At 52.6% G+C, this 457,171-nt stretch overlaps 90 protein-coding genes and 1 non-coding gene across 91 annotated transcripts; 47 read left to right on the forward strand and 44 right to left on the reverse strand.

The window, feature by feature from the left end:
- Positions 1–6,541: 6,541 nt before the first annotated feature.
- Positions 6,542–10,044, reverse strand: COCSUDRAFT_83603 (hypothetical protein; the record flags this gene model as incomplete). Its single annotated transcript, XM_005643101.1, has 9 exons — positions 6,542–6,751; positions 7,247–7,352; positions 7,763–7,882; positions 8,230–8,305; positions 8,455–8,481; positions 8,664–8,820; positions 9,157–9,244; positions 9,393–9,525; positions 9,852–10,044. 9 exons carry the CDS (start codon positions 10,042–10,044, stop codon positions 6,542–6,544), a joined length of 1,110 nt encoding a protein of 369 aa, XP_005643158.1.
- Positions 10,045–10,605: 561 nt separating this feature from the next.
- COCSUDRAFT_60166 (hypothetical protein) lies at positions 10,606–11,993 on the forward strand (the record flags this gene model as incomplete). Its single annotated transcript, XM_005642986.1, has 3 exons — positions 10,606–10,646; positions 11,078–11,361; positions 11,788–11,993. 3 exons carry the CDS (start codon positions 10,606–10,608, stop codon positions 11,991–11,993), a joined length of 531 nt encoding a protein of 176 aa, XP_005643043.1.
- Positions 11,994–13,464: 1,471 nt separating this feature from the next.
- On the reverse strand, positions 13,465–14,019 carry COCSUDRAFT_34503 (hypothetical protein). The gene has a single exon (XM_005642987.1). The coding sequence runs from the start codon at positions 13,962–13,964 to the stop codon at positions 13,641–13,643; it is 324 nt and encodes a 107-aa protein (XP_005643044.1). The 5' UTR covers positions 13,965–14,019; the 3' UTR covers positions 13,465–13,640.
- Positions 14,020–15,339: 1,320 nt separating this feature from the next.
- Positions 15,340–20,868, reverse strand: COCSUDRAFT_45296 (hypothetical protein; the record flags this gene model as incomplete). The annotated part of the gene is made up of 14 exons (XM_005642988.1): positions 15,340–15,538; positions 15,802–16,034; positions 16,127–16,131; positions 16,338–16,456; positions 16,758–16,943; positions 17,182–17,419; positions 17,581–17,849; positions 18,116–18,216; positions 18,650–19,123; positions 19,367–19,522; positions 19,750–19,994; positions 20,262–20,371; positions 20,488–20,671; positions 20,799–20,868. 14 exons carry the CDS (start codon positions 20,866–20,868, stop codon positions 15,340–15,342), a joined length of 2,589 nt encoding a protein of 862 aa, XP_005643045.1.
- A 445-nt stretch (positions 20,869–21,313) lies between these two features.
- COCSUDRAFT_49231 (hypothetical protein) lies at positions 21,314–28,371 on the forward strand (the record flags this gene model as incomplete). The annotated part of the gene is made up of 15 exons (XM_005642989.1): positions 21,314–21,540; positions 21,631–21,715; positions 21,798–21,891; positions 21,977–22,047; positions 22,165–22,238; positions 22,753–22,906; positions 23,348–23,422; positions 23,802–23,996; positions 24,442–24,579; positions 25,313–25,453; positions 25,914–26,098; positions 26,446–26,646; positions 26,914–27,037; positions 27,421–27,595; positions 28,145–28,371. Exons 1-15 carry the CDS (start codon positions 21,347–21,349, stop codon positions 28,369–28,371), a joined length of 2,133 nt encoding a protein of 710 aa, XP_005643046.1. The 5' UTR covers positions 21,314–21,346.
- Positions 28,372–28,472: 101 nt separating this feature from the next.
- On the reverse strand, positions 28,473–32,435 carry COCSUDRAFT_68234 (MFS general substrate transporter). Its single transcript, XM_005642990.1, has 4 exons — positions 31,361–32,435; positions 30,801–30,912; positions 30,404–30,529; positions 28,473–30,032 (listed from the first exon to the last, which is right to left on the reverse strand). Exons 1-4 carry the CDS (start codon positions 32,115–32,117, stop codon positions 29,657–29,659), a joined length of 1,371 nt encoding a protein of 456 aa, XP_005643047.1. The 5' UTR covers positions 32,118–32,435; the 3' UTR covers positions 28,473–29,656.
- Positions 32,436–33,411: 976 nt separating this feature from the next.
- Positions 33,412–37,696, forward strand: COCSUDRAFT_20497 (patatin-domain-containing protein; the record flags this gene model as incomplete). Its single annotated transcript, XM_005642991.1, has 8 exons — positions 33,412–33,464; positions 33,866–34,073; positions 34,384–34,456; positions 34,803–35,018; positions 35,497–35,674; positions 36,179–36,397; positions 36,739–36,901; positions 37,355–37,696. 8 exons carry the CDS (start codon positions 33,412–33,414, stop codon positions 37,694–37,696), a joined length of 1,452 nt encoding a protein of 483 aa, XP_005643048.1.
- Positions 37,697–40,372: 2,676 nt separating this feature from the next.
- COCSUDRAFT_68235 (T-complex protein 1 beta subunit) lies at positions 40,373–47,911 on the reverse strand. Its single transcript, XM_005642992.1, has 14 exons — positions 47,801–47,911; positions 47,451–47,510; positions 47,187–47,252; positions 46,890–47,001; positions 46,463–46,591; positions 46,168–46,253; positions 45,606–45,764; positions 45,069–45,227; positions 44,302–44,494; positions 43,289–43,441; positions 42,544–42,626; positions 42,058–42,172; positions 41,349–41,482; positions 40,373–40,920 (listed from the first exon to the last, which is right to left on the reverse strand). Exons 1-14 carry the CDS (start codon positions 47,804–47,806, stop codon positions 40,819–40,821), a joined length of 1,557 nt encoding a protein of 518 aa, XP_005643049.1. The 5' UTR covers positions 47,807–47,911; the 3' UTR covers positions 40,373–40,818.
- Positions 47,912–59,232: 11,321 nt separating this feature from the next.
- COCSUDRAFT_60173 (hypothetical protein) lies at positions 59,233–60,506 on the reverse strand (the record flags this gene model as incomplete). The annotated part of the gene is made up of 4 exons (XM_005642993.1): positions 59,233–59,325; positions 59,647–59,762; positions 59,922–60,183; positions 60,429–60,506. The coding sequence occupies 4 exons, from the start codon at positions 60,504–60,506 to the stop codon at positions 59,233–59,235; spliced, it is 549 nt and encodes a 182-aa protein (XP_005643050.1).
- Positions 60,507–63,411: 2,905 nt separating this feature from the next.
- COCSUDRAFT_45302 (hypothetical protein) lies at positions 63,412–66,440 on the reverse strand (the record flags this gene model as incomplete). Its single annotated transcript, XM_005642994.1, has 6 exons — positions 63,412–63,564; positions 63,882–64,631; positions 64,912–65,102; positions 65,566–65,724; positions 65,926–66,007; positions 66,354–66,440. 6 exons carry the CDS (start codon positions 66,438–66,440, stop codon positions 63,412–63,414), a joined length of 1,422 nt encoding a protein of 473 aa, XP_005643051.1.
- Positions 66,441–69,611: 3,171 nt separating this feature from the next.
- COCSUDRAFT_60175 (hypothetical protein) lies at positions 69,612–70,838 on the forward strand (the record flags this gene model as incomplete). Its single annotated transcript, XM_005642995.1, has 3 exons — positions 69,612–69,803; positions 70,158–70,427; positions 70,665–70,838. 3 exons carry the CDS (start codon positions 69,612–69,614, stop codon positions 70,836–70,838), a joined length of 636 nt encoding a protein of 211 aa, XP_005643052.1.
- A 3,962-nt stretch (positions 70,839–74,800) lies between these two features.
- On the forward strand, positions 74,801–74,872 carry COCSUDRAFT_t75. The gene has a single exon. It is a non-coding gene; the product is annotated as a tRNA-OTHER (tRNA).
- Positions 74,873–76,198: 1,326 nt separating this feature from the next.
- On the forward strand, positions 76,199–77,642 carry COCSUDRAFT_26289 (hypothetical protein). Its single transcript, XM_005642996.1, has 3 exons — positions 76,199–76,228; positions 76,450–77,041; positions 77,302–77,642. The coding sequence occupies exons 2-3, from the start codon at positions 76,561–76,563 to the stop codon at positions 77,505–77,507; spliced, it is 687 nt and encodes a 228-aa protein (XP_005643053.1). The 5' UTR covers positions 76,199–76,228; positions 76,450–76,560; the 3' UTR covers positions 77,508–77,642.
- A 587-nt stretch (positions 77,643–78,229) lies between these two features.
- On the reverse strand, positions 78,230–80,788 carry COCSUDRAFT_60177 (hypothetical protein; the record flags this gene model as incomplete). The annotated part of the gene is made up of 7 exons (XM_005642997.1): positions 78,230–78,414; positions 78,574–78,690; positions 78,831–78,944; positions 79,076–79,408; positions 79,807–80,016; positions 80,150–80,546; positions 80,657–80,788. The coding sequence occupies 7 exons, from the start codon at positions 80,786–80,788 to the stop codon at positions 78,230–78,232; spliced, it is 1,488 nt and encodes a 495-aa protein (XP_005643054.1).
- Positions 80,789–83,949: 3,161 nt separating this feature from the next.
- Positions 83,950–87,216, reverse strand: COCSUDRAFT_31668 (DNA-directed RNA polymerase II, 36 kDa polypeptide; the record flags this gene model as incomplete). Its single annotated transcript, XM_005642998.1, has 8 exons — positions 87,035–87,216; positions 86,739–86,874; positions 86,476–86,598; positions 86,093–86,234; positions 85,597–85,706; positions 84,984–85,145; positions 84,472–84,573; positions 83,950–84,087 (listed from the first exon to the last, which is right to left on the reverse strand). Exons 2-8 carry the CDS (start codon positions 86,871–86,873, stop codon positions 83,950–83,952), a joined length of 912 nt encoding a protein of 303 aa, XP_005643055.1. The 5' UTR covers position 86,874; positions 87,035–87,216.
- A 656-nt stretch (positions 87,217–87,872) lies between these two features.
- COCSUDRAFT_49236 (Zn-dependent exopeptidase) lies at positions 87,873–91,974 on the forward strand (the record flags this gene model as incomplete). Its single annotated transcript, XM_005642999.1, has 12 exons — positions 87,873–87,929; positions 88,057–88,114; positions 88,210–88,269; positions 88,395–88,457; positions 88,689–88,847; positions 89,134–89,303; positions 89,589–89,739; positions 89,926–89,995; positions 90,319–90,470; positions 90,899–91,003; positions 91,252–91,380; positions 91,819–91,974. The coding sequence occupies exons 1-12, from the start codon at positions 87,901–87,903 to the stop codon at positions 91,972–91,974; spliced, it is 1,302 nt and encodes a 433-aa protein (XP_005643056.1). The 5' UTR covers positions 87,873–87,900.
- Positions 91,975–93,076: 1,102 nt separating this feature from the next.
- On the reverse strand, positions 93,077–94,112 carry COCSUDRAFT_9312 (hypothetical protein; the record flags this gene model as incomplete). The annotated part of the gene is made up of 4 exons (XM_005643000.1): positions 93,077–93,211; positions 93,661–93,706; positions 93,904–93,947; positions 94,032–94,112. Coding segments are annotated over 4 exons (306 nt in total), but the record flags the coding sequence as incomplete, so codon positions are not given.
- A 483-nt stretch (positions 94,113–94,595) lies between these two features.
- On the forward strand, positions 94,596–96,786 carry COCSUDRAFT_20529 (chromatin associated protein KTI12; the record flags this gene model as incomplete). Its single annotated transcript, XM_005643001.1, has 6 exons — positions 94,596–94,743; positions 94,840–94,951; positions 95,064–95,139; positions 95,341–95,511; positions 95,957–96,127; positions 96,577–96,786. The coding sequence occupies 6 exons, from the start codon at positions 94,596–94,598 to the stop codon at positions 96,784–96,786; spliced, it is 888 nt and encodes a 295-aa protein (XP_005643058.1).
- Positions 96,787–97,879: 1,093 nt separating this feature from the next.
- Positions 97,880–112,608, forward strand: COCSUDRAFT_49237 (hypothetical protein; the record flags this gene model as incomplete). Its single annotated transcript, XM_005643002.1, has 27 exons — positions 97,880–98,071; positions 98,193–98,315; positions 98,477–98,606; positions 98,822–99,036; positions 99,406–99,540; positions 100,174–100,323; positions 100,698–100,829; positions 101,169–101,411; positions 101,740–101,840; positions 102,126–102,351; positions 102,618–102,818; positions 102,921–103,076; positions 103,551–103,781; positions 104,463–104,630; positions 104,938–105,054; positions 105,350–105,457; positions 105,867–106,095; positions 106,276–106,279; positions 106,342–106,506; positions 106,895–107,042; positions 107,393–107,504; positions 107,766–107,887; positions 108,237–108,468; positions 108,807–108,896; positions 110,719–110,875; positions 111,108–111,246; positions 111,556–112,608. 27 exons carry the CDS (start codon positions 97,880–97,882, stop codon positions 111,802–111,804), a joined length of 4,275 nt encoding a protein of 1,424 aa, XP_005643059.1. The 3' UTR covers positions 111,805–112,608.
- Positions 112,609–115,762: 3,154 nt separating this feature from the next.
- On the reverse strand, positions 115,763–118,706 carry COCSUDRAFT_20585 (hypothetical protein; the record flags this gene model as incomplete). Its single annotated transcript, XM_005643003.1, has 7 exons — positions 115,763–116,006; positions 116,375–116,598; positions 117,212–117,400; positions 117,587–117,682; positions 117,905–118,162; positions 118,283–118,388; positions 118,627–118,706. 7 exons carry the CDS (start codon positions 118,704–118,706, stop codon positions 115,763–115,765), a joined length of 1,197 nt encoding a protein of 398 aa, XP_005643060.1.
- A 737-nt stretch (positions 118,707–119,443) lies between these two features.
- On the forward strand, positions 119,444–124,175 carry COCSUDRAFT_26298 (signal recognition particle protein). Its single transcript, XM_005643004.1, has 10 exons — positions 119,444–119,584; positions 119,838–120,014; positions 120,239–120,400; positions 120,796–120,915; positions 121,223–121,364; positions 121,695–121,850; positions 122,276–122,452; positions 122,711–122,829; positions 123,153–123,285; positions 123,767–124,175. The coding sequence occupies exons 1-10, from the start codon at positions 119,459–119,461 to the stop codon at positions 123,922–123,924; spliced, it is 1,470 nt and encodes a 489-aa protein (XP_005643061.1). The 5' UTR covers positions 119,444–119,458; the 3' UTR covers positions 123,925–124,175.
- A 24-nt stretch (positions 124,176–124,199) lies between these two features.
- On the reverse strand, positions 124,200–127,103 carry COCSUDRAFT_68243 (hypothetical protein). Its single transcript, XM_005643005.1, has 5 exons — positions 127,012–127,103; positions 126,186–126,489; positions 125,494–125,705; positions 124,918–125,166; positions 124,200–124,470 (listed from the first exon to the last, which is right to left on the reverse strand). The coding sequence occupies exons 2-5, from the start codon at positions 126,319–126,321 to the stop codon at positions 124,459–124,461; spliced, it is 609 nt and encodes a 202-aa protein (XP_005643062.1). The 5' UTR covers positions 126,322–126,489; positions 127,012–127,103; the 3' UTR covers positions 124,200–124,458.
- Positions 127,104–127,606: 503 nt separating this feature from the next.
- Positions 127,607–130,414, reverse strand: COCSUDRAFT_20623 (SOUL-domain-containing protein; the record flags this gene model as incomplete). Its single annotated transcript, XM_005643006.1, has 7 exons — positions 127,607–127,876; positions 128,389–128,572; positions 128,793–128,846; positions 129,128–129,302; positions 129,655–129,864; positions 130,130–130,172; positions 130,304–130,414. The coding sequence occupies 7 exons, from the start codon at positions 130,412–130,414 to the stop codon at positions 127,607–127,609; spliced, it is 1,047 nt and encodes a 348-aa protein (XP_005643063.1).
- Positions 130,415–131,210: 796 nt separating this feature from the next.
- COCSUDRAFT_60188 (hypothetical protein) lies at positions 131,211–133,218 on the forward strand (the record flags this gene model as incomplete). Its single annotated transcript, XM_005643007.1, has 5 exons — positions 131,211–131,251; positions 131,531–131,585; positions 132,026–132,205; positions 132,461–132,657; positions 133,143–133,218. The coding sequence occupies 5 exons, from the start codon at positions 131,211–131,213 to the stop codon at positions 133,216–133,218; spliced, it is 549 nt and encodes a 182-aa protein (XP_005643064.1).
- A 1,232-nt stretch (positions 133,219–134,450) lies between these two features.
- On the forward strand, positions 134,451–137,188 carry COCSUDRAFT_68245 (hypothetical protein). The gene is made up of 8 exons (XM_005643008.1): positions 134,451–134,564; positions 134,719–134,798; positions 134,879–134,929; positions 135,096–135,265; positions 135,389–135,434; positions 135,562–135,633; positions 135,972–136,001; positions 136,239–137,188. The coding sequence occupies exons 1-8, from the start codon at positions 134,551–134,553 to the stop codon at positions 136,748–136,750; spliced, it is 975 nt and encodes a 324-aa protein (XP_005643065.1). The 5' UTR covers positions 134,451–134,550; the 3' UTR covers positions 136,751–137,188.
- A 2,313-nt stretch (positions 137,189–139,501) lies between these two features.
- COCSUDRAFT_54913 (hypothetical protein) lies at positions 139,502–141,010 on the forward strand. The gene is made up of 3 exons (XM_005643009.1): positions 139,502–139,683; positions 139,940–140,136; positions 140,618–141,010. The coding sequence occupies exons 1-3, from the start codon at positions 139,558–139,560 to the stop codon at positions 140,691–140,693; spliced, it is 399 nt and encodes a 132-aa protein (XP_005643066.1). The 5' UTR covers positions 139,502–139,557; the 3' UTR covers positions 140,694–141,010.
- Positions 141,011–141,348: 338 nt separating this feature from the next.
- On the forward strand, positions 141,349–143,362 carry COCSUDRAFT_34508 (LSU ribosomal protein L11P). Its single transcript, XM_005643010.1, has 5 exons — positions 141,349–141,612; positions 141,781–141,860; positions 141,962–142,054; positions 142,281–142,412; positions 143,029–143,362. The coding sequence occupies exons 1-5, from the start codon at positions 141,600–141,602 to the stop codon at positions 143,134–143,136; spliced, it is 426 nt and encodes a 141-aa protein (XP_005643067.1). The 5' UTR covers positions 141,349–141,599; the 3' UTR covers positions 143,137–143,362.
- A 6,787-nt stretch (positions 143,363–150,149) lies between these two features.
- Positions 150,150–160,165, forward strand: COCSUDRAFT_20637 (RdRP-domain-containing protein; the record flags this gene model as incomplete). The annotated part of the gene is made up of 14 exons (XM_005643011.1): positions 150,150–150,289; positions 150,657–150,732; positions 151,246–151,410; positions 152,339–152,553; positions 153,495–153,727; positions 154,793–154,908; positions 155,237–155,326; positions 155,647–155,785; positions 156,637–156,839; positions 157,156–157,254; positions 157,675–157,908; positions 158,929–158,985; positions 159,262–159,432; positions 159,932–160,165. Coding segments are annotated over 14 exons (2,172 nt in total), but the record flags the coding sequence as incomplete, so codon positions are not given.
- Positions 160,166–160,512: 347 nt separating this feature from the next.
- On the reverse strand, positions 160,513–170,810 carry COCSUDRAFT_49242 (hypothetical protein; the record flags this gene model as incomplete). Its single annotated transcript, XM_005643012.1, has 18 exons — positions 160,513–161,513; positions 161,866–162,087; positions 162,507–162,629; positions 163,068–163,282; positions 163,801–164,012; positions 164,213–164,393; positions 164,674–164,872; positions 165,222–165,406; positions 165,795–165,900; positions 166,307–166,507; positions 166,787–166,876; positions 167,218–167,399; positions 167,786–167,954; positions 168,468–168,638; positions 168,838–168,894; positions 169,115–169,302; positions 169,674–170,031; positions 170,727–170,810. The coding sequence occupies 18 exons, from the start codon at positions 170,808–170,810 to the stop codon at positions 161,253–161,255; spliced, it is 3,204 nt and encodes a 1,067-aa protein (XP_005643069.1). The 3' UTR covers positions 160,513–161,252.
- Positions 170,811–171,199: 389 nt separating this feature from the next.
- On the forward strand, positions 171,200–173,102 carry COCSUDRAFT_6434 (hypothetical protein; the record flags this gene model as incomplete). The annotated part of the gene is made up of 6 exons (XM_005643013.1): positions 171,200–171,280; positions 171,400–171,471; positions 171,590–171,805; positions 171,974–172,044; positions 172,482–172,626; positions 172,884–173,102. Coding segments are annotated over 6 exons (804 nt in total), but the record flags the coding sequence as incomplete, so codon positions are not given.
- A 3,470-nt stretch (positions 173,103–176,572) lies between these two features.
- COCSUDRAFT_60196 (hypothetical protein) lies at positions 176,573–177,383 on the forward strand (the record flags this gene model as incomplete). Its single annotated transcript, XM_005643014.1, has 3 exons — positions 176,573–176,606; positions 176,780–176,961; positions 177,207–177,383. The coding sequence occupies 3 exons, from the start codon at positions 176,573–176,575 to the stop codon at positions 177,381–177,383; spliced, it is 393 nt and encodes a 130-aa protein (XP_005643071.1).
- Positions 177,384–179,606: 2,223 nt separating this feature from the next.
- On the reverse strand, positions 179,607–182,567 carry COCSUDRAFT_60197 (hypothetical protein; the record flags this gene model as incomplete). The annotated part of the gene is made up of 6 exons (XM_005643015.1): positions 179,607–179,817; positions 180,545–180,663; positions 181,263–181,470; positions 181,753–181,927; positions 182,274–182,396; positions 182,543–182,567. 6 exons carry the CDS (start codon positions 182,565–182,567, stop codon positions 179,607–179,609), a joined length of 861 nt encoding a protein of 286 aa, XP_005643072.1.
- A 1,038-nt stretch (positions 182,568–183,605) lies between these two features.
- Positions 183,606–188,606, reverse strand: COCSUDRAFT_31682 (tubulin alpha chain; the record flags this gene model as incomplete). Its single annotated transcript, XM_005643016.1, has 10 exons — positions 183,606–184,168; positions 184,500–184,643; positions 185,193–185,417; positions 185,760–186,006; positions 186,518–186,675; positions 186,997–187,133; positions 187,437–187,614; positions 187,967–188,094; positions 188,353–188,392; positions 188,562–188,606. The coding sequence occupies 10 exons, from the start codon at positions 188,604–188,606 to the stop codon at positions 184,115–184,117; spliced, it is 1,356 nt and encodes a 451-aa protein (XP_005643073.1). The 3' UTR covers positions 183,606–184,114.
- Positions 188,607–189,901: 1,295 nt separating this feature from the next.
- On the forward strand, positions 189,902–190,913 carry COCSUDRAFT_45318 (hypothetical protein; the record flags this gene model as incomplete). The annotated part of the gene is made up of 3 exons (XM_005643017.1): positions 189,902–189,938; positions 190,252–190,418; positions 190,683–190,913. The coding sequence occupies 3 exons, from the start codon at positions 189,902–189,904 to the stop codon at positions 190,911–190,913; spliced, it is 435 nt and encodes a 144-aa protein (XP_005643074.1).
- A 1,094-nt stretch (positions 190,914–192,007) lies between these two features.
- COCSUDRAFT_68250 (hypothetical protein) lies at positions 192,008–193,316 on the reverse strand. Its single transcript, XM_005643018.1, has 4 exons — positions 193,124–193,316; positions 192,898–193,024; positions 192,506–192,726; positions 192,008–192,175 (listed from the first exon to the last, which is right to left on the reverse strand). The coding sequence occupies exons 2-4, from the start codon at positions 192,953–192,955 to the stop codon at positions 192,077–192,079; spliced, it is 378 nt and encodes a 125-aa protein (XP_005643075.1). The 5' UTR covers positions 192,956–193,024; positions 193,124–193,316; the 3' UTR covers positions 192,008–192,076.
- A 1,069-nt stretch (positions 193,317–194,385) lies between these two features.
- On the reverse strand, positions 194,386–196,067 carry COCSUDRAFT_60201 (hypothetical protein; the record flags this gene model as incomplete). The annotated part of the gene is made up of 4 exons (XM_005643019.1): positions 194,386–194,672; positions 194,871–195,060; positions 195,463–195,674; positions 196,061–196,067. The coding sequence occupies 4 exons, from the start codon at positions 196,065–196,067 to the stop codon at positions 194,386–194,388; spliced, it is 696 nt and encodes a 231-aa protein (XP_005643076.1).
- Positions 196,068–197,288: 1,221 nt separating this feature from the next.
- COCSUDRAFT_68251 (hypothetical protein) lies at positions 197,289–201,265 on the reverse strand (the record flags this gene model as incomplete). The annotated part of the gene is made up of 7 exons (XM_005643020.1): positions 200,928–201,265; positions 200,717–200,811; positions 200,435–200,527; positions 199,887–200,078; positions 198,996–199,210; positions 198,278–198,482; positions 197,289–197,486 (listed from the first exon to the last, which is right to left on the reverse strand). Exons 1-7 carry the CDS (start codon positions 201,010–201,012, stop codon positions 197,289–197,291), a joined length of 1,083 nt encoding a protein of 360 aa, XP_005643077.1. The 5' UTR covers positions 201,013–201,265.
- Positions 201,266–201,681: 416 nt separating this feature from the next.
- COCSUDRAFT_20671 (hypothetical protein) lies at positions 201,682–204,125 on the forward strand (the record flags this gene model as incomplete). Its single annotated transcript, XM_005643021.1, has 6 exons — positions 201,682–201,858; positions 202,273–202,309; positions 202,599–202,743; positions 203,132–203,270; positions 203,543–203,659; positions 204,045–204,125. Coding segments are annotated over 6 exons (696 nt in total), but the record flags the coding sequence as incomplete, so codon positions are not given.
- Positions 204,126–205,592: 1,467 nt separating this feature from the next.
- COCSUDRAFT_60204 (hypothetical protein) lies at positions 205,593–208,291 on the reverse strand (the record flags this gene model as incomplete). The annotated part of the gene is made up of 8 exons (XM_005643022.1): positions 205,593–205,681; positions 205,850–206,011; positions 206,274–206,469; positions 206,659–206,750; positions 206,937–207,056; positions 207,442–207,628; positions 207,844–207,947; positions 208,192–208,291. 8 exons carry the CDS (start codon positions 208,289–208,291, stop codon positions 205,593–205,595), a joined length of 1,050 nt encoding a protein of 349 aa, XP_005643079.1.
- Positions 208,292–209,108: 817 nt separating this feature from the next.
- Positions 209,109–209,922, forward strand: COCSUDRAFT_20542 (zf-U1-domain-containing protein; the record flags this gene model as incomplete). Its single annotated transcript, XM_005643023.1, has 4 exons — positions 209,109–209,159; positions 209,294–209,335; positions 209,451–209,561; positions 209,743–209,922. 4 exons carry the CDS (start codon positions 209,109–209,111, stop codon positions 209,920–209,922), a joined length of 384 nt encoding a protein of 127 aa, XP_005643080.1.
- Positions 209,923–210,833: 911 nt separating this feature from the next.
- COCSUDRAFT_49246 (hypothetical protein) lies at positions 210,834–214,299 on the reverse strand (the record flags this gene model as incomplete). Its single annotated transcript, XM_005643024.1, has 8 exons — positions 210,834–211,749; positions 212,184–212,274; positions 212,686–212,809; positions 213,136–213,207; positions 213,323–213,379; positions 213,510–213,577; positions 213,751–213,916; positions 214,253–214,299. The coding sequence occupies 8 exons, from the start codon at positions 214,297–214,299 to the stop codon at positions 211,529–211,531; spliced, it is 846 nt and encodes a 281-aa protein (XP_005643081.1). The 3' UTR covers positions 210,834–211,528.
- A 591-nt stretch (positions 214,300–214,890) lies between these two features.
- COCSUDRAFT_38602 (aldo/keto reductase) lies at positions 214,891–218,119 on the forward strand (the record flags this gene model as incomplete). The annotated part of the gene is made up of 8 exons (XM_005643025.1): positions 214,891–214,941; positions 215,060–215,097; positions 215,196–215,290; positions 215,393–215,514; positions 215,928–216,143; positions 216,629–216,768; positions 217,282–217,447; positions 217,946–218,119. The coding sequence occupies 8 exons, from the start codon at positions 214,891–214,893 to the stop codon at positions 218,117–218,119; spliced, it is 1,002 nt and encodes a 333-aa protein (XP_005643082.1).
- Positions 218,120–218,984: 865 nt separating this feature from the next.
- COCSUDRAFT_68254 (hypothetical protein) lies at positions 218,985–222,297 on the forward strand (the record flags this gene model as incomplete). Its single annotated transcript, XM_005643026.1, has 7 exons — positions 218,985–219,083; positions 219,260–219,340; positions 219,831–220,058; positions 220,546–220,626; positions 220,909–221,010; positions 221,381–221,531; positions 221,763–222,297. 7 exons carry the CDS (start codon positions 218,985–218,987, stop codon positions 221,810–221,812), a joined length of 792 nt encoding a protein of 263 aa, XP_005643083.1. The 3' UTR covers positions 221,813–222,297.
- A 272-nt stretch (positions 222,298–222,569) lies between these two features.
- On the reverse strand, positions 222,570–224,292 carry COCSUDRAFT_60209 (hypothetical protein; the record flags this gene model as incomplete). Its single annotated transcript, XM_005643027.1, has 5 exons — positions 222,570–222,739; positions 223,071–223,215; positions 223,577–223,704; positions 223,985–224,079; positions 224,204–224,292. The coding sequence occupies 5 exons, from the start codon at positions 224,290–224,292 to the stop codon at positions 222,570–222,572; spliced, it is 627 nt and encodes a 208-aa protein (XP_005643084.1).
- Positions 224,293–225,881: 1,589 nt separating this feature from the next.
- COCSUDRAFT_45326 (hypothetical protein) lies at positions 225,882–227,178 on the forward strand (the record flags this gene model as incomplete). Its single annotated transcript, XM_005643028.1, has 4 exons — positions 225,882–225,917; positions 226,012–226,112; positions 226,432–226,893; positions 227,025–227,178. 4 exons carry the CDS (start codon positions 225,882–225,884, stop codon positions 227,176–227,178), a joined length of 753 nt encoding a protein of 250 aa, XP_005643085.1.
- A 1,235-nt stretch (positions 227,179–228,413) lies between these two features.
- COCSUDRAFT_60211 (hypothetical protein) lies at positions 228,414–236,746 on the reverse strand (the record flags this gene model as incomplete). The annotated part of the gene is made up of 18 exons (XM_005643029.1): positions 228,414–228,605; positions 228,827–229,017; positions 229,307–229,507; positions 229,816–229,942; positions 230,176–230,332; positions 230,604–230,701; positions 231,033–231,182; positions 231,438–231,607; positions 231,962–232,109; positions 232,490–232,641; positions 233,078–233,218; positions 233,501–233,628; positions 233,961–234,085; positions 234,620–234,737; positions 235,009–235,190; positions 235,549–235,742; positions 235,971–236,219; positions 236,701–236,746. The coding sequence occupies 18 exons, from the start codon at positions 236,744–236,746 to the stop codon at positions 228,414–228,416; spliced, it is 2,769 nt and encodes a 922-aa protein (XP_005643086.1).
- Positions 236,747–237,311: 565 nt separating this feature from the next.
- COCSUDRAFT_31686 (ras-domain-containing protein) lies at positions 237,312–239,775 on the forward strand. The gene is made up of 6 exons (XM_005643030.1): positions 237,312–237,528; positions 237,796–237,914; positions 238,166–238,255; positions 238,444–238,512; positions 238,860–239,091; positions 239,377–239,775. Exons 1-6 carry the CDS (start codon positions 237,462–237,464, stop codon positions 239,445–239,447), a joined length of 648 nt encoding a protein of 215 aa, XP_005643087.1. The 5' UTR covers positions 237,312–237,461; the 3' UTR covers positions 239,448–239,775.
- Positions 239,776–240,416: 641 nt separating this feature from the next.
- Positions 240,417–242,443, reverse strand: COCSUDRAFT_20570 (peroxisomal biogenesis factor 11; the record flags this gene model as incomplete). The annotated part of the gene is made up of 6 exons (XM_005643031.1): positions 240,417–240,511; positions 240,865–240,991; positions 241,380–241,551; positions 241,834–241,971; positions 242,060–242,175; positions 242,270–242,443. The coding sequence occupies 6 exons, from the start codon at positions 242,441–242,443 to the stop codon at positions 240,417–240,419; spliced, it is 822 nt and encodes a 273-aa protein (XP_005643088.1).
- Positions 242,444–243,517: 1,074 nt separating this feature from the next.
- Positions 243,518–245,690, forward strand: COCSUDRAFT_38605 (ABC family transporter (Fe-S assembly/SufBCD system); the record flags this gene model as incomplete). The annotated part of the gene is made up of 6 exons (XM_005643032.1): positions 243,518–243,599; positions 243,817–243,886; positions 244,227–244,359; positions 244,542–244,649; positions 244,929–245,054; positions 245,520–245,690. The coding sequence occupies 6 exons, from the start codon at positions 243,518–243,520 to the stop codon at positions 245,688–245,690; spliced, it is 690 nt and encodes a 229-aa protein (XP_005643089.1).
- A 121-nt stretch (positions 245,691–245,811) lies between these two features.
- On the reverse strand, positions 245,812–247,174 carry COCSUDRAFT_54918 (hypothetical protein). Its single transcript, XM_005643033.1, has 4 exons — positions 246,824–247,174; positions 246,627–246,707; positions 246,361–246,423; positions 245,812–246,147 (listed from the first exon to the last, which is right to left on the reverse strand). Exons 1-4 carry the CDS (start codon positions 247,010–247,012, stop codon positions 246,103–246,105), a joined length of 378 nt encoding a protein of 125 aa, XP_005643090.1. The 5' UTR covers positions 247,013–247,174; the 3' UTR covers positions 245,812–246,102.
- Positions 247,175–247,370: 196 nt separating this feature from the next.
- COCSUDRAFT_49250 (hypothetical protein) lies at positions 247,371–251,270 on the forward strand (the record flags this gene model as incomplete). The annotated part of the gene is made up of 8 exons (XM_005643034.1): positions 247,371–247,740; positions 247,962–248,111; positions 248,373–248,549; positions 248,998–249,087; positions 249,443–249,559; positions 249,978–250,124; positions 250,609–250,770; positions 251,157–251,270. The coding sequence occupies exons 1-8, from the start codon at positions 247,576–247,578 to the stop codon at positions 251,268–251,270; spliced, it is 1,122 nt and encodes a 373-aa protein (XP_005643091.1). The 5' UTR covers positions 247,371–247,575.
- Positions 251,271–253,274: 2,004 nt separating this feature from the next.
- On the reverse strand, positions 253,275–261,132 carry COCSUDRAFT_60216 (hypothetical protein; the record flags this gene model as incomplete). Its single annotated transcript, XM_005643035.1, has 11 exons — positions 253,275–253,418; positions 253,958–254,112; positions 254,365–255,550; positions 255,909–257,283; positions 257,470–257,598; positions 257,796–258,973; positions 259,160–259,408; positions 259,715–259,939; positions 260,199–260,456; positions 260,817–260,909; positions 261,115–261,132. 11 exons carry the CDS (start codon positions 261,130–261,132, stop codon positions 253,275–253,277), a joined length of 5,010 nt encoding a protein of 1,669 aa, XP_005643092.1.
- Positions 261,133–262,027: 895 nt separating this feature from the next.
- On the reverse strand, positions 262,028–265,199 carry COCSUDRAFT_68258 (hypothetical protein; the record flags this gene model as incomplete). The annotated part of the gene is made up of 5 exons (XM_005643036.1): positions 262,028–263,011; positions 263,434–263,641; positions 264,333–264,496; positions 264,838–264,983; positions 265,143–265,199. 5 exons carry the CDS (start codon positions 265,197–265,199, stop codon positions 262,831–262,833), a joined length of 756 nt encoding a protein of 251 aa, XP_005643093.1. The 3' UTR covers positions 262,028–262,830.
- Positions 265,200–266,830: 1,631 nt separating this feature from the next.
- On the forward strand, positions 266,831–273,693 carry COCSUDRAFT_68259 (MFS general substrate transporter; the record flags this gene model as incomplete). Its single annotated transcript, XM_005643037.1, has 13 exons — positions 266,831–266,918; positions 267,019–267,105; positions 267,278–267,430; positions 267,763–268,012; positions 268,435–268,474; positions 268,818–269,025; positions 269,340–269,509; positions 269,885–270,058; positions 270,877–271,023; positions 271,473–271,691; positions 272,471–272,602; positions 273,159–273,230; positions 273,565–273,693. The coding sequence occupies 13 exons, from the start codon at positions 266,831–266,833 to the stop codon at positions 273,691–273,693; spliced, it is 1,869 nt and encodes a 622-aa protein (XP_005643094.1).
- A 717-nt stretch (positions 273,694–274,410) lies between these two features.
- COCSUDRAFT_34514 (hypothetical protein) lies at positions 274,411–275,194 on the forward strand. Its single transcript, XM_005643038.1, has one exon. It carries the CDS (start codon positions 274,733–274,735, stop codon positions 274,922–274,924), a length of 192 nt encoding a protein of 63 aa, XP_005643095.1. The 5' UTR covers positions 274,411–274,732; the 3' UTR covers positions 274,925–275,194.
- Positions 275,195–276,111: 917 nt separating this feature from the next.
- COCSUDRAFT_26312 (MFS general substrate transporter) lies at positions 276,112–281,100 on the reverse strand (the record flags this gene model as incomplete). The annotated part of the gene is made up of 9 exons (XM_005643039.1): positions 280,550–281,100; positions 280,054–280,282; positions 279,381–279,577; positions 278,942–279,061; positions 278,452–278,576; positions 277,782–277,860; positions 277,228–277,414; positions 276,583–276,756; positions 276,112–276,209 (listed from the first exon to the last, which is right to left on the reverse strand). Coding segments are annotated over exons 1-9 (1,620 nt in total), but the record flags the coding sequence as incomplete, so codon positions are not given.
- A 5,838-nt stretch (positions 281,101–286,938) lies between these two features.
- COCSUDRAFT_5329 (Clavaminate synthase-like protein) lies at positions 286,939–290,304 on the forward strand (the record flags this gene model as incomplete). Its single annotated transcript, XM_005643040.1, has 8 exons — positions 286,939–286,987; positions 287,073–287,134; positions 287,342–287,488; positions 287,876–287,990; positions 288,398–288,516; positions 289,062–289,172; positions 289,569–289,760; positions 290,206–290,304. Coding segments are annotated over 8 exons (894 nt in total), but the record flags the coding sequence as incomplete, so codon positions are not given.
- A 1,605-nt stretch (positions 290,305–291,909) lies between these two features.
- On the forward strand, positions 291,910–300,559 carry COCSUDRAFT_45337 (L domain-like protein; the record flags this gene model as incomplete). Its single annotated transcript, XM_005643041.1, has 13 exons — positions 291,910–292,184; positions 292,509–292,601; positions 293,036–293,135; positions 293,537–293,786; positions 294,597–294,815; positions 295,227–295,400; positions 296,334–296,535; positions 297,115–297,300; positions 297,662–297,758; positions 298,066–298,159; positions 299,291–299,496; positions 299,834–299,995; positions 300,422–300,559. The coding sequence occupies 13 exons, from the start codon at positions 291,910–291,912 to the stop codon at positions 300,557–300,559; spliced, it is 2,196 nt and encodes a 731-aa protein (XP_005643098.1).
- Positions 300,560–301,303: 744 nt separating this feature from the next.
- On the reverse strand, positions 301,304–307,290 carry COCSUDRAFT_31694 (glutathione reductase). The gene is made up of 11 exons (XM_005643042.1): positions 307,218–307,290; positions 306,824–306,963; positions 306,573–306,699; positions 305,933–306,092; positions 305,139–305,319; positions 304,672–304,875; positions 303,939–304,178; positions 303,413–303,544; positions 302,900–303,069; positions 302,414–302,537; positions 301,304–301,998 (listed from the first exon to the last, which is right to left on the reverse strand). The coding sequence occupies exons 1-11, from the start codon at positions 307,276–307,278 to the stop codon at positions 301,855–301,857; spliced, it is 1,683 nt and encodes a 560-aa protein (XP_005643099.1). The 5' UTR covers positions 307,279–307,290; the 3' UTR covers positions 301,304–301,854.
- Positions 307,291–309,605: 2,315 nt separating this feature from the next.
- On the reverse strand, positions 309,606–309,938 carry COCSUDRAFT_9438 (hypothetical protein; the record flags this gene model as incomplete). Its single annotated transcript, XM_005643043.1, has 1 exon — positions 309,606–309,938. A coding segment is annotated over one exon (333 nt), but the record flags the coding sequence as incomplete, so codon positions are not given.
- Positions 309,939–310,217: 279 nt separating this feature from the next.
- Positions 310,218–310,391, reverse strand: COCSUDRAFT_9918 (hypothetical protein; the record flags this gene model as incomplete). Its single annotated transcript, XM_005643044.1, has 1 exon — positions 310,218–310,391. A coding segment is annotated over one exon (174 nt), but the record flags the coding sequence as incomplete, so codon positions are not given.
- A 2,055-nt stretch (positions 310,392–312,446) lies between these two features.
- COCSUDRAFT_49255 (transcription factor NF-E2) lies at positions 312,447–314,085 on the reverse strand. The gene is made up of 5 exons (XM_005643045.1): positions 313,903–314,085; positions 313,697–313,782; positions 313,541–313,595; positions 313,030–313,151; positions 312,447–312,732 (listed from the first exon to the last, which is right to left on the reverse strand). Exons 1-5 carry the CDS (start codon positions 313,963–313,965, stop codon positions 312,459–312,461), a joined length of 600 nt encoding a protein of 199 aa, XP_005643102.1. The 5' UTR covers positions 313,966–314,085; the 3' UTR covers positions 312,447–312,458.
- A 256-nt stretch (positions 314,086–314,341) lies between these two features.
- On the forward strand, positions 314,342–322,012 carry COCSUDRAFT_54922 (HSP90-domain-containing protein; the record flags this gene model as incomplete). Its single annotated transcript, XM_005643046.1, has 16 exons — positions 314,342–314,410; positions 314,514–314,694; positions 314,780–314,838; positions 315,247–315,513; positions 315,922–316,056; positions 316,480–316,754; positions 317,038–317,290; positions 317,543–317,636; positions 317,950–318,089; positions 318,386–318,589; positions 318,971–319,147; positions 319,466–319,648; positions 319,911–319,973; positions 320,228–321,295; positions 321,381–321,497; positions 321,749–322,012. The coding sequence occupies 14 exons, from the start codon at positions 314,342–314,344 to the stop codon at positions 320,237–320,239; spliced, it is 2,112 nt and encodes a 703-aa protein (XP_005643103.1). The 3' UTR covers positions 320,240–321,295; positions 321,381–321,497; positions 321,749–322,012.
- Positions 322,013–322,281: 269 nt separating this feature from the next.
- COCSUDRAFT_83604 (hypothetical protein) lies at positions 322,282–331,523 on the forward strand (the record flags this gene model as incomplete). The annotated part of the gene is made up of 16 exons (XM_005643102.1): positions 322,282–322,287; positions 322,418–322,563; positions 322,975–323,119; positions 323,539–323,628; positions 324,040–324,272; positions 324,649–324,796; positions 325,663–325,805; positions 326,374–326,468; positions 326,787–326,968; positions 327,376–327,660; positions 328,074–328,130; positions 328,828–328,873; positions 329,155–329,336; positions 329,779–330,010; positions 330,446–330,603; positions 331,419–331,523. 16 exons carry the CDS (start codon positions 322,282–322,284, stop codon positions 331,521–331,523), a joined length of 2,253 nt encoding a protein of 750 aa, XP_005643159.1.
- Positions 331,524–332,618: 1,095 nt separating this feature from the next.
- Positions 332,619–333,313, reverse strand: COCSUDRAFT_60226 (hypothetical protein; the record flags this gene model as incomplete). The annotated part of the gene is made up of 3 exons (XM_005643047.1): positions 332,619–332,759; positions 332,988–333,072; positions 333,189–333,313. 3 exons carry the CDS (start codon positions 333,311–333,313, stop codon positions 332,619–332,621), a joined length of 351 nt encoding a protein of 116 aa, XP_005643104.1.
- An 841-nt stretch (positions 333,314–334,154) lies between these two features.
- Positions 334,155–341,391, forward strand: COCSUDRAFT_49257 (RNI-like protein; the record flags this gene model as incomplete). Its single annotated transcript, XM_005643048.1, has 15 exons — positions 334,155–334,384; positions 334,550–334,727; positions 335,001–335,182; positions 335,477–335,645; positions 335,888–336,040; positions 336,338–336,434; positions 336,666–336,820; positions 337,115–337,219; positions 337,513–337,572; positions 337,976–338,092; positions 338,427–338,520; positions 339,409–339,539; positions 340,111–340,185; positions 340,289–340,381; positions 340,725–341,391. 15 exons carry the CDS (start codon positions 334,155–334,157, stop codon positions 340,893–340,895), a joined length of 2,010 nt encoding a protein of 669 aa, XP_005643105.1. The 3' UTR covers positions 340,896–341,391.
- A 6,574-nt stretch (positions 341,392–347,965) lies between these two features.
- Positions 347,966–351,191, reverse strand: COCSUDRAFT_20645 (kinesin-domain-containing protein; the record flags this gene model as incomplete). Its single annotated transcript, XM_005643049.1, has 8 exons — positions 347,966–348,128; positions 348,514–348,645; positions 348,959–349,053; positions 349,313–349,447; positions 349,906–350,142; positions 350,526–350,663; positions 350,883–351,012; positions 351,139–351,191. The coding sequence occupies 8 exons, from the start codon at positions 351,189–351,191 to the stop codon at positions 347,966–347,968; spliced, it is 1,083 nt and encodes a 360-aa protein (XP_005643106.1).
- Positions 351,192–351,672: 481 nt separating this feature from the next.
- COCSUDRAFT_31701 (Lem3/Cdc50) lies at positions 351,673–354,832 on the forward strand (the record flags this gene model as incomplete). Its single annotated transcript, XM_005643050.1, has 6 exons — positions 351,673–352,050; positions 352,433–352,511; positions 352,827–353,041; positions 353,421–353,628; positions 354,081–354,142; positions 354,491–354,832. 6 exons carry the CDS (start codon positions 351,673–351,675, stop codon positions 354,683–354,685), a joined length of 1,137 nt encoding a protein of 378 aa, XP_005643107.1. The 3' UTR covers positions 354,686–354,832.
- Positions 354,833–355,122: 290 nt separating this feature from the next.
- COCSUDRAFT_60231 (hypothetical protein) lies at positions 355,123–357,985 on the reverse strand (the record flags this gene model as incomplete). The annotated part of the gene is made up of 8 exons (XM_005643051.1): positions 355,123–355,299; positions 355,568–355,805; positions 356,077–356,300; positions 356,581–356,685; positions 357,017–357,205; positions 357,417–357,516; positions 357,641–357,755; positions 357,934–357,985. 8 exons carry the CDS (start codon positions 357,983–357,985, stop codon positions 355,123–355,125), a joined length of 1,200 nt encoding a protein of 399 aa, XP_005643108.1.
- A 1,133-nt stretch (positions 357,986–359,118) lies between these two features.
- COCSUDRAFT_60232 (hypothetical protein) lies at positions 359,119–362,002 on the forward strand (the record flags this gene model as incomplete). Its single annotated transcript, XM_005643052.1, has 5 exons — positions 359,119–359,199; positions 359,359–359,921; positions 360,272–360,458; positions 361,125–361,331; positions 361,694–362,002. The coding sequence occupies 5 exons, from the start codon at positions 359,119–359,121 to the stop codon at positions 362,000–362,002; spliced, it is 1,347 nt and encodes a 448-aa protein (XP_005643109.1).
- A 665-nt stretch (positions 362,003–362,667) lies between these two features.
- On the reverse strand, positions 362,668–368,852 carry COCSUDRAFT_68267 (hypothetical protein; the record flags this gene model as incomplete). The annotated part of the gene is made up of 13 exons (XM_005643053.1): positions 368,238–368,852; positions 367,880–368,011; positions 367,497–367,643; positions 367,022–367,195; positions 366,730–366,820; positions 366,448–366,595; positions 365,966–366,172; positions 365,579–365,679; positions 365,278–365,336; positions 364,390–364,492; positions 363,914–364,052; positions 363,255–363,449; positions 362,668–362,948 (listed from the first exon to the last, which is right to left on the reverse strand). Exons 1-13 carry the CDS (start codon positions 368,438–368,440, stop codon positions 362,668–362,670), a joined length of 1,980 nt encoding a protein of 659 aa, XP_005643110.1. The 5' UTR covers positions 368,441–368,852.
- Positions 368,853–370,611: 1,759 nt separating this feature from the next.
- Positions 370,612–371,189, forward strand: COCSUDRAFT_34518 (hypothetical protein). Its single transcript, XM_005643054.1, has one exon. It carries the CDS (start codon positions 370,875–370,877, stop codon positions 371,076–371,078), a length of 204 nt encoding a protein of 67 aa, XP_005643111.1. The 5' UTR covers positions 370,612–370,874; the 3' UTR covers positions 371,079–371,189.
- Positions 371,190–371,757: 568 nt separating this feature from the next.
- On the reverse strand, positions 371,758–372,411 carry COCSUDRAFT_9085 (hypothetical protein; the record flags this gene model as incomplete). Its single annotated transcript, XM_005643055.1, has 2 exons — positions 371,758–371,916; positions 372,223–372,411. Coding segments are annotated over 2 exons (348 nt in total), but the record flags the coding sequence as incomplete, so codon positions are not given.
- A 666-nt stretch (positions 372,412–373,077) lies between these two features.
- Positions 373,078–374,920, forward strand: COCSUDRAFT_60234 (DUF689-domain-containing protein; the record flags this gene model as incomplete). Its single annotated transcript, XM_005643056.1, has 5 exons — positions 373,078–373,248; positions 373,482–373,577; positions 373,800–374,016; positions 374,339–374,478; positions 374,807–374,920. The coding sequence occupies 5 exons, from the start codon at positions 373,078–373,080 to the stop codon at positions 374,918–374,920; spliced, it is 738 nt and encodes a 245-aa protein (XP_005643113.1).
- A 233-nt stretch (positions 374,921–375,153) lies between these two features.
- Positions 375,154–378,182, reverse strand: COCSUDRAFT_68268 (DNase I-like protein; the record flags this gene model as incomplete). Its single annotated transcript, XM_005643057.1, has 8 exons — positions 375,154–375,657; positions 375,771–375,853; positions 376,252–376,417; positions 376,776–376,929; positions 377,111–377,202; positions 377,377–377,549; positions 377,736–377,893; positions 378,171–378,182. 8 exons carry the CDS (start codon positions 378,180–378,182, stop codon positions 375,368–375,370), a joined length of 1,128 nt encoding a protein of 375 aa, XP_005643114.1. The 3' UTR covers positions 375,154–375,367.
- A 1,391-nt stretch (positions 378,183–379,573) lies between these two features.
- On the forward strand, positions 379,574–381,761 carry COCSUDRAFT_68269 (alpha/beta-hydrolase; the record flags this gene model as incomplete). Its single annotated transcript, XM_005643058.1, has 6 exons — positions 379,574–379,708; positions 379,891–379,997; positions 380,355–380,487; positions 380,713–380,823; positions 381,103–381,276; positions 381,560–381,761. 6 exons carry the CDS (start codon positions 379,574–379,576, stop codon positions 381,749–381,751), a joined length of 852 nt encoding a protein of 283 aa, XP_005643115.1. The 3' UTR covers positions 381,752–381,761.
- A 53-nt stretch (positions 381,762–381,814) lies between these two features.
- On the reverse strand, positions 381,815–383,673 carry COCSUDRAFT_54927 (VAMP-associated protein). The gene is made up of 3 exons (XM_005643059.1): positions 382,873–383,673; positions 382,449–382,570; positions 381,815–382,258 (listed from the first exon to the last, which is right to left on the reverse strand). The coding sequence occupies exons 1-2, from the start codon at positions 383,521–383,523 to the stop codon at positions 382,454–382,456; spliced, it is 768 nt and encodes a 255-aa protein (XP_005643116.1). The 5' UTR covers positions 383,524–383,673; the 3' UTR covers positions 381,815–382,258; positions 382,449–382,453.
- Positions 383,674–384,714: 1,041 nt separating this feature from the next.
- On the forward strand, positions 384,715–399,126 carry COCSUDRAFT_68271 (hypothetical protein; the record flags this gene model as incomplete). Its single annotated transcript, XM_005643060.1, has 31 exons — positions 384,715–384,826; positions 384,974–385,833; positions 386,104–386,225; positions 386,599–386,767; positions 386,957–387,109; positions 387,272–387,370; positions 387,643–387,828; positions 388,172–388,297; positions 388,813–388,929; positions 389,266–389,358; positions 389,667–389,761; positions 390,065–390,185; positions 390,510–390,653; positions 390,935–391,168; positions 391,504–391,680; positions 392,070–392,200; positions 392,543–392,710; positions 392,999–393,233; positions 393,521–393,730; positions 393,920–394,075; positions 394,350–394,538; positions 394,698–394,913; positions 395,149–395,337; positions 395,509–395,616; positions 395,879–396,067; positions 396,383–396,523; positions 396,838–396,963; positions 397,313–397,432; positions 397,780–397,995; positions 398,458–398,595; positions 398,962–399,126. The coding sequence occupies 31 exons, from the start codon at positions 384,715–384,717 to the stop codon at positions 399,124–399,126; spliced, it is 5,505 nt and encodes a 1,834-aa protein (XP_005643117.1).
- Positions 399,127–399,841: 715 nt separating this feature from the next.
- On the reverse strand, positions 399,842–401,356 carry COCSUDRAFT_49265 (SFT2-domain-containing protein; the record flags this gene model as incomplete). Its single annotated transcript, XM_005643061.1, has 6 exons — positions 401,007–401,356; positions 400,724–400,777; positions 400,554–400,627; positions 400,293–400,410; positions 400,080–400,138; positions 399,842–399,911 (listed from the first exon to the last, which is right to left on the reverse strand). The coding sequence occupies exons 1-6, from the start codon at positions 401,193–401,195 to the stop codon at positions 399,842–399,844; spliced, it is 564 nt and encodes a 187-aa protein (XP_005643118.1). The 5' UTR covers positions 401,196–401,356.
- Positions 401,357–401,650: 294 nt separating this feature from the next.
- COCSUDRAFT_60239 (hypothetical protein) lies at positions 401,651–403,512 on the forward strand (the record flags this gene model as incomplete). Its single annotated transcript, XM_005643062.1, has 2 exons — positions 401,651–401,834; positions 403,379–403,512. The coding sequence occupies 2 exons, from the start codon at positions 401,651–401,653 to the stop codon at positions 403,510–403,512; spliced, it is 318 nt and encodes a 105-aa protein (XP_005643119.1).
- Positions 403,513–404,474: 962 nt separating this feature from the next.
- COCSUDRAFT_45353 (kinase-like protein) lies at positions 404,475–408,796 on the forward strand (the record flags this gene model as incomplete). The annotated part of the gene is made up of 12 exons (XM_005643063.1): positions 404,475–404,522; positions 404,807–404,893; positions 405,024–405,083; positions 405,192–405,266; positions 405,442–405,609; positions 406,007–406,336; positions 406,526–406,615; positions 406,860–407,113; positions 407,372–407,584; positions 407,736–407,997; positions 408,200–408,310; positions 408,620–408,796. The coding sequence occupies 12 exons, from the start codon at positions 404,475–404,477 to the stop codon at positions 408,794–408,796; spliced, it is 1,875 nt and encodes a 624-aa protein (XP_005643120.1).
- Positions 408,797–410,079: 1,283 nt separating this feature from the next.
- COCSUDRAFT_31705 (5-Formyltetrahydrofolate cycloligase) lies at positions 410,080–412,162 on the reverse strand (the record flags this gene model as incomplete). Its single annotated transcript, XM_005643064.1, has 6 exons — positions 410,080–410,647; positions 410,992–411,150; positions 411,450–411,536; positions 411,639–411,701; positions 411,808–411,939; positions 412,057–412,162. The coding sequence occupies 6 exons, from the start codon at positions 412,160–412,162 to the stop codon at positions 410,514–410,516; spliced, it is 681 nt and encodes a 226-aa protein (XP_005643121.1). The 3' UTR covers positions 410,080–410,513.
- Positions 412,163–414,036: 1,874 nt separating this feature from the next.
- On the forward strand, positions 414,037–416,558 carry COCSUDRAFT_20594 (hypothetical protein; the record flags this gene model as incomplete). The annotated part of the gene is made up of 6 exons (XM_005643065.1): positions 414,037–414,221; positions 414,674–414,776; positions 415,064–415,195; positions 415,796–415,949; positions 416,168–416,263; positions 416,416–416,558. 6 exons carry the CDS (start codon positions 414,037–414,039, stop codon positions 416,556–416,558), a joined length of 813 nt encoding a protein of 270 aa, XP_005643122.1.
- Positions 416,559–417,760: 1,202 nt separating this feature from the next.
- COCSUDRAFT_7490 (snare associated Golgi protein) lies at positions 417,761–418,788 on the forward strand (the record flags this gene model as incomplete). Its single annotated transcript, XM_005643066.1, has 3 exons — positions 417,761–417,904; positions 418,310–418,462; positions 418,678–418,788. Coding segments are annotated over 3 exons (408 nt in total), but the record flags the coding sequence as incomplete, so codon positions are not given.
- Positions 418,789–421,520: 2,732 nt separating this feature from the next.
- Positions 421,521–426,662, reverse strand: COCSUDRAFT_45356 (hypothetical protein; the record flags this gene model as incomplete). Its single annotated transcript, XM_005643067.1, has 6 exons — positions 421,521–421,950; positions 422,133–422,347; positions 422,655–422,765; positions 423,099–423,230; positions 423,627–423,810; positions 425,221–426,662. 6 exons carry the CDS (start codon positions 426,660–426,662, stop codon positions 421,521–421,523), a joined length of 2,514 nt encoding a protein of 837 aa, XP_005643124.1.
- Positions 426,663–427,593: 931 nt separating this feature from the next.
- On the forward strand, positions 427,594–428,834 carry COCSUDRAFT_45357 (hypothetical protein; the record flags this gene model as incomplete). Its single annotated transcript, XM_005643068.1, has 2 exons — positions 427,594–428,349; positions 428,634–428,834. 2 exons carry the CDS (start codon positions 427,594–427,596, stop codon positions 428,832–428,834), a joined length of 957 nt encoding a protein of 318 aa, XP_005643125.1.
- A 771-nt stretch (positions 428,835–429,605) lies between these two features.
- COCSUDRAFT_60246 (hypothetical protein) lies at positions 429,606–437,029 on the reverse strand (the record flags this gene model as incomplete). Its single annotated transcript, XM_005643069.1, has 15 exons — positions 429,606–429,725; positions 429,995–430,154; positions 430,511–430,712; positions 431,051–431,282; positions 431,558–431,801; positions 432,052–432,155; positions 432,430–432,697; positions 432,957–433,084; positions 433,229–433,318; positions 433,500–435,089; positions 435,233–435,406; positions 435,614–435,759; positions 436,023–436,185; positions 436,493–436,776; positions 436,879–437,029. The coding sequence occupies 15 exons, from the start codon at positions 437,027–437,029 to the stop codon at positions 429,606–429,608; spliced, it is 4,056 nt and encodes a 1,351-aa protein (XP_005643126.1).
- Positions 437,030–437,764: 735 nt separating this feature from the next.
- On the forward strand, positions 437,765–448,122 carry COCSUDRAFT_49267 (DUF221-domain-containing protein; the record flags this gene model as incomplete). The annotated part of the gene is made up of 23 exons (XM_005643070.1): positions 437,765–437,892; positions 438,032–438,177; positions 438,264–438,328; positions 438,514–438,645; positions 438,817–438,987; positions 439,205–439,291; positions 439,560–439,652; positions 439,901–440,076; positions 440,687–440,885; positions 441,194–441,346; positions 441,625–441,834; positions 442,082–442,162; positions 442,473–442,603; positions 442,892–443,002; positions 443,428–443,693; positions 444,137–444,261; positions 444,512–444,568; positions 444,628–444,726; positions 445,235–445,369; positions 445,659–445,817; positions 446,269–446,487; positions 446,899–447,042; positions 447,491–448,122. 23 exons carry the CDS (start codon positions 437,765–437,767, stop codon positions 447,617–447,619), a joined length of 3,216 nt encoding a protein of 1,071 aa, XP_005643127.1. The 3' UTR covers positions 447,620–448,122.
- A 2,518-nt stretch (positions 448,123–450,640) lies between these two features.
- Positions 450,641–450,874, forward strand: COCSUDRAFT_9732 (hypothetical protein; the record flags this gene model as incomplete). Its single annotated transcript, XM_005643071.1, has 1 exon — positions 450,641–450,874. A coding segment is annotated over one exon (234 nt), but the record flags the coding sequence as incomplete, so codon positions are not given.
- Positions 450,875–451,595: 721 nt separating this feature from the next.
- On the reverse strand, positions 451,596–452,663 carry COCSUDRAFT_20517 (hypothetical protein; the record flags this gene model as incomplete). The annotated part of the gene is made up of 4 exons (XM_005643072.1): positions 451,596–451,826; positions 452,012–452,110; positions 452,274–452,441; positions 452,553–452,663. 4 exons carry the CDS (start codon positions 452,661–452,663, stop codon positions 451,596–451,598), a joined length of 609 nt encoding a protein of 202 aa, XP_005643129.1.
- Positions 452,664–455,299: 2,636 nt separating this feature from the next.
- COCSUDRAFT_34522 (hypothetical protein) lies at positions 455,300–455,987 on the forward strand. Its single transcript, XM_005643073.1, has one exon. The coding sequence runs from the start codon at positions 455,533–455,535 to the stop codon at positions 455,725–455,727; it is 195 nt and encodes a 64-aa protein (XP_005643130.1). The 5' UTR covers positions 455,300–455,532; the 3' UTR covers positions 455,728–455,987.
- Positions 455,988–457,171: the final 1,184 nt, after the last annotated feature.

A 457,171-nucleotide genomic window follows, 5' to 3' on the forward strand; every position in this document is an offset into this window, starting at 1 on the left:
AAATGGAGCTTTTGTGATTGTCTTTTTGACTGCAGCACCCATCAAACGTATTCTGTATTCTGGTGAGCGGCTCACCGCGACAGGGCGGCAGTCGAAGCCTTTGTTGTAGGTGTCCTTCAAGCGCAGGCCCAAGCTGAGAGCGGCCTCCAGGTTGTGCATGCACTGCTGCTCATTTGGCGGCTGCCTCACAAGACTGCCCGCCCGGCTGCCCAGGCTCTCTGCCCGCTCCGTCAGCTACAATGCAAAAAACGCATCGTTTGAATTCGGATCCTAAGCTTTTTTCTGCATGTATTCCACTTTACATGAGCCTTAGGGGTCATATATGTCTAGCAACACGTGTGACACAGTTCTCAGTCTTGGCAGAGTTTGGCGCTTTGTCAATCGATGCAATGACATTCCAGGTTTTTAGCAGTCAGAGGATGTTAGAACCACGGGCTCACATGCTTTCTGCCAAGAGAGGAAATGCCTGTCTGTGCAAACACGGGGCAGGTAAAGACTCCCACAAACGCTACCCACTTGCAAAAAATGATCCGATCAACGAAACAACTAAGCATGGGCAAAAATGTCTGTAATAAAAAATCTGCTGGCCACTGGGTGTGCACATGAGAACAATGTACCCATGCTGATCTCCCCAATCATTTACTTTTGATCGAGGCGTTTCCATGAGAATGCGGGTGCCAGGCAAGATGCTCGGGTGAGAAAGGGCTCACGTTGCTGGCAAGGCTGGAGCTGCGGCTGAAGAACTCCTCCGTGCTGCTAGAATTCCGACGCCTGTCATCCTGACCTGCACAGATTTATTCCCCCACTTCACCAAACCCTATATATACTCTAATCGGCCAAATTCGGGCGCCAAGCCAAATTAATTCATCATGACCTTGGCGCCATATTTCCATCTCCATATGTTTTTATTACTACTTCAGTGCCTGCCAACTTTTAAAACCTTCTTAGGCCCTGGAGTTCTCTGGGACCACTGCTGAGTAGCTACCAGCAAGGGTGTGCTGCAATGTCAAAGTGATTCTGCCGGAACCTAAAGCAGGCTTTCTGAGACTTTCAATGATAGATGTACTGCAGCTGTGCACACCTGCAGCAGGCATGGAGTCTTCCTCTTCTTCTAGAAGGTTGCCGAGAGGCATGGGCGCGCCAGCAGCTGCCCGGGCGGGCTGCCCAGAGCTGCCCGCAGAGCTGCCCGGCTGGGCAGCGGCAGTTGCCCAGTCCGCCCGCTGCGGGCTTGTGCAGGAGCCTGCCCCGGAATCTCCCGATCGCCGGGTGGCAAACAGCGACACACCTGTGACAGTCATAAGAAGCTCCTGTGAATGCCTCTTTATATGAATAAAATACCCAGCACCACTTTATGTTTTGGTCTTGTTGCCGAATCAGATAATTCTTTGTTCGCTCCCTCCCGCAGCCATAATTCCAAGCCATGCAGCAAGCCATCTGCAATGATCCTTCAAGACCAAAAATGGGACCCGCCTTCTTTGGAGCCCAGTGTGCATCCAGCAGGCGTCAAATTGACACTTTTTCACTCTGTCTAATAGTGTCACCCAAGCAGCAGACGCTTGTTGGCAGCTTGGGCAGTGGAAGATTTCAAATGGATAGAGCAATCACCATGGTTGTTAGTCGGGGATATGAGCGGGCTCGAGCCCCGCGAGCTGCCGGCGCGCGACAGCATCGTGGCCGCAGGCGCGCTCGCCGCCGATTGGCCGCTGTCCCACCTGCGGCCAGCTGCCGCCGTCTCGCCGCGCTGCCGATCTGTGTACGGCCGATCCAGCTCCCCGGCGGCGGCCGCTGCCGCCGCCGTTGGATGCACGGCCAGCCCCGGTTCAGCTGTGGCGGGGGAGAAGAGCTGCCCGAGGGCAGGCAGCTCGCCGGGTGCGCTGCCCGCCTGGCGCAGTCCGGCTGCCCGGTGCAGCGCGGCATGCGCCGGGTGCATCCGCATGTATGGCGCCTCCCCATGGAACGCCTCCTGCAAAGAATGGCGCTTCTCACCATGAGGTACTTCCAAGCACTGGGTCATGTTCACAAGTGGGCTGTAGAGTTCTGTCAGATCGTGTGAATGGGGTTACTACCAGCGCTGCCCTATCGCAGGGTCAGAGGGCAGGCTAAGAAGAGTATGATGTGGTCACGCACCTGCGCCGTGCCGGAGGCATATATCGCTGCGGCGGCGGCCGACTGGAAGTACGCGTCAACGTCCGAGTGCGCGACAGAGAGCGTCGTGCGCGTCCGGAATGGCGTGTCCATCCCCGGCATCCGTCCCCGCATCGTTCCCTCCGGCGACGCCAGCGAGGCGCCGCTGCCGGAGCCGTCCCCGGAATTAGTATTTGTATTTGATTGAGTCAACGCCACCCGGCCAACAGCCGAAAACAGCGGCGGCGGCCGGAAGCCGGCCGGCAGCTGCGGCGCAGCTTCCATCCCCCGGTGCACCGTCCGGTCCATCGGCTCATGCATGCTGTTGTAGCCATGCACCTCCCACTGCACGTCATGCTGCGGCAGCTGCCGGTCATAGCCACCCTGCTGGTAGTGATGGTGGCGTGGCGGTCTGGGAAGATCCGGTGCCCATTCCGGGACCAGGCCACTCTGCCCAATGGGCCGGTGCGCGAGTGCCTGGAAGGGTGAGTAACCGCCGGAGGGGGACGGCCCCCCGCAGAAGCCGCCCTGCTGCGCCGTTTGGGTGTAGTAACCCGGCGAGCTGACGTCTGATGTCAGCATGGACTGCGCTGGAGGGAACGTTGCTCCCCAGGCGCCGGCATGGCTCGGCAGCGGCCACAGCCGCTCCGCGCCCTCCGAGGCCTGCCGCGCTATCGCAGCCGAGTGCCTGTTCACACAAGGGAGCGGTTTTTAACTTCCTTCACAAAAAACACTAGAACCATGCATGCTCGGGGACAGATAGACTTTTGGAGAAAGAGGCTGCACATTCAGGCAGCGCCAGCATCTGATGACAAACAGGTCTCTCGGGAGGCGTACCCTCATCCATGCATATTTTGCAGTAACATAAGAAGGGTTGACAAGCACAAGAGTTGAGCATCGGATCAGCCCTGAAGTGGCTGGAAGCAATGCAATATAAGTGTGACATGTAGGCACTGCCAGGGCCTCAGCACAAGATCACCCAAAGAAAAATGCTTGCCTGAGGAGGGCAGCTTTTCGAGGGGAGGCTCCGAGCTCCAGGGTGGGCACATCAGGGGGCCGGCCGCGGTGCATGTTAATGTCCAGCGAGCGCCTGCCGGCATGTGCCGGGTGGCCGCCGGCATGTGCCGCGTGCGCGCCGCTGTCGTAGGGCGTTGCCTGCAGCCCCGGCAGGCTTGGCGCCGGCCTCGGGGGGCCACCATCGTGACTCAGCTTTGAGGGGGACGCCGTCAAAATGTCCAGCTGCCTGTCATAAAAAGAAGAACGACCGCCAAATCAGAAGACAGTGGAAAGCACTTGGCTTGGCAGCCTGGTCCCCCACGTTTGCTCCACTCCTGGAGCTCAAAAAGATGTAGATGGTTATATATGGCATCTACAAGATGAAGGCTGAGAGCCCAGCACGGCACGGTGAAGGTGACTCGTGTGGCCTTAATTCTTAGGCTGCTGGCCTTGATCAGCTAGAGAAGCGCCTCTGCACTTGCTTGGCTGTCAAGGCAAAGGCTCACATGTGGACTTGACACTGTTGCCGCTACACTGATATTGAAGCAATAGTGCCTCACCTGGGGCTGTGGTAAGTGCTTCCCATGTCCATGCTGAGCCGGTGCAGCGTACTCTGCCCGCCGGACGAATCCAAATTTGAGTTCGAATGCATCTCGCTGCTGACCCTCTGTGGGTCATACCTTCTTTGCTGCTGCTGTTGGTGCTGTTGTGGAAAGTCTCTGAAAGCTGTGGGTAGAGGTACGGTCTCTGAGGCCTCTGAGCTGTGCGGCTGCCTTGTTCGCCCCTGGACTGGCAGCACATAGAGCCAGATGTCCTGCTTTGTTCCTGGCGAGGGAGGGGCCTGCTCCTGAAGGTGCTCATAAGATGCCTGCATGCCCAAGCCAGCAGTCTCTGCCAGAGATTATTTAAGGCACTGATGCAAGGCACAAGGCCAGCAACTTGGCACAGGATACTCGGCAAGAAGCATCAAGTGGGAAGGCAAGAGGCGTGTGCAGCTCAGAGCAGAGGTCAATGATCGTTGTGCATCTCAGGCTTTGGTGTCTGGTTTACCTTTAGATCCTGGAAGTGGGCGTCGCAGGAAATTGGGAATAGTCTGCCGCTGCCGTATGGTAAGGCGTAATCCAGCTCGAAGGCTGGACGCCACTCCTCATCATCGAGCCTGTGGCATCGACCGGGAGTTACAGCCGGGGCTGGCCTGTGCCGACCGTGTCAGACTATGCCAACGGTATGAATTGTCCTATTTAAAGCTGATACATCTTTATGGATGCTGATTGCAAGGCAGTACGAAGATGAAACGGTGCTCACCCTACCAAAGCCGCTATCGCCAACCGTAGATTAGCGTAAGAAAGTAGAGGCGAGAAATTGCAGCGCTCGGCGTCCCCACCAACGCATACTATCCTTTCATTCTGTAAGACCACCCTGCCTCCCCAACAGCATATAAGCTCCAGTCTTTGCTGGGTCGCCATCTGGCGCACCCGATGAGACACCCTGAGAAGGTCTTCTTACATCCCTCCTTTTTTACGTCCTGCGCAGTATGGAAACCATGATAGTAGAAGCTTCATCAGATTCCATGTATTGTAGCGTGATGGTTTGATGGCATACTGCTGCCCATCACTTGTTCAATGGCCACGTTACATCTACTTCGGACGCGGTCACTCTCTGGTGACAAGAGGTAACATTTCTGAACATTATACCTTGGTTGTAATCCTCTCTACAGGTCATCCTCTGAATCTCCCGTCGTCTGAGGACCTTCACGCTCTCGGTCACACTCCCGATCCAGGCAGCGTGATCGGCCTGCAGCTGCAAGCTTTGCCTCTAGCCCAGATGATAAAAATGATGAATAGGAGACTGTTGGTACATGAGCACTGAATTAGACAAGTTTGCACCCACGTGGGTGGATGCTCTGAATTCTAACCAGGAAACGCCTGCCACAGCACCTGTTGAAAGGTCTTTGCAGCTTTTAGCCCTGTGCCCTGTTGCGTGTCTCTGACATCTGGGCGACACGTGAGACAGAATTACTTCGCTGCAAATGCCAAACAAACTTCGGCACACTTCAGGACCTTAGGTGCATCTTTACTAGGCGCGCCAAGACGTGCCGATATCAGGCGACCAATCGACACATTTTTGTTCGGATCGCTCACACTTCTGTGATGCGTCTCGTCTTGCCTTAAAGCAGCGCAAATACCGTCTCATTTTTTGGCCGGAAATCAGCGGATCACAGTGATGATTACACAGGGCTCGAGCCCTCACGTCAGCAGAGACCGCTGGAAGACCGCTGTACCGGCCTTCAACCCTGGGGATAAACTCAGGATCTTGTGATTTCAGACTTGCACTTGACCCTTCCTCTTTTTGGGCTTTCAGAGTTGCAGATTGATGTTGAAGGAATGCTCGGGTGGCAAGGCTCTTCAGATCTTACATGAGCCCAGATATCCACCACACACTTCTGCATGTAGGCATGCACATTGATTAATACTTATTGCACCGGTACCATGCAGGTCCTGGTCACCGGGTGACCTAGCTGTGATGTACCTATCACGGATGTATGCATTAGACCCATGGCCTCTGAAACGACACTTCCCCAGAGAAAAGTGAGAAATGTATGAACCAATCTCACATGGGACTATCATGCCATGTCTCCCGGTGTGTACTTCCTAATCTTGAAGTGGACCTAGGTACCTGTTACAGCACCAAGTTGCATGCAGTTGCAGAAGGCCTTATCATCTCGCAGCAGATCCTGCTTTGGCTACCACTGGTAGCCTACCAGATTGAAGCCGGGACGTTCTACAGTACATGTTTAGAAATGACACGCCTAAACTTTTCCGTGTCATAATGACAGGGACTCATCTGTTTTTCTCTCTCTCCATGTTGACCAATGGTCAATGATGATCTGCCTGACAGGGGACACACTAGCAGCCGCACATGGCAAAACTGGAAGGTACTGCTTGCTCCTTACTCAGTCTCAACGCCAACATGCACCCTGCACTCAGCTCTCCTTCCCTCCAGAATCCCAAGGCTGCCCTCAACGCACCCCAACCTTTGTTACTTCAGAGTCCCTCCTGCAACAGACCGTCGGCTCGAGACTCGCCTGCGCCTATCTGATCTGCTCGGCATAATCCCAGAATTTAAGAGCTACAGGGTCCCCCTGTCAGGTTTCCCCTCCCCTAATACTGCTAGGAGAGAGTACTCATCCTATGGACTCCTTGGACCCTAAGGTGCCACCTTGCCCTGCTATATACTGTATGAAGGCAACCTCCTAGTTGCTTTGCGCATGCTGCAGGTCTCCCTGGCAGTCTGTCACTCGTTCATTTTCCTTTGCCTTGGGGTCTCCGCGATTCTAACAACAGGCTGGCTCTGGGACGAGCCATAGAAATTCCTGACAGTTCCCCCCTGTATCCCTTGCACATAAAGAAAGAGAGGGTCTTCATTCCAGGGTGTGCGTGGTGCTATAGAGCGGGGAGGCATCGCCGCTGTACAGGTGCTGGAAATTGGAGATTAAGTAATCCAGGGCCCCCACGATCGCCCCGTTCTCATCGGGCGACAGATCGGTCCGCACGCCTCCGCCCGTGGGTGACTCACCCGCGAAGCCGTCCCCATAATCGCTGCCCGCCTCGCCTGCTCGCGCCGTGCCCACCTGCCCGTATCGATGCACGAGTCATGAAGCCATGTCACAAACTAACACCGCTCCATGCCATACATGCGTTGCTTATTTGAATGCAGCAGCTCAACGACTAGTGTTTCTGTTTTTCCCCGACGTTCAGCACATGTTCAAGAAGCGGAAGAGAGGACCCTCCAAGGGGTAATGTCTGTAAAAGACTGACAAGCTTGACCACACCCAGCAGCAGGCCGAGTTTCACAGATGAGACATTCTTTCTTTGTAATATTCTTGTTCACATGGCAGTATGACACTGGCAGCGCAGATAGACTGGGCCTCAGCTAAGAGCCCTCAGCACGTGTCACAAAGCATCCAGGACACCAGTCTGCCCCAGCAGTTTCTGAACCACTTGGAGTGCAATTTCAAGACCAGTTCTACCGATTGCTGTCCTGGAGCTCCGCGTCGCATCGCTGAGGGCGGTTCCCATTCTGTGGGACTACAATAACTTATACCCACTTGTTTTTTGGGGCTCACCCTTCTGCGCTCGTGGTGCGGCGGTGGGTGCCAGGCGATGCAGTGCGCGAGAGACAGCGCCAGCGCATGCGCATCCATCTCGTTCTCCGCAGCGTTCCCTGCCACCCTGTACACCGCAACAATCCCCCTGCTTTCAAAACCACATAACCCAGAGATACGTCGACCCCTCCTGTGTGCTTTGCTCCGATTGAGCTTTTCCCAGTGCAAAGAACCTTCGTTGGGGGTCAGAGTCATTTCCCATGCAGATGCCATGCGCTGTGCTGTGCCTGCATAGTGGGTGTCTTCCAATTGGAAAGGAAATTTACTAGGATTGTAGAGAAGGCTCAGCCATGACGATCATTGGCGGTTGCTTAAGACACTTCAGGAATGACTATCATTCTAAGTGACACGGGATGCGTGACTTCCAAAATTTCAAGCGCTGCGAAGCTTGGTGTCTGGCTTGTGAAAGTCCTGCTGCTGCCTAGCTAGGCGCACAGGGGCACACATATCTAGATTGAGAGCCTGGCATGCGCGCACCGGTAGAGGGTCTCGAGCAGGATTTGGAGGCTGGTCTGGTTGGGCACGGGCAGCTCGCTGATGATGATGGCGCAGCGCGATGGGCTCTCCAGCCCCGCCTGGATGAAGTGCGGCAGCAGCCTGCGCATATGTGACATAATTACTAAATCAAAATTGGGCAGGGTTCCTGTTATACACAGCCGGGTGCAGGGGCGGCACATCCAATGCCACTCCTCCTAAACCCAATGAGGTTGAATGATGCAATAAGCAACAGACGATACACAAAACATGCTGGGCAGAGGTTGCAACTTCTTTCCCCTTGGAACCAAAGGACTAAAACCACCCTTAGCCCCAGGCAGGATTACACGGGACAGAATTTCGCTACTGCCACTATGACAGAATCCTGAGCGGCTTTTCTTGAATTGCGCAGCTTTTTATGGAGACTAAAAAAGGCCCATTTCAGGACATTTTGCAAGGGAGGCACGCACTTGTATGTGAGGAGGGGCTCTGGCAGGGTGAGCAGGAAGCGCTTCAGGGTGTTTGCCACCACATGCGGCGATGTGCCTGTGATCCAGAGGCAACATATATCAACCATGCAGCTGCAATAAACATGACAAGTGGGCTGTGATGCCTGATGGCCATGAATAGAGGTCATCAGAAGATCATCACAGAGTTTTTGAGTGCAAATAAGTAATCCAAGGAGCTTTGCATACCTGGTGGAGGCATCACAACACCAGCACCTGCACACCAGCACCAAGTGATCAGATGGTTATCTCAGCAAAGAGAGCGCAAAATTTCTGACATGTCCCCTTTTAGTTGCCAATTGCCAAAATGACGTAAATAATAAACTAGGAAAGCTCTATCAAGTGGTCTGTCAGCTGCAAGATCACCACCCTCGTGCGAGATGTGATGAAGGTCTCACCTTCCTCGAAGGCACCCAGCAGGAAGTGCACGAGGTCCTCTGGGGCATCCTTCTGGAAGAGGCCCTCTGCTGAGAGGCCCCCTGTGACGAGGTGCGTGCAGCAGACCAGGATTATCCGCGGACAGGGCCGATTCGCCGCCTCCTGCTTGCAGATGCTCTGCGGAGGCATGCAACACTCACATCGGGTCCGATTCTCTAAGTGCCTGCACCCCCTCGCAGCATGCATGGCTGCACAATTGCAGCCATCTTGGCACCTTCTTGGAGTTTTAGAGAACTTGCACACGACATGCCACGGTCCAACAGAACAGATGGTACCTTTTCTGTTGATCCTGTTCCCTTCGTGTGTTCTTGGCAGGCTATCACTCGCTTGCGCAACATGAAGCAGGCCCTTGGAATGCCTGGCCCCACATGCATTGTGCATGCTCCAGTGCGTCCGTTACGAGCTGTCAGTCACTTTCACAGACTTGAATTGGTGAGTGCTAGGGAGGCTCACCGAGAGCGGGCCGCCTGCGAAGGACCTGATGCCGTCCTTGGCCTGCTTGATGCCCAGTGCTGTGGCTATCTGCACCCGCTCTGCTGCCCTGCACACACGCCAAAAACGTTAGCCAGATTTTGGAAGAGAGCACTGCTACAGTACTCTGTGCTACATCTACGTCGTTGGTCCTTGACCATGTAAAAAGTGAGGAAGAAGAGCAGTCTGGGGTGGAGGAAAGCAAGCAATGGACCCACCCTGTGCTCCAGGTCTTGAGCGAGGAGATTGCAAGCTGCTCCCTGGTCCAGTCGCGCTGCTTGAGGCTTTCGCTGGCTGCTGCAGTTTTGTCCCGCAGGAAGTTTGCAAGCCCCATTCCCCTCGACTTCAAAGCTGCAGAGCCAATTCCCACACACAAGCTTCAGGCAACCGGCCATGAACACCAAAGAAGGATGAAAAGAACAAAAGTATATCCTGCTGACGTTCAGTATATGCTAACAGAAAGATAGGCATGCGATTGCACGTCTTATGTCTTGGAGTTCAGAAGATGAAGTGACGAAGCAACACGACCTGCAAACCCTGGAAATTTTGATCGATCCGGAGCAGGAATGCGAAATGAAGATTATTATAGCGCATTCAAGGCGTTTCTGAAGTAATCTACATGGTCACAAGCAAACGTTTCGTTGCAGTCTGCAGCACATGTCACCATCGCAAAGTACCTTCAACGGTGTTTTCGGTACCGAACCCCAGCACAGAGTGCGTCCGTTGGTCCGTGTTGTTCCTCTCTGGGCGTGTTTGCGCTCCTAGACCTTGTGTAGACTGTGCTCCTGAGATGAAGTGCCCATCACTGCTTTCCTTGTCTGTGTGTTCCCCATCATCGGTCGCAACACCAGAGTACGATTGCCACTTCATGTTAATTGCATGGGATTGTGGTGTCTCTTGGGTTGCATGACGGGTGACTCAGACAAAATTTCCGTCCCAAAAGCTTTCTTGGAGCTGAGCGGTCCCCCCCGTAGTGAGCGGCGGTGGTCTTGGCCTCCCCGCTTTTTGAGGTTCTTCTGAAGAGCTCGCCTCAGATATATCATCAATTGAGGCTTGCTAAGTAATGCCCGTTTGGGAGGCAGAACTAGCAGATTGTTGCTTTTGCGTGCCAGAGACCTGTAAACGACCACCGCAGGCCACTCCAAGCTGCCATGACGACAGTCTTGACAGCAAACAGTAGGTAAGGGCACATGTTCTGTTGCCAAGTGTGGAATTGAACCGGTGTACGGAGGCTTCGTATCTAGAGTCATATTTAGTTTATTAAAGGGCAAGACTGCAGTTTTGAGCTGTTTCTTGGTTGAGGGAATATTTGTTTGGGAACAGTCAGAGACACCTGTATACGGGTTTTGGACCACATGCACAAGAGTCTGTCTCATATTAGCTTCCGTGTCATGCAGAATGAATCCAGGGGTGCATCAAAGATCCGAGCCCATGGAGGACCGCTTGAGGGAGATCCTCGAGGAGACAAAACCGTGCGTCAGTCTCAAGTGAGTTTTCCTGCTGGGCTGTGTTAAATATCATACCTGCTTCTCCGATCCCTTGTGCGAAAGAGAGAGGCATGGCTCCGTTCAGTCATTGTATCCTACCAATTTTGTTGTAAACTCACTAGCAGGTGTGCTTCCCTAGCAGAAAGCCAGCTGAACAGAAAGGAAAGAGACCCAGCAGACAAGAAGACGGTCCAAACGCCGAAGCGCTGCCGCTTCCTAAGGCTGCAAACAAGAAGACACAAAAAGAGCAGGACAAGTACGCTCCCTAGCCATTCAGAGTAAACCCCATCCTTGTACTCACTGCGAAAGGCCCTGTCGTCAGAGCACCTTAAGACCCAATTGCTGTCCTGGCATCCATCTTGGAGCTTCACTGTCAAAGGTGTGTCCTGGCATTTACTTTAATTGTATGCAACCAGGATCACTCGCCCAAAGAAGGCAGCAGCACCTCAGCAGATGCCAGCAACACCGAAGCAGCTGCCAACACCAAAGCGGACAGCGCAGCCGTCCTCCAATGCAACACCGAAGCAGACCGATGCGGCGTCTCCTGCTGTAAGGCAGACGGCTCTTGCACACCGCAACAAGGATGGATCACTGTACAAGCACGCCTCTGCGCCGGGCGCCCTGCCAGCGCGTCAGCAGCCCTCAGAGGCCCAACAGCTCAGGGGCCTTCCCACACGAGCAGCAGCCTTCGCCATTCCAGGTGAGCAAGGCTTCATCGTCCATATGGGGAGTGGGGCACTTGCTTATGACGAGTGTGGTGGGCACATCAGGTCACTGGGGTCCTGCATGCTAGGGTGTGCAGGAGATAGTGCTGTGATGGTATAAGAGAGCCTTATACCTGACCGCACTGGTTCTGGTACTCTCAGTCATGCAGGGATGCAGGGATCTGACGCGAACTGATACTGATCCTGCCACCAGCCTCGGAGGCATAATGGTGACCGGTCGCATCTGTGTCAGATTCTCTCTTCTCAGGTAGCTGAATTGTAGATCCAAAAGTGCAAGCGCAAGCGAGTCTCATTTTATCTTCACGTGGCTGTTGAACCGGCGCCTGATCCCTATATCTGACTCGTTGACTTGGCTGGAACGGAGTAGTGTGACTGACTGATTGAGTGAGTGGTGCCCGCAGCTGCCCAGAGAGTGCCCAGCGGGCAGCCCAAGCAGGGCAGCGCACCCTTCAGCTTCCTGGCGCCGCCGTCGCAGCAGGAACAGGAGCTGCGCAGCGTTCTGCTGTCAAAATGGGCTGGGCCGGGGTTTTCTCTGCCCCCCACACCTGAAGCCCTGCCCATGCCCAGCGCTAGCCTGCTGGCGTCCAAGAAAAAGAAAGGCTCCTAACCGCGCAGCAAGAATGCCCAAGGTCACCCAGCCGATTTTAAAGGCAGAAGGGGCCTTTTGTTGGGCATGCTCCTGGAAATGGGTTGTGAATTTGAGCTAATTACTGGGCGCAAGACACGATGAGCAGTATGCTCAAGGCTGCAGCACTCCTGCAGCACAGCTGGACGAGGCAGAAACTCGGGAGGGGAGAGGCAATTCAAGGGCAGAGCGCATTTGATAGATGACATCAGCCACCAGCTACAGATTACATAAGCGCTTGAAGGACCTTGCGAACCAGTCGATGGAAGCAAAGTATTCGACCATCATCTGTGGGCAGGGGCATTCATTTTGGCAGGGCTCCTGGCCTGTCTTGGCTGCCAAGCCTGCCACCTGAAGACAGCCTTTGTACACCATCCATCTCTGATTCATGGGGGCTCCGATCATGTCTGGGGAGCGTCTGCCAGAGTCAGTCATGCTCCTCGCTTATTATTCTCGCACTGTGCACTGACCTGTGGGGGGTGGCTCCTGTGTTCTTATTGCGAACTTGATGGGAAAACAAGAGAGATGATGAGGACTTGATGTGTTGAGCAGGGGAGTCTGCCTCATGTATTGTGGCAACGCCCCTGCAGTCTCTATGCTGCTATGTATGGGCAAAACCTGCCAGCTGCATTTGTGGCCACGCATCGTTTTTTGCGAGGCCCAGTGCTGCTCGGCAGTGGCCCCCAAGTTTTCAGGCTTTAGCTGCCAGCCTTGGCGATTTTTATCTGATTCAAGCGCCTATGTTTGTGGTTCTTTAGACCATAGGTGACAGATAGGGACAGCTTTTGGTCTGTAGGCCAAATAAGACCTGTCATAGGCATTTCATTTATGGAACTGGGTTGCACTTACTCCCCGGCACCTTTCTTGTGGGTGCTGTGTACATTGAGTGTCTTTTCCGGAAGTCCAAGGATCCCTGATTTATTGGGAGTTTGTTGGAGCTGCAGGCCCTTTTTTGAAGCAGCTCTAAAGGGGTTGCTATCCTATAAGAAGGGAGTAAGATTCTCTGCTTGTCGTCTGCATTCTGCACATATTTCTTGGCTAGCAGTTGACCATCATTGAATTGCGGGACCGCCTCCTCAGTTGAGCGTGCTTCTCTTTACGGTTCCTCGGTTATCTGAAGTTTGATGATCTTGTGTGACCCCATTGCTTTGCCGAAACAGCAGATGTGCGGCTGTGAGGAATCTGCAAGACGTCCTTTAGCCAATAAAAAAGTCAGCATTGCTGGGCTTGTATGTATGATATGTCATGTCTGCTTCGGTTGAGAAAAGTGAAACTTGAGACGTGCATCTTGCGATGCACAAGTTTGTTTGGTGCTGTTTGCTGAGATGCACACACATTGAGCTGCAAAGGCATCATGTTGCAATTGGTGATAGTTGCCAAATGAGAATGAGAGCACAGGGGGTTCTACATCTAAGATATAGAACCCCCTGGAGAGCAGGCCCTAGGGGTGTATGAATTATGGAGTTTGCTTAGTATTCCGCAAGGGAGTGCTGGAAGTGACATTGTGGTTATCACATGAGCAACATGGTGGTGGCAGGTTGAATATACTCGTGCGAGACATTGGCTAATATATCATGACGTTTATCTTTGATAGTGTGCCCCATCAAGGCCCTGGAGGTCACCTGGATACTATAATAATAATAATAATAATAATAATATTCTGTACGAGTGGCGAACCCAGAGCCCAGAGGGCCATAGGGCATACACAGGTCCGTCTGCAGCCGGAACCCGGGGCCGATATGCACAGGCTTGCAGCCTTGTCAACTCGCAAATGCACCCTTGCAGCCTACTATGTCCAGATAAATACATTGCTATGTTACTACGGCGGCAATTGCTATGTAATTGCAGCATGTGTGTTAGGATATTGTTGGTGTGGATGCAAGGCTTTGAGTGCGTGAAGAGCTGGCATGCAGTGCACTTTCGCTGTTTGACTATGCCTGAGGCATTATGCATTGTGCCTCGCGTTAAAAACTAGCGTCTGTGTACAGCTGTAAGTATTGCGTTATTGAAAGCTTGATAAATGTGCTGATGCCTCAATTGACCTCAGTTGCAACAGCACTACGCAAATTTCTGAATGCCCAGTTGATCTCAACAAGACTTGGCATTTAGAAGACTTGGCCAATGGAGAGACTTATATGCCAGACATACAAGGTTGTGCGAGCGCCAGAATTCGCGGTTGGCTGTTCATGTTACATATGCCAGTGTGAGCATATGCAAGTTTGAGCATATATTAATAGTGCATCAGATATTGATTCCATTCCCTCACTTGAAAGGTGAAAGGTCATGATCACAGAGCCAAGGTCATCCCACAAGCGTCTCTATTACAGCGCTGCATCATTCACTTCTTGGCCAGCATGGCTTTGATGCGGGCACGCAGATCGTCAGGCACTTCAGCAATGGACACACTCGGCGCCTTTCTCTCTTCTGCAGGCACCTGCTGCACTGCCGGGGCGGCACTCGCAATGCCCCAATCATGCTTTTGCTTCCTTGCCTTCTTTGGTTTGCTAGATTCTTCATGCGCGCCTGCCCTCTTCCCCTTGCTGCTCTTTGACCCGCTGCCTTCCCTTCTGCTGCTGTGCTTCTTCCTCCTCATGTCGTCCTCTCGTTCTCTTTTTCCTGAATCTCTCTCCCGGACACGGTCGCTGCTGTGGCTTCTATGTCTGCTTCTCCTGCGCTCTCTGCCTCGGCTGCCGTCACTCCTGAACAGCGTTGATCCAAAACTTTTAAAGAAGGCCAGCCAGCGTGAAAAGGACAGCATGTGTCCGGGGGTGCAAATGTACTTCGCTCATGCACATGTGAGACATGAAGCAGCACTCGAAGGCGAAGATTTTGATTGCCACATCTGACATGTCAGCGAAACCACAGCCTGACAAACTCCAGAGACTCAGATGCAGAAATGCGAGGTGCATACAGGCGTTCACAGTGTGTGCCTTGACACTGAATCCGATGCGCCCTGCATCCACTGTCGAGGTGATTACAGAGGGAGAGGAATGCAGACATCAAAGCAGAGTGCGCGCCAAAAGGGATGAGAAAGGAGCGCCTTGCGATGTAGATGCAATGAGTGCAACATGCACGTTACCTCCTGCCCAGGAGCACCATCGATCATGATTGTAGTAGTCAAACCAAAACCCCTAAAACAAGTTCTGCAAATCTTGACCTAGAACCCTCCAAGGCAGAACATATCAAAAAGGGTCTCCTCCGTTTGCATTGTCAGCTGCATTTAAAGGGCTTACCCGCACGTTAAAAAGCTATTATCTTGTATTCCCGCAACCCCAAGATCCCGTACCTCGAACACCTGTTATTAAAACGTTTGCATGCTCAAAGTTATTTAGTGGGGGTTAGTAAGACTGCTACAGTAGTGGGCAGGGCACCTGTCACGGTCGCAGTCGCGGCTGCGAGTGTGCCGGTGGCGGCTGCTGCGCTCGGCCTGTCTGCTGCTGTGTTCCCTCTCGTGCGCGTGCCGCCGCCGGTCCGAGCTGCTGTCCCTGTCAGGCCTGGGTCGCTCCTCTGTCCTGTGCCTGTTGCTCCTGCAGCACAACTGTGATACTTAATCACTAATCCTGCATTTTCTCAGACAAGGCCATATGGTCAGATATAATACTTTTTATCGAAGTTTGCAAATGCTTTGAGTGGCAGTGGGCAGTCCCGATGCCATGCAACGCGCTTGGCACACATATACAAACCGGAGATTTGCCTTCTCTTCTCTGTCAGGTTCTGTTCTGGGCATCGCACAAGAGATCTCATCATCAAAGGTGGCGAGGATGTGTTGTCCCATGGCAAGAACAAGCACCTGTGCCTGTCAGAGATGCCGGCGCTGTCATTGGATGACTCATCGGGTGAGTCATTGCCGGACGCGCTGGGCGACCGGATGACTCGCGGCCGAAGGATGTCCTCCAATTTAGGCAACGTCTGCTGCGGCTCTGGCGCCTGATTGGGCGAAGCGATCTTTGGCGCCGCAGACCTTTCTACCTTTTTTATCTCCCCGGCCTCCTTTTCTTCCTCTGGTGCTATGGAGTCTGGGTCCTGCACCGTCACCACATACGGGTCAAGAAACAATTTTGATGGCCTTTGTTGTATTAAGCTCACCTTATCACTGGCACACACAGAATGCAGACCTTGACTGGCCAACCAAACCCATCAAAACTATGGCTCAGATTTGCATTGCTCAGAGGAACGTTCGATCATTAGGAAATAGTCCTGCCTCAGGCTGTCTTTGTTTGCGTGGCTGCAGTAGCAAGAGACCTGGTTGCCAGACTTTCACATCAGAACCTTAATGTGATAGCAAGTCGACGATGTTTCTTGACAGATGAAGCATCAGAATGTGACTTGCCTCAGCGAGCAGGGCCAGACGGTGGTTTGCAATTGCAGTTGAGCTTCTGGGAGCTTCCGGCGCGAGCAGCTGCGCGGCAGCCGCCCTGCGCGACGCCAGAAGCTGCGCCGCCAGCCTGCGCGCCAGAACACGCAGTTGCTTTGAATCAGTTACCAGACACTGCACTTCCCAGTAGACACTGCCAAGCTTGTGTTTTTCCAATTGTCTTCACACTGCCTCAGCAATCTGGGCATGACCCCCTCGCTGTGTTGTCCAAAGAGGGTCATCCGACGGCCAAGCTTTGATGAAAAGTCTACATAAGGCAAGCAGCAGCATGGATATATGCATGATACCTAACATGAGCTTTTCTCGCTGTCTGAAAGCAGTAAATAAAGCATCAAAGCAGCACAGTGATCGGCCCATCAGGGAGCACGCACCGTCGGCGTTCTGCTTTCTGATCGTCGGTGGCTTTGGCGGCGTCGGCAGCGGCAGCAGCCGCGAGCGCCGACTCGACGCCGCGGCCGCTGCTCCACGCGCGCGCCAGCCTGGCACTGGCCGCTCGCGCGGTCTCCTCCGCCGTTCCCTCCGACAGTGGTAAGCCGTCATCCTGGGGCGTGCCCTCCCTGCACAAGCATCCGAAGCCTGTTGTAGCAGGTCAAGATGGCGCCTGAAAATCCTGATGGTTTCCAGATACTGCCAAGGTGTATGCATATTTTCAATGTAATGTTTTGCAGGTTGTCACATTAAAAGAAAGACAGATAGGCACATACAGAGCACAGGCGAAATGTGCATTGGCGCAGGAAGGCACGACTGGGCAACACAGAAACTTGTGACTCTTTGGATTGTGGCGGAAAGACACACCTGTCAGGATCGCTGTCAGAGCTTTCACTCCCGCTGTCGCTGCCATTGCTGTTAGCAGCAGCTGCTGCCGAATCATTGGGCGCTGCTTCTGGCGGCACCCCAGTGTTCCCATTGGGAGAGTTGCCCCCTTCAACGTGTAGGACAGCAGGCTCCGCCGACTCAACGTAGTCTTTTGGTCGGCGCACCGTGGCAATCCCTGCCACGCTGGGATTGGCTTTAATTGTGAACACCGCCCCTCCTGTATGAAGCATCGCAAGCATTTACCACACCCAAACATGACTTCTGATTTCTAAAATCCAGGAACAACCAGAAGGGATGCCATGACTGAAGTCAAAGGCTAACATGCAGTTCCTTGTTACCCTCCCTTGGAGACTTCCCATCTCAAGAGTGCAGCCGCACCTGCAGGCTTTTTTGCAAGCTTCTGCCCGGCTTGGGCAGCGGTAGGGACACTTGCGTCTGCAGTCTCATCTCTCCCAACAGCTGGCCCTTCCATCGGTCCCTCCAGAGTAGCCGCTCCAGTCTCCTCAGAGCGTGCAGGCGCCTCCTGTTCATGTCCAATCCTGTCTGCGCTGACAGCTGCTGTGGTCGCTGGGGTGGATGGCTCCTTGGGGATGGCAGCAAACACCTGCTGTGCTGCCTCGGCGCCGAGCGCTTCTGCCAAAAGCTGCCTGCAAGGTGGCACACTAATATCTTTGCATGTGGTCCCTGTGAAGATAACCCCTTGAGTACTGTCACAAAACTATGAGACAGCTGTCCTCTGTCTTCTCCACAGAATGCCAAGCAGGGCATCCAATTTTCTAGATGTCCATGACCTTGATCTAGAACTTGATGTAAAACTTGATCTAGAAATGATCACACAGGGAAGCTTGCAGGTAAGTTTCAGGTGTGTGTCCGTTGGATATGACAGGGGAATGTGGGAGTAAGTTCTGGTCACCTGTAGTACCAGTGGTGCTCGTTGCTAGGATGCAGAAAGGCGAACCGGGGGTTGGCTCTCTCGCGTTTGCGCACGCTTGCCTCAAACTTCACACCATTCTTCTGCAGTGTGCACATCATTGACCTCAACACCAGCCCTCTTATCCATGCGACAAATGGTTTTAATCGGCCTAGACACTTTCCTCATTGGACGGTCTGAAATGGCGTTCCAAATTCTTCTGAGAGCATTCTTAGTGTCAAACGCTGTAAATCCATTCCCAAATTGCCAGCTGAAAAGTACATCAATGTTCTTTTCAGTGATAACTGAGCCCAAATCACGCCCAAAATGATGAGCATGTTTGTTGTGTACTGAGGGTTCTCAAGCGAGAGAAATGAGCACCCAATAAGAAACAGATGAACAGATGCACGTTTCATTTGCCCGGTCACCTGTGGGCGTTTGTGCAGTCCGTTCAGCATCCAGTCAGCCGCAGCTCCGCAGTTCCACCAGGTTGGTCCAGTTTTGGCGCATCGCAGGATACACTCGGCCGGGGCGCACCTTCACAAAGGCGACCAGCTTCGCCATGATTGCCTGCACGTCCTCCGGCGGCATTCCCTCCTGCTGTGCTGTCTCCGCCGCTGTTCTCTCTCCCCCATGCTGTGATTTCTGACTGGCCCCGGTTACACTCGCCGCAGCAGTGGCACTGTCCGCAGCCGTCACAGCAGCACAGACCATATCTGTGATAGCCAGGTCAGCCGCCAGGCTGGCGGCAGCGGGGGCGCCGTCAAACGGATGCAGCCGAGGGGAACCCGGGGGAGGAGCCTGATTTGGAGCATTGCCGTCGGTGGCCACGGGGGGTTCCCCCGCAGCAGAGCGGGGAGACCCGATGTGCTGGCTGCCGTACGCGCTCAGCATGCTCAGCGCGTTCTCGCTGCCCGCCAGCTCAGTGCCGTCTGCTGCTGACTCAGGCGCGGTGCTGTCAGGAACTGCAGCTTCGTCTGACTCTCCTTCTTTGCTTCCCTCCACTGTCACCTGCAGGAAGCAATTCATCTCGGCAAACTTTTATAATTTTCATGGCGTCAAGCAGAGATGGCTGGCAATGCTTGGCTGTGCCAATCCAAGGGGAAAGCGCGGATGTTATGCAACACGGTCAAAAACTGTTCTAGACTGGTCTTTGCCTCACATCTCTCAAAGCCCCCCGTGCCTTTCCTCTGACTCTGTTGAACAGGGGACACTACAAATTTTCGGTTTTGCAGGAAGCTAGGGGGATGTGACCTGGGGGTCAGCAGAGACGAGCCACTGGAAGTAGGGGTGGCGGGGATTGTCAGGCCGAAGGAAGGTAAAGTTGGGGTTGCTGGCCTGGCGAACGCGCAACACCAGCTCCGAGTGTCCGCCTGACTCGCGCACAAAGCGCGCTGTCTGCATCATGATCTGCAGCACACACTGCTTATCAAGAGTGTGCATCCTCTTGCATGAATGCAAGGCACGCAGGTGGCACTTCGTTTTCAGCATACGATTCTGCTGCCCATGCCAGGCGTGCAAACCAGTCTTCCTGAGCAGATGACAGCATTGTCATGCAAGCCTTGGTCAGTCAAGGCCGCTCCCTAAGCCACAAAATGTTCTGAACCTCAAGTTCAGGACAGAGGCATAACCTGCACCTTGTGAGAGCGGTCTGTGACGCCGCGGAGCAGAGGAGACAGGTGCGAGGGCATCGGAAAGCCGGGGTCATATCCCTCTCCATCGGCTTCGCTCCCCGGCTCTATCGCATCCGCCACCCCCTCACCGCCGCCGTAAGAAAAGCCCACGGCCGCAAAATTCCCATCGCCTGTTGCTGCATCTCCCTCTGGCGATGCATCCTCGCCGCTAGGCTGATCTTCTAGCGTTGCTGGTACTGGAGGTACGCCTGATAATGCAACATACTTGCATGGTCAAGGCTTCTGTAGCAATGGACTCGATGACCATGTGTATAGATGAGTCTCAGCCTGCCTAATACACGCAGCAAGGGTGGATCAGCAGTAAATGTACCGTCATTAGCACTGAGATTTGTCAAGCAGACATGCAAGCAACAAGGCAGGTGTGTTCGCTGCATGTTCTGGTGTGGAACAGATGCAATGAGTAGTAGGCCAAGCACGAGACTGCATGGATGAAAAATGGAGTTTTGCATGAGCACCTGCGGCCCAAGGGTGCTGCAGTGCTGCCTCCCGGCTGTAGTCCAGGTCTGCATAGCGTTCCTCGTCTAGCTCTTCTTCCTCGGCTTCCTCGTCAGCGCCTGACACTTGCCTGCACAGCACAGTCCTTCCTGATTGCCATGACAACAGTAAAGTTCAGCTATACTGACAATGTCAGATCCTCGAACGTCAAGCATCCATCAGAGCAGGTGGCGCAAGGGTGCAGACCTGGAAGTTGAGGCGGCCGGAATGCTGTCCAAGAGGAGTCTGGCATCGAATCTGTCTACCAAAGCATGCTCATCTGGGCCCCAGCGCAGCAGGTTGTGCTCGAGTGCTTCAGCAATCCTGCCATCTGCGTCCTGAAAGAGAGTACACTGCACACCGACGACTGACAAACCGATATTTGTGCCACCTGCATCATAATTGTAAAACATTAGCTTTCGCCTTTCCTATTTTCTGGCAAAGAAGGACTAGCTAGTGGATGTCAAAGCCGTTGTACGTCGCATGGAACACCTCTTAGCCATACAAAAGCATCTGACCTAGAGTGGACAGTCTGTCGACGCCAGCAAAGGGTCCTAGATGCTCCTTCCTTTGTTTTACGTGAGACATGGGATCCCAGTGATCAGATGAAGGCGTGTTTTATAAAATGTTCAGTCGACCTCCAGGACAAAAGAAATCTGCATTTCGTATCTCATTGGATAATCAAACTCCACGATTCAAAAACACAGGTGCTTTGAAGTCTCGCAGAATTTGAGAGAATAGAGGAGTTTGCACAGGTTCAGTAAAGCCAGCTGGAATTGCTGCAGCTGGCACTTCCGCCCAAAACCTGGCGAAATCTGGAACGTGGTCTCTCACACAAACTAGTAACTAGTAACGTCAGTGCGTTCTCCTGTCCCTCAAGGTCAGGATTTGTCAAGGATCTGCCCGATGTCTGCTTAGAGCTGCTATATTGAAGCTGCGTGCGGGCATCGTCGAAGGGAAAGTCTTACCAGGCTGCGATGCGGTTTTTTAGTATGAGATCGTGAATTGTGCTGAGGGACTCACCAAGCAGAACGTGAATTGCATTCCGGGACAGAGAGACAGAGGGATGGTGTCCAGTACGAGGTTAGCGGTGGTCCTTGGCCTCGCCGTGCTCTCTGGCAGCCTCGTGCAGGCCCGATTCGTGATTGAGCAGGGCGGTCTGAAGATTTCGTTCCCGAAGGCAGCTGCGAAGGCGCACCCAAAGGGCTTTGACATGAGTCTAGCAAATTTTGGAGCTCCAAAGTATGGAGGATCGCTGATGTGAGTGCTCCCGGGCCCGACGGAACCTGCTAGTTCCCTGCACGCTAGGCTTTGCCAGATCTAGTGACGCGACCCGGGTGCTGCGCGCAGGGGCAAGCTGGTGTATGTGGACGCGGATCACGGTCATCCGAACACCTGCATTCCTAGCTGCAACTATGCATGCCAACCATTCTCGGTGCGTCTTGGACCTAGCTCGATTCTCTATTGTCTTGGTACTTTTGTACAGATGGCTGAGTAGTTGTGATTTCTGTGTGCAGCAAGCGAGCCCTCCCTTCAAATTAAATCCATCAACGAATCCGGACAGACCGGGGCAGCGAACCAACTACATCATGCTTGTAGACCGAGGCCCACGTAAGTCCCCGATTTCTCGATTCCTGTGGATGTGCTTGGGAGTTTGTCTGCCCTGTACTTTGCTGATGCGAGATCGCTGCTGCAGTCGAGGACGACATGGCTCCCTGCAAATTCGCGGAGAAGGTTTGGAATGCCCAGGAGGCAGGAGCCCAGGGGGTGAGTCCTCTCTTCAAGCTGGCTTGGACTTATCCAGCCTGTTCACGCTGTGTCAAGTGCGCAGTGTCCATTGCCAGCTTTACAATAGTTGAACAATAGTCTTGAACTCAAATGCAGGTTGTTGTGGTGAACTATGAGGACAAGCACACAACCATGGAGGCCCCAGATGACCAGGATGAGATTTCATACAGGTGATTGTCCTGCTCTTCTCACTCCAAAGTTATTTGCCAGACCAATGTGTTCTTGCGTCTTTCTTGTGTCCAGCACGCGTGCCAGTATATTAAGAGTTGCACAGTACTGGATTTGCATCATCAGGCATGTTGGCGCAAATGTGCATGCTATGATCATGAGAGCAAGCAAGTTTTTTGGGGAGCCACGCACCAAGTCAGTTGTGAGGATGCAGCAGAGAGCAGCAGACTTGGAAGACAAAATGCAACAATGAATATGTGCTGCTGCATCCAAATGACTGGCTGAGCGTGTGGCCCCTCAAGTCCTTGACACTCGTGGCACTGAGAATCAGCTTGGACAGAGTTTTCTCCTGCTCTGGACTAGCTCGTGACAGCATCTGCTCACCTCCGCTTCATGATGTCTGACGACAACTATCTAGAACTGGCGTCTCTGACGGTGAATATGTATCTAATCCGCAGCGCAAGGGACCACAATTGTCAAATTGCCGTTCTGATTGGCCAATTCATGTCTGTGCAGGTATCTGCGCAACATCACCATTCCAGCGGCGTTCATCACCAAGTCGGACGGCCAGGTGCTGAAGGACCTGTTCAAGAAGACCCCCGGCAATGCTCAGCCGGACGATGTGTACGTGGTCCTCGACTGGAATGATGTTCTGCCACGTGCCCGCAAGGTGAATTTCATTTTTGTTGCTTGCAAAAATAGAAGGAGCTAGTTTACGAGCATGCTGGTTAGGCTTGTAACTCTTACAGGGTAGTCCATTCGAACTTCCAAAGAGAGAATCGAGGCCACATCATCCGACTGATGCTAATGCGCCGTCCTGTTCCTTTGTGGCTGGCTTGTTCCCGGCCTTGTCATATGCATGTGCATGTTGGCTTACTGCATCTAATGTGGTCCCAGCACCACCTGTGTTCTTTACAGCACAGTGTGCTCACATTCTTGGGTTCTCCTTCTGAGGACCCTGAGAGCAGTCGAAAGATCCTAGTAAGGTAGACGCAAAGGAGAGAGCTCTTTGCGCTGCAATCTTGAGGTGCAGAGCGGCGCCGCTTTAGGAACTCTTTGCGAGTAATGCATTGTGCAATTTCGTGATGTGTATTTGTGCGTGATGGATCAGGTGGAGTGGGAGTTCTGGACCAACAGCAATGACATGTGCGGCGCCGTCTGCGACGTCCAGAAGGAGTTCATCAAGGTGCGCCCGCCCTGCCGTGCACTTGCTGCTGCTTCCCCGCCGTGCACTTGCTGGTTCTTGCTAAATTCTAAAGCTCAGGAGCGCTTCTTGAAGCAAACCTCACTCATGGTGCATGGTAATATGTTGCACTGCTGCCAAGACATGATTTTGGGGCAGCACAGAGATACGGATTCCAGAAGGATGTTTGCATGGGCCACGTCATCTTTACGTGGCCGCCATATGTGCATACTTGCTGCCTCAGTATAGACTGTGTGTGGGAGGATCCCCACCAGCCACTTAGAAACTCTGCAGCCCTTCAGAGCTGCCGATGAGCTCTGAAACTTGTGATTACATAATTGTGGTGTTGCATGCACGTAATGGTACTGATGCATGCGCGCAGGAATTTGTGCCAGTAGCGCGGGAGCTGGAGGGGAACTGGACGCGCTTCACGCCGCACTACATCGTGTGGGTGTGCCCCGAGTCCTACCGCTCCTCCGACGAGTGCCAGTCCCAGTGCATCCACAACGGCCGCTACTGCACCCCCGACCCCGATGGCGACCTCCTCGCCGGCTACTCCGGCAAGGACATCGTCCAGGTTCGAACCCTGCTCGCGCCGCACCTTTTTGGAAATTTTTATGCTGGAACTGCGGCTGCTGCATTTCCAGCAAGGAAACCGTGCAGGCTCACCTCCCATCTGTGTGAACCCCATTTCTGTGCGACTCTCCTTCGATTGTGTGAGAAAGGTGGCAAAGGCCCTTTGCAGATTCATCCTTGACTAGTCTGAACGTCCATCTTGTTCAACCTGCCATGTGCTTTATATTGTGCGCCAAGAGTCCTGGTGGAATGAGCTGCATGCACCTCGCAATCAAGCTCATACACAAGCTACTCCTGGCGGAATTCAAGGCGCACGAAGGGCCAGAGAGGATGTTTGCCTTATTATGAGCCACGGAGCGTGAGTAGTTCCGATCTGGCGCTAAGACCCTCAACACACTTACAATTTGGTCTGATTTTGAAGTGGTATATGGTGGTCTGTGCTGCAGGAGAACCTACGACAGCTGTGCGTGTTCAAGCTGGCGAATGAGAGCGGCGTGCCGTGGAAGTGGTGGGAGTACAGCACCAAGTTTGGCGAGCAGTGCAAGATGGTTGACAACCAATACAACGAGGAGTGCGCCGAGCGGGTGCGTCACCCCTGCAGACTGTGCGGATAACAAACTAAGCCTCCAGTGCATGCAACCAGTGTTACTTTTAGTGGCTTTTGAAAGCCAATGTGCTGCGCAAAAGCCACATCTACGATCTCGGTCATGTTTAGTAGATCTAGAATTTGGATGTAAACGGACATGGCCCTGTCAATCATCAGATCGTCAGGAGAGACATCATAAAAATGCAGAGAATGGACGCATATCCCGGATGCTCCAGACGTAACGGGGGCACTTTTGGTTGTTGTGCAACATTTTTAGTCCTATCATTGCGGTGGTTTCCCTCTTTTGCGGGTGGCTCGGGACTCCTATACAGAGCAGTGGTGTTAAGGGAAATTGGCAGACCTGCCATGTGTTCTCCAAATGGGCACAAGGTACCCAGGTGCCCTGTGGCCGTTGCTGTCCTTTGAAGGATTGTGGTGGACCCACCTGTCTCCCCGTGATTTACCATGCTCTGCACACAGTCCCTATCCTGCTGCACCATACGCACAGTACCGAATGCAGCTAGGCTGCCTTGTGATGGTGTAGCAAGACACAAGTCGCTAATGCCGTCTGCCGCACCCACCCAGCCACAGAAGCGTTGCGCGGTGCCAAAGCACATTGCTGCCAGCGTGTCAATGCTACGCCCGCGGCCGCATCCCTGCAGGAGGTGAATGTGTGATCGCGTAAGTAGTCATACTAGCAATGCTAACGTGGGGCGCACGTGGCATGCCAGGTGTTCAACGAGCTGGAGGGCAACACATGGAGCAGCCTGGCCAAGCTGCGCGCATGCATCGGTGACGTGGCCGCCGACGCCGACAACGCACTGCTCGAGTCTGAGATGAAGCGCCAGCGCGGCAACAGCGACACCGGCGAGGTGCAGCGCTGCCTCCTTTCTCCTGGATGCAATCTCTTTGAATTGTTATTACACTGGTCTACTCATGACGGCGGTCTTTGGAGCAGCTACTGTGAAGCCTGTCATTGCAAGTGGCGCCCAAAGCTTCTGCTTTCAGCTTTCTCGCCATTCCTTACTGGCTACAACTGAATGGGTTGGGTCGGCAAGCAGTAGCCAGGCTGCGTGCTTGCATGGCGCTCCAAATGCAGCAGGCTGCTGCAGTGTTGGGTATGCTATCATGGCTCTTCTACCCTCTGCTGCAGTTGCGCCAATGACTTCATTCATGTACAGGCAGTTGGGCTCTGATGTGCGTCGCCAGATATCCATGCAGGACCATGCAGGAATTTAGGCAATGTTTTCCGCCCGTAGCTGATGCGATCTACACTTCTTTGTCATTGCAAAAGATAAGTTCCTGATCAGGCTCTTCTGCGCACTGCGCCAGGTGTACATCCTGCCGACAATCCGCATCAACGACGGGCAGTACCGCGGCAAGCTGAGCTACACGGAGGTCCTGCGCGCAATTTGCGCCGGCTTCACCAGGAACGCAGAGCCCAAGGCGTGCATGCGCGTGGCGGTTGACGACTCATGCCGTGACGGATCCCTCGGGCACTCCACCTGCGCCGCCCGGTGCGCGCCTGCCTTTTCGAACTTGAATATCAATTTCAGGGATGTGGATGTGAGGCAAGAGATTCAGGGCCGGGCTGTAATGGACGCATGCCAAGATGGCTAGGGTCATCTGGCTTGACAATGTCAGCCCTCCTGAGCCACCTGGGTGTCAAACTGTAATCTGATTTCAAATCCGGGGTGTACCTTCTTGCCTGCATGTTGCTGCACTGTTCGGTGACGGTCTGCATGGGGTGAATTGCATTCCCCATAGTCAGCACATGCACAGTGTGTGTGTAAATGGCAAATTTCTTGCCTGTTTGAGGATCACAGTGGGACTGAACGCGCATTGCTTTGCCTGCCTGTTGCAGGAAGGACGGCAAGACGAAGTGCCAGAACACGTTCAGCGGGTACGAGTGCGTGTGCGGGCCCGGCTTCATCCTGCATGTGGGCGAGGGCGGCAAGGAGAAGTGCCTCAACATCAACGAGTGCGTCTCCACTGAGGCCGCCGACCTGGACCCCAAGTGCACCTGCGAACGCTGCGCCTGCAAGGACACCTACGGCGGATACGAGTGAGCTTTCAAACTCGAATGACAAATCTGAAAATTCCAATAGAACACTAGTGTCTATCACGAATCCCATTGCTTCACCTGCTTGCAAGCATGATCTTTTTGTACACTATTCCTATTATCCCTGTACTCATCTGTACGGTACCCTTTAAAGAACATTGCAGCTGTGACAGTGGTCTGCGAGGTGCCAGACTGTGTATGCTTTCCCAAATGCACTGCCAGATCTAGAAATTGCGGTGATGCTGATGCGTGGCTGTTGTGTGCGCGCAGGTGCATTGCCAACATACGCGATGACTGCGCGCATGACTACGCCGGGTGCTGGCGCGGGGACTTCAAGGTCAACGGCAAGAGCCAGACCTTCCACGCCTGCAAGGACAACATTGCCCTCTACAAGGTGTGAAACCTTTTTTTTATTTTTGTTTCGATTTGTTCAAGTATATCAGCAGATCTGAGGCCTCTTAGCGCTGACGACCCATCTGAGCCGCGACAGACTTTGACCACGAAAAAAAGTTGTCCTGGCAGAATTGACAACTCATTACATTTCAAGCTTCAAGCCGATCTGCTTCCGTGGATCTTTAATGAATTGCCAAAGCCTTCTCTGCATCTCTGCTTCTCCATCTGGCAGTCTGGGGGACAACCGAACCTTCACAGCTGATTTCATGGACGGCAGATCTGGTGGGTGTTCTCGGCGACAAGCATGGGGAATCGCAAGTGAAGAACTGCGCACACATCCTGATGTTTTGCGCCACTAACACTCGATTACAATTGCGTTCGCAGGACGCGGCGGCGCGCGGCAAGCCGCTGGAGGACATTCCGCTGCACTCGTGCACGTGCCCGCCCTGCTTCACAGAGTACATGAACAACGGCAAGATGGAGTGCGTGCCCAAGTGCGATCTCGCCACCTGCGACGCAGCCACCGGCATCTGCTCTGGCGGCTTCGGCGGCTCCGGCGGTGAGCTATCTCCTCCCAAACCTTTACTGTCTGCCGGATGTCTTATCGGCCTGCCAGCGTGTTCTTGTGACATTCTCTGTGGCTGCTTGTTTGTCCTGTGGCTTTCCGGTGCAGCAGATGTTGGAGGAACAGAGGCATTGTCGGCTCTGTGGTATGCTGTCTTTGTCTTTGGCATGTCATCTTCTCGGGTGCTTGTGCGCATCCCTGAGCGGTGGCCTGTGTGGCCCAAGCCCACCCCCGTCAAGAACAGTAGCTTCTGTCAAGTCAAGGGGCCATGCAGTTGGAATGCCGAGACTTGCTTTGATTTGTCATGTATGCAAATTTGGCACTTTTGTCAGCCTGCCAAAAGCTGTCCAAGATGGCTGCAGACGATGAATTTACACATTTAGGCTGCACTACTTTGCAGCCGCCACACAAACACGCTGGTGCATCACTTCGCACTCTTCCTAATCGCACTTGACATGTTCTCATGTCTCAAGATGAGAAGGGCTGTGGAATCGCCTGCGCCCTTGGAGAAATCCTGATTCCTCTGCATGCATGCGCGCGCAGGGCTGCACTCATGGGCGGTGGTGCTGATAGTATTCGCGTGCCTGGGGGTCGTCGGGGGTGCTGGCTTCGTGGCGTACCGGCTGCGCCTGCGCAGTGCGATGCACCAGGAGATTCGGGCCATCATGGCGCAGTACATGCCGCTGGAGAGCCAGGAGGGCGTCAACGGAGAGCTCGCCATGCCCCGATCCCCTGCAACCAACGGCGCCGTGCCGCACACAGACGTCTGATTAATGAGACAGTCAGTGTGTCTGTGTCAGTGCTGGAGTTTTCGGCACTCGGCAGCGCCAAATCTGGCTGTACCGCCAAATTTGGCAACGTTCTGAAAAGTGCCAAATTTGGCGACGGCGATGGCTCGGCCAAATGTGGCGATGGTGCCAGACTGGCAGAAGCGCCACTTCTGGCAGCTTACCGGACTGGCGAAGAAATTTGTGGGGATTGGAGTTTCCTGACTGCTGCATCAAGACTGGCGCGAATCTGGGCAGCCTTGGCGCTGATTGGAAGTTGCCTGCACGCAGAATGCAGGCTGCTGGATGGCTTGGTGGGTTTGTGTGTGGGCGGATGGGGTTGGGGTTGGACTGAGGTTGGTCGGGGGATAGCAGCATGGGCGGGAAATGAAGTATGGTGGTTGGCAGGATTGGATATCCTGCAGGAACAAAGAGATTGGCTGCCATGTCTTGTGCGATTGTCTGCTGTGCATTGGGGAGAGATTGCACATGCAGCAGCCTTGCAGGAGCTCTCAAGACTGGACTGGTCAAGACTCATGTACTGGCTATTGGGCCATTATTTTGGGAGGTGTTTTGCACCAAGTGGAATTTTACTGCATGACCAAGCTGCTACCAGGCTCTGGCGGCAGCCAAAGAGTGTGGCCGCCGCTTTGGTGCACTCGTCAGTGCAAGCTGTGAGGAGATGTGCCCACTGATCTGACATTGACACTGACAGAACACATCCACGGAAGGGACCTGAAACGATCAGCATGCGGTGCAGAGTTGTGCAAGGACAGAGATTTTATTATTGTGCTGCGCGCTTTCATGATCACCGTCTGGCAAGCATCTTGTATGAAGCGGTTTCAAAGGCACAGACTCCATATGCATGCAGCCTCATTGAGCCGGGTGTGCCTACGTGAATGTGCCGTATTTAGCATGTGTTGCCGAGTGACAGATTTGTATAGTAGCTTCTCAAACCATCTGTCTGTCTGACTGACAATTCACGAGGAAGAGTTGTAGCATTTTAAGCATGTAATTGACTCAAATCAACGAATACTGAGGTCATCTGCACTGGCAGTCTACATGATTTTTGGACACCACTGCATGAGCAATTCACTAAACAATGTAGATGTCTTGCCAAAGGTGTCTGTATGTCTCGACACTGCATAAACACCGCGGGGCAGCCCTCTCTCCAAGTTCGCACTGCCATGTGTGTCTTGCATCTCTGTTCTATCAATTTTTCTAGTGTACACAAAAGGTAACCTTGAGTAAAATTATAGCAGGTCTAGGAGCAATCACTCCCCCGCACTCACTTCACCAGAAGATCAGCAATCTGACCATGCTCTGTCTCCCCTAGCAAAGGCGCCTCCAATTCTCCCCGATGCAAGGCTCCATCCCTGTGTGCAGCCACAGCCGCCGCCCCCGCCATTTCCACATCAGCCTTCACATGCCCAAAGGAGTACAGCAGCGCCAAGTCATACACAATCTTCAGCCCGCCACACAGCGCGAAAATGGCCGTCCAACTGCCGCTGCCCGCCGCGAAACCGGTGACTAAGGGGCCCAGAGATGCGCTCAGGCTCTTCACCACGTTGACAATTCCCATGGTGGCTGTCCGCTCTGCTGCAGGCACGATCCCCGCCACAAAGCTCTGCCGCGGCGCCACGTCCATTTGGGAGATGCTGTACCTGCGCACGACAGGACTGCAATTCATGAAGTCTTGATGTAATTTAAGTATGATTATGACCAAGATATCCCTGAGAAAATCCTCAATCGACTACTCACTATAAAGGCACTGCAATTCCCAAGAGTGCAGTCATTATGCCCAAGAGATCTGCAGAGTAATGCCTTGCATGCGGCTGCAGGCATGCAGGTCAAAAGCGCAATGTGCTTGCTTCACTTGTCCTGAACACCCCCTGACTTCTGCTCAGAAAGGATTGCATGGAAGCCTGGGTGCAGGACTGCCCTGCAGGTGCCAGCCTAAGCGCTGCAGTGCGTTTCTCATGCAGCATGGGATAATACATTTTGGGCATTGTCACGGGTGAACCAGAGGGTGCACCTGAGGAAGACAATTGCTGACGCCAGCTCTACGGTGGGCATGAACGGGATGAGGATGGTGAGCACATTGGAGGGCAAATGCGTGAACACCATTGTATTCACCAGCCCAAACCTATTGGCAATCCACCTGCAAGCATGTGTTATCTGAATTATCGGACCACCTTGTTGCAGCACTGTTCCTACTGCTGCTGCTCACCATTCTCACAGAGAGGCAGCTATCATTCTACTGCAGCACTTTCAACTCAGCCTCAGCCAAAGTGCACCTCTGAAAAGAAGGCTGCAATTGTGTTCGCAGGTCTGCACAAGTGAAGTGCAGCTCAAGAAGAAATGTCGATAATGGATAATATGACAAGTACATGGTGCATTCCTATGACAGACCGAGGGGTGGATGTGCAAACCCTGATGACAGGGAGGAGGCTCCAGCGATCATGTTGGAGGCAAAAAGCAGTCCTCCCAGAAATGAAGCGCTCGCACCGAACCGCTGCCGAAAGTAGTACGCCAGCAGGCTGCCTGGACAGCAGTGCAGTCACCATGAAGCTTTTATGCTCTGCTGCTCTTGACTTACACATGCGGCGAGCTGCTCACAGAGAGTAGAGCCCAAAAGGCAAACCTGGGCCAGCAACAGAGCGCCATGACTGACTGTTGCATGCCAGAAGTTTGCTGACAGGTCTGACACTTTTTACTTGCTATTTCTCACAACCTTATATCCTTCCATACTCGCATGCTTGTGCAAAAAGAAAGCCAATGCTGATTGCACGCATGACTGCATCCCTGTTCCTTTCCTTTTTGATTCACAGAATCAAGCTGTCCCCGATCGCATCCACCTGTTTAGCTGGTGCAAAGTTTAAGGGAAAGGGCGGTGTGCAATGACAGCGCCTGTCATCTGAGCCCCAACTGCATGTACCTAACCAGTTGCTGCAAATCACGGAAAGGTGGGTGTAACTGTTGGTAACACTACCTGTGATCAGCGAGCCCGCGAAGGAGTCCAGTGCAAAGAGCGCTGACAGCGGCGCCAGGATATTCATAGATTCATTCGACAAGCCGAGCGCGTGTCTCTGTACCCCCGGCCCCTGCTCTTGTTCTTGATCTCTGGTATTGCCTGCATGCGGCGGGGCCTCTACCCTGCCAGACAGGCACGTGAAGCACAGGGCTGCCAGCGTGGCAAGCGCGCCGTACTGCCAGAAGACCGTCTTGTAGCTGTCGAGTGCGCTGAGGCCAAACTGCTGCTGCAGTGCGTCAACCAGCAGGCCGGCCTCGGCAGCGCCGGCGGCAGAGGACGCATATCCAACCACGTTGTACCAGGCAAAGGCCGTCGTGCGAGCGCTCGGGGGGAGCATCTGGGACAGGATGCTCTGCTCCAGGGCCATGAACGGGCCCACCTCGTTGCCGGAGGGCGACACCACGCCCACACAGGCTGCTAAGGATAGAAGCCAGAACGACAGGGTGCCTGGCAGCGCGAAGATCGCTGCAGCAAGGATCTTCAAGGCGCATCCCATCAAAAGCATCGCTTTTCTGCCGACGCGATCCGCGAGCAGCGTGACCGCCAGGCTGATGCCCGCGTCTCCCAGGAGTGCCAGGGTCATCACTGCGCCCAGCTGGCGGTCTGGCAAGCCCGACTCGTGCAGGAACAGGGCCAGGATCAGCCCCACCGATCCGAACGCAAACATGCGCAGGGACCTGGTGGTGAGCAGGATTGAGATATCCTTCGGTGGCATCGGTGAATGGGTCGATGTTTTACCGATTCAATACCCGTATCATGAGCATCTTGACACCAGTCCAAGGATGTTCAATACTGGGTCGACCCTGATCTGCCCTGACAGAGCTAGTCGATGCATGGCTATCTAAGAAGATTACTTTCGAACTATCCCTGGACTGCCTGCATGCCACGCATGTCCTCTGCCTTGTTCCCATCTCAGGTGATCTGATCACGGGCAAGATACAGATGAGTGATAGTCGGTCTTCAGCACATGCAGCAGGGGTGCGTCGGCAGTAAAGCTACCATCCATGACACTGAAACACATTGCAAACAAAGCAGGTGGCAAACAAATGACCTGATGTCAACGAAGTTCTTGGAGCCAGGGCTTCGAAGCATTTCCTATCAGAACCCTATTCAGGGGTCGCGGAAAGATTCCACCGTCCTCCGTGTCCTCGTTACGGCCTGCCCGCGCTGAGGTGGACGACCCACATCACCAAAAGTGCAAGTTTCAGCCAGGGAAGGAGTCACGCGCCAAGCTGTTTGCACACCTCAGCTCGTCCCAACCGAAGTCTAGATGGGCCCGGTGTGCGTCTGAGACAGGCTGCTGCAGCGGATGCCAGCCATGAAGGCGCTCGCCTTGGGCTTCACACCTCATCGTGCCAACAGAGTGGCGCCTTGTAAGCAGGCCAACCTCGCACAGCTCCTACTAGACCTCACTCTCGTCCGTTTGCTGGGCGCCCTCGGCCAGCCCCTGCGCCGGGCCATCGCCTGGCAGCTGATCCTGGGCAAGTCGCTGTGGACGCTGCTCGCGGACATAGTTTACAGGTTCTCTGACGGGATAGGATGGCTGTCAGCACCGCCCAGGGACCCGCTCCTGCGCAGCGTGGGCCGCGGGATCATCAGCGTGCGGCGCTGGCACTACACTCTGGGTGAGGCTCCCTTGCTGCTTCCCAGAATTTCGGTGCGTTTCACGTCTTGGTCCTCGTGGTCTGGGGATTTGAAGAGCTTGCTTTTGGGCATGCGCAGCGGGCGTCGTGGTGTTCACGGCGATCCGCCAGCTCATCCAGCGGGCTCGGGACGCCAATGACCCGGGCGTGCAGCAGCGGAAGCGGCTCTCGCGGGCAATGGAGCAGGCCAGCTCTTACGTGGAGTGGTCCATGGCGGCCACCAAGCTGGACCAGGTGGAGGGCATCAGCCCGGAGGAGAAGAAGGCCCGCTGGAAACGGGACACCAAGCTCTACGACCGGCGGCTGCTGGAGGAGCGGCTCAGGCATCTGCGGGCAGTGCGCAAGGGAGGCAGGGTGTCAGAGATGATGTTTGCAGTGAGGGCGGACCTGCTCAGGAACCTGGGCAATATGGCCAACAGGTGAGGGGTTTCTCTGGGAGACTTTCTCTTTATGGATGGCAGCCTTGCTCACTGCTCGATCATTTTTGGTCCGTAAGCAAAAGTTTATTTTTGACACCATTTGCGATCAAGGACATGCCTCTATCTTGCAAGCCATGCACGCCTTGGTTCCGCGTGCAGTGTAGTAAGGCCAGTAAATATCGTGTCCGGATCCAGACAATGTGCCGTGAGAAGCTTCATGGTCCTTTTCCACCCAAGATACCTTGCCAGGCACTTGTTTAGTTGTCTCGCAGATCAGAGCAGTGCCAAGGTCTGGAGACAGGTCAAGTGCGTTCGCAATATTGTTCCCAACAGCTGCATTCTTGACTGCTGCATGCACAAGTTGCAGTTCTGAACTCTATGCTATTGTGATGCCTCTGCAGCGAGCTGCATGAGCACTACCCGGTAGTCCCAGAGCCGATCCGGGAGTACATCGAGGAGGTACAGATGCACCTGGAGGCCCTGACCAACTACGAGGGCCCTGACCTGTTGCTGGAGGAGAAGCTGAGCTTCCTGCGCGAGACCCGCCACGCCTTCGGGCGCACTGCACTGGTGCTCAGCGGCGGCGGCGCCCTCGGGGCCTTCCACATTGTGAGTCTTGCTCTTTTCTCCTTCTGCAGCACTGCATGAATGCTGGAGTCCTGGCATCCCCATGCAGGCCTGTCGGCGCATAGCATGAGAGAGGATGTACCATTCTTGCTTTGCAAGGTGGCATTGATGATTGAGGGTTCCCCTTCTCCTTCCCGGCAGCGCCTGCACACTTGCCATTGGCATCGACAGATTGCCTGGACATTCTAGGATGTACCGTTCTTGCTGTGCATGGTGATGATTGCAGGATTGTGGTGGAGGTGGATTTGCTGACTTGGGCACCACTAGCTGACAGCATGAGTCTGGCTTGCAGGGTGTGGTGAAGGCGCTGCGTGAGCAGAAGCTGCTGCCGCGCATCGTGGCAGGGAGCAGCGTGGGATCCATAGGTAAGCTCCAGCCTCCATCAACCAGCAGCGCTTAACGCCTCATATTGTCATCAGGACCTTCGCTGCCGGCAAGACTCATTCATTCCTTTCATAAAGGAGATTCGTTTCCCACGGAATGCCATGCATATCGTGTGGATCAAGTGCTTGACATGTGAGAGCGTGGTTAGGCCTGCTTACATTACTTTTTGCTTCATTAGGCTGTTTACACATGAGTGCATGATGCACGATGTGTCTTTGCAAATATCACACCAAAGCATTGGAGCCGTGGGCTGTGCAACAGCTCGGTAAACGGCGCAGAAACGGCAGAAACGGTGGTGCTAATTCTGGTGATGTTTGTCACGTGCAGTGGCGGCATGCGTGGGAACGCGCAACGATGCGGAGCTGGAGGAGCTGTTTGACAACGCGGAGAAGTTCGACCTGTCCTTCTTCAGCAACAACACCGCGGCCGAGTTTGTCAAGCACTTTGTGCGCCACGGCACGCTGCAGGACGCCACCGTTCTCTCCCGCCGCCTCAATCGTTTGCTGGGCAACGCCACCTTCCTGGAGGCCTTCCAGCACTCTGGTGAGGCCGCCCCTGCCATGCTCCTTCTGTCTGAGTCGATATTCCCAAAATTGCTGTTCTCCTCGCCTTCAAAGGTCAAGATTGAGAGACCGAGAGGCAATATCCTACATGTTGTATTGGAGCGTGCAAGTAGTTGAGATTACCTGACATCCTCTCACCTAACCTGCAGAGGGGCCTCCGTGTCCAGAAAGGGGGGCGTACTGTCTATCTCACTGGGTTTGGATTCTTGAGAAACGCCGCTCTGGATGTCTCAGTGGATCTGCATTCGTGAGAAAGACAGTGTGCTTCCTCCTGTCCATGGGGACCTTATATAGCCCTGAAGTGGTTCTGAAGCCACCTGCAATTTCGTAACTAGTCAGAGAGCCTTGTGGAGTCAAGTGTACCCTCTGTTTCCAGGGACTGGTCACAGTGCGGTCGTGTTATGAGTAGCTGCAACTTTAGGTTCATCGAAGTGACCTTTGCATGTGCTGCGCCCCAGGCCGCATCCTGAACGTGGCGGTGTGCCCGGCGGACACCAACGAGCCGCCGCGCGTGCTCAACTACCTCACAGCGCCCCACGTGTACGTCTGGAGCGCAGTCTCCTGCTCCTCAGCGTTCCCTCTCCTCTTTGCGCCCCAAAACCTCTTTGGGCGCAACCAGCAGGGCGCCGAAGTCACGTGCGCGCCCACCCGCCAACTTATATCTTTTCGTGTTGCTGTGCAGCTTGATATTGTTGTGTGCAGCAGCTTGCCAGTAATCTGGCGTTATTGGGACTAATTCTATCCTCTCCTGCCACCCGGTTGCGTCTTCGTTTTCCGGCATGTTGCAGAGGAACGTTCCGGAGCAAGACGGTGCTATCTGGTGGCAGGCGGTGTACTAACTCTGCTGTGTTTGCCAGCGTGCATTCCGATATCAATCGTGCTGCTGATGGGATTTAGTGACTGGGTCTTGTTGACAATGTGTGACCGGCACCTGATGAAGTTGGCCTTAGGGATGGCATGTCCCTCTCATACATACAGTCTTGTGAGGGTGACTTGTCATCCATCCAACGCTCTCTTCATTGGGTGCAGGCACCACCTATGTACAGCCTGCATTTTTGAACTGCCTACTTGCCGGCACCTAGCTTGGACCGTGACTAAACGGTAACAATGTATGACTCAGCGGTCACTCATGTGCTGCAGGTTCAGCGCGGAGTCGATGCAGGAGAGCCAGCGGCGGTGGAGGGACGGGTCTCTGGAGGAGGACCTGCCCATGCGCAGCTTGAGCGAGATGTTCAACGTCAACTACTTCCTGGTCAGCCAGACCAACCCCCACATCGTGCCCGCCCTCAATCTCAAGAAGCGCGTCAACCGCAAGCTCGGCAACATCCTTGAAGCCGAGTGGAAGCACAGGTGCCGTGCGTCTGCGCTTGCCAGTTGCCATTCAAATTTTTTGCAATATCTTCAGCGTATGGAGGTTGCCGTCTATTTGAAAGTGCACAAGTGTCTATTATCATGAGGTAAAGAACTGTGAGCTTGACAGTACTACTCTTGACAGATGTATCATGTGCTCACATGCCGTGCAGATTGCTCGTGCACCAAGTCATGCGTGCTTGGAAATTGTTAGCTGAATGCACAGGTAATCTGCACAGCACAGGTTGAGGAAGCACAGGTTGCACCTGTAGAAGAGGTCTCCTCAGCATGCCTCCAGCTGTGCAGTTAGCTCAGCATGGAATGGACTGATTCGGCTCATGTGCGTGCAGGTGCCAGCAGCTGATGTATGTGTTCCCGGTGCTGCGCTGGCTCAAGGTGTTCAGCCAGACCTGGGAGGGGGACGTGACCATGGTGCTGCCCTCCTCCTACATGCAGCTCAAGAAGTCCATCACCAACCCCACCAACAAGGACCTCCTTGACGCCTGCAAGCAGGTGCCGTGCCCCATACCTCTGAAGTACTGTCGCTTTGAAAGGCTAGTCCCGGTATCATGTGGTTGTGACATCCACTTGTCTTGATGGGGTACCCACGCCTGTCTTTGCCACCCAGGATAATCTTGAGATTCACAGAGGGTGCGTTGTGAGTGGCGTTGGCAAGGACATGTGTGGCTGCGGCACCTCTGGTGCTGCCAGAGTTGTTTATGTAGCCACTGTCTTTATCAATATAGGAGCAGATTACATGTCCTTTTCTACCAGCCATGTCCATTTGTTTCCCCATAAGATGCAGCGGGATCAATAGCATTGCCCCCTCCATATCGTATGTAAGAGTCTCACATGCTTTGATGAATGTCCAGATCCAGAGGCCGGGCACAATGCAATGCGTTGGGCCGCCCGCTATTTTCTGAATCGTGTGAAACTGAGTCGACCTTGTTGTGTGCGCGGCTGCAGGGCGAGCAGGTGACGTGGGCGAAGCTGAGCGCGATCCAGGCCAACTGCGGGATCGAGGCGACGCTGGATGCGTGCATGCTACGCCTGAGCGAGATGGTGGCCGCCCAGAAGCAGGTGCAGGGGCTCTACCGCGTCGCCAAGAATGGGCGCAATGGATCCAGCGTCATGCACCAACGCATCCCCTCCTGGATCAACCTCGCCTCCATGGGCGGTGCGCGGCCTTCGTCAATTTGTTGCTTTCTTCTACTGATATGTGCAAGCTATGCTGCAGTGATTCCCACCTGCAGTTCTGCGCAAGCTGCTGGGTCTCCTAGCCTTGCTGTCACTTCTGCGGTTGCTTAAGATGTGATCGGACTGATGTTGTTGATTATAGTTGGGCTATCTCGCGTATTGGGTGTCCATGCGACACACCAGTATCGGGATTGTCCTACTAACGCAGTCGACAGCGTCAAGTGGAGAGGGTGATCATGTTTGTGCCTGCACCAGCTGCTGTTAGCTGTGTCAGCATCTGTGCTGATTGGGCGCTCTCGTTTTTGCAGGCATGCCCCGGCCGTCCTCGCAGGAGTCCCTGGACGGGCGCCCCATCGGCCCCAGGGTGACGTCCGAGGCCGTGCTCCAGTCCTCCCACTCCCGCAACGGTGCGCTGCCCAGACTCCCTTCTAGTTTCACAGGGCTCTACTTGACGGCGTGCTGCCTCGCATTACCACGAGAGGCACAGTGGCATTAGTGTCCATGTGCTGTGCATGTATGTTGTGTGCGGGGTCTGTGTTCACAACTGTGCACTATTGAAGGTTGTGCTCCTACCTGTTCAGTGGCAGAAACATCGCCATCGGTAGTGCGTATCATTGGAGCACAACAGGCAGCCTCTGCCATGTTTCGGGGTGGAGGCGCCTCAATCATCACTGTGGATGCACCCAACATGTAGATGCACCCAAGTCTTGGCAGGTCTGCCGTAGGGACCTTAAACTAAGAGTTCCATTCCAACATGCTGGTGACTTGTCAATTGCAGGTCTGCAGCGCATGCCCTCGCACTCGCTAGACGCGGTGGACGAGGGCTCCGTCGTGGCCGGCTCGCCGGTGCCGCCTTTCTCGGCGGCCGCCTTCGCGAATTACACCGCCAACCACACCTACCCGGTGCTGCCCAGCGAGCTGCTCATCCGCAACGCCAACTTCAGCAACGCAGCGCCCGATGACTGCACCGACCGCTCTGTTAATATCGGCGAGTGCCTGCGGCCCCTGGCCAGCATTGGCGGCCGGCAGAACCGCCCGCTCTCCTTCAATCGCTCCCCCAGCAACCAGGGCCTCGACTGCGTAGAGTGCTGAGAAGTCCAATGGCTTGCTCAGTAATTAAATCCTCGCCTGAGTCAAGTGCTGAGGAGATCGCTACCTGCGCCCGGCACTTGCCCTTCAAAAAGAGCAGTGCTGCTGCCGCCAGGTTGGCTTTAGAAGGCTTCCTGCCGCTCTAAAAGACGCAGGGCGTCGTGGCTTGGAGGATGCAACAAGGAGGCTCAAAGTGGAGTGTCAATGATGGGATCGGTGGGGCTTTATAGGGAAGTTTACAGCCGAGAGCGGAAAGGTCGTGTGGTGTGTTGGGTAGAGGAGGATCAAGAATTGTGTATCAATAGCACCAGCAGTGCCGAGCAGGGAAGAGGGTGTCAGAGCCTGGTGGCTGCTTCCCACTCTGCTCCCACAAGGGAGCGAGCAGGTGCAGTTCAATCAGGTGAAACCCACTGCCGAGGCAACGCTATTCTTTGAAAAAGGGGGAACAGTACCAAAAAAAGAGATCCCTGCGTGTGAACGCGCGCCCCTCGCACCCGCTGTGCGCAGCTCTGCAGGGGGCAAGAATCACAGCGGGGCGGGGGGGCCCTTTTCCTGTATTGATTGCACCTTGCGTCGTCGGGCTGTCAGTCAGACATTGTACAGACACCTTGGCACTTAGTATCGCCATTCATTAGGGCCCTCAGGGCGGCAGCAGGCGCAACTGGGGCTAGCACTCCCCAGCTGTGCCATGGGTGCTGTGCTGAGAGCGACCCTCTCCACCTTCTGTGGTCAGGGCTTGAGAGTTTTTGAGGCGTTTAGAGTTTCCTGCAGTGTTAGGTATTTGTCAGCACTGTTGCGCCCTTGGCGCGCAGCAGCAAAGGGAAATTTTGACCATGTGTTGAGTCACGTGGCTTCCTGCTCTAGTAGTCTGAAAACACTGACGGCCCAGCCAGCTTGCTGGAAGTTGTTAGTGTCTTTGGAGCCTAGCGGTGCACTTTTACGCACGCGGGCGCTTCAATTTTGTGTAATGGTTTAGGAATTTGGTGCAAATTGCTGCGTTTTTGGTTGTTTTGCTCACTAGGAAATATTGCTCGCAGGGTTGCAGGACGCCTCTAGCGGCGCTTTGCACATAAAGCTGCTCTAAGGACACTACTAGGCGCCTACCCTGTCAGCCTCGCTTTTCAGATCCGAGTTTGAAGCTTGAGGTTGTTCCCGGTGTGGCTCAATGTTTGCACAGTCCTGTCATTTGTACGCATTAGGCTGTATCGGCGGAGGCTAGGAGCCCGCCAGACAATTTTGAGAGTATCAGGAGATGAGCGGGTGCGGCCAGCAGAGCCCGCCCTGCGCAAATTTTTGCTGTAGTGTATCGCTAGGAATTTTTGGTCAATTCTCGCCGCCGCCCCACCCCCCAATATTTACTTCAGCGGCTTTTTGGAAGCACCAAATAAGTTTGTCAAATGATTGTCAGGACGGTGGATTGCGAATTAAGGCTGCCTCTGCAGATTCAATCTCATCGATCCTTGCGGGTAGCAGCCACGGACATGCTGGGAGGATTGTATATTTGGGTCGGGCTGTAACTGGCTTGCATTCATTGTTAGCACCCAATTGAAGCGCGCAAACTAAGTGTGAGGGTATCCTTAGGAGATGTGAGGTTGTAGGCTGACCCATGTGAGGGGTCAAGATATTTTGAGAGCTGGATGCAGCGAATGCAAGCGTATTGCGTGTAAGCTGAGGACAGAACAATAGCTTGATCAATAGTTTCCAGCATCTTTGACCATTCTTTACCTCTCCGCAGAATAAACATCTGGTTCTTCTGGATTCCTTGGACGTTTTGCATCAAAGAAAACTATAGCGATCGCATGCACGATTCTTTGTTCACTTGCCACGCCCGGATTATCTACGAAGGCTCAAAAGGCCTCGTCCTCACAAGCAAGAGCACAAGGACTTGTTGATGGTCAACGTCAGCTAGGGTCACAAAAACATTGGGCATGCAATGCCAAAAGTGTTGCTGGTCCTTTGTAGAAAATGAAATACAACAAAGCATCTGTTTCATTCCGCTTATGGCGGCCACGACACCCTCTTGACATCCTCTTTAACAGTCCAGATGTCAAGGCCCAAGGAGGACACTGGGTGATTAATCGAGGATGATATTACCCCGCGTGTCTCACACACCATGATCTCAAAGCACGTTCTGCACAGCTGCATCACTGCTCGCTCCTTTGCCTGGGCGCGCACTTGATGATGTCATCCACTCTCAGGATCATTTCCGCTGCCTCCGTCGCTGACAGCAGCACTTGGGCCTTCACCTGCACAACATCACAGGAGCATCAGTGAAAGCCGATTGAAGAGAAAGCTATGTGATGCTGCAAGTAGAAGTAGATCCCCAAGAATTGCGCAGACTTTGGAGAGACTCAAAACATGCCCAGCTTGTGAACCGTGGACCAGCTGATTCACCAGATCTCATGCGACAGAAAGGAGGAAAAAGTGCAAATCCCTGCACCTTGAATCACCCAGAAAATGCCCTTATTTGTGCACTGTGAACAGACTTAGCATTCCCAGCAAATTCACCTGTCTTGCTGGTGCGACACCAGGAAAAGATAGAGGAAATGAAGGCGCTGCACCTTGAAGGACTCAAAGATGCCCACCATGTGCATTGTAAACCTACTTTATGCCCCAAAAAATCACAATTTTGGTGGTGCGGCACCAGAAAAGAAAAAGAAGAAAAGGGGGGCACCTTGAAGGACTCGAAGATGCCCAGCTTGGACATGTCGCCCATGCCGCCCGTGAGGACGTCCACGCCTTGGCGGCTGGCCGCGTCGTGCGCATGCGACGCCCGCAGCTGGGATATCAGATCCGCGCTGTCCAGCCCTGCAGCAGACGGCGTTCCATGTCACGCAGAGTCTCCCAATTCTTTTTGTGCGCAATTTCCAGTGGCGCTGCTGAGCTGCGGATCGCCTGAATGGACCCCTTCTGGCCCTCATGAATCATTCTCAGCAGCCGCCCATTCAAATGAACCCCAATCTCGACAATTTCTAGAAAAGATTTAAGAAGAGCTCTGAGAGAGCACCCCACGAGCCAAGCAGCGCGTGCAGTGGAGGTACAGGCCTTTGAAATCACGCAGCTGACTTCTGCCGCCAAAATGGGCATGCAGCAACCTCCCACTCAGATCCCCCATGTCTGCCACAGAGATCTCGAATTGGACAACGGCTGCTTGGCATGACTACTCAATGCTGAAGCTGTGTATCTTAGGCTTCTATCTCTTGAATTATGAACAGGCGTCATCGACTCTCCAAACATGTGAGGGCTGACTTGTGGGGTAATGTTTGTCTGCATTTTGCGCCTTCATGTGGGTCCTGAGTCAGCTGCAGCACCCTAGAGGTAGCTAGCAGGGAGGTGAGAAGGGAGGTTGACCGGAAGGCGTGCGAAATGCAATCTGCGCGCACCTGCGTTGTCGCAGATGGTGGTTGGGATGGCGCGCAGTGCGGTGCAGAATGCCTCCATCGCGAGGCTGCGCTTGCCTGGCGTCCGCGCAGCGCCCTCTCCCACCGCCCGCGCCATCTGCGCGCATGCAGACATGACCCGTCAAAACACCTCCAGCAGCCATCAGCTGTTTAAACATCAGGGTGCGCTGCCAAATGCACAGGCCTCTGTGATGGACAGCCATCCGCACAGAAGTCCAGATGCAGCAACATATAAGTAGGGAGACAGCGTCTGGCATGCCCTACTCCCCACACTGCATCTCCTCACCGACCTGACATTTGACTGCATGACGCACTGCTCCTTGTGAGCAGCCCATCGGCGTCATGGACTGCGCCTGCAAACAGCTGACAGACAACACGACACAGCGAAGCACAGGAGCGGCTGCAAGGGAGCGGCTGAGCACAGGGATGTAGGCGCGCCTGCATTTCTGGGAAACCACCACCATAGACGACGCGCGAGTCCTGCACAGTCTGGCTCAGCACGCAGAGCGCGTCGTGAAGGGAACGCTCCGCCTCGTCCAACACATGCGTGCCTGATCAGGCACACACAGCCACCTCATCACCATGAATCCCTCTTTGAACTTTGGCAGAAAATAGCAAGATATGGCAGTTTGCACAGGACAAGTTCCTGGCATCAGATATGCATATCAGTCTGCAATACAACAGTATTGGTGCCAAAAGCCTGATGTACAGAGTGGGTGACCCTATGACTTCCCCGAGGACTCCTGGACTCCCCTTCACTGTCCTGGGCTGTCCAAAATTCTCGTTGCTGACCCAGCAAAAGAAGTTGAAAAGTGCCAGTACAAAACAAGGCACAAGACAACAATACATCATTGGACAAAAGATGAAGACGTGGCAGGGGGGCCTCACTGGTGCCGCGCATGTGCATGCATACGAACTTCTGACTTGATGACACTTTATGATTTAAACTTCTGACTTCATGAGACTTGATGACGAAGGCAATGCTTTGGGTGGCAGGGCCTCATCGGATGAATTTGACACCTTTCACATGTCACAAGGACTCGCATGGACCCCAAACGTGGTTAAGCTACAACACTCAGGTGAAAAAAGCGCTCAATGCGCCGCGCAGAACGATGGTGCATGCATACAAACTTCTGACTCGATGACACTTGATGATTTCTAATTCTGACTAAACGTGGTTGAGCTACAAGACTAAGGTGTAAAAAGCGCTCACTGGCGCCGCGGAGGACGATGGTGCAGGCTTCGCCCATGGCGGTGCCGGAGAAGTGGATGAGTCGGTCCTCCCCGATCATGATCTCCTCGATCAGCTTGCACCGCCCCAGCTTCACCGCGCCCGGGTTCTCAAAAGTGCTCGCGATCTCCCCGCCTGCACGCGTCAAAAATATGACTAAGTGCTGTGTGATCTGTTGCATGAGCAAGGCATCATCTTAGATTGAGCGCTGTGCGATCCATAGGACTCAAAATTCACCGGGTGAAGGGCTACAGGTGCTCGCAATCTCGCCGACTGCCGGCATCAGACATAGCATGGCTCAGCACTGTACGATAGGTGAGATTCATGCAATCTCTACATTTCAGGGCCTATGTGACCCGCAATATTGTCCGGCGAGCGGGCCAAAAAACAACTGTGTTGTACATGTTTTCTTGGAAGCAAGGATGCTGAGGAAAAGGTTCGCAAAGAGCTGCCACCCCAAGGATGAATACAACAGGAATCCTTGTCGGATTTGGTGATCTACAAGAGGCGGCAGTGATTCAGGGATGGAAACAGCTTTGGCCCGGTGGGACCGGTGGGACACAGAAGTGTACACTGTGAAGAAAGAGCGGGGTGACTAAGTGCCATAACGACTGGCATATGGGCAAGCATGTCATCTCCATGCCATTCGGGTCAAGGTCACGACTCTTGTGCGAAGAGTGAAATACGGCCATTTAGCGTGCCTGGCTCTTCATCATGGTAGCTGTTATCTTTGACCGAACAAAATGAAGAATGACACGCATGCACACAGTGGATCTGGCAATTTGCAAACCAGGAACACTCCCTTGCGACCCTTGCCCCATAACTGACCCTTCGAGACCCCTCGCTAAGCGAGTCTCAAGAAGACACCTGTCCAAAAGCCCTGGTGCTCGTCTACACAGAGTATCACACAGCAAACAATCTTGAAACTATTACTTGAAGGCCTGTATGCCCAGCTAACAACACATTGAGTGCCAAAATGAAGCAGGGAACGCCACCTGTGACGAGGGCGAGGCGTTCGATGCCGTCAAAGTCGGCGTGCTCAATAGCCATGATGCCCGCGTCGGCAAAGATCTCCTCGGGGAAGTTGTAGATGAGCTGGCGGTTGACAAAGCAGTTGATGCCGTGGTCTATGATGGCGTTCACCTTGCCCCGCATCTTGTCCCGCTCAGCCTTCTCTATGTCCGCCACCTGGCACCGTCACATAACCGCTCAGCAGAGCTCTCTAAGGCTCCCCAAAGTCTCCAGCACGCTCTTTCATTGCTTTATGGCATGACCCACATTTCCCAGTCAGCATGTCCTGAGCACTTTGCTGGCTCGCAGAATATTGCTGACTTGCTACATGTACACCTTCTTCACTCTGCCCAGCCGGTGGCGTACTGGCGTTATAGGTCAGGTCAGAGAGTCACTTTGGATTCACGCTTTCATCTCACAGTGCGAACTTACGTGCAACATCTCCACCTGAAAATCTCCGACAGCAGTAGAACTGAGAGTCTGCAGTAGCCACGACATGGAGCTGAGGTCACCTGACAAATACTAGACTAGGTTATGCAGAAGTATCCGCTCTCCTGAGAGCATGAGGCTTGTCACATCCACAATATCCTCATGAACAATGTCTGCTCCTCATTTCAAAATTCAGAAGGCATGTGCGCAGTCACTGAGCAACAACTCCCTTCCCCCCAGCATGCTTGGGTGCCTGCATGCACATCTTGGGATACTTCCATGATGAAAAGATTAAGATTGTGTGCTAGTTGCATGGAAGCACCTTCTGCATGGAGTCGACACGGACGCGAGCGCCGTAGATCTTGACCTTGTCGGTGTCCATGGCCGTGTTGGCGACCAGGATGGATGCGTTCTCCAGCCGCTTGGGCTGCCCCACGCCGATGCGCTTGTCCAGGATGAAACCCTCGTCCAGGAAAGACTCCTGCGCGTCCGGGTGAATGTATACTAGGATTCAGGGTCCTCAAGGGGGTGCTGTGAAACAAGCGCCTGAGGAACGCGGACCCAAATTGGTCTTGGGTGATCTGACTCTGCCATGGTCCGATACTGATGGTCCCTTTGCACCGCATGTCAGGATTTGTGATGGCGCCTAACATTCGATGAGAAGAGCCTGTAATTCTGGTCCACAGTCAGTATTATGGTGGTCATGACACCAAACACAATGCCACTGTCTACTCAGATGCCTTGAGGCACCTTTCCATATAGCATCCTGAGGAGTCCTGCACTCCCAGCTGGTGGAAGAGTTGGTGACTACACTGTTCTAAACATTAGTAACCCCTGAGCGAGAAAAGCTGAGACAAACCTTGAGGGTGCCGCCGGGCTTCTTGATGATCTGGATGGCCTCCAGATTTGTGGAGCCTTTCAGGCGCAGCACTGCGTCCACGGCCAGCTCGGCAAAGTGGTCCTTGTCGTGCGTCAGGATCTTGCTGCTCAGCGTCGTGCGAGCTATGTTCAGCAGGTCCTGTGCAGACCACATAATTATTTCATGCTCCAAACATTGCTCTGCAAAAATATGTGGCTGGTTCTGCGTGCTCGCATCTATCCTTGATGCTACGAAACCATTATGCGCAACATCGTGTATCATGCCATCCTGCTCCTGCAGTCAATCTTTTCGTGTTCCTTCTGGTTGTTCATTTTTGCACAACGTTGTCTAAAAGAGTAACTCTGTCCAACGTGTCTTGTTTGGTACAGCCGCACAGCCATGCAAAACCCGCAGCTCTTTTCAGCGGCAGCAGAAGGACATTACTTGTGCAAAGATGCATGCACGCAGATTTCCCACGGGACAGGAGGCCCAGCGCTAGATGGAAGAGATAAAATATGCACAAAGTTGAACAGCACAGGGGCAACTCTGTAGAAGAATGCACCTGTCTAAAGCGCTCCTTGTCGGCAGAGTTGTTGACAGACACCTTCTCCAGCTGCGCGTACGCCAGCTCACAGGCCTCCCTGTAACCTGCACGCCAGCATCAGAGATTTTAAGATCACTCCACAAGTTGTCATACCAGATTGTGGGGAATGTTTGCAAATGCACACTGCGCCAGTTGTTCGGCACTGCCTCCAGCCAGGGGTATCGAAGATCAACACGGTGTCATGCATGTTGGCGATTCAGGATGCTTGTCCCTGTACGCGGGTGGTGTGCAGCACGGGCAGAGGATTGCTCACCTGAGATGATGGTCATGGGGTGGATGTTTTGGCTGACCAGCTTCTCAGCCTCCCGCAGCAGCTCCCCGGCCAGCACCACCACTGAGGTGGTCCCATCCCCCACCTCCGCATCCTGTGTCTTCGAGATATCTGCGTCCCCATGTACACATCAAATTCATTCTGCAGAGATACAGAGAAGCAGCCTGCCACCCCCAAAGACAGCGAAGGCTATTTGGAGAGCACCCCTGACCCAAACAGCCTTGAAGCGTGAAAGAGTTCCATGTTGCATGAAAACAGGAGGGACTGCATTGCTCCATGCCCAACTAGAACACGCCGTGTCAAGCTGGCATAGCTTGCAAAACTCCGGAAGCAAGTGCATGTGCGCTTGATATATCTTCCTGACATGTGAGGCTGAATGGTCGGCAGAAAGAGCAGCGGGTGCACGCACCCACTAGCACCTTAGCTGCAGGGTTGTCCACATAGAGGGACTTGAGAATGGTGGCGCCATCATTTGTGACAACCACTTCTTGCCCTCGCCCCATGCTCTGCAAGATCTTGTCCTGCAGCGCAGCAATACATCCTGGTCAAGCTGTGCTCTTTGAAAACACCCTCTGATATTCAGATCCCAGTGTCTCGCAGCATCTCTGGAAAACATGTGATATGTTTTGTGTCATGACAGAGCTATGCGATCCCTCAAGGTTGAAAGCCCTGCGAATAGACAGGTGGCAACATGTTGAGATCGCACCATGCCCTTCGGGCCTAACGTGGTCTTCACCAGGTCTGCAATGGCCATCGCTCCCACAAAGGCTGCCTGCAGAGGCATCGACAGGCACACTTCACTAATGATAAACAACAACAAATTATGCTTTGATCAAGAAAAGAGCACCAATGGGACACCTTGAAAGCTCAAAAGATACATAGATTAGCCACTTTCCAGTTGATCAGATCAAGTGACCATCGTCAACTCGGTTCACTAAACATACTCGGCATGGGATACTTTTATTCGTACCATCCTGGCAGTCTCTCCCTTCTCTTCCGTTGCGCCAGCTTGTAACACATTCGTGTGAGTCTGGTGCACCCCATCAGCAAAGTTTCAGCATCGTGCAGCACAAAGCCTTCGCGGTGTATTGCAAAAGCATACTTTGAAATAAAAGATCAAAGAGTAACATAAGTTTCACATGTATAAGGGACTGCATGCATTGATGTAATACTTGCATACTCGTTGATGAGACCGTTTCAGCCGGCAGGCATAGATCGCAGATGCATCATACCCCCCGTTCAAGGAAGGACAGAATCATCCTATTAGCACAGTTGGTTTCAAAAAATCACGTCCGAGCAAGCCACTAAGAGAAAACTTACCGTCATTTTGGCTCTGCGCTTCCTAGATCCTAAGGATGTCCCTTATCTTTAAGATGATCTCACGATGTATGTGGTTGCCGGTAACGCTGCATCAATGAAAGCACTTATAACAACCTGGACACTGCAGAACGTTGTATAAATGGATCACAAGAAGCGTTTCTAGAGTTGCCTTGCAGGGGGGAGCCAAATTTGGACGTCTCTTATTCATGCAGAAGCTTTCATTGGACTTGAATCGTTGACATCCCCAACAAGCCTTTCGGGCACCATCATTGGATTATAAAAGCACACATGTCGAACTACAGCATGTGTAGGAACGCATTAGCCATGGTGGCCTCGTGAAAGAGTCCAACACCCGGCCTTCACATGGGCGATCAGAAAGTGATGATGTGCATGATCATGAGATGACTGGAGTGGAGTCAACAGCTTGCTCTTTACATCACAATAGATTAACGTCCTGGCAAAATCCATGCCACAGGTTGGCAGTCAGCCTTACGTGGACTTCCTGCATCTACTAGTTCCAATGGGAACTACCTGGAACTTTAAAACATTAAAGCATGCTGAATGTGCAAGACAATCCGTTAAGTTGCAACACATCAATTTTCCTTTTGCTTCCTAATGCAACAAGCCCGCAAGTAAAACCCACACAAACACTGGTCTGAAGCGTTCTCCGATCAAATCACTGGTTGACTTTCTCACAGAATCAGCAGAACCGAAAGGGACACCCTGAATCATCATTGTCGTTTTTGTTCCCTTGCCACCCAAGGGATTGCTTGTGGGACAGGATAGCGACTCTGCTAGGCTAGTGAAGATGCCAACAAACCAATTGGAGGCCTCCAGTCAGTGGTGAGGTAGGGGTGCACTCATCAATCCAGGTAGACCTTTGGGGCAGGAGCCATGGCGAATCCTGCAGGCATAAGAGCTGCATCAGCTCCATCGCAGCGGCTTCCATTTGTCTGCGCAAATCAATGGACACTGCAAGGCAGGGGAATCTGATGTTGCCAAGCCCAGGCATTGGTGCTCATTCAAAGAGCCATCCTTCAGGCACAGAGACTTTGCAGATACCCACGCTGTGCACCTGAGAGTTGTACCCTGCAGCCTCCTGGGCACATACTAAATGGAATGACATAGAACTTCTCTTTAATCATCCTGCTGGGTAAAGGATGGCAGAGGGAAGTAATTCACCTGGTGACCCCTTGGTGATGCCGGGGAAAGGGGCGGCGGGGTTTTCGACATCGGAGCCAGGGGCCATTGCCGGGGCAACAATCGGCGCCGAGAAGACGGCGGCAGGATTTCCGCGCTGTCCGATGGCCGCTGGGGGCCCCGGCAGGGGGGCGGTGGGGAGGACAGTGCCGGGGAATTTCACCGATGGGTCCCCCCGGGCAGGGGGTACAACCTGCTCGGACCTGCCCGGGGAGCTGCCCGCTGCCCCCTGCTGCTGCAGTTGCTTCGCCTCGAACTTCTCAAAGTCCGACCTCACTGCTGCGGCCTGTGCGCGCAATGCAGCACGGATTTCTCAGCACTCATCAGATCACATTGGGGATGCCTGAAAGCAGCATGCTGCTTTTATTCTGCACCAAGGTATTGAACATCCCTGCCGTTGTACTGAGTGTCTCTATCGCATTTGGGTGATGCTACATGCACACAATAAAAAGTCTCGATTGTCTGATGAGATGCAACGGTGACTCTGGACTCGGATGGGGTGCCCATTCTCAAGAAGACAGTGGGTCGCAGGAGCGCTGTAAATGGGATCAGGTGCATGTGATTAGATACCTGCTGGGCTAGATCAAAGGGGTTGGAGGAGTCAGAGCCCTCGAGCAGCCTGCGCTGCAGAGAGGCAGCGGGTGCGGGTGCGAGGCCCAACGACTCGGGGAATTTTGCCGGCAGGGGCTCGGCAGCCGCGGACGCCTCTGCACATCCGCATAAAGAATCCCTTCAGCCCCTTGATCCAGTCAGTCAGATAGGGCGGTCAGACAGATATTATTGCTTCCAGCCAAACTACAGCTGATCAGATGCCTGCGTCTAACGGCCAGAGTCAGTGCTGAGCATGACATCACACAACACTCCAGTGCATCTATGCAACCCTCAAGCACTTTGCCTGCTTGCACTCTGCGAGTTGAAGCAGCACCGCAGCTGCAGTGCTATGGACCTAGCCCAGTCCTGTTGGGAGCTCTAAGAACAAATTGCACAGCATCTAGATAATTTTTTATGTGGGTCGCAGGCAAAACGGTAGTATCTTGTCAGAGAGATGAGTGTGGGACATACCTGGGGCCAGGGCGAACATGGCTTTGACATTTGCAGCCTTGAACACGCTCTTCCTGGGTAGCGCTGTCTGCCGGAATGCCTGCAGAAACACCACAACAACTTTGTCTAATGCCACTGCTTGACAATTGCCATTGTGCCACACCATGCTTTGACCTTTACTGCGATAAAGAACAGTTGCCTCTCTTGACAGAACCAGCACTGCTGCATTTGGGACATGATGCACATTGCAGAGTGCAATCTTGAGTGGGCAAGCCATGAAAAATATCTTGCCTTCTGGCAGGATTAGATGGCAAAAACAACAGGCGGTTTGCAAAGACACTAGTTGGGATCTGGCAAGTCCAACAAGGGCTAGGATTTTGGCAGCCTTTACACGCAGCTTGCTCGCAAAGGCACCTTGCCTGTGGCAAAAAAAAGGCGTGAAAAAGTGTTAAGAAATAGAAATGGTACTTGGGAATTCAGACGGTAACACACCTGGGTCTTGGCAGTGGCGTTGGGGGTATGATGGGGGGCCGTTGGGGGGCGGGCGACCTTGAGGGGGTGTGTCTGAGGGCGGGTGTGGTTGAGGCGCCGCAGGATCTCATCAACACTCGGCACGTTGATGGAAATGTCGATGGACGGCCCCGGCGCAGGCGCGTGTAGGTACGGCCCGTGTGTACCTGCATGCACAGCAAGAGATGTCATTGTTGCTGTATGCGAATGCATGCAAAGGGCAAATGTTACCAGTAGAACCTCCTCTCTGCGAGTCGTTTGGTATTCCCGGGTCATCCCCGGGTCGCCTAATTTTAGGCGATAGGGGTGACTCTCCAGAATCCTAACATCGTCGGCATGAACTTTGGGGGCTATGCCCTTTTTGACCTGGCCTCAGGGCAGATGTGGGATTTTGCCCATCCCCTGTCAAACCCTGAATCTTGATCCTATGAACACTGCAAAAGCACCTCCCTCTCTTTGCCAGACAGCACATTGAAAGAACCTAAACGCTCACCTTCGACATGAACAGTACTGCAAGCATTTCCAAATCAAGTACACTGAAGAACATCACGAAGAAACTATGCGAGCAGAGGCCTGGCAGGCGCTCTGCATCTCTGCTCTGTGGCCTCTCACTCGGGGTTTGCCGACCTTGTAATGGCAGTATTAGCCATCTTTGGAGTACGTCAGCGGTGTCAAGAGAAGGAAAGAGAGTTCGCACCGATCACAATGATTCCCTCAGAGGCGGCCGGGGCGTGTGCTGCGTGGTGGGTGTTTTTGATGGGTGCAGCCACTGGAGCTCCCTTCAGCAGAGCGCCCACTACTGCAGGTGCCTCGGCTGGCCGCGGTGCCTGCGCAGAATCCTCTATATATAGGTGTTGGCTTCTGCGTAAGATTACAAACACAGGGCACTCGCTGAAAAGGAGGTGACTCAGTGCTGCAGCTAGCCCTGCTACCTGCGCAGGACCCCATGAAATGGGTTTTGTCTTTGAGTGATGTTACATCCACAGGTCACAAGGCACAGCCGAAAAGGAGGTGGCTGAGTGCTGACATCATGCTGCCAGCCAGCCTCGGTGCCTGAGGAGAATCTCATTAAATGTTGCTGGCTTTGGGGAATGTTTCAATGACAGAGCACTGGTGCAGCCGAAAGGAGGTGGCTGAGAGCTGACAAAGATGCTGCAGCCAGCCTCTGACCGTGCACATAAGAAACCCAGGCTATCTTGAAGGTATGAACGTGGCAAAGAAGGATCTGGCAGCAAGGCAAGTGGAGAACGTGCAGTGTGGTACCTGAGCAGGTGGGTACGCTGTGGTCTTGTTGGGAGCGCCTGGTCTGTACAGGCGGCTCAGGAATGTGGAACGATCTGCACGGCAACGTCAATATCGTGGAGATGACGTTGTGCTCGTCCGACATCGAAGGAATGGTGAGCGTGTAGTACAGGCGGCCGCAGGTGCGTAAAAGACGAATCGCAGGTTCGTCACAACGCCAACTTCCCTCCACAATATCGAGCTCGTCAATCCAAGGGGTTTCCGGAGATGTCTGAGTCTTAACACAGCATACCTGAGGTAGGCGTTGTCGCTGATGTAGCGTCCGTCGTCTGGACCTGTGCCTGCTGGTTGCCACTGAAGAAAGTCTTCAGGTTGTCGGCCATGTCTATCAGACCCTTGCCGAGGATCCCCTGAAAGTTCACCGGTGAGGGGAGACCAGCATCGTTCTGCTGCAGTAGTCTGCGGTGGCTGACCTGTAGTGCAAATCAGGGGCCTGCATTGAGTAGACCCGCTTCAAGAAATTTCAGGAAGGTGGCGCATTGTGTCATACAGCGATAAGAGACGGCGCCACTCGCCTGTAGCTTTGTGCCTATGATGTCGATTACAAACACTCAACGATTTTAGTAGTGTGGAGGGTTGGCAATAGGAAAGTAGCTTGCCTTGCCCTCATCTGCGGCCAATGTGAGCGCCATGCAAGACACGCAGACGAGCACCGTGACGGCCGCAGCCGCATGCCATTCATTTGATATTGGTCGCCTCATTTAGAATTTCTTAAGTGCGAAGTGCGAAAGCTGCTTCAATCAAATTGACAAATCCAGCTGCCTCAGGGCCGTTTTGTGCTTCGGTGCAAACCCCAAAGGGTTTTACCCCTCTAGACATCAAATCCCCTCAAACCCCCCCATAGGCGAAGGCCATTACTCATCAAACTGGCATGGGCCTATCAAGTTTTTGACATGGTCATAACACAACATCTACATGATCTCAACATCTACATGATCTCAACATCCAGCAGCTCAGCATGGAGGCTTTCTCAGACGGCAATGTGTGTGGCGCTCCGATAGGGGCGACCCTCGACGGTACTTCCAGAAGAGCCACGAAAGTTGGGCTTTGAAGCATGTATCTCGATACAGCGCAACACGAATAAGTCACGGATACAGAAAATACTCCATTATTCTCTTGGCCCTACGTCGAGGCACGATAAAAAGGAAGAGCGCGGCACGCACCATCATCGGCTGAACTCATACCGTATAATCGTGAATTCCAGGGAGTGAAGCATGTGAGCCAGCAATTATCGTCGGGAAAATGCCCAGGCTGGTAGCGTGTGAAGCATCTTGGACAGTACTGGGGCCCTCAAAGAGCCAGTTGTGTTTACACTAGATGTTTCTAGAACACCTGCGGCTTTTTGAACACCTGCCAGCAGAGGTGAGCCCTTTTGCGAACCTGACGGTGTCTGATGGTTTTGTTGGCGGCCAAAGCCTTCAGGTCTTGTCTCAGTAGCTTAGCAGTACTTGGTGGACGCTGATCTCTTGTGGGACTGGGCACCCTACTTGTGATTGGCCCTTTCCTGTCTTGTGGGGGCACTTCTGATCTAATGTAGGATTTGGCGGCGTCCTGCGTGATGGTTAGGTTGTTCTCATGAGCTGGAACATCGCTGCTTTGTGTGGCTTTGCTGGACCCATCCATGTCTGCGTGTGTTGATGATTGCTCGGTGATTGGGAGTGCTGTGCTGACCATGTCCGTGCTACCTTTGCTCTGTTGGAAATAGTAGATCGAATATTGGAACTAGTAGATCGAAAGTTGTTGTTGACCACACCATTAGGATGTGACCATGTCTTGTCCGGTCTGTGCTCAGGCACACCAGTGTGTAGACACAGCACATCTAATCAGCCTGTATTGGCTGGCACGATGTAATGTTTCTCTCTCTCTCTCTCATAGAGGCATATTCAGACCCGTAGAAAAGTGGTTTTTCCTGGTTGTCCGCATCCTCAGAGATGTGCAAAGCTAATATATGATGCAGGCAGTGACAAAATTTTCATTGTTTTTTAGGCCAGTGAATTGGGATACAAAGAGTGTATCTTATGGAGGGAAGCCTGCTGGGCGCTATTACAGGTTAGGACCTCATGCTGCACTTTGGTATCTGCTGCACCATTTGCAACCCCGTGGCAATGCATATCGCAGTATGACCAGCACAAGCTAATATCAACAAGCAGAACACGTTCCAAGCACAAATGCAGAGAACACCAATGGCCCCAAGGCTTCAGCACACCATACAATAGCTGGCATATCTTCATTCAAGCAGCATCGATGTTTGATCTTGATGTGAATCCTGAGCTGCTTGAGAGCTACTTCCTCCCCTACCTGCAACACTTGGTCCTCTTGCAACGGGCGGCGTATGATGCACATGGCCTAATCTACGTAGACCAATAACTGCTGCAGTCAGAGCAGATTCTATGGTCTTGCATGTGCCGTGCGAGCCATTACTTTCTACTGCACGCTGGGAGCGGGCTGACTTGTGAGTGTTTCACCGGCCGGCTGTGGCGCGGGCGCGGGTGCAGCAGCTTCAGGCCTCTTCACCTGCATCACACGTTGAAAGTATTATTACTAGTAATATTACTATCATTTCACGCTATTCCTGCCAAGTGGCAAGGTGCGCCTGCAGACCAGCTGCAGGTAAATGCGGCCATGAGCCTACCCCTTGTTGGACTCTCCAGATCCAAATAAGACCAATCATACGTGGGCACGGTGCTCAATTTATACCACCCCCCGCCAGCCGGGGCATTGAAAGTTTAAGACCAGCAAAAGGTCCCCCAGCTAAGGCAAGCAAATTTCAGTGAGCTGTGCTCAGCAAACCATCAGCGATAGAAATGAACCCACAGAACACGTTTGCACAGTTTATGAGTCCTGCAGCACACAGCACACAGCACTTCATGACACCAGCAAAAGGTCCGCCCAGCGTTTGGCACCCCTTTGCAAACCATGTTCAGCAAGCTCTCAGGAAACTCATATCAAACCAGAGCTGACGGTCCTCATTGAAAGCCTGTCACTGCGCTGCATGGAACTGTGAGGATTTTTAGGTGTCACGAATGTAAGAAATATACCTTCACATCGACAGGCAGGACAACGTCTGGCAGGCTGACGAGGTCTTCCATGTCAGCGTAGCCAGACGATGAGTCATCCTGCAGCAGGCCGCGCGTGGGGATGGCCATCGGCACCAGTGCGCGCTCTGGCGCACCTGCACACGCAACCATTGCCAGGCTGAAGTTATAATTATAAATATTATTACTACTCTTATTACACGCATCTCCTGCCAAAAGGCAAGATACGTCCTGCAGACAAGCTGCGGTTAAAGGCTGCCAAAAATCCTACCCCTTGTTGGACTCGCCAGATACAAGCAAGACCCAATCAATCGTGGGCACGGTGCTCAGTGTTTATATCGCCCGCCGCCAGCCGGGGCTGAGATTGCAGACCTTTTAACCTTTCTTGCTCACAAGAGTCACCCGGAAAATTGACATTTGCATTATTGTAAGGCTGCTGTAACAAGCCAGACCTAATTTCCCCGTCACACAAAGGCAAGTACAACCTTGACTGGCCACCCGAAGCAGCACTCAAAAGACTCAAGCAGTCACTTGTCAGGAACAGTACGGGCACGCGCCTAATGTTTAACGACATGCAAAACTGACACGTTTTCTTACAAAAGGAAGTTAACAGGCAAGAGAATAAAGATAGCACCTGCAGCATCCGGCTGCACAGGGCCGCCGCTGGGCGCGAGCTGGAAGGCCATGTCAAAGAGCTTGTTGGGGAAGTCCGGGGAGTTGGGATCCTGCTGCAGCCGGCGGCGGCTCTGTGAAGAGTCATCGTATGAGTAATCGGATGAGTCATCCGCGGCCGGCCCCGGGGCAACTGCCATCTCCTCAATCACGCGCTCAAAGTCCGCCTGGTGAAATATCCCATGACTAAGTATTACAGTCGTCTCATAGTTGGCGATCCAAAGAGCTAGGTGTTATGAGGGATACATGTGATCAGGATTGATTGCAATGCTGGCTCTACACTGGTGCAGACACCACACTCTCATGTTGCAGCATCTGAGATACTGACAGATGATTGGTGTACAGAGAAGACAGATCAATTTCAAAAAACAGTGCAAAGGACCATGCTAGTCAAATCGCGTGCATGGCTCCATTCAATCTGTCCTTTAACAGGAATCGAGCAATCTTTCTGAGCAAACACTCTCAAATGCAAAGACGTTTCACACCTGAGCTTGCTCGGCTTCGGTGTCGACGACAGCCTTCTTCAATGCGCGCCAAACGAGCTGTTCCTCCAGGCTCATCGGCTGCAGCAGCTGCCGGCCGCGGATATTCCGCGCGGCCGGGGCCGGCTCGGCCGTCGCGGCGGCGGCTGCTGGCGCATGCGCGCGTGCCACCGGGCCCTCCTCGGCCTCGGGAGGACCGAACATTGCTTGCAGCTCGGCGGGCGTGAAGACATCTGCAAAGCCTTGCAGCAGTTTCCTGCCCGTGCCGGCTCCTGCACCGGCCTTGCTCGCTCTGCTGCCGTCTCGGTAGCCAGCGAACAGGCTCATCAGATCGGAAGGCAGCTCAGTGTCGACCGGCGGCAGAATTCCCTGCGGCTGGGCCGGTGCCGGGGCGGGAGCCAACTTTGGCGCAGCTGCCGATGCCCGTTTTGGTGCAGCTGCTGATGCCGGTATAGGCGCAGCTGTCGGTGCCGTTTTTGGAGCGACGGCCGGCGCGGAAACTGGCACGGCGGCCGGATCCGGGGCCGGGGCGGCAGCAAAGATTGATGCTTCCGATTCTGGCGCAATCAGGTCGTCGGGGAGCAGCGCAGGGGGAGCGTTGTCCAGAGAGCCATAGATGGCCTGGAGGTTCTCACGAGAGAAGACGTCCCGCCAGCCCTGCAGCTGGCGCGCGGTGGCTGGTGATGGCTTGGAACCCAGCGATACAACGGCGGCTGCGGCAGCTGCTGGTGCTGAGGCTCTTGGAGCCTCAGCGAATCCTGCAGCAAGCACCCGCAATCTTAATATCTGTATCTCATGTCACCGACAGCAATATGTGCCCTTCTATTCAGGTATGTGCTGCAACAAGGTGACCAGCAGAATATGAAACAATTGCACTGTCTGGCATGTGACCCTGACTTATGATTGCAACAAGGCCCTGGTGAAGGCTAAGAGATTCCGTTGGAAAGAGTCCTGGTACCAATCCATTGTATCGAGGCAAGAGCGCTGTTGAAGATTCTAGAGGGATCTTTTCACTTCTCAACAGCTTCAAAGCAGCAGCTCACCTGGGATGTAGGCGTGTTCTGCGTAATAGGCTGGTCCTTCAGTCGACTCGACATTCTGTGGTGCCTGCATAAACATTAGGTGATCAATCAATAAGCTGTGCCTTGTAGATGTGTGCGCTCGTTCGTGACGCACGCCCTGGCCCTGGGGCGCTCACAGCAAGATTTGTCCTTGCCAAGGATTCCTTGTCGCTACTGTGAAAAGGTGCCTCGAGAAGGTGTATGTTGCAGTTGATATGACACAGATCGGCCGAAAAGCTTGATGCCGCCTTTCTCTCTGGGGACCGGAAAAGATCTTCCCCACTGCCGCTCAAAGAGGACAGAAGGCTGCAGTCAATCCGCAGCACACAAGAGCGAGACGTGATGTATCGACCGGATTGATACAAACCCCGAGCAAGACGTTGTCGGTGCAGGTCTGAGAGGGACTCACGGACTCTGGAACGACGAGAAGGCGCCCGGCGAGAAGAGGTGCTGGCCCGCAGAGAAGGCAGAGGAGTGTAGCTGCCTTGAAGAGATCCATCGTTGCGTCCCGATCACTTCCAACCCCAGGTTCCTTCAAAACTATGAGGAATTCTCTTTTTCTGTCAGCTTCCCACTTTGCATCCTGTTGATGCCCATTTATGCAAACCCCTTCATTCACCTGGTGACTAAATTTTAATGAGTCAAGACTTTGCTGCGTTCAGGAGTTGCGAACTGTTATACCTGTATTTCAATCAGCTCTGGGGACAGAGTTCCATCGTTCTGACAGCAGCAATCCTGTACTTGCATCAGCTTGCCGAAAAGAAGCAGGCAAGCATAAATTACTTCTGTCGCTGATCATTGACAGTGGCAATCTTAATGTTGTTTTACCGAAAACTCTAAATATTTTGGAGAAGCTAAGGTTCCAGAGCTTGTGGGCAGCGACCTGCAGTCTATCTGAAAAAATTTCGTTCGTCCTTATCTGGAGCTTCTGCTGGCAGACTCTGCTTGCGTCATGTCTTTCAGAAAGTGCGCTTTGCATCCATCTGTGAACACACAGAACCCCTGGCACTGGACCCAAAGACCGCTGTTCACGCTCGTTTAGTACCCACCGGTGACGTATGATACAGTGACCATAGACACACCAACAAACGTCTGAATGAAGACTCTTTCCTCTTTGCCGCAGAATATGTAACTGTCTAGGCGTGGGCACACAGCACCTGCTGGACGGTAGTGTCCACAAATATTTCCTCATCTGACCTCCGATATGCTGTGCCGGCTTTGACCCGAAGGCTCACCCAAGTAGCACCAGTCTTACAGACCCCTTTCAAGGTGATCATCTTACACTGGCAAGCTGTGCTTTTTTCATTGCACAATTTGTTAGCCAAGAGGCCAGGCGTGGTCATGCAGACAAGCTGCAGTCAAAGGTTGTCACAGTCCTACCCGTTGTTAGACTCGCATGCGCAAGATTCAAGCAAGGCCCAATTATCCGTGGGCACCATGCTCAGTAATTTCACCGCCCCCCGCCAGCCGGGGCCAGCTGTGCGTTAAGCTGCAGTAAGCCGGGTGCTTTATTGCCAATCTTACTCTACTGTAACACTCAGGCGTCTCAGGTGCTGGAACATTCTGCTGAGAGGCCTTCCGATGTTTGCACAGGGCTTGGTTCAATTACACATGGCCTTGCAGCCACATCTCAGCTGCAATTTGGCAGCCACAAAATTAAAAGGGCCCCAAACACTTGGAGCCTGCTTGGATTGCCGCGCGCATTTCAGCACCAGTAGAATTGCAACGCACCATTCAGATCTGCCCCTGCCCAAGCCTGGCGCCAAGCGGGTCGTGCAGGAGAGCTCGCCCGGCCTAAATACTCTTTCGTACTATCCTAGTTGCCTAAGCTAAACTCGTGAAGGGATCCCAAGTGTTGTTGGCAAAAATTTCTGCCGACTTACTAGCACGGGTATCTCCCCTTCCACACTGTGGCACCACAACAGCACCCACACCTTCCGCAAACGTTTTCTTGTGCTGCAGCTGACCGGAAAATATTCACACTTTCAATTATTCTTCTTGAACAGCATCCAGCACACAGACTGCCAGGTAGTGCACTAGTGCAAATACAAGGGCATGATGTCAGTGCGTGCGCGCATGCTGCGTACAGGCAGCTTCCATTCCTTCTGGGATCGGCCTGCTTATAGTGATTACTGCTGCCAGCTCAGCAGACGGCGGTGCTCCCGACAGTTTGTGCCGATCGACCTCCTCCGGGCGCCCTTCTCAAAAGGGTTTAGCAACACCTGAAAAAGCAACAAAATTGCTTCATCCCAATGAGTCATGTGTTTTAAGAAAGTCTTCTGCGCCTTGCATGAGTCCCTAGTGAAACCCACCAGCAAGGAGGAGTGTCAGCTGAAGTGCCTTTTGGCCAGACATTTTGAGATTTGGCAGGCTGTACACACTCCCCTGCCCTCTCTTGCAATGCAGACACATCAAAGCTGTCCCAAGGGCAGTCTGAGCAGTGATGTCTCTACACCAGGGCAGCAGCAGAACAAGCTTCTGGAAAAGTGTTTCAGGCAAGAGGGTGACCCACCGTCTGCAGTGGAGGAAGGCTGGTGGTGCACTTTCTCCCCAGCATCTTCAGACTTAATTGATGGCGGGCCGATCAGCGCCCACTGGAAGTAGCTCCTTTTGGGGCCATCCGCCTCTTCGCTGGAAGGCCGGTCCTCCTGGTCTGGCTCTGTGTGAACCAGGAATTCCCTTAGTGCTGTCTGCAAATTTGGCAGTGATCCAGCTTTGAAAGGGCATTAAAGTAGAACCCTGAGCAGTTGCTATTCCCAGCGGAAGGCAAGAGCAGAAGAGTAGAGTATAGATGTAGTTCAGGCAACGGGATACCCACCTTTTGCAGCGGATGAAGCTTGGCGGTGCACTCTCTCCCCGGCCTCTGCCTTTGCATACACCGGCAGGTCTGTCAGCGCCCACTGGAAGTAGCTCTTTCTGGGGCCGTCCACATTGAAAGCTTCTGCGCTGGAAGGCTGTTCCTTCTGGTCTGAGGGAGACAGTTGTTCCAGTTCTGGATGATCCGGCACTTCCTCAGGTCGCTCGGCGAATGTTTCACGGATCCAGTTGGGACCGCCCGACACAGCCGCCCTCTCTTCGCCCTGCAGCATGGACAATAGGGGTTTTATGCAAGCATTTGAAGCGGTCAATGCTAGCAGTTGCCACGCAAATAAGGAAGTAACCCAGGCTTATCTGCCACAACAGGATGGCGAAGAGCCGCAATGTACTGAAGAGAATGTAACACGATGTGCAGTGCAGCTGTCCTCGGAAAATATATTATATTGCATCAATGAACATCTGAGAGGCATAAAAGATCGAAGCGATCAACAAGAAAGAGTGTACTTACGATGGCTGCAGCAGAGATCGCAGTCGACAGAAGACCGGCGATGAGCAGGATGCGGCGGACGTCGGTGAAAGCTTCCATGATTGATTCAGCTACTTGATACTCGCCAGGTACCTGGTGATGTGATTCTGCCACTTGTTCTGTTGCTCGCCGGGTTTGGCGAAAATGTTTCCTCATCACCCCCCTGGAGTTGGAACCTGCCCGACAGCTGCGGCCGCCACCTTTCCACGTGTCTCGTTGTTTTTATCGGAAAAGCAAAATTTCAGCCCTATTGCGAGCATCCCAAGGATCCTCTACGATAAGGCCTCCAGGAGGATGTCTATCCCGACAAGGTGCGCTCGTCCTCAGGAAGGCTGTTGTCGACTAGAAGTACTTCTATTCTATGATACAAGCTGTGGAGTCCACCAGGATGCAGTGAAAGAACCCCTGTTCCAACTTTGCGTGTTCTCATCCTTTGTTTTCGTCGATGCAAGCAGCAGGTCCATCCCAGACTGGACAGCAACATGTGCTGTATTGCGCATATCCCAGTGGGAAAGGGAGGATATGCATGCGAGCCACCAGCTACCAGAGGAAGTTTGGCCGGAACATAGTTGCTGACCACATGTCTCTGCGCCACTGGGCAATGGCTTCAGGCACCTGCCGCACAACGGTATCAGTCCGTGTGAGGGCGGTGAATATGCTTGATGACGTTCTTGAAGAAGGTCCGCCTCCTAAACTGCCAGTACGGAGCACGCAGCTATTTCCAGTCTGAGTTTATGTGCTCTGCCGCCGTGAAACATTTCATGCTTGCCGGTGTTCGGTGTGCAGCCATTCCCAATAGTATCTCACACTTGCCAGCACGCAGTCCGCAGCTAGTTGCATTTTGAGTATATATACATGTGCTTTGCCGCCGTGAAAAGCTCATGCTTGCCAGTGCGCAGTGCGCAGCTAGTTCCATTTGATGTGATGTGCTTCTCCGCTGTGAATATCTCAGACCTGAGACACTGCGCGGACGTTGCAGGCTTGAAATGGGTTTGCAAGAAGCTGACTGGGGCACTTGTGCTGCTGGCCTTTCCAACAGACCTGATGGACAACCTGGCCGATGCTATTGTCCATCAGTCGTGCAACTTGGGTGCTTTGCTACAATGCACATCAGGGCCCCAAGCAACCGGTACGGCGAGTATGCCTCGCGATCTTGCTTGTCATGGCTGCTACTGTCTGCCGCTCAGCTGAGGCTGTCCCGAAGGCATTTGTGGACAAGAGAATTGGCTGCCGCCGATGGCCAATTTGAGGCATGTCACTCTGGATGGATACCACGCCAGTGGAGACATCCTCAGAGTCCTGCCCAAAGCCACAGTCTTGTACATTTGTGTTCAAGGGGACCTATCAGCAGGTCTCTGTTGAGCGGCCATCTCTGGAGGTGGAGGCCGGGGTCCTGCGCAAATGCTACGCTCCAGTCAGGTGAACCTTTGAAGTTCTTGGGCCGCTCGATCTCAGTAAGCTTCGGGAATTACGTGATGGTTGTTTTGAAGTTAGTGAAGCCAGAGAGGATCACTTTGCCTTCAGCATGCTCGCTGCATGTACACCACGATTCTAATTATTTGAGGAGCAACCCTTGGCAGAGCATGTACTCCACATAGTTGCACGACACGGCTGGTCAAAATTTGGACACGCGTTTGCGAACGTTCGCGACACCGCGACACCGCGACACGCGTGTCCAGACCTGAGGACGTTAGTAACCATGCAACCGGGTGATGACTAATGGTTACTAAGGCTGACGGAACCTCAAAAAGCTGTTTCCGGACCCGACAACGCATCAAAACACATCGGAGTTGTCTCTAAACACCTTTACAAGCATGTTATATGTGTTTGGGGTGTTGTTGGGTCATTTCCCGGCGTCCAAGCGGCCAAAAACGGTCAGAAACGGTCAAACGTAACCCTTACGTAACCCGGTGTCGGAGCGGTGTCGGAAATGGCCAAAATTTGGACACGCGTTTGCGAACGTCCGCGACACTCCGACACCTGACACGCGTGTCAAGTGTCGTGCAACTATGGTACTCCAAGATTTGCAGTCTGGGAGTGAGTTTCTATGAACGCCATGGCACTGGCCTGCATATCAAAATTCTTAGGGCCACTGTTGTCAACGCGTGCAATGATGATGTTGACTCTGTATGTGAATACGGATGCTGAGGTTCATTAATAAGGGTTCAACCGGTGCAAGAGAATGTCTTCCATTGGGGACAAGACTCGCTTTACCATATCTGGTGATGCCTTGTGAAAATTACTGATGTTTGATGCCTCAGGAACCTTGGATCTAGAGTTTGAAACTGTGGAGCAACTCCAAGTATCTGCACTTTGCTTTCCTGCAACTTATGGCTGTGCAAAAGGTTCGTGGCTGCCAGACTTCAGTGCAAAAGGACATGCATTGGCTCTTTCAACGTCCATAGTAGTGTAAGTCACTTGCTCAGGAAGGTGCAACCAGATTGCATCCTGCCATCTCATTCCACTGCAACAGACCTGATGAGGTGTTTGTGCACTGCATTATCAGTGTATGCCGCAAAGTCACCCTGTACAGGTGTTTTGGTGCACATGTGTTTTGACACGTGAGCCTCAGTAGTCTTACAGGCGTTTTTTCACACTGCGGCATGCGAATTATGATTGCAGAACAGCTGTCTTTTGAGAAAACATTCTCAACCCGTTACTGCAGAGTTCCAATGAAATATACTTATGCTTGACCCTCTCAGAACCGGCACAGCTCTGTCTTCTGATGCCACTCAAACCCAACACCTCGACCAAGTACTTTCAGAAACGGAACCCTTCTACAACGGGACTTGATTTTATTTCTTTCAGTTCACCAACTTTTATTCATTTAGTTGAGTATTAGGGTTCACCCTTCCCAACCATAAACATAATATTATACCCTCAAACTGTGCCAACTCCAGCTTCAACGTTCCAGCTACCTGTTTCATTGCCTTCAACTGGGCAGCATATTATAATGTACAGGTGTTCAGGCTGTGCGCGCAGGCTTCGGCCCGGGAGCCTCCTTTCCTTCTGCGATGGGCCTGGTGGCTGCTGTCAGCTCAGCAGACAATGGTACTCCCAGCATGTTCAGCAAATTAATGACGTCCGGGTCGCCATTCTCAACTGGATCCAGGACCACCTACAAAATAAGAAGCAGATGCCTGTGTCAGTTGAGTTGAGCTACAAAGAGTCTCTTAAAGGCTTGGTTGCAGAGCTAGCTGCTAGGAAGGCTGACCACCGACGTATAAAGAAGGGTGTCTGATCATAGGCCGCGCATATCAATCTTGAAGAACAACACACTGTGCTTGCCACACCTGTAATGCAGGCCCAACAACTATGCCTTTTGGGGAAGGTCTGTTGCAACAACATAGGGGATGCAGGACAATGGACTGCAAAAGCATCAAAAGCAAGCAAGCAAGTGTCTGAGCTGGTCACGCTTGCAGATGAAGATCGCACCATCTGCAGTGGCCGGCGCCTGAGGGCATCCACAGAGACACCCATAGTCTTGCTGGCATGTGCAGCCTCCGCCTTGTCTGCAGTGGAGTGGAACAGTGGCTCCGGCAAGTACCCCTGCTCCAGAGGGGACGCATGCTCCTGCATGCGGCGCATGGACGCTGCATCTGGCTTGGAGGGCTCCAGAGGCTGTTGTGGGGTGGGCAGCAGTGGGGAGGGCGGCGCGGGCAATGGGCCGGCAGGAGAGTTATCACTGGCTGGGGCGTCTGCACTAGTAGGCCAGGACGGCTGCTGCAGTGCGCGGTAAGCTGGGCTTGCCCAGAGTCTCTGGGCAGCCACTTCGCGAGCCTCCGTGTCTGCGCCATCGAGCCAGTACACCTGGTCCAGCTGGGGGATTGCACCATTGCTCAGCAGGCGGCGCCTATTATCGGCGCCCTCACGAGGCTCCTCCAACGGCAGCCGCTGCGCAGGCGCGGCCGGTGCGGCCCGGCCGGAGACGGCGGTCTTTGACGGCTGAACGGCGCGCGCGGCCGCCGCGGCAGCGCGCTTTACAGCCGGGGCGACGGCCGGTGAGGGCGCAGCCGCATGACGGGCGGCCGTCAGCTTTGGAGGGTTGGAGACAGTGCGGAGTGCCGGAGCATGCGCACGCTTGGGCGCGGCCGGCTTGACGGCCGGGGCCGGGGCCGGGACGGCAAGGCGCGCGGCCGGCGCGGCAGCACGCGCGTATGGCTTGGCGTAGATGATGGGGATCATCTGCAATAATGTGACATTACACTCAGAAGCGCTTTACTTTTGCACTTGATGGCTTTGAATCATCATGTCTTCACTTGATATCGCTCCTTAGCGTTTGTGACTGACCATTCATAGAAAGAGAGTCACAACCATTCAGACAGGAGCAGGTAAATGCCAGCACAAAGGAGTCATTTAGGCAATTGCCCATAGTGTGTAGTCTCCTGCATGCCTCGAAGTGAGACTATCATATTACATCCGTTTGCCAGCTCAGCAATGAGTCCTGGGAGGCGACAGAAACTACCTTGAGGCTGCGCAGCGAGTGGCCTGCAAGCTTGGCAGCAGGGGTGGGGGCTGACTCAGCGGGCGCTGACTCGGCAGGTGCCAGCATCTGCTCGAAGGACGGCCACACCAACTTTGATGATGCAATGATGGGTGCCTCTTTGGCTATTCCTGCCTCGGCTGGCGCTACTGCTGCCAAACTGGGTGCAGGAGCTGCACAGCAACACCACACATTCAGCACAGCGACTGGCTCCATATCTTTCAGGACTTACATTGAGTGCACTCCGGCAGCTTGTCTACAGACCCACCTTTGCCTCTGGTAAGAAAGGCAGGTAGTATCCCTGCTGAGTCCTTACTGATTATCCCTCATGAATAGCACCACAGTGCACAGGAGCTTGGGTAATAGCTCTGGCACCCTGGATAGAGCAGATGGGAAGCGAAGGAGCTCCAGGCAAACATTTGCAAAGAATGTCACAACAGTGAAAGCATCCAATCGGCAATCCAAGGAGCAACACACTCTTCCCGGCAGTCTGAACAGCTGCCCTCAGGGCAGACACAGGCAGTGCCCTGCGTGTGACTTAATGTTTCCTTGTGGAGTAGAGCAAAAATAGCAGCGCACATCTGCAATTTTTGCCGTGAAAACTGCCTAAAGCAAGAGCTCAAGAAAGAAGCACACCTGCGCCGCGCGGCCCTTGCAGCAGGCGCCTGTTGCCGCCGTTGTCAGCAAGGACAGGGTCTGTGGCAGGCAGCCTGATGACATCAGCATCTCCTGGGACCGCCTGAAGAGGGGCAAGCGCTGGTGCCCCGGTGGGAGAAGCAGGTGGGATCTCCTCAACTGCAGGGCACACGGAAGCTGCCTCCTTCAACGCCAAATCACTCGCTTACAAGACGTCCTGGCACTGTTCACTTCAAGCGGTTTCCCTATTACGGAGGTCATGCGAATCGAATCCGAATATTGCTGCACTTCGCAGAGACACGGCATCAGGGACAAGCGACTCCAACAGGGAAGCCGTATGCAGGAGGGGATGCGCCGCACCTGCAAAGGGGCCTCCTGAAAGCAAGGCGGCACTGTAAGAGTTCTCTGCTGCTCCTTTAGGAGCGGCCGCAGCGTCTTTGCCCTGCAACATCGAAGACAGTCACTTAGACCTGCTGTTGATCCGCCCAGCAGTCATCCCTGTGCATCTATTCATGAAGATTATTAGTAGAAAAGCAGACAGTATGATAAACCCAAGCCGTTTTTATTGTAAGTCAAGCGTCGTTGTGTCAATACGTGGCCGCGCTCAGCATATACAGAAACCCACAAGTTGATTGCTTGCCATGAGTGATCTGGCGCCAAGTGGCGCCGGCGAAAGTTCCAATGCCAGATTGGTGTCATGTCCTATATAACTTTGGAGCAATCTACGATAACATTGAGCTGCTTGCGTTGCAAAGACCTCCTGGCACGTCAGGGTCAGGTGTACTTACGATGTCTGCACCAGAGATGGGCGTAGGTAGAAGAGCGACGATGAGCAAGATAGCAAAGCCTTGGCGGACTCCGATACAAGGCTCCATCTGGACGAGGTTCCTGGTGGCCTTCTTATTCTGCTGCTGATCTGAATTAAAATGTGGAGAGACTGGCTCTGTTGGCAACCTATTTGGAGAAGATGTTCCCTCATTATCCCCCTGGACATGGAATCTTCCGTGACATCTGCGGGCCGCCAGAGGAAAGTTCTCAAGGGAAATCCTTTGTTGACTTCCAAAGCTTCTTAATACCGTGGTATAGCAAGCTGGAGCGGCTTAACTGCTATGGGGTCGAGAAAGAAGAAGCAACCTAAAACGTACGATCATCTCCATGATGGAGCTGAAGCTTGTTCGCAGAGACGTCATATCAGGGGGATTAGAGTGCAAGTTCCCTGTGAAGAAATTTAATAGAATGCAATGTATCGTTTGGGAAACTTCCCTTTTAAAAGCCGAATTTGAAGCCAAATAGAACACAATAGAGTGCGACCGACCAGGAATAACAAGTGACCTTCTTGGCTGTTAATGGGAGGTTTTGTGAATATTTAGGTCGACGGCCGAGATGGTCGAGGGCCAGCACCTGTATCCACAACTTCCAGAAGAAGTCTGGACGAAGATTGCCAGCTTCATGTCTATGGAGCACTGGGCAATGGCGTCAGGTACCTGCCGAACGACAGACGCCGTCAGATTGACAGCCGCAAACCTGCCTAATAGCCTCACAGCAGATGGTGATCCTCTTATGCTTCCTTGTTTTCAGTGGCACTTGCTGCATACTCACAATTATTATCAAATTTCGGCCAAAGTGATTTTCACATCAAGCCTCGGGCAGCCATATTAAGCTGATGCCAGCAGTGGCAGCAGTGCTCCTTTGCTTTGGTATGCTGATCTCTGCATTCAGGGACCACTAAGTATGAGGACTATACTGAATGTACAGTAAGTGGGAATTAGAGTCCGAACAATAGGCAGTTGCTGGAAAATCATAGTCCCTACTCTTTATCCGACTGAGAATTTGCTGTTAACGGCGTTCTTTCGAGATCCCCAGTCCCTCTTTCTGCAGCTCAATTTGGAATTAGGCAGGCCATAAGGCTGGCTCCAGATTGTCAAGTTCTCCTCTAGTTTGGGCGGGCTACTCAGTCAGACCACCTGCTGAGATCAGACTTGATTCCATGCGGTTCTGCACATGGGGGTACTAAAGACAACTCCCTGGCACAGGCGCCGGCATCAAGAGGGTCTTCAAGATGATAGACGGGGCGGAAACACTGGCGTTGCCTGCAGAACTGGCCGATGATCTTGCAGATGCAGTTGCACAAAAGTCTTGCAGCCTTGCTGGGTTGAGGCAGTTTCATATGCGCGCTGCGTCCGCCAACGCTCATGGCTGGTCTAAGGCTGATTGCCTGCCCTGGCTATTAACCCAAGCAACACAATTAAGTCTCTTGAGCATGTATTTGGGTGGGAGGTGTTTTCTGTGGTTTCCACCCATGTGCAATCTCAAATACATCATTTTAGTCCTGCCAAAAGAGGGAAGTAATAATCTACACAATGCTTTGTTGAGCGCTACAGCTCTGGAGACTCTTTCTTTGAGCGTAAATTTAAAGTTGGGTTCGATACCATGTGGAAACGATTGCCGTATCAAAGCTTTGGAGCTGGACAGGCTTCGGAGCCTGTCTCAGGTAGTCTTGAGAGGCGTCAGACCAGATCGGATGAAAATTCCAGCCAGCTGTTGCCTCCATGTTTATAATATATATCTGCATAACTTTTGTGATCAGCAAGCTACCCGGGAAAACCATGCACGTATCCGCAATATCGGCGTGATTGTTAGCAATTATTATACTGATAATCCCCTTAGGGAGGCTGGATTGACTGTAGCAAATTTCCTTGCTCTTCATTGTCCTTCTCTGATGTTGAATATGTTGACATTGCATATATCGGAGGCCATCAGTGGCGAACGCATAAATCTTGGCAGTTTTCAGCATTTCAGGAAACTCTGTTTTGAAGGGACCTCACTGAAGTTTGACGTGCCTGCTGGCTCTTCTTGGGATGTCCTTAGGATTGAGGCCTCAACACTTGACTTTCAAATTGAAGATGCCTATGAGTTTCCCATTTCTTGTCCTAGCTTTTCTGCAGCCATGGATGATGAGTGTAGCATTGGTGGGTGGATGGTAGATTTGTGTGAGACATTAGTTAAGCGTGGCATTCCATGGACCAAGGAAAAGGTAGGTCCGAAGAGGTTCAGATTCAGGTACTCACGAGTTCCAGGCAATGTGTGGTGTTCCTGTGGAGCATGCATGGATTGTTTATTGGCGGCGGGACATGCCAAAAGGCTAGATGGAGCCGCAAGTGCGCTCTATGAGCCTTATTGATGTAAAGTTCCCAGCTGCAGGCAGCCTCCGTTACTTCCTCTATTCCTCACTTTGCTGATGCTCCGGCAAGGGCCCTGAGGGTAGCATGTGAGATCACTGCTCGGGATATTGGCAAGCATGCTGCTTGCCGCCGGTGGCCACTTATTCTCTGCAGCTTTATTCGTGTAGAACCATGTAAATTGTTGAGCCATAGCAGCCTGAGATCATGATGATATTGCGCTTCTCATCGCTCATAGCCATTTGAGGTTTAAATGCTTGAGCTGCCCACTGCCTGGCAGGGCAGTGGGCAGCCCTGCCCAAGATCGGGCTGCCCACTGCCCATTCCATGAAATTGGCGGTCAACAGAGTGACCGTCAGAGCGTCAGAGAATGCCCAGAAGTGCTACACACATCGCAGAAAGGTCCTGACTGGAGAGCTGAAAGCACGCAAGGTGCCCGAATTGTACTGTACTCTCATGACATCAGCTCTCAGATGCTGATCAGATCAATTGAGTGCATCATTCTTTCTCCGTTCTTTCAACGACAATTACCATATGCACGCAGGATGACATCTCGTGAGCCAAAAATTAATGGAACTCTCAAGAGTGGGGATCTGCCTGTGGAAGTCTGGGCCAACATTGCAAGCTATCTGTCCCTGAAACAATGGGCTAAAGCGTCAGGAATCTGCCGCTCCACAAGACGTGTTCGTTTGCGAAACCTCGATTTTTCAAGAGGTCTCCCTGAAAAAGGTGCAAGCTGTGCTGTACCGCAGCTCACTCTTGCAAAGACTCTTCTATTTGCTTGATCCTTGCTCGAATCGATCCCTGCAGCGAATGTCTTTCTCAATGGGATGCTGCTGCTCTGCAGGTATTTTTTGGGCCATCAAGATGCTCGACACAGCAGAGGTCCTTTCGCTGACTGCATCCAGCTCTGACAAGGTTGCAGGTGCTGTCGCCCAGGGCACGCACAGCATCGAGCAGTTGCAGCAGCTCTGCACAGAAGTCACATGCTCTGCTGACACATGCTGCCTGCTGTGGCTGCTCAATCGAGCCACCAAGCTCACCATCCTGGTGGCCTCTGTGAGTGTCAAACTGTGGTTCCCACCAATGTTGAAATCCCTGAAGCATATTGTCCTAGACTTTTCCACGGCGGATGCTGGCAACGTGTGCAGCGCGCTGACCAGCGCCGCAGCACTGCAAACTCTTTGCTTGAGTGGCAGGAAGCTAAGCTCGCTTACAAAGTCCCATATAATTTTGGATAAGCTCGTGCATCTGGAAGCGTTTGCTCTGAAGGGGATCGAGCCTGAAGTGCTGCGCATTCCAAAAGAATGCCGCATGCATCTCAGTGACATAGGAAATTTTGACATAACCAAGGATGTGTGGAAGGGGTCACTCCCAAACATGCGCGGTGTCCGTGGGTACTTGATATGGCAGTACGGCCGCAGTTCCATGGATAACTTACTCAACAGGCAGCTACGCCCGGCAAAAAATGTCAGTGCTATGAAGATAATGCTGTACTCAGAGTGTCGGTACGAGGACATGCGGAAGGACATGCTGCAAGGCATAGAACACCTGGGAAGAGTCTTGTTTGATGGAGGGGATGTTGTTCTCTATCTGCCCGCCAACATTAAGTGGGAGGTTGCTATTTTCGAGGGCGGCAAGATCGCCCTGGAGTTTGAGGACGTGACCAAGTTTGTCAGGACAGTCCGAAAGTTCGGAGCAACCTTCAAATCCATGCGCAGCACTTGGCTGGCAGACTTGCGCGCAACTCTGACTGCACAGGGCATCTCCTGGGCTTCCACAGAACGAGATGCAAAGGGCAATTACAAGTTATGGTTTCCTGCGGGGGAATACCCGGCAAAGTGCTGGTGTGGTGCTTGCCTGGACTGTCTTGTGGCGGCAGGACAGGCTGTTGCTCCATGTGTCAATTCTGTGTTAGAGGGCGACATTCAATACAACACCGGTCCCAGTGTGTATGAAGATGAGTCTGCGGAAGGAGAGGATGAAGGAGAGGACTATGACTATGACGAAGATGAAGAAGACGGAATGTGGGGCCATGGCAATCACTATGCATATGGCGTCCGTGACAGTGACGATGAGTATTACTACAATTAGAGTGATTCGTGGTGGTGGGCCTGACACTGTGAGGTCTTGGCTGGCCTGAGTTTAGTGGCCTCTCCTGATCATGTACCATTTCCCAGTATGGGTGCATATGCATGCCAGGCTGCAGACAGGGCAGGTACTTTTAAGAGATTGCACTTGCGCCACGGCTGCTGGCAGGTGCCTGGCAGGCGCCAATGGCTGCCACATGCATGCGGGCAAACACCCTCTGACCTGTACGCACCACATGCATCATTAGAATTTTGTTTGCGATAATGTGATGTGGGGTCTATATTGAGGCTGACACTCAGCAATGGGCCAGCCACAGGATCCAGTTGGGAAGCCCTGTCCTGCCCAACGCTGCCCGATGGGCAAAGTCATGGATTCCCGCGCGGTGTTCTGAGTTGTTCTCAATGACACTCTCACTGATTTCCAAATCATTGTTGATTTAGAATTGGAGTTGATCGCTGAGATACAGAAGTATAAGCGATCAGAAATTGAAGCGAAGTCCCCGTTCTTCACACCAGGTTCGACTTCCATTGCTCTGTAAATCCAATTACTGAGCAGTGATCACCTTCCTCTCTCAACGTCAAATCTGTTTGATCCTCGTAAAATCTAAAGCATGTGGACGCAGGATGAGCGCACGAGGGCCAAGATATATGAATGGAGACTTACCAGTGGAAGTATGAGCCAAGATCGCGACCTATCTTTCAATGCGAGATTGGGCGAAGGCATCAGGAGCATGTCGCTCCACGATGGCTGTGCGCTTGCGAATTGTCAACATTCCCATAGGCCTTCCCAGAGCAGGTGAGTTGGTCTGTGCTCCGATCAGAAGACTGTGTTTTCTAAATTGCTGATGGTAGTAAGCAGAAGGTGCTTGACTTTGGCGGTGGTGATGTGCAGGAATAGAATGGGCCTGCAAGAGGCTGGATATGCTAGAGGCCCTGACTGTCCCAGCAGATGGCCTCGACATGGTTGCAGATGCTGTTGCTCACTCTGGCCGGGACATTAGTCACATGCAGCAGCTCCACGTAATTTCGCGCAGCAGTTCAGCGTCCTGCTTACCGTGGCTGCTAACGCACTGCGCTGGGCTCAAACTCTTAGGCGCTTCCTTCGGCAGAATCCCATGGTTCCCTCGGCTGGCAAATTTGAAGCACCTGGTCCTCGAGTTTGTTAGGGGAAATACAGGGAATATTTGCACTGCTCTACAGAGCGCCAGTGCTTTGCAGACTCTTCACTTGAGCAAGTCGCGCAAGCATGCAGTGGATCTGGGCGCTCTGATCCTGAATGAGCTACCCAAGCTGGAAGTGCTGGTGCTGAGCAATGCCATGCCTCATGCGTTGCAGCTTCCTGCTTCATGCCACCTGCACCTACTAGAGTTCGCCAGTCTGGACATGGCAGCAGGGGTTTGGGGAGAAGTGCTTTGTAACGTTCGCAGCATTTGTGGGGTCTTGTATGCTGATCTTGCAGAAGCCGCTGCAACATTTCTAGCCAACTGTGTGCTGCCGGTGCCCAGTGTTTGCAAGGTGGGCATCACAATGAGGAGATACCTTTCTGGGTCCTCCTTGAGCAAGCTGAATGTGCAAGGCTTTCGTCATCTGCAGAAATTTGCGGTTGCCGGCCTGTCAATCCACATTCAATTGCCGCTGGCGCCCTGTTGGGAAGAAGTGGTGTTTGATGTCACAGATGAGCTGCTCCTGCGCTTCCATGATGTGGACTCCTTCGTGTCGGCCGTGCCCAAGTTTGAGGCCTCCTTCAGGACTCTTCGCAATACCTGGCTGGTGGAGCTCTGTGCCGCATTACGCAGAATCGGCATTGCATGGGGATCCCAGCAGGAAGCAGGCGGGAAGTCAAGATTCTGGTATCCCGTGGACCAGGAATTCGCATGCTGCTGTGGGGGTTGCTTGGCATGCCTTTCGGCGGCCGGAAAGGCAGTGGTAGAGAAGCTAGACAAGGATGTGCGACCGCCCATCCCTGGCTGGGAGGCTTTCGATCAGGATGACAATGTTGTCGAGGAGGGAGACCCTGATCTGCAGGATGTTGTGCATTACCCAGAAGTGAATGATGACATCGACTTTGAGCCTGCTTCTCCGGTTTATCAATACAACTTTTTATAATTTCACGCTGCCATGCGTGCCGTGCAGCAGCGTCTGGACATTTGTGCAAACCATACATATCATTTTCCTTTTGAATTTATTCTGGGTAAATCGCATGCGGATAGCTATTAGCTGCACACAACTGCCCACGTATACCATGGATGGCAAGCTTTTATGACTGTACATGTATGGACAGCACCTCAAACTCTGCATAGTGACCCTCGGAGGAGCATACCTTATAAGAGCCATGCGTATGCGGATGTCCGGATCCGACAGAGTCTAGAGTATAAAGTCTACGTATATATACACGCATCAGAAATTTATCAAGATGGAGCATAGGTAGAAATCAGGGCAATTTCGGGGGTATGCATTTGGGGGGTGCATGATATAGGATGGAGCTCAATACAGGGCGATATAGGAGGCACGTGGGCACGTCTGGCTTTTTTGGAGCTTTGAGTCTGGGCTTTGAATTACATGTATCTCAAAAGCTGTACAGTGACCTCCCAGGGCCACCAGAACATGGGCAGTAGATACGATAGGCAGCACCTCAAATTTCTACAAGAAGCTCAAGTCAAATGAAATTCCCACCCATTCATTAGTCTTTAGAGCAGTTAGAAACCTACCGTAAAACGCCCTACGGTGGGGTCCGGAGGGTGTGTAAAGTAATCGTAATATGGAGCACCGTGCTCGGAAATTTGCAAGTCGCATTTCTCGATTTTTGCGTGCATTGCGTGATGTAACCACACAGGACGAGCACTTAGTCCATCTCTTTGCGACTCGACTGGCCTTTGCACTCGTCATACAGTTCAGCACGCCTGCACAGGCTTGTAGATTATACGCATCCGCCTTTCGCAGCACCCTCTAAAAATGCCCAGAAGGTCCCAGAGGCCGCGCTATACCTTTCAGTCTTTTGTTCTAGACGATAGGTACAACTTCCAGCCCGAAGAGCAACAGCCAGCTAAAGCAGCGCAAGATAACCAGGACAGATCAGATGACGATCATGGAGACTATCTTGAGGATATCAGCTACGAGAATGCCACTTCATCTCTCAGCTCCATTTTTAGCAACAGGGAAGATTGTCTACTGCTCACCAAGAGCCAGGATAGCAGAGAAGCCCACTTCTTGACACCACAATATGATCTGGAGAGCAGGTCCCTTGAAGCCTTGCAGTATGGTTTTCTTGCATTGCGCTTCGTGAAAGTCGCTGGGGGTGAACACCACCTGGTCAGCTTCTGCAGGAATCCATCTTGTCCGGACCCAGCAGACGATGGCAGACTATATGAGCTGGCAGACTTTGCAAATTGCCCAGCAGCAGCTCTCTTTGGGGATCAGGCCACGCTCTGCACATGTGCAAAAGCTCTCCTTCTGGCAGTCGGCGGCCCAGAAGCATTGAAAAGGGAGATGCAGCAGGCTCAGGTTCCAGACTCAGCAGCACAGCAGCAGGCAATCATGCATGACAGCAGAGGCCAGAGGTTCTCTATAGTGCGCGCTGGCGACTGCTTCGGGGATTGGGGGGTGGTGAAGGGACAGAAGTGCCAAACATGCCCATCTCAGCGCACTAAGTGCCGTCATGTACTGAGGACTCAAGGATCAGAGGAAGGTGATGGTGAGGCTGCTGAGTGGCTGTCCACTGAGGCATTCGAGCGCAAGATCAACGAGGTGACAGAATTGCGCTGGCTCTTGTGTATGTATCTTTGCTCCTCGCATGTAAGCCTGCTTTCATTCATCAGCTTGCTTGAGGACATTTCTGACTGGCTTGGCAGAACTTGGATACTGAGAACGGGCAATTCCGGCTGACATGCATATCTCAGCAGCAGATCCCAGAAGAGTCTGAGGACGATGAAGCTGTTCTCACCATCATCACAGGTGTGCACATAACTTGGGCTATTAGCTCAGCTGATAGAGCGCACCCTGACAAGGGTGAGGTCGCTGGTTCAAATCCAGCATAGCCCACAGTAGCTTGTGGCAGTGCTAGGCAGATTTTCCTGGAGGTGACACCGTTTGCATGTATTTTGCAGAGCGCTGCGCGGGCAGGGCAAGTGTGCCTGCTGAGTGTTGTCCAGACACGATGGCATCCTGTCCCATGTGTGGGCGGTGTGACTGGCATGCAGATGACGTGCTTCTTGAGAGATGCACGGTTTTTCTGCTGGCAGCCGCTGTGGAGACATCATTCCCCGTCATGCGCTGTGGAACACCACAGTGCTCTGGAAAGCTGACCGCAGATGGCAAGGAGCATGCCATGCTGCGGCAGTCAGCAAGACATGCCTTCGGGTATGAGCTGCTGTATGACTGGGCAGCCAAGACATCTGTTGGGGGCGCTCCTTGGTTCACTTTCTGGCGTGACACCCTGCAGAGGTGCACCCCACCGCCAGGATTTGCTGTTCATGCCATTCGTGCTGTGAAGTGCTGGACAAGCCTTGTGATGTAAGGGTAAGTTTAAGCTGCTCTCTCAGTGTGACTGTGCAATCAGGTATGCTGGAGTGGGTGTGGATATTCTGCGCCGGTGGATGGACCTGCGCTCTGTCTTTCAGAGTGCTACTCTGAATTTTATTGAGCTGCAGTTTCTGGACTATGACTCTGGCCCTGGTGGGTTTGGCTGCGGCCACAACTCTGGAGTTACAGCTGATGGAATTACTCTCGGCTACCACCTTGAGCAAGCGCATTTGGAAGCGCCATATCTTGCTGCACAGGTGATGCTCGCTGCTGTAAAGCATCTGTTATCCTCGTAGTCAGATCCACCTTGCAAAAGTCCCTGTGTTAAGGGTACAAACTTAAGTGATACAAATCCTTGTCTGTGAAGGATCATCCCAGGATTCCAGAAATGAACAATGGGTGTCACTGACAGGACAGCAGCCTGGCGGCGGGGTCGACATTCAGCAACAGGATTTTTGTGCGCAACAAGAAGTTGCGTGACGTGTTGCACGCCTTCAGCTCTTCCAGGAGTGGAGGCGGGGGGATCAATGCGGAGGACTATGATTGGCTGACTGCAGAGGTGGAGCAGATGCCCCCGAGTCAGCTCTGCTGCCGTTCCTGGGCGCTGAAGAGATGGGCATGCGCATGTTTGCCTTCAAGGCTCAGCAACCCCTCCTGCACATCTTGAGCACGAGCGCTCCAGTCTGCCAGCTTGTGAAGCCGTCAGTCTTTGATGTGGTGGGGCTCATCACAGATGGCCACCTTGAGGCAGTGTCTGTGGAAATGCTGAAGCCTCTCGCTGCCCGTTGCCCGCATCTTTATGCCTTCATCAAGCAGTACATGGGCCTAGCAGAGATGCCGCCGCATGCGACTGCCCTCCTTGCGGTGCTGCTGAAGGTGAGTTTCTCGGGTAGCAACTCGAGTTCTCTCTGTTTGCAGATCATGGCGTACATGCTTTTGCAATTGCTGCAAGGTTAAAAAATATCTATGTGAGAAGCCAGTCCTTGTGAGCCCACCGTCACCAACACCATTGATTGGCATCAGGATGCATGCATGCAATGAACATCTGCAGTGCACATGTCATCACTCCTTGTCAAGTAGTACATTTGGGAATGCAGGTGGCCAAGCAGGCGTTCGTGGAGGCAGAGCCTCAAACATGGCAGTCAGTCCCCACCCGCCAGGGGGGCGACCAGCACCGCGCCAACGCAAATCTGCGTCGAGCCAGCAGGATGGCAACCACGACTACCAACCCTCTCACTTGGACGCGGGCAGAGACATTTCTGCGCACTGGGAGCTGGAGTGGTCTGGGTCCAACTGAGTGGCAGCACACGACTCATGGAGGCTCAGATGTGTACAGGCCCCTGCGCGCGTACGCTGCTGACGGCCGCAGTTTCGGCACCGTGCCCACGTGCACAAAGCATCAGCGGCAGACAAAGAAGCTGGTGCCTGGCTGCCAGTTCTTTTGGTGCCTAGAGTGCCGCAAGTGCAACCTCTTCGTGGTAATGGGGGATGCTGAGTCACCTCGCACAATCTTTGAGGCACTGTACACGAGGTTTCCGTCAGCGCCGCGGCGCTTCTGCTTTGACAATGGATGCAACGTGCACAACTACATCCTCAACCGTGAGCCACAGCACTTCAAGGAGATGGAAGTGTACATTGACGAGACCCACTGGCAAGGCCACAAGCATTGCTCAGTAGGGTACAACACTGGTGAGTCAAATGTTGTCACACTCCCCAGACGACATTGCACCACATTCTACATAGCTGAAGCAGCTTCTTTGGAGCCCTAAGGCCATTGGATCCTGGCATGCATGTCTTGTGTGCTTAGCATGTGCTATAATTCTCCAAAGCAAAGTCAGCATCTATGCATGTGCAGAGAGTCACCTGTAATTCCAAATTTACAGATATTTGATGACGATTAGGAATTTGATCGAGACTCCATGCTCAACTTCTGCTGTGCATGTGAACAGGGGAGTACAAGGATTTTGTCAACTCCCCGCTAGCGGAAGAGAAGAATAGATTCCTAGGGATGGCTCGCACGCAATGTGCTTACATGCAGCAGATTACTTTCTTGAGATATCTGAGATATTTCTTATACCGCCTCAACAAGCTAGAAGCAATCACCACCGCCGGTCAGTGCTGGTGGCGGCGGCCGTCCAAAGGCCTAAATGTATGATCATCCTAAAATGCATGTGTCATTAGGCCCATGAAGAGTGTCGACCTGTATTAACTACTATATTTGCTAAAGGCCATGGTGGTTCAAAATGAGATCATTGTTGTGATCTCTACAGATTTTAGTTTTGCCGTTGTCACACTCAGGATATATATAAATATGTTTTCGGGCACATGCATGCATATGATTCTCCATGAATCAGGGCGCCACATGTACATCATTCTCAAAGTGTGCATGCACTTCACCTTGATAGGCACTATGGCATGTGGACATGCTCACATTCAAACCCAATCCATCTTCAATTGTATACATGTGTGAGAACAGATTCCTTGAGGAACACATTCACATTTGGTAGACGGTGTATGGAAACAGCTTCTTTTTCCATCATGGGGCTTTTGTCTCAGCTGGTCATAAAATGATGTGTGTGCCTGTTCCTGATCTTCACGTATGGCATGAGTTTATTCTATGGTTGGTTGTTGACTGTCAAGAATACTGTTGCACTGGCAGTTTCATTCTACATCAGAATGATCATGGCAAAGTATCTGGTGGTTTTTATAGAATGAAATATGCTCATAGTCACGGCCACAAATTCTTGCCGCAATCAACCTGATGTTTGAATTCTTGGCTTCCTTTGGCTATCCTGTGACTACGATTGTAGATCATTCTTTTCAAATGCACTATTACACCGCAAGCTTATTGCCTTTATTGCAATGAGAACGCCACACTCATGGGCTGTAGGCCACAGCCGTGATTCTAGTGGATGGCTTGTGGGGACGCTTGGACTTCCTTGCAGGTGCAACTCCGGCAGGCAGTTCCATTGACAGGACATGTGCAGCCGCCATGGTGCCTGGTGTGGCAGGGGAGGCAGTGCATACCCTGCCAGGGAAGTTGCCCAGCCGAGCCACGTCACCTGGAACGCACAAGAACTTTGCAATCACTGACAGCTGGAACATCTTCACTTGACAATGTACACACGCTATAAAGTGCTCCAGCGACAGGCTACCTCAGTGATTCTCTTGAAATGTGTATGTGTATATGGTCATGAGAAGGACATCGGGAAGACTGCTACCTGTGCTGTCATGCGCCGCATCAGCCCAGTGCACGCGCCTGACAGGTATGGTGGCGGTCTCAGCAGGTCCCCCCGTTGATGCTGCTTGGCCGCAAGTCTGCTGAATCCTTGCCCCCCCTGATATCCCCAGAGCGCATTTTGAGACGTCTGAGATATAATACTGGTCATGGTCTGATATAGACTGCTTGAATGTGCAGTATGCTTTTCTTGCTGAGAGGATGCATAAATTCAGTCAACTCAACCAAGAGAATAGTCACCTGCCAGCCGTGCCCCACGCCGAGTGGTGCTGCCGTCAGCAGCAGGGCGAGGAGGAGCAGGCACGCCTTCTATTGCAGCGCAATCTCCAGCAGGGAGCGCAGACCCAACGCGCCCTGCCAGAGGCATCAGGCACCTCATTTCTTGCGCACATGGAGTAATGCATGCATTCTTGGTACGTGAACAAGATAATATGCTTAAACAAGCTCGCTGTCAAGTTCGTGCTATGCTTTTATTAGGGGCGCACTCTGCCTCAGCTGCCTGACGGTGCTGCGCTCCTCCATTGAGCAGGCCGCTGCATCAAGGTCCCCAGCAACGCCATCCCCGCCTTCTGTGGCAACCCCGGTTCCACCACTGACCTGCACACCCGCATCGCCCCCAAGATCTGCGGCGGCGCCAGCCCCATCCGCTGGACTGTCGCTCGGAACAGGCAGATCTCTGCCTTGACAGCCCCCGCTGGCCGCAAGCTCACTGGCAGCTCCACCCTCAGCGACATCTGCACCGCCGTCCGGCACAGCCCCAGCGCTGAGCTGAGCATCCTCACCACTTGCTGTGGCATCTGGGGTCCCCTCACTGCTCACTGAGCCCAACCACACCAGATGTGAGATGAAAGAACTATTCTGAGCCACAAAATTATTTTTGCACTGACCAGCATTTTTGCAAAAGTCAGTAAGGGACACAGCCAATCCCTCACAGGGGCGTGATAAAGAGAGTGCTGATCACCTTCGCCAGTGCCTGGCACCAGTAAGGGTGTTATGTACTTGCGGTAAGCTTCCAAGATTGCCTTGAAACGGAAATTGTCCTGATTGATACCTAAGGCCACCCTCAATCTTTTCTTCTTCTTTCCAATTGGATTGATCTTCTTGACCTACAGAGCAAGCTTCATTCAGATCAGTGAAGCCCATCCACAGATCTCATAATGGGTCACCTGTAAGAATTGAGAGCAACAGCCTCAAGCGTGACTTACCACAGCAATACCTCCAGCAGCGTGCGCAGCGTTGTGCAGGTCATGCAGGGCTATTGTGGTTCTGCACAAAGTGATAGTGCCGTCCCGCACATACATCTTGTTATGCTCTGCCTGTGGTAGTAGGCTGACTTGGCATTGTTTGATGCCTCCCTGTGTTGTGCCCTCTCCGTCCAGCAGCCACTGTCCATCCACCTTCACAACTCCAGGCGCAATAGCATCACCTGCAACAAGGGAGCTAAGCTACGACTCAACTGAATCGGGTGCATGGCACCTACAGGTGTCGGTGTCACTTGTGTAGAAACTATAAAGTTTATGTAGGAAATTTGACTCTTCTTGAGGGTCAGTGAATCTCACCTGCAACGTCCTGCTGCACCTCATCATTGCCCACTGAGCCGTTGAAACGTCGCATTGCAGCAAGGATTGCCTGCTGGGCGAGCGGGTCAAACCCAAGACTGCCCACCTTTGCGGTCAGGCGCTTCAAGAGCAAATCATTGGCTGGCTGGGCTGCATGCTCCATGATGGCTTTGAAAACCTCTGCTGATTCTACAGGCTCCATCTCACGAGGCCGCTTGTATACAACATCAGCAGGGAACCACGGCGCAATTCTCACCACGCTGTCATGATCTGGCAGGCTGTTGTAAGGCAGCTTCCCTTTTCTGCCCTTGATGGCCACATCCAAGAATTCCTCCAACACTTTGATTTGCACTAACTTCTCCAATTGCTCAAACGTCTGATCTTTGAAGCGCTGGGCCTGCTCTGCCAATCGCACCTACACAGTGATGGGTCAGACAGAGTTTCCAGTAGCAGTGCAGGAGAGCCATACTTTCACATCATAATGAATCGAGTTAGAGCATTTCACACCTGCATCTTCGCCTGAACTTGGAAGGCGGGCAACACCTCCTCTATGTTCAGCCAGTTGGGGCCGGCAAGCCCTGCCAGCCCCTTGCTGGCTCTGCTCTTTATATCATTACTGGTGTTCACAGTGACCAGCATGAAATCTAAGCCGCAGGTCCTGCAAATCAATTCAAATTTAGCAAAGGCTGTCAGCTGTGGGCTGAGGAACATAATAAGATGTTCTGCAGGCAGAGGCAGGCACCTGTGTATGTGGACGAGCTTATCCATCACAATTTTTAGCCCGTTTTTCTCTTCTTCATTCCTCCTTTTCTTGGAGGTGATGATACCCTGCAGCGATATCTCCTCATTTGTCCGGCGTTTGCGTTTAGTTGTATTTGCGGATGGGTTGGCATCAGGTCCATCGCCATTATCCGTCGCAGGAATGGCTTCAGTTATCTCTTCATTCTGCTCAGTACTACTAAGACCAGCAGGTTCGCTTGAGCCAGCCGTGGCACCCTCCATAGACACCTACACCTATTGGGCTTGAAGTGATGACAACTCCTCGGGGGTAAACGACAGTACAAAGTGTTTACAGAACAGTTATAATATCTCCATAGGACTCCCTAGGGCCTGTACAGCTTGCATAGGCTCAGAAAATATGACTTTGAGATGTAAGAAAATAAGGTGCACGGTGCTCTCATGTACATGCTAATTTAATACATTCCCTCTCTTTATCTTGGTAGGTTTTAGGGGGGTTTTCTAGCTCCTTAGAGGGGCAAAGTTCAAATTCAGAATTAAGGAAGCGCACCTTGCCCGTGCAAGCCCAATTGGGCAGCCCAAAGTCAAATTTCTCACGCTGGAATTTCAGGACAATGGCATGAGACTGCTTCGTCGGAAGGAGTCGCCAAGAGAACCTTCTTGATTTCTTTCAAGTACACCGCAATGTGGAAATATGACCCCAATGTCGGAAAAGTCGTTTTCAGGTGCCTGCCAAGTCCCTGCCACAATGCCAAGGACCTCCTGCCTGCTTCAAATGCTCAGTGATCAGTGCATCGGAAGAGTACTTTCATCTGTTTTTCCTTTCTGACGTCTGATTCGCATACAGGATGCCTAAAAGAAGGCAAAGAGACACCGAGTTGCCTGTGGAAGTATGGGCCAAGATTGCAGCCCACCTCTCGACACGAGATTGGGTCAGGGTATCAGGGACTTGCCGCTCTACCCTGGCTGTACGCCTCAATCTTATAAACCTGCCAAGGAGCGTCTCGGGTGCAGGTGAGCTTGCTAAACATCCAGATCGCTCAGGCTCTGAAAATCTCGCCAGCTGCAGGAGAACACTGTCCTGTCGTGCTTGATGCGGTCATGATTTGCAGGGATCAAGTGGGCATGCACAAAGCTGGGCAGGGCAGAAGTCCTGACGCTGCCTTCCAGCTGCCTGGACGCCATCGCAGACTTCGTGTGCCAATCTGGCCGGCACTTCAGTCATCTAAGGCAGCTTCGCATCCTTTCACCTAATCCTGGGGCGGAAACAGCCTCCTGTCTGCCATGGGTGCTCACTCAAGCCCATACTCTTGAAGTCCTAGAGGCCTATGTGGGTAGTTATCCATGGTTACCACCACTGGCAAATTTGAGGCACCTCGTTCTTGAGTTTTATCATGATTTTGGGAATATTTCCTGTGCGTTGGCCGGTGCTGTGGCGCTGCAGACTGCATCATTACGCGGTCGAGGCTCATATAACACTGCACCTCCTTTGCTTTTAGACAGGCTGCTGCAGCTCAAGGTTCTTGTGCTGAAGAATGTGACACCACAAAGACTGGAGCTTCCTCCCTCCTGCTGTCTGCACCTCCAAGATTATGGCGATCTCAATATGAAAGCAAGGGTGTGGGAACCTGTCCTATCCAGTGTCCGGGGAATTGGTGTGTTGGTAAGCGGATTTCATAATGAAGGAATATTCGAGAGGCTGAGGTTGGATTTTTTGAACCCGCTGCAGAATCTTTCCATTGTGGCCATCAGATACGAGCCAGCCTTTGGTTGTGCGGGAGCCACTCTGAACCTAAAGCCATTAGCTCATTTGCACAAGGTTGCAGTAAGCGGCGTGTCACTAGGAATATTTCTCCCTGCCAGAGTGTCATGGGAACAGGCATCCTTTGATGCTTCCAAAGATCTGACGCTCACTTTCGCGGACATGAACGCCTTTGTCTCTGCTGTTCCAAGGTTTGCAGCTTCTGGCACGAAAATGAGAGATGATTGGAAGGACCATTTTTGCTGTGCACTGAAGCGGCGGGGCATCGCGTGGGCGTCAAGAAAGGGGACAAGTCTCATTTACAACTTTTGGTATCCTGCTAGACTTGGAACCCTCTGCCGCTCTTGCTGCGGCGGCGCATGCATGGATTGCCTTGCAGCGGCAGGGAAGGCAGTGGCTCAGGAGGTTGCAGCTGAAGCGGCAGCTGATGTGACCACACAGCGGCGATGGAATTATCACTAGTAGATTAGGCTGCTGTTCAGATTACTGAGCACTGCTTACATTGCTGCTTGTTGTCATTGCAGTGGCAAGAAAGATGGTGCCGTGAAGGCAGGGTTGTTGAACATTGTGCAGTAGTGGTTGTGAAGACTTCTTGGCGGCGAGTCAATGGCAGCATGATCATGAAGTGTCTGAGCGGGTTGCTGCGATCGGGATTTTATATTTCTGTGATCACAACAATATGCTACAAGCCTGCAGGCATAGTAAGCTTGCCAGCTAGCGCTGTAAGATTGCCACTCTGGTGCGGTGCCAATGTAGAAAACAGAATTCGCTCTTGACCTCAAGCTTCCAACGGTCACTCTCCTCACACACAAACTCTCACACAATCAGCATTAGATGGCACAGCAAGATTTTTTCTGCTTCGTCTGCAGCTGCCAGGTACGCCATCCTCTCTCTTCACAGATCAGGTTCCAGAGAGATTGCAGTTCTGTTAAATGCACTCCCTGGCTCACTCTAGTCCCTCGTGCTTCTGCATCAGAATCTCTCAACACTGGGAATGGTGCCCTTCTGCTACTCTTATGCACCACATCAGCTGCATGCTACATCAAGTGCATGCCACATCAGCATGCAATGTCAAGTCAGGCCGTGCGCCACATCAGCTGCATGCCACATCAGCTGCATGCCACATCAGCCACGCCAGATCAGGCTGTGCCACTGCCATTCAAGTTTGGGGCAGTGCGCCAGATCGGGTACCAATCAGGCCAAAAGTAACCGCACCAACGCCGTCTTCTCTTTTGGGCGGTGAGCCGCATAAGTCGCACGCCAGATAAGCTACGCGCCACATCAGCGCGCGCCAGCAAAATCAGGCGGTGCCGTCGTCCTGCTGCGGCAGGGCTTCCTGCAGGTTGCGCAGTTTGCGCATGAGCACCTCCAGCGCCGTCAGCACCACGTCCTCCGCCCTCAGCACGCCCGTCCCCTCCACTCGGAAAATGAACATGTCCTGCACAAGGGCATAGACTCTTCAGATACCTCTTGGTCCAAAGACTTGGTAGAAGCAACAGCGGCATCAAGAGCATCACTTGGGCCATGTTGCCAGGCCCAAGGGGGCAGGGGCCATGCCCGAGCCAAGCCACATCTTCATGAGCATGCTGGCTAATCAGCAACAAGATCACATAGGCGCCACTATGTTCCCTTGACACGTATGAGTAAATATCCAATCAGCAGTCATCCCGAGACTTGCCATGGCATGAGTCATGTCTTCTGATGTGTCTCATCTGCTTCCAGCCGAACAGCTTTCATGAGATGGCCTGCCCAGAGGCAGCCACGGCCTCTGGCATATGCACATTTAGGTGTATCATATCAGTATATGATGAGGGATGCCCACCTGGCGCTCCTTGATGGTGACTAAGCCTGGCTTGCCCAGCTCCTCTGCCTTTGCTTCTGCCTCCCCATCGTATCTGTACTGCTCCACGTCGTCCAACTCCACCTGCACTCAGCAAGCCAGAATCTAAGGCCACAAGGTAAAATGTCGAGGCCAAGTGAGACCAGAAAATTTAGAACGAAGCTCTTGTCGGTCATGATTGCTGTCGAGCAAGGTGCTCATGAGCACAGAATTTCGCAAGCACAGTATTATGTAAGCAGGGACAAAAAGACAAGCAGTGTTGAACACTATCCTGTAAGCGCACATCTCCATTTGCCATTGACCAAGTTTATGTGATTTGAGGCCTCACACAGAGCCCTGGTGAAGGCAAGAGCAGCACCTGCTGGGTGAGTTTGCTGCAAATACATCCTTTGAAAAGGATTTCGCCCAGAACTTTGCACACTGTCTTGAAGGCAAAAGTCAGCTTCTGCTAAGTTCAACTTGCCAAGAAAGTTTTGATAGGGGCAAAGCAACACCTGCTTGGTGATGTTGTTGTAGCGGAAGACTGGGTTGGGCGTGGCCTTGACCCAGTCCTCCTTCTGCTCTTCTGTCAGAGTATCCATCAGCGCCCGGTTGATGGTAATCTCTGGCATGTACTGGAAGCTCACCGTCGCCACAGGTATCCACTTCGCATGATCCTGGCAGGTTGCAAATTCAAATTCAAATTCGAACAGGAGCTTGAGCTCAGTTCCCTGGGCCTTCACGACGAGCGAGCCACAGCCTTGGAGCAGCAATAATATGAGCCTGATCATGGCTGGGATGTAGACGTAGAGCGTTGCACGCCTGCCCCAGAGGATGAGAGCTCTCTCAGCAGGATGTCCCCAATGGGCCAGGGTGACGAGCAAGCCCTTTGCACGGCTTTGAATACACAGATAAGCTCTTTGTGCTAGTGACGCCCTATTGACAACAAGTGGCTGAAGGATGTCTTGAGGCGGCATGCAGGGGTAATAGGGGCGGACCCCTGCCTTGGAGAAGGCAGGATAAGAGGCTCTCAGGGTGCAAGAGGGGCATGGACAAGGCCCCTGCTTGACATGGATGTGCCAATTCAAGTTGAAACTCCTAAAAGTGGCTAGGGAAGGGAGGGTGCACCTTGCCGATGCCCTTGCGCGCGATGGCTTTCAGGCGCAGCTCCTGGTTCTTGCGCATCTTCACCAGCAGAATGCCCCGATTCTCTGGGTCATACCCACCCGGAACGTAGCCTGCCGGCCACAAACTTTATTTCTACGATCATTGCAAAATCAGTGCTAATGCCTCTTCAAGCCTCAGAAAGCTAGGTGCTTTGCAAGAAATCTCAATTCTTCCCCTCCATCCTTCCCTGCCTTGGCAGATTCTCCATCAATGCATGTCAGGCCCGACCCGACAGAATCCTGAATTTCCTCTTCTGGTTTTGCCCGCTCCTTGCGAATTAGAGCATGAGAGCCAAGGTGTGCAAGAGCTGCTACATCCAATCAACTAGTGTGACAGGGGACAAGGTACTTTCTCAGGAATACAGATAATCCATGTGAAGGCCTTCCACAAATCGGCACCGGGCAGCATCATTAGAGGCACCAACAGCAAGTATCTGCAGCATGTGCATCTGGCTCACCCACAGGGCGGACATCAGGGTGGTTTGCGTCCAGTTGCAGGTCATTGCTGGTCACTTCCATCGTGTCCTCGCTCGTGCACTTCACGTTCAGGGTCATCTCCACGTCCAAGAAATCCGCCTCCCCAGCGTCCTCAAACACTCCCTGTCAGCAAGGACAGCAGGCTTCTCATCAGATCCTTGCAGCGACAGCTCAGCTCACCGCTGCAGCATGCACCTCTGACCAGTCTATGCAGTGGGTGTGGCGCAGCATCACAGTCCCCATGCAAATCTGTTGTGCTGAAGGAGATGGGACTGCACCTGGCACGGTAAAGTCCTAGCAAGCGAACTTGATAATGCACATGCATGATGCATGGAATTGCTGGCAGGTGGGGGAGCGGGGGCACCTTCATGCCACCTACTGCGCTGCTGACGAGGGGAATCAGCCCAAGCCGGTGAGCAATGAATTCATCATTGAGCACTGTTGTGTTCTCCTCTATCTCCACCAGGTCGATTGCTATTGTGGGTACCTGTGACAGGTGTGCCCAATGGTGTCACAGCTAGTCATGCATATGGTGCCACGAATTGAAGGTACGGTGAAAAATGAGAAATACTGCTATAGATTAGCAGTAGTATTGGACAGCGAATTATTCGAGATGAGGGCACTCACTTCCACAAGCATGATGCGTCGCAAGGCATTGGCCACTGAAGGATCTGTGTCGCTGAGCACGAACTCGCAGAAATCATCTCTCAGATCCCGTATCTGCACCTGAGGGACTCTCCGATTTTCCCCTAGCGTGGCCATCCTGCACAGAAGAGAGGACTGCTTGCTCAGATCACTTTGGAAAATCTGCAAGCCTGATATCGGACAAATCAGTTCTCATCCAATTGCTAGTTTAGGATCATGTTGAAAGGAAAAGTTACTATCTCCAGAATGCTCAAAGGAACAATCTGAGAAGGCCTTACAGCTGCTGTGATGGGAATGGTCGGTCTGAAAGACCTCGTCCTCAATCAAACACGCATCAACCCTCAAATCGAGATTGCATTACTGTCGCATTTGTAATAATGTTGCTGCAGAATACCCTCCGATTTAGGGAGCAATAAACTGTTTGTTAGGTGGGCCCTGTAAAGATTGATTGGGGCAGTTTGAGTGGACGTCAGCGTGATCTGTGAATTCCTTGAATTATCCTAGAAGTATTTAAATCCTGCTGTTAACATGAGATGAGCTCGGAATGAGGACAAAATGCTTCGTCATTTGTGGGAAGCGGCTGGTCATTGCCACGTGGCGGGGAGAGGTCTGGGGCCAGCACAATGCGCGTCGAGCAGGAAGATGCTCATCGAAAATTGATAGTTCAAAAGACAAATAATCATATCCATCGCATGCATGGGATCTGCACATGTCGCGTCATCTTTCAAGTGTCAAATATATGAACTGATCTATCAGCGGCTCTTTACCTCTGTCTTGTTGAACATATATATCAATATTGTTTCTCAAACAATCTGAAGTTATTGGAGGACTGCAGTACGTGTGGTTTTATTTGGGGTGTAAAAGCTAGTTTGCTTCCGATGGCCGTATGAGTGTACTTCATCAGGCTTCTTTCGTCAGTCTGCCGAAAGTTGTGATAGTTTTTGAAATCCTTGTACAATTTTGAGAATTGCACGGCTTCTTACAAGCCTGCAAGCTCCATGCAGCAGGGGCACAACAGGGACCAAGTCTAATGCAGCCAGGAACAAATGGAGTTGGCAGAGCTGTACTGTTGCAGGGCTTACTCTGCCTTGGATTGGCGACTTTACAGTTGGGAGCAGCGAATACTTCCCCGGATCAGTTTGCCATGCCGGACTTCTCCATATATCATACAAAGTACGAGTTCTGGTACCCTGACTACCTAGAACTGTGCTACTGTTCTGATCGTACATGACATTTTGATTAGTTTTTACACAGTACATTACGCACTATCATACTGAACCTCTTTACTGATGTGATGCAGAGATCAGGTGTTCGAAGAGGTTGAGAACTTGGTCAAGGCAAATGCCCAGATAATGAAGGTGGGAAGGGCTGCATGCGAGACCCACGCACCATGTGAATGACTTAGTTTGACAACTTCTGAGGAAAATGACCGATTCCCCGTTTTCTGATGCAGTTGGACGTTCTGGCCATCTCAGACGAAGTCTCGGACCCGCCCTACCGGTCGTCATTGAAGGTGCGACCCAACAGCTGCACCATGCACAGTGATGCCATGAGTTCTGAACATTTTCCAGCATTGTCATGCGTTGCCAAACCACGTATTTTGGCATACAGTGCTGATTCTGATTGCTGAATGTCCAGGTCGTGACTGTGGAGCCTGGAGGACATACCAGGGATCATGACAAAAAGATGCGGCTCCTGCTGGTGAGAAACTCGCCTTTATCTCTGTGTGCAAGACTTGATCCTGCAGGATTGCTTTCTCAGCGATGCAGTTGATGCTGCCAACATCATCAGCTCTGATATTCGTCATGAAATTGATGTTGAGATGTTAGTGCATTACCAACTCCCACAAAAGGATGAGGAAGACATTAGAAGAGCTCTTTCCCTCCCATTTGAGGGGTGTTCTTGAAGCCCATTTCTCTTGCGCTGTGGCAGAATTACGGGGAGCATGGGAGGGAGCTGATAACGGTGGAGGTGGCGCTGCGGCTGCTGCAGATTCTGGCGGACCCCTCAGCTGAGCTGGAGCGAGGGGACCGACCTGGGGGACCTGGCAAGGCCCGGCTGAAGGCCCTGCTCCACAATACAGTCTTCAAGGTGACTTGCTGATGACCAATCGACTCGTTTAAAGCATACCACAGCTCTGTGCACGCCTGCTGTAAGACACGCCGCACAAGGCCCCTTCATATTGACAGTCCTGCACATGTCCAGATATCCAGATGCCACAGACATTACATTATTTTTTCTTATCCTATCTAGAGGATTAGCTTATCTCACAGTCCGCAGGCGGCATGAGGGATTGCCCCGTATTGTCTTTGATTCTGAAATTCGAATCTGAATGTCATACATGCATGCATGCAATATGGTGGTTGCTGATGCGCAGATTGTGCCGATGGAGAATGAGAAGGGGCGGGACCTAGTGGAGGGGGGAAATTTATGCGAGCGCAAGAATGGGCGCGGAGTTGACACCAACAGGAACTGGGAGGTTCACTGGGGGCACAAGGAGAAGGATTATGACCCCAATGAGGAATATCCCGGCACCAAGCCCTTCAGGCAAGTCCTTGTGCTGCCACCTCATGCTGTTTATCATGCTGTCGCAATTTGCATGCACCACGCACTGCTTCTGTGACTTCAGCATGTCACTTTGTTCATGAATTGTAGAGAATCATCATCCTATCACAGATTCATGATGGGCGTCAGGCATCTACTGTTTTCTTGACACCAACAGTGCCACCTACTACTCAATGTTCCAGAAAGGGAGTGCAATTTGTGTAAGAAAAGTATGACTGCCGGCTAAAGAATGGGGTCTAATTCAACTTCAGTATTTGTGCAATGCAGCGAGCCAGAGGCGGCAGCTTTGTTGGCGCTCGCGCGGAAGTTCAAGCCGCATGTGTGGATGAACGCGCACTCGGGGATGGAGGCGCTGTTCATGCCTTATGACCATCTCCCACATATCCCCACTGGGGAGGTCGCGCAAGCCACTCTGCAGGTGGGCATCATCATCTTTGAACCACATTCTTCAGCATGCATCCGTGGGTTATCTGCAGGGAGTGCCTGACTGCATGACATCATGTGTACATGTGCGCCGACTTCTGCTGGGCATATGCTGGCAAGGGCACACGCTCTTTGGTGGGGCCCTGTTCTGCGTGAGAGCAAATCCATTGAAACTGCGCAGGTGCTTGAGAAGCTCAACAACGTCACTTGCGGCGGACGCTGCGCATTGGGATCGGGAGGGAAGTCAGTGGGTGGGTTCCCAAGCTCCAAACTTACTGCAGTGTGTTTTGTTTGCACCTATCATTACGGCATCTTGAGAGTAGGAAGTGCTTCTGTGTGGGGCTAGCACTGGCTCAGGCCAGTCCAAAGAGGCATGCATGCTGTTCAGCAAGTTGCCACTTATCTGTGACCTGACACAGTGTGCTCACACCGCTTGTTTGAACAGATATGACAGCAATTTGCAGGCCAGCAAGCACGCCCCTTCAACGATTGAGCGTACATGCCCTGGAAAAAGCATGTGTCGCACGCTCCATGAAATTTTAAAAATGCATGATAAAATGATGAATGCATGCAGGATATTTGGCACATGGCACTGCGACGGACTACATGTACGAGAGGCTGAAGGTTCCGTTGTCATTCACGTGGGAAATCTATGGGGACAACGACGCGCACTTCAATGATTGCTTCCGTATGTTCAACCCCGTCAGCCTTGAAGCCTTCGACAAGGTGCGGCCCCTGATGTAACCTGTGATGAGGCAAGTTGTGATGTAGCTTCTCTGGTAATAAGCATGCATGCACTATACTTTTAGCAGAAATAAAACTTGAAATATACTGGTGGCTGATCTGGGTGCAGCTTGCATCTGAATTTGTCTTGCAAGCTGGAAAGGAGGTGTTGAGTGGTATGGCATTTTGGCAGCTTCTTAACTCCATCCTCTGAGCTTGCCACACACTGTGAAACTCATGCTGCACCCAGCTCGTCTGATGAGGCCACCTGTGCAGCTGTCAATGACCCCTTGCTCAACCCCTGAGGCTTAGGGTGTATCAGTGTCTCCATGACTCTGCATGCAGGTCAAATGCACGCATTAAAAAGAAATTGCATATACAATTAGAGTTGCCTTATCCGCTGAAAGCTGTCCCCTTATTGGTGCGCACAGGTCGTGACAAGTTGGGCTGATGGAATATTTGCGCTCCTAGAGCTGCTGCCCTCACACCCAGCCATCCCACGCACCAACACACAACCCCATAGCGGGGGCCGCAAGGTGCGCCAATCAGTTCCCAATCCCGCCCAAACAGGCCGGTTTTCTTGCTATGTATTTTTTGAGTTGATCTCTTGAATCGCCCGGATTCGCTGTGCCTTTGTCTTGCTTCTTGACTCCCCTTTGTTGTGGGGCATGACCTTGATTCCCGGCCACTCATGCAGAACTCAACCCTGATGCGCTTGTTCTCCAACTTGAAATGTGAAAATTTGAAATATAGGTTTTGAACCGGGTGACATGACTAACTGCAGGTGGAGCCCGGCGCGACGCGCAGCAGCAGGGAGGGAGTGTCAGATGGAGGGAACGCGTCTCCAGACAGGCGGCTGGGGGCGGCGGTGCAGGGGTGGCAGAACCGCATGAGCGAGGCGGCGAGGCTGCGGGTGATGCACTTTCTTTCCGGTGGAATGGTCTTGTCAGAGGACACTTACGCAGAACAGCTTGCACTTTGAGAATAGTGGCCCCTTGCGCGGCCAATCAGACACAATTTGGCCCCAAGGGAAGCTCGCTCGGAAAAGCTGATTTCTTTCATTACCGAGACATGTGCTGCACAGCATCTTGTTGCTGGAGAGCAATCGTCTCTTCCCTGGCCCCATCCGATTGCCCTGTTAGGGCCACCAAATCTGATGTGTCTTTGTGGCCGCTGCTCCCCCCTGATAGCGTAGCTCCTGATGTTTTCTGCTTTGCAATGACACCTCAGGTGTCCGTATCTCCAGATTGTTGGTATATCATGCTGGCTCTGGTGATGCTAGTCAAGCATGCAGTCAGCCCGAGAATGAGTGAAATTGATGGCATATGACTGACTAAATGGTGCGGCGCAGGTGTTCGACGCCCCGGGGAGCCGCAAGGGTCTCATAGGGGGTCTATGCGTCGCGCTGGTTGCCATTGTCGGCTTTGTGGTTCTAGTCCGAGGCGGCGGCCGCGCGGCAGCTGCCAAGCGCGCCGCCCGGCGGAAGCGCGAGGAAGCTGTGCTTTAGAAATTGAATTTGAATACTATTTTTGAAGACGTGAAGACTTGTATTGTTTGTACTGTGGCAATGCTGATACGACCTGTCAAAAAGGTCATAGGACCCGCAACAGTTGCTTGTTGCAGTCATATGTATGCAAGGAACAGAGACATGACTTCGTGGTGTGCTGTGATGACGCAATGTGGATGGTATGCTTATTGACTGACAGCATTGACCTAGATCTTAAGAAATTGTGACCAACTGCGTATCACCGATCCTTTCAAGACTGGGAAATTTACACCACTGAACAAGAAGGGCATACAACTTAATTGCAACACGATAGTGTCAGGTGCTTGGCGTTCATTATTGGCAATCCAGGCTTTCTCGTGCAACGGCCTTCCTCTCCTTAACACTCTCAACACTTTCCTGCATGCACTCCGCATCCAAACATCACTTTCCTCGGCTGGACTGCTCTGTCAACTTTCCTCGGCCTGACTGCTCTGATCCTTGTTCCGTTTCCTGACTCTTTTCCTTTTGGGCTTCTCCGCGCTCTGCTCTGCGCCCTGCTTCTGCGCCTGATCTGGCGCAGGCCGCTTTTTCTTTTTCATGGACAGAGGGTTGGGTCCTTTGGCCCCACTGCGCCGGAATATGCTCTTCTCTTTGGGCCCCTTTTGCAGCTCTGCCAGCTCAGCAAGTGCATGCTGACTCAGCTCATGCTTCTGCACCCCCATGTTGCTGTCATCCACCTGCACATGACCCTCACATGTCAATGCTGTGCAAGGCGTAATACTGAATCGTGCGTAATAGTAGCAGTTGTACTACTTGATGTTCCGCCAAGAGGCATTCTCTCAACGCCGATAATAGTTCATGCACAGGCTCTGGTTCACATCAGAGCAGGCCCAGTGTAAGGAGGAATCCTTTAAAGTGTTTCCAACAGCATATTGCTTTTGGAATCTGAAGAAGGGTGAAGAAGCTCATTCTGCAGGTTTGTATATCGCATCAAGAGCAGGCTACAGCATGCAAATATCGAGAAGACTGGAGAGCAATATTTCAGGTGATGCTTGATGTACCTAGTCCTTGACCACTGGAAAATCTGCAACAGTAATGATGATAAAAAAACAGCGGTCACCTGTTTCATGGCTCGTCTCTGTGCTTCCGAGGGCTGCTCCATTTGGACGCCGTTCACATTCGCAAACACCGAAGCTCCACCAGGCAGTTTGCCCAGAGCCACCCGGAGGGCTTTGTCCTGGGTTGCTACAAAGTAGTGCTCCTGATTGTCCATCCCTGCATAGAACAATATGTGCACAATTGCACCACATTCCTTCTCTTGTGACCTTCTTAGGTTCACAACCCAAGTGGCCTACTTTCTTGTCTGACATTAGTAAAGGTGGCCATTTTGGCAGGGTTGCAATGCTTGACAGCATATACATCATCTTCATATCAGGGTCCATAGACATCGATGCACTATCAGGAAATGGACATGCAGAGAGGTCAATGCTGTCAATGCTTGCCTATGTTGTCCAGTATGCAGTCCGTTGTGCTGAGCGCCTGATCATCGTGTCCACAGGACAGGTGCAGACCTGCCTTCCTGGCAGCTCCATACGTCCCTGATCACATTCCCAACCTTTAGAAGTGGGACTTTTTTAATAGGATTGGGGTCCCAAAGAGTATTGAGCATTTCAAGATTATAGGTGTCAAGTCAGGCAGCGTTTTCACACCTGAAAAGTCGTTGCCCAAGCCTTTGAGCTCCAGCAGTGAGCATCTGGTAACATATAGCTTGACTGGGCCGCCTAGCAGCTTCGCCAGGATCTCAGCTGGGTCCCCCATGCTGCAAGGCACAACAATTGGAACGTGAAGACCTTGGTAACCTTAATCACGCTATGCGGAATGCTGCAGTCAGCGTCAAGAATTACACTGAGAGGGACCAAGATGTGTTGAACAACTGCAGCAGGGGCGCACTGGGATTCTCTGAGAGCGTGCACGAAGTTGCCATCCAGGATCACCTGCAAATAAAAGATATTGTTAAAACGTCCAGATCTCGATTGTGCTATTCAGGAGAGACACCGGGGAACTTGCTTTGCAGGCACCTTGAAAGGTTTCCGGAATCCATAATTGATTTCGTAAAACTGGACCGCCCGTCTCGTGTGCTTGTGTTTCAGGCGACGCATATTATGAGGTGCGTAGAGACAACTTCGATCCGATTATCAGCCAAAAGAGCTGCCTTGATCTGGACTCTCCAATTGTTTGTAGGAGGGCTCACGGAATGAAGGGCGGTGAAAGGAACTCAAAACAAAGATATACGAAACTTTACTTGGGGTATTTTTGTAGACTTTGGCCCCGAAGTCCGGCTGATTGCCAATCAGTGATGCAGTCTGCGCACGTGCTATTCGGCTGGCTTCCTCTTGCTAGGAAGCTACAAGTTAGCTCTTTTGCTCGGACAAGCAATCTGTTGACGTACGGTTTTAATTTCACAGGCTAGCTAAAAGCCTGGAAGACCTGTTTATTGGGATGAACGCACCTTGATCACTTGTCGCGACTGCCCGTTGGCCATCTGCTTCCAACAGTTCCATAAGAAATTGTTCAAGGCCAAAGCTAAATGGGGAGATCAGACGCAACAAAAAATTGACTAATCGAATAGTGAGGTCATACCCATGGCATTGCTGGTCATTTCGGGACAGCCCTGCAGTGGCAAATCTACAGTGGCTGCTGAGCTCACGCAGATGCTGGTGGGAAAGGGCCTGGAAGTGATCATCATAGACGAGCCTGGCCTCAGCATGACTCGCAACCAGAGTTACAGGGGTAAATGGTCATCCTATGGACCTAGAGCCTGACGTGTATTAGCCATCATGGCATGTCGAAGACCAGCAGCTGCTGACAGTTCTGCCTTGCTTGCAGACACGGTCAGTGAGAAGAATACGAGGGGTAAATTGAAATCCGCAGTGGAGAGATCCATATCTAAGAGGCACTTCATCATCCTAGACTCCCTGAACAACATCAAGGGCTACAGGTGAGCTCCTTCCTCACCATCATTCAGCCCTATACCATGGCACGCTGTTCCTTCCCCCTCTCAAGTACATCGTCCTCGATGAGCTTGGATCTGAGCTGTACTGGGCCCACAGGTATGAGCTGTGGTGTATCGCCCGGGCGGCCGGCACGCGCTGCTGTGTGGTGCACTGCGCAGTGCCCAAGGAGCAGGTCAGCTAGCATCACTATCAGCCAGCTTCTAACTCATCCAATGTCCGACTTTCATTCTCACCCAGTGCCCAGCATGACATCCATGCACTTGCAGATTACTCCAAGGATGCCATTCTTCCCTTTGCGTATCTTTGTCCTGGTATTTTGCGCCACAGCAGGACAACAAAATAGGGAGGCATTTGCATATCTCACGTGCTGCAGGCGTGGGCATGGAATGAGGAAAGGGCACAAGGCAAGGACGCCTACAGCGCAGAAGTGTTTGAGGACCTGTGGAGGCGCTATGAGGAGCCGGACGCGCGGCAGCGGTGGGATGCACCGCTCTTCAGGCTGGCACCTGATCAGGGGAAAGACACCATGCAGCCGGTCTTGCAGGTGCGCAGCAGTAGATGTGGTAATCGTGTCACCCCGGGTTTGTGTGTACCGCCCGGGATGCTTGCCCAAGCGTCTGGCAAAGCAGTCTTGCAGGTGCGCAGTGCTTGGATGTATCCTGCCCAGTGACTCCCAGAACGCTTGGGCCTCTGGGAATTCTGGTCAGGCTTTTGAACAACAGGCATGGCTGCCCATGCTATTGTAAGGGTATTTGTGCTCGGACTGCACCATGCAGCTAGATAAGTAATGTACTTTTCTCCCTGAATATAATATGCTCTGATCTGGTATGCTCTGATCCTTACAAGCAGTTTGGATTTTTGCGCCCAAGACCGCGCCCAAGAGCATTCAGGGCAGGGTCTTCTGATGCCGTCTGCGCAGCTTCATAATGTGGATGAGCAACCTCTCTCTGCAAACTCCGTATCAAATGAAATACCTGAAGCATGCGCAGGGGGTGGTTGAATCACTGACGGAGGAGGCCGGCCCGCGGCAGCGCTCGGTGGTGGCCAAGCAGCTGCAGCCGACGCAGGCGACGACTAATGCGCCGCTGTCGGCGACTAACCTGTTGCATGAGATCGACGGCGGCGCGCAGGACGTCATCGGCCGCATCTGCGCCGCGCAGGTGCAGGCACCTGCCTGATATTATTAGTGATAGTTCTAAACGCATGGAGGCATGAGAGGCATAGGTGTGCCTGCAGCCCAGCTCCAGGCAAACTAGACTTGCCACATGGTAGCAACAGTAGGCACCAACCGCTGCATGTTTTTACCAGCGGCCAGCCTAGTTGCCTGACTGTGTGGCAGTGTCAGATATTGCTGGCAGAGCTCCCTTGAGATGCCAGTGAGCAGGGCTCCCTGCATGGAAGCCTTTTCCAGGCTCCTCAGCCTTGTGGACAAGCCACAGAAAATTCATTTCTCTCCAGGCAGGCCTCACATGTGTCTGATATGCACTTGGGTTGGCATTTGGTGGTGTAAGGGAGGGAAATCTTGAAATTAGCAGCATTTCCTGAACAGGGGAATGCTGCAGAGGAAGACATTCTTTCTTGTCTCACGGGGAGTTTGGTTGCTCTGCAGGAGTTGGCTGGCAGCAGTGCAGCAGGGAGGGTACAGATGGGCGAAGAAGTGGATGCTCTGCAGCTTAATAGGCCTGTGACACTGGCAGAGCTTCGGCGGCACAAGAGGGTGTTTCTGAAGATGTCCACGCAGAGCCTCGCCTCACGGTTGCCTGACAGGCAGTCTGCCCGGCGCATGTTTGTGAACTACTTGCGGGAACATTTGGACTAGACAGTCTGCAGGATGCTTGAGTCACTGCAATCACTGGCAGTGGCACATGCATGTCACAGTTGGGTTATTTAGAGAGACTCTGGAAGATCCGGAGCGCCTCGGGCACCCTCGATCGTCTCCGATGTGACATACCGTCGTACAGGGTCCTCTTCTGCAACGCCTGCACTGGGTCTGTTTTGCCGCAAGGAAGCATCTGTCCCTAATTGCTGCACTCGCATCGATTTACCAATCGTACTGTTCACAAATCTTCTCCCGCGTGACGATGTAGAAACGCTCTCTCAGACTGCGAGAGCAGAAAGCCAGGAAAAATCCTACCTGCTGATTTGGATTCTCACGTCCGTTCTGGACACTAGTGAAGATCGATACGAGCCCAAAACCCCTGAATCTGTAAGTAGGACAGTCCCTGCTAGGATAGCTTCAGCAGTGTTGGTTTCGCAAGGTGCGAGCCGTGCTCCGTCTTATCCTGCAGCCACAAGACTGACGTCTGCATTCATATCTCCACAAGCCATCACAATGCACAAAGCGATCATAGGAGTATTGACATGAATCTCCTTTCGCGACAAACATCCTGTGTGAGCTCTCCGAGACTAGCTTGTACTTGACGTGTCGCCCCGATGCGCCGTCGTAGATGTGACACGCATACCCGCCAAAACATGTCCAGAGCCGTTAGGTGCTATAATTCCTCCGCCGAGTGACTCGAGTAGGCGTGCGTACTGCAAAATTGCAAGCGGAAAAGTGATGCTTTATTGCATCTTCTGACCCGCATCGAACATCCTATCCACAAAACGAATTTTAGTAATCCACATCTTCTTGGATGTTTCAGCACGTGCTGTGATTTCCCAGGCATTTGTGAAAAACCGATGTATCTTGATATCAATGATGCCCTTAGAGGATCGGTTGGCACATCAGAGTACTTGTTGGGCAGATTCAGCACGTGATCCATCTCTGGTATCAGTGGATGCATTCACGGTGGACACATCCTGGACTGTAAGGCAGACTTGTGGATGATCGAATAAAACTGGTCGCAGCATTAAGGGCGGCAGTGGACCTTAACGATACTCGTGGCGGATATGCAGTGCATTTAGTATACAAGATGGAACAGCAAGCACTTCAGCTCTTGAAACGGAAGCTCGATGCTCTGAGCTATATGGAGCCTGTGGACGAGCACAGCGCCCCCCTGGTGCAGAGATTAGTTGACGATCTCGTGCACACGACAGAGAGCTACAGGGGCCTCAAGCAGCAGTCCCTGACGCACCACCACCACATCTCCAGTCTGAATGACAAGGTGTTCCAACATACTGATCACCCTGCGTTACAGCAACTTACATCACGGACGATAGAAGGCAGTCCTATTTTAAATCTCATGGCAGTTCAATATCAGGGTATGTGCTTGCGTCTCTGCTCAGGTTGAGGTGCTGCAGAAGGACTGCAGCAGGCTGGCAGGCGAGAACAACCAGCTTCACCTGCGCCTCATCAAAGAGACCGAGCACTCTGACCGGCGAGAACGCGCGCATTACACACAGCTCAAGGTGCATTCCTCTCTGTCAATCACTTCAACTTTTGTTTTCTGCTCCTTCCACAGCCTGCAAAACTGACAGCCAATTCGTGAAATGGGTGCACAACCTCTTGTGGCTGCGAATGTTAGAAGATCTCCCTGAGGCAAAGCTTTGGCAATTGTGTCTGGGTGCAGGCCTTTGAGGAGCAGATCTCTCAGCTGTCCTTCTGGAAGCAGAGCACCCAGCAGCGGGTCCTGGGCTTGGAGAAGGAGAATGGGGGCCTCAAGCAGCGCCTGCAGCAGTTTCTCACTGAAGATGACAGCGGTGAGTCTTCCTGTTCTTGACGCCATGCTTCATATACTCTTTGCAACTCCTGATGGGAGCCTCCTATCGAGAGGCAGTGCTGCAAAGACTAGGTAGAATGAAAGCGCTTATCATCTGACAAGGTATCTGCAGCCTGTGCTCGGGCCGCTCTGTACCGCTGGTGAGATCTCACAGACATGGATTCAGCGTGTTAAAACAATTTTCTGCATCGGCAGATGACGAGGCGAGAGGCGCCACCAGGCTTCACCTGGAGGCGCCACTGGAGCCGGCAGCTGCCGCGCAGCTGCCGCGGCCGGCGCCCGGCTCCCCGGCCGGCGGCGGCATAGATCTGCTGAAGGCGGCGAACACGCGTGTGGCATCGCTGGAGGCCGCCATGCGCTCGAGGGACGGCCAGCTTGCAGCCGCACAGGCAGAGCTGCAGGCCATGCAGGTAGCAGCCGTGGCCTTTAATGATTTATTGATAACTTCTTTCTGGGCGAGTGGACGTTCTGAAGGATCATTTTAGTCAAACAAAGGCATGAGGCAAACGCTTGCATAGATTTCACACAGCCTTGTGGCTCAGAAAAGCAACTGATCAGCTGACCGATCTGCCCGTCATTCTCTCATATGATAGACTTGCGAGAGCCCAGGAGACCATCATAATAGGAAAGCAGCCCCTAGCAGAGTCGTGTAAACAAGCGCTAGTGGGGAGCATGTTTTCAAACGTTCACCCTGGACCATTAAGATCCAGGCAACACGCACCTCCAGCTGTCCTAGATGGGACCATGCCTGAACAACCAATCCTTTATACTTTGTGCAGGAGGCAGTTGAAAAGAGGGAGGTGGAGATAGTGCGACTGGGCGCGGAGGCCGCCACCATCAGAGACGTGGATGTGACGGCCCTGCAGTATCGCAGCGAGGCCCAGGAGAACCTCATACTTCAGCTCAACGAGCAGGTGTGGCTTTCAGCCTCTTCTACAAGACACTCTTCGCCCCACACAAAATGAGGCTGTACCAGTTTCTGGAGGGCATTGCGATTGTCGGTACTATAAACTAGCAGGAGTGCCTGGCACAATTAGCTGCAGGGCTTTGGCAGCTTCAACACTCCTCTTGGGGCTCTTCAGGCATCCAGAGGACATCTACATGCAATTCAATATTCCAATCATGCTGCACGTTGCAAGTGACAGAGGAGCATATTGTGCAGGTGGAGTTCTTGACAGGGCAGGTTGCAGGCGCTCGCTCAGAGCTGTCCAGGCGCGAAGACGCAACCCATCTCCTGGGAGAGTCCGAGCAGGCCCGCCAAGAAGTAAATCTTCCTGGGTCACATATTTGCACTCCCCTGCATCCATCCACTGCTCAATGCCTACCACACTTTCCACAAATAGAGGCCAGCTATGCTCCTGTGACAGGCCCGTATCGACATGCCTAAAATCGTTACAACCGCTCATACGTAAGCATACGCAAAGGGAACAGCGCCACACAGCCTCATGACAAGCCTGTATGACATCAGCATGCTGGTTGGAACATCAGCGGTGCTGACATCATCAAATTCCAGCAATGCTCACATCAGCGTTAATTCATGTGCACAGCTGGAGGCGCGGCTACGGGAGGCGGTGAGGGACGGGAACGCCCTCGCACGGGAGACAGGAGAATTGAAGGCTGCCCTCAAGCGTGCCCAGGCCCAATCCGGGCTGCCCAGGCGCAATGGCCTGACAAATGGGCGCTCCGCGGGAGACAAGGTCAGCCATTTTTTGTATGTAAAGATCATGATGAGAGGCCCCATAAGACAAATTAATTTTCCAAGAGTTGAGCGGTGCGTGCAGATAGAACTGTGGCTTTCCGTCCGATACCAGTAAACTGACTTTGATTCCAACTACAGCAGCTTGATCATATGGTTCTCCAACAAAGCCACTCCGACCCTGGGGCATCAGGACCCAATTGGGACTCTGGACATCATGAGTAGAAGCACATTCGCGTTATTCTCCTACTTTGGTTTAAGGCACTCACACAGAAACAGTTAAGACATGAGAGACAATGCGCGCGCCAGACTAACTGGTGCTGCATCGCAAGGTGTGTGCTGAGTGGATTGCTGGTTTCGTTTCCCGCTAAACAGGAGAATTTGCCGGAGACAAGCCGAGCGCTGGCGTTGGCGGAGCAGCGGCTGAGTGAGGCGGCCGCGGAGCTGCAGCAGCGCGCCGATGCGCTGGGCCGCCTGGAGGCCGAGCGCGACGAAGGGAACGCGCAGGTGACCTGCCCAACCCACTTCTGCAACTGCATGCTTTTCAGGAACCACTTTTTCTTGCGGTACGGCCCGGATCATGGGACACATCTATTGGCTATAAATTATTGCATTCCAAGAAATATATACAGCCACCGACATGTCCTGTGGAAGTTGGGTTGGGTTGGCTCTCAGAACAGTACTCTCGATAATTTGTCACTTTCAACCCAATAACTGCTGTCAGTCTAAGACTTTAAGAAATAGAGATTACGGAGGGAGACTACCTGCCATTGTGGAGAACTTGATTTTACAACAATTAGGGGTATGCCTGAGCACAGTGAATTGCTATCACTTTCTGCGTTGCAGGTTGAGCGGCTGAAGGAGCGGCTTGGGGAGGTGGAGGGAGCCGTGGCGCAGCTGCGCACCACAGGCGCGGCGGAGGCGGCGGGGGTTCCGTCCCCTACAGTGGCGGCGGGGGGTCCGCCCCGGGCGGCGGCCGCTGAGGTGGCGGAGCTCAGGGAATGCCTTGCCACGGCGCAGGCCGATGCGGCGGCGGCCGCCGCGCAGCGGGAGTCTGTGCAGCACGAAGCCACGCAGCTGCGCAGCCAGGTAAGCGCCTTTTCTCAAGGCGCTTGTGTGGATATGCCACATAAACCAGCTATTGGTACATCGTGTGCACGCCTTTTCCCCCCTGTCAATGCCAACAAAGCCATGCGGGCTGGGTTGTTGCAGCGAAGTGGCCTCCTCCCTACCAGAGGGTCGCATAGCTTTCTCTAGTATCTTTGGTTCCCATGATATGCCTCTTCCATCCTCGCTTTCCCCCAAGGATCACTTATCCCAGAGCAAGGGCGTCCCTGCAGAAGTGACACTTTTGAGGAGTCAAATAGCTGTCAGTGCTGAGATCGCATGCTGATATCGTGTTGGCATGCATGCACAGGTTCAGTTCCTGGAGGATGAGAAGGCAGTGCTTATCGAGGAGGCGGCCGTCAGAGCGCGCAGTGCCGACTCTGCGGAGAACAGCGATACGCTCTTGCTCAGGTGAACTCTCGTTGCTACTGAATTTACCAGCTTGTCCTTTAACAATGTTTCCTTTGCTGTTCATTGCACGCTACAAAAAATGATTTGCCAGGGAGAGTTTCTGCCAAGGGGTTGGGACGTCTCAATCTGCCTAAATCGAGCTCGCGATTGGCACCAGCTCTGCAGCCGCGCTAGCAGAGGTGTTTCAAAACCAAATTACTGAAATTGCAGATTTCCTGCCAAGCCTGGTCGATCTGTGAAGGTGTCTGACTGTACTTGCATGATTGCGTATATTCTGTCGTGTAGGCAGCGGCTCTTGACGGCGGAGGCGGACCGGGACAAGCTGCGGGCGGCGGTGCTGCAGGCGCAGGCGCAGGCCGACGAGCTCATAGCCGCGCTCAAGGGCCTGGCGGCTGACCGTGACGCCGCACGCGCAGCCGCCGCCAATGCACGCTCCGAGGCCGATCGGCTGCAAACGGCGCTCGCCGAGCGGCCGTCGCCGGCCGCCGCGCCAGCGACGCCACCCGCGCAGGTGCTTCCCAATGTCAAAAGGTTTGATTGCCATTGTGCTATACAGAGATGCTTTGAAGGCCAATCACGCTCGTTGCTCATTCCATATATTTAGTTGCTTTTGCAGACGGCAATGACTTGCAGGAAACACTTTTGGGGTCCTTCTTTTTGTAGATTCTGCAAGACATAAAGTTGCATTATACGGCTTATGGATCTGTCATGTGGTGATATCTACAGGCCAAGCGAGCATTGATGGTGGCAACACCAGAGAATTTGCCTTGTGGACAGGCTGTGGAGAGTGGGGACACAGCGCCGGAGGAGAAAGCTACACAGCTAGCAACACCAAACGCATTCCTTAAAAAGCACGCAGACGAAGTAATGGCACAGTCACAGAGATTGCAGGCGCAGTTGCAAGAGCTTGGCACAACACGGGACAACCTCGCTGCTGAGTTGGCGTCCAAGACCGAGGCTGCAGCCGTCTTGGAGCAGGTACTCACTTCTGACAATGGCAGAAGCATTCTGGAATAAGAACTTGATGCGCCTGGGAGTACGTCAATGCAGAGTAATGACAGAGTAGTGCTCGGCATGTAGGAGGTTGCAGCTGCCCAGGAGCGGGCAGAGGAGGCAACGCAGCGGGCTGCCCAGGCGGAGGCAGCTTCCGCCGCAGCTGCCGGGCAGCTGCAGTCGGCTCGGCAAGCGCTGGCGCTCGCCGAGCAGAAGAGGGACGCAGCGCTGCAGACCTCGCAGGTGGCCCATCCTCCCTGCCTGAGTGCGCTGCCTTCATATAAACAATGGACACTTCCTGTGAAAGGTGCTGACATCACTGGTGGTGCCAACAAGCAGCAAAAGTAAAAGTAGAGCCTGACACTCACGCGACTGAGCAAAATTCAGGAATCAGAAATGAGCAAGGTGGCCAAAGAAAAAGTATAAGAATCCATGTTTATATACACTGCTTGCCCTTAAGAATGGTTCACTTGCCATCCCTTAGACAAGATTCCAAGCGGGCTGCCCCCCCTGTATGCCTCCAAGGGATGGCTCAGTGCCAATCCTTGGGCATAGTTGCAGCCTGACTTGCGGGCTTTCTTTGGACCGTACTGTCAGACGCCCAATAAATGTCTCCACAGTGTGCCTCTCACCAGTCGCCATTCAGTTGACATGGCTACATGTACCCCCAAGATGTCCTCATTTCACAGGATTGAAACCTTTCATCCTGGTTTACAGACGCTCGAGGCGGACAATCGCGAGTTGAGGGACGAGCTGCACGCAGTGTCGGACGACCTTGAAGCGCTCGTGCGCGAGAACCAGGTCATCGGCGGGCAGGCCATATCGGCCGCCACTGAGCGCGACGCCTGGCGCGAGGAGGCCGGGGCCGCCGGCACGCGCGCAGCCGCCGCCGAGGCCGCCGCCCGCGCCGCCGACGCTGAAACCGTGCGTCTGCGCAAGACATACGAGGTGCGCACATCACACCCATAAACCCGGATCTCCAGGATTCGTTTGTGATCATATCCTGTAATTTTATTATTCACCCCGCGCGCGGCCGCCGCCGAGGCTGCCGCCCAGGCCGCTGACGCTGAGACCGAGCGTCTGCGGAAGACATACGCTGTGCGCATATCACAAACTTAAAAGCAGATTCTCCAGGATTCATTTGTGATCGTATCGTGTAATTTTATTAAATCACCCCGCGCGCAGCCGCCGCCGAGGCTGCCGCCCGGGCCGCCGACGCTGAGACCGAGCGGCTGCGCAAGACCTATGAGGTGCCCTGAAATTCCCTCAAGCACAGTGCAAAATGACAAGTGAGACGGGGATTGAGGGCAAGCACACGAGCCTCTCTTGCACCAATTCTAGGTCATAGCGCAGAGTCAAAGAAGATTGGTGAGAAGGACTTACAGCGGGACTTGCTGTAGATACTTGCCCTGTCAGAAGGGTGCATCAGCCGGCTGAAAACTGCTTGGAGTATTTCTTGTGGTGGTTGGGGGATTGGGCTGCTCGCTCACCAGGATGATATATCTCATGATTAACATATTGGATAGGATGCGCGCCAAGCAAATAGCCGTTCGGTCTGCTCCCAGACTTGCAAAGCCTGGCCAATTGATACTCTGCTTGTGTCTCATGGGGATTTGGGGGCCTGTTCAGGCGCTGGCTGCGGAACTGCGGGGGGCGCAGGGCAGTGCGGGCGCGCTGGGCAGGAAGCTGGCTGCCCGGGATGGGCACGCTGCCGGACAGGCCGCTGAGCTGGCCGCCATGCGCGAAGCCCACTCCAAGGCTCAGGCCCAACTCAACCAGACCGCTCTCGACGTCCAGGTGACCACTGCTCTTCTTAAAATGGGCACAATAGATGCACAAGTGCAGCCATGCATGTGTCTTGTCCCAGTCTTGGCAGTGTTCTGAAGTCACCTACGTTGCAGCGCTGTAGCAAGCCAAAGCATCTCAGTGGGCAGATGATCTAGAACTTCTCCAAATAAGTAAAGGCAACTGAGTTCGTTCCTGTATTATTGGTGTCAAGTGCATGCATGAGCTATAAAGGTGTGAAATTTCTATATTCATTAACATGAAAAGTTACAATATTCGAGAATTTGGAGGCCTGATCTGGCGCTGCGCGTGAGGGCAGGCGTGGGAGCGCCAGGTGGCGGAGCTCAGCCGCCAAGTCAGCAGGGCGGCAGCTGACAAGGACGATGCCGAACGCGAGCGCCAGTCGCTGCTCGACGCCCTTCGCAACTCCGAACAGGTTCTTTTCTTCTCGTTTGCCATTAACAATCTTTCAGAAGATCATGATCTGCATTGTACTGCATAGCTTTGAATTAGCACGGAGAACACCTCACTCCATGCACTTTGTGTGAGGCCGAGAGCATGGTAGAGCATGCAGCTTGTTCTGGTATATGCCCCGGAGCCCAATCCAAGGGTATATTGCTGCTTTGTTTACGTCTCCAAAGAGAAGCGAGTCACGCAGACAAGCTCCAAACTTCTTAATGATCCTTAGGAATCGAAACATTTCATGTCTGATAATGTTATTTTGGTCTCAGGCGCGGTTTGAGGTGGAGAGGCAGCGGGAGGGCGCTCAGCGGCAGATGGCGGCGATGGAGGGGACGCTGCGGGAGACCGGGGCGCGCTGTGAGGAAGCTGAGGCGCAGGTGTTCCACATTACTCAGATTTCCAGTAAATCACGCACTAAGACCTTGACCTGAGAAAATGGGGATCTGCATGTTCTTTACGGCAGGCCTTGGAGCACTGATGGTTCCAAGTGTAGGGGAGTTTTGAATGCCCAGCATGTGCAACAGCCTTTATTCGCAGCTTCAGCTTGCTCATTCCGGCAGAAGACAGTGTGGGATAATACAAGTGAAAACACAGGAACGTGCGTCTCACTAGGGAGTTTTGAAGAGGGAATGGGGATTTTCATGAAATGCGAAACAGTACTACTGGGCTGCAGACATTTGTAGGCCCTGCAGATGTGGCTGCAGATGCCCTACGTGTATGCCCTATGGCCTCTGGCTTTGAGATTGTCGACCTGTCAAAATAATAGTGGAATTTGTCGAGGCGCAGGCGGAGGGGCTGCGGCGGCAGCTGGCGCTGGAGGGAACGCGCGTGGCAGACCTGGAAACGCTGCTCACCCGACTGCGCGCCAGCCACTTTGCTGCCCACAACGCTGCCCGCCTGCCCGGACCCCTGCCGGGCGGGCCGCCCGGACCCGACCCTGCCGCCTTCTCCAGGCACACCCCACAGATCTCTCTCTTTCACCATCCATTGAGATATATCTGCTCTGGATTCTCTTGTATCCACTGGAACCACTATTAGGTTCACAGCCATCTCCGCAGAACCCATCATTGGGGGCCCAAATGCAGCTTTGTGGGTGCGGTGCTGAAAAGCATATTGAAGAACTGCGCGAGGGTGCAACGCCGCAAAGAAGCACTGAAGGGTCCACATCAAGTATTGGTGCCATGTTGCGGTGCAGGCTGGTGGGCACATTATTGTTGTCTTGCCATTTCGAATTTGGAGTTGATCCTTCTCATGTGTGCAGGCTGGCGGAGAGGGCCGCAGCGCTGGAGGCGAGGCTGGCGACCGCAGAGGCCGAGGCTGACAGCGCGCGCGAATCGCTGCGGCAGACGCGCGTCGACAACGCCACTCTGCAATCCGCTCTGCAAGCAGCCCGCGCCGAACGCAACGCCCTCAATGCCGCCATCCGGTCAGTCCTTGCTGCTCACTTGTCTCAGATCATTGACATGTTGTAGGCACAACTCACTGCTCTTCCGCTCGCCTGTCTACTTGCTCAGCAATTGTGCCAAGGGCTTTCGTCTTGGAATTGTGGTGTATCTTGTAGTCTATCCCGTATGGGTGACTTGCCAGTACCTCAGTAAGGCTAGCTAGCAGCTTCTGCAACAACACAAAATCCCCACACCATGCATTGTACAGATGGCGGCGGGCGATATGCGATTGGACGGTTGCAAATAGATAACTCGTTGCAAGCTCTGATACCGCGTATACAGAGCTTCAGGCGGTGCCGAGAGTGTCAGATCAATGCGTGCCCCACTGCATGTGCACATGTGAGCGACAACATCCTGGCACTCGTGCAGGGCGGCCAACTCGGGGGACGCGGCCGCGCAGAACTGGGCGTTCGGCAACGTGGATGCGAGTGCAGGGGCGGCTGCGCTGGCGGCAGCGCGAGCTGACCTGGCGGCCTCGCAAGAGGAGAACGGGCGCCTGCTGGACCTCGTCAGCAAGGTGACTCACCCATCTTATACTTTTTCACTCCACTGATTTGACTACAGCGATGCAGCCCTTTCTTCTTGTTCTGATGCTCGCTCGCTCTTGAGTTTGTGCATCCTTTCTCTACATCCACCGGTTTTCGGGTAAGCAGCAAAGCAGGGAATTTTGCACTTCTTCTGGTGAGCCTGGTCCAAAAAGAACATTACCGTTCTTGTCCGTGTAAGTTCTCCAGGATGCTCTTCACAAGCATCCTGAGGGAGTGGTCTTAATCTGAGGATACCAGCAATTTTGAGTCTCATACCCCTTATGTTGGGGAGCGGTGTATGTTAAAGCCAGACTGACAGATCCGTGCATAATTCACGCAGGTTGATGCGGAGAGGGCTGCGCTGGAGAAAGCAAACGCAGTGCTGAGGGCAGGACGCCAGCCGCCCCGGCCGCCGCAGTCACCCTCGGAGTCTTCATCATTCGCCTGCTCAGGTGCGTACACTTGCATCCCGCACACTTGCATCCCGCAGCCGGGCACAAGCAAACAGATATACTGAATGCTCCAACCACATGCTGCACAGCTGCAGCAGTTGATTTGCCCAAAGGAGACCGCCTGACTGATGTCAGTCAGGATGTCGACGATAGGTGAGACGCCTGAACATACAGTGTTTTAAGCAGGAAGGAGCAAATGATTGTGGCGGTCAGATGTTTGTGGGCATGGCAGATGGCATGATGGAATATGCGATTATGCAGGCAGTGCGGCAGGCACGGCGTTCAGGGGCGCCCCCACCGACGCTGACGTGGAGGCCGCCAGGCTGGCGCTTGAGCTGGCGCACGAACGAGCGCAGCGCGAAAAAGCCGAGCGCGATTTCGAGGTGAGCTCCTCTGTCCTGTTCATCTTTTCTTGTCTCTTAAGTTGAATGCAGCAAGTCACGCCAGATGCGTTCCAAGGTTAGCAGGATACCACCTGGACACCTTCGGAGGTCACCTCAGGCCATGTAGAATTAGTTGTTGAGAGGGTGATCAGTTCAAGGGCTAAAGCAGCGGTAATGCAGCAGCTTGTCAGTTGAATCTGCGGCATGTACACAGTCAGGGGATTCTAAATGATGCGGAGTCCCTTGGCAGTATCAGGACTGAAGTGTGTAAGATTCGCAGACAGTTGAGCCAGACAAAGTAGGTTACAAATTCAAGTGACATCCAACGACCAATCACTTCCCGCTGCAGGAGCTGCTGGAGGGCATGCAAGGCGGTGCCACAACAGGCCGCAGCGGCGCCACATCAGCGCCGAGGATCACCATGTCAGCATCGCCGGGGTCCACGTCAGCGGAAGAGCAGCGGCGGCGGCTGACCCAGCTGCAGGCGGCGGTGCGCAATCTGGAGGCCGACAACAAGCGGCTGCGCGAGGGGCTGTCGACATCTTCGCGCCCGGTCACCGATTCGGCCCTCACGTCCAACGGTGCGCTATTTTTCGTCATTTTTCTGTTTTGCACAGCACGGACTCGTGTGCTGTGGAAGAATGCCAGCGTGCCTGCTCAGGCCCTCCTGTGGACATGGGGACCTTTGCGCTTGAAAGAGCTTGACACTCGACATTTCATCGACATTCCACATCAAATAGATAATAGGCTTGTTTCCTTCCCGATCAAATCATGCAGTTAGTATAGGATTCATTCAATTCCTCTTGCATGTTCACATGCAAGGCAGCATCTCTGACGCTCTACCTGGATGTCTGCATTTCTCTTTGTTGGGTAGTGCTGGCAAGTGTCTGATGTATTACATCGTATCCGGAATCTGCAGGAGACAGCGGCGCGACATGGCGGCGGCAGAGCCGCAGCAGCGGCCCGACAGGCGCGCTGGCCGCCTACGTGGCAGAACTGAGCGAGCCCAGTTCCTCGAGGTCCTCTCTGGGGTCGCGCTCTTCCACTTCCTCTGCTCGCTTCTCGCCCATGACAACACCGCGCTACACTCACTGAGTGGCGGCAATGACTACGGATGACTCATGACGTGCTCTTTGCACATGTGCCATTCCGTGCCTGAGACTGTTGGAAGAATTTTCGGAGTGCTCGCACTTTTGGTACGCATCTGTGCTGAGATTTTTTACTGCGATCTTCGTGGATTTGCTCATGACAACGTCCCAATACACCCAATTAGCGGTGATGGTGATTCATGACCATGCTCTATTAATATTGATGTCTCACTGAGAATGCGCTGCAAGTGTAGGGGGTTTTAGTCCTTGGTGTACACCAACAGTTATGTGTGTGAGCTGAGGTACAGTCTAGGCTGCAACATGACAAGTTTGTGACAAGGGATGTTGCTGTTGTGTCTCTTGTTGGTCTCCACGGTCTCCACTGACGTCATGTAGATTTCACTGGCAAGGAATATCACGGAGAGTTTGCCCATCGTGTGCGCGGCCCCAAACAGTTAAGGGTGCTGAGTTGCCGGTTGCGCTGGTCCTCAGGCTTGATCCATGTAATGCAATTGCAGCAATGTTGATATCAGAGCTCCTTGATGTTCGCGTACATCCCTTGTTACGATGTATTTTGAGTATGAAGATATTTATAACAACACCCTGTTTTGCAAGTTGGTTCCAGTTGCATCCGATTGAATTTTCATCTCCGAATAGACTCTGTACACTGTACAGACCACTTGATATCGCTGAAGGCTTGTGAACAAGGACATTCAACAAGGCCATATGTCAGGATATGATCCAGATTCCATGCCTTCCGAGAAGGCAAGTGACAAGGAAGTCCCGGAACAACCGAACGACATGTTTTATGACCCTGCCCTTCATTACCGAGACAATGGGCTGCAGGTGGTAAGCACATACGAACAGATACTCACTGAACATTCTCGTTCTAGATCTTGTCGCATCGAATGCAGCCAGCAAAACTTCCTTCTTCTGCCTAGCTTTTCCTTGAGGTGTAGGGCTTCTGTTCCCCCCAATTTCTAAACCCTGGCAAGGGAAAGAAACATCGAAACGACGGATATCTCCGAGTCTCGAGGAAGCTGCCTCGGGAATGCTCAGCTCAGAAACTGTGTGGATCCCAAAGCCCATCCTTTTTAGCACAATGACAGGCTAGCGGCCTTCCGCTGCCTGCAGGGAGGCAGCCTTGATCGGGGTGTGACGCTTGGCGTTCTCACAGGGCGCTATACCTGGAAACGCGTCGGCAAAATTTCAAGTCATTTGATCAAAGTAGCCTACAGAGGCCACACCGTTGTCATAAGCAATGCCGCGGGTCAAAATACCAAGGGCTGGACGAGCACTCAAAGTCCTCTGGCACGGTGAGGGGCCAGAACGTTTCTGCTGCAAATCAGCCCAGATGCCCCCTCTATGCAGACCTTTTGGCTTCAAGGAAGCTGCAAAACTCTTGTTGAATTATGTGAGACTCTCATGGGGCAGACTTGCGCTGGCGTGGGTGTCCGTTGTAGCGCTCAGAGCTCACATTAATATTGTGAAATTGTGCATATAACACACAATTCGTTGGCAGAAATTCCTTGTGGTTACGCTACTTTCTTACGCATATGCAGGGCCAGTAGGCAACCCACATGCTCCAGCAAAGACAATTGCCTTCCGCAAATTGACCACAACACATGGTGAGGCCTGTACCTGAGTGCAGCGTTGAACGCTATATTGCAAATTTGGAAATGCACTTTTTATGTCACTCAAGGCGATCTGGATGACAATGATCCATACGGTCTGTTTGTGCAGGGACGTTGGCACAGCAGAAGGTTGGCGGCAGTGGATCCCAGCTGAATGACTGCCGCAATCGCAAGTCTCCTGTCAGCAGCAGCGGTGCAGTGCGCGCCTTCTCCACAGACCGCATCCCCACCTTTGCGGCTGCCCCCTACCTCAAGCTCATTAAGAGGTGTGCATATTACCCAGCCATTTTCTCGTCGCACATGTCGAGAGTACACTGGGCCACCATTCCCTGTGGTACGTGCTCAATAAAATTGACAGGCATGACTCTTCCTGTATTACTGTATAGAGTATTGAATAAGCCCTGGCCTTGATTTGTTTGAGCAATAACACATGCTGCCTGGACATTGGGGAAGGGAGACTCACATGGATATCTGAGCTTGTTACCGATTTGGTAACAGGCAGCTGCAAGTGGAAAGTGGAACTGTGGCACCCGCGCTGCCGTCCCCGAGCATGCCCTCGCCATCTTTTGCGGCCAGGCCAGTGTGGGAGGGGCGCAGCATTGCAGACACAGAGACCTCACCGCAGAGCAGACGGCAGGTTGGTACCTGCACTGCCCCTTTTTCTGCTGCCTACTCTCTGACTGTGTGTTGCTGGGCAATCAAGTAGGGATTAGATGGAAGCTATGGGATGTCGGAAATGTCTACTTGTTCTTACGTTGATGTCATCTCTGACCCCCCTCATTCCCTGCTATTTCGGTTCTTCAAAGAGATGTGTATGAAGCACTATGACAGGGCCATTTCGTGCCTGGCTCTCACCTTCATCCCCCGAGTTGTGACTAACCTGAGCTGGCTCGCTTTTGCCTGCTGTCAAATTTATTGAAGGGACATTTGTGTGTTGCATGCGCAGGCAGCAGTCAGGGCGAAGCTGGCGCGCACGCCGCTGTACGCCTACTCGCAGCTGGAGAGCAGCCGGGGAGTGCAGAAGCACAGCACGCGCCCGCTCTCATCAGCCTCAAGCGAGCCGGGCAAGGTCGGCGCCAAGGAGAATGAGGCTCTGAAATGGTTTGGCCGCCTGGATTGCAGCCGTGGCAAGTCAGGCCGCCGGCTGTCCCTGCCAGCGCCTGTGAAGCCAAGGGGAGTGCGCAAGTCCATGTGAGAAAGGATCTAGGACGATGGACCAGCACTCAGCAGGCAGCCAGATGGGCCCGGGTCTATCACCCTCTGGAAGCATGTCTTGGCAGCAAGAAAAGATCTCAAGAATGCGACAGTGGGCTTTAGAAGGAAGCTTTGCCAGCTGTTGTATCAGGAAAAACGGGGCATCAGGAAGGGGATTTTGGATCCTACGCTGTGTCAAATGGCAGTCTGAAGGAAACTGTGTTTTGTCGGTCGGTTAGGCTTAGGTGAAATGCAAAGTAGGGGAGTGGAGGGCCGCAAAGGGCGGATGTACCAAGATGTAGTGCTAGCTGGAGCGGAGGGAGAATAATATGTAGAGTAGGATTGCTTTGGCCCAGAGACATGTGAACATTTTGTGTTCCCAAGATGGCTTGCGGGTATCCTAATCCTTCAATATGGCAGAGAAGCCTTGCTGATGTGCCCCTACGAAGGCGAGTGATTGGCGCAGATGCGAGATTGCTCTGGACCTGTACATATGCTGTGGCAAGGGAGGATTGTGCTGCTTTGTAGACAATTCGAATTCGATCTTCATGACATTAAGAATCCCGCTTGATGCTGAGTTGCTGCAATGCTCAAGAGGGCAAGCACCGGATCCTGCCCATGATGTTGCACACTTTAATTTGCCATGTTAGCCATGGATCTATGTATGTTCTTTGCCTGCAATCGCATCGATTTCACACTGTCCAGGTATCTTTGGAAGCCAAGGTTGTCAGAGAATATCGTATGCTGACATCCAGGCAGGATCCTGCAACCACCTTTCAAATCTTGATGTGAAGAGAAGACCTGCAGCTGAAGGAGATAATGTGATGAGTTGCTAACCGCAAATCTCACTCCTTCGTACAAGGCATAGCCCCATTCTGGATGAGTGAATGACACAAAGAATATCGGGCTGCCTCAAAAACTTGGCTTATGAGGGCTGATCAAGGCAGTCTTCGTCTAGAACAACACATCCCCTGCAATCCTACCTCTTGGGCTGGTTTGAAAAGTTGCTTACAAGACTGGCACACCGCACTGCTACATCATCTGCAAATTGGACAGTCGAGTGTCTAGGCGTTGAAGCGGCGCAGCCGTCGCTGCCGTATCTCCTCTGCTTCTGATGGCTCCTCGCCATTGCTTGGATCTGCATCTGGCGTGTCCAACCTCCCGCTTGCAGACCCGTTCAGTGTGTCAGCTGATGCTGACGACGCGCTGGATGCGGCCTTCTGCTGCTGCTTGCTCTCGGCCTCTGCACTGCTTGACCCCTGCCAGAGTCACACACAAGGATTAGCACATAAGCACCTGAGCACAAACATTGCCTACCTAAATACTTTTTCTTAGCCTGGATTTCTGTCGAAGACCCAATCTTCAGTGCCCAGTCCAGGGCAGCATTCTGCACCCCCACAGGTGAACAACAGCCATGTTCACAATCGGCACTTGAGGTGCCTACAGGGGGACGCGGTTGCAAGATTTGAAATGCTCACAAACACTCTACTGCAACGCCCAGCCAGACAAAGTCATCGAAGTTAGCATCCTGCAACGATAGGACCATAGACGCTGAAACATGAACTAGGGGCATCACCGCAGCGCCGTTCTGCTGGGGAAGAGACGGCGCCAGGCCATCTGCAGAGCTGGAGGGCCCGGGGGCGGCAGCCGCCGCCGCCACGGCCGGCCGGCGCGCGTTCCCTCCACCGGCACCGTTGAGCGGCGTTGTCACGGCCGGCGGCGCGGCTGCGGCTGCGCCTGCTGCGGAGGAGCCCTGCTGCTCCATGTGCGCGTGCAGGCGCTCGATCTGCGCCTGCACCAGGTCCCGCTGCTGCATCAGCACCTGCGCGCCATGCAATTGGGGCTCAGACTTACTTCGGCACTATTGCATTCACCTTCACAAGGCCTGTTGCTGGTCCTGGATCAGTAAGAGAACAATCACAATCAACTGACCCATATTCAACAACAGGTCTGGCATGTTTGCTCGCGGTTCCAGGGCAGTGTTATGCCTCTACCATGCTCTTCATAACACGGCGCTGCGTGCATTAAGAGCATAAGAACGGGAAAATCTTGCCGACCGACCAGCTACAAACATGCCAAGTCTGGCAGCTCAATATAGCTTTGGGGATGTTCATCAGCGAGTAGCAGGGCACGGCACCTGCTCCATGGTCTCCACAGATGCCTGCGCGCCGCCGCGCTGCAACACGGCGGCAGCCGCGGCGGCCGCCGCATTGCCGGCCGCCACAGCCGTCGCCTCCTGGCTCATCGGCGTGCTGCCCACGCCCCCTGGTGGCCCGCCCGGGTGCATGCCTGCCCAAAAAATACAGTCAGATTCTCAGCCAGTCCCTGGCATACTTGACATTTTGTGTTGACTGCACTTGACTTGAACAGAGGACCTGCAACTAAAATTCTGATCAGGGTTTACAAGTGTCTTTGCGTCCACTTTCTTTATTCCTGCTGCTTCTCACAGCATAATCTTTCCTGAGGGGCCTTGCACGTCCAGCAACAGAAGAAATGAAAGAAGATGAAATATATATTTTCCTGTTGCGGCCTTACTTATGTACAGCAGTCACGCTACTAGGCAGGCCGGCTGCAAACAAACTGGAAGAATCTGCGCGCACCCATGGGCAGGATGGAGGGAGGCAGCATCATGGCGGAGTATGGGGATGACATTACGGCGGCGGCCGCGGCGGCTGCGGCGGCGGCTTGGTGCGCCTGCTGCTCGGGCGTGGAATTAGGTGCGCTCTGCATCAGCGCCTGGATCGCCGGCGGCAGCACCATCGGCAGAATCGGCAGCGCCAGCCCCTGCATGCATGCACAAGTCTTTTAGTCATTCTCCAGCGACGCATGTTGGGGGCAATATACTTTCGGGTTTCTCAACTGTTGTTGAACTATAATTTGATCACTCCCCACCAATTGCCCAGTGACGCCTTTATGGTGCTTCCAAGACAGCTTCCTGTGAATGGCCTTCCTTTGCATGGGGGAGAGACAGGCCTCCCTAAAGATCCTACACCCTTTTCAGATCAAGTGCAACTATGGGCTTCAAAATAATCCCAGCAATCCTGCTGTCAGCGACAGAAGAGCTGCAAGACCAGCCCAAGCTCAGAGACCACCTATTTCTGTGATAAGTGCGGGGTGGCGCATCGCAGGAGCTATGATGCACAAGCTCACCTGGCTGCCGGCGGGCATGAATGAGTCGGGCGCCTGCTGCCCGGCGTACTGCATGTGGCCCGGCACGAAGAGCGCCATCGAGGTGGCGGGCGCCCACTGCGGCAGGTTCCACACGTACCCGTAGTTACCGCCAGGGTACGCGATCGGATACGCCTGCGCCTGCATCGGCTGCGGCATCGCCTGGCCCACACCTGTGCGCCAGAGAAGAAATTATACTCAGTCCTATAAGCTGTCGTTATCCATATTGCCAGCAATCCGTTATGGCTCCAAGTAAGTCGTTCACACTGCTTAGCTGCTTCATGTCACTATTGATCTGTCAAATGCAACTGTGCAAAAATATTTCTTGCCTCGAGGGAGCAAGCATGATATGCCATCCACATGCACTCAGACGAGTTTCACTGCAAAGGTACTTGATGTGCTGTCAGAGGCAGGTTTGACGAGCAGTGACACAGCACGAAAGAGGAAGCCCGCACCGGGCTGCGCAGGCGCGGCCACACCGCGCGGCAGGCGCCGGCCGTCCGGGCCGCGCGGCGCAGACTGAGGGGCGACGCCGCCGGCAGCGGCTCTTGCCGCGGCCGCTGCCGCAGCCGCGCGTCGATTCCGCGGCCGCATCGCCGCCGCCGCTGCATTGTCCTCCTGCACCTGTGCTTGGCCCCCCGGTGCCCCAGCGCGCTGCTGCCCGGCCGCATTGTTGCCTGCCACTCCCTGCTACCAGGACACCGCCCCCCATATTTTATATAAACCTGAGCCCCCTTACCATTAAAGCTTCAGGGGATACTGCCTTTATCATCATTTCTAACTTCAGGGAATTAGATATAGTGCTCCCTGGGCTCTCTTGGAGTCCAAATAACACCGCCAATGCAGAGGTGCTCCCAAGAAGTTGAGGGAGCGTCTGATAGAAGATGGGGTATGAAGACAAGAGAGTGGCGCACCGCCTGAGCAGGCTGCTGCTGAGCGCCCTGGTTCTGCCTGCTCACCTGCTCGAGAGGCCCCGGCTGCCGGAAGACTGACGCTCGGCAGGTGGGGCAATTCTGCTGCCGCTCCAGCCATGACCTGTGAGCATAGAACATTCAAGCATAAGAAATTGTACCAAGTCAGAGAATATCAGAAACAAAGCCTGCATAGAGAAACACTTCGGCATTTTAGTACCAGCGCCATGCAATGATCGACCATCAGTAGGAGCTGGCACGGGCACAGAAGAAGAAGTAAAGCTAGGGGATGGCAGGGCAGGAATAACAGGAGGCAGGGAGAGCAATTGATGCACTATCTTTCTGGTACTCTACTGTGATGTTGAAACGCAATATTATCTAAGAGAAGGTTGTGCAAGGGGAGGCAGCGCACGACAAGTGCTCCAAGTAGTGTTCATCTGAGGCCTTGGGGTCCAGAGTATTACAAGCAACAAAGTTCGGAGAACCGCGCACCGCAGGCAGTGCATGTGGAAGACGTGGTTGCAGGGCAGCTTCTTGTTGCGCGCGCCGGGGGCGAGGTCTTCGCGGCAGATGATGCAGATGCCGTCGCAGCGCGCCAGGTCCTCGGCTGTGGCGTCGCCGAAGCGCTCGTCCATGTTGGCCGTCACGCGGCGGTACCGCAGGAAATCGGCCACACGGTTCCGGAAGTTGCGGAACGTCCAGTATAGGTCGCGCACCTTCGCGCACGGGCACCACATGCATCCTCAGTCAAGTAGGGTCCCTTTCAAATGTACCGTGGTCAGCACCATATTTCCCGGGTTTATTTTTCTCTTAAAAGGGTCGAAAATTTAAGACCCTAAAATGCAAAATATAACCCCTATGACAATCTTGAGACCAGTATTGGAAAGCGATCGCCGCGCCTGACACATTGGTGATGATGAAACATCATTACAAGGAAGGAAAGACCCAGGAAAACAGGTCCAGACATTTCACGCATTTGGAGGGGTGCGTGAAATATGGTGCTGACAACGGTAACCTGTTGCAATGATTAGCCCTCCTCTGATCAGCCCTTAAAAGTATACTTTGGTAACCTCTGGCAAGTTTGCTCAACAATATGGTAATACTACCTGCTGCCTGCTCTGGCCTTATATTCACGCACTCGCCTTTGCTTCCCTTGCAGAAGCTATGTCCAGATAACCATGTTCGCTACGGGTTCTTGTATGAATGTATGCTGCTGTTTCATTTGCTGAGACGCTGCAGAAAGTAAGCTTGAAAACCCGCACGGCTGTGGTAGGATGTGATTCACGTCAGGCCTTCCACATGGCATGCATGCGTGAAGACGGGAGTCACCAGGTGGAGAGGCAGGCCATAGTTGGTGAAGACGATGACAAAGAAGACCAGGTAGACGAGCAGGTGAAGCATGTCAGTCACGAGCTCCAAGTAGAACACATAGACTCCCTTGTGCTCCCAGCGCCCTTCCATGTAGTTGTCGATCATCGACAGCACGTACTTGAGGAAGGTCGACACGATCACCGACGCCTGCTTAGCAACACAAGGTGCAGTTCAGTGTTGCATGCGCAGCCGAGAGAATCTTCAAGCACGGAAGAGTTTGAAGGGAAGTCTTGGAAACCCACAGAGTTAGACTCACGGACATGGAGAAAGGCAGCATGGAAAATTGAGAGATGTTCACAGCAGAAATGAAATGGAAATTGCAGAGTCCCGGACCTGGATGATGTACTCGAAGGCAAAAAGGAGGTGCACACTGGCGCTCTTTGCGAGGGTCTTGCTGATGAGGTACTGCAGGAAAGCACTGTCCACGCTCTGCAAGCACACGAGGCCACGATCACATGCTGATGTGCTATGGTCACCAAGCACAGGCCATGCAGTTGCCAAGATGAAGTGCATGACCAGAGGCAACGCACTTGGGAATATTAAGTACATAACAGGAAGCACACATTAGGAATATAAAGTGCTTAATGTGAGGCAAGTATGCAAAGCTCTGCGCTGTAACCATTGTTCCCGTTAAGTTGACAGCAGCCTCACCAGGAGGATGCCCATGAAGACGAGGATGCGAGCATGGGACAGCCGAGAGACTGTGGGAGTGGTTTCAATGTAGTCCACTCGGTCTTGCACCAGCCAGTGGAAGACCTTGATGAAGGTCAAGATCGTGAACATGGCCACGAAATTGACATTGAACTCGTCGCGAAAGATGGTCATGGCCAGGCAGGTCTCCATGACTGCCTGGCTGATCCTGTTGTTGATGCGCTCCACCTCGGCCTCCCTCAATGTCCCCAGGAAGATCTACAATCACAACATTGTCAAAAAAAGGACGTTTCTACTCAAGCGAGCAAGAATTTCCGGAGGTTGAGCTTGCTCATAGGGCCGCTTGCTGAGGAGTGCTTCAAGCAGAGGGTACAGCACCTTAGTGAGGAGGAAATAGATGCACAGGGCAGCGGCGAACGCAAAGTTTCCCAGGACAGCGATGGCAATCTTGGACGTGGACAGGTAGTAGACTGAAGGGAAGAACCTACAGGGGCACTCAACTTGTCAGTCAAAGCCTGACTTGAATGTGGAAGAAGTCATATACGCAGTGCTTCTGGTCACATTGGAAATTGCTTTCGAGTTTCGATTCCTGAGCGCTGAAGATTAAGCAGGCATTGCAGGCTAGGGCCTGACATATGAACGAACTATACACAAAAAAACGGGAATCACAAGTGATGACACAAAACACATTGGTGGATTTGCAATCAGGCAAGAGCTCTCACTGTTCCCGGGTGCTGAATGCATGATACACAACTCCCAATGCTGCCACAGTGCTCAGCCCGATATACTTCTTCACCCCCATCATCTTGCTACACTTCGCCTTCGCCTAAAGCTTTTATGGGCTCCAAGGTGGCAGCGGCTTGGTGATCCACAGCGCAGACATATGAAGAATGTCCGCTTCAAAAGTTTGAAGTCACCTCACGCGAACACCACCAAGTTTCAAGGTTCTATTGGCGTATGCATGCCGAGGTGGTAGGGTATTGGTTGGAAGGGAGTTGCAACAGTTGAAAGGGTCCTGTAGGGCTTCAGGATGAGATCAGATGAAAAGCGCAGCAGAAGCCAACTTACTACGTTTCAGAATAGAACGTATGATGTATTGCAACATATTGACTGCCATTTAGAATCGTTGCATGTGTAAGTTAAAATGGGGTCTTTGCCTATCCCAAGTTGCAGTTATCACATAGCAGATCCCCATTTCGCACACAGCAGAACCTCGGCACATGCGTCTCACTGCACAGCACTGCCATCCACAAGCAACAGAAATCGTACCTCCCAGCATCAAGCGCTATCATGGCGGAGGAATGCCTTGGTCTCGACAAAGCTGCAGCTGAAGCCTCCAATCCTGCAGCAGGTAACTGTCGTCTGCGTAGACTCACAGCCCTGTCGTCACCAGATTTAGATTAAAGGACGTTTGAGCCCGGAATTTGTGGTTTTACATATGTGCCGTCAGTCTTGTCACTTTCTTGGCCACATTACCAGCAGGCCACCTGTCATACCTGAGGCGTTTGAATGTACTTCACGCAGAGAGGATCATGCACGGTTGTACGAGCCGGCATGTTCGACAACCTCAGCCAGAGACTGGAGGGAGTGTGGGACACTGTCAGGAAGGATGGCAAGCTCACAGCGGACAACATCAAAACACCCATGCGGGAGATCCGGCGAGCCCTTCTAGAAGCAGACGTGAGCCATCTGCAGACTTCCCCTGGAATCCTGCTATGCACAGCCACCGGAGCCCGACATCTGCATGCATCTGTGATGTGCCATGCATGCCAATTGCCCGCTGTTCATGCATGCATGCGGGGATGTCTCCTGGCCCATCGCAAACCTCATTCTGATGGATCCCACAGCCAAAGCTAATTTCGCGAGTGCAGCTATGATGGTGTGGAATGAAGGGCGCAATGCGTGATTCTCAGGCCGGTCATGCGTCGCGCAGGTGAGTTTGCCAGTGGTGAGGCAGTTTGTGAAGAGTGTGGAGGAGACAGCGCTGGGGACCAAGGTTCTAAAGGGGGTGCGGCCGGACCAGCAGCTGGTGAAGGTAGTCAATGATCAGCTCGTAGAGCTCATGGGCGGCCAGCAGCAGGACCTCAATGACCCCAAGGACGGCCCCCAGGTGCTTATTTTCTGTCGTTGCCAGACATATAGATTCTGCCGCGCAGTATTGTGAATGTTGACTGAGTTGCATCAAGCGTCCCTCAATGACTTCCTCATCATGTAAATCTACTGAGTGTCCTTGAAGCGCCTTTTAGATGCCAGTGTCTCACGAAGTCTGTAACGTATAACACTTCCACACCTGGCTGGTAGCGTGAGCTGGGGAGTTGGTGTACCCCTGCGCAGGTCATCCTGATGGCGGGCCTGCAGGGAGTGGGAAAGACGACGGCGTGTGGGAAGCTGGCGTTGGCGCTGCAGAAGCGCAACAAGCGAGTCCTCATGGTGGCCACCGATGTGTACCGGCCGGCCGCCATCGACCAGCTCGTCAGCCTGGGAGAGCGCATCAATGTGCGCTGCCTTAGCTGCCAGCTCTCCTGCCATCATGGGAAAGCTCAAATGGCCAGACTCGTTTTAGTACTCTGTTTTACACCCAGGCGTAAACTTGCAATCCAAGATTGACTGCTACTGCTCACACAGACTGAAGGAGGGCAGAAAATAAAGGTGAAAAGAATCATTCATTCACCTGTACGTTGGTGTACATCACCAGCTGTGGGTTCACTTACGAAGACTGCAGGCATGTGAGCATGAGCAGATATTGAGGATACAATGCCAGCAGCAACAATCCGTCATCCTCAATCTGATGCCTTGGATGCACGGGAGCAGTGCATCAGGGATCTGTGAGAATCATGAGCATCTTGCACAGCATGCTGATGTGCTGAATTGTACCCGCCATGCAAACGCAGGTGCCTGTGTTTGAGATGGGCACGGATGCAAAGCCGGCGGAGATTGCGAGGAGGGGACTCGCCAAGGCTCGCGCTGAGGACTTTGACGCCATCATCGTGGACACAGCTGGACGCCTGCAGGTGCCTGATCATGCCTGCTGTCATTGTGATGTTGACTCTTGTGAACATCTATTAAAAATCATCAGCTCGGAATCTACAGGTCAATGAACTTTGCATGGCTAATCTCTGCACCTGCATGTCACCAAGTATCATTGGAAGCACTGCTTGCTGAGGAATAACTCTGAGGACGCAAGGAACCCTGTGTTTGCAACAACATCTTTCCGCAAACCTGCAGGATGACGAGGATCGTACTCATCAGGGGCGGGGGTACCAATTTGTGGATTCGTAAGGGTAATAATGCTGACGGGGCTGTGCTGGCTGTGCGCAGATTGACGCCAACATGATGAGCGAGCTGCGGGAGGTGCAGGCGACGGTGCAGCCATCAGATACACTCCTGGTTGTGGACGCCATGACCGGCCAGGAGGCTGCTGGCCTCGTCAAAGCCTTCAACGAGGCCGCAGAGATCACCGGTGCGCCCACTTCATTGTACTGCCTGCAGTCACTGAGACCACATGTCTGTCAGAATCATGCCACAACCGGAAAGCCAGCCTGTGGGGGCGTCCTCCTTTCCAAGAAATCTGCTGGCTCAATCTGCATTATGTCCCTAGTGGAACGCATGCTCAGCAGACTGCTCAGATGTGCAACACTTGGCTGCAGCAACGTGCAATTCTGAAATCAATGCCGGGGTCAAAAAATAAGCAATCAGCAAACGATGTACCAACCCTCCTTGCCTTACCAAGAGTTGGGTTTTGCACAAACATCTTCTCAAAAAGTTTATTCTTGCGTTGCATATGCTGCAGGCGCCATTCTCACAAAGATGGACGGTGACAGCCGCGGAGGAGCGGCGCTGAGCGTGAAGGCGGTGTCCGGCAAGCCCATCAAGTTTGTGGGCACAGGAGAAAAACTGGAGGCTCTGGAGCCCTTCTACCCTGACCGCATTGCCTCGCGCATCCTCGGTTATTTTCAGTGCTCCACCTCAGTCTCTTTGCGGGCTGTCTTCTCCTGCCATTGCTCATTTTGGCGTCGCTCAATACTGCCCACAACTACCTTCTCTTGCTGCATGTCGCTTTCTGACTGCAAGTGTTACGATGTCAAGATTTCTTGCGCACAGCTTGCCTGAAGTTCGAGGGCTGCTCGTACTGCGAGTCTTATCACTGTGTGTGCCGGTTCCTGAAGCCTGCTCTTAGGAGCATGCCCTGAAGAGGAAGGCCTGCAAAGGCAGAACAAAACGCTGTTGATGTTTCGTACTCTGAAGGAGAAGATAGCAACGGGAAGCTGGCTTGAAGGTTGAGACAGCCTTGCGCCCAACCTCTTCAATGCAGGCATGCATGCATCAATTCCCACTTCAGACATGATTGGAACCAACTAGTCCCTTGTGCAGGCATGGGGGATGTGCTAACGCTGGTGGAGAAGGCAGAGGCGTCCATCAAAGAGGAGGACGCTGCAGAGATCACCAAGCGCATGCTCAGCGCCAAATTCGACTTCAATGATTTCCTGAAGCAGTACAAGATGGTCTCGGGCATGGGCAGCATGGGGCAGATCATGAAGATGCTCCCGGGTGAGTCAGCTGTTAGCTTTTGTGCTAGTGTTTGCATGCACTTCAATTTTCTTGAACTTGCATTTGATTGGGCGGACGAGAGGTGGGCAAAGAAGTCACAATTGCCAGTTGCTCGATGCTTGAAATGTTATTTAATGCTGTCGTGTTGTGGTTGGGGTCATCTTTTGGACCTCTTAATAGCCCCTATCTGAGCTTGCAAGCAGGTCACTTTGTCAAGGCGTTCTTCACTAGCGAGCACGAGTGATTATCTCCATGCAGGCATGAACCAGATCACGGAGAAGCAGCTGAATGAGGCGGAGAAGCAGTTCAAGATGTTTGAAGCGCTCATAAACAGCATGACTCCCGAGGAGCGGACCAACCCAGACCTCCTCGCCAAGGTGGGTGTGCTTTGCGTAAACTTTTGCGCTTTGACAGGTCTCACACCCTCAATTGTCCGTATTTTTCTCTCTGATTACTACGCCCAAGCTGTGTGTCTCATCGGGAGTGCAAATCCACTTTGCACCTTTCCTGGCTCACACCTCCAACAGAGTCAGGCCTTTATAACAAGAGCCTTCTGCCGCTGCTGTGCTGGCTTCAGAAGTATTCATGCTGGCTGTTGGTGCAAACGACTGTAAGCCGCATGGCTGTGTTTATCTCTGACTTGCTGTGCCGATGTCTGATCCTCGACAACAATTTACTGACGATTTGATAACACGCGTAGACGGCGTCGCGGCGGCGGCGGATCGCGCGCGGGGCCGGCCGGATCGAGGTTGACGTGACTAATATGATCGGCACCTTTGGCGGCATGCGCGCCAAAATGCAATCCCTCTCCAAGATGATGAAAATGGGCGGCGGTGCGCTGTCCTCCAAGACCCTCTTTTGCCTCTGCTCAGAGGGTACTGAAATCCCAGGGGGTTGCCTTCAGTATCCCCTGCCCTGCTGCTTTATTCCCGACCCCCGAACACCATGCCTTTAGCTCTTTCTTGTGTGGAGAGAGAGAGAGAGAGAGAGAGAGAGAGACATCTGGTCTCCGCAGGCATGCTCTTGAGCAGCAAAGTCTTCTGCTCTCCTCCCGACCCTTAGAAGACCTTGCATGCAGATTTCGACTCCTCGCAGAGAGGAAGCTCGTCTTCATTGGCTTGCAGATTCCCATGATCTGCAAAGATGTGGCTTCTGGATGTCTGGAGAGCTTGCCGCACTGTGTCTTTGTGCGTGCGAGGGCCAGAGGAACGGATCCTGGAGATCTATAATGCCAAAGTCAGATAGTGTAGCTATTAGGCCTGTTGGCAAACTACCGCTTGCATCTTGAAGCAGAGCTTCTTCTTGTTTGTGCAGGCGCGCCGGGGATGCCGCAGCTGTCAGACCAGGAGCTGTTGGAGCAGACAATCCAGTCAGCGGGCAGCTCAGTTTCCAGGGGGAAGGTACGCCGGAAGAAGGAGGGCGTGCGGCGGGGGGGCCGGGGGGGTCTGGCAGAGCTGACGCGACTGAGATGATCGGACATTTGCAGGAACATGCAGCAGCACAGCGCAAGCGGGGTTATTTTCAGAACGCGGCAGTAAGGCAATGCTTTTTATAGAAACGTGGGACGGGTAGTGGCCAGCTGGGCTTCTTGGCTGTGTTGCCTCCCTGTGTGTTAGCAGTGTCAGAAGAGCTGGGCAGCTGACAATATGTTGACCGGGTTTTTGACTGTTCATCTGAGACATCAAAGTGCAGCTTCCTTGACTTTGTTGAACCTCCTTCACGATAACAGATCAGTGAAGGATCTCGTGCCAAATTGTCCATTACCTAGTTTTCATGCATTAGCGAGCACGCATGCATTCCTTTAAAAATGGAAGGTCCCACCAAAACCATAGGAAGCTCCATGGCATGCTGCGCAGCTTGATCTGTACAGGTCTTCAAATGACACATGACCTATCGACAAAAAATCCAAACACTTGAACTGTTGACATAAAACCTGACTCCCAGGCCATATTGCAGATATGAAGGCGTTATCAAATCAAGACACATCTTATGTCTGCGTAGGGGTTCTATACAAAGTTCTGAACGCAAATGCTGTGGGACCTTTTTGTGCAGCACCCTCTTCTGTACAATCAGGCCAAAGGAAGGACCTCCTCGGCTGCAAGGGGAATCAATGGCAAGGTCAGAATGGAACCAGATCTGTAAACTGTCAATAAAATAATGTCCCAAGAACACCGTATAGCATGTGATATTCTTCTCAGATGCCTGTTCAGAACGGAACACAGCATGGCCCATAAGGTGAAGGCACAAGAAACTCCCATGCTACTCTCACTGCTGAGCAATACTTTTTGTCTGCCGCCTTGCAATGCAAGCTTCTTTGCAGTGCCGCTCCTCGAGTCTCTGGCAAAAAAATAATATTATGAGCCTCATGCTGCGCTAGAAGGGCAACCTCTCCGGGTTGTAAACATAAGCAATGCATAATCTCTAGTGAGTCATGCTTGGCAAGAGCTGACAGAATCGCGGCATACATGTGCGCGCACATGCTCCTTTGCCACCTGGATCTTCTTTAGCACCTCCCCAGCATCTATGTCCGTTGGGCAGGAAGGCTGTGAAAGGTCCGGAATGTTCACCACATAGAATGTCCTGACTTTGTAGGCACCCTTGGGGGTCTTTGGGGCCTGTGATGGGTGCTGAGGTGGCGCTGATGAGTCAACGCTGATGTGGACCTCTGGGCAGCCCTCTCCGGCGGTGGGGCGCTCCTTCAGCCCGTACAGAATCTGCATGACATCAGAATTGGAGATCAGCGCTGCTAGCAGCGAATCCCCTCCCAAATATTTGATGACCAGCAAATGGCATCTCTGCGCGGAGAAGTGAACTGGGCAGATAATATAATAGACTGAGGCGGCTAAGCCATACGCAGGAACAGTAAGCAGCTGTAACGCTCCTTAAGACCCCATCTGTAAGCACAACACTTGGATACATGCTTCAATAAAAAACCAGAAGACCTCCTTGCCAGACTGTCAAACAAATTCAAGTCGCATATGCATCACAGATCGGGCAGATTTACGAATGGCTTTTTGAATACTTGTCAGTCTGCAGCGTACCTCCTGGCCAGGCTGGATGACAATGACAGGGGTGACTCGCTGCAGGTGCTTCCTGGCGCCGCCAGCTTCCTTCTCAGCGGAAGCTGCCGCCTCTGCTGCCGCCTCTGCTGCTGCCCTCTCAGTGGCGCGGGCCTCGAAGTTGTTCAGGTGCAGGAACATAAATCGTGCAATTCCCACAAACATCGCGACCAGCAAGAAGCTGGCCACAGCAACTGCACCCACAAGAGTTACTCCTTTACGATTTGCAGCCTTTCATCAAACAATTGCTTGGGTCTGGCGGGTCCAACAAGAGGTGGGATTGTGGCAGCCTTTAACTGCAGCTTGTCTGCAGGACGCACTTGCCATTTGGCAGGAAGAGCGTGTCATAACATAAAAATGAAACATAGCTCTCTAAAATGTGGGAACTTATTCCGGAGTGTAATCTTCCAAAGTCAGCGGGAATTTGCTGCCCTGAGCTAGAGGCATTTCATGGGCGTCTTGCACAGCCTCTCCATTCCCAATTGCTATATTGGCATCCCAAAGCAGGTAAGCTGAAGCCTCAAACGCACATGGGCACAAATCCCATAGACAGATTTGAGAGGAACGGCCCCCACAGGTTGGCATATGGAATGCTGAAGGCATTTGCATGGCTGCATGGACACCAAGAAAAAACAGACGTGTCTGCAAGCAGGATGGAGTGGCTGAGGACTCACTGGCTAAAAGAATCTCCACGGTGAGACCGCCCTGGGATGAGGGTGGTGCAGGTCCAGGGGCAAAGGCTGGGGCCATGCTCGGAGACGGCGTCGGTGCTGAACTAGACACGGAGAGCTCCGAGAGCAGTCGCGACATGATATCTGCTGGCACGAGGCTCTGTGTGGGCTGGATTGGAGGCTGCTGCACGCTGGGAGTGCTGTATACTGCTGCTGTGTAGCTCTTGGGGGCTGGTGATAGTGCTGGCTTCTTTGCATCTTGGGCGAGGCAGCGTTTAAAAAGCCATTGCGATTGCTCTCAGGGACCCTGCGTAAGCACAGCAGCTGTCAGGGCAGCTGCCTCGTGTGATGGGGCGTGTCGATGGTCCCCCAGCACCGATCTTTGGCAACGCCTGTGATCATTGCGCTTTGTCAAAGTACACACCTAGACCACCTAAGTTAAATGAATCCCTGCACGGAAACGGACTGCGTCATGTGAAGCTCTGGGAGGGCCCATGGTCAAGGCGTGACCCATGCCGGTCCCCACAAGGGAATATATTCCAAAACGATAAAGGCGGGCAGCTTTTCCTATTGTACCACACATACGTAGGCAGCAAAGTAATCGGTACAGAATTCGCTACAGCATCAGGTAAGCAGCCGCAGAAGGTGGTGCTGGCCCCGCAATGTCACCAACCTCTGTGCATACAGAAGCCACCACACAGTCGCAAGAGGCTGCCCCCATTTATTTCCAGATGGGTTCTTGGGCCTTCAGGATGCTTAAAACTGTCGAAGATCCTCATGCACAAGCACAACATCACCCGCTCTGTAGCCTGCACAGACCGGAACGCACCTCAAGTTTCAAGCTGCTTGGTGCGCGATGATGGCGAAGGCACGAGTATCCACTCGAGCAAACTGGGCGGCGATGGAAATATAAGCGTGCAGGTCAGAAGGTTGGTTTGCGGATGATCAATGACTTTGATGCGGAAGTGTCTGGAGAAGGCGAAGCTGGATGAAGCCGCTAGGTCCTCGAGTAATAAAGCCTTTCCCCCCAAAACGAGATTCGCCAGATAAACCGTCTGACAGTATCATTTGCCATGATGGAAATGGTGCTTACTCTTCATCATCCTGGCAAGCAGCAGCCCCAAGTAGAAGCCTTTAAGAAATTTCTCACATGAAAAAGACGCATATATGTGAGGGCATCACGTCAAGTTTTGATCTCACAATGCATCCATTTGACTCAAATCTCGGAGATGCAAAATGCTCTATGTTTCCCAGGTACTACCAGCCAATTCAGCTTCTATTACATGGTGGCAATCTAAAAGCGGAGTGAGAAATCACCCAGGAGATGCACACTGGTGTTGTCTCTCATGACAATGCTTCATTTTGAATACACCAAACACAGGCAAATGCGCACACGATTCGCACACGAATCACTGTGACAACGGTCACCAAAGTTCAAATTCCTTCACTGGTATGAGCACTTCGTTCCTCCTGAAGGCGGGCCTAGTGGAAGGGTCATTATATCTGGCCAACAGCCAGTCAGACCCATCAGCAACAGTGCCCCTTTTCTGCATCGCTTGTCTGAGTGCAGATTCCCTCTCAGCAGCGTTCTGCGGATCAGCAACCCCCGAGAAGCTAGCAACCGCATAAAGACCCTCACTCCTTTCCCTGACCCTCACACTGTCTGTCTGAGGTGATGGCACGCTGGAAACATCCTGCACCCACAGATACTATATTCAACATCATCTCACACGCTGTTTCTGCCAAAGGCAAGGTGCGTCTGCAAATAAGCTGCAGGTACAGGCTGCGACATCTCCTGCCACTTGATGGCCTCGCCAGTTCCAAGCAAGTCCCAATCAACCGTGGGCACGGTGGTCAGTATTTAAACCGCCCCCGCCAGCCAGGGCGGTATTGGACCCAGAATAATGCGACTTACCATTTGCACGCAACACCACGAAGTGCAGCATGCAGGCCAACGTTTTAAATGCAATGCAACACCTTCCTTTGTCTGCTCAGAAAGGGATAACAAGGCATTCGTGGCCTGTGCAGCTCTGCTATGCGACAGAGAGCATGCGCTTTCTATTTGTGCCCAGGCATGACAGATGAATTGGGCAGAAGGAAGAGCGGAGCAGCTCTGATTTGACATTTCTTGCATGCAAATAAAAAAAGCATGCAAATCAAAAAAGCAACAAGGGAGATGCTGGCCTGAAAAACTTTGGGCCCTCACCTGGTAGCTGGGCTCTATGACAAACTGCATGGCGCCCCGGTTGTCTGAGAAGACCGGCGTAGTCATGCGCATGCGCGCGTTTGCAGCGTTCCCTCCAAAGATGAACTTTGCCAGCGTGTTGAACGCCCCATCCCCCTTGCCCGCCGGGCTGCCACCATCTTGACCTGATGTCGCACATGTCACCCTGTTAGGATCATAGAGAATAGAACCCTGGATGATGCTGCAACCTTTTTTGAACTGAACTGAATGCAATTGAACTGGATATTTTGAGTTGAGTCCCTGATCCGTCAAGGCATGCTTGCTATCCGGTCCGTGTGAGTTCTAAATGCCCAACAAGGGAATAGCAACAATGTTAATTCTGTTATGGTGGATCTAGTGGTGCAACACCTGAAGTGCTTGTCGACGCTGCAGGCCCTCTGCTGTCCATGTCAGCCTCTGCCACAAGCATCCTGTCATACCTGCACACCCACATCCTCTTACTCGCTACAGCTGACCACAGTCCTATTAACAGCGTCTGCTGCCCTCAACGCACACAGCTCAGCTCTTGCAATGTAGATGCCCAGGCAAGCTATTAACATGTTCCTTGAGGGACTAGCAGGATTGTCTTAAACACGCGCGCACACAAGTGATGATTATGCTCTTTTCTCCATTCAGTTCGGTTCAGTTTCCTTTATCATAGCTGTTCGATTATGTGGGGATTAGAGCCTCCAATTAAGGGAGCTGGGGAAAGGAAGCCCACCTGCGAACCTCAAAGTCCTTGAACTTTTTAAGGATGCTGTAGGAAGGGGTGGGCAGGTCTTTGGGTGTCCTGGAGATATCTGTCATCTGCTGCAACACGTGGCCAAAAGCTTCCCAGCTGAAATACTGCTGGTTGTCAATCGCATCCCAGTAATCCAAATGCCGGTTGAACTTGCCTGCGCACAACCCAAACCCATCATATTCGTGTCCCAGAGTGATCATTGCATCACAATCTGATAAGCACGGATCACAGATAACCCCTTTTAAAAATTACATCGGCATTCATGCACAAAGGCAAATGGGGATAGAATACTACTCAAGAGAAAAACTGCCTTTCGTCCCATGAGAGTGTGTGCCTGCTGCATCAGAGCATCAGAGATTTACAGTCCCCTGAGCCTGGCAAGGGGTGCTAAATTTCACAAAGACTCTTAAGAATCCCTGAGGCTGCCAGCGGATACTATGTCTAACAAGGGATTTGACAGACTGCGTTACCACTTGAGGTTTGGGGGCCCAGAAGGGGTCGATTACCGTTGGAGGGGTTAATACCCATGACAGAGGTCCCAGTGAAGACGAGCTTGGGATCCCAGAAGCGGCTGATAGGTGTACCCCTCGTGAGGGTGACTTGCATGGCCATTGTCCAGCGCGTAGTCACCTCATAGTCACCCGTCTGCTTTATGTCATGCAGCTGAAAGCTCGGCGCAAAGACCCTCTTCAGCATGGCTATGTTGAACATGTACCCTGCACCCCAGCATTACAGAAATTAATAATTACAGGTTGGCAGACCTAAAGCCAGAGGCCATAGGGCATACACACGCAGGCCGTTTGCAGCCAAATCTGCAGGGCCTACAAAATCCTGCCGTCCAGCACCGATACGCATACATCGTATCTCCAAGCACAGCAAACCCTTTCTTGCATAGCAGGGATTGGGGTGAATAGATATGTAGTACTCGTCACAAATTGGGATCTGCAGGACATGCAGAGGCCAGCAAGGAGAAATTCCTACCTTTGGCCTCATTGTATGATGTGATGGGGTCTCTGAATTCAACCTGCGGCCCCCAACATAAAATGTTTAGCACATGAAAGGCTGCACAGAAAATCTGCATGGGACGATTTGATCAAAGGGCTGATATCAGGGCCACTTGTGTTAGATGCTGAGCTGCCAATGCATGGGGCGTACCACATCATCGTACTGTGACTGGTCAATCCCTTGTTCATCGAATAGGTGAGTAAGATCCTCCTTCAGGAACTCCATGCGTTCCTGCAGCAATACCCCACGAGTGAGCACCATCTAGCAGAGGCATATCGCCCAGACTGCTCTGTGACATGTGCGGCGTATTGCAACAATGAATTTGAGACGGGAACGAAAATTTTCAATGCAAGATGTCGCCAATCAGCAGGTCAAAGGTCAAAGACAGGAATTCAGGAGTGGACCTGAATAAACTGTGAAGTTGATGCTGCACTTTCCGCTTCTTGCACAGCATTAGCTGCGGACAATACGCGATGCCTTCTCCCGGATGTCATATCTGCATTCCTGAAGTTTCGTCTGGGTACACTGGTGGTTATCTGCATCCTTCTGGGCGCACTACGTTGTATATTTGCCAGGTTCGAGGGGCCATGACAATGAACAGTTCTTGATATCATTTACAGATCCTCCAGATTCAGCAAGTGAAGCTGCTTTGATCCCTTATCAAGACGAGAATCAGCGCAATTCCAAGCTGATACTCAGGAATTTTGCAAGATCCCGCCGAGATTGCTCAAGAATTTTATCTGCAGCCGGATTATAAGGCAACCTTCACGCTGTTGCTCAATTGCAATGGAGACTTTCAAACTTGCAATGACTGCAGTTTTTGGACAGATTGTTTCATTGCTGCGATCAGCTTCTCGGCGCTAACTCGTGCGAGCTTGACGGAAGCTCTCTTCTTGACGTGGCGCGATCAGGAGCAAGGAAAGTTCGAAACGCAGCCCCAACTTCCTGGACAGAAGGAGCTGCCATTCCATATCAGAAGCTTGGGTCTTGATTACCGTCAAGCATCCCAAACATGGCTCCTGCAAGTGATGTATGCGTGGAACGGGATGTGCAACCAATGGCGGCCGCTACTGCGGTCCACAGCGCCGTCCAGCAGGAGTGCTTGACTGCTGATGCTGTTCCGGATGCTTTCGCAACACCGATCATGCGACCAACCTTTGGCGAATCTATGTAAGTATTCTGAACACAAGCTTATATAGCGTTCGATGTGGTTTGATGGGCCTTTTTGAGTTTGAAACACCTGATCTTGCTTTCTAGAACGTTCTTTGGGAAGCTGTTGGCGTTGCCACAGCGATGATGTCATCGACCCATCCGTTCGACTTTTATGTCTCTACTGTGGTGTCAAAAGTGATATAATGACAGCAGATATCCTTGCAGGCACCAATTTCTGGAGCAGCTCAGACCCACCTTGGACACCAGCCAGTTTGCCTGCGTGAGCAAGATTGTCGATGATGGATTGTACCTGCACAAACGTCACATAAGAGGGAACCATGGAAAAATGCTGGAGTAGGCTGGAACGGCCCTGCTTCACACAGTAGTTCACCTGAAAGCTGGCGAGAAGGTGGGTTATTGCCAATTTTACCTCTATTCCTGCCAAAATCAACACACAAGATGCTCCCATTCTTCTATTAGGATCAACAGGCAATACCTAGGGACGATCCCAACCTAGGCGCATGCTTGATCAGATGTAGTACTCCATATGTCTATTGCCTGTGAAATTGCTGGTGTTTTACAGTCTCAAGCCTTTGTTTCTGCAGCTCGTTTCGGATTTGGGCAGGCCATATCCTGGAGCAACACATGGTAGTGGGCAGACTGAAGAAGCGCATGCAAATATGGATCAGCGCAGCTGAGACCCAGTGATGGTGTGCGCAGGTCGTGTCATTGGACTTTGGTCCGGTAGGAGAGGCAGACGTGACAGCCAATCTGATGGAGGCAGTGCCCTGCAGCCTGGCGCTGCATGATCCAGCTGAGCTGCCAGAAGACACTGCTGCGCTGCCCTTCCTGCACATCAAAGTGCCACACCACCCTGCCGAGTCTGCCATTCTTTCCCAGGTTGGCATCCTGCTCCCTTGTGTCTCAAATGGAGAGGGCAAGCAACCTGCACTTCACAAGGCTGTGCATTGTTTAGAACGTGGAAAGGCAGGAATGACTCTCTGCGCGGCAATCATGCCCAGTGCTACTGCAAAGCCCTACAAAAATTTCCCTGCAAAGTGTCCATATGGAGGACCTCATTCCTGCAAAGTGTCCATCTATAGAAAGGTTTTATGCCAGTCTGCATGGGTCTTCATGGCTTATGGCTGCGTGCAGGCTGTGGAGTTTGCTCAGTCGCGGCAGTACCACGCGTTCACAAACAACTGCATCCAGAACACAGACTTCTTTATTCGGGCGCTGACGGGCGGCGCAGTCAGAAATGCTCCTCTCGTGCATGACGCATTGTGCGGGCATGTGCCGGCACAAGACAACCCCATGCTCGTCATGTTCATGCTGATGACTGGATTCTCCTGGTGCGCCTTCGTTTCTCACCCTGCCGCCTTCAAAGTCACAGCTCTGCACCTTCTAACTTCAGACATGTTGATAGGACATGGGCCTTAAGTGGTAATGATGTGCAGAACAACATGATCACGGGTGACAGAGTTTGATTGGATGTCAAATTTAAGTCTCTCCACTGCATGTACATATGGCGTTAGGACACGCTGTCAGATATGCGAAAGAGATTCATTAATTTTAGAGACAAGATCAGGATTAGCAAAGTAACTCCACAATGAGGTCACGGTGCTGGTGCCCACTGTCGCTGCGTGAGGCAAGCTTACTGTGTGTGTGTGTGAGAGAGAGAGAGAGAGAGAGAAAGAGAGAGAGAAACATTACATCGTGCCAGCCAACAAGGCTGATTAGATGTCCACTGTATCTGCCCATTATTTAGAGGTTATGTTTGAGGCTGCGAGTTATGACTATTGTGGGACAAGCTGACAAGGACTGCTGCTGATTGCAGGTTTGATGTCTGCGATGGAAGCCAGGCGGCTGCAGCCTTCTTGCGGGAGCACGCCAAGCCTGCCATGCCTAAGTGAGGAGTGGGTCCAAGTGATGAGGAGGACCGCTTCTGAGAATCTTTTGAGGAGAGTGTAAACGACATTCATTACTTTATCTGTGAAGATCATGGTTCTGTCGAGAGAGTAAAGGTTGTGAATTTGCACATGTCCAGGTGCATAACGGATAATTTCAACTCATTGCTATTGCGGCTGGTGCAGCTTGTTACAGCAAGCATGTACGGACTCATTTGGTAATACGTAATGTTGCAAATTGATTGCAATTGCGCTTTGCAGGTTGCACCTGCAATCAGTTGCTCAGTGCTCGCCCAGCACAGTATGTAACGCTGAGCTGGCATTCATCTTCAATATATATGGCCCCATCCTGGAAGCGATTCACTTCCAGGATGGGGCCACTGTCCTCTGCCCTGCTGTGAGTCTTACATAGATTTGCCGGAGTTCAATCGGATAAATGATCACCATGCTTCAAAGAAGTTGCTCACCGTGCTCACTGGAGAGGACCGATATGGTCGCGTGGTTGCCAAAGAGGAAGCTCAAGAACCTGCACCCAGCATAAGAAATTGATCTAAAAGACCTTGCTTTGCTACAACGTAATAAGCATCACTTGCAACGCTACTATGGGAAAGCGCTTGAGCCAAGTGAAAGCAACAATCCGTCGTCGCCAAATATTAACACCGAGTGGCCCATGCCCGATCTCAATTTCCTTTCATACTGTAATTTAAAATTTCTGGCACGTCAATATGTGAAGGTAACTCACTTCGCACTTCACGTATGTCTATAATTAAATGACACTGGGAGCTATGAGCAGCACCTCTCTAGGGCTTCCCGAAGCGTTGAAACCTATGTGACTACGAGGCCAAAAGGAGTTCAATATGAGGCAATATCAATTATACTGTGATGTACTATAGTGAGAAAAGCCTGAATCGCTGACATTGTGGCCCGAAGCAGAGCCAACCACAACCCCGGTACTGGAGGTAGATGAACCAGATAATCTATAGCGCAGTCTGCGCCTGAGGCATTTATAAGCTAAACGATCTACAGCATCAGAACTCGATCCGGGAGCCGTTTGACTGCAAGTGGAAAGCATACGTGAAGAAATAAGTGTGTCGCGATTGTGAGGCCGAAAAATATCTGAGGTCCGGGCAGCCTTGAGGGCCTATATAGAAGCTGACTTATAAAACGAGGGTCTTGAGGTGAGGACATTCAATTCACCCTCGGACAGGTTGCAGAACGTTTTCTTGGGCTACTGTATCGAGCCTAAACGAAGTCCATATGCCCTTCGGATAAGACTTAGTCAGCCACGCATCTTCAAGGTCTGCAGCTAGGTCACCTCTGTGCAATAAAGTTTTGACCATGGCAAAGCGAAGGTGAGCAGGCAGTGCAGTCACGTGATTGAATGCACTTGCAATGGTACACATGTAAACGAAAAGTTTCAAAGCGCAGAAAAGAACTGGACAGTACAGGAAAGAACCCGCATTGGGGATACCCTGTCTCAAGTTCACTATTTGAATGTCTTTGCAGACCGGGGGGCTACTGGACTTCACTTTCATGTTTGCCAACCTTCGCAATGTTGCTGGCGATAATGAAGACCAAAGACATAGGTGATGCTTTGTACCGCAGTGACTGCTCATGAAGCCGTTAGTATGGAAAACACTTGACGGGACGTTCGGGGTATCGCTAGGTGCTTTTGCTGTGGAGTATGAGAACGTTCTGAACTCGACGGCTGTTCAAGGTGCGCCTACTTATCCTGTGCGGATATTTAAACAAGACTGAAGAATGGCTCTGGCCATTCCTTTACCAAAACCCTGATGCTGAAGTGAGTTTTGGTGGTTTCTTCTTACTTCTTGGCACATGTTTGTACTGCACACGGTTCTCAAATATCCTCGTGAATGGCCCAGGCATCGATGGATTTTTCCCAGCAAGCAAGGCCTACGTCCTTGCTCAGAACAAGCATCTCGAGTATGAGCTTCAATCTTTGAAGACCACTGTTGCTCAACTGGCTGCCGAGAATCAGCAAGAACAGAGCATAATCAATAATTTGGTGGAAAAAGTCAACTCCTTCACTCCAGTAAGTTTTGTCACATCGTGTATGAATTCTCATGCGTCCATTAATTAACTTGCTGCAGGAACCCATGCTGCAATTGCTGCGATTTGTCGAAGGACAAGCATTATGTGCACGTATAAAACGCAGGGTCTCAATGGAACAGATGGTATCAATGGCTTCAATGGAACTGCAGGTATGTCACTACCCATAGAAGTTGTTGTTGTTACTGTTATTGCTCCACTCTGCATTCATCCATATGCTGCGGGATGGAGCTCATTTGCAACAGGTTTCTGACACACTTTCTTGTGCATGTCCTACAGGACCCACAGGGGCCACTGGCCTTACTGGTGCGACTGGAGGCACCGGCCCAACTGGCGGCACCGGCCCAACAGGTGTGCTCCCTGGCTGAGTGCAATGAAAGCACATGGCTCAAATGCAAGCTTCTATGTGAGTCTGCAAAGTGACCGGCTCCGAAGAGAGATCTGAATTCCAGCATGGACAACAATTGCACTGCCTGCCTGCCTGCGCTTCCCTTATAAAGTCACGTGAGACTAAAATACAGTGTGCTGCGCATCTCATTTGCATGCAGCATGCATGCATGCTGTATGGTCAGAATAGGCAAGAATTATCGTGTTCAGAAAGCTACCATGCGTACCTTGAATGCTGTTTTTTCTTGCTGTAGCCTACGCCAATACCAAAGAGTTTTTCGTTACATTGTGGTATTCTGCAGGTGGAACGGGCGTAGGAGTGATAACCGCAGGTGTGTTCCTGCCAGTGGTTTCTGTTATGATTATCTTTGGCATGTAACAGGCTTCTTTAGCTAGCAAATGTGTCACTGCTTCAACAGATGCACCTTTAGCACAGAATACCTGAAGCCTCTGCAATCCTTAGAGGCCACATGAGGTGTCAAAGATGAAGCGAAGCACCCAAGTCAAAGCATTGCACCTTGCAATTGCCTTGATAAGGGTGATGACTCATTGGGCATGCATGCATGCAGCGCAAGAGCTCATCACCTTCGACGTCAACGAGAACGGCTCAAATCTGCCTGCGGAAAATCAATTCGGCGCCCGCACATCTTTCTTCAACCTCAGATTTGGGTACGGCTTTGGGACTGTGGAGAATGGCGGCGGAACATGGTCGCGACCTGACAACACCTACCGCATTGTGCCTGAGTCCCCGCCGAACGTTGCCGTGTGGTCACCGACTGGACCCGCCACCATCCAGCCGGCACCAACTGTCGTCAGCTTTGCCCTCAACAGCATCTATGTTGGCTACCTCCAAGCCTCTGAAGCGCCCGCCGCCGCCCCTGTCGTCATCACAGGCTACCTACAGACGATCGCTGTGGCAGCGTGCTCTTACACAGTGGCCCCAACGGCAGGCCAGCCACCCACGCTGGTGACGACGCCCGGGTGCGGGAATGTGGACCAGATCGAGAACACAGACAACAACGGCCAATATTTTTTCATTGACAATATGGATGTCACACTTTTTAAGCTGTCCTATGCCTGAGGTGCCCATCCGCTTTTGTTTCCGAAGTTTGGAATGGAGTATTTGGAGCAGGTGCCGGAGGCAGACCTTTTGACTTAGCAGCTGCTGGGGAAAATATTTGGACACTTAGAACGATGTCCTAAAACAATTGCCGAAGTGCTGGGCACTCATTTGAATGTGAGAAACCAAGCTCTAGAGTGGAAAGAAGCAGAGAGCAGCTGCTGGAAAGGTTTTCTTATTAATTTTCAAATACTTGGAATGAAGTCTTGGGGCAGCTGCTGAAAGCATCTGCTGGGGAGATTATTTGGACACTTGGAACGATATTCTGGAAGAACTGCCGAAATCTAGTGCTGGGCACTCAATTGAAAGTTGGAAAGAAAAACTCTGGAGCGGGCCCGGGAAGAAGCAGAGAGCAGCTGCTGGAAAGGTTTTCTTTATAATTTTCAATAACATGGAATGAAGTCTTGGGGCAGCTGCTGAAAGCATTTGCTGGGGAGAGTCTTGAGAGCTAAAATGGGGTTCAAAAACACCGTTCCAGCAGCTGTGACAGCTTTTTTTGACATTTGCAGGAAGCTGCAGGAAGCAGATGCTGCCTGAGTACGTCTACATAGTATGTGCAGAGGAGAACTTCCCCACAGCTCCCCGGGTTCTCACAGCGCAATTTGGCAACTGATCAGACGATATCTTGGTGATCGACCCACTAGTTGGCATGTTTGTCAAGTGCCAGCATTTGACATCAGGCATTAAAAGTCCGTCTAATGCTGCAGGGACTTGATCTTCTCATCCTTCCCTGCTCCCGGCCTCCACTTTCCCAACTCCGTCTGCAGCATGTTCAGAGCCTGTTGCTTCATGGCTCCTGCATTGCGCACCTCCAGGTTCCAGCTGGTTCACATGCGCCCACACCTTCCGAAGGTCTCCGGAATCCGCATGTAACCGAAAGTAGCCTTGAAAGTTCTGATGCACCTTGCCTCTCAGGCACCGGTGCCTCCCTTGGCCGCAGCGGCTCATCAAAGCTTGCGTGATCTTTGTTAAACAGGTACTACTTAGTAAGTGCCTGCATGCATGCGGCTAATGGAGGGTGACAAAGAGGGGGATGCTGTGAAGAGTTTTGAAACAGCCCCCCGCTGAGCTGGGATCCAGTGATGCACTGCTCACCAGACAGGCCACATGATTCACAAGGCAGAGAAATCTTATCATTCATGGTTTCAAGTGAGTGACGTAGTGCTGATGCATTGCCTGATGTCAGTCCAGACTCTGTGTGAGTCACTCCAGAGGATGACTGTTTGTGAGGGTTGTGGTCACGTGCGGATTGTAACGCAGCTCTGTCATCGACATAAATGACATGACGATTCTCGGCATAGAAAGGGATCTCGGGGTATGCGCACGCACATCCAATGTCTCGCTTCAAATTTCTCCTAGTCTTGCTTGTCAGCGCCACCAGAAGCGGCGGTGAGTGCCGCAACATCAACATTGAACCCACAGGGCCCTTGATATCTTCACACGTTCCCTGGACAAGCAATCGGGCTTAGACCGGATGCACATTAGTATATATTGGCTGAAACGAGATTGCTGATTGTCGCCAACTGAAAGGGGTGTCGGCAACGAGTTTGTGACTGGCTTAAATGAAACCCTTGCGCGTCAGCTTCTAGACCTCGCTTCCCCTAAAATGTGTATTTCGATCGTGCAACCCTCGCAAGAAAACTTTTGTTACTTAAAAGGGTAGGATCCAAAGACTGCAGTTCTTGGACAGAATTGTTTCATTGCTGCGATCAGGATGCTGACGGAAGCTCTCTTCTTGACGTGGCGCGATCAGGAGCAAGGAAAGTTCGAAACGCAGCCCCAACTTCCTGGACAGAAGGAGCTGCCATTCCATATCAGAAGCTTGGGTCTTGATCACCGTCAAACATCCCAAACATGGCTCCTGCAAGTGATGTATGCGTGGAACGGGATGTGCAACCAATGGCGGCCGCTACTGCGGTCCACAGCGCCGTCCAGCAGAAGTGCTTGACTGCTGATGCTGTTCCGGATGCTTTCGCAACACCGATCATGCGACCAACCTTTGGCGAATCTATGTAAGTATTCTGAACACAAGCTTATATAGCGTTCGATGTGGTTTGATGGGCCTTCTTGAGTTCGAAACCCCTGATCTTGCTTTCTAGAATGTTCTTTGGGAAGCTGTTGGCGTTGCCACAGCGATGATGTCATCGACCCATCCGTTCGACTTTTATGTCTCTACTGTGGTGTCAAAAGTGATATAATGACAGCAGAAATCCTTGCAGGCACCAATTTCTGGAGCAGCTCAGACCCACCTTGGACACCAGCCAGTTTGCCTGCGTGAGCAAGATTGTCGATGATGGATTGTACCTGCACAAACGTCACATAAGAGGGAACCATGGAAAAATGCTGGAGCAGGCTGGAACGGCCCTGCTTCACACAGTAATTTACCTGAAAGCTGGCGAGAAGGTGGGTTATTGCCAATTTTACCTCTATTCCTGCCAAAATCAACACACAAGATGCTCCCATTCTTCTATTAGGATCAACAGGCAATACCTAGGGACGATCCCAACCTAGGCGCATGCTTGATCAGATGTGGTACTCCATATGTCTATTGCCTGTGAAATTGCTGGTGTTTTACAGTCTCAAGCCTTTGTTTCTGCAGCTCGTTTTGGATTTGGGCAGGCCATATCCTGGAGCAACACATGGTAGTGGGCAGACTGAAGAAGCGCATGCAAATATGGATCAGCGCAGCTGAGACCCAGTGATGGTGTGCGCAGGTCGTGTCACTGGACTTTGGTCCGGTAGGAGAGGCTGACGTGACAGCCAATCTGATGGAGGCAGTGCCCTGCAGCCTGGCGCTGCATGATCCAGCTGAGCTGCCAGAAGACACTGCTGCGCTGCCCTTCCTGCACATCAAAGTGCCACACCACCCTGCCGAGTCTGCCATTCTTTCCCAGGTTGGCATCCTGCTCCCTTGTGTCTCAAACGGAGAGGGCAAGCTAACCTGCACAACACAGGGCTGTGCATTGTTTAGCACCTGGAAAGGCAGGAATGACTCTCTGCGCAGCAATCATGCCCAGTGCTACTGCAAGGCCCTACGAATACATCCCTGCAGAGTGTCCATATGGAGGAACTTATTCCTGCAAAGTGTCCATCTATAGAAAGGTTTTATGCCAGTCTGCATGGGTCTTCATGGCTTATGGCTGCGTGCAGGCTGTGGAGTTTGCTCAGTCGCGGCAGTACCACGCGCTCACAAACAACTGCATCCAGAACACAGACTTCTTTATTCGGGCGCTGACGGGCGGCGCAGTCAGAAATGCTCCTCTCGTGCATGATGCATTGTGCGGGCATGTGCCGGCACAAGACAACCCCATGCTCGTCATGTTCATGCTGATGACTGGATTCTCCTGGTGGGCCTCCATTCCTCACCCTGCCGCCTTCAAAATTACAGCTCTGCACCGTATGAATTTAGACAAGTTGATAGGACACGGGCCTTAAGCGGTAATGATGTTCAGAACAACATGAACCCAGGTGACAGATTTTGATTGGATGCCAAATTTAAGTCTCTCCACTGCATGTACATGTGGCATTAGGACACGCTGTCAGATGTGCGAAAGAGATTCATTAAATTTAGAGACAAGGTCAGGTTAGCAATGTATCTCCAGAATGAAGTCACGGTGCTGGTGCCCACTGTCACTGCGTGATGCAAGCTTACTGTGTGTGTGTGTGTGAGAGAGAGAGAGAGAGAGAGAGAGAGAAACATTACATCGTGCCAGCCAACAAGGCTGATTATATGTCCACTGTATCTAGACCATTACTTAGAGGTTGTGTGTGAGGCTGTGAGGTATGTTTACTGTGGGACAAGCTGAAAAGGACTGCGGCTGATTGCAGGTTTTATGTCTGCGATGGAAGCCAGGTGGCTGCAGCCTTCCTGAGGGAGCACGCCAAGCCTGCCATGCCTAAGTGAGGAGTGGGTCCAAGTGATGAGGAGGACAGCTTCTGAGAATTTTTTGAGGAGAGTGTGAACCCTCCAACATTCATTACTTTATCTGGGATGGTTCTGTCGAGGAATTAAAGGTTGTGAATTGTACATGTCCAGGTGTAAGAAAGATTCTTTCAGCTCAGTGCTATTGCGGCTGGTGCAGCTTGTTTCAACGAGCATGTAGTGACTCATTTGGTGATACTTAATGTTGCAAGTTGATTGCAATTGCGCTTTGCAGTTTGCAACTGCAATCAATTGCTTAGTGCTCGCCCAGCACAGTATGTAATGCTGAGCTGGCATTCATCTTTAAAATACAGGTACAGAATGAAGGAACCTGCATCCCACAGGATGGCATTTTAAAGTTTGAATGCGCATATGCGTGCAGTGCATGCATCACATCCAGCTTGAAGGTGTCCATGCATTGCATCAGCAGAAGAAAAAGGTAGTCCCTGAAACGATGTTGGCCTTGCAACGAAACCCCTTCCTCGTTCAAAATTCTGTTTTTGCTTCCAGCAAGTGCTCCTGTCATTGATGGCTTTTGGACATGCTGTGTCCAATTTAGGACGGCAACGGAACGCCTCCACCTGGATCCCTATCCACCTCACAGCCGCTGGTGCATTTTCTTTGGAGCAAACGAAGAGGTGGGTCGAAAAGAGACGTTAGATATTTTACGAATAGGGGGTAATCATGCAAGCTACGGGTTTTACCGTCGGTGCGCCTCTTGCAGCTCCCAGAAGCTCACCTCATGCCTGCAGAAGTTCCATCTCGTTGAGAAGTGGATTCTTGGGAACATCGACCAGCAGCTGTCAGCACAAATCGATATGCGGATGCAGATTGCAGCAGAGCAGTCAGTATGCGCGGCAGGGACAGGGCTCTCGAAGGACGACTGTTATGGCAGCAAAAGGTGCCTTCTTTGTTGCGACATAATACATTCAATCTGCGTTTGTTGAGCAGTATTCTTGTGATTTGCGAGACAACCTTCAGTAATGGAGTCCAAATACGATCACCTTCTGTCTTGCCGTTCTGGACTCCGATGAGACTCCTGCCCACTCTATGGATCATGTGTGTGCAGTGGTGGGTATGATTAAGCTGGCGCTCCAAGCTGGAAAGGCCAACCCGGCACCTCCGGTGGGCCCTGCTCTGGGATCAAAGGTGCGTAATCCCTAACCCCCACCTCATTTTGCAAGGATGTGTAGTGAAATTTTTCAAGGGCTGTGAATGCTGATACTTATTCCTGTGCGTGGCTACTGCAGGGTCTCAACATCATGCAGTTCTGCAAAGAGTACAACGCTGCCACCCAGGACAAAGTTGGCACTGTCATCCCCGTTGAGATCACCTGCTTCGAGGTGAGACTGAAATGCGGCCAACCTGCATAGAGCAAGCTCCCTGAGTGTGTCTCATCATTACTGTATCAAACAGTGTACGCCAGCCGATTAGCACGGAGCAAGGGCCCTAATTATGTCTCGTCATAATTATATTCAAGGTGTACGCCGATACTACTACAGATCTGCATTTTGATCTCTTTGGGGCTGGGGGGGGGAGGCTGAAAGTGCTGTGTGCTGGTGTCTGCAGGACCGCAGCTTCACATTCATCTTGAAGACACCGCCGGCGTCAGTGCTGCTGCAGAAGGCTGCTGGCGTCCAGAAGGGATCTGGCACCCCAAACACAGCTAAGGTTGGCCAGGTCACCCGCGCACAGCTCCAGGTGTGCACATGCTGCTCCTCATCAATACTAGTATTAGCATGAGTACATGCCATATCTGCCAAGAGGCAAGGTGCGTCTGCAGCCTGTTGCAGTCAAAGCAGCTTTGCTGCAGACAAGAAAGACAAGATATGCTGACAACATGCCACCCCTTGATAGGCCCGCCATATCCAAGCAAGACCCAATCAACCGTGGGCACGGTGCTCAGTATTTGCAGCGCTCCTCATTTGTACTTTCCCTTTCTGCCAGTAGTTTTCCTTTTGTCGCATTGTTTCAGCGTTGGCGTCTGAGACCAGCATCGGATGATGGGGGATGGATGATGAAGGGTAGAGCCGGTGCCCAGGGGCTTGGAAAGTGATAGTCTTGCGCGAGGCTGCATTGCAACAGCATGAACAACAGCTGGCCCAGGAGTGCATGGGAATAACGATGAGCGCCAGTGTGTGGATAGAATAGTTCAGAGAGCAGAGTCATTCAGAGCGGCATGCGGATTGGCAATTTTGTCCCTCGTGCTGCCGATTCTGTCCTCAAGTCTGCTCTGACAACCTGCCATCTGTGTGATGCTTATCTTTGTCAAGTTCTTGAATTATGAGCTGACTCTCCAGTTGCTATTGGTGTGCAGGAAATTGCGACCACAAAGCTCCCGGACTTGAATGCCACTACAGTGGAGGCTGGCATGCGGATCATTGAGGGGACAGCGAAGAACATGGGCATCACTGTTGTTGACTAAGGAAGCTAGCAGACGGTTCTCAGCAGCGTTTCTGACAACCGCCATGCAACGGATGATTGCTGAACCTTTAGCCGCCAACTTCTCCCGATGTCTCATCTCACCAGAGATTGCGATGTGTGCTGATCAGCACAACTTGTCAACTTCATTGCAGAATTACGCAGATGGTTCTCTGTACGTTTATAATATTATGCTGGCTTCCAGTTTTGTAATGAGCTGTACAGCTGTTAGGCGCAGCGGAAATGCATACATTCTCGGCTTGAGACAACGGGTTGTCCTGTGGTATTCATAGGACCTGCAGCTGTCTTGCTGACATGTTCTTGATGTCGAGGCTTGGTCAGGAAGAAATCTGATGGATCCTGAACAGGACATTGTCCAATCCAAGGATTCGCTGTATTCCAACCGCATCTTACGGAACATCTCTCGACGATCTCAGATCTAATCCCTCAGACATGAAGCACATCATAGCCTCTAATGAGAAACTTACTGCACAGGTGCAACTGTGCAATAAGGCAGTACTGCCAACTTGCACAATACTGCCAGACAAGGCAGTGATTGTATTCCGTATCAAGCCAGAGAAGGGCTTGCTTAGAGTAGCATGGCAGGCACGGTTTCGATCTTTCCAGCAGAAGCTCGTGCCTCAACTCAAAATCCTTGCAACGCCAACAAGGCGTCTTGTCCCTAAAAGGGGAGCTTGTACACGCGTGAGAAGCCCTAGCGACTGGAGAACTTGGCCAAACAGCGAGGAGCGACCATAACACTGAGGAACCGGCAATGCATGCTACAAGAAGGTGATCACAATGTGCTCATCACGTCTCATGAGTCGCAGAGTGTTGCCTTCCGTAACAGGACGACATCAAACGTGGACCTAAACTTTTCGCTTCCTGCACGAATGCTCTTTAGCATGGAAGCTGCCACTCTACAGCAGGACACGATGCTCAGCAAAGATCTTGCAGAGTACCAAATTTTTAGCTGATCTGATAGCAGCTATCCTCACTTGTGAGGTCAGTTATCCTGACATGAGGCATGCATGTCCATCAGTGCGCGTCGCCTTGTGCACACAGCAGGCTAGAGTGCTGCTCTTTAGAAAACTAGTGTTGAACTGGCAGGTGCAGTCTCTGGATGTCAAACTGGTTCCGGACTTTGATGTTCTCAGGCCAGCTCCGAATCAGCCCATTACAGGCTGATCTGAATGAACAGTGCCTGATTGGCAGCCAGTGTCCATGCTGCATCAATATGGTGACCTGTGGTGCTCAGGGCACTTCCGGGGCCTGTCATTCTGGACGAGGAAGCCGAGGAGGAGAGACATGGAGCAGAAGCTCTGTGGGAGTTGGTGCAGCTTGCTCGCCACAGCGGCCTCAACGAAGAGGCAGCCTTCAGAGAGAGGAAGCAGCTCATCAACACCGAAGGTGGGCCAACTTACCCCTGTGGCAGCATGCATGACATCATGTGCATGGACCTGTGGCATCTGCAATTACTCAGCTCTGCTGGCCGTGTAGCCCTTCATGAGGGCGCCCTTATTGGGCTCAATGTTGCTGTTTAGCCATGCAGCATGTAAGCCTCTGCCAGGGCTGTCCGCAGGGAGAAATCTGCTGATTGCCTGTCCACATTTGTCCAATGCCGGCCGGCCTCTTAAGCATATCCGCAAGCAGGCCTGCTTTCTTTCAGGCAGGATCATCTGGTTGAGTGTCACCAACTTAATTTCCAAGTGCTCGGCTGTCATGCTGGGCGCTGACTCTCCGAGGAAGAATCAGAGTCAGGCATCAGATCAGCTCAAAGCTTGGCTGGAAGCAATGTAATGTGACTGAATGAGTCGCTGACTGTCCTCGCCGCAGCATAGCTTTTGGACACACACAACAGAGCACAGCTCTTGAAAGCCTCATACTGCAGCTTGTCTGCAGGACGCACCTTGCCTCTTGGCAGGAAAAGCATGTAATAGTAACATGTTTGAAGTAGATGTGCTGCAGCTGATGTCTCTTTGTTGTTGCAGATGAGGCGAACACAGACGCCTGTGCAGTGGGCATAGGCTCCTGCCTGAACGTGAGAAATGTGGCGGACCATGTCAGCGCAGCAGACCTCGTCAGATTCTTTGAGCAGCACCCCGCTGGCGGCCGCATTCTGGAGTGCAGGCTGCAGGCCAGCAGGTCAATGCGCAACCACATGTAAGCCTTTACCAAGGCTGTTACTTCCTGAGGACATGTGTGCTAAACCTACATGTATTTCTGGCATCCTGGCCTTAAGGTTTAGAAAAAATTATATGCTGACATCAAAGCAGAGCGATCGCCAAACATACGGAGGAAGGGCTGCCTTGCAGTGGCTGCCTCACAGGCTGCCTCACTGCCTCATAAATTGCGAAAATTTGTCGACAGTTGTTAATTTTCCAGCACTGCAGAATGTTTCAGGTGCAAATGGTTTACTGCTGTGCTGCAGGTTTTGCTAATGAAACTTATGGGTCCAAGAGGAATATCGGCAGCCCTTACAGTCATGTTGAGAAGATCTCTTTGGGAGCACGTTCTGAAGGGGGCATGCAATGCATGTGTGACAGCTGTTGAGTGATTTTAATGGCATGCATGGGGGTGCAGGGGGGTGGGCAAGGTCCATTTTGCCTTACGGGGTGCCGCCAGGAGACTGCTGGACAGCAGCTTGGGCTATGAGGGCAACGTAGTGCGCGAGCTGCCTGCCCCAAATGACATCTGCTGCAGGTTCCATCTATGGTATGTCTTTCCAGCATGAGGGTGTCGTGTTCCAAGAATAAGAAGAAGAAATGCATACATCCGCGCAAAACGAGTCACCAAATGCACAGATCTTGCTTGATATGTCTTGCGCCGGTTGGCAAAGACCAAGGGCTGAGATGAGATGCCCAGGAATTCCCCGATGGTGTTCTTGAGCCTGAGGAAGGGGCTTGCACCCTGCAACTTCCCTCTTTGACTCTGGAAGACCATCGGGCTTTCCTGACTGGCTGGTTGCAACTGCGATTGCGCATGCATGGCAAAGTTATTGCATGCAGCTGCCACTTGCCGAAGGAAGGGCACGATTGTCAGCGGTAATCAAGTGATGTTGAGTCGTGCCTAGGATCGAGGCTGGGCATGTGCTGGCATGTGACAGAGGGTATGCGCGCGCATGCATGCAGGATATCCGAAGACAGGCCGAAGCGCATCGGCCGGGACAAGATCCAAGGCCTGCTATTTACAGCTGTCCAGCTGGAGATGGGCAATCTTGTGGGCAGCGGGCACAAGTTTGCGGTCGTGCAGAAGCTGCCGGTGGCCATGCAGGTTGACATGCGCGGCCGGGTGATCATATTTGAATTTGAACATGTCAGCCAGCTGTATCGGGTCGAGGTGCGCTTATCCCCTCCGCCTGAGCTGTGCATGCATCAATGCAACAATGCAAGTGGTCATGCGCTGCCACAAAGACGCATGCTAGTGTAGTCATACTCCTCAGGCCTTTCACCCAAGTCTCCAATGTGTGCTGATGATGGCGCTGCAAAACAAATCTGACAGCACTAGAACTGCAGCTTGCAATATGCAAGCTTCTCTCCGCGTTGTACAAAGTCCCCCCTTTGTTTCCTGTTGGATGGCAGTAACGATGTGGATGCATGACGCAGCCAAATTACTAGTGACTCAGCACGGCCTTCATCATATGGTGGTCCCCTCTCAGAAATGCCTGCCCTTGAAAGAAAAAGAAAATCAAGCTCTCCGTGTGTATCCTGCAGCTGCGGCTGAAGGAGATTGCCGGCCGAGCGCTGCTGCACACGGACGCGGACACGCAGAACGCAGCGCTTGTGATCCCGGTGAAAGTGCCGCCGCGTATCTACCGGCTTGACCCTAGGAGGGACCGGGGCGGTTATTCCCTTGGAGGGTCCAGGGGGCGCGTCCGGAATTACTACAGCGTCAAGGAGGGCCTGGATTGGCTGCGCACCACCGACTTCACTCCGCAGGCCGCTTTCGGCCGCAGCTTCGCCTACAGGTGCTGTAATCCTGCAGAGTCAGCTGATGAACACACAGAAGCTTCATTGCAGCTGTTGGATTGCGGTCAGAGCCGCAGTGCGGTATGGCCTCCTATCTGTGGGGCTTGAATGTGGTGGTCAGAATTGTAGTAGAGGCCCTCTCAAAGCCTGCGGAGGAAGCTCTGGTTCACGGTCGTCCCCAACCTGGGTTTTGATTGGGCCGAGAATTAATCCTCACAATAAGTACAGCTGTGAATTGGAGCTAAAAGACGCCTAATTGCAGCCGAAGCGTCTCACAGCACTGGAGTTTGAAAGTGGAAATGGGCCTCTGTGGGTATGCTACTTTTGTTAAACCTTTCCACGGGATAGGAGAACCACATGCAGGCTGCAGCTCAGAGCTTGCCACTATAGCTACCATCTAATGTTTTCTTCCTGGTCAAACCCAACCCCAGGAGGCCAAGAACAGCATGCGACACCGGTAATCATCACTAATATTAACAAAATGTTGTGCGCAGGCTGGTGCTGGACTGTCCGGACGAGGACATGAAGCCGGGCGGAAGCAGGCGGCACCTGCTGGATCGCCTGCGGCAGTGCAGGATACTCTCCGATGACGAGGACTGGGACGTCTGTGCAGTCACCCCCGCGCCGCGGCGCGACTACCTCTCCGAGTACCTGCTAGGAGGCGTTCCCTTCCAGGCAAGTTTGCCACCGTAGATTAGTCAAAGTTTACTGAAGATTAGTAATGACCCTCGTCGCAGTGCAGCATGGCTACCTCTCAACTTGTGGAAAATTTCACGTGGCATGCTGATAAGAATAATGATTAGAGATCAAATCAATTGAGAGTATGATAATGCTAATAATGTACTAGGACTGGTTTCAGTGCCAGAGCACACCTGAGTAGATGCACCACGTCGGTATTTGATACCTCCACGCAGCTTCTTCTGGCGATTGATTAAAGGTTTTCAATGATACCAAGAGCACAAAACCCGCTTAAGATACTATAGTTGTCCCTGACAGCTCCCATTGAGGGCACCTTTGAGCGCTGTTGCACTGTTGCTGTCAATACCGGCCGAGGTCCCCTCTCTCATATATATGATATAATATATCTGACCCCACACGGGTACCGGCTGGCGGGGGGCGGTACAAATACTGAGCACCGTGCACACGGTTGATTGGGTCTTACTTGGACCTAGCGAGTCCAACAAGGGGTAGGAATTTGGCAGCCTTTACATGCAGCTTGTCTGCAGACGCACCTTGCCTTCGGCCGGAAAAGCGTGTGATAACACAGGTACGGCAGAGGCAATGTCAACCACCATCAGGACAGCGGGGCGACTCCATTCGAAGAACCTAATAATCTAGGGCACTTGCAGCAACACCACTCATAGTATGTTTGCCCCAAGCAAGAGGTTGGTGTTGCGCGCAGGTGCGCTACTACCTGGACTGTCTGCTGAGTCAGGGCCACGTCAGCGACGCGCAGCTGGATATCGGCTTCTGCACCCGCCTGCTGCCCAAGCACACCCCCGAGGTCCCCACCTTTTACATCCTCACAGCTTCAGTCCTGCTCTTTCCATGTTATTTCTGCTATTCGAAGCCCCGCAATTTCTTTCAGTGCTTATTATCTGTCGGGCAAGTTTCGGCACTTGCTTGCATGCAGAATGACTCGCTCTCCAATGATGTTTCTGCAGTCATAAAATGCTACAATTCCCTTGAATTCTTATGATGTGCCTCTCAAATGTTTGCAGATGGTTTGCTGCAGCAAGACTCGCATTTCATTCTCGCTCCTGTAGTCATGAAGTGCCGCTCCCCCAAACAAATTTCATGAATTTGAATTTGCACTTGGGTTTGAGATTTGAGATTTTGAATTTGAATGCGAAGGTGGTGGCTGTGGAAGCTTTGGCGCTGGTTTTGGCGGCCAAAATCCGCGTGCCAATTTTGGAGAGGGCGTTCATGGTGTACTGCCAGCCTCTGCTGGAGATGTTTCAGGCCAAACAACCCATCGAAAGGCGCGCTATCTAGCCAGCCCTCATGAAAGCAATGCAGCCTCCTGTTTTTGTATAAGGTGTCTGGCAGTCCTGCATGCAGCCTTTTGCCAGGTGTATGTTGATGCACAGGATGAGCCTGATCTGGCTCAAAACTTATAGACTGAAATGTTCAACACGGATTTTGGGTACTCCTGCTTCACCTTCATGCAGAGTAGGGCATTTTCTACCATCCTCAAAAGTATGTGGGAGACAATACCCTGCGCGGCTGGAAGGTGAAGTAGGGATCAGACGAATTTAATCTGTAAAATCTCAGGCAAACATAAAATACTTTATTGCAGGCTGTGGAATAGGCCTGCAGCACAAGCTATGTGGGATGCACCGTCCTAGTTCAATCAGCCTTAGAGAATACGAGGGAATGCAGTTTCCAACTGTAAGCCTTCAAAAGGACCGTGCAGGAACCATAATAATAAGCAAGGGTCCTGAACAGTAGGGTTTTGGGGTGCGCGCAGGTTTGTGCCGGAGTATGGGATGCTGATTGCGCGTGTTTTGGTCACGCCCACGCGCATCGTCTGCCTGGCGCCAGAGGCAAATTCCCTCCAAAATGGAACCTCAAAGAATCACTGGGACCTGGATTTCATGTCTGCGCTACGTCCTGTAGCATTCCATCATGATGTAGGCAAGACAAGCCGCCTGCAGCTGGTAGCTCCCGTACCAAGGCATATCCATGTGTCTCAGATGTTTCTCAGACACATAAAACTGCCTCTGTACGCGAGCTACCAGCAGCATTGCAGGGTGTATGGGGGTACCAGAGTTGGTGTCAGATTGCCTGCACGCTAGCAGAAATCCAGCAGAGCGCTATTCTGAATGTGTGCCTTGTCATGGCCCGGGCGCATGAGCAGCAGGTCACTTCATGGCATAGATGTTCAAGATGGTGTGCGATTGGTCACCTCATCTTGACTTGCGCACTTCCTGCAATGCTCAGGACAGCATCAAAGCATCACATCTCGGGGTTACTCGCATAACTTAGAAGTCACATCATTGTGCAGTCTGTTCTTTCGTAGAAGTTTGACCTCTGAGTTTGCTGTGTGCAGGTGGAGCTGTCAAATCGCGTAATCCGCCACCACCGCCAATACTCGGACCGCTTCCTGCGCGTGACTTTCTGCGAGGAGAACGGCGGCCGCCTCTGCTTTGCCAATGACATCCCTCGCCTGGAAGACTACATGGACAGGTGGGCATTGTAGAATGTACAATGTCTCTTTAATTGCTTCTGCTTTATAATGTGCTTCATATTTTCCAGGCTGCCTGCAGCGCTGGCCTAGTGCCGCTTGGGAGATTGAGAATGTTCCTTCAGCTGCTTGCCCTGTTTGTTTTGCTGCTGGATGTGCTTCGTGGAAGGGGTGTTCTATCTTTTGATGGAGGGGTACTTTTGTTTATGATCGCCCCTGATGTCTCCATGCTGCTAGCAGCGCTGCAAAGTCAGAATGCTGGGAGGATCAGGATAATTGGGCACCACAGACTGAAAAAAATCTTGTTTGCAAAATTGTAGCTCTCAAAATTAACAGAGATCCAACGCAAAGGGGTGTTATGGGGTGCAGGATGGAAGGCATCCTGAAGGATGGCTTGGAACTTGCCGACCGCCATTTTGACCTGCTTGCGTTCTCATCAGGCCAGGTGAAGGCCCAAATCACCAGAGCTCAAACTTCAACAGAGTTTGACCTTCAGTTGCTAGGGCATGGCGCCTGCTGCTCGCCCTGCAAATGTTGGTACTATGATCACACTTCAAAAGTGTGATTGCCAGCATTCGCCACTAGTTGGTGCTAGCATGTTCAGCGTTGGCATCTGACGTCATGCTCGGAGCACTTACAAAATGGACCAGGTTTTGTGTTTGTGGTTCGAACTTGTAGCGCAAATATGACTCGAACATACATAGCATTGCTGCCATTGCCATGCTGCATTTTAGACGGATGTCCCGACTAGCGGGGGCCGGTGTAAGTACTGAGTACCGTGCCCACGTTTGATTGAGTCTTGCTTGGATCTGGCGAGGCAAACAAAGTGTAGGATCTGGCTGCCTTTACCTGTAGCTTCGAGCAGCTCCCAGACAAGTTGTCTGCCTACGCACCAGTCCTTTGATAGGAAAAGTGTGTAATGATGATAGTAACATGGACCCCTGGGAATGGCACGCAGGTGAGGGAGCAGTCGGCCTGGTTCTGGGCTGCGCCTGACAGCGGCCCTACTGCGGCAGACATCCGCGCATGGATGGGCGATTTTGACGCCATCCGCTGCGTCGCCAAGTTCACCGCGCGCATGGGGCAGTGCTTCTCCTCCACCGTTGACACCCTCAAGTTGCAGGTTCGAGCCCGCGTCATCTCACTATTTTGTGGTGCGTTTTTTCTTTTTTTGTCTGCTTTGGGGCCTTCCAGTGTAGGCAGTCAAGATAGTTTACCGCTACTAGTGTTTGATGCGCTATGGCCTCTTTTGGCACATGGGAAAAAGAGTTTTAGGAGCCTTGCAGGTCATGAGCTGACGGCCTTTCGTCAGGGCACATCCGACGTGAACATATATGCCAACAGACAAGGAAGCTACCTTCCATGTCAGCCAGTGCGTACATGTGCCATTGTGACGCTTGAGGAAATGCTGTGTGCTGAAATGCCATCTTGCACCCTCAGCCAATGTCCCACTGATGCTCCCAGCTACCACTTTCCAACAATTCTTTCTGCTGTCTGCCATGGGGCGGTTCAGGTTACTTGCAAAGCAGGCAGTCAGGGTGGGTAGGGTGGGCTGTGATTCATATTTGCACCCGCGCAAAGGAAGCCTCTATGCCCTCGATGGTCATCACCACACAGCCTTTCTATAAGCTCAAAGTGGAGCAGATAGGTGCTGAAGACGTGGAAGCTATCTTTACATATTTGTCGGTATTCTATACCCTTGAAAATGAGGAACTGCTGTGTGCTGGCATGCCATCCTGGCATGCCATTATGTCATTCCATGGGCCGGTACCCTGCATTCCTTACCTTCTGAGCCTGTGTGTAGGGTTGAGTTTGGGAAGGTTGCATGCTGACACAGTATTTGTGATCTGCATTGCTCATGTGTGTTGTGTGGCCAGAAATCAAACAGGCAGGCATCAAGCCTTGTTCTTGGCCTGAAAGCCATCCGCTCCTTTGATCACGATGCAAAGCAGCATCCATAAATCATCTCCATGGGATGTGAATGTGGCTGGCCTTACAGCAAGAGCTTGCTTCAATGCACTGGGCGCGTCGATGGCACAACATGCGCGCAGGCGTACACGGTGCAGACGGTGCCGGACGTGGAGCGCAACGGCTACTGCTTCTCGGACGGCGTCGGCCGCATCTCAGTGGAGCTCAGCCGCGCGGTGGCCGACCGGCTGGAGCAGCTGGGACGCTGCCCGGCCGGCTGGCTGCCGCGCGCGTACCAGATCCGCTACGCCGGCTGCAAGGGGATGGTGTCTCTGCACATGGGGCTCCGTGGCAAACGGTGCGGCTATGCTCATTAGACGGCATGGGTGCAGTTTTGGGCATGTCAAAGCAGCAAGTTAAATGAGAAGGTTGAAGCCCGGCCAGGTGGCTGCCGCGCGCTTACTAGATCCGCTACGCCGGCTGCAAAGGGATGGTGTCTCTGCACATGGGGCTGCGCGCGGCAATAAGTGCGCTTTCTTTTTGCTAGACAGCATGGTCCAGTGATGTGCATGTCAGAAAAAGCACTATCCAGAATTGGTGTCTGGCCAGCTGGCTGCAGCTTGCGCATAAGATCCAGTTGCGCCGGCTGCCAGGGCATGGTGTCACTACATTTGGGCCTGCACGGCAAGAAGTGCGCTCTCTCGGCTCTCTCCTAGCTAGGCAACATTGGCTGTCTGTGGATTTCGGACCTTCCTTCTCATCAGCAAGCTAAGAGCAGCTGCCTTACTGGCTGCTGCACTGTGTGTACCAAACGCGCTATGCCGGCAGCATTGCCATGGTGTCTCTGCACCTGGCGGCGGCAAAAGGTTTTAGCTCCTCCAATCTGTCTCTTCCGAAGGAACCACTATTTGGGGAGAGTTTATTTCCTTATAATTGCATGCTCTTGGCCAGAGAAGAATGTTGTATGACGGTTCTGCACAGGACATGCAGCCTGGGCATCACCCAGGGACAGACTTCTGTGGGATCGTTTTTCTGCATGTGACTTTTTCCATGCATCTGCGGCACTGACAAGACGGGTAAGTGTTAGTTGGACACATGCCAGATGACGTCGCAACTCTACCCTTCTTTGCCAGGTCCATTAATCCAGTGGGCAGCAGCGCAGAATCCCATTGCTTTGTCATGTGCAACTTGTGCACCCATCGTGACCTAATAAATTCGGAGGAGCCTGTCAGGCTGTGCATGATTGTTTGCATTTTCTCAGTAGAGGCTACACTCAAGGGGCTGTGGCGCGGTGCGCAGGTTTGAGGTGCGGCCAAGCATGAACAAGTTCGAGGCCAGCGCTCAGATGCTGGAGATCTGCGACTACGCGCGCTACGTGCCGGGCTACCTCAATCGCCAGATCGTCACCCTCCTCATGCAAAAGTGCCTCGGCGTCCCCAACTCGGTCTTCCAGCGTCTGCAGGCGCGCACCGCCCTCTTCAACCTGAATAAGTCTGGCCAACTCCGATGCTTCTGTCTCAATCTCATCAAGTGTCAATGGTGCCCAATTACTGGAGGGCAATGCTGTGTCATCTGGGTCCTTAAGGACCGAGTAGTAGCTTGCGAGTCATCCATTCTTTTGCATTCTAAGGCCCTTGCTCTCTATTTCCCCCTTGGCATTCTGCTGGCATGCTCAGTACTTCTGGCACGCAACCCCAAACAAAGTTTGTTCCTTTAGAGACCCCCCGCAGGAGAAGATTCTCTGCCCAACACAGTCCCCTGGGCGGAAGCATAAGGGTGGGAAATTATTCAAAGACGTCTGCCATTTTTGTAATCCACTGGGCTATAAGGGCGGCAGCTGAGATGTACGTGGGGCATTCTTGGCAGCATCTTTGCCAGTATGATCCGCTACCATAGGAACACACACATCGGCATGAGGTATAAATTACACATATCTGGGTGCTGAGCCTGCAAGTAAAGTCTTGGAAGGGTAATGATGCGCAGTGACTCACACACAAGTGTCCCTCAATGAGCCGCTACACATCATATCCATCTGGGCATTTCTTGCTGGTTGCACTGTTGAACATTTACAACTTGCTAGATTGTCCTGCCCGAGTCACCTAAATCAAGATATTGAAGGGAACATGTCCACAGTGCCTCCACCAATGTCAGGGCCATCTTTTGGTCTCAGCCATTCAGCGTGGACTGTGTCATGCGCGCAGGATGACATGCTGCAGGATCTGGATGGCATGCTCTATGATCCGCACATCGCGCTGAAGGTGCTCAGGGAATACGGGGGTACGGATCCCCTATTCTCTGGCGCACTTCTTTCAGGCCCGAAAATCCACTGTTTTTATGTACTAGGGGTTCCGACCGAGAGTGGCAGATCCCACAAGAGGCTAATCAGCGCCATTATCATCTGGGCGAGGCAGTGACTCTTATCGATCAGGGAGCACCTCTTGATAAAAAGGCAGGCGTTGATGACTCATCCGCAGTGAGCTGAGCAGGTCAGTGGGTTCCAGTGATGAGACTGATCCAAACTTCCTGTGTCTTGAGGCAGGCGCTGATCAGCACTCACCATTTGTAAGCCTAAATGGGAGAAAGACTTGTGCACACAGGGGGTGATGCGGCGATAATGCTGGAGGCAGCGCACATCATCAGGGCGGGCTTTGACGTGGGCACGGAGCCCTACCTGAAGAGCATCCTGCTCTGCCTGCGTGCCCACCTGCTGCAGGTAAAACAGCCACTCATTAATTAGTATTATTATTGTTGCATTTCAGAGACCTGTTTGATGACATCACATGATGCAAATAACATCAACACATGGTCATGAGTCAGCAGACCGATGCAAGACGCTTTTGATTATCCAGACACCTCTGCAACGCTAGATAGAGGACACTTCAGTATGCATGACAGTATTGGGGGCCACCTGGTGTGAAATTGATAGGAGTAGTAGCAGCTTGGGCGTGCGGGATGTGATAACGGGCGGGAAATGTTTGCTTGCGATGCTCTTGAGTGTGCGTAATTCCAGAGCACAAAAGTGACGGCGTCTGTGATTGCAGGACCTGAAGGCCAAGACACGCGTGCGCGTGCCCAAGGCAGCTTTGCTGATGGGAGTCATGGACGAGGAAGGGGTTCTCGAGCCCGGCCAGGTGCGCACACCACACTTAAATTCAATCACTTGCTCACTGAAGGATAGCGCTCTGAGGCTCACAATATTCCAACTGAACCAGGGCTGTTCTTCGAACCCCCAACAATGCATGCTCCGACTGGTTGCCCCAACTCAGACGTCGCCCCTTGGATACAAAGACCAGAGGGATCCAAATGTCCTCTGTGGTTCCATAGCTACCAATGATAGTGTACACGGGACAAAGGCATGCAGTAACCCACTGGACTTGGTAGGGGTGAACTGTAACCAAGCAGTACACCAATGCATTTGAATTTACTGTCTGAAGGTTTGATTCAAATGTAGGTATTTCTGAGCGTCAACAGCTTGCCAACCATGGCGCTGCCGGCGATAGTGACCGGCACCGTCGTCGTCGCCAAAAATCCCTGCTTCCATCCAGGGGACGTGCGCAAATTTCAGGCGCGCCCCTTGTTTCGCTCCCCTGGTGCCAGGGGCAGGAACAAGATTGATTGCTATCTTATTTTGGCCCCGGCTGGCAGGGGGCGGTATAATTACTGAGCACCGTGCCCACGGTTGATTGGGTCTCGCTTGGAACTGGCGAGTCCAACAAGGGGTAGGATTGTGGCATCCTTTGACTGCAGCTTGTCTACAGGACGCACCTTGCTTCTTGGCAGGAAAACGGTGTAATAATATAAATAACCTGCTACTTCGAGGATCAGGTTTACTATCCCAGATCTGTGCGAGAAACTTCTATGCTTGTCCTCTTGCTTTTGATGGGGGGATCACAGCCTCAACAGAGCCTTACACTTGCTCAATTGGTTGGGGTTTTGAGCAATTATTGGAGAACCCGCACGGCAGCCAAGGGCTCTGTCCCAGAGAACTCATGCCTCCTGCGTTTGCTCGGTCAGACTGTTCCGATTGGGTGACAGTGTCTGTCCATTAAATTCACCCGGCCCGCTGCAAGAATGGTGAATAGTGTCACCCGCAAGGCCCCGGCTGTCCCGGCACATGCAGACGTTGATGATTTGCATGAATAATAGACGCAGTGCCAGCCAGGAGGCTAGGTGTCATGGAAACGCATGTCGCCAGCCCTCTGTATGGGCTAGTCATTTTCTCAGGTTGCCACCCACATGCAAAAACGTCTTATCAGGATGCAGGACAGCATAACGATGTGCAAATTATCTCATATGGTCACTTTGCCCTTTCACGGAGTATTGCTGGCTTTTGCAGTGGCTTCCATTGTCTCATTGCAGGGAGATTTCCACTGAAATTTTGCATTCAGGTGACTTCCATAAAAACACCTATTCATGCATGCGCAGGCGGTGGACCGTGAAGAATTACACCATCTGGTGAACTGCCTGGTCTTCCCCCAGAAAGGACAACGCCCCCACCCGGACGAGTGCTCCGGCTCTGACCTTGACGGAGACCAATACTTTGTTTCCTGGGAGCCCGGCCTGCTCTTCCCAGGGCCCAACCGAGAGCCCATGAGTTTTCACTCCCAGGACCCCGTGCTCATCCCTGAAGGCCAGGCAAGCCTCGTTTTCTTCATTTCTATTATTGTTACTGTATCAATATTCCACGCTTCTCCTGTCTAGAGGCAAGTCACACCGGCGCATCCATACTCAAGTCTCGTGTTTTTGCTCCATGGAGCAAAGTGTCTGTGAACCTGGGCATCCCCCCACTGCTTCAAGGCTTGGCTGAATCGGTATCATGCTTTGAGCCGTTGAATGGTGCCTAGGTTTACCGCCACCCTTCCAGATGATATCATCGACTTGCACTACCACGACTTCCTTTGGGACGCAAAATGCCAACTTTGTGCTGACCTGACATTTGATTGCACAGGAGAAGGTGGAGGTGGGTGACGTGGCGCAGTTCTTCATGGACTACATCTTCAATGATCTGCTCGGCATCATCGCGAATGCACACCTCGCTACAGCCGACATCAAGCCAGACGTGCGCACACCGCCTGCCTGACTTTAATAGCGTCTGCCATTTGATAGTTCAGATAGCTATCTACTGTAAAGGGAGGACGCTGTGCCTTTTGTGCCTGTTTGTTTTCCTTGATGCATGCTTGGAGATGTGGCCCCTTTGCACGCAATTTTCCTCCAAAGCCAAGCGCAGCCGCTGCCTGGTGAGAAGCACCGGCCTTGGTTTTCTACGTGCGCATGCAGACTGCAAGACCAGCCATGGCCGCATTAAGTTACACAGTGTGCAGATTTGAACATGACGCCATAATGCCTGCACCTAATTATCAACTTTGCCCGCATGCAGACTGCAACACACCCCAATTGCACAGAGGCCCCAGACAGTCCAGTTCAGAATGTAATGCTTTCAGGCGCAGATGCACTGACCCCGAGGTATCTTTCTGTGCAGGGCGCTCAGTGCTCGCAGTGCCTGCAGCTGGCTCGCCTGCACTCGAACGCGGTCGACTTCACAAAGAGCGGCCGGCCGGCGGAGTTCAGCAGGGACCTGCGCCCGCTCAGCTATCCAGATTTCATGATGAAAAAGAACAAGGAGACGCATGAAAGCAGCACCATCATCGGACAGCTCTTCAGAGCCATCACTGTGCCAACGCCGCCTCTGCTGTCCGACATTGCCAGCGAGACGGTGAGAGCATGATCCTCTGGTGACCATTGGCAGGCATCTTTTTGAGGAGCTCAAGCTAAAGTGCTCTCAGGCAGGCTTTGCATAATTATTGTCCTGATTCTTTCACGCTTTTCCTGCCATATTTTTTTAAGGCAAGGTGCGTGATAGTCGCCGCACGCAACAGGTGCCGCAGTGACCCCATTGAGGACTGGGTACTGACTGTGGAGCCACACAGAGGGCTCTAAGGGCCTCACGGGGATCTGTATGCGAGAGGTATGTCTGGCTAGTGGGGCCAGCCATTTGCGACCCCCACCAGCCAGACATACCTCTCGCAGAAAGATCCCCGTGAGGCCCTTAGAGCCCTCTGTGTGGCTCCACAGTGAGTACGCCCAGTCCTCGATGGGGTCACACAGGCGCCTGTTGCGTGCGGTGACCATCTGGCTGGGGGCGGTAGAGATATCTAGCACTGACCCCAGCCAGCCGGTGCCTTGTGAGCGCATAGTGATGTAATGCTACCAATACGTGGGCACTTAAAAGATTCTGAGGCTGAAGTCCTCCCAAATTGAGGCAGAAGTGGCAAAGCGACCCTCAGTGCGTCACATAGATCCAGTGACGTCCCAGGACTGAGCGGTCTTCACTGAGGTAGCTTGGTCCCAAGCTAGCACGACAAAAGTTGTGTCACCTTGGAATCCTCGCCTCCTCTCTGGACCCCTCGAGCCGGCAGGACATTTTGCTACTTTGTCAAGAAGTTGGCTGGCATGCCATATGCAATGGCACTGAAGCTGTCGTTCCGTAATAGCATGTTTGTGGCATGCTCCCTTGTGCATTGCTACAGTATGGCCCAGGCCTGAGCAGTCTGAAGCAATGCTCAGGGTACCAGGTGGCGAAAAAACTTACCTGTGTACCCTTGAGCCTGCTTCCAGACTGCCGTTGTCTGCTGAACGTACCGCAATGATGAAGATGAACATAAACATGCATGTCGAGACCAACACAAGCTTCTTAAAGAATGCGTGATGGGTGCCATCACAGAGTTTGCTGGAGCAACCGGACCCAGACATCATGGTGGAGGGCTTTCAGCAGTTCATCCCAGCAGCCCAGGTGCGTGGAGTTGTCCAGCCAAATGTGCTCTGTGCTCCCTCATATTTCACTCGCATTGAGCGCACACTTCATCTTTGCACTTGAACATTCATGTGACCGATTTGCATCTTGCACCTGATGCTGCATGGCAGATTTTGCCGCAGAAGGACTTTAAGCCCACTGCAGCCATGTGACAGGGCAGCCCGTCCTCAGAAGATGCTTCTCCTTGCTTCAGCTTGACAGACATGCAAGCTCTCCATGTCACCCGGGTGCAAAAACTCATGCTCTCATGCACAGGAGGCGCGGACGCGGTACGAGCACGCTCTGGTCCAGATAATGAACCAGTACGGTGTGCACAATGAGGCCGAGATTGTGAGCGGATGCATCTCAAAGTTCGCCAAGCACCGGCGCAAGAAGGGCGACGTGAAGACCATGATCATCGACGCTGTGCGCGCCCTGCGCAAGAAGGTCCTGAGGTGTGTGATTCTCTCCCTCTGCATCGAGCCATTCTGTGCCTTTGCCTGAAGTGGCATGAGGCACCTGATAGATGTTGGGTTCTAGGCCACAAAGTTGAGAGCAGCGCGGTACTCTCTGATGCATGGTTATGCACGATGCAGTTTATATCATTCTGCAGCATGCAGATTACTGGCGCTCTGCCTCGGCTCCCTATCAAGTCTGCCTTGATTCGATGGGCAGGCTCTTGCTGTACAAGATCTGTTATGATTGCGCATTCAGGTGATACAGCCCATCTGTGCTAGCTGGACTGTAGGCTTCATCTCAATCTGAGCATGTGCCAAGACTGGCACAGGAAATAGTGTCAGCCTTGACCGCGCTTGGATTGATGTGACTTCCTGACCCCAAGAATAGCTAGGCCTGCAGGGGTTTGTGTGGAATTTTGTGAGGCATCTCTATAAGAAATGAGGACTCTTGACGGTTGAGGGTTGCTTGCAGGGAATTTGAGGAGCAGAACAGGGCAGAGTTCCCCGGCCCACTGGCGGCCAGATCGCGCCGCGCACTGCAGAAAGCATGCGCTTGGTATCATGTGACCTACTCACCGGCATACAGCGGCTACGGGCCGGCTGCAGCGCTGAGCACCAGGGAGCTCGATGCGCGGCTCATCAGCTTCCCCTGGATCCTGACTGACCATCTGGCGGTCATCAAGACCGGACCGAGACGCCGTCTGCCAGGACAGCGTATCTGACTTGGAGGACTAGAGAGAAATGAATCCTGTAAGCTGGTGGCAAGGCGAGCATGAAGTGCATATATGGAGACTGATTCAATCCTGCTGCATGTTGTCGGAGATCCCTGAGCAGAAAGAGATTACATGGCTCCAAGGACTGAGAAAGAACCCGAACAGCAGATCTGTGATGAATGCCGTGTTTGCCCAGATGATTAAGTGTTGACGTGTAAGTACTGATGATAGGGTGTGTCATGATCAAGGGTGTCATGCACTGGTAATTTTAAACAAGTTTTCACAAAAGGTTACTGAGAGCTATATTGTAATTCCTGCTTCATTTGGATGCATACCCAATTCAGTCCTCTGCTTTTGAATTGATGTCACTTATCCTTACAGATATATCATTTCAGATTGTGTAGATTACTTCTGCACTAATTAGTTAGTTATAACTCAAGCCGCACACTCTGTGAGAGGTAAAAAGCCTGCTTCTTCTTGATTGATTGCAACATGCACTGACCAGCGAGCCCATACTCTTCAAGCATACCTATAGCAAAAAAAACAAGGGACCATTCAAATGAATTTTTGGCGCTGACAACGGGTTCTTAAAACACAAAGAAACCAGAACTGGTGGGATTCAATGGCACAGCTTGTCTTGAGTTCCTCCCCTGAACAATTGGGAGTTGATGGTTCTTGAGTACAGCATTTAGACTCAACCTCACACTCGTTAGTAATCTTTTGCTACTGCACACCCCTCTTCTTTGCCTGACTGGAATAAGCTGGGATCTAGAAGAGGCCACTGAGAGGCAACGCCCTCTCTCTGGGAACATCAGGCTGCCTGAACATTAGGACAGGCATCCCATGCAGGGCTTCAAATGTCCACATGCAGTCACCGCTGAACGCTCATCGTGAGTGATCATCACTCAGCGCATCCACTGCATCACATGCAGCCACTGCTCCATGACAGATAGCGACAAACTGCATCATGTGCAGCTAGGGCTGTGGGCCTTACGGTTGACGGTCATTGCGGTCTCACGTCATTACGGTGTAAATTACGGTGTCATGACGGTCAGACCCTGTGTAAGGGCTGAAATGCACAGTGCAGCCGCAGCGCTCAGGCGGCGACGAGGCGGCTGAGGGCGTTGCCAGTGTAAGCCTGCTGGAAGGCCTGCACAGTCAGCGTGGGGCTGGCCCCCAGAAGCTGCGCGACAGCTGGTGCGATCTGCGACTGAGCCACTTTCACGATTGTCGCAATCTGGCTCAGAGCGGTGTTCCCGTCGACAGCACCCGATGCAAAGTTGGTGGAGATCGCCTCCAGCTTTGTGTTGAGCTGGCCCGTTGTGGTGCCAACCGCCTGGATCCTCGGGTCCGCGGTCTGTGGGAAAACAAGTAAGAAACTAAGTCTGAAATGCTATGCAGATATCAGGCATTGCCTAGAAGTTTTCTGGGCACAGCATTTCGATATTTGAAAGAATGAGAAGCTCGTATACAGTCGCGAAAGCTAATAGCCTGGCTGCACAATGCAGACCTTTGCAAGGTGCTGACGGCCGCAAGAGCCCCTATTCCGAGGTTGCATGGCAACGCGTGACCGTTCCAATTTACGGTTGCTAAGGAAACCAACACAAGTTAGGTAAACCCTAAACCCTAAAATAAAAATATAATCCAACATACAGCACAGCATGAAAGTGCAGATGCTGAGACCTTCAGAAGTACAAGAGTGCACGCACCAGGGAGGGCGCAGGGGCGGCCGAGGTGGCCTGCGCCAATCGCCGGCCGCCGGCACCGCCGCCGGTGCCGGCCGCAGCAGCCGGGGCCGGGGTGTTGAAGCTAGCGATCGCGGAGTCAAAAGTCTTGGAGAGGACGTCGGCTGATGTCAGGGAGAACGAGCCGCCGCCTGTCACTGCGCTGACTCCCACCGGAAGAGTGGAGAGATACAGCGCCTGGACTGCCTGCAGGGAACACAAGGATCCGGAGACTCAGGCAATAGGACATTTGATACAGTAGATACCAGGGAATCGATACAAACTTGATAGCAGTACATCAAAGGCAGATGAAGGAGCACAGCACATAACCGCCATCCATGATGCTTTGATTGCCAATTGAGCTGCTCGGCTTCTCGTCGTGAGCCTTGGCAAGTAAAGCAGCGTATGACAGAGACATGGTAGCCGAGCAGGTTGCAGACACACCATTCACTGACCGAGCACTGCATCCTTATCTCACTGCATCCTTATCTCCATTGTTGTCTTCTGACCTCAAATCACTATCGAAGGCGTCTTCTGACCTCAAAAACTAACGGAGACTTCTAAGCCAACAGCTGCAGAAAATTTGATGCAATCGAAATTGATGCAGCAGCAGATAGCACGCTCACCTGATCGACGGTGAGCTGCTGCCCGTTGGGGCGCAGGGCGATGAGCACCTGGGCGCCGATGGCGAGCGAGCTCAGCAGCTCAGCATTCAACACCTCCAGCTTCATCGCGTTCAGGTCCCCACCCTGCATCAAGCACACAGATGTACATCAAGTCAAGCTCACCGTTGCCTCCGCAGCCAACCCTTTCTCACCTCCAATGGGATCAATGTCATCTGGCAGGGAACTCATGCATACTGAATCATTGGATGGGGCCCCTACGCAAATCATGTAAATTTGTGTTGGATAGGCCCCATCCAGGATTTCAACATTCAGAATTCAGTAGACTCAGCAAAGCCAAACATTCCCGCAATGCAGATGAAACACCCAGGCCCAGGCAGATCATCATTGCCATGCAGGTGATTTTTCACCCAGAGCAAACATCACAAGCAAAAGGCAACCAGTACACACTGTTACGTGCAATTGGGGGATCTTCAGGGCAGGGGACTCTAAATCAATCAGGGGTCTTCAGGGGTCTTGAGGGGTAAGAAAGGAGGCCATTAGGGGCCAATGATGGGCGCGCACCAAGAGGCCGTTGACATAGTTGGTTGAAGGAATGGCGGTGCCGGCATTGGACACTCCAAAGGCCACGCCTAGGAGAACGTCCAACTGGTCAGCAGTGAATGCAGCGCCGCCCAGGAGGGGAAGCACTGAGGTCAGCTGCGGAGAGTCCACGTTCTGCTTGATGTAGTACGCGATCGTTGTGAGCGCGTTCAAAGATGGAGTGGGCGCCTGGCTGCCTGTGGGACAATACAATATAACATTTAGAATGATTCCTGAATCTTTTGCATGTAATCGGTGTGTTCAGCCGGGTACAACACAAAGGATCATTTGCAGATGCTTTGCAGCTGAAACAGGCGTCCTCAATTCGGTCAAAGCCTGCGCATTCGCTGCTCGAGTGGGCCTTGGCTGCCTGTGGGATGATTGCAACTGAACAGTCAGAGTTGTCTCCTTCCACTTTTTGGTCAGGTATAAGCTGGATCCTGGCATAGAGTATACTACGCAATTTTCTGCAAAGCTCTGCTCCTCAAGCTGGCCTCAAGCTGGCATCCTTTAATGGGCGGATCCCAGATTTTGGTAGATTTTAGAAGCAACAGCGCGCTACATCCTAGATCTTCATTAGGAAGAAAGGCCAAAATGCCGCCAAAATCAGGGGTCAGAATTGCATACCATTCACGCATCTCCTGCCGATTACACATTGTATCAAAGGAGCTCAAGATTCATTCTCAAATCGGAAAGACTGGAAAAGATTTCTCACCCTTGCCAGCTGGCACGAGTGCTCCAAGAGAGAAAGGCGGTGGCAGCTTGGTAAGTGCATCCACGCAATTGGGTGAGTCAGCGGGGAGGCTGATGAGGCCGTTGGCGAAGTTTGTGGCGCCAGTGACGGGGATCGAGAAGGCTCCGGCATTGTTAGTCGTGGCCTGCCCGCTCAATTGCCCGGATTGGTATGTCACCGGGCAGCCCGTGTACCTGGCAGAAAACATGCAGCTGATCAGGAGAGAGGAATCTTTGCATGGCCAGGGGCCACAACTGACTATCAGTGACTATCAGTGCATGTAGGTGTCCTGTCTGATCTCCCGAAGAGACTCTTGCCCAGCACAGACTCAGCCAAAGAACATTAAAAGGCATTACAGAAGGCAGAAAGGACGAGAAGGGCAGAGCTCACTCACCAGCCCACACCAAAAGCAGCGCCGTTGAGCGCGGGAGCGCCGGGAGCCGCGGCGGCACCGGTGGCCGGCCGAGCGGCGCGCGCCGGCGGCTGCGCCAGTGTCTGCAGCCCGGCAGCGGCTGGGGCGGGAGCCAGCGCGCGCGGTTGCCTCGTGGCCGGCAGAGAATTCGCGGACACGACGCCTGCACACAGCATTGCACCTTGTCAGGCGCTGAGGTTGCAGCCGGCTCGCCGTGTCAAAGAGAGCCCGCACAAACGTTCACAGGCCCAGGCAAAACAGCAAAAAATGATCAGGACTGCAGACTGTCCACCCGGGCACCAGTGCACCTGGTAAATTTTGCATCGATTTCTGGCAAAGCTTGCTTTGCACATTCACTGACAAGACTCGCAATATCTGCTGTCGTAACATGTGTACAAACGCCATCGAACAGCCCAAGATGCATAAGAGGGGGAGGAACACACCTGTCTTGGGGGCGAGTGCTGGTGCGGACACAACTGTGGCGCTGGCTGCAGTCACAGTGGTGACATTGATCTGGGGGATATCATCAATTGTAGCTGCTGGCAGAAGCACGGTGTCCACCAAATAGACTGTGGTATTGCACACAGTGAAGCTGCCCAGGATGTTGGCGGTGTTGTCTGGGGACAGCCCGCTGATGACAGCCTGCAGGCACGCAATAAGGATATCTTCAGAGGCAAATTCAAGGTCAAGATTCATCGGGGCATGGAGCAGGAGCGTCAGTTGAGCTGATAAGCCTGCTTGTACTGATGCCTGTAGCTGTGCGCAACAAAGCTGCGTCCCGCTGCCAGGCAGAAGGTTGTGCGCCGCACGGGCCTAAGAAAATCACATAGAAGGGAACTCAGAGGGCATGAACTGCTTCGATCTTGTGAAGCCCTGCAAGTGCCCTATAGAAACTGGGACAAGAGAATCTGGGCAAACTCGTACAGAGCAAAGGGAGACAGGAGGAAATTGATTGGAAATGAAGTGCCAGACAATTTGAATGGCTGCTCACCCCGTTGGTGGTATTAGTGCTGGCCTGCAGCGGGTAGTTGGCATTCAGATCCTGGCCCAGGACCGTAGTCAGGTTGCCTGCTGCGCTGAGCTGGCCAAGGGTGAGCGAGCCGCTGGGGTGGATGTGGTACAATAGCACACTCTTCAGCCTGGTGCCAGCTGTCGCCAGCTTGTCCAAACCGTAATCTGCGTCATGACAAATTTTCTTACTAATTTATCACTTGATGTTGGTCATTTGTTGGTCCTGGCACTAAAGGCAAGATGCATCTGCGGACAAGCCGCAGGTGACGCCCATGGTCTGTGCAAGACCACAAGACCAAAAGTCCCATCTAGATTCATCTCATTCCCCACGAAGCTTAAAGGTGCAGTATTAGCAGATTGCCAGACAGTGCAATCTGCATACCCCTGTTGGTCTCTTCTAAACTTGAAGTTCATCTCTAGAACGGAAGCCGTTGCAATGCAGGTGCAATGGAAGAAAAAATAATTCAACGAAGATACCCCGAACATATCATGCACCTAGAGGTGGTTACTAAGGCCAGCCAGAAGACTCTGTAATGTGCTTGATTTCACGCACCTGTGCCGGTGATGATCTTGTAGAAGGCGCTGTTGACTGGCGCGAAGGCAGTGCTTGGAGCCGCGAAGTCCGGCAGCTCGTTGGTCAGATTCCCGGCCTGGATGGCCTGCAAGCGAAGCATACACAACAGTATAACTCTTGAGTCAAATCCAGACGTGATATGAGCTTGGCGGATGTTGTGTGGCCTGGTATAAGAGAGTCTTCAAAATGCCGGACAAAGAGCACAACAACAGCTGCACTGGCATGTTGACCAGGACTCATGACAAACCGGGCCCCATTGCGCTCTTTGCCAACACCGTAAAGTTTCTCTCATACAAAGCCACAGAAAGTGCTGCATTAACAGCAGCTTCCAAGCTGGGTCGGACTCTTGCCCTATAAGCTCGTCTCATACAGCGAGGTCACCAGGACTTTTGACAGCTGATCCCAAAGAACACACGTAGGAATATCTGTCTGTCCCAAGGGAGAAGCATTCTCACATCATCTGTCCCATTTAAGAGGCCAAGAAAACACACCTGGACTAGGAAGGTGAGGTTCTGCTTGTTGGCGGCGTCAAGGAAGGCCTGGGAGCACCGGCCGGTGGCCTTGGTCTGCTTGTTGCCGATCCTGAGCCCCGGGAAGAGGCTGCCGATGCCCGGCTGCCCGGCAGGCTGCCCGCCGGTCAGCCCGCTGCCCGGAGGGGGGACTGTGTCCAGCGAGTTTGTGGGCAGCAGCACCTGCAGGACAGAACAAAAGTACATATTCAATTGGACCCCCCTGATGTGCAACAAGCAGTACATAGCGCAGAGAGTCACTTGTCTCAATCACAATGCCGCTGCGGCGTTCCGCGTATTACTGTTACGGTCCTAAGTATTCACAGGACAGTATAGTGCAAGAGCTAAGAAATGCTTGTTGAAATGCAAAGAGATGCTGTAGCAACATCTGGCAAGACGTTGATCTGTTAATATGTTCTGGGACTGCTGCAAAGACATGCAGATAAGAAGGCAGCCACAGACCTGGTCAATCACGTGCACAATGGAGTTGCAGACGGTGGTCGTGCTGAGGACGTTGGCTATGTTGCCCGGGTACTGGCCCGCCACTTGCACCTATGCACATATATCAACTCCTTATCAAAATTCCTGAAGGTTTATGAAGAGAAATGTTCACCCACAGGACGCCATGCGCAGCATACAAGAAATTGGGACCCAACGATCATTTCATGCAAACAGCATATGAGTGACAATTGGACACGAGGACCTCTGAGCATCGCGTGCTTGAGTATCTGGCAGTTTTTTCATTGACAAATGGCTGATCAGAGCCTGGTCATTAACAGTATCAGCAAGGATGCTGCGCCAGGACACAGAGCACCCGAGACATTTACATGTGGCAAAGAAGCCTAACTCCTACATTTCACTTTTTGAATTTGAATTCCAATTTAACTCCGCACCGTGCCGTCGGGCGCGCGGCCGAAGGAGAGGTTGTAGGGAGTTCCAGTGCTGATGCCCAGATCAGTATTCAGCGTCTGCGTGTCTGCCAGCTGGGGGCCTGTGTAGGCGGAGGGCAGGAAGTGGTAGTACAGCAGGCTCTGAAGCTTGTCTCCCAGATTCAGCGCCTCCACAATGGTCAGATCTGCGCGGCACGGCAATATGGCTTTGGTTAAAACAAACTGCACATGGACACTAGCAGACACAGGCCTCAGGGCAAGAACACACACGGGTGCTAGCAGACACAGGCCTCAAGGCAAGAACTCACATAGATGCTAAGAGTAACAGGCTTCAGGGAACCAGCCATTTGGCAGAAATTTGCACCTACAACAGGGACCTATGCAGGACATGAAAGCAGCAGCACGATTTGTGCTGTTTGTGCTCACAAGCAATAACAGGGCGCAACTCACGTGGAAGCAAGAAGGTGCTTTTCTGAAATTGGGTCTGCAGCACTTTCTGAACAACGTACTCTGAAAACACACGATAAGAAAAATTACAGGGTTCAGGGGTGTGAAGAGGGAAGATGCGCACTCAGGGTCTGCAGCATGTTGGTGAAGGCCTCGTTGTTCGGCGCGAAAACGGTCGCGCCAGAGCCGGCAGCCGGCAACACGTCGGCCAAGTTGCCGCGCTGGATGGCCTGCACCAAAAAGTCCAGCCCCTGCGTCGCCTGGGCAGCCGCCAGGAAGCTGGTCTGGCAGCTCTGCGCAGCCACAGGCAGTCCCACTCAGCAAGTCGCGTTATGCCACCGCCATAAACAATCAAACTTAAACAAGCACATATCACTGTGACTGTTGTTTTAAGCGCAACATTTGCAATTTGTTAACTGGTGATTTGACAGCTCTGCGAAGCGACGTGCAGCTGCATACTCAACCGCTAACATCAAACAATGACACCTCTTAAAAAGAGATGTGGTGACTTTTGTAAGATTGCAACAATTGCGCCTCGTGAGCACCAGTTGCAGCGTCTAGGTGAATGGTTTTGTAAAGATACTATCAAGTATATCAAACAGCTTCTTGCATTCTTCCTCAGCTCTCAATGCCGTCGGTGTGCATTGCATGCTGCTTTGACTGTACGTTCATCTGCCTCACAGAAATGGATGCATGTAAGTCATGCAAGCTGCAACAATGGTGCTACACAACAAGCTTGACTGTAGCACATGCGACCTGCACCTTCATTTGCAACAGCAACCTCCGAATGAAAGTGAGAAATGTACCGGGTCTGTAATAGTGCCAACGCCGGAGGCGCCAGTGGAGGGGGCAGCGTTGCTGCCGGCGCCGATGAGCGACTGCAGGAAAGTTGTGTTCACTGCAGGAACAGAGGAGAGGCTGTTGTTCCGCGTGGGCAGCAGAATCTCATCCACAATGTAGATGTACGACTGGCACACCTGCATCAACGGCAACCGGCCAAATTTGACAGACCCGAAACATTCAGATGTGTGCGCAGAGTATGGCGCCTAATATGGTACCATCTGTACAGGCTCAAAGAAGATGCTGCAGTGGCACAATGCCAGCGGACTGCGTTATAACTGCTTGTGTCACTGGAGCAGGAATGCAAGGGATAGTTTGAGAGGCTGCGGGCTCTACCTTGATGGCTCTGAGTGTATGCGCTTGGTTACCCGGGTGCACGGTCGACACCACCAGCTGCATGCATGCAAAGAGACACTCAGCGACAAGCAGCAACATGGCTAGATCCAAATAGGAGCAAAGCATATGTTTTCTGGTGCCCAACACCAGCATGCATGCGCAGTTGCCTGCCCACAAGAGGCTGCCTCACGGATGCGCGTTCCACAGCCTTGCCGATCACGTTGTCAGCAGGGGAAATCACTTGTGAGGCATCCTTAGGGAAAGGAAGGGTGTTTACCCGCTGGGCGTTTGTGGGGTCAACGGAGAAGTTGAGGGGGTAGGGATCCCCGGTGGCCAGGCTGAGGAGAGTGTCAATGGAGCCCCGCTGCAGCAGGGTGTCTCCGTTGAGGCCCCCCAGGCTGACGTGGTACAGGAGCAGTCCCGGCAGCTTGTCCTGCAGCTGTAGCAGGTCCAGCAGGCCCAGGTCTGTGCAGCACAGAGCCAGCACAGCGCATCAGCCGCTAGCAACCTATGTTGCAGACAATTCTGAAGCGCGCAGATGCAATATGGGGCCGTGACTTCAGCAAGGCCGTAGGTCTACCGAATACATTACAGCAGCAGCTCAAGCACGTAAATGGAAAAGCCAACAGACGGCTTAAGATATACTTCTCACAATTACTTCTCTGCCAGAAAACACACAACACGGCTAGAACTTGTCCGGTAAGCCCTCTAACCTCTTTTCTGGAATTATCCTCCTGTCGTAAAGCCATCCCTGTGTTTGCTGGCATGAATCTCACTTTTCACGCAGAAATGTTAGGCAACTCCAGTTTTCAAGAGTGCACGCAGCGGGCGCGTACTCAGTTCGTCAAGTAGCTTGAGGAAGCCGGCGTTGTTGGGCGCGAAGATGGTGAGGCCCAGGCTGGGGCTGGGCAGGCTGTTTTGGAACCCGCTCATTCCCAGGGCCGAGGAGATGAAGAAGAGGTCCGGCTGGCTCGCGAGCACTCCGGCAAATGTTGCCGTGCAGCCGCCAGTGGCCGACGCGTTGGCGCGCGGCTGCGTCTGCAGCGACGGCGGCTGCCGCGGCCCCGGGAGGCCCCCGCCCAGGAGACCCCCCAGTAGGCCACCGCCGCCACCGTTGCCCGTCAAAAAGGGCGGCAGCGGTATAGAAATCGGCAGCGGTGGCAGCTGCTTCAGCCCTCTACCCTGGTTTGTTCCCTGCAGCAGCGCACCCGAGAAGCAGATTGAGATCCCTGCATGCATGCTTGGCAGAAGCAACTGGCTCTTGTAAGTCTGCACCCGCCCAGGATGCTCTACTAAATACTTGATCAAGGGGTGCAAAAAGTGTTTTGAAGGTGTTGGGCTCCAGCAAAGCAAAGCCACGTCTTGATGAGTGAGCTGGCAAACTCAAGTCGCTTGCGTTAGTCAGCCACTGCACCTAAACTAGAAAGGATGCAACGACAAGCTTGCTAGCCCTCGGCAAGCCTGGAAACGATACAAATACACGAAGACGTCACTTGAAATTGCATTCTTGAACCACAAAACGCGCAAGCTGTATCGCAACAGCTGCTCCTTGCAAAGCACTGGGCTCCAATATAGGTTTACTAATTTCCAACACTTGCAATTTGCATGCACGCAACGGGCCAGGAAAGCCTTGTACGCTTGCTTTGATACCACAACATTGTGCAAAAGGACCAAACACAGAAAATCCAGGACGATTACTCGTGCTATATATTATGGGCATCGCTGCAGATGATCCGAGACGGCTTAAAGGACCTGCTGTTGCTTTGTGTGGCTGGCAAGGAGCATCAAAACGACCTTTAACCCTACTAAATAGATAGTGAACCTCAACCGAAGACAGATCAAGCAACATGGAATCGCGGAAAGCAGTCTCACTGCTGCAGAGTCCACACCTGGAGGTCGATTTCTGCTCGACACAGTGGCGCGGCCGCGCACAGCAGCACGGCAGCCAAAAAGAAGTTCATCGGACCTGACATCGCGGTCCAATCGAATGAAGAAGTGCGCTCCAGCCTGACGAGCTCGTGTTTCTTGATGGTGCCACCTGGAAGCACCAGGGATTGTTGCCTGCCTAGTGCTTGCCGAAATTCATCATCAGCTCACGTCACCCCATAGTCACATCGTGCTGGCAAGAAGTTGAGACTGACTCCGCTTCTCTTCAGAAATTAAAAGGTACAATGAAAGGAAGGTGACCATATCAGGCACAAGTAAAATTTGGTGTTAATGCATAATTGAGCATCTATGGCGCTCACCAGGGTGGAGCTGACTCCAGGTATTAGCTTCTGGCGATTGCTTTGTTTTCTCTAAACAATCAAAATCATATTTTATCGGAGACTGTGTCTCACCAGTCTTGTAATTCTTATTTGCAGATGTTTTCAGCGTCTGTGCCACTCACGCTTTGACGACCGAGTCTGAGGAAGTGATGGGCCTACTCCTTGGCGATGTGCATGTGCGATCCTCCTCTTGCATGCCTTTGTCGCGGATGACTTTTTATTTTTTGTAAATTTGAAATCATTTCTGCAAGCCTTCTATAAAGAGCATCTATAAGAGGTGCCTTGCCTGCTTCAGTATGGCACGAATGGGGAAGCAGTCGCCCACATTTCGGTGGCGATGCCTCAAATTCGTACAGACCGAAGAAAGGTGCGTCTTTTGTCCTTGTGAGTTGCCCGGTCTGCATAATCTGGCTGCCATGCCCTTACAGCACTTGTAAGAGGATGCCTGTCGTTCCTGGTGTGAGCCAGAGGTTGCTGCATGGCAGGATCGGGTGGAAGCCAGTCCAGAGCAGCTAGCCTCAGCCATGGCAATTGGGGAGAAGCTATCTGAGGGGAGCCAGACAAAAGTGAGGGTCATTGGCTGGTATCACTCCCACCCTCACATCACAGTGCTGCCCAGCCACGTGGATGTGCGCACTCAGGGCTCCTACCAGATGCTCGACGAGGGCTTCATTGGCATCATTCTGTCGACCTTCAACCAGGTATGCATACCGGTTACCCCCCTATTCAGATGAGTAGGAATTGCTGAAGAAAGACCCAGGATCAATTGTGCTCGATTCTCAAGCAAGATGGCACAAGGGGATGCTGGAATGCTGTAGGAGCCTTTCTGGGGTCATGCAAAACGATGAGAACTCGCTATGATGTTGCAGGATACAGCAGAGTGCACACAGCAGATTCAGGTCACAGCGTTCCAGTCTGTGCAGCAGACGCAGCATGCACTGTCCCCCACCAACTCCTATGGGGTGGATTCTCCCATGGCCAAAGCGCTGGCTGCTTCAGCTGCAGGTATCAAGACCACTCATACACCAAAGACAGTCCCTCCTGAATTCTGACTGATCAACTCATGCTAGGCTGCTGCATCTGCCTCTTGATAGTATGCATGACTTGAACATGCGCAGATGGTGTCATGCAGAAGCACAAGAAGACATCAATAACCCCGCTTTGTTGCCTCATGATGGCATGCATGACTTGCGCATGCACACATACATGGCATTCCCGTTTCCAGGAGCAAAAGCACAGATATTCTTGATCTGTCAGACAGTACATGTGAGCACGATGTCATGCAAGAGCACAGGATGGCGTGCATTGGCGTATCCATCATCCTTTGCCACATCACTGTGACATGTGAGCACCATGTGCCGCAGATGCTCGGCAGAGCGCGTCAGCGGGGGGCCAGTGGACGCGGCGGGAGGTCCCTTTGACAGTTGGCGCTGAGCTGGCGCACCCTGGGCTCCAGCCTGACGGGCTGCGCGTTCTGCTGGAGGTGCTCTTCGAAGAAGAGCGGCAGGCCTTCACAGACGCCGTCTCCTCCGCTGCAGACGAGTGAGCCTTCTTTCACTCCCAAAAGTCACTTTCACCCCTTCTCATATGCAAGGAATTTGTCAAAATCGGCCAGAGAAGAGTGCGCTGCTGACTCTCCCATCTCTGAGACCAAGCTCTCTGAAGGCCTATTCAAAAATGCCTGCTGCAGCAAGAGCTTGCATGCGCATGCATCAAATGTCAATGCTGCAATGCTGATCGGCCATGGCAGAGGGGCGTGTATCATGCGGATGGATGCAGTCATGCAGCCGATGGTGCAAAGCTTGTGATGGATGCTGCATGTCTTCCAGGAGTGGGCGGGTGCATCCACTCACAGCCATGCACCACGCCGGGGTGTATCAGCAGCACCTGTGCCGGCTGATGGAAGTAGTCGCAGGGCCGGTGCTGGCCAGCCTACGCGGGCGGTCTGCAGAGGCGTCCCTCCAATTTGAACAGCTGCAGGTCATGAAGGCCTCCCTTGTCAAGGCACAGGCAGAGGGCAAACAACAAGGTGTGGCCTTGCCCAAACTGAAACGTCCTGCATAAAGCATGTATCAATATTATAATTTTATAATTACGGGACACAGGTTTCCTGCCAAGAGGCATGGTATTTTCTGCTTACAAGCTGCCACAATCCTACCCCTTGTTTGACCAGCGAGATCCAAGCAAGACCCAATCAATCGTGGGCACGGTGCTCAGTACTTATTACGCCCCCCGCCAGCCGACCTTTAGGCATGGAAAATATACATCTTTCATCAATTGTCCTGCAGTAAATGGTCTTCAAGCCTGCAGTAGAGGTCTCTTCATGCCAATTGTGTTGTTTATACATATGAGTTATCGTGCAGCATCCTCCTCGGACATCAATCTTGCAAAGGATGAAATATTCTCGTGCAATGACTCCCTCTTTGCCTGCGAGGTGTCTTCCTAGCATCTAAGGCACGTTGCACTGTTGCATGCAGGGCGCAAAGCGGAGGCCAATATGCAGATCAGCTACATGGATATGCCGCATGTCCCCACAGCAGCCGCCAGCGCAGCGGGGGACAGCTCAGCCCCAAAGCCAGATCAGGCGCCTGCATCTGTCCAGTCATCCTCGCTCCAGAAAGATCAGCCTGTTTCTTCAGCTGCAGACGGCAGTCATGTGTGGTCGACGGATGGGCCTAGCAGCAGCGCAGCAATGGGAACAGTGGATGTTGTCTGGCCCCCATCATCGTCCGCATGGGTGAGGAAGCTTCCTGGAAACTGCGTGAATTCTGCTTGTGAAAAATGGGTCGTGACAGTCATATTTTCAGGCAAGAGGATCACTTGATATGATAGACCCTGTCATGGTGGAGCTGTTGAAAGACGGCACTCAGAAGTGCTGAATTACTGACCCCCTGGCTTGTTGCTGAGGCACAAACACATCCCCATTTTAGTCTTTTTATTTGGCGATCCTCCTGATATGCTATCACGTTGGCCGCGTGGCTGAAATTCTCTGCCATGGTGCGTGTGAGCCCGCTGCTGTATCTTAGTCTTAATTCGCTTTATCCTGCGTTCAGGATGCCAGAACGGAGCAGCAGCAAGCAGCCTCAGCATGGAGCGGGGGCCATGACCCCTATGATGCTGGACTGGTGACCATTTCACAGGGCAACCCTGCTGCCGCACAGAATGGTGCGATGGCAATGTTGCCTTGCTTCGCTGCACGCTTGCTGCATTGGCACACTCTCATGTCAGCGTCCAGGTGCTGCACTCTGCAAGTTATGCAGGTCGGGTGGATTGCAGGCAGCCTCTATGTATGTGAAGAGCTGTGCATGGAATTGCAGGGGACGATTTGCAGCTTGCTTCTGAATAATTTGGATTTTCCAATGATATAATTTAAAATGCGGGAGTGCAGGTGCAGTGAAGGGAGCACCGATGGCGCCTGATTTCGCACAAGGGGCGGCGTCGGCAGATGCATGGAGCATGAATGGCCCGAAAGGGGGCGTTCCCTCCACGGCCTCACATGCGCAACAGGAGCCAAAGCCAAAACTGATACCTACCCAGTCTGCCCACAGGTGTGTTGCTCGGCTGCAAAACGTTCCTTACAATTTTACTGCTCTGCTTCTGCACATATTTCTCCGGGAGGCTTTCTGTGCAGTTTTGACAGTGCAGTACAGGGGTTCACTACTCGTGGGCACTTGAATGGAAGCCATGACAAAATCTGACTTGTCAGAGCCTCTCTCTCATTCTGGAAGTTTCTCACCTTCCCACTCTTGTTGGAGTAAGGCTGCTGGTGTTCCTGGCACAGGTACATGCCACAGCTGGGGTCCCACCCGCTGCCTGATCAGGCGCCCAGTGAGTCACCGCCCACGCACTCAGCCGGCGCCAGCCCCGCAAAGACCAGGATCACTGGGAGCCGGCAGCATCAGGCTCATGGCATCAGTCGCCTTGCCGACAAGGACTTATCAGCCGGGGACGGCGCTGCCGACAAAGGGAAGCACAAGAAGAACCTGTGGCACCGCAGCACGGACCCCTTTGCAGGCCTTCTGACAGAAACGCTGCCCGGCAAACTGAGTCTTCGCAGCAGCCGCAAGAAGAGCCCGGATGCAGGGAGCCGAGGCACATGAGTCTTGCAATTGCTTTGCACTGCGCGCAGAGGGGTGGGTCATGATGACTCAGCAGTTTTGAACCGGCAGATATCGCGGCTGGTGTGTTAGAAACCATGGAAGACTATGTCTGAATGCCTCAGCAAGGGTGTGCGCTCGAGATTGGGTGAGGAAGGACCTGTGCATGCCAGTGTTTTAGCTTGAAATGTAACACCTGTAGATGAACAGACGTAGGAAGAAATATTCATTGACCACCTAAACATTCTTACAGCCACTGTAACCCTCAATACTGGCTACCAAGCGTTTGTAAGAAGCTCTGGCATGGCCATGAGGGCCCGCCAAATGCTTGTGAGCTCTCGCTTGATTGAGTCATCATGCTTGCATGTGGACATGATGTGCAGCTGTGTAATCGTGTAATTTTATCGAATCTTGGGCAGTCTTAAAGGCCTTGTGTGGCGGCTTACAGACTCTGCAATTGATGATTTTAATGCTTAGAGGTAAAATTGCAAACTGCATTGCATTGCAGCTTGCAAGGATAGAGACCTAGCTGACGGTTACTCTCTATCTAGAGGGCACCTGCAAACGCGCGTGTCAGCAAATCCCACAATGAGATATTTATTGGCCGACTGCGACAACGTCCCGGCAGCCTCGCACAGGGTCGGCTTGCATACCCCTCTTCATGATTGAGATGATTCGAGTCGCTAGATTCACAAGGAAATCGTTTGGCAGGGAGTGGCAGGACTTCTCAGGCAACGGAGCAGTGCCGCTTTTGGACGTTTGAGACACTTTGCGACGGCTTTTCAGAGCCTCCACTAAAAAAGCTGTGCTCTGGAAGTAGCCATATCTTGTGTTATTTCAGCAGCTCAGAAGTATTCAGGTATCGGCCCCGCTGCTGGCACCTTTGTACCCATGCGCAGGCGTTCAAGCTGAAAGGGCCCTTAGGAACATCCATCGAGTGTGGCACTATAACGCATGATGTCAGTCAAATTCGTGGATTCTTCAACTTGACATTTCACTTGCGGGATGATCCGCACTTGCTCACATGTTGGGCCCAGCTGGGTGGATGGGGGCATTTGCCGGAGTGAACACGTGTTGAATGTTTGCATTTGCATACGCACTTTGTAGGTGGCAGTAATGTCAAATTCTTGTCGGTAGACAGGCTGATGGCTCTTCCCATAGTCTTGATGGATGTGGTCGAAATTCTATAAAGGAAGTCTGGGCTTTCCGGATCAACTTATTTCTTATAGGCCGCAGCAGTCCCAGACAACAATAATATCCTTCAAAGTGTAATAGTCGTCCATTTCGGTGCATTTGCAGAGGGTTCCCGGAGCGCGTACGCCCGCAAGCGTTTCTGCTTCCACTGGTTGACCAATCATTTGTGTCGCCAGGATGGCTGCAACGGGCGTTTTCCTCGCAATTGTGGGTGGGTTGCCATTCAGAATATTCTTTTCTCTATTCCAGAACCATCTGTACTGCCTTTGGTGATTGCTGTGCTTTCATCATTGACGCTATGCTGGAAGGTTGTCCCCAGAATCCTGTGACGTCAACTGCGCTGATCCCTTGCCAATCATGAGCGTGTTTTGGAATGTGTTGCAGTGATTGTGCCAGCAATGATGAACCTGATATGCCTGCTGGTTCTGGCGTCGAAGATCTGCAAGCGTCGGAGAGAGAGCAGGCAGTTACAAGAGACTGCCACCCTGCCCCAAACCAAAGTGGATGTAGAGTGCCCCCAAGCCCAGCAATTCATCCACCTGATCGTCCTGCAACCTGACCAGCAGGTGCCCTATTCTGCTCAATCTTCAAGCTTGCAGATAGACCGGTTGTCTGCATGGAGATGTCCACCACATGCATGCATGATGCCCCATTGACTCTCAGAGAGTGGTTGCAAAGAACATCTTCCTCTGCACCTGTCAAGCTTGTTCTCCTGAAAGGGCTGTCTTAGTTTGAGCTGCTCACTATCATGACCGTGGGAGCATGCTGCCCATTTTGCTGGTGCTCACTGGAAGCATGTTGCTTTGTGCAGGTTGTCTTCGGGAAAAAAGTGGTTCTAGAACCTTCAGCGCAAGAGCAGCAGGATCTGGAGACGGCAGAGACTCTGGAAAAGGCAGTGGTACAAGGAAATGATGCCAGCTCCTTCACCTTCTGGGTGACTTCCCTGCCACAGCAGCCAGATGCAGCTGTCAGCGCAGATCTGTTTTGAACAAGAATTCTTTTGCCAAAAGAACAGATGACGCCGACACTCTTTCAAGCAAAATATGGAAGTGCTTGGTTTGGAGATGTGCTGTGCTCATCTCAGCTCAAAATGATACTTATACGTAGAAGATAGTTCACAGCAGCTCCAGAAAACAGAGAGAAAAGTGAGAGGGCAGAGAAACACAGGTTGACAGGGGACCTAAGCCGGGGAGATAAGTTCACAAGAGTGAAGTTTTGACACTAGCTATACAGAGTAGTAGCAGAGTACTCTGCCTTGTGCTGACTTGTCCCTGAGGACGATGCCATCATAACAAACTTTCACCAGGTGAAATTAAAAAGCGCTAGGCTACAGAGTGCAGCTTCTGATATGTTCTTGTGCAGAAATTTGCACAGACAGCACAGATACAGTGTTGCTGAGCTTCTGAACAGTCTGTTAAGCGGTAGAATGAAGCAGCAGTCAAATTACTTGCTCTTTCTCTCAGCACAGATTTTCCCTTAAATCGGTACTGCTATATGCATTTGTCTTCCTTTCTGTGCAAGTACAGCCGCCATATTTGGCAAAGTTTTGCTCTACAACGTGTAGTGTACGATTGGCAACCAGGCCATTCGATACTTGATGAAATTGCCTTCAAGTACTTTTTGGAAAATGTTGCCTTTTTAATGCTCGTTTGAAAATACTGGAGAATAGCGCATCTGCTAATTGCCTAGAGATTATGCTCATCAAACTGTCTGCTGGTGCTCCATGGATACTGCCATTTGAGATTAGATTGAGGGGAACATTAGATCAGATGCTGCAGCATTGTTCAGACAATCTGAGACACAAAGGTTATCAAGCGCTGTGCGCACTAAGTATACAAGCGCTCACTGCTGTGTGCTACTTGAAGCCACTCTTGATACGGCATTGCGCATGCTTAAGTGTAAAGTCCCAATCTTTGGAGAGACCTGAGCACACTATTCCCCAACATGATATTGGCAACATGTTCAATCGACCTGATGACAAGCAGCAAGTCCTGCACATGTACAAGTTGTCCCCGTTTGGTGCAGCTCCAGTGGGTTGTAGCCTACCCAAAGGAGATCTACATTTAAATTTGCAGAAAACAGAGGCAGGGGGTTGCACAGCATCAGTCACATTAGCTTTATCACTTGAGCTTGAACATGTGTCATATGTGACGCAAAGGTGCATGTGTGGACCATCTATAGTTGCCGATCCCACTGTGAGCATGTGCGCATGGTGTGTGCAAGTGCACGTGCAGGTGTCATGAGACTGAGTGATCCAGGGGGCATGGGGCTACGGCCATAAGGTGCCAGCTTGACATGCATTTCTCGAAGCCTTGTTGCAATCACTTTGCAAAGGATACATGCTATAATAAATTCCCTATCTTATTACACTATTTCTTGGTGATAAGTAATCTGCCCAAAAGCTTGACATCGGGATATCCCACAAATTCCCGACCATTTGTGATTATTCACCACATAGGAAATGATAAGGACGAATTGACATGGTGATACATATAAAGGCACAACGTGGAACTCAAAAAGGCAGATATGCAAAGACACGCTTGCTGTCAAGACTGCTTTTCTGTTGTGGGCACTAAATAAAAACCTACAATTGACCAAGTTACTCTAGTGTTCATTAAATATCCTCATTTTCTTTGCCACTCATTCATAAACATGCAGGTTCCCGCAGGGGTTCCCCGCACGCCCACAGGCTATCATTAAATGGGTGGACAACTCTGATCCCACAATTTCAAGATTGGCAACAACAAGTGGATTGTAATTCTGGGGTGCACTTGCAGGCAATTCCCTGCAGGCTGGATATATTATTAATTAAATCATCCCGTAGGCTCAAAATGAAATATTTCAAATAATTGAAAAAGTGTAGTGAGGGTAGAACAGGCACCTGTACATTGCTCAACCCTAATTCTGAGTCAATATCTCAAGCATTCAAATTTTGGTACTCGGCAAGCTCAATTGCCAGACGCCAGCATTCTTCTGATAACTATTATTTCTGGAAGAATACATCTGCCAGAGGTAAGCTTGGTGCATCTGCAAGCATGCATGCAAGGCTGCTAAAATCCTACCCCGTGTTGGACTTTCCAGATCCAAGCAAGATACTGCTTGGTCTACACCTAATCAGCCATGGACACAGTGCTCAGTATTTATACCGGCCCCCACCAGCCGGGGCCAAAGCTAAATTGGTACCATCCTGGTTCCATCGTGATAAACACTGCTACTGGATGATTGCAGTGCCCTTTGCAGGCGTCTTGTACATGCGCTTGTAAGAAAAGGCCGAATGGTTGGTGTGCAGGCCGCATACTGCAGCGATGTCGCAGAATACAACACTGAGCATGGTTTTGCACATCCGGATCAAGGTAGCATCAGGGCTGCCGTAGTAGATCCAGTACGGGCACGGAGGTTTGTGCACGACAGACACGAACGACCTGTATATTAGCACATGAACACAATGCACATGATCAGTATGTGACATCGTCGAAAGACGGCGCCCTCATTGTGATCTGTGCAGATCAGTAGGACCGGATAAGCAACAAATAAGAGGGTGCTTGTAAGGTGGCATTTTGTTTTGTTACTACTCACTGACAGAGGTTCGCATGCACTCCGCTGAGACCTGTGTCAAGCGCCCACGTGCTGGAGCTCAAGGCTTTCGCTTAATCAATCACATGCTTATCAATCAAGCTAATCAAATGCTTAAGATTAAGCATGCTTTTGGTATTAGAGGGAAGGTGCACAGCAGGGGATCTCGAGGGTATGCTCACAGGCAGAAATAACGCGCGGGAAAAGAAACAACAAATACCTGGCTAGCCAAACATTCTCCTCTGCTTCCATCTTTGCGCAGATTTCTTCATTGCTTGCATGTGTTGGACCCATTGACAGCTTCAGATCTTCCGACTCCTGGGCACTGAAGCTCATTGCAGACCTGTGATAAGGTCCCCCTTTGCAACATTCTGCCCAGAACCACTAGGACTATTTATAGCTGGTCCTACCTTAGTCTTAAACTCGGTACGGAAGTCCCTACTAAGGAAGCCTAGTTCGGGGAGCCGGACACAGGTCTGACCATCTGCCCTTACTCGCCATGACAAGGGCGAATTAGTACCTTCACAGCATCTTATAGTACCCTGCCCAGAACGCTCTTAACAGCAGCAGCCGCACCTGAGGGGCGTTGTGAAGGCATGCATCTGTTGCTCGCGCACGCGTGGCACGTTGCTGCCGCCCAAGATGTACGGCTTGTCTGATTTGCGCTTGGCCACCTCCACGCTGTCAAGGTACACCTGCAAGATATAAATTGACATATTTTAGATATCTCACGCTGCTCGAGGATTTCCAGGCCCCGCTGCTGAATTCTGTACCAGCACAGATGTCAGAGGGATACTGAGGGCGCCACGTACATGTAAATTAAGCACACATAGCAAAGATGTGTTCCATGCGTGCAGCATGACATCATGCTTTTATTAATTGTATAAATTTTTGATTCCTTTGCATCAGGCTCAGGCAGGCCACTCATCCCGCTAGCAGCGTTTGGGATTTTCTATGGCCTCAGATTATTATTATTATGAATTTTTGTTATTACATTTTCTTGGTGCTGGCAGAAGAGGTAGACCTGTCAAGTTCTGGAATGCTTATGTCAGACAGGACCTGGCTCCTCATATCTCTGGACCTGGTGGAGGAAAGGCCAAGATAGAGAAGGTTGGAAGGCTGTCATAGAAACGGTGCTTCAACGCACCTGATCCTCGTAGATTGGAAAGGCGTGTAATGATACCAATAATACAATATACTAATTACATTGTAGAGACCTTTTGGGAGCCACCTGAGGCTCAGGTAAGCAGTCTGTCACTGCATATCCTCGTTTAAAAAACAGCTCAGAGCTTACCACGCCGCGATCGCAGTATCTGGTGAGATGCTTATCAATCCAGATGCATGTGATCTCGACGAAGTCCTCTTCTCCAGGCTCTCCCGGCAGCTGGCAACGCTCAAGCTCCGGCAGAAAGGAAAAGTACCGCAGCGGCAGCACTGCATTTACAACATACCCTGCCGCCATTTGGCCGTCCTTTTTTATGTACCCCATCACAATGGCGTTCCTGAGAAACACACACCGGGAAAGTCTTGAAGCAGCCCATACACCCAAAAATTTGGTAATAGCAAATATCGAAGCCACTGGCACCTTAGGCCAGTTTGACCTGTCAAACGTTGTCAACATGAAAACACCCGGTAGGAAGGGCAGGATAAATACCAACATGAACTATGGGCGTCCCAGAAACGTATTTGGCCATGGGGAACCTGCCGGACGCATTAGTGTAATGCACGGGCACTGATACAGGTAGTGCAACGCATTGGAATGCAGCGGTGGGCTAAAGGCACACCTGAGATACCTCAAGCTGACCTTCGCCCCGCTCTGGGCCTCAAACTTTTTCTGAAAAGAGGCCAGGTCTGTGTCGGACACCAGTTGCTTTGCCTCCAGGCTGGTGCCCCCCGCTATGGTGATGAATTTGATTATGCCCGTGTACGTCCAGGTGGGTAGGAGCGGCAGAAACTTTCCTGTGGAACAATCATCAACCGTGTGGCATTATAGGAGTTTACCAAATGGTGTCAAAGCAGCCTGCAACACATGCACATGCCGCCAAGAACACATTAGAGAAAGAGGCATGCAGACATGAGCGAGCGCCGGAAGATAGGAGAAAAGACTGTCTTACAAGTGCACGTCATGCAACAACAACACAATGATCCCCCGGCCCAGGAGCACTAAATGAATACGCTATACAATACGCTATAATAAGCGCTATATGATAACATAGTCCGCTCAGGCCACTCCAAGTGTGCCATGCAGGGCATTGTGTGTCGTGTTTGCTAATGACCGCTGAGTACATGGGGGTGGGCGCAACACCTGTGCGGCCCATGTAGTCTGCATACGAGCAGAAGGCTTTGTTGAGGGCTGTTTCCTCAAGGCATGCTGCTTGGGTGTAGGTGATCCACAGAAGAATGAGGATGCCGCCATTCCATAGGGAGCCTGCGCAACAGACACCGCCTGAGACCAGTCGGCATCTTGAAGTAGGGCATGTGGCTGACAAAGGAAGCTCTGCAAGGAAGCTTCAACGTGCTCAAGGTTTAGTGCGGCAACTGCACCGCTGACATGGCATATGTACAGGCTTGCACAGGGAAAATCCGCCTGCTGCTGCATGTTGCTGCCCCAGTAGCAAGACAAGGACAGCAGCAGATCGCTGTAATGATTAGCATGGGTGGCTACCTGTCATCAATGTAGCAGCTGCAAGGAGTGTCATATTGGCTGTGTAGATGGGGTGTCTGATGACACCAATAGGGCCCCGTTGTGGTCAAGCCTTCTGGGACCTTGGACTTGTAAAGGGGCGAGTAATGTGTGCTCAGTGTCCGCTTGGCTGCCGCGAAAAGGCCGAAGGCTGACAGACCTAGCAAGCCTGACGCCCACAGCCCTGCGGCACCTGGCGTGAAGATACGAAGGAAAACCCACGCAGGCGTATCCCCCTGAACGTGGCAAAGGGCGCACGTAACGGTTATGATGGGTGCCAAGTACTGTGCGAGGAGCACAGCTCCTCGCCCACATGCGGGATTGGCAATGCTGGGCTTCTCCACAAGCTCCTCAGTTGGTACAATCTCCCTATAGAGACACCACGAAGCGCCAGCAACAGCAGTGGTGCCTATGGCAACCAACCAGAACAGATCCATCCTTCGTGGCCTGTCCTTCACCTTCTTGCGACTACCAGCCGAACCCTAATGATTGGAACGTACTAAGACGAAAGCTCACAGAAGGGGCACATCAGTCTAGTCTGATGTGCATATTGCACGTGATCTAGCCAGGATAATCACTCGTGTAGACATGACTGGGTGAGATCCATGTTGACATCAGCCGACACAGCCGAGCAGTGTCGTGTAATAGGGGTAATAAAGCACAAAATCCACGCGAGGGGTCGAAGAAGTAATGGTGATATGAAAGAAACGAAGGAGGAAGGACACAGGAACACATGGCCGCCAAAAGTATCATCCAGAAGGCATTGAAAATTTGTATGAGACCATCGTAGACATTTGTCACGCGCTTCCACTATGTCCGCTGGTTCGGTGTCGAGTCGTCTTGGTGCGCAACAGGTCTACTATAGACCTTGCTAGACCTGTTAGTAACATTTGATGAGAAGCAACAAGCTAATTTGAAATCAAATGAGTGCCTCCAGTGCATCCGCATACATGAATGCTATCCCTTGTCATTACAGTTTGATGTGCCACTCACCACTTTGGACTGGATCCAGGGGTCACTTTACAGGAGCAAAACACATCTGCTATGAATGCATGTCTGAAGCATACCGATGACAGTTCCAAAAGCACCTTTTGCACATTGCTGTGGCACTGGCAGCTCATCAATGCATTCGAAGGACTTCAAATTCCGAAGGTGAATTACACTGAAGGGTTCTTGATCAGGGTTTCATCTAGCTGCTGTTTCTACATGGCAACCCTCTGCACAGCCAAAGCCACACCCGGGCATTTCTGAGAGATCTTGATTAAAACGATATCCAACTGCCCGCATTAGAATGCAACACCTCAGCACAGCTCCAGCAGGGACATGATCTAGTACTCCTCAGCTGGGTGCCATTCTGCAAATTGGACATCACTGCTCTGCATGAAGTGCGCTTTCAAGGCAGCCCTTTCTCTCGAGTCTGGCGTGAGCAACTTCATCTCAGCTCAGCGGAGGCAACACACAATCTAGTACTCCTCACCCTCGTCCTCGCCATCGGCCTCGGCTGACTCAGCGCCCACCTGTCATCAGTTAGATTCATCAGACCATGTTATTACTTGACGAGCACCCTGAAGTCAGTACCCGTAATGACCATTGCAAGGTGTTCAAAAGTGACATATTCAGAACAAAGACAAAGAATGAGTAGCTGTGCTTGTCTCTGGTTACTTGTGTCAATCAAATTATGTCTCTCGGCACTGCTATACAGAGTTGACTGAAAGCCTGCTTCAGTGGGGCCATCGAATACTTAAGAATCGTTTTTCTTGAGTATAAAGCATTGGAATTCCAACGATGTGTTGTACTCAATGTGGAGAAAATTCTGCACTGGTACTGTTCAATAGACTGGAAGCCCACCTCTTCGTAGTCCTTCTCCAGGGCGGCCAGGTCCTCGCGAGCCTCGCTGAATTCTCCCTCCTCCATTCCCTCGCCCACGTACCAGTGAACAAACGCGCGCTTGGCGTACATCAGATCGAACTTGTGGTCCAGGCGGGAGAACACCTGCCATGCAACAAGCGCACATGTAATGTCAGCCCAACTTGAATTGACCTGGTCTGGCACATATTGAATTCTTGCCTTATTTTTTTGAGCTTGAGAAGACTATTTTAGAGCTCCAAGAGACCGAGTGCCCCATAGACTGAGCCATGACTTGCATATTTCAGGATGCCGCAGAGAGGGCAGCTGCTTGTCAGCATTTTTGCAGCACTGATGCACAGCAAAGCCACATACTCGGCAGACAAACCATGGCATTAAGTGCAAGGGAGGACAGATACTGTAGTATTCATTCTGAAACCCGTACCCCTGTCGGTGTGGAAAACTTTTCAAAGCAGGTTTTAGAGGTCTTCCTGACCTCAAAATTACCAGGGTCATGCTCCATTGGATTGAGCTTGTCAAGAGCTTTCGGAATGTGCTCTCAAAATTATCACAGGGTTTATAATTAGGGAGATAGGGTCATATTTACACTATTTTTGGCCAAAAATATTTACTTATTGCGGGTTTTACAACGAGTACTGCAGTATGTGCAAGCAAAAAGAGGAGACAGCGGCGCACCTCGGCGATGGCGGTGGAGTTGGAGATCATGCAGACGGCGCGCTGGACCTTGGCCAGGTCACCGCCCGGGACAACTGTGGGGGGCTGGTAGTTGATGCCGCACTTGAAGCCGGTGGGGCACCAGTCCACAAACTGGATGGTGCGCTTGGTCTTGATGGTCGCCACGGCCGCGTTCACGTCCTTGGGCACCACATCTCCGCGGTACATCAGGCAGCACGCCATGTACTGCGCGCCAGCAGAGCTTGCATCAGCACAGGTTACTCTACGCGCTTTATCGGCATGCCAGACGACCACGTAATTTTTCAGGCTCAGTGCCATGCCAGCAGAAGTTTCTGTGCAAGAGGATAAACAAGCTCAGGTGCATGCATGTCACGCACTCATCGGTCTTATTACTCCACACCCCAGCGGAGATCATCAGCAAGATCTACAGGGAGATCAGTGGCTCACTGTCATGCAATTATTTGAAGTTATGTTGCTGATTCAGAGGTGGCTCATTCTTTGTGTAGGCTCAGGTGCAGCGTGCCATATCAGCAAGGAGGACTTCTGTCCGAGGCAGAAGCAGCGCACCTTGCCGTGGCGCGGGTCGCACTTGGCCATCATGGAGGCAGGCTCGAAGGCGGAGTTGGTGATCTCGGCCACTGACAGCTGCTCGTGGTAGGCCTTCTCCGCGGAGATGACCGGGGAGTAGGAGGAGAGCATGAAGTGGATGCGCGGGTAGGGCACCAAGTTGGTCTGGAACTCGGTCACGTCCACGTTGAGGGCGCCGTCGAAGCGCAGGGACGCCGTCAGCGAGGAGATGACCTGGGCAATCAGCCTGCACGCATGCATGCATCAGCGTGTGAGCACAAGGACTCCAGGCAGTACGGGACAATGTTCTGTTCAAAATGTGACCTGTGGTTCTGCTTTGCCTGCGCCTGAGTGCATGCATGCGCCCTGTGAGCACCCTGACTGCAGGAGGCTTGGGGCATTCCTTGGTGACAATGTGTTTTAGAATTGCCCGTGCGAGCATGCACCTTTGGGCACTCTTGACTGCATGCAGCTGGGGCATTGTTCTACTCAACTTAGTAGTCTGTGGTTCTGCAGTCTGTGGTTTTGCACTGCCAATACCATACGTGGAAGAGCAAAGTGGCCTTTCAGGGAGAACTAACAGGGACAAAGCAGCAGCTCTGTGACATACTGGTTGCTAAGCTTGACCTGCCACAAATTCGGGATTTTTCACAGCACAGGTAGAGATGCAAAGACGGTCCAACCTCGGGCACAAGGGCATTCAGCTTGCAAGGGCTCTGTACATTTGAGACTGCAGGGTAGAATGGGGGTAAATGCACCTGTTGAGGTTGGTGTAGGTGGGGCGCTCGATGTCCAGGGAGCGGCGGCAGATGTCATAGACGGCCTCGTTGTCCAGCATGACAGAGACATCCGTGTGCTCCAGCAGCGAGTGCGTGGACAGCACAGAGTTGTACGGCTCAACCACGGCTGTGGACACCTGGGCAGCACATGGCAGCAGGTCAATACTCAACAGTGGTACACAGGGTAATGGCATGAGCGATTCTGCTGAACATGCAATGGCAGCAGCCAGGGCAATGCTCAGTCCAGCATGAAATTGTGGCATTGGTTTCTTTTGAAGATGCATGCAGTCACTGTACCAATTGTCACTTAGCAAATCAGAGAACTTTGGCAGATTATTTTCGCCAAAGTTCATCTGCACTGAGTGGCAGGCAGGCAAAATTCCACTTGTGATGCTTGGTATGCATGCTGAGCAACAGGCTGCTGGTGTCAGCACTGCAGGAGGGGCCCACTGACAGACCTGGGGGGAGGGGTACACGGTGAAGCCGAGCTTGGACTTCTTGCCGTAGTCGACGGACAGGCGCTCGAGCAGAAGGGAGCCCAGGCCGGAACCAGTGCCGCCACCGACAGCGTTGAACACCAGGAAACCCTGCAGGCCTGCATGCATGCACACATTGCTGCCATCAGTCCATTTGTCTGTAAATATCATGCTGGGTGCTGACTTTGAGCATCAAATTCATGCATAAAATTGACAATTTCCTGGTTGGAAGCAATGTAATGGGACAGGCTGACTAACACAACGAATGGCAGCCATTCATGACAATCCCTTGGGCTGAATGAGTCCCACTTTCAAAATGGTGGTCTGGATGCATGCTTTGCTAGTGCGCTAAATGCCTGGAGGTGTCTGGTGTGATCGCATGCAAGGATGAGAAGCACAGGTAGAGATGCTTCTGCGCGCACCAGTGCAGTTGTCCGCCAGCTTGCGGATGCGGTCCAGGCAGAGGTCAACGATCTCCTTGCCAATGGTGTAGTGTCCACGGGCAAAGTTGTTGGCGGCATCCTCCTTGCCGCTGATGAGCTGCTCCGGGTGGAAGAGCTGGCGGTAGGTGCCGGTGCGGACCTCATCAATCACAGTGGGCTGCAGGCAACACAAAGATCCCCCTGTCAGACTTGCACAGTGGATAGATGCCCAATGAGACACTGCCAATGTAATACATATGCTAAAACAGCGGAGCCAAACAGCCTATTTGCCTGGGTGCCTGAGTAGATGATTGCAGGTGGCTGGAGCCATAGACTGACAAAGGAAAGTGGTGCTGATCAGCAAAAGCTTGGCGCCATAAAGTGCTGTTGTCACCGCCTGTGACGATCTATGCTTTTCTATATCGACGTGGCCAGCTATATAGCAGAAAGAATGCCTGTTTCAGAGTCACAAGATGCAGTACAGCTGATTACATGCTGATTGCAGTATGCTGATTCCAAAGAGGATGCACCTCGAGGTCGAGGAACACGCAGCGGGGGACGTGCTTGCCAGCACCAGTCTCCGAAAAGAAGGTGTTGAAGGCGTCGTCTCCACCGCCGATGGTCTTGTCGCTGGGCATCTGGCCATCGGGCTGGATGCCTGAATTGATCAGAAAAGAACAAGGTCAGCACGTTGCTCATTGCGGCCTACGAATGGTCTATACCACAATAAATCCTTTCCTAATGCTGCGTATGCATTATCAATCTACACCCTTTTCAAAGGGCACTCCCTCTTGATTCATCTTGAAAAGTAGATATTTGGAGTGAACAGCAGTCACTAGCCTCGGGAGCTCGGAATGCCACAGGCACAGCACCAAAATGCTGTTCAAGCAGTCGGCTAAAATATGAGGCAGCTCACCGTGCTCGAGGCAGTACAGCTCCCAGCAGGCGTTTCCCACCTGAATCAGTAAAAGGTGTTGTTAGCTGGGACAAAATGCAAGCTGCCGAATTGCTGAGCCTGCAACGCAAAGGTGATATCTCTTGCCTGCAATGCAATGAACAATGAATGCAATGAACAATGCAGGGGAATATCAGCTGAGCTTGACACAGCCTTCCCGCTCTTCTCACCTGGATTCCAGCCTGGCCGATATGGATAGAGATGACCTCACGCATGGTTGCAGATTTAGAAAGAAGCTGGGTGGCTTGGAGGCTTTAAGAAAGAGGAGCAGACGGCGAACGAGGACGCGTCTTCCAATTTTGTAAGTTTTGCGCGCGACGCTCTGGTGTGGTGTCTGAAAGAGGGAACGCCCGCAAAACACGCCAGCTGACCACCAAACCAGAGACAGATTTTGTGAGGGGGAAACGATGTGCATGCGGGAGGACATGCTTGTTGTGAGACCTTGTGCATCAAGGCATTGAAGTATGCAGCATGATCAATAGAATTGTTTGCATCATGGCCAACATCATCATGATGTCCAAAATCACTGGTGCTGAATCAGTGCTGATCATGAGGCCTTCCTCATAGCCACACTGGAGGACACGGAGTTGTCTAGCTGGAATGCAGCGGGCACATAGACATGCTAAAGCCTGCACTGACTTCAGTGAAGTCCAGCCGGGCTGAGGGCTGTCCTTCTACCTTTCAAACATGATGGGTTAGTCATCAGAAAGGTTCAGATCACATGCATGCTGACACCACTGATCGTCAGCAAGATCTCCACTCAACAAAGTATCAAGGCACAGGAGTGGAATTGTGACACCCTTTCTGCTGTACCTGGCCTTCACTTGTCTTCTGTCCATAGTTGAAGATTAAATCTACTCCCAAGGCGGCCTGCGCCCGACTACTGAGCTCGCGACGTGCCACAATCCGAAACCCTGTGTTGGTCTTCCCTGCAGATTTTGGCGCACGGTACGTAGTTTTCCTGATTAAGGGCGTTTTTAATTTCCTCACTGGCAGTTCCATTCATCCAAAAGCATCCCGTACAATGCAAGGGTCTGACCCCGTGATTCGGCAACCCGAGCAGGGAAGAAAAGCAATCAAGTCATTCGAAAATGGCCAAGCATGTGCATGTCCTTTCAACAAAAATGGGTTTTGGATTGGTGGCCAGTACAGCGTGATCGAGGCGCTTTTACCCTTGCACCTTAAAGTGCTCTAGCCACCTTGAATTGTGGCCCAGCTGCAACTTGATACGGATGGGCGATAAGAAGCAGCATCTGTGCATTTCAGCCCTGTGCAATTATGTTAGTAGGCCCACCAGGTCCAGGGCTCACGAGGTCTTTTGTGATGCATCTCTAAGCTGGCAGCCACATCGTGCTTTCGCAGGTACTAAATTCTCCCATCAAATCGCTTGGAGCGGGCTTGATCGAACGTCATTTAATATGAACCGGAGCTATGGTTGCTGTAGCAGCTCGCCAGCCGGCAAGTCTCGGTGTTGTTGAGGGCCGGGGATCACTGGGATCAGAGCTTAGAGATGACCGGCTCAGCGGGGGTGTACATCGTCTTTGTGGGTGAGCTCCTTCACCTTCAAAATTTATCTGCTTGCTTTGGTCACACAGCCCAGGGTACTGGCTGTTGGATTCAGGTGTCCCTAGCACAGCCGCCCACCACATCCCCCTTGCAACAATTCTTGCCGCGCCGGCCTCAAGAGGAATTTGCTCTATTTTAATTTCGGTGCAATGCTCAGTCTGCTTAAATACTCACCTTAATCCAAGCGCTGATTGGAGACATAAGCATTGTTATGCTCGGCCCCTGACGCACGGGGGATTGTTATGTCCCCGGTGCTGAAAAAAAATAGTCTTACTTTCTGTGGCATGTCTGCAGTGATGGTAGCCACATTTTTCAACCTGCTGTTCCTGATGCTCACGCTGCGCGTGGTTTGCACGCGGCTGAGGTGGCGAGGGCAGCCGCATGAAGCTGCACAGTCGGACGCAGAGCGCCCCAGCCTGCCGCCAGTCGCCCCCACAGTTGTCCTGCAGCCCGACAACGAGGTGATCTCTCTTCTGTGTTGCCCCTATTGCTGCAGCCCCCTTCAGATCATTTTGCAAGAATGCATCATTCTTTATATGTGTGCGGCAGCTGTTGCTGAGTGACTGCAGCAGCAATACTGAATTTCCAAGGATATATATGGCGAAAGTTGTGTGGCTCCTTACATGTTGGCACTCAGGCGCCGTCAGCTATTACATAGCCAAGTCCTAGAGATGCCTCCCTGGTCCTGTGTGCTGAAAGGCTTCATACGTGTATTCTTGCTGCAGGCAGAACAAATTACAAATCAATGCGTGGCTTTTGAGCATGGGCGGTTGCATGCGCAGGTGATGTTTGCGCGGAAGCTGGCGGAGCCAGGGGCAGCGCAGGAAGAGGCAGGGGTGGACGCAAAGGAAATTGGGCCCAAGACAGAAGCTCAGGGCAGTCAGAAACTGCTCAACTTCTGGGTGGCTTCTCTGCCAGAGCAGTCTCAGCCAGAGGGGCACCAAGCTGAACGGTAATCAGAAAAGTAACTAGGAAGTATCAGCAAAGACAAAGGCGAGCGCACCTATTGCCATGGAGGTTCCTTGCTGCCTTTACACCTGCACTTGTGTTGCACTTGCATGGTACCTCTGACACCTTTCAAAGGCAATTTCATATTTGGGTTTGAAGAGACTGCGTGCTACTTTCAAAAACGTTGAGCAACCGCTGCAATTCTGATTGCTGGCTGTGTTGTTGGTGACTGTTGCACACTGAGGCTTGCTGTTCAAGCTTGATATATGTGTGAGTACTTGTGATCCGTCACGGTGCATTGGTCTGTCAGACTCTGTGCGTATCATGCTTTCATTGATGTTTCAATATCCCTTGCAGGGCGTGCTTAGCTCATATGTTTTTGGCCATTAAGATGGTCTTGTAGATTATGCTGATACTTCAATTTTGCTCATAGAGCTCAGCCGAGAACTTACAGAGCAACTTCATAATACATGAATATAAGAGGGAACTGTTACAAACTCAATTGAGGTTCACTGAATTCGCATTTGGAGCGCGCTACAAATAATTACGGACACTGCATGAAGAAATCGTTCAGCAAGAGTGCAAAGTTTGCACTGCAAACTTTGTAACCGGGGCCTTCAAATGCAGCAGACCATTCACAGAAGCCATCCCCTCTAAAATTCCTAGCGTCCACATTCAATGACATGACCCCTCTCAACAAAGACATTCATAGAAAGAGGAAATGCAGCCATGAAAGCACGGTAAGCGCCACCTTTCTGGAATACTTGTAGGGGTCCACGAGCTGACACCACCCAAAAGACCTTCTGAGGTTGCCAAAATCAAGGGATCCAACCACCTTGAGTCCCTCACCAACAACAGTACCTGTTTGCAGTGTTACTGTCAACGTGTAGTGTACAACGCTCAGACGCCAGCCTGCCAGCCCAAGCCACTTCGATGCCTCCCTTGAATGTACAAAGCAAAAATTTCCCATCTTCCTGGTATGCCATTATAGAACTAATGGCGGTGCTGTAAAGAATATCTCTTGGCCACGAACCTTGTTGCACTTCCTTCCTTCAGATCATTGGCACATTTATTGCAGCATGCAAGCAGCGCTGTGAATTGCGCCGCTCAGAAGTAGATCTGTGACCAGATTTAAGACCTGCATGACTAATTGCAAGCCTGCAGGCTGCCATCATACTGCCGCCAAGGGAGCCTTGGCCACGCCGTCTTTTCTCGACCCACCGTTGTTGGCAGCAGGCCCCTGTCTGCAGTCCTCCACCGCATAGACAATCTGCCACACACCAAGACATCCCCGTGAGTATCAGACTTTGTCACAAGACATCTGATATATGCCCGTTACTCATCCACAGCATGTCAGGCAGAGGAGAGACATGAAAGCAGTCCTCCACCACACAGACGACCGGCCATGCACATAACCTCCGTTCATTTCTCATACTGTCATCCAACATCTGACAAATGTCAAGTACTCAACCATACTTCTCAGGGACGGAAAACATGCAGGCTTGCAGGGCAAAGGCCAGCTGCTGCAGACACTGTCATTTTCAGCTACCCTCACAATGTTGTCCATTTCAACCAAGCAATAAGGGCGCTCTATGTGCACCTTGCTGTCAGGCTGCAAGACAAGCACTGCAAGCCGCGGCGCAGCAGTGGGCTGCACAGGTGTAGGCGGCGCTTCAAGGTCGGGCGGCCATCGAGGCAGCGGTTGCAGCTGCACAGATGGGGCCGGCTGCGCTGCCATTGCCTGATCCCTCACGACGCGCAGATAGACTCTGCGTGTCATGAAGTGCAGGAGCGCCACTCCCAAAACACAGAGCACCAGGACTGCACACACAACAAGCTATTTTGTAAAAGTGTTAGATCAAGGAGCTGCACAGTAACATTGCAAGTATAAATCTTGGACAAGGCGGATGTCCTGCCCACTTTGTGGCTGCAGCACCTTTCATCGCATGAAATCTAAGCACGTGTAGGTAGTTTATTACAGGATTTTCTTACCTCCAACGATTGTCAAGGGCGATGGGTTCCATAGGAAGGGACTGTTGTCAGAGCTCATGGTATACCCTCAGGTTCTATAGCTCTCCATGCAAGCCAGAAAGTCCCTCGACGTCCCTTCAGATGCCGCCTGCAGATTTCAGGGGCAGTTTTGCTTACTGAACACCACAGATTTAAGACTATGGTGTGCTATATTATCTTGCCCATGTAAACGCGTTCGCCTGCGCACCTACGCTAGAAGGCTCAGCCGTTGGAAATCCGCCAGTGATTCAAGCACACTCAATGTAACACTGATGTAAAAGCTACACTGATCGTTGCGTCCTTATTTTGCGTGCAATATTAGTCAGGCGGTCTTCTGGCTGCGATCCTGTTTAGTGAGGAAAAGGCTACACTACAACGATCCGAGATGTAAGAGGTTGCTCTTTCACTCTACCTACACCAGTAGTCTCGCAGGACAGGTGTCAATGCCTTTGGATCACCATCTACTCGGTGACGTCGACATCAACGAAACTCAGCTAAGCAGTAGAAGGAAGCTGCCTCAGAAGGTGCTCAGAAGAGCTGTCCGCGAGTAAGGGACTTTATCCAGACCACGGCAACGCAATGAAGCCAGAAATGATGTGAGAGCAGCACCTTCACATTTGTGGTGGCATGCATTATGCATTCACAACCTGGAAAAATTAATCTGACAGGCATTGTCACAGCGGCCACTTCGGCACACGGTGTTTGGGACAACTGACCATAATAAAAAACCTGGGAATGGCCAAAGTTGATCAAAACCTTGTTGCAGTACTGTCTCACAAGTATCACATTCTCACAAAGCCTGGCAGGCCTGCCATGCGCTGCATGCAATGCGCAGTCCGCAGTCTAAACTAATCTTATTTAGATATTTATAGATTACTTCAAGTTTGAGATGTTATGCCCTTGCAGCCTATTAGCCAGTCTGACAGACCCCGTATCCTCAGATTCTTTGCATGTTTGCAAATGGAATCCTCCAGAACACTCACAAACCGTCACAACAGACAATATTTGTACATGCACAGCACAATTCGCACCAATTGGTTGCAACACAATCGCTCACAGTGTTCTGGTACACGCTGGTACAGCAAGCTCATCAAGAGCTCATTATTGAGCAATCCACGGACAGCCTGCTTGCGAAATGGTGCACAATAGTACTTTGGCAACGACGACTCCACCTCTGCCAGCTGTGTAGAGGATTACCCACTTACTCAGCTCTGATCCCAGCAAGACTGCAGTCCACTTTGACTGCGAATATCCACGTCTGCGACAGCCTCAAATGCACTTTTGCATGAGAGGCTTTCAACGACTTGGCAGAAGTCCCCTCCTGCTTGCTTTCATTCCCTTGCTTTCCCAATTGCTCTGCTTCCGTTTTCTGTGCGGGATTCGATCCTAGATCAGCGTGTATAGGCCAAGGGAGGCGCAATTGCTCTGACCCCATAATCTTTTGAAGATGAAATTCAGATTTGAGTTGACTCAGCGCGTGTAGGCCGAGGGGGGTGGCCGGCCGTGGACCCTGTCTCGATACAGCGGATCCCTTCGCGCCCCCCAGAGATACACCCCCGAGCCAAGATAGGCCACGCTTAGCAGTGACGGCCGCCTCGGCTCCTGGTGCTGCTGCGCCTGATCAACTTGATGAGCTTGGAGATCCGCTGTCCCTGTACTACTGCCACCAGCCACATCTATGCGGACCTCCCCTGCAGAAGTGGTTTCTGCGCCGCTGCTGGAGCCGGCTCGGTGCAGATCCCGCACAGAGCCACCACCTGTTCCCACAGGTTCGAATTTGATTTAATTTGTTTCAGGTTTAGGGTTTTTTACTATTTACCATTTGCACTCTAAATTTAGGAATTAGGGGAGAAGCCTCTGTGGTAGTGTATCCAAGGGGAATGCAACGGCTAAGGAAATCAGAGCTATACTACCCTTCCAGCTGATATGATTGAAAACTTCTAGAGTACCGGCACCTGTTCGGCTGAGCTGGCCCAGGCTTCTGGTGGAGGCAGAGGCGCGCAGGGGCGGCCCTGAGTACAGAGTTGTGCCCTGCGGCAGCTGCGATACGTACATCGTCTGCAGCGGCCGGGTTGGCGCCGCCGCCGGCGCGCTTCCAGGGCCGGCCGCGTCCGGCGCTGGCGCCTCCTTGTGCGCGCAAGCCACCTGCACATGGCGGCAGCCTGTCCTGTCAGACATTTGAAAGCAAGCGACTCGATGACGGCGTGCGGCGCCAGCCTGGCCTCTCAGATGTATTGCTGCTGGCAACTTGATCACAGCGGCAGCCGCCTGTTGCTTGCTGTGAGGAAAACATTATGCAAATGGGCCCCTGTGACGGATCTGCTAGCATGCAAGCGTGATAATGAGCATGCGAGCAGCACACTTACATTAGCTGATTGAGGTACCAGCGGCTCGTTAGTATGCTGTCACACAGGGAGATCATCACGACCCAGATCTCAATCACTGTGATGCGGTCCTCACTAGCTTCAGCTTCGTATGAAGGTGATTGTGCAAAAAAGGGTGGTGCAATGGCCGCAAGAATGCAGTTGGCAAGATACGCTAGCACACCTTGCTGTCGGGCTGGAGGACTAATACGGGGGTGAAGCGGGCAAGCTGAGTCTGCATGCTGCCCTCAGGCCCGCTGTCCCTTGCCCCCTGCCGCCGACTGCGCTGAGCCTCCTGCTCCCTGGCGTACTCCAATCGCTCGCGAGAGAATCTGATGTACAGGTAGCGAGAAACCAGCAGTATGGACAGAGCGTTGAAGATGCAGGCTACCAGCACTGCGTCCACAGAAAAATAATTTAATGGAAAGTAGCTCACACTGGCAGGAATCCCTGACAACATGCAAACAATGGAGCAGGCTGGCAAAGCACAGAACAGATGAGAGTTACTTTGCCTCCAAAGCGTGGGCTTACACCTCGTAAAAGGAACGTGGGGAGGATGTGGGAGTTATATGTTGTAATGGCACTTCGTAAGCACTGCTTCAGGTGTCGATCCTGTATGGGGAAAGCTCACCTATAATGACAGTCGCAGGTTGGATTCTTTCAGAGGCAGCTCCAGGTCTGAGTGGCCCTTGATATGAGGGGGCTCCGCTGTTGTTTGTGCTACTAGAATTCATACCATCGCAGTTGATTGACCTCTTTCGTCGCACTCGACGTCCTGTCACCTGACATCCACATGCACACTACGTGCCTTCACTTTCGCAGCCCACACCTCCCGGTATATGACATCTTGCTTATCACTTGTAATCGAAGGCTTTGGTATTACGTGGTCTTAACGCCACTCACACTGAACAGCGAGAATACTGTTTAAGACGTGCTGCGAAATCATGTACGTGTACAGGCCAAGCGCCCCGCAAGGATTGCAAATGAGCAGGGAGGCACATGAGAAATTATCATTGGCAGCAAGATAGAGCCGCTCACTTGGCAGTGTCCCCAGAGAACGCGCAGCAAGGCCTCAGGACATCAAGTTGCGCGGTACCGACAGACCCACAGTGGAAGGCGCACCAGAGACTCGTGTCGAAGTCGAAGCAGACAAGCGATCTCGACGTCTTTCGTGAAGATCTATTGACAGGCAATGCAAGCAAGTTCCGACTGCCTCTGCTGCCCTCCTTCAATTCAAGAGACTCTGCTTTCTGGATTACGTGGCAGGCATGTCTCACCCAAGGCAAGCCGCACCTTCACACTCAGATCTTTGCTACCTGCATGCCATCCTTTCTTTTCCCAGAGTTACGCTTCCTTACATGTGTATGTGCCTTTCATGGAGCTGCCAAGCAATAAATAATTCAAGCCTCGCAACATGTCTTAACCCTTCAAGAATCGAAATTCAAGCATGCGCATGCATCGGTAAGCACCACGCGCTTGCGCAAGCATTGGCTGAGCCAGCTCAATGCCCTGACTTATCGTCCCCACAAACAAAGGACCACATCGCCGTTGCGTCAAAGCTCAAGGTATAGCACTGGTGCCTGATCCAATTCATGATGTCAGGGCCCTGGGGCATCATTAATCAAAAAAAATTGCAAAAACACCAAGGTGATCTTTCACACATTGCATCCTTGCAGCAGGGTCAATGAACATTTAGGATCCCGCTCACGGAAATCCTCAGGTCTCCATATCTAGCCCTGCGCAATCCATCGCGCGCTGATTGGCAGGGCCAACACTAGAGACCAAAAAATTCCAAACCAAACTGCGCACTGCGCATGCATTGCACTGCAGCCTTCTGTCCTTGCGTGCTCTCACGCTGCAAGTGAGTTATTAATTCTTTCGCTCAAGGATCACAAAAGCAAAATGATCGATGTGCAAAGTGGCCCTTTCATCTTATTCTGGCACGCTCGCACTCTCTTTCATCTTTGCACCCATTCTAGTTTGACCTGCCGAGCTCCGCATCTTTTGCTGTCACCACCGCTCGAGCCTGAAGACCTGCTTGCGGCCGCCGCCGCGGCCGTTCTCGAGCTTGCGCCGCAGCGCCGTCAGGCTGTCCAGAGTGGCGCGGTTTTTCAGCGCCCCCTGCGCGATCGTGCCCCCCTGCCTCAGCAGCTCCACAATCTGATCCTCCTCGGCCTCCCTCTGTGCGCGATCTGCTTCTCGGCTCACCTGCAGCCAAAATCCTTTTGTTTATCGTGGGACATGGGGGGATCATTGTATTGTTGGTGCATAACGTTCAGCTGCAAGGCAGCCCTTCCTCATTTTCACTTGCGCTCGCATTGCTTTGATGTCTGCACATCTCTGTTGTTGAATCCGTTTGTTTCTGGGCCAAAGGGTCAAATGAGCTCCAATCCCAGCAGGTTGGATTGAACTCTTCCTTGGCCTGCTACCGGCGTTGTGATTTGCCAGTCTCCAACAGCCACACAGTCTTTGTCACTCAAGGCACTTCACCAAACACCAGATCCCTAACCCACCTTTGGCCGCACCCAGGTGCGCTAAGTTGCATGATGATGGACAAAGCATATACCATACTGGTCACTATAAACCCCGCACCCCAGCGCTGGAGGAGATGCTTTGAAGCGTTGTTTAGGGATCTTTCCCCATCAAAATCACCGGGGGCATGCTTCATTGGGTGCGGCTAGTGGAATACTTCCCAAACCCGGACCAAATTTCTTTTGGGACTCATTTTCGGCAGATAGGGTCCCAAAAAACGACCAAAACACAGAAACACATATATATACGCTTTTCCTGCCAAAGGCAAGGTGCGTCTGCAGACAAGCTGCATGCAAAGGCTGCAAAACTCATACCCCATGTTGGACTCGCCAGATCCAAGCAAGACCCAATAGACCGTGGGCACGGTGCTCAGTATTTGTACCGCACCCCGCCAGCCGGGGCCACATATATATATATGATATATATGTATACATTCACGGAATGTAGCACAGCACGGTATAGCGTACCCGCTCCATTTCCTGTAGGTACATCTCAGACTGCATCCAGCCCATGCCATTGACATAGTCCAGAGCAGCGCTGATCTCCCGGTCATTGCTGACCACGACGACGCGCGGCGCTCCTTCCGTCCTGGCCAGCTTCGCCTCTGCCATAATATACATGTCAGCGTCTGAGCCCTTAGGATACACCACCTCCACCCCCGCTACCATCTCCCTGCATCGCACTTAAACCCTTGTCACACACGGAGATAATTGCCATCACGAATCGGGTGTTTCCAGGGAGTTAATACTCACATTTAGGACTTGGTTTTAGATTTGAGGGTTAGAATTTGGGGTTTTTATGGATGCATGTCCCCCAGTCGATGATAACGGCAGCGGAACCAGTCTCACTCCTTATTACTAACAGCATTTAGTATGAAGGGGTTGTTCTCTGCAATGTACCAAATGCAAAGCCCGGTGTGCACATCTTCAGGTGTTGTAAGTGTACTGCCATATGTGAAAACCAGGTCTCATGATGTGCCACCTGTTTGCGAGCGTGAAGGACCCAATCAGCTTTCATGGAAAGCCACTCTTTGTATGTCAAGAAGAACACATCACATGCTTGCTCACGCCTTGAAGATATAGCACCCGCAGACAAGCCATGATCTGCATGCTATCACATGCGCACATTGGACTGTGCAGAAGAGATCTCTAGACAGGCTGCTCAGGGTTGCAGGGGGAGGCGCACCGAGTGGTGATGAGGGTCTCGGGGTTGTTGAAGGCATCGAACACGACGACGGCGCGGCAGCCGGTGACTAACGCGTAGTCACGCGTGTCATTCACGAGTCGCTCCCGCGCGTCGGCCAGCGTCTGTGCTTCCCAGTACTGCTCCGCCTCCATATCCGCCCTCTTCAATAGCACATTGTAGCCGTCCACTAGCAGCACTGGTGGCTGCTTGTCCACCTGCACAGTGCAAACCCCTGCCTGTCTGTAGGTCCCAAGGAATATAAATGATATAGGTGCCTCGAATCATGGCCGGTAACACCTGTGTGGAGCCGCCTACTGCCGCAAGGAGAGACAGTAGAGGCAGCAGATTTGGTGCTGTCATACAGCTGAGCGAGCAGGGCCTCATACTCAACTACAAGGGGGAGTGCCCTTACCCTCTTCTAGCCACAATTTCCTGCATGCATGCAGTGTGGTCATTCAATGTTCCTGGACCGGGGGATCACTGTATGTTGATAAATTCTGTGCACGAGTAAGGCATCCCTTCCTCTTATCCCTGGCGCTCGCACTGCTTTGATGTCTGCATATCTCTTTCGCTGAGCTAATCATATGCAAGGCAGCCTTCCTCTTATCTCTGGCGCTCGCACTGCGCGCAGTACTGGCTTGCCACTTCCGTTAACCGCGAGGACTCGGCACTCTACGTCCCACCATCCTCAAGGGACCCCAGAAAGACATCCCAAATTGGTGTGCGCACCACTCTGCGCTGCAGCGTGGCCACAAGCACACAACACCTGCCCCTCGAGCAGTGCCACCTGTCCCTCGAGCAGTGCCCAAAAGCACCGGCCTTTCCTCACTTGTGGCATTCTCAGAGCGCCTACCCTGGCATTGCAAAAAAAGCTATGCATGAGATGCGCACCGCTTTGGGCTGCAGCATGTCGATGAGTGACCGCCGCACTTTCCGCTTCCTTTCTTGCTCTGCCTTGAGAGCGCGCGCGGCCTGGCGCTGCCGCTCCTCCTCTGCGGCGCGCTCATCTGCTTCTATCTTTGGCTTCCGCCAGCGCTGGGTCTTGCCTAGCGCCTTCTGCCTCTGCGGCGACTGCTCAAACCTCTGCGCAGGCACAGACAGAATTGCAACTTCTGCGCGAGCAGACGGCAGTGTTGCACACCTCTGCGCATAGACAAACTTCTCTTGCGCCTGTACAGTCCTCTGCGTGAGGTGCATGGCGGCAGTGACGGACTGTACAGTGCAGATCATAGTACACAGAAAAAATTCCAACAAGCAAAGAGGACAGGAGACAAAGTTAAGGAGGACAAGTCAAGACAGCTCCAACCTCTGGTGCCCATGCAAACCGAGCAGTAATGCTTAATTCTGTCACCCAGGGCGTTCTGTCGCTGTCAAAGCATAGGACAAAACACAGGAAGAGCCCTGAAGGTGGCAGCGGTTGCATGGTGAGCCGCACATACCTTCCTCTCCTCGATGAAGCGCTTCTGCTGCTTGAGGGACAGATGCGAGGTGTCGATGATCCTTGGTGGCGGTGGTGCAGCCTGGTTCCCACCCTGCAAGCAGCCACGTTCTTCTTTCCATAATTGGAGGGTGGTAGGTGAAAGGTGAGAGGTCATAGGTTTCGCTTCATGATGGATACATCAAGGTGCCTCATGCTACAGTTCTAGTAGACATGGGCAACTGCAGGCGTGAAGAATGTGCATTGCAGGGAAGCCGAGGGCTAGAAAAGTGGCGTCAGCCACCTGTGAAGGTTCTCCCTTGGCTGCAGTCTTTTTCGCGGGCTTCTTGGCGCAAGTGACCGTGAGGCGCTGCAGACGGTTTGCTGATCGTGAGTCTCCTGCAGTGAACAAGACACTAAGGTGCTCTGTCTTGATGCACTGGGCAAAAGCCTCTTCCTAGTGTGTGCATCAAAGTGATCGTGAAGGTCTTGAGGGGCATGAGCAAGCAACGAACCTTTCGGTAGCTCAATTATCAAGAGGCATACGCCCAGAAATCCTTGCTGAGGAGCAGAGCAAGCCCCAGCCAAGCTCTTTAGCATCTAGATGGGGCATGCTCTCCGGATGGTGGCCAAATTACCATCTGAAAACTCTTCAGTGATGTGTAATCTTTTCAGTGATATCCAGATCATCTAGCCAAACATCACCCATGCAGACTTTGACATGGGACACTAGAATAATCCTGCACAGATCCCATTTTTTGGACTTTCCTCAAGTTGCAAAAGCCCCTTCGTCAGACATGTGTCTTCATCATTCGATATCAAGCATGAAGAACATGCTTCCAGTCTCACAAATTCAACAATTGCAAAGTCAAATTGTGGCAGTCTTCTGACCCTTCATGCCACGTCACGTTATGAGACTTCGCCTAAAAGCGTGCCTTGCTCACTCCCACATAATGTCATGATCGTCTTGATTCTGTTGCAGGAAATAAATATGTCGTTTCTTGAAATTTAAAGAAGGGGACTTTGTAGAAATAGTGGGCGATGAATTCGCAGAGGGCGTTATCCTCCCAGTCCTGCAGCACCTCAGCCCCATCTTCTGCATTTCCTAGAGCGCACCACCCGATCTGGTGCAATGCTTCATCTTCAGACGCTGCCAGACCAGACAGCAGGCACAGACAGCCCTTCGGCAAGGGCTACAGCACGGGATGCTATGTGCAGCGACCTCCACCTCAATTAGTGTCTGGCAGGAATGGAGTGGGACCGGCAGTCATGCAGGGTCTGGGCACACCATTGCCCAATCAACACAGTGAGGTCGTGCAGAAAAATTTGCCAGGTTCCTACGATGTCACCGAGTTCGTGGCTGAGACCCTGCTTCCTACACGTACTGGCAAGTACAGACTCAGAGGATACAGACACACGGTAAGTGTACTATGCAACGATGTCAATGTGTTTTTAATCCACTTAGATCTGGGTGCACCTGTACAGTAATCCTGTTTCAGCCATCGTTGTGTGTGTCGATGGAGCACTTGGTCAATACTGTGTGTTGACCTGTGCCAGCAAGGGCATTTGTCTGTTGTCCTTGCTCTGGAATTTGAGATGTGTAACAGCTATTGATGGTTGTGTTGTCACCTACCTGACATTTCACCCATTCCATGCAGTTTGATGGCGGCAGGACATTCACAGAGCCCAGCGTGATCATGACAGGACGACCAGAGAATGGCACAGAGGTGAGTCAAGCCTTTCAGACACTTCTTTATGTAAGGTTTTGTGTAGATCTGGGTGGCCCTCTGTTGTGTCATTCCATCCCTGGATCTCACTCAGCTTCACGTGTCTGAGACTGCGTGCTTTTTTGCCATGCAGATACCTGTGCGCGTGCATGATGCCTGCTTCACATCGGGTGAGTTGCCATGTCCCCTTCAATTACTAGCATCCCCTGGGTCTATGATAGGCATGTTCGTATATCTACTTCATATCACCTCTCATGGTCAGCTTGGCCCACTGGTCAGTATTGTGCAAGATGGACATCTTATGACAGTCAGACGCAGGACTGGTCCCCTTGTCATACATAATAGAACATCTCTCAGCACTCGGTAATGTAGGCATTCTGCCTTTGACAAACCTGTCTCGAAAGTTGAGGGCCTCGAAAGGGAAAGTTCGAGCTTGACTTTGCGTTTGCTTTTGCGCAGAGGTGTTGGGGTCGTTGAAGTGCGACTGCGCGGGGCAGTTGGAGATGGCTATGGATTACATTCAGGAGAATGGCCCGGGTCTAATCATCTACCTGCAGCAGGAGGGGCGCGGCATCGGCCTTGCTAATAAGATAGCTGCCTATGCGTTGCAGGCAAGCCGCTTGCAACCTCAACGTCCTGATCGCGCTGTGCCGGGAATTTTCTGCGCGCTACTCTTGGATGCCTCCACACTTGCCAAATGCAAACCAAATGCATACAGCGCTCTTGGTGGTACCCACATTGCGCGTATTCTGAAGGGCAGGAACGCCGTGACATGGTTGCGCCAGAAGCTCTGCTGCTGCAGTTGCAATTGTGAATGCAGATCAGCTTCGGGGTCGCTCCACCTTTCATGGGAGAAAGCTAGGGTCCACAACGTACCTCCTGGTTGCCCGCATGGAAGAAGTACATCATTCTCAGCATTGTTTGTTTGGAGACATTATATAGGTGCTACCGCATGGGATAGATTTCTTACAAGCGCGGGCAGGATTTGAAAGCGTGTGGAATGTGTTGCAGGAAGAGGGGTTGGACACAGTGGATGCCAACAGGGCTCTGGGGCTGCCGGACGACTGCAGAGAATACTCCTCTGTCAGAAACATCCTGCAGAACCTGGGCATCCGCAGCATTCGCCTCATGGTGAGAACAGCCCCTTCCTCTTCCCTCAATGTTCGGCAAAAAGAGTCCCAGGGTATGGTGCTGTCTGCTCTGCATGCAGGGGCCATGCTATGCATGCATCCCTGCCACTCGTCAGCAGAGCTGAGACAGCGTCTGAGTTGAATGATGCACATGCACTTCCAGACATGCAGCAAGTGAATGATGGTTACAATTGGGAATATCAACGTTCGAGTGTTTGGAGTGTTGCGATAATTTCAAATCCAATTTCGAACTCAAAGTTGAATCGATCGCAGACAAACAACCCGCGCAAGATGAAGGTGCTGGAGGAGCTTGGGGTGGTGGTGACTGCGCGCATCCCATGCATTGTGAAGGCCCAGGAGCACAACATGGGCTACATCGCCACAAAACAGGTGAGAAATCTCACCTCATCACATCTCATCATACACCGGACACCGCACATCACACCGGTGCCTCTCTCCTGTACACACCTCACCATGATCAAGCAGAGCGCGATAGCTGCTTGAAAAGCACTGCTTCTGGTATCTTGTTATCAGTGGCCAGATCTGTCTGGAGTCCACTCCAGAGCCTCGCGCAGGGCAGTGGTGCGGTTGAAAGCGGGATGCTTGCTTTTCTTTGCAAATAGTGGGTGCCTTTCAACTCAAGCATGCAATTTTATACTGCCGGGCGCTCTCTGCTTGATGGGGAGTCCTAGGGGTGTACCATGGCCGCCACTTACTCAAGAGTGCAGAACTTTCTTTTTTGCTGACGGACGGGTGATGATCACACTGCGTGCAGGCGCGCATGTCTCATTGGATGGACGATGGTCCGGACTCTCTGGACGGCTCCTACTGCTATTGGAACCATGACGGGGAAACCCTGAAGCCATCAGCCAGGGGTGGGCAGGAAGGCTCGTCACGCCGTCAAGCAAGCAATCCAATGATGGGTTGGGTGGATCAACCTTTCCTTGGACCGGCTCAAGGCCTTACAAGGACCAGCTTCGCTGAGCAGTGGATCATCAACAATGTGGAAATTAATGACGCAGCCGAGACATGGCTGTCGGGCGACTATGGCATGTACGACCTCTACAAGGCTGAGTCTGCCGAGGCCAACAAACCGCCAATTTCACTGATCGCCTTCTCAAAAAAGATAGAAACATTCGTAAGGACGAGGAATAGCTCCTTCCTGAAGAAGAGGGACAACAGGGGAGCGATTATTGAGGGAGTGGGCCTAACCGAGGAGGCAAGCCAAAGAGAGGTGGCACGTGTCAGAAACAGGGCACGGCTAGAGGAAGAGGCACGCCTACATAAGATAAATGAGGGGGCAGGACTGCCCACGCCGCCGCAGCCGCTACACAGCAATGGGAAGCTCATTGGCAGGCCAGCTGTGCCTTGAGAGACGTAGAGCAGTCAGCATGAGTTGGTGGGCCGCATCTTTGGAAGGGAAACTCCGTCAAGCTGCAGATGGGTTGCAATGGCAAGCTGCTGGCGAGCTCTTGTGATGAAGCTGCAGCTGTCGATGCTTGTGATGAAGATTTGTTTTTGTCGCAATGGATTCCTTATCCTCCGGGCAATTTGTTGGCATGCATTGGTAGCGCGCAATTGTTGCAGTGATCAGATGTGAGCGGCCATGGCCAGAGTAGTAACTCACATCCGAGTGAGCCAAATTTCTGGCACACCAAGTCACAATATTTTCTAGGATGTTGCCTCTTGCAGCGGCAGTTTTGGATTCCGGGCATGCTGTGAAGGACAAGTTTCTTGCAACAGACGTGACAGGACATAGGCTGAGAGATACTGCAGGGGACATGTTGGCAGAGTACAGACAGAAATTGAAGTGCTATACCGCTCTGCATGGCGCAGCTTATTTGGCTGGTAGTGACAGAGAAGACCATACAAATTCATAGGATGAGAACAAGAATGGACATGGTCTCATATGATGCATCACGATGGGCAGAAGCCTGGTGTTGGTTGCATAATGACGTATCTTTAATCCTTGTGACACCTGTCCTGAAATCAAATGTGACAGCAGCATCATGCAATTTGCTCAAGTTGCATGGAATGTCAAGCACAGGAGTGCGTCGATATTTATCAAAATTGCATTATTGCATCTCATTCGTTCCTTTGCTCACGTCAAACAAACAATCGTGTCTCACTTCAATTATATCTGACTTATTCCTTTGAAGTGTTTCAGTTGCATCACACACGTTCATCGTATCATTTATTGTAATGTTGCTGCACTTTGCGAGACAGCTCTTCCTTTTGTTTTCTGGCGCTCACTCTATTTTTATGTCTGCTATCCCCCCCCTCTTTACAAAGATGTGAGACACACATTTTCATCGCGTCTTAGTCAGCGGCCACCGGCCGCCACAGAGGCGGCTGCGCTGGCGGCTGCCTGGCGCGCAGCACTGGCGGCAGCCGAGGCTGCTGAGGCGTTCCCTGCTTCGCCACCCACAAGCATCATCAACTTTCCTCACACACCATTATAGCGCAAAGATGACAAGCCAACTCAGACTTAGCCACCGAGATTCCCAGCGAGCAGCAGTTGCTCAAGACCCTGGCCCTTGCACATGAACAAGTCGAGAACGTGAGTAAGGGTGTCAGTACCAGAGGAAGCAGCAGCCGCAGCAGAGGCAGCGCTACTGCCGGCGGCTGCGGCGGCAGCGGCGGCCGATGAGAGGCCGACGCTGTTGGCTACAGCAGAGACGGCCGATGCCGCGGCCGCAGCGGCCGATGCCGCAGCTGAGGCACTAGACGAGCCTTGGCCACCTGCACACCGTAGTGTACCGTAGTGTTCTTGTGCTACCGTAGTGTATCCTGCAAGTCTTTTGCCTGGTTTTTTAAGTGAAAACTGCTCTCGTGCTTAGTCAGTGCTGCATTGTTTGGTAATATAGTAAAAGTCTTCGTCAATCTTTTGGCACGCAAGAACGATGCCCATCGCAAGTCAATATAAGCACCCCGAGTGGCAATCAACACTAGCAAGTGGTTAAGGAAAACTCTCGTGTCCTGGAGGGATGGATACTCCAGTCACCTGCAGAACTGGCTGCAGACGCTGCTGCGCTGGAGGCGCCGGCAGCAGCGGCCGCCGCGGCGGCCGCAATGTCAACGCCCCCGGAGCCGCGGCCTCCGCCTGAAGAGGCGCTCGATGCGGCCGCCGCCGCGCCGCCGCTGCTTGCCGATGCGCTCGCGCTGCTGCCGCCACCGGCCGCCGCCGCCGCAGCCGATGCCTGTAAAATTCAGTCTCTCATTGGTCCTGGGGGAAATTACCAGTGATCTCCAATGGGTCTTCGAGCAAAACCATGATGCCCCATCAAGTATGATGCAGAAGACCAACTGAGGTCACAAATTGGAAGCTTAATTCAAAGAGTTAAGAGCACTGTGTTCCCGTCTACTTGAAGCAAAGGGAGGTGCCGCACCTGGTCAGACCAGTTGCTAGCGGACGCTGCGGCGGCAGACGCCGATGCGCCATCACCTGCGGCGGCTGCTGCAGCGGCTGCGGACGCCTGGCCTGCAGCTGAACCCCTCATACAGATCTTTTTCAGCAGCTATTCATGTTCTCAGCACTTCCTGAATCTCAGTGGAGGCTTTAACCACATCGACAATGTCTCATTTGATCCAAATTGGGATTTCCTTCGGCTCAAATTGAGGGCCGACTGGTGTCTCCAATTGGCCATGGGCAAGGATTGGGGCAGACCTGCAGCAGCGGCGGCTGCAGCGGAGGTCTGACCGGCGGAGGAGGCAGAAGCTGCGGCCGAGGCGGCCCTCTGCGCAGCAGTTGCCGCCGCCGATGCCGCTGCCGATGCACCGGAAGTCCCTGTGCAGCCAGACACGTTCAGATTCTTGTAAGTATACTTTTTATGAGTTTAAACAGAGTGGAAGGTCCACCCTGCATGCAAGCTAAGCTAGCCCTAGGGGACGCCAAGATGAGCCTCCTCAGGTGTGCGTCAGTGTGAGTACTTTGCTGTGAGTCAGGAGCCTCATCAGGGGTGAGAGCACGATGCATGCGCAATCCCATGGTGAACATCAAGATCGGCATGTATACACTACGTAGTGGCACAATGCACTTTTCTCAGATTGTGGACAAAGGCTGCGTCCACACACGCGGTGACTCGCAGGGTGGCAAGCCCAATGTGTCACATGAGTGGATCATTAGGAATCCTGATTCAGGATGCATGCGCACAAAAGAGGTGTGGCATTACCGGTGGCCGAAGCAGCGGCAGCAGCGGCGCTGGCAGCGTCAGAGGCCGCGGAAGCTGCGGCGGAAGCTGCCGAGGAGCTGCCACCGCCGCCGCCGCTGCCGCCTAGAGCAGCGACGCTTGAGGCTGCAGAGTTGAGGCGATCGCGGCCGCCATTGAAGACGCTTGAGAAGAAATTACCAACCGGATTCTGCATTCAAATTCAATGGTCCAAATTCAGGCCACAAGTGTAACAAGAACAAATATTTGTGCACACACGTATATGCATCCCATCCCCTTTCTCTATAGGAGGATTGCTAGTGGCAATCACTCACATGAAAGCAACACCAACCCTGAATGGAAAGCTTTTCTGGGCACGCAGATGAGCCAAGGTGTGAGCGATGTCACAGCATTGTTGGTGCTTACCCCATTGTTGCTTGGAGGAGAGTAGCTAGTTGAGGCCAGGGAGTTGCCGGCCACGGCTGACGCGCCATTGACAGAGGCGAATGCTTGGCTCAAGCGTCTGCCACCTGCGCAGCATGAAAGTGAAACACTGAGCCAGTACTGCTGGTACCCAGTGCAGCATGTGGCAGGTGTGCCCTTCCTTAGACACAAATCAAGATGGAATGACATAGATTTTTAATCGTTTCCCCTTGTATGTCTCGGACCATCAAGCTGCACAAGGTCCTTGGGTAAAGCACCGAATGCCTCGAATAGAAGGCTACTGGGAGACCTGAGCGAAAACGTCCAGCCTCGTTCGCTGTGAACACGTACCTGCAGGAGACGGGAGCTGGCGGGCTTGGACGCTGAGAAGCGTACAGAGGATTGTGCTGACAAGCACTTGTCGAAGGAGCATTGTGGTGCGCGTCTGCATCGGTGGGCAAAGGTATGCCGTTTGCGTTCGAGCGCCGGACGATGAGATTCAGGACAAAGATGATATGGCTGCAATCGATGTGAATGGGCCTTTATACTCGCTCAACACCTTCAATCAGCGCCATCTGTCCCAGCACTGGTTTCTGTTCAGTACCAGGTTTGAGCTGTCCAGCCAGCTTTTGAACTCGTCAGCCTGAAAAACAAGGTTGCGCTGGTGATCGCATCCCTTTAAGAATATATGAGACAGAGGTGATGGCCAAATGATTCAGATTGAGTCACAAATAGTGAAGGTCTCCCGAGCTCAGTTTGCCTCGTATCGACTGTGGACCGTGCAGCAGAGGACACTCGAGTGATACATACACTCCTGAAATCCTGTAATCCCCTCGACTAAGCAGGAGAAGAACTTATTAAAATCAAAAGAACTTCTTGAGGCAGCTAATAAGATTAGAGGACAAGAAGATCAACTTGATGGAAGCTGATGGAGCTTGCTTTGAAAACAGCAGAGATCTCTAGAGGGACGCCGTCAGTCAACTTCTGCATGAGATGAACATCAAGCCCGATCATTTTGTGCAGTCCTCTTCACAGAACTTACAGCTTGACAAATTAAAGTATTTGCAATACATCTTACATTTCTGAGCACACTCCTCGCCATATCTTGCCAGTGAGACTGAGGATCTCCTGCAGATTATTGTATTCTTCGGATAGTAGTAAGCAGACATAGATAACCAAACCTCAGCCTTTGATCCGCTTTCTTATATAAAATTCTCACGGTCTGTACCTCAAGCGACGTCCCTGGAGACGAGGTCTTGAAAGCATAAATGACTCGCTACTACTGCGATTACTGCGACACATACCTGACACACGACTCGGTAAGGGTGCATAGATATGGATTTTATATAGATATGGATCGAATGGATTTTCGATGCTGCATCCTGCTCCTTGCGAAGAATCTTGGTCTGCTGAGCCATCCACTCCACCATGCTGAGAGCTTTCTGTGGCGCAGCCTGTCGTCAGAAAACAGCACAATGACGGATACAAACATAAGGTGAGGCGATATTAGTGTTTGCGAAGCGTGTATCAGACTCAACAACCAGGGCTACGACATTTGTTCTCGCCACAATCAACTGGGCAACTCTTGAGGTATGTTCCTTTTCTTGCAGGCCAATGTCAGGAACTACTACATGCAGTTCGAGGAATCCCAAACACAGAGCCTCATCGACAGCAAGATTATGGAGTTCGAGGCAAAAACACGCAACGCATTCCAAGCTCAGGTATGGAAACCACCCTGGCAGGAAGATTACCACCTGCAGAAAGCCGCAAGCACTGCCTCAAGCACCAGCACACTCTGTCTCTGCGCATCTTGCCTTGTTTGGATGTCTTGCCAGATAACATGCCAAACACAGGATTTGTCGATGTAAATGCTGAAAGGAGCCTGTGGCGTGTGCATGGCAGGTGGCGGCGTCTTTCCAGGCACAGATGATGGGCAGGGGAGCAGGCCCCATGCCTGGAGCACCGGGGATGCCACCGCGGCCAATGGGACCCCCCATGATGGGCATGCCTCCAGGCAGGCCCCCAATGGGCCCCCCGCCCCACGGCTTCCCAGGTAAGAGCAGCTGTCCAGCTGACGCATGACAGCATCCAAGGCCTGTGCTGGAGTGAGCGCAGGAGGTGCCTGGAAGAGCGTTGTCCGCCAACGGTAGATGCGCTTGTTGGTGTCCCCACTTTGGCCGAAAGTTCTATTCAAAGCAAGGAAGCATGGGCCCACATGACCGGCACCTTCGTGAAGCGTTGCACCTTGAGCATATTGCCAGCAGGATCCTTTGGGCCCTCCAAGCAACTCGCGATGCGCCATTTGGCACATGCAGACACACAGGAGTGAGTTGCACCATTGGTTGCAGGCATGCCACCCCCGGGAATGCCTCCGATGGCGCGGCCGCCGCCCGGTGCTCCGCCGATGGGAATGCCGCCGCCGCAGGGAATGCCGATGGGAATGCCGCAGGGAATCCGGCCGCAGTGATGATTCCTGCGCGCCTGCTTGCCAGCACTGGCGCGTGCATGATGCTGCAGTTCCTTGTCTGAAATTTTGAGATGCTTCTGGCAGCCAGCAGCTCTTTTGTGAGTTTCACATCTAACCAATTGTGGGCCTGCGAGCCTCCCCTGGGGGCACCTGTCGGGTTGCTATAAGGGCCGCCTGACTTGTACACACATATGGCTACCAAATGCCATGCTTTCTGCTGAGAGAGTGTCTTGATGTCTTGGACATTTGGGTCAGCGCCAGTTTTTCACAGATGGAGTTATTGCTTGTGCAGATGCTGGCAATCTGAACATGCAGTGTGCAAGGCAGCGAATTTGTTGGCCCAACATGTCCTTGTTCTGACCTAGATTCAGGCTTGTTTCGTTCGAAATAACAAACTATCTCAGCTAGGCATATTTTTAGCGCACAACGATTGATGCTGTTGGGAAATTTTGAAACGGACTTGTAATGCTTTGGACCAGAGCAACATTTGAAACAGCTTGCTGATGTCAGCAGTCACCAGCCCATCGACGGTGCATTATATCATTACTTGTGCACTGATCAGCTGCACGCACACTGATGTACATGCGCAAGCCATGCCAGGATGGCTTTCATTTCCATGCAAAGCAAGGTAGTTCCACATATTAAACATTCCCATCTGCACAACTGTTCATGGTACACCAGTATTCACAGACAAGCCAAAGAGATGGCGTGTCATTTCTGTACACAAGATAGCAGCCATAAGGCTATCAATTTGGGAGCAGAGCCAAGTCAAAACTGGCAGCATACTAGAATGCATGCCACATGCGCTGCCACCATATGGTGCCCAAGAAAGACATGCACTCAAGAGTGCTTGCCCTTTTAGAAGAGAAGGGCCGATTTCAAGTGTCTGCAGACATTCTGGTTCAGCTCTGATGTAAAGGCTTGAGTCTATCCAAATTCCTTAGCGCAGCTGCAAATGTCACTCAACCTACAGAAGTTCCAAAGCATCTCCTCACCACTACATTTCTTGCCTTTCTTGGCGGGAGTGCCAGTTGGAGCAGACTCATTCTCTGTGCTGCTTCTTCAACCCTGAGGGGCACCAATTCCCGCATGCACCAAGCTCCATCTCTATAGCCCGGCTTTCTCATGTGTACACAAGCGTCTGACAGCAGACACCATCCATCTTCCACCCAGAGAAGCAGATCTTCCCCACCAGAAAAGCTCTTTTGTCTTCTCAGCTTCTCAGGCAGCCAGCAGCGCACTCCGAAGCAGGAACCCCAGAAGAGCGACAGTACCGGGGACTGAGATGTTGTCATCGATTTTCTGGTTTATCGGCAGCGACTCTATCAGCGTTGCCACGGCGGCTATGGCGGCTACGCCCAGTGCCATGGCCGCAATGTCGCACTCGAAATAGCCCATGCTGCAGAAGAACGCTATGAAGGCAATCGCCATGCTGGAGCCGCCTGCAAAAACACACTATGGATATCACTGCATATTGCACAAAATAGTCGTGACAGTAGAGCAAATTACAGAGGAAGGGGTGAGTCCTGTGCGTGCCGCCAAGCATGGCCAGAACAGCGATCTGCTGCAGTGCCAGGGCCTTCAGATCTATAGCTTATAATAATATTGGACACACCAGGGCTTTGGAAGAACCCGCCCAACACATTGACACAGCCTGCGGCCCTCTTGCATGCAGCAGGCTAGCTGGATCCTGCAGCAGTTTCCTAGCAATATCGAGCTGGTGCTCTCTTTGTTCGGATGACCGCATCAGTCGCAATAATGTGCACAGCCCTGTTGCAGATACAATCCTGCGTCCGGCGGGAAAGCCGACGCCAAACTGATATTGCAAGCAATGCTGCTCTTGTTCTCAGGTGAAACAGCTTAGAGGAGCGCTCACCGAGGAACATGGCACCGCTGCCAGCCCAGGACTTGGAGCTATTCCAGGGCAGCTTGTGGCGGCCGCCCAGTCGACGGCCCACTATATCCGCCTGCACACAAGCTCCTTGCACTAAAAACAAAATACAATTAAAGGAAATTTAAACGCCCTGATGAAGCCTGGGGCATTGTTAAGGAGACGGAGGCCACATGCATGCTTGCCTTTGCCACCATGAGGGCATGGGTGCATCCATGCCCCCTAATCCTTGCACTCATTTTTTTTCCACTCCACGTCTGATCTCTCTGCCTTCATGGTTGCATGCCTCTTTCTCTGAAGCGCATCGAAACGTTCCAATGCTGGTGCTGCGATGTCAAGCAAATTGACCACTGTGGCACCGGTGGGGGGGTCCCTATTGGTGTACATAAATTATTGACGAATCTATCAACTAGCATCTGGCAGATGTACACCATGATAACATTCGTTAGTGAAATTACTGATCTCGGTGTACAGTGGTGGAACACACCAGGCCGTCACCGCCGCACATGAGCGAGAAGACCACCACTCCCACAGGAGACTCCCTCCAGTAGACCAGGGTGGCCCCCAGCAGCACCACCACATAGTACAGCGGCCCACGCAGGAGCTCAGACCTGTGCACCGCAAAAACCCACAAAACTCATGGCTTGATTGAGTCAGACGGTGGAGCCAGTCTCTCTGCTGCTTCAGGGATACGCTTACTGCACATTTGCGCTCTACCTATCTAGTGTAGTGCTTCTTCACATGAATGTCTGCTAAAGCGATTGGCAGGAAAAGTCTCAGGTGGCTATCATGCTACCGGAATCCCTGACGTTGACTGATAGGGAAGGGGCACATATGCAAAGTGCAATGCAAAGATGCCTTCCAAGCATGTGGCTTCCGGCAGCAATCAGCGTTGAAACATGCAATTCATGAAGAGGAAGCTTTAAAAGGAGCTTACTTGTCGCCCTCCCTGCTCATGGCGTTGACAGTCTTTGGGTCGTCTATGACCCCCGTCCCCAATGCAAGCACCCTGCAAGCAAGAATGGTGTCATTGTCCTCACAGCGTCAATTAAGAGAGGCTTGAGATGAGTCATTGTGCACGAGATGGCTCTCACGGGAGGGCAACACAGCAGATCCAAGCTCACCTCAGCAGGTTGAGGCAGGGCACAATGGCGGCAAAGAACCGGGCGTTAGGATCTGCACTGCAATCCGCAACAAAGAGCTTCAGAGGTTCATTAGAGCAACACATGAGTTGCCAAAGTTATATTGCAGCATCAACTAGATTTGACTGTACCACAACCTGCTGAGGTGAGCACTCAGCGTGCCGCTCACCTGAAGAGCGGCCAACACAGCGCAAAGCCTGGGCCAGCCAGGATGTGCACCAGCTTCCGGCTCAACTTCTGCAGTGACAAAAATCATCTTTCCTTAGCCCCAATTCTTTCAAAGTACTTTACATGTACATGTGAGACTCACTGGGGCTAGCGTAGGCCTTGCATAAACTGGTCAACAAGTCCTCCAGGGCAAGACATGTGTCGGTGGTGCAGAGCTGTCAGATTTTCCTAGTGCACCGTACCTGGTCCACAATGCCCCTGGATGAGAGCGCCCTGAAGATCTTCACGAGAGCAATGGCACCGGCCGCGGCAACGACTGTTGCGCAAACATCCTGGAGCAACGGGTTCTGCTGCAGGACCAGCAGCACCGAGGAGGCCTGCTGGCTCCCTGTCTCCAGCAGCTGCGCGCTGCATTTTACCCCCTGGGCACCAGGAGGCAGGTGAGACTCCAGATGTTGCCAGGATGTCTGCAGATCTAGCAGTTATTGAGCAATGCCAAATTGCCAACGGCGCTGGCATCTATGATCTATGGTCTGCTTATGGTTCCCTTGGCCATATGATACCTTCTTGACGCGGGAGTGTTGCCTTGGACCAGGTCGTACTGGTAATCTGAGACCGCAGCATGGAGCGTCTAGCGAGACCCCATCGGCAGGCTGCGTCCGACGTATCGATGCAGCAGGTCTATAAAGATATCGAAAAGATGTCGCTGGCGGTATGCGTGCGCTGGGCGTCTTCCAGGCGCACCCGTTGCCCAGCAGCTTGGTGGAATCGAAGCACCCAAGACAACTCATATGAAGGCGAAACTGCTCGCTATACAGCGCTATGACGTCAAAGCATTACGAATTAGTATAGAGACACTAGAGCAAATGTGTCGCTTTTGGTAGTTGCGCCAAAGATGACAGATGCGGCAAGGTTTTGTGCTGCTACAAATTCTTTAGGTGCGTTTATATTGATCACAGAATGAAACTTTACCTTCACCTCCAAAATTCTTTCCTTTGGCTTGCTCAATTCGATTTTCTCGTCGACATTTAGATTTCTATCTCCAGCTCATCCATTTGATGCTGACGTGGCATCTGCACTTTTTGGGCTCATGCATGATTGATGATCATGAAAATATATCTCCTTCTCATCTTGTGTTTTGTGCATTGGTTGATAGTATGGACGTTCTGCGGGGCACTCCTGGCCGGTTGACTAGCCTCGTGCCATCGTGCACTTGTTTCACAACTTTTCATAGGCAACGCAGGTTGATGAATGTGGTGCCAAGGCTCACACGATCTCAAAACAGCGCTTGGGATAATCGTAGCAGAAGAGAGGTATTGACGGCAGGAGTTGCGGTTGCTGGTGGGTCGCTTTTGAACGTCCGTGCCAGCGCTGCTGGAGACATGCCGAACGTGCCAAAAACCGAGCTAGCAGATGGCATCTCCATCAGTCAGGTGATCTGAGGTCCATGATGGGCAAAAACAGTTTCAATGGAACTTGTCGTGGTTGTTGCGCCCTGCATCACAGCTGCTTTGTCGAGTTCAAAAATTGATGGCGATCAAATTATTGCAGGTTATCAAAGGGTGCTGGCAGCTGTCTGGTGGTCATGGGTGCGACACCTGCGACTCATTTTCCTCTCTGAGAGGAAATCCTGCCGAGTCAAAGAGCACACGTCTAGCAACTTGTTCACGCACTTCTGTTCTTGCAGAGGCGAGCGAGATTCAGACAGGACAAGCGGAAATGCTGCGATCGAAGACTTCAAACCCTTTGTGCAGGCAGGCATCACCACCTTCGACACAGCAGGTAAAAGTCCCTTAGCGCACTCATATGACCACACAACTGGCACAGCAGATGCATGCCAGCTTTCCTGAGAAGCAGGCGTGCGATAGCATTTCTGCTGCACAGACATATACGGGCCTTCAGAGTCCATCATTGGTGAGTACCTTCGGGAGAGCGGCGACAGGGGAAACGTGCAGGTGCTGACAAAGTTCTGCTGCTTCGGCCGGGACATGCAGACTGCTGACTCGGCAAGCTTTATCAAGCGGGTGAGCCCCCCAGCCCCTTGCCGTGGACCGGCTTGTTAAACATGCACGTCCGATTCCCAAACATCCTCGATCACACAGATGCATCTTTATGCAAGCAGGATCTCCATTGTACTGTGCTTTTCAGAATCACAAGGGAATAATATTGAAGGGAGGCACACTGCACAGTACTAGCGGCCCCACATCCCACATTTTATACCACCTATAATCTCAGATTGTCATTATTAATCAGGATGCAATCACGGTCTTCAAAGATGAACTGGCAATTGTACGGGATACAGAAGCTTTTACGGTGCCTGGGAACAGATGCGCTCAATCTGGTGCAATTTCACTGGCGGCCCTACATCCATCTGATAGGAACCCACTTATATTCCTAACAGATGCGTGGGCGATTGCAGGGGGTGCAGAATTCTTTGCGTAGCCTGGGAGTGGACAAATTGGATCTGGTCCAATTTTACTGGCACGATTATGGCGTGGAGAAATACGTGGGCGCTGCACAGCGATTGGCAGAGCTGCAGGGGGCCGGCCTGATCAGGCACGTGGGGGTGACTAACTTTGACACCCCCCGGCTGAGCGAGATTGTGGATGCTGGCGTGCCTGTTGTCAGCAACCAGGTGAGCACACCGTCACATGAGCGCTGATGTCAGCAGAGCCATCACAGCAGCCATGGAAATCTACTGAAGAAGTGAAGTGTACATTGGAAGGCTCAAAAAGTCAAAGCAGCCCTTGAAAAAGTGTTCAGAAGTGAATTGCAGCTCGAAAGGGCTGTCATTTTCCAAGACTTGCCAGCACACCATCTGCATGCACTGGTTGGCCACTGAGCGGCATGCCTACAGACAATTCAGCTGTGAGCATGGAGTATATGTATTAAAGCATGATTTAATTTTGTGCAATTGTTGACAGAGGACATGATGACCTGCGCGCATACCATGACAAATGCGGAGGCAGGACAGACAGCAAGACAGAGATGAGCATCAAGAGTGTGAAACTTGGAATCACTCTATATGATTCCCTGTAAACCATCACAGGCATACCTCTCATACCTGGCAGAGAGGTATGAGAGAGTGTGATGTAAACACAAAATGCTTTGTGAGTGCAGGTGCAGTACTCGCTGCTGGACAGGCGTCCGGAGAATTTGATGGTCCCATACTGCCAGGAGCACGGCATCAAGCTGCTGCCCTATGGTACCGTCGCAGGTGGCTTCCTCTCAGAGCGCTACCTCGGCCTCCCAGCCAGCAAGTGCGTGCACACAAAGCCAAAATTGCTGATCTGCTTATGCAGGAATTGATCCCTTTGCGCCGCATGCGGGATCCATGCAAGGAATTCTCCCTGCTGCAACTCCTACTGAATATTCAAGATCTCGCATCTGGCCCCAGAGATTGTTATTGTCTGCAACCTTATATCTGCTTTGAATGCTTGTCAGTTTCCTGAAGCGAGGAGGGCTCCTTGGAGCAAAATGAGCAACAATGTGCCTGTAGCCGGGCATGCTGCGGCTAATGCAATTACATATGTTGCAGATCCCTTTCGCTGCGAAAGAGCTTAGAGGCGCATGCAGGCATGCATAACAAGGGCAGGATGGTTTGCATGCAAAGGCACTTTCCCACCGTGTGCATGCTTGCATGTGGACTCTGACAATAATTTCCTTTGGTGGTCATGCCTAGCTTCCACTCTCCTCAGGGGGTGGCAAATTCATTGTTGGATTTATGGTTGAGAGGTGATTCGATGGCTAAGAGCAGCGTCTGATGGGCGCAGGGTGCGCGCGGACACGTACAGCAAGAGCAAGTATGCGAGCGTGATAAGCCAGAGCGGCGGCTGGGACTGGTTCCAGTCGCTCCTGCGCGAGTTGGACGGCGTCGCTCGCAAGCACGGCGCTGACATCGCCACCGTCTCTTCGCGCTGGGTCCTCGACCAGCCGCAGGTGCTTCCTCCTTCGTGAGTCCCAAAGATGCTGTACAGCGGGGTGGCTAGGTGCTTTGAAAATGTGTGCTCACCCCCCTTTGTTGAGTCCTTTGCACTTGGTTCAGCTTCTTGGGAGCCCAAGATAGGCACTACCAACCACTTCTGCTTTCTGCTCACAACATGTATGCTATCCCATCCTCACGCTCTGAGCCTGACTACTTCATGTTCCCAAACATTCTTGCTTGACATTGCCAAGCGACTGCTACTGGCGGTGGCGCGCGTAAATTGCGGTAGTGTGCCAAAGGTGGTAGCCACAAATTTTTATCTGGTGACGCTCTGCCTGCTGTACCTTCTGCGCCTTCTGCAACTCTATCCCGGCCAAGCAAGCGCAATATGCGTGAGGGGAAGAGATATTTGTGGGGATCAGGATGCTCTGCTTTGAGCTTATTTGAAGATCTCTGGTTGGCTGATCTGCTCTCAGCCACTTATTATTTGAGGACCCTTTCTGGGCGCGCAGGTGGCCGGGGTGATTGTGGGCGCGAGGAACGCGCGACACGTGGCGCAGCACCAGAAGCTGTTCGAATTCAAATTGGACGGGGAGGACCGCGGCCGAATCGATGCCGTTCTCGAGCGTGCGCGGCGGCCGCAATCGGACTGCTACTCCTGGGAGCGAGGCGGCTCCTGGCTTTAGTAATTATGGGCTTTTTTTGGGCTGAATTTCAGTTGGCCGTGTAGCGTCCGTGGTGGAGTAAAGACTAGCGCAGGGTTCCAACAGGGACAAGCAAGGGGTCCACTGGCAGGCCTGAACTGGCACTGACATTGGGAATCAGTTTGACTTTAATGACCATCTGAATAATCCCAGTATATACTGACCGCACCGCCAATTGCATTTGCGCCAGTCTGATTACCCACACTGTGGCACAAGTGAACTTATTGCCTGGGGCCATGCAACTTGGGTGCAATTGAGTATGCGTTTCAAGGCATCATGTAGGAGGGGTAGAAAAATGTTTGGAAGAGAGAGACAGAAAGACTAGGAACAAGTTGGGATTGGGGAGAGGAAGCTGTGGGAATCTGCTTGAAATCCCTCGGCCAATCAGAAGGCTGCATGGCTTACCGTTGCGGTTTAAATTTCTGGGCCCCGCGTGGACTCAGTCCACTGGACTGGCTTGATTCGCGATTACGGCAGGAATCTTTTGGAGTCCCTGGCACTTCAATTTTCAAGCAGCAGCTGGGGCTGCGATGAGTGCCAAGCCATTGCACGGACGCTCGGCTGTAAGAAAAGCGTTTTGGTGGCCTCCCATCTCACGCCCTGCCTTCCACCAAGCCCTGACGGTACGTCTGGTATCCTTGGATCTGCCTCGCATATGCAGAAAATAGCATATGGAACCTTCCAAGACGGAAACTAGATAGACTTGGCGCAGCAGCTACTTTCTGGATGCCACTGTGCTGTCCTTCAAATAGTATAGGTCAAGACGGCCGTGAGCTTTCGTCACCGAACACAGAGACCCGGTCGAATGAGCAGTCTGACGAACTGTTTGTTTTTTGGTGCAGCCACGATGGGACGTTCGCTGATGTTCGCCACGCTCGTCGCCCTTCTGGGCTTGTGCGCTGCTCAGGATCCTCAGGAGAACCTGTCCTCCATCAATCCTCTCCAGGTTGGTGGTCCTACACCACATTGCATAGGAAACGTGTTCCTTTCATTCACGTACCCCACGACCAATCCTTTCTGGCCTGTGCACCCTAATCCATGATTTTGAAGGGCACCCAGCAGGCATGTCTACCAACTCCAGGCGTCAAGATCCCTTGTGTGAGAGATTCTGCGATCCTGCAGGTGGCTACAGGAGTAGTGAACGGACTCCTGCACAAGGGCCAAGCTCCCATCCCCACACCCACACCAGCACCCTACGATGCGGTGAGAGCAGTCAGCCCACCTGGAATGCACTACCCAGCCGCTGTCTGCCTTCCCCTATATAGCTCCTGCCATCTTGCACCAGGACAGCCCTGGTTTCTAAATGACAGCAGCCCTTCCTTTGCAGTCTGAGCAATGCCAAATAAAGTACACATACCAGCAAGCAAGCGCCCGGAAACATGCACGCACCATTCGAGTCAAAGCCCCTGCAAGTCCCAAAGCTGAATTGCAGCTCGGAAGGCCCAAACAAGATCACGTCCTGCCAGTGCAGGGCTTGGACGATCCAATGCCCTGGACAATCCTATTATATTCGTTTTTTGGGAACAAACCGAGGGGCAATTTTGTTGAATTTTTGTTTGGTCCTTGTACAAATCCATCAGAAGATGCGCGCATTCCTTGTAAGATACAGCAAATACTACATTTCCAAGTGATCTTCTTGGTGTTCAGTAATGATACTGTACTGAGACTGACAAGCAGTGTGCCACGCGCGCAGAACAAGATCTGTGACAACATCTCCTTCCCACCAACTTTCCCCATCGGCCCGGCCTTCACACTGTCCAAGACAGTCTTCTCAGCTGCAGACATCGCCTTCCAGCCCAAGCCCAACTACGTGCAGCAGACTCTGAACTACACCGCTGTGAAGCCGTTGTACGATGCTGTCGCCGCCTATGCTGCCACCCAGGGACTCACCCTTGCCAACCGTGGCGAGGCCCACATCACTGTGAGTCCCCTTGAATGCTCTAAATGCAATTCTAATCGAAGTTTGAACACAGGAACAGGGGACTTTCTGATGTCCAGTGGAGCTTGAGAGAAGGGGTCAGAATATTTGTTTTAGGCATGGCACTGAACCTAAAAAAAGGGGTGAATTGCATGTGGTCCTTTGAAGCCCACTTGCACAAAGGAGCATATAGAGTCCCATGACTGTCAGCTATCTCACATCATTGAGGAGCTGGGATTAGCAGCAGCCTTCCCAGCTGAACTTGATCCCAGGCTTCCATGCACTGTTGAAGCTCGTGCAGTGGATTTGAGAGTGGCCAATTCTGGTAATTGTAGTGTAGGCATTTGCCTATCAGCCAGGTCACACGAATGAGCAATAGGCTGATGGGACAAGTAACACAAGTCCGTCATGTCGGTTCATGAGTGGAGTAGAAATACAGTCACCCTTTAAGTTGCCTAGGTTTTGATGATTACTAATATGACTGGCGCAGGTGCTGACTCCTCCTGAGTACCTTAACGTTCTGCAGCCGTTCATCAGCATTGACCAGATCAACGCCATTGCAGCGCCCCTCGTGCAGGCAAGCCGAAACCCGTACTTGCCTTCTGCCTGCTTTCTGCCTTGCTAGCTTCCTGAGGACTCCTCGTTTCAAATCCTGCTGCACGTTTGCAACGTGCACCAGTGGCAGTGGCAGTCAAACTCTGCGCAGTGTGTGCAGTGAATCCTCACATGTGAAGAATGGGTCAACCCTGGCAGCAACATTCTTACCGGCAAAAGCTTTGCTGTAAGCTCACCGAATGTTTGAATTGCAAACTGCAATTTCAAAAGCCCAATCACTATTGTGTCATTTGTGCAGAAAGCGCGGTTCTGCGTGGTGTGCCTGGGCCGTGACACTCTGCCAGTCAACGGAACACTCAACACTGTCTTCAACGTCGTCGTGCGCTCGCCTGACCTGGCGGTGAGTCATCGTAGTCACATATTCGTACACTATTGCATGCATGCATGCTGTGCGCCTCCGCTAAATGGCATGGTCTGCAGTAGACACCACATCAGCGTGACAGCCTCTAGCAACCATATAAATGGCTCGGACGCATCTTTCGCCCTTGCTGCCTAGCTTCTTCTGGCATGCATGCACCATAAATATATTCTAATTGTCCCGCTGTCACCGGTGAAAGGGTGAAAGACCTCTACTAACCGGTCTGCATAGATTGTGACTGAACTGGTCTTAGTAATGCACTGGAGCTGAAGGCACCAGCTGACCTCTACACGCAGCAGCAATCATGACGGTTCATCACATTCGAATTAAAATTATAAAATTTGTGCTGCAGGCCGTGCGCACACAGATCTTTGAGGCGTATGTGAAGGCCGGGGGCGACGGCTCGCGCTTCAGCCCTGTCAACATCTTCGCTCCCCACATTACCCTAGGGTTCCGCGCCACCAACCCCAGTTTCGTGGGAGGCGACCTTTTCGTTGAGAACGGTGCTTCTCAATTACCAATTAATGCTCCAGGGTGATAAAGTGATTAAGGGAATTACAGTCCCCTTGCATGACGTTCAATCAAACGTCTGAAAGCTGTGCCTCATCAGGGCAAGAGCAGAGTCAGTGGCAAAAGAACATGACAGCAACCCACACAGATTAGTACATGTAGTTGAAAGATGTGATGAGATGCCCTGGAATGTTCTAAATGCGAGGGGTGTTGCATGCGTGCAGGTATCTTCAAGTGGGACAACAGCTGTTTCTCACCGATAACTCTGGTCTAAGCCTTAGGCTGAGGGCCGGTGAATTCACCAGAAGGTGTCTGCTGACAGCGAGTACCAGATTAACAGTCAGCCTCTTCCTGGGCAGCAACAGCAGTGATGGCAATTGCCATCAGATGGAGACTTGCAAGCATTATTTTGTGTGCTAGCTGCACCTGCGTGGCAGGAAAGTATCCGAATAATCTTTCCGACTGATCAGCATGGATACTCACAATCTACTGGCATCAGCTCATGATTGTTTTGTGAGTTTGAATGGTAGCTTGTCTGCAGAGTAAGTAAACTCATGTCAGTCAAAATCTCCACACTGCCATTGTGGCTGTGGGATTAAGTGCTTCAGCTTCAAACCTTAGTGACCTGAGCAGAATTTTGAGACAAATATCAGAATCTTTTTCACGGCAAGAAGGACAAATTGATTAGTACAGAGAGATAGAGTAGACCGGTAGAAGTGGCAATCTGCTCCATTGCCAGCAAGTAAACATGCAAGCCATATGGCCACTGGTGGGCAAGAGTACTCGCCCCCAAGCCTGTCTGCTGATTTAAATACAAGTCTGGACTAATTGGGGCATGCATCGTATAATATTTTGCCTCAAGGGCTTTCTGATAACGGATCAGGTCTTGTGTGATAAACAAGATTGATGCCCTGACCACATGGCAAGTGTCCCTGGCTTAGTAATTTTAAAATTTGTTCTGGCTAATTGCAACACTGCCACGCAACAATGCATGCAGCAGACTCTGAATCAGCAAAACTCAGATTTTATGCTCACTGAGGCAGCGCATACACAGCTGGGACAGCGTCTAAGAGAGCATCTAAGTCAGTGTATTTGAGAATGCCACTGTCAGTGTGGCTGAAGATGACTTTCTCCCCTTGGAAGACCAGGCTGCCGCCCTGCTGAGTCAGCAGTGACTCATCGGGAGGACACAGCTCCGACCCTGCACATTGGCGAGCTCAAAATTTAAATTTTTGTTGTCAGGAATTAACCTTGTAGTGATTTCTTGAAGCCAGAAGCCACGTAAGCTCTGAAACAGTCATCAGTAGCTATAGTTCCAGAGAGAGATTGAAGTCAGACAGTTGTTGCTTCTCTGGCAGTTGGTTGTATCACAATGACAAATAAGCTGCTCAGTCACGGAGGCAAATTCACAAAAGTAGACCACCAATGTTTTCCCCGTCATCCTGATGCATGCAGCTGCCTCTGTGTGGTGCACTCACTCTCAACTGGAAGAACAAGAGTCCATTTGGGTGCTTCAGGGGTTGTGCACTCACATTTGGGCAAGATGCCCATCATGTTGGACAGCCGCAGGGTGGCCAGCTCAAGTGGCCGCTGGTAGCCGCCGCCCAAAACATTGAAGGGTGTCGCCCCCTCAAAAACCGGCTTGGCGCTTCGATCGCCTATGTAGCCCCTCAGCACCTGCACACAGCGCATAGACTTTTCCCAATTTTGCAAACCCATGTGGCTTAAGGCTTTGGGGGCCCCGACATGCATCAACCTACAGGAATGAATCAACATTCAGGTGATCACATGACGCAATGTCCTCTTGTGACCTGCCATGGAGTACAGCCCATCCGTAATTGAACATACTACTCAAGACATACAGTGATACTATGGATATTCAAAGCAACCCAGCCAGCATACTTTCACTGTCTGCCAGTCCCTGCTTGGTCACATTGCAAAATAAACAGTGCGGTAAAATACTGCCTTCTTTCAAAATAAATCCAATAACAATGATTGTCAATCTTGCACTAAAAGAATTGGTGGCAAAATGCATCACCTCCTGGATGGTTCCTGGGCTGCCAATGCCCATGAGCATGGGGAGCAACTTCAGGTAGGGGCTCACATCGGCGTCCGGTGCAAAGCCCGGCGAGAACCCGAGTGCCCTGTACACGGCTCCCGTGCTGTCTGCACCATGCGCGCCAGACTTTTTAGAGAAGCGAATGTTTCTTGCTTGGCATGCGGTGCAATGATGATTTTGACAGACACACCAGAAATGTAAAAAAAATTATATGGCAAATGAGCATCAGGTGCCTCTGATCAGGAAATTTCACATGCATTACTAAAAATAACATGCGCACCTGGAAAATTCACAGGATCTGCCTCACTTGGGGTGTGTCAAATGGCAAAGTAGCCACACCATCTGGCAAAGATGGGTCATGGAAATGGGCAATGCAGATGCACCTACCTGCATAGAGGAGATCGAGCGGGAAGTCAAGCGCTCGCGCGAAGGCACGGGCATTCTCAGTGCTTCCGAGGCCCACCGCAATCACCTTCTTACCCCTTCACATGACCATCACTTCCCATGCACGATCATCAGCTACCGCAATGGCATGCCCTTTTCATGCATTGATTCAACCATCCATGACAGAGCAGATGAGAGCTGACATTTAAAAGTGAGGTGAACAATTTGGCTTGCCTGGCTTGCAAATCGGGCAGCTTCTTCTTCAGCTTCTGCGCGAGCTCCCAGCTGCTAAGATCGCCAAAGTGGGTCATGAAAATGATGGCACACCTGTTGCTCGGTGTAGCCTGGGACGAGCATGCCGTTCATTTGTTGCCATTGCATAACTTTGATCTATGATCTTGCAGCCAGAGCACATGCACTATGGGGTACCGTGTCTTGAGTTCCAGCCAGTGAGCGTTTCAGTGTGATCAAACAGTGGGCTTCACCTGCCAAAGAGATAGAAGTGGCAAAGACACTCCATTCTGGGCGTTTGCAACTTCGAAACCTCGCAGGGCATCGTATGAACACTGGACACGTTGGCCTTGCAATCTGGAATTGAAGGACCTGCGTGACTTCCTTTTGATCTGGTTAGCTGCTGGTAAATTTTCGTATCGCCGATTCGAGTATTTACTTATGAGCTGGCGACGTGTTTCTGCAAAAAGTGCAATTCATTGTCAGGTCAGAGAAGACAGGATGCCACGGAAACTTTAGTGCACACTAAAGTTGTAAGGACATCATGATGTTTGTCAAATAGTGTGTTCAGACCTTTCGACAATTGTAGAGCACTTTGTATGCCTGGTCCGCAATGGCTTGTATGCTTGATCTGAGGGGCATGCACCTGCCGAAGAAGGCCTGGTGCGGAGGTATACATTGGATTCAAACTGTCTTGCCTAAATGGAAGGCATCCAGCTTTGCAAAGATTGAATCATATTTCCTTTCATCTATGCTACTATAAACAAATTCTCAGATCCGATTTGAGGCTTGGAGCATTCAAGTCCTGGGCAGAACATCTTTGCACAGTGTCGGAGAAGGACATTCATCAATACTTCGGGAACAGTAAGCATCCACTGAATGTCTATATTGAAAGTGATCTTCCTCGTGATGTATAGATAGTGACCTTGACAACCTGCACAGGACATTGGATGCACGCAGGATCCTTTAGTTTTTCTGCGCCTGCGCATCACAGAAGATCGCAGCTACCTTCCAAGACTTCAATCACACCTACCAGACCTAGATCAAGACGAATTGACGGGAGCTGCTCACGGCAGGACACTGTTTTGGTACACTTCACTGACCAGGACATCTGCATAGAAGCGCATCCAAGGGAGCCCTTGAGTCAGGCATGCCACTTAATGCCTTTTGCAATAATTTCATATTAGCTGTGAGATCGTATCTTGCGACATGCCTGTCTCGAAAAGCACTTCCATCAGATGACTTTCTGGGGACTGCACAGGTAGCAGAACGTGGTGGAGTTCACCTGCACTTTGGTTGCCACACTGGCTCCTGTGGCATCTGTGAGGTGCTTGATGCACTCTTTTTTCTCAAGAAGACACGACAAACTGCACAGCAAGTCCTGCTGGAAGCACAATCTTGACTGCGCAGAGTTTACTAGAGCGACCCATTTGGGAGTTCTGCAGATGCTCTGACATCACATGCTTTGCTTCAGGTGTTTCACCATTCGTGTCTCATGTTGCAGGTGGAGGTCAGAAAATTCCAGGACAGTGCTGAGCCCGGCAGTGTTGAGTCACCAACGGTGGTGCGAGCATGCATTACTAAGGTGCCACCAGGCTACAGCCGCATAGAGATCTCTCAGTTGAGCGACAGCATCTGGGGTAGCGACGGCTGGGACACCTGAGCAGTCATGCCAGCTAAGGCCGAAGGATATCCTTGTACACTGGTGAGCACTGGTGTGCAACATCCTCTGCATTTGAGCACACAAGAACCAAACATCAACAGAGCAAATTTTTAACCCTCGATCATGTGTTGTCCAGGACACAAATGTGGACCCGCGGGCGCACCCCACGCACATGGTGCTCAAGAAGATTGAGATCACAGCCACCGACTTCCTCTCCAAGCTCTTCAATGTCTGGGGGTATGTCCTTTCAATGCGTTTTTTTTTGCCACAGCCATGCCAACATCAGTGAAATTGAGCTGGGAAATACAGGATCCCATCATGCATAACAATGATTGCCGAATGGACCCCAGGGAGCACGTGAAGGGTACGGACGATGACCGCAGCAGAATTATCCACACGTTGGAGGAAGAGAAGAAGCAAGTGGCATGTGAATATTTAGCTCTCATGGCCAAATACGAGAAGTGAGAATTTCCACTGCTGTGACCTCACTTGCCTACTCATACCTTTCATTCCCCAATTTCAACAATACATTACTGAATTTCCTACTTCATCGCAGAGAGAAAGTGGCAATCGAGAAGTTGCGGAAGGAAAAGGAGGACATGCAGGCGGAGCTGCACAAACTGCAGCAAGAGAAGGAGACATCAAATGCGGTGGAGGCCACGTTGCAACTGAAACAGGCAATCGAGAAGTTGCGGAAGGAAAAGGAGGACATGCAGGCGGAGCTGCACAAACTGCAGCAAGAGAAGGAGACATCAAATGCGGTGGAGGCCACGTTGCAACTGAAACAGGCAATCGAGAAGTTGCGGAAGGAAAAGGAGGACATGCAGGCGGAGCTGCACAAACTGCAGCAAGAGAAGGAGACATCAAATGCGGTGGAGGCCACGTTGCAACTGAAACAGGCAATCGAGAAGTTGCGGAAGGAAAAGGAGGACATGCAGGCGGAGCTGCACAAACTGCAGCAAGAGAAGGCCACGTTGCAACTGAAACAGGCAGACACCTCCGCGACAGGCGGCATGAGGTACCAAGTTTCCCTGCATTGCATGCACATGAAAACAAGTAAATGCTGACTTTTTGTATTTCCAACTGCAATGACCTTGTACACTCAAGAGGGACTGCAGAAACGCTGATTTCTTGCATTTCTCACCGCAGTGGCACGCACTTGGTGGACTCTCTGCAGAAGGAAAAGACCGCCTTGCGAAAGCTGAACAGGGAACTCACCTGCCTCGTGAACATGTACCGGGAGCACAACACGGTGTCCATGCTAGACGAGCCGACCGAGGAAATCGGGGAAACTTCATGGTAGGTCTTTGGCGGCAAGGCTGTGTAGGTCCTTTGGAAGGCGGCTCACAAACAACTCTATAATCTTTGCATCCGGCCAGTTGGGCATTCACATCCTCTCGATACTGCAAAAAGATTGAGTTGAAGATTATATAAGATAACAATTCCTGTACAGGACATCTTTGCTTTTTGTCGAGAATGGTTTCACCTATCGTTCGTTTCGAAAAATAAAATCATTCAGACACTCTTCCAGATACTTCAACGACTTGTAATTCACTAAATTTGTGACCATGATGGAGATTATAGCAAATGCTTCCCAGTATTCAGGCATCAGATCGCAAATTGTGAACTCTTCTGCGCCAGTTTAGTGGAGGTCAAAATGTGCTCGCGAATGGAGCACCCGGCGGTGTTGAAGTGCTGGCTTGGTGCAGCATGTATGAGAGTCTCCAGCTGAAGAAGCGCACTACTTTGATAACTGATACATTTGCTGCTGTGCGACAGTGTCTGGGGCAGCAATGGCTGGGACACTTGAGCAGCCATAGAGACAAACTGAAACATTACAATTCACCCAAACCCCTTCAAATCAGAAGCTTTGAAAATATCCCAATATCTACAGACCCAATGAAACGACAAACCTAAAGACAGCATTGCCCTTGCCTCAAGATGAGTAAAAGGGCCACGCAAGCGATCAACCTTGACATCCTAATCACAAGGACATTATGGCCCAACTTAGTAATTGGCAGCAAGTTTGGAGTTCAACTTGATCAATACTGGCTGCATGCTAAACGATGGAGACTCTGAGTTCCAAGGCAGATGATAAAGGCGGTAATGAACGTATACAGCACTGGAAGTCTCTGGAAAAGACCGGAGGCGAGACTTGACGAGACAATGATCACAGACAAGGAGGTCAGAAGCAACCGGCACAACAAAGGCACTTTGACAAAAATGACTTCAATAGAAACCCCAAGTGTCAAAGCAAGCTCCAACAGCAACCAGCTCATGCTCTTTTGGTGACAGCTAACTCTTCAAGTTGATGTAATTGTTTTTGTCGCTTGCTTGATGACCGCACAAGGCTAGCAGCCACATGCCCCAGCAAAATCCTTCTATGACCCTGCTTGTCCACAATCTTGCTGCCGCCCTGGTTCCAATAGTAAGCCTTTGTCAAGCAGGCAGAGCGTGATGCCTCCTTGCATTGCATCCAGCATGTGGCATGCGCTGCAGCCGCCACATCAGCATGCTGATGTCAGCACGGGCGCTGACTCATGCCTGGCAGGCGAGGAGGGCAGGAAGCTTGACGAGGTAGATGTACACAGGGAGGCCGACCAATGTGCCCAGAAACAGGATGATGCTGACTGTGCAGAAGGCCACCCTCAACAGGCCGCAGAAGGAGCACAGCCGCCGCTTCTTGACTGCGCCCGGCCCTGGAACGCCCTCTGTTGGGTGGTCAACAGCCTGCAGCAGAACATGACAGTTCTTTTCTACCTACCTCTTGTCATCTCTCAGCGATGTGTTGCGCAACTGACGCCTTGCCTCAGTCAAGTACCGATGCAAATCCTTGGAGCACCAACCATTCAGACTGGCAATCCAAACACTGTGCTGCACAGTTGGATGTCGGCATAACAAATGCATGGTCTGACTATCTTTAGGGAGCTCATGCTAAGGGCGATGCTGACCTCAGCAGCCGGCTCGGCGCCGGCGTTACCGGTGCCGGCTGATGTCAGCGATGATGCGATCGACTCGGTGGAGGCCTGCTGCCGGTGCCGCGCCTGCTTTGGCGCGTGCCTGCGCAGATTTTCCCCTGCCCGTCCCTCCTCCATGCCACGCACCTCTGCGTCTGAGCTCAACAGCGCCAGCTCGACCGAGCCTGCAGGCAAGCAACAAGCACCACTTATGATTCACCAATGACTCAGCACAATGCAAGCTCGATAACGAAATCAGCGCTGGACACGGCTGATGAGTGGCTCTCCATCCTGTCAATAATCATTCATGCACAAGATATTAATAGAAACTGTAGAGCTGAATATAGCACGTTCATGAATATTTTCTACAATGTATGGCTGGTGCCTGAGTCATTTCCCATTGTTTTATTTCCATGTGGCCCTTGTGTCCTGCCTAATAACACAAGAAATTTTCTGTTTGGGTGGTCATCTCACCGTGCAGGGAGCCTGCCCGGTGGGCAGCGATGGCGTCAGCGTCCTGCCCGGGCGCGGCAGCTTCCTTCCGCAAGTAGGGCAGCAGCATGTCTGCCCGCCGGAAGCTACCGTCCAGCTGCTCCCGCCACTCTGCGGCCGCCTGCGGCCCCGGCGAGTTTGGCGCCCACCTCTCCCTCAATGCACGCTCCTCTTCTGGCGCACCTGCACACATGTGCAAAACATGCAATGAATGGACATTCTCCGACAACCTCCAGAATGCAGTCCATCAATTGCATGTGCGTCGGAGGATGTCACTGTTGTGGGCAGCCTCAGATGAAGCTTAGACTCTTCTCGGGCTTTACTTTGACCAAGATTTGACTATTGATTTGTCATATCTGCATGCATGTGATAGACAGTCAGGGAAGAAGCGATGGAGGCCCAATGGGTGTGCAAGGTCAGTCGATCAGCATGCAAAAACAGGTAATCGAGATGTTGCGTGAAGTGAATATTTTGAAAAATGTGGGACCCACCAATGTAGGCAGGTGCGGCTACGTCTGGCCGAGGCGCCGTCAGCCGCCGCTTGGTCGGCCGGGCCGGCATCGGCGACTCAACCGCCACATCAGCGCCGTGCGCCACATCAGCAACTGTAACCTCGTCCTGCCATGCCAAATGCACTTGAAGCAAAGCTGCATAGACTGTTATCATCTGGGCCGTCCAATGAAACAAGCAAGCCAGCGTTAAGCCCAAACCGCTACAAGAGTCAACATAGAAAAAAGGTATGACACATGACTTTTGGATAAGAGTACATTGCGTTTTATTATTTCAAAATGGACAATTCCTGGGAGGATGGTGCATACAGGTAAGTTTAGAATTGTGGAATGGTAACTCACCCTCGCAGCAAGGCGGGGAGCAGAACGGCTGGAACGCAGCGGCTGCTCCTCGGAAGCGGCTACGGAGCCGTTAGGGGGCGATGCGGTTGCGGCGCGGCGGCGCTTGTGTCCACGCGTGCGCGCTGATGTCACCGCCAGGCCACACCGGGCCGCCAGCCTGGCAGCCGGCCGCCACCTGTCATGGTAGTGATTCCATTACCAATCCGTCCAGCTCATTGTGGGTCATGATTATCCCAAGGCATCCCCACAGAAAATTCTTCTGAATATTAATCAATTAGGGTCCAGCTGATTACAAACATTGTGTTTGAAATATGACCACTGTCTGACAAGATCCTGCATGTTCAGATGGTTGCATGGGAATCTCTTCGGCTGGCAGAGGGCATGGAGAAGCAAGTGTAAGAGTATTTGAGGCCCGAGGGGCGGCTCACCGCTTGTCAGAGGGACTCGGAGTGAAGAGGATGCATGGCAGCAGCCCGCACACAAATGCTCCCAGCTCCGCCCAGTGTGACTGCCAGGGGTCATGTGCCTGTGCAGCAGCATCAGTATTGATCAGACCCTGCAAAGTTATTGTGCCTATGTAGCTGTGGCCAAGGCACCCTACTTCACTTATTATATAATGTCTTCCTGAGGCCTTGCACGTGCAACAGGAGGCTGTTTTTGCACAATTCTACGCTGACTGCTTGAGGAAAAGGCCGGCATGTGGGGCTTTGGTTTCCATCGCATGCTTGAATTCTGACCTTATCGCTATCTTCATCGAGAGTGACTTTCATGCTGCATGCAGGGACACCTCACATGCATCTGCAAGGCCTATCCCCTTACATGGCTTGCATGGAGATTTGTGCAAAGCTTTCACGCACCTGCATGATAGCGACGGTGACATGCAGCCCGACAGAGGCGATGCAGAGCAGCAGCTGCAGAAATGGGAACGCCATCGTCTTCCAGTCCGCCAGCATGGACGCGCACACCAGGGGAATCAATCCCGCCAGGAGCCCGTTAGAGCCTGCCACCTGCGCAGCAAAACTGGATTTGTCAGTTGATGGGTTGTCATCAACCAGTTCTGATCAGAACGCTGAGCTCTACTCCTGCAATCCAACAGCTGAGGTTTCGCCGAGGAAATGCTCATTGAATTGAACACATTTTGGCGCATTGATGCCTGCTAAAGGTGTAGCCCATGGGGCTGAGCTTGCGAGGCGATGGTCTTTAAACAACAGAGTCCCAGAAGTTGGCAAGACGTGCAAACTGCAGCCAAATCGGTGCCTCACCAGGCTACAAGGGGGGTCAAGGGCGGCGGAGGCGAAGGCAGCGCCAAGCAGGGTGGCCAAAAACAATGGTGCTATTCTCAGGGAGCCAAAGCGGGTCTCCAGAAGAAAGGCAACTGTGGCCCAGGGGATCAGGTTGCCTGCCAGGTGCATGAAGTTGATGTGCAGGAACGCTGCAATCATCAGAGTCTCATCGTTAGATTTGAGTTCAATAATCAGAGATGATTTTCTTTATGAAGCACAGGGATGCAGTCCTGCAAAAATACATGTAACTGGATTCAACCATGCCCTTAGACAATGGCTTGGCGCATGCAACTTCAACTGCCATGTTGCGCCAGATCCTCTTGAGCAACATCTTATGCACCATTGCCCACACATCATGGTCTTGCCAGGCTACATAGAAGCCACGCATGCACAAGCCAGCTCATATCTTGAGGCAGTTTGTCTGTCCAGAAAGCGAGACTGTATGTGAAGAAAGAGCTGAGACAAAGACTCCACGTTTAATTAGGATGTGCCGAACTTTCTACCTGCAGTTGCCCACAGCCACCAGCGCCCTGCAGCAACGAGCGGCAGGGCACGCACGCCCCAGGAGACCAGGTATGACTCATCGAAGCTGCGCCAGCCTGGACTCGCGCTGAGCCATGAAAGCAGCGCCCGCGGGCTGTGGTCCACGTACTGCGCAGAACACAGTCCGTCGGTACGCATGAACTGGTGTTCTACAGGTTTCAGGGAAAACACAGAAACTGAGGGGGTGTTTCCTACTTGCATTGCTCTTGATTTCAAGACCTGCAATGATCTCCACATGGGGCATACTGTCACTTGTAAAGCACTGGATTGTAAGGCACCGGAGTGACCTAAAGGTGGAGCAACTTCCAGAGTATTAGCATGCAAAGTGTCGTATGCTGCAACAGGGCGACGAATTGCCCTGCATTCGTCCGAGACTGGGAGATTAATCCATTCTTGAAATGGAAAGAACTGACAAGCTACTGCAAGGTAGGCATGGGGAGTGCAGCTGCTGCATGTACATACAAATTGGGAGGGGAATAAAATTTTACCTGTGCAAAGATGTCCCGGGCAACCACGCCGGGCTGCCCGGACGCTGACTCAGCCTGCCCACCGGGCAGGCGCCCCACGGCCTCTGACCCCTGTGTGATGGTCAGCCGCCCACCCTCCGCCAATTGCTCCACTTTGTACATGCCATAACCCCCTGCCGCGGGAAATAACAGAAAACAGTCAGTCAACTCTTGAGGTCCTTATCTCCTGCATGGAGCAAGTCTTGGGACTGCAGCAGCAGAAGCACAGTCCTTGAAGCAGAGAGCACTAGAACAGGACTTTGATACAGGCCATGTCTGCCACAGGGCAAGTCATTCTTGTTAGGGACAGAATAGGACAACATCAAGAAACTCATCGGCCCGAAAATATACTATATGGAGCTGATTAATGACAAAAGATCAAGGGGCAGCACAACAGGGAAAGAATGAGTCAGGGGTGAGGCAACGTGACTACAGTAGCGCAGCAAAACAGAGCGCCCTAGAGAGTGTCAACGGCGCGAGGGTCTGCCCTGGCAGGATCCTTGACAAGCAAAGATCAGAGGTTTAGCAGGGCAAGACAACAATGTACAACGGGTCAAACAGGCGGCTCACCTGCCATGTAGAAGAAGAGGAAGAGGCAGGGAGTTGCATAGAGGGCAGTGCACCAGGGCAGGTAGCGCTTCTTGGCTGGAGGCGCCAGTGCATGCCAGGCACGCAGCGGCCATGCTCTCCTGTCACCTCTCCTCGGCAACCCTACCGTTATAATACATGAGTCAGCGTGACCAGCCTTACCAGGAACAGGTGGGCAATCTTCATGTGACATCCGTAGTAAAGTAGGGCCCAGGCTTTCATGACAGCAGATCTTGGATTCCCATTCGCAAGCTGTGGACTCAGGCGTTGGCAAATGTCCCAATAATTCTGTATGCCAGCTGTGCACGTTTCCAGATTCCCTGCAAAGCTGTCGTCCCTTGGGGATGACAAAAGTTGTGCATGAAAGGGGTCAATCTGTGCAGCATGGACACACTGAGGGCATACCCTGTGTGGTCTGGGCAGTTGCATTGGAGGAGCGGCCGGCCGACTGCTGCGAGCTCTGGGAAGTGGCGGCCGGGGGGGTGGGCAGCAATTTGGCCCTGCCATTCTCTATTGCCTGCTCCTCCTCCCTCCTGCGCACACCAGAGGTCATCACTTGCTGCCGCCTTCACACATGCGCTAGCGTCTTTTTGGACTAACAGTGAGTATTAATCGAGAATGCAAATGTGGTGATTGCCGAGGGTTGCCATTTGAAAGTGCTGCATGTACTCGCATGTCTTTTTTTGGTATACCTTTCCTGTTGCAGGCAAGAAGCATGTAATTGAGCACATGCACGCTGCCTCTCAAACAAACTCTCCTGATAGAGTGTCTGAGCACTCAAGAAGTGCTAATTAAGATCCAGTTGCAGAGAGTTCCAAAACATGGGGGTTTACATTGTCATTATGCATGCAGCAGAAGGGCAGACCTGTCTTCTGGCCTGGGAGCTTCTGCGGGGGGCGGCACGTCTGGCCAGGAGCGATGTTCCCTCCCCGGCAGCAGCGCTGCAAATCCCTCCACCAACGCCGGGTGCCCCGACAGAATGACCGCCACCTTCAAGTTTCAAATTTCAAAATTCAAATTCCTGTCAACTTTTGCATGCGCGGACTGCACAGCTGTAGACATTTGCCCACATCAGCTCGAGCCAGATGCTTTAATATGCCTGCAGCACTGGGACCTATGGCTGGTGCATGTTGTGCGTCGTGTGAAAGGTTGTCCATTGTGATTTTGCGGCTGGAAATTCTCACAGCAGGGAGTCAGACAACAGTTATGGAACCTGAATATAGTAAAATCTCCTCATATACCTCTCTGCACGCTGCGGCAGTATCTGCATGCCGCTAAAGAGCCTCGGTAAAACAGGCATGCTTACGCAGAGGCTGATTTAGCACGTGTGTAAAGTGGCCCCGGCTGATGGGGGGCGGTACAACTACTGAGCACCGTGCCCATAATTGATTGGGTCTTGCTTGGATTTGGCAAGTCCAACAAGGAGTGGGTTTTTGTGGCGCCTTTCAACTGCTGCTTGTCTGCAGATGCACCTTGCCTCTGGCAGGAAAAGCGTGTAATAATAATAATAGCAATAGTGTTTACCTGCTGCTGGGCTGTTGCAGCGCTGATGTGTCTGGCCTTGCAGCGCTGCAGGGTCTCCCTGAAGGCTGCCACGTGCAGAGGATCTCCTGCCAGGACCTCTGACACCTGTTCCAAGTACCTGCATCCACACCCGCATTTGACTTTCAAATCCAAGAGAATTGCATAAGATTCCGCTCTCCTGCCGTGTATCATCTCTGCACCTGGCAAGCTCATCCTGCCTCAACTGCAGTGCTCATGCAGAGCTTTCCAAAGAACAAAAACAGGCATGCATATTTGCAGTCACACATAAAAGAATAATTTGGTATTGGTCTACATTGCGGTGATGAAGCACCGTGCTCGTAGATTTGCATGCAGCGATTTCTTTTCCATTGACACATCAGTCTACTCACCAGGCTTCCTGCTCGGTGGAGGCAGCCTCTTTGGGGCTGATGGCCGGCCACGGCAGCGACCTGTCGATATTCTCCGGTGACTTCCCCTTCACAGGTGCACTGGCAGGCGCCGCTGCAATTTCTGCATCGGCAATCTGCCCTGGTATCTTGATGCTGGGCCGCCTCCAAGATGCCTGCCTCTCCTGTACTCCCACCACACTTCACTGTGAATGCAAGTTCAGGAAGTAAAGAATTTGCTCTGCCGCAGGTTGAACTTGTGCCCATATCCAGCGTCTCAGAACTTTAAGTGACTGAGTGCCCCAAACATCGAGCCAGGACTGCTTTTGAGGATCCATGGTTTGCATGGAATGAAACAAAGCGCCCCACTTGAGAGTCATCGCAGGCCTTACGGCCCGGTCAATTACACGTTGCAGCACTCGACATGCCGGCAACTGCCTTTTTGAGCTCAGCAGAAAAGAACATGTGCACGCATGCAAGACAGTGCACAATCAAGGTGAGTCGTGGCAGTCAGACCCTTCAGCTTGAAGCACAGTAATACACCTTGACGAATGTCTGGTTGTAGCGCCAGCCCACGTCCGCCGGCTTTGCATTCTTTCCCGCGGATGATCTCTGCATCGGCGAGGCCTGGCGCGGAGGCAGGTTCTCCTGAAGCTGCTGGCCCCGCAACCGCCCCTCTCTGCTCTTCCTCAGTCCCACCACTGCTGCATCCTTTTGGGCCTGCTCGCTGCCTGCAACTGCACAAACACAACATCTCACTTTGAATCTGAGGCGCCCTTTTGGCGTTGTGAAGGGCTTTACAAGTGCTTGTGCTCACCCTGCACACTGTGCAGCGCCCCCTGTATGGGGGCTGCAAAATACAATGTACAATCTACCTGGGGGATTGCCAGTTGTGCCACACCTGAATTCAAATTCGAAGGATACTGCGCTCAAAATCGAACATGAACGTGCTGGCGGTGTGGTACCTGGGGGGCCAGCTCTGTTGCTGCTGTGCTCGCTAAGGCTGCTGTGCTCGCTAAGGCTGCTGGGGGCATGGCGGCACGCAATGACCTCATCAATGCGTAGTTTGTGTGGGGAGCGATTCAGGTCTACTGCCCTGGCAATGTCTCTGGGAGCCTGATTTTGAAATGTGCGGTCCTCGGCTGTACTCCCCTGCTGCGCGCCTGCAGGCTGGTGGGTGGATTGGAGCCTGCCTGGCAGGCTGCGCGTTGTGCCTGCTGCACCATAAGCACTGGTCTCACTCTCCTAGACCTTGTTTTGTTCAATTGCTGCTGCAAGTCAGAACTGGCACTTCTTTGCGCTGATGTGTGAGCGATGCACAGTTGTTGCAATTGCGATTGCACTGGCGATGAAGCACTGCTTAAAATTTGCCAAGAAAGAGATAGCAACAAGTGCTGACAATTCCTTACCGAGAAGCCCTTGAGAAACAAAAGGAGCAGCAGCATCCTGGCATGTCAGGCGGGGCTTGCTGTTGACTTCCTGGGATGCTGCTGGGCTGGCTGCAGTGGGGCTGTGTCCTGACACTGTCGACTCCGAGAACTCGTGGCCACACTCAAATGGTGTGTTCGGGGATATCAGCTCTGAGCTCTTGGCATGCGCGGCCTTGTCAGTAGCCTCAGGGCCTATGCTGGGAGGCTGTGCTCCGCCTGTAGCTGCCGCGCTTGATCTAGTGGTGATTGGACTTAAGTTGGCCACTTTCCCATGGACAGAGAGCCTCCTCCTCGCCTCTGCTGGCAGCCATGTGCGTCTTGTGTTTGTATCTGACATGCCTTGTGCTTCCTTCTAGATTCGGCTTTCAGACACCCAGTACGACGGTTCTCTCGTGTTCTTCTCTCAAGCCATAAAGCACACGTTCAACGTAGATGCGTTTATGTCTTACTTATTTCAGTTCAGATGCTGCAAGATAATTAAGGGAAACCAGGACCACCCTCAGGCACGCTGTCAAAGTGGCAGATTTGCTCTTAGAATTTGCATTTAATGAGCTCAATGCGCACATGTGTGTGTGGCTCGAGGGACAGACGCAACGAATTTGAAAGTGCTGTAACAACTCAGCACTAGGTAAACAGCCAGATCTTCAGACCAGGCAAGCGAACAAATTCTTTGCAAGAAATCACAAAGATCCAGTGGTTGTGGCACTTCCAGCAGAAACTCCAACGGCCAGAGCTGTCCGACAGCTGCTGTCGGGACAAATTTTGATGCCGATGAGGTGATGGGAGAACGGAGGCTTCCCGAGAATAGTAAGGCGATCCAAGACGTCCCCGGTGATCATTGATGTAGCCTTGGAGTAGACATTCCAGGACATGGATGATAGATGAGACCACGCTAGCACCATGCCAGATGAGACCTGCAGCTTGGACCAATGTCGAGGCATGCATCTGAGTATCGTCGACACGCTTGCTTTGACAAGTTGAAGTCTTTGGTTTCGTCCTGTTGCAGCGCTCTACTTATTCATTCAGATGGCAAGGCATCAGCTGCCGAAAGCAGCCAGCAAGCAGAGCATGAAGATAGTGCTGCTTGGTGAAGGTGCATTCTCTTACTACACCTTAGCACAACACCTCCCTCGGACACCTCATCTTGTTCCATGTATATAGTTGTAAGAAGTTTTACAACCACAATGTAAGTAAGCTGCACCTCGGAGGAGATAGGTTTCGACATATGATAATAAGTGATCAATTTACTCGAGCAGCTGACATGGAATCCCACTGACTTGTTTTCCTGTGGCTTACGAGAGAAGTAGGTGCTGCATCAAGAGAATTTGATCAGGGCCCCTGCTTTCCTTTATGTTTACAGGGCGGGTTGGGAAGACTTCTCTGATGGCTCGTTTCGTACACAACAGCTTCAAGGAGGACCAGCAGGCCACCATCCAGGCAGCTTTCATGTCACGTCAGTTGCAAATAGACTCTCAACAGGTGGCAGTCGTCAGCAAGCTTCACTATTTCTATTTCTTGGCTTTCAGCTACCTCCTTGTCGGCACTCGGTTGCTGAACAAAGAAGACTGCATGCTGTCATCCGTTCCATTGTTGATGGAGATTGTACATGCCCCAGCAGCAAGATTGATCATGACAGTCAGGATGACAGCATGCAAGATGGAAATGCTTGGTTGACGGGGCTTTGTGTCCACCACATGAAAGTTTGGCTGGACAGATTTGTGATGCAGCAGGTGGAAGTGGCTCTGTGGGACACAGCTGGGCAGGAGAGGTTCCACAGCCTGGCTCCCCTCTACTACCGCGATGCAGATGCAGCATTGCTGGTATGTGCATCCTTCGGATGTACTTTGGACTGCTTCTCCGAAGAAGCAAACACATCTTCTGTAAAGCTTAGTCTGTAACGTCAGCACAGCGTGACTGCCGACAGAATTGTGTGCTGATGTTCATGAGTAGATGTCATGGTTCAACTCCAATGTCAGTGGTCGTGATGGGGATCTATTGTTGCTTACAGGTGTATGACATCACAGACCGGGACACACTGGAACGGGTCAGGCACTGGGTGAAAGAGCTGAGGACCATGGTGCGTCAAACCTCTAGTGCATCTCATTCAGATGCCATCCTCCTCAAAGTGTAGCTTGTTAATCCCTAGTCACAAGATTAGTGATTAATTGAGACCAGAAGCAAGCAGCCCGCCACAAGCACAATGCCTGCATGCATGCAGCGCTTGCCATGAAGTGTTTGCCTTTCCTTCAGGCGCCTAGCTGTCATGTCAAGCTGGTACATTCAGGGTCCAGTAGATTGCACAACTTGCAGTCAAAGAGAGCGCTGGAATATGTGTTCCTGCCATGCGCGTGCATGGCATGCTATGATGCATGTCATGATAAGTCATAGTGAATCTTTTCACTCCTGGTCGTGCTGGGGTTGCAGGTGGGGGATGACATAGTGCTGACGATACTGGGCAACAAGAGCGACCTGGCCCGAGAGCGTACAGTGCCGGAGGAGGAGGCTGCAGAATTTGCGCAGTCCATTGGGGCGCAGCATGTGAGCGTGTCAGCCAAGACAGGCCAAGGCATCGAGACTGCTGTCTCCAACTCAGCGCAGAAGGTCCTGGCTAGCAGGAAGCAGAGGGGGGCCAGCGCCAGACCCCCTGGCGGCACAGGTGCACCCCGTTTGCCTCCCTAAGACCGAATTATTTTATGAACCAATGTAGAATGCAAGACATACAAGGCAGTGCGAGCGCCAAGAGGGCGCTTATTTCAAGTCTCCTGCTGTCCATGGTGACAAATGTGTCCATGTCACGAGGGTTGATCGTGCACGCAGAGTGCATTTTCACTGCGGTGTCGTTGATCGGGCATTTTCATCCTATGAGTGAACGAGTCTGCCGGTGATTCTCGAACTTGCAGAGACCAATCTAAGATGTCTTATTAGTGATGTGTTCTTGCAGGTCGGCGGCCTGGGGGAATTGTCATAGCTGAAGGGGGTGGAGGGAGCAACAGAGGGTCATCCTGCTGCTGACATGCGCTGGTGTCACTTTATGTAAGCAGCAATAGTCATAATTGATTGCATTGTCTATGGGACCCCTTGGCAGATATTAACATCTTACAACTAGCTTTTTTACAACAGTACCGCTTTGAGTTTTGCAGCATTCTTTCACTTGCTTGTAGAGCAAGCATCTAGGAATCCCCTGACTATAAGGATGATGACAATTTTTTGAATGTGCACCCAACAGCATGCTTTTGTCAACAGCCTTTGCCAGTTTTGTATTTGCTTTCAGGGCATTTGGAAGCCATCGTTTGGTTTGCTTTCTCAAATTACACGCAGTGATTAACATGTCTATGCAATCTCTAATGTTGCAAGCGCTTAAATAGCTTATAACTTCATAGTATATACGCATATAAACACTACCAGTCAATCCTGAGTTGGTTGACCTGACTTGATACAGTACCGTCGACGTTCCTACGTCCCTACAGTATTTGGTCTACAAACCCACACATCCTGAAAAGCACCTATACCTTATCTTCTACATGTCTCAGGCTAATCAGCCTAGATTTTTTTCAAAAGTACACCCTTTGAGCACTACTCCCTTGGCCTGGAATAACCTCCAAACTGAAGCTCAACAAAGGAGGACTCAAAAATGCAGTGGATACTAACACAGGCACTTAGATCTACAGACCTGAGCATCCAATTAGATGAAGTCACAAGGCGAAGCAGAGGTGCTCCAGCTATCTAGGGGATCAAGTTCTAGGTCCTAAGTCACACACAGCGTTTTGACATATACCTGATAGATTCTTCTCAGCTATGTACAAAAGGCGACGAGCTTGTCACCCCTGCCACAAATCTCTTATAGCACGTGTCACTTATTCTCGCATTCGTGAGTGCACTATACCAAGAAAGACTAATGAACAGGCCTTGTTCCCACAATTGCTCACAACCCGGCGCATACACAACCGGTCAAGAGCACGATTTGAGAATTTTGCACGAAAATTACAAGGCAATCCAGTTTTTCCTGGCAGATATGAGCCCAGATATGAGGCCCCCGGACGCCAGCAGCACTGGATTCGAAAGCCGCCCCTTGCCATCTGCGCACAAGACAAACCCCGGTCAGGCCTGCATGCCCAAAACCATGCATAATATCTTCCCTTTCAGGCCAAAAGACAGGGAAAGCCAAAACTTCTCCACTCTTTGGCAAATAATGATGACAGGACATTTGCAGGCCCACCCGGCAGGGCATAACAAAGCCTCAAGATGCCAATTCACATGCATGATACGTATGCAGATGCAGCAAGCCGACAGCATTGAGGCCACCATCCGGCAGAAAGGGGATCCATGCAATGCAGCCCTGGAGGGACAGAGTCAGTGATGAGTTTTTCATCACTATTGATTCGTCATGCAGAATTTACAGAGGAGCCATGGAGCAGATCGCAGCGCGCACCACGGATGTCAGAGACTGCGAGCAGCGCGTCAGATATGTCCTGAGTCAGCGCCAGTGTCCGCAGCAGCCGCCGCTCCTGCAGCGCGCGCACCTCGGCCCGCAACTCCGAGTCCCCGTACTCCGCCTGCTCCCCCTCCTGTACGGTGTATACTCAGAAATAAGAAACCAACTAGTCATTGTCACACGTCCCTGTAGTAAAGCGTGTCCTCAAACTGGCAGCATCGGGTCTCAATTGATTCTGCGAACCCCCAAGCCCAGTCCAATGAAGAGCTGCTTCTCAAATCCCGTGCAGTTGACCTGCGCCGCCCGCTTTTCTCTTCATGACTTGGATGGCATCCGCTTTGTAAATGTGCCCGTCAGCCATAGCAAAACTAGCCACTTGGCGCCAAGGCCTCTTGCCAAGGCCTCTTGCGTGCAAGCCAGACAACTGCGTGAATGCAGAACCGACTCTTTGCATGTGCTTTGATTGCGCGAGTCCCTTTCGCAGCAGCTGCTAGGACCTGCAGAGCACAAACCTTCTTGCGCCGGTGCAGCTCCTCTGTGAGGGCGCGCTCTCGCTCTAAGGCTGCCGCGATGCGCAGCGCGCACAGCGTGATGCTGCCCACATAGCCCACCAGCTCCGCCGAGGCGCTGATGAGGGAAAATAGCCGCGCATGCCTCTGTGGGATCACCCCCGCCTTCACCAACCTGTGCGGCACAGTCAAGCCACATAAGTAGTCTTTGTTTGTAGTCACCAAGCATGCAGGCTTCTGTATTTCAAGGCCCCTCAAGTAAGACGAGCCAGGTGCATGCTCATAGTTGAGCTGCAGGCAGCCATGCATGCCATACAGCTGTTGAAAGTGGTGAGCAAAACAATCACACATGCTCAGGCATGCATGCGTGCAGCTGTATCAAGCTGTCGCATATTCGAAAGGTTCCAGAGGTGCATGTCACAATTTACGAGGATGTGGCAAGTTTATAGGACTCTACCAGGTGAGCTGCTCCACAAAGTAGTACACCCCTTCGCCACCGCTTGCAAGCCACTCCAGATAGCTGAAACGCGTGGTCAGGGGCATCTTCCGAATGGCGTTGACGTTTGCAAGCCATTTACCCAAACGGTAGGCTTTCCTGCAGGCGCAATAGCGATGCTCAGGCTTGATGCCTTCCAGATGTGAAGGTACGTGGAGATCTCAAGGTAGGGTGCAGCGTTGCACACCTGCTGGTGCCAATGCTGCTCTCAAATGCCTTCAGCCGAAGCGCCAGATCGCTCTTTGAGTCCGCCAATGCACTGGCAAGTACCAGCTTTGAAGTGTACCGGATCAACTTGAGGACCTGGTGCACAAGCATGTTCAGCAGCACACGAGCACACCAGTACTAGGCATGCAGTCAGAATCGAGCACAGGTACGTCTCATACAGATTGCACACCTTGTCAATGCCATCGCGCTTTGCCAAGAACGCGACCGTTTTGTCCAATGTGTCTGGTTTCCTTTGACTGTAGGGACCAGACGTTGCATTTTTGGAGGGTGGTGGGAGTGCGGTGCCAACTGCTGTGACATAGGAAGGGGGAGATACAGTGAATGTACTTGATGACGACGACATCTCATGGAACTCCCCAATGGGAGAAGGATGCAGGTCAACTTGCCAGTGGCCGCCAAGCAAAGTGCCGATTGATCATCACACTAGAGGACACGGAATACTTTATGTGAGATACCCATATCTTCTCAAGTGCAGAGGATCGTTTACTCGAAAGAAGGCGAGCCCAAAAGTGCAGCAGGTTAGTTGGCATCCGACGTGGACCACGTGAACTTTGGGCAAGATCAGGATTGGGCTCCGAGACAATTAATGTAAATCTTTCCTGAAGTTCCGTTCCGATCGCTTATTAGCACGATTAATACATAAGGTTCTTTTGGCGACAGCAACACCCGAGCTAGCTGGTGAGAAGGACAGCATGAACTCGTCTACCTTGCCCCACAGCAGCCACTGTGCAATGATGCGCGGAATGCCGCATGCTAGGCAACGGTTGTGCTATTCTCAGCAGATCAGGTGATTTTATTCTTCATATCGCTTCCAAAAGTGTCTTTCACAGCGTCAAGAGAGCGTCCTGATAATTTAGATGTTGTCCATCTGAAGCGAAAGCATAGTTGAGGTTCAAGATTTCATTGTAATTGATGTAAAGATGGATCTTCACTTGCTGAGCGATGTTTTCCTGCTTCTGTATCGACATTATCTTTGCCAGAATTTATACTTGACTGCTGCTGGCCTAAGGTTGCACTGATTGTTCTGTCACTGTCTTGCTATTTTCAGTCCCAGAATTTTTCTGTGCTGTGTCCATCCCCTCAGACAAGGGAAGAGGCTGCGTTGCGGTGTGGTCACACTCTGCGCTGGAAAAGTGCTGCTCGAGGTGAAGGATCTGGAGGCGAAGGTAGCAGAGACCGGCAACACAATCTTGAGAGGGGTCAACCTGACCATCAGAGAGGGAGAGGTACACTCTTACGTCCTCTCCATCACCTGTTCAATTCATTGTAGGACACAAATCAATGCATGTGTGTTTGTACAGCTGTACACTTCACCATTGGCATGGAAACCTTTCATCAAGGGTGATACGAAGCAATGCAGCACAGGACTTTTAACAGCTCATGAGACATTACTGTGTCCCTGCAGACGCATGCAATCATGGGCACAAATGGGTCTGGCAAGTCAACACTGTCCAAGTGCTTGGTGGGGCATCCAGATTATGAGATCACTGGCGGCAGCGGTGCGATACTCAGCTGGCAGAACCAGCGCTTGCCCTGCACAGTAGCTCGGAAGTGCATGTGCTGCTCATCAAGTATATAAGCAGAGATGTGAGATGGCAGGCATGCATAGTGTGATGCTTGGTTCGGGAATTTTTGTTTGCACGAGGCATCCTGTGATGGTGAAGAGGGCCCCCTTCTATGTTCTGAATTCCTAAAAACGATTTTCGCTACCTCCAGTGACATATAAGGGCGAGGACTTGCTGGTAATGGAGCCAGAGGAGCGAGCTCGTGCTGGCATTTTCATGAGGCAAGTACTCCACCCCAAGCTTTCGTCAAATCGTTGGTATCTCAGACTTTGTCCATGCCGTGGCAGTAGGCATGCTTACAATCTTAGTGTAGGTGTTCGAAACCAGCGTGGATGTCACACTGAGCAAATCATGTCATTTGACATCTTTTTGCATCGAGGTACTTGAAGCCCAGGGTAGGAAAGGCCCTGGTACCAGGCAGTTTGCAGGCTTGCAGTCTCAATGCAGGAAAGCTGATCAGCATTCATGAGACTCTGAGCATGGAGGGCAGGGAGTAATTTTGATTACTTTTGTTTTTTGCTTTTACTTTTGAAATTAATCAATTTTTGTCTGTTGGTGCAGCTTCCAGTCCCCTGTGGAGGTCCCAGGAGTGTCAAATTCAGATTTCCTGCGCCTGGCAGCCAACGCCCGAAGGAAGCAGAGGGGGGAGCCAGAACTGGAGCCCCTGGAGTTCTACGGCTTTGTCATGCCCAAGGTCCGTCAACACAGCAGATATATTTGTGTGCATGCGTGGCTCGAATGGCCCGGCGAGCATATCTGCTGCCACTGCAAAGAGAGTGCTTGTGCTTACCCATCCTTTGCTGTCCTGCTTCGCTAGCGGCAAACTTTTGAGGTGCCGGCACATACTTGCTAAGAAGTGTGCTGCTGCTGCAACAGCTTGCAGCGCTGAAGATGAACCCAGACTTCCTTAATCGGGATGTCAATGCCAACTTCAGCGGGGGAGAGAAGAAGCGCAACGAAATCCTGCAGCTCTCCGTGCTCGAGGCAAGTCCTTACCTTCCTCAATGTAGTATTAGTGTTACCCAGAAGGCTCCCCAGGACACATGCAAATTAAAGTTGCATGTGGCCGCCTCTACTCTTGCCGTTCTCAGCTCACCCCCCTAATTTGTAAGGCTTATTTGTTCCTAGTTCTGCTGCTGTGCCTGAAAAGGAATGACAGCACAGTCTGTAAGGGATATGATGTTTGGGGTATGTCTGAAGCTATTCCTTCTAAAGCAAAACAAGTCACTTGGTCAATGGTTTAGGATGGTGTGCTTGGTGCAGGCGGACGTGGCTGTGTTGGATGAGATCGACTCTGGACTGGACATTGATGCGCTGCGCGATGTGGCAGACGCAGTGAATGGTCTCAAGCGGCCGGACTCCGCCACCCTCATGGTCACCCACTACAAGGCACGCCCTCTACTAAAGGGCACTTTTTGCACTTTCCGGATGAGTATAAGCAGATGCACACATTGGTGTACCTTTCAGTAACTAAAGGGAAGAACTGGGTGCTAGTACCAAAGGGTGCGCCATAAAGACTGCCCCTTACGGCCACCCACTACAAGGCACGCCCTCTTGCATTCTCAATGGCCATGTCAGAACCCCTTTTGGGATCGGATTTGCTCCCACAGTCTTTAGCGTCCAGAGGAAACACAAACAGCAAAAGGGACATAATATTACAGGCAGGCATGATGGTGTCGTAGCATTGCTTGCGGTGAGGTGAGGAAGAGCAAAGATGGACTCCCAGGTTTCTAAGAGCGCCATTCTTTCACCTCAGAAGGAATGGTCTCGATTGTGCATTCCTTGATGGGAGACGATTTGGTGCTCAAGTGGCTGTTTTGGAGGTTGCTAAATTGATTTTGTTGGTGGCTGCAGCGGCTGCTCAATTACGTGGTGCCAGAGGCGGTGCACATAATGGAGGCGGGCCGCATCATTTACAGCGGAGGGCTGGAGGTTGCAGACATCCTTGAAAAGGACGGCTACGAGGGCATCAAGACTCTCATCAAAAAGGAGGCCGCGGCTGGCAGGGAGCCCGTGGCAGCCTGATCGGAGCTTTAATTTATGAATTGTGGAGGAATCATACGATGAAGCCTTAGATTACGGTTGATCAATGACGTCATGAGTTGGTTGATCATGAGTACTGGTACCCGATCACCGAGAAACATGTATACGTATCTGCTCTTACATGTGCATACATTTATTCAAAGGCGCATTGCCCTGGAGGTGCAATTGAGATCACGTTTGTTCAACCAGGTTTGTTGTGAGTTGTAATTGAAAATTGAATAAAACCTAATTAGGTACCTTACAGAGAATTTGATCCCTAGCAATTATTTTCTCTGTGATTGCAGCTGGTCCGTGAGAGGCACTGTGGCTGGCTGTGCAGCCTGCATTGTGACTGCTCTCAAGGTTCTGCCAAGCGCCGTTAAAGTATCGCTATTCTGTTGCCTAGGCTTTGTGTTCAACGTTCAGCCTTGATCCTCTCTTGAAGGGCAACACGCCTTCTCTGCAAGACACAGCATACCAGCCCGTCAGATGCAGGCATTTTTTTGGAGCATATTGCTTTGTCATTTTGAAGAGCTTCTACTTTGCAGGCACGCTTTACACAGCATTGGAAGAGTGCACTGAATGGCCAAAGGGCACCTCCATGCAGCCTTCGAATTCGCAGATGACACAGTTTATCAAGGCACAAAAGCTGGATAAATCAGCGAGGGAGCACCTTGACAATCTCAGGACTGGGTGTTGTGCGCATCACTGCTGTGATCTCACACTGTGCCAAGAGCTGCATCAACAAACGCAGAGGTGAATCTTACTGCAGCGTCTTAATGCAAGCGTCATCATACTGTACAAAGCAACATAAAGCCTCATACAGGTTTAATGTAACCGCGTGAGGTGAAAACCTCTGGAACGTCGACACAATGTTGCCGGGTAAAGTTGCATTGAAAAGAACTGAGGTGCTGGACACAAGACAGTGATGAGACCCACCTCGAACTGTTCAGCCCTGCGTTGGACCAGCTTCTTGCGGACTTGTGGTGGTCCAGCGATTTGAGGAAGGTTTGCATCGTCCTGCAAGACACTATCCCTTCATGTTCAATGCAGCTAAATATACAGTGCTGACAGCCATCCTTGAAGACCTAAAGGACCGACAAAATTTGAACAAGAGTGTACTGAGCCTTTCCCACCTGCAGTGATGCAAACTGTTGCAGCTTGATGTGCAAAGGGGCCTCCGAGATGTCTCGTGCGTGCTGCTTATCCCACCTCCTCGTGCAGACCGGGCGTTCTTCCCTAGATGGGTCGGCGAGCTTCTCGAAGAAACTTCTTCTGTCCTGGGTTGCTTTTGGTGTTTCTGGGCACTCTGGAAGTTCAGTCATGCATATGAAGTTTGTCTACTTTGCAGAAAACAAGTCTGAGCTACTTGTTAGATATGAACATCCACAATCTGAAGAACATTCCCAGGTAGCTTGTCCGACACCTTCTGACCATTTATTGCTATCGTGTATGCCTTTATTCTTGTGTGGACATCTTAGCGCAGGAGATATTCAGCTTTGCCGACGGTCAGCCAGGCTGACAAAACCCATTTCGGAATTTCATCTCGACCCTTGCACCAAGGGAGTTTGACGTAAAAAGCGTGGCTAGGGTTCGCTCCCAAATGCAAGCCAAAGCCTCAGCGTCTCAACAGCCTGCACGTCAGCACAGATGTACCAGCATCCACCATCATTTACCCAAAGGAACTCACGATAGACATCACGAAGACTTCGTAGGAGTTGCAACCATCTTTGTTGCTGCAGCAAATTTCGAACAAGCAGCTGTCTCGAGTGGTACAGCAGCTTCTTGAGCTCACGCTCCAATTATTTTGTACATGTCTGCGATTTGACATCCGTGAAGGCTTGCTCTTCAATTTCTGAATCGGCTTTCGGAAGCATTGTTCTGAGCCATGGCCAGCACTCAAGCGGCCACCACTTGTTCTGAGCAGCATCCTCTGCCAGCTTCGATTCACAATATTTTGTTGGAGCGATTATTGATTGCGGCAATATCTGCCCTAGCTTCTGCCACTGCCACACTGGGCTTCATAAAATGGAGAATTCGGAGACAAAGAAAGGTCTGTCCTCTGGCAGCGTGCTCTCGAGTTGCACCAAAGTTGAAAATCCAGTGAGATCTTACTGCAAGAGCTATAAGAAGGTTGTCCCTTGATGACAGTCTGCACAGCTGAAAAGTCACACCTGGTATCAAGGGCATGCACTGCTTTCGACACCTGATTGACACATTATCGATTTGTCAAACCAAGATAACTGAGAAGTGAGAATTCATTCAATGCCACAGCTGCAGGAACAGAGGGTGTCAGCAAAGGAGGACGAGCAGGATGAGGAAGAGGAAGAAGAGGCAGAGCGAGAGGAGGACATAGTGCTTGCGAAGCAGCTGGCCTGGGCGGAGCATCGCATCAAAGAGCTTGAGGCCCTCATTGCAAAAGCGGTGAGGCCATACATCAGCCATAGGACTTCTGCTTTACACATGCTTGGGACCTTAAAGCTTGAATGGGTGCACAAATTGATTGGCATGCAGGACGTTTGGTGCGGCAAAAATGATTGCAATCTTTCTATGATGTTCTGCCCGACCACAAAATTACATTGAGAAATGCATGCGGCCGTCAGAGTGAAATTCCTTGTAGGACCCAGATCTGTTTGAAAGTCACAAATGTCCTCGCTCACAAGTATGTATTGCTGATTTGTGCAGGTCAGCAAAGAGGCGGAAGCCGAGCGGACAGCACAGGCCGCCAGCAAGGCGGCGAGTGAAGCCACGCAGAAGGTGAGGGATGCTGCGCGGCAGCTGTCCGAGGGGCGAGCAAGGACAGAGCGGCTGGAGCGAGCCCAGGAAGCCCTCATCCTGGAGAGAAATAATGCCTTGAATGAGGTGTGCTGCCTTCTTCTGCATGTGCACTCTGAACATCAACTTGTTGCAAAGGACCCCTCTTTCACAGGCCCAGGCATGTAGCCAGAGCCCCAGCCGGCGGGATCCGCTGTAAATGCTGAGGGTACAAGGATCAAAGTGTATAGTAATTCATGTGCAGCATGCAGACACCTCTGCCCTCTTGGCAGGAACAGCGGTTGAAAAGTGCAATGTAAACATTCAACTGAGCCTTTGCTGTTCACAAGCCTGCAGAATCCATGAGACCGGCCCAGGAAGCGATGTGCACACTGTTTTCAGAGCTGGATGGCACCTGATGTGGGAAAGTGAGAATGTCTAGCTCGGCATTGCCTGCATCATGGCTTTGTCTCTCAGGAGATCTATTCTTATCTAGGTGTATATTTAAATCTCCTTGTGATTTTTCTTGGGAGGCTGATGTGGGGGTACATTGCAGGCAGAGCAGGCAAGCAGCCAGCAGCGGGAAGCAGAGCTCAAGCAGGACAAGGCGCAGGAGGCGGTTGTGGGCTTGGAGAGGAAACTCAAGGTGATGCCCCAACCCCCCTTTTTGCCTGAGGGACTCTTGTTATCCCTGCAGCATGTGCACTTTCCACTCCCTTGCGTTGCTCGGATCATCAATCCATGAGGCCATAATAAAGTCTTGACTTTGTCATATGCTGTCACTCCATATGTCTAGGATGAAGTTTGCGGCCTTGTCACGTGCTGTCAACCCCTGAGTCCATAGCCAATGTGCGTCCCTATCAGATACTGTCAACACATAAATCTTAGTGCATGTGTTTATCTTACTATCTGTGCCCCAGAAATGCTACTGTAGCTTTTCTGTCGAGCTCACACCCGACGATGGTTTTGAGGCGCTGAGCCTGGATTGTGCATCTTTGCAGGTGCAAGGGGAGGAGCGAAAGGGTCACGACAGGCGAATCAAGGACCTGGAGCTGCGGCTGACCAGTATACTGTCTGCCAAGGCCCGGGACGACGAGGAGCATGCCTCACGCGTCAAGGTGAGCATTTCCCTGATAGCACTACATGGAAGATACATTTCTGCAATTTGACTGTGTGGGCAGACATCTATTTGAGATGCCATGATGAACATTCTTCGACTGGACACAATTGCCTTGCCTACTCACTGCTACGCAAGAGCCAAGCTTAAGGCTTCTGCTTTATTGAATGGTGGACTCCTGCATGTTCCTGCAAAGCTCTTTTCATGGCCGATTCACAGAGCCTGTCTTTGGACTTTTGCCTCTGCATCAAGGCCCGTGCATTCCTGCCTTTCTTCCAAGTGCCTGCAAGTGAGCATGTCAAGCTGGCACCCTAGGGGCCAGTGGATTACAATATAAGAAGCCAAGTATGAGGGGTAGTATTGGGAAAGATAGCTGTCACATGTGGGCAGTCATACTGAGGTGCTTGTGGTGCTGTCAGGTGCTGGAGGAGCAGGCTGCAGAGGCGGCGGCTGCGCGCGCTGCGGCCGAGGCGGATCTGGCGCGAGTCAAGGGCAAGGGCAGTGACATCCAACGCAAGGCACGTCCTTCCATCTTGCGTCCTGAGACCTCTTTCTACCTTTTCCGTGTGTGAGAGGCCTTGTGTTGTGCATTGCACTGTGCTTGTCTTGCAGCACAAACGCTCGCACTGAGAAGAAGGAACATCAAATTCTTATTTCGTTGTCGGCCAAAAGGCTTAGAGCTTTCAGGTTGTCTCTTCAATCAAATGTTACAGCAGCAGGGAGACAGATCCTGGATTAAGAATGGCATGGCAAGCTGTCTGAGGGATTCTTGGGCGCTGACCAGCCCTAAAACTAATGACAGACCACCTTAAGATGCTTTTGGATCTTAAATGCTCAGTCCTGGCGATACATTTCCTAAAATAGTGTGCGAGATCTGCCTTGATGCTTTTACCTCGGTTGGTAGATGGTCGTCCATGAAGAGGTCCTTGAGCCTTCCCTCGTCTATCGCATGGAACCAAGTGACAGAGGTCCACATTCTGGCGGTGAGGTGGATTGTGCAGGATACAGTGACATGTGATATGGGAGTTCTAATTGCTGTTATGCATGCAGGTGGAGGCGGCTAGCGTGTCGGTGACGAACATGCGGCGGGAAATGCAGGCGCGAGAGAGGCGAGCGGCCGAACTGGAGGCCGCACTCGGCAGCCTGCGCGACAAGAGCGCTGCCACCGACGCGCAGCTCGCCGCCAGCCGCCAGCGCGTGCGCGAGCTCGAGGTGTGTCCACCTGTCACGCATGTGTCGATGTGTTCCAAAATCGACTTTCTGAGATCCAGAATGAGTTGCATCCGCCTTGGTTGTCTTCATGCAATGCGCCCGCCGCTGCAAGAGTCTTAATCAGCAGCCTGGGTGGGGTGGCTAGCAGGGCAAAGGTGAGGGCTTCACAATTTACAGGAACAGCGGGTTTGGGAGTGTGTAGCTCCTGCCAAGCCCTGACAGCTAGCATGGGTCTTGTGTCTTCTTCGGGGTGCCCCTGCTTTGAACGCTTCTGCGTCCGGGGTCCACCTTGCTGTGGCTGTGAGAATCAGCACGGGTGGATGCACTCGTAGGAAGACATGTTGAGTGCACGGAGGTGAAAATACTGATGCTGGTGAGCACTGCAGGTTGAGCTGCGCATCAGCCAGGAGAGCCTGAGGCGGTGCGATGAGCGGCTGAGGGGCGTGCTCAAGGAACGCCAGGACATGGAGAGCCGCCTTAGACGCGCCTCCTCCAGATAATCTCCCTGTAGCCTGCCCTAATCCAGGCCCCTGGCTTCAGCCTCAAATCAGGCGATCCGCGTGGCTAGGCGTTGTACATGAGGATCCTCCAAAGAATTCCACGAGAGCTCTTTCTCGTGCTGTCCACTGCGAGTGGCTGGGCATGGATGGTGCATTTGGGTGGGACTTCCTTATTCTTGATTGGTGGTTCTGCTGTGTGACGCTGTGCACGTTGCAGCAACAGCAGCGTTGGGTGCGAGCAGAGGAGTCCGGAAAGGCAAATGCTGAGGAAGCTTCTCAGCAAGGTTGTACAAGGCAGTTGCTGATGAAAGTATGGTAGTTGCCAGTGCTGTCATATGGGAGTTCAGGCCATATGGGATTTGAGACACGTGCTCTGTGTATATTGGAGGGATTGAGCCGTGACACAGGGTCTACTCAAGTGGTTACTAGCGGTATGGAGACAAAGTTACATCCATGAGCTGCACAGTGCTTGCAGGCTGTAAAGTGCAGCAAAATCTAGCGCTCTGTACAAGTGTGGCTCATTTTTAAGACAAATTTGTTGTTTTCTGCTGTTGCTGGTGAAAATAAATAGAGCATTTCCACCAAGGGGGATTCTTTGTTGTACATTGTACCATAGCAGTCATGAGCTTAAACAATAGACCCATAGATGGCCGTGGCTCTTTCCCTAGTGCAGCACATGTTTCCCATGTTTAACTGCTGGGATAGAGTCAACTCCAAATGCTCAACGTGTTTCCCAGCACAACATCCCTGTACAGATTCTGTTCGCGGGGATTCGTTTTCATTCATTGTATCCCTTAAATCATGTTTTAAGCTGGCCTGGTGGGTGGCCACATCTTAGAAATCTACTGCTGCCATCTGACTTGGTGATGACAGATGGCATGCGTGACATGAAAGAGCAGCATAAGATTCAGATTGCAACAAGCGGTTTGCACATGCAGTTGACATAGATAGGCGTTAACATCATGCTTTTGCATAGATCATGTGATGGTGCAATCAATTTGACTATTACAGAAGCATGTGATCAACCAAAACACTCCACCGACAAGGTCGGGGCCCTTTAAGGAGATACTTGCAAGTATCAATTGACGACCATGGTCAACAAATTTGGGTGATTAACTGTATAACTCTTCCAATGCGAAGGGTCAAAACCCCCTTCTGCCCCACCTCTATATTGGCTAGCTCTGCTTGGTCAACCAAAGCATCATTGCGTGCTGTTTCACACATGTGTAGCCCATGCATTTGCATGGCAAGGATCAGACAAGTATTGATGATCACGATCTACGTGAAAGCACACAGGCTTGCTGAGAAGCCCTCTTTCAAACTTGACCGTTTGTAAGCTTAAACAGCTTCAAATATTCCTTTCTTGCTCCACTCATCATGTCTATGCATGGGTCCGCCTTGTCCCTTGTCTACACAAAGAGCTTTGAAGCAAGGGCACATCTTGTGTCTCGCCAAGCCCACTAACACAGCACACTTGCAACAGTGCAAGTTGCACACTCAGCTGGCCACAGACACCATCACATGAGCCCAACTAAAACCAAATATTTAATGACAGAGAAACAAAGTCTTGAAGTGCGCTAACATGACCTCTTGGCCCAATTCCCAGGGTCCATGTAAAGGTCAGACCATCCTTTGGGACAGCTCGGACATATCTTGCAGCAGATGTGCAAACGGACAATTCTCTTGAGACACTCCATTCTCGCTTGTCTTGATAGAAAATAGAAGTGCCCTGCATTTGCATCCTTCCTGCGCAAAGCCTTATACTGGCCCAAAACCTTGCAGTGCTCAGACAACAGCGATTACCGAACAGCAGTTCTATCCTTCACATGGGTGTCAGCAGCCAGTGGCCATTTCAGACAAACTCACAATGATCAGAACACGTACAGTCATTTCTCCTCCTCGCCAACGTGTCTTTGGGTGCAGCCCACAGATACCAACAATGGAGCCGCGCTGGAAGACTTCAAATTCAAAAAATATGAATTCAGGAATAAATTAATATGCCTCTCAGAGGGTTGGCGGTGGCGGGGGCGGCGGTGGCGGTGGCGGTGGTGGCGGAGGAGGGGGCGGCGGTGGTGGGGGTGGTGACGATGGTGGTGAGACTGGGGGTCCCTCTGCTGACTCAACCCTTGCGCGCGCGGCTGTAGCTGCCTGTTGAAACGGTGGAGAGAGGGGGGCTCAGTATTGGCGTGCAGCAACTACAGAGAAGTTGCACGTGCAGGGGTTGGTCCTCACCAAGGGTAATTAATAACTGTGATTATTTTATTACCCTCAGTTTCTGCCCGGCGGGGGGATAATGAAATGTTTGTTCAATATCCCCCTGCACCAGGGTAATGGGAGTCCAAAGTTCCCTGATTCCGAGCCGATGAAGCCTTGGTGAGCACATCTTCTCAACAAGTTGCATGCACGCACATGATGAACAAAGAACAAAGGCGCATCGCCATCAGGTGCTATAGATGCATTGCAGGCCAAGAACAAACACGGCGCAACCTTCAGAAGAAGAAGAGCCACTCCACAGCTTGAGAGCACAGTGAATTTAACTGGTTCAGTAGAGGTACGATTTGTTGCTGTGGAAATTGCACCTCCGCTTCTCTCATCGGGATCTGTCCTGCTGCAGCGCAATTATGCCCTGCCGGCCCACCATCTCTAACACATGCAAGAATAATCATCTGTTGCAGTGGAAACCACACCTTTGCTGCGTACGAGGCTGAAGGAGCTAGAACGGCGGCCGGAGCCGGCACGCGCTTGGCAGGGCCGACCACGTCAGCAGAGGCGATACTGCCTCTTGTACCCGCTGGCGCCACCTCAGCCGCGGCCCTCGGCGCAACTCCCTGGCCCGCGGAGGCTGTGACACACGATAAGGGTTAGGAATGCTGCTCCGCACAGCAAGGCCTCACAACAAGCATATTGAAACCTGTCAAAGGTCAATGGGTGGACCTGTGAGAGTCATCACTGCTCTGCACCTGATCCCCAAGATTGGCCCTTCTGTTGACAAAAGGTTGCTCTTCGGGTGGTTACTAATTGGGTACACTCTCTTCTGGTTGAGCCCGCAGTGCAGCTTCAAAGATCGATTGCCACATCAGGATGATGGGCGCACCTGGGGCCTCCGTGATTGCCGTGCCTGCAACGGCGTGCGGCAGCGAGCCGACAGCCGGAGCAGCTTCCAGCTTCAGAGCCGCAGCCTCCTGCCTCGCTCCCCCGACAGCCGCCACCCTGGGCGCCAGAACAGGCGCCTCTGCTTTGGGCGCCAGAATTGGCGCCGCTGCCTTGGGCGCTAACATAGGCGTTTGAGCCGCTGGCGCCAACACTGGCGCTGCTGCCTTCAGTGCCAGAAAAGGCGCCGGTGCTGTGGGCGCCAGTACAGGCACGCTGACCCTGGGTGCCAAATTGGGGGCGAGTCTTGGCGCTGCTGCGAGTGGCTGAGGCGGCTGGGGCTTTGATAGGCTGGGCGCCGCGACAGGCGCGTGGGCCGGCGCAGCCACTGGAGCGGTCTTCACTGCCGCCGCCATCGGCAGGCTCCTTGTGATGGTGATTGCCGAAGCGAGTGCGGCGGCGCTAGGCGCCAGAGCGGGTGCTGACTGTGGAGCTGCCTTTACTGCTGCAACTAAGGGTGCGGCTGCTTTTGGGGCCAGTGCGGGCGCCTGTTGCGGAGCTGCCTTCAGGGCTACTGCCAGCGATGCAGCTGCTTTTGGGGCAAGAGCGGGCACTGAGACGGGCGCCGGCAACTTGGCGGCTGCGGCCAGCTTTGCAGGCGCGAGGGCCAGTGCGGCCGGGGCCGGTGCCAGCGCTGCAGCGGCGGACTTTGAGGGCGTCAGAGCAGGCGCTGTTGCCGGGGTTGACGCAACAGCGGCTGCGGCCGAATAAGCGGCCGCAACTGCGAGTGAGTTTGCCGGAGGCGCGGCTGCCGGGGCCGGGACCACGGCTGCAGCAGCGGCCTTGGAGGGCGCAAGAGCGGGTGCTAGTGCCGGGGCTGATGCAAGAAATGCTGCTAGAGACGCTGCAGGCGCGGCGGCTGGCGACTTTGCCGCCGGCGCAGCGGCCGGGGCCGGTGCGATGGCTGCGGCAGCGGCCTTTGCTGGCACGAGATCCGGCGCAAGAGCGGTGGGGGCCAGAGCAGGCACTGCAGCCGGGGCTAGCCCCACTTCGGCTGCTGCCGGCAGGGCCGCTGCGACAGACTGTGTGAGGGCGGCTTCAAAAGTGGCTGGGGCTGTTGTACTCAACGGCCCTGCCCTCGACACGGCGGCGGAAAGGCTCTTTGCAAAGATGTCCGCAAGCTGGTCCACCTGCAACCATGGGACGCACTAAATCTTGAGCTGCACAGGCGTGAAGGTGTCTTTGTGGAGAATACATGAAGAGGACTACATGCTTTTTTGTACAAAGGCGCACTGAATTTCTGGAATTGACTACAGAGAGCTGTGCTTGAGGCTGCACATAGCCGTGCACGGTCGGCTGATTTACATCTAATCAAATGCAAAAAAGCATTGCAGTTTCTTTCACATACATGTCAGTCAGGAAGGCTTTTTGAAATCCTGCAACGAATAGAGACACTGCTGCATGCGTGATGTCTCCAAGCGCTGGTACACAATCAATTTCATGGTATTGAAATAATGCAGGATGGACCAGCAGCAGGTGTCTTCGTACCTGCTGCAGGCTGAACCCGCCGCTCGGTTGGTCGACGGAGAATGCCCTGACGAGCTGCGACGCCTCGGCCGCCGCGGCGCCCTCCTGGTACGGCTGCTCCAGCACCACGCTCTGCAGCAGCTGCAACTGCTCCGGGTCCAACGCCAGCGACTGCAGCATACCCGCGTCAGCGCGCAGGGCCTTCGACAGCGCACCGCGCAGAGCCGTCGCCACCGCTTCGGCCGACGCGGGCGCCACGGCCGCAGCCGCCGCGGGTGCGACTCCGGGAGGGAACGCACCGAGCGCGGCCGACGCTGCCAGGCCGCGCCGGGCCGGCCGGTCGGCTGCAGCCGCCGCCGCGCCATCGGCGCCTGCCGCCGCTGCCGGCCGGTGTGCGCGCCTGAAGAGGCCGCTGAAGGTGCCGCGGACCCTGGCGAGGAGCCCGGTCAGCGGCCGGTGTGTCAGCACTGACGCTGACGTCAGCGGGACGAGGTCGCCCAGCAGCCGGCGCGGCGGGCTTTCCGGAGTGGCGAGCCCGGCACGGCCGAGCAGCCCCCAGTTACTCATGATGGCCTGCCAGTTGGAGGCAATCTTGGCATCCACCACCGCGGCTTCTTTGCTCTGCTGCTCGAGGCTGGCCGTCGCATTTGCGGTGGCTGCAGACTGAGGGCTCAGCGCCTCGGCATTTGCCGCTGCCTGCAGGCTGGTGGTAGCTGCGGGATGGGGGCTTGGTGCATTAGCCTTTGTCGCCTGCAGGCTGACGGTGCTGCCTGCCGATGCGGGCCGGGCCTGCGCAGCCCTGGCTTCTGTGAGCCTCTGCAGCCAGTAGGCGCGGTCGGCGCCGCCGCTGAACACGCTGGCGCTGACGGTCGACAGTGAAAGGGCAGGCACCAGAACAGGCGCATAGGCCGGGGCCATGTTTGGCGCGGCCGCCGGAGCCAGAAGAGGCGCCTTGGCCGGAGCCAATACAGGCGCAGCGGCCGGGACGGCTGCCCCGGCGGCGAGCGGCTGCGCATCACCGGCGATGCTGCCGCCCTGCCCTGGGCCAAAGACAAGCGCAAGCTGCCCCAGGGCGTCCTGCTTGATGTCCCGGGTGATGTTGAGGGCCTTGCCCGCGGCATCGCCGGTTGCCGCAACCGCTTCCCCCGGCAGCTCACTGTGGACGGATGTCAGGTTGAGCACCCCGGGGCGCAGCGCCGCCACCCGGGACGTCAGCGGCTCGGCGGCGGCGGCCGCAACGCGGCTGGAGAGCTGTGCCGCGGTGGCCACCGAGGCCGGGGGCCCTCCGGTCTGCAGGAAGGCCCTGTCCGCAGAGGCGCCCCCCGGCGCCCGCGCCGGCGCCGCGGCCGGTGCCAGCGCTGCGAGGCTCTCACTGGCCAGAAGCCTGGCTGACGCCCTGCGCACAGTGAGAGCGCTTTCTTAATTTGAATGTGCCAGAACATAATATACATGCACGTGCAAAGCAGCACTAAATTGGGGATACACAATCCCAGCACGCTGCAGGGAAGAAACGCTTCTGTAGAAGGATCCCGTTTCTTGAGGGTGTCTATCAAATAATTCAGTTGAGGTAGCAAATGTGCACCTTGCTAGCGCAGCAGCCTCGTCAAAGGAAAGGGAGTTGGTGCCCGGCTGCCTGGACAGCTGCTGCTGGAAGAAGCTCCTGGCCCAGGGCTGAATGGTGTCCACAGAGGCCAGCGCCACAGGACTCGTCCTGCACATGTGAAGAACACACTTGCTCATCCGAGCTTGGGTCCCTCCCGACAGGGAAAATGAGCTCCCAAAGAGAACCGAAATAAAGATTGAGCCCAGCAGATCAGCGGCATCTTGTGTCTCATTGCGCCAATCCTTGCAGAATTGTGTATTGCGCATGCATGGCAGAAGTGTGCCGTGGCAGGCAAGACTGCGCACCCGTTGGCGATCTGCCATGCGATTGCTGCAGCAAAGACATCTTCCAGTGAGAAAGGCCCATCACGGGACTGCAAGGTGGTGGCGTCCTGGGCTGCTGCTGGCGTCAGGGCCCCAAAGGCAGAAGTCGATGAAAGGTAAGTTGTGAGGGCCAATCGCAGCCGCTTCGCCACCGTCGCCTCGTCCATCGGCTGCAGGTTGCGCAGCTCTTGCACCCGCGCCGGAGCCTCCGCAAACGCAGCTGAGGCCGGCAGCGCGGCCATCGCCGCCCCCAAGGTGGGCGCGTGGGCGGCGGCTGGCTGGGCGGCGGCGACGCCGATGCTGGGGGCCCAGGCGGCGGCCGGCGCAGCCGCCGGCGAGCCGGCATTGTCAGGTTGTGCGAGCAGCGACACGGCGGCCGGCGGCGGCCCCTTCGGGGCCGCGCGCACGCGGCCGGCCGCGGCGAGCAGGCTGACGGCTGAGGAGAGGCGGCTCTCGGTCGCCTTCAGGCGCGCCGTGACGCTGGACAGCGCGCTCGTGAGCGGCTCTGCCGGCGGCGCCTGCGCCGGCTGCTGCGCCGCAAGAGCGGCGCTGCTGCGCGGCTCGGCTTGCGGTGCGGGCGCGGCGGCCGGCTCCGGCGCCCAGGCCGAGGCCAGCGCGTCGGCGGTGCCCGTGTCCACCTTGAACACCTGAGCCGGCTGGCCGTCCGCCGCCGATGAGGGTACATTTGCCGCAATCTGCTGTATTGCAGCGGCCAGCTGACTGCCGGTCACGACCGCAGAGGGGGTGGGCGCGGCGGCCAAGCTGCCGGTGTTGGCCGCCGCGAAGATGCGCGCCAGGGCGACCGGGTCTGTCCGGACGGTCGCCGGCACGTAGTCGCCGAAGCGCTTGGCTGGGACGGCCGCTCCCCGAGCAACCTGTGGCGCCGTTGCCACTGCGGCCAGCGGCGCAGCAACCGGCGCGACCCGGGAATTTTGCAGCGCTGCGCTGGGAGCAGGCGCCATGGCGGGGGATGCCACAGGGGACAGGGCAGGTGCCGGGGCCGGCACAGGCGCGGAAATGGGCTGATCAGTCTGCACCGATGCTGCCAGCGGCTGTGAGGCGGTAAAGTCTGGGGTCGTGCTGTCCCGCGCAGACAGCGGCTGGGCCCCGAGCTTGTTCAGTGCTGACCCGATGCGGCGCTCGTTGTCATCCAGAAGCCACTGCGGTCACAAACACTCCCCAATGTGAACAAATATCTAGTTGGTCAGAACCGTACCCACAACAACCCTCCTATTATCTTCAGAAGGAACTGATAGGACATTGCTTCAGCAAGGACAGCCTTGCAAATTGCCAAGAAGGGAACCTCAACAGCAATCCGTAACAGCGATGAAGTCAGGTGTGGGTACCTGGTTTGCAGCCAAGGCGCTTGCGATGTTCTGAGTGGTGCTAGGGTATCCAGCAATGATGGCCGCCGCAGGCAGGGCCGAGGCAATGGCAGGCGCCGGCGCCGGCGTCATCATTGTCGGAGCCGCCGCCGGTGCCAAGACGGCCGCGGCCGGTGTCAGCAGCGCTCGCGCAGTTATGTTTTCAAGAGCAGCGTCTGGCTTGGCAAGAGCCGCCTGGTCTGCGGTGCGTGCTCCTGAGGAAGCAGATGCCTGCACAAGCAGAGCAGTGCTGGTTACATACATCCTGCATGTTTTCCTGGAAATAGTCTCAAGACATCGCCGGACAAAGGCGGCTCAACCATGAGATAAGTTTCACAAGAGCCAAGGGTCGACGGCAGGGACAATATAATTTCCACATGATGCCTTCTACACCACGGACAGTACTATGCAATACACACCGCCACGCGGGATTTGAATACAGATAGCCCTGTCCTTTGATGCTGATTAGAGACCAAGGTGTGTGGATGGCAGTGCCCAGGTAATTCTCACTATTGGTTGTGAATGCGGATGCCCTACTTGGGTGGTGGGGGTTTGTGCCAGTGACACCTCTGTGCTGATGGGGGCCAGCTCCAAGGAGAGGTCTGTGGGCTGCGCAGCATCGTCTGTCTGCACTGTCAGGCTGGGCTCCAGCTTTGTGGTTGTGGTGAGCTGCCCGCGGCTGCCCACCTGCACCTGCAGCTGCCCGGCCGTTCTAGGGTCTGCGCCCGATGCCAGAGACCCATTCAGCGCACCACGAATCACCTGCGCACAATCGTAAATGCTGACATTTCTCACTCAAGTCAATGTACACAATGACCATGCTATGCTCGCAAATCTTTGCGCAAGGATATGGCCTGCCAGATCAACGGCGTCAATCCCCAGCATTTTTAAAATCTGTCCTTATGAATTCAAAATCCCCTTGAAAGATGGGCATGGTGTTGTCACAAGCACGCGGCCCACTTTTGCAGTCCTTGGCTGTTTGGATCCCTCGAAGATTGAGTTTCAAACTCGCCTGGAAGACGGGCGCTGCGCTGTCGGCGGCGCCCTTGACGAGCACGCGGCCGACATCCTGGTGCGCGAGCGCGATCCCGGCATTCGCCACCGCCTTGACGGCCGGCGGCGGCAGCCCAGCGTCGACGGCCGCGCCGACGGCAGCGCGCGCCGCAGCCGACTCCGGCCTTCGCTTCGGGTCCACGGCGGCTTCTAAAACGGCTTTGAGCGTCGCCGGCGGCAGCTGTGAGTCCACGGCGTTGCTCACCGCGCCCTCCAGGGCCTCCACCTGTTTTCAGCGCAGCCATCAAGCTTCTGTTGTTTGTCTTCTTCTTCTTCAGGGCATTGCTCTTCCAAGGTGCAGGATCTGTGATCTGCCCAGTCAGCAGGACATGCGGATCAAGCAGTGCCACTCATTTGTTTGCGAGGTGGCTGCCAGGAGGACAAAGCTTCTTGCTCGCTAGTGGCCACTGCTGGCATGGACTGGTTCCAGCAGGGAAATGTCGAAGACCACGTAGGCGACCGAGGCCAAGGGCGATATCTTGTTAACCAGTGCAGCAGTGTCACAGCCCGGCCACAGATTGGAGGGCTTGTTCATGCAGGTGCAAACCGATGTGATCTGGCATTGGAATGGAGTGAGGTCACTCACCGGAGTGGCCGTGTCTGCATTCGATGAGCCCTCCTTGTATACTGTCACAAGCGAGGTGGTGCCATCTGGAGGAGCGGCTATAGCAGCCACCCCCTGGGCTGCGGCAGAAAGGTCCCCTGTGACACATTCGCAATACTCCTTTAAATTCATGCAGTACTGGGTTGGCTTGAAACGTTGTGTGAAGCAGGGAACGTGCAGCTGGGCAACACTGATGTGGTGGTATGATGCAGCGCTCTGCAACCGCACACCGGTGTCCAGGTAATTCTCAACACTTTACAAGTAAAGGATTAAGAATTACCTGAGACCCGTAGATCATGCGCAAGAATCGCTGCAAGCAATAGGATTGCTCTGAGGAGCAACCTGGGCATCTTGATGTCAGCCTCTTGATCTCCTGTCAAGCACATTATGTTCTCAGCGATCACTTCCTATAATGCCAATGTGACTGGATCTAGACAGCAGGGCACAGAATACTGGGCCATTATCATATTCTTGAATATGTGTTAGCGTGACATCGGCTGCAAGTGTGGCGCAGCGCAAACACCTGGACACGCCCCGTCGGACGCTCCGTGACATATCAAAGTCTGCTGAACATATCATATGTCACGATCAGATTCGCCTGTATCTGCCTTTCTCAGTGCTATTTACAGAAGGTCCCCTGCTATCGTCGATGGATGGCACCGTGCCTGTTTATTTCCCCGCTTTTTTCCGGACGTGCACTACACGACAAATGTTACTGGACGATTAAAACCAACACAGACAACGGAGGCGCAGTTTGATGTCCGTGATCGCCTTGATCACGCTCCAGGGCAGTGATGAATGAAAGCGGGGGAGAGTTCGAAACTTGGCTGCAATTCAAATGCTTTCCTGATTTGGCGGTTTCGATCGGGAAGGCGGCTTTTCCTTTTCGTGGGATCGGCCATATGCAGCCCTCTGATTGACAGGAGAGGGATACAGACAAGAATGCAATGTGGCGCTGCTCTCAGGATTCCAGCATTCACACCTCGTGTAATGGCCTGGCTGGGCCCGGGTCTTTATAGTGCTGCCGGTGCCATGCCGCATGCGGAATATAGTGGCCCTTGCAAAGAAATTAATGGTGCCCATTATGATTGAAGGCCGTGCCGGCCTGGCCCGTATTGTACAGTATTGATATTCATTTGCATGCATCGTGTTTGCAGAGCAACCTTAGCACGTGCGCACGCCCCACTACTGCTGACCAGTGCTAATGTTAATCGACATTCACTGGCTGGCAGCCCCAATCCTTCACTGAATGGCCTTGGCAACTTGGTGTTGTTATAACAGCCAGAAATGTGCTGCCCATGAAGCTGATCAGCTTCATGATCAATGCTCTCGCAGAAAGCCAGGCTTCCTAGCAACTACCAGACCTGGCAATACATAGGCAGTGCGACGATGCGTCTGTGCTTCAAAAGCTGCCATATATGGCGCATGCTTACCCTCCAGCAGAAATGCCGAAGCATGAATCAATACGGCATGGTGGACATTGACAGCTTGCCTTCACCAAACTCTTCAATGCAATCTTCAATCTTGAGCCAGCGTTCGCTGCAGGTTCTCCCAATGTGATGCAGGCATGACCCAGAAAATGCTAGCGCTCCGATTGTCAAGGGAGCCCTGAAAATCCATTGAGACTCTATGCCAGGCGAATGTACAAAATAGAGAAATATAAAAAAGGGAGGGTACCCCCTGTCTACAGAGAGAACTCCCTGATGTATAAAATACAATGAAACAACCAAACTGCGCTCACTGGAACTGCTGACATCCTGGGCATCTGCTTATTGAGCTCGTTCTAGAGCAATTTGGTGGAGCCAGCTACACAATCATTCCGCTCCTCTCTGCCTCCCATATGCTATGCCAAGGTGTGGTCTCTGCAATCTATGCTGACTACAAGACCCTGACTGGCTTGAAAGCATCCCCGGGGAACCAGCGTTGCAGTATCTTCACAGCAACCTCTCTCTGTTATTGGGGAAGATGCACAGCTCCACGCTCAGCACAGCGCGCCCTAGCGTTCAGTGGCGGTGTTTCTTCGGCCGGATGACTCGCTGTTGAGGCCATTCAGGGACGCAATCATTCCCTTGGCACCATTATTTCCCTCGTCATTATCTGTCGAGCTGACTACTATTGACTGCAGCTCCTCATCTGTTGAGTTGCCACCCTTGGACAGCGCTTCCCTTATCGCCCTCCTGTTGCCCCACAAGACTCCAGATAAGCCACCAGCCACCACTATTCAGGAATCATTTTGACAGAAGAGAGCTGTGTGCTCATGCCCTCGCATCCTCACAACCCGACAGGTAAGTTTTGCCGGATTTGCTTCTCTGCCCAATGACACCCTGGAGGTAATAAGCCAAGGAAATATCACGCCAGGCCAAGCTTCTGCGCATGCGCAGACACCCACCCACAAAAAATGCGCCAAGCATTCCAACCGAGCGACAAGTTTTGAGGACGTGCAGACATGGGCTCTGATTGCATGCTCGGGAGTAGAGCCACTTCCTAGGATATGCACGGGGCAGGACGCCCGGTGCTGTATACTACAGTGAGCAGGTTACCGCCTGTGCACAAGGGTATGCAGGAATTAGAGCCACCAGGGCGCAGGCCAGCGGCTCACCTGGCAATGATGGTGGAGTACACCACCACAGCCACAAGCATGACACCAGACATCGCCAGCAGGGCGACTGATGACGCGCCATGCGGCCCGGCGCGGCCCTCCAGAATGTCGGCCATGTTTTTCGCCATGGAGCCAAAATAGACAAAGGTGATGCTCCAAGGAACTATCGCCACTGAAGACGACAGCGCGTACGGCAGCAAGCCCACGCCTGCACAGCGCAGCATAACATGAAACCAGTGATTTGAGATAGCTCCGACATGTGCTGCAATCATCAAAACTGGCGCCTGCTGCGCATAGGTGGCAATATCAGGCATGCTGAGCATGCTCAGCGTCAATTCAGCGATCAAGGCATCTCGGTGCCTCAGCGTGAGCTTTTCATTCGCCTCTATGGATTGGCTCCATATTAGGCTCCATGGATAGCCTACATAAATGGCCAACTTCAGGCTTGCCTCCAGGGCCTGCTTTCAAGAGGTCCTCCCTTAGTTGCTGCCATCCTCTGGCAGATACGAGGAAAACCCACTACTTCTAGACTGCTCTGAGCTTCCTGCCAATGCAACTTGGGAACAAAGCATATGCGTGGTGATGATGAGCTCTTGGGCCAATTTTTCTCTTTATGGAGGTGCCAGATCTGCTACGCATGCAAAGCCCATTCGAGAAGCAGGACATGCAGAAAAGGAAGAGCAGGGAAAGAGGCAGGCCCCTTTCCTTCATTGAGCAGCTGAGCACAGGTCAGCACAGCAAGACATTGACAGCATGCAGAAGGATGTGTCAGGCATCGGCGTACCCTCACACCCTGTTTACAGAGATAGTTAATGGAGTGGCAAATGCACGTGGAGGGTGCTGCGCATGTGGTGAGCTGCAAAAGGCACAGGCCGGAGGAAGGAGGCAACGCCGCGCACCGGTGACAGAGAGTGCATAGTTGAGCACATTCCAAGGCACGATCGGGGACAGCCGCAGGAGCGTGATGAGCTTCCAGCCCTCGTTACTAAGCGCTGCATCCACGGCCGCCCACTTGGGGAAGCGACTGGACAAATACGCCACTACCATTCCCCGCAGCATGTACCTGCATCCGTCGCCAATTCTTGCTCTATTTCCTGGTTTCCTGGGGCAGAATGTGGCGCCAGGGGTGAAGCCCGCTGCCAGCAATTGCTCGCCAACTGTACATGCGCTGTTTTCCCGTTTGGTGGGGCAAAAACATGGCGAAAGGGGTTAGGACCCTTCTCAGAACTTGCTCTAAGACGACGGGCTGGTAGGCAACAGCTGGAAACACCCCCAAATTTAACACGACAGCTGTGCTGATCAAAGTCCTATCAACAGTCTAGCACACAGATTCGCTGGCCTCTGAGGTGAAGAGAAGGTTGAAATGCTGTACAGATCAGAAGAGCCGACCCTGGAGCTGCACACCTGCCCACAATGAACGCTAGTGTCTGCCCAAGGCTGGTGGCGATCCACACCAGCAGGGAGCCATAGCCAATGCCAAAGATGGCCCCTCCTGCCATGGCAAAGATCGCTCCGGGGAACAGCACTGTCACTCCTATGATGTCAGCTGCCTGCGTTCTTGCACCAATACCATCATCAGCAACATGCATGCCACCAAGAACAACAAACCATTTCAATGCTTGCAAACACATGAAAGCTGCTTGGTGTACGGAACCCACAATGAAGACGAGGCTGCCTTTCAAGGGCTCCTTATCTATCCAGAGTAGTACCGCCTCGAGCGTCTGCCCATCCTGCGCATCAATTCGAGGGTGAGGATCCCACCCCATTGAAGGGGCAAGCAAACCAACATGACCCCTACATGCACTTACAGCAGATACAGGCAGAGGAGGCGATCCTCAAAAGCACCTACCAGGAATTGGACGCCCAGTAGCAGGAAGCTTATGAGACAGCACAGCAGCAGGAGCCGCGGGATGTTCTGGTTGGAGCTGCAGCTCTCACACCCGGGAGGCACAGCTAAAAGAGACAGGTGCTGTGGAAGCACACTGTGCAAGCTCATTGAGCGACCGCTCGTCCCAGCTCTTGATTCGCCGAGGTCCCTTCCATGCCGCAGAGAGGGAACAGTGGGTAGCGTTTCTCCCATCTGGTCTCAAATCTGTGGACCTCCTTTTGCACTAAGCAAGGTGTACACAGCAATCTGACGGTACTAACGCTACTCTCACCCACTTTTGCTTGTGCGTAGCATCAAGAGTGCACAGAGTGCCACATCATATTTCTATGGGAGGCCAGCTACACTGAGGTTACTTTCAGGCGTTTTCCTCAAGGCAACGAGGTGTCACAACTAGCCGGACCTCGAAAGTGAGAAGCCAATCAAAACTTTGCGTCTCTGCTGAAGATTTTATTGTTGGAGCATCTATGATTTGTCATCAACGCTTTTCGCTAGAAATCCTCCGCCAGGGATCGGCAGCACCCACCACGCACACTTATCTGCCGGGATTGAGACACTATTGAAACATGGGTTCAACCTTCCAAATGAGAACTTCAAGGGGGAGCGAGCAAATCCATCCAGTACATGTACGTGGTTGTCACCAATAACTGGCTTCTGTCATAATTGCTTCACTGTGGAGAAGATGCGGGTGGACTTGCGCCATCTACACCCACAGATCGTTGCAGTTGTAGCTGATATGAAAGAGTGTTCTACTCCTTCTTCTCGCTCGGTTCTTCCTGTGATCTGTGCAAATTGCCACCTGCCTTCCTATGCCAGAAGAGGCAACCGCCGATGGGGTTCTCGCTTCGCTGCATGCAAGGGCCTCGAAGCAAATTTCCTTCATAAAAACTTTGCTCAATTGTGTGTCTTGTTTATACAAAAGAGAAGCTTGTCGCTGGTAATAAAAGGTGTATGTTTGCAAGCTTCACCAGAAGAGGCTCAAACATTCCAAATGTGTCGTAACTTCCTCGCAAAGGAGACCCATCTTGTGGCCTGAAACCCTTCAGGTGAAAAATGACAACTTGCTGCAGAGCTAATTATCAGTAGCAATAGTGGGTGCTTCCCTTGAACGTGCTGCCCCAACTTCACTGAGCAGTCGTTCATGACTGGCCTCGGCCTTGTGAGGTCTCATAATTGCCAAATGGGTAGTTATGTCCTTTAAGGAGAACAACTTGAACATTGAACAGGAACATCGTCCACAAGGCAATGTCACTGCGAGTCTAATCGCTGTGGGGCGTCGCAGGAACCTTACTGAATGCTGGCTATTTTCATGCATTGGAGCCCAGGCTTGTCGCGCTCCAATCAATCTCAATGTGTCGTAGGCTAGATGGAAGGGGAACCGGGGATGTCGGACTGCCGATTGTTGTGCCTTCATACTCTCATCCTCCCAGCAGTGGGGCATCTTGAGGTCTTGTGGGGACAAAGAGCGTGCCAGTGATAATTCAAAATCCTAGTCTCTAATCTTTGAAAGGCATGGCACCAGGCCTGGCGCTCCCATATGGCTTCAAAGATGCCAAGGTGGTCCTGTTGGTCCAGAGCATCATCGGGGACTTCCTGCAGGGTGAGGAACATCCTGAGAAACATCCACATTTGCAACCTGTCTGCACATGTCCCTTCAAACGCAAGCCCAACGTTAATTATACAACGCTGCTGTGTACCAGGCGGTCTCATCTTCGGCTGGAATGCTTTGGCTTTGATGCTCAAGCAGCAGGGCAACTACAACAGAAACTGCACACAACCCATCTCTGGTGCGTCCACCACAGCACAATACATTCATGCCTGCTTATGGTTGATGCTGGTATTATTTTATTTTCATTTTGCATGTCATGTAACTGTTGCAGCCCCATCATAACCTTCAATTTGCTTTCACTGCGGCGCTGAGATGAGCATGGGATGACGGATATGCTGTGTGCTGCACAGACATTGAACGGGAGGGTCTCAACACAAACTGCGCCTGGCAAGAAAGCCGGCTGTCAGTGCTTTGGACCATCGGTGTCTTTGCTCTCAACTTTGGGCCTGTCATTGTGGGCCCAGTGCTGGACTATGTGGGCCCAAAGATCACTGCCATGCTGGGTGAACTCCATTATATCCCAACCCATTTTGATCAGCTGTACTCTGTGACAGCCTTGCAAATGAGATTTCTGATTCTAAAGGCACCATCCTAATCATCTGCAGGCAGTCCTTGCTTCATCTCGTGCCCGGAAGCACCCATGCATCTAACCATTAGCATGCATGACACAGCATGAAGTGCACAGTAGTAACTCCTGAGCCGGCATCATGCGGCGATAGACTGCAAGCATTCCCCTACGAAATGTGATGCAGGCCAAAAAGCAGCCCCAAAAATGTGCAGGCTGCTGAAATGGGGTGGACACAAAGTGCTGACTGGGTGCTGCCCAACTGTCCAGGCACGCTGCTGAACATGGTGGGGTTGATCCTGCTGGGCTGCTCCAACACCCACGACTTCAATGGGCTACCGGCTGGGGCAGTCATCCTGGGCCTGGCGGGGATCACCTTCCACCTGTCGCAGCTGCACATCTCCAACCTGTTCCCCCGCAGCCGCGGCTTTATATCCAGCCTACTTGTTGCCGGCTTCACTGGCTGCGGCGTCATCTTCTATCTGCTGGACCTCATCTTCGTGGCTGCCGGCGGCACCAGGTCAGCATTCCTGTCCAGTCCCTCACGCAAAGCCCATGGACACAGTTGTGGGATTTTGTGGGGACAAAGCAAGGCCCCGAGTGACTGGTGTGCAGCATCATCGTGGGGTGTGTCAAAGCATTTTGGTATTATGGGCTTGCAAGTGTCCATAAACAGGTTGCATGGCCAGAGTGTTGTGTCCACCTTCTTCATGGTGCTACACACCACTTACTGCTTCACTTTCTTGAAAGGTGTTGACGTTTGTGTATGGATGTGGCACCAGCATAGTCTCACATGCACTGCATGCCATCTGGTTGTCTTTTCAGGATGCATGCTCATCAGGGAAGCACTTTCCGCATCATTAAGACGCTGCAATGGCGCCGTGGTACTCGAGCCCCTTGCAAGTTGATGGGGAGCTGATGCATGGAGCTGTGCGGGTGCAGGGATGCGTACCGGCTGATTATGATTCTGTATTCGCTGGTGGTGGGCATCTGGCTGGGCCTCAACTTCTGGATGATGCCCTGGCACGCGCTGCAAATTGGCCAGGCACGCCCCTGAACGCCTTGGCACGCCACTGATGCTCTTTGTTTGCCCTGGTATTGCATCAAGAAAGTAGGCTTCATTCCTACTCCTCAGACTGCTATCTCTCGTCTCTCAGGTGTGCAATACTGAGGTAGTTTAGGAGGGCGTTGCCACGGCACAAACCCACAAGATCTCTCTTCTTCTTCACAACTATCAAGGGGAGTTCCACATTATAATCCCCTTGCATCTATGCCTCCCAGGGGAGGAACCGGGCCTAAATAGGTGCTGCTGCTGTTCTGCGCAGGTGTACCTGTGGACGGGGTCGGGCCGCTTCAAGGTGATGGACCGCAAGGAGGTGGAGCGCCAGGCTGTCGCCATCCGCATGACGGCGCTCGACGACGGCAAACGCGCGGCCGGCAGCGGCAGCAGCAACGGCGGCGGCGCGCACCTCGCCAACGGGGCGGCCGCATCGGGGCAGGACGCCGGCACGCTGCACGACCTGGAGAACGCTGGTAAGTCACTGTTTACTCATCAGGTTGTCATCGGTTTGTCATCATGCTGTCGCGCCAACCGAGAATATGGTGAAGAAACACCATTGAGTCATCGTTCTGTTAGCCGACATGGCATCATGCTCGCTTGACGATGAGTGACTCAGAGGCAATCTCCATCACACTGTCTGCTGGGCGTGATGAGCAGCTGGCCAGCACAGGACAAAGTGTTTCAGGGGGAAGGGGGAAGGAATGGGAACTCCTGCTGATGCAATCTTGGAATTTGAAGGCAAAGTATGGTATCATCGAATGATCAAGATGTTCTGATGGCGGGGCAGGGCACAGCGACGAGGAAATAGACAAGGACATGGCGTTGGCATACATGGGCCTGCGCCACGCCGGCAGCGGCCACGCGGCGGCGCCCGACTCGGCCGACCCGACCTGGCTCGACCGCGAGTCGCCGCCGCCCACCGTCCCAGTCATCAGCGAGGACGCGCCCTCGCCGCAGGTGGCGTTCCCTCTCTGGTGCATGCAAATTCAAATCAGATTGGGACAGCCAGGTGCAAGCAGGAGAAGCCTCTGGCCCGCTGCCGAGACGCCGGGCATCTTGAAGCAAGATGCGCTCCCTTTCGCATCTCGGGTCCCTTATGGAATAATAACTAACAAAGGCAGACGCATCTTGTCTGTGTAGCTGCTGAAGCGCCAGAGCTGTCAACCAGGAGCAGAAGCTGCCAGGGGCTTCTGCAAATTGAAGGCTGCAGATCGTATGGTTGCATGAGCGCTGCATGGTGGCCATTACTTTATGTGACATGCCGATTGTCAAGAAGGGGAAAATTCTACACTGGGGTGTGCCTGAATGTGAGTGTCTCTTGGGCATCTTCAGGGTCAGGGGGAGGCAAGGGGGGATGGCGGGAGGGAAGGGGGAGCGAACACGGGGTCCTTGGAGGGGCAATACGACGCGACGGGGGCGGCTCTGCAGCAGCTGAACGGCACCGCTGTCGGCGGCGCCACTCCCCGTGGCGGTCGGCCTCCCTCGCGCGACCACTTCACCACCGGGGTGCGCGATGCTGTAAATCAATCTATGTCCCTGACGCATAGGCCACCAGGGATAGTCGGATTTCTGATCTATGAAGGGGTTGAGGACTCCCACTCATCTAGCCACTTGGCTAAAAGTGCGCCTTTCGGTCATTCACCCAGATTATCAGGGTTCCATATGTTCTCTGGGTTGTTGTTGGGAGGCTTGCTGACTTGTTGCACATGTCTAAGCTTAATGTGATGCTACATATGCTGGACAACGGACCCTGCCGGGGTGTGTAGCATATTTTGAGACAAGTGCAGAGCAGACCTATTTGTTTCGTTGGTACGATGCTGTGAAGGACGCTTGGTCCGCAGTTTGAGTGCAGCGCTAATTTCGGGCAGCTTTGCAATAGAATTTTCCAGATGGGGCACGAATTGATCTAGCAATGAATATCCCTGTCGTAAACCGTCATGTATAATTTTGCGTGTGGACAAGCCGGCAGACGTGTGACAAAAGCGCCCAATGCCAGATCAGCTGGCCAGCACATGCCCACATTTAATGGGCCCTCTTCTTCCTAGAGGGAAGCTGATCCTGTAGAGTCTGGTCGTGTGACATGTTTGGTGGTAATGCAGTGAGACAACATGCGCCATCGGTAGCGTGCTGCACTGGACACTTTGCCGGAAAGAGTCTACATGACAAATTGTGTGACATCACCAAAAACCTGGGATTGCCCAAAGGAGGGTGGATTATGTTCTAGTGCTGGTGTGAGCGCCTAGTGTTTTGGACCCTTTCAGCCTGCTGTAGGCATGACAGGTCCTTGAGATGGTGCCTTTTTAATCTTTACTGCCGACGCGCAGGAGCACGGGGCGCTGGTGTTCGAGTCGCGGCGTTTTGTGGAGCTGCGCAAGCAGGGCTTCTGGAAACAGTTTTTCTCCGCCGAGTCCACGGGCATGGGCATCTTCTACACCCTCAACGTCTTCTGCATCCAGGCACGCCCGCCCCTGGTCATGCAATCACTTTTGGCTGGACCCAACTCGCTAGTGATTTTGTGTGGAGCATGTTTTGGTGGGCTTTTGTCTTGTGCAACCTGTGCATTGTGGATGCTGTGCACTGTGCTATTGGAACATGTACTCGGTGAGGGGTGGTTCTTGGCAAGTCATGCAAGAACTTTTGCAACCCTCTTGTCCAAGACTGGCAGTGAAGGAGAGCAATGCAACTTTGAGAATTCATACAGTATTGAAGTGCTGTGCAGAACCACACAGCCGCCATGATCTTTCTTGAGATGTCTCTGTCAATTCTATTTTGATCCAAAATACCATTCAAAGGCAGTTCTGAACACTTCTTGCGAGCCGGCGTGGCGCCCCCCACTCACATGTGCCGGCAGCCCGCATGACGCATGCGTGCATGTGCTGCCACGCTGCCTGACACGTGCGCCCATGTGCTGCTGCCGCAGTTCTACCTGGGAACGACGCGGCTGCAGCTGGAGCACAAGGGTGATTCAGCGCATGTGGTGACTAATATCGCCAACGTGGTGCCGGCCTTCGGCTTCGTGGGCATCCCCGTCATCTCCTGGCTGCTGGACAAGAAGGGATACGGCGTCACTCTGGCCGTCATCAACCTGCTGGGCGTGCTCGCCTCCATCTTCCAGGCCATGCCCTCCCTCTACTTCCAGGTGCGGCTGTCAGTGTTGCACTGATTTTGGAGAGGGCCACAATATACATGGTTCGATCCCAGCAGACACAGGTTGATGGGCATCTTGTTATCAAGTCATCTTCCAGGCCATGCCATCCATGTACTTCCAGGTGCGGCTAGCTGCTGGCTTTCTGGACCCCTGAACCACTTGGTGGTAAACAGACCTGTCAGTGTGGCTGCATTCTTTGTTCGCAGTTGCATTGATTCCAATGCAGGGCTGTGACTTGGAACCTCTCCTGTCTATTCCTCACCACAGACAGGCAACACGCAAACTTACCGCAGTCATCTTCCAGCCCCTCCTGTCCTTTGAGGGAGTCTAATTTTAGTTCTACAATGTACAATTTATTGTGCGAATATCATGGTATCGCAGCTTCTTCTGATAAGTATCGCAGCATCTTCTGATAAGAAGTGCAGGCTTGCATGGTTATAACGTCCCAGATTGTGAGGGGTCTATTTCAAAGCAGTCATCGCATGGCGCATGTGTCAATGAAGTGCAAGTACAAAGCTGCTGGCCATGTTCTCATCGTCACCCATGATCTCAAACACCACAGATCCTGACAGCGCCGCGGCACTTGAAAGCACATGTTGCATAATGCGCTGAAATCAACTGTGCTCTGCTTTGAGGCAGAATAGATTGTAAAAGCTTTCATTCGTCATAGGAGACCTATCACATCCCATCTATCATGACTGGATAAGCGGCTGGTAACTTTTCGAAAGATTTCAAGCTTGCATTCAACCTCATATTGGAATATGGCGCAGGTGGTGACGCTGATCGTGTGGTGCTCGGGGCGCTTCTTCCTGTACACGAGCTACTTCACCATTTTTGGCGCGCTCTTCGGGGCCACAAATTTCGGGCGCATGGTGGCGATCGACAACTCGATCAATGGCATTGTCGGCCTTCTGCAGTTCCCCTTCACTGCCTGGGCCCTGCACGGTCTCCACGGCAACTTCACCGCCATCAACATGATCCAGGCACTGCCTCTTTTCTTCTTTCTGTTTTCAAGTGCCGGTGCGATATACCAATAGAGGTGAGCAGCTTTCAGCCCACAAGAGGGCAGGTTGTAGGGCATGTGATGTGTAGGCGTTCAAGGCAAGAGTATTTGGTGCAGACATGAGGCAGAGCAAGCGCCAGAGCTTGGAGAAAGGGCTGACTCATGACGCACTCCTGTCAACCGCCCTTTTTAGATCAGGAGGCACGCATGCAAGTTTTTGATTGTCAATCGTCATGCACCGCCTCATTGAAATGCGAGGCAAACTTTTTTCGTCAGCTGGGGCATGCTCTGCTTCGTGAATTTGCATCTTGTGAGTTTGGCAGACCAGGTTCATCAACATGCTTGTTGCGTGTGCATCACAAGTTGTGGTCTCATAAGGTTGCAAAGTGTAGGTCTTGCGGGCGTGCTTCTGGTGCTGCAGCAGCATTACTGACGCAGCTGTGTTGTTGGTGCAGGCGGCGCTGCTGCTGCCGCTGTTCATCTTCTGCTACTACATGTACGAGTGGGAGACTGACGAAGCCAACCAGGTGCCTCGTCTCCCCTTCCTGCAAGCCCTTTGCAGCAGTACTGCATTGTACTTGGTACACCTACACTGTCAAGGCTGCAGACATCTACCACCTGTCACTGCCAGAGTTGGTACCCCTCCAAATTTCTGCACCCTCAATTGTGGGGAGCATGTGGTAGTAGAGGCAGATGTTTGTTCTGCACCTGGGCAGCAAATTCTGAAGCACCAGCAATCAACGAGCTGTCAATAAGAGATGCCACTGTAGGACAGTGCCCCGGCTCTTTCGACCAACAGAAATTCTGTGATCAAAACACCCTGGTTTGGCTTGACAAATTTATAATTTCATTTCTGAGCAGGTGCCAATTCTGCCCAATGAGGGCGAGGAGCTGCCCTGCAATGTCAAGGGGCCCAGGCAGATGCGCGAGGCGACATTCCTGACCACCCTCGAGCGGCGGCTGTCCGGGGCCGGCGCGATGGCCGCCTAGGCTGGTCGGCGGTTCAACTCCTCGGGTCTCGCCGGAGCTTTTATGGACGCTTTTTTGTTTGCGGCATTGGCGGCCAGCGCGAATGGCTGCCTAGGCTGGTCGGCGGTTGAGTTCCTCAGGTCTTGCCGGAACTTTTTCGGGCGCTTTTTCCGGTTGCCGGCATTGTGCGGACGGCGTGAACGGCCACCTAGGCTGGTCGGCGGTTCGATTCCTCATATCTCGCCAGAAGTGATATGGGCAGTAGAAAATTTGCTGACACTATAAGGCCTGGGTTACTTGGCAGTCTGGGCTGGTCTATCCTTCAAGGAAAAGAAATCCACTTCCTCAAGTCTTGCCCCAAATCCGAATTGCCCTCTTGTCGGCGATTGCTTCTTCTACTTGTCATGTGGACCCTAGTATGGTGGCGGAGGGTCCAAGAAGAAGAGAAATACTAGGCCCTACCAGCAAGAGGGTAATACAATTGCTGGGACGCTGCACTCACTGCATGTGTTGGGAATGCTCGTTATGAAATTTGTCAGAAGTTTGCTCTGCTTGTGTTTGCATTGATGGCATCTGGGCATTGGATGAACACACTGAATGGCTGTAGCTGTAGGAGATGTATTGCCGGATAAGATGTAGGCTGCGCAATTGCATGCAAGGTAAATGCCTGAGTGACAATGTCACTTTTGACATTGTCTAGACATAGGAGATCTCCCTGAAGACTGCTGTGTTGATTTTGCAGAGCTTCTTTTTACATGAGCAGTCCAACCCATTGTCAAAGATGCATGGCATGAAATGCGATCAAACACATCCTAGGATGCCAACCGATATGATAAGTCTGCAAAGAGCTCACTTGCTGGTGTTCATGCATTCGGGTCTTGAAAAGAATATCAGTGCAACCTGCAGCAAACACAGGCCTTGCAGGAGAGATTCCTGAGGCACTCAATATGTACAACTTGCCAATAGAGTCTGTTGGGTTCTAATTCATCTGTTTCTTGACTGCAAGCCATGAGCAAATTGTAGAGATTGTCAGATCTGTCAATCTACTAATGCAAACCACATGCAAGGCAACACACCCTCTTATGCAGACGGGAGTGAGCACAGGTCTTCAAAGAATACAGGCAGCAACAAGTCAAGCAAGTGGACCAAAACTCATCTGCAGCATTTGCTGCCTCAGAAGCCTCTCAGCTTCTCCGGGCATCCCTGCCCCCAAAACCGCATGGCAACACGCACACATCTACTTTTTCCCTAGTGGACATCACCAAGACTAGCTAGCCGTGGTAATCTCTTATACTCCCCTCGATCAAAATATTTGGCAGCTGCAGAAAGCGCAGGCAGCCCTCCTCTCGACACTGTTTCATTACTATACAAAGGGCCGCAATTCCAGGTAAGCAGCAGCTCGCAGTCTTGATTACTAATTCCCTCCTCTACACTTGTCAGATCTGCCTTCCTCCTTGCCGTTCATTGCTGCTATGATATATGATAAGCAAAGACACTGCTTACGCGAGCGGTCGCTTGCGTCTCAAAGATGCTTGTCCTTGCTCTTTGTGGGCAGCAGCTGCCGCACGCTCTGAAGCAGATTGTTGCCTGCCCGGCCCGCGCTGCCCAGCCGGCTGCCCAGCTTCTGCAGTGGGCCCACCATTGGTGCCAGCTTCTCCTCGATCCTGCGGTTCAGCGGATATAGCCTCGGTATATGTGCAATGCTTCTAAAATAAGTGAGGTCTATAAGAAGCAGGCGTATTGCCTATATTGCCCTGCCAGAAATTTCCTGACACCAAGTTGAGAAGTATTACATCCATCAATTTGCAGCATGCAAAGGCCCCCGCGTGCAGGAGTGATCAAGCAGGCCGAAATCCTATGCATGCTGCAACTTTGATGAACAAGATGCACGCAATAAATGTTCTGGTCCTCAGCTGCGCATGTGTGTCACGCAGCCTTCCATGCGTACCATCACACAGAGCAGCTGGCAAGTAGATACTGTAGTGCTCAACCTAAACTGCGCACCCTGGAAAAAGTGAATTGTTAAACAGCTTCCCGCAGGGCTATTTTCTTGATCAAAAACTTTGTTATCTGTGCATTAAGTACGTCCCCCAAAGATGCGCCTGCTCAAGAGCTTTCCAAATCCGCCTTCAGATCTTAAATAGGTTAAGTATTTGAGGAGTTAGGATTTTATTTTCGACCCTTTTTTCAATTTTTGCAATTATTTTCCGCGCAGTTTAGGTTGAGCACTACAGTACTCATTAGAGTAATGGCACACATAGAAAAGAGGGCAGAGAGATGTTTGCTTCGCTGACATGCACATAACACATGGCGAGACACAACTACTTTCATCCTTCCTTGGAGCTTGCCCTACCCTGCATGTCCTTGCATGCTGTGTCTGTGTTGGTATAAGGGAAGAGGGACAGGGAACACGTCGTACCAGAAGGGTCGGTCATCTGAGAAGTCCTGCGCGTCACTGCTGCCGAGCGTGCCGAAGATAACCGCGCCCGTCACAAAGAAGAACGCGCTCGGGGCAAAGAGCGCCCACGACCACGAGCCTGCGTCAAATCATATTGACACCCTCATGTAAGGAGGTAAGTGAGGGCCTGTTCAAGGCACCACCAGGGGAAGACAATCTGTGCGTGGGCATGTCCTACAGTTGGAGGGGGATCCTGTGAAGCTGCAACGAGTCAGTCGGCAGCTAGAAACCCACGCAACAAGTGCACTGTGGGTCCCATGCTGGGATGTGCCCAACTTCTAGTAAGCAGATCTACACATCCTGCATGTCGTGGAGCTTTGGAAGTTGTCAAGGCCTTTCTCTCTTGATCCTGGCCTGGCCCACGTTAGCACAAGAAAAGCAAGGCACAATGTGCCAGTGCCAATTGACTAAGGGAGTTGCTGAGGGTAGTGTAGTGTCTCTGTGATACGCACCAGTGGCGTCGAGGATTGCTCCGGTGACAGCAACACCGATGATGCCGGGGACTGCGCCGATGGTGTTGGTCATGCCGAGCAGGAAGGGTGCATATCGCGGCGACAGGTCGGCGTGGTTGCAGTACAGCCCGCACAGGCTCAGCGACGCCGTTCCCAGCGCAGCCGTCACCAGGGCTGCAGGCCACAGAGAGTCAATCAGGATTCGACGATAGCTTAGAGCCCATGACGAAGCCTCAGGATGAGGGAAGGAGACAAAGGTCTGGCCTGCCACAGGCATAAAAAGCACGAAAGGCATTACCTCCATGAAGACATGGGTCAAACCCATGCCCCCCGGGTACCGCACACATTTAGCCACAGTTGACATGAGCTGCAGTTCAAGTTGTCGTTAGGAGTTGCGCAGACATGGCAGTGAGCAAGGCGACAATGGGTCGTCGACAGGTACAGTCGCCAACAAGAAACAGGGAAGCAGGAGGGTCTTGGAAAAGTTCTTGCAAATGGCAAATGCAAACAACAGCAGTGCTTCAAGAGACCTTGCAGAGGCTGCGAGCTAGACACGACAGTGCATCGTGGTGACATGGTGAGGGAACAGATATGATATTCTAGGCACGTTAACATTCATTCTTTAGAGAGTCCAGCGGCGCGCACCGACGGAGGTGGGCCCGTCGTCGCAGTTAGCAGTGGCGAGCAGACAGGCAGTGGGGCAGAGGAAGGCCGTGATCTGTGCCAGCTTGCGCACGCGCGCGACCGGCCATCCTCGCTCTATCAACCCGTCCGCCAGCGGCCCAGCCGTCAGGCTTATGCCGATTGCCGCAATCGGCGGCAGCAGCGACACCTGCGACCAGCAGACGCCTTTCAGACGTGCCCACATTTGGTCATGTCATAATGGTGACCTCGATTTGATGCCCTGGTGCTCTGAGGGTCTGTACAGGAGAGGAAAAGGAGGCCTGAGGGGTCTCACAGGTGTGGCTTGAGGTTGTGGTAGTGCAGACAATGAATCTTTCAAATGTGCCCAAAAACGCTGTCATCGGCAGCCGGCCTGGTGCTGTGAGCGCGCGAACAAAGCAAGCCCTTGGCAAAATTCAGAGATATTTCTACATGAGGCTCTACCCTTGTTTGTGTGAAGGACAACCCTGCAGGTTGTCGCTTCTCAAGAAGGAAGGGACATAAGGAATCATGGGAGTTTAGCCGGTCAGGCGCACCTGGGCGGCTTGGGTGAGAGACAGTGACAGCGTGTCGGTGAAGTAGGTGGGCAGCCATGCCATCATCGTGTAGTGGAACCTGCACAGCACCGCCTGAGTAAGATGAGAGGGTCCATAATGTCAGCGGCACATGTGCAAACCACCCGAATCGATGACCCGAATCGATGACCCACACATCTCTCTGCTAGACAAGCCCAATTGCCATTGCAAGAAATGGTCAAAAAAAGAAACAAGGTCCAACCCCTGAATGAACAGCTCCAGCGGGTGGGCCTGTTGTCATCAGAAATTGGAAATGCAGGTGCAGTGTGTGCATCTGTGCGCGCGCTACTTGCTGAGCGGATTCAAAGACTCTAATAGAACTAAGACAAATTAACACGTCCCTGCTGAGCAGGATGCGATAGGTCGCCCCAGCCGGATATCATCCTATTACTGAGGACCACCGGAAGATAAAGAGACCCGGACCCATTTGCTATGCGCACCAGTTGTTGCAAAGTTGCTGGCAAAACCGTCTATCTGTGTGCATCTCACTCGCGACAGACATTGCTCAAGGAGCCCAAGGGACTACATCACAATAGGCCTAAAGCATGTCTCAGTAGCTCGGTGGTAGAGCGACCGGCTATTAATCGACCGATCGTAAATTCAAGTCCTAAACCCACAACTCAGGGCGCACCAGTTGTTGCAGAAGTGGGTGTATGCGAGTGCGCGGACGGGTGTATTGCGCAGGAACGCGCGCCACGGCATCGGCTCCTCCGCCGCCAGCGCGCTGCCCGACTTGGCCGCCGCAGCCGCCGCCACCTGGCATCCACCAGCAAAAATCCTTAATATCACGACCTTTTTTATGTAGGGCTCAGGTGTACTAAATAATACCCTCTGCAGGGCTCGAGGGTTTAGATACTGGGTGCGACACTGGGTGCCATGATTGTTGCAGTACATGCTAAATGGAGGATATTCCTGCCTGACATCAATTGGGTGCTTGCCATGCTTGCTGCTTGCACTTCCACACACCAATCTGCAGGCTTTCCTCACTACAAACTGCTCCAAGGCTGATGAATATAGCTCCCTTGCGAGGCTGTTGCTTGCATTCTTGTTATGTATTGGGAGTCGGGAACACATCATACAGATTGAGCAAGACATGGGTACGGTTCAAGCATATAACATACCTGGCGGCTGGTGCGCGTGAGCTGCAGGAAGGCCTCTGGCTCGTCCTCCTGGATGCCTTTGACCACAGCCTCCCACCAAAAACTCCAAGCCAGGCCCGCCAGCCCAAACCCATAGAACACCTGCAGCGCACCACCGGCCATCAGTGTTCTGTCCTGCACTGAAACCGCGTGGACTAAAAGCACCCTTGCAAGGCTGTCCAGTATTCATGCGTGCCTTGTGCATCATTCGCGCAGTCCATGTCTTCCGGGCAAGCCAAGCACCTTGTTATGACTAATACTTGTCTCACAAAGCTATGGGCAAGGACTGTAAGGCTGGCTGCTGTTTAAGTCTCGCATGAAGCACACACAGCAAACAAGGAGCCCAAATTTTAGTCCCTGCGCCACGGCTAATATCCGGCTGGCGAGCTACAAAGAGGGCAGCAGTGAGAGCAGCGCGCACCGTCTGCCACCCAAATCGCTCAATGAGCGCAGGAGCCACCAGCAGGCCCAGCAGTGAGCCGACGTGCAGCCCGCCAAACATGTAAGAGGTCGCGCGCGATCGCTCCCGGGTGTCTATCAGCCGCGCAACCATGTCTGTGGACGCCGATGGCGCCACTCCCTCCCCGAGACCCACCGCTGCCCGGCACAGGAACAGCCCTGCAGACCAGTGCACAGCACTTGAGGGATTGTTTTTATCATGCGGCACGGAAGAGCACTGTTTTGATTGTTGTCACACAGGAACAGGCCTGCAGACCGGTATGCACACTCAGGACCGTTGTTTTTATCATGCGGCACAGGAACCCCCCTCTAGACGGGCATGCACAATTGAGGAATTGTTTGGTCATGCAGCACAGGAACAGCCCTGCAGACTGGTAAATGCGGTCATGAGCATTTCTTTGATTAAGACTCAGAGTTGAGGCATTGCTAAATGTTCTGTGATTGCTTTGTCAGTGATTGAAACAATAGGATTAGTCCTTCGCAAGACGTGGCAGTAAATGGTGCAAAGAAGCTAGAGTTGGATGGGCACCCTGCCTGCAACAAGTGATGCAAAAAATAATAGAGGAGCAGGGGGCGACCCAGTGTAATGAACGTCACAAGAAGATTTGCAAGGCAAAACTAGCTCTGGGTGCGACCTGGTATGGTGCCTGCGAGCAGTGGGACTGCGGCTGTGGCAGCTGACCAGAGGCTGACCCCTGCTGGCAGGACGCTCCTGCCGCCAATCCGCGAAGTCACATAACCCCCAGGGATCTGCGTGAGCGCATAGCCGTAGAAGAAGGAGCTCTGCACCAGCCCTGATACTGTGGGGCTCCAGCCAAAGTCCTGGGCCATGGGGATGATGGCCACGCTGATGTTCACCTTGTCCTGCATTTGCAGTAAATACACTCAGATCTAAGACGATTAACCACGTAATCCCTTTCTGATATATTCAGAAGTGCTTGCACTAGCTAAACCAACAATTGTTGCAGTTCAAAGATACACCCAGATATTTGGAGACTGGGTCAGCAACTCGAAGTTCGGAACACTAGAACAAAAACGCACGGTCAGAATCTTGAAGAATGAACGCAGACATGCAAGGAGGTGCCTTATTCAAATACTTGAAAGACAATCAGAAGCAAGTCAGAAGCTTACCATGTTGCATATCACGAATGCGAGCGATGTCGCAGCGACCACCTTCCATCTCGCAGGCAGAAAGTCCCATCGATCTACAAGAGCGTTCAGAACACCCCAATCCCTTCGCTGCCTGCCGGTCAGATGTGAGCTTTCCAAGTCAACATCTACTGAACTGAGAACGCTGACAATGTTGAGGCCTTCGGGCGGGCGTGCCAGGGGCTGCCGGGGTTCTAATTCACTGCGCCAAACCTTCTCTTCCCTCTGATCTTTCCTTTTCGAATCCCTTTTGACTGCTTCAACAAGTACATGCGTCCTTTTTCTGGCATCTCGGCATCTGCACACGCTGGCCTGCGCACGGGACCCACCGAGCCTCTCTAAACCTATGACAGGTCTCGAGGAACCCAGCAGGGATCCGCTGTGTGCTACCATTCTGCGAGAAACCGGCCTAGCCTAGCCAAGAAGCTTTGCTTCAGCACAGTAAATTCCTGTCTTCTGTCCACGCCTAATCGCTGTGAAGCTGCTCAGTCGACGGTAGCAGTCAGGAACTAAGCAAAGGGCTTCGAGGAAACACGTCACAATCGCAGAAGTGGAGCAGCTTCCTCGCTCATTAGGAGCTGTTCGACTTCTGAGGTTGCGTCGTCGTTGTCGGATACGCTCACAGCTGTCCACGCCATGTCCTAGTTTGGCCGCCCTCGAACCATCCCAGTCTGACCAACCCCCAGGAAGCACCCCTCCAGAGAGATTTTTGCCAGATGTCAAGATTTCATCGTGTTGACATCAACACTAGGGATCTCTGTCAGAGGCTGTCACAGTGAGGGTGAGGAGTTCATAGGGTCACCAATCAGTAAAAGATTATGACTTCATTGCGCACACTGTGGCATATGCTACAGTGTGCATGATCATCACATGATTATCATCAATGTCAAAAATTAATGATCAGGACTCTAAGTGACTTATTTCTCATGCTCATGATCAGTCATGGCATGATGACATGTATATGAACAGAGGCAGATCCTAATGGCCATAAGCTCGAGATTGCAATCGTTTACTACCAAGGCCACTCCTAACGATTGAAGCCTCTGAGCGCACACCTCATCCGCCAACATAATCCAACTCTATTTTTACACGCTTTTCCTGCTAGAGGCAAGGTGCGTCCGCAGACAAGCTGATCAACCATCAAAAATAATTACAGGTGTATTTAGCAGGATATATCATCGGATTGTCACAATAGAGCCCGGTGTTCATCCAAAATTTGTTTGTGCTGAGTACCAATCCTGCTACAACATTCTCAGCTAAGAGCTGGCCCGCCTTAGCGCTGGTGAGAATTGCATCACCGCCCGCGCATGCGCATGCTTCCATGTTGCCTACACAGGAAGTGGCCCTAGGGCATGCAGCCATGATCGGTGAGCTGCAGTGCACCACCGGCCATCTCTTGCAAAGCTCTTGACAAAGTTCAAAATTCTTAAAGTCAGCACACAGTGCCAACTTATTCCAACCGCTACAAAATCCGGTTCTGCCTCTGGAGTTCCAAGGATAATTTGCTACAAAACTTGCAGTTGTGGAAGTCAACAATTCAAATAACAAACATCCCAGTGTTCTGTCATCAATTGATTTTTGCTGGTACGTGTTCAACATCAGATATCGTGTTCAGCCGATAAGTTCTTGTCAGAGCAGTTGTCTTGAAAGACAGCATAAACCACTGTATTCAATATGACACCTGCGATTTGCACCCAGGACTGCATGCACCATCAGATTGTGGCAGACTGCAGATAGCCCGTTCTCATAAGCATGGCAAGTTCAACTAGCTCAATGTCAGCTTGAAAGTATTCATGATCAGGCAGTTGTCATGACCTCGTTTGCCTGGTGTTCAGAAGGTAGCTTCAGGTACACAAAGCCCGCTGCAGCCTGCGCAAGCAGCAACAGGAAGGCATCAGCAAATCTATGAATGCATTATGCACAATCTGACTATATTCTACCATTTCAATGCATGCTATGCATGTCTCTGGCAAATGGCAAGGTTTTGCACGTCATGACACTTGCATTTCTTAGGAGGACTACGCCAGGTCCCCGTTATCTGTATGTGTCTTGTCTCAGGCAATTCAGTCAGGGGCGCTCGCCTGAATGGCCGACACCAGGCTGGAGGGCAGCTTCCTCTGGGCGTCCTTTGAGGCATCTGAAGCAGCCAGCAGCCCTCGCGACATCACAGGCTTCTGCTGCGCTCTCGCATCACTTCCCTTGTCCGCATTCCCCTGCAAAGCAACGATCACATCATTCTTACTACCATTACCATCACACACCATAGTTCCTATACTACTAATTGCTTGTTCCCGCCCGCAGGGCTAGGTGTGCTGCAGGAATTACATTAAACCTTCCTCCAGCCTTCCCTGTCTTGGCACTTCCTCCGCCAATGGCATGTCATTCCAATGGAATCTGGGTCACTCTTGACGCAATCATTCCAATTTGAGCGGCATTCACACCATGCTAGAGCCTTTGCACCGAGGCAAGGGGCCTCTCCTCCAGCGAACTCACAAGCATTGAAGCAGTCGTATTGAATTGGACTTGGCACTCTGGTGTCGCGCGCACGGCAGTGAGGTACAATGCACCGATGGATCAGCTGAGCACAGACAGTAGCAGTCCTTTTTGGGGACGTGCCTGGACCTTTGGCAGTACAGCCACATCAGCTGCTGAAATGCCCATGTCCCTGAGAGTCTGCTTGATGTTACCAAGCACCCTGTGGCTCTTCAGACGGTCCAATACCTGCAGTAGCACAACGCGCCACCTTCATGTGATGATGTCTGCAAAACTTGCAAATAGCCGGGGGCACTACTGGTACACCTAATCTTCAGGGGTTAGATACAGGACCCCTTTGCATACTACTAGCAGCAGTCCAACTGGTGGGCAACTGCTCATGCAGTTTTTAAAGATTGGGCCAGAAAATCATCTTTGCTGCAGGACTGGACTCCATGTGATTTGAAAGCTGTCAGAGATCCAGTCAGGCACTGGATTTGGGGGACTATAAAGCACCTTTGAATCAGGGCTGACAAGCCGGATTGTGGCCTGCTGGCTTATGTAACCTTCCAGCTCCAATGCCGACTCCTCTTTCCCCTTTGCCATGACATCGCCCTTTCCTGATGCCTCGCCTTTTCGCTCCTGCCACCTGCCGCCCTTGGCCTTGCTACCGCTGGTGTCCTGGTCAATGTCCTTCGGATCCATGGGCACCTGAGAAGCAGTGCACACAGAGCTTCAAACAAAGATTCCTGGCAGGCAGTGGGCAGTCACGCTATCAAACAGCGCATTGCATGGGCCTGACAACTCAAGGCATTCTTGTGCACGTCGGTGCGCCAGAGAACCTGTTTCTTCAAACTTTCAGCCAGCATACTGTCCGGCTAGTTCCAGAGCCTACCAGCTATTTGTGCTACTGCTGTCGATCTCAACCAGAGTTTTGTACACAGCAGAGACTGCGGCGCTGTTGCCGGCCGGTCTATCTTGCGGTCTATGCAAATTTGCATGCAGAATGGCAATTGCAGCACCTGTCTGTAGCCTGTGACGAGCTCCACAATGTCCACCGGCCTGTTGGCCTTCTTCTTCTCCTTCTCGAGGCTGGCGTCCACACTGGCCGAGAAGGCATCGCTCAGGAAGGCCTCGTTCTTCGGCTGGAAGGGCCGGCGCGGCTGCTTTTTTCGCTTGCCCGGCCCCTTATCACCGCCTTTTTTGGCTTGGCCCACCAGCGGGAGGGCACGCCCCTTGGGCAGCGCCCGCATTGCATCCTCGTAGGCCTCCCGGTCCGAGTCAACAACTGACTCTACAAGCTCTGTGGCCAGCCGCGCCCTCGCGTCCCTGCTGCGCTCTCCACCGGCGCCCTGCTCTCGTACAAGCTTGGACATGAAGCCTTCCTCCTCGTCATCCTCGTGCACATCATCGATCGGCAGGCGCTCCGGACGGCTGAGGCCGAGTTTGGCGCGGCGGCCGCTGTTGGTGCCTCTTTTGGCGGCGCCTGATCTGGCGCCGGAGGCTGAGCTGGCGCCGCTGCGCCAGCCGTCGCGCGCCCACGTGTCATCCTTCACCTCCGCCACGTTGTCGCCCCAGGCGGCCAGCCGGCGACGCCGCGCCGACAGCGGCGGCGCGCCGGCCGCCCCCGGGCCGGCCCCGGCAGTGCCGTCCGCGCCATTGGCCGCCGCCGCGCCTGCCGCCTGCGTCTGCTGCCTGTGCTGCAGCGTGCGCAGGCTGTCGATGCCACCTCCGGCAGCGGCGGACATGGCCGCAACGGGCTTGCTGTCCTGCACGGGCGCGAAAGCGAGCGCCGAGTCGCTCAGGGCGGGATTTGTTGGAGGCTTCTCCAGGCCGATGCCCATCTGAGCCATCAGGCTGCTGCCTGTGGCGGCATCTAGGGCGGCCACTGCAGGACCCGGCCTGACGGACAGCGCTGCAGAGGGGGAGCTCGCAAAGAGTGAGTCGTCCGTGAGAGGTTGCTGGCCGTTGCTGCCCCTGAGCGGCTTCTTCTGCAGGCCGAAGCCGGTCTGCACGGTGGCCTGGGCAGCCGTTGGAGCCTCTGAGGCGGCTGCATTAAGGTACAGGCCTGCAACGGGAACGCCCCTGCGCTGCGCCTCGGCCACGCTGGCATCCCATAATCTCATGCTCCCTGGCAATGTTTCGGCTGTATCAGTCTGTAGCAAGCTCGCTGCCGGCTGCAAGGTGTTGCTGTTGAGGCCGCCACTCTGCACAGCATTACACACTTTACTCAATGCCTCACTCGAAAAGTTCAATGTCGTGCTGACTGGCTGCTACTGTCAGTACGCAACATAAGTATTCCATATTGGAAAAGCCAAGGCTGTTAGCATATTTTGACCTTACAGTACCCTGATTATATTGAGGTCCTCACATTGTCTTCCGTCTTAAATTTCTGGGGCGGCCGCTGCAGCCCAAAGCCTGTATGGCCGAGGATGGAGTCTTCTCTCTGGAATGCTGCTGTGGTGAACAGGCGCTCAAGGGCTGCCGTGATGTTCGGCTTCTGGCCAGTCCCCTGCTGATCTGCTCGCATGCTGACAGTGGTGCCCTGTGGAAGATCAGGCGGTGCAGGGGCAAACAGCAGGCCACGACCCATCCAAGTGGCATCCTTGGACACTTTCTTTCCCCACCCTTTCGCTGTGCCTGACCTGGTTTTATCCTCCTCAAGTGACAATACTTCCACATACTCTCCAACCTCCTGTTACAAGATCGCAGAGCTCTTAAGCTGCTGTCAGGAGAGCGATGCACTTGTGCAGGATGAGCTTTTCAGATCTTTAAAGCAGGCCAATTTGCCCTGTAAAAGGCTTCCACTCACCAGAACGTGGTTTATGGCTGCTACCAGGTCTTCCTCTGGGATGAGCCGATCTGCCATGATGCTCAGCGTTGCATCAGTGCTGGCAGGCGTTTTCTTTTCACCTGAACCTTCACCACTTTGCCCCGTCAATGAGATTGCACGAAGCTTGACACAGTCAGATATTATTAAAAAAAAGTTCGATCACTTGCGGGTGAGACCTGTCTCCGCTCGAAACGGATCCTGTCCACAACCGAGTTCAATGTACATACCACCATTGGTCCACTTCAGCAGGCCAGCTTACCCTTCCAAGCAACTGCTTGTTGCAGAAAAAGAAACGCAAGAAACGCAGTTCCATAGGTAACTTGAGATCTCATTGCTTGGCTTCTCCTTGGCAAATTCGCATTGCCTCTAGCGACCTCTGGCTGCTAACGGCTGGGCACTGCGACGTTCAGCTTGCGATGGTGCATGTTCCCTCATTATGAAGGTTCAAATGTGTCGGAAATCCACTGACTTGAACGTCACGACGCTGATGGCCGAGTAGGATCCTGTCGGCCGGCCCCGCCAATTGCCCAGAACCTGGCCAGTTCAAAACTAGGCGTTTCGGAGCACGTGCCCCACCCACGTGATCCGAGACAGGTACATTGGAAGGGAGAGGAGGAGGAAGAGCGACCCAGCGTCATCACGGTGGTCCTGAGTATCCATAGATTGATTGTCTGACATTCCTTTGCTAGAGAAGCTGTCAGTCACCAAGACACACTCGTTTGATCCGCACCCACTCGACGTATACGAAGTGGCTGAGCGGGTCCTTGGCGTCCGATCAGATCTCTATTAGGGCCGCGATTCCGATGCAGATTTGCGCGACACACCTGCTAGGAAGGTCACCGTTGGTTCGAAGCTTGTGCATCCGCACTTTCAAAACCCTGCCAGTCATAGACATATCAGCACTCGTGGAAGACAAACGGGTACGTTCCTGACCTTTCGTTTGAGATCTTACAACATCATTCCTTTCAGGTCCCCTTACGGTTCCAAGGCAAGAATACACCCAGATCCCAGAATGACGCAACTCATGGTGCAGGACACTGAAGGTCACAGTCGTGCAGCGGAGAACCTGCATGCAGCGTGCCGGGATGTCGGATTCTTCTACGTCGTCAACCACGGTGAGCAGCGACAAAGGGGCGTGCCTTTAAGCTACCTTATGGCAAAGGACTGAGTGTCTGATGTGCGCCATGTATGTGTCAACAGGCGTGCCTGCGTCTGTCACTGATGGCGTGCTGCAGGAAGCACGCCAGTGGTTCAACATGCCAGTAAGATCTCCTTCAACTCCTGTTTCTGCCTGACACCTGGCGCAGTCACTCACTGCTTGGCCTGCAGAGATACCAACTTTTCTCTCTAGAAGCATTCACCTGTGCAAACGGTCCCTCACCGACGCAGGGCACTGTAAGAATTTCATGGCAGCAGCGGATCAATATTTGACACAGGTGCAGACAGCCTTGAGCTGCTGATGTGTGCAGGCAGAAGTGAAGCAGCAGATAGCGCTCGGCCCAGAGACCTCCTACCGGGGCTATCAGCAGCTGGGCTCCAATGTGACCCGCTTTGATGGGGGCTTCCAGAGGGACCACCACGAGGCAATCGACCTTTACAAGGAAGAAGCCGACAGGGTGCGCCCTCTGCATGGTCTGGATACATCAGAAGGCCATGTTGTTTGTTACCACATGTAGCAAACCGAATACCATTCCGTGCATTGGAAAGCACTGCAGACGGAGGGCAGCTGCAGAGGTTATGCACTTCACCTTATGAGCACAATGCATTGCGGCAGTGATCACCTCCTATACGCCGGGAGTGCAGTTTGCCAGTGACATGTACTGCATCCTTGTGGGGACTGGCATCTGCATGTGAGCCAAGCAGGCAGCTGTTTGGGCGCACTGACGGGAGCTGACTCAGTGCTCGTTCAAGCATCCATAGCTGCGTGTACACGGTTGGGTCCTAGGCAGACTCGTCAGTGTACTGTGCGGTTGATGCTGAGGTATTTTGGGATGATGGCACAGGATGCCAGCCCGGTGCACGGCATGAATCCCTGGCCAACACAGCACCCGGCATTCGATGCGAGCCTGCGCCAGTATGTGCAAAGCTGCCTGGGTGTGGGGCAGGCCATCATGCGAGGTGAGCCCCTCTGCATGCTTGTGCCCGTCCCATAATTGAGAGAAGAGAGATGCAAGGCAGTGCGAGCGCCGATTATGGAGAAATGGCTGCATTGCGGTGGAAATGCAGTATTGGTGAATACAATACTTTTGCTGATCCCTTCTGTGCATGCTGTGTTGGGGTGGCCTACCTCGAGGTCTTTCTGAAGTTGTTAAATTTACACAGCAAGTGCATTCTCAAGCCCGTTGGGTAGATGAGGAAGCACTGATTGGATTTCCGATCTGGGTTGCTGGGCCCGGCTTTCTGCAGTGGCTGCCCAGTATGGGACACTACATGGCCGCTGCTTGCTGGGGTGTTCTGCCTGCTGCTAAAGGAGTAATGGTGACTGAGAAGGTCTTGAGATGGTCTAATATGGCGCTGTGTGGCAGGCATTGCGTTGGGCCTGGGCCTGCCGGGAAACTACTTTGAGTCCGCGGATGGCGGAGGGACGACTGCAGACTCGAGTTACTGGGTGATGCGCGCCATCCACTACCCACCCCTGTCGCAGGTAGACCCCCGCTGCAACAATTTACATTGTTACTAGAGTGTCTGGTGCCCTGTGCCTGTATTGTCCTTCCACGCTCAGTTGACAAAATTGACAGGTGACATTTCTTCCGCTCTTCTGCGGGGGATTTGATTGACAGAACAGTGGTATTCGAAGGGCCAAGTGTGAAGGACACAGGCATCTGCGGTGCCTGTAGCAGTGCCGAAGGAACCGCGCTGGGCAAAGCAAGCCCTGCGCTACATATGTAGAAAAATGCCATACTCAACTGTAGATCTGAGAAGTCCCCGTTCTGTGCCAATCTCTTCATATATTCAACATGCCAAGTGACCATGCAATTGGGACCGGCCAAGGTCGAGTGGTGCTGCAGACAATCAAAGAATTACACCAGCCCTTGTAAGACGTAGAACTGCATGTGAAGATCAGCAATCACTCACCAGTTGATGCATCTTGCCTGAAGAAGCGTAGCAGTCAAATTCGAACCAGCCAAGGTGTTGAGGAAATGCTTGGGGATTTGTCAGGAGGGGCGGCTAGGGGAGGCGGCAGCGCAGGCGGTGGCTGGTGCTGAGGTGGAGCGGCATGTGCAGCTGAGCTGCGGGGAGCACACTGACTACGGCTTACTCACCCTCGTCAACCAGGAGCCCCACATCCCCGCCCTCCAGGTGATACCTCATCAAGGGTCCAGAAATTACAATTTTATACGCCCCCTACTGGGGGACCAAAACCCCTGCCATCACTCATTGTGATCCAAACAAACTGCATGGCTGCGTCATCTAAAGCATGCAACAATTCAGTGGCTCCAGGTGGGTCATCCACTCATTGTACAGTGGCATTGAGTACACACTATTACACTGCAGCGCGTTTGGTATCACAGCCAAAGTTTGTCTATGTTGCTTCAGACAACGAGCACAACAGCTGTGCGTGCTGTTCTATGTGCTCAAGCTTTAAGGAGGGTGCTCATCTCTGTACGGATTTCTGGCATGTTGATCACTCTCGATTGCACAATGCCTTGTATGAGCTGTTTTATCGCCACTGAACAGATCAATTGCTGCTGGCAGGTAAAGAATGCTGCAGGGGAGTGGATCACAGCAGAGCCGATACCGGGCTCCTTTGTTTGCAACATCGGGGACATGCTCAAGGTGTACACCAATGGTCTGTACGAGCCAACTCCCCACAGGGTCATCAACGCCGATCCCAGCCGCTCGCGTGTGTCAATCCCCTTCTTCTACGAGCCTGCCTTTGACGCCCAGGTGCGCCTTCTGTGTCAATAACCACCCCTGCCTCGCTTCAATCGTGGTATCTTACGGCTCGAGAGAGGTTCCTTGCTGTAGCATCAATCAGGAGTTTGCTAGAGTGCCCTGAACGGATGTCTGGTGCAAAAAGTATCCACACAGATCACCAGACAGTCTTGGGCAGTGTATACCGTATATGAACCTTTCCCAAACATCCCTCTGTGCTGATGCTGATGCCTGTTTTCCTCGTGATGTATGTCTGTGCTGGTCGGTTTTGTGTACCAGAGCCTGTTGTGGCAGGCTGTGAACTTGGGTCAGGTAGTCCAGAGTAAATCCTGCACTCACTAAGATGGCATCTACATGTGCTGTGTCACTGGCTGATGCAGCAAAGCCTCCATGTGCAGTGCACCTCTTCACAGGGTAGTTTTTGATCTTGCATGCTGACCAGATGGGTGGCGGACAGGTGGCGCCCATTCCTGCACTGCTACAGCCCGGAGTGGTTCCCAGCTTCGGCTCGGTGTGCTACGGCAGCCATTTGGAGAGCAAGGTGCTCAACAACTTTGAGCTGGAGCCGCAAGCCTCTTCTGTGGGGGAGGCCTGATCAGAGGCCTAGCTGGAAGGTTTTGAGGACTCCACCAGACTTGCAGTCGATGCAACGGAGTGGGTATTTTCATGATGCTGACTGCGGGAGTTTGGGTGTTGTGAATTCGCAGGTACTAACATGTATAGTAACAGGTTTGCTGCATGGTGAAACGGTTTTGACTATGTTTGAGAGCGTAAGATACTGACTGGCATCCTGCAATTCGCAGCCTCGGAGGCTGTTAATGTCAAATTTAGATCTAGCTAGGCTGCCTCTGTGGACTGTAATTATTATTATTATTACACGCTTTTCCTGCCAAAAGGCAAGGTACGTCCTGCAGACAAGCTGCAGTTAAAGGCTGCTACAATCCTACCCCTTGTTGGACTCGCAAGATCCAAGCAAGACCCAATCACTGATGGCAACCGTGGGCATGGTGCTCAGTATTTGTACCGCCCCGTGGACTGTTATATATGTATATATATATACACTATGCTTCGCTGACCTGAAACTTGCCGCAGTTCGCAACCAGCTAAGATGAGTGGTATATGATTGCCGGTGTCCAGCTTGGTAAAACTGCTCAGGATGCAAAGAATGTTGGAGTGCATGTCTCCCACTCATAATGTTGGGCAGGGCATAAAGTGCACCTTCCGAGACGATGTGCAAGCCGAGTCATTGACACTGGGATGAATGCGTGTTGGGCTCGGATCGTGTCTATTTGCCTTACATACGTCAATAGGTAGCACTGAGTGCATCACTCAGGGCACCGACCTGAGCAGAACTGTCGGTTTCAGCTCTGCGCAGGACCCAATCTGAGGGCTTTTGGTACACCCCATCTGATCGAAAGCACGCCCATTTAGCGCACCATACCGGCGTTCAAGCACCTAGTATACAGCAATCTTCCAGATCCACCATTCTGCGGCACGAGGAAGTCACGACTGCGAACCCACTGACCGACTCACTGTTATCCATACGTCTCGTAAAACGAGGAGCCCTTGGAACCGCGAACAGCAGCAGGAGCTGCTCAATCGCCAAAAATCTTTTCCAGCGTCCGAACATTAACGCTAGTGGCTACCTGGCGGGAATGTACGCTGAACGAGCGGAGCTCTGAAGCTAAATCTGTACCGTGTCCTCTAGGTCAGTGCTCTCTTTCACAGGATAGCGGTCCACATGGTTCATGGGCCCCTCGATCATTTGCAGTACGTTATACTAGCATCCGAATTTGATGTTCTATGACGCGTTTGGCACCATGTATCCTGTTATCAGACTTATAGGAGGCCCAATAGCGAAGTATTCATAGGCATGTCAGGAGGGCCCACGTCCTGTTGAAAAACTGGAGCCTGCTAAAGAACTCTGTACCTTTGGAAGCCAATTCTTGTCCTTGAAATTTCGAAGTGTAGCGCCCAGCTGCTGCCAGCCAAGGTTTTTGGAGCCTTGTAGGTGGGGCATCGAGCAGCAGCGACTGTTCCTCAGAAGGCTACAGCCTTCGTCTAAGAGCTTTCGTCAAATCCAGATCTGGCAAAGGAAGGGCCTGCATCATTGTAGCACGCTCTGAGGGGCACTGTCTGGCTTTGCAGGTAGTTCGGTGCCATGAAGCTGAGCCTGAGCCAGCAGCCCCCTCAGGCGAATGTGAAGCACCTGATCCGGCAATTTGACCCCCACTGCCCCTCCCACCCGCCAGGCCAGCTGCCGCCAGCCAAGTGGATGGACGTGCCCTTTGACATCATGCGCGAAGTCGTGCAGAGGCTGGCGGTGCATGATGTGCAGACCACGCTCCTTGTGTGCCGGGAGTGGCACGATGGCTTTGCCAACGGCGTCGTCTCTCTGAAGCCTCGCCTGCTCAAGCTGCAGGAGCTCGCCTACAGGTGGGGCCCGCCTCCATGCATATCATCTTAGACTTGGACATGCCACTTGTCTGCGCATGTAATCATTAGTAGATGTGTCACAGTTTTGCCAGTGATCAGAAGCTAGCTATGAAGCTGGAGTTTGCCCATAAATCTCTCTCCCATGCTGCTATTGAGGGTCACCTGATCACGTGTTCACTCATGAAACATGTGGTCGTGATCAATACTTTTCCTTAAGACTGTGAGAGTGCAGCAGGAAACGCCGGGGTTTCGGGATGTCATGGGGTGGGCATGCATGCATTGACTGGCTGTGATACTGATGCGCTGGTGATGCATGCTGCGCAGGTTCCCAGCATTACAACAGCTAGACATGAGCGCGTGCCGGCGGGTGAGCAACGATGAGCTGGCAAACCTGCGCCATTTACCAAACCTCACCAGGTGTGCTTTCCTGCTGCATTTTATTTTGCTCTATCTCAATAAAAAGAGATCTGCATCTTTTCTTGGGTGAAGTTGGCCTTGCTGAAGCGGCATTTGAAGCTGGCTCCACTGAGAGAATTTCCATACTTTTTCCTGCCTCCCCTTGAAACGTAGAGGAATTATGACTGCAGAGACTTTGATTTATACGACCCCCAACTCATGTGCACTAAGGATGACCTCTCAGAGCAGTAGGACCGGGAAGATTCAGGCTTGCAGCCATCACACCAAGCACATTCGTGCTCCACAAGCCACCATGTGTTCACATTCTGATGAGTGCACGCTTGACTTCCAGGGCCTACTGCTGTGAGAGTTGGAGGGACCTTTTTGGTATTCATGCGTTAATTAGGCGATGGTACTTGCTGCTGAATGCTGAGATTCGGTGTCATGGGGTGCAGCGTGGTGCTGGCGGGTTGTGAGGATGTGACAGACGAGGGTCTTCTGCACCTGAGCCACCTCTCCAGGCTGGCCTCCCTCAACCTCTCCAACTGCTGCAAGGTGCAGCCTCTCACCGCATCCTGCAAGCTCACACGGCAATTTGCATGATTATAGAATGATGTACCTTGCGCACGGCACATTTTGGATCTCATGTTGACACTGTCATCACCTGGAGCAACAATTGATATGCCCAGGACATCCGAAGGCAGTCGGCCTTGGTTATTTCTTTCATGCTCACCAGACAATGCTACAACCAGCATTTAGGGTGGTACTAAGCAGTATCACTGGACCCTGGAATCAAGCTGTGACCTGGCAGCTATCAAATGACATGAAAGACAAACGTGAAGACTAGCCTGATTTGTCTGTGAGGATGTCATCGCATGTGTGTGTGTGTGTGTGTTCTCAAAAGGGCAAATTGTACAATTACTCTGACGGTAGTTGGGGTACCATGCTCTTCCCAGGTGACAGACGGGGGCCTGCTGGCGCTGGCAGCGCTGCGCCAGCTGGGCAGCCTGAATCTCAGCGGCTGCGTCAGCCTTTCCGAGCGCGGCCTTGCCGCCATCGCCGCGCGACTGCGCCGCCTGCACACCCTCAAACTCGGCGGCACCAGCCGAGTCGCAACCATCTCGGACGCATCGGTCGCCGCCATTGCAGGGCTCACCTCGCTGACTCATCTGGACCTCTCCGGGTCCCATGACATCACCGACGCAGGTGCGCTCGGATCATCACCCCTCCCAAGCATCAGGGATGGCTTCGAATCGGGGGCCAGGATGTGCGCCACTATGCGCTGCTGTGAAGGCGGCTTTAGGAAGCAAGCCCTGGCATCAAAAGGTGGCGTTGGTGCCAATGTGAGGAGTTGAACAGCAACGGATGTGAGGAGATGCAGTATTTATCGTCAGTGGGGATGCTGCGCAGCGAGCCCCGACATTCTCCACATAGAGACCAAGCTTGCCCTTGCCCATGTCCATGCGTAAGGGCAAGGGCAAGCTTGCTCTCAATGTGGAGAATGTCGGGGCTCGCTGCGCAGCATCCCCACTGACAGAATCTGTGCTTTTGCGGGCTGCAATGACGTTGAGAATATTGTGCACATTTGGGAGCTGGGCATTAAACCCCTTACCATCTTCGCATTGAGTGCATCTTGGTGCTGTGTCGGCGGCCTGGTGTGGTACTAGCTTAGCCAGACCCTGTTGCGGCGCACTGGCTCCCACCCTCGCAAGTCATGCAGAGAGGTCGATTCAGCGGTCCTGTGCCGAAGCACAGCTTTCATATCGGTGGTATTTACATTGGTTCCTCAGCATGTGCAATGGTGCCCACCAGGGGGTCATAACCATTTGCGGGTGCTGCGGGGCTGTTGTTGATGCCTCTGACGTGTAAGCCTAATTCCATGCGTGGCATGTCCTCCTCAAGCCTAGGCGCTGCCAGGCCTGCCATCTGGGACTTCCTGTCATTTAGAATTCTAAATTTGTAAACTAAATTTGAATTTGAATTTTGGTCTAACGTCAAAAAATTGCGCTGCCGCAGGCCTGCTGCACCTTGGGTCGCTGAGTCGCCTGCGGACGTTGGTGCTGTGGAATTGCATGCGCGTGTCAGTCGACGGATTGGCAGTGTTCCGGCAGCTTCCGGCGGTGGCGGACCTCTCTCTGCGCGGCTGCGCGCAGCTATCGGACGCGCTGTGTGGCTCCGTGGCGCACCTCGAACAGCTCACGCGACTCGACCTGCGCGCATGCGAGCGCTTCACCGGTGCGTGCATTCAATTTTTGAATTTCACTGTTTGATGTCACATCTTGGATTTGAAAATGCACCTGACTTTCTCGCCAAGGCCAAGGATGCCTGTATTGCAATGGAGGCAAACAGAGGGCATTTTGCACGGTTGCGCCAGATTGGTGGTGCGCATTGTCCTCAGATCCAGTGTAGCTGAAGGGAAGCTGAATCTTCTAATTGCAAGTTCTGAAGGATCCCTTGATGGGTTACAGCACATATGTGGAACACTCCTGCTGCTCTTGGCGCCTGCTCTACGAGGATAAATATTGTAATATGCAAGGTTTGTCAAGGTGCTGGAGCAAAAAGAGCAGCAGAACACAGTCAAGGCTGCACATGCAAAGTAGCAAGACACATGCTGGTGGCTGAGGTGGCACAAAAACATGTGGCCAGGAGCGGAGTTGCGTGAGTGGAAGGGGCTGAGCCTGCTGCAGGAGCTGAACCTGAAGGGCTGCTACAAGATCGAGGACGCTGGCCTGCAGGGGCTGAGCCTGCTGACAAGCCTCACCTCCATCAACATGCAGGAGTGCTGGCAAATCACCGCCCAAGGCCTGGCCGCCCTCTCAGGTGCTCAAATCATTCAAACTTCCACTCATCTGGCGAGTCCCTCGTTAGGATGGATGTCAAGAGAGGTTGAAGGGGGTGAGCTGTTCCCAAGGGAGACAATTTCGAGGTGCGTAACATCTGGCAAGGGATTGTTCAAGGTATCACGTCCGGCATTTCCATTCGTTGGGAAGGTCAATATTGTCTGCTTGAGGCGGGCATGCCATAGGAGCTGGGCACTATCGTATGTGTACATGGTCATCACTGGCTACCAGCAAATTATGCATTTATGGACTCATCTCAAAGGGCGATTTGTTGTGGCATCTTGTCCTCCATGGAATACTGCCCGGCTCTGTGCTTTGAGGATCTATTTCTCATGTGGTTTCTTATTCATGATTTTTGGGAATGTGAATGGATCGCTGCCTGAAAAGCCTGGGTTCAGGCACGCATCTTATTAAGCAGATGCTGGATGGGTCAGTTTCCTTCACCACAGGACGGCTGGCTGACAGGCCCCCCCCTGTGGTGAGGGTGAATGGCCTGTCCTGGATCTCCTTGCATGCCATGCTGTCCCCATCTCCGAAGCTTCGACCTTCCCAGAGCATCCTTTGCGTGTGCTTTTGTGCTGACGGCCTGGACACACTCTGGCTGTCATTGCATAGCTGTCAGGCAGATGCTGACTCATCATCCTGTCACGCTACAAGAATGCCGGCATTGAGCAAGCCTCTTTGTGGTGCGGAGTGATGGTTCTGCATCTGCTATTCCCCTGCATGCCATTCCATTTCTGCCTGTGTAGATTGTTGCTCCTATAGACATGTAGAGATTACATCAGTACTTGGTATCATAATGACATTGCTTTGTTGTGATTGCAGCTGTACCATTTTGCAAGGCAGATTATGCAGCAAATGGATTATTTCAAATGGTGGACTTCTCACAAAATTTTGGCTTGCTCTGCCGCAGGTCTGAGCCGCATGATGGACGTAAACCTGCAAGGCTGCCGCAAGATAAGCAGCCTGGAGCCGCTGGCTTCTCTCAGCCGCCTGGCAGCGCTGAATCTGCGCAACTGTGACGGTCTGGGTGACTCATCGTTGGGTCCCCTCAGCCGCCTGGTCTCCCTGCGTTCCCTCGACCTCAGCGGCTGCACCCACCTCACTGGCCGAGGGTGAGCTTTTTTTCATATTTCATTTATCATCTTGTGTACACGAGTGATAGCCTGCCTAGAACACATTTTCATCTTGTGTAATCCCTTGGTCTCCAGTAGCCAGATGATCTAAGATGCAGCATGCAAGGTAGGGTTGCGGAAAAGTCAGGCCTCTTGTGGATCTCTACGTCCATGTAGGGATGGCTGGTCAGGCCTAAGTGAATTCGCTGCAGGATAGGGTGGGGAGTGCTTTGTTTGTAGGGATGTGGCTTAACACAGCACACGCTGGGCAGTTGAACTGACCCACTAGCTTGTCATGTATGCTGGGGCTCTCAAAGGAGACACTTTGTGCTTATGTTTAGTGGTACGGGGAAATTGGAAGCGCTCATAAGGGCCATCCTCATTTGCACAGACTCTTCTGATGGATTCTTTCCTGGAGCACTTCTGTAGCCATGCTGCCAGATTAAGACCATCAGGAGAGCTTCTGGACGTGAGAATGGCTGACATCGCAGCAAACATCGCGCTTGCATGAAAACGGTGGACTTCTTCGTCATCAACGATTAGTGCACGAAATGACAGGTCGTGTGCCGGCATGTGCAGGCTGCTGCCGCTGAGCTCGCTGACTGGACTCACAGCGCTGAAGCTGCAGCACTGCGCGGGGATTCGCCGCAGCGCTGACCTGGCGCCCCTGTCATTACTAACCGCGCTGTCAACGCTCAACCTGTCGGGCTGCTCCCAGGAGGAGGGCGCCGGAATCTCCTCTCTGGCAACACTCACCTGCCTGCGGTGAGACATTCATGTCACTCTCCCTCGGAGAATTGCAAGGCTCCTTTGCAGCAGCTGGCGTGATTGTGTAATTCTGTCGGATGGTTTTTGGTCCTTTGGCGTCATGGTGTCTGTCAGCTAGCTTGCAAGTCTCCTCGCAATTGATTGGATTCCAACTTGGTCTACCAGTGGCTGTACCCTCAAAGAAATGTGGCGTATACCTCAAGTAAATATTTCAGTTCTGGAGGGTCTGGGTTGGCTAGCTGGCATGGAACAGTGGCGCTCAGAGGGCCAAGCATATATGCAAGGGCTGATCCCTTAATACTTTTATGACAAATCATTTGAATTGAATTTTTTTTGGCATGTCTCTCATCTGACTCAGGGCGCTGAGCTTGGACGGCTGGAGGCATGTGACCTTCATCGACGATGGGCTGATGGCGCTGACGTCTCTCAGGGGCGTTGCCTCCCTCAACCTCCAGGTCAGTCAGACTTTCTTTTCGCATCCTGCCTTTAAAACATTGCGAATCTTGAGAGTTTCCAGGTAGCCTGATTGTAACCTGAATGCTTAATTATCCAAGAGTTGTACATTTTTGCGCGTCAACGCTCTCAGCTGTTCTTTTAGCAGTGTTGTGAGCCGGTCCGCATGGCGATTATTTCCCTTGCAGCTTGCCCTACACCTGAGCCAAGCAGTCCACTCCGCATGCAACTTTTACATGCGATGTTGCATGTGAGATCGCCGATAGTGCGAGGGGATTTTGATCTTTCTGCCGTGTGGTGTATCTGCAGGGCTGCACCTCCCTAACGGACGTGGGACTGGCAGCCATCGGGCACATGACATCGCTGACCAATGTCAACCTGCAGGACTGCCGCCAGATCACCGGTGCGCGCCTGCTCTCGGCGATCAACTTATTGTAGAGCTCAATCTGAAACCCCCACTATTTGAAAAGTTATTAAAGTCATTATTAGACAGGTTGCCGCCCGGCTGTCCCGCACGCTCAAAAGCTATTCTGCGTTCCCGCAACCCCAAAACCTGCCAACTGTACTAGGAATATGGGCATTTTGGGCTGCAACATAAACTTGTCCCCAAAATCCCCGCAGACAACTTCCCGGACATGAACAACCTATTAGTAAACCATCCCTCAGGCTCACAGTTTATCATGTAAAGGGGGTTTAGTTTGAGCGCTACGGTGTTCACGATGCAAGAACTCTGGGGGGCTCTCATTGCTGAAGGATCACGCGGCTCTTGTCCTGCACCAGATGCGAAAGGCCTTTTCTTGTTTTCTGCTGTCCGGTTGCAGTGCATTGCAGTGCCATGCATCCTGACAGTCAGGCAACATGACAAGGTCCGTATGCTTTTGGTGGAAGATGGGGGACGGCTCGCACCTTCACTGGTGAGAAGGCACAGATTACATGACGTGTTTGTTGGGTATCACATGGTGCCTATATTTAGGATTTACTATGACGCCTGGAGTATGCTCAGGAGAGCTTGACTCCGTACCAGGAGAGCTGTATACCAGCCTCCTCTGAGGGGCTTTAGACGCTGGCGCACCAGCTTTTCTTGTGGGCGTTCTGTCCTTGCTGAGCTGAAGCTTAGACGCTTGAACTGGCTCGAAGAACAGAAAAATAGGCGCGCTCCAGGACGTGAAATTGGGATTCTCAAGTGCTGTGGTTTTCAGTGCACCCCCGGACATTGTGAATCGTGCTGCCTGTTCCTGATGTGTGGGCAATCAATTTTCTGCGCGCATGCGATTGCTTGGCCGGCGTGCCAGCATGTTGCCATCGTGCCCTGCCATCCACCCTTGCTTGTAGCCACTCAGAATAGGGGTACTCCTGATACTGAGTAGTCATACTAAATTGGTATCGTGATTGCCCCTACTAACAATGAGCCGCATGCGCGTTGCTTACCAATTATCAGTCCCCTTCCTGCAGGTGTTTGCCCTCGTTCTGGACTCGCTGGCTTCACCATGCTCCCTGTTCCTGATGGGAGCATCTCATTGTCTGTGCTGCGCAGGCGAGGGCTTTGCGGGCTGGGCAGGCATGGCGCACCTGACGAGCCTGAGCCTGCAGAATGCCAGCATGGTCTCAGACGCCGGCTGCTGCGCCATAGCGCGCATCACCTCCCTCAGGACTCTGAATCTGAAAAACTGCCCCGCCCTCACCGACGACTGCCTCGCCGCTCTAACTCCCCTGGAGCGCCTGTGCCACCTGCGCCTGCAGGTACATCTCCCCCGGTCATTGTTAGTCACTGTTCGTCACCCTACTGAATTCTTGGCCGAGTCGATTGCCTTTGTGATTGGTTGGTTGGTGGAATATATATAATCAACACCCCTGAGAGGTGGAGTGATTAAGGAAAGCAGGGTGATTTTCTACCTTGTTCCTAGATATACAGACCCCCTCTTCTTTTGAGGGGGATTTTTTGGAGTGCTAATCGCCAGCAAGACCAGAAGCATGTCCCAGTCTACCTTGTTTCTAGATATACAGGCCCCCTCTTGTTTCGAGGGGCCAAACTTCGGGGTGCTGAGAGGAGTGCGACCAGTTGCGGGGCTGCTGGCAGGGTAACCAACAGCTGAGCGATGCTGCACTGGCGCACTGCGCGCGAATGCCCAGCCTGCAACACCTGGAGACCAGTAACTGCTGGCACCTCACGGATGCCGGGCTGACTCGGCTGACGGCGCTCACCACGTTGGCGCACCTCGACCTCTCCTACTGCTGGCAGGTGGGGGCCACCTTTTCTGCGCCAGAAATTAATCTCGCAATTCATTTGGCATGTGCTCTGTACCTGGATCTGGGGATGGCTGAACCACGACGTGCAGGTCAATGGTCTGTGCGAAAATGAGGGGCAGAGAAAGAAAGTGTGTGCGCATAGCTCATGTCAGTCGATGTGGTCCTACAGTGTACAGGTGGGTGGGTCGACCATGCGCATCGCTGCTGCTGCAGCAGGGCTTCTCTAAGAGCACGCTTCTTGCTGTCCGCTGAAGTGTGGGACCTGCTGCATGCTGGCCACAATAGGCGCTTGCTGGTTGTCCTGCGCGTTGAGGGAGCAGACAAGGCTGCGTAAACTGCTCTGCTCGTGCATCAGAACAAGCCATTTTGCAGAGGTGCATGCCATGGGCTATCTAATCCTCGCTGCCCCGGCTCGCAGGTGACTGACAGGGGAGTCGAGCACTTAGTAAAGTCGCTAACGACGTTAGTCACCCTCAACGTCATCGGCTGTCACCGACTCACGCCGCGCGCAAAATGCCAGGTGGCGCGCCTGCTCGGCAACCCCGTCAACATATAATCATACCCTCTCTTCGGGGGGATAGATGTATCAACAGGCAGGTGTAGAGAGGAAAAGATGGTGCAATTCTGTTGCATGAACTTGAAGCGTTCCCTGCTTGCAAGGAGTCTAACATCCATCACTAAAGACTAATTGAATGCATCACTCTAGTGCCTGCAAGAGCATATTGCAGCTGGATGGATGGTTGAGGGCTTTGGACAGACAGGCTGCGTTGTATGAGAGTCTTCATATAGGAAAGGAGTCAGAGCAGGGCGCTCGGCTGCACGACTACTCTGCCTGCCAGCACTTTTCTCTGAGCAGTAATGAATGAGCGATAGAAAGGGAAGCTCTGCTCGCATACAGTCTTGGCGTATGTTGATTCGGTATGGAAGCGTTGATTTGGGGGTTGGATGGGAATTGCGTGTGCAGAGCTCTCTGTTGTATTTTTGTTGGACTGGATTCCACACTGTATTCATTCTTGTACCATAGCTTGATTGGTCATTTTGTTGGTCCAGTGGATTGTTATCTTGGTGTGTCTGAATGCTTGCTTGTATTAACACCTAGGCTAGACCCAATGTGTTTTGTGCTTTCTGGAACTGCACCTGTATATGCACCCTCTGTGCCTTTAGGCGAGCTTGTGCTGGGTATGTGCAAAACGAATGAGCACAAACCCAGCACAAATCAGAGTTGAGGACCAGTTGATGATCTGCACCGTTTATTCAGCTATGTGCCAAACGTTTGATAAAGCGAGAGTGTGGCAGCATGGACATACTGAAATTTTACAACAGCCTGAGCATGAGCAACCACCCACGTGTGTTACATCATGAAGGGTGTGTGATCTGATGCCTTCCCGGATATTCCTAACACGTGCTGGCCAAGTCTGCTATGAAATACCATTACCCGCACCTAGGTGCCTCCTCAAAAGCAGCAGTCACATTATGGACACTTCAGCAATCTGCCTGCATACCTCTCCATCTTTTTTCCCCCAAATTGCTCACGCCATGCTAACCACCAGAGTCCACATGCTGACCGCTTGTAAAGGTCCTTATCTGCTCTATCGTCTGTTGATTGTGGCTATTATTGGTCTAGCAAACCATGACCACCACCATGCTTGTATACATCCCAATCCCCACTCAGAACATGCCGCCTCGGCAGTGCAAAGAATGCTGCCCAACATAGTTTTTGAAGCCTGCAGTGCTCAATATAATCTTCAAACGCTCGCTCTGAAATCAGTATCAGCACACTCTCATACTCACCGCATCGCAGGGTATCTTGAGGCCCCCAAAACGGCTCAACTCTCCTGCATCAGGCGCGGCTTAAGCAGGAACGAGGGCCTTGTCCCTGATTTGCCGGGCGGCAGAGCGCATGGTGACTAGCTCCTCTGCAGAGCTGGGGTGTACACCCACCACCGAGTCCAGCATCTTCTTTGTCACCCCCATCTTGACAGCCACCGCGAAACCCTGCAAGGGTGACATAGTAAACAATTTACACCAAGATATTGACACACACATTCGAGGATTGCACATTGGGAAAAGTGAAATCAGGCCTGGACAACCCTCTGCTCATTCCGTTACAAATGACGAGGTCAGCATCACACTGCTGGGCTCACTCCAGTCATCGGTCCATTTCTAAGGCTCTCAGCACAACGGCAGGATTTCTACAGCATTGGGAACAGATCCTTGCTTGAGTGGTTGTTTTGAGAGGTTCTCTCTGTCAAAAAATCTGCTTCCTTGCTGGCCCCGCTTTGCTGCCGGTGTTTGTGGCAGAGCTATCACGCCTTCAGATACTGCAAGTACAGACGCTGAGGCAAAGCCAGCGCCAAACATAAGGGGAAACTTTTGTCTGCAAGGATTTGTGTGTGTGGCATCGGCTTACCTGGATGATCTCGGAGCAGTCTGGTCCCACCAGGTGCACGCCCACCACCAGGTCACTGTCAGCCGCCACTATCAGCTTCATGAAGGAGCGCCCCTCGTTGCCAGAAATAGTGTTCTTCATCGGCCTGCGCCAGGACCACAGCAGCCAGATTCAACCATCTTCTCTACCAGCCTCCTGGATTTTCTTCTAGATTTCCTAGGCAACACCTCTGCCACCTCCTGCCCGCCTTGATGCCAGGCAACCACAGAGTGACAGCAAGTAATCGCCCTCCAGTATCTTGGCAATAAGAACCAAAAACCCAGCAGGCGCAACCGAACAGACTCACAGGTAAAATTTAGCAAGGTGGAAAGCTGGCACAAACAACGAACAAACAACGAACAAGCACCACACTGGTCACTGACAGCGTAGGCCAGAGGAGGTGTGCATGCAGGGGAGGCAGCCCCTTCTGAAAAAAGGGGGAGTGTGCAAAAACAAGGGGGGCCATACTTGAAGCTGGAGGTGTAAATGTCCACATTCTTGTGCTGCTCAATTGCCTCCTCCTCTGTGAGGCCAACAGTGGCGATGGGCGGAGAACTGAAGACAGCGCTCGCAATTGCATCATAGTCCGGCTTTGCATCCTGCTGATCTCCAAAGGCCTTCTTTGCAAATGCCATGCCCTGCAAAAGGTATAAGGCTCAAGATTGCAAACAATATTGCATGTTCTCCACATGGCAAGCTCACTCCCAGGCGGGAATCAAGCACAAATGGCAGACAGCCCTGCAATGGGTGAGCATACAACAGGAAAGCTGATGCATGCAAGAAAATCTAATTCACTACTGCACATTCTGTACTCCACGCATCACACCTGAAGAAGCGTGCATGTCCTTAGACAAGCCTCTTTGTAGTGCACAGATGCTTGCGGGAGTACCACATGCGTGATGTCACTGTGATTGCCAATCCCGGCTTGCCTGGCAATGACAATGGGAAGAGACTAAGAGTGACAAAGAATTGGCTTCACACCTCCATGAGCGCAACTGGCGTAAGGGCGACTCGGTCGGTGACATCGCCCACGGCCCAAATGGAGGGCACAGATGTCTGGCTGAACTCGTCCACTTTCACTGCTCCTGTCTTCTCCTCCAATTCCACGCCAGCCTGGCAGGTGACATCACGCCAAGACTTCAGCACCACACACCATGACATCACCATCAGCTATCTTCATTGGCTTGCGATAGAGGAATAGGGGGGTTACGGCAGTGCCGATCAGCCAACCACTGCTCAGCAGGGCAAAAGGGGAAGACAGCCCCCGAGATACTCAATGAAGTCTGGCGCAGGTGCAAAGAATTAGAGTGTCATCAGAGCAATGCAAATAAGGACGATACACCTTGCGCCGACATCCAAAGCCTTCAGGATGACAGCGAAGCAGAGCAAATGCATAGAGCTTTCGCTGAGATTCCCCTCAATACCCCAACACACGGCCAAGCACACGACCATCCTGCCTGGCTTTCTCATACATCCGTAAAGCGCTGAGGATCACTGTGAAGTGCACCTCTTCGCAGCCGAGGCCGCGCGTGTTGGGCTTGCGCCCGGTGGCCATCAGAACATGGTCCAGCCCTTGGAGCACAACTTGGCCGCTCTCCTTGCTCTCCGCCACGAGGGTCAGTTTGCCGTCCTCGCCCTTGCGGATCTCCACAGGGGTGGCTGCCGGGTGCAGATTCAGCCCCGCAACACTGTACTGCTCCGCCACGAAATTTCTCACCTCCTCGTCAAAGCCCCGCAGCGGCAGCGGCTGCGGTCGCAGGCACCCAAGACATGTCAATATTGACATGTCTTAATTTATCATTCAAATTCAAAATTCAAATTCAAATCCAAATCCAAATTCAAATTCAGATTCAGATTCAGATTCAGATTTAGATTGAAGCTGCTCCCGCTGTCCTTACCAGCCGCTTCTTGTGAAGAGCTAGGGGCATGGGCAGCCATGGAGCTATGCGCAGCAGTGGAGAACTATGGGGTTTTACCAGGTGCCAGGGTCTCCAGTGTAGCCCGACACAACAAACTCTTACATGAGGTAATTTCTGCTTATACCGTACCAACTTACTTATAAAAGAGCCAAAACAGAATGTAACAATGCATGCATGCAGTGTGGCCTGAAAGATCCGCTCGTTGAGACCATCACATACTCCCACGCAGCAATTCTGGTCCAGACCCATAAAGAACGGACTGCGGTACCTTAGCATGATCGAGCAGTCCAAGGTCATAGCACTGCCTGTAGCAGAGCGCACCTGGCGGTAGAAGACATGGGTCTCGGAGCCGAAGTTGTTGTAGATGCCGGCAAACTCGAGCGCGATGTAGCCGCCGCCCACGATCGCCAGCTTGGCCGGCAGCTCGGGTAGATCCAAAATGTCATCACTGATGATCGCGTGCTCCGATCCCGGGATCGGCGGCACCGTCGCCCGCGCACCCGTGGCTATCAAGATGTTGCGCGCCTGCAGAACAGCCCATATGCACGTCAGCATATGTTGTGTCAAGGATGCACATGTGCCCCACAGTGAAGGACCAGTTCCCTCTGCCAAAAAGGGAGGCACAGTGCACCCAGGCACCGGGTAGTGCCTGCAACTGACTTGAATCACATGCGTGTCCATGAAAAGCAGAATTACTAACGCATGCTGCGCTGAGTGGATGGTTTCACACATGCAGAACGGAGGAGGAACATCCGCCGCTCCGAGCGGGAGGCAGAATCTCTGCGTACCGTGTAGCGCTTGCCGTTGACTTCCACGGTGTGCGCGTCCACGATTTTGCCGCGACCCTCAAAGTACTCAACGCCGGCGCCGGCCAGCAGCTTCATGTAGACGCCGTTCAGCCGGTCCAACTCCTTGTTCTTGTTCTCCATCAGCCGCTTCCATGTCAGCGACGGCTTTGACGCGTCCCACCTGCGCATGGCATGCCCCTCATTATTTATTTTTAGAAATTTAGGCAGTGTCCCTCATCCCCCCAATGGACGGCCAGGACTTTTTTGAACACTCCATTGATCAGAAGCGCATCAAGAACTTGAACCTCTACAGCCGCAGCTTGGGCTTCGGTGCTCATTAAACATGCCTGGCCTGGATCCCTGCTGTAAATTGGAGCATTCTCCAAGCGAGTCACAAGAAAGGCTCTGAAGAGACAGGGCCTCAAGGAGCCACAAAACCATCAGCAACTTCTGTCTGGCTGTACAAGCTGGGCAGGGCTCCATTGGGTCTGGTCAAGCCTTCAATTATCTACGCAGAATTTAGCAATACGCTCTGATGCTTCCCGGCTGTCCTTGGCAACGCCAGACTGCATCTGCCGCAGTCAGTCACGGCGCAGCGAGGCGAGTGCCAATGTTTTTATGGCCCTATTTTTGATCTTGTCACGGCTCCTTTTGGTCTAAGCAGCCCTCTGACAATCTGGTGGGTTCCACAAAACTTTCTGCATGCTTCCCGGCTGTCCCTGGCATTTCTAGAGTGGATCCGCCACAGGCGATCCACTAGGGGGAGGCTGTGAGGTGAGATGAGTGGGACACACCCGAAGCCAACGCTGTCCTTGAAGGCCTCAGCAAATTCGCCACCATAGACCATGAGCTTCTTGGGCACGCATCCACGCAGCACGCATGTGCCACCCGCGCCGCCCTCCGTGTCGGACGCCTTTCGCGCAAACGGCAGCTCGCAGATCGCCGCCTTGATGCCTGCAGCATGCGCGCACATTGAATCGACCTCAGCACGCAGCTTGAGACGATTATGCGCTTTCTGGGGGTGCAATACGCATGCCACTGGCCTTAACATGCAGCTTGTGGCGCCTGCGTCCTTCAGGTGTGTGTCCTTCATATGCCAGCGGCCTCAGCATGCAGGTGGGGATAAGTATGCGCGTTTCTGGGTGTGCAATACGTATGCCACTGGCCTTGATTTGCAGCTTGGCGGGCTTGTCCTTTTGATTATGCAATGCTAAGGCGCTTTGCCTGTCCTGCCCTGGGCAGTGCAGCCCTGCCCTGGGCACACCTTCTGCCAGTTTCCGGGTGCCATCGCTGGCTACTTCTCTGATCTGGATCACCGGCCACCTGTGCAGTCTGGCGGCACGCAGGGCGCATGCAAGCATATGCTGGCCCATCTTGGGAAAATTCAATCTGATCAATCTCACATTGCACAAGAGGGTGATAGGAGGAAGCCACCGAATGTGGACGCGGCAAAACGTGCAGCGCGCACTCCACCGCTGCCGGCCCCGATTGTGAAGAGGTCAAAGTCGTACTGCCCAGAGCCGTTTGTGCTCGCTCCATTGCTGGAGCTCTCTGCCCTGACCTGTGATTCGCATTGGAACAAAGGTCAGAATAGACAGCACAACTGCATGCTGTTACTCTATGCTATGCTCTGTGCAGGAGACATGTGGAAGAGCGTGAAATGAAGTGTTGCAGGGGATGCTCGCCTGATGCGACTGTCGGCCGATCAGATTCACAGGGGAGAGTGCAGAATGCTGCAGGTGCCTGCTCCTCCCCATAACAGGGCTCTGTGAGCTGCAGATGTGGTGAGCCCATCTGCATGGCAAGGGCTTCTGGCAAAATAATCCTGCGAGAAAAGTGCACCTCGAGTCATACTGTGATCGGCTTGCCAAAAACAGGACGTGCAGCAGATCTCACGTGCTTGCTGTCCCCGCAAACGTAAATCTCGGCGAACAGGGTCATCCATTAGAGAACTTTTCACAATGAAAGGCATGGGTTGCACGTTTTTCACTTCCTAGGTAAAGATGAGCACTCATCCCTAAGTCCTGCGAGTTTCATTACGATACTTTGCAACATCAGAAGCTGGTATGAAGCCCCTACTTTGTCTTCCGATTGCTGCCCCTGCAGACGCTCTGCATCCAATACTACTAGCATGCATCATCGAAATTGCGCCTACCATCATCGATCCATTCGTCTGGGGAGGGCGCGTAGAGGAATGAGGTCCTAACCGTTGCCATAGCGGCACGTGTTGCGGGCCAGCGTGGCAGTTTAGTCTATCCTCTGATCCAAATATATCGAAGCGAAATATCACGTTTAACTGCTGCAAGTTAATCCGACCTCGAATCCCACTCGCTGCAAAAATTATAAATCTTTTGCGAAGGGTGTGCCGTAGTAGATTGGTTTAGAAGCGTGGTACTGATCTTCCCTTGAACGCATTAAGCCGTCAGTCATGGCCAGCTGTTCGTACCAAACATTGCCTTCACATTTGAATCGCGCAGTACACAGCCTTCATCAGCCCAATTGCAATTTCCGCGGACACGCTATCAGTAGGATGCAGAGGCGATCTGTGCGGAGGTGTCCCTGCAAAGTCCAGGTAATTCTTCTTCCTTGACATTTGTGTTCCGTACATTGCTTCTTGATTGTTGATGATGAGATAATTGTGCACCTGAGAATACTTAAGTCGGTCTCTTTCTCAACAGGCTGTCCTCGACCAGGGAGCGTTCCTTTCAGTCTTGCAGCAGGGGGCAGCATTTGGTGCGCACCCTATTAGATGCGGCTTCATCGCTTTATTTCTGCAAGGGAAGTCCTGCTCTTTGAACGCTTGTTCTCAAGATGTGGAAGTGCTGACATGCTTATTGACTAACATGCCTCTTGTGCAGTTGTTGTGTCATTGGGAGAGGGCATTTACACGCGCTCTCAGCTGAAGGCAAACGCAAAAGGACGCCCGTCAATTTTTATTCTGATATCCACCTCGGTGGCTCTTGCTGGGGTAAGTTCCCTTAACAATGGTACACTCCCACATCATGTGTCCCATGCTCTTGTATGTCATACCATTGGCATGGCATTCGATTGCAGCATGATTGCAGCTAGGGATATGGAGGCTACTTAGACGGCTGCTTAATATCCCTACTGACACCCTTATTTGCACACCCGGCTGCTGTGGAATACGCTGAAGTTGAGAGGTGGGCTGTGCAGGCTCTTGCGCTACTGACCCAAGGGCAGCAGAAAGCAGGCCTTGCTGTGGGCACCGTTGCCTCTCTGATTCTTTTGATCCTTGATATCAAGCGGGCCTTCGATGTAGGTGGGTGATTTATGTTTTTTGCCCTCATGCTGGACATGTACAACGCGCAGCAGGCCCAATCTCATCTTCAGCTGCCTTGGCATGCCCATAGAGGGCATTGATATGGTTTTGGGGCGTCTATTGGTCTTTGATGAGGAAATTTTTCTTGCTCGCAGAGGATGACCCAAAGGCGTGGCCTGGTCCCAAGGCGTGGCCTGCCAGCCTGTCTCTCATCAGCTTTTTCGCTGTGAACGTGTTTGGCCAAGCGCTACTGCGCGCATGATAGGATGCCTCCTGTTGCCTTCAGTGGTGATTGTGGGACTTTGGGACTCACATAGTTTGACAGAAGCCATTTTGGCGCAAGCCTTTTTGGCGCTACAAGCATGCACACTGCAGCACTCTTTTTTTAGGCCATGGACCTGAATTTCATATGTAAAAGCTGTATACATGGAAATGTCTAATTATTAGACACAATATGTACATCTATTCTTCAGACTTTTTGTAGCCTTTGTGCGCCAAGCCAGAAGTGCAATTCGCTCACCAACATTTGCTCAATATAATACTGTACTTTCAATTGATTCATCACCCACACGGAGTGGCAAGGGAAAACATGCAATTTTTTTGCAGGAGTGGATTGCATGATCATGGAGCAGGCTTCAAGTGCTGCAGCAGGTAAAATTACAGTTCTACAATTGCAGAGTGCGGATGTTTGCCAGCAAATGGCACGCTGAGGGCTCACCTCAACAATTGAATTCACCCTACAATTGGGCAGTGCACGTGCAAGAAATGATAGTATAGCTTCAGTGTTTCAACATAGAATTGGAGATGGTCTACATATCCCTCAAGAGGCTCTAGCAAGTAAATTAAATACGGACTGGGGTTATCACTAATTGGCTTGCAAACTATCTGACGAAGGGACAGATATACAGACTGACAGGCTATTCAACCAAAATTGACATACCCACCAGAATTCCGGAGGAGTGGACACGGTATGAATCATAGACATAGTCAAGCAGACTCTGCAATTCGGGCAGCAACATCTACATCCCTCAACACAGGGTTGCAACAACTTGAGAACTCCACCCCGGCTCTCATGATGCAACATGATCGTGGTCCATATAATGCACATGGACTCATTCTGCTCAGTCTGGCAGACTTCATATTGGCACAACCCTTAAAGAAGGGTCAGACAGCCTGTCCAGAATGAACAGTCTTTCCAATATGTACTGCACAGTGAAGCTATACGAAAACATGTAGCGGTGCCTGTGCAGAGCTGCCTGCATGCGCCCAATATCAGCCTGGGCTAGCAAGGAGGGAATCTTCGCCCGATCTCTGAATGACACAACTATCGCAAATTCCTGCCAGTTCAAAAGTTCCTGAAACGGCAGCCAAAGTTCCTCGTCCCAAACATAGATTGGTATTGTGCCTAGCTGCAAGGTCTCATACAGACGGAAAGAGGTTGAACCAAAACCCCTGGGGCAGAAGGAAAAAATGCTGCTCTCGCTGATTATCTTCCAGTGCTCGTTGGGACCCAGGAACAAGTATCTGTCACTGAAATCCTCGTGCAAACCTTTCCTGATGTGAGAGGTATTGGACCCCTGGAAACTCACTGAGATGGTCTTGGCGCGGCCCTCTGGCTCCAGCACACCCTTCAGAAGGGGAATAGGAATGGCCTTCTGATGGGGATTGCCGCCTCCCGCTGAAAAAAGGACCATGTCAATGCTCTGAGGAACTTTCAGCTTGAGCCCGTGGTGGTTGAAGCCCAAGTCCAGCTGCAGCACAGTGAAGTACTGGAACGCTGGATCCAGACCATTCAGCAGCTGCTGCATCTGATCTCTCAGGCTATTGTTGTGCATGCAGTCGGTCCAAGCAACGGGCAGGTAGATGCGAGACATTTGGGGTTTGCGAATCCCCCACTCGCTGAAGAACACGTTTTCAATCCAGGGCCCACTGTACCCGGCCCAGGTATGCGGTCCAGGGCGAAGCATTGCGGTCTTCTGTATGAGCCGTTCTTGGTATGTTGTAGCGGCATTAGGGCTCCCTTGGTGGTCCTCATGCGTTAGTGCAATTGAGAAGCCGATCAGAGCGCTGAACGCGGCGCAGCGCAGCAAACTCCATTCGGATGGCATCAACCTGTGGAAATCTTCAAATATGGAGCCACGGACCATAGACAGAGAGAAGGCGTGCAGTCCGGGCTAGCTGTGAAACAACTTCAGAGTTATCCCAACAGTTGGCATCACATGCAGCTCCTAGCATCGCACCTAAAATGATCGAGACAGACGGTGAAGATATGACAATTGACCAGGCGTTTGAACGGGTCAGCATCTCGGAAAAACAACGTGGGACTTCCGTCAGATCACTGTTCGGTGTCGTCTGTCCCCGGCATCCAAGCGGCGTCAACGAATCCTTTCCCAACATAGGTGCATCGCTTTTTAAATGCACTTCATTGAATGTTACTTTCGTCTTCTTTGATTCAAATGGCGCGAGACTCCCCATCGAACTAGTCACTGCCGGGATCAGTGAGATATCCTTAGTCACGATTCCCAGGCACAAGAAAGCTGAATGCCACCAGTCTGGACGCTTGTTATCAGGGGCACTAACTCAGTGCATCCAGTACCTGTTACAGGAAACCTGTAAGTTGAACTCTTCCATGCAGATGCCTTTGGATAGCTTTGCCCGTAGAAGAAGAACACCGTACAAACCTTCAAGATTAGAAGAAAGTTCAGAGTCGCGTATGATACGGTATCATACCTCGCAGCTGCCAGCCTACCAGTGGTCCATGATTGTGTAGTCACACGGTGTGACATTATGGCCATGGTGTGTGACCGTCAAGTGCTAGGGCCACTCTGGACTATAGTTGGGACCACTGGACCGACAATGAAGATCTGCAACCTCCACATGGATTACACTCTGGACAGCACAACTGCACGCCAGACAGACTGGGTCAGCTGTGCTGCTGCTGGCAGCAATATTCAAGTCCTACAGTACTCATGTCTGATCACAAGGAATATTTTGCCTTCCTGTTCCTCAACACCACCATACATGATGTCTGACCACCCGTCATTGGACTGACCACGATTGACCTGGTCCAATTTCAACTCAACCCAAATACCACCACAGCCACAGTCAGCGCCCAGACCGGCGTCAGATCATATACATCTGCAGTCACTTGTGTACAGCGCATGAGTCAGCCATGGTACAGTCAGCGGGCGGGGGGTATCAATTGCATCATGAGAGTCCTTTCTCCTTGCCTGCTGCCTCAACCTCCATCATGAGTCATAGTGTCGATACACCGGAAGGCACCTAAGAATCATCCAATTGGGGGACGAGCAGTTTTGCCACGCAAAGACACGTACTCACACATCACCATTTTTTATGTCTCCTCAGACTTACGACGCGCAGTGCACCTTCCAACAACTCAACAAAAAACCTGAAACATTGCAGGGAGGAACGACAGCTCCACTCAATGGTACAAAAAAGGAGCCCTCTTATAGCCCAGCGCATATTCAAGGGCTGGTACAGCGCTACGGCATGTGGCTGGTGATACACCCTGGGTGCAAATCGATGCTCCCCGTGGAAACAAAATGGGCCGCACACACGCATGGCCAAATGAACACCTAATACGGTACTTCTCTTGGCTGTACACAATCACAGAAGGTAGCAATGTTGCTTTGGCACCCTCACAAAGACACACAGATGTAAAGGCCACCCTCACCAGGCTGCCGCCCCGATTTGGTGCCTCCACAACCCTACAGTGATTTTTTCTTCTGTTACTCTTTTCGTCCTTTACTGCTCTGTCCTACCTACGCTGCTTCAAAACCCGCAGGCTCGGCTCAGGCCACTAAGTCGCTCGCTACGCAGCTCCTCGGCAGCTCTCAGCTACTCTCTGGCCCATCTCCCCTCTCCACAAAACAGTACCGGAGTAGAAGCCGCGCCACCGCACACGCCGGCGGGCTGCCGCCTCCGGGATGCGCCCAAAATCGGCAGAACGGCCGTCACCCTGGCTGCGCGCATTTATCCCCCCGCTCCATCAGCGTGCGCATTAAAGCCCCCCAGCTCCCTCAGCGCACGAAGAAGCCCATCTGGCAGGACAGGGGCGTTCCCACGCGCAGGTGCCCAGTGGAGGCCGCTGACGTGGCCTGGCATGACTCGCGGCTGGGAGGTACGTAGCAGACCGTGGTGCTAGTGGTGTCCTGCGAGTCATCGGCTGACAGAAGGCCGTAATCAGGGCTCTCCACCAGCAGCCGGCTGTCCCCTCCCTGGCTGGAACAACGCAGGAATGACACGCCGCGCGCATCAATCTCCCTCAATGCCTGCAGGTTGCTGTGTGAGCACCTGCGCGGCCAATCAAAGGGGCACTCAGCTCACCTGCTCAAAGCAGTGGACACCCCTGCACCCTGGGATCCAAGTGAGTTATACGCTGCATTGTAGGGTGCTATCAAGACAGGCGATGTACACACCAGAACCAGCTTGCAAAAGTCCCCTGTGTCCCAGCCGTTTTGGGCCAGCAAGAACCTCCAACATTGGGGCACACCCTGGACCAGCACTACTGCCAGCAAGCAGAGGTGTTGTGTGAGCTTCCTGCCCTTCTTAAATATGCAAGAGGTGTGAAGGGTGCCAGTGATGATGTACCTGTAGGCATTCGAGCGCCAATTGAAGTCCTGCACCAGAGGGTTGGCTGCCCCAGTCGTACGCGTGGGAGGAGAGATTCCCAGCCAAGAATTGTTGGCAGGAGATCCACAGTTGCCTCCATACTGCGCAGAGGAAAATAAGGTCAAAGCAGAAGACCAGGATGTGGCCTCAGTAAATGTGGAAAGACCGCTCTATGAATCTTGCAGAGACCAGTGATTCAGAAGGTAACAAAAAGAAAAGACCTTGCGGATTTGCGAGCACAACAGGAAAAGAATTGTCGCCCAAACACCTAAGCTGTTACCTGCTAGATGTTCAACCAGTCCTTTTGTCCCAGGTACGACACCACAAAACTCTGCTTGAAAATGCATTATCTTTTTAAAGCAAGTCTCTTCCTTTGTACAAAAAGCTTTCTTTCGGGACTTGAGGTAAAAGTCCACGTGACAAGAAGCATGAAAGGATGGCAGAGGCCCACACTGCACGGCACCTTCTACAGCCCCGAACAAAATCTCACCTGCATGATGCGCCTGATCTCAGCGGCGCCAGGGTCCTCGGCGTCTGGCATTTTCCTGGGCAAGGCGAATATTCGTAAATTCGACCTCTCTCGGGTGGAACGGCTCAGGCCCCAAGACAGGCGTGAAATAGCGTAGCAGGCGCGCCGGACCCTCACCTGGCTAATTGCCTCTCCGAAACGGCCGCAGTCGTCCTGTTCTCGGAGCGGCAGGCCTCCACCGGAGCGGCGCGAGACGACAACTTCTGCACCCATCGTGGGAAGGGTCAAAACCCAGACGGTAGTATCTCCGGAAAATTCCGGGCATCAGATAAGCCCACCAAGCACAGCCCCACGCACATTGACGCATTGCCACGCCATCCTACCTGCTGAGACGTGACGAACACCGGCTCGGACGCGGCCCTGGGAAGGGTGATAGTGCTAACCATCGGGTGGATTGACTCCCCAGACCTCCGCGCCGTCCACAGGCTGTTGCCGGCCCCCTTCGCCCACGGCTGCCTCGTTTAACACATGCTTTGCACCCTCGAACGTCTCTGTCTTGGACAAACTGAGCAAAGCGCCGTCCGTGTTCCCCTCCAAAAGCTCTCAGCGCCCACCCCTTTCCTGGCCGAAGCGCGTATCCTATCTGGCCGCTGTGAACGCCTCGGGAGAGCATTCCAGAGCATTCTCGGCAGGCTACAAACCTGGCAATCGCACACTGAGCTTGCGTTTCGCAGTCACTTTGCAAAAGAAGAACACGGCAACGTCAGACGTGCAGTGTGGGATTAGATATTTGTGAAAACTAGAGCCTGGTGAGTAGCAAGCATGGCAGAGCCCGAGACCTTCGCCTTCCAGGCTGAGATCAACCAGCTGCTCAGTCTGATCATTAACACGGTGAGTGCTGCCATAGATCTAATGCAGCTTTTTATCTCTAAATTAATATACTTATGTTTGTTGTAAAGCGAAAACATGTTGACATTGTGTCGTGGGGCCGCAGTTCTACTCCAACAAGGAAATCTTCTTGAGGGAACTGATCAGCAATGCCTCGGACGCTATTGACAAAGTCCGTTTCCAGTCCCTCACTGACAAGTCGGTGCTGGAGAGCAACCCAGAGCTTTACATCCACATCACGCCTGACAAGGCCAACAACACGCTCACGATCACAGACTCTGGTGTCGGTAAGTCTTTGGCTTTGGTTCTGCCTGCCACAGCCTCGCAGCTCGTTGCAGTACGGCCTCTTGACGCCCTGGTTGTGGATCGCAGGCATGACAAAGGCGGATCTGGTGAACAACTTGGGAACCATCGCACGCTCGGGGACCAAGGCAAGTCCGCCCTTCTAGAATCGTCTCTGGTTGCAAGTTGGCGATCAATTGTTGGATGTCAGTCAAGGCAGGCTTGAAACATTTGATGTGTTATTTTGTTTGATCTTTGACTTTCGTGCGATGTCTCAGCGGCCTGTGTTCTCGGCTGTCGGTCTCGCATTGAGTGTTCTGGCGGCTAGTGTCTTGACTTTCTGCTGCACACTTGCTGGCCTCGCCGTAGGCAATTTTCAAGCATGCAGAAATAGTCTGAAGGGCATCATTTGACTGCAAATCCACCCTCTTGGGCTGTCCCCCTTGCCAGCATTTGTATGCTGTGAGTAAGCCCTTGCAAGTGTCTTCTTTGTATCTGCCCTGGCACAGTATTTTCCTGCTACATATAGCCTGAAGCATTCTGATGTATTTCTGCAGGCGTTCATGGAGGCTCTGAGTGCCGGCGCGGACATCAGCATGATTGGCCAGTTCGGCGTGGGTTTCTACTCCGCCTACCTGGTTGCAGACCGCGTGAGCGTCATCACAAAGCACAACGATGACGAGCAGTACATATGGGAGAGCCAGGCCGGCGGCTCTTTCACCATCGCGCGTGACACCGTCAACCCGTCGCTTGGCCGCGGCACGCAGATCACCCTCCACCTCAAGGAGGACCAGATGGAGTACCTCGAGGAGCGCCGCCTCAAGGTACTGCAGCCTGCTCCCTCCTCGCCTTGGCCAAGTATGTAGATGTCTTTCTCATTTTGTGACGGATAGCCAGCTGTGTGAATGGGTGTATCTAGGTGTGGCATGCATGCATGCAGACCTCGCAAATGCACTGCATCCGCAGTGGCCAGCAAGCACAGCGCTGCATCATGGCCAGCCTATCATTGCGCAGCAGGACTGCCTGTTGAGCTGCGGACAAATTCCTCACCGTGCTTTCTGCTGTGATTATTGTTGGGGTTGTTCTGTCACCTGTGCACTCCCACCAGAATGTGCAATGGGAAAAGTTGTCTGCGTGCAACGGGCCTTTGTGCGGACTGGGGCATGTGTGCTGCTGTCTGCAAATGCTGCATGTCCCTGCTGGTTGTTGACCGCCGAGAATGCTGGGTGCAGGACTTGATCAAGAAGCACAGCGAGTTCATCTCGTACCCGATCAGCCTGTGGGTGGAGAAGACCACCGAGAAGGAGGTGGATGATGACGAGGAGGAGGAGCCCAAGGACGACGACGAGGAGGGCAAGGTTGAGGAGGTGCGAGGTTTCTTCAACTTTCCCGCTCAGCATAGAAGGTTGGCAGATTTACCGGAGGTGCTTGCATGAATAGTACCAGAGGAGGATCGCGCTCTCCTGCCCTCTGGCAATGCAGTTAGCTGCGTGTCCTTTGCATCCATTTTGATTGCCACAGCATTGGAAGTGACCATATTTTACCGAACCTGGGCGCATATACCACGGCATTGTCAATCTGCAGCTTTTCGGAGCTCATCCACATGCCTGTGCAAAAAGGAAGATCTTGACAGCACCTATACATTGCTGTGCAAGTTTGAAGACCAAATATGCTTGCGCCTGGGTGTCCGTCCTGAATTCTCTGTGTTTTGTGTTTGCGACATGGGTATATCATGTCACAGAGTATCCTGTATGAAGAATGTATCTGAGGTGCTGGTGGCGGCTGTGCAGATCAAGGAGGAGGAGGAGGAGGAGAAGAAGGAGAAGAAGAAGAAGAAGGTGAAGGAGGTGTCGCACGAGTGGCAGCTGGTGAACAAGCAGAAGCCCATCTGGATGCGCAACCCCGAGGAGATCTCCAAGGAGGAGTACGAGGCCTTCTACAAGTCCCTCACCAATGACTGGGAGGAGCCCCTGGCGCAGAAGCACTTTGCTGTGGAGGGCCAGCTAGAGTTCAAGTCCATCCTCTTCGTGCCCAAGCGCGCCCCCTTCGACCTCTTCGACACCAGGTGGGGCCTATTAAGCCTCCTGCTTCTGACCAAACCCCATATCTCCATCCACATTTCCGATGTCTCCACTGCCCTGGCCTCTGCATCAGCATTGCACATCCCTGCCTGGTGCATCCCTTAATGGTCTGCTCCTATTCGTTCATGCAATTACCGGAATCTGTATCGTCTACTGCTCAGCCAGTGGAACTTAGAACTTGGAAGTTTCTGCTGGCTGAGCATGTGCGTAGAGTCTATTGAGGTTTCAGCTGCTGTACTGACCAGGAGTATATTTTGTGCATGGCAGGAAGAAGTCGAACAACATCAAGCTGTATGTGAGGCGGGTGTTCATCATGGACAACTGCGAGGAGCTCATCCCCGAGTGGCTCGGCTTCATGAAGGGCATCGTGGACAGCGAGGACCTGCCCCTCAACATCTCCCGCGAGATGCTCCAGCAGAACAAGATCCTCAAGGTCATCAAGAAGAACCTCATCAAGAAGAGCATTGAGCTCTTCAATGAGATTGCCGAGAACAAGGATGACTACAACAAGTTCTACGAGGTGAGCCTTCCATACCACTTGCACTCTGTCCTACCGTAGCCTGGTGGAGTGTAATCTGGCCTTCTCATGGCACATGCGCATTTCTCTATTGGAGCCTGGCAATGATGATTATTGCAAGCAAGTGCAAGGCAGCAATTGTATGCTGGCTGGCTGCATGAAGCCCATGTCAGGCTGGCTGGCTGGCTCGCAGAAAGTCATCAACAATTGTTTCTCGAGGTGGGCATGGTTGAAATTTGTATTGGCTGTGTGCAGTCCTTCGGCAAGAACCTGAAGCTGGGAGTGCACGAGGACAGCGCCAACCGCTCCAAGCTGGCAGAGCTGCTCCGCTACCACTCCACCAAGTCTGGTGAGCCCTCACACCCTTTCATAAGTCACTTGTAATATTTGGCCTTTAGTAGTTATACAACCTCTAGATGGGGCACCCTAGTACAGCATGTATAGCAGGAATACGTAAAGGCAGGCCTGGTTCGGGCAAAGAGGCGCTAAAGACACTTGAGCATTGAGAGGCATGCACTGGCAATGCCGCATGCGCAAGGCTGTCCACTCACATTTCAAATGGCTGAATAATCTGGATGGTATATGCATTATTTTAACAGCGATGTGAGGTCGTTGAGAACACTTCAAGCTTGATATACTGATTCTAGTGCGGTGGTGTGCAGGTGAGGAGCTGACGAGTCTGAAGGACTATGTGACCCGGATGAAGGAGAGCCAGAAGGACATCTACTACATCACCGGCGAGTCGCGCAAGGCCGTCGAGAACTCCCCCTTCATCGAGCGCCTCAAGAAGAAGAACCTCGAGGTGCGGTCCTGACCAGCCTTGATGTGCTTTGGCCCATTTGTTCAGTACCCCTTTGGCTGTGCTGACTGCATCCTGTTGCACTGCAAAGCTGGTGGCTGCCTTTGCAGTGATGGCAGTGCAACTCTTGAGCGCATGGCAAGGAGACAAAGATAGCATGCGCGATTTCTTCCTGTTACGCCGGAAGGTGGATTGGCTGCCTTTGGAACGCCTTGATTGCAGTGCAGCGCTTAGAGGTCGATAAGGCAAAGACATTGCAAGATAGGGGATGAGTAAGGGAGGGTGGCATGTGCGCGCAGGTGCTGTTCCTGGTGGACCCCATCGATGAGTATGCGGTGCAGCAGCTGAAGGAGTACGACGGCAAGAAGCTGGTGAGCGTGACCAAGGAGGGCCTGACTATCGACGAGACCGAGGAGGACAAAAAGCGGCTGGAGGAGCTCAAGGCCTCCTACGAGCCCCTCTGCGGCCTCATCAAGGACATCCTCTCCGACAAGGTCGAGAAGGTGGGCGCTACACTTGGCTGCACTGCACCCGTACTTGCATGCTGTGTTGATGTGCTGTCCAGTGAAGTTCCGTATTGATCAGGATGGAGTGCGGGATCACGAAGTTGCTGGAGGACGTGAATTTCACTGTGTTCTCGGTGGCCTGGCAAATGAACACCTAATATATGAAAAGGACAATGGGAGAAATTAAACTTCACGTCTGTACCATGCTTGTGTTTCCTCACAACCTCAATACACCAGCGATCATCTTTTTGCCTGGCTGTCACATTCATAGGTCACAGCCATGCTTGGGAGCCCCTGAAGGGCTTGGGGTCTACCGTTGCCGTGCGATCTGCTTGGTAAGGTTACTGTGGATGACTAAGCGGCGGCACATGCGCGCAGGTGGTGGTGGGCGAGCGCGCGGTGGACTCGCCATGCGTGCTGGTGACGGGCGAGTACGGCTGGAGCGCCAACATGGAGCGCATCATGAAGGCGCAGGCCCTGCGCGACTCCTCCATGTCCTCCTACATGACCTCCAAGAAGACCCTGGAGATCAACCCCGAAAACGCCATCGTCTCGGTGCGTGGCCCCTGCTGACTATGCGTGCTCCTATTTGGTCCCGCCTGTCCTGTGTGATGTGATTATTTGGTCCTCAACTTTAATTACCAGGATTTGGGGGTTTGCAACATGCTGCAGGCATATCTGTGTACAGCCATTTCCGTTGCTATCAAGGGGAGATCCTTACTATCAGATCTTCCCCTTGTGAGATTTCTTGCATCAGCTATCCTTGCGTGCTTCTTGCACATCCCCTTCACGTTGGGGGTTGGATTTTACAGTAAGTTTGAATATGGCAAAGAATATTTTTCTTAACACTAAATGCACACACGCGTGCTGCAGGAGCTGAAGAAGCGCGCTGACGTGGACAAGAGCGACAAGACGGTGAAGGACCTGGTGCTGCTGCTGTTTGAGACTGCGCTGCTGACTAGCGGCTTCTCCCTGGACGAGCCCAACACCTTTGGCACGCGCATCCACCGCATGATCAAGCTCGGCCTCTCCATCGACGAGGACGACCTGCCCGTGGTCAGTCACCGCCCACCTCACCGATCAGTCATTGTTTGTGCAAGCCATTTATCTCGTGCATTGGTACATGCTTGTTTGCAGTGTGCGTTGTAGCACAAGCAACTGCTGCTGTCCCCCAGTGTCCTGGGGGTGAGCAGCAACCCTGTGCTTAGTAAGGGGTGGGTGGCATGCCCTGGCTTCCTGTTCTTCGTAGAAAGCGAGATGGAAAGTTTCTGTTGGAAATCGGTACAAAATGTTGAGAGTGCTTGTGTGCTAATAACAGGAGGGTGATGACGAGGACCTGCCACCCCTTGAGGAGGATGTGGATGAGGGCTCCCGCATGGAGGTGTGCTCCCTGACCCCCACTGCCATTGCACTCTGGAAAAGAAATTAGAGAAAGAAATATGCAGGTATCAAGGCCGAACGTGCGCTAGGAAGGAGAAAGGGCTGCCTCGCTATGTAAACGCAGTGCGCGCAGCATACAAGGGAGTAAATTTCACGTGCCGGGGCACACAAAATGGTTCGCAGTGCCAGCTGTGCAAGTCAAACATTACTGGCCCAGGCTTGCTGAACATTGGCCGTCATGTTTTTGTCCTGCAGGAGGTTGACTAAGTGCAGCACAGACAACAAAGACAGCAGCCGGTGGGGAGCAGTCAGTGTGGTTGTTCCTTCCCAAGCGCATGCCTGGATGCTTTGAGCCGCAGAAGAGACGGGCAAAGTGCCAAGATTGCTGTGCATTTGACAAGAGGCTGCAGTGTGCCCCAGAAAGGGGGAGGCTTGGCTGGCTTGGTGCCAATGGCACAGTGGAAGTGTAGCAATATAAGGAGTTGTCCTCTAGCAGAGGGTTTGTCCTTGAACATCCTGCCCGTGTGAGAATGTTGATTCGTGTGTGATGGGTTTCCTCACAGAGTATTCTTCACTTTTCCACAGAACAATTCATGCTGTCATAGGAAGGAATTTAGTACCGGAACAAGCACATCATTTTGTTCTAAATCCTTGCCAATGAGATATCGATATAGAGGCAGAGCCAAACGTGATACGTGCTGTGGTTGAATCTTAAGCCTCGCCTAAGGTGCAGTGCCCTTTGGCTGTGTAATACAGCTTGAGCAAAGTCACAGACATGCATGAATATATTGTTTGCGAGCTGTTTTACTCACAGTTCCACTTGCAACTTGCCTGAGATCATTTCGCCACAATCATGCCACCCTTCAAGGCAGTGTCCATTCTGAGCCATCATCATGATACACACCAAATCCAGACTGGAGGTCAAGAACATGGACATCCTCTCTTAAAAAACCCAGTACATTTGTCACAATTCTGTTCTTCCCTACCATTGCGAGCGAAGCTTAAAGTCCAAAGCTTAGTTCTGCTTGCTGATCTGTCAATAGTGCATGCCACAGACTCCTTGCCACTGTTGTCCATGCGAAGAACCTCACAATGGCAGCAAAAGGCTCTTCCAGAGCATGTGCTCTTCCATCATAATAATATACAATAGCATTGAGGCACGCGTCAATGTGTGAGCCTGGCGACATCAATTCTCCTGTCCATCCATCGTCCAGACCTTACGCCATGACAGGGATGTTGAAGACGACAACACCGTGGCCCAGGTTGATGAGCTTGTCTGGTCTTTTGTACACCACAAAATTATAAAACAATTGATGATGGAACCTGGGTCAGACACACAGAGCCTCAGTAAATTTGCTGATGGCGTTTGGCCTAAGACATATACTAAAATACAATGGTGACTGCTCACTTGTACAACGCCCTCCAAGTCAAGCCCTTCTTTCCAGAGAGGTCGGCGTGGCGGGACATACGGAACTTGCTGCAGCACAGCTCCTGCCATAAAGAATCGTCACTCAGGACAGCTTCCCTGCAAATCAACAGAAACGCCATTCAACAATAATTATCAGGATAACTTATAGGACAGCATTCACACAACCTTTACCAACGAGACACAATGAACTCTGCAGAATTTAAATTGTGTTGACACACATGCCGAATAAAAAAAACCAACGTGTGATAGTACCAAGCTGGTGAAGAGAAGGAGCTGTGCAGAGAAGTTTAAACCCGGCAATGGGACACACAGTGCAATGAACAAAGCAGAGTTCGAGAGAAAATCACCTTGAGAACTTGCACACTTGTTCAAAGGTGCACAAGTCTCTCGCGTTGTCAAATTTACACGCCACCAAGTGCACAATGTGCAATGGAAGGTTCTCTAATTTCACGGGACCCTTCAGCGGTGTCTGCTCAGGCAGAGTGTGCAGAAATTGCGGGTGCACTATTAAAGCTTTCTTACCCATCGTCCTGAATGACCATATAAAACAGGATGCTGCTTCTCAATGCCAAGCTAGCTCGCGAGAACCAATAGTTTTACATCCTGACCGTTGTTGACAGGCCCCGCTTGTCCCGATGCTGTGAAATGTTTTCACAACGGCCATTTTGTGCGATGGTCCCTGAAAGCCCTAAAATTTCCCCAACTTGCTGGCGTGTCAGGGATTTACCTCAGACTGCATCGCCCTTCAAACCAAGCGCGGGATGCACAGCGGAACAGCTCGCCCCGCGATCAGACCGTGGCAAACCTAAATGTGGCCTGATTGCAGATAACTTCAAATCATGCAGTGTACCACTGGGTTCAGCTGGGTTGATCACCCTTAATGCTCGTTCCTGCTCTTCCCGAGTTGAGGCGAGTGACAGTACAGGAGCGATATGACGATCCTCAGGCATTTCCAAGTCACGGTCTGGAGTGCTCTAGTACTTTTATCTGTCATTTCCTTACAATGTGCGGCACAGCAGCCGGAGCTGGAGTGCGAGAACCTGTACTGCAGAGCAAGCGGCACAGTGGGCCTCCAGAACATGACCTACCCTTACCCAGTAACTAGCAACGCAGACTTCCACCTCGTTGTGACGCTGACATCTCGCCAGGGAGACGTCGATCTGTGAGTGCTCCGATCATGCCTCAACTTTGGGCAATGCACACATCTGGCTGACTGGACTCCATTGCCCTTGCCGCTCATGTACCCTCTCCTTTGCAACAACTTTATGGCACATCGAGATACACTAATTGTGCTTGGGTTTCAAAACGGATGTTCTCTTCCATTGAATCACTCTTTGAAACCCAATTGGTTGACAAAGCAGACTATTCTCCTGCTACCTGCACATGTCCATTACCCAATCAGCTATCGGTCACCAATTGACCAGCACATGTCGATAATGAGCCTGTGAACACCTTCCCAAGATCACATACTGGAGGAGTGAGCCGCTGCAAAGCCCTCTTCCCAAGCAATCTGTTCAACGCCACACAAATTTCTTTACACAGAAGCGCTAAAACGAGATCTTTCCCTATGCAGGCTGGTGACGCCGCCAGGGCGTGAGCAGGAGCGCTGGAGCCGCATGAGGGCGGGGGACTCGCGGCAGGATTCGGTGGTGATCCAGCGGGGGGACCTCCAACGCTCCCCAGGCACCTATCTCATCACCGTCGTCAGCGCCGCGCAGGTACATTTTTTAATTTTGTGAAAATGTCTGAGCATCTACAGGCTGATTCAGCCTTTATGTGACAGCCTCAGCCTGCCCCTGCAACTTGTCTGCAGAGGCGCCTTGCCTATGCCAGGAAAAGAGATTGATAAGAATGTTTATAGATCGTCGCCCAGGCTGGCGGGGGGGCGGCAAAATACTGAGCACCGTGCCCACTGTTGATTGGGTCATGATTGGATCTGGCGGGTTTGACAAGGGCTAGGTTACTTGGCAGCCTCTAATTGCTCGTCTGCAGACGCACCTTGCCGCTGGCCAGGAAAGCATCTGATAGTAAAAGAGTTATATTACAGGTTCATGTGGTACTCCTGGTCGAATAGCTGTGCAACATCTAATCAGCACTGAGTGTACTGGAAAAATGGAATATCCCTCTCTCTTTGCAGGTGGTGTCGGACTTCAGCCTGGCCGTGCAGCGCGCCACCGCTGGGGGGTCCCCGGACCTCGCCGCTGAGGACCGGGAGGTCCTGCAGGAGGTGAGACAACCCACAGCCTGTATCACATCACTCATTGTGGACACACAAGCTCTGTCCCTCGCACTGCACGCTTCTCCGATACGCTGTACCTGCGCTGTCCTGACCTGTATGCTCTCCACAAGTTTCATTCTCAGCTGGGGAGTTGCCAGGAAGCTCTTCTGCAGTCTTGCTTGGCCAGTTTGGTCATGGGGCGGGGTGCTCCACTTTGGTAGAAACTTGGCAGAGCTTGAAGGCCTTTAGTGCTCTGCCAGATGGGCTGGAAGCTTAGGGCAGCCAACGACCAGCCCAGCAACTACTCATGAGAATGCCTCATCTAGTTCACACAAGTGGAACCATGCTGCACCATACTGGAAGAAGTAAAGAGAGGTTCCTAAAGTGCGCGAGGTCAATCAAACTGCGCCCGGCATGCAGGTGATGGATCAGTGCTGCGCGGCGGACGGCACATGCCCGCAGCTGCGCGCGGCGGCGGCCAACAGCCGATTTGCGCGGTTTTGCGACGCGGTGCCAAATCAGTGCGATGGCCAGGGGCGGCTGACTCACCTTTCGCTGGCCTCTGAAGGGCTGGCCTGCCCCTTCCCCCGCGCCCTCAACCGCCTCGCAGCCCTCACCCGCCTCGACCTCACCTTCAATAAGCTGGACGGCAGGTGCGCGCCCCACCAGGGAATGGAATTCACATCCAAAAAGGCAATCCAGAACAGCGCGTGAACAACAGTGTGAGTGCTATGTCAGAATGGGCCTCAAGGGGCAGCAGCATCACTTTTATAGGCTGAATCGGAAAAAGCGAGAGCATGGGGAGCTGGGTACAGGACAGCTCAGATTTCTTTGGCAGCCTGCTGTCTAATATTTGGGCATGTGCCATGTAGGAGCAGTAGTAATGCAAAATCAAAGTTCATCTCCACATCTGACAGTCCAGCTTGGCGCCCAGCGGCACACTTGCTGACCCATGTGCTGAATGAGAGGTGTACACTAAGCCTGAGCTGAGCTAGCAAACCATGCTGATATCCCTTGGCTTGGCTGCAGCCTGGAGAGGGATGTGGCGCCGGTGGTGGAGGTTCTGCCGGACCTGGAGCATTTGAATCTGGGATACAATGCGCTGACAGGGACGCTGAGCTGTCGCCTGCTGCTGGCCGACCGCCAGCTGGCAGAACTCGACCTCGCCGACAACCAGGTCACCACCCCGTGGATCCCGGCATTATCATTTCTCGACTTTACTGTTAATATTCTATTTAGCGTTCTCCCTGGCTAGGCCAGCGCAGCAGGCACATATGCAAGATGTCAAAAGACAATTTGAGTTCTATAAGCAAACTCTGTCTTCTATGCACACAGACCTGTTGTGCTTATGCAGCCGTGATCAACCAAGCACATTGATAGCATTGGTATATCAGCCTTGTGTATCAGCCAGATTGGACTCTGCAATTCTCAACAAAAAGCTTGCCAGAAAAGGATGAGTAAGATACTGAAAGCAATTCAAGCCAGCACTCGTGCGCTCCCTGTGACTGGCTCATATAATGTCCACATTTAGGGCTCTAAAAAGGACGCCGATAAGCTGAAGTATTCAGTGTGCGTCTCGTTGCAGATCAGTGGGAGCATTCCAGGCTGCCTGCTGGAGGCGCCCTGGCTGAGGGAGATCTATCTGGCAGGCAATTCTCTGAGCGGCTCATTCCCCTCGGTCCCCAACGGCAGCCCCCTGACAACCATCTCCGCCTCAGATCAGGCAAGTCACCCTTCCCCCACCAGCCTCTCTCTGTAATATCTTATTGTCTTCATAGATGATGCAGTTGCAGCGACACAGAGCTCCCAAAATGGCTAGCACCGTACTGTCATCACTGCAGGCTGCCGAGCATTACTTTTCCTTCGCTGAGAACCGCCAGCATGGCAGTGCCATGAAGCTACCGGTCTAGCATAACAGGACTACGGTGTTTACATGTAAAGCAGCCCCTCGGGCATATTAAAAAAGTGCTCCTGATAACACAGGGCCCGCCAGTCCATTACACAGGACGAGCAACAGATGACATATTGCTTTCTGCCGCGCAGAAGGGCGGGGGTCTGTCGGGCGAGCTGCCGTCCTTTGCGAACGCGGCGGCGCTGCGAGTGCTGCGGCTGGGAGGCAACGCGCTGACTGGACCCCTGCCGGACCTCCCAGTCAACGTCCAGGAGGTTCGCCTGCAGCACAACAGGTGCTGCGCTTACCTTGTCACCAGATTCTCACCATATTCCTGCCGGATTCATGGAGATGCCTCAGTGTGAGAACAATATCTCAGTTCACAGTGACCCGTGAGCTCACACCATGCTCATGAGCTCACACCTTGCCCCGTGAACTCACACCTTGGGCCGTGGCTCACATCACAGCCTCGTGAGCTCAAACCTACTGCTTGTGAGCTCACACTTTGCCCTGTGAGCTCACGTGAGGTCACTTCCTATTGGTTTCGAGCTCACACCTTGCCTCGTGACCTCACATCATAGCCTCGTGAACTCACGTGAGATCACACCCTATCGGTTGTGAGCTCACACTGTGAATTTATAGAATTGATTGATATACGTCAACTGAGCAGGTACTTAGTTAGAAGTACTTTGCTAGTGTTGAGTAAGCCTGCCAAGCCTCTCATCTATGCAGCGGTGGATCAGCTCTGGTAGCTGTGAAGGACGCGGCATGATTGAATCGATTATGTGGAATGCAAATATCAAGGCAATGCGAGCGCCAGGGAGTCAGGAGAAAGGGTTGATTGAATTACTAATGATTGGCAGGCTGGAGGGCGGCATTCCTGACAGCTACAGCGACCTGGTGAACCTGCACACCCTCAAGCTGGAGCACAACCGGCTCAGCGGGCCCCTCATGGCAGGTGAGCCATTAACCTCTATATGCGCGAAATGGCATTATTGCCCATCAAGCGGGTAGCTAGTGGACAGATACTCAGGTTTTGAATGAGAATGTTGGAGTGCAGTGCATAATGTGATAATGATAAGAACTTCTTTGCTGCACGATGGGCCCGCAAACTTGCTTCAACAAAAGAGCTACACCCCAATGCGGCGCTGACAGATTTATCTCCCTGCATATCAGAGGGGCAATGACTGCACATTCACACCACACTCACCCTCCGCAGGGCACCAAAGGGATGACAAATCATGCGCAGATTGGTGACCTTGCAACTGCAACTCAGGTGTTGCGGCGCTGCCGATGCTGGAGGTCTTTGATGTGAGCGAGAACCGGCTGACCGGACTTCTGCCCGCCAGCTGGACGACCGCAAAATTAGTAGAGCTGGATGCGCATGACAACGCGCTGACTGGACCCCTGCCCGCCAGCCTGGCGCAGCTGCCACGGCTGGCCTACCTCCAGCTGCAGGTGCTTCCACCCAGCTCCTCTCACTTGGCTCCTTACAGAGCATTTGTGGTGCTGATTACCTCAGGTCTGTGGTTATCATTGAGTTAGGACACGCTTTCCTAGCCATTCACGCTCTGTGTAACTCAAAGGCAGCGTCAGTACCTGCAGCACCGGCTGAGCATCATCAGCTAGCTGTGCATGATCTGCCTCAGGGCACTGATTGCATGTTAGAGGGCAAGCAGTCGGAATGCACAACTCTTTACTCTGACAGATGCAGAGGTTTTGAATAGGGGGCAGGCGCTATTGCCGTGAGGACAAACGGAGTCTGTGTCTGCTGTGAGTTGGTCTAAAAACCAATAAATCTGCACCCTGGATTCCAAACGAGCTCTATATTTGTAGCGTTTCTTATAGATTGTGTGCAATGGCAGGACAACCAGCTGACAGGCACGCTGGACGCCTACGTGGACGCCCTGTCAGCGGCTGAGTCACCCTCGGCTACGCGCTTTGTCAGCCTGGGGGGCAACCGGCTGTCGGGGGGCGTTCCTGACGGCCTCCAGAACCTGGCGGCCTTCCAGCCGGGGGCCTGGAACATCCTGGATGGCTGGATGTTCGAGAAGACGCTCAATGTTTCTGGAAATGACCTCAGTGGGCCGCTGCCTGTCTGGGCGCTGCAGCGGTTTACCGCCGATGAGGGGCTCACCGTCAAGCTTGCGGTGCGGCGGCCCTCTGGAGCTTGAAAGTGTACCGCGATGTTTTTGGCGGTGCACAAGTAGCATGTGGGCAGACACTAGCGTCCGACCAGAAAGGCACCGGGTCATCCATGTGCTGAGCTGTCCTGCCCATGTTTGACACACCATTTGGGGCATACCAACAAGAGACTGGATGCAAAACTCACGTCCGGCAGAGAAGGCCCCGGACATTGTGGTTCAGTGATTCCCTCTCAACTGCTGATGCCATTTGGGATGCATGGCAAGACTTCGGATCTGCCTCAAAATGAAAGATGTATGAAATTGAGGCGAGGTCTCAAATGTCTTCACGGTGCGGCCCAGGGGATAAAGAGACGTGCCATAGATTGAGCATAACACAGTGTATCCCGGGCTCATCGGTCTGTGCTGCAAATGTGCAGGGTAATAAGTGGACCTGCCCCGAAGGGCGCATTGGAGTGGCGGCCAGCGTGGATGAGGTAAACACCCCCTTCATGTTGATTGCGGTCTGGCTTCAGATTTTAAGGGGTGTAGTTAGGGGTACATTTCATCAGATTACATTTATCCACTCATCAACAACTAATTGCATGCATTCCTCTAGACCAGATGATTGCATGGTTTGGTGCATTGTACAGTTTTATGAAGGGTCAAACAAATGACACAGAAGAAGTGAATGAGCTGTATTGGAATAACAGGTGGCGCTGGGGGACCTGTACTGCAGCGACACCAAGGGCCCCTCGGGTGCCACGAGCAGGCACGCCGTTGTGGACATGCTCACCATCGATCACTCCCTCGATCACTCCTCGTTGACAACACCCGACCAGGCACCGCTCTTCACCTAATGCGCAATAGCTATCAATAAGTGGGACATGTCATGGATGATGCTGGTTGATAAATAAGCGAGACCCAGGGCAAATGTGGGCTCTTTAAAGCTTGGAGCTCACGTAGTGGTTGCTCCTGGTGAAGGGCCAATTTTAGCCATTGCCATTTTCAATTCCACCCTCACGCATTGCCCTTTGCGACTGTAGCACTGCCCTTTGCATGATGCTTCACTCCCGTCACTGGGGCCTGTACTTTTGAGCTATCCTCAGCAGAAGATGTGAAGTGGGTTGGCTGTCATGGATACTGGACACAAGTCATCGTGGGGCTGAGGGTGGCGCTGTGCGTGCGCTGCAGGTGAAGCAGCATCAGCAGTCGGCCAGCGATGTGGAAACCCGCACAAGTAAGACACACCTTCATCATAATTCTTTTTATTATCTATTCCTCCATTTCACTCTGGTGAGCAGCCACACCTACATTGCACATGCACTTGTGCACATGCACGTGCCCACCATAGCGAAGATTGAGCAAGATCAGCAGCTGATGTCTTCCTAGAAAGGCATCCAGAATGACTCAGCATAGTATGCTGCTCGCACAGGTGAGTTGTAGGCAATTTCAAGCATTACATTTTATTCTTTTTGCAAATTTTTACATTTTGAAATTATTTTCTTCTTCATGGGCCAGGTGGTAGCGAGCAGCCTGGCCAGCTAAAGCTGCCGTTCCAGGACTTGAGCGAGCAGCAGATCTGGGATGCGGCATGGGATGACGAGGATGTGGACAGCGCTCCAGCAACGCCCTCGAAGACAGACCCCTTCCTGCACCTCCCAGAGGAGACCGAGCTTGAGCGCCTCGAAAATGCCCACAAGGTGACTTTCTCAGTGCTCACTAACCTTATGTTGCATCAACATCGGATGGAGTTGAATGCAGGGCTCGGACAGTTTGATCCCTCTCTTGTGTAGAGAATTGGTATGCTAGAACAGTGTTCTGCCTGTGATTCAGCAAGCCTGGGCATTTCTGCCATCTTGCTTGCAGACAAGCGAGACGCTACAGGAGCATGCCTGCTTGTTATTTGACAAACCTGGAGTATTTTCTGGTCTCGCATGCAGACAAGCAAGAAGCTGGAACAGCATGCCTGCTTGAGATCCAGCAGGCCTGGATGTTTATTCTTCTCTCTTGCATGCAGAATAGTGACATTTCACAGAAGCATTCATGATCAACATCCAGCGAGCAAGCCTGTGGCGGTGTGTATTATGATCACCACCCTTTCTATTCTCAATTTCTAAAGTGCAACCAATTATTATGTCACAGGCACACAGCCCACCGGTGTTGCCTGATTGGGCGCCAGGCCACCACGTGAACACACCCAGCCGTGATGCTGACGTGGACCGCCACATCAGCACAGAGGACACCTGGACCGACCAGGACAGGGGGGCTAATCGGGGCTTCGACCACGTGCTGACTCTACCAGAGTACCCAATCAATGACGTCTGGGAGGAGCACTCTGAGGGCGATTACTCATACACGGATGAGTCACCCGCCGGTGAGTCAAGTAATCAGTCACGTTACACCGCCTCCAGGCAACTCAGCTTTGATCTGACCGGCATGATCATTCAAACACTTCAAAACGAATCTCGCAACACCAACAACAACATCCTGCCAGAGAAACTGCATCATATGAGGACGATGGAGCAGAGAAGCACATCTTTCCCTGTTATACTGCAGTACCCATTAGGCTGCACACTTTTGTAGGCCCCGCAGATGTGGCTGCAGATGCCCTGTATGTATGCCCTACTGCCTCCGGCTTTACATGTCCAATGCTGAGCACTTTGCCAAATATTGATTGGGCCTTGCTTGAATCTGGCAAGTTCACGAAGGGGTACGATTTTGGCAGCCTTCACCTCCCGACCGTCTGCAGACACACCTTGCCTCTTGGCAGGAAAGCTTTGTAATGGTAGTAATATTTTTATAACTGCAGGTGAGTCATCCGTGCCGGGGGTCGCCGAGGCGCGCGAAGGGGACACCGGCGGAGACGAGCCCCACCGGAAAGCAACGCCTCAGGACGCAGTGGACAGCATCCATACAGCGGCGTTGTCAGGCAGCAGCGGGGAGGGCATAAATACTGCTCAGGCGCAGGTGATGGTATTTCTGCCCTTGTCCTGTCTCTCAAAGCTCAAGTTTCTGAGTGCCCCTTTGCCCCTAGCACTCTCGTATGCATCCCTGCTGTGCATGCTGTAATAGGGTGCCTCCGTCTAGAGGTCATCTGGTTACTGATGACCTGATAAATACATGAATGCATTGCAGGAGGGGACGGATCAAGGGGAGGAAGGGCGAGAAGGGATGACTATCAGCTCTGTGGTGTTGGGATTCTTGGTGGCTCTGTTGGGTGTTCTTTTGGCGGGAGGCCTCGCGTACACTGGGTGGAGGGAATGCCAGCGGCGGCAGGTGCAGCCCAAATTCCAAACTATTTTTAAATCTGAACCAAGGTATCGATGTGTGACAATGTCAACCAACCTGACACCAAATTGGATGAGTTTAGAGAAAGAGGAATGCAGACATCAAGGCAAAGTAATCGCCAGAGATAATGAATTCTTAGATATTGTCCGATAATGTGGGCCATGAAACAACAGATTGGACATGCAGCCACTACATTGTCATCTGCCTAGTAGACAACTCAAATAGCAGCTTCATTGAAGAAACACCCATTGATTTAAGGTTTTTGTCAGTCTCAAGAGGCCGGGCCAGAATGCTTTGGACTTCCCTCAGACACCTTCCTTGGTGCGCAGGGGAGGAGGTACACAGATCTGGAGAGCTGTGAGGAGGGGTTGGGCCAGGTGGAGATGCAGCATGCGGATCTGGCGCCCTCATTGGGTGATGGTGAAGGGGGGGGCCGAGGGCCACTGCTGGGGGGTGCAGGCCCCCCGGCTAAGCCCCCCGTGTACCACATGCAGGCCTTTGCGGTGGGCTCGCTGCATGCAGACATCAAGGCTTACAGACCCCCAGTGCTGGAGGAAGCTGCTGAGAGTGACAATAGCGCCAAGACACCCCTGCAATAGCCTTCTCGGCATTTGTACATGGCACTTGTTGCTGGGCGTTGCCATAAGCAGCGAATCTGAACAGGGAAAGTTTGTTTGCAACCAAGGAACTGTACAGTAGTAGCATAGGATGTGAGGCAAAGCCTGCATAGGGAACCAAGATAAATAGTAGGCCGGACGATTGCAATGGGCAAGTTGTGTGGTGGATTGGAGCTGCAAACGATTGGGGGTAGTTGCATATTGGGTTCAAGCTTCAACGGTATATCTGCATCGACGTGCTTCAAATTCTGTTCTGCTGGGGTGTGTCTATTGATGATCTTTAGAATGTGGCCAAAGCTGGTTGATATCATGCCCAACCACACAAATCTAATTGCTTTGCGCAACGCTGCTTTTGGAAAGCACAGAACAGCAATTATTTAATAATAATGCGGAGTGAACCCATTCACTGGGGCCAATCATGTCTTTTAGACATATGCTCATGCATGCTCGTGTTGAAAAAGAAAGAGAAGAGGATGATGACCTCCCGAATAGCCAATCACAGGGCCTGCAAAGCTATCACTGTCTATGCAGGTCCAATTCTGCAGCCTTATCTTGAGGTCCAGGGTTCACGTGGCATCATGGGACCCTTCAACGCTTGGAGAGCTGGGGGGTGATAGTGTTATAAAATTTTTGAGCTCCTGACTGCTTCCGTCAATCGCCAATGACGAACGATGAATTTTCTATTATGAAAATCAGAGAAGTCGGCAGAGGCAAATTGTGGTAAAGTCTCCTGAAAATGGAGGCTCCCACGACAATGAAGGCTCCTGAGACGAGTATGGCTCCTACGAAGCTGCGCAGTCTGTGCGAAAGCTTTCAAATGTGTCTGCTTCTCAAGCAGGAAACAGGTGAGATAAATAACTGCAGCATTAAATAACAGCGATGGTGCTCCAGCGACTACATTTGATCAGAAACATCTGAAGTTTCAGGATTGGCATGTTCATGAAACATGAATGATTTTTATTCCAAACTTATAAACTGCAACTTGTGCAATGTCAACGAACTGGCCCTTGCAGAGCTCATTGTATTATGGCTTCATTCCGTGATCACGGCTCTCTGATATTGCAATGATACAACTGTCTAATTGCCTAAAAGAGCTTGCAATCGCATTCTCTGCCTCTCCAGCTTGGCTGACTGGACCTGCAGACTTCTGGAAAGCACCTTGAGCGAGAGCCTGTGGTCCTTTATGCCCATGTCAAGCTCCCTGGACCTCCACTCACTCTGCACCGCACAGAACAAAAAGTCACAACAGGGCACAAGGTCCAGATGTCCTGATCAACCACAGTCACAGTGAGTGCACGCATCAGAAGGCAGCACCTTCTGCCATTGCACAATCCATTATCCGTTGAAAACATTCATTGTTTTGTTGAACGGGTGTGCAGTTCCAAATCATCCCGTAAGGGTTCACATGCATGACATGTGCAGGCGGAGGTTTGTGTGCAAACTTACTGTGGTTGCCGTCTGTGCCAGGAGGGCCTCGTGGTGATTTCTGACAACATCGGGCTGCCAACACTGCAGAGCCGATCCCAACTGCCTGCACATCGAAACATGCACCTTCAGATATTGTGTGAAACTGGAGTGCATGCTGACCAGCCAACTGTGCCTTGCAATGATGCGCTGAGAGAGCTATCTGTTGCTTGTGAGCATCACCTGGCCTGCTCCAAGCGCTGCTTCTCAGACATAAGGGAGTCAAGTCTCTGCCGCTCTGCATCTATCTCCCGGCGGCACCTGTGCACCTCCCTCTCCAGCATCTGCATCTCGCTCCTCACCACCATTACGCGAGCCCTCCGCCGCAGCTGCCTCTTGCGCCGGTCTTCTGCAGCCCTGATCAGTGTGACAGGATTTAAAAGCAGAACTGTCTATGCCCAGCCATCAGCGTCCTTTCTGGCAATTGTGCTGTCAGCAATATGTAAGAGGGGACAAGATAGGCACCTATCCCTAAATTGAACCCTCCAGCTTGAAGCTGCACTGCTGTTTACACTCCCAAAGGTCTGGAAGTAGAGACCCTTCCAGACGTCATCGGCCTCGTTTGCAAAGGCATGGAAGTGACTGCTGACGCGACCCAGATTGCATAGATCCTCCAGATCTAGTAGGGCAGCAATTAGCTGTAAAAGCTCGTCATTCAAGGTGCTTATTGGACAGGAACTCGCTGGCATCACCTCGGCTTCCAAATTGCTGAGGTACTTGCCCTATAGGGAATTCCGATAAGTATTCTAAAGATTTTATCCCATGTATCCTGAGCAGCTGGGGTACGTTTTGTGTGTCTCTAGCTTTATGTAGTCTGCAGGATGTACTTTTCACACAGTCCTTTGCCGAGTGTCGATCTGGGGCCCAAGCTTGTCAGTGTGTTATAACACACCTGATCATGCAAATGTGACCACAGTATACCTAAAATTCTTGGTTGCAAATCACCATATGCTCTTGCTGTAAGAAAATTTAGTAACTGCTTAGTTGTCTTGTCTGGCGCCAGCGTGGCAGCGGCGCTTTCGTCGTTTGGCTGTATTTCTCTCTGCTAAACCGTTGTCTTACTCTCTTTGGAACCAGTTATACACATTATCTGCATCCTCAAGGTGATCGGGCGCATCTTCAAGAAGTGCAGTAGGAAAATATTGGAAGATGGCTGACAAAGCATGGTCCCTCTCGAATGAACAGCGGGCTGAGACTGTCTCCAGGGTGGGACAAAATATCGAATCTTTGGCATTCAGCCGTGGTATCGAGATCAACGATGCGGAAGCGCACTCAATCGCCACTACCGTTGAGAAGAAGGCTTACACAACTGCATCCGTGGAGGCCACCACCACAACAGGCTTCAGGCCGCATGATGAAGTCCTCAAATCATACGCAAGGTGTGGCAATATACTGCTATCCAGACAAATCATCAATCGCAATCTGTATGGGGCGTCACCTGACCTGCCTTAGTCAAAGTGTGCTTTATAGTGCCCCTAAGGTGAGCCATGGCAATAAAATAAATGATGCTTTGCATCTAGTGATAAGAACGTTATGTGGCACAGAAAACTGGCCGAACTGGTCCTTGACAAGGTGAAGGCCAGCGGTGGCAAGGCAGAAAAGGCCGAAGGTACAAATGACAGCTCGGAGCTGGACCTGGCGGGAGATCGCGAGTTCCTGACTGCTGAATCGGCCTCTGAAGCCCTGGCTCCCCTGCTTGCCGAGGGATCCACCATCACCAAGGTGCCTTCCCTTTTCCGCAAATGGAGACTCACCTTTCCCCCCACCAATTTGCCCACTGACTTCCCCCTTTCCATGTTTATCGTCAGTGCAATTTACTCCGCGGTACACTGCATTGTACAGTTGATGCTATCAAGACTTCACAAGACTTCTTAATTGTGCTGTCAAATTGATGAGACATAGTGCCATCACTTCAGCAAAGGGGCAGCGTTCATGCTCATGGGTGCGGCTTTATTGGCATGTGTCTTGTCTGGTGAAGATATCGTTGTGCTTCAGATCAAGCTGAGCACGAAGAGCTTCGGGAGGGACGCTGCGGAGACGGCGGCAAAGGCAATCGCCAACGTGGCGGCCAGCCTTGAGCATGCTGACCTCAGCGACATCATCGCTGGCCGGCCAGAGGCTGAGGCGCTCGAAGCGATGCGCATAATCTCCGGAGCGCTCGCGCAAGTGCAGCTCAGGTGAGGCTCACTGGGCATACTCATCACCCGTCAGTGGAAGTCATGTGCACTGAAGCCTGCACATTGGAATGTGACTCTGGCCTGGCCACTACTCCTGGCGTGCGGGCTTTGAATTGGTGTAGAGGTGCCAAGCATGCAAGGCACATGCAAAGAAAGTCGGGGTCTTGAAAGTGCCTGGGCAGAAACATGGAGTGAGCATTGCAGGGATGATCTGTCTTTGGTGTTGTGTGTCATGGGTATCCTGGATGATAGCTGGCTGCTTAGTGCTGACTGGGCTTGCGTGCGTGCTGGCAGGTCCCTGAACCTGAGTGACAATGCGCTGGGAGAGAAGGGAGTGCGCGCCTTTGCAGCCGCCATCTCAGACCAGGCATGTCTCACACCTTTTACCAACTGCTCTGCGCGTAGAAAGGCGTTTGTTGCAGTCCTGTCGTCCAGGGGTCTGGCAGCAGATCCATGTTGCCTAGTGAGCCATTTGGAGACGCTTCTGTTGGAACTCAGGAGTTGATTGCCCGGGACCTGTTGAAGGGCTCTTAGTGAGCACGTCATCTGCTGCCCGGCCACAATCCTGCTGTGAACTCATAAATATCACGTGCTCTCATCGATTCAGCTTGGTCCCCGACCAGGACCTCCCTATTCTTGTCTCGCTAGGACCCCACCTGCAAATTACCAAGCGCTCACACCACAGGATGTTGTGTGTGGCTACAGGCGGGGCTGCAGCGGCTGGCGTTCCAGAACGTGGGCTGCTCCATCCACGCCTGCCAGGCTGTGGCCGAGCTGGTGCAGCACAGCGGCGATCTGCGCGCGCTGCACCTCTACAACAACATGTCCGATGACGAGGGCGCCATTGCCATCGCACAGGTGCCAATCAATGCCCACCAGCATGCAGCTGAGGAAGTGTAACACCGAAACCCGTTGACTCGGAAGGGAGTGCCTTTTTGCCGAATGGGCCCTGCATTGCTTGCATTGGCTGGACAGGGCTGTGGTGTCTTTGAAGGGCGTCGTCTCCAGGAACTCATTTATTGGAAAATCTCTTTGTGAAATTAATCCAATGGCATTTTGGAGGGTGTCTCTTGGCAATCCTTCATCTTCTGAAATGTGCGGATGTCCCATCTTAAAGAAAAGTGGTGTGAGCATGTACGGTTGTGTGCTGCGCAGATTCTATCGCGGGCGCCGGTGATGGAGGACTTCCGCATGGCTTCCTCTCGCGTGGGCGCCGAGGGAGGCATCGCCCTCGCACAGGGCCTCTCCGCCGGTGGGAGCCCCTCTTGCAATGAGCACCGCTTTGCCTCTCCAATTCTCCCCATGCAGCTGATATTTTTTAGCAACAACTGCTTTCTTTTAAATGATGATCCGTGGACCCCCTTTGTGACTCTCTCTGGTGCATTTCTGGTGTCAATTCTGCCATGGGTGCTCTTATTCTCGCCAGGGAGAGCCTGTGCATGATCACTTTGAATGAGTCTGATTGGCAATGCGCTGTTTACAGGGAGCAGCCTACTGAAGCTGGACCTGAGCGACAACCCCATGACGGCTGAGGTGGCGCCCGCGCTGGCAGAGGCGGTGCGCGGCCAGGAGAGCCTGCAATTGCTCAACCTCAATGACGTGGCGCTCGGGGACGAGGGCATCGAGGGCATCGCTGAGGTGCGCTGCATTCATGAGTCCCTATTTCTAGGAAGACTGCACAGACGCCGACAGCCGATTATGCTTTTGATATAAGTGATCACTTGGGGTGTATGCAAGCCTGGGGTGTTGCTCTGCACAATGCGCTACGTGCGGCGCCAAGCTGCAGCAATAAGTTATGGATTTTGTTCCATATATGGTTTTTAGGGGCACATTGCGCATGACACAGTCAAGGCCGCTCATGCTCTGTGGGAATAGGAGTGCTAAAAGTGCTCCACGAATCCCTTAATATTTGCATATGGCGCGTCCATGCAGGCGTTGCCTGCGAACCTGGTGGAGCTGCACCTGGCGCTGAATGAAGTGACACCAGAGGGAGCCTCTGCGCTGGCGGCCTCGCTTGGGCGGCTGGGCCGACTACAGGTTTGTAAAGTTTTTGATCCTTCATCAACCCTGGATAAGATGCCCACCATTGCGTTCCGGCCCGTTTGGTGTCGCCTGTATCCTTGCCTACATCTCCAGGGTTCAGAGGCGCTGACAGTAGGTTTATGCAGATCTCCTTACCGCTGCTTGTGCTCTAGGCGGGCTGTCACTAAATATACAGGAGTTCCTTTTTAAAACAGTATACCCCTCTTACCCTCAAGCCCTCACCGACGTACACGATTCCTCAAGGTCCTAGATACAAGCGACGAGAAGAATCTTAGCGTGGGTTGCAGGTGCTGGGCCTGCGCGAGAATGAGCTTGAGAACGACGGCGCGGCGGCCATCGCTGCGGCGGTGGCCCGGCTGCCGCATCTGCGCACGCTTGACCTCGCACAGAACCAGGCAGGGCCCTCCACCCCTGTTGCATTTCCCTGAACAGAGGGGATTGAGCTTGGAAGTTAGGATTGATGATGTATCATTGCGCTTGGTCATCTTCAGCATCAGCCTCTGTGATCGCTGTTTTGCCCATGCAATGATTTCTGAGGTTGTCAGGACAATCCCATATTTATTCGCATGCATATATTTTGTGTTGGAATATTCGGGAAGGCAAGCGGTAATTGATGTCAAGGACCCGCATTGCTGCTGCAGCAGGGCACCGCACCAGACCTCTCTCAAGATAGCACAAGACAGGCTGCTCTCAACAGCTTGAATAGTGGCGCACATGTGCTGACCTGGCAGCGTATGTCCTTGTGAGCAGATCGGGCGTCTGGGCGCTGTGGCTCTGGCAAAGGCGGTGGCGAGCAGTGGAGCAAAACTTGAGCGACTGGATTTGGACGATAACCAGATCTCAGAGGGCGGCATTGATCAGATAAAGGTGCCTGCCATTTCCCCATTGTAGTGTTCATTACAGCCCGCTTTTTATGTGCTGTACTGTGCAGCATTCTTGATAGCATCGTTGACAAGAGCAAACGATCTTAGAGCAGTGTCCTGCCTCGGTTGCTCACAGCTTTTAGCCAAATACAGGCTGATCTGTCACAGGCTGGTGTGTACATCTGTGCTTAGCTGCCTCTCGGGTGCAGTGCCAACAACCTTGAATGCTGAAGGCTTCAGGGGTGCATGCTGTGGGCACACTTGCTATGGGATGCTTGAGCTTCAGTGGCAATGTATGCTATGGCAGCAGAGCTTATGGGAGAATTTTCTACATGCAGGAAATACTGGAGAGGGCGGGGCTGTCTCATGCGCTGTCATTGGAAGACAATGACCCCGATGCTGACGAGGACGGAGATGAGGGTGACGAAGAGGGTGAGGAAAGGGGCGGCGAAGATGTAGATGACCTGGCGGCTGCTCTCACCAACAAGGCCAAGATCTAGGGACTTCCTTCAGCTTGCAGTCGAAGCATGATAGAGTTTTAGATATGTGATCTGTTGGAAACATTATGTAGCAACACAAGTGGAGTGGACACGTTGATGAAATTGCTGGACAGCTTTGACAATCTGTGGGACTGAAATGCCACCAAAGGGTTGTTCAGGTATTGATGGTCGCCTCAAGAGGCTGCAGAAGTTTAGCCAAGTTGAAGGCCCCGACGCCACCTGTTATGGTGGCAGCCATGAAGTCTCCTTTGTGATCACACGACTGGAATGCATTGCTTGTCGTTATTTTTATGAGACCGATAATTCATCAGTAAGTATTGAAGAGAGGCAGGTCGAAAAGGGAAAAGAGCAAAAGGGCTTAACTTCGACTCGGCAGTATTCGATCCCTCGACGGGTTTTCACTGCAATTTTACTGCCCCGCACCTTGACGATGCTGCTGCTGCTGCTGCTGCTGCTGCTGCTGGCTGCTGCTCTGCGTGTCGAATTGCTCATTGATGAGTCTAATATAGCGCATTGGCATTTATTCGACTGCTATTTTTGTTATTAGGCTGTTTTGGAGACTCGATGTCAAAGGCAATCTCCACTCATTCCGTACAGAACAATGGATTAAGTCACTCGCGACGGTCGCAGAAGGTCTTCCTTAATAGAGGCTGGCAGGAGTGGAGAAGTTTTCTGATCCTGAGCAGCCTGCCAACGGTGTTGCCACCTCTTGTTCTCTAGCAATTGCTGCATGGCTTCATGATGAATTTCATTTCTCAGATATTGATCCAGAAGAACTGACAGCCTCAGAACACCTAGCTAGCAATAGTTGCGTGTGCAGGTATAGCGCTGTACTGGTCTGTCATGACTTTATACCTGTCAATGAGAGTGACATTCATGGCGCAAATGACATCCATGACAATTCATCTGGGATCCCACGGTCGCAATCCGGTCTGTTTGGATTTCCAGCAGGTGACCTGGAGGTCCCATCTGTCGAACCAGATGTTCGGAAAGAGCAAACCCTATCGGAAGCTTCTGTTATAGCCTGCCCTGCGGTTGCTGCGAAAAACTCATCCTGTGGATGAGGGAGAGACAAGGCAACTTGTGCATGAAGAAGGACCAGTATTGTTGAGACACCGATACCTCATCATGATGAGCTGCAATCGAGGACCTTTGTCGTCTTGCGGCGCGAGCAGTGCGCGAGGATCGGTCCCCCTGGCTAGGCTTCCAGTTGTGCAGCAGGTGAGGCAGTGTGAATCCTGGGCGAGAAAAGATGAATCGAGTGTCCCTCAATATATTACGGAGTGCGATATGAGAGTGCACAAGCCCCACGTTTTTGCTACAGTAGGATATCATATCGTTGCAGAGAGGATTTTTGTCTTACCAGGAACGTTTATAAGCTTTTGTGATCTACTCGCCTGTGCATGTGGGAGGAAGACAGAGTATTTACACATATGCTAGCATGGAACAAGTCACGCCTACCCATCTCGAGCAAAGCTGGTTAACACATCATCCTGACGTGTTCTGCTTCTTGGCTGTGCAGAGAGGAGGAAGGAGATGCCTTTCAGTTGTGAACATGAAGAAGGACATCCACCCTCAGTATTTTGAGGAGTCGAAGGTAATCAAGACTTCAGATCCCATGGATTGCCGCAACTGGTGCTTTTATAAGCCGAGTGCGGTACAGCTTTTCCAGTAATCTTATGTGGAGAGCATGCATGCAGGTGTTCTGCAATGGAGAGGAGGTCATGACAGTCAGTGGGACAAAGGAGAAATACGTGGTGGATGTCTGGTCTGGAAACCACCCCTTCTTCCAGGTGTTTAAGCTCTCTTTTTGCCATCTATCAATATGGCATTACATCCCGCTAGGAGCGGATGGTTATAAACTTACAGACTCATGTTATGGATGCGTTTCTGCCTTGTGAGCATGACTCTCATTTGCATCCTGACACCACCTTGCAGTCATGACTAGGTATCGGCTAAGAAAGGACTTCCCTGAGAGTGAAAATGTCTCTAATTGGCAGCGCTCGGAGCTTGAATGTCAAAATACGGACCTAAATTGTCAAATTGCGTGCCATTGTGACACAGATTATTTGATCCCATTTGTTGGACGCCTCACAGATCGACTGATATGCTGTGGTGTTCTTCTGCATGTAACAGGGAACACAGGAGGCGCTGATCTTGGATGAGGGTCGCGTGAACAAGTTCAACAAGCGCTTTGCAACACTCGGCGCCTATGGCAAGGTTGCGCCATCAGCAGTGGGCGGAGACAAGAAGCTGGAATACAAGGGAGGCAAGGACAAGGGGAAGAAGGGCAAGGGCAAGAGGTAGCCGCCCGGCTGAGGCCCTGTGGAGTAATTTCCGTTGCACGATAATATGAGGACATTAAAGAACAGCACAGTAGTGTAAGATCCAACCCTAGTGAAAGGCAGGGGTTGTTTACATAAGGGCATGCGTGCAGTGTTACACTGAATAGCTGACGCGTTGCACGATAGCTGGTAACGCATGCTATTAAGCTGTTGCAATCGAAGCATTCATTGGGGCAGCAGACACCGCGAAGAGGCTGTGCCTAAAATTTCAGGTCACTGCAAAATTTGAGGTTCAGGTATGCGATGCATAGGTTGCCCTTTGTCCCTATGGTTGGCAGCGGTACTGGCAAAAAATTGTATATTTTTACATGGGTTAAGCACAGAGTCCAGTACTGCAGAGCTGTCTTTATCAATTCACCTCATGAGTCGCCGCACATGCAGGAAAAAAGAAAAGTGCAGTTCAACACGCTTGTTGCCATGAAAGGTCTCGATTGCTCTGCATAAAATCGTCTGCAAGAGCACCATGCTCCTGACTGGCTACCTTTATTGTAGAGGTCAATTGTGTGGATCGGCACAAAAAGAAATGCGGACTTCTCACACAGTCAGTCAGTGGCATTCATTCACTGTCATCTTGTTCTTGGGCTGTCCTTCCACAAATGATTCTGGACATCTCTGCACATGCCCAGACTCACAGCCGAATGCACATACTATCCAGAGTCTCTGCTCGTCTGTTTTGGAAGCGGCCAATGCATGCGCGTTGCACAATAATCCCAAGAAGCTCCGAGCCAGAGAAAATTTTGACGGTCCTCTCTGTTCTGGTCCCCTCCACAACGCATGCATAAAGGTTGCAAAAGCTATCCCCGATCCTGTCTGCACATGATACAGAGCATTGGGGGAGGTATGTCACTTGCCCAAGTCATGGGTCTGGGACCGACATCTCCTGCATTATGCGGATGAGCGAATGGGGACAAGCATTTGATGCACAGCTAGGGGCATCTCTGTGTCACTCTGAACCATGTCAATACCAGTGAGTCAGCGCACATGGAACAGCGCGTGCCATGTCAAGTCACACTGAGTCACAACCACGTCAGCGTGGTGACACAGCACATAATCAGCGCCCGGTGAGTCAGCGCAGGTGCGTAGGGGAGGCGTGCCGGGAGCCGCCGCGTGACCGCGCGGCCGGGATGCGCGAGACTTTGCGCGCGGCCGGCAGCGGCGGCTGCTCCTCGATCTTCTCGAGCGCTGCGGAAGCGGCCGCGATGATGCGGTTGGGGTTCACGTTCTCGCCTGCGCATGTCTCCGGCTCGCTCCCACACGCTGCACAGAATTATTAATGATTTAACAATCAACTGTTAATCCAAATCTACTCTCAGAGAGTGCAACAGTCGAAACTCAGCTAGATTGTCAGTTGCACTGTCTAGATGAACGGGCCAACGGATGGCACAATGCTACAATGTAGCCGGCCCACAAATAGATGGACAGTAGCCATAACATTCTGGACAATAGCATGGGTCTTTTTCCCTGTCCGATTCAACATTGTTTCGAGGACAAGAGAAAGGTTGCTCACCTGATCTGGGAGTCTCTGCCGGCTCCTCGGCGACGGCATCGGCCAGGGCGGCCGGCTCGGTCGGCGCCGCCGTGTCGGCAGCGCCGTCCGCCGCGGCCGGGCCGCCCTTCTGCGCGCGGAACTGCCCGAGCACAACGTCCAGCGGCGGCGTGCGCATGTCATCGATCCAGCTGGCGGGGGGGACCTCCGGAGGTGCATGCACGGGGGGATCCCCTGCAAATTCAAATTGCAAACTCCTCAGATCAGTCAATCAACCTTGCTTACAGATGACACACAGATCTTCAGGTGCCCAGCGTGAGCGTGGGAGCTCGCGACAGGGTTTTCAGTGACTGCCAGGAACATGCAGTGTCTCGATGTGTATGGCTTAGCTGGTACAAGGGTGGGTGTTCGGTATGCAGTCACACCTGCTTGAGGGTCGCGCGTGTAGTGCTGGTTGCCAAAGCTGTCGATGCTGCCGCTGAGCTGGGTGAGCGCCCCTGTGTGCTCGCCGCTGAAATCTGCGCCAGCAGAATGCCAAATGTGAAACCCAACAATCGAATAGGAAAAGCAAATTGTAAATATGGACATCCATCACATGCTCACTTTTGGTTGGAATTTGGTGTTGGGCGTGCTCAAAACTGAATCAGCATGCCGCGAACAACCTTCCTTCTGCAGAAAGCAAAGCAACTCCTCTGCAATGTCCCGTCCCCGCAGAGGAATCATTTCCTCTCTAAGGTGACATTTTCAAAGAGCAGAGCTGCGCACCTTGCAAGAGGGCTACGGCCTGGGAGACGGTGTCTGTGGTGTGCATGATGGCTTCGCTGTCGGCCTCGTTGCTCGTCTGCACCTGAGCCAACAATCCTGCGCGGCCTGACTCGGCGCTCGCCACCGCTGCAGAAATAGACTTGCCCATCAGTCTCTGTGTCACAGTCTCTGACTGTTGTAAAGAGCAGTAGTACGAGTGGCAATCTGCAAGTCATCATGCACGCATGGCATGCCGCCTCACTGACAGACATGCTGCAGACTAGTACGCTCTCTTGCTCTGCCAGGATCGCCAAAACAGGCTATCTCACCAATTGTTGCTACATGTGCTCCCGCCAATGCTTGCAAAGATGATGAAGAACTTCACTTCTGAATGCGTACCCGATGAGCACTGCTGCTTGGCGGCGGAAAGCGCTGTTGACAGTGCACCGAGCCCGCTTGACACTTCCAGCTCCACGGCGGCTGCATGACCCGACAGAAGATCCCCAGCCGCCGCCGCGCTGTCCGCCGCCGTCTGCCGGAGCTCGCTCCCTGACAAGAAAAAGCCACAGAATCAAATTCTGGCAGCTTGTGTGAGCTGCATCTCTTACAAGACTGAGTGCCCAAATGACCAAGCCAGGCCTGTCTTTGCATCCTGCCCTTCCTACCAGATGCTTTTATGTAAAGCAGGTCAAAGTGGCGCCTCAGGGTCCAGTGGATAACATTACAGCAGCCTGAGGGCAGCCTCTGTGAGCCTCTGCTGTGAGGACGGCCATAATCAAACAGCATTGCAATCCTCGGCAGTGCTCTCTACGCTTGGCACAGACTATCATATATGCGCACAAGATGAACGGCAAGGGAAGCAACACACCTCTGGCAGTACCGTCCTGCAGGGTGGCTGCCATGCCCGCCTGCAGCTCTGCTCTCCTGGCCGACGCCTGGGCGGCTGCCTCTGCCGCATTGGCATCCTCAGCCTGTACACTATTGATCTTTTTCATTTGACCTGAAAACTATCATGAATCGCGTTTTTTTAGGTCTGGACAAACATAGTTGCAACCTTCTACATCACTGAAGAACCACAGTTGCTTAAAAGTGATCATGTAGAAGCAGAAGCTCGGTATCAGGTGGCCCCGCTGAAGCACATTTTCGGTCATTTCTGCAATGCATTCCCTGAGGGATCAAAGCCTGGTCACACAAGACCACAGACAGATGCGCAGCCAACCAAACCTATCATTGATCAGCTCTAGAAAATTAGGGAGAAGCAGAGGTGACATGATGGAACCCACCTGCAGAGCTGAGTCGGCGGACTGCGTAGCCTGGGACAGGATGCCAAGTTTGGCGGTGACGTCTGTGCGACCCTCTGCCAGCGAAGCCTGCATCCCGCCGACGGCCGCCGCCACCTCAGCCGCTTTGCGCGCAGCAAAGCTGTTCAGCATTGCACTCACGTCATCCACCAGCTTGGCCTGCATGTCACCCCAGGCAGTGTAAGCATGCAGCACCTGCATAGACCCAAGCGGAGCAAGCGCAGTTCTTCGTTGCAGCAGGACTAGGGCACAACCACACAGAGTGTTAGTAATGAGGAGTACCGCAACTGCATTAATAGCACTTGTCAGTCATCTCTGGAGATTTAGCACCTCAACAGGGAGCCTGTCAACTTGCCAGGACCCCCAACACCACAGATGGATTCCTACTGTGGCATTGTGCACAAGGTGTTCGGCAGTAGCAAGACAGCACCCACCTGCTCCTGCGCGATGCCAGTGGCGAAGGTCTCCTCAAACCGCGACAGCGCGGCGGCCTGCGCGTCCATCGCGCCGGCCGTGGCGGCCCCGGCCGCGGACGCCGCAACGTCGGTGCGGCCGAGCGCCGCGCGCGCCGCGGCCGTTGCGCGGCCGACGGCGGCGTGCATTGCGTCCCCAGCGGCCGCCTGCTCCGCCGCGAAGGTGTCCAGCTGCGCCGTAGCTGCCGCGAAGGAGGCGCCCAGCGACGCGTATGCCTCGTCCAGCTTCTGGCTTGCTTCCGCAGCAGCCTGCGTGCCAATTATTATGTCGTTCTTTGTACATGCGAAATGTTGTGGTTTATGTATCCAGCATTTCATTCCCTAAAGGTCTTGAGGCATTCACAGGACATGTATGAATGAGAAGGACAGGGGCGAGGCCCAATACGCCAGTGCAGAGGCAAGGGAGTAGGGTGGACGGGAGTCAAGCTCACCTGCTGGGTGGATTGCGCATAGCCGACGTGCTGCGTTTGCAGCGTGGTGAGAGCGCTGGATCCTGCCAGAGTTGTTCTGTCGAGTGAGGCACCCGCGGTGGATGCTATTGTGTCCAGCTGGCCCCTGAGCGCTTCCATCTCACCCTAGGTGCCACACAGTGATGTCAGGGGACCACTGTGTTCTTCACTGCAGCAGAAGAGGTAATACAGCCGATTGTGTCAGACCCTGCAGTCCCATTAGAGAAGACATGACATCAGGCTACCCTCTTTTCCAGAGGGTGCACAGGAGAGTGCACTGCCATGCAAACGAGCGAATAGGATCATATTAGAACTCTTTTGTACAAAGTAGGCATAGGATTGCCCTGCAATCCAATCAGCAGGCACATCACACATCACATCAGGCACGGTAGTATCGTCCAGTAGGAGTAAATATGTCACACTCTTAGTATCAGGCAATTTGAGAAGGTTTCAAGAACATCAGTGAGTTTGCTTCCAGGCTGTGGTCACCTGCAGATTGGCCAGGTCAGCGGTCTTCCGCTGCAGGTAGGCGTCAAGTGCGCCCTGCACTTGACTGGAGCGCTGCTGCTGAGCGGTCATGGCGGCCCCAAACGCGGCCTGCATGTCTGCCAGGCAGGCCACTGCGCTGCTGCGAACCTCCTCCACTGCGCTGCTATTGGCCGTCTCCCTGCTGTAGCTGCCGTCCAGCCTGCAGCCACATGGGATGCACATTTCCTTCCTGGCAATGTGTTGTCGACGCTGCCAATTTGGGTGCTGTAGTTTGCTTGCCAAAGGGCAGCCAGGCTCGCAGCAAAGCTACCATACTGAGAAGGTACACTCAAGCGTTGGTGACTGCAGTATCCACATATCAATAAGTGCCCACAGTCTTTTGTTTTTCCTCTCTTTGCCACAAAAAATGCCAGCAGCAGACATACAAGCATGCTGGGGGTGCAGGCAGCAGGCAAATAGGCTCGTGTCAGGATCTAAAGATTACTCTTGGCTGAAAAGCAACCAGATGACCTGTCGGTGGGGCACCCTGTTACAATCTGCGTTGCAGGGATGTGTGAAATTCAAGCATTGGCTCGCACCGGGTGAAGAGCGCCTCTACATTGGCGGCGGCCGACTGTAGGCCGGAGGTCAGAGTGGCCGCGTGGCCGGCCAGCGCAGCCTCACTGCGCTCGTGCGTGGCGATCAGGAAATCGCGCTCCTCAAGAGCCACGCGCGACTGCTGCAGCGCCGCAAACGTGCTCTGGAGGTCCTGCAGCACAACCATGAGCGAATGTTCAATATCGTACGCTTTGGAGCCAGCCTGCCAGTTCAAGAGCCATGGCCTCAGTTTCATTGTAATGAGCGAATGTGCACAGGCTACAGACGCTCTGCAAGCAAGATATATAGAGGGTTGCAGTGCATCCCTAGGTGGCTGCAAGGTTTGGGGATTGAGAGAAGCTGTCAATGAGCTGCGCACACATGAGACGGCTAGTGTCTTACACTTGACAACACGTGTGTTCACACAGCCATGCTCCAAGCTGCCATGTCGAAAGAGGTGACAGGGTTGAGATAAGGAGGTGAGACGCTTGCCTCTTGCACGCTGGCGAGCTCGGCAGCGGCGGCGTCCATGTCGGTCTTGTGGGCCTCCTTGAGCAGCTCCAGATCTCCCTCCAAAGTCTCCACCCGCGCCGCCAGCTGGGCGGAGTTCTGCGTAACAAATGGCCAATGCGTTAGCTTTCAGATATGGTACACTTCCCGCACTTTGCACAGAATCACCAGTGGAAACAACTGGCAAGGCACGCAGCATCCCCCATCGTGATCAACGCAGCGAACTTACATATGGCAGTGGAGGCAGGCTCTCCTGAGTGTCCTCAGAACTGGCAAGTTTGGTGGGAACGTGCATGGATCGGCACGATTGACAGCAAATCAAGGAGGTCAAGCATGTCTGCTATTGAAATGCTGGAAGATTCTTGCTGAAGTCCACATGAGGCGGGCCCACCTGCTTACACTGCTGCAGTCACTCACAGGACAGGCTGAGGCTGGGGGGACCATGCATGGATCGGAGATGTCAGCGAGGGGAAGAACACAGCGCGCATGTCGCACCTGCTCGCGCTGCTGGAACTGGTCGGCTGGCAGATAGACGCCATTCTTCTCGCGGGTGCAGAACAGCTCGGCCTTGAGCCGGTCTATCTCCTGGTTCAGCTCCTTGATGTGGGCCGTCTTGCTCACCTTCTGGTTCACCTGCACCAGCGAAGTGACGCCTGTCAGCAGTGCCTTGTGCTTATATGATCAGCGATGCCACACGCGGCCACAATAAACTCTCCCTGTGAAGAGGGGCTCCCTGAATCTGCGCACAAGTGCACCCACAAGCTGCAGGTACTGTTCAGCATGGCGGATCCATAAGGCACACATGAGCGGGGCAACATGTATCTACCACGGATGAAAAATTTCTGACATCAGAGCCATCCCTTCTGGTCACGCCCTCATGCGATGTCTCAAGCACATGCACATGCACACGCACTGAACACAACTGAATTGCACAGCATTGCCTGATCGTTGTCGAATTTTGCAATCCCCAGGTGTCTTTGCAGCAGCACAAGGCACTGCAGGGTTCATAACACAGGGGTTGTGGGCACCTCGGGGCGGTTGCGGATGTTCTTTGCGCGGTGCGCGTAGTCGAGCGTTGACAGCGTCTCCTCCTGACACTGCACGGTCGGCGCTATCGTGGCAATCACACACGTCTTTGTGCGGCCGCCCAGCGAGTCACGCAGCAGCCTGCGGCAACAAATGACCTTATTAGAAGATATGCCCAGTCACTCCTTGTGATGCATCTACGCCATGGCATCTAGATGAGGCATGTATCAGTTGCAAGTCATGCAGACTGGGATGCAATGGGCACGCCTGCCGAGGGAAAAAGGGCTGCTTTGGTGACATCTCCAGTCACTCCATTCTTCACGCTATAAAGTATGCATGGCACTAAGGAGCTTGCTGTCTTGAGTGCACACGAGGAATGGCTCACAGAGCTCATCTGCATGCCCAGGTATAGAGGAAAGAACGTGGCACATTGTATAGGGGCAGTGCATAAAATTTCATGCCCGGAAGCCTAAAAACGGTGCAGCTGATCAGAGAGCGTGAAGGATGTGTGACTGCAACCAAGTACCGTGTGAGCTTTGAATCGCGGTAGGGCACATGGGGGGACTTCTCCACGAGCGCGGTGATGACTCGCCCTAGCGTCAGCAGCGATTTGTTGATCAGACCCGCCTCCTTCGCGCGCGCGTCCACCGCTCCCGACCTGCACACAGCCGACACCACTGAGTGTTGCAAAGTCTCCTTTTAATCACTTACATCTACCTGTGCTGTGGCTGGAAGGCCCGGTGGCAAATTTATAGGTTGCACAATCTGTGGAAGCAGCCAGCTGTGGGAGCAGCTTGGCAATGTCTGGCAAGTCAGCATGCATGCAAGCTGGGCCGAGGCACACAATTACTTTTCCACGATATGGTAGATCGCAAAGAGTGGGAGTTGCTTAAGGATGAGGCTAAAGATATCCATGGTTTTTCTGAAGGGAGCACCCAATCAAAAGTAGGATGTCAATTGCAGGAGCGTACCTGTTGACGTTTTCGGATCCGGCCAAGTCCACGAGATAGAGTTTGCCGGTCTTGATGACTTCCTCGCCCTCAGCTGATACCTCCCGCATGTGCACCTGCGCATGCATGTGCTCCCCATCTTGCGACGTCCCATTAACACAATTGCACATGTTCGAACATTGCAAGCCTCGGTAGCTGGCCGGAAGCTACAATGCGTGTTAACAGACGGCCCCATCTATCAGCCATCTGGTGGCTTTCGGTTAAAGGCACACATTAAGAACATGGAGGGCAGTTTGTTGTGCTGAGAGTATCCTGAAGGAAAGGCAAAGTGCAATTGCTGCCAAAATTGGGCGAATAGAGGGCAGCGGAGCCCACCGTGACGCAGAAGACTGAGTGGGAGCGGGAAGACTGCTTGTTGAGCAGAGTCTCGGCTGTCCTGCGCTTGGCCGAGCCGCGGTCCAGCAGCGCGTAGATGTCCACCTTGTTCTTAACTATGATTTCCTCCAGTCCCTGCATAAAATTAGTGGCCCGCCAGTGAGCCCTGTGTGAAGTATGCTCAGCATGATTTTGCTTTTTGGTACCCAAAGAAGCCTTCTAAATGAGTGTTGCAAGGGGAGTGCATCACTTCCTCAGACCGCTGCAGTCCCTTACAGCACACGCTGGAGTGATGCTGGAAGAGGGAGGGTCACAAACTCTTGTAAGAGAAGGTATTGCAGGGGATGATCACAGTGCTCTCCAAGTGACACTATCCAGAATTCACATCAATCTGACAAGACAGGAAGAAATATGTGGGACATTTGACGAGGTGGTTACGGCGATGATCAACGAGGGGCACAGACTACAAGCATCCTGCTTTGCATGTGATGTACTTAGATTGCCCCATCTAGAGGTCGTCTGAGTCATTAGGGGCCAGAGAAGTACATATTTAACAAGGGGAGTGGTCCCAGTAGCAAGCAGGGTTGACACACCTGGACAACCACACGGCCATTGTCCTCGAGCATCTTGAGCTTCTGGTCGACGGCGTCCCCTACCGCCAGCAGATCTGTGGTCTCCTCATTGTACAGCTCCAGGAAGGAGCACTTGACAGTGTACTCCGCGTCATTCTCGTCCAGGATGGAGAATATCTGGTGGATTGCGCGAGGGATCACCCCTGCCTCGTCTGACAGCTCCCCGCTGCTTCCCTCCCCGCTGTTCCTCGGACCCCCCTGTCCCCAGGCAGTCATCATGAGAATACTTTTCCAACCGCTTCTCGACGAGGCAATTGTTGCTGCCCCTACGCGTGGCCGTCTAGTTCCGAGCACATTTCCATGCGCAACCTTCCCCGGCAGTTTAAAGCTGCACTCTATCTTCTGCTCTCTGCTGCCGTTGCGATAGAGGTAGAGCTAGAGGTTACCCTCCTGAGCCCCTTCTCGCATCTCCTTTTCGAATTAAGAAGCAACCTCCAGAAACCCATAAATAGGACTGCATGGTCTTGAAGCCTCGCATAGAGTGAAATTCAGCTTGTGCATTTCACACAGGCGCTGACAGCTGTGCAAGATTCTGGAGAGTAAGTGCAAGGCTGTTGTCTGTGGAAAGGTTCATGGCTGACCTCCATGGTGTAGGTCTTCCCTGTGCCAGTCTGGCCATAGGCAAAGATGGTGCAGTTGAAGCCCTCAAGGACCTCCTCCACTATTGGCTTGATAGCCATCCTGTACAGCTTTGCCTGGCCTGAATCTGGGTCAAACACCTGCACTGAGCAAGACAATTGATGACTGCGAACGTAGTGGCAAAGCTCTTTGCTTGAACTCCTAAGAGCCTATGAGCATCTGAGCAAACCACAGAGACTACAGAGTCACCAGACACTGTCAAAGTTAGAATAAATTGCGCTGAGAAGGGGCTTAGAAGTGTAAGTAAGAGACAGATTAATGATGCGCAGAAGTGTTCTCGTTGTGTACAAGAAGGTGACCTTGTCAAAGTGGAAGGACCGCCCAAGCTGCTTTCCTCCAACGTTATGGGACACAGTGACTTCTCTTGCACGCTCATTGCAAGTAATGACCTGATGTGTCCCGTTTGCTACCTCCTCCTTGCTCAGGGGCCTGTTGGGAACAAATCCTTCAGAACATCTTTTCTGCACGACTACAAGTTTGTCCATTTGCAGATTTCTGCGAGCTTTCTAGGCCTTGCAAGTCACAAAGGCACTGTGAAGTTTGTCGTTTGCTTACCTACACCTCAGTATAACCTGGACGTTAACAGCTCCATTCCTTGAGCTCGCCATCTTGCAGTGCTAGTCTGTCTATCTTACAGCAGGATGCATAGGCGGATTTTTCACTCCAAGCACCTCGTGAGCTGATTGTTCTTTGCGAGGAAATTTCTTGTCCTGCTCAACTTGGCTGGCATGGATAGAATTCAAACGGTGAACGGGCCTCAGCCGGTGCGGAGCCAAAGTTGGACAAGCTCGTAAGCGATCACTAATTCTTGGACTGTCCTTGTCCAAAAGTGAAACGCATCTCGTGTCTCCTACTCGCGCCCTGGAATAGATCGGCACAGCTGGGTAATTTGCATGCCACACGACTGCAATTGAGTCGACACAAAGAGAAAGAATTCATTGCGTCTCTGGTGGCCTAATTGTGCTGGATCTCTTACAAAGGTTCTGTAAAGATAAATTTTCAGCCTCGTAAAAACATGTTGCAGTCACTATGAGTGTTTTTTTTCATTCAGACGAGCAGTAGTTGTTGCATGACCAAGCTCCTGTAGAGATGTTTCGGAGGAAAAAGCAAACACAGCCAGACAATAATGGCCAGCAAGGTGCCCACGAGGAGCAGCAGAACAATGATCAGAAGAAGAGCAAATTCTATCGTCGTTTTGCGCAGCAGGAGTTGAAAGGGTGGAGTCCAATCATCACCGGGAACGTTGTTGTACTGTACTTTTTAGCAGTGGCAGTCGTCTGCATAGCTCTCGGCGTGCCGATCTTGAAGGCAGCCCTCGATGTGGACGAGTACGAGATCCGCTACGACGACGCGGGGATCATGGCAGGGCGAAGTAGTGGGGAGCAGCAGGACATCCTGCTGCAGCGGAGAGGGGATGGGGTGACAAGCGTCGTAAACGTCACCATCACGAAGGACATGACGCCACCGGTGCGAACCTAAAAAAAATCATGCCAGCACGTCCCAGATGACACTGTTGACAAACGTTTACAAGGTTTGGACCAGTGTTGCGTGGTCAGCACACCTGGTGGGGCAGGCAGACAGTGCGGTGAAAATAAAGTAAAACCTCTAAATGTCTTATTCATTTAAGCAATCACATTTTATACCTGCACTACCAAGCACATTACTTGCTGAAGCACTGTTGCAGGCCATGTACCACAGAGAGGGTTGTTCCTTTCTGCAGGCCGTTTCAAACCTTCTATAATACCATTTTCTTGTTCGAATAGCAGCTTGTCAGGCAGCATTAAGGGGTCAAGACTGCCAGAGACGCAGCCAGCAATGCTGACGAAGCCATATCTGCTGCCCCTCCCAGGTGTACGTGTACTTCGAGCTGGACAGGTACCACCAGAATCACAAGCGCTATGTCCGCAGCCGCGACGACGCCCAAACAGGTACTTTGCACTGAATTGTGTGTCAGAGAAACCCATCAAGACTTTCTCAAATTTCTGTGGATCTGTTGTGCCCAGAATGAACGTCATGCGTGTCGTTGTCACGAATTGTTGCCAATTCTTCAGCAGCTACAAAGTGCTGCCCCTTCTGTAATCCTGTGAGACTGGAGGTTGTCTGCAAGGTAGACATTGCCAGCAATATTTGAGCTTGTTTCACAACGAAAGAGGTTGTATCAGGAAGGGGCACTTGTGAGGGAGGAGCACTGAAAATCAAGCTTAGAAAAGGAGGTTGCATCAGGAGGGATTATTAATTGTGAGGGAGTTTGTCTGAAATTTGGAAGCTTGCAGGCAGCGGCAACGGGGGGTCCTCCAAGTGCGCGCCGCAGCAGTATGTGAACGGGGGGCCCGACCCCAGCCTGCCCCACAACGGCGAGATCAACCCCTGCGGCCTCATCGCCTGGTCATTCTTCAACGACTCCTACACCGCCGCCGTCGTCGGCCCGGACGGCGCGCCGGTCCCTCTGGAGCTGGATGTGAGCGGCCCGCACCACCTTCTTTTCTTGTGTTCTTGTATGGGTACAGCTTGCAACTGGTCGACGGAATGGGTTTGGAGACTCAGCAAATGGAGCAGTAAATAGGCGCAAATTTCAAAACTAAATTACGAAGGCAGGCTGCCAGAAGGTCTTGAAGTACTTGCATTTGGCAAAAATTTCTTGGGATTCTGGGTTCCTAGAACTGCCGTTTAGAAGATGCGGTGGGTTTACGATCCCAAACAAGAAGGCTGGGACCTTGTGCCATGCATGCTCAACATGTTGTGCAGTGGACGCCAGCCTGGAATACAGCCCCTTGTCAATGGCAACAGACATGATATGAGCGACAGGTGTTGAAATCCCTTGTGTGTTGTGCGCGCAGCAAAGCAATATCGCGTGGCAGTACGACAGGGACCACCTGTACGGCGACTACACCCCCTACAACTTCAACATATTCCCCGACAAGCGCGGAGGGAACACCTCCGAAGTGGACGTCAGTGATAACCAGCACCTCATGGTGTGGCTGCGCCCGGCTGCGCAACCGGACTTCCGGAAACTCTGGGCGACCATCACCGTGCCCCTGGCTGCAGGTGCTGCACCTGATATCCTGTCCAAATTGAAAGTTTTACTCTGATTGCAGTTTGTCTGCCGAGGACGCGCCTTGCCTCTTGGGCAGGAAAGGTTTCCACCTGGGCTAACGAACTGCATGAACTGCATGTTTGTGGGCGTCAGCCTTCTGTTGGTCTCAAGCTGGCTTTGTTTTGTTGTTGTAAGGGCTGACATGTCCACTTCAATTGTTGGGGCATTTGCTTTTGTTGTCAAGGCATCTATTGAGGTGTGACTGTTAGGATAGGGGTGCTGTCTAGAGTTTGCAAACGACAATCGACTCGTGCCATCATCATCTGCAGCACACTGCAGTTGCAGGTCACCCCTAGCCACCAGAACTAAGGCCTGAGGTTGATGGTGCACCTTGGATGGCTAGCAGACAGTGCTGTCTGAGTGGGTGGGTCATGTTGCGAGGAGCGTGTGTTTTGGTGTGCAGGCACCGTCATCCAATTTGAGGTGGCGAACCGATACAACACCTACCGCTTTGGGGGGCACAAGGTGCGCAGCTGCCATTGTCTTGATGCATCTATCTAATATCTCCTTATTGCCATTGCTGCCGTGACGGTGATCTGTTCAACACGCTGTCGGCAAAATGCTGGTCACTCACGGGAGTGAAGGCCCACCTGTGACCTACCCGCTGTTCTGCCAGCTGCTTGTGCATCATATCATGAGGCAGGCGTGTGACAAAGATATGTGCCAGGAGTGATCATGGGCATCTTGTAGAGCTCAGGATCAGCGGATAGTCAGAGCCTCACAAGGTGCCAGGCATCCAGCAATTGGGGGCTTCCAGACTTCTACTATGACACATATCAAGGCAATCAGTTGACGGGAGTGCTGTGCGCGCAGAGCATCGTGCTGAGCACGAATGGCTGGATGGGCGGGCGCAACATGTTCCTGGGGATAGTCTATCTGGTGGTGGCGGGCCTGGCTCTGCTGACATCGGTGGCCTTCCTGTTCACGTACCACCTCGGCTGCTTCGGACTCGTGAAGCGACGCAAGTTCGGGGACATCAGCCAGCTGTCATGGAATCGCGCCAAGTGATTACATCATCATGATGCATGACGCTAGTTGCATGCTTTCTAAGTTGGGACCGAGGGTCGCGGAGAAGACTGCAAACGATGTGAGAGTAGCTAGTAGCTAGGAAATGCCAACAATCTTGACTCCTTGTGTAAAGAAAAGCTTTGATTCCGCTCCCCACTGTATGCATGATGTCCTGTAGTAGATTCCATGCAAGATGCAGCATGCATGCCAAGTACACCACAGCGACATTAATGTCTCCACTGCACAAGGATCACAATCAAGCAATAGCGCAATACAACTTGATCAAATCTGATGCATGGCATGCTTTAAACTTTCAAATAGTACACCGGACATTTCTCCTTACTCCTGCCATCCGAAGAACCTAATTTAAAAATTTTAGTCCGCACAAAACTGGACTCACAAAAGGTGTCCAAAGATCAAAGCGTTTTTGGATGACATCAAGCAGCTACAAGAGCGTCTCTGAACTGCTGGGGCGGCTTGAGCATGGGAGCGAGCCGATTCAGCTCATCAATATTGCCCAGCTGCCCACAGGCAGCCATCTCATCATCACCCCTGCTGTCCCGCACTGTGCACACAAGCCCAGCCGCCTTGAGCACCGCTTGGAATTCCAGTACCTGTTGCAATAATGACCCGCTTGAGCTGACCATCCTTTCGCAAGAAATATCTTTCACAATTCCCAGCAAACACCTATATTCCTAGGTCATCCGCATAGTCTTGAAGGCTGTGATGTCCTGCCAAGGCAAGGCCCTTTCGGCACACATAGGACCACGTCTACTGCAAATGAATAATTTACCAACCGGCATACACTGTTTCATGGGCAGAGTCCCAGAGGCTCAGAGGTAAAGAAAAGGGTATAATAAAAAGAAAAGCAGTATTGCTCACCTGTTCCTGTGTGGATGCGCGGAAGGGCGTGCCGGCGTGGGGGTTGAACAGGATAAGGTTGACCTTGCACTCGATGGCGGCCGTGAGCCTGACCAGGCGCTCTGCATCCTCGAGCGTGTCATTCACCCCGCGCAGCATCACATACTCAAATAGGACGTGGCGCCCTGCCCGTGGCCGTAGCTCGGCGTTCCTGGGATACAGCTCCTCCAGCGCCCCCATCAGCACCGCCAGCGGGTATCTGCACATGCGCTCACGTCGTTGGTGAGACACCTTACTACTTGGGAATATTATCAAGATCTTTTGAGTGCACCCAGGCGTAATGATGAAAGACAGAAGCCTTCAACCAACAGAAATGTAGAGCTCGCTTCTTCGCATAGCACAGTGGCACAGAGCTACCCAACACGGCTGGGAGAAGTGTTAAGCATGCAAGGCACATGGAGGTCATTTAGATTCAGTATGTAGACAGGTCCTGGGAACACAAAATGCACTGCATTTAGGAGTGAGCTCACCTGCGATTCAGGGGCACGATCCAATTGCGCACTTCGTCGGTGGTGGCGTGCAGGGAGACTGCCAGCTGGACCGCTGATGTCAGCGCCAGCTGGCGCATCTGCGGCACCAGGCCCACCGTGGACACAGTCACTTTGTTGGGAGAGAATTGCAAGCCCTGCGGGTGGCAGAGCACCTCCAGCGCTGTGATCACCGCCTCTGCATTGTGCAGCGGCTCTCCCATGCCCTGCGCAAATCACCATGACAGAAGAATTACTCATCCAGAACTGAGCTGCACAAGCTGCATTTTGATGAGTTTTGGCCTTAGAGCAAGCAGTTGAAACTGCTCAGGAGGTTCACGACCAAGGCCAATTGCCCCACTTAGAGGTCGTCTGAGGACTAGAGGTCATCCAAGGGGCCTGAAGAATGCCAATCCCAATGCAGCGTTGTCCCATTGCATGCCAGGACAGATGAGAGACTGCGAGCCAAAAAGGGAACAATCAGAACTTTGGGAAGGCACCACCTACCATGAAAACAATGTTGCTGATGGGTGCAATCGGCGCAGCGCCCGAGCATTCTCCCGCTGCCACCCGCTGATTGTGATCCGCAACATGCCGGCGCGCCTCCACCACCTGATAGTACACACAAATAGGGAATCAAACACCCATCATATTCCTTATCCAAGTCGTCTCTGCCCAAATCTGCACTAATAAGTCCTCCTCATCTTCTTGCTGGCATTGTGTGCATCACCAGACACCACATGTTGATGGCTCGTATTTGAGCAATATGCATAATGCAACGCATGGAAAGCAGGAAGTATCAGGAGCGGCAACAATTATATGGACCGCAGACAGCCTGCCTAGAGCAAGTGCATCAGAGAGGAAACAGTACTAAGATTTACCGTCAGTGCAAATGAAACCTGCAAGGCAGACATGCAAACAAAAATGGCAAAGCACCGCAGACCTGTTCCACAATCTGGGCGGCGGACAGCTGCGCTCGGAGGCCCATGCGGCCGGTGAAGCAGAACTGGCAGTTCTGCGCGCAGCCGACCTGTGAGGACACGCACAGCGTCGTGCGCGGCCGTGACGCGCCCGGCCGCTCCACCGGGATTATCACCGCCTCCACGCCCGCGCCTGCCGCCTCCGTGGAGTCCTATGATATAGTCACATAACACTTTAGCAACAATTTTTTTGCGCTTAGGACAGCTTAAGCGGACAAGTTGTCTAAAGTGCTGTCACATGAACTCATTGCCCTGCTAGACGAGCCCGTAGGAGCCTCAGGGAAATATGCAAGCAGTCGAGAATGTGTGTGTGTGTGTGTGTTGAGGAACAGGTGGGAAATGAGGGAGGGGCGGATTGGGCACCTGGAGGTCGAATACCATTTTACGTGTGCCGTCAGCCGCAGTGTGCACACTCCGAAGGCTCAAATCGCCGTCCACTGTGATCTTCTCCCGCCACTGCTCCCTGGATTCAACAGACACTGCAATTTGACACACCACCAAGGAGTTGTAAGAGAATTGATGCCAGACCGGCCAGTTTTGCAGTATTTGCTTTGTTCACAGGTAAATAGAGGCAGAAACACCCCTACCTGAAGGAGGCACTCAGGCCGTCCTGCATGTCAGCGGTGTCATCCAAGCTACGCACCCAGTTGCCATCATAGTACATCCACCTCCACAGCTGCCTCGCCCTCTGTGGCCTCTCCCCTGAGCAGTGTCAATGCTTTCTTGTCATCATTGAAAGCTCCCATTAGGTGCACAACAGCACCAGCAGCTTTATTAAGCTGGCGGGCATGCATTGCAGTCTTGGGGGCACGCACTTTTTGCCATTGCACGCATGTGATTTGTATTTGCCATGATGGTCAGTATTTGCAGCACGGCATACCTACAGACATGCACCACTGCTCTAGCTCGCCATATGTGAGGCTTTTGAGCATGATCTGGCCCCCGGCGTTCAGCACACCCTTCCTAGATAGGAAGGCTGCAGTGCTGCCCCTTGTCGATGTTGACGCACTAGCTTGCTCAGGATCGAGCGTTGTACAAGATTCCTGGCCCCTTAGGACTTCATGAACTGTGTCTGCAGCTCTGAGGCCTCTGGATCTTCTCTGGGCCACCCCAGGTGCCGTCCTAGAGCCCTGCACAGGCGTGAATTGTAAGCAAATGTTTGAGATGTTTACGCACACATTCCGGATTTATAACCTTGCCTGAAATGTAGAGGCTGGTTTGCTTTGTTCTGCCTGGAGGGGGCTGCGAGCTTGGCTTCGCCGACATGCCGCTCTCAGACACTGCGTCATCCGGTAAGCATGCATTGTCCTTTTGGTAAGCACTGTATGTGCTCTGTTTGAACTTGTTTTCCAGCTAAGTTGCAGACAGCATTACATATGAAAACCTTTTTCTACACAAGTAGCCCCTAATTCTGTCCTCTATCAACATAGTTCTCACACATAATACCACCTTTTCAACAAGCTCATGTTCCATCGAGCACAATATCGTCGCATTCTGCAAATCTTGCACCTTAGAGGAAGATGCTGATGTGGCAAGTGTCACATGCCCGCATGCTGTTCTTGCTCGGGACATCAGACCCACAGTGGGCATACACAGGCCGTGTGGCTGTGACTTAGGTTACAAACGTATCAGGAAAATGCTGGTATCATCCAGGAAGTGGTGCTGAGGCATGTTATCGAGTTGAGTGGTTCGGTCGACCGATGATCATCGGAAAGTGGAATTTGCTCGACAGCGATCGCTAGGCAGGACAGTGGCTATATATTGAAATTTTTGTGTTTACCGGGCTCAACTTCGCTGGAATTTCTGGGATTTAGCTTTTCGTTTTGATCGCTATTCCCTCTTTATCAAGACACTAAGATGGCGGTGCTGTATCGATTATAGTATGCATTTTCGCGGTGCGACATCGCACAAGCCGATTATCGATAAAGATATGGCTTCTTGATCTTGGGATCGGGAACCTACCGCTCCTATGCGGTCTTCAGCAGGAGGATGCCTGAAGTCAAGGGCTGCCATGTACAGCGTGATTGGTTTTGGGCTGGCATCATTCCTTTTGATCGCAGTGTACATGTTCCTGAACGGCCAGCAACACTCGCAGCTGCCGCGGTGTTGGCTGTTCGAGCCCGACGATGATGGCACCTGTGACAAGGTTTGCACAGCCTCTCACTCATTCTTCATGCCGTTCATCTCCACAATCTCACCTGTATGCACATGGATGTCCGTAAAGACATCCATCAATACCCATCAATGCAGTATCATGGCACCTTGATTGACGTTTGATAAGAAGGAGGGAATGTGTGCAATGCAGCTCACAAAGGCGCTGGGTAGCTGCAGCAGCAGCGATCTGCAGCAGAAGTGCTGCTCTCTTGCGTCGGTGTTGGCGGCTCGCCGCTGCCACTGCCGGCTGGGAGTCCCTCGGCAGGCAAAGGCCCAGCTGGAGCATGTGCAGCACCAGTGCATAAGCGCGCACCATGCAATCGTGGAGCAGCAGATCTTCAATCAGTCACCGGCCGGCGCTGACGGAGAAGCACCCGGCAGCTCCGTGGCAGTTGCCGTGAAGCCGGGGCGGAAAGTCGCGCCCGGCAGCTGGGCGGACATTGCCAAGGCGCCCGAGAGAGGGGACACCTCGGTAGACGGGGTGGCAGAGGCGGAGAGTGTATCCGGCGCAGAGGGGCTCGAGGCGAGCACAGAAGGGGATGATGGGCTGCAGGGGGAGCCAACATACTCAACATTTGGGAGTCTGGGCGGTAGCGCCTCATCGGCGGCGGCAGGGCCGGTGAAGCTGTTTGTGGGCGTGCTGACGGCGGGCAAGAATGCCGATAGGAGGGCCGCCATCAGGGCATCTTGGGGGTCTGATCGGCGCCTGCACCGGTGCGCTGCCATGCCAACCAACCAACCATCATGACATGATGGACGGACAAAATCAAGAGAACAAGCTAGCTATGTACTTTCCATGTGGCTCAATAACAGCCTGGCTTCCTGCTCTGGGGCCGTGCATGCTTGTTCAATGAGACAGTGACAAGCCGCTAGCCAGGTACACCGTAATGTGAATTCCGTTATGCTGCTGGCTAAGTGCCACCAAGAGCTTTTTGCTGCAGAAACTGAAATAGCCTGTTTTCATGGAATATCCATGGCCCAGTCTTGATGAGGGTCCAGATCTTGGCTGGTGCAAGGGCGGTGGACCCCTGACTGGCCTTGAGGGAGAATGTTTTGTGGCGCAGGGTGATGTTCTTTTCGGCCAAGCCGGTGGACGAGGCGGTGTTTGACGAGCTGAGGAGGGAGGCTGCGCAGAAGGGGGACATCGTGGTGCTGCCGCAGATCTTTGAGCACTACGACAACATCACCCACCAGACGCTGGAGATCCTGCGAGCCGCCTCCATGGACCCTTTGGCCACGCACGCACTCAAGGTGTCTGTGTACAAAACTCACGTTTTGGCCAATAAACTTTAAGTCGGTTTGCCTTTGTGATCACTTGGCGTGGTGGAATATATGTGATCAACGCCCCTGAGAGGTAGGGTGATGAATGAAACCAGGGGTAAATAATACTGGGGAGTTCCTATTCCGACCACGATCAGGCAATCCCTCTGTGATCAGCAACAAACCCATCAGGTCGACTGGCCTCGCGGCCGCTGCGGGCGCCACTTGTTTCATTGTTCCCCTTGTCCCTGGGCTGGTCTATCTTTGAAGCAACACCGGTGCAAAAGGGGTGTAGATGGCACACAAGCACAGGCCATGGGCACACCCTGACAAGCGCTACCATTGTAGCTGTCAGATTGAATCTGAGGCTTTGATTGATGTTTAAGATGCATTGGATTCCTTGTGCCCTTACCCTGAATTGCATGTTTGTCAATGCCAGCAGTCCCCCCTTCATGTTCTCCTTCTGAAAAATGCCCTTCTAATATGCCCTCCCCCCCAGATAGAAAATATTACAAATGAGGACCAGGGGTGGAGCACCCAAGTCCAAACATATCTGTGCCAGACAGTGAATGCGTGGGATGAGATGCCAAGGTGCCGTGCAGTAAAACAAGGAGGTGGTCCCCAAAACTGTACCCAAATCTTTGACATGTTTTGCAGGTGGACGATGACAGCTATGTGCATGTGGACACGCTGATGGCAGTGATGGCGAGGGTGCCTCGGAGGCGGCTGTTCATGGGGCACATAGACCGCGAGTCTGGGGGTCCCCACAGGGAGCCCTCCAGCCAGTGGTATGTGACCAAGGAGGAGTGGCCCACAGAGTCCTACCCCTACTGGGCGCATGGGGCCGGCTACGTGCTGTCCAAGGTGTGTTGCAGCCGTTCGATGCCAGTGATCGCTTCTTATCCCAGCTTCTTGAGAAACCTGCAAGATGCGAGACATGCCTTGCAGCATATGATGACCCCCATATGTTGTGTGTCGAGGCGTTTGCAATTATGCAGGGTTCCTTTTGATGTAGAAGAGATGAAATTCAGCAAGTCAGGTTACTTCACATCCTGCATTGTGCACCTGTAAGCATCCTGAAGCATATTTGAATGTGACTGGGATAATGTACAGCTGTCCGAAGTGCCGCTGCCCTCAGTATGTTTCATCTTCCATCGAGCCCCTCCAGGCCACGAATCTCCTCATATTGGGACGTCCTGAAGAAGCACTGCTTGGTTGTTTGGCAGGATCTGGTGAGGGAGGTGGCTTCGGGGGCTGCGCTGAAGACAAACAACCACCGCATATTCAAGCTGGAGGATGTGGCGATGGGGTCCTGGATAGAGTACATTGCAAAGGAGAAGGGCTGGGCTGTGCAGTATGTCAGCCACACCGGGTTCAACTTCATGGGCTGCAACCCGACTGATGTGGTCTCACACTACATCAAGCCGGACCAGGCCAGGTGTATCCATGAGCACGAGGACAAGACCTGCTGCTCGCAGATGGGCCGGCGGCGGCGCAGTCGCAGCAAGAGCCATTTCCTGTCTTTCTTCCTGTGACGGATATGTGGTTCTTGTGGTTGTCTGAGGCGTTCTGCGGTGTTTAAGGTTGCCCTGGTGGCAGTTGCTTTTCCTGACATGGTTTTGGGTCGAGCTTTCTGAATTGTTCATGTGCTTACACAGCTGCAGCTGCAGAGGCGGTGCATTGTTTTTCTGGGGGAAAAACGAGCGGTATGAAAAGTACTGGACAACACTGCCCTGAGTTTTGCTTGCTGCAAAGTTTTCTGGGTGTCAGTACATATATATGGGTTTGGTGATCAAATTTGCGACCACGAAAGTCATTTGCAATGTCCTTTCTCCAGAACAAGGCTCTGGTGCAAAGGTGTGTAATATTTTTGCAATTGCACAAGTGAGTGACAAAGGTGCTAGAAACATGCCCTCCGGGCTACTGTCAGATTAGGCCAACACAACATCAGGGTCCACCAATTTATCCATACAGCACAGTGAATTCTGCTGATGGAAAGAAAACTAGGCTCCATGCCCTTCAAGACAAAATGTTCTCACATCAAAGGGTATATCCCCACCCGGATCCAAGGAAGCATCCAATGACAAAATTAACCATTGGCGGCTTCCTGCCCTTCCATGTTGGCTGTGCAGTCACATCAGCACGTATGCAAATCAAATGCAATGGTAGCAAAAGTCCAAGTCAACGCTCTCTTGCATGCCTAGAGGTCACCATAGTCCAGTACAGACCGCTGGTTCTCAGGGGCATCCAAGTCATAGTAGCCCCGCTGTGGGGGTCCCCCCATGGGGCCCCCGTAACCCGACGGCCCGCCACCGTAGCCGCGACCGCGCATCATGGGTCCCCCCCGCGGGGGCCCCCTGCCACCGCGGCCGGGGCCCCTGCCGCCACCGCTGGGGGGTCCCATGGAGGGTCCCCCCATCGCCACGGGGCCGCCCCCCTCTGGAATCGGCACTGTGATGAACGGCCCCAGAGGCCCAGCACCTGCGGCAGCGACAGGCAGGCATTCAAATTTTATTTGTTCCTCAATTTCCTCCTGGCTGTGGGGCATCTGTTGTAACAGCTTATCTGCAAGCATTCTCGTCTGTGTCAAGGTTTGCAAGGTGCCTCTACATGAAGAGTGCCAATGAAACAGAAATGTCCAACTTCACTAGCTTCCACATGGCACATGCATCCCATATTGAGCCATACAGCATATCCTGAAACACACAAGGGTGTGCAGCATCACGCTGCAATGATAAATACTACCATTCTGATAAGGGCACGTGTGACAGGAGGCGGCTGTCGCACCTGGAGCAAGCACCAGCATCTGGCCAGGCCCGATGGCGGGGCCCCCCATGACGGGGGCGCCCATCATGTCGGGGCTGGCAAAGCCGTTGCCGTTGGGAGGGAATGGCAGCCCCGGGGCCCCCCTCCCACCGCGGCCCATCGGTCCCCCGCGGCCCCCCCAGCCTCCAAATCCTTCCTCACCCTCCCAGCCTGCGCCTGTACACCCCCAAACACGTAAAGATGGTATCACAGCAGGCAGAAGAGCTCCTGATGCAGAGGATGGTCTTGCAGACGGATTTCTGTGTGCGCTTGGATGTTCTGCTGCACTGCTGAGGGCACAGCTGACAGAATTGCCTCCAGGTTTCAGGGCACATTCTAGCATCAGGCAACCTCTGAACTGCCCCAGAGACAATCTCCAGGCAAGAAGGGAGCCCCACAATCCCATTGCCACCATCTCTCTGCAGGATCTCTTGGCCTTTCGATGCGGTGGCATCACATGAGAAGTCAAGTACCCGAGCAAGAAGAGGGAAACAGTGCAGCAGGCAGAAACGGGGCGAGCGAGCAGCTGCGCAGACACGGCCCACGCGCAGCAGTGTGCAAAACAGAGTCCGGCAAGAAGAGAGTAGCAATGCAGCAAGCGGAAAACTGGTGAGTGAGCAGCAGATGCTGGCGTTGCGCACCCTCAAAGCCGGGCGGCCCGGAGTGCGGCCCACCGGCCGCCCAGGCGGCCGCCTGCGCGCGCTCTGCCTCGGCCCTGGCGCGCTCCTCCTGCTCCTTCTTGTCGCTCTCGAAATTCTCGTAGTAGATCTGGTCGTAGATCTGCGCCAATCCACACGCCAGGTCAGCAATCACGCCAGGTCAGCAGTGCATTTTAGTCATATTCTTCCCCTGTGCAGCAACTCAGGGAACTGCTACAAGACTGCGCTGCAACAATCTAACATTTCTGCTTCTGCATGGTTCCAAGCACTATAGTTCCTCGACGTAAACACTTCTTTAAGAGAAACTGCGCCCTTTTCTCATATCTTGCCCAGCACAACGTCCCAAGCACCTCACAAGTGCATGTACACAGGCGCAAGATTGAGCGCCCAGGCTAGTGGCAGCCAACAAAGGAGCCTGCATGGAGGGGGAGGAGAAAACATTTGGGTGTGACTTGTACCTTCTCACGGTGTGCTTCCAGTACGGCAGTGTGCTTCAGGCGGATATGCTTGAGCACATACTCCTTCCCCACAAACAGCTTCTGGCTCAGCTTGCACCCATATCTGCGCGCACATGTCTTCATGAGCACATAGATTGTTCAGGAGAGCACGTTGTGCCAGTCCACTACGGAGCAAGGTTCACCGAGAATGCAGCGGAGTTCAGACCAGGCAAGCCTCCATACAGGCTCTGCCGACCCATTGCTTCCAACTCTGAGATCTTCCCCGCTGACTGACTCCATGGCGCTGCCTCTCTCTCTCTCTGATATCACACTGCCCAGGTGGCTGCCTATCACTTGCGCTCTCTGTGTATGTGCTTGCTCACCAAACGCAAGAAGCCACGCAACGAAAATACACTGGCTTGGCAAGTTAAGACGCAGCTGATGTTAGATCAAGATGATGAAGCAGCTAGTATCATACTATACGGCACTGTTTGGCGTCATGGCAATGAGACTGCCTTTAATCAATGAGACTGCAACATGCTCTTCTAATACTTTGCATAAAAAAGATTGCTTTCGAGACTGAGAAGGCACACTGGGCTTTTCAAAGCGCTGTCATATCAGCTGCTGCTGCATAGCTGTATGACTTGGCCTCTTCTGAGAATAGCTGTCTGCTCTTTGTACAGGCTTCATGTCTTCATTTCTGTCATGGATACTTCTAAATTTCCCAAAGCATTGCTTGCAAATGAGTGCGTAGACAAAGACCGCTCATCTGTTCATTTGCCATGCTGTCCCCTTGCTGAAAGAACCTGGCCAGTATACTCGCAACGGAGGCAACGGCGATTTCATCACATATAAAGGGCAATTAATGCAGAACCAAACACGCATGAACTCATGATTGAGGGGACGCACTTGTTTTCCTCGATCTGCAGAACCTGGTCCTCAACCCACTCCTCCACCAGCTTCTGCACCTGCAAACAACATCCATTTGGTTGCACAATCAGCATCAGAGCGCTGGATCTTTTCGGCTGCAGGTGCCAGGGCAACGTTGCCGTGCCTTGAACCCACTATGACAACTCTCCTCAGCTCTACAACCTCCCAAAGCATCCTGCCTTTTGGTCATGTGAGGGGATGTCCTGCGATCTAGACTGATCCCCATGTATGCATTCTTCTGCAATGAATTTTCAACACAGGAAGGAACCAGATTTCTCACCTTGTCTCTCTGCAGGTAGGCCTCCACAGGATCCCCTGCTGTCAGCCGCTTCTTCCACACAGCATCCACCTGCTCTTCCAGCGCCTTGAGCTCCTTGCCCTCTGCATGTGCCAGCCATGTTCTTACTGCTCTGACGCCTCCCAACACAGATGCTGTACTCCCTTGATGCCCTTCCCGTGTATAAGTTGAGCACATTGCTTACAAAACTTCTCCTTAGGGACATGCCTGCGCGTGTGAATTGGCAATTCTCTCCAAAGACCGTCATGACAGGTCCAAAACTAGCCCCACACCGAAGAATGGAATCCCTCGGTCAGAGCAATTTGAGCGCTCTGTGTCTTACTATATAGTATACGCATGCAGGTACACTGCACGCTTGTGGGGCCCCACCTTCAGCCTCGTCAGGCTGCTCGCCCTCCTCGGGGCGGGGCCCTCGAAGAGTGCGCTTGGCAGCGCTGACATCAGCGGGGTCCTGCAGCTCAGCGCCGCCGTAGTAATCAAGGCTGTGCACCCGCCACAGGTACGTCAGCTGCAGGTCCAGCTGCCCCACCTGCTCCTCATATCCCTTTGTGGCAGCCTCCTCACCCACCTCGCCCTCTGCACACCACACAACTCTCCTTAAGTCAGCATAATGGTGAGCTCTGTGCCACGCATGATGCATGAACCTTGGTACTTTCTCTCACTCCGGCAAAAACCCGCACTTACGTGAGGTCAACGCCTTCTGTTGGCTTCAAACGTGCTCGCGCAAAATTTTGCCGGAATGAGAAAAGAGAAAGACATAAATACCCTCGGACACCACGCGCATGTTACTGGAGTCACATGCACGAAGGTCTGGCAACAATTTTTAATGTATTACTGAATTAGGGCGTCACCTTTGGCAGGCTCTGCGGCGGTAGCCTGGGCCTCCAGGGGGTTGCTCTCGATGCCCTTCTCTGCGTCCAGCTTCAGCATGAGCTCCTTGCTGAGCGCCAGATCAGCCTCCACCCTGGCAGCCTTCCAACCGGCCCCAGGCACCGCTGACTGCGCACAATTTTACAGAAGTAATTCAACCTCCTTCAAGTGCAGATCTGTCCATGTGGACACTCCTCATTGGATTGGGGTGTCAGCTGCCTCATGGAATGGACATGGCAAAGCTTGAATGGTGTGCTACACACCGAGCTCGTCTCTGCGTCCAGTTCTTTGTCATCTCCCTCTTTGGCCCCATCAGCAGCGCTCTCCTTCTCAGCAGAGCCGTCCGCATGGCCGCTGCACAGAGACAGACACAGCTAAATATTCGGCCATCCCGTGCCAGCACTGTGTGCAGTTATCACCTCCCCTCTCGGATCCCCTCCCCTCCCTCCGCATTTCCAGCCCACACTCAAGCTCCCATGACACTTGTGAATGTCACATTTTACCCATGTACCACAAAAGGCAATGGCAGACGAGGAGCAGGAGGCTCTCGCTCACTTCTGCACATCGGCAGCTGCCCCTTCCCCTGTCCCCTGGTGGAAGGAGGGCGAGGCAGGGTCCAGCTTGCCCTCAGCCAGGGCCTCTCCAAAGGCCTCGGCGGCCGCCTGCGCATCGGTGTTGCGCTGCTCTAGCGCCACCATCAGCTGCCGGGGGTCGTACTTCTTACGCATCCTGCCACATGCAATGCACATCATCAGATGCAGACACTCCTGTAGTCGAGCTGCTCTGGGAGTAGCGACCCTGGAATTGGAGAAGTTGACAAGATCTACAACCCTCACTTTACAGAATAGCAGAGCATTCTACTGTGATGAGACCAAGTTTGAATCAGCCGACATCTGACCAAGCTTTATGTTACAGCAGCATCTGGCCTAAAGAAATACGAATTTTAAAAGGCAAACAACTGGGCCCATGCCTGTCACCAGATCTTGAGTCAGCTAGCTGACAACAGGTGAACTAAGGCCGGGCGGCGCACCAGTCCAGGTTCTGCTTCTGCTGGAACTCGGCGCGCGTCTCGGAGCCCCAGTACTGTGCCAAGTACTTCTGGTACTCCACCTGAGCGTCCTCCGGCGTCACATCATCCGACAGCCGCATCATGAACTCCTTGTATGACATCGGGCCCCTGCCAGCACAAAACCCTTTTTCAAGTCAACTCAAACCTTTCTTCATGTCAAGTTTAGCAGGAATAAGAAAAATTCCTGTTCTTGTCACCTTACATAAATATCTCCTAATTTGAAGGGGACATTCAGCAAGGCCTCATGTGAACAAGGTGTGTATCCGTGTGCATGCTAGCCTGGGACTTGATGAAAGGCAAATACTGAAATCAGGCTGGGGATGCATGTGAAGGTTGGTGCGCACGTCTTTGCCGGTGGTGGGGAGGGGAATCTGCGGCCGTAGGGTGGCCGCCCGCCGTAAGGCTCCTCCTCAAAGCGCTCCCGGTATGGGCCCCGCCTGTCGCTGAACTGGTCTGGGCCTCTGGCACCAGGGGGGCTGCACATGCACATTTATCCAAGCCCGTTAAAACCAGCAGCATGGTTGCAATGTTAGTAGCAATTTTCTACCACTGCCGCAAATTGCCCTTAACATGATACATGCGCATGCATAATGCTAACAAAAAAGTTATATTCTGGCATGCTAATCAATGGGTGAGTATCCAACAATACAGTCACACATGCTGCCATGACCCTGACCAAAAGATGCACATTAGAAGCCTTACAAGCGATCGTATGCATCGTCCTCACGGCGATAGCGCTTGTTGTAGGGCGGCGGAGATCTGCGATAGCGTGGCTCTGGAGAGGTGCTCCTTGGTCTCCGATCCCGATAGCCCTGGGGCGGATAGGGCGCTCCCCCACCCATGCGCCTGTCTTCGCCTCTTCTTCCAGGCGGCGGAGGCGAACGTCGCCTTTTGCCTCCTCTCATCTGCCTAACCCCAGGTATGGATGTGATCAACTCTCCTTCTGGAAAATGTCGTCGAGCACAGACTCACGGAGCTCCAGCTGCCTGACACATCGTCTTTTTGAATGTACAATGTCAAGGTTCAGGAGACTTGGATCCTAGGAAACAAGCTGGCTGTTCTGCAGTCGCGTGACTGTGCTGCTCACACTGCAGATTTCTGTCCCCTACATCTCGCAGTCTTTCTGATAAAGTTATGTGATGACTGCCAATAGGCCTTGGCACTCAGACGTACAGGGTACTTAAGCACTCTCGAGGAGGCCCATTGTAGAAAAGATCTTGCAAGCTGACTGCTGTTCCCTCACCTGTCTTCCTGGTGCGGGACGGTACAAGTACGTCTCGAGTTGACACAGTGTTTTGAGAGGGGCGTAGGATCCTTTGTACCCAAGCAGCATAAGAGTTTCCTGGTCTTGGCTATCTCAATCAAAACCCTAAATCAAGGGTCTGAAGACCCCACAAATTAGCAGACCTAGGGAGGTAGTATATCGAACCTGCAGCAACATTCTCATTATTGGCAGCAGCGCGTCTTTTCCGCTCATACTCGGTGAAAGTTCCTGGTTAATGTCACATAGAACGGCGATGTCCGCTCCAAGAGGATACGTGCGCGAAACGACGGCCACTCCAAGGTTGTGCGCTGCTTTCATCCTGTCTATTAATATTATTTCTGCAAGAGTCTGCATTTGCTTGCTTGGGCTGTTTAACGCCATGATGCCCTAAAGATCACATTTATCTTTCCAACAGTGCTAGAATGGCCAAGGGGAGTCGTGACTTGCCTTCCGAGCTCTGGGGCACCTTGACACGAACGAGCTTGCCCAAGCAGCCTGCACGTGCCGAGCATTCAGCAAGATGCTGCCTCAAAAAATGGACTTTACCATCGAAGCTTTCAACCAATTTCAGTGGGACTTGTGGCGTTGGGGCAATGCAGAAATGGTAAAGCTGGTGCTATGGCCAAGTGATCCAGAGCAATTGCAAGCTTGGGTGCAGAAACTATCTGCAAAGGGAATGAGCGCTTCACGAGAGGCGCAAAGCATCACTCTTGCATCGTGAGCGGAGCTGCCAGAGCCCAGCATTGATGAACTGTTCGGCATAGTCATGCAGTGCAGCAGATTGAGGTTTGTGAATCTGTATACGATGTCAGGCCAGCTGACACTGCCACCGCTGCTTTTTTTGCACCATCTGATCATCACATCGGAGGAGAAGCTCTGTGACGCGCAGCTGCACAGCATCACCCATATGCAGAACCTGCGCACCTTGCGGCTGGCAAGGAACACGCCTCCAGAAAATTCTCTGAAGCCGCATGCATGCTTTGATGCAACACACATGCCAAGTTTGGTGAGAGTCAGCCTAGTGTATGTGCAGTTTGTAGCCATTTCGCTGCCTCCAAGCTGTGATCTGCATGTCAGTGGAATAACGTGGTGGCGATCAGAAAGCTTTAAAACTTGGGGGCGTGTTGTCGGACAATGCCGTGTTCGCGGCACTGCAATTTGCAGTGGCTGGAGAATCTCATGTGCGCCAAAAGCTGCACCTCACTGCAATTCAGAGGGAGCAATGTGGGCAATTCTGGGACTCCTGTATCTTTCCTGGGTCCAATCTTTGCACAATTGGGGGCCTTGTCCTCAGGTTCCATGAACCTCCATGTCACCATTCCAAGCCATCTGGCATTGCGCAAGCTCAATGTGTGGTCCAGACAGGGATGGCCAGGTCATTGAAAATTGGTTGGGGGGGCCTGGACTCTTGCTGAAAAATCTCGGGGCTGCGCCCCGAGATTTTTCAAAGTCGCCTGCATTTGTCTCGGGGCTGCCCTGAGAGTCCAGGAAATTGTCTCGGGGCTGCAAAATTTTGGTTGTGTCAGTTCTTTTCACTGTTCATTACTTACAAGTGAAGCTCCTGTCTACTCTGCCCATTCTCTGAGGAAAGCCTCATCTTCTGGGACACTGGGCACCTCACCTAGCACTACCTCAAAAATTCCTCAGCTTGGTCAACATCTGAGGATACCTCATCATCCTAAACATCTGAAGTCATTCGCATGCTTCCCTCAGATTTTGTGGATGGGGAACTTAGTCAATTTTTGCTAATTCTTACATAAGCCCAATTTGCAAAGAACGTCAGGCCTGCATCTAGGGATACTCCCTGCAATAAGCTGCACTCGTGCCTGATGTATCCTGCAAAATGACGCACACCCCTGAGATTGGCCCCTCATTGCCCGATGTTTGTCGGGGCTATCCCGACTTTAGGTCGAGATCACTTCGGGGCACGTTCCGGAAAATTTGTCGCTTCGCTCCAAATTTTTCCGGTAGTCCCCGGAAAAATCCCTGACACCCGAAATTTGAAGCCTATCCCCTCCGGAATCCGGAGGGGATGGCCAACCCTGGGTCCAGATGGTTAGGTCTGTCATTTGAGAATGCTGCAGCCACTGCCAAGACCATGGAGTGGGCTAAGCTGTACTGTTTCCGTGGGGAGTCACCGGCATCTACTACGTCGGCTATCAAGAACTTTACTCAGGCAATGCTTGCTCATGGCAAGGAAGTATGCAAGGGTTACAATGGGTTCTTTGGGTGGCTTGCTGTCGACGCAATGGCCAGTGCCGGTGGTGCCACAGTTATGAAAGTATTTGAGCTGACGCATATTTATAGCTGTGGTGAATGCCCTGACTGCTTGGGACAGACTGGGAAAATCGAGTGTCAGGGTACAATGGGGCAACATTTCTTTCTTGGTGAGCGAAACTCTTGGGCTTGAGGAGGTCAGCGGCAGTGGCTGTTCATTAATGCATTGATATTCATGCGCAGTACGTACTGTATACAAGTTGTGTATGGTACCAACTCCTGACAGGATTCTTACACTTGATCATGGAATGTGCTCTCCAGTAGCATAGTAGTCAGCAACGAAGCTCGTTTTGCTGCTTGCGCGCATGACCGAGTACCTACTAAAGTATATAGGTAATATGTTATTCAGAAGTGGCTACAGCAAGCAATACCACTCCAGCATTCCAGAGATGGAGTGTCCAAGTTGGAGACTCTCAGAACAAGGCGGGGAAAAAGCACATTACATGGAAGGACACCTGGTTTTCACCGTTTTACAGGGCAGTGGCTTTGAAGTGTAATTTAGTCCTTGGTCGCTTTCGGTCCTTTGCAGCCGGTCCTTTGCAAACTTTCAAAGTTTTGTCACAATTGCGGTCATTTATCAACCAGCACCCAGTAGACACGTGAACAATGACGCGCGTGCAAGCTGCATGCATGACGTGCACAGCAATGTCATCTCCCCCGCAATCGATCCATGGCAATCGGCAGATTCTGTTTGAATTGCTCTATGCCCAATTTGCTGCCTTCTGCTGCTGACCAGCTGGAGGAGATGGCTCCATAAGAAATACCCAGGATGCCCACCCCAAATGTGCAGAATGAGGCCAGATACACTGCATATGTTGGTATATCCCAATGCTGTACCACCTGCACCAGAATGCACCCCTCAAAAGCTGGAATTATGAACCATCCACTGGCACAAAAATATGAGTCGTCTGCAGCAGGACATCTACAGGCAGCAGGTCATCGTAAGCTTTGCAGATCACCAACCAGCTCTAGCTACGGTATGTAAATTTACAGTAGCTTGCTGAATGCTGTGATGGTACCCTTGCGTGGTTGAGACTGGAGCCCTGGCATCTTGGACATGCCGGCGAGCCATGCATGCAGATATCCCCATAACTAAGGCTGCAGGGGAAGCTGACCAATGGCAGGAAATCGCAGGGCCTCCAACACCTTCAGGTAGTAGAACAAAGGCAGGCTGAGGAAGCCTGTGAAGGTGGGAATGCCAGAGAATATGATGATGCGGCGCAGGATGCGCGCAGAGATCTCTTCTGGCACTTCCTCGTCAGAAGTGCTTGCAGATGGCTGCTCTTCCCACACTGCATCGACCTGTAGCGGCTGCCTTGAAGCCGTCTCCTGCTGGACAACCGCCTTCTTTGGCTGCATTCACCACAAAAGAGGCCCTCAGGTGGTCAGGTTGAAAGTCGCCAGGATGCTGAAGAGGTGCATGCATGCAGAACTCCGTGCACCCTGCTGCGTGAAACCTCTTGGTCGATTGTGTACCTTGTTGGCATTTTTTGCAGGTGTACCAAATCCCTTCTTCTGGCAGGTCACCACCGCCAACTCTCGTCGACAGCATGGCCTCGATGCTGCGAAATTGCCTGCCTGTCTCCACCTCAAAAGTAGGCAAGACGATGAATATATCCCATAGCACTGATGCTGCTCAACCAGGATCATTGTGTCAAGGACGGGCGACTATGCAGAATTTGCTGTAAGGCAGATCTCAAGGTCGTGTTGTACTGGACTTATTGATGGACACACGTGCAGTCAGCAAGGAGGACTAGAAAAACAATTTACAAGGGTCGTGTTTGTTCGATCGAGCTGGTCAAATCTGAGATTGGATAGAAACTGATGACGAAGAACCCTACCAAACCCTCTGTCCTCCTGGCACTCCAGAAGCTCCCTTTGCTTCACAATACAAGAGGATCCACTGGCCATTGCTGGGTATACATTTTACGAAGTACACATCATTAACCATCCTCTGCTTTCTCGACGCCGCACCTGTCGGTGTGTGGAAACATTACACAGATGAAGTCCATCCCAGAGCGCGCTTTGGTCGTTACAGACAGACCCGTGTTCAATGGCACTGATGTGCAGCAGATATTGATTTCCCTTGATCTGTCGCTGGATGCGGTGTCTGTGATCACTGCCTCTGGCAGCCTCAGCAAGTCAGCCTTAGCACAGGGCGTCTTCAACACAGTAGTGTCCCTCTCACAGGCTTCAGGCCACCATAGCATCGCGCTACTTGGTCTTCTCTTGACGGCACTGCGACCTGGTGGCTCCCTGAGGCTACAAGAACCGAAGGTGTGTGACTGAAGGATCCTTTACGTGAGGTTGTTTCTCAGGGCGATGAGCCCAAATGGCTTCTGGGGACCTCTGTTGCCAACTTTTCTCATATTTTGACAGTTAATTTCGTTGTCCATTTTGTGCAGGGTGCTGCTAGCCTGAACAAGAACCTCCTGCTGGCGGGATTCACAGACATAGCAGATAGCGAAGCCACTCTGTCTGGCCAGGGAGAGCTCTGCGCGGTGAGCCTTCACCACACCTGTTCCAACTTACCATGTTCTGCTTGCAGGAGTTACTCTCTAGTGTTCTGACATCTCCATCTCTGCCCCAGCTCACAGAGCTGTTAAATAGTGTGTTGCAGTGTGGTCAGAAGGTGCTGTCTCACCTCAAAATACTTGATCAGCAAGCGGAAAGGTAAAATGGTTATTTTTAACGATGAACTCATTGTTGTATTCTACTTGCAGTGCACAGCGCGCAAGCCAGACTGGGAGACGGGCGCCAGCACAGCGCTGCCGCGCAGCAGCAAGCTCAGGGCCGCAGCAGCTCCTGCACCGGCGCCTGCAGCGCAGCAGCCGCCCAAGCGCGCAGTTTGGAGCCTGGCAGCCGATGAGGAGGAAGAAGAGTTGCTAGACGATGATGAGCTGCTCACAGAAGAGGACCTGAAGAGGCCGGAGGTCCCTGGTGAGAGCTTTTTTCCTTCTTTGATGCACTTCTGAAGTTTGGATTGGTCTGGGAAAATTGAAATTAAGTTGCTTTGGTGTTACCTCGTGACGATTTTCCACTTGATTTGGGGCTGGTGCTTCCATTTCTTGTTCTGCAATGGCGCTGCAGCTGAAGTGTGGCAAGTAAGCAAGTGTCGCCGTCGTCAACAACACATTGTTTTAAGCACGAGCTTCTGGCGTACAAGACAGAGGCTTCCTCCTTTTTTGCTCGTGCTTTTAAAGTCGGAGAGATCGCAGCATTCTTGTGCACGTGAAGTCATGCTAGGATGCTTGTGATGCAGCGGTGGGGGATTGCGAGGCGGGCGCTAGTAAGAAGGCGTGCGCGGACTGCAGTTGCGGCCGCGCCGAGGCCGAGGCTGCCGGCATCAAGGCCGAGCTCACAGCCGACATGCTCAAGAACCCACAGTCGGCCTGCGGCAGCGTGAGTCACATCTCTGAACCCCTTTGCTCTTATGTTTCCTGTGCTCAGCACTAGGCCACTGAAACTCCCGCAGTGCTTGTTATGCGTTCTCAAGAAATTTGGTGGAATGAGACACAGCAGCACATACTGGGGCTTTTTTTAGCATGACTCACGGACATTGCAGGGGGTGTGCGTCGATAGAGTGCCTTTGGGCCGGATTGTGTGATCGTGTGGTGGAGCGGCTCGGTGGGTTTGATTTAGTTGCGTGCATGGAGCCAATTCTGCCTAGTATATCGGGATCTGTGAGCCTGAGGGGAACTGCGTCTAAGTGTCGTTGTGGCTTGTGCAGTGTGGCATGGGAGACGCATTCCGCTGCGCAAGCTGCCCCTACCGGGGCCTGCCCAAGTTTGAGATGGGCCAGAAGATTGAGCTGCCCTCGGACTTCCTCACAGCAGATGCCTGAGCATCACTGCCTGCTTGTACATGATAGCTGTGTGGCCCTGATTGAGTATAGAATTTGAATACATGACCTCTTCAAAGTTTTTTGCTCAAACTGGTCTGCGTCTGCGTCTGCTTCACGCTTGACATGCAATGCTTTACATGTGTCGACAAATTGCCCATGTTGAGATGGACGTCGTCAGTGCACAGATGTGGCAAAGGCAAAAGAATGTAATCTGCAATGCTGGTGATTTGTCTGGCACTCCTCCATATGGGTTTACTTTCAAGGCAATCGTGCAGCAACTTGCAAATATAATCGCATTAAGGCCTATAATTAGGCGCAATTTAGCTCCCAAGATGTACATGCTTCTTCTTGTGAGCTAGGTCACAGATTTCAATATCCAATATTCCTTCATTCAACAGTTTTTCAAGACATTCGGCAATTGCCGGTTGGCTTCAGTTATTCCAGATATCATGAAGATGCCAAGCATGACCCCACGGCCTTCAAGGTCACTTGGATCCCATTGGCATGCATGCGCATCGCTGACGCAGCCCCCTGGAAAGCCACACTGACTGCCAGGATAAATGGCAGAACCAGTGCAGCACACACAGCCACGCACATCAGCGTTATCTCCCCTGCAACGCTCTCATCTGCCGCTGCCAGCCATATTCCCACTGTGAGGCATGCAAGCAGCAGGGGTGCACAGCACACCGCTGCAATGCAGGTGCAGATGCGCGCTGCTGCCACAAGGCCTTGGTCGCCTGCATGTCAGCATTGGCAAGTCAGCAGAGAATGGAGCACGTTATGGCACGTCTCCAAAATAGCCGCAATAAAGTTCAGGGCAATTAATTGAAGGGCTCAGCAGGATGCTCACCTTGGGAGAGCTTCTCTTGTGCCAGCTTGAAGAGTGGACTGTGTGAAGCAATGCGGTCTGTCAATCCCGGGTCGACATCAAACCTGTCACACAAAGAGCACCAGAAAGCAAGATCTCACCCAGAGGCACCACATTAGGACACAATACCTGAGAGAATTTGCAGAGCATACTGCGCTTTCCAGCTTTCAGGGGCACAACTGCTCTGCCACTGCCCTGGAAGTGGACGTGCATTCACATATTATAATTTTATAATATTATTACACGTTTTCCAGTCCTTAAGGACTAGGTATGTCAAGCAACACCTGGATTATTGCTCTCCATATTCATATATGTGAGATTTGAATAGTTGTACGTAGAGTGCCGCACACTCTACGAACTACGGCGTGATCAAGTCACAAAATATTTTCTACTTGGAGCGGAGGCCAAGTCCCCGGGTGTTCCCTGCAGGCACCCAGTGGACACAGGGAGGGCCTAGAAGTACCTTTTCTGCTGAGTGGTGGCATTGTATTCAAAGACAGTCTGCACGCCTAGGTGGTCAGAGTAGCGCATGCCACCTGCTGTTTTGCCCATCGCCAGCTCAGCCGAGACAGGCTCAAGCGAGCTCATCAGGAAGTCTATCCTCTTGGGCGGATCCTTCCTAAGATGACCTGCAGCATGCCATCCCCAATGCAGCCCTTTAGATTTTACGAACGCAATTCTGCATGCTAGTAGAATGAGAAATCCTAATCCTTAGCATCTGTTCGGACGTTGATATGCCAAGTCTGAGATGCATGAAAAAATAAGAAACTTTCATCATTTCCTCTGATCCTTGTGCGTGAATTCTGAGAGGCATGAGGAGTCAATCCATTCAGCCCCTGCTCGGATGCCTAAATGGCTAGATTTGAAGCCATGAGAATCTGGTACAAACCTCTTCAGTATCCAAGGCATGAGATATCAATCCATTTTGGATCTGTTTTGGATGTTTGGAAGCCAAAGTCCTGCAGCGTGCAGGTGTGCTGTGCTAACCTGGGAGGTCATAGTTGGATGTGTTGCCCGGGTCGTCAGGGTGCAGGGCAGGCCATGAATCCTGCAGCTGAGGAAGTAGGGAACGCAGCATGACAACCTCCATGTCATTTGGACCGCAGTTCAGATCGCCCCCCAGGATCACTGGCGCAATTCCCTGCACGCATGCATTTGACAAGGGTTGTTGCAACGTGGCTTTACAAACGACCGTTGCCAACGACAAAACTGGCAAAGACTCATCTCCAAGTATGTCTTTATTTACTCAGTAGCTGAATTCATGTGTGCCATGCATGGAAGGGCAACATGCATTTCTCAGAAAGCAGAACAGATATACAGACCTTGGAGCTGTGGGCGGCAATGAAGTAGGCCAGCTCCAAAAACTGCACCAGCCTGACTGGGAAGTTGTGATCTGACGGCAGCTCAAGACCTCCTGCCACACAACAGCATCACATTAAACTTGCATGCTTCCTTGAGGCGCTCATGCATCAACCGTCCACAGCAGCCTGACAAGATAAGCATCCCAGAACTGCGCAGGCACTCACATCACATCAAAGGGTTTGTCCATGGCTGGTACAGCAGCATCAGGAGGTGGTTAAAAGCACACCTGCCACGTCACTGTGTCGGAATGCATGGTTGTAGTTGGCGCAGGTGTGGGTGTTGTAGACATGCAGCGGGCCACAGGGCGTGGTCAGGCAGGCCATGGCAACCCCTTTGCCTGCATAGAAGTCCCCTTCCCACACGCTCACAGGAGACCCGCTCGCAGTGTATTGGTGGTACCTGTCACCAGCCATCCACAGCTGTCTTGGAATGTGAATCAAGCCCTTGTCTGCATTCCAAGTACACAGAGTTGTCGCGGGCAGGGTAGACACCCTTGGAGTGGACATGCTTGAGGCTGTAAACTGGGCAATCCCGGCAAGTGGAGGGGAGGTGGATGCATGCATGTGGCAGCGTAGGTTGCAGCACCTGGTGTAGGTGATGGGAAATCTGGAGAGGATGAGGAGCTCGCCGCCCAGATAACCGCTGTCAAAGTACTGCGCATGCTGCAGGCCGCCTTGCGCTGCCAGGGTAGTGAATGTCTCGATGTCATCCCTGACAAAGACTTCTTGCAGCAGCACGACGTCCTGCACAGAATCATCCAACCAAAATTACACTCCATGTTTTGGCCAAGTTGCTGCAAATGTTGCAGTGCCTGAGGAAGTACTACACCAGATCAGCCTTCTGTAGATGCTCCCCAATAAGCCTGGAGAGGATGCGAATTGTCAGAGCACGGATCAAGAATTGTTCATTTTTGATTTTACTGGAAGACTGGCTTGCAGGGAGGAGAAGCATGGCTTGCCTAACTCGACGTGATCTTTCCTTGGACACGAGCCAGAGGCCCCAGATATTGAAAGTCAGGACCTTGATCAGCATATTAGAACTCAACGATGCCTGCAGTTCTCACATCGTCAGAATTAGAAGACACAAGGCAATAAAAATAGTCTAAAGAAGGTCCTGAATGCTGGCATCCTATATGCAAACTTCTGGTGCAGCCTGGCCTGCACTCAAAAAATTCCATCACATCTTTACCATCCAAAATATAAAAACAACAAGCACCCCAGCGACGCAATACTTTCATCTTAAGACATGCATGTCAATCTGAGGGAGCCAAAATAGTCCTCGGACCAGCAGGACGAAGACGTGGGCTTGCCGAGTTCGACAGATGTGCGCAGAGAGCAATTCATTAAGAGACTATGATCTCATAAAGAATTATTGTTTCACTGTATAGAGGACACCCTCTGTCAACTGAAATGCTCCTTCATTGTACTTCTCTTCAATGCGGCATCTCAACCTTACAGCTGTCCCGAGGAACAGACGCTCTTCACTACCCGCACAGGAGGAGTCTGATGGTTCATTGTGCTGCAAAGAATAGTGTCGGAAGGTGCTACCCAGCCACATTTGTCTTTATTCGTCAGTTGGTTGGCACGGAATGTGATTCGAGATCAACACGTCACAGCCAGCTTGTACTTTTTACTCCTCATGTGAATCGATCGCAGTTGATATTAAAACAGCTTCTTTAATCTTTTCACAGATCCCAGTCCAGGAGAGGAGCGACAAATCAAAATCTCATAGCTTCAATAGCAGAGCAGGTAGGCTCCTTGTGAAGGAGCTTGACGGAACCGAGCAATTAAAGTCGTTGCTGATAAGAGTGTTCCTTCTGTACGCTAGCAATCACTTCAGTAGACTCATGCAAAGGCATGCAACGGTTTGGTTGGGAGGCCTGCAGTCTGCGTACTGGCACTGTTCAGGTGCGCAAGGAGACGCTACCATGGGTGAACGATCTTGTCCAGCCCTTCATCTTGGGCCCTCCGGAGCCTCTGCAGGACACAGTGCCCCCTCAGCAGCTTGGAGACGCTGACTCGTGCTGGATAGAAGTTGATGGTGTGAATCTACACTACAAGGACACAGGTCCACAAGATCCAGGGACGCCAGCTGTCCTGCTGCTGCACGGCTTCAATGGATCTGTATACAGCTGGTATGTCAGTACAAGACAAAGCAACATTGCCTGCACCTGCGAACGGCTCTCGTGACTTTTACTGGTGTGAAGAAGTTGCAGCACCTATCCTTGTAATCTCCAGAATTAGTAAGGATGATCATGGGTATATGACCAGTATTTTTGGAATGAAATATGAAGATTCCATTTCACAAGGGAGCGCGCGCCTTTGCACTTGATAATGATGTGCCTTGATCTCCTCAAAAAGGCTGCACTGTAGCAAAGTGCAGCTTCTAAATAAGTAGATGCCGTGTCTTTCAGGAGGTCTGTCATGGAGCCGGTGAGTAGGGCCTGCGCATCAGCAGGGGGTTGTCGGGTGATAGCGTTTGATCGCCCACCCTTTGGACTGACAGAGAGGCCACTGTCATGGGAAGGAGGGGACGCACAGAGCCCTTACAGCACGCAGGTATGGCTGCTTGCACCTGGCACACAACCGATGCACAAATGAAGTACAGCTGGCTTCGCATGCGCGGGCTCCCCACAGCAGCTATGCTCTTGTCAGAGTCTACATCTTGTGCAGCTGCATACGCAGTTACAAGCAGGTTGTCGACTAGAAAGCACATGCTGACATCACTGGTCTGCTGACAGGGTGGCGCCAGGCTGGCAGCAGGGCTTTTAGAGAAGCTTGGCGTACAGCAGGCAGTGGTCGTGGGGCACTCTGCCGGAGGCGCAACTGCTCTGGAGCTGTATAGAAGGTGATAGCTCCTGCATGCATTGCTTCTTGGCTCGGTATTTGGGCTGGAATTGCCCAGAAGGACGATCTTCCCAAACGCGCTTGGTTATAACTGCCGCCAGGAGATGTCTGTACTGACAACACATACTGCTTGAATTTGTGAGGCAGCCTCTTCTCACTAAACGTGGTGCTCGCACTGTCTGCATGTATCAACGGGTGCCAAGATAATCTTGAAGTCCTGGCCAAAAGCAGTGTCACAAGTGTGCCATCCACCTTAATTCAGAGTTTGCAATGATCTGTACTTCTTCTTCTTCTTCTTCTTTTCCTCTTTTTCTGCCTCAGCCGATAAAGATGGGAGCCTGCTCTTGTGATTGTGCAGGGCGCCTGAGAAGGTGGCAGGCTTGGTGCTGGTGGCTCCGGCGGTGCCCACCAACAACCCAGAAAACAGCTGGTCTCGGCGCGGCGGCCTTGGACGCCAAATCAGGCTCGCCGCCATGCGTGCAATCCTGCAGGTGTGCTGTTTCTGTGGCATCGAGGATTGCTTCGAGACACAAGCCATGAAGTGCAGAAGAGTCAGTCATTCTTGGGAACAGGCCGCACTCCCTCTTGCGCTGCAGACCTTAGCAGGTGCACGTGCAGGATTTTAAATCCCCCAGTTCCAATAGTCAGCACTTCACAATGGTGATAGCACCTGTGATCTGCTCTCATATGTGCCTGAATTTTTACTGGATGTGCAGATGGATGGGCCTGGCTTGCACTATATCAGGAGGAGCTACAGGAAGCAGGCCGCCTCTGTGGCGCAGGGAAATTTGAAGATGCTCACCCGGCAAAGCCCAGAGGCTGTGCAGGTACTCCAGCCCAGTCTCTCAACACGACACACCAGCACTCCTCAGTCATTAATTCTGAACACGTCCATCAACAGTAGGGGCATTCCGGCTTGGTTTGATCACATCTCCGGCTCGAATGTGGGTTCTTTGGGCTTGAATGGGCGCCATCCGGCTCCCAATCGGACACCCAAACAAGCCCCCATTGTTTCCGAATTCGCGGCGCTACCGCCTTTGCACATGCAGATGCCAAGAAGGCGCAGTCCTTATGTCGTGGTGACGATGGTAATCCTTCTGCTGCAGGATGCCATAGACGGCTATCTGAAGCCCATGCGCAGCCACAACTGGGACAGGGGGGCTCTGCTGAGCATGCGTACCATGAGCTTCCCCAGCAGCTTCCCCTATGACACCATCACTGTCCCTGTCCACATCATCATTGGCGAGGATGACACATTTCTGCTGAAGACTGCCAAGGAGGTGCGCTCCTCATAGTGTCTGGATTTGTCCCCTGACTTGTTATCTAGATCTGTCCCTTAAGAGCAGACCTTCTTGAATCAGCGGGATCCTAGGATGGCTTGAGTGCAAGTACGCTCTGAACCCATGTGCTTTTGCTGGCGCTCGGAACGTGTTAGGATTACGAGTACACTGGTAAGCAAGATCAAAGGCGCATGTAAAGTGAGCTGTCTTGCGCGATCACTGTCACCATTTGTGTTCAGAGTTGTATTGCGTGTTGAACTATGTTCCGTGACATCATGCACAGGTCAACGCCTTGCTGGAGCAGCGGCAGCAGGGAGGCACACAGATGACAGTCTATCCAGTCTGTGGCCATGTGCCTATGGATGAGTGCCCTGTGCAATTTCAGCAAGACCTGATCGCCTTTGTGGAACGTATGTATGCAGAGCAGGATTGCAGACCTGAGCAGAAAGCGGTGCAACTGGCAAGTGTAATGTGATGATGCCAAGAAACTGTAGTTCAATTACTGTGAGGCAACATCGATAATGTCACAGTCAGCATTGAATGCTTGAGATTAAGCCCGGTAGCCGATATCCACAGCAGGACTTGACCTCTACTTTTATAACAGCCCAGCAGAAACTGTGTAGTAGCCTCTTATCATTGCTTAAAGGTTACTGACAACCTACACAATCTTTGACATGCAACGCATCTCAACCAGGTAAATCAGGATATCCAATGACTGTATCATGCGTACCATAGTACTGCTTGCAGAGCATTTGGCAGGGCACTGAGGCAACTCAATCCATGAGCTCCCTCGTGTCTTATTTCGGATGGAATATCGAAAGTGCGGTCCCTTTTTCCGTCACACACATGCATCCACACCAATATGCACAGCTCCGGCCCTGCTGTTGAGCATCTATTTGCCTGACAACTCAACGTCTACTCCCCAACTCCATCCCTTCAGATATCGTCCTTAAGCCATGTTATCCTCCACAGCTGAAGACATCTGCACATAGCGTATGGCCTTTGCGTCAGGGAAAGGACCACAGTAAGCTTAGTCCTGGATAATCTTGATTGCTTCGTTCTCGAGGGCTTGGTGCATGGAACTGGTGCAAAGAAACACACAGGCATGCAAACTTCCAATCATGACATGGCACTACATGCAGCGGAGTTTGTAAGATGGAGTCTGGACGCACCAGTCTCAGAGGTAGTGTCCCAAGAAGAAAGTAATCAGCGCCACGATGAGAAGGTGCACCAGGGTGTAGGGTCCGCTTATCAGAGACTTCTGTGCCAGATCTCCACGCGGCCTGCCCTCCGCCTGCTCGATATCAAATCAGAATCGTTGGTGATCTTCAAGAAGGCCATCTGAAGGTCAGATCCTTGATCTTCTGCACACTTTTTCGGAATTCCACATCCGACACGTTGGTCACAACCATAACTCCAAGTTTGTTGCAAAAGCAAGTACCATACAGCTCCAGTGCAACAAGGACGCTCCTGATCACTGAACCCAGAACCCAGATGAAGGTGCACAGGACCTCAACAAAGTCACAACCTTGTCAGGATCTACTGTGTTACCGTTAGAAACTACGAAAAGTGGCATGCAACTACAAAGAATCGCACCTGCAACTGCAGTAGATCGAGTCGCTTCTTGATGTCTGATTTGTCTTTCTCCACCTTGTTGAGCTGTTCCCGCAGCTTGTTGCGCTCCTGGGTGATTATCGCCAGCTCCTTGCTGTCCTGAGCCCGTGAGGGGATTATGCCTGCGGCTGTTGTCGTCTCTGTGGGCCGCTCGCCGTTGTCGGAGGGGAAGGCGTTGCCCCCAGGCGATGGTGCTGTCTCCTCCTCGACACCCTCTGGCACGGGACTGGGTGGCTTCGGGGGCCCCACGAGGATCACACGCAGCTTTGACTGCTTGATGCTGCTGTTGGCGCCATCGAAGAGCTCTGGGGTGATCTCGGACACCTTGGGCGACACCTTCACTGTCTGCACCAGGAACTTGTCCTTGCAATCTGCCAGAGTTGGCGGGTACTCTCGCTGAGCCTGCATGATGACCTGCACATCCTTGGTGGCGCCTGGCTCAACCACTCCGCTGCTGGGCCGCACGCAGTACTTTTTGGGCGAGGTTGTCTTCACTTTGAAGGCCACTTTCTCCTGTCCAGGGTTGTGCAGGGACAGGGTCACTGGAATGTTCTTGCGCAGCTCGAAGCGGAACTTGAGTTCTGTTGGCTGAATGCTGAGGTCTGACGCATTGATGCCCTTCGAGTCTGCCATGCTGGAAATGCTTCTCCTGGGCCTTTTGCTACTTCTGATGGCCTTGTCAACAACACAGAAAACTGCCTTGATAAAGTACTGGGCTCAGTAATGTTCTTCAGGGAGTACAAGGGAGTCCCAACAAAACACTTTTGGCCAAATTGGACCCACATATGCGGCCCGCATTGCAATTTTCCAAGTACGATTCATCAGCAGGGCGTCTTGGATGAGGTGATGAGGAAACGCTCAACGCTTTCAAGCAAGATTGAAGCAGCTCATGCTTTGTTTGCATCCCAGCGAGAGCTCCTGCAATCGCATGCTTACAGCTTTACTACATAGACACTCCAATTTCATCCAAGGCGGACATCTTAGCAGACACCTGCGGTCTGACTAGCTTTCAATGACTCTCAACATCCACTCAGGTTGGTACTGTACGTCATGAGCAAAGCAAGCTTGCTTCTTATTGCTTTGGTGTTATTTTGACGAAAAAGTGGCGCTACGTCAAACACCTGTCTTTTCGGCATCTGCAACACATTCAAGTGATTATATCGTTAGACAGGGTAGCAGTCAGATAAAGACAGTCAAGTTTCAAGAGCCATTTTTGTAGAAGCATGTAACCATATACACGAATGAAGCAACGCAATGGCAGAACGTTCGAAGGTAGCGGTCTCAAGCAACCCTGTGAAAGTCCAACGTTTCCACTGGGACATCAGGTTTTGGTGCCAACTCAATGATTCTTGGTACAGGCGATCCAGGACACCTGCACAGGATTCCATGCGGACAGGTAGATTACAGAACTTTGCATAGGAGATGAGCATCCCCATGTACAGCACAGTGCCGTGCTTGAGTGTCTGGGGACTTCAGGAGGTCAAGCAGTGATGGAGAGTCAACACATTCACCTGTTGCACGAGGCGACCCAGTGCAATTCATAGACAGCCAGCTGAGCAGGACAGCTATTGACGGCGCCAGGGCCAAAGATCTCGAGAAAAGTCGTTCAAACAAGAATCTGCACTCTCAGGTGAGTTCCCTGCTCCACGGAAGACCAGGCTCCAGCGTGTGAAGACCCTGTTCTGGGGATGCCAGATCTTCTTTTAGCTCTTGTCTGTATTGCATTGCCTCGTTAAAAATTGCCTTTCAGCAATGCCATAGCGACTTAAGCATCTTGTGCAGAGTGCGCAGTGGCAGGATTCAGCTACAAATCAGAGGAGTGAGATGCAAGCCAGCGCAACCCCAACGCCCATCAGCAAAAGCCTCAAGGAGCAGTTCAAAAGCGCAAGAGTCATGCAGAATGGGCCGGGCCCCTCCACGCCGCTGTCAACACAAGGTGCTGCTCTGTTTGCCTCGTGTGCCTCAATTAGTTCAGCTGCATTACGAGCATTGGGTGTAATTGAGGCGGCCCACTTGCATCAGCAGTGACTGTCTGTGATGGCCTAATTACAAAGGGCAGAATGACCAAAGGTGACATCCGCAGGCGCAGAGCGGGGAGATCCCATGAGGGGCGTGACGGACTCCAGGCGGAAGCTGCAGGAGATGGTCAATACACCCGGCAGGCAAAGCGCGCGGCCCAGGACGCCTGGTTTGGCGCCGCGCGCGGCCGAGCGTGACCCGGTGCGCCAGCGGCTCGACAACTCCTTTGACAGGGTGGCGCCGGCCAAGGTTGGCACCGCCGCACCCCATGACTCACGCCACAGATCAACGGAGCAGCAGCGCGAAATAGACCTCCACCGCAGCGTCGGAAAGGACCCTTCCACCAGCGGCAGAGTCCACCCAGATCAGCTGCAGGTCAGCGGCACCGGCATTAGACAAGCCGCCAGGCCCGATGTCAGTAGCCGAGTCGGGGTCAGGTGGGCGGAGGCAGAACTGCGCAGGCCCTCCAGCAGCCCTGACTTGGCCCATCCCCAGCTGCAGCACGGCGGCAGGCTACACGGGGGCAGCGCAGCACTGCATGGGTCTCTGGACCTCGGCCCGCGGGAGGTCAGGAGCAGCGAGGTGTCCGTGCACGCCCTGCTGGGGCAGCGGGGCTTGCAGCGCTCTCCAGAGCCGCGGGAGAGGCGGACAGCGGTTGTGGACTCGCCGACACAGGCGGTGCTGGAGCGGCACATGCATCGGCGCGGTTCCCCCCGCCGGCCGTCGCGGCTGCGGCTGGAGGACCCCCCAGTGTCCCCCAATGGCGGGCCCCCCCGCAGGGGGAGGTCCCAGTCGCCCCGCAAGAAGCCTGTTCTGGCGCAGCTGGATGTGGAGAACCTGGAGCACGGTGTTGGGCCGGATGGCTTTCCAGAGACACCTAATCGCGCGGCGCTCGGAGATGTGACACCTTCTCGCAACTGGCAGGTCCGTACAGCTGAATAGTATATAGCTAGCGCATGTTATGAGATGTAATTTTATAAATTTCTCATTCTCATTCCAATTATGTCTATAAAGCTGTTAGGAACTCAAGTGTCTGGTGTTGAAGCATGCAAAGGCAACAGTGAGATGTATCAGCTGCTAGCCGAGCCTGTGCATATGTGCCCACGCATGATGTTACACATCCTTGAGCACCTACCAATCAAAGGTGATGTGGAGGCGTGTTGATGAATAAGTGGGTTGCGTATCAATGTGCAGGTCAACGACAGCCCAAAGCCCGGCAGGAAGTTTGGGGATGGCCCATCTGAGGGTGGGCGCAGCATCAAAGAGCGCATTGACAGGGATGCTGAGGCAGCCCAGCATGCTGAGCAGATCCAGAGGTGGGAAAGTACTCCACTATCATGCGCACTCCAGGCTATGTACGCATAAATATGCTCTTTGTGCACGGCAAAGTACAGCAAGCCCAGCATGTATTGCATGATGAGCATGGAACGCGGCGTTGTGAGCCATGTGCTACCTCTGGATTACGGAATCTAGATGAGCGTTAAAACAAAAATGGCATCTTAACCTTGCCATCAAGACAGAGTATCCAAAAGACAAGCCTGGCTCGGCGTTCAGGTATATTTTGTCGCAAGACATGGGCTGAACAGGGTTGGTGCAAAAACATCTTCAACAGGGGAGCTCAAGTCCTTGCATGCAGCAGATTTCAAGGTTGTGAGGGCAAGGTTGTGAGGGCTGTCTGGGCTGTGACAGGCTTCAAGGCGAGCTGGAAAGGGCCATGGCAGAAAAGGAAGCGCTGAAGGAGCAGATGGCTGAAGTCAGGCAGGCCGCCGAGAACAGGGTGAAGATCCACAAGGGCGACGCAGATAAACAGCGCAGTGCTCTTGCCAACGAAAGGAGCATGCTTGAGAGCCAGAAAAAGGTGCAGCCCTCTACTAATATTTTGTTCTGAACACCTCCCTTTGCCTGTGAATGGAGGATTATTTACCGTGTCCTGCTCAGCTTGTCACATGCAAGTTGCCTGTTGCATGCAAAGCCAAATAGCAACTCCAAGTATAGCGCATGTATGGAGGGTGCAGATATGACGACGTAGTGGTTTTGTCCATTCCAGGTGAATGAGGGTCTGCTCAAGGAGCTGAAGGGTCAGAAATCCATCAACAAGGACCTGAGCCTGGCAAAAGCCGAGGCCAAAGCTGCCAAGAAGGACGCTGAGCAGTGGCAGTATGTTGTCACAAAGCTGCAGCTCTCAAAGTCCGAGCTTGAGGTACGTCACCCCATGTCTGATGGCTTGCATGTAAACTTTAAAAGAGGACAGGCGAACTAGCTGATTGTGCACATCTGCTCAGAAACCTCCAAGTAGTGCGTCCTACCTTTTCGGACTACTCAGAATCTCTATTGTATGAGCAAAAGCTAATGTGTGTGACAGGCCAAGTTTGAGGCAAAGTCCAAGGATGCAGCACGCTGGGAGGAGACCAGCCGCGCCTTTGAGGACCAGTTGAACGGCCTCTTCATTGAGCGGCAGAAGGTGCTCCCCCCTGTCTTAATATTTCTGGTGGAAACTCAATGCCTTCCCCACATGCATGCCACAGACACCTTTATTTAGCATGGCTAGTCAGCGAAGATGATCTGTTAACGAGGCAGCAACAGCGCTGTGCATTCCTTGGTCTGCCTGCTGGCACTGTGAAACTTCTGTTTAACCTCATGAAGCCATGCATGCATGCATTCATGCATGCAAAAACTTGAAGGACATGCATGCATGTCTGGGGTGTCTATAAATGCTGTGTCGGCCGTGCGCAGGATTCGGAGTTGCTCAAGCACGCACAAAGGGAGCTGGCCAGCAAGCAGCAGATGCTCCACCAGGTGCAGGAGCACCTGACACAGGAGACGGCTGCTGTGACCACGCTGCAGGCGCGCTCGGTCGCCCTGGAGTCCCAGCTCAGGGACACCCAGGACAAGAATCTGTCCCTGCAATCGCTTCTGCAGGTGAGCTGCCTCAGGCTAGATGCCCGCCAGAGAATGATCCTTGCAAATTGCCTGCATGGTTCTCTGGCAGGGGTAACAAATGTGCACAAATAGCTCAATCTCAAATTGTCCTGGGCGGCATGGAAGCACTGCTCATGCAAAGTGGTGCAACCTTTTGTGGAATTGGCTTGCAGTGGTCTGGTGCAAAGACCTGCCATGATGCATTGAATCTACAGAAACCCACCCTCTCTGCATGATGACGAGAGGAGGCTTGGTGCATATAAAATCAACAGGCAATTTAGAGTACCGGTATCCACATTTGATCTATACTGCTGTGCTAACATCACATGTGGTGCTGCTGCAGGAGAGGGAGGTGGAGGTGCGGCAGATGCAGGGGCAGCTGGAGGGGCAGGAGGGGGTGCACGGCAGCGAGCTCCTGGACATGCAGCGCAAGATGCACGACATCCAGCGCAAGTACAAGGCCATGCAGGTGCAGCCCTTAACATCGCTTCTCTGCCACGTTGGGACCATCGCTCTGACTGTGGTCGACCTATTACACATACAACTGATTAAAGTTAAAGAAGATGCACGCATTGCAAAGCAATGCAAGCCCAAGGGCGTTCCGTCGGACGGGTCTTGCATTGCAAGCAGGGCCCACTCTTCAGCCCAACAAACTATCCAGTTGGATCCAAAACAACAACACCCTCAAGTCTGGGTTTGCCTATGTCAACATCCTGTCCTCATATATAGATTAGACTGTTTGCAAATATCAGCTCACAGCGCCTGAACCCCTTGCTGCCTGGATCATGCAGCCTACCGCTTCGTTTTCTTGATTTATTGGCAGATATCCATGCCTGAGTAATGTAACGCCTCATGCGTTGGCTGTCTAGGATTGCTTGCAGAAAGCCAGGGATATTTCACTTATGAGATATGCTTGCGGTTTCGCGATGCTGTGGAGGTGCAACGAATTTTGCTCGTTGCTGAGGCTTGCATGTGCAACGGCAGAGCGCGCTGCAAGACAAGGACGGCCGGCTGGCCGCGGCGCAGCGGGCGCTGGCCGATGACGAGTCGCGCATGCTGGAGATGGACTCTCTTCTGGCCAAGCAGAAGGCGGTCGTCGTGGTATGCTTCCTCTGTCCAATCCAGTATCCAATCCAGTACTGTGGACCTGGCCAGGGGACTCTAAATCAGCTGATCAGTTGATGCGAAATCAATTGATTCAGAGTCCCCTGGACCTGGCCTGACCAAGAGCATAGTGATGCTGTCCTCACCCTGATAGTCCGTCACAGCATCACAAGGGGGCCTTACATTGGTCTCAGAATAATGACAACCCCAGTCCCAACTAATGCTGTCCATGCAGAGATGCATGTGTCCAAGCAAGATGTCCCTGGTAGCTTGTAGAATGCAATTTGATTTTTGGAGAATATCAGGGCTATAGGGATTATGTTTGTTATGCAGGAGGCGCAGACAGCGCTGCAGTCCAGGGAGGCAGCCATGAACGAGCAGAGCGCCAAGCTGGCGGAAAGCCACGCCAAGATCTCCAACCTTCAGGTCAGACACAAGGCACCACCCACAACCAGCCTCTGCAGCCCTGCTCATTCCACCATCTTTATTCATGTCTTCAACACACCTATAATATATCCTTGTCTTTACCTGTGCTTCCGTGTTCCATGTCCTTCATCTGCGCTGCAGGATGCAATCAAGGCATCTTACAAAGCATTAGACAGCAAGAAAAAAGATGATGTATTACATGAAGTAATTTACATCGTGTCCTTGCATGACACTTCCCGCGAATCTCCTCAAAACCCCAGAGGGTGGTTGCAACGGCTGAGGTTGCAACGGCTAATTGTTTCATGCAGGATGAGGTGGCGGGCCTGGAGAGGCAGCTGGAGGGAACGCGCAGCGCCGGGACCAGGGAGATGTCAAACCTGGAGGCGCGGCTGCAGCAGAACAGGTGATCTTGCAGGTCTCGCCGAGTTTTGCTTCCCCAGTACCGTATATAAATGTCATGCTGGGTGCTGACCCTGACTCTGACTGAGTCAGGCCTCACATCAGCCCTAAATTGGCCCCTGCTCAGGTGCTGGTGATGGCATATCTGCACATGTCTCTTGTGATCAGTTTAGCATACATTCTGCAAGTACCTGCTGTGCATGCTGTGCCGCTTGTATCACAACTAGAGGTCATTTGGTTAGTGAAGGCCAGAGATTACATAAAGGCTGTAAGCGATGTGTGATGTGACTTATACTATGACTGATAGGGAGGCGCTGGAGTCAGAGCGCTCACAGACCGGCTTTCTGCGCCAGCAGCTGCAGAGCACCAGCGCCAGCCTGGAACTTGAGAAGCAGCGCGCAGCCCAGGCTCAGCAACAGATCCAACAGGTGCATGATGCCACATGCTGCCCTTCATACACACTTTAATTCATGTAGGAAGATAGGGGCCATTTCGTGCATGTTTTCCTCCCTGCTGCATTGCTCTCCCCTCATGCATAAATGACTTCAACGCATACATGGTGTGCAAGACAGTAGTCTCGTAGCTCAACGCAAGGCCGCAAACATTCGCAGAGCCCCATTGTAGGCAATATGCTTATTGGTATGAACATTGGTCACAGGACTAGTGGTGTGATGCCTCTCGGTCATTGGATCCTTTCATGAATCGTCTCGTGTAGCAGTGCAAGTGCTTGAAGGCAGGGTGTTGCCATGCAGGACCTGGACTCGGAGCGCAGGAAGCTGAGGATGGTGCAGAGGCAGCTGCGCGAGGTGGAGGGCAGCTCCAGCGCAGCTGCCGTGAAGGTGGGCGAAGTCGCTGCCCTGCGCGAGACCAATGCCGCTCTCACTGCTGACCTCAAGGTTCTCATCACTTGTCCTTACTGTCCAGACCAGTGCACTCATTATCATTGCGTGCACAGGGTTCACATGACGCATCGGGGACCAGAGTTCTGCTCCGGACACATTTCGGGCAGCCTACTTGTCCTGAACTTGCAAGCACACGTGTGTCAATGCTGTCTTTACATGGCTCAGACCGTCCCTTGCCAGACAAGGGAAGTCAACTGCAGGATTATCATAGCGGAAGGGTCTCAACAAATTACTGTCATCCATATGCCGAAGCAATGGTTAAAATGCAATTGTAGGCGCGGGAAGAGGAGCTATCGCACATGGAGGCAGAGGCACGGAGGGCTGCTGTGCTGGACGGCCACCTGCACAAGACAAACAGCCTCATGAAATCGCAGCAGGCGCAGCTGCGGGCACATGAGGCCTCCCAGCAAAAATTGGAGGCCAAGCTCGCCGCCGAGGCGGCCGCCCGCGAAGCGCAGTCAGACGAGCTCGGCGCCACTCTTGAGCGATTGGAGACCCTCAAGGCGCAGGTGGGGCAGCGCACCATGATTCCACACACTTAGACTTCCCCTTTGCTGCATGCACTTCTGTGCGGATGACGGCCATGCCTGGCTTTGCCTTTGATACTCGAGGAGTCGAAGTCTCATGTGCGGTTTATCAGCTTCTGTGCGCATGGGAGGCATCTGACGACATAATATAATGTACATGGCCTATATGAACTGGTTGAATTATACAGAATACAGAATATCTAGAGGCAACCTCCGCATCAATGCATGCAAATGCGGAGATCAAGACTGCCTGTTACAAGGTAGCGTCCTTGTGCTTCTGGAATTCATCTGAGACGGCTGTTTTGGTGCGCATGCAGGCAAAGTCTGCCGCCGACCGGGCGAGCGCGGCAGAGAGGGATCTGCGTGCCGCGCGCAAGGCGGAGGCCGGCCGGGCAGCGGAGCTGCAGCAGCTGCAGAGCCGACTGGCAGAGCTGGAGAGGGACGCTGCCGCCCTGCCACAGCTGCAGCAGCGCATCGAGAATCTGGAGGACCAGGTATGAGACGCTGAAAGCATCTGCTCCACTGAATGCAGCACTAAAGGTGCGATGTTCGAAGAATTGTGGGCTTGAGGTCTCACAATGGCGGGGTCAGGGCATCACACGGCTATGCAACCCGCTCTTGTCCCACACGAACTCGCTGCGTAATGTTGCAAAGCTAATGTACCGCCCGTGAAACCCAGCCGCTCTGCTGAACAGTGCACACTCCTAGTCGGACAATTGAATATGAATTTAATGCCCACCACTGTGTTTTCCTAGTGCCTGCCAGAATACCCACTTAGGGAGCTGCAATTCAGGCAGGCAGATGGCTATAACAAAATTTTATTCTGGATGATTTACCGAGCATTCGAGCTGAGTGAAATTAATCGAATCAGACTTGTGCACAGGTTGCGGAGAGGAAGCAGCTGCAGGAAGCTGCCGAGCGGGAGGCGGACGCAGCTCGCGCAAGCATGCACGCTCTGGAGCTGGAGGTCAACGCCAGCCGCCAGTCTGCGCGCCATGACGTCAGCGAACACAGGTGTGACGAATGATGAATGGAACGACTAAGTGTCTGCATGAGCAGGAATGACCCAACCTGAGGGGCACGCGGATGGCAACACTATGTTACCCTCCAATGATGACACAAGCTAGTCAAGAAGGACAATCTGCCTAGTCAATATCTTGCTTATGAACGCATACAGCCATGCAGAACCATGCACTGGCACGAAACAGAGAGCACCATCATGCCGTTGCCTTTGCATCCTGTTAGTGTGCGCAGTGGGTTACTGTGCTAACCCGTTGGTGAGCCCAGCACATTACAGGGACGTTTTTAGGGAGACACAGGCAAGGCATCAGCGCCTAAACGGAACGTACCATGCAGGTCTGCGGCCCGGCGGCTGGGAGAGGAACTGGCGCAGGCGCGCGCGGCCGTCGACGGCGCCGAGCGGCGGGCGGCCGACGCGCAAGCGAACGCGGCCGCCGCCGGGGAGGAGCTTGCCGCGGTCAGGGCGGCTATGGAGCAAATGCGCACCAATGCCGCGTCCGACAGGTGCGTAGCCGCCTTTCAACGCCTACGTGCTTGCTTTTACCAGACCAATGGGCTCCTGGTAATAAAGGGAATTCGCTACTGATCTCCTAGTAATGAATACAGCAACAGCATACTAGTGCCAAGGAACCAGGTGGGCAGTGCTCCTGCCACCAAGCTGCTGCTCTTCGTTGCTTAAAAGAGCGGTTTCCTGAGTATTCTTGCCAGATGCCACTGATCTTGAGACCATTCTAATATCCATGGAAGTCTTTGTCAAAGGAATTGTACATAAGTTTGTGCTCTGCGCTGCAGGGCGGAAATTGAGCGGCTGACGGCGGCGCTGGCGGAGGCCGAGTGCAGCCACGCGGCCGTGGCGGAGCGGCACTTTGGCGAGCAGCAGGCGGCCGATGCGCTGCAGGCTGAGCTGACGCGCACGACCGCCCGCGTGGCGTCCGCTCAGCGCGACGTGGCGGCCCAGCGCGCGGCCGCCGAAGCCCTGGAAGCTGAGCTGCAGGACGTCAAGGCGCAGCGCGACCACGCCACCGGGGTGCGCGCCTGAAAGCTTCTGAGTTCAAGATTTTCTTGAGACTTCAGACAATTTCAGACTTTGCTCCAGACTTCATCAGACAAGACAGGAGGAGGACTTGCAAGTACCACAAAGCGGACCTTACCTGGCACACCCACACATACGTGCAGCGACTGGTCGACAGGCATTCAGAATACACCTTCGTTGCAGCTGCCAATGCTGGGAAATTTGCCAGCTGCTTGCGGTAAAGCTGCAGGTCTTGCAAACTTGCATCGGGCACGTAATCGAGTAACTTCTGCTAATCACAGGCTCTGGACGCGCATGTTGCTGCGGCGCAAGCGCTGGAGACAGAGCTGCTGCAGGCGCGCGAGGCGCACGTGGCCGAGCGCGAGGCAGCCGCCGCGCAGCTGGCGGCCCAGCTGGAAGCTGCACAGCGCCCCAGCCAGCAGCTGGAGGAGCAGCGGCAGGCGCTGCAAACTGCTCAGAACAAAGTAGCCCAATTGGAGCGGGATGTGCAGGTATGTCAGGGCTGGGGACAAGGGCAGGCAGCTACTGGGTCTGAGCCGCCTGCTATTCAGCATTTCAAGCGCGCTGCTTGGCATGGGTCTTTGGGGTCACTCTGCATGAATGAAACTAGAACAAAATTGAGAACCTGCTGCTGAAATTTATATCTTTCTGCTCATGTACTGCCTGCCTGATTGATGCAGGATTTGCAAGGAAAGGAGGAAGAGCTTGAACGGGCGCAGGCGGCCGCTGCCGCTGCCAGGCAGGAGGTTGAGCGGCTCAGAGCTGCCGAGAAGCAGGCTCAGCAGCTGGAGGCGGACGTAAGGACCCTCAAGGCACAGCTTGCTTCCGCAATAGAGGTAACATTTACCGCCCAACATCATGACAGTACCTGCCATGACGCGCACAACCTTGCCCAGGTGTCTCTGATCCAGAGTGGGACGTTTACCCCTGTGCGGCATGTGAGGACTGTGATTTCTCATATGCCGGCCTGCAGCCCTCTGCAGCAGGCCAGTCACACGCTCATTCGAAGTAACGGGCCTTTGCCTGACAGCAGGGTAAGTGATGAAATTGCTGCTTAGGCATGCGGGAAAAGGAGTTGATTCGAGAGACAAGCACAAAGTGTTGTCGCAGGAGGTGCAGGCGCTCAAGACGGCTCAGGAGGGCGCCGAGGTGGCGGATGCTGATGTGGCGCTGATTCGAGCGCGGGTGTCTGAGCTGGAGGGCGAGGTGCGCCAGCTGCGGCCGGCGGGCATCCGCGCGCGGGAGCTCGAGGATCGTGTTGCGGACCGCGACCAGCGGCTCGAGAAGCTGCGGGCCGAGGTGCGCACATAACGAAGTATCTTGCTTATAATCCACCGTAATTTTGGGCTGTGAGTCCACCTGAAAGGACTCCTGAGAATGTCATATTCCTGCGTAAAAGCGGACAATTTCCAATGCAAGGACATGTCGTAGTCGGCCATGGTGATCTGTGCTGTGCAGGTGAGCGAGCTCCGGCCGCTGAAGGCCAACAGCACGCGCATGGCAGGCATCGAGGCAGAGCTGGCAGAGAAGCAGCGCCAGGTCAAGGACCTGCAGGAGCAGCTGGCTGCCGCCAAAGCGCGCTCGCGCGTGGCACCTGCCTCTGCGGCTTCTAGAGAGGAGCCTCGCACAGCTGCCAGGGCGGCCACTGAATCCCCACAGGTTTCTGACGCAGAGGTGACTCATCCCCTTGCATGATCACAACCAGAACGAACAATGTTTTTCACCTTTTTATGGCTCACAAGATATGTCATACTCTGTTGAGGGGGGCTGGAGACGGTGTACTAGGTCCCAGTATTGAGGGGTGGCTAAGAGGAATGCTTACATCTGTCATTGTTCTAAATGCCTTCCATCTTGCATGAGACCTGGATGTAAGGTGCATGCACTGAGAAAAATGCGACGGCGTTTGCAGGTGTCTACGCTGCGAGCGGAGGTTGCTGAGCTGGAGGACAGGCTGGCGGAGAGGGATGCTGAGGTGGAGCGGCTGCGCGCTGACCTGGAGGGCGCCCTGCGCGAGGAGATTGCCGACTCGGACCCTGCCCGCCTGCGCCAGGCGCAGCAGCGCGTCGCTGACCTGGACGCTGACCTGGCGGCCAAACAGGTGACATCACCGCCTCCTCCAACCACCCACCTTAAACCTGTTAAATTTGCCCAGCACAAGTCACAATGTGATGACACTCACCACTGCTGGCTTACTGGTGATTGATATACTTGTACGTGGAACATTCCCCACAGAGGAAGATGTCTGATGCAAATTCATGCTGTGGGGCAGGACGAGCTGAGGGAGCTGAAAAATACTGTGTCAGCCGAGCGGAGTGCGGCAACGAAGGCCGCTGCGCAGCAGAGGAAGTCCTCTGAGGAGCTGCTTGCCAAGAAGGAGGTCAGAACCCCTTTCACGCCATGCTACATGTGCCCCAAAGTAAAGCCTCACATAACCTTTTCTCGAGTGGCATTAATGCTCGTGAAAGCCGCCATGCATGCACTTATCTGCAGGGCAAACTCGGACGTCATCCAGCAATGGAACCGCGACCAGAACTGAGCACATCACCAGGAGTGGGAATCTTGAGCATGGCAGGCATTGCCTCTATCTCTAGAGCGCCAGGGGTTCTAGGGGATTTGCAAAGGGATTTGCTATCGCGCAGGAGAGGATCCTGGAGATGTCTCGGCGCTACGAGGGGCTGCAGAGGGAGGCGGACGCGTCTGCAGAGGCGCTCCTGCGCAGTCAGGCGGATGTGCGGCGGCTGGAGGGCGACTGCAAGGAACTCACCCGGAAGCTGGCTGACGCCCAGGCTGAAATTGCGCGCCTCAGCACCACACTCAAGACCACCAAGGTCCGTTTTTGTTTGATGGCAGGCTAGAAGTGATATTTCGTGCGTTGCACCAGTATTGTCATGCAGTTTAGTGCCTGCATCAAGACAGGTCCTTTGCCAGTACGCCGATGCATGGATTGCCCTGCCAGCAATGCACATTTGCAATGTGTTCTGTGTGTATGAGCCATCAGTTCACCACATTGGACACTCGCAATTAGCTGAATGACAGCATCCTGGGCCCAGATTGTCTAATGAGCTGGCAGCACGATAGATTTGTGACTGAAGGTGACTGATTGAAGATATGTGAGTGATTGATGTTGTTTAACACTCACACAGGATCAGGCGGAAGCTGATAGGCAGGCGCACGCGAAGGAGAAGCGGCGCAGGCAGGCTCAGGCGGACGAGCAGTGCGCCAGCCTGGAGGCCAAGCTGGCGGCCAGGAAGAGCCAGGTGGCAGAGCTGCGCGCCGACCTCCAGGTGCCTGAATAATTCCTACACCAGTCTCGTGCATTCGCTCACCCCTGGCTGGTGCTGCTATAGTGGAGAGGAGCTGGCAGTAAATAGTAAGAGTAGTAAGTGCCCTTGGGAGGCACACATCACGCCGAATGAGCGAAGAATGTGCATGCATGCACATGCAATGTATCATTGAGTTGTAGGTTGAGGTTTAAATGCCAGCAGGAGGCACGTGGCTATCACTTCGAGGAGCTGCTAGCAGCTCAACAGCTGCTAGATTGCAAACGGGATGGCTTCAGAATGCGTGGGTGCTGATGTTTTCTTGGCTGTGAGCGCAGAAGGCCCAGGAAGAGGTGGCGGCGAGGGAGGCGGCCGTGAGGAAGGCGGAGGCCAAGTGCGCCGCGGCCGAGCAGAGCCTGAAGGAGGAGCGCGGCAAGGAGGGAAGCTTCCACCAGTACCAGCAGGTGCTGTCACTCTGCATATCCTCTCTCATATATGACTCAAATCAAAAGTCTGCTGGGTCTTTTCAGAAAATGATGAACAACGTGCAACACTGGGCCCCGTTTAAGAATAATCTGCAGGTGTCCAGAGACTACGCTCAGAAAAACTGGGGTCCTCAACACACGCCTGTAATGCGCATATGCACAATGCATGTTAAGATCACCTGAGCAAAAGGGGCTAGAGGATGATATGTTCAGCACAGCATGCAGTCACAGACTAATGAGGCCCAAAAAGACTGACGTTGATATTTTTAATGAATCACCAGTTATTGACATTGTGTGCTGAATGCACAAGATGTTGTGGCATGAGCAGGAGATCAAGCACCTGAGGGCGGAGGTGAGGACAAAGGAGCAGGCACTGGCGGATTACTCGCGCCAGCTGGAGGCTGAGAGGGCCCAGGTGGAGGAGCTGGAGACCTCCCTCCTCATGCAGGTGGGAACCTTTGTTCCTACTTATTGCCCACAGCTTTCATGCTTCGTTACAGTATGCCCATTCGCTCTTGTTGCGCTTCTGCACATGTGCAAATGCAGTCTGCACGGCGCTAAGGTTGCCAAATCGCTTTGCCAATGGAAGGATACTTTAATGGAGTTCATGTCTGTACCTAACACACCTCTTTTGCATCTCTGCTGTCCTTGGCCAGGCTTGCAGGAGAAGTCCTGTTCAGGGCAGTCACATACTATACAGTGTGGGCACAGCGCCCAATGCATGCTTCAAAAGGGAATTGCATATGCAAACAAGCAGTGAGCCCATGTGCTGACGAGGAATGCGCGCCTGATCAGGCGGTGGGAGAGGAGGAAGTTTCTCGAGCGATGTCGGAAGCGAAGCACCTGCGCCTGGACCTGGCGGGGGCTGAGGAGCGCGAAATGGCCTCGAGAAAAGCCCTCGTTGAGGCGCAGCGCGCGCTCGCGGCGTCCCAGGCCGAGGCCGGCCGGCTGCGCGCCGCCGCGGCCGGCGCCGATGAGCGCCGGGGCGAACTGGAGGCTGATCTTGAGAGGGTGCGTTATAAACATTGATGACCTGTTGCTATCTGCCTAGGCACCCTGCACCCAGTTGGGAGAAAGACCCCAAACAGGTCTCCTATGAACTATGAAGCAAGAACCCCAGGGGCAACCCGCTGAACGGTTGCTGGTGCGGTAGCTTTAAGGAAATCATTTGACTTCCCAGGAGCGGCATCGGCTCCAGATATGTTGTCATCTGCATATCAGGCGCATGTCAGGCGCGCTGATCGCATGGGACTGTCTCTTGCGGTGATTATTGCTTTGCGCATTGACCCGCTGCCTGCTCATACAGCTGCTGCCTGCTTATAGAACCAGCAGTAGCTGACTGTCACTTTCCAACTGGAAGGTCTGCGGTGAGGGTCTGGTGAGACTGTGGTGGCATCGCGGGCTCTGTACTTTCAAAGCATGTGTTGGTGCGGACGAGAGGCTGTGAGGGCTGAGCGGTGGCTGCATGCGCAGGCCAAGGCGGCGGTGCGGGCGGCAACAAAAGAGGGGGACAAGTGGAGCAAGGCAGCTAAGGACCGCGATGCACGCGTGGCAACGCTTGTGCAGGAAAAGAACCGCCTGAGGGATGAGTCAGAGCAGCGGCTCAGCGAGGTGCACACACGCCTCGTGCTGCCTTTTCCTCCTATTCGAAGCCCTTACCCTTCATGTATGGTTATATACCTTTGGTGTATTATGCGCTGTTCTTGCTGGAGGCAAGGTGCCTCTGCAGACAAGCTGCAGGTTGTACGTATTAATGAGGGCAGCTTGCATTATGTAAACAGAGTTTTGGCTGGATGGCTATTTTGCGGAGGGTGAGAGACCAAATAAAATTTGAGGTACAAAAGGAAGCTGGTGTGCTGGTATGCTGATGAAATGTTGGTGCTGAATAAGCGGATTGAGGTAGCGAGGCGAGTTGTTTGTTGAGATAAAGCAAGTGCAAAGAGTGTGAACTGAAGGTGTTGCTGCATCTGGGTGCAGATCCAAAGGGAGCTGAAGGCTGCCAAGGCGGAGAGGCAGCGGGTGAGGATAGAATTGGAGAGCAGAGAGGAAGAAGCGCTGAAGCTGAGGGCGCAGCTGGACCTCCAAAAGTCTGCTGATGATTCATGGCTTGTATCAGGAACCTTTGGGGACATGGGGCAATAAAATAAAGTACATACAGCAGTCCAGCATCAAAACTTAGGTCTCCTTTTTGGCTGTACTGTGCAAAGTCACTATACTCTCGATATGGTAGTCAAGACATCTCAGGCATTTTCCTGGGACGATCAAGTGGGATTCGGAAAGGCGTACATACTTTGGGAGTCAGAATGCAGTGCATCCTGTGTACAATTTTGATTACAGGTAGTGAAAATCATTCAATGACCTGTCTGGATGCGTGCATGATGCTGCGGAGCAAACGCATGAGCATGCACAGTATACAAACCCGCTGAAATGGCCAAAAGGTCCGCAAGGTACTTTACTTTACACGAGTTGCATTTGACAATGCCTAACCCTCGAACATGCAATTGCTAAATTTGATGAGGTCAACAATTGCACTGCACGCCCACTAGTAACAGAACACCTCCCAAAAATAACTTCACAATCAGTCTTGAAATCAACAAACAAATCCTCTCATCAAGCCTCAAGGGCAACTGAGCTCACCAGATGCACACGCCACGCACACAGAAAAGATGCGCAGCATTCGCTGAAAATTAACCTTCAGCAGCTCCCAAGCTATCCCTTATGCCCATGGGATCCAACTCCCCGAGCAAGGCCACAATCACAGATTCATGCACTCAGGTCCCCTTTCTTCTGGCTTCCTCATACTGCATTTGCATTTCTGACTTCTTATCAAAATTACGGCTGCGTTGCTATATGGTATTCAGCGGAAGCACTGGCTGAACATCTTCCAGGCCATCTCCCTTGCAAAAGGTATGTACGACAAACTGTACCTGCACGGCATTTGCAAGACACGTTCAGCGGCACAAAAAAATCAGAATTGTTCATAGACCTTGCATGTTACTTCATTTATGCACATGCACAGATGCTCAGCGCAACGCAAAAACAGTTTATGCTGATGATGCGGACAAGCTTGATGCTTGCTTGGTCTCAGCGCTCACCAGATCATGGCAAGCATCTGAATGATGAAAAATACGAGAGTCAAGATGAAGTTGTGTAGCTGCGCAACGCAGAACGATGTCAGCTTCCCAACTCAATGGAGAAAAAGCCGCCAAAGTTGGAACCTTGTTCCAGCAATCCTGCATTTGTGTTCCACCCATACAGACTCACACTGCTGTCCAGTGCCCAGAGCAGGACAGCAGACGTGCACATACCTTGATGGCTGAAAAGAGCGTGAGGAACATAGCCACTATGTATACCACAGTGGCCAGCAGGCGCCCCTTCTCAAACATCTTCACAATCTGCTTCACGGGGCCCATCAAAAACATCGTGCTGCAAGAGACATGACAAGCAAAGTCATTGTCTTGGACAGAAGTAATCATTATCTTGGCCATGGTGGACAAAGACATATAGCCGTGGAGATCAGGACAGAAAAGCAGGCAGATGCACATATCAACTGTGCAGAGGGCACCCACCTGCCAATCATGAGGACATTGGAAAGGGTGTAGAGCACCGCAAAGCGGGTGGGACTCAGAAAGAAGAAAGAAGCCTGCAGTGACAATTGAACTCTCCTCAGACCTCTGCCAATGCAAGCACGCTGCAGGCTCATGACAAGAAAGCACTGCGAAAATGGTGTATCCCGTACCATCATGCCAAAGAGTAGAGCCAGGCCCAGGAAAATAAGGAAACCGTAAATCCTCTGCAACGACACGATCAGCTCAGTAGATATCGCTTGTAGTGCAGAGGAGGGTGCACATCAGAAACATCTTGCAATCTGGTCTTGCTAATTTAATTGTGACTGCAATCCAGAGAACTGCAGAACTCTTTTGCGACAAACGTGACATTCTGAAGGATGAGACACGCGACACTTATAAGTGCCTAAGAATGCAGCTCCCACAGAACCTTGTATAACTGTCACCATCTTGCACCTGGGTTCTGTTCAGAGTCGTGGCCTGGTTGACTTGTTGCAGTAGCGTAGGCTCCACCATCTCAAGTTCCTCTGGCTCATCACCCAACCCCGCCGTTTCCTTCAGTCGTGTCCACCATCCTTTGCTTTCAGGGGGTGGTACTGCACTTAAGACTGCTTCAGGGTCCTGGCTCCGTTTCCAAAAACTCATTATATTCTGCAGTTTGCTTTTACAGTAGGTTGCCTTGCGAGATTCCTATGACTATGCTTCAACAAGACTGACTATTATATGCCCTGCTCATCGTTTTCTGGCAACCTGAGGGAGCCAACCCCTGCCTCACCTCACATCAACTGGTGCTGATCCCGGTGAACAATATGTATTTTGCACTGGAATAGGGCAGGCTGTTTAGTAGCAATCCAGAACCCGATGAAAGAGAATGAAACTTCCTTGTCCAGTTTCGATATAAACGACCCCTGATGTGCATGGAAAGATATGTTGGCTCCCTTGCGCTGTTGTCCAAATTTACTTCAACAACTCAACTTGTGAATTTAATCATTTTCAATGCTGACATTCTGCTAATATTGAAGTCCGTTCGAAAGCTAATTTCCATTTTCGTAAAGAATAGTACAGGCAGGGAAACAATCACAAGGCACGTATTCGCTGCGATGTCCCACAGCGCAGCAAACACGCCTTGTTTTTCTGGCCGCGTGGAGTCTCACAACAGCACACACTTGGTCGCATCAAGGCAGGGCCGGGAGTTGTTCCTGTCACGGAGACTGTTCTGGCGCAAGGAGAGGAGTTTGCAAGGGAAGACAGGAGCAGGCGGCCTCCTCTCTGTTAGCGATCCTGGTGAGCGACACATGCGATATACTCTACAGCAGAGAGGCAGCTTCAATTGCAATCAGGTTCCAAAAAGAAGTTGTTCCGAAACCAGCCTTTTTGGCACATCTTCTTTGCCTCGGATGATCTGGGGTCATTGGAGCTTGCGTTGTATGTGTTTTTTAAAATATATCGAAAACAATCATTATATTTCATGCGCAACATGTTGGCATCTTCTTTTGGAATTGGTTTTTGAGGTATCTAGGTGCCACATCCCACGCGATCGGTGTAGAAGCTCTGCTGTATGCGCTTCGAAGTAAATATTTGTAGTGTCCAATGTCATATTGAAAGAGTACATAGGCCTTGAAATGATTTATGTTGCCTGTGAAAAAAGTAGAAGCTGTCCTGCTGTCCCTTGCAGGAGGAGACAGAGATATAGCTCCATTGCAATCACGAGAAGCTCTCAGAAATGGCAGCAGCTCAGGGAAAAGCAAAGACACAGTCACGACAGCAGCGGTGAAGTGGAGATGGCCCTTTGACCGGGGCAACAGCACTAACCGGAGTCACAAGTGCGCCATCACTGCACCTGAGTGACCAGCCCTCTTTACATCTGTCCGCGTGACTTGCATTGCTGGTCATTAGAGAGTGTTGATAGACCTGATTGACCAAGTAGGGCTTATATCTGGCGTGCTTCCTTGACCATGACATCTTGGATTCCCATCTGAGCTTGAAGTTGGTTTCCAGGGAGGAGGGCTTGCCAGCGTCCCTGTTTGCTCCATACAAGGATCTTCCAGGGGACGGACGGGTGCGCAGCTGCATATTGCTACACCAATTATCTGCCTGCTGATTTGTTGCCGCATCATGCCACTTGAGGCTGACTAATATTTGCTGCCTCGCAGACGATCACAGAGGCAGAGGAGAGCTGCGATCCGATGGAGCAGAATTGCCAGGCATGCCAACCCCCCACATCTCAGCGACCTTTCTCCTGAGCTTGTGTGCTGCATCTTTCCTACACAGAGATGTCAGCAGCATGTCAGGGGCCCCCTGCTAGGAGCTGAAGAGTTGACCGGTTTCTGTGCAGGTTCCCATGCATGTATGGGAAAGTAAGTGCAGAGCTTGTCATGGCATCGGCAGCGTGACCTCGTACGGCAGACGAGGCAAGCGTTCATCTGGCATCTGCCCCAGCTGCACTGGAATGGGTGAGTCACCACTTTGCTCCCTTGCAAAACAACTCACCCAGCCCTCTGGGACAATGTCATTAGCCACCAGATGACTCTGGATGGGGCACTTAATCACAGCAGGATGGCTGGAAGACAGGCCTGGCTTGGGCAAAGGGGCAATGCATTTATGTGCCAGTCAAGCAGGTTCAATATCAACAAAAGCCAACCCGGTTCTGTCTTGCCATCTTGCTTGTCGTGTCACCAATCAGACGCTCTTGGATATTCCTGATGTGTCTTGGATGCCCTGTGAGCAGCCATGGGTTTTAGCTGCCTTTGCTCATATGCAGCTGCCATGGAAAAGAACACAGCAACAGGTCATGCTGAGGTGAGAATGAGCTCCTGTGTGTGATGCAGGTTATGTGAGGCGAACTTCCTCGCGCTTGATACCGGATCTGAATGGAGACGGCAAGCACATGACCATTGGGCGGCCGCTGTCAGATGATGACTTTGACGAATACATGGACAGCCGAAGGAATGGGAAGCACTAGCCAGACAGGCCTGTTGCTGACTGGAATGTCTTCGCGCAATTGTAAGACTGACATTTTTTATAGAACAGCGCTGACCTGTAGCACTTGTACTTTCCGCTGATATTAATAGTTGAGTTGTAGTTTTCTTGATGCTTGGTTGGAGCAGCCAGCGAGGCCGATGCTACTGTCTTTTGAACACTGGTGGCCAATCTCACTGCAAAATTTCTCAGCAGATTGCCCCTGAAGCCAAGTAGAAAAGCCCAGTGGTGTGCACATGGCAATCTTCACACAGCAAACATGAACGGTAAAGTATTCTGAACAGTAGCACTGGAAATGATGTAATCTTGCATGCCTGTATTCTGAGAACTTCTAACGCGAGTGGGCGTCTCGGCAAAATTAGCAATTTCTGTTACTAATATATGTACTACATGCCTACAGTAGGCCATGGCTTTGACATGTGCAAGAGTGTGCAAGTACTAGCAAAAATGGGGGTGAAAGCCTGGGCCAGCCGATAAGGCAGCATCTGATGTGAAGTTTGCAGCAGGAAACGAGGCCTGGCATATATATATGACGCTATCATATATGACAGTCATGTACCATAGAAGCTTCTTAAGATCCTCTGGAAGACTAGCCGTCCAGATCTGCAAAATTTTGGAATGCATTCCATGCATTTCCTTGCGCCCTGTGTCTGTATGGACAATTATACGACAATTGAATTACATGATTTCGAGAAAATATTTCACTGCCCTTCCTCTTGCCAAATTTGGAGGGCAGGACTCAATCAAACAAACTGTCGAGACGAACACCGAGACGAAGTATAAATCGCCAGAACTCATTCGTGCTCCTCAAACCAGTGCAAGTGGGCTGCTTAAATTCCAAGCTGCGCCTCTATTGTATCTCAATTGCAAGCGAGTTAAGATCTCTAGCTCAAGAGAGCTCTTCGTTCGTCTTTGTCCTGCCAGAAGCTTTCCTTTGATAAAATTATGGCGTCAGCTCCCAGATCAACAAGGCGGGTTTCGGCTTTCACCAAGGTAAGAAATAGCTCAGAGAAACATCTAGCAACGTAGCTTTACTCGCTCAGGTGGCCTGTGGAATGGTTCACTGGTGCTGAAGCTCGTTCAGTGTGTTTCATGCTTGTCAGCCCCTGGCTTGCAGAGTCAGGTCCACCCTGCTTGAAGAATTTAAATTCTCATGAAAAGTAGAATTTCTAATGGGGAAGGCGCGTCCTGGCGTTCACGGCAGGTATCACAAGTATCACGCCATAGTGTCAAAGCCTGCAGTAAACCTTCGTGCTGAGTGGGGCTGTGACCTGCAGATATTGGATCTCGTGTGCTTTAAAAAGCCACGAGTGATCGACGAGGACATCTTCGTTCAGAGCACGCACTCTGAAGAGGGTGCCAAGGTGTGACGTTATTCCCAGCTACGACATTTCAAAGAGTGTGCCTTGTGGTTCTGCTTCGAGACTCTGGCCTGTTTTCACTGTCATTGCAAATTTTGAGCGATTTGCATGCTCATTCCTCACGCTTGCACAGGAGAAAAGGCTGAGGAAGCCTCTCTTCAAGAAAGGTCCGCGCAATCCCGTCAAGGAGCAGGTGAGGCTTCATTTCAGGGCATTCAGCTTCCTGCTACCTTGCTGTGCAGTGGACATCGTGATGCTACAGCAGTGCATGCGCCATGTTCATGAGTTTGCTGCTGTGCAGGCAAAAGCCCAGAGGCTTAAAATTGCCGACCTCAGGACTGTCAACCAGAAGCTGCACGAAGATCTGGCAGACCTGGTGCGTCACCCCTCTTCTATGTCATCTCTGCTTTCCATGACACCCTCTTTTCTTGGAGACAATATATTTTCTAGTGCAAGAATGACAACCTTCAACTGGGCCTGCCGCCTGGCTCTGCCCTTTTGTGCATGTCCATCAGCAACTGAAGTACTTTCATTTGGTGTCGATGGAGCAGGAGGTCTTTGCCACGGTCACTGCAGAAGACCGCCAAATATTGACCAAGGACCTGGCCTCTGCGCGCGCCAAAACAGATGCGGTAGCTGCGGCCGCCGCCGCCGATGCAATGCTCCTGCGAAGCCAGCTGGCGGGCGAGAAGGCCCTCTCTGCAGACCTCCGGGAGCAGGTATGTGATTGTCTTACAGGTATCTAAATTATATTAGGCTTCTTTTCCTGCCAAGACGGCAAGGGGGGTCCTGCAAACAAGCTGCACTTGAAGGCTGCCACAGTCCTACTCCTTGCTGAAGTCGCCAGATCCAAGCAACACCGGACCAACCGTGGGGACGGTGCTCAGTATTTATACCGCCCCCCCCGCCAGCCGGGGCCAATAGCACAGTCATAATTGCATTGTAGAGACCTGTTGGGAGTCACAAGAGGCTCATTGGCCTTGTGGGCAGTCTTCCACTGCCTGTCTTCATGTCATAGATTCCTGATGTGTCTGCATCTTGTCAAAGATTCGGCAAGTCTGACGCAGTCCTGGCCCAAGATTCCGTGCAGATTAGGTGTTGTGCTGTGCGCTACAGATGAGCCAAGAGGCTGATGTGTGCTGGCATGCTGTGCAGGTGAGGCGGCTGATGCAGGCATTCACCCAGCAGCAGGAGGACTTCACTACACGTCTCACAGCGCTGCAGCATGGGTTCTCTGCACGTCTCACCCGGCAGCAGCTGGAGTTCAGCGCGCACTGTGAGCTGCTGCAGCAGGCAGTAGATGGAGCCCTGCAGGAAAAGGAAGCTCAGCTGAACGGAGCGCAGCAGCAGCTGCTGCAGGCCTTGCTGGAAGCAGAGGACGCCCGAGCACAGACTGTTCAGCTGGAGGCGCAAGTGTACGCTTACATGCATGCAGCGACCAATGCGGTGAGCATCTTTCACCCGCTCCTGATAGTCCCTTTTGGCATCTTCCAAGAATGAAAAATTGTCGCCAAGCTCAATTGTGGCATTGCATGAGGGCTCTTGAGGTGCACCAGCCCAGGCTCGGGCCATGTGGGCTGGCATGCGTTTGAGGGTGCATGGAGGGGTGAATAAGTATGGGTGTGTTAATTGCAGATGTTGGAGGCTGAGTGTCTGAAGGAGCATGCGGACAGCCTGCAGCAGCGGCTGAACGCCAGCCGAGCGGCCATCCCTGTCATCCCAGAGGTGCGCCCTTGACCTGTCATCCTTTTCACTGCTGAGAAGCCGACGAGGAAGCTTCCAGCAGCTTCCTGCCGTGCCGGCCACGTGCTTTTCAGCTTCTGCTTTTGCTGCAGTGTGTCCCTCGCATGCCTGCTTCTGCCGCCCACCACCGGGAGCCTTGCAAGCATCAAAATGTGACTTTCACTTCCTGTGTTCTCGGTGTCATTGCGGATGGTGTTATTCAGAAAAAATTCCCGTGCTGCTGCAGGAGCGGTGCACCTTTGTGAGAGGGCTTGGTAAGGGCGGCTGCGCGACAGTGGATTTGCACCACCTCCAACTGGCAGTCAAGAAGCCCCTGAACGAGGAGGAAGCGAGGAACCTGCGCAGAGAGGCGCTGGTGCTGGCAGCCCTGGACCATCCCAACATCCCCCAGCCGGACTGCTGGGTCAAGCCAAGGAATGGCGGCCACTTGGGTCTGGGCATGCCCTACGCCGCCCTCGGCACGCTCGAGGAACTGCTCTGGTGCGATCACTAACCCTCAGTCACGTGCTGTGGCCTGTGTGTGCAGTGTCTTGTTGCACTCTGTGCTGAGGTGTCTCGGGTCCCCTGCCAAAGTGCCTACAAGCTGTCTTTGGGAGACGGTTTCAGTGGATCACTGTTCGGAAGGTGCGTTTCTTTTATTCCCGGTGTCGGCGGCTGTAAGCGGCAGCATCGGTGCGATGATGTGTTGGGGGATTTAGAAATGGCGCGCCGACTGACACCACGTGTGCTGCTGTGCAGGACGAAGGATGGGGAAATGAATCTGTCGCCGTCGCTGCTGGAAGAGCTCCAGGTAATGGAACAGCTGGCGAGCGCGCTGCTGCACGCGCAAAGGCACGGCATTGCCCACGGGGACGTCAAGACGGCCAACGTTGTCATGGGCGCTGATGGCCGCGTTCTGCTCATCGACTGGGGCTTTGCCTCCAAGAACGATGAGGACAGGACGAACTGGAAGTGCGTAGCAGCCTCCTGTCAGGCACCCCCTGTACTTCTGGCAACCTCACACCCTGCATGTATGCCTGCACTTGAAGCAATCAGCCGAGGTCTTGCAGAGCCGCCTCGATCAACTTCCCCGTCACAGCGCGCTCTTTAGGGCGTCTGGCAGACCTGCATGGCGGCAGCTGCCGGGAAGCTGCCGGAGCAGCTTCAATATGGCTGAACCTAATAAAGCTGAGCTGGTGCGTATGTGCAGGGGCACAATCGGCTACGCGCGGCCGGCCGGCTTCTTCGACGTGCAGAAGACTGGCCCAGAGGACGACATGTATGGACTTCTGGCCGTCGGATTGGAGATGCGCATGCTGCCTCAGCCGCTGCAGGCCGAGCTGATGGACCGCCGCTTGCAGGCCGACAGCCGCCGCCACATGAACGTGAGCGCGCATCCGTCTTTGCGACAGATATCCTTGTCTGATCTCTGAATGAGGCTGAGATAGGCAGTGCCTTGCCCTGCTGACAAGCTGTTCAAGCAGGATGTGGTCATCAGGTCTGCAGGTCAGTTGTCGTGACTTGAGCGGGTGTGAGACTTTGACGGTGCATGCTATGAACATGAATTTCAATGTGTTGGTGCGACAGGAGGCCATCACAGCAAAGTGCCGGGAGGCCGCGCATCTTGGCGTGCGCGAGGATGACGCTTGGCACCGCCTGATTGCCGGCCAGTTCCTCGGCTATGGCGGCTTCACAGAGGTGAGCTCCCCTCTGACCCGCTCTCACCACCAGCCTTGCTCCTGCACCTGAGACATCGCACTGACGCTGTCGTGCTATCCTTGAGCTCCTTCCTTCCCACATGTGCACTTTAGAAATTTTCAAAGCATTTTTATTATTTGCTGTAAATTTGCAGCCGGGTCCCTGTGAGCCTGATTGATGATTGCTGCAGACGTATAAACAATCCCACAATCCCCGTCAGAAACACAAAGAATTGCAGGTTCAAGCATCTGCAAGCAATCAGAGTTCGCCCACCTGAGTGAGTATGAAGGTGGCAATTAAAATGCGCAGGACGATTTCGAGGACCTGTTTGAGGACGAGGCGACCCCCCTGGAGTACATGCAGCTGCTGAGGCGCGGCCTGTGCAAGGAGGCAGCGCGCGCCGAGGCTCCCATGCCGACCATGCCGGAGCTGCTCGCTGTTCTGAAGAGGGAGATGGCACGCCTCTCCACGGCTGCCGCCGCCTGAACAGGCCCCCGCTGACATCAGCACAGCGTGCGCAGCGTGCCCCGGGCGGCCGCGGCCGGCCCGGCAATATTTAAAAATTGGTGGTATTACAGTTTGGCAGCTGCAGTGGCAGCAGCGGGGAGGAGCTGATTTCCATGAGATTACAAGCTATCAAGACCTGCCGTGCTGGCGAGGTTTCTGCTTCAAGCAATGCACAAGACAAACAAGACAGCTGCAGTTTTTTATTGTTGTCAATCATGCAAGGCCTGCTTTGCTGACAGGATGTCTGCTCCAAGCAGTGCAGAAAACAAGGCAAGACACAGAACGGCCAAAACTCCCGACTGAGGGTGCCAGGAAGCATGAGATCTGAAAGGGTGCTTCCGGCTCTGATTGAGCTATTGTGGTCGGATAAAGCATGAGAGAGCACACAGCATTTCATTAGTGATTTAGTGGGTCTGCAGCTGATGGGGCAAAGTAGGTCACCCCTCTTTCTGAGGCAGCCCTGACATTCAAGAGAAAGGGGTGTTGACACTTTGGCCTTCTGTGCCTTTTCGATAGAGACACCACTTAGCATAGACAGCTCAGACATTACAGGAAGATATCCAAAAACTTAAGTCTGTTGCATGTTTTGTAGATTCATGGCATGCAAGAGTAGATTCTTGTGCCGGACTCCATGTTGCTCATTTCATTTATGTTGGAAGTTGGCTGCAGCTGGTGGGCATGAAAGGGTTGCTTGCAAATTGCGGATTGGTTGGAGAGTGGCCACGGGGCATTTTGTCAGGGTGCCGTAATAGATAGTCAGACCACTATCCTGCTGTATAAAATTCAAGAGAAACAGCAAGTGGGGGTGTTTCTGTGGTTGTCTCCATACTTTCTCAAAATGGGGCTGGGGGTTGCTCAGATCATCATATATGATACAGGGACAGGGGAATGAGAGCATCTAAATAGGACACAGCCAGGAGGGGCTAAGCACAGCAAATTTGCTTCAAAGCAGCAGCATGGAAGTGAAAAAGGCATATTTGAGCCTGCAGCAGGAATCCAATTGGAATATTGGTCCATTTATGGTGAAGCTCGCGGAACATGGTTAAGTGAAATCGCAAGTCTAGCTGCAGTAATTGTGGTTGTAGTTGTGGTATTCTGTGATGTCCTAGCAGCGCCATATTTGATATTTGTGCTTGTTGAGCAGCTTGTCATAATTTGGTCATGGCATTGATCGCTGCTTGCAACTAGCCTGATGCATGCAAGGAGCTGATTTGGCACCAAAGAAGCAAATGGGATGATGCAACGAAATCGAAAAGGCTAATGAAGCATAAGCATGAATTGTAAACAAAAATTTGCATGAAGATTGACTAAATTGAGGCCAGCAACACTGTGCACATAGTTCATCCATAGATCTCTTGAAGAAATTGACAGCCTCAACCCTCTCTTCGATGAGTACAGAGCATGATCGCTGCAGTCTTACACAAAAGCCTTCCACATATGGATTGTATTGCACCAGCAAATTTGTATATGTATCCTGGGACCCAAAGTCGCTGATGAAAATCAACAGTCTCAACGTGCCAGGCTTCTGCGAGACCCAACCTGCAGGTGCCAGCACATCCTGATTCTCACGCTGTTCTGATACTCATTGGCGTGCTTTTTGCTGCGGCCTCTGAAAGTGTAGCTTATACACCATCCCAAGCGCTCACTGAAGGGAAGCAGAAGACAGCTGCAGTGCAACCAGGTGCACAGAGGGTGACTAGCAGAGTTGAAGTTGCTGGCTTCGAGTGCTGCAAGAGAGCATGCCGTCGGCTGTCACAATGATGTCCACTGACCTGTCATAGGGGCACATGGGCACTGCACCCACCATCTGCGCCCTGAACGCCAACGCCACTGCGGACAGCACCCAGCACTGTCAGCACACTGTATTATGTCATCAGCTTACTAATTAATCCCCACATCATGGTTCTCATGAACATACTTCGTTATACATATTGCCTTGCGCCCTCGGCCTTTGCGAACTGCTCAACCAATAGCATGCAGGCTCTTCAGAACATGTGAACAGCATGATCTAAAGACATGGATATGCCGTTGAAGACAGCATGAACAGCAAGACCTGCCTGTGCTGCTCCTACTTTTACGGCACTCAGTCTGGATTGTGGCTGATCGAATACGAGCCCATAGCAATGGAAAGCAGCACCAAGGTACGCCTGTAGAGGTGACAGTTATTTGCTCACCGAGGAGAGGTGGGTCCCAGCCGTGTTGCTGCGCCCGCTGCTGGCACCGGGCCAGGAATTTGTCATAGTAACCGCCGCCCCTGCCGCAGCGCCGCCCCTGGCTGTCAAACGCCAGGCCTGGCATCAGCAGCAGGTCCAGGGGGGCATCCATCTCCAGCACTGCATGCATGAGTATTGCATTAGTAGTAAGTCAGAGAAAATTCCACTGTTTTCCCAGTGCAGAGACCATGTCAACTACCCAAGTCAGAGACGATGTCAAAAGTTAGTGTGCAGCAAAGTCTACATGCAGAAGATCTGTGCACTCTGCAGCTCCCAGTTGACTGGCACAACATGCTGCCAGCCAGCTGGGGACGGGAGACCTCTCAGATCATCTGCATCATTTTAAGCACACTAGCAGGGACAATCTTGTCATCATATCAAGACTTGCAATGCATGCAGAGCTGAGGAGATGGGCCCACCGTCTTCCCGAGGCCTTCCATCTGCATAGGTGGGGGGTGGCTCGAGTATATTGAATGGAGGAGCCGGCTTCAGATCCTCAAGCGTGTCTGGAAAAGACAAGAAATATTTCAGGCATGCATGCCACTCTATACATCCTTGGGCGTGAGACTCAGACTTGAAAATGCTGCAGCGCAGACATTGGCGCATACCTAGGTGTATCAGGCGCATGTTGGCCTCTCTGTCCTGCACTACTGGGATGTAACACCGCTTGTCTCCTGCGCACCAAACAGTGTCACTCATTCGGCCTAATGGTCACGCGATATTGCTGAAGCTGTCTGCATGTCGCCAAGACGATTCAGGACGTATGTTGCGTCAAACCTGCCTCTGTTACAGCGGTGACCAGCTTGCTAGTGTCCACCTCCCTCAATGGCGCACAGTGTATGTACACCCCAATTCTCTTGCATCTCTGATAGAAATCAGCCTTCAATATATGGTCAGCGATCTGAGAGCCTGGGTGCAGAATTTTCATAACAGTCAGTGTCTTGTGTCAGTGAGGACTCGTATGTAGGAGGAATTTGCCAACACGAAGTGGCCTCCAATGCCCAGTTCAGGTGACAAAAGACTCACTTTCGCTGTGCATCTGCGCTGCTGTGAGCTTCTTGAGCTCTGCTACAACCTTTTTCCGAAGGACCTTCTTATCATCCACGATGTTGGCAGTAGAGGAGCTTTGCATCCTGACTCTGGTGATCGAGGAATACCTAGCCGCGGTCCCAGATGTTACAATGAAACGCAGGCACGATCTCTCCGCAATGCTCCACATACGCAAGCAACGTCGTATGATCAGGAAGAGGATCGAGCCTTAGTAAAACTGCTTTGTGCTGCTACTGTCTACACCATCAAAGATTTGGCCAGAAACAACCAGATATCGTGTTGCTACCAGGAAGACGCTATGTAAGGAACTGGATCGAAAATGAAAACAACGAAACAATGCAATCAATTTTGAACAAGATTTGCATGAAAAGGTACAGCAAAAATCCGAGGCGGGGCCGATGACTTTGCTGAGGAGAGGCCTGAATTGCAGTGCATTGCCACAAGATTGGGTTGTCTTAAATTAAATGATGGTCATTGATTTCTGACATATTCTGATTGAGATCTCATATCCTCTACTTCATCAAATGCCTTCCTTTCCATCTTGATTCCATCATCTTGTTTATTGGAATGACTCGTAAAGTATTGGCAAGAAGAGAAACGATGTAAGATTGTAGAGAACGCCTGATTAGAGAATATGACAGAAGAAGGTGGAGGTAGGAGGCCGAAACGGCGATGCGCGTCCAACAAGGCAGCAATGCCAAGTGCCATACACTATGTTGGTTATGTCGAGGAAGACGAGACGCCAGAGATGATCATGAAGAAGTTCGAGGAACTCGAAAAGGTCCGTTTAATTTTTTTGAAGTGCGAGAGGCCCAGGTCGCTTACTCCTTCCACCTTGAAGACATGGAGCTGGCTACTCTCTTTTGGAGGCATCGTTTTCTCCTTGAACCCAGAATCTTGGCGGAGACACCTATGTCAAATACAGTTTAAGACATCGCAAGTCTCTAAGGGAGCATGTTTTATCATCATCATCGTGCAGGTCATGGCAGCATCAGAGCCAGCACCGACAGAGAAGAAGGCTGGAGATGAAGGAGATGAGGAAGGAGCTGGATATGATTCAGACGCAGCAGCCATTGCGCCGGATGAGGACCACGTGGCAGGCCTGACAGACGCGCAGCTCATGGAGGTCTTCAAGCAGACCAGCATCTTCAATGTGCGCAGTGCCCTGGCCAACAACGACGCCCTCATGTCCACTAATGAGGCAGGCGACAATGAGGAACGGTGCGCCATCATATGCTTGTTCTACCACATTGCATGCACATCTCACGACAGGCCACTGTCATCTGACCCGAGGGCTGACAACGAGCAGTGTGCCAGCTGCCATGGTGTCCTATTTGGATTTCCTTTCCACCTGAGGCCACAAATGCACTTACTTTACTGTCAAGTAGTGCATGCAATGGCAGGTTTTGGGATGACATGGAGCTGAGCGAGGACGAGGAGCTGTGGGCGGAGATGCGCCAGTTTTGGAGCGATGACGAGGAGGGCGGGGATTTGAACCGCGCGCACTGGAAGCGGCTGCGGCGTGGTCAGCAGCGCGGCAGCCGCGGCCCCGGCCGTGCGCCTCGGGCCGCCGGAGCCGGCCGGCAGCGCCACACAGTCATCACGCACTACAACGCCGTCACACAGGTGCCCTTCATGCTCAGCAGACGTACTATATGTGGGGCTCAGGATACTTTCAATGAACTGGCCAAGGTCAAGCAGACCCCGGCCATTATGAAGTCCAAGAGTCCCCAAAGGATGGCCCCTTTCACTTTATGTACAAATCTGGTGTGTATTTATTGGCTCAAAAAGTGGGAAGTGCAGATCAGAGCCCTTCTGGCTTCCCTACATGCCATGCGTGTCTTGGACCAAGATCTTCCAGCCCATCTAATGAGCTAGATTGCCCACCTCATCCCGGACCCAAAATGCGCTGCATGCATGCTGTGCATGATTGCTTCTTCAACCACCGACGTATTAATGATCAAGCTTGTAGCACAAGAAAGGAGTGAGAAGCATGGATGTGGCCAAGGGGTGGTGTGTGCCGTGCAGGCGCTGATACGCAGGAAGGTGAAGGTGGCGGATCCGGATGCAATCTACCGCATTCAGGTGCCCCTGCCGCTGCCGCTCTCCTGGGGCCGCTCTGTGCGCCCATATGTGCCCAGGTTAGTAACACTTTCCCCAGGTAATAGTGATGTTTACGCCATGAAAACACGGGCCGGGGCTGTCAAAAAATCGGCACCAAAATGAACTTCACACAATCAATACAAGTTTGGCGATCCTCTGCGAACTTCAGGATATATTCTCCTGCAAAAGCTTCTTACCCACATCGCCTGCTTCTGATGAGGCCAGTCATCAGAAGAGCAGTGCACTGCTATTTAGCTGCACTTGATCAGCATCTCAATTTGTGCGGCTGCTCTATAAATGGTGGCCGCTCAATAAAGAGTCACTAATCGAGCGGAGGGTCCTGACAAGCTACATTTGGTGGCTCATGCAAAGTGGCATTTGGCTGCAGGGGCCTCTCCTCTGCTGCAGGCGGAAAGCAGCCGGCGAGCGGGATTTCAGCCAGCAGCAAGGAGAACAAAGACCTCAATGGTGACACTAGACCGGGGCCGAGTGGGGCTGCTGATGTGGCTGCTGCTCCGGAGCCAAAGTCTGTCTATGTAGAGCTGGCGGACATGGCTGCAGCAGACTTCAAGTCTCTTGGCCGGAGCTACCAGGTTCTGCAGCTTCTGCTGTGCCCAAAGACCGGGTCCCAGTGATGTCATGCTGTCCCTTTGATGAGGTCATTGATGTGTGTTAATGTCAAGGGATGTCATTGATGTTTACTGAAGTCGGGGCATACTGCTTGGTTCCTCACTCTGGAATGTGGCAAGACTTCTTCTGATTCATCACTGCTGCATCAGATTCACACAATTTGTTAGTCATCCTTGCAAAGTAGTGGTGGGTAGATGTGGATAATTGTGGGTCGAGTAGTGTTGAGTAGAGATTTCTTTCTCTTGTGCAGGGAGTGCTAATAAACCAGGGTTGGGAGATAAAGGGTGCACAAGGGGATGGCAGCGTTGCGCGTCTGGCAAAGATTCCCATCCAGCAGTTGTGCCCTGTGGGATTCGTCTTCATCTGGGTCGACAAAGTGCATGTGCGCTCCCTCCTACACTTTCACTGCTCCAATGCCATTGTTGCTCATTAGTCCGCCCAATCTAGAGGAGCCCCTGAGGAAATGGGCCCAATCGTGTTATGGCCTGCCCAACTGTTAATCGAGCTGCAAAAGCAGAGGCTGGGGAGCTCGATACAACCAGCAAATCCACAGATAGATGATTTGAGACTAGGAAATCTTCAAGCAAGTGCCTGTGTGCGGACTACTCTAGTTAAAACCAGGGGGAGTGCGTAAACATACAAGGCAGTGAGAGCGCCAAGAAAGGAGGAAGGGCTGCCTTGCAACCTGAATGTTTTGCAGTGCAAATATACAAAACACCAGAAATTCGCTCGTGTATAATTTGCTTTCCTGCTCTCACACCTGTGCTTCGGTCAGCACAGTGTAATCATCCGGGAGGCTCATCAAGATCCAATATCTTCTAGTGAGAGTATTTCCCCATTGAGCGGATTGGGAGGGCCGCTGATCTGTTGTGGGAGCATGTGCATTCCTGACGCTTGCTTTGGGGAAGTTCTAGCATACTATCCTGCTAGTGTGGTTTCCTACCCAGAAGATTGTTGAATTTTTCCTGGTGTTTGGGTGCAGGTGGCGGCTGTAGTCAAGCTGCTGTACAAGTGGGGTTACAGCTACGTGGAGAATCTGACATGGGTGCAGATAGCTCCCAATAACACCATCCTCACCGCTCCTGCTCCCTATGCCCAGCGCTCCCACCTCACCCTCTTCATCTTCAGGAAGAGCGGTGCGCACCCATGCTTGCTCCTGTAGATGACCGGCATTGTATTTGTCAATTGCGAGTTTGCCCTGAGTACCTGACTGGTATGCTGTGCTCACTGCTGCTGATGACGAGTTCTAGAATGGGTGTGACAGCGCACAGTGCCTCCACATGCAGCAGGCGTACCATGAACACACAGAATTGCGTATTTGCCGTGAATTGTGTTTGGAAATGCGCGTTTCAAGAGCAATTGACATGTGCTGCAGGAGAGGGCAAGGACATCGAGCTGCGGCACCAGAGGAACCCGGATGTGCTTTTCGACTGCGTGCGCAAACAGGAAGGTGAGTGAAGACCTCAGATGAATCCCTTTCTGCCTGTGACATCTTGACAATCTCTCATAAGTGCCCCTTTCCCCAAAAAACCCTCTCCGGTCGCTGCTGCTCAACAAAGATCAATGACAGTTAATTGACTGTGATAGTGGCTGCATGTGCAGGTCAAGTGACAGGTGTTCCAGCAGAGACATTTGTGGCCATAGAGACGCTGCTGCCCACGGGGAAGGAAAAGTTCTTGGAGCTGTATGCTCCAATTGGAGCCAGCAGGCCCGGCTGGACACATGTGGCAGTGCAGAACGCATGACACCTTTTATTTATTTGATCACCTTTACTGTGAAGGCAGGAGCTAGTGCCACTAACAAGGGCTTCCAGAATTACCAAACTGGAATTGATTCGTCTCTAATCGATGCCGAATCTGGACTGTGCATCGTGAGCCGATTCCGCATGTCTCTCCTGGTCCCAGGATCAATCGAATCTAAATAGAGAACTTAAAAAGCAGATTTTGTGCACAATAAATTCTTTGTACTGTCGCTGTGCAAGTATCGCCGCAATCTGCACTTTCCCATCACTTCATGCTGGTACTCCTGTAACGGAAGCAGACGTTTTATTTGTTGCCGCTATCATTTTTTAATTTATCCATAATAACTTCAGTGACTGCTTGTACCAGCTGCCGTAGACATTCGTGCATCTACAATGCACGCTTTGACCAAAACACCGGACCATCTTGATATCATAAATACCTTTCCTTAACGCCATGGGTCTGCCTATTGAGCTAGCTTATTCACATCAACATGCTTCCACCTCTTGGATCTAAGCCGAAGGTGCGCTGCTGGGTGGTCATTGCCTGTTTTCTTGAATGCCCATGTGCCGATCTTCTTCTGATCTTCTCTACATTGAAGAGAAGACAGCGTGATCCGAACAGCGAAAATGATCTAACGATAACATCAGTATGCTGTCTGCAGGTTTCTTCAGCTTACTCGACAATTGTAAGCTTGACATGGTTGCGAGCTGTTGCCACACTTGCAGTGCTGTACCTTGCCAGTCTGGCATTTATATTGTGTCTAGTCTTACGGCTGCCTGCCAAAGAGAGCCTCCCTTCAGTCTTTGAAGGTAAATTAGTTCGCTCATCGGCGCCGGATCAGATGCTGTGATGCTTCACATTTCGCCGCAGCAGGATTGGGACTGGAAGACAAGTGATTGGCTGAATGGGTGCAGTGCATGCAGGTGGGGAAGCTCAGCAATTACTGCTCAGAGTACCCACAAATTTCTCAGAGCTGCGAGCTGTGAGGCACACTCTAGCCCTGTACCAGAAGGCATGCCCGGGGCAGATCGCTGTGCTCCTTCTGACCTTCTACTTGTTCCTCCAGGCGCGCCAGACTCCCTCGCCACCCGCATTGCTGCACTGCAATTCCATGAAGGCCATGCCTTCAAATAAAGAACCTCCATCTGCCCTGTGCAGCAGCTGACAGGTATCAGAAGTTGATAAAGGTCTGTTCTTCTTGCTGACAGGTATTTATGATGCCTGGGTCATCCTTCATGAACGTGCTGGCGGGTTCTCTGTATGGCTCTGCCACAGCCGTGCCCATGATAGCGCTCCTCAGCACTGCAGGATCTTGCGGCAGCTACTGGCTCTCCCGGCTGGTGGTGAAGGTGTGCACTGCACCCTTCCCTCTCCCCAACACACTATCGCCCAAGACACCTGCTTATTAACTGAAACTGCCCATGAAGTGCAGCGTACCCAACCTTCTGTGTGTGAGAGAAAGGGGCAGAAATACTGTTCATCTTTGGCACCCGACGAGGCTGGTCAGATGGATGAATGGAAGGCTGGCAAGGGAGCGGGATATGCGAGGAGGGTCTCAGCAATATGGGCGAGGGGAGAAGCCCCGGGGGCTACTAAAGACTACAGGGGGTAGTCCCTGGAAACTCCAGGGGTTACTAAAGACTAGCTAGTCTTTGGTATCCCCCGGGAACCCCGCGAGGAGGGTTGTTAGCAATCCGGGCGAGGGAGATATAAAGTAATGAAGGGAGCAAAATGGGCGTCCTGTTTTCGCGCAGGATGTGGTGGTGGCGCTCTTTCCCGGCAGAATAGCGACGTTCAGCCGAGCGCTGACGGCGCAGAAATCGCAGATGCTGGCTTACCTTATTGTGGCCCGCCTCACCCCGGTCGTCCCCTCCTGGTTTATCAACCTGGCCTCACCAATCCTCCAGGTACTTTGATTCAGCGAGCTTCCACATGCCATCTACATTGAAATTGAATTCAAACAACATCTCCCTCTGCGCTACCTGAGCACAGTCAAGATTGAATTGTTCTTGTGAGGCAGCTTGGCATCTGCATGCAATGAAGCTCACCAGGCTATTTCTGATGGGTTATGGACAGCGAGCTCAAGATGCAGAAAAGCAAACAATGGGTGGTGTGGGTGCAGGTGCCCTTCCGGCATTTCCTGCTGTCGACGGCGGTGGGATTGCAGCCGACCAACATCATGCTGGTGCATGCCGGCTCCTCCCTCACTCGCCTGCACTCCTGGCGAGACCTGTGCGGACCCTTGTCACCTCCTGCCTTCCCTTCTCGCTTGAATAAAATTTGCACTCCATTCCATGATGCCACGCCTGCTTTCCAAGCCTCCATGCAGGCAGAGCCCCCTTGCTTCCCAGCAAAACTCGCCTTGCCAATGTAACAACACTCTTCAAAGCGTGCTTTCTGTCGAAATAATCTGCAGGTCATCCGTAGCCAGGCCATTTCCGATCCTAGATATAATTCCACTTCCAAAAGAAGTTGTTGCAACTACTGAAGTGATAATGCCGAACTTTGCTCTTGCAGGTACGGGCCGAGGAGCATCCTGCTGATGGCGCTGTGTTTGGCAGCGGCTCTGCTGCCGATCATGGTGCGGCGGCGGTGGCTGCGCGGAACACTCTCTGCGCGGCCGAACGAGGAGCATCCGCCGCCAACTGTCAGCAGTGATGATACAGTGATATTAGTCGGGTCGGACTCGCCCAGGACGCAGGCCCTGAGCGTCCGGCAACAGAGCTCCTCAGGTGTTGTCAGCCGTCAGCATCTGAATAGTGCCCTGAGCGGCAAGGGTGGGGAGGCTTAAACACCCTGGCTAGGGACATGCTGCTTCCAGAGCCTGCCTAGCCAAGGAGTGCGGCATTCCAGAAAGTGCACAGCTGCCTGCTGAGCAGGAAAAGGTGCATCTTCTTCTTGATGAGAGGAGATAGGCGCGAATGGTAGAGTTGCCTATGGCATGTTGACTGGTCCTCTCCAAAGTGCGGATAGAGGTGTAGGAAAAAGTGCAGGAACAGGTATTTTATAGAGACGTGTTTTCAGAGGTCGAATACACATTCAGGCATGGAGTTCATGCTCCCAGTATGGGAATCTATACAGAGCCCCTGGAAAGCAGCAGGAGCAATATTGAATTAAGTGGGACAAGGCCATCAAAGAGATCAGAGCCTCTTTCGCTGTGGAAACTGACTGGTCCCTGGTGTACTTCAGCGATCAGAGGCAATATGTGAATCGACCAGCAATTGAAAATATTTCCTGTGATTACTTGCTCTACGCGTTGCATCCCAATTGGAAATATTTACGCGTGGGACTCTCAATGCTTTTTGTTGCCCAATGGAAACCCCGTTATTCAGCAGATGACGGGTTACCACTGTTTTGCGCGATCAACATATGCATGCATGCAATGGGACAGCCTGTCTCCTGCAGCCATGCATGGTGTTGCTGCTAGTGTGCACTATACAAGCATTTGCATGAAAGCAAGTCATGTATTTCTTGGTCCCGTTGCCCTTCCCTGCCATGCCAGTCCTGTTCAAATTTATAATATGAAGCAAATTATAAGGAATCTTTGGGTCTCCTGGGCTGAGAACACCTAGGTCTCAGGCCTGTTGCCAAGATAGGCGTAGGACGCCAGCTGCTGTACATGTGCGTGTTGCGAAGGTTCCTTCCTCGATGTCAACACAACATTGTCGCTCAATTGCTGTTTCAACGTAGTAATCCCATGCCCTGACTCTCACACGCATTGGCAGCACTTGTATTTATATAGCGTGGCTTTGCCACGCCAGCGGCCGTATTCCCGTCGGAGGTGAATATCGACGTTTAGGATCATCCAAGTTCAGGACCAAACGTCAACCTTGAGCCTCTTGAAGGCCTCTCTCCCCTGCCGCAGATCTTAACCATTGAGTATCCTTCGTCAGGTTGTATCAGGTGAGCACAGCCTTCCCGACGCTGTGTCTCAGGGATCCCTTTTGCGTTTCTGCCTATGTCAACGTATTAGCAGCAAGAATGACCTACAGTCCTTGCCTGACTTGCTTGCATTGATGCAGCAGATTGCTTGAGAGATCAGGGGGCCAGGGTCTCTGAGCAGCAGAGCGTCACAAAATCCGCTCTGCAGCCATGCAGCAAGATTGGATATTTTTAATGAAGCAGGGTAAGGGGGCCCCCGGGACACTCATGAGGGATAGAGCGATAAAGCATTCCAGTATAGAAGGGAAATTTTGGGCTTGGGGGAGGGAGGACAGAGATCAATTTACCAGGGTGTCCTGTGATGCAGACCTCCTAGTAGTGGGAATGAGAATTTCCGACAGGTCCCCACTAGACTCAAGCTGCTGAAGCTGCTTCAGCAGCTTGAGTCTGGAGGCGACCTGTCGGAAATTCTGGCATCCATGACAACATCAATAAGACATGAGCACAGGTGTGATTTGTTTTCCCCCTTTTGCTGTCCAAAACGGTAGCAAATCTTCTGTCTTCATGCCATTCATGGATTTGAAAAGATGGTGACTAACATGCATGCACCCTGCTCCATGCACAGACGGAGATGGAGCCGGTGTCTGCTTGTGCAGACACCTGCTTCTGCTTGTGATTGATTGTGTTGAAGAGACACCCTGATCAACCAGCAGAATGCCAAGCTTGATTCCACAGCAAGTCGTTTTCAGGGGAGTTTTGCACCATGCACATTTTTTACTGACCCCCTATGCATGTGCAGGCTGGGATGGCACCCCCGCCACTGCTGGCTTTATGCATGCATGGCTTTGCGCAAAGCTCCGCCGTCACGCAGCGGGCAGAGCAAAACTTCATCCCCTGTGATTGTCATTGTCCTTGCCGTAGTTGCCCTTCAAATTGGTTTGTAATTATAATTAAACATAAACATGGAGTCATTCCAGGACTACTTTCTCAAGGAAAGCCACAATTGAAAATCAGCCTTTCTTGCTATCAAGTCCCATCTTGCAGTGTTCCTGGTCAGCGGCACTCTGTTGGAGACATGCACCATCATTTATTTGATGCAGAACCTTGCTGCAGCAGGCCGGCATATTCCAGCAGCAGGCGGTACCAGTAGCACTGAATATCCTCCGGCCGAATGAACAGCTTCGCCTGCAGCGCAGCCTGCTCTGCAATTGCATGCGCCTCCTTATCATGGCTCAACGCCCAGTCCAACTTTCCCTGCAGGTCCTGAAAGTCCAATCCGACTGGTATGTAGTGCACCCCCGGCTGTATGCGCTCGTCAAACCACTCACTAAAAAGCCCGGCCCTGAAGACTAGGGATCCAGATGTGAGAGTTCGCATGAGGCGGCTGCTGAATGTGTTGCCGTCAAGTATCATGAGGAATTTGTAGCGCCACATTTCATCCTCGGGCACCCGCTCTTTGAGCCCGTACTGCGCCTCCATCGCTCGGCATGCCTCCTCACTGCACTGCACGTACCTGCAGCAAAGTGACGGATCTCATTCCTATGACTGCACCCTGTGTTGGGGTACTCTGAGGCATGCAATACATGATGAAGGGGCATCAAGCCCAAATGTTCTGCTGTGAGAGAAACAGGAATGCCAGTGTGGGCATTCAAGTCATCTCCAACACTGTGTACAAGCAGCAGGGACTGCGCGCACCCCACAAATCCGACGTCCATGACCTCGGTCCGGTTGAGCCCGTACTCTACTAACCGCTGCCGGTGCATGACATGGAACGCCGTCGTATTGTCGACGCGCCCACCTGTGCTGGTCCCCCGGAAATATAATTTAGGGCAGCGCTTGCGCCAGCCCAGAATCTCATCTGGCTCTACTCGGTTCGTGCCGTCGTTCATCCATGTGGGAATGGTAATGTCCTGGTAAAACAACGGAGGGTTATTTAGAGTGGTAAGATTCAAAACGTATCTTCAACTCCAAGGTCAGCAAGTCAAAGCCAGACGCGCATGCAGGGAGTTTGCAGCCGCACCCGCGGGGTCTATGTAATCTGCAGCCTAACATTGACACGCATGCAAGGTATCTGGAACCACAAAACACGCATGCACTCCCCTGAATTACTGAGACAATCTTTGTGGTGTCTTCAGTCTTTAACTAAGTCACCAGACAGGCTTGTACTCTCTAGGTTTGAAGGATGCGTGAGTGGCAATGCGGGTTGAATTACCGCACCTGGAAGCAGCCGTTGATCTTGGACTGTGACAGCACTGGCAGCAGAGAGCCCACCAGCGGCTGCCATCCCCCCACAAAGTATCCGTGCTGGTGCCACAGCTGCACAGTGTCCTGCAGGAAGCTCCAAACCTTTCACACTTTAAAACCTTCTTCCATTCTCAATGAAGTGCTCTAATCCAGAATCAACGGACTGTAACCAACTTCCTTGTTCCTAATAGCATGGCTGTGCAGGCTGTGCAAAGCTATTGTGGAGGGGTGTGCAATAGCTATGCAGTACCGGCTATGCAACACCGCCCCCAAAATTATTGCACAGCGAGATGGAGCAGAACGAAGTCTTGTTGCAGAAGGGAACCTCGCCAATCCTAATTCACCGTGGCAACCTGTAAAGCCAAAAATGAAACAGAATCAGGATGGGAAGATTTGTGAGACCGCACAGGAATGCACCTGGGATGCGCCTCTGCAGCTGGTGTGCATGCGCTCGGCCGCAGTTCCCTCTCCCAGCAGCACTCGCGGCTCGTCAATGCAGTTCACGACAAAGTCCATGTCCGGCAGTGCACCCGCCAACCCACTGATCACCTGCAAGAAATACCAGGACATGTGCAGCTTCTCCAGCATTCTTTCCTTGCTCCGTCACAATCATGAGGGTCTTCCTCAGGAGTCCATGTTGGGGGTGACACCCAACTTACAGGACTAAGTGCAGCCGCTGTAGGAGGTCTCTGAATCAGGCTGTGATCCATTGATTTACTAGGCGCTGCTGAATCAATAATATTGTTTCAGTCAATCCGATATTTCCGACGGCACACTGTGATAGGCAGGTGATCAGAGCCCCATATACACATGAAGATCACCATATATTCGTGAGAATGCTTCCTTTCGTCAAGAACCTTGACATGAGATCGAGATGATGGGTGCGCTGCTCACCCTCAGATAAGTTGCAGCAGCTGGGTCCGAGGCAGCCTGCTCGCAAGACACCTGGCCGCCCCTGATCTGAAACAGGGCCACATGCTCTAATTGGGCTGCCTCCCTGACCATTGCTGCTGTGATCCCAGTCTTTCTGAAAGGCCTCAGATCCTCCTCAATCCTGTCATACTTCTCCAACACACAGCCTTTCTCCTTGGCAAATCCCAGCCACTCTTGGAAGCCTGGTGGAGGCTGCCTGTCGTAGATATAATAGTCCGAGATGTTCTCGTATGATTTGTATTGTGCCTCTGCGGTCCTTGTCCTCTGGCTCAGGCGCAGCTGCATGCTGGCTCGCTGCGTCCCTCCTCTCCACCATTTCTGATCGAGGGGTGACGATCGGTAAGAGCTGCCGCCGTCCTGTCCGCAGCAGACGCGGTGGTTTTCCGAATGAGAGCTCGAACTCGAAGACTGTGAAATTGGCAAACAGATACTTCCTTCGCAAACGCCAGGCATATCTCGACGGAGCCGTACCAGCAAGAGAATGATCAAAGCTGTGGCGCCCGCTAGGATCAAAATTTGAAACACTGGTTTGACGGATGCACGCATTCCTGGCTGTATGGCTCGACCTGCATGTTATCCCACGTCAACCTCCGTGCACGCGTGAAAATTTTTATAAAGAGACATCGGATCGCCCTTAAAAGCAGTCAATATGTATCCTAGCATCTGAACAGAGGACGAATGCGGCCAGTGAATGCTCGGCCTTACTCTGCAACGGGAGGATGGAGCAAAGTGCCGGGTAATGGCTGCGCTCGAATCACTATTCCTGATCATACCGATGAATGAATACAATGAAAACACAAAATTTCCCGTCTCCTGATGTCGTCGCCAGATAGGCATTCCCGTCTATTTCGGTGTTCTGTAGCACCATGTGCAACGGCAGCAACTGCGATGCAACGGTTACATAGTAACGCATTAGTAACCTACTCATCGAGGGGTGATCCGTCCTGATTTGAACTTTTGCACAGCCAAATATACAAGGTCGCATTGGAGGGTCACTTGAGTATGTCTATATTGTGCAGCAGAGCTGTCTTCTGTCATCCGTTCCATATACAGTACATACTTCAACATTGCAGAAACAAAACTTCTGGAGCCCTTTACCATTCATTCAACTGTGCGGCGGGCTTCTTGGATTTCACACTTCAATTCACTATGGGGCACTTCTAGGTATTGCAACTGGTCGTCACTCAATCGCTTGACAGGCACACCAGCACTTGTGAGCGCATATCGCAGACTTGACTCCCCATGGAAAGGAGCATCACTCTCCATGTGTGTCCTATTGAAAAATTGGCTCCAACGGCTCATGTAAACTTGCATGTAAGCCACTGGCCCCCATCCTATCCTATCCTGGTATCCCCCAGTCGCTGGCATGATGTCTGAAAAGTCCCATTCTGGCTGTGGGACAACCACAGCTGTCAGAGAGAGCTTACTCCAGAGGGCAAAGTTTGAGCTATAATCCGCCAAGCTATGCAGCTGGTGGTCTGTTCTGAGCCTGACAACGACCGAGTACTCCACACCGTGCTCCCTTGAATACTCTTGGACCATCTCAAGGCAGCGGTGCTGCGCGTGCATCTGGTATAACATGGGCACGACTGCATTCCCCCCAAACCTAGCGGGGTCCAGGGGGTATGGCACTTCTAGCAAGGGGTCATTGTATAATATGCTGAAGGTGAACGGCTGCTGCGCAATCCACCTGATGTGGTCACCGCAGCTCTCATGGGTGGACACATAAGCAAATGTGTCATGCGCAAACAGGATACTGCCATCCTCAGTCCTTGAATGCTCGAGGGTCTCTGCTAGCTGCATTGCCTCCTGAGAGGTGCTCTCAGCAGTGAGCAGCTTCTGCATTTGGCTGAGAGTGGCTGGTATGGCTTCTGGGGCTCTGTCTGCCTGCCCAGTGAAGCAGAATGCAGCCAGCTTTTTTGTCCTAGCGCCCTCTGCAGGACTGACTGCTTGCTGTTTTGGGACAAGCACATCTGGGAACACATAGCCCACTGCCCTCAAGTCTGCCACCCATGCTCCCATGCTGTCCACCTCAGCTTGGGACCAAAATCCTGCACTTCTCAAATCCCTCGCCAGCTGCAACATCTTCAAGTCCAATATATTTTCATTGCCCTCCCAATGGTGTAGGAAATCCACCAAAGTCCCCGTCTTTGAATACCCTTCCATTTCCTGCCCCTGAGCTTCCAGCTGCAATAATCTGACAGTCCTGTTCTGCCTGGCAGAGGGCGCCAAAATAAGCAGCTGGCCCCCAACACCCCACAGCAGCTTCTGCACCCAGAGAGACCGCCAGGCTGGTGCCAGCGCCTGATTTGACGCGCCCTGCATGACTAATCCCCAGAAGGCATCGCTGCCGTAGACAGTGCTGCCGAGGCCCAACGGCGCGAAATACCCCGGCTGAACTCCAATTGCTGCCGGCTTGCTGTAGAAGCGTTGTGGCCCCTTGTGTGCCAGCAGAGTCAGCCCGAGCACTGCATCAGTCGCCGGGTAGTCATTCACCAGCGCTGACTGGATCAGCGGCCGGTAGGAGCCGTCCTGATCTGGCGGCTGCTGGACCTTTCGAAATTCGAAAGTGGCGTTGCTGACGGCGGCGGGAGGGAACACCGCCGGCCAGATCTCGGGGTGGCCGAAGAGCGCGTAGGGGTTGATGAGCCGCGAGGAGGGGTCTCCGAACGCTTGGAGGAAGGGCCCGGAAGCTGCCGCCTGCAACGGCAGCTGCCCTGCAGCTTCCACATGCTCCACACCCTCTTCTGCCTCAATGATCACATCCGCCCCGCACATGATGGCAAACAGGCTGCCAATGTTCTTGCTCCTGGCCTTGCTGTCACTGCAGCCTCCGGATGCGAAGCCCAGCTGCTGTTGTGTGGTTCTGTCAAGTAAGACAAGATTTGGCGGCGCTTGGCTGGCGGCTCCTGCGGAAGCTTCCCACAGGCTGTCAAAGGCCGGGCGCCAGTTCTGCGGCATGCCCTCCAGCTCCACAACAAGCAGAGCCCAAGAGTCCAGCTTGGCGTATCTGATCATCTGACTGTTGGGGGGCCCAAGTGGCGCCATTATTACCCACTGCCGGGCTGTTGTGTTGCTGCAGAGCTGTCTCCCTTTTGGAAACTCGTTTTGTGACTGCATTGCAACCTGCGTGTCACAATGCGGTGTTTTGATCAGTCTGTGGGGAAGGAATCCGAAAGCCCTACATAAAATTTCCGTCAGCTGCTTTCCAAGCAAGTCTGGCAAATGCTGGAAGAAGCACATACAAAACCTACCATTGAAGACGTGCTCCTTCTCATACGCGCCGACCATTTCCTTGAGCCTTGTACTAGAGGCTGGCTTGGTCTTGTGAGTGTCAGAATCAGAAAAGCTGCAAGTAGTGCAACTGCGATGATCTGTACCGTGGCAACCCTGTGCTACAAGCAGACAGCTGTTGTAGATCATAGGACATTGCATTGTTTGAAAGGTACAACGCGGCAAAAGGATGATTCTCGGTACTAAAAGCGCTGGAATTCATGGCTTGCTGGAACGCCCAAAACACAGCGCAACGGTTACAAACGAGAAACACCTGGGATGGTGAGTGCATCGCTGAAGCGTCTTAAGATGAGCGTCTGCCATCAGATCGCTTATCAATCATTGGCGATTGTCCGTGATGCTCAGAATAGGCTTGATATTGTATGTCAGGTATAACTTCGACAGCGTCGGCAGACAATAAGTCCTGACAAGTAACGGTTATGAGGTCCGCTGATCGAAATTTGCACCTGAGGTCTGCTGATCGAGGATTCGCATCTGACAGTCAGTTTTCAGGTTGCATACAGTGCTGAAGATCGTCTTGTACAGCAGATCCGTTCCCAATCTGGAAGGTGCGACATTGATTGGTTCTCTTGGTGTTTCGGCTTTGAAGACACCTGCCCTCCTGCATTCTTGTTGTTGTCCTGACCTTCTCTTGGGATGTTGCAGGCCAGAAAGTTGTATTTAAAAATTGAGAAGCTCATACCAAATGATGAAAGCAGCGGCGTGGATCCTGCTCCAAGTCGCACTGGCATCGGCAACATTGGATCTGCAACGGTCTCAAATAGTCACGCAGGAGACCAGGATCCACTTAGAGCTGTCGCACACTAGGCGGGCGCAGACTGAAGTAAGCTACTGGCAGGCAAGGAAGAGAGCGCAGAAGGAGCGCGATGCCTTGCCGGAGTCAGCCTTCACAACGCCGAACACTGACTTGGGCGAATTCCGTCGAATCTGGGACTTCTACACGCCCGATTACAATTGCCCGCTGCTGAAGGAGCGGGTGGGCCGCCTGGGAGACGGCGGCAAGTGGGTCTGCGGCATGCGGGCCCTGCTGGAGGACCGACCTTGCATGATCTACAGCCTGGGCAGCGCAGGCGACATCTCCTTCGAGTCAGAACTTCTCAACAGGACATCCTGCGAGGTGCACACGTTCGATCCCACCCTCAGCCAGGAGACAGAGGAAACCATGCTGGCAGCGCTGCCGGACCTGCACTTCCACGCCGTTGGCATCGGCCGCGGCGGTGGCGGCGCGCCGGATGAGTCATTGAATGACAAAGGCTTCTACGGCATAGAGCAGGTCATGGGCGCTCTGTCTCATGAGTGGCTAGACGTGCTGAAGATTGACATTGAGAACCACGAGTGGGACGTGTTTGGGGACTTCTATGCCACGCCGGGCGCGCGGCTGCCGGCCACGCAGCTTCTCGTCGAGTTCCACTGGCCTGGCAACGCCGATCGTGTCTGGAAGGTACGCCCCTTTCAATACACCATGAAAAAATCCATGCACCACACAACTGCCCTGTTGATTGGACCCTGGAAGAGATGCATGCACCTCAAGTGGAGCATGCCACCTGTCTTTGATGTCATTTCAAGGAAAGGAATAGCAGTAAGGATCATGAAGGCAGCCCAAGTCTTCATGGGGGTCATAATGAGTCTGCAGTGCGACAAAAAGCACAGATGCTATTGCAGTGTGTCAAGAAAATGTCAGGGATGCCATTGCCTAAGAGAAGTCTGGCTGGGACAATGCTGCAGGTCCTGGATGCTATTTTGGCGGACAAGTTCAGGATCTTCTCAGTGGAGCCGAATTACTATTGCGAAGAGGGCGCGTGCGCGAAGAACCTGCTGGAATTTGCCTTCATCAAGGTCTCAGATGACGGCCACGTGTGCTCGCCGCACAGCCACTCCCATAACACTGGAGGGAATGCCGCTGTGCTGCTGCCGCATGGCTGCTGAGCTCAGTGTGCTGCCTTAAGCATCTTCCTGACGATGTCCGCACAGAGCACTAGGGCAGTGCGGGTGAATATGTCCGGGGACAATCGCAGTTCAAGTGGCCTTCAGACAGCTCTTGGAAAGGTTCAGATCTTCTCCAGGGTGTCAAGGGAGGAAAATGAGAGGATCGGGTGGAAATCAGGTCATCAAGTCAGTTTTAAGCTTTTTTGAATTTCAGCATATTTTTTTTATATATAAAATACTTCATGAGGATTGATCCTTATTAGACTCAGAATGCTGCAATTGTGCTGCCATGGCCAGCAGCTGCGTGACTATTTCTGTCTTTGTGCATATTGTGAAGGGAGTAAGCTTGCAGGTTTGCAGATGACCATGTCTCATGAGACAAAACATTGCTTTTTTGTTCTTGCACGCAACCCTGATGCAGGAGTAGAAATTTCACTTCTGTCAAATTTGTATGTTCACAGAGGCCCGAAGGTAATGGTGCGAGTTTCACCAATTTCTAATGGTTACGTAACGACTCACTTTCCGACCTTGCATGCAGCTGGCACTGTCTGCCAGACCCACTACTGTGCGGCACTCATCATGATTCTTGCAGCAGAAGGACCAGCAGAAAACCCAGACACAGCAAAATCAAGTGTCCATTATCTCGCCAAGACCTCTCTTCGCCCAACACTCACCGAGGTCATTGCATGCTCGCAAGCATCTGTGCAACTAGTATATCAATATGACAAATTCTCCACTGCGTGCAATGCCTTGCCAATTGCTCGCTAGACTTCACCGGCGGTAGTTGGCACCGCAGCCAAATATGTCCATGACAGAGCTCGCGACTCCTGCGGGCGCGCCTCCCGCTGCTTGCTGGCCGCCTATTTGGCGCGGATCCGAGATCATCTTGATCTGCGCCAACAGAGAAAATGCTCTGCTTCATGTGCTACATACTGCAATAGCATTGCAAGGGAATGCAGCTCACCCTCACCAGAAACAATACAAAGGTTTTCTCACAGAAGAATGGCTCACTCAAGGTGCAAAGCTGAAACCAGCATACAGGCATATGCTGACAACAACAAACCAGTGGCAAATTGACTTCTTGCCACACAGAGGCACGCGATTCAGACCAGAACACGAGAAGAACATTCAAGACGACTTCTCGGTACCGAGGCCCGCACCTGCCATGCGAGTTCCTTGGCGCGTTTGTCGGCGGCATCCAGCTGCTGCTTCAGCCGGTGCAGCTCAGCCTCGGCCGCAGCCGCGCGCCGGGACGCCACCCGGGCCGCCAGCTCCAGCTCCTCATAGCGCTCCGCCCACTCCTCTGATGTCCCCGTCTGCCTGTTGCATTGCAGCATCAACGCTTTAGCTACCTGCCATTCAGGCTGTACAGTACAAGAAAGCAGTGAAGTCTAGCAGGGCAGGAGGAAGCGTGTGCTCTAGGACAGTCTCCAATCAGCAGGAGGGATTCAGACAGAAACACAGTGACTCGCCAGACAGACCGCGGCTGCAGGTTTCGCAGGTTCAGCATCTGCATCTGGACTGCTTCCTGATTCTGGCAGAGAAATGGCGCTGATTTGCGCTGTTATGAGCAAACTTGAAAAGAAAAAAAAGCCTGCGTGAGAAATGATGGGATTGTTTGGCCCATGGAAAGTGAGATAAAGTCCAAAATCAGCTTTGAGGGAGAAGGAGGATACCTGGGGGTGATTGGAGTAGGCACAGCGGAGACATCATCAGCAGACTCTTCCTGGCTGAGGGCGTCGGCCAGCTTCAGCGAGAGCTCGATCTTGGCCGCCTCGGCTGCGGCCGCACGCGCCTCCGCCTGCTTCACTTGAGCCTCGGCCGCCACCTGGGCCTCCTCTGCCTCCCTCACTCGCTGAGCCGCATCCTCTTCCCGGACTGCATCAGCAATCACACAAGCGCTGTCAGAAGAGCGCTGGTGGCATGTCTCAAACTGCCGATAAGGATGGCAGCTGTTCAAAAAATCAATCGATTGAACAATTTTGAGGCAGCATGCACTGTCTTGGCATACACTGCCTCAAAGAATGACTTTATATAGGAAGGACAGGTCAGACGCTGTGGCCATGTCTACTGCACACTGGATGCCCAAATAAGAATCAATACACAAGAGTACCCCAACAGGCTTCTTGCATAGGGGTGCAACCACTGACAGGCTGGCACACAACGTTAAGGTGACTGATATCCTTCAACTGTGAGAGAGGAGCGTTGGAGCGCACCAGACACGGCTGCATGCACGCGGTCCTCAAAGCTCGCAGCGTCGGCAGCCGCCTCTGACCGCGCAGCCTGCGCGGACGCCAGCTGCGTCTGAGCTGCCACCAGCTGCGCGGCAGTTTCCGCAGCCATCCTCTGCGCATCTTCGCGGCCCCGCTCGGCCGCCGCGCACGCCGCCTCGGCCGCTGCCAGCCGCGCCGCCTGCTCCCCTGCTTGCGTTTCCAACCGCTGCGCCTCCTGCGGTGGGCACTAGAGCATCTCAGAGCGAAGATCACCCAATTAAAGACAGTACATCACGATACACAAGCATGCCGTGCTGCCGCATCTTGAGAAACTGAGGAGCAAGCGGTGTCGTCAATCCTGAAAGAAATGTCACATCACGATGCCTCCGCACCATTGCGCAGCTCTTCTCAGCAAGCGGTCGTGAGCAGACACAGATCAGAGCTTTTACCAAGGTGAGTGCCACAACTGCCTGATAGTGCAAGTGATGGATCAGTGAGTGAAGTGCCCACCTGCTGGGCGAGCGTCGCGAGGTGCTGTGCGGCGGCCGCCTCGGCCCGCAGCTGACTGGCCGCTGACTCAGCCTCCTCCACGCGCGCGAGCAGACCCTCCTCCTTTTTCCTGAATGTGGCGTTGAGCATGGAGAATTTCTTCTGCCGCTCTATTGCGGCCGACTGCGCCTCCGCTGCCTCCTGCCTCACGGTGTCCAGCTGGCCCGTTGCTTCTACCAGCTGCTTCCTGGTCTCACCAAGATCCCTGCAGCCCAGAAGCTGTCATGAACAAAGGGTCCCCACAACCATATCTGACACACTTCTCTGGTGTTGGCAGAGGAAGACTAACAGCTGCATTTTTCTTAAGATTAGGATTTTGACCAATATACCATATGTGAGAGGCGGGAGGATGCAGCCCATGCCAAGCAGCCGGGAGTGGGTTCAGTGCATGTGCCCCCTTGCTTTGAAGATTATCAGAGTAATCGATGCAGCAATGTCTTTCTTGGATTACTTACCGTTCCAATCCTTCTGTAAGCGCACGGGTATCGCTCAGCGCCTGGGCCGCAGTGCCAGCTTCGTTCAGGGCCTTTTCCAGCCGCTCCACATCAGCCTCAGCCCTCTGTGCACAAGAAGACTGCTTCTCAAAAGGCAGTTTGGATAATAATACAGAATCCCTTGAAGCAGCGTTTGCCCAAAACATGCTTAGACTTTTGCAGAATGTTGATCAAAAATGACTAACCAGAAAGGACTACCTCCACAGCATGTTGCGGCTGTGAATAGTATGCGGATGACGCAGTCGACTCCTAATCACAAAAAACAGAACGGTACATCACACGCCCTAAAAGCACCCACAAATCAGAGGGCGACTGGAACAACATTAGTGACTGCCGCACCTCCAGGGCGGCGCTCTTCTCTGCCAGCACAGCGTCTGACTGCTGGGCATGCTCTTGGAGGCGTTTCTGCCATTCGGATGCCGCCTCATTGCGCGCGCGGCTGCAGGCGGACGCGCCTTCCTGCTCCAGCCGGTGCTGCATCGACGCCGCGTCGGCCGCCGCGGCCGAGCGCTCGGCCTCAAGAGCCTCTCTGAGGACCTGCGCCTCGGCCTGGGCCTGGTCGAGCTGCTCCTGCAGCCTGTCCCTCTGTGACTCTGCTTCCCGCCTCCTGCAGCACAGGGCAGCCCCTTGGACATGCAACGAGTGCTCCGTTGAGGTCTAATTCTTATCACGTTATTAGAAATTCACGGTAATCACGCGCAGATTTAGTATTCAAAATTCAACCATGCCCAGACAGAAAAAGTGAGTGATTTGGCATCACAGTCACTCCTTTCATACAACATGTTTTGTGCGTGACGCTCTTGGTTTATGAGAGTCCATGATTGATTTTGTATAGAGTACATCACTCGGGATTCAATGAGTCTTACCTGGAATCGGCAGCCATAAGTTCAGCTTGTGCTCTGGCAGCAGCTGTTGTCAAGTGCTGCTCAGCCTGTGAAGCTCTCTCGTCAGCCTGCGCAGCAGCTTGCTCTGCCTCCTCTGCGCGCTGATTACCCTGCATGCATGTATACATGTTAATCACAAATGAGGTCATAGTTTCTACAGCATATTGACTCAAACATGCCCCGGCAGCAAAAACCACATGCACTTGCTGAACCTGGCTATGGCATTGAAATATCTTGCACTTGATAAACTTCACCTGTTTGATGGCAGAGGCTGCCAAATTTGACTCCACAGATGCGCCACCTCTCACAGCTTTGAGCTCTTCTTCCTTCCGTCTCACATCCTCCTGTCGGCAATTGGAACAGCGATGCTTGCTGTATAGATAACTGCCATTTTTCAGGATAAAGCAAGATAGAGTGCACCCTTCTGGTGTGGTCAAAGTACCGGCGAACTAAAAGGGACACTGACAAACAGCAGGAAAACACACGCGTGCATGCTTCGGTCTGGCTAGTGGGAAGCTGTCTGACCTGCAGCCGTGAAGTGACTTCTTCTGCAGCGCTGATGCGGCTTTTCAGCTCATTGCTGGACACTGCTGCATCCGCCTCTGCAGCCTGCGCCTGCTGCAGAGCTCCCTGCAACCGAGTAACTTCCTCCTGAACCAAATGAAGCTCACAGCCGACTGTCTTGGCCTCTTCTCGCGCAGCTGCGGCGGCAGTGCCCTCTGCCGCCGCCTGCGTCCTGGCCTCTGACAGAGCTTCCTGCAGCTCAGTTTGGGAAGCTTCCAGCAGCTTCTGCTGCTCGTCGAAGCGCTCCATAAGATGCGCCGCCCGGGCCTCCCCAGCCTCCAGGCTCGCTTGTAGACCCTCCACCTCTTCTTGGTGACCGGCCGCCGCGGAAGCGGCGCTGTCGCCGTTTGCAGCGGGCAGATGCCGGGCGGCTTCCTCGGCAGCTTCCTTCGCCTCTTGCTGCACCGATGCCAGCTCCGCAACGAGGCCGTCGCGCTCCGCCACAGCGCTGGCGGCAGCGGCTTTCAGCGCGGCAATTTCCTCGGCCGCGCCGGCCGCCGAGGCCTCGCGGCTGCTTGCCTCTCCGCGCGCCGCGGCCAGCTGCACCTGCAGCTCGGCAAGGCCGTCCTTGCTGGAGGCAGACGCCGCCTGCAGCTTCTCGGAAGCTGCCACCAGCTCTGCAGCCAGCCGCTCGGCCTCTGCCGAGCGCTCGGCCAGCGCCGCTTGCGCCGACGCGAGCTCATTAGTCATCCTGTCCAGGTCTTGGGACTTTTCCCGGAGAGCCTCCTGCAGCTCGGCGATGCGCTTGGCTGCAGCGGCTTTGCCCCTGGCGGGCTTGTTCTTCCCTGGCGGTTCCTCCGCCCCTTCCATGGCAGTAGAGTTCCCTCCCTTTGCCGGGGAGAACAGCGGGTTTGACTGCATGGCTCCAGTGTCTGCCATGCTCCCATTGCCCTCCGCAGCCGCATGCCTGTCATCCCCGTTCTGCAAAGTGATCTCTGCGGGTGCAGCTGTGCTGGCCAGCGCTTCCTGCGCCCTTCCCAGCTCAGACTGCGGCGCTGCTCTCTCCTCCTTCACCCGTTCCAGCTCTGCCACAGCGGCTTCCAATCTGCCGGTAGCATCCTCAAGCTGCCTACTGTGATATGCCTCCGTTGCCTGCAGGGCAGCCTCTGAGGCATCTGCCGCCGCCCTCTGCTGGCGCAGGGAAGCTTCCAGAGCCTCCCGCTCTTCCTGCAGCCACTGCAGATCCCCTGCGAGCTGGGCAGCGCGTGCTTCGATGCCCCCTGCCCTCTCCTGGGCAGCGCTGTGGGCCTCCTCTAGCTTCTGCAGCTGAGCCTCCAGCTCGCTGTCCCGCTGCTGTGCATTGAGGGCCTCTGCAGCCATCTGCGCCTGCTGCTCTTTGAGCTGAGCGCTCAGCTGGGAGATCTGGGCTGCCAGTTCTGCCTTCTCTGAGGCCAGCGAGGTGCATGCTTCCTGTGACTCCCGCAGCTGCTCTCCCAGTGCCTGGCATTGACTCTCTGCCTCGGTCAAGCGCTCCTGCATTTGCTCCATCTCCTTATTCACAGCGTTGCTATTTTCCACGCCAGAGACTGCCGGATCCGCCCCTCCGTGCACCTGTCACACAACCCCACAAGACCTTTTCACAATTACTCCAAAACAGGCATATGCGGCAAGGATATAACAGGACATCTTGCTTCCCATTCTGATGTATGCAGCATTGAAAGCAAGGCCTCGGTAATCACGAGCTAGCTACACACCTGCTTCAGAGCTTCAAGCTCAGCGAGAGCAGCATCTCGAGCGGCCGCCGCTTCAGTGAACTTTGACTTGAAGGTGATTGCTTGGCGCTTGATCTTCGCCAGCTTGGCTTTCAGGTCCTTTACATCCTCTGCTGGTGCGGCTGCGCCATCTGCTGCCTCGTCCTCTGCAGCTACCTACACAGATATGCGAGTTATTTTCAACATATTGGTAATTCACCTTGAGAATGCTATTTGCATGACCCAATTGCATGTCCCCAAACATGATCCTCATGGGTTGGAACGGCGTCTAGTGAAGTTGACTATGAATTAACAGTTTACATGCATGCTTGCGCCCATGCAAATACACCAGCATCAACAGAAAGAAGATGAGCATTGTCCTACATGCTTGACAGGTGATGGCAAGCTGAGCTGCTGGCTGTCCTCCAGCTGCCTGGCCAGCCTTTCCCTTGCCGCCTCGCTCTCTGCCAGGCACTTCTGAAAGGACTCCTGCGCTGCCTCAAGCTGATTCCTGGCTAGGCATGCTGCCTCTGCGCTGGCCCTGGCTTCACCTTCCCTTGCCTGCACCATTCCAGTCACACATAGCTGATAGAAGGACAGCTCTATTATTGCTGTTCTCTATAATGACAGCCTAAGCGTTGTCTATGAGTACCTTAAGATCCTACTTTGGCAGACATTGACATGCAGGGACAGAAATTTTGACCGCAACTTTGGACCTCCAGTTCGGCAGACGTTGGCATGCAGCGGCAATGTTCTTGACTGTAACTCTGAAGACTCCTAGGGATAGGCAGACGTCTTGCCTGAGCCAGGTCCTGGCAGCGCTCAGCCTTTGCCTCGAGGCCGGAGCAACGCGCAGCGCCCTCTTCCGCGCGCCTCTCGGCTGCTGCGCGCGCCGCCTCGCTGGCCTCCAGCCTGTCCTTCAGCTCCTCCAGCTCTCCCAGCACCTCCACAGCCTCCTGTGTGCAGGATAGAGTACTCTGAGTGCTCTAGACCATTCTTTCCAATTTATAGCAGAGAAAGTTTTGCATGGGGTAAATGGTTCATCCAAGCATTCAACATAGCGATTGTTATCCCTCTAAATACACTTCATGCTCCCCAGGGGCAGCTCACTGTTGATCAAGAAAGCCATGCGAAGCACTCGACCTGCAATATCTCACTCTGCGATGCCAGAGTGCATGCACAACGGATGGTGAGAAACAGATCGATGCATGACATGACACAGCATCACTGCATGAAGGTACTGGCATGAGAGCGATTGCTCACATTCTCTACGGCCCTCAGCCGCTCCTGGAGGCTGGCATTTTCTGCCTGCAGCTCATGCTGCCTTGGCCCAGTTTCAGACCCGGTAGAACTGGTGCCACCGAGGTGCGACAGCGAATGAGCGACCTGCTGTAGCCGCGGCTTCACTCCATTGCTCTGGGGCAAGGTCTGTGAGGTTCTCTGAGGAGGGCTCCCCAGAGGCACATCGCTGAACCCGCCAGAATCCAGGCCATGCCATGCCACTGATTCCCTGTCCCGGTCGTGGAGCTCTGCTTCTGGGTCTGATCCTGTTGAGACAAAATTGCAGTCTCAGGGTATTGCTTCTACTCTTCATCATTAAGTGGACTTGCTTTACTCAAGGGCAAAGGAGACAGCAGATCTGTGCCCACCTGAGGTCGTTGGAAAGGCATATCCGGCAAAATGGCTGACTGGAGCATGTGGCGATCCTTGGTACTCGTCGGGATCTGCAGCTTCCTCTGGTTTAGGGACATCAAGCAGCAGACCAGCGGCAGCTTTCCTCGCTTGTTCCTTCAGCAACATTGGGAAAGGCTGAGATGCTTTCAATGCAGAGTTAATTCGAGAACACAAACAATCGCGTGAATACAGTGTCAATTTTTGGTGGGACAGGGTCGACCATGGCTTGAAATTTGGGGTTCCTAGCTTGAGAGTTCTTGCAGAGTGCAAGATGGATGAACCCGCACCAACTGGCCGTCTAGGCCTGACTCTCGCACAACTGACTCAGCTTGCTCTTTCAGCGCATTTGTAAACTGGCTCAAGCCCGTCCACATTGCGTGCCAGCTGTCTTCCTCAGATTAACTCCCCATCTTCTTCCTTGGACGACCTTGTGACCGTACTTCGCAATGCGGCCGGTGACCTGAGGTATTGTGGTTGTCAAGATAGACAATATGCACCTTTAGAACACCTTTTGGATGCTATATTATGATGCTAGCTTACCAGGAAAGTAGAGTGTCTCAAATTTCAATCATGCAAACCTAGCTAGGGCTTTCATGAAACCCCAAGTACAGTGGTAATCTCGGGGTCAAATGGAAGTTGATCCCTGCATTGCAAGGAAGCGAGATAATCTCGCCGAGATTCGGAGCGTCAATGAATGATGCAATGAAGCTCAGAGAGCTACTAAATACCGCGATGGTCTGATGACCATTTCTGAGAGACAGCTGTTCAGTCAATTCATTCAGGCGTGCTCCCAACCCAAGGAGGCCTAGTACAGCAATCCGTTCTTGCTTGACTTTCATTTGCATTGATTGCATTTGAACCATGGCAGCCGATGGCAGATCCTTCGGTATTTCATTTGGGTTCTATTGCGTCATCGCTATCGTGGTTTTCATTTTCTTCGGCTTTGCGCGCATGTCCAGTCTCTGTAAGAAATTCTATGCTCCGAAGAGGTGAGACTTCGATTCATTTGAGAATCCTGAAGCAAGAACATCACTTGGTCTAGGATACACGCTTGTGGCTGTCACTTGTTGAATTTGGACCTTTATATCCTCAACTACCAGTCAGCAAGGTGCTTTGTGTGCACTGCAGATTCACACGAGGTTTGAAACACAAGCCAAAGCGTCTGCCTTTGTCATTCTGGGGATGGCTCATCCCTGTCTACAAGACGACGGAGGAAGATCTCTTGAAAATTGCGGGCTTTGATGCGGCAGTCTACATGCGTATCATCTCCTTTGGTGAGTGGTTGCTTGATTGCAGTTTTGATCGGACGAGTAAAGCGATCATGTTGTACTTAGACTTAAATCATTTGCTGCCATTGCAGGCATTGAGCTTTTCTTCTATCTGACCATCCTTTGCTGTGCGGTCATCCTGCCAGTCAACCTGGTGGTAAGAGACGCTTGTCTGCTTGAACCGATGTATTGAACTCTGAGTCGAAACCCTATGCATCCTGCAGACCTTGCCATTGCGCTGAAGCTGATGCATGCAGCTTCCAGATGCCTTCATGCTCTGTCATACTGCTCAGTTGCACCATTCCAGCACTAAGCAGGTCAGCATGCTCATGGTGTGTGCAGGGCAAGAACGTGTACAAGTTCACTGAGGATATCCTGCAGCCCAACAACTACACATACTGGATCCCTCCGCCACCGCCCCTCGATCCAGTCGCACCCCCGCCCCCTCCAGCTGACAATGTGCAGGGCATCAATGTGCGTAATCCCACAGGCCTCAATTGTCAGTTTTGTTCATCGTTCATGTGCTGGAAAGAGTCAGAGAGCATGCATAGATCTGCTGTCCTTGTGCTTGTGATGCATGCATTGATCCTGGTACCCTGGATTGTCATGGTATGTCCTAATGCGTTGGCTCTGTGCACCTTACAGCCGCCTGATTTCTACCTAGTGACGCCGCCTGCCCCGCCAGGCCTCATGTGGTGGCGCCTCAAGCCAGACGTCCCGCCAATTCCGGATCTCGGGCCGCAATTTGCGGGATACACGACACTGTACGACCCCAAGTGGAGACCAAAGAACTATGTCCCCAACAATATGGATACGGTGCGAGCTGCCTCTTAATATTCATTTGTGTGGGCAGCCTGTTACAAATCATTTGTCATCTCTTAGGAGAGCATTGCATTCTTTGTGCCATGCTCGGGCCACATGTCCCTTGTGCATACTCCTGTAAGGCATCATGTCATGCATGATATTGCCTGTCATTGTGCTGTGCGTCGCAATGGCAGAATGGGCCTTCTAACTGTCCTGTCTTTTTGCGCAGCTGACAATGTCAAACGTGAGCGACAGATCGAGCCTCCTGTGGATCCACTGCCTCATGGCATGGGTGGTGACGCTGGTAGTCTTCAATGTAAGTCCACCCACCCCCTTTGCTCTGAAATCTTCCTGACATAAATTGCCTTGTGAGGTACCAGCAGTCCTCATGCGTGTCAGCAGAGGTTTTGTCATGCTAGTCTCCAGACATCATGCAGTGGTGACCCCTGGATGCGTCCACGGTCCTTGCAACTTTCTGTCAAGCAGCGTCACGCAATTATGACAAATCTAAAATTTGAAAGGTGTGTGTGACATGAAGGGTTCATGAGGATTGCATGCTCAAATGATGCTTGATGTGGCTGCAGCTGCTGTGGAAGTACAGCAAGTCGGCAGTGGCGCTGCGGCTGCGCTTCTTGCAGCAGGCTGAGGGGGTGCAGGCACGCACAGCACAGGTCCAGGTAGGTTCCAATGTTGAACTAAAGAGACAAATTTAGTATAGAAACTGTTCAGCTTCTCTTCAGTGCCGTGGACGTGTCTGCGTCGGGCATGCATCACTCGATGCCTTGGGCCTTATAGGAGACTACATGGCTGTGGTAAACTGACAGAAGTGGGTCATTGCTGCGGTTTACCATGCATCTGACCTTCTGTGTCATTGTACATACTCTGGCAAAGGTTGACATTTGATGGGGAGGAGCGCATTGTTCAGGATATTCCCGGCATTCAATTTGGCACGCTGATGCACCGGGCGGACACCACGGTGCTGCGCGTGCTGCCGGGCGTCGTGAAGGAGCCCCTGAAGAAGACTGTGTCAAAGGTGGTCGACGTGGGCAACAAGGGGCTCAAGGCCACCACTGGGCGCATTACCAACAACCTCACAAACAGGTGTGGCTGCTGCTTGAAGATGACATGTCAGATTTCATGCCTTGCTTTTGCGCACTGGGCAAGGCTTCTGTTGAGAGGATCCAGATCGACCTCTTGAGACTGTTGTTTTGGAGAGAAACGGAGATGAAGACATCAAGGCAGAGCTTTGAGATATGCATGCAAAAACAGGTCCCATCCTCAGTTTGTGAGGTAGCCAGTGAATGGGACATTTTCTAGAGAAAGGGGTTAAAATGAAGCAGGCAATGCACCTTGCGGCCATTGATGCTGACATAAGGCTCCACGTCATCGATAGGCTGTGCAGTGATTGGCGTGGTGGGCACCAGAAGCACATCCACATCATGAATGTCATGGTAGGACTTCCACAGCGCCTTCAGCTGTGGCAGATCTGCCATATATACGATCCAACTTCAAATCTTTCTCAACAGGAATACCTCAGCACCAGGCTGCGGTGCCACTTTAAAGTTTAGCAGATAACCCTCCTTATCGCTTCTTGCAAGCGCCCAGAGATAAGAGAAAGGGCTACCTTGCAAGTCGAAAACCATGCAGCAACCTTACAGAAAATCTGCACACACTAAGTACAAATCTGATGCGTGATTGCTGTGCCTTTCAGGGAGGCGGCGCCGCCGCAGCGCAGCGGGAGCGACGCGATGTTCTTTGAGGCCCCCGAGGCGCTGCCCAGCCGTGGCAGCATCCCCTCGGTGCACGCCGTGGACCCGGCCATCGAGGCCGCCCGGCAGGAGATGATCGAGTCCCAGCAGGCCCCCCTTGTTAAGGGAGGCCCCACCTCCTCTGTGCCGCCCGCCGACGCTGTGCGCCGCCCTTCTGTCGCCCCTCAAGCATGCACTGCCGTGTTGGCTTGAGGTTATATTCAGAATGCTTGTGATTGCAGCAGGGATTTTCTTTTTGTACATTTGCAAAGATCTACAGGCCGGTCAAAACTCAGGACTGCCTGATTGGAGACAAGTTGTACTACTGTACTGCGCTGATCTGTCCATATGCAGCTCTGGGTAGTGTCCAGTGAGCAGCATGCTTGGCGCCGTGGCATGAGAGAAATAATATGTCTTTTATTTCTGCCGTATAAATTAATGGGGAAATGACGAGGGATGGTGGCGCGCAGGCATCGCCTGGTGCCTGGAAGGCGGAGCCGGCAGAGGAGCCGGACTTTGCGAACGATCCACCGGAGCTGGACGCTGCCTTCAGATCTGTGACAGACCAGGATCCCTGGTCCAAGGCTGAGGCTCTCCTGGAGGATGGCCTGACAGTGCAGCAGGTACCCACCTCTGCCCAGATTGCCAGCACATGTGATCCGCAGCAAATATTTTCAAAAGGTGTTTGGTTGGTTTAGAAGGGCCTTCCTCTCTGTATTGGCATGATGCTGACGCTGGCAAGAATGCTCATATTATCCAGCCAGATTGGGACAAAGGGATTTTGGATCATACTTGACATTGAAGCTGCAAGCCTTGCTGCATGAGACACTTGAAGCAAATAGGATCAACTGCAAAACTGCATGCATACCTTACATAAGTTATCCTGGGCCTGTCTATGCAGATGGTGGAGCAGGAGTACCAGGAGCTCTTTCCTGGGGAGATAGAGGCGGTGCATGTGTGCTATGACCTGGCGGACCTGAACGGCCTCTGTGGCGAGTATGAGAAGCTCAAGAGGAACCTGGAGGACCTGGTGGATGACTACACCTCCAAGAAACGCCGCCACAAGCCCATCAAGCGCAAGAAGGCACGCCTCATTATGAACGCAACCAGTGTTGCTCCTCTCAGATTTAGATAGAATTGACTGCATCTTGGGTGTCTTTGCATCCTGCGTTTTGATCTGATCAGTTTTGCTTTCCTAGAGCAGTGACTTGGCCAGACCAATGAGTCCGCTATTCTGAGTCTTATGGCTTTGGCGAGCCAATCCTGGCAAAGTTGCATGCTTTGTTCAGTGATGCACTTTTGTTTGCTGCGACTGCTATCAAGAAAAGTTAATCGAAGTATGTGTTCTGATGGTGCAGGAGAATGTGGTGGGGGTAAAGTATGGTGCCTGGGGCCGGGACAGATACGGCGTGAAGCCCGTCAAGGTGGATGCTCTGGAGGTGAGACCCCATCCTCCCAAGATAAGTAGTGGCCAAGTAGAAGGTGCATCGTTACATTCTACATTTTGGTCATCGCCAAGGTTGCTCTCTCTAACGGTGGGAACAGAAACATGTCCCTACTGGTGCAGTTCTGTGAATTCAGCTTGCGCACTTGCTGCTTCCTGTGGACTGCTCTGTTGCGTGGGCCGCCTGCCGAGGACCCATGTGACACAGTTGTTCTCATAGCTGGCAACTGCTTGGGCTTGTCCGTCTGAGCTACAGCAGCACAGAAAGCCCATTGCATTCTGTCTGTTTAATGTTGCTTCTGGAGGCTGACGCTGGGGCTGTGTGCGTGCGGCTGCAGTTCTACCGGGACCGCATGAACGAGGTGCGGCGGCTGATCCTAGAGGAGCAGAAGCGCACCAAAGACAAGAGCGTGCCCAGCGCATTTGTAACCTTCAAGTGCGCTTCTCTCTACCTCCTGCATCAGTGCTCTAGTAGGGTGCTAGTCCTAGGGAGTGGTGTTTATTCAGCTTTTTTGCGGACTCATTTGCTTAAGATACTCCAGTGCTCCGGAGCTCCCTTCCATGTGGATGTTGGGCACACCGCCCGACAGCTCCTGGGGAAATTCCTCGTTGCTGGTTAGCAATTACACAGAAGATGGTGCCCTGGACGAGACTTTGGGCAGAGCGCAGAATGTGCTCTTTAAAAATGCTGGCATGTTCTGACTAGGATTAGGGCTTGTTGCAGGAAGTACGTTTCCCAGGTGAAGGCGACCACGAGCACGCAGCACCACGACACCAGTACCTGGAAGGTCAGCGCGGCGCCCGGCCACGAGGAGGTCGTCTGGGGCAACCTAAGGTTTAACACCTTTTCTATTTTGTCCAATCTCCGTGAGAAATCCACTTGATACTGCAAGGCGGCCCTTCCTCCCTTCTTGGCGCTTGCTCTCCTGGTGTGTGGTTCAGCTCCCTGGTCTCACTACCGTACTTGCTGGATGACTTGCGGCTGCACCGCGTCACAGTTGCTGGATCAGACTCTAGTTGAGTGGGATCTAGTTTCTGGAAAAAATCAGGCAGGCCTTCACTCATTATCTCAATATTCTTGGCCCATCTGCAATAATATCATATAAAGATGTGCGCTGCGCAGAGATTGCATTTGCATAGTGAGGCCGCTCTGTTCCTCTATCGCTCACTCTGCCTTGATGGCTGCATTCCTCTTTCTCTAAGGAACGCTGGGGAGCATTTGATTCCATGGAATTACTTAAGTCGACAAATGCTTGACAGGTGGCGGTCGTGGGAGCGCAGCGCGCGTTTCGTGGCGGTGTGGTCGGCCTTCTTCGTGCTGACAGCGTTCTACCTCATCCCCATCATCTTCATCCAGGGACTGATCAACATCGACCAGCTCAAGAAAATCCACGTCTTCGCTGTCATCATCGACCTGCCAGTCGTGAAGTCCATTGCCACCGCCATCCTGCCAGGCGCGCCCTCATTTCCTTTTCTTATTATTACACGCTTTTCCACCAAGAGGCAAAGCGCGTCCTCCAGACAAGGTGCAGTTATAGGCTGCCATAATCGTACCCCTTGATGGATTTGCCAGATCCGAGCAGGACCAAGCAACTGTCGGCACGGTGCTCATGTTTATACCGCTGGGGTCTTCACTATATACCCATGTGATATTCTGTTGCAACATCGTCACATGTGCGCCTGCAAAGGCCTCGTCACTGCATGCCAGACGCGGGCAGAGGGTGTCTACATTTGCCATGAGGCAGTGATGTCTCTGCTGGCGCACATGTAGGACTTCAATTGTCCGGTAGCCATTGCCTGGCATGCAATATCAAGCCCTCCATGCCCCATGTGCTGCAATGCTGCGCCCCACAAAGTAAATTGTTTACAGCTTTCTTTGGCGCCCTGGCACATTGCTCATCAATGCATGGCATGGCTTGATTTCAAGTTAGTAAGCAACAGAAAGTTGATCAAAATCTTGTGCATGCAGGCCTGGTGCTGAAGATCTTCCTGGCGATTCTGCCCATAATACTGGCGTTCATGGGCCGCATCCAGGGCCTCACCTCCAGGAGCTCCATCGACTTCTCTGTCATCACCAAGTACTACATCTTCCAGGTCTGCATTTCCCCTCCAGTGAATTTCCATTGACTAAATCTTGCAACAAATGGAAGGCGCACTGCCAAGTGTTTCGTAAGTGATGGCTGCCTTAGATTGACCGCGTGAGGCAAAGTGGAGTCAGAAGGGAGCACGCTGTCAGTGCCACAGAAAGCTATCAGGCTTACCTGGGACCAAGGATGCAAGAGTCATACAAATGACCCTTTTCAGTTCTTGTATGAGTTCACCTTGATTGAACAAGTGATGCCAGGTTCCCTTTGAGAATGACGTGTTAACAGTGGCCTTGATCTCAGCAATTGTGTGGGTGGTGCGCAGTTCATCACGGTCTTCCTGGGCTCCTTTATTGCGGGCTCCTTCTTAAATCAGGCCCGCGAGCTCATCAACAACCCCACATCCATCGTATCCACCCTGGGCACCTCAGCACCCCTCACCTCCATCTTCTTCCTCACCTTCATCGAGCTCAATGTGCGCCATCCTCATATACATTCCATTCCCAGATGCAGCTGCAAGACAGGTTCTGGTAGAGCAAGTGAAAATGTCAGGTCTTTATGAGTGGGAACGAGTCCATTTCCCAATCCCTCTGACAACATGCTAACATGCAGCCAGTGCCTTGGACCAATGCCAAGCCTTTCGAGTGCCCTGTGTCGGCTCACCATGTTCAAGCCACACAGCATCAGCCGTTCTGCAAGTTTCCATGTCAAGAATTCCCTTGTGCTGTGTCTGCCATCAGGGATTGCTCTCTTGACCTGGAGATCTTGCATGGGATTCATGTTTGATTTTGAATATTCCCCCCCAAATTGAAAAAGTGCAAGGAAGCCACGGGTCGCAATACATTCAAATGATAGAATCCTGTGAGCGTCTCTGTTGTTTGAGTCGCTGTAGTTCACCACCTGGCCAGAAAGGCACAATGTCAGCGCAGAAAGTAGAAATGTATGAAGGATGACAAATTGTGCAGATATAATTGTATTTGCAGGCGCTGGCGGCGACCCCTGTGGGCTTCCTGCGCATCGTGGGCCTGGTCCTGTTCTGGCTGCTGTCGCGCATAGCCGCCACCGAGCGGGCCAAGGCGCGGCTGTGGCAGCGGCAGACCATGAAATACGGACGTATTGTGCGCCCCACTCACCCTTTTTGGGTTCCGAGCTGTGCTCCCAAGTCCTCGTCTACTGCTGCTCTGCGCTCCACATGTCCTGCATGCAGCGCAATAAATGTTTGGTGCAAGATGCTTACAAGGACGGTTTTGACAGCGCAACTGCAGTCTATACTATGCCGTTCGAAAGACATGTGGCATGTCTTTGTTGTGCTTGGCAGAACCTAAAACTCCAACTGGCAATTTTATGGTTGCGATGCGATTTTCTATAGTCAACATGGTCTGAAGACTTCTCTGTGGTGCTGTGCAGCTGCCTCAGCACACGATCACTATCCTGCTGGGCCTGGTGTTCTGCATCATGAACCCCATAATCTGCCCCATGTGCCTCATCTACTTCCTCATCACCACCGGCACCGAAAAGTACAACCTCCTCTACGTCTACACCAGCGAGTATGAGAGCGGCGGCCAGGTGCATTCCTGTTTTTCTGAAGACCCTTCACCCTGCCATGCATTAATTTTACAGAGGCGAGATTTGCGCTCTGGGTAGGTATTTGTCGGGACCAAGGCAGCCGGTGCTGAACCTGCTGGACTTTGGAACCAGAAATATCCAAAGGGAGCTGAGAGGTAGAATGCCTGCATGTGTGCGGCCGCGCCCAAGGTTCCAACAACCACCTTGTGGGAGTACACAACTCCATGTTATTTGCAACTTGCCGGTTCGCATGCAAAGATGGAATGTATAAAATGTCAGGGCGGCTGCCAATGCCAGCGGCACGCAGGCTCTCTGCAATAGCTAGGAAGACTGCTCGTCTCTACTGACCCCTTGATCAGCACAGCACATGCAGCAGTGTCAGACGGCGCATGCAGCAATCAGCAATGCAACAGCCCTGACGCCTTGCCTGAGGCGTTCCCTGTGCGCGCAGCTGTGGCCGACGGTGTACTGGCAGGTGATCACGGCGCTGTTCACCTTCCAGCTGTTCATGGTGGGCATCCTGGGAGCCAAGGGAAGCTACACCAGCAGTGTGGTCGTGCCATTACTGTTCTTCACCGTCATCTTCGCGCGTGTATGCGCCGGCATCTTCGAGAAGCCCTTCCAGGTTATGTCCCTGCGCAACGCCGTCGACCTCGACCGCCACGACCAGGTCAGCTTGCTTGCTTTTTAACTTGCTGATTGATAAAAATCACATGCCTCGGCAGCTCCTGCTCAAATGTGCCGGCCCTTTTGTACTGGGATTTTCTCAAAAGTCACCCATCTGGGCGGCCATTCATGCTCCTCGCTAAATCACCTTCAGCTGATCCTTGCTCAGCTTGCCTTGGTGCAGGCCAGTCTGGCATTTTTATTGAGTAGATGAGTCCTATATCCTCCAATGGGAGCCTGCTATGACTTGCACAGACAACAATCTCCTCACAAGCACAGATAGCAGCGCAGCTTGCATTCTTTGCTATAATCTGCTCAGGATGCCATTTGCATAGTTTTGTGTGCTTGTGAGGGGATCGAGAAAAGGCCTGAAAACCTTGAAACCCCTCTGACAATGACCCTTGGCCCCGCGCAGGAGCTGGCAGGCCTGATGACTGAGGATGACAGGCGCAGCGAGGAGAACGCCTACCTGGCGCCCGCACTCAAATTCGACGAGGCAGCGCACGAGCAGCTGATGGCCGAGGCGCGCCAGATGGACGCCGTGCTCAAGGGAGAGCAGGTGCACACTCTTCTGTGCTGTCTCTCTAGCCCCCAGCCGCTTTTAATCCAGGGATCTTTTCCGCTTTGTGGATGAATGTGACTGGCCGGGTGGAGAATGACTGTGTGGTTCTGCGCCGGGTAGAAATGCGATAAGCGATTAGCATGCCAGAGCAGATCTGCCACATAGCTTTGGTAAATCACTCGCCACAGAAAAGCACAAGGGAATAAGGATGAGAGGCCTGCTGGAGTCCCAGGGGTTGTGAACGGATAGGACACATGCAGAAAATGATCCAATCATCATTCACGGCACGGCACAAACTGATGCACATCTGCCTCTACCACAAAGTGTATGAATGACTGCTGACAGCATTGGGTCCTGTTGTCTGCTCGCAGGCTCTTTTCAGATAGAGTGGTAGCAATGCTTACTGATGAATAGGCGACTAATCTTCTTTTGTGCATGCGCGCAGGCGGTGGCGGTGGAGGCTGAGGAGGAGGATGACGAGGCGAGCAACCCCGACGGCTCGCCGCGCGCGCCACTCCGGCCGCAGCAGCGCCGCGCCGCAGCCGCCACCGGCACCGGGGAGGACGCCGTCTGATGGACACGCGGATGCATGCCAAATGACTATTTGTCGCTGCAGGCGCATGGCTGCATTACTTAAATAATTCAAGGGAGAATGTGACAGATGCAGCCGCCCTGAGAATGCTGTGCGTATTTTGTGTCAGCCGAGGCTGATGCTCTATACTGCGTCTCTAAATGATCTCAGCTTGCTTGCGCTTTTCGTCTTTCATTTTTATTTCAGATGTGACTGCTGAGCACCGTGCTGAGGAGTGCCTGGTCGTAGCTAGGGGTCAGGGATTTGATAACATTTGCTCCAGCTGGGCAGCCATCGTTTTTTTACCATTACACTTGACCAAATACATCTAGTGATCGCCTCAGAAGGGATCACGATCGTATGTATATCTCTGATGTAGACGGAGCAGGCTATTTTAATATTATGCACGTAGCAGTTTAAATTCCTTTGCAGGTTCTGGGTGGTGCACCCGTGGAACCCGAATAGGCGACATGCATGCAACTTGTATGTGTAAACATCGACCCCCCAAGTAATTGTCCTTACACCGTGTTCCATGACCTGTGTGCCCACAGTTGCCGCCCTCCCCTCCCAAGGAAGGAAGGAAGATTACATCACTCCAGCCGCCTAGGGCTGATTGGATGAACTGGCAGCATCCAAATAATCAAAACAATCCATCACAAAATGTGCAACACCAACAATGTCCAACTGCCACATGAATTGCTGCATCGTCACAATGGCTGCACCAAACAGCCCAGGATATCTGTCCCGAACAGATTGCAAGGCAGGGCACTCAAACACAAGGTGGCGCTCATCCCCAATAACCTGCTGGGCACAACGCATGCACAAACGCTGGGGCCGGGGAATCCTTGCCCAGCGGCCCGAGACATTGGGCAGACTATGACAACCCATCCTGAACTTCAACAGTATACGCAAGCAACGGGCACTCAAAGGCTGCTGTAAGAGCTGGCAAGGGTGGCGCACACAAGCTGGCCTAGCAAACCATCTGTGATATGTACACAAGGTGGCATTGCTGGACGGGCAGGTCCTAGGGCAAATGTCAATGTCATCCCAAACCTGCAGTGCTTGCGCATCTAGCAGCTGCATCACAGCATCAACTTCCACAGGAACAAGGGTGTCAAACCGAATAACAAACTCATACCCAATCCGGCGCAAGCCCCGCATGAAGGCCCAAGCCCAATTCTTAACATTACGGGTTATGGCATCCCAACAATCATCAAGGGCCACTTGCCTGTGAAAATTATTTGCAGGCAAGGCAGCCAAATTGTTCCAGAACTTGATAATGCGCCGCCACCACACACAATCAAGGGTCTGCTGATTCAACTCCTTAAGCAAGATGGCACCATGCACAGAGGTGGGGACGCCAGCAATGTCTCTCAGAATTTTCAGGTGAGAGGAGGCCAAGGCAGCCCGGCCCCGCCGGCTGTCGCCACCAGGAAGGCTGCGCAGGCCCCACACCTCACAACCGTAGGAGGCAGTCGGCGGCACACATGCATCATATAGGCGCAACAACAGGCCAGCTGACATGCTGCAATGCAACTTCCCATATTGCTGCCTGAGCTGTGCCCACGCACCCCACATGTTCCTGTGAAGCTTGCCAAAGGTGAGATTAATGCCTTGGGCACCGTCAAAAGGGGCACCCAGGTACTCAAACTGCTGAACCCAATGTAAAGGCGCACCACCACAAAGCCATTGAAAAGGTCCTGGCAAACTTGAAGAGAACACCACAATCTTTGTTTTGTCAACACTGATGACCATTCCCGTTTGTTCACAAAACTCAGCAGCTGCATCAATCAAGCGTTGCAAATGAGCAGGTGTGGTGGCGAGCAAAGCAAAGTCATCGGCATAGCCTAGATCTGGTACACAACTGCCAGGACGCAACTGCGGGCCAACCCCAGGGCACCTCTGCAGCAAGTGCCTGTGCAGGCCATCCCAAAGATTAAAAACTTTCTGGACATGCATGCTGAGTCAAATCCCCTCTCTGGGCAGGGTTTTGAATAGGATGGGGAAATTTTGACTCTGACATAGGACACGATCGCATTATCTTAATTCGGATTGCAACGCATCTGACCATCCATCATCACTTCTTTTGATCTTCTATATCGGATGGTGGCTGTGCTTTTCAATTGGAAGGCACTGTAGGAGATTTGGGGCCTTTCCATCTTGTACCTTGGAGTGTTTCTCGGGACATTGCTGCATAAATCTGTTCACTCAATTGCTACATCGCCACACATTTGTGCTTGGGTAGATAGTCTTCAATTGCAGGGCAGATCGCATCTCCTGTAGATGAACCTCCGTTTCGGAGGGTTTTGCCAAAGGCCTGAACTTTTCAGGGCCTGTCGACTAGTTCCGTTGAGATGGTCACGTCCGTTTGCATCTAGGATTACGGCTTCCGACACAGCTACTTTGGATCGCGAGACAGAAGAGCAGCAATTCCACCGCAGGTTGGTTCAGATCTCAACAGTCAGTCACTGCCTTGTTTGTCTTGCATACCCTCTGAGCTAATAGTCTGCAATCCCTGGAACCGCACATGGCGGGAAGAAGGCAATATGATCTACTTCATGCCATTTTGACTTCCATGCTGACCTGTGACCATCAGGGAAGGGTCAGGAGCGTTCAGCTCTGGGCAGTGGCGGGTGCAGTTCAAGCGGGATAAGAGTCTGCCTTGTCAGCGGTGCGGCGGTGCAGGCAAGCTCATATGCAGTGCATGTGATGGGACTGCAAGGCTGGGGAGGGGCGGCTACCATGAGAAGAACCCGGTCATGAGCGCCAGACTCGTCGGTGAGTGCATCATTCATCACAAGTGCCATGCACTTCGAGGCAAACGTGGTCTCAGAGCAGGACACCCCACTGGGTCATACGGCTGCTAATCGACAGTCACGCAACGTCTAATCATGATCCTCGAAACTTTTGGCAACCATGCAATGCCAACAATGACACTGGCAAATCCACAGGCAGCCCAGTCCCCTCACAGAGCCCGCATGCACAGCACTAAAACTCAGTTCACTCACAGAGTTTCCATGCGCAGGATCCAAGTGGACGGCGATGGAGAGGACGCTGGGTTGGAGGCACTTCCATGTGACAGCCAAGAGGAAGGCGGCCGGTGAGACTTTTGTGTGCCTGGTGAGCACATGCGGGCAGCACAACTCTGCAGGCGCCACTCTGTGGCTCAACAGCGCCGTGCTCAAGAGCCGGCGTGCCTGGGCCCCTGGGTGGCTGCAGCGCACTGAGATCAATGAGATCACTGGGGAGACGGCTGGTACTGAGTGCAAGGTGTGCGCCGGGCGCGGCAACAACCCCTGCCTGCTGTGCAGCAGCGGCGGGGAGACCATCAGCCTGTAGACAAAGTTTTGAAGTGTGGCTGAGGGAAGGTTTTGAAGTCTTTCCAGGTCTTTGAACACAGGTTGAACCCAACCAGGTGCATCTCGCGACAAATTTGCAGTACTTTACAAGTGTCTGACGTCAAGGCAGTTGATAATATCAGGATTGATAGCAGTTGAAAGGAATTGTGCTGTATAATCTTGTGCAGACTCTCTTGATTACCAAATATTACCGTAGCCAGGGAGGATTGCCAGTGAAAGATCAGACACTGCAGTCAGGACACTCGCATGCGTTTCTTGAGGGACAGCCTGTTTCTTGGAGGTGCTGCAAGCGGCTTCTCTTCTGTCAAGTTTCCTACTTCTGGATGCTGCTGATTCAGGCTGTCGCTATTCTCCTTGGCTTCAGGAACAGATTTGCTGCATTCCTGCTGAGCTGTAGGGCCGGGTGCGATGGGGCCATCTTCTGCAAGTAGTGGTGCAGTAGCCTGCAGCAGAACTGAGCAGAGCATTGAAGCGCGAACATGTTTGCTGGTGCTTCAGATTGGAGATTGCAGTTCATGCAATTGACAGACAAAGGTCCTGCTTGATGATCAAATGTGTGGCAGTTCACTGCTGTCCACTGTGCAAACAGAGGGCCCATGTTACTGTTGGTAAAAGTCAATTTAGCCCATCTTTACTGTGTATTTTGCCTTTACCTGACAGTCAGGGCGACGAGTCTCAGCTGCAGGCTCTGCCGGGGCTGCTGCTGCAGATGGGGAGGCCTCACCACTGTCCTTCCCACACTCGTCACTGCTCTCTGCAGCAGCGCTCTCTTTTGCTTCCACTGCATGCTTCTCAGTCATCTGCTTGGCCTTCATGTCAAATGCAGCTCTGTTGAGCTTATACTCTGCTGCCTGCACCCACCACGATTGGAATTTGTGGGTGAGCATCAATCCATTATGCTACAGCGCTACATTATTGCACCCCTGTTCATCTTCAGTCTGAAGGATCAGATGGTCTGGCTTGGCCAAGCAGGGGCATCAGACTGCAAGTGTCAGAAAACACTGTCATGCATGATCCGGGTCAATGTTGCGCTTACCACATCTGTCATCAGGCCGTCCTCAGGGTTGGGATCTGCCAGTAGCAGACCGATGCTTGCCAGCACAGTGCTGATATTCAGAGCAGGCCTCCATGCCCCCTGCAGGCAGATTTACTTTTTACTTGTTATTTCTTCTTTACTTGTTTCTACTTTTTATTTGTTTCAAGACAAGCCCACCAGGAGTGCACTGCACATAGAGCACTGGAGCGGACCATAGCATAGGAATAAGCCAGGGTTATCAAAGAGACAGATGCATGCCTACCTTGGGGGGCATGTTGAGTAAGTCCAAGCAGATCCTTCCTCCGGTGTCTATGTTGGGGTGGTAGACCGGTGTGATGAAGCGGACTTGCGGCGGCTCAAAGGGGTAGCGGGGTGGGATGTGAACAGACAAGGTGAAGACACCCTTCTCGTACACTGTGCCTTTCGGGCCCTGCAGCAAACAGCTCAGCGTCAATTACTCAACAAGCAGCACATTACCAGCATCTCCAATGGTCGTGCCTGTGGTTGGAGAAATGATTGCATCGAATGACTGTTTCTGCACCTGTATTTGGGCCTTGATGTCATCATAGCGGTCGTTAATGGGCCAGGCACACACTCCAGGAGGTGGCTCTGACGTCAGCAGCTTGATCTCGCGGGCCATTCGGGCGCTCATGGCCTTGTACTGATCCTTCAAGTGACTAAGGTAAATTACCAGACGGACAAGGACAGGCAGCTCTTCATGCCTCAGTCTCTACTCCTCTAGCTCGTGTAGGATGCTAGGCAACGACACCCGAATTAAAGCTGACACTGGCAAATAAAAGTGTTTTTTTGAATCTATTGTTGCTGCTGATGCTGACAGGGCTCCTTCAACCCTGCATCATGGGGAAGATCAGCACTTTTTAGAGAACAAGATGTGATGAGTTGCTAAGAATCCCTCACAACTGCGGCAGAGATCGCAACCGTAAAGGAGCTTGATCCCTTGCAACAATAGACGTGTGTTGAAGTAGCCACGAATATTTGGGGATTGTGTAGAACATCCGATCTCCACAGGACGTCTTGGTCATGACTTGGCACAGCATGCAAAGCACGAAAATGATCGGTGGATCGCTGAGACATTGCAGACATTGCCTTGAATTGAATAATACCTGTATGAGTATTGCGAGCAACACGTGACATAGGTCTCTGGTCCAAACGCTATACTCGGGAATTGTGCAAGTTCCTGAGACCAGGAGCACAATGTGTGATGGTGCAATCTATTTTGGAACTCGTGCAACTCATAGAAGATCTTCAGAGCGCGGTAGGCGTCCAAATCAATGTATCTTTGTTGAACGAATTCAAGAAGCAACGACAGGGCCTGACAAGAAGGTGTGCAGGGAGCCTTGGAACTGGCAGCTAGCACTTGTGTGACGCTCCTCCATATCCTGAATGCGGGCAATTTTGGTCAAGATTCATCAGAGAACGCACTAGTAGCAATTCTAGCTCCTAGAATCGGGCAGATCGCCTATCTGGTGGTAAGTTGCTAGCAAAAAGGCTCTACCTCTTGTTTCTCCTTGTGTCTGTCCCAAGAGCGCATATAAGCCTACCATCCAGCTGCAGCTTGTTGATCCCCGATCTTGATGCTGTCAGGCACTGCAACTGCTGCAAGTGAGAGCAGCATCGGAGAGCACACATATCTTGCAGTTGTTGGGGTGCACCCATAGGCTGTCAGATGGAGTCCTGCGCAGCGATAGCCATGATGCAACTGCATCTGCAGTTGCCAGCCCTCTGCAATCCGGCCATCCATGCACTCTGTCTCCTGCTCTGCCCGGTACAGCTCTTCCCAATGCATTCTGCAAGCCCAGAAGTTGCATAGTCAATATTTTAAGCTTATTGGCGGTTTGGCATTTGCGCAGGGGGCATCTACCCTGCCTTGAAGGGCGTCTTTTCTACCGGGGCGAAATTTTGGTCTGAGACTGGCTATCTGAGCCAGCAGACCCGTTTCTCCTCCTTCCTGTATGACCTGGTATGTCCCAGACAAAACAGCTTTTCTCCATCTGCAAGTGTGATGATTCCTTACCAGGCCATGACTGCATGTTAGCCACACACCACATAACCCACTGACCACTTCCTCAGTGTTTTGTGCAGAACCAGGAGCCGAGCAACGCAGTAGAAGCGGCCATTTGCAGCCTGCACCAGGATCTGAAGCAGTCCCACTTGGGCATGGCGGGGATCCTGGCAGCCGAGTGGTGGGCTCACATGAGGGATCCGACCAGCGCACACCAGCTGCATTTTGACCTTGATGAGGGCAGAATTGGTGCTGGAGCAGCCAAGTACCGCCTAGTGCAACCAGTGCGTCCCTTTTTTATCCCCTCAACCTCTGCACTGTTTGCATGCCGGCTCTTTGTGCCATCTGCATACATGCCAAAAACCAGAGTTGCCGGTCCTTCGGGTTCGGGGAGAGCATTTCCATGCGCACGGCGAGGAAATTTGGCCTGCTTGGCCTGCATGAGACAACAAAATGGTTGTCTCATGCACGTGCATATTTTGACATTGGTCCTCTTTACCTTCCGTTCGGCGTATTCCTTGGAAATTTTGGGAAGTTGCTTTTCTGCCCTAAAACATTTGGAACTACCCCTTGAAGGGCTGCTCAGCAGCTGCATCCACCGTTGTGTGCATGTCGTGAATGACTCCACCCCTGGTGCAGGTGCTGAGCACCGTGCTCTATCTATCGGACACCGGGGGTCCAACGCTTGTCCTGGAGCAGTCTGCCGCGGATGAGCTGGCGCAGCGGGCCTTCCTGGGAACGCCGTCGGAGAACACGCTCTTCTGCTTCCCCGGCAACTACCTGCATGGTGTCCTGCCAGGTCATCTGTGACTCTGATCTTGCACTTTTCCCCTCAGAAGAATGGCAGGCCACAAGTGCCGGAGCAAACACCCCTGATGGATCCTGTGTCCCATGCCTGCGTGGCTCTGTCAATAGCGGTGTTTTTGCAAGCACAAGCAAAGGCGCTTAGCTCGCTCTTCATCTTTCTGAACCCCTTGGAGCTGTACATAGCAGAAAGCTTGCCCCTTGCAGCTTGCCCCTTGAAACGCATCAAATAAAAATGAGACTCATCGGTGTCTGGTGGTCTCATTTTCCTACCCCTTGATGGACTCGCCTAATCCAAGCAAGACCCAATGAACTGTGGGCACGGTGCTCAGTGTTTGTACCGCCCCCCGCCAGCCAGGTCCAGCAGACATATAGGCATATTTGACATCGATTTCATGTGGGCAAGTTTGGTGCAGGGCAGCAGGTGTCCAGGGGTGCCCCAGCTGGCGGCCAGCGCATCTCGCTGATAATCGCCTGGTGGGGCCGGGATGCACCGGCCGCCAAAACAGGCGCCCCAGGCACAGGGCCCTGCAGAGTTCTGCCCAGCTCCCCAGCAGCCCTTCGCGCGCAGCACCGCCAAAGCTGGCTCTCTGACTTTGAGGCCACTGAAGTAGGCCGATCTACTGAGCGTGAGGTCAAGTGGAGGTTTGCGGCATCACTGGCCCCGGCATGGATGCCTGTGCCATCCAGGCTCATGTGGGAGACTCCGACAAGAGGTGGTGCACCGCTTGAACCTGAAGATGGGAATGGTGATGGCTACTTTGCAGTCTCAAAGGCGCCCTTGCAGAGAGGGGGCGTTCTGCCCACAAGAAGTCTCCCGCTGCCGGCGCTGCGGTTCTTCCTGCGCTCGGCAGATGAGATCCGGAGTGTGTATGTGCCGCAAAGCTGAAGCCAACAGCTTAGTGACTTGTATTGTATCCATGGATCCATGATGCAAATGCAGTGCCCAATTAATGTGCATGTGCCTTGTTGCTGAGCAGCAAGCATACGCAGGCGTGGCGGACCCTCCTGAGTCAGCCAATCTGGGATTTCGCGAAGTAGTACAGTGGAATTCATGGTAAATGTATGTGATCACAGGATATTTTTGCAGGGACATTGGAATTCAAGCTTCAGTGTGCACTGTTTGTTGTGTAAAGGAGAAAACAATGCAGCTGCAGGCACGCAAGTGTCACATCCACTCAAGTTGAAGGCTTGCAGTCACGGACAGTACCGATGGCTGTCACTCAACCACTCATTCACTGCAACTGCCACTTTAGTACCACTCATCGGCAAGCGCTGATGGCAGGGTTTGCATGCGAGCCCGCCCTAGTAACACATGTAATCATCTGGAGCTTTGACTCCAGGCTCGATACAGGGTTACAACGGACGTCCGTCATCCTTACATTACTGATCATGGCGTGGCATGCTCCAGATGAGCCCCTTCACTCGGCAAAGGGACAGTTCGTCCCATGAGGAAGTGACGTATGAGGCACGCCGTTGAGACGTCACTGGAATCTATCTGACCTCAGTGGGCAGTCAGTGATTGATGTCAACAAGCTTCATCGTCGTAACCCAGATAGATCTGCACGGACTGTGATCCTAGGCGCTGTTGTTACCCGGCAATTCATGGGCTCTCGTATTCCTCTGACCTCCCAGGGCACCCGAGTAATCAAAATCCACTACTTTAGTGGATGTAAACGCTACTAATGTGGTGGATTATTGGCAATCAGGGGCCATGCCACCTGGTAACACATTCCATAGCATGCCATTTTGGTAATAAAAATTAGGCCTTTCGTCAGTAAGCATGGAGAATGATCAGTGATGTGTTTCTGTACCGAGCATGTCACTTATTATTGCTAGGATCCCGTGTTACAAGTGTGGCAGTGACAAGGAGAAGCTTCATCCGAACTGCGCAAGTTCAGAACGCTTGACTCGCTGTGTAGGTTGTGATTATATTATCAGATTCTATTCAGAAGGTCTGACAAAGGACGAATACGGCCACGACGCTGTTGCCGACTGGGTCTTCAAACAAGAGGCAAGGGTGCCATTGCAACGTTGCAATGCCGTGGACTCAGGGGTCAGATATTTCCATCAGAGCTGCCTTGGCCGAGATGAACCTTCAGCATTGTCCAGAGCTAATGGCTACTATTCTATTCGCGGGAAGATTGAGAGCGAAAAGTATCCAGAGCTCAGAAATATTACCCACAAATGCTGTGAGGACTGCGTCATTGCAGCCCAAACCAGGGGCAAGGATCTCAATGAGGATAAGTTGAATTTTATCATGCATCAAGGAGTGATTGGTAGGTCTCAATAAGCACTCCATCTTTGAAGGTTGGGAACACCTATGTTTTGAA

The sequence above is a fragment of the Coccomyxa subellipsoidea genome, assembly GCF_000258705.1.
Source record: "Coccomyxa subellipsoidea C-169, whole genome shotgun sequence".
Taxonomy (NCBI): Eukaryota; Viridiplantae; Chlorophyta; class Trebouxiophyceae; family Coccomyxaceae; genus Coccomyxa; species Coccomyxa subellipsoidea.

What these genes read in the sequence shown, in the direction of transcription:
- COCSUDRAFT_68245 (XM_005643008.1), top strand. An exon ending in AATGAAGACCAAAGACATAG is followed by an intron (nt 134,799 to 134,878) that starts GTGATGCTTTGT and finishes GGGTATCGCTAG; the next exon opens with GTGCTTTTGCTGTGGAGTAT. An exon ending in TGGCGGCACCGGCCCAACAG is followed by an intron (nt 135,634 to 135,971) that starts GTGTGCTCCCTG and finishes GGTATTCTGCAG; the next exon opens with GTGGAACGGGCGTAGGAGTG.
- COCSUDRAFT_26298 (XM_005643004.1), top strand. Translation starts at nt 119,459, where the DNA reads ATGTTCGACAACCTCAGCCAGAGACTGGAGGGAGTGTGGGACACTGTC. An exon ending in CGAGGCCGCAGAGATCACCG is followed by an intron (nt 121,365 to 121,694) that starts GTGCGCCCACTT and finishes CATATGCTGCAG; the next exon opens with GCGCCATTCTCACAAAGATG. An exon ending in GATCATGAAGATGCTCCCGG is followed by an intron (nt 122,453 to 122,710) that starts GTGAGTCAGCTG and finishes ATCTCCATGCAG; the next exon opens with GCATGAACCAGATCACGGAG.
- COCSUDRAFT_31686 (XM_005643030.1), top strand. Translation starts at nt 237,462, where the DNA reads ATGGCAAGGCATCAGCTGCCGAAAGCAGCCAGCAAGCAGAGCATGAAG. An exon ending in TGCAAATAGACTCTCAACAG is followed by an intron (nt 237,915 to 238,165) that starts GTGGCAGTCGTC and finishes GTGATGCAGCAG; the next exon opens with GTGGAAGTGGCTCTGTGGGA. An exon ending in CAGACCCCCTGGCGGCACAG is followed by an intron (nt 239,092 to 239,376) that starts GTGCACCCCGTT and finishes GTGTTCTTGCAG; the next exon opens with GTCGGCGGCCTGGGGGAATT.
- COCSUDRAFT_49255 (XM_005643045.1), bottom strand. Translation starts at nt 313,965, where the DNA reads ATGGTTAGCACTATCACCCTTCCCAGGGCCGCGTCCGAGCCGGTGTTC. An exon ending in TGTTCGTCACGTCTCAGCAG is followed by an intron (nt 313,783 to 313,902) that starts GTAGGATGGCGT and finishes CGATGGGTGCAG; the next exon opens with AAGTTGTCGTCTCGCGCCGC. An exon ending in TCGGAGAGGCAATTAGCCAG is followed by an intron (nt 313,596 to 313,696) that starts GTGAGGGTCCGG and finishes CGCCTTGCCCAG; the next exon opens with GAAAATGCCAGACGCCGAGG.
- COCSUDRAFT_34514 (XM_005643038.1), top strand. Translation starts at nt 274,733, where the DNA reads ATGCAAGGCAACACACCCTCTTATGCAGACGGGAGTGAGCACAGGTCT.
- COCSUDRAFT_26289 (XM_005642996.1), top strand. Translation starts at nt 76,561, where the DNA reads ATGGCAACCACGACTACCAACCCTCTCACTTGGACGCGGGCAGAGACA. An exon ending in CTCAGTAGGGTACAACACTG is followed by an intron (nt 77,042 to 77,301) that starts GTGAGTCAAATG and finishes GCATGTGAACAG; the next exon opens with GGGAGTACAAGGATTTTGTC.
- COCSUDRAFT_34522 (XM_005643073.1), top strand. Translation starts at nt 455,533, where the DNA reads ATGTGGGAGACTCCGACAAGAGGTGGTGCACCGCTTGAACCTGAAGAT.
- COCSUDRAFT_68235 (XM_005642992.1), bottom strand. An exon ending in CCCCATGACCATCATCTCAG is followed by an intron (nt 46,254 to 46,462) that starts GTGAGCAATCCT and finishes GCTGGCGTGCAG; the next exon opens with GTTACAGGGAGGCCTGTGAG. An exon ending in AGCCCGGCGGCACCCTCAAG is followed by an intron (nt 45,228 to 45,605) that starts GTTTGTCTCAGC and finishes CCGGACGCGCAG; the next exon opens with GAGTCTTTCCTGGACGAGGG.
- COCSUDRAFT_34518 (XM_005643054.1), top strand. Translation starts at nt 370,875, where the DNA reads ATGCTGCAGCCACTGCCAAGACCATGGAGTGGGCTAAGCTGTACTGTT.
- COCSUDRAFT_68250 (XM_005643018.1), bottom strand. Translation starts at nt 192,955, where the DNA reads ATGAGCTCTGACAACAGTCCCTTCCTATGGAACCCATCGCCCTTGACA. An exon ending in GCCCTTGACAATCGTTGGAG is followed by an intron (nt 192,727 to 192,897) that starts GTAAGAAAATCC and finishes TTGTGTGTGCAG; the next exon opens with TCCTGGTGCTCTGTGTTTTG. An exon ending in TCTTGCAGCCTGACAGCAAG is followed by an intron (nt 192,176 to 192,505) that starts GTGCACATAGAG and finishes GGTGTGTGGCAG; the next exon opens with ATTGTCTATGCGGTGGAGGA.
- COCSUDRAFT_31694 (XM_005643042.1), bottom strand. Translation starts at nt 307,278, where the DNA reads ATGATGCATGCTAGTAGTATTGGATGCAGAGCGTCTGCAGGGGCAGCA. An exon ending in CCCATGTCTTCTACCGCCAG is followed by an intron (nt 304,179 to 304,671) that starts GTGCGCTCTGCT and finishes CTGCGACCGCAG; the next exon opens with CCGCTGCCGCTGCGGGGCTT. An exon ending in ATTTACACCTCCAGCTTCAA is followed by an intron (nt 302,538 to 302,899) that starts GTATGGCCCCCC and finishes GTCCTGGCGCAG; the next exon opens with GCCGATGAAGAACACTATTT.
- COCSUDRAFT_34503 (XM_005642987.1), bottom strand. Translation starts at nt 13,964, where the DNA reads ATGCATAATGCCTCAGGCATAGTCAAACAGCGAAAGTGCACTGCATGC.
- COCSUDRAFT_54918 (XM_005643033.1), bottom strand. Translation starts at nt 247,012, where the DNA reads ATGACTGAACTTCCAGAGTGCCCAGAAACACCAAAAGCAACCCAGGAC. An exon ending in AACAGTTTGCATCACTGCAG is followed by an intron (nt 246,708 to 246,823) that starts GTGGGAAAGGCT and finishes AGTGTCTTGCAG; the next exon opens with GACGATGCAAACCTTCCTCA. An exon ending in GCAGGGCTGAACAGTTCGAG is followed by an intron (nt 246,424 to 246,626) that starts GTGGGTCTCATC and finishes TTGTTGATGCAG; the next exon opens with CTCTTGGCACAGTGTGAGAT.
- COCSUDRAFT_34508 (XM_005643010.1), top strand. An exon ending in GCCCTGCTCTGGGATCAAAG is followed by an intron (nt 141,861 to 141,961) that starts GTGCGTAATCCC and finishes TGGCTACTGCAG; the next exon opens with GGTCTCAACATCATGCAGTT. An exon ending in TTGAGATCACCTGCTTCGAG is followed by an intron (nt 142,055 to 142,280) that starts GTGAGACTGAAA and finishes TGGTGTCTGCAG; the next exon opens with GACCGCAGCTTCACATTCAT.
- COCSUDRAFT_54913 (XM_005643009.1), top strand. Translation starts at nt 139,558, where the DNA reads ATGGAGGCAGTGCCCTGCAGCCTGGCGCTGCATGATCCAGCTGAGCTG. An exon ending in AGTCTGCCATTCTTTCCCAG is followed by an intron (nt 139,684 to 139,939) that starts GTTGGCATCCTG and finishes GGCTGCGTGCAG; the next exon opens with GCTGTGGAGTTTGCTCAGTC. An exon ending in CTGATGACTGGATTCTCCTG is followed by an intron (nt 140,137 to 140,617) that starts GTGGGCCTCCAT and finishes GGCTGATTGCAG; the next exon opens with GTTTTATGTCTGCGATGGAA.
- COCSUDRAFT_68243 (XM_005643005.1), bottom strand. Translation starts at nt 126,321, where the DNA reads ATGTCGCGACTGCTCTCGGAGCTCTCCGTGTCTAGTTCAGCACCGACG. An exon ending in CGTGGAGATTCTTTTAGCCA is followed by an intron (nt 125,706 to 126,185) that starts GTGAGTCCTCAG and finishes TTGTGGGTGCAG; the next exon opens with TTGCTGTGGCCAGCTTCTTG. An exon ending in TCATCCAGCCTGGCCAGGAG is followed by an intron (nt 125,167 to 125,493) that starts GTACGCTGCAGA and finishes GATGTCATGCAG; the next exon opens with ATTCTGTACGGGCTGAAGGA.
- COCSUDRAFT_54927 (XM_005643059.1), bottom strand. Translation starts at nt 383,523, where the DNA reads ATGGCAGACTCGAAGGGCATCAATGCGTCAGACCTCAGCATTCAGCCA. An exon ending in TCGATCTACTGCAGTTGCAG is followed by an intron (nt 382,571 to 382,872) that starts GTGCGATTCTTT and finishes GATATCGAGCAG; the next exon opens with GCGGAGGGCAGGCCGCGTGG.
- COCSUDRAFT_68234 (XM_005642990.1), bottom strand. Translation starts at nt 32,117, where the DNA reads ATGCCACCGAAGGATATCTCAATCCTGCTCACCACCAGGTCCCTGCGC. An exon ending in GCCTCCTCCCTGTCATCAGG is followed by an intron (nt 30,530 to 30,800) that starts GTTTGCACATCC and finishes ACATGCTTGCAG; the next exon opens with GTGGATTGCCAATAGGTTTG. An exon ending in TCAGCAATTGTCTTCCTCAG is followed by an intron (nt 30,033 to 30,403) that starts GTGCACCCTCTG and finishes TGTCGTGCGCAG; the next exon opens with GTACAGCATCTCCCAAATGG.